General features: G+C 40.1%; 15 protein-coding genes, 5 long non-coding RNA genes and 1 pseudogene across 21 annotated transcripts; 12 read left to right on the forward strand and 9 right to left on the reverse strand.

Annotated features, from left to right (window-relative positions):
• Positions 1–18,347: 18,347 nt before the first annotated feature.
• Positions 18,348–21,522, reverse strand: LOC133533959 (uncharacterized). The gene is made up of 2 exons (XM_061873048.1): positions 20,510–21,522; positions 18,348–20,081 (listed from the first exon to the last, which is right to left on the reverse strand). Coding segments are annotated over exons 1-2 (894 nt in total). The 5' UTR covers positions 21,402–21,522; the 3' UTR covers positions 18,348–20,079.
• A 2,750-nt stretch (positions 21,523–24,272) lies between these two features.
• Positions 24,273–26,467, forward strand: LOC133533946 (uncharacterized). The gene has a single exon (XM_061873035.1). The coding sequence runs from the start codon at positions 24,304–24,306 to the stop codon at positions 25,330–25,332; it is 1,029 nt and encodes a 342-aa protein (XP_061729019.1). The 5' UTR covers positions 24,273–24,303; the 3' UTR covers positions 25,333–26,467.
• Positions 26,468–47,754: 21,287 nt separating this feature from the next.
• LOC133533943 (ribosome-binding protein 1-like) lies at positions 47,755–79,287 on the forward strand. The gene is made up of 10 exons (XM_061873033.1): positions 47,755–49,318; positions 57,273–57,440; positions 57,521–57,634; positions 58,188–58,298; positions 60,875–61,027; positions 65,511–65,662; positions 68,439–68,583; positions 72,534–72,638; positions 76,214–76,416; positions 77,789–79,287. The coding sequence occupies exons 1-10, from the start codon at positions 49,190–49,192 to the stop codon at positions 78,216–78,218; spliced, it is 1,710 nt and encodes a 569-aa protein (XP_061729017.1). The 5' UTR covers positions 47,755–49,189; the 3' UTR covers positions 78,219–79,287.
• A 2,791-nt stretch (positions 79,288–82,078) lies between these two features.
• On the forward strand, positions 82,079–88,505 carry LOC133533942 (uncharacterized). Of its 2 annotated transcripts, none has more exons than XM_061873032.1 (2): positions 82,079–84,036; positions 88,021–88,505. In XM_061873032.1, the coding sequence occupies exons 1-2, from the start codon at positions 83,002–83,004 to the stop codon at positions 88,237–88,239; spliced, it is 1,254 nt and encodes a 417-aa protein (XP_061729016.1). In that variant the 5' UTR covers positions 82,079–83,001; the 3' UTR covers positions 88,240–88,505. The 2 variants fall into 2 exon arrangements, with proteins under 2 accessions (XP_061729016.1, XP_061729014.1); XM_061873030.1 differs by having other exon boundaries at positions 82,079–82,978; positions 83,075–88,505.
• Positions 88,506–99,821: 11,316 nt separating this feature from the next.
• On the reverse strand, positions 99,822–103,088 carry LOC133533937 (atherin-like). The gene is made up of 5 exons (XM_061873026.1): positions 103,020–103,088; positions 101,031–101,264; positions 100,650–100,883; positions 100,269–100,502; positions 99,822–100,121 (listed from the first exon to the last, which is right to left on the reverse strand). The coding sequence occupies exons 1-5, from the start codon at positions 103,086–103,088 to the stop codon at positions 99,822–99,824; spliced, it is 1,071 nt and encodes a 356-aa protein (XP_061729010.1).
• A 16,045-nt stretch (positions 103,089–119,133) lies between these two features.
• Positions 119,134–144,461, reverse strand: LOC133533938 (FMRFamide receptor-like; annotated as a pseudogene).
• A 13,071-nt stretch (positions 144,462–157,532) lies between these two features.
• Positions 157,533–397,740, forward strand: LOC133533958 (uncharacterized). Its single transcript, XR_009801951.1, has 2 exons — positions 157,533–161,294; positions 396,316–397,740. It is a non-coding gene; the product is annotated as an uncharacterized LOC133533958 (long non-coding RNA).
• Positions 202,248–203,722, reverse strand: LOC133533944 (piggyBac transposable element-derived protein 3-like). The gene is made up of 3 exons (XM_061873034.1): positions 203,496–203,722; positions 203,118–203,293; positions 202,248–203,040 (listed from the first exon to the last, which is right to left on the reverse strand). The coding sequence occupies exons 1-3, from the start codon at positions 203,507–203,509 to the stop codon at positions 202,469–202,471; spliced, it is 762 nt and encodes a 253-aa protein (XP_061729018.1). The 5' UTR covers positions 203,510–203,722; the 3' UTR covers positions 202,248–202,468.
• On the forward strand, positions 217,456–218,415 carry LOC133533952 (uncharacterized protein K02A2.6-like). The gene has a single exon (XM_061873042.1). The coding sequence runs from the start codon at positions 217,456–217,458 to the stop codon at positions 218,230–218,232; it is 777 nt and encodes a 258-aa protein (XP_061729026.1). The 3' UTR covers positions 218,233–218,415.
• LOC133533953 (nuclear pore complex protein Nup205-like) lies at positions 288,674–438,499 on the reverse strand. Its single transcript, XM_061873043.1, has 9 exons — positions 436,972–438,499; positions 436,095–436,513; positions 423,998–424,209; positions 423,398–423,535; positions 421,487–421,697; positions 411,653–411,824; positions 293,181–293,497; positions 290,919–291,037; positions 288,674–290,258 (listed from the first exon to the last, which is right to left on the reverse strand). Exons 1-7 carry the CDS (start codon positions 437,327–437,329, stop codon positions 293,334–293,336), a joined length of 1,674 nt encoding a protein of 557 aa, XP_061729027.1. The 5' UTR covers positions 437,330–438,499; the 3' UTR covers positions 288,674–290,258; positions 290,919–291,037; positions 293,181–293,333.
• Positions 296,840–299,383, forward strand: LOC133533928 (uncharacterized). Its single transcript, XR_009801945.1, has 2 exons — positions 296,840–297,735; positions 297,799–299,383. It is a non-coding gene; the product is annotated as an uncharacterized LOC133533928 (long non-coding RNA).
• On the reverse strand, positions 328,539–331,566 carry LOC133533947 (uncharacterized). The gene has a single exon (XM_061873037.1). The coding sequence runs from the start codon at positions 331,564–331,566 to the stop codon at positions 328,564–328,566; it is 3,003 nt and encodes a 1,000-aa protein (XP_061729021.1). The 3' UTR covers positions 328,539–328,563.
• Positions 331,617–334,232, reverse strand: LOC133533949 (uncharacterized). The gene has a single exon (XM_061873038.1). It carries the CDS (start codon positions 334,230–334,232, stop codon positions 331,617–331,619), a length of 2,616 nt encoding a protein of 871 aa, XP_061729022.1.
• On the forward strand, positions 346,266–348,908 carry LOC133533950 (uncharacterized). Its single transcript, XM_061873039.1, has one exon. It carries the CDS (start codon positions 346,266–346,268, stop codon positions 347,787–347,789), a length of 1,524 nt encoding a protein of 507 aa, XP_061729023.1. The 3' UTR covers positions 347,790–348,908.
• Positions 355,392–356,502, forward strand: LOC133533951 (uncharacterized). The gene has a single exon (XM_061873040.1). It carries the CDS (start codon positions 355,561–355,563, stop codon positions 356,500–356,502), a length of 942 nt encoding a protein of 313 aa, XP_061729024.1. The 5' UTR covers positions 355,392–355,560.
• Positions 438,500–443,808: 5,309 nt separating the features above from the next.
• LOC133533957 (uncharacterized) lies at positions 443,809–445,482 on the forward strand. The gene is made up of 2 exons (XR_009801950.1): positions 443,809–444,561; positions 444,637–445,482. It is a non-coding gene; the product is annotated as an uncharacterized LOC133533957 (long non-coding RNA).
• A 354-nt stretch (positions 445,483–445,836) lies between these two features.
• LOC133533956 (uncharacterized) lies at positions 445,837–446,416 on the reverse strand. The gene is made up of 3 exons (XR_009801949.1): positions 446,234–446,416; positions 446,042–446,158; positions 445,837–445,853 (listed from the first exon to the last, which is right to left on the reverse strand). It is a non-coding gene; the product is annotated as an uncharacterized LOC133533956 (long non-coding RNA).
• Positions 446,417–461,228: 14,812 nt separating this feature from the next.
• Positions 461,229–466,967, forward strand: LOC133533941 (uncharacterized). The gene is made up of 2 exons (XM_061873029.1): positions 461,229–462,347; positions 462,995–466,967. Exons 1-2 carry the CDS (start codon positions 462,324–462,326, stop codon positions 466,664–466,666), a joined length of 3,696 nt encoding a protein of 1,231 aa, XP_061729013.1. The 5' UTR covers positions 461,229–462,323; the 3' UTR covers positions 466,667–466,967.
• Positions 466,968–494,587: 27,620 nt separating this feature from the next.
• LOC133533929 (uncharacterized) lies at positions 494,588–500,341 on the reverse strand. Its single transcript, XR_009801946.1, has 2 exons — positions 500,276–500,341; positions 494,588–496,199 (listed from the first exon to the last, which is right to left on the reverse strand). It is a non-coding gene; the product is annotated as an uncharacterized LOC133533929 (long non-coding RNA).
• A 36,383-nt stretch (positions 500,342–536,724) lies between these two features.
• LOC133533939 (uncharacterized) lies at positions 536,725–537,387 on the forward strand. Its single transcript, XM_061873027.1, has one exon. It carries the CDS (start codon positions 536,725–536,727, stop codon positions 537,385–537,387), a length of 663 nt encoding a protein of 220 aa, XP_061729011.1.
• A 4,160-nt stretch (positions 537,388–541,547) lies between these two features.
• Positions 541,548–542,492, forward strand: LOC133533940 (uncharacterized). Its single transcript, XM_061873028.1, has one exon. The coding sequence runs from the start codon at positions 541,548–541,550 to the stop codon at positions 542,490–542,492; it is 945 nt and encodes a 314-aa protein (XP_061729012.1).
• The last annotated feature ends 9,804 nt before the right edge of the window (positions 542,493–552,296 follow it).

Consider the following 552,296-nt stretch of genomic DNA (forward strand, 5'->3'; position numbering starts at 1 on the left):
CTCCTAAGGCCCACCGTCCTATACATAGTACAAATTAAGGCTGCGATTCGACGCAAGCTGTGCAAGGATGGGTTTGTCATAAATTAATACTAGAACTTTATTTACGTATTCTCGTTTAGCGCCACTACAGTGGAAGCAGCTGAGCAGAGCGAGGTGTTTGTACATACAAAACAAGCGATGGAAATAGTATTTATGCAACCGTTGTCATAGAGACATAATAAAAACCGGCCAAGAGCATGTCGGGCCATGCTCAGAGTAGGGTTCCGTAGTTACTCTTCCGTCACAATAAGCTAAACTGGAACTTAAAGTATGGTACATTGTTAACCAAGGGATGAACTGTGGGTGTACGTCTTTTTACTATGAAGGGGAAACTTTTTGCGATAACTCAAAAACAGATAAACTGATCATATCCGCTATAGTTTTCATTTAATGTCCTTCTTAAACTCTATTTTCCAAGATTTTTTTCATATTTTTTGGACCTATGGTTCAAAAGTTAGAGGGGGGTGGGGGACATTTTTTTTTTCTTTCGGAGCAATTATCTTCGAATATATTCACTTTATCAAGAAATGTTTGTTGAAGACCCCTATTAGTTTTGAAAGACCTTTCCAACGATATCCCACACTGTAGGGTTGAAGCAAAAAAAAAAATTTCACCCCCACTTTACGTGTAGGGGAAGTACCCTAAAAAAAATTAAATTTTTAGATTTTATTGTACGACTTGGTCGGCTTTATTGATTTATATATCCATGCCAAATTTCAGCTTTCTAGCACTAACGACCACGAAGCAAAGCCTCGGACAGACAGACAGACGGACATGGCGAAACTATAAGGGTTCCTAGTTGACTACGGAACCCTAAAAGTACATAGAGTGCTCACTGTATACATCAGTTTTGGTACCAAAACGCTTATTATTTTCGTAGTCGACATCTAGCGTCGAGTAGCGGAACTCTCAGTACTGCTACTCGACACTAGATGTAGACTACGAAAATAATAGTATTTTTGGTAACAAAATCGTTGTATGGAGTGACCACTCTTGGTCTTCTTAATTTTATTTGTCGTTGTATAGGGGTAAAAAAAGTCGAGTGGCTTGAGCACAATGTGAGCCGGAGCCGTAGGCGTCGGAATTGGAAATAAATACGCCATGAGCATACAATATTTTTCCTATGAGTCAACAAAAATAATATGTTAACTAGTATAATCATATAGGTGGGAGAAGAACTTTATAGCGTCACTCGTTGCCATGGTTACGATTAGTTGTGCAGGGGACAAAAGTTCATTGAAATACTGATTTTATGGTGCTTAAATGTATTAAACTTGCGTTTTTGTGGTCGTTATAACCAATGTCCATAATGGGCCCCCTACTAAGCATGTTCATACAACATACAACATCTCTTCAAACAAACTGTGCCACTGTTGTCCCTTGGACAACGGGACAGGATAACAAAACAAAAAAAGTTGATTCACCCAGGTAAACAAACCAAAAGTATGCAGCTAAGATACGCGAGCATACCTTCTTACGCGTCCGACCCGACCGACCGGCTGGTCAGCGACACCTCGTAACTCATGAGGCCCTGGTACTTGATCTTTGCTAAATTTGGACAGTTTTTTCTCGATTTTGGCCACAGTAGCCTATGGACACTAACAAGCAACGCTATGCGGTCTTCGTAGTCTATGGGTGTTGCTATATTACGGGTGTCACATGCGCGTATCTGACTTATGTAGCAATGGTTTCTACTATGCAACCAAATGAATATTTTGTAAGTTAACAACAATGCACTTAGTTTGAAACTATATTATGTTGATTTTGTTAGGTTGGTAGCCATTAATCGCAACTTTATAGCGATTTCACAGCGCAAGTGCTGTTATGAGGAATAGACAATATAGACTTTTCTACAAATCTTTAATCTATGTTCTAATATTCGTGTTCATGAATGTATGAATGACAAATAATAATATAAATAAATATTGTTAAAAATTGTTTTTTTGTTTTTTTTTACTATTTTTTTTGTTTGATTTATAGCTGATTAATACATGCAGTCATATCACATAAATATTTGACGACCAGTTTGGCCCAGTGGGTAGTGACCCTGCCTACGAAGCCGATGGTCCCGGGTTCAAATCCTGGTAAGGGCATTTATTCGTGTGATGAGCAATGGATATTTGTTCCTGAGTCATGGGTGTTTTCTATGTAGTTAAGTATTTATAAATATTTATATATTATATATATCTTGGTCTAAGTACCCTCAACACAAGCCTTATTTGAGCTTACTGTGGGACTTAGTCAATTTGTGTACTAATGTCCTATAATATTTTTTATTTTTTTTTTTATTTAATTATATTTTCACCTCAGCAGCTGGAACAAGCCTTTCCTCACAGGGAGTGAGACAAGCTTTCGTCATAATGATGATGCCTTTCATTCATGAATGTAAATAAATGTGGTTAACTTTACTTTATGTTGATTTTTTTAAACCTTTAATTATTTATTTATTATTTATTTATTTATTTAATATGTTCTCACTACTGAGGTGAAAAGTTTGATGTGTCACACGAGAGCAAAGTTACTTTACAGCTCGTGTTTTTGAGTCCCGAGTAAGCGAAAGATTTTATAATTGAGTTTATCGTAATGTTGGTCATTATTTACGGATTTTGAAGGCATCATAGAGGGTTTATGACATATGTGTAGATAAAAACATTAAAAAGCTTCGATCCCGCCTCTCTGCACCCCGCTCACATATTTATTTAGAATGCTTCACACCCTCGCTACGCCTCGCACCACTTAGCTACCTCGCACAGCTCCGGCGGCAGCTTAAGATCGATGAAATTTAAATAATTTTCAATTGTAATACAGTTATATTTTCATCACACCAACTGGTAAAGACCCTCTAGATTGTTCAAAAACGAATGAGAAAGTTGCATTTTATCCACATGTGGGGCAAAGTAATCGGATGCAAATTTTGAATTGTTTCCTTATGTTTGCTGGTAGAATTGACTTTTAAATGACGATTTTTTATTACGTTCATTTGGATTTCATTTCATTTGAATTTTTTCGTATTTCATAGTTAGTAGTTTCCTCGTGTTGGTGTGTTGAAAAATTGTGTTTCACCCGGAGGCAAAGTTTGTTTAACCCTCGTGCATTGAAACCCTCGCAAAGTTTCCACTTCTCGAACGACTCGCTACGCTCGTGGTTTAATTTTGGAATCTTTCGCTTAGTTAGTTAGTGCTTCTGGGCATTTTCCGCAAATCGACAACCATTGTGCCTATTTTGCGTGAAACGAGGTAGCGCTACTCTAACCACCCTCTTCGCTTGCTCGGGTATCAATATTAGCACGAGCGGTTAAACAACAACTTTGCCCCCTTGTAAAACAAATAACTATTGTAACGTGCATGGCAAAATCAATTCTATTCCGTACATCATAGGTTAAATTTTTATTAGCAAATGAGGGTAGTATGACCATACCCGTTGGAGGGGACCGGCGATGGCGGGTATGAGGGGGCGAACACCTCGACCATACCGCAGGGTCTGCCAGAGTTTTCCACTTCCTCTGTGGAGTAGAATCAGTGAACACCGATTTATACCGTGTAGTCTAACTTTGAACAAAATAAAATGGTCATGCTCAGTCGTTTGTTAGTCGTATACCTCGAAATCAAAAATTCCTTGTAGCTTTTCACCTATTCGCGTTTCGCCGCGATCTCATAATTTCTGAACAGATATTTTTTGTAGCATGATTTCTGGTCGCCATTTACAATGGTGTATAAGATTCATAGTATATTTACTTCCCTGCCTTTCTTCACTGTAGTCGCTTTTCACCTCGATAGATATTTGTTTATAATGCGTTATTACATATCGCGACATTTCCTTTAAGCACTATACCTCTATAGATTTGTTTTGTAAATGCATTTCGCACTTGTAGTTTATCTCCTGGTTTTGAGTGTGTTATATGTAACCTTAGAGGTAGATTTCCTAAATAACAAATTCTCCAAAGCTAGTTAATGTATTGCTGTAACAATGAGGTCAATAAGCGACCGTATTTTTATTGTATCCCAGTGATATAGCCAATTTTTTTTACGATTAATACAATACAGTACAACAATATGCGACCCAGGTAAAATGCAACAATTTTTTTTGCGGAAAACTAAATAGGCTATTGATAATACACGCTACATCAAAATTAGCTACTGTTGTAAACATCTATTGAAAATATTTGCGGATAACTAAATAGGCTATTGATAATACACGCTACATCAAAATTAGCTACTGTTGTAAACATCTATTGAAAATATTTGCGGCTAACTAAATAGGCTATTGATAATACATTCTACATTAAAATTTGCTACCGTTGTAAAAATCTATTAAAAATATATGCGAGTAACAAAATACACCACCGATATTACACGCTACAGCAAAATACGCTATCACGGTGAAACGCGAATAGGTGAAAAGCTACAAGGATTTTTTGATTTCGAGGTATACGACTAAAGAACGTGCTCAGTGTAGGGTTCCGTAGTTACCATTCTGTCAGAATAGGCTAAACGGGAGCTATTAGTAAGTATCTTAAATGGATGTATATATAAGGGAGTACTTTGCAGCGCTTTATACGTCTTTATACCATGAAGAAGACTTTTCACGATAATTTAACAGCTAAACTGATCATGTCCGCTATAGTTTTCTATTTCTACGATTTGTTTCATATTTTTAGACCTATGGTTCAAAACTTACAGGGGGGGAAGGATTTTTTTTCTTTCATATTCATTTTATCAAAAAGTGTTTGTTCAAAATCCCTATTAGTTTTGAAAGATCTTTCCATCAATACTGTACACTGTAGGTATACAAAAATAAATTTAGATTTTATTGTACGACTGTCGGATTTATTAATTTATTCATGCCGAATTGTAGCTTTCTAGCACTAACAAAGCCTCGGACAGACAGACGGACATGGCGAAACTATAAGGGTTCCTAGTTGACGACGGAACCCTAAAAAAAAAGTGGCTATAGTTTGCTATACTTAAATACATATGTATATATTAACATTAGCATTAAGATAAAAATTGTCACTAACACATAATAATGATCCAAGTTGGTCGTGAATAAATAATTTATTATTATTATTATTGGACAGACAGACGGACATGACGAATCTATAAGGGTTCCGTTTTCTGCCATTTGGCTACGGAACCCTAATGAGCGAATCTCGGGTAAAAAAAAAGCGGCCAAGTGCGAGTCGGACTCGCGCATGAAGGGTTCCGTACAATTTAAGACGTATTAAAAAAAAAATTCTTCTTACTAGATCTTGTTCAACATTTTACCACTTTGGACACACATTTTACCTACCACTTTGGAAGTGTCTCTCGCGCAAAACTATTCAGTTTAGAAAAAAAATGATATTAGGAACCTAACTATCATTTTTGAAGACCTATCCATAGATACCTTACACGTATATGTTTGATGAAAAAAATTTTTTTAAAATTTTATGACGTATTAAAAAAAAAACTACTCACTAGATCTCGTTCAAAACAATTTTCGGTGGAAGTTTGCATGGTAATTTTTTTTATTATTATTTATTCATTAACAATATTACAATTGTGTCTGAATATTGACTATATCTAATACTTAATCTAACATGCGTCAATTCTATAAACTATAATAAAAGATGAATTACAAAATGTCATACAAAATATCAAAACATCAATACGAAATAATTATTATTGAATTATTTAAAAATGACAACTATCAGTAAAATATTTAATAAATTCATCAATGGAATAAAAGCACTCCCGCAACAACAGCGCTCTTAATCTGCTTTTAAAAATATTAGGGCTAGTAATGTTCTTCCACTCACCAGGAAGTTTGTTGTACAGTTGTACACCCTGGTAGTGTGCGCAATGACGCACTACTTTTAAGTTCGGCTGCAATTTACAATGTAGGTATTTCCGTCTTGTATTCTCCCGCACTCGTCTATCTTCAGTAGTCTCGTATTCGCCTAGACTTTTAACCAGGTCAGTAAGGAGCAACAGGATGTACAAACACGGAACAGTTAATATTCCCATATTTTTGAAATGCTCTTTGCATGGCTCAGGTTGTGAAATTCGGACTATGGTCCTTATCGCCCGCTTTTGAATTACAAAGGCTTTATACATATTATAGTCATAGCTATTTCCCCAAAATTTTACACTATAACGAAGCTTTGATTCAACCAATGCGTGATAAACCATCTTTAGATGTTTACGATTAACTACGTCCCGCAAACTACGCAGAACATAGCAAGCCGAGCTGATGGAAGCTTCTATACTTGCAAGTTCATTTTTCCAAGTAAGTAGATCGTCAATGTGGATACCAAGGAACTTAACACTAGTAACATTTTCGATGTTGTTACCACAAAATGTCAGATCCAGCATGTCCTTTTGCCTAACAGTAGACCTAAGGAGCATTGCACTTGTCTTACCTGGATTCACCTTCAATTTGTTGCAACTGAACCACTGATGAAATAATTCTAGCGCTCGATTTGCTTTATTATTTAGATTTTCCAGCGAACTAGAGTTTACAATGGCATTAGTGTCGTCCGCAAAAACTACCAAGTTGATATCCGGTATTTCTTTTGTGACAAATTGTATCAGGTCATTTGTATAAATAACGAATAAAACAGGGCCCAAAATAGAACCCTGAGGCACGCCTCTCGTTATCTTAACGGGCTTGGACCTAATGACGTTCTCACAGTTTCCTTCAACATCAGATATTTCAACAAACTGAGTTCTGTCTTTAAAGTAAGATATTATTAAATTTAAAGTATTGCCCCTAACGCCATAAAAATCCAGTTTTTGTATAAGGATACTATGGTCAACCATATCGAATGCGGAGCTTAAGTCCAAAAATATAGCCGCCACCTTAAGCTTTTCGTTTAGTCTATTCACGATAACATCTATTAAAGTATCAATAGCTTGGGAAGTACCTCTGGATTTTTGATAAGCATATTGTGTATCACTCAAGATTCCATATGCGTGCAAGTGTGCCATGAGCCTACTTTGAATAATCTTCTCGTAAATGTATATCATATATTTTTTTTAGATTTTTCATTCTGTTATTTTAGAAGTTACAGGGGGGGGGGACACACTTTTTTTCACTTTGGAAGGTTCTCTCGCGCAAACTATTCAGTTTAGAAAAAAATGATATTAGAAACATTAATATCATTTTTGAAGACCTATCCATAGATACCCCACACGTATGGGTATGATGAAAAAAATTTTTTTATTTTTATTTCATGACGTATTAAAAAAAAACTACTTACTAGATCTCGTTCAAACCAATTTTCGGTGGAAGTTTACATGGCAATGTATATCATATATTTTTTTTAGATTTTTCATTCTGTTATTTTAGAAGTTACAGGGGGGGGGGACACACTTTTTTCACTTTGGAAGGTTCTCTCGCGCAAACTATTCAGTTTAGAAAAAAAATGATATTAGAAACATTAATATCATTTTTGAAGACCTATCCATAGATACCCCACACGTATGGGTATGATGAAAAAAATTTTTTATTTTTATTTCATGACGTATTAAAAAAAAACTACTTACTAGATCTCGTTCAAACCAATTTTCGGTGGAAGTTTACATGGCAATGTATATCATATATTTTTTTTAGATTTTTCATTCTGTTATTTTAGAAGTTACGGGGGGGGGGGGACACACATTTTACCACTTTGGAAGTGTCTCTCGCGCAAACTATTCATTTTAGAGAAAAATGATATAAGAAACCTCAATATCATTTTTGAAGACCTATCCATAGATACCCCACACGTATGGGTTTGATGAAAAAAGATTTTTTGAGTTTCAGTTCTAAGTATGGGGAACCCCTAAAATTTATTGTTTTTTTTCTATTTTTGTGTAAACATCCTAATGCGGTTCATAGAATACATCTACTTACCAAGTTTGAACAGTACAGCTCTTATAGTTTCGGAAAAAAGTGGCTGTGACAGAATCGGACAGACAGACGGACATGACGAATCTATAAGGGTTCCGTTTTTTGCCATTTGGCTACGGAACCCTAACAAGTGACGACGCGACAGATTTGGTTAACTATAGTGTGTATAGACATAGAAGTTATTGTGGCAAAATAAAGCAATTGAAAAAAAATCAAATATCGACATGTCTATTATCGATGTTACCTTAGCGTTATAGATATTTTTAACATGATACAAAAATCGGTCTGACGATGAACCAATCTAAAACCCATTTAATGACCAACAGCAAGAAGCACGAGGTGACGGTGGATGGGAACATTTTGCAATATGTCGACGAGTATACTTATCTAGGCCAGATAGTCTCCTTCACAGATCGCCAGGACAAGATCAGGAAGAAGATCAAGGAGGAAGGATCAGGAGGATTGATAGAAGGATCGAAAACGCCTGGCGGAGCTTTTGGTCTATGAAGGAACTCATGAAAGGTAAACTCCCAATTGCACTAAAGCGCAAGCTCGTCGACTTAATCTTACCCATCCTCACCTATTGTGCCCAAAACTAGTCATTAACTGAGGCGCAAAAATCACGGCTCAAGGTTTGTCAAAGGACAATGGAGCGGAGTATCCTGGGTATCCGAAGATCTGACAGGGTGAGGAACACAGAGCTTTGCTCCAAAACCCGTGTCGTCGATGTTGGGATGAAGACCGCCAGGCTTAAGTGGGACTGGGCTGGACATGTCTGCCGGATAAATGATGACAGATGGACTAAAATAGCCACTAGCTGGCATCCCCGCTGTAGTCGTGGCAGAGGCAGACCGAGAAAAAGATGGCGGGACGACTTGGATGCGTTTCAGCGGGACTGGCGGGACCTTGCTCAGCACAGGGAGGATTGGAAAGCTAGAGGGGAGGCCTTTGCCCAGCAGTGGGACACACAAATAGGCTAATAAAATAAAATAAAATAGCTACCGCGAAATACACAACACGTTCGATATCTTCTTTGATACACCCATTGGTAGTTTTCTTATTTTATTTGCACTGTACGTTTTTATTTTAAGATACTTAATATACGTAATAAATACTCATAAAATATAGTCGGATTTGTAATTGATTTTCATTCTTGAAATTTCCCGATAAATTACATCAAGTAGAATTTACATACTTTAATTATTAATCTATGATGTTATTATTTGTCGATGTTTCATTTTCTCAAGCACTCGGTTTTGCCACAAAAACTTCTGTCTGTTTGATGTATTTAGCAGAAAAATTACTAGATTTAAAGATATAATTTTGACATGACAATACTGTTATGTATATGGGTTTACTATCTGTGCATTAAACGTCAGTCTATACCGGATCGTCTTGTTTCATTGACGCGCCTACCTACCTAACACTGGCGAACGAGCATATTAAATATTGATCGACGCGTGCGTGATTTTTCTCTTTAAATATGCCTTTTGGACATATTGAGTGTTTTAATATCACTAGCGGTAATTGGGACGCATATGTGAGACGTGTTGAACAGTATATACAAGTTAATTCAATTTCTTGTACCTTGAAAGTAGCCACGTTAGTGACGGTTGTCGGACCAGAATGTTACGAGTTAATGTGCGACCTGTGTGCACCGGTTAACCCCGAAACTAGAACATTTGAAGAGCTCGTAAGATTAGTAAAAGAACACCTCGAGCCTCAAAGGTCCGAGATAGCGGAAAGGCATTTGTTTCGACAGAGAACACAGCGGCAAGGTGAAAGTGTTCGAGACTACCTACAAGCATTAAAACATTTAGCAAAAACGTGCAATTTTAGCAGCTGCCTTGAGGTTTGCCTTCGTGATCAGTTCGTGTCGGGGCTGTTTAATGAAGATTTAGAGTACTGTTGTGGGTACCCTATTATGGTGAGGAGGTAAACAAAGATTCACTTAATTACATCTATTTATTCAGACTCCAAATTGGTATCAGAAGGTTACATTAATAGAAAACACGAACGTTTAGAGAAAAGGCGCAAGACCAGGCGGCGTCGCGGTATCGCGTATGTATTAAGAATGTGCGCACTTGTCGAGCTGCGCTAAGCGACTGCTCGTACTAAATGTTCATTTAAACTGTTTACCAAAACTGCTGACTCTAACGTGCGTCGACGCCTTGCCGCTACATCATTCCCCCCCTTTTTGAAAAAAAAGGAAAAGAATAATCAAAGTACAACAATACAAGAAACAAGAAAAAAATATCAAAGCTAACAAAACAATCTTACTCGCTATGAGTGTGACACATACCTCATGCTTATATGCAAAAAATGCTTACATTGTATTCTAGCGCTACGAATGTAAACAAGAGCTGTGAAATAAGACTTATACCTATTACATTACACGTTTGAATAATAACATTGTTGTTTCATTTATAATGAACGTGGTGGTCCATAGTTCTGAGAACTTAACAGCGATTACAATTACACCTTTGAGCACTTCATAACAACACTTATTGATACACTTGTTGTGGGGGACTGGCAACAGTATGAACTTTAATAGCTGTGGGTGGTAAATTTCCGATTGTTTTCTGCACCCACGATCTAGCACATTGTTTGCATTTCATTCTCACAAAATAACATATTGCCAACAACAAAATTATTCCCAATGCGATTAGTCCAATTCCCACATAATTTAGTTTTGACTCCACTTGATTAGACAAGTTTTCCACTTTTGCTATCGCTATGGCATTGTGCGAGTTGTTTTCCTCCTTTCCTTGACTTAAACCTATTTTTTACAATTTTTCAAAACAACTTTACTGACAGGAAATTACTCTTTAACGTGGAACAACGTGCTGAACTGACTGTATATTAAATATAATTGCAGCTAATCTAATACATCTTACTTAAATATGGATCGACAATAACAAATCATTACATTTTTTCTTACATTGTCACGTACCGCTTCGATACGTTTTTTTTTAAAAAAAATCAAACAATGTCACAAAACATTTATGACTACAGTATAAAAACTCTTACCTAAGTTGCGGGTCTCGTTTTTCAGAGCCCGACTTGAAACTGATAAACCGGTACTTATAATTACTATTTGGAATGTAGCCATCCACCCAGTGCAATGGCTACCACACTACTTTCGGGAAATAGAAAATCTACCCCCGGGGTCCAGGCTCCATCCAGGAGATGCTAAATTAAAAACAAAGTAGCTGGACCCGAATTTCACAATTTCCAGGAAAATCTCAAAAATTTAAAATGTGCCATCCCTAGGCAACGTCTCCGTACAAACAACCTAACCCTGCAAAATACCTAAGCGGAAACGAGTCTCAGTACTGTCTATATTTCAACTGTGCAACCTACGTGCTACAATTTTTATTCATCAAGCATAAATCTAACTGGCCTATTTACCGTGCGTCCGCTCCTCGTGGTACGAATTAAAGGTGTTGGCGTTTTACTCACTAATGGCTTTGTAGGCTCACTTGTGGTAGTTGTGGTTAACCCGTCATTACCTACGCTTCTGTTACTACCAGAATTATTATTGCTTTCAGGTTGCTCTTTTAATAAAAATGCTGGCTTTAGCCTATCAATCGATATTTCTACCTGTCTATTGGGTAACTGAATTTTAAAAGTTTTAGGTCTCCTATTTAAAACTAAATATGGTCCATCGTAATTGGGAGTAAGCGGTTTTTTTTACCATATCGTTCCTTATAAAAACGTGAGAACATGATTCTAATTCTTTGTGGACAAATATTTTACGCGAATCGCTATTCGCTCGTGACACGGGACGTAGGCTATCGACGATCGACCTAAGTTTCTCTACATATGAAAAAGGGTCATTGCAATTTATTTTGGAATGTGTGTAAAAATCACCTGGCAATCTCAAAACATGACCGTAAAGCATTTCTGCTGCACTTACTTCGTTATCTGACCTGGATGCTGCTCGAAGTCCCAGCAAAACCGTAGGTAGCTCATCAGCCCAGGACGCGTTGTCTGCTAATCTGGCTTTTAAGCTACTTTTAACTGTCCTATGCCAACGTTCCAAAATCCCGTTGCTAATTGGGTGATATGGGGTTGTACGTACCTTGTGTACCCCTAAAAATTTCATTAAGCTCTTAAACAAATCACTCTCAAACTGTCTGCCTTGATCAGATGTAATCAAACTTGGGCAACCGAATCTGCAGATCCAATTTTCATAAACCACTCTCGCTACTGTCTCAGCTGTCATGTCAACTATTGGAATGGCCTCTGGCCACCTGGTACGTCGATCTATCATTGAAACTATATATTTGAAATTTTGAGCTGTCGTGGGCAAGGGCCCCACGATGTCCACATGTAAATGTCTAAACCTCTCCGCGTCTTCAAATTGTCCTAATTTAGAAACTGTATGCCTACTTACCTTTGCCCTCTGACACTGCACGCATGCCTTTGCCCATGTGCCTACATCTTTATTCATGCCTGGCCAAAAATACCTCTGGGCTACCATCTTGCGTGTGGTCCTAATGCCTGGATGACTAATGTGATGAATGGCCTCGAACGCTATCTTCCTGAATTTCTCTGGTAAATACGGTCGAGCATTATCACCTGATATTTCGCAATAAACCTTACCTTTTGAGTTGGGCATACCTAACATCTTATATTTCGTTTTGTTCGCTGTAAACAATTCTGCAAACTGCGTATCGGTTTCCTGTGCTTGCGCAACTTCCTCGAAATCGATGACTACAGGGCAAGCTATTGTTTCTACACGTGAAAGCGCGTCAGCAACTATATTCTGCGAACCGCTAATGTGTTCTATCTCGCTCGTAAATTCGCTGATGTACATTAGCTGTCTCGCTCGTCGTGGCGTCTCTTTTGCTGACCCTACCTTTGTTAGCGCTACCGTGAGAGGCTTATGGTCCGTGTACACTATTAATCTCCTGCCCTCTATCATATTCCTAAAATACGCTATAGACATGTATATTGCAGTCAACTCTCTGTCATATGTACTATACTTTTTTTGTGCATCTGAAAACGCTTTCGAAAAATAACCTAGCGGTCTCCAGCTATTGCCTACTCTTTGTTGTAACACGCTACCCGCTGAGGTTCCCGATGCATCTGTCATAAGCGCTAGCGGAACGTCTGGGACCGGAAACGACAATGTAATGGCGTTTTTTAAGCTCTCTTTACATTGCTCAAACGCGGTCACTGCTGCAGCGTCCCACTCGATTTTGGACTGATCCTTTTTTTTTGAATTATGTAAATACTTATTTAAGTGACTCTGCACATCCGCCGCTTTGCCTAAATGTGCCCTATAAAAGTTAACCATTCCTAAAAAACGTCTAAGTTGCTCGACGGTCTCTGGTCTCGGATAGTCTACAATTGCCTTAACTTTATCGTTGCGCGGTCGCAGTCCGTCTGCCGACACTGTATAACCTAAAAAATCTACCTGTGACAGTCCAAATTGGCACTTGCCTAAATTAATTGTCAAACCTACTCTGTCAAAACTCTCAAGTACCTTACCTAAATGCTCTCTGTGCACGTTCTCGTTCTCTGATGCTATTATTACGTCATCTATGTAGCAAAATAGGGATGAACTCGCACCTTGCTCGTCAGTGATGGTTTCTATGTCTTGCAGCTGTGCATTCATGAAGCGCTGGAACGTCTGTGCTGCGTTTCTGAGCCCAAAACAGAGTCTTGTAAACTCAAATAAGCCGAAAGGTGTGATCACTGCGCTTTTCTCGATATCTTCTGGCGCGATTTCAATGGCATGGTAAGCGCGGTTGATATCTAGAGTTGTGAATATTGACTTACCCGATAATCCGTACGTGAAGTCCTGTAGTCTAGGAATTGGGTATCTGTCCGGCTTGGTGACAGCGTTCAGCCTCCTGTAGTCGCCGCACGGTCTGATCTGCCCGTCCTTCTTCGGCACTACGTGTAGTGGGCTTGCCCAGGGACTCTTGCTCGGTCTGCAAATACCTAAAGCTTGCATGTTACGAAATTCCTGCTTCGCCTGTTCGTACCTATCTCGCGGTAACGGCCTAGCGCGCGCATAAACCGGAGGTCCCGAAGTCTCTATATAGTGCTTTACACTATGTTTAGCAGGCTCCTTAAATGACACAGGCTTTGTTACGTCCGCGTAACGCATTAGGATGTCACGGTATGGGTTATCATCCCGAATGCATTTTATGGACGCTAACTCGCAACGTACAATGGACCCGATACACTTCAAATTCGTCACTTTATCAACTAATATTTTACAGTCTAAATCTACCATTAACTTATGAGTCCTTAAAAAATCAGCACCCAGTATTGGTCGAGTCACGTCGCACATTATAAAGTTCCACCGAAAAGCTCTGCGCAACCCTAAATTGAGCTCTAACGACACGATTCCGTAAGTCCTTATCTCCGTGTTATTCGCTGCATACAGTTTGTAACTATTACTATCACACTCGCGACGAACCGTAGCACTGAACCTACTGACCGGCACTATAGATACGTCTGCTCCAGTATCCACTAAGAAACTCATACCACTGTTAAAGTCTACTACACACAAGCGGTGGCTTTCCGTTCTCGGCTCCACGCACCCCCCAGCCGCTCCAGGGTGCACCGCGTCTAGTTTCCCTGCGGTGGCTGCCAAGCGTACGCTGCCGGCGGCGCCCCGCCTGCCGACTGCTGTGGCCTCCCCCAGGCACACGGCTGGCTACATCCTCGTGCATTTTCTCTGAATTTATAGTGGTACCTGCATAACCAGTCGGGTTTCCTGTTTGGTCCGCGCGACCTCGACCGCGAACGATTCCTCTTCAGCCGGAAATCTCTTCCTCTTGGTCTTGACCTGAGCTCACTTACTTCGCCTCTGAGCTGCTTGATTTCCAAGGCCATGTTCCTGAACTCGCAGATCAAGTCGCTGGACACGGCGCTCAACGATGCAGTAGCCTGGGCCGCCGGGGCTGCTACCGTCGCAACCACCCCTGAGCCCATGGACTCCACAATCTTGTCCGCCATAGATACCAAATCTTCTGGTTTTGTCTCTTCACCGACCGCCGTCAGGATCGCCCTAGTCGCCGTCGGTAGCCGCTGTAGCCACAACCTTTTCACTGTATCGTCCGACACATCAGCATTCCTGGCCGCCTCGGCCATTCGCCTGTAGAGTTGTGAAGGCTTCCGCTCCCCGAGCTCCATTTCCTTGACCAGCCTATTAAACTGCCGATCCGCGCTCTCCTGGAATGCTGAAATTAATCTGGCCTTGAGGGATTCATAGCTCCTCGCCGTGGCATTATCCAGCAAATCGCCCACGGTGCTCAGTTCCTCTTTACCTAACTTGCTGATCACCAGATCGAATTTCGCCTCTTGGCCCAATTTCTGTGGCGCCAGTATTGCCTCAAACTGACTAAACCAAAGCTTGGGCATGTCTTTCCAGAATGGAGCTATCCTCGACGATACCGTAATGGCCGCTAAATCGCTCTCCATAGCTGCTACTTGTCTCGGTTCCGTAGGTCTGGTGCTTGGTGATCCCGCTGATCCGGTGAGCTGGGGTCCCGCTAACTTAGCGGATTGTTGTTCCGTAGTCCCGGTGGCTCCCTGTCCCGCGCCGGGCTGCTGCACTGGTACTCCGAGCAGGGTATTACCGTACATTTGAACTACAACCCCCCCCGGTATAGTCCACGTTCACAAACAACACGCACTTAATGTCTTTGCGCGGTGTTTCACTGCCCGCCTGGCCTGCCCTATTATTATTTAAAAGTTCAAAACAAAAACGAACGCGGGGTCACCACTTTAGAGTACTGTAGTGGGTATACCCTATTATGGTGAGGAGGTAAACGAAGAATCACTTAATTACATCTATTTATTCAGACTCCAAATTAGTATCAGAAGGTTACATTAATAGAAAACACGAACGTTTAGAGAAAAGGCGCAAGACCAGGCGGCGTCGCGGTATCGCGTATGTATTAAGAATGTGCGCACTTGTCGAGCTGCGCTAAGCGACTGCCCGTACTAAATGTTCATTTAAACTGTTTACCAAAACTGCTGACTCTAACGTGCGTCGACGCCTTGCCGCTACAAGAGCTATACTGTTCAAACTTGGTAAGTAGATGTATTCTATGAACCGTAATAAGATTTTTACATAAAAATAGAAAAAAAACAATAAATTTTGGGGGTTCCCCATACTTAGACCTGAAACTCAAAAAATCTTTTTTCTTCAAACCCATACGTGTGGGGTATCTATGGATAGGTCTTTAAAAATGATAGATAGATAGATAGAATACTCTTTATTGGCACACCTCAGTAAAAATATACAAGAAAAATAAACCATTGATTAAATTTAGAGGCAGACAACAGGCGGTCTTATATTGATTGGTATTGAGGTTTCTAATATCATTTTTTTCTAAACTGAATAGTTTGCGCGAGAGACACTTCCAAAGTGGTAAAATGTGTGTCTCCCCCCCCCCCCCCCCCGTAACTTCTAAGATAACAGAATGAAAAATCTAAAAAAAATGTATGATATACATTGCCATGCAAACTTCCACCGAAAATTGGTTTGAACGAGATCTAGTAAGTAGTTTTTTTAATACGTCATAAAAAATTACACCCATACGTGTGGTGTATCTTATGGATAGGTCTTCAAAAATGATATTACTTTCAAAGTGAAAAAATGTGTCCCCCCCCCCTGTAACTTCTAAAATAACAGAATGAAAAATCTAAAAAAAAATATATGATATACATTACCATGCAAACTTCCACCGAAAATTGGTTTGAACGAGATCTAGTAAGTAGTTTTTTTTAATACGTCATAAATGGTACGGAACCCTTCATGGGCGAGTCCGACTCGCACTTGGCCGCTTTTTTGTTTAGAAATTAAGTTTTTCCTTATTTACTTACCTATTCAACTTGTTTAAGTACAAAAAAAAAATAACGAATTGTTTGTTAAAGATTATCTAGCTGTTAAGATATTATGCTTCACGTCGTCCATAAAAGCGAACAAAATACATACGTATTACAAACATAGAACCTCCTTTTTATGAAGTCGGTTAAACAAAATGATTTACGTATACAGTCCACTAAAGTGTATGCTATGTAATAAGTTTTGTTATTGTTTGTTGTTTCTTTCACTATTTCAAGTACAATATAATTAAAAGACATTATTTGAAGCCATCTTTTATTGAACTGTCCCAAATGTCCAAACCAACCATAAACTAAAACCATAACGTAACATTCCTCTCCTTAATAAAATTATAACAAAGATATTATAACTAAGATTCAATTAGTCTCGACGGAGGTTTGACTATACGTCCAGACCTAGTCTTATACAGGTCAAGATTTGGTGCCGGAGTATCATTGATTCCATTATTGCTTTGACTTGTATCAATGATCTCCCGATCATCAGTTTCTTCTACTTTATAAGAAGAATCACACTCGCTATCATCACTGTCATAATTTATAACATAAGAGTTAGGGTTAACATTAGAATTAGTTGATTGATAGTTATTTATGCTACGTAAATGTTGTCTGTTCCTCCTGTAACGGCGACCTTGTTCGTCCTCTACAATGAAGGAACGAGGGAAATTAGTCTTATTTACAACAATTCCTTTTTGCCAGCGATCATCTGATATCTTTTTCTTGAACATAATTGACTGGCCTATCTTTAATTCTTTTAGTGGTCTAGCTGTTTTATTGTAGTGGTATCCTACCTTATCTTGCAATTCTTTATCTAAGTAAAAGTTTCTAGTATATATTTTAGGCTTTAAATAATTTGTAGACACAGGACAACGATCATTAAGGTTCCGATTGAACAGAAGATTAGCTGGAGAAGGGCTATTTTCCTTTGGGCTATTTCTAAAATTTAATAAAGCTATGTAAGGATCTGTGTTATCCTCTTTACACTTTTTTAGTAGAGATTTGACAATTCTGACAGAAGACTCCGCTAACCCGTTTGACTTTGGGTAGTCAGGAGACGAAGTAATATGCTTGAATCCATATGTGTCTGCAAATTCTTTAAACTCTTTACAGGAATATTGTGGACCATTGTCACTTACAATCTCTAAAGGGCATCCATGTCTAGCTATCATAGACTTAATATGATTGATAATGGTCCTTGAAGACAAGTCATTTATTCGAACCACTTCAAAAAATTTACTATAATAATCTACAACAACCAGATAATATTGTTTATTAAATTCAATTAAAATTGCCTATAAAATTTTAAGAATACCACTAATTTCTCAAGGATACCATCATCAGATCCTGACCTAATGACTATGGGACCACCTGGGAAGTATACCCTATCAAACAAAAAAAGAATTTTGCAAATCGGTCCAGGCGTCTTTGAGTAATCGGTGAACATACATAAAAAAAAATAAAAAAAAAATATTCCGACGAATTGAGAACCTCCTCCTTTTTTGAAGTCGGTTAAAAAGATCAGTGCCTAACTTTAACCAAGGTAGTTTAGGTACATCATGAAAATGAATTGGTTCTTTAGTATTATTTTTTCTAAACAAGGCACATATTTGACAGTTGTTGCAAAGTTCTTTAATTTGACTTGTCAATCCAGGCCAAAAAATAACATTTTTAGCTCTTCTAAGACATGTATTTAATCCTAAGTGACCCTCATGAATAATTTTTAACATCATTTTCTGTAATGCTACTGGTATCACAATTAGATTATTTCTTAAAATTATTTCGTCGACTAGAGACAATTCATTGCGAAAATTCCAAAAAGATTTTACTAAATCATTTAGTTTGTTTTTAGAATTTGGCCAACCATTATGAATATAGCCCTTTACGCAAGACAGTGTGGCATCCTCATTAGTTTTCATGGCAATGAGTTGTCGTTTTTCATTTGAAATGGGCAACGAATCTATCATGACCTCAACATGACAAACAATTTCTTTGCTAAACTCTTCATCAAATTGCTTTGTTTCATCATTTTTATCAACTATGAAAGAGCGACTGAGAAAATCTGATATATACATTTGTTTTCCAGGCACATACTTAACAGTAATGTCATATCCTTGTATCTTAAGCATCATTCTTTGTAGTCTGACAGGAACTAAAGATAAGGGTTTTTTAAATAAGATTTCTAATGCCGAATGATCACTTTCAACCAGGGCATGTTTTCCTAAAATGTACTTATGGAACTTAATGCATCCAAACACAATAGCAAACATCTCGCGTTCAACCTGGGCATAACCTTTTTGACATTCAGTTAGTGCCTTAGAAGCATATGCAACAGGCTGTCTGTCTTGTAAAAGGCAGGCGCCTACCCCTTCCGAGCTGCAATCTACCGATACGACTATATCTTTATTGCTATTAAATAATTTAAGTGTGGGAGCGTTTGTTAATGCCTCCTTAAGTTTATTAAAAGCATTTTCATGACAAGGATGCCATTTAAATAATATGTCTTTTTTAAGAAGCTCGCGCAACGGGCTTGTAATAGTCGAGTAATTGTTGATAAATTTTGACAGGTAATTTGTCATTCCCAAAAATCGTTCAAGTTCTTTCTTGTCACGAATGCATTTTAATTCAGAAATGGCCAAAACTTTTATTGGATCAGGTTTAACCCCTTGGTCACTTACAATCATACCTAGAAATGAAATTTCTTTACGCAGAACTTGGGACTTCTCCCTATTGAATTTGACATTACATTCTTGAGCTCTTATCAGTACATTTAATAACACTTTATTATGCTCTTCCACAGTGCTAGCATAAATTATTAAATCATCAACATAAAATTGTACATTATCAATATCACTAAATGATTCCTCCATGCGTTCCTGAAATGCTTCTGTTGACACGGAAAGTCCAAATGGCAATCGTTTATAGGAATAATTACCAAATGGAGTAGAGAATGTACATAACTTTGAACTTTCTGAGTCAAGCTGTACTGTCCAAAACCCACTGCTACAATCAAGTTTAGAGAAATATTTAGAGCCTGATAACTTATCTAGTATGTCATCAACTGTTGGCAATTGCTTGTGTTTTCTTATAATGAACTTATTCAAGTATCGAGGATCAATACATATGCGAATTTTATTGTTCTTCTTTTTAGTCACAACGGTAGAGTTGACCCACTCCATCGGATCCTCATTTTTAGTGATTATTTGCTGTCTTACCATATTGTCCAACTCTTCCTTAAGGCTTTGTCTTAGTGCTATAGGGACCCGACGAGGTGGATCGGCTCTGGGAATTGCATTTTCCTGTAATACAATTTTATAGGGTTTTTTAAAACAGCCAATACCATTAAATAAATTAGTAAACTCTGCCATGATTTTATTTGTGTCAGTATTATTTGAAACATTTATAGAATCAACCATGTTTCTAGTAACTAATTTTAATTTCATGCAAGATCTTAGGCCTAGGATAGTCATACAATCTGTACTGACAATGACAAATTCGATGTTGTCATACTTTCCATTCTTGAGGTAAGATTTAATGGTGCACACACCTTTGACAGGTATGCATTTATCATGTAGTGTCACTAACTTAATGCGTTTATTAACTATAAATTTTTCATCAAGGTTGAGTGACTTATAAGTAGCTAAGGACATGCAGTTTACTTGAGCACCAGTGTCTAGTTTGGTATTTATATATTTATTATTTATAATTAAAGTCTCAATCCACTCACATTCACACTCACTGTTGATACAGCCAATGAAGAAAGTCTCCTCGCTGTCGTCTTCGTCCTGTTTCTCTGTTATGGTTGCAACCTGTTTGTTTCTGCACACTTTCGCAAAATGATTTGGAATACCACACTTCTGGCACTTGCAACCTATAGCTGGGCATTGATGCGCACGATCCCAGTTGTTGCCGCAGCGATAGCATTTTCTTGTGTTGACTCTTCTTGTTTTTGAAGTATTGACATTGTTAACGTTATGCACAGGCGCAGTGGTAACGTTGAGCACCGAGGTTGAAGCTATCTCATTTGTTAGTTCGGTGACCTGTTTTTGCGATAATTCCGCTGCTCTGCACATGGAGACGGTTCTCTGGAGAGTAAGATCCTCCGTGCGCAGAAGCCTCTCTTTCATTGCGGAATTGGCTAAACCTATTACAATAACATCTCTGACGAGTTCTTCTCTCTTATCACTGAAATTGCATGTCATACTCTTATTGTGAAGGTCTGTAAGGAAATCGTCAAAGGATTCTGTAGGTCCTTGCGCCCTTGTAAAAAACTTGTGACGTTGCATTGTGATGTTAACTTTTGGAATAAAATAAGCGTTGAATTTTTTTAAGACATCATCAAAATTTTGTTTTTCCTCTAAATTAAATGAATTATAAATCTCAACGCCCTTGTCCCCTATGTTGTGAAGTAACAGTGCAATTTTACGTTCATCAGAAACGGTATCTAGGTTCTCTGCAAGAAGAAATATCTTAAATTTTTGGACCCATAGTTTCCAATCTTCTTCCATTGAAGCACTATATTCTAATGGCCGCATATGGGCATGTCCATGCGAGTATTGGGGGTATTGTAATGCCGGCAGAATTGCCGGGTTTGATGAAATTTTACTTGATTCACCCATTTTCGTGTTTCACATCTATTATTTTATACTTCTGACACCATGTTTGTTGTTTCTTTCACTATTTCAAGTACAATATAATTAAAAGACATTATTTGAAGCCATCTTTTATTGAACTGTCCCAAATGTCCAAACCAACCATAAACTAAAACCATAACGTAACAGTTATTATGGTTGACCTATTTAATATAGATTTTGTATTTAGAAGTAAGTTTAGGTACTAAAATGTTAACAAAAGATACCCTACGCGGGCACGCAATTATTACCTCCGCGATGCAGGCAGTTAAGTTGTTTACTTAAAGAAAACGACCTACAGAGCCTGGCCATCGAATTTCATATTGAGTTCACTGCAATTGAAATTTGTAAAATAGGTCTAATAGTAATTGTATTGTACAGAACCGGAAACGGCGACTTTGAAATTTACTTAGATAAGCTAGAATTATTATTAGATAGATTAATAAACGAGAATAAAAGTTTCATTCTAGTCGGCGACCAAAACGTAGATTTCATGTCAGAGAACGTATCGAGGCGGCGGGTAAACGAAATCTTACAAATGTATGGGTGTAAAAACTGTGTCGAGCTTCCAACCCGTGTGTCCGCGCACAGCTCAACCTGTATCGACTGCGGGCTGGTGCCGCGCGAGTACCTGGGCATTGAAGCCAGGCCGTATCGCACAGCGTCAGCGATCATAACGCACAGGTATTCACCCTCCCTACTCCACCCCGACAAACACTCGAACCAAACAGTTTCATCCAAAAAAGACTATTTACTGACGAATCATTAATTACTTTTTATATTGACATTGAGAATTATAATTGGAATTTTGTATTCGATGACGTAATTTCTATTAATGATAAATTTGACAAATTATTTAATATTTTAATGTACTACATTGACATTCACTTTCCGATGAAAAATATTTTAGTTAAAAAAACCAAACATGCACCATGGATTACGGAAAGTCTTTCTAAATTGATTACCAATTACAATGACTTGACAGTAATAAAACGACAGTACCCAAATATGGAAAATCTCGCGGAGTGCATCAGCTACCAAGCAGATCGCATTAGGTCGGAAACTTTGACCGCCCGCCGAGAATACTTTGGAAACCGTATAGCAAATAGTAAAAACCCGTCGAAGGAGATGTGGCGTATAGTAAACGAGGAGTCGTCTGCAAAACCGTCACGACATACTATATCACTCAGAGATGAAAAAGGACACGATTTGCCATCCAGCAAAGTACCGGAAGTATTAAATCGTCACTTTCTAACGGTAACATCAAAATATAAATTAAATATAAACAAGCCAGACTCTGTGAAGCACGTTAGGCATCATCTAATAAATAAAAACGTACCAACTTTCATTCTGCCTAAAATCACACTCACAGACCTAAACCGCAGTCTGAGGTCCATGATAAAAACACGCCGGACGCTAGATATTTACGATATTTCCCTTAACATACTCGAGTGCATCTGGCCAGTCGTCGCAGGGCTACTAGTAGAACTCATTAACACCGTGTTCTCGTGCGTCGAGTATGTCCTGTTTATAAGGGAATAGGTGAAAAAACTGCTGTGGACAATTACAGACCTATCACTATAGTCCCCAACATCTCTAAATTAGTTGAATCAATTATATCAAATAGTTTAATGCATCACTTAGAGACAAATGACCTACTCACGGACAAACAATTTGCATATAGAAAAAATAGGTCCACCACAACAGCTGCATCCGAAGTATATGATTGCGTAGCAACGGCGTTAGACGATAAGTACAAACCGGCAGGGGTATTCTGCGACTTGTCCAAAGCCTTCGACGTTATAAATCATGACCTACTGTTAGAAAAGATAGGATACTATGGTATCGCTGATAACACCCACAAATTATTTAAGACGTTCCTTAAAAATAGACGGCAGACAGTCGAGGTCAAAATCAAGGGCAAAAATGTTAAATCCGATGCAGGTACACTGAAACAGGGCATACCTCAAGGCTCCGCGCTCGGAAATACCCTGTTCTTAATATTTTTTAACGATCTTCCTTCCTCTGTTGCTGAAGGCTCGATGGTATTGTTTGCTGATGACACCACCGTGGTAGTGAAGGCGCATACGTACTCGCAGCTCGAGGAAAAATTAGCGAATACGTGCAGCCAGCTTCGTGAGTGGTTCTCGGCAAACGGCCTCATCCTCAACGTAACAAAATCCCATATAATGCTTTTTTCAGCCAGTCCTTTGGTGAATATTCCACAAATACATACTCAAATTCCAAGCTGTGATTCGTGCAAATTCCTTGGATTTACCGTTGACGCAAAACTAAAATGGAAAGAACACATTAACAACTTATGCGAAAGGCTTAGTAGTGCTATATTCGCGATGCGAAAACTAAAGCCAATTATTTCAAAACATACGCTGCTCCAAATATACTACTCCTATTTTCAATCGCTCATGTTGTACGGTATTATTTTATACGGAAATTGCACAGAATCAGATAGGGTGTTTAAATTACATAAAAAAGCCTTACGTATATTAGCAGGTGTACATCCCAGACACCCGTGTCGACAGCTCTTTAAGAAATATAACATAATGACGCACTACTCTCACTATGTTTATGAAATTATTATGTTCACACGCCGCAATATCCATTTATTCAAACGTGTAAACATGCCTGGCAGAATAACCCGCCAGACCGGCCGATTACAGTCCGTGCCGCGGCGCCTCGCGCTGCTCGACAAAAACCCACGCGTAATAGGCCCGGCGTTTTATGAACGTCTACCCGCCACTCTCAAAAATGAATCATCGGACGAATCAGATCAGTTCGGTGCACGCACTCGCCGCGAACGCACATGCGCACGATATTCAATACCTCATTTTGTTTTGTATTCTTCCTAGTGGTTCCCAAACTTTTTTAAAATATGCAGTGTGCCTTTTGTAAAGAAGTTGTTAGTGACAGCGCCCAGTGTGCGAGTTGTCGTGAAGAAATAGGCTTTTGCTGTGCTCAAATTACGGAGGCGGGATATAGAAAGCTTGGAGTGGACCGCAGATCAGCATGGAAATGTCTCAAGTGCAGAAGAGATGCATCCCCGGCCCAGGGGAAAGCAACGAATATAAGTGAGCCATCACAGGGCCATAGTTTGCCATCGAAGGTGAACGTGCCGGCGCGGGCTAAACCCGCTGACAGGAAGGAGGCATCACCTGGTCCAGCCAAAACAACTGACCTGGACACCATCATGAAGCAACTGAAAAGCATGGAAGAACATCTCGCCTGCCTGCCTGGACTGGTTCGAGATGTTGGAACCCTTAAAACTGAATTGGCCGAGGTCAAAAACTCCTGTACCTTTGCCAGTGCGAAGTTGGATGAGTTTTCCGGTCGTCTGGTTGAGGTGGAGAGTAAAATTCCAAAACTAGAAGATGTTGATGGCAAAATCCAGGTGCAAAACAAAGAGATACTACTGATGAAGGAAGAACGTGCACTTATTAACCAGCAGATGCGTCTTAATAATATTGAAATAAAAGGGGTCCCACTAAAGAAGAACGAAAATCTTTTCTCAATCATGATGAATATATGCACCGCTGTGAACTTTAGTGTGGACAAGAGTGATATCAACCACATATCCAGAGTTCCTATTCACAACTCCAGTGACAAATTGATTATTGTGAGCTTTATTAATCGTTATATTAAAGAAGATTTAGTAGCGGCAGTCAGACTTAAAAAGACCCTCACGGCAGAGGAAATTGGCTTCCAGGGAAATACTCAGAGAGTGTACGTAAATGACCACCTGACACCCGATAATAAGAAACTTTTGTCACTTGTCAAATCGTCACTAAAACAGAAAGGCTACCTCTACGTGTGGGTCAGATACTCTAAAATTCATGCTCGGAAGGACGACAGTTCCAAAGTGCATATAATTAATAATGAACGAGATTTAAACAAATTGCTATAAATTGGTGTATTTTCAATTTATCGTTTAATTATGTCTTCTGCTTTGCAGTTTTGCTTTTGTTATTATTGTTTAATATTAGCATTAAGTGAATTTGCTTAAGTTTGACGACCGCTGACCGGCCCGCCTGGGCAGTCTTTTGTTTGCCGCTCCGTCTTATCGCTAACTGCAATAGCCACCTTTTGTTTACACCACGCTCACTGAACACTGCTTATCTCTTTTTTTCGCATTCGTTAAGTATTGGGTTTAATTATTTATTCTTTCGCACCTATTACACCTACCTTATGGATTATTATAACTGTATTATAACTATTGACTGGCGTGTACTTCGCATTTTATTCATAAGTAATTTACCGTTGTCATTGTATTGGAGGATGCAGTATTATAGTTACTTTAATTTTTACTCAACTTTAGTTATAAAATCAATCTCAAATGGGTAGTACATCAATAGATAATTAATAATCAAACGAACTTACCTGTGAAGTTTGATTACAATTATGCGAGTATCCAAATCCAAGACAACAAATATAATTTACTAGCAGCAGTACACGTTATCGTGCAGTCCAAGTCACACATTTTAGAGATTATAGTATTTAAAAAACAAGTTCGCGCTGTCCCTCTCACTCGCTACGCTGCGTTCCTGCTTCGACATCGCTCCTCCAGTACTCATTATTTCAGAGTTATTTTTGTGTTATTAACAGAGACTATTTTATTTTCATTTTTGGGGATGGGGGGCGGGTCTTTGTTGTCTTGGATTTGGATACTCGCATAATTGTAATCAAACTTCACAGGTAAGTTCGTTTGATTATTAATTATACTTCGTATCCAAATCCAAGACAACAAATATAATTTACTAGCAGATGTTCAGAGCTTTGTATTTAAATTCAAATCCTGAATGCGAAAATAAAATAAAATATCGATATCAAATCAGTATGTTACGAACATACTGATATTATTGATTTTGACTAAAGAGAACAACGTACCACCTAGAAGTTATTAATTTATATCCAATTTAAATAATTATTTATGTATCTACATAGTATAAATGTAAAATGTATGTATAGCATAATAAAATATTATAATGATAAGCGTCATGCATTAAGGAGTGAAATTGCTCTTGGTATTTCATTTCGTTAATATTAAAAATGTATAAAACTTTCTTTGATTTTACTGTAGTGTATTGATAAAGTTGTATATATCTAAATATTCACAAGGTACAACTATTTTTATGTAATTTACAAGCCAGGACGCCATTAAGTGTAAATGTGTTTTCAAGCTTTAGTTGGCACTAAATAAGTTTTAGATGGGCATTTTCTGTCTGTAACCATATAAACAAACCATTTTGTATAATTTAGAATTTACCGACCATTCTCTGGATGTAATTACAACGGAGACAAACAAGCATACGGCCCGCCTGATGGTAAACAATCACCGTAGCCTATGAATGCCCGCTACTGCAGAGGTATATTACATGCGCGTTACTGACCCTAAAATATAATCTAATTTTATGCTACGACACTTTAAAGTTAATTTTGAATACAGCAATCAATACTTTCCTCGGTAAATAGCCTTTGAGTGAGGTAGATAAAGGAGAATTTTCTTCATTGTAAAGCTACCATAAATATCAAGGCTATATGTAAGTACTTTAAAACTAAGTCTGGACAATTACTAGTAGAGTATCCTGTAGGTATTAAGTATTTGAAACTTATCACTTTGAAAATATAGATGGACTAATTGTAGTTATTACCACAGATCAAGAAATAGTAATATGATATTATTTATAACTAAATAGCTAATCTCATCTGCTTATGCGTATCTGAACGATGATGGCTACTACGCTAACAAGTGGCAAGGAACTTAGGTAGATTATGTGTTGAGTTATGATATATTTGTGAACGAAATATCTGGCATGACTTGTAACTTGTAATTCATTTTAAGGAGTAACATTTTTTAACGTTACCTACAATAAAACTGTACAGTGTGCATTGCGACGAAAAATGAAAACTATTTAAGCTTTCTTTTACAGCAAGACAATATGACAACCCGAGCATTTACATTTCAGACAATAATAATGTTATTGTTAAAGGATTTCAACCCTTTATTGCGATTATTAATCTAGCTACTTAGCGCAAGCGACTGCAACACGTGGCAGCATAACTCTAGTTGCATGGTTGCACAATTTACAGCACTTATTTCGCGTCGCGGGATAGTGCATCAACGGCGGTTCAGCTCTTGTTTGATGCGGCGATGTTCCCCTGAAGTTTGGAGCTGAGAATCCGTAAGTAAATTGTACCGGATTTATTACATTAGGCTCGTTGATATGGTATATTCTTGACAGCATATCAAAGCTGACGTTTGAAGTTATTAGGAGTATATAACAGCGTGATATGAGTACGAATCATAAATTTGGGTTAAAGGGTTTACAGATATATTTTTTCCTATATGTTGTTTACATACAGCATTTCTTTGTCTGTAAGGGCAATGAATGACATTGCGTACATTTTGTTTAAGGTATTTTAGGCCGCATTAACACCTATTAAAGTACCTCAGCGTAACAAGAACCTCCTTTATATTTCATTATTTTTAGAAGTCCTGTAAACTTTAGCTCAACCTTAAATATTTTTGCTCTTTAGTCCCTTATATTTACATGCGTAAAGCTACTTCCAATACTATTAAAGTCTTCAATCATTACATTGGCATCAACACTGTTATAGTAGAGCAACGTTATATATCTTTGACGATATCATTTTGAGATATGTATAATGACCGACTGTAGACCGAAGAGCGAAGTGACCGAAGAGCGTAGCGACCGAAGTGCGAAGCGACCGAAGAGCGATGCGACCAAAAGGAGCAAAGCAACCGAAGAACCAAATGACCGAAGCATTATAACCTCGACACTTAAAATGAAGCACATATAGCCTCGACGCTGCGGAAATGGAGGCCTCGATACGATTATTGTGGAATTGTAGAGTACATATAACTTAAAGTGCGGCATATATCTTCGTCACTGCGACAGCTGCGACAGCGGACCCCTTGACACAATTATTGTGGAGTAATGATAGCATCCTCACTATGACGTGGGGCAAACTTAGCCTCAACACTACGACAGCAGAGCCCTCGACACAATGATTGTGGAGTAATGATAGCCTCCTCACTATTAAAGTGGGGTACATATAGCCTCGACGCTGTGAAAGCGGAGCCCTCGACACAATATTGTGGAGTAATGATAGCCTCTTCACTATTAAAGTGGGGCAAATATGGCTTCAACGCTGTGCAAGCGGAGCCCTCGACACAATGACTGTGGAGTAATGATAGCCTCTTCACTATTAAAGTGGGGCAAATATAGCTTCGACGCTGTGAAAGCGGAGCACTCGACACAATGGTTGTGGAGTAATGATAGCCTCATCACTATTAAAGTGGGGCAAATATAGCTTCGACGCTGTTAAAGCGGAGCCCTCGACACAGTGATTGTGGAGTAATGATAGCCTCATCACTATTAAAGTGGGGCAAATATAGCTTCGACGCTGTTAAAGCGGAGCCCTCGACACAATGGTTGTGGAGTAATGATAGCCTCATCACTATTAAAGTGGGGCAAATATAGCTTCAACGCTGTTAAAGCGGAGCCCTCGACACAATCATTGTGGAGAAATGATAGCCTCTTCACTATTAAAGTGGGGCAAATATAGCTTCGACGCTGTTAAAGCGGAGCCCTCGACACAATGGTTGTGGAGTAATGATAGCCTCATCACTATTAAAGTGGGGCAAATATAGCATCGACGCTGTTAAAGCGGAGCCCTCGACACAATGATTGTGGAGTAATGATAGCCTCATCACTATTAAAGTGGGGCAAATATAGCTTCAACGCTGTTAAAGCGGAGCCCTCGACACAATGATTGTGGAGTAATGATAGCCTCATCACTATTAAAGTGGGGCAAATATAGCTTCGACGCTGTGAAAGCGGAGCCCTCGACACAATGGTTGTGGAGTAATGATAGCCTCTTCACTATTAAAGTGGGGCAAATATAACCTCGACGCTGTGAAAGCGGAGCCCTCGACACAATGATTGTGGAGTAATGATAGCCTCTTCACTATTAAAGTGGGGCAAATATAGTACCATGTCGACATCTCATTTATAAGAAAATATTTATTTAATATGTGTTTTAATTTTGAACTATTAATTAATGTGCATTATAAAATTACATTAAAACTTTAATCAACACAGTTAATACCGATTTTCTGTTTGATGAATATCTTGTTGCACAGTAAACCTAAGCTTCTAAGTACTCACGGAAAGGAGAATTATTATTAGACGGAGTCCACAATATTACACAAATCAAGTATATCTTTCCATAATATATTTCATTTTAAAATTATATTATATTATGTTAATCAAAGCTGTCTAATAATAACAAAGCGGGTAACTAATTGATGATCAAATTTAGGAGGCGACCACATCGATTGGACCCAAGACTCGACGATACCGCGATGTCCGATTAAAGCCTACTACCTAATCTGTCATGATCCATACGATAGATTCACTATGGCCCTCATATGGGGCATGGGGCGCACGGTATCGGAGCACGAATAGCACGTCCCGTTTGTATACGTCGATTAATGGCATTAAACACTTTAAACTGTCAGTCAGACTAAATAGTCTTCCAATGTCTTATAGATTGTGTATTGATTGACATTACTCCTGTATATTTATACCTATAGGTATCCTCATAAGACGCTCATTAAACTTGTTGGTACTGTGTATGTACATTTGCATAAAGACGCGTTTTGTTATCATTCATAGGCACTTATTACCAATCGCAAGGATTACCATTGTTATCTGTTTAATTGTATGGTAGGGTAGATCGGACATGGTAAAAGCCGCTTTCGTGAAACGATTACCTAGTATATATTAACTTTATTCAGATATGGTTTGTATATTTAAATCTGTACGCGAAAGCATCTCGTAAAAAAAATTGTGAGTGAACATTGCATTTTATGCAATCATAAAATGAAATCTAAATAATATTATATTAGTAAATAATACTATAATAGTACGTATTACAATTATTTAAAGTTCAAATTGTAATCTATTTGTAACCCCATACTTATTTTTTCCGTAATTTATTTATTCAAAAAAGAAGGTAGTTGTAGTAAGTGATTTCGTATGAACGTAAAAATTACTTACTTGATTTCTTAGGTAATAAGTTTATTACGCTAAACGAATATACCTACAATTTCAAATTGAAAGTTTAACTGCCATGTAAGTATGGCAAACGAGACTAGACTTGCCGAGCTGAATAAACATAAATTTTTCGTTCGAGGGTACGGCGGTCGGCAGTTCAAATAATGTTTTGATTCTATACTTCTTATTCAGCGCACAATAAACATTAATCGAAACACAATTAGGTACACATATTTAGAGGAACACTATTTTGGCGAAAATACGTGTGACTCGGACTAACACAAAAACATGTAATGAGTACTGGAGGAGCGATGTCGAAGCAGGAACGCAGCGTAGCGAGTGAGAGGGACAGCGCGAACTTGTTTTTTAAATACTATAATCTCTAAAATGTGTGACTTGGACTGCACGATAACGTGTACTGCTGCTAGTAAATTATATTTGTTGTCTTGGATTTGGATACGAAGTATAATCATCTTTGTATTTATTACCAGAACGTTAGGGGGTTGCGGTCAAAAACTTTTACATTTTATCGTAATCTTAGTATGGCATCTTTTGACATCATATTTTTAACGGAGACGTGGCTGGTGGATGGTGTGTTAGACTCCGAATTGTTTGACGACCGGTACGTGGTGTGGCGGCGGGACCGGGATTTCGCCTTGACCGGTCAAAGCCGTGGGGGCGGCGTGCTCATCGCCACCCGTCGGGAATTATCTGTGACACCGCAGCTGACGTTCCGGTCGTCTGCTGAGGACTTGTGGGTTACGCTGTCGCTTAAGGACAACTGTAATAGGTTAGTAAAAGTTCATTTGTGCGTGTTGTATTTGTGTAATCAAAATAATGGTAATTCATTTTCTCAACAGTTAGCTAATTTCTTAAATAAACTAAGTGACTTAATGCTTAATTGTCCGGATGATAAGTTTATAATAATAGGTGATTTTAATATGAGCGGTATCCAGTGGATAAGTCGAGACTCGGTGATGGTTCCGTCTTCTTATGCTGGTAACGATGAATGTAGTTTAATTGATGAAATTCATACTCTAAATCTGAATCAATATAACTGGATTTTTAACCGGTTCGGTAAGCTACTGGACTTAGTATTATCTAATGACTTTGTATGTGTTACTGGTTGTACGGTACCTTTAGTTCCCATCGACCCGTATCATGAGCCCTTGACTATTCAAATTAAGTTTACTGCTGTCATCCCACTTCATACAGCCCCCCAGATTAAATATTTTTACAATAAAGGCGATTACAAGTCTATTAATAACGAGCTAGCTACTATTAATTGGGAGAGTGAGTTTTCTGACCGTACATTAGACCAAGCTTTGGATTTCTTTTACGCAACTTTTAAGAAACTTAGGAATAAATTTATACCCAGTAAACTAGTTAAAAAAGATAATTATCCAGTATGGTACTCCCTTTCGTTAAAGAAATCAATTAAAGAAAAATATAAATATTTCAAAAAATACAAAAAATATAAGAATTTATCAGATTTAATATCATATAACACTCTAAGAGATAGAGTACGCAAATTAGAAGATACATGCTTTACTACGTACATTCACCGGGTGGAAAAAAATATTGCTACTAACCCAAAACAATTTTGGTCATTTGTGAAGTCTCGGTCATCCTCTCAGAGTCTACCCAGCAGTCTTAAGTATGGCGACAGTATATTTAATTCGGGTCTAGATATTTGCAATGCTTTCTCCGATTATTTTTCTACCACCTTCTCAGTCTCAAATCAAAATATCCATAATCAATCACCCTATCCTAGTTACGACTCAGCGGCTAGTTTAAATAGTATTGAAATTAATCCGGACACTGTCACTAATATATTACTAAAATTAGATTCCTCTAAGTCAGCAGGTCCTGATGAGCTACCCGCCCAGTTCTTAATTAACTGTGCGAAGAGCCTGGTGTGTCCCATTGTTTTACTTTTTCGGCGCTCATTCGCCGAGTGCTCAATACCCTCCATATGGAAGTCGGCGTTTATAACCCCTGTTCATAAAAAGGGTCCGAAAACGGAAATAACTAATTACAGGCCGATATCTAAATTATGTATACTTTCAAAAGTACTGGAAAAAATAGTATTTAAACAAGTCTACGATGCTTTTAAACATTCTTTTAATGATCATCAGCATGGTTTCTTGCAACGAAGATCAACTGTCTCCAATCTTGTTTTACTAAATGACTATGTCACTGAGGCTATGGACAGTGGCCTCCAGGTTGACGTCATATATACTGACTATAGCAAGTGTTTTGATAGGATAGATCATGGGCTATTGATATCTAAATTGTATGACATGGGAATACATGGGGATCTACTGAGATGGTTTTCCTCTTATATCAATAACAGGTCTCAGGCTGTCGTGGTCAATAACTATATATCTGGATGGGTAACAGTCCCAAGCGGCGTCCCCCAAGGGTCCCTGCTCGGTCCGTTATTGTTCAACATGTTTATTAATGATATAGGTAAGTGTTTTCGTCACTCTAAACTTCTTTGCTTTGCTGACGATATGAAAATCATAAATAAGATAAAATCCGACCATGACTCAATGTTATTGCAATCTGATCTCGTACGTCTTGATGAGTACTGTAAAATAAATATGCTGGAACTTAATCCCTCGAAATGCTTTTCAATTACATTTTCCCGTCAACGTAACGTAATCTCTAAATCTTATACAATTAAGGGCCAACCGCTTGAGAAAATAACATATATGAAGGATTTGGGTATTATTCACGATTCCAAACTTATATTTGACAAGCACGTTGATAGTATTATTAGTGGAGCACTAAAAGCATTAGGCTTTATAATGCGTAATTCTCTATATTTCACTCAAGCTAAAACCCTTAAAGTACTTTATTGCGCCTATGTGAGGAGTAAACTGGAGTACGCATCGCAAGTCTGGAACCCTTGCTATAATACTTACGTTGACCGAATCGAACGCGTTCAGCAAAAATTTATTAAATATTTATGTTTAAAACTGAAATTTCCCTATAGTTCCTCCAACTATTTAAGTATTTGTAAGAAGCACCATCTAGTCCCCTTACAAAAAAGACGTGAAATATCTGACATTACCTTTCTCCTGAACATCACCAGTGGCGTAACTGACTGTCCCGAGCTACTAAGCAAACTTTCTTTCAATACTCCCTACCGTTCTAAAAAGGTACTATCCCCCAATATCTATAAAAACTGTATCCTCCAAGTATAGGCAGAATAGCTTCCTGGTTCGCGCGAGTCGTAAGCTAAATGAGTTGTCGAAGGAACTTGATATTGACATATTCAATTGTAAAGTTCCTAATGTGAGGCATAGTCTGGTTAAGCGGTGTTTTATGTGAGCTTTCTTTCTCTGTATTATTATATGTATACTGTTTTTTTTTTGTTTTTGTTACTTTATTAAGTTTTCATTAGGCGATTAAATGCATTTTATTCATCAACCTAGTGCATTAGCGCCTCGATATGAATTTTAAAATATGCTTTATCAGCATTAACATCTGAAATATTTTACTGTATGTTCTTTTTTCCTTCGAACTTTGAGACCTCAATTATTCTGGGCGCTAATGAGCTAAGTGTTTCCGAACCTAGGGTCTATTTTAATGGCTTCTATGTATTTTCATTTTCAATTGTGTTTTTGTTTTTTTCTCACTTTGTACGCATGTGTGTGTGCGTCAGTGTTAGCATTTTTTTTTTATATACTTTGTAATTACTTGTGAGTTCCTGTAATTGGCTCTCTGTATTAATCTTGTTGTCCTATTGTAAGTTTAAAGCTGTTGGTTCTCCTGAACATAAATAAATAAATAAATAAATGAATTATTTGGTCGCCGATTGAAGGAACTTTTATTGACCAAAACGCTGTATTCTGTCAAAGAATATAAAGAATAAAATGCCAATTATTTGATTTTTAATATTATTTATATTTATAAATTATTAATTAGTAAATTCTGACATTGCTCTATTCTTTTTTTGTCCCTATTATTGTATTATTAAAATTTTTGACTTTTTGACATTACCTAGGTTGTCCTAGCTGTATTTTTTATTTTTATAATTCTTAATAACTTTGACAAATATTTCTATTATAGAAAGTGTTTTTATATTTTTTTTATTTTAATTTGTTTACTGTTTTATTTTATTCCGATTCGTAGTTATTATTATTATTGTTGTTATTGTGTTGTGACGATCTTTTTGTGAATGCATTTTATTTTGACATATAAAATATAATGTACATTTCCAATAAGAAAAAAAAAAAAAGAAATCGAGCCTACTTTATCAGTTATCATGTTTCTTTGGTTCACGCCAGCGTCGCTTGAATTGTAATTAGTTATTAAGCTTCTGTACCGTTATTTGAAGCCTATTTAATATTTGAGAGTGCGATGCTGTTTGACAGATGACGTAGCGGTTCACTATAGGCTGACACCTACCCCCTTTGTACTTGTATTTCAAGTTTTAATCCCCTCCACCAGGCGCCCGTGGCCCGCGGCCGCGGAGCTCTTCATTGGCGTTCTGTTTGTCGGAACGTTCGGTTCACTGCAAAAAATTCTTAGAAATCCTTAGATTCTTAGAATTTTTTGTAAGTACTAATTAAAAGTATTGTTAACGGTTTTACCGTTCGATTGTTAATATTACTTCAATGATTTGATGGACAGCTTGTGTTCGTCAATGTGTTTAGCAAAGCTGACACCTCATCGATTCACATCGCGAGCGCAGCGAAGCTGTCGCGTAAGTAAGCGATTCTTATTTTATTTTGTTTACAGCGAATCGAATCATTTTATGCACGAAGCAGGTCCTTGAAAAAGTGTAAATGTGAATGGCAGTTTATAGGCCACAGTTTTATTGTCCTCCGAAAGGGAGGTTATAGCGGTTCCTATTACAGTATAGAACTGCCTAACTTAGGAATAACTAAAAAGACGCGCTCTGTGACGTCGTAGTTTATGCTAATCAACTTGTGATTTTGCATTAAGTAACCTTAGGGTAATTACAATAATAATGATCGTAAGATATATATGACCTGATATTTTCCGTGCATTTCCGGATTTTCTGGTACTGTGCTGCTGTGATACAAATTATTTTATTTTGCATTTAAATCGAAATATCACAATAAAGGCTGGATTTGGAAGTACCCCCAATTTTAGAATGCTTGAGAGCTGGGGCTAAAACGCCTAAAATAAGCTAGAATAAGAGGCCATTAAAGAAATACCATGTTTGGTATTGCCATGGGTACCATTAAACAGTAAAGTTACTCTAGTATCATGCTGGCTACCAAATTAGGGTCCTATCCGCCTTAAAGTCGACGAAGCCCCGCTGTCGCGGGGCTTCTATTTCCGCTCTGAGGGACGAAAGGTAACTAACAAACCTACATCGAAAACCTCCTTTTCGATCTTTTTGTTTATATCCTTTGGAAAGTTTTTTCTTAATAATACCAATTTTGGATGCACAGTACCGTCAATATCTTTGTGAATTTTATTTTCAATTAAAGTATTTGTACGTAATAATAAATAGTGCAACTGCTAAAAGTGCCTTCTAGTTAAAGCAAGGGATTTAAAAGTGAAATTCTTGGATGTAAAACTGACATATCCCCATTCAGTTGTGTTATTTTGAATTTCGTTTAAGGAGTTTTATTATATTTATATACGTATAAAATTTTAGTTTTGACATGTATAACTGCATACAGGAGGGGCACTATTTACCCCTTTGCTATAACTATAACCCTTGTGAGAAAAGGAGGTTCGAAGTATCTTTTCATGACTTAAGAACGTAATTGAGACTGGGAGGTCGGGTGGTTACAGACCGCCGCTGCCTGCACAAGGCATAACACATATCCTGCTGCGTAAGCAGAGTTGAACAATATTGCATTATGTTAAATTAGCATACTGTAACCTTTCCCACCTGCGCAAGGTGTGGAGAAATTTACTACCATTGCGTAACTTATTGTACCTATACTACCGGTACCTATTATGGATATCCGCCATGGCCTACTACAATAACTATCCTGCTACTTAGCAGAAGGTTTATTAAAATATAAATATGTGCTGTTAAGCATACATACATAACGTACCTAATATTTCCCGCCTGCGTAAGGCGAGTGAATATTACTATTTAGCCAGCTGAAGACCTGCCGCCTGCGCAAGGTGTGCGATTTTCATTATCCTGCTACGCTGGCAGATGAAGCAAAATGGCTACTATAAGACCAGTATACTTAATACAATGAACATGGTTCCAAACGCCAAGACCTTTCCCGCCTGCGCAAGGCGTGTGAAAATGATTAGACACTGGGGCAAAAAGTCAGACATGGTTTTGATACTGTTATTAGATAAAAGTATATTAAGATCATACAACATGCCTGCGCAAGGCGTGCAACATCCATTTGCCTGCTGCGCAAGCGGGTATCAATTGGTTCAAGGTATCATTAATCAAATATTGGTACTACAAAGCAATTATGATACAAGTACCTACTTAACATGTATCTATTTCTATAAGCAGGCGCGGATACAAGGGGGGGGGGGCCATAGGGGCAATGGCCCCCCCCTAAAACCCTGGCTCTCACATTACTAAATTGAGTAAATTTTATTTTTTACCAAAAATATATGATTTTCTCAAAATGGCCCCCCCCTAAGCCAAATCTTGTATCCGCGCCTGTCTATAAGCCAAGATTTCAACTCCCATGTAAATCTCCGCCTAATTCACAATAATAATTCATAATCATTTATTTGCACATAAAAATCCTACGCAAGGCATTCGAGAAATAATTTTTACTATCGTTTTGCTGCGAAAACACACCCCACTAAACATGAGACTGGCCCAGGAAGACCATAAAACCCTAAAAAGATAAAATTAGCCTTGACACACTCACTGCCAGCGACCCGCTAGGCGTATTCCCTTTTAGAAGGCGCTTTGCGAGACATACTGTTTTCTCGCGTTATCAACTTCGCTCGTAACGCGTAGCTCACGCTGGCACTGAATGTGTTAACTGGCTTTCCGGTGAGTAATATTAAAAATCACCATAAGTGGTTCATACTTCATACGTGGCCCATTCAGTCATGCTAATAATCTTGATAATCTAGAGTTCATGATACTGATCGTTGAATTAAATTTTTTAAATTTGTTTTGAATTGCCTTAATCAACCGGCCGCCCCGGCGCTACATAGTTCTAATGGTTTAAAGATATAAATATATTACCCTGGACTGGTTCAAGGTTCTTGGCCATTCATCATTTAACCCCATTTGGGTCAAACACAACAAAGGTTGGGAAAAATGTATCCCGCCCGTAGCAGCATAACAAGATTGCAGCAGCATAGCGTGGCTTGAACTCCGTTAACGTTGCGTTGTCTACAGGAAAGACGTGAAGGACTTAATAAAATGTCTATGACCCACAACTGGTATATAATCATAGCTCAATGCAACTCATCATCGCAGTCCAAATGAAAGAAAGCTATTTCGGTTATTAATCTCGTTAAAATATATGTCCTAGATGTCGGGACGACTTCTTGTTAATAGCCAAAAGTGCTTTTTTGGATAACGGATACAAACCCTTAAGGGTTGAGATACATACATTTACCTATTGGTTCGAATCTACTTTAAAAGACTGTGTGGTTATGATGTTCAATATAAAACATTACAAATTTCCCGGGTGGAATTAAGCAGGCGTACATAGGCTACGGAGACTGCTTACCATCAGGCGGGCCGTATGCTTGTTTGCCATCGACGTAGTAAAAAAGGCAAGCAACCTCGAAGGTTATTTCTATACTAATGTTCATTAATTGGTGTCCTATGAAATTATTCCCATAAGTATTCAGTTTTTGGCAACAATAATGTACAAGGCAAAGTTTCTGTATTGTATACTGTATGTTACAAAATATATATGTGAGAATCAGTGAGCTCACTGAGATAACATTAGAATTGCTTTATATCACCGTTGATACAATGTAAATGCTAGACAAGTCTGCGCCATTGGGCATGGGCATGCCACAGGTTGAATTACCTACTTAAGTATATATATAGTTCTCAAATCTCGTTTAAAGTAATGTAACATTAGTTTTTCTTCAAAAACATAAAAATAGGAAGGCTACTTAATGCCAAATGATTAAATACTGATTATTTTATCGAAGGTCTTTGACCTTACTATCTAACCCGTCAGTCAATAACATATCCTTGGTAAGATAAATAGTTATGTCCATACATCTCGCGCTTCCTTGAGCTTGCACCAGGTAGTACAAGTAGGTAATCCTGAAATAAGGTACGAGTATATTTGTGGACAAAGCTGGGACTACCAGTTAGAATGGCTATTACTTATATGTGTTAAATTATGCGAATTGTAATTTATTCAAACACTTTAGCGAACGTAAATCTATCATCTACGCACAGGCCTAACCTTGGCTTATCAGGAACGCTGACATTGTAATATGTGAAATACCAGACGATACAAAGAACCAAGCGGGAGAGCACTCTCCTGGCAGAGTTTTCAAGATTAAATTGTAGCTCACTAACTGAAATTGACGAGCTTTTAGTGCCAATAATACAGATCTTGTTTAAGATTTTAATCAGTCACTTTATGTTTTTAATATGTATGAAACTAAAGGCCAAGTAAGTATATTCAGGTGAAAGCCTTAAATATACCTATACATCTTGCATGATGGTACATAATTTCAACATGATACTCGTAATAATGATACCTCCAAGAGGAAAAATCCTAGTATTATTTTTGCTGTATTGCAGGCATTTAATTGATAAAGGTCATGTTCTTACCATACTGGCCCTAATTATTGTACATGTAATAAAATAAAACCACATTATAGGCTGGTTAAAGTATGGGCTTAGGCCCAAAAATATTTTAGAATACTCTCTGGGGTAAGACTACCATCGTAGCGAATATCAAAGAGAAATTAAAATGGTTACAGCAAATAGGATTTGTTGTGTATTATATAATATAATATAATTCAGCCTATATACGTCCCACTGACTGCTGGGCACAGGCCTCCTCTCATGTGCGAGAGGGCTCGGGCTATAGTCCCCACGCTAGCCCAATGCGGATTGGGGATTTGTTGTGTATTATGATTGAAAATTGGATATTCTACGCTTATTTACATTCTGAATGGCTATGCACTGTACACAACTACAACGGTGAGAGTGGTAACGGGATTGAACTCTTTTGGATGAGGAACATAAAGCTGTTAATAGCGCTACCAAATTAACCTACTATATCACTTACTGTCTACTTATTTGTTATTTAAGAATGTTCAAAAGCGGGAAAATAAGGACAGCTTATGTTAATCCATGAATTAATTGTCTGAGAGCTTGATTACTTCTACAATATAATAGACAATATTGCATGTTGTGATAAGTGCACTTTGCATATGATTTACTTTGCCCTTAAGACTGTAGGATTTTTGGAAAACAAACAAGCGAAGCTCTGAAAAATGTATATAAAAATCGTTTTTGTGAGCCTATAAGTTAAATTGTATCCTGCCTCATAAGTAAATACCAATATTTGGTAACCATATCTGGGTAAAAGACACTTTAAAGTGTCTATAATCAAGTTTATTTTCTTTTTGGCAAGGTAATATAAGGTCAAATATGAGTCAGTTTGTTAGAATGTGGACCTTGAAATCAATTGAAAGTATGGAAACACATATAATGATCGCAATGTTATTGTTGGATGGATAAAATAAAAAGTATAATTATGTTTTCATAATTTATTTTAATAAACATACTTACAGTTTTCTATATTTATAGGTCCTATCTATAAATAACATTGTAAAGTAAAATATGTCACTGCACACTTTAAGCCTTTTCACATTCATCCATGTACCCGGATTGTTAAGTACACTTGTACTTGTTGTCTCCACCATTTTCGCATATCAGTATAAATTAATCACATTGGCGTTTTCTGACCACCAGGCGATCACAGACACGTCTCAAATATTAAATAGGCTTCAAATAACGGTACAGAAGCTTAATAGCAGCGTTTTACCTTACAATAAAACGCTTATTAAGCGAAATACCTTATTTGAAGCCTATATTTTTAAATTCGCCTGTGGCTACAACACTCGGTTGCAATAAACCAAATCACTTATATAATGCCCGTCGAGGGTATTTTTAACTTACTGCGTTTTCTCCTACCATGCAGGTTGCAATAAGCAACATCTATAGTCTATACATACAAGTCAAGTGGTATGTCTCTTCATATTGAAAACGAAATAATAAATAATATCAAATGCAATCCTTTTTCGAATGTGGTATATTGCAACTTCGTTTTATTTATATTTTGAGACCCAATGAAGAGCTCCGCGGCCGCGGGCCACGGGCGCCTGGTGGAGGGGATTAAAACTTGAAATACAAGTACAAAGGGGGTAGGTGTCAGCCTATAGTGAACCGCTACGTCATCTGTCAAACAGCATCGCACTCTCAAATATTAAATAGGCTTCAAATAAGGTATTTCGCTTAATAAGCGTTTTATTGTAAGGTAAAACGCCGCTATTTGTTAGTATGCAAGTGAAATGCATTGAAATCATTAGTTTTGTTTATTAGTGTTGAACTCGAAACATACGGTTGTGATGTTAGTGCTTGTGATACCTATGTATTTGGATGCATTTGGATATTATTGTTCAAGCAACTATGTACGTAAGTTTTAGGTTATGTATTTTCCTTAGTTAGTTAAAAACTGTTGTTTTTGGCGGGCGGTATGTTTTGTCGATTTCCGTCCTCATACTATACCTATACCTATCTAGCTGTACCTATAGATACTTATGCATTTTTACCCTCTCGTTTAGTTACAATAAAATCAGTTTAGAATCCAGACGCGTTTGCAATCAAAATTGAACCTTATCCCGTAAAGAACAATCAGATTTATATTATTGTTTGGTGCGAATCTACGACCTGAACAGCTACTCCATAGCTGGGTTTTTTTGAGCGTTCAGCACAAGTCCCGCATCATGTGACCATTTGCTTATGGCAGTGAGGTCAGTTTGTAGTTTCTTAAGAGCTATATTTATATTTTTGTCAGATACGACCAGACACGTATCATCTGCATATTGGTAAATGGAGCAGTGTATGATTACATTATCCGCATCATTTACGTACGTAATATATATATTGTCTAAAATTTAAACCGATAATTATTTACACAATGCACTTATTTGACTTGGGATGTTATTCAATTTCAAGATTTGACTTGGCTAGTTTTTACGTACAGGCTATATTATATTATATTTGACTATTTTACTTTTCTAAAGTTTGGTTTGTTAGTAAAAACTAGCCACGTGAAATCTTGAAATTGAATAACATCCCAAGTCAAATAAGTGCATTGTGTAAATAATTATCGGTTTAAATTTAAGATTAAATATATATTTCCTATTAAGCAGCAGACATTGTGGTAGTATCAAGAAACAAGAAATTGTTATATAAATTCATTTTAGAACGTTGCATATTCTTGTAACTAAAAATTCAGGATTTTCAACACAGAACTTGGCATCCATATAGATCTCAATTCTTTTGTAGGCGAAGACAACAACGACGCATTATCTTAATTTTATATTGAACTTGACTGTCATTTCACATTTATGTTTTTGATGGGATAAGATTTTATTCCAATAAAATACATTTACTTATAGTTAAGTTGTCTAAATTAATATTATAATTCCATGTGTTGGTCTAATTTTTATACGTAATATACCAAAATGCAAATGGCGACTTCGTGCCTTAAAATACTGAGATATCTTAGATCGTTTCAAAGAGTATTGTAACGGTCTCACTTTTTTGAACGGATTTATGAAATGTACAGTAATAAACTACATGAGTAATAACACTAATAACTTATTAATTTTTGGACAAATTTCTTATGAAATGTGCCTCCTAACTCCATAGTGAAATAGTCGAAATATAGTAAAACTGTTTGGTAGATCATTTCAAAAAGAGAATATTTCACTGTCCATGGCCGCCTAGATTCGACAGACCACAGACACAGACCACTCGGTGACAGTGACGTTGGCTGCCACACGACCGCTCGCGTGCGGAGATTGGAGATGCAAAACTATTTATAACAACTATTAGGAGGTATGTATATATGCATAAAACGCATATAATCACGCTTTGCGTGTTTTTACTAGTACGATCATATTACCTAAGGCTACCGTAGTAATCGATTGTAATGCAGCGGCGCGGAGAAGAGATGTGCATTAGAGTCTGTGCGGAAAGAGAAGAGTCCGTGGAATGTATGGGGCCCAATACATTCTATGACTCTTCTCTTTCCTCTACTAGTTCATAAGTCAATTACATTGATTCTCCTCAGTGGAAAGGAAGCCTTAGACTCACTTTATAAATTTTGAAAAAAGATAATGCTTATTAAAAATTAACAGAGATGTCATTTAGGTACTAGGTTACTCGTTTTAGTTAAATCTCCAGTATTATCCTGAGAGCCTCGTAGAGAGGCGAAACAAGTACCAAGCGTCAAGGGGCTGAACCTAAGTTAAGAGGCTGTCAACACCCAATGTCCTTGAAATTGATGTCACTTAAACAGTTTTTTTAAGGAAGACTATTTGTTTTAGTCAAGTAAGAAAAATATATGTTCATATTAATTATATTTCAAAGACCGTGGTTGTACTCGATAGTACTCGATACATGATTGAACGAAATGGGCTCGATAGAAAATAATTGCAAAGACTGGTCTTAAAATCACAATTAAACGGTTTTATGTCTTTATTGTTTTGACTTATGGGTCTGCAATTAAAATCACAATTTCAAAACATTTATATCTAAACCGCTAATGAGTAAAATATTGCACTAATAATCCACTTTTATTTATTTAAATATTTTTCTTATTATTCCCTTGCCCAGGCCCAGTAACATGCGACAGTGCTATCTCATTTACTCCGATACAAATAGACAGTGTGCGCGCTTTAGGTATTGACAGCCTCTTAATATATTTTCTTACGAAACAAAGTAATAATAATATTTTTAACTAGCAGTTCGAAGATACATCACGATGCAGGCGAAGAAAGATGATCACGCTTGCAGACACGCTTGCACGCGCCAGTTACCTATTCAAGTCGATCTATCCATTATGTTCCATGTCAACTATTAATGTGTTTACTAAAATATTTATTCACTTTATTGCTTGCCATTCCAGCCGGTGGAAGCAACACCAGCAGCTAAAAAGAAGGTAATTAACGCGTATATTTGTTCGAGAATAATAATAATAAATAAATAAATATTATAGGACATTATTACACAAATTGACTAAGTTCCACAGTAAGCTCAATAAGGCTTGTGTTGAGGGTACTTAAGACAACGATATATATAATATGTAAATATTTATAAATACTTAAATACATAGAAAACACCCATGACTTAGGTAAATATCCATGATCATCACACGAATAAATGCCCTTACCAGGATTTGAATCCGGGACCATCGGCTTCATAGGCAGGGTCACAACCCACTAGGCCAGACCGGTCGTCAATCACTTAAAGGTTTTTTCATCACACTCGCTCGTAATCGGTGTTAATGTATGCCAGCATACTGAGATGGAATGAGCTATATTATGCCCACGGGCGTAATATATTTTTTTATATCATTAGATCATTACGCTCATTAGCATACTATTGGGCATAATGTTTTTCCGAGTAGATATAAATGAGTTTTACTTTTAAAATATTGAAGTTTATTTTTTTAATGTTTTTTTTTTTTAAATATTTAATGTGATTAATTTAATAGCAGCTTACAATATTTTTTTGTTAATTTCAAGGAGAGGTACACTGATTTATATTCATAGTCCACCCGCCATCCTGATGCTCACGCACTATGCCTCTCCGGGGCATTGCCAGCAAAACTATGACTGTTTTATATTTAGCATAGAACAGGGAGGACAATGCTATGAAACTAGTCTCAATTATGAAGACCGAACCTGACTTAGGTGTTAAAACAACGCGACCTCTTTAAAGTAAATGGTTTTTTTAGTATCATCTCTATCAGTAGTCTATCCTGTTGAAAGAATACTTATTAGTTAGCTATTTATAATATTTCGTAATGATTTTGCAGCCGTGCGACGTGTGTCCGCCATGCCAGGCGCCGTGCAACCCCGCAGCGCCGCCGGTGAGTCGCACAATTTAAGTTACATTAAGTTACTAAAGTTGAAAATCAGTGCCTTATTACGCCGTTAAACGTAACGTTCGGTGAACCTAAGCTTAAAGAAATAGAACAAGATGTCGACATCGCTATTTGATGTAATCTTGCCAGCTGAACTCGAGGAATCCTATCAAACCTTTGATGTTTAGTACTCGGGGAGGTCTCTCGCGGATCCGAGATGTTTAACCCTGTATGGAGCCACTCCGCTGCTATCCCTCCATGCCTCCGATGCCACTGAGCCCACTGGTTACCATACTCAGTCGGGCCTTTCCTAGTTGAAGGAGCGCACTTGTGAGCTTTCCGTCGATGCCAGGCATGGCTTGTTTGGCTTGTCTGCATCCAGTCTGGTTTAGCCACTTTTCTGTGTGTAGTTTCCCTGTACGTGCCAGCAATATCACGTTACTAGCATAATCAGATTATAGTACCTACATACGGTCGAGTTCACAAACACCTTTGGACGCGTTTGGACTTTGGATAGTTTGACTTATGCTTAAAATGAGTTATCCTACCTGACCATCGTTCGACATTATGGCTTTTGCAATAATGTTTGCCTGGCCTGTCGCTTGCCCTACCGATAACCCTGTTTGCAATAATGTTTGCGTGGGCTGTCACTTGCCCTGCCGATAAGCCTATGTTTGCAATAATGTTTGCGTAGCCTGTCACTTGCCCTGCCGATAAGCTTATGTTTGCAATAATGTTTGCGTACCCTGTCACTTGCCCTACCGATAAGCCTATGTTTGCAATAATGTTTGCGTGGGCTGTCACTTGCCCTGCCGATAAGCCTATGTTTGTAATAATGTTTGCGTAGCCTGTCACTTGCCCTGCCGATAAGCCTATGTTTGCAATAATGTTTACGTGGCCTGTCACTTGCCCTGCCGATAAGCCTATGTTTGCAATAATGTTTGCGTAGCCTGTCACTTGCCCTGCCGATAAGCCTATGTTTGCAATAATGTTTGCGTAGCCTGTCACTTGCCCTGCCGATAAGCCTATGTTTGCAATAATGTTTGCGTGGGCTGTCACTTGCCCTGCCGATAAGCCTATGTTTGCAATAATGTTTGCGTAGCCTGTCACTTGCCCTGCCGATAAGCCTATGTTTGCAATAATGTTTGCGTGGCCTGTCACTTGCCCTGCTGATAAGCCTATGTTTGCAATAATGTTTGCGTAGCCTGTCACTTGCCCTGCCGATAAGCCTATGTTTGCAATAATGTTTGCGTAGCCTGTCACTTGCCCTGCCGATAAGCCTATGTTTGCAATAATGTTTGCGTGGGCTGTCACTTGCCCTGCCGATAAGCCTATGTTTGCAATAATGTTTGCGTAGCCTGTCACTTGCCCTACCGATAAGCCTATGTTTGCAATAATGTTTGCGTGGCCTGTCACTTGCCCTACCGATAAGCCTATGTTTCAGACTTCCGCCGAGCGCGAGGCAGCATCGCTGGCGATGCGCCTGCAGCAGACGGAGGAGAGCTTCAAGTCCAAGATCACTCAGGCAAGAACCGTTAACTTTGTACCTACAGTCACGTGTGAAAATATCTATGCAAACAAAGTCTCTAAAATATGTATACACGACCTTATTGTCCATAGGGTCCATATTAGGTTGTATAAAAATTTAAATCATATCATTGATAAGCATAACAGCTTGTGTCATAATCATCATTGCGCATACAAATTAAAAGTCATATTATATTGTGTCATACATTTTTAGCCATAATATGTGATGACATACATAGCAGTTGTCATATATTTTTTGCATACCTAACGAACCTAACCTTAAATTTGATGCGAATTAAATTTATGACTATAAAAATTATGACATAAATTCATTTATGACAAAAACCCAGTTATGCTCAGGAATAATTCTGACTAAAGATTTGTATGACTTACAATTTTATGCATATAGTGTTATGACAATTAAAAATATGACAAAAGTTGTTATGCGACCAGAGGGAGCCCCTTATCTCCCTCATAACTTGACTTTCGATCATTCCAGATAAACAAAATTCACGGCATATGATGTCAATAGTAGACCTATTAAATATAAAAAAGTTTCAATAGCTCGAACGGTGAGAGCCTTAAGAGCCCTTATTCCTTAGAGCGTTCTCCGATTTCACGAAATAACGCTCGATACCTAGATGGCGTTGGCGCTCGGTACGCGAGCGCCGGCATTTCAAACAACATTAATTTTAGTGTTATATTATATGGGCACTCATTATTTTATTTTATATGCACAGTAGTCGTGTACAGAGTGTACTATAACCCTTGCTCTTTATTCTAGCTCTTTCACACCAATGGAAAATGAAATAGATAAATAAAGAACATGCGCTTATGGCTAAATTTGCAGAAACTCACAGCATGAATTGTATACCTTGAATTGTGTTATTTGTGTTAGATAAGCGCCCATGGTGCCTAGCCAAGATGCCAATCGTTTGCGTATATTAGTGCGATAGAGATTCATAGTGTTTCGTTATCGTAGCGTAAACGATTGGCATGTTGGCAATGCAAACATGGTGGCTAGCCAATATGCCAAACGTTTGCGCATATTACTGCGATAGAAAGACAGATAGTGTTTCGTTGTCGTATCGTAAGCGATTGGCATGTTTGCAACGCACCCAGGGTGCGAAGCCAAGATGCCAATCATTTGTGTATATTAGTGCAATAGAGAGACAGATAGTGTTTTGCTGTCGTAGCGTAAACGAATGGCATGTTGGCTTGTCACCCTGGGTTTACGATATCGTTTACGATACGACAACGAAACACTATTCGTCTTTCTATCGCATCGCATCGATTGTCATGTTGGCTAGCCACCATGTTTGCAAAGCCAACATGCCAATCGTTTATGCTACGACAAGGAAACACTATCGGTCTCTCTAGTGAGAAACGGATAGTGTTTCCTTGTCGTAGCACTCGTAGCTTAAACGATTGGCATGTTGGCTATGTACCCATGGTGCCTAGCCAAGATGCCAATTGTTTGCGTATATTAGTGCGATAGTGAGACATAGTGTTTCGTTGTCGTAATGTAAACGATTGGCATGTTGTCTATCCATCCATGGTGCCTAGCCAACATGCCAACCGTTTCCACATATTAGTGCGATAGAAAGACAGATAGTTTTTCGTTGTCGTAGCGTAAACAATTGGCATGTTGGCTATGCACCTGTGAGATACGTATTACAAAGAACAATCACACTTACATTTTCACGTCCAGTTGCAAAAATGTTCACTTTGGTTAAGATAATACGTATTTCTAAATAATAAGTTAAGAACAGTAAATAACACAAGTACCCTTCATCTATATTTCGTGACCATAACTGTCAGAACATAAGTAACGTAAACAACAAAGTATTTGTGATAATTAGCCATGATTAAATTTAAATTAGTTTGCATTAATTATTCTAAAATAAATGAATTTAAATGTAGCAAATACATTTGTTAAATTCAATTTAATACGCTAACCGGATGTGCGGCAATCTTAGCTGACTATTTTATTATAATGTCCAAGCTAATAATAAATATGTAAATATATTTATTATTAGCCTTCCTAAATTCCTAAAGATTTATTTAATAATTTTCGTATGAATTGTATTTGCTATATTTAATTATTATCATAACCGGATGTACAGGAAATATCGTAGTTTGTTTGTCCCACCAAGAAGGGGTGGAAGGGGCACAATCTAAGCAAATATAAGCGGGTGTCTGGCAGTTGTGGGTCACTTCCCAGTTGGAAAGCTAACGACAACGAACCAAGTTAAGTGTCAATTTTATATTTTTTATTCGTGATTTTATGACCTGTTATAAATCTTTTTGTGTGATTTCTTTTTATTGTGGTCAGATGGTATGTACGTTACAATATTTAATGTGAATATAAACCTTTGTTGACATAATAAGCGTGATTTTTAATTCGTTTCTAATTACTATGTAACGTATATTCCAACTGATTATTGTATGAGATATTATATAGGTACCTTACGCCATTTGCTCGCTTTTGTTACTGCTTTAAATTATGTCAAGTGTGTACGTTAAGGAAGCCAGTACTTAATAATAAGCCACCATTTCATAGCGATTATTATGCAGCGTACTTACTTGACTAATTTAATGATACAGTATTAACATTTTGTGAATGATGTGATAACAAGGCGGATTATGTAATCGATCATATGCAGTAAGTTTACAATATACTTTTACTTATATTTGTTATTTAAATACACTAATTTATAGCTAAATACTGAATAATAATCATGTTTACCCCTTTCTATGTTTTTCATATCCTAAACCTTGTAGTCATCCCTATAAATATATATTACTCTCAGCTTTAACAAGCTGGTGTTAATTAATTAATGCATTACCATCTTAGTTCCTATTTCATTAATATAAATTAATTAGATAAAATATATTTTTAGTGGTGAAATAATCTTTACCTTATGCTTTATCTTAATAAATCTAACATCAGAAGTGGGATACGACCTTCGTTTACATATTTCATCTATACATTTCAGAATGAGTGCTGCATCATTAGAAGAACTCTTAAAAGCGATTCGTGATGCCGTCACCACAACACAGCACAATCTGAAGGATGACGACATTGCGCTGCCGTTGTTCGACCCGGAGCGGAGCGACAGCGGAGCTGCCGGCTGGTGCGACAGCATCGAAGCACTGGCAAAGGAGTTCAACTGGAGTGACATCAAAACTGCAGCCAAAGCCGGTAAGGCTCTTAAAGGGTCTGCCTTAAAATGGTTCGAATCCTGGGAACCTTTAGAAGGCCGGTCCTGGAATAATTTTCGTATTGATATTACTAATGCCTATCCTGAAAAGAAAAATTTGTCCGAGAGACTAAGCAGGGCTGTTCTTTATTCTTCTGATTCTGCCGAATCCTATAGTGAATATGCAAGGGAGAAATTGAGATTACTGCGAATTACAAAGATTTCTTTCACTGAGGCTCAAATGGTTGAGATAGTTTGCGGTGGTATAAGTGATGTTGATATTAGGATGGCTTCTCTTAATAACGGTGTAACTACTACATCTGCCCTCATAGCCCTACTATCAACATACGCGAAAACCAAGAAAAGGACGACTGATTCTAATAATTTGAAGGATGTCGGTGGCCCAGGTCCCAGTGGAGCTAAGCGATCTAGATTTAATAATGAAAGGAAATGCTTCACTTGCAATAAAATAGGTCATGTCCAGACTGAGTGTTTTAAAAACAAGCAGGTGCAGATGCAAGTAACAAGCCAGGCTCCACAGACTCCTAGGCCTACAGACTTTCGCTCAAAAATTTGTACATACTGTAAAAAACTCGGACATACTGAGGCAGTTTGTTTTCACAAGCAGCGTGCTGAATCTAGTAATTCTTCGGTAACCACGGTAGCCCCAGCAAAAGAGGTCAATTTTTTAGGGAAGCCGAACTAAACCTTACGCGATGCTTTATTAATGATCATATGTTACATTGTTTGATTGATACGGGAGCAGCAGTGAGTTTAATAAAGGAATCCGTTGCAAGAAAATTAGGATGTCATTTTAAACCAGTGTCTGTATACCTTAATGGTGTAGGTCCCAACCAGATACATATTTTTGCAATTATTAGCGTATTCGTTAAATTCGATGATGTTTGCCTAGAACTGGACATTCATGTTGCCAGAGATTACGATATTGCACATGACCTTTTAATAGGTAGAAACTCTGTTAAGTACCCTGATATTAAAATTGAATCAGATTGTTTTGGTTCTCGGATAATTAGAAAATCGGTTTCAACCAAAACTGAAGTCAATTCTATCAACTTAGCATCAGACTTACGCGACCTATCGTCAAGGATAGATCATTTGGATGACAAATTACAGGAGGAAATAAAAACCATTTTTCAGAAATATCCTTCTGTTTTGGCTGAAACTGGTAATGTTCAAACGGGTGAATTAAATTTGCGTATGAAAAATAGCAATGTAGTCCATTATCGTCCGTATCGATTGGCTCCAATAGAGAGGGAGAAAGTAAATCAAATAGTTCGGGAGCTTCTGGATAAAAACATAATTCGAGAAAGTGAGTCTCCTTTTGCCAGTCCTGTTATTTTGGTTAAGAAAAAGGACGGTAGTGACCGACTGTGTATTGATTATCGAGCATTGAACAAAAATTTGGAAAAAGACAGATACCCTCTCCCTCTTATTGAAGACCAAATTGACAGGTTAGGTAAGGCTAAATATTACATTTCCATTGACATGAAAAATGGTTTTCACCAAATACCGGTGTCGGCAGAATCTATCAAGTATACGGCCTTTGTAACAACCTAGCGGCCATTATGAATTTATAAAAATGCCATTCGGTATTTGCAATGGGCCCTCTGTGTTTCAAAGAGCTATTTCAAAAGCGGTTCAGCACCTAAAATTTCTGTTAGTGTATATGGACGATATTCTAATTCCTTTTGAAACCATAAACGAAGGATTGGAATACTTAGATGAGACAATTAAGGCTCTTAGTTGTGCAGGATTCACAATAAATCTACAAAAATGCAAATTCTTTGTCGACAATATAGAGTATTTGGGTAGACATATATCGCATGAAGGTATAACACCAAGTGAGACCAAAGTATCAGCTTTAATTAATTCTCCAGCCCCTCGAAACGTTAAGCAAGTCCGACAGTTAATGGGTTTAGCAAGTTATTTTCGCAAATTTATACCGAACTTTGCTGCTCAAACGGCTTGCATTACAAAACTTACTAAAGCTAACCAAAAATGGGAATGGGGACTTGAACAGGATAAGGCGAGGAATTATTACATAATAAAACACTTGTCCACCAAACCTCTGTTAACTGTATTTGACCCAAAGTTGCCTACAGAACTTTACACTGATGCGAGTTCTATAGGTTATGGAGCTATACTAGTACAGAAAGTCAATAATAACAAGAATGTGGTTGCTTATTACAGTAAAAGAACCACGGCGACAGAATCTAAGTATTGCTCATACGATTTAGAGACTTTGGCAATTTTTAATGCACTGAAACATTTTCGGGTCTATCTTCTGGGTATTAAATTTACAATCTTTACAGATTGTAATTCTATTAAATCAACTATGAATAAGAAAGATCTTTCACCTCGTGTCGCCCGTTGGTGGACATTTATGCAAGATTTCGATTTGAAGTAGTGTACAAAAAGGGCAAATACATCGGTCATGTCGATTTTCTTAGCCGCAATCCTGTTCAAACTCCTATTTCTGATGACCAGAAAGTTGCATCTCCAAATAAATCCTCTAAATCGTTGCGCTGTGATGCTTCAAGTGTGGTGCTTAATATAAATTTAATCGAGGAGCCGGAATCTTGGTTACATACTGCTCAACAAAATGATCCTGAAACTCAAAATTTAATAGCTAGGGTTTTAGCTGGAGACCTCGATAAAAATAGATATGTGCTGCGTGATAATTTACTATATTATTGCGTCCAACCTGGTGAGCCAAAATTATACATACCAAAATCATGCAGATTCAACCTTTTAACATGGTTTCACAATGACAATTGTCATGTTGGGTTTGAAAAGACTATTGAAAAGCTTCGTGAACATTTCTGGTTCCCTCATATGACAGGATTTGTAAAAAAATATCTTAAACACTGTTTAACATGCATAGAACGTAAGGGCACCTCTGGTCCAAAACAGGGTTTTTTACACCCCATTGAAAAAATTCCTATCCCATTCCACACTGTCCACTTGGACTGTACAGGACCTTTCACGCGAACCGATGAAGGCTTTAGATATATTCTTCTATTGATAGATGGATTTACAAAATGTTGTCTACTAAAACCCCTCAAAAGTCTCAAGTCCCAGGATTTAGTGCCACTAATTCGAGATATTATCACAACAATTCGAACTCCTTCTAAAATAATCACTGATCAAGGCACTAATTTTAGCTCCCATCAAATTAGATCCCTGTTTCTTGAACTACATATTGAGCACCACATGGTGGCAACTGGCACACCAAGAGGAAATGGTCAGATAGAACGATATGTAGCGACTGTTATAAATATGTTAAATACTACTTGCAATGGATCGTCAGATTGGCCAAGCGGGTTATGGAAAGTACAACAATCTGTTAATACCACCATACAAAAGTCTACGGGTTTTACTCCTATTCGTTTACTAATGGGTTGTAATGCAAATATCCCTAGTATTCAGGCCCGTCTAAATGAAATAAATATTCCAGAATTGAATACAAACGTCAGAGCAGATCGCGAGCTAGCTCACCAACGTTTATTGTTAGAAGCAGAAAAATTCAAAAAGCGTTTTGATTCTACTAGGCGAGACAATAAAATATTTCAGGTTGGCGATATAGTTTACGTAAACCAGGAACATAGGCGTCTTGATAAATTGAGCCCTAGGTTTAAAGGTCCATACGAAATTATAGCTTTAATGCCGCATGATAGATATTCTCTGAGAGGGACAGGTAATTTACGAAATATGATAGTCTCTAAAGATAAACTAAGGCAATGGCCAGGGGAATGGTTGCACGAGACCGCTGCTAGTGATTCCGAACAAAATTAGTATTTGATTATTATTAATAATCATTCATATAAGCATTTAATGTGTTATTATTATTAAATAATGTATAATAATTGAAATACACGTTATTATACTTTATAATTTATTTTTCGTGATTATAATTGGTATATAATTTTAACGATTATAGGTATATAAATAATGTATATGTATGTTGATGATGTGATGATAAATGAAATTCTGCACATGGGTCATACACATTTCATTGCATGCTAAAATCATTGGTCGATTTGTTTTGGAGTTCCTATTAAATATATCAAAAAGCTAAAGGTATTTGTTTCAGTTCAATACTTGAGACCTTAATAATTGTATTGTATTATTCACAAACAGACATTTATTTTGAAACATGTTTGACCCATGACAATTTTTTTTTAAACCGATTTTTGATTGCTACCGAGGCTCACTTGATGTGATAAGTGAAACAGTAGCAATGCAAATGTGATTAGGAAAATTGCTGCCGAGCCTGCGAGCCCTCACTTGATGTTATAAGTGAAAACCGGCCAAGAGCATGTCGGGCCACGCTCAGTGTAGGGTTCCGTAGTGACTTAGGCGTCACAATAAGCTAAACTGGAGCTTAAAGTATAGTAAATTGTTAACCAAGGGATGAAACGGTACCTTTCGCCCGAGTTAAACAAATAGGCAAATTTGCATAAACAGTACCTAATTAAAGTAAGTCTTTTTACTATGAAAGGAAAACTTTTTGCGATAACTCAAAAACAGCTAAACTGATCATGTCCGCTATAGTTTTCATTTAATGTCTTTCTGAAGCTCTACTTCCACGATTTTTTTCATATTTTTTGGACCTATGGTTCAAAAGTTAGAGGGGGGGGGGACACAATTTTTTTTTCTTTCGGAGTGATTATCTCCGAATATATTCACTTTATCAAAAAATGTTTCTTAAAAACCCCTATTAGTTTTGAAAGACCTTTCCAACGATACCCCACACTCTAGGGTTGAAGCGAAAAAAAAATTTCACCCCCACTTTACGTGTAGGGGAGGTACCCTAAAAAAAATTAAATTTTTAGATTTTATTGTACGACTTTGTCGGCTTTATTGATTTATATATCCATGCTAAATTTCAGCTTTCTAGCACTAACGACCACGGAGCAAAGCCTCGGACAGACAGACAGACAGACAGACAGACAGACAGACAGACAGACAGACAGACAGACAGACGGACATGGCGAAACTATAAGGGTTCCGTTTTATGCCATTTGGCTACGGAACCCTAAAAAGTAGCAATATAGGGATTTGCTGCAGAGCCTGCGAGCCCCACTTGATGTTATAAGTGGACCAGTAGCCAACGCAGGGTGATATATGCTACCGAGGCTCACTTGATGTGATAAGTGAAACAGTAGCATTATGATTGTAAATAGGATAATTGCTACCGAGCCTGCGAGTTCTCACTTGATGTTATAAGTGAAAAAGTAGCAATATAGGGATTTGCTACAGAGCCTGCGAGCCTCACTTGATGTTATAAGTGAAATAGTAGCTGAAATAAGGTACTTCGAGAACGAAGCACCTGTCAGTATGGCCGTGTGAGATACGTATTACAAAGAACAATCACACTTACATTTTCACGTCCAGTTGCAAAAATGTTCACTTTGGTTAAGATAATACGTATTTCTAAATAAAAAGTTAAGAACAGTAAATAACACAAGTACCCTTCATCTATATTTCGTGACCATAACTGTCAGAACATAAGTAACGTAAACAACAAAGTATTTGTGATAATTAGCCATGATTAAATTTAAATTAGTTTGCATTAATTATTCTAAAATAAATGAATTTAAATGTAGCAAATACATTTGTTAAATTCAATTTAATACGCTAACCGGATGTGCGGCAATCTTAGCTGACTATTTTATTATAATGTCCAAGCTAATAATAAATATGTAAATATATTTATTATTAGCCTTCCTAAATTCCTAAAGATTTATTTAATAATTTTCGTATGAATTGTATTTGCTATATTTAATTATTATCATAACCGGATGTACAGGAAATATCGTAGTTTGTTTGTCCCACCAAGAAGGGGTGGAAGGGGCACAATCTAAGCAAATATAAGCGGGTGTCTGGCAGTTGTGGGTCACTTCCCAGTTGGAAAGCTAACGACAACGAACCAAGTTAAGTGTCAATTTTATATTTTTTATTCGTGATTTTATGACCTGTTATAAATCTTTTTGTGTGATTTCTTTTTATTGTGGTCAGATGGTATGTACGTTACAATATTTAATGTGAATATAAACCTTTGTTGACATAATAAGCGTGATTTTTAATTCGTTTCTAATTACTATGTAACGTATATTCCAACTGATTATTGTATGAGATATTATATAGGTACCTTACGCCATTTGCTCGCTTTTGTTACTGCTTTAAATTATGTCAAGTGTGTACGTTAAGGAAGCCAGTACTTAATAATAAGCCACCATTTCATAGCGATTATTATGCAGCGTACTTACTTGACTAATTTAATGATACAGTATTAACATTTTGTGAATGATGTGATAACAAGGCGGATTATGTAATCGATCATATGCAGTAAGTTTACAATATACTTTTACTTATATTTGTTATTTAAATACACTAATTTATAGCTAAATACTGAATAATAATCATGTTTACCCCTTTCTATGTTTTTCATATCCTAAACCTTGTAGTCATCCCTATAAATATATATTACTCTCAGCTTTAACAAGCTGGTGTTAATTAATTAATGCATTACCATCTTAGTTCCTATTTCATTAATATAAATTAATTAGATAAAATATATTTTTAGTGGTGAAATAATCTTTACCTTATGCTTTATCTTAATAAATCTAACACACCCATGGTGCCTAGCCAAGATGCCAATGGTTTGCGCATGTTAGTGTGATAGAGAGACAGATAGCGTTTCGTCGTCGTAGCGTAAACGATTGGCATGTTGGCTACCCATAATGGAGTTATAATGAGTAGAATTGCCGTTCTCATGACCAACTCCTGACTCCATCATGAGACCCTGGACCTCATCTAGATCGATGGTGCTCGCTAGGGCAAATCCATTTAGCCCAAACACGATGGAATTACGATGAGAAAATTAGGAGTTCTGGTGACGAACTCCTGACTCCATCATGAGACCCTGGACCTCATCTAGATCGATGGTGCTTGTCAGGGCAAATCTTTTGAGCCCAAACACGAAGTAATTATAATGAGTAGATTAGGAGTTCTGGTGACCTACTCCTGACTCCATCATGAGAACCTGGACTTCATCCGGTTCTAAAATAATAATGCAAACCCTAACGTAATTTCAAGTAACACTGAAAATCTATCAATAAGCGAGAGTCTGTTGTTAAGTAGTGTAATAGTGTAAAAAATGTACTTGTATTAAGGTTTTCTAATCGCAGTATACAGCACTTCTCGGAACTGCGTAGCTGATTACGAACGTAACGAACGCCTGACAATCGAGCACAGGTCCGTCCTCTAAGCGCGTTCCGAGGAGACTGAACGCGCCGCGTGGTTGCAGCGTGATTTATACGTCTTTAAAAAAAAAAAAAATTAACCGCAATGTTGGTCCCATAGTTATGATTTTTTTTTTATAGGTTAACATTAAGTTACAGTTTGCTATATGTTTTTAAAGCAAAATATACGTACAATTTGCGGAAAAAATAAATAATGTAACCCTGTTTTCGCCATAAAAATGAAGAAAACTCGGAAGGTATTTTACCAAATTGAGAAAACACTCACTCACTGCAAAATTGGAAAAAGACTCCCAAGAAAACTCATTAAAAAAAGGTTTAAAAGAGAAAATGAAAATTTGAACTGTTCCAGCCCGTAGTTTACGAAATGATTATTTAAGTACGTTACCAGTTTTTGAATAAATACTTATAGTTACGTCGTAATCTTGAGTGAAAAAGGAAGCATTTTACAAAATACGCTCGTCTGTAGGAATAAGGCCTCTTATGGTTTCATCTCGGCAACATTTTACATGAAAATGTTTTTGGTAGGATTAATTTATTCTCGATCAGTTTCATTTGAGTCTATGCCTGATTAATTGATTATGAAATTAAAGGCAATTTATTTGGAAAATCTAACTGCAACTTGAGTGTTCTTTCAAATAGTAGTTGATTCAAAAGTGTGTTGTTCCAGTGCGCAGTGCTGCGTGCTGAGGTGGTGAAGCGGAAGGAGGAAGCGGAGCGCGAGCGGAACCTGCGGAGCGAGGCGGCGGCGCGCCTCAAGGAGCTCGAGGAGAAGTTCTCGCTGCTCGGGGCTCGGGCTATTCACATGCTGGGGGTCAAGGAGCAGGCGCTCGAGCAGGTTCTTATCATCTGTCGGCGGAGAAATTTTATGTAGGCTTTAAAAAAACTAGCATTACTAAAAATAATGTTGTGTGACAGGAGGTAGCAGTGACCACGCTGAAGCAGTGCTACCGCGAGGCGCGAGAAGAGATCGATGAACTGCGTATGCTGCAGGCCGAACAGAACTTACAGGTCCAGGACTACCGCGCTAAGGTACTCCAACGCCACTAACTCACCGTCGGTGGACTTATTGTCTTGGCAATACAGTGAAGTTATCAGTTTATTGAGGGGATGCTGGCCTCGATAGTCTTAATTGTTTTATTCTTGATACAGTGGCCACTGGCCACTGAAGCTCACCCAACACTGGCCCCGGCCACTGGCCAGTGCTGAGCAAGCTTCATATCATCCCGCATTATTTCTTGATGGTTATCTGTGTCCACTCGCTTGACGAGCCATCTATCGCAGCTATAACAATGACTCGTGGAAAAAAATCCTTGTAGTTTGATACAAACAGAAACACTCTTAAATTCTTGACTCATCTAGTCTTACCTTACCTCTTCCCTTTTGTCCCAGGTCTTATGTTCTTGCATTAGGCCCACTTAACACATTGAGTAATCTGTAAGTTGGGCTTAAAGTTTACAAAACACGGTACCATGTCTTCCCTAAATCACAAGTCACTCAATAGTTACGTGGAGCAGGTTGTGGCCTAAGAAAGTGAACATTTTTAGGCTTTTTTATTTAAGATTGTTTGTCTGTATGTGTTCAGTACCAACGCGCGCAGCAGACCATCGAGGAGCAGAAGAGACAACTGTCGCTGCAGGACATGGACAACCAGCGGATCGCCGACCAGATTAACCTCGAAATCCAGCGGATTAAGGTACAATCAGCAGATGTAGATGAGTGGGAGCGGTGTTTAAAGCAGTATTTTTCTCTTAGGTCCAGTCTAGGATCTATTCTTATTTGTCCGTTTTTATCCTCTTAGTACTGCAATCTCAAATATCATACCGAATGGCTTTAATTATTATAGCGTGTGTGTAGCATGTCTCGGAGATCATAAAAACATAGGTTTTAAAGGCTCTGGTCCGCGGTCACCATGTACAGGTTGAGCTAGAAGAATGGGTTTACATCCGACAGTTGTGGCCGTTATTTGGAGAGCCTAAATGCTTTATTGAATAATTGAATACCTCTAAAAGAACCCAGTCCTGGATTAATGATTCTTCTGTGTTTGATGAGGCTTCTGTTCGATTTTTTTTAGTCATCTTTTTGAATGTTTTTTTACCCTATAGAGCGTAGTTTGAACCTACGATTTTAGACCACCACACAAATATGACAAATAGATATCCGTGAGCCGATCTCAGCAGGCATTGGAAGAAATTCTGGCTTATGAGTAGCCACTGGTCAAGTCACCGTTATTGAGTAACGGGTGATAACAAAAAAATGACAAATTATTTCAGAGCTGTGAAAAAATACTCATATAACTTTTTACGATACTTTTTTATAATTAGGCAATATATACATGATAATTATTTACAATAACATTAATGGATGTTAGAATAGGGCCCGTGGTCAGCTTTTTCACGTAGTTTAGATATAAAGTTGGAATAAGACCTTTGGACACCGTTTTTGTCCATTTTCGGAAGACAAGTCTTAGTTATTTTATTAGTTGGGCACAATTTTCAGCTCTCCAATTATTTTTTAGACACTCAACTACTCAAACAGCCAAAAAAACTATCAATCAGCCGACATTGTGGAAGGTTTGAGGGATTTCGGACTTACTTACATACAAATGGTATGTTATCAGAGTCCTAGAATTGTAATGTATGTCTGCTCAAACTTGTCCATAATACATGTATTTGATATTTCCTGGTATTGTAGAATTATTGCTGGTATAGTATCAACCATTTCCAGGTATATCAGTTTTGCCAAAAGGAAATTAACTTTCATCATCCAATTTCGAGTTATTTAGCGACACTGAGACCATTATGGTCGATTTTTACTGATCAGTGTATTCCGGGGCTCTTATCTTGTAGTAGCATTCCAGACTTATATTTTTAGGGTTCCGTAGCCAAATGGCAACAACAAAACGGAACCCTTATAGATTCGTTATGTCCGTCTGTCTGTCCGTTTATGTCACAGCCACTTTTTTCCGAAACTATAAGAACTATACTGTTCAAACTTGGTAAGTAGATGTATTCTATTAAGATTAAAAAACGCATTAAGATTATCACACAAAAATAGAAAAAAAAAACAATAAATATTGGGGGTTCCCCATACTTTGAACTGAAACTCAAAAAAATTTTTTTATTAAACCCCTTACGTGTGGGATATCTATGGATAGGTCTTCAAAAATGATATTGAGGTTTCTAATATCATTTTTTTCTAAACTGAATAGTTTGCGCGAGACACACTTCCAAAGTGGTAAAATGTGTGTTACAGGGGGGGGGGGGGACCCCTGTAACTTCTAAAATAACAGAATGATAAAACTAGAAAAAATCTATGATATACATTACCATGCAAATTTCCACCGAAAATTGGTTTTAAAACGAGATCTAGTAAGTAGTTTTTTTTTAATACGTCATAAATGGTACGGAACCCTTCATGGGCGAGTCCGACTCGCACTTGGCCGCTATTTTTACAAGCTTTTATTTACTTTCACCTGACCATTCTCTGTTTGTAATCAAATCTTGCAAGTTAAATTTGATCCACTTCCCGGTTTCCGATTGAGCTGAAAATTTGCATACATATGTAAGTCGGGTGACAATGCAATATTATGGTACCATCGAGCTGATCTGATGATGAAGACAAGAGGTGGACATAGGAACTCTGTGATAAAACAACGCAAACTAATTGTGTTTAGGATTTTTAGAATTTGCTCGATGAGTATTAGTTGCCTGTGGAAAGAAAAGTACAGTCAGCGATAAAAGTCTGTACCAAAAATGAATTTTTTTCCAAGAACTTATTAATGATCGACAAATATACGGTTGGTAACACTTAAAAAAATTGGCGAAATCTCGTTGGCTCATGGAATTCATATAATTAAAAGTGTTTTGGAGTCAATTCAGGCTTTGGAGTCAATTCAGGCTTGCCTTGGTTATTATCTTCGCTGGCCAGCCACTACCACTGCGATTTATAGTCGAGGATGCAACAATTATGTATATAGTAGATTCTGGTACAGTTTCTTTACTAAAATGACCCACTGTGTGTCCCTTTTCCCATGTTTGAGTTAGAATTTTTAAAAAGTACAACACGTTTTTGCAGAGTTTCTTGTTTCGATTCCAGTCTAACAAAAACAAATGTTTAAAGAAATAAAAAATATGAAATTCAAGAATCTCAAAATAACAGCATTTTTTGTTTATGTAGACAGTTTTGTACAAGTCTGCAGAAAATCTCTTTTTTTTTGTTATCACCCGTTACTGAACATATTTATGATCGCTTATCGATTCGTGGTTTCAGCTGAAATTCCAAGAGAAGCTGTCGGAGCTCTCTCCCCTGCCCGCGGTGCTGAAGCACACGCAGCGGCGCCTGATGGAGGCGCAGCAGAGCCAGGCCCTCGCCGAGCACAAGGCCGACAGCCTCGCCAGGGAGCTGGCCACCGCCAGGGAGAAGGTGGGCGAGGCTTAGCTTACAGCTCATAAAACTAAAATATTCTCAGACAATTAATACCAACCATATTGGTTAGTATCAACTTCCAATCTATGTTATGTTACAGTGCGAAGTAAAGGAAACGACAGTCGAACATACAATACTGTATCTAGTAATGATATGGGACATGCGCTCGCATCGACGGCCGGACGCAACTGAGGCGCGCGCAGGCGGCGCGCACGTATTTATGCAGCGGTTGGAGCGAGATGGAAGACAGGGCGTGCTACTCTCGCAAGCGACATTCTCTGCGGTAGTCCTGAATTGCTGTATTTTCTAATACCCACTTCATGCAACCGGCGATTGTGAGCGGGATAGAAGATATGCCATCGCACTCTAGAGAGGTGCGATTTACGTCAAAGGGTAGATTAGATTCTGTAGTTCTAAGATACCTATCTTTCTATTTTTTCGTAGGTTTAGGAATAGTATATAAGACGACGATACGTTTTAATAAATGTTCATTATTTAACTGACTACACCGCTGTTTACACTTGACTCCTCCTGCCTGGACCCCCATATTTGGTGACCCCGACGTGATAACAACGAGTCATCGCTAGATATTCTCGCCGCCATGGCCGACAAGATGTTAGAGCACGCCGAGCCAGTCACCGTTGCTGCAGTCACACGAGCCACAGATTTTCAAGCCCCGCAAAGCAGCGCAAACACATTTTTTGAGAAGTTATCCCAGAAGCTCGACAATTTAACACTCGAAATTGCAGCCCTTCGGTCCGGCGGCCGGCAACGCTATCGCCGTCCCTTTCGCTCTCGCAGCCGTTCCCGTTCGAGATCTATGTCGGCGCATGGAACTTCACGCAAGCCCGGTGATCCTGGATGGCTGTGCAGATATCACTTCAGATTCGGAGACAAAGCACGAAGATGTGAATCGCCGTGTAGCAAGAAGACTAGCTCATCGGAAAACTAATGCCTACACCGACTCTGGCGGGCCTCGGTGTACCTCCAGTCAGCAACCGCCTTTGTGTCATCGATCGCAACTCTCGAGAACGTTACCTCGTCGACACTGGCGCCGAAATATCAGTACTATCGTCGCATCACAAGAAGAACCAGTTATCAAGCACCTACAAGCTTTACGCCGCAAACGACACGCCGATTAAGACCTATGGAGAGAAAACAATCACTCTTAACTTGGGGCTACGGCGCGACTACCGTTGGACGTTTATCGTGGCTGCCATCAAGACCTCAATCCTCGGAGCTGATTTCCTTCGGCACTACAAGCTGCTACCTGACCTAGATCAAAAGAAGCTCATCGACAAAACCACTAAACTCCAAGTCAACGCATTAACAGTTCGAAGTACTCAAGAAACCGTCTATTTGATCAGCAGCAATCAAGCCTACTACGAGATTCTCAAACAGTATCCTAATGTACTACGACCAATGTCTTTGAAAACGCCGGCCAAGCATAACGTGCAGCATTTCATCGAGACTACGGGCCCCCCACTCTTCGCCAGGCCACGCCCACTGCCGCCCGACAAATATGCAGCGGCGAAGGCCGAATTCGAACGCTTGATGGAAATGGGCATCTGTCAACCCTCAAACAGCCCCTGGGCAAGTCCGCTGCACGTTGTCAAGAAAAAAGATGGTTCTCTACGTGTCTGCGGCGATTATAGACGTCTGAACGCCGTAACACAACCCGATCGCTATCCTTTACCTCGAATTCAAGATTTTACGTATCAGTTGCACAACAAGAAGATTTTTTCAAAATTAGACCTGAAGATGGCGTATTTTTGGATCCCCATGAACAAAGAAGACGCGCAGAAAACTTCAATAATCACACCGTTCGGGTTGTTCCAGTTTAACTCAATGACGTTCGGGCTCCGCAACTCAAGCCAAACATTCCAACGATTCATGCACGACGTTCTACGAGGCATAGATGGCTGTTTCTGTTACGTCGATGATCTTCTCCTGTCCTCTGAAAATGAAGAAGAACACAAAACACTGCTTCGACAAGTCCTGGAACGCCTAGATAAATACGGCGTAACTCTCAATGTCGATAAATGCGAGTTCGGACGAAGAAAAATCAACTTCCTTGGCTATGAAGTATCACCCGACGGCATCAGTCCCACTCAAGAGCGGATCGAAGCAATATCGAATTACCCAAAGCCGAAGACAGTCTGTGAGCTGAGAAGATTTCTAGGCATGTTAAATTTTTACCGTGACTGCCTACCACATCAAGCGGAACTTCAGTCTCAACTCAACAAGTATCTGCACAACTCCAAGAAAAATGACAAGACTCCTATCGAATGGAACACCGAGTCAGATGAAGCTTTCAAGAAATGCCGCCAAAGCATATTGGAAGCAACTACGCTATCGTATCCAGTTCACGGCGCTCCTCTATGTATCATGAGTGATGCATCAGACCACAGCGTAGGAGGATTGGTCCAACAGAAAGTTGATAATGTTTGGAAACCGCTGGCATTTTTCTCGAAGGCACTGAGTCCGACGCAACGCCGCTACAGTGTGTATGATCGCGAACTCCTAGCGATTTACATGGCTGTAAAGCACTTCAGACGACTTATAGAAGGCAATGACGTCATCGTCTACACGGACCACAGACCACTTACGCACGCACTTACGCGAGCACCGAGCAGCAGCGACACTCCGAGACGCGAGCGCCAACTGCACTTCATTAGCCAATTTTGTTCGAGCATCCAGTATATCCCAGGCGACAAAAACAACATCGCTGACGCCTTATCAAGAATCGAAGAAATACAATGTCCGTCCGCAATAGATTTCGACAAATTAGCCACCGACCAGCGCACCGATGAAGAACTAACAAAATTGAAAACTCAAGAAAATCTGAAGTTCACTGAAGTCACACTACCAGCCATCAATCGACCAATCACGTGTGAGCTCTCAACTGGCACACCGCGACCGTACCTACCTATCGCTTATCGTTATGCGGCCTACAAAGCGCAACACGATATAAGCCACTCAGGTGTACGCGCAACGAGGAGACTTATGGCATCTAAGTTCTTTTGGCCAGCAATGAACAGAGACGTCGCACTTTGGACTCGAGCATGCATTGGATGTCAACGAGCTAAAATACATCGTCACGTGATTCCACCTATCGGAGAGTTCCCGCCATCTCAGCGTTTCGAGCATCTGCATATCGATATCGTGGGACCCCTAAGAATATCAAATGATTATCGATATTGCGTCACAATGATCGACCGCTGCACGAAGTGGCCCGAGGCAATACCAGTACGCGACATAACAGCTGAAGTTGTCGCTAAAGTCCTGTACGAGCACTGGATTACGAGATTTGGATGCCCGCTACGCATCACGTCAGATCAAGGTCGTACCTTCGAGTCAAACCTTTTCAACGCTCTCCTGAAGAAGCTTGGGACCACAAGAATACGTACCACTGCCTACCACCCTCAGGCGAATTCTCAAGTGGAGAGGCTACACCGCACTTTGAAAGCCGCTCTTATGGCAAGGGGCGAAAGTTCAAGATGGTCCGAAGAGCTCCCTACAGTTTTATTTGGATTACGAGCCGCATTACGCAGCGATAACAACCTAAGTCCTGCATTGATGACGTATGGATCCCCACTACGCATGCCAGCTGATTTCTTCGTACCTACAAAGTCGACGATTGAAGATGCAGAGTTTGTACGACGTTTGTCAGAGATAATGTCATCACTTGTTCCTGTAACCCGGACGCACGCCACGCAATGGAGACCTTTCGTGCATAAGGACCTTGCGTCGTGCACTCACGTATTCGTGCGTAATGACACCGTGCGACCCCCGCTCACACCACCATATGATGGCCCGTTCGAAGTCCTCAAACGCTACGACAAGTATTTCAAGATACAAATGCCACAACGAACTACTGTCGTCACTATAGAGCGTCTGAAGCCAGCCTACATCTACAATGAAGACGTCACAAGCGACAGCCAGACTCCTGCATCTAGCCCAAACACTCAGACGTATGTGACGAGATCGGGCAGAGTCACGAAACGTGTTCGCTTCGCTTGAGAGGGAGTGCTATGGGACATGCGCTCGCATCGACGGCCGGACGCAACTGAGGCGCGCGCAGGCGGCGCGCACGTATTTATGCAGCGGTTGGAGCGAGATGGAAGACAGGGCGTGCTACTCTCGCAAGCGACATTCTCTGCGGTAGTCCTGAATTGCTGTATTTTCTAATACCCACTTCATGCAACCGGCGATTGTGAGCGGGATAGAAGATATGCCATCGCACTCTAGAGAGGTGCGATTTACGTCAAAGGGTAGATTAGATTCTGTAGTTCTAAGATACCTATCTTTCTATTTTTTCGTAGGTTTAGGAATAGTATATAAGACGACGATACGTTTTAATAAATGTTCATTATTTAACTGACTACACCGCTGTTTACACTTGACTCCTCCTGCCTGGACCCCCATAATGATCACTGGCCCTGACCCTAATTCAATTCAACCCTTATACGTGTTACAGTTGCACATGCTCCTCCACACAATCACGAAGCCGCCGCCCGAGAAGGGCCCCGAGAAGAACTACGACGAGAAGATGGTCGCGCAGGCGCAGGCGCGCGCGGCCCAGCTGGCCGAGACCAACGCTACGCTCAAGCAGGAGATCGAGCGGCTCAAGTGAGTGAGATGAACAATAGACAGGGACGGAACGTGGTCGCCCGGCGCAGGCGCGCGCGGCCCAGCTGGCCGAGACCAACGCTACGCTCAAGCAGGAGATCGAGCGGCTCAAGTGAGTGAGATGAACAATAGACAGGGACGGAACGTGGTCGCCCGGGCGCAGGCGCGCGCGGCCCAGCTGGCCGAGACCAACGCTACGCTCAAGCAGGAGATCGAGCGGCTCAAGTGAGTGAGATGAACAATAGACAGGGACGGAACGTGGTCGCCCGGGCGCAGGCGCGCGCGGCCCAGCTGGCCGAGACCAACGCTACGCTCAAGCAGGAGATCGAGCGGCTCAAGTGAGTGAGATGAACAATAGACAGGGACGGAACGTGGTCGCCCGGCGCAGGCGCGCGCGGCCCAGCTGGCCGAGACCAACGCTACGCTCAAGCAGGAGATCGAGCGGCTCAAGTGAGTGAGATGAACAATAGACAGGGACGGAACGTGGTCGCCCGGCGCAGGCGCGCGCGGCCCAGCTGGCCGAGACCAACGCTACGCTCAAGCAGGAGATCGAGCGGCTCAAGTGAGTGAGATGAACAATAGACAGGGACGGAACGTGGTCGCCCGGGCGCAGGCGCGCGCGGCCCAGCTGGCCGAGACCAACGCTACGCTCAAGCAGGAGATCGAGCGGCTCAAGTGAGTGAGATGAACAATAGACAGGGACGGAACGTGGTCGCCCGGGCGCAGGCGCGCGCGGCCCAGCTGGCCGAGACCAACGCTACGCTCAAGCAGGAGATCGAGCGGCTCAAGTGAGTGAGATGAACAATAGACAGGGACGGAACGTGGTCGCCCGGGCGCAGGCGCGCGCGGCCCAGCTGGCCGAGACCAACGCTACGCTCAAGCAGGAGATCGAGCGGCTCAAGTGAGTGAGATGAACAATAGACAGGGACGGAACGTGGTCGCCCGGGCGCAGGCGCGCGCGGCCCAGCTGGCCGAGACCAACGCTACGCTCAAGCAGGAGATCGAGCGGCTCAAGTGAGTGAGATGAACAATAGACAGGGACGGAACGTGGTCGCCCGGGCGCAGGCGCGCGCGGCCCAGCTGGCCGAGACCAACGCTACGCTCAAGCAGGAGATCGAGCGGCTCAAGTGAGTGAGATGAACAATAGACAGGGACGGAACGTGGTCGCCCGGGCGCAGGCGCGCGCGGCCCAGCTGGCCGAGACCAACGCTACGCTCAAGCAGGAGATCGAGCGGCTCAAGTGAGTGAGATGAACAATAGACAGGGACGGAACGTGGTCGCGCAGGCGCAGGCAGTCCAGCTCCAGGAGACCAATGTCGCACTGAAGCTGGAGATTGAGTGGCTCAAGTGGATAAGACGGACAGTAGATGGGGACGGTAGATGGTCACTCAGGCGTGGGCGTGCGCAGTTCGGCTCGCAGAGACAATTGCCGCGTTCAAAAACGAGATCGAGCGACTCGTGTAACACACTCTTACACAAAGTTTCGACAGACGAGGCATCGGAGCAGAACTACGTTGAAAGGGTCGGTATCAAAACCGCTGGATCTCAAAATGAGCGATTCGCAAGAGGACGGGATCGCAAAACGACCACGATTGCAGAAAGCCTATATCTCAGAATAACATGGTTGCAAAACGACTACCTTGCAAAAGGTCTTAGTTTCAAAATGGCTAAGTATCAAAACTAGTAGTTCGCAAAACGACCACCTCGTGGAACGTCTACATCTTTAAATGCCTTGATGTAGATGTAGATGTAGTGTAGGGACGCCCGGCCGGAAGCAGGCGGGCTGTCGACCGCGTGTTGCGTTCACTCAACCCAATTCCCTGAAGTTGGAGCTGCAGGTTACTGTCCCGGCGGCATTCCCATACCAATCTCCTCAAATCTTCTTGTTTTCCTGCAGAACAGAAGGACATCTTTAAGTTCGACGTCCTCTAGTTCGTTTTCTATTAGTGAGTCTCTACCGAATGTATTATATCGCAGTGCCGCGTACATGATACATTCTGTTAGTAGATGGAAGCTAGTTTCCTCCTTGCCACAGTGTGGACAGGAGGCGTCTCTATTTATTTTCATTACCTTGAGATGTCTGTTGAGAGTATTGTGACCAGTAATGATACCTGTCAATATCCTCAGACTGCTCTTACCTAGTTTCAGAAGATACCTGGTTCTTTTGTGATCAATGCCCTTGACCATCATCTTGGATTGTCTGCAGCTAGTCTCTTCTTCCCATTCTCTCTGTGCTTCCATTTCTTTTACCTTTTCTATAACTCCCTTCGTGACATCCGCTGACATAGGCAGAGCCGGTTCCGGACCCATGTATTCCGTCTCCGCCCCTATCCTCGCCAGCTCGTCTGCTCTCTCGTTTCCTGTTACTCCCTGGTGCCCCGGCACCCATGCTACCGTGACACTTCTTTGCTTGTCTATCGAGTTTAGCTCCTCTCTACATTCTTAAATGCCTTAGTAGTTGCAGGACTAGACCGTAAAAAGACCAAGTGGCGGAACGTCTATATTTCTTGGGATAAAAACGACTAGTTATCAATATTGATTGAGTACTTATTTATAAAATAATGAAACGCAGAATTTAAACTTGAAGCCAGATATGTTTTAAATATTTTCTCAAAATCTGAGCCGGAGAACCGGTCATTTTGAGAACCGGTGGTTTTTATACCGACCCCGTTGAAAGAAAATCAAACCTTATTTTGTTACGGGAGAAATTAAATGAAGTGGGAAGGTATTGACATCCAAATGTTCTCGGTGAATGCTACATGTATTGGATATGCAGGTTGAACGTGATCCGCATGGAGGAGACGGTGATGCTGACGGACAAGCGGCTGCAGGAGAAGATGCACGAGTGCGCGGCGCTCGGCGGCGAGCTGGAGCGCGCGCGCGACCACGCCACCAGGGAGGTCCTGCTGGCCAACCAGCGGGTGAGCGGCACATCACTAGCGTTGCCTTGTTGCCCGAGGGTGCACAGGTGGCAGTTGAGCTGTTATTACATGTTCTGGAAGTAAAACAACTAGTTCACAACAAAAAAAAACTATATAAAAAAAAACTTAAAAATAAAACCACAATAAAGGGTACATTTAAAATAGTGAAGATCTCAGGGGTAGGTTCGTAATAACTAATGATCGGACCCCGGTAGCAATTTCCGACGAAAGTATCACATGGATATGATTTTATTATATTTTGTACAGAATTTATATACCTATTAATTTTTTTTATCTAGTTTTATTATCGAGGTTTTAACATTTCCATTATGATTATAAAGTACAGGCCGCTTATAAATTATGTATCGAACGAATGTGTCTACGTTAACTCTAGTGTTGCACTTGTCTCATTGACGTTCCCATCATTATTTTATCCATCAATTGAACACGTACGACTGAATAACTGAATTGTTTATTTTCATTAGGTGTATATCGCTATAGGGAGCGTGCATGAACTGTACGAGGCAGCACAGGAGCCGTCAGATTTTTGGCGCGAGGCGTAAATGTGATTTTTATTGTTCCGATGTAGCCCACAAGACGGCAGAACCTACTATGCACAAGAAAACACTTGACGTATAAATGTAAATGTTTTTGGTTCCGATTCAGGCCACAAGATGGCAGACCCTCCAACGCGCACGGTACCTACATTGTTGGGTGTAACGTAAAATATGCCCAAAGAATTTACCATTCGTAAATGGTTACAAAATCAACAGGATCATAAATACGACAAAACGAAAGGTTTAATATTATTTACTAAATTTGGAATAACCGATAACAACGAAATATCGGTCTATAATTTAAATGGATCCTCAATGTTAAAAGGAATCGATCGACAATATCAAGCCTAGAAAAAAAATATGATAATTTACTATAACAAATTAAATTCAGGGAATCCATAACAACGTAGTTTTATTTTGAACAACATAGGCTTATCCATATTCGTCATTTCGTTAGACATCAACATGACATAAAATGGTACCGCTGTCCGATCATTAGTAATAACAATTAAGAATGAGCCCGTATTCACTTGCACACACTTTTAAACGAGTGCCCCTCCCCCGCCGTGCGCGTGGTGGTGGGTGGCGGGGGCGCGGACGGACGTCACAGCCGGCGGGCGGCGGGCGGCGGGCGGCGGGCGGCGGGCGGCGGGCGGCGGGCGGCGGGCGGCGGGCGGCGGGCGGCGGGCGGCGGGCGGCGGGCGGCGGGCGGCGGGCGGCGGGCGGCGGGCGGCGGGCGGCGGGCGGCGGGCGGCGGGCGGCGGGCGGCGGGCGGCGGGCGGCGGGCGGCGGGCGGCGGGCGGCGGGGGGACTCCGGACCCAGGGTTGGAGGTGTAGGTGGCGGGACCCCTGGAATTTGTCATTATTGGACATTTAGTAAAATGACCGATTTTGTGCTACCGCCTGCAACATTTCGCCGCGTGAAGAGGAAATCCTCGGGCACGGTCTACGTTGGCTCGTGCCGTACGAACCGAACCGCGGCAGCCGCGTTGGGTTCTTGCTACTGCGGCTCCTTTCCCCGAACTACGTTGCTTCGTCTGCAACTACAAATCAATTATTTTAGTGTTTGTACTCAGCAGAAAGCTTGATGAGGTAGATACTTTGAACAGCTGTCTACCTCTTCAAGCTTTCTTGGCTGTCGTAACGGACAGAACAATTCGCACCATTAGAATGAAACCGACATAACTCAAAATATCATGAAATTGAGTTAATATCACCGAACGACTCAATATATCGTATTCTACTGCTCAGTTAATCAGTAGGGCTAAGATGGTCGGCTATTTATCATTTGTCATCATGCCTTACAAGTATGTAAGTTCAAAGGTGACGAGCATAGTGACAAGTGATAACACTAACCCTACTCATAGTGTTGTGTTCCTGCCGGTGAGTAAGGTTGCCAGAGCTCAATGAGGGGGGGGGGGGCGGGTTTAGGGTCGGCAACGCGCATGTAACTCCTCTGGAGTTGCAGGCGTACATAGGCTACGAAGGCTGCTTACCATCAGGCGGGCCGTATGCTTGTTTGCCACCGACGTAATATATAAAAAAAAAAATGCCACCATAATACAGCCGCAGAAACTGACCCATCTGTGCAACAATAGTACGAACTCTGTATTTTGGTCTCTTCATTATTGGGCGCAGGAAGGACCCACGTTAGCCAAACGCAAATATGAACCCATTACAGCTTGAATTTTTTTTCATTCCTCTTAATACGAACATGGCATGATACCCAAAACACAATACATCATGTTCATGTTTAGGCTTATAAAACGAAACTGTCTAATACATGTTAAGTCTAACCGATAAACAAAGTAGTTCGATCAAAAAGTGGCCTAAATAGTGACTAGCTTTTGGAAATTATAAACTAATTATAAACTATTTATTAAAAGTAACAATAATTTTATCAATGGTTACCAAATTTAATAGTTGATTAAAACATTTCAATAATAAAAGGGCAATTGCGCTTTCTATCCCCGCACCGTCCGCCGTCGGCAGGATGTTCATCCTCACACCCTAGAACCTAAATGGTCGCGCACTGTGCGGTTTAAGAGGAGTTTCCTCCCGCGGACGCTCCGGCTGTGGAATGAGCTCCCTGCCGAGGTTTTCCCGAGGGGCTACAGGGTTCTTCAAAAAAGGAGTGTACAGGTTTTTAAAGGGTCGGCAACGCGTATGTAATGCCTCTGGTGTTGCAGGCGTCCGTAGGCTACGGTGACTGCTTACCATCAGGCGGGCCGTATGCTTGTTTGCCACCGTCGTTGTAAAAAAAAATATATTTAGGAGATATTTTTTTTATATATGACATGGGTCGGTGGCAAACGAATGCAAAAGTGACTCATTCACTATCAAATCTTATTATGCGCTTTCCCAAAAAGTTGACATTTTGAATTAAGGTGCGAATTGGTTGCTTTGACGGTCACGTACTGTGATTAATCTGATTAATGCGTGGAGGAGTTTTCGTCTCGGCCTTCACATAAAAGTGAGATGTTCGCGAGAAACTGCAGCATGAGGTTCTGCTAGAACGAAGTTTATTGGGACCGTTCACGAAGACAGAGCTACATGGCGGGTGCAACTGCATCTATATTTTGTCAGACTGGTCACGCGAAAAGTAGTAAACATGAAACGGGCGAGGACACAGGACTCATAATCTTGGCGATAACGGTTTTCATACTGATTCAGGCTCATGTCACTTCCTTTAGTTTTTTGTTTCGTGGGGCCAGGCCTGCGGAATGGTTGCTTTAATTTATCTTTAGTTACAAACATTAGTCATAAAAGTCAAAATATTCTTTATTCAAATAGGCCTAGCAACAAGCACTTTTAAATCGTCAAATTTTACAAATATCATCTTAATCTAAATATCAGAGCAATTTATTGATGCAGTTATTATTGTTCTAAAAAAACATTGAATTATTCTATTATAGATATGTCAAACTTAATAATAAGAATTTCACAAAAGGATCACCAAATTTGTATATAAATACTAGTCTAGAAACTTTGTAGAAGAAAATCTAAATGTCAAAAAATACGGTATATATACATTGAATTATCAATTTCATCATTATTAACATAACAATAAATAGTTCATTATTTACAATCACACTTAATCCCACGGTGTTTCATCATTCATGTAGTCTTGTGTGCTATAATAGGCTTTAGAGATAAGCTTACGTTTTACATAATTTTTAAATTTACTAACATACAATTCAGTTATAATATTAGGAAGTTTATTGTAAAATCTTACACCATTACCCGTGAATGATTTTTTAATCTTATGGAGCCCAGGAAAGGCGAGCTTATGTCTATTTCTAGTATTAATCTTATGCATTTGACAGTTTTTGTTAAAACTGGCAATGTTTTTATGTACACACATGATATTGTCATGAATGTATGGGTGCGCAGGCGGACACGGCGCGCGCCTGCCTGGAGAGCACGGCCACGGAGATGGAGCGCCGGCTGGCCGCCGCCAACCGGGCGCTCGCCGCCGCCGAGCTGGACCGCGACGAGGTACACTTCTCACTGGCGATGACAATTACATTCAAGATACATTTATCTCTCAAAGGCCCCCGTATTTTTCAATAAAATACAGTATCTTTCCTTGCGGATCTTCGATTGAATCTTTCGCAAGTTTAAGTTTTTTACGTGTAAAATACATTGTATTTTTCGCATTACTATATTATGAATAGTGACTCGGAACGTATTGGCTCTCATACAAACAGGTGACTTTTCATTCCGCTCAGACTATATTTATACTTAGGCTAGGCTTTTTACAATATGTTTATAAAAGTAAAATACAAAAATATTATTAAGATTTGTGTCGTGCCTTATATAAATAAACTTGTGAAATACACAGTATAAAACAGGTATTATACGTGTATGATTGTATTTGTCAGACAAACGTCAGTTTTGTTTTTTCCGAAATTTACATGTATATAATAGTACAGCAATCTCTCACAAACTTACCTAACCAAGTTCGATCGGTTACTTAACAATTGCATCCGGTTTGTCTTTGGACTCCGAAAATACGACCATATCTCTGCTTATCGCAAAAAACTTAACTGGCTCCCTATTCGTAAACGTCGATCCTTGCGTATTCTCTGCACTTTGTTTACAATTTTATTTAATCCTTCAGCCCCTGATTACCTTCATTCCAAATTCAAATTTGTTACTCCGCGCCCCAGCACCGATCTCCAAACCTCCCGTAGCCTTCAACTTATTGTCCCTCGACATCGTACAGGTTTCATGTCGAATTCCTTCAACATTCAGGCAATCCGGCTGTGGAATGATCTTCCTCTCTCTATGAGACAAGCCCAGAACAAATTCTCCTTCAAGCGCATGTTGCGCAAGCATCTGTTTGACAAGGTTCAAAGGTCGTCCTCATGATGTTTCACAGTGGGTATATATTTATATATGTATGTATTTATATTTATGTATCATATTATTTATGTAAGTATAATTTTATATAATTTTGTGATATTTTTTTGTCACTTTACTCTGTATTCTGACCCTGCACCAATTAGGATATTTCGGTTTGGCTCATGGTTGACTGGTAGAGAATGCCTTCTGGCATTAAGTCCGCCATTTGTACTCTTCATGTATTGTGCAATAAAGTTTAAATAAATAAAATAAATAAATTTTACAGGAAAGAAACAGCATGAATCTTTCCCCATTTTCATCTCCACTTCTCACCAACACTTATCCTCGTCATTTCAACCAATGCCGTTGGACAAATACCTTCCCAAGAATCTGTTCCAAAACAGTGATGTGAGCTGCCTTCATATAATGGTTTCGTAACCAGATCATGAGATCTACCTTTATTTGACGACACTTCTAAATCTAGCGGCCATTAGTTTACGAGCAGCCAGTGTGCCCGCCCGAGGTATACGAGTAAAGTAAACAAGTTAGCCGAAGCCCCTCTTGCATGTAGTTGTGTACAATTGACAAAAACGCGGTAGATAGAGTATTAGTCATAGAGTTTACGGCGATATTCGCATCGAAAGCTGCATTTTGTGCAGAAAGCAACCCGCTTTGCCCAGTGATACTTGGGATCAATCTGAATGATTTTGTCCGAGGAAACACAAATTTCATCCACTGGAATTTAAGATGGCGGACCTTATCCAAAATGGCGGCTGCAAAATAATAAAAAATATAGACAAAACGGCTGCACCGATTTTAGTGATTGATATATCAATCAATTCGTATTGACGCCTGTAATCGAAGAAAAAAATACCATGTAAGAAATTAAGGATGGCGGCCTAATATGAAGAAAATTGTGATATTTTTTTCTTCGTATTTTTTCTTTTAATGAAAATAACAGCTAAATATTCTATAATCTATAATCGGCGACGGCGACGAGGGCGACGACCAGCCGCACTGCGCGTGCAAGAGCTTCTTCCAGGACGCGTGACGCTGCTGATGGGGCTCAGGGCGTGGCGGCGGCGCTGCCGTGCAAGGTCGGCGACGTCCAGCCGCTGTGTGAGGGCTCCTTCCAAGATCCGTGATGACTTGAACACTTGGGGTGTTTGTGTTCATGTACAAAGACATTTTTAAGGCAGTTCTTAGTACGATGACTAGTTATTCCGATTGATTCACAATAAGTCAGTTGTTGTAAATACTTTTGCATTTATTATAAAATAAATTGATAAAAACCGGTGTATCTCATGTTTTTATATCTTTAGTTTAGTTAAGGGTGTCCAGCAACACGACGAAAGCAGAACGGGACGAATTTAAAAACTTGAGAAAATACGATTGAAACGAGCCAAGACGATACCGTTTAATGAGGATGAAGAAAACTCCTTAAATCTTATTTTACAAGAATTTGCATTAAAAAAAGGTGGATGAAATGGAGCTGCTGTTGAAGACCATAGCAGAACTCTTCAACTGCTCTAAAATACGGGTGATTTGTTTTCTTCCTTAACTTTCTAAGAAACATTTTTGGCAAGGTCCAGATCCAGACCATGGAACTTGAAACGTACCTGAAGCGAAAAACTTTTTTTGTGACATGACTATTCAGTCAGAGAGGAAGAGGTCTCTCATAAGACTACGTCCGCCCAGAAAGGAGGTTTGCTTAGCGTCTAGAGCCTCGGGCTGTGCATTCCGGCTACTTGCTAGGATACACGATGGCCGCACTGAAGGTGGTTTGCGTGGTGGGTCCTCAGGTGCCTTAGGTCATTTGCTTGTCGGCAATGACTCACTCACGCCCTTATCTATATATACTTAATTTAATCTTTGGCCATGATTTGGCCTTATCCATCATGTTGGGTTCATGACATTTTATCAGTAAAAACCATAAAAGATGAAGCCACTTTTGTGACAGAACTTATGGGCCGAGTAAGTAGTGATATGTAAATACTCTTTGCTTCTGAACCACAGCTCAGAACGTAAAACTTCAAAACTGTCACAAATTGTCATCTACACGTCCAGTCTGCTATCGTAAATTTTACGTAAATGTTCAATCTAATCTACTAAGTGTATCTAAATGTTCGATCTGGACCGATTCACGACTCCATCTATCTAAACCGTAAGCCATGCTGAAGGGGTTGGTGCTGGTTGTGTTGTGTGCGGCGTGTGAAGTCACCGCGCGATATGCATTCTTCCGGTCGTTAGGACGCGAGGCCAGTGCGCGGCGCATCTTCGGTGGCACGGAGGTAATATAAGGTCAATATGGAATAGTAATTTCTGGTTGGGAAGACCGTTATAGGGCAAGAACCCTCGTATTTGTATACGTACCTATTTCGCTCAAACTCAGGAATGAAGAGCTACGCTCCTTTTGACTTTTTGTAAGTAGAATATCTACAAACGAAAGAGTTAGAAGCGACGAAAGATCGTGTATATAGTCATACAGATAGACGGTCTTCCTCACGTTGAGCCTAACTCAGCAACATAACCGTCCGATTGGTAGAACTTATCAGGCTGACAAAAGGTCACGAAAGCTCGAGAGACCTCACTAGCGTCTTTTGAGCGTCGGCGTCTTGTCAGCGCCATGGAGAATGGCGTCGCTGCGCAGTTGCGCCAACTCTCAGAAGACGCTAGTGTGGGGTGTCCTACTGTGTGGCGAGTACTTGTGTAACGTTGTGTCGCAGGCCCCGGCGGGCGCGTACCCGGGCGCCTGCGCGCTGCTGGACTCCTCGCTGGCGCCGCGCTGCTCCTGCACGGTGCTGGCAACGCGCTGGGCGCTCACGGCGGCGCACTGCGCGAAGCCCGAGGTGGCCTACGTGCAGTTTAATGGACGGGATCGCTCCGACTCCAATCTCGCGACTGTAAAGCTCGTCTACGCACATCCCTCGTAAGTTGACTTCAACCTTTTTTAGAGCTTTTAAACATACTAACACGGAAAGTTGAAAAATATCTTGAAAAAAGAAAAATGTGAAATAATTACTTCACGTGTGACTTCGTCAATTAAATACCAATGTAGCGTTATGGTGTCATCAAGATCGACTGATGACGGAGACTGAAGGTGTGTTTTACCCAACTTTAACATTTCTAAGCAGGGAGGTTGTCCAATGGCCGCGATCTATGTTAAATTTACCTAATACAAATGTTCCCCGGTTTCTTTAAGAGGGCTGGACTTATTCCTAGATTAAAAAAAAAAAAATCTTATGACGGTATCCTGGAGACTGAAGGGAACTCCAATTGTATAAGCACACACGCTTGTTATTTGGGTAACTGTTGTACGAGTAGAAAAAGTGAACAGTAGGTATACCGGTCTATAGATTGAAGTTTGGGTGGACAATGAGCCTGGGTTATTGCAAAGACGTCTGGACACTTGCCATAACAATGCTAACACACATTATCGAGGCAGGTGGAAGCTTTAATTTGATATAATATACGATTAAATATAAAAAAAGCTCTCCGTACGCATTTTTACTACGCAACCTATTTGCAATGTGTCAATGTGAATATTATCTCTCATTTATTTCCTATCCCAAATAAATAACAGATGAGGGTATAGATAGTCCTTACAACGTATCTCCAACTATGACTTTATACAACGAAATGACTCCATTTTAGTTCGTATGATGAAATAGATGGCCCGATTCGAAGAATGAGATACGATTCGAATTCGAAGTTCTTATTTAGATATCGTTTGTATGTTGTATAATTGACAGAAGCTCTATTCGGGCAACCAATGTCACTTTGACGTTAGAAATATCGCAGATAGATAGGTCTTATTGGGATCACAGTGGAATCTTAAATATTTATAGTAGGTATCTGCCGCAAAGAGCGCTGGTGGCCTAGCGGTAAGAGCGTGCGACTTGCAATCCGGAGGTCGCGGGTTCAAACCTCGGCTCGTACCAATGAGTTTTTCGGAACTTATGTACGAAATATCATTTGATATTTACCAGCCGCTTTTCGGTGAAGGAAAACATCGTGAGGAAACCGGACTAATCCCAACAAGGCCTAGTTTACCCTCTGGGTTGGAAGGGCGGATGGCAGTCGCTTTCGTAAAAATTAGTACCTACGCCAAATCTTGGGTTTAGTTGTCAAGCGGACCCCAGGCTCCCATGAGCCGTGGCAAAATGCCGGGACAACGCGAGGAAGAAGAAGAGGTATCTGCCGCAGATATCTAAAGCAACATTTGGTGAAAACCATAAAGCAATAGCAAACTTTTTGTGAAGTGGGTTCCTTTTTTATCAAACGTTATTTTATCTGTGCAGGTTCGAGGCCGTGGTGAGGGACCTGGGCGAGGGCCCGGACGTGGTGACGCTGCAGCACGACCTGGGCCTGGTGCGCACGCGCAGCAACATGGTGCTCTCCTCCTACTCGTACTTCCCCGTCCCCCGCGCCCCGCGCACCAACGGCGACATCGTCAGCGGCATGATGCTGTACCATATCGAGGATCTGATAGATAAGGATCATGTTCGGGTCAAAATCAGATCCATGAAGCGCCTGCGCAAATACTATAGCAAAGCGCCACAGAGGTCAATCTCCTCTCGTATTAATTTAAGATATTGTCAAAATTTGCATGTCACTTACTTATTCCTGTACCACAAGACAGATTACACGTCTCATATATTTTATTTTGAGTTTTTCTACTATAAGCCCGTCAGACCCTTGAACATGGTCCTTCGAACCGGATATAATTGAAGGAACCAGCATTTATAGGAGGACCGAAGGGAAATACCTATATATTACCAATTTATCACTGAGGATATTACGACTGCCGAGGCTGTGATGAAGAAATTCACCAGGACATCGGAATCCAGCAGTGTTGAGTGTGTTAGGAGTTGTTAGGGTCCAGCACTCGTTATTAAGGTATAATTAGGTAGGATTTATGGTGGAAAAACCAGGTTAGTGAATATTTTATTGTTTAAAGTGTATTGGTATTTATTAAGGTCCGATCAATTTGTAAGTTAGTTCGTTGTATTTATTTAAATGTGATATTCATCTAGTCAATTCTTAATTATTTTATTTATTTGAAACTCACAATAAATTGAATTGATGTTCGTTTAAATAACTTACTTTTGTCAACGCAACTTCTGACCGTTAATTTACCGCTATTCGTGTAGGTACGCTTATTCTATTCACTCGAGACTAGTCGTAATCTTTAATTTATTTGTATTGTGGATTATTTTAAACAGGAATTATTACTAGGGATTTTAAATAAAAATTGTATTTTAAATTGAATAATTTTATATGAATGATAATCTGCGAATGTATGGTCTTTGTTAATAGGTACAATAAGATAATAGTTTAGTATATTTTACATTATTTTACACGAATCAATCAATTATTTACATTTTATTCGTGATTTTGAATTATTTATTATAATTTTATTGTAAAATCTTACGAACTAGACTATTTTAGCTTATTGACTAAACTGAACACAAAGTGTAATTTTAATTATTAAATTGTTTCAATAATCGTGTTTACATCTATTAATTGTTTACATTCAAGGTCTACGTACACCAGCTTCCCAAAAATGGTTGATGAAAAGGATTTAATTCGCAAAAGAGGCAGTTACAAAGGTCAACTAACCTTGTTTACTACATACCTAGGCACAGTGAAGGAATCGTCATTAACTCAAGCTGAGGCTAGTCAATTGCAGTTGCGTATAGGTAAGATTGAGGCATTGTATGAGCTTTACGATGATGTACAGACACAGTTAGAGTGCAGCAGTGACAATTTGGACGCACATATCGCAGAGCGAGACGAGTTCCAAAATAATTATTTCTCCGTACTCTCGCGGGCCCAGGATATGCTCAACAATTTTAATAAAAAACGTGACGAATTTGAGTCATGTAGCAATCGTGGGTCGCGTAGTGGTTCAAATAATCATAAACTGGTTAAGCTGCCAACTATTCAGTTACCAAAATTTCAGGGTTCATACGAGAATTGGCTAGGTTTCCGAGATACTTTCACAAGTCTAATCCATTCTAACGATGACATTGACAACATTAATAAATTTCACTATTTAAGAGCATCGTTAGAAGGATCAGCAGCCTTAGTTATTCATTCCATAGAGTTTTCTGGGAACAATTATGAGGTAGCATGGAAACTTTTATGCGAACGGTACGATAACAAAAGGTTATTATTACAAAACCATGTATCTGCATTATTTAATGTGGAGCCGATCGCAGAAGAGTCGTCCGTGCATTTAAAACGTATTATTGACCACGTAAACAAAAACTTGAGATGTTTAGAATCCCTAGGTGAGCCTGTCAATCATTGGGACACGCTCCTTATTCACATAATTAGCAGCAAACTAGACACAAAGACATTCCGCGAGTGGGAGGAGCACAAAGGAAGCTTTGATAAGAATATTCCTATTTCATTTGATAATTTTATCACTTTTATGCGTAATCGTGCAGATTTGATTGAAACTTTAGAGTTATCGAGCGCCTCAGGCGCCGGTCAATCGAGTCAGCCGGCTAAATTTGCGTCTAAACATAGGGTATTGCTAATGTCATGATTTATTTATGTTTACATTTAAGATAGCAGTTAAATAATAATTATACCGTGACAACATTATTATGTTACCCCGATTAATACAGGGGTAGTTGGAAAAATAACATTATACTGAACACGATTTAACATTATGTCAAAACACGGTAGTTTTAGCAGGTGGTGGGGACACGGTAAATGTTGGACAGGCTCGTTCACTTGGGTTGAGGCTGTCAAAGAGGAAGCATCGTAATGAACTGGTTAGGTCAGAGTACCTGGAAGTATCCCGATTGCTGTAGTAGTAATAGTTTAGGGTAACCATGCAATAAGAAGCACAATAAATCAGAAGTGTTAACGTACCACTAACCCACATTGGGATTTTGAGATTTATTTTGATTCCTAAGTTTTATGAAACGTAAGTTATAGAAATAAAAAGTATTTTATTTCATGAGTTTAGGACGATTTACATGCTTCAGATATATGTTTTTGGCGCCTGCTTGTAAGTAATTATTATATATATTAGCAATTTAAAAAAATGCATGATGAAGTTGCAGGTAGCTTTAAAACTCGTGAGTAAAAATAGTCATTAAGAAGTATATCTTACCACTTCTTTGCAAGCAACTGAAAACAATAAATTGGCTGGTAGTTTATTGTGATAGATAATGAATTTATGATAATTTAGACAGATAATATTAAATGATTGTTGTAAATCATATGATGGCCCAAGAAAGTTAATTAAATATATATTATGATAATAAAAGTTCCTTTAAGACATCAGTATATGAGCCATCATGACCAGAAATAAATTAGTTTTGTCATTTTTAGGGTTCCGTAGCCAAATGGCATAAAACGGAACCCTTATAGTTTCGCCATGTCCGTCTGTCTGTCTGTCTGTCTGTCTGTCTGTCTGTCTGTCTGTCTGTCCGAGGCTTTGCTCCGTGGTCGTTAGTGCTAGAAAGCTGAAATTTGGCATGGATATATAAATCAATAAAGCCGAGAAAGTCGTACAATAAAATCTAAAAATTTAATTTTTTTTAGGGTACCTCCCCTACACGTAAAGTGAAGGTGAATTTTTTTTTTCGCTTCAACCCTAGAGTGTGGGGTATCGTTGGAAAGGTCTTTCAAAACTAATAGGGGGTTTCAAGAAACATTTTGTGATAAAGTGAATATATTCGGAGATAATCGCTCCGAAAGAAAAAAAAAATGTGTCCCCCCCCCTCTAACTTTTGAACCATAGGTCCAAAAAATATGAAAAAAATCGTGGAAGTAGAGCTTAAGAAAGACATTAAATGAAAACTATAGCGGACATGATCAGTTTAGCTGTTTTTGAGTTATCGCAAAAAGTTTTCCCTTCATAGTAAAAAGACTTATTTTAATTAGGTACTGATTATGCAAATTTGCCTATTTGTTTAACTCAGGTGAAAGGTACCGTTTCATCCCTTGGTTAACAATTTACTATACTTTAAGCTCGAGTTTAGCTTATTGTGACGGAAGAGTAACTACGGAACCCTACACTGAGCGTGGCCCGACATGCTCTTGGCCGGTTTATTACACATGGAGTAGGTTATGCTTTCCTATATATTTTTTTCTTTGATAAGAATTTTTAAAAGCATTTATGTATTTCATTGTTGTACACGTCATGATTTATGTTCAATGCAGCAGTTTTAGTTAAAGCTATACGAAATCAGTGAATTGGTAGTAGTAAAATAGAATACCTCGTTGGACAGCACTAAAATGCGAAATAATAAGTACCTATTTATAGACATATTTTTGTCGAAATAAATACCTACGTTTAATGGTGGCAGTGACAGTATTATACAGGTGACAGTGTTACACATGTTATCTGTAAATTTTACTCCAATTTAGCTAAAATTGTATGAGACTCATAGTTTATTTATGCTAATGAAAGCCTTACAGTTGAAAGCGGGCTAGCATAAAAATATAAGTAAATACAGATACTTATTTAAAGTAAGCTTGTTGGAACGAAACGCAAGGCTTCAGCGGGGGCTTTTGTTTAAAGCAAATAAAATATTCTTATTCTTATTCTTCTTATTCTTACTGCGGGAGACGGGGGCGACCTCTGTCTATGATATTCACTTTTAGTTAACGCTGTGACACTGCAATTTTGAACTTGAAACAAGCAACTGATCTTTCCTAATTTTTATATGTACTCGTGTGGCAGAATACAGTACATTTCTATTTTTAAACATTTTTTTATTCTGCCTGGTCCTTCTACAATCCTCAACATGGTCTTCGATGCCAGATAATTATTTGAATCAGCGAGCTACGAGATATTAAGGACAAAGGACCTCCACAACGGCTGAGACAAAGGAGAAACGCATCGTGTGAAATATTTCCTGCGCATCCAACATACCGGATTTCCAGTGAGGAGTGCAGCTTGAAACATCCCGAGGCGGCTATATCTTCACCCATCAGCTACAAAGTGGTCAACTGTTCTACCGCTATCCCGGAAAACTATATTCCGACGTCGTCTATAAGGAGTGAACAGGTTAAGAGAGCTAAAAGTGAGTCCGTTCCTTAATATCTTTCTATCATTTACATAAGAATCATTAATAGCCATTTTTCAATAATATTCCTCTATTTGACACAACTTAAATATAAACTTAGCCTAAAAAACCCTATATTACGTCTTAAAACAATAACCAAAACCTATTTAATAATCTACAATACAAATAAATCAGACTTTAAAACACAAATTCTTCAATTACACAATTGCATAATAAGTGCATCGGCCGAGCGCGGACAAACGTTTTTTTTTGCCATATCTATCGGGACGCGCGGCCGCCATAGGTAGGTACTTATCGCCATAACTTGCCCGGATTGCTTATAGTAAACAACATCGGAGTAATTAACATTAAATTCATAAGAAAGTGGTTTAGTTTACGTTCTTGGTTCATTGTGCTGGTGTTTTGGTGGAACAGAGTGTTGATAGTGCTAAGAAGGTAAATACTAAGTGCAATTTAAGATGAATGAAGCATTAATTAAAGAGTTAGTTAAAAAGAGGGGTCATATTAAGTCGCGTTTAACTAAATTTTCAGGTTATATACGCGAGTTAGCCGAAAAAGTATTGTGTGCGGCTCAGGTGACGGAACTTCAACTTCGGATTGCTAAATTGGAATGTGTTTACAACACGTATGATGAGATTCAAACCAAGTTGGAGTGTATGGCGGAGGATGACGAGGCCCAATTGAACGAGAGGTCGGATTTCGAGGATTTGTACTACTCGTCAGTCGCGGCGGCTAGGGAATTGGTAACCATGCATACTAAGGTCGCGCCTAGCGATGGGGGTTCCGAGTACAATACACGGCGTCATCCACATATAAAATGTAAGTTACCCACCATTTCTTTACCGAAATTTGGAGGCTCGTATGATACATGGCTTGAGTTTCGCGACACATTTGATAGTTTGATTAATAATGACGACTCAATCGATGATGTAAACAAGTTTCATTATTTGCGGGCTTCACTAGAAGGCAGTGCCGCGGTAATTGTACAATCCTTGGCATTGTCTAGTAGTAACTATAAAATAGCTTGGCAATTATTATGCGATAGGTATAACAATAAGCGGTTATTGGTGAATAATCATATTAAGGCCATATTCAATGTAAGCCCAATTACCAAGGAGTCACCGACAGCTATTCGGCATCTTATAGACACGATATGTAAAAATATACGTGCGTTAGCGACCCTTGATGAACGAACCACCCATTGGGATACATTATTAGTGTATATAATTTGTCAAAAACTTGACAATGTTACAAGACGAGAGTGGGAGGAGTTTGTGCCTAGTTGCGAAACAATTACTTTCGATGCTATCATACATTTCCTCAGCGATCGTGCGGATCTATTGGAAACCATGGCGATGGATGGCCCCGGACGTCGCGCGTCCTGGCCGCTCGCCGCCGGCGCCGGCGCTGACTCCGCGGCGCACGCGCGCTCCGCCGTGCGACGGGTAAAGGAAAAATGTTTCGTAGGACTAGATGAACGTGAAACCAATATTGTGAGTAGCCCACTATTTTCATATGAATGTCCATTATGTAAGCGAGGTCATTGGTTATTTGAGTGCCCCGACTTTCTCGCGTTATCTAATAACGAACGTGCAGATAAGATTCAAGGGATGAAAGTATGTTTGAATTGCTTAAAACCCGGGCACATAGCGAAGTATTGTAGGCGTGGTCCGTGCAAGTCGTGTTCATTCCGTCATAACTCGCTTTTACACGTAGATAGAATGCCGTCGAAGGCTCCAGTAGCAATGCCTGTTATAGAAGTGACTCCTAGCAGTCCGAGCGAGCACGATGAGCCCGCACCTGGCCCCAGCTGTAGTGCTAACAGCGGCCTCTTGTTGCCGGCCCATCCTGCTTTACAAGGTCAAGTCATACTGTCTACTGCCCTAGTAGAAGTATACGATCGTGACGGTAAACCGCATATGGCGCGCGCATTTTTGGACAATGGGGCTTCACCTAATTTTATTAGAGCTGATTTTTGTAAAAAGCTAAACTTACCTATTAGGGAGGTGAATGCGTCTTTGACCGGTATTAAAAATATGAAGTCGACTGTACATAAATTATGCGACGCAAAGTTCTCATCTTTGTTTGACAAAAGTTTTAGTATGAAAAGGTCATTTTACGTACTTCCACAAGTTACATGCGACTTACCTATGCAAGAGGTAAATGTATCAATGCTAGACATACCTGAACATTTAGTTTTGGCTGATCCTAAGTTCCACTCGCCGGCAGCTATCGATCTTCTTCTTGGCGCCGAGGTCTTTTGGGAATTATTAGGTAATGATAGAATTAAATTGGGACGAAACAAGCCCACAGTTTATGAAACCAAGCTAGGTTGGGTAGTGTCTGGTCGTAATGCGCATAATCCTAACTCTAAAAACATTTGTTGTAATTTTGTTCAAATGAATAATCAAGATGACGAGTTGACGCGTTTTTGGAAGTTAGACGAAGCGACAATAAAACCCGCGACTGCTTATTATACCAACGATGAACGGGCTTGCGAGGAACACTTTATTAAAAATACCTCTCGGTTACCAGACGGTAGGTTCATGGTTAGGTATCCTTTAAAGCAGCCTGCATCTTCATTGGGCGATTCTTATGAGCGGGCAAAACAATGTTTCCTGTCGTTAGAGCGCAGACTAGAGCGACAGGCACAATTGAAGTCTATGTATAAAGACTTTATGAAAGAATACGAGACTTTGGGAGACATGTCCAAGGTTACTTCCAATGAGATAGTAGGAAACTTTTTGCCCTTTCACGGCGTGTTGCGGCTATCTAGTCTCACGACAAAATTGCGGGTTGTGTTCAACGCTAGCGCACGCACGTCAACCGGAGTGACGCTGAACGACATTCAGTATGTAGGACCTACTATTCAGGACGATCTCATAGCTATCTTGTTACGGTTTAGACAATACCGCTTTGTGTACACGGCTGACGTAGAAAAAATGTATAGGAGGATAGTCGTGCACCCTGACGATAGGCATTTGCAACAAATCATTTGGCGCAAGGATCCATCTGAACCTCTGTGCACATACCAATTAAATACGGTAACTTATGGTACGGCCAGCGCTCCTTTCTTAGCTGTTAGATGTCTTAAACAGCTATCACTGGACTGCTCGGACCCTCGACTCACTGAAATCATTGCCCATGACTTTTACATGGATGACTTTTTGTCCGGGTCTGATACTGAGCAAGAGGCTGCAAGCATTATAGCTCGGGTCAGTGCAGTACTTAAAAGTGCCGGTATGCATTTACGCAAGTGGCGCTCAAATGAGTCGAGTCTCATAAATGAACATAACGACGAATCTAGGAACCTTAATCTTGGCAACTTGGACGAAAGTAAGACGCTAGGGCTAGGTTGGAAAAGTGGAGCCGATGTCTTGTACTTTACTATCGACTTAGGACCTAACCCTGAAAAAATAACCAAGCGGTTTATCCTCTCCACAGTAGCAAAAATATTTGACCCTCTAGGTCTTCTGTCACCAGTTGTCATACAGGGTAAAATTCTGCTTCAGCTTTTATGGCTTTCAAGAGTTTCTTGGGATGATGAAGTTCCTCAAGACATTTCTGAAAAGTGGAATAATATAACAATGTCTTTACCTGAATTAAACCACTTAAGCATTCCTCGCAGTGTCGTAGGAATCCACGCGTCGCGAGTGGAATTCCATATTTTTACGGATGCGTCTCAATCTGCGTACGGAGCTTGCTTGTACGTACGTACGATCACTAGCACAGGAGTAGTTACGCGGTTACTCATGGCAAAAAGTAGAGTAGCTCCAATTCGGCCGGTAACTATTCCCCGTATGGAATTATGTGGAGCTTTGATTGGAGCGCAGCTTTACCAAAAAGCTCTCATATCACTTCGCATGAAAGCAGACAGTTGTACATTTTGGTCCGATTCAATGATCGTTTTAGGTTGGCTTAGAATGCTACCAAACCAACTCAAAGTATTCGTACGAAATCGCGTAGCCGATATACTCGAAATCACTAGCGGTTGGCCTTGGCGACACGTACCTACTAAGGACAACCCAGCTGATCTGGTCTCACGCGGACTTGATGCGGGTTCAATTGCTGCTGCTGATATTTGGTGGAATGGACCAAAGTTTCTCCGTAATGACGAAGAGGACTGGCCCAAAAATCATCACGCGAGCAAGGATAGTGACGACATTAAAGCTGAGGTAATCACTGCTAATGTAGCGAGCGAAGCTACACTATCCCCTCTATCAGATTTGAACCTTACGAAGTTTTCCAATTTTACTAAACTCAAACGAGTCACGGCTTACGTTCTACGGTTTATTAATAACGCAAGACCGGGTAATAGTGTTAGATATTCAGGATTCCTTAGCACAAAAGAACTTCATACGGCTATGAATACTTTAGTAAAATTGGCGCAGATAGAATCATTTTACTCATATGAGGACGTTAAAAATAAAGCCTTACTCAAAGCCAAAGACCCGCTTACAAAACTGAATCCTTTTGTGGATTCTAAAGGACTTATGCGTGTAGGCGGAAGACTTAGAAACGGGCCTTTTAACTTTGATAAAAAGCACCCAGCTATCTTGCCGAAAGGGCATTTTATAACGGTGATATATTTTAATTCCGTTCACATCATTTTGTTACACGCGGGACCTCAAGCCATGCTAGCGTATGTAAAGACTACCTATTGGCCAATCGGTGGTCGTACCCAAGCTAGGTCAACGTATCACAAATGCGTCCTGTGCACTCGTATGCGCGGTGCAACTATAGCGCCACTTATGGGCAACTTACCCTCACCGCGAGTAGCACCAGGCTTTCCTTTCGAGGTTGTCGGGGTAGATTATGCCGGTCCTATACTGGCTGCGTCTCGAAAGGGTCGTGGTAGTCAAACCACAAAAGTATACATCGTGATCTTTGTGTGTTTTAAAACGAAATGTGTACACCTTGAGCTATGTAGTGACTTGTCTGCAGAAGGTTACATGGCGTCATTGAAGCGATTCGTTAGTCGCCGCGGCTTACCTTCTGACATATACTCCGACAACGGAACACAGTTCGTCGGGGCATATAATGATTTAAAGAGATTCCTTACCAGTCATGCGAAGACGTTATCTGAGTCTGCAGCCAATGACGGCATTCGATTTCACTTTATTCCACCATATTCACCACACTTTGGCGGTTTGTGGGAAGCCGGGGTGAAATCCACTAAACACCATTTAGTTAGAGTCTTAGGTAACTGTCACTTAACTTTTGAAGAGATTTATTGTGCATTGTGTCAAATAGAGGCCATTTTAAATTCAAGGCCTCTTACTCCTTTAACTAGCGATCCTTCTGATCTGCTACCACTTACTCCAGGCCATTTTTTGATCGGACGACCACTCACAGCTCTTCCGACTCCCTGTCTAACAGAGATTCCTCCTTTGAGACTAACACGGTACCAGAGGATAGAACAATTGAGGCAACACTACTGGGTTCGCTGGTATAAAGAATATGTCTCTGAACTTCAGGAGCGAACCAAATGGAGGCAAGCCAAGGGTCAACTTGCAGCCGGTACTATGGTCGTCATCAAAGAAGACAATCTGCCTCCAATGAAATGGAAGCTCGGCAGAATCGTTAGCGTCATCGCTGGATCTGATGGCATCAATCGCGTAGCCGACATCCGGACGTCGTCTGGGATCATCCGTCGTGCGTTCAGCAAAATATGTCCACTACCAGTCGAAAAGTAAATCTACAGTTGAAAGACCAACCTTTCAACGTGGGCGGGCATGTTGGAACGAAACGCAAGGCTTCAGCGGGGACTGCGGGAGACGGGGGCGACCTCTGTCTATGATATTCACTTTTAGTTAACGCTGTGACATTGCAATTTTGAACTTGAAACAAGCAACTGATCTTTCCTATTTTTTATATGTACTCGTGTGGCAGAATACAGTACATTTCTAATTTTAAACAATTTTTTATTCTGCCTGGTCCTTCTACAATCCTCAACAAAGCTAGTGTACAACAACGTAAACAAGCGTTTTGTGTAGTATATACTTATGTAGTTTTAATAACATGAGTAATATTAAGAGTTTGGACGTGAAAGATGAGATAAATAGAATAGCAGATTCATAATGTGAGCGTACATTATGGTAAATTTACATGAGCGAATGTAAATTAGATGATAGTACTTCATAATGTGAGCGTACATTATGGTAAATTTACATGAGCGTATGTAAATTAGATGATAGTACTTCATAATGTGAGCGTACATTATGGTAAATTTACATGAGCGTATGTAAATTAGATGATAGTACTTCATAATGTGAGCGTACATTATGGTAAATTTACATGAGCGTATGTAAATTAGATGATGATAGTTTTTCATAATGTGAGCGTACATTATGTAAATTTACTTGAGTGTAAGTAAATTAGAAGATGATAGTTTGACATAACGTTCTGACGTTGCATTATCTTATACCTTTGAACGAGCAATTCTTGTATATATATATAGTTTTCTGTGGTCTCGGAAACGGCTCTGGCGATTTCGCTGAAATTTGGTATATGGGGGTTTTTGGGGGTGTACAGTCGGTCTAGATTAGTCTTGTGTTTGGGAAGGCGCGTGTTTTCGAGTTTTCATGCGTTTTTCTTTCGACGCAGAATGTGGTCGCTGATTTCGTGTTACTGGCCACTGTCCGTCTTGTCCGGCGGGTCGGGACGCGGACGGCTAGAAACGAGTGTTACGGGTTCGAATCTCGCCCGTTGACTAACCTTTGTTTTTTTTATATGTTCAAGTTTATATATAATTTTTAAATTTTATTGTTTTGGACAGGTTTGGTTTGGTAAAAAAATGAGCTATGTAATAAGAGAAATTGGCAATAGATGGCGTTACTCTGTGACAAGTGCTGTAAGGTTGAATTCGATTGTAAATAATAATAATTGTCAGTTCACATTTTACTTTTTAAGTTTATGTAGATTATCACCTATTATACGCCACCATATTGCAATGGATAGTTGTAGCCGAGCGGAGCTCGGTCGCCCAGGTACTAGTAATTTTAAATGAGCGTATCTAAGAGATCTTAATGAAACATAAAGAGATTTGTTATGGGCTAGAAGCCTGAAATAGACAATCCTTTTTTTTTTTTTTTTATTAATGAGATAATTTAATTGGGTTAAATGACACTATACTTATGTATAATGTGACAATGGATTTTGACAGTGTGTAAATTTAAATGCATTGATTCTAAATCACTTATTTAGTATTAAACGACAATATAGAACTTGGAAAGAAGTTATGATAATTAAACTCATGCAGAGTCTGTGTAAAATTGCTGGTCAATCATATGGTCTACTAGTATGATTTAAAGTTACGCAGGTACACGATATATAATAACAATGTGAGAGAGCATTATGGTAGCTTAACATAAGCGAAGGTAACTTAAGAGAAGTTAACTCGAGTTTTTGTATGACAATAATAAATAATATATTTATTAGCATGAGAGCGAGTATTGAGAGTTTGTTGTATACAGAACTATTCAGTGTCAGTGCCAGATGATAGTTTTGTTAAAGACAACAAAGAGCGAAAGACATATAATTTATAACGAATTTGTTTGTTTCACTGATGAAAATATTTTATCACGTCAGCAGCTCGAACAAGGGTAATTTGCTGCTTAAAAACAGTGAGCAAAATCACATTTTGCTCACCGAGTGAGACAAAATAACATTCAAGTGACCTTTAGAGTCGAATGTCATTTCAACGAGCGGGGCCTAATACAAGTTCGGAATATTTGAACAAAAAAAGTGCATACGTAATTCAACGGTATATTGACGGTTTATAATAGACCCCCGAAATAAGTCAGACCGCATCGTTCCAAAACACCCTACGAGTCTTCATTCGTAATAATTAATTAATGAAATAAAAGTTTAAAATTTAATAAAAACACCATATTTTACGTATTTTATTATACAATCAAAACAAGCACTCAAAGAAATATCAAACTTTGCTTTCTTGTTGTACAAATAACTATTGTTCAATCAAGTTATTTAACTTTTGTTGGACGTGAGAGTGCGTCTAAAATTTGATCATCGATTGACGTGAGCATGCGTCATGGAAGTAGGAAATTTTTTGACGTGAGAGTTCGTCTGAAATATGATTTGTGCTTGACGTGAGTGTGCGTCAAGGAAGTTGAAAATTATTTGACGAGAGAGTGCGTCTTAAATTTGATTTTTATTTGATGTGAGCGTGCGTTTTAAATTTGATTTTTGTTTATCGTGAGAGCACGTCAAGGAAATTGTTTTTTATTTGACATGAGCATACGTCAAGGTAGTTAGAAGTTATTTGACGTGAGAGTACATCTGAAATTTGATTTTTGTGTGAAGTGAGCGTGCGTCAAGGAAAGTAAACATTAAAGTACGTGAGAGTACATCTTAACATTTTATTTTTGTTTGACGTGAGGGTTCGTCACGGATGTTGAGAATTAGATGAAATTGTTTGTTTTTTGACGGAAGTGTACACATTGAAATTGCGAATTATAAAATGCGAATGTGCGAATGGTAAATTCTGTATGACTAGTTGCTAAAGATTTGACTATGGTGGTCGCAAGAACGCGACGGATGTTTTTTTTAGTCCAAATAAGATGACTAATCTTTTCTTTGATTGGTCATAAATTATATTCTAACGTGACATTGCAAGTAATATTTACAGTATTTAGTACGATGACAAGAATGCAACTGGTTATTGATGGAATGATAATAAAAAAAAGTAATTTGTAGCTTATATTGATTTTTAATTCCAACAAGCATACGTATGTATTGATTAAACGGAGATACAGAATCACAATAGTGACTTGTGAGAGCTGTAAGTGAAATATGAAAAAAACGGAACGTTTGTAGCGAACGTTCGTTCTCTTGAAATGGTTCATATATTTTTTTTATTTTATATATGGTTGAAATTAAAATAACCCTGAGCATACGCCTCAAATTTTGGAGAGATGAATCAAACGAAGGATGAATTAGTGAAATTACACTCTTATGAAGATAAGAATTATAGATTTTTATCGACGCTGGCAGTTTAACGACTGTCGTGTGTGGAGATATACTTACGCGATTTTTTTTAAGATATAGAATTTACAGTGGCCTTGTGAGAAGAGAATATAAAGTATAAGTGGGTAAAATGTAAGACAGCGTCTTGATTACAAGTTAGATCGAAATTAAGTTTGATCTCCGTTAAATTCTATAATACAGAGTATCAAATATTTTATTTTATGAAATGAAGTAAAAAAAAAAGTATAACAAAACCTAATGGTTTACATCTACCTAATGATAGATGGTAAAATGAAAAGAGAGATAAGTTATACATAGAAAACATATTGTATGTGTGTGAGCATTGTCCGATTGAAATGGTTAATACTATTAATAGATGCTAAAATGAAAAGAGAGAAAAGTTGTACATAGAGAACAGATACTGTATGTCTGTGACTATTGTTCGATTGAAATGTGTGTTACAATTAATATTTTTTACAAAAAAAATTGTTAGAATTTGGGGAAGTTTTTCTCTTTTTCTAGGAAAAAACAGTTGTTTGAATTTCGGGTGTTGAGCCAGATGAAGAACGTAATTGAACATGAATGCGTTTAATGCTTGAGCATTGATTAAGGCTCTTGAGTTTGATATAGTGATCCAAAACTGAACTGCAGAAATTTAAACCGTCGTGAGTAATGATACAGTAGCAAGTACGTAAAGTGACTGAGTTCTAACACAGATCGAGGTTTTCTTTCTTTCTTTCGAGTAAAGAGATTTGCCTTTAAGCAGGATATTGAAAAGTATCGAGGTACTTAGGTAGGTAAGCAGAAGCCGGTATACTAGAGAAAAAGATATTGAAAGTTTATACGAGATTGATAAATATAACAGAAATTAATTGTCATTTGACGGGATAAAGAGACTTATAATGGATAGACCAGAGCAGTGTGAGTAATCTTTTTGAGAGGTGGACAAAATGCATAGTTAAAATAGAATAGAAATATTTTATTGACAAACTGTGTACAGGTGATGTCATTACAGACTAAAGTATCAAGTTACCCAGTTTGAACATGAAATTAACTACAAGCTAGTAGTATTTTCATAAAGGAATTCTGGGTTTTCTTAATGCAACCAATAATTAAGACACGAAACAGTATTGCAAAAGTTTGCTGTAGTTTGTTAGCTTACTTATAGTAGAACAATTCGTGATCTCTTGTGAGTCGATAGTGAAATGAGAAACAGAAACGTAAATAATGACCCAAACAGTTAGAAAATATAATGCCTGAAAAAATTTAACGCATATGTTCGAACAATAGGATAACTAATAAATAAGTGTTGAACGTAGTAAAAGAAAGGAATTATTAAAATTATTGAAAAAAGACAAAAACAATAGAGCAGAGAGATTGGGTATGTTATAACATACAGCTGTTTCTTTATAATTGATATCGAGAGGAATATGGAACAAAATAGGAGTATAGAAAGATGATTGTATCCTATCAAATACTTAAAAGACATGACACGATTGACTGATTCGAGTTAGCTGATGATCAGGAGTTTATCAAATGAAGTGGATGCTAATAAACCTATCCATGTTTAGTTGAGCTTTTGTAAATATTATAGTATACACGTCGCTTTATCGATGTAAAAATAAACTTTTGTTCAATTTAATCCACTCAGAACAACATAGTTGACTAAATGACTACTTATACGCAGTCTTGAGGAAAGATACATGTGTTAGAGTTGTAGCTCCTTTTTAGTATCCAACAAGCTAAATATGATAGTATTAAAAATAGTAAAATGAAATTGTGATAACATTTGACATCTTATATTGGCTATGGATGTTTAGTGTTTTTGACTGAATTTTTGAGTCGCAAACTCTTGTGACAGCGAGTTCGTGAAATTGATTAATCTTTTGGGATAATTAACTCGATGTTGTTGATGATCAGTATTAGAAGAAATATCTTTATATATATATGTGAAATTTAAAATAATTGGTAATTATTTTCATGTTTCGATAGATTAGACGATATTCATATTGCATTTTGAGATATTGTACAGACATTAGACAATAGAGACATTGTTGTATGAGTATATTTTATGCACACGAAGTTCTAACTATCATAATTTTGAAGTAACTTTAATTATTATTCGAATAAAAAGGTGTTAAATGTATAGAAATGCATTAAATAAGAGATCAGAGGTAATTATCATGGATTAAACGAGATATTCCGTTAAATAAAACTAATTATTATTAATAAAACTAATGAATGCAGATGGACGCATAATGTTGAAGTGATAAGTGCTAACAAATAAACAGTAACAGGATAGTGCCTATATAAGCATATGTATACCTACCTATGGAGATTACCAAAATACCAAATGTTATAGTATAATAAATATGTTTTACTGTACGACTTAAATATAGAACAAATATAGTATAGAGTAGACTTCAGACAGTACAAGAGTATCTCAGGTAAACAGATTTTGAGTAGTCGGGATTGTAAAGTAAACAACAGATCGGACATATTGCAAACGATTTGTTGTATCCATGGGATTTGTGACAAAGGCTAACAAGTGAAAAAAAGTAGGCACTTGAGTGTAGATGATGATAATTGCCCTAAATATAGATTACGTAGGGAAACAGGGAAGATAAAGGAACAATTATTCAGAAAGATCAATAGAGAGACGAATCTTTTGTTTGCAGATTGAATGGTGATTATCTAGAATTGGTTGGAAGTTATATTTACATAACTAACGTTTGAAACTTAGCAAACGCGGTGTTCAGTTCGAACGATTCAATATAATTTGTACTTGTAGTACCTATGGGAGTATGCGTTGTAACAGCATCAGTTAGTAGCGATGTTAAAGTTAGATAATTACGACGGGACAGATAAGATAATTGAGTTGAACGCAAATGTACATGGTCATATTTCGCAAGTTGAAAGTATAAAAATATGATACAGATATCCAGAAAACGTTTTAAACTGCTACGTAGTTCCTGAAATTCAAAAGTGGAAGTAGTAAAAAACGATGTATAATTTATAAAAAAAAAACGAATGAAAAAGAGATGTGTGAGAAAAGAGTGCATAGACGATAGAGATTTGACGTATCTGTAGAGTTATTAGTAGCGTTACAAGGTAAATACGCAATAAATTGTATGTAATAAGCTTAATGAGGATAGTTAGTTAATATAGTATTTACCTGACGATAATAACAAGTAACGCCCAAATAAGCTATAGATATAGGTTTGACAGAACAGTTATTTATTTAATCTTTATTGCACAAAAGAAAATCTTATTTATTAAAAGGCGGACTTAATGCCATGAGGCACATTTGGGGTTATTGTCCTTTTAGTAAAGACATATCTGTTATGGTTTGCTAATTATCATAATTTATATTGTTTACAAAAGTAATACAAGATATTGGAAGAAAAAAAAGCTCGTAGAGGTTTAAGGCAAGATAATATTAATAAAAATGTGAACTTCGATCAATGACATGAACAATATATTATGGCATAGATGTAGTCCTAGAAAAAAATATATACATAAAGAAAAAAATGGATTTTATTGGATATGACAATAATTTGATTTGGTAGTTTCAATCATTGTTTAAATTAAATGAACTTGAGTTTTTAGTATTGACACTTGTCATTTTACATTGATGTCAAAGGCGTATCTAGCAGTGCTTTAGTCACCTTAAAAGCAGTATACGGGAATCTTATGTTAATGTATAAATACAACCAATTATTGAAACTGAAACTTTTGCAAAATGTTTGGCATCCTTTGAAATTTCAAGACACAAAATTTAATTACCTCAAGGACACTTTAGTATCACCCCTAGCAGAGTTGTATAATAGCCTCTGAAAGCGATGTTATTCAAGGTGGCATTTGAATAAAGAAATTGTCGTGTGTTATTGTCATACGAACACCCATTATGAAATGAGTAGTATTATTAACAATCAGAGCAACCTTTTAAATAAAAAAAGTACAAAAACTTGAACATTGTTATAGGTATTGTTACCTATAACAATCCAATTATACGTTTATATAAGTTTGACACTTCACGTGCAGATATGGATCCAGAGACATAATATTGTAAATGTGTAAAATTTCAACTGAACTTAATAGTTTTGAGCTGAACACAGGACTAATGACTATAAAGATTGTCACGTCGACTTCAGAGTTAAAGCCATTTAGGGGTTAAATATTATCTCTAACCTGTTGCTACGTTACGTAACGATTAATACATGAATGGAGTAAGATGAAGTCTACATTAACGCAATGTAGTATAATACAATATTGGGTCAAGAAAGGTTTGATTGTTAAATGTAGAACTGAAACAGATAGTGCTGAAGTCGAACCACTTTTGCCTGTAAAACAACGGGTATTGAATTAAATCAAAGACAAGTTTTAACGGACAGAAGTAATGTTTGGTTTTTGAGAAAACAAAACAAACTTTATACATAATAAAAACTGAGCTTTGTCTGTTTTTTTTTAGTTATACGAAATTAACAACAGGTATTAAGATTTTTCATTAACGTAGCAAAATGCTAATGTCACGGCATAGTAGTAAGTTATATGAACAAGGGGAAACAGTAGACCGAATGTCATGATATTATTTTCATGTATCTCATTATAATTTTATTTAACACATTTCCTGATTATGTAAATGTATCAATTGTGATAAGTTAAGTTTCAATTTACTTCATTAGAAACTGTTTTGACGCTTTAAATAATTTTTCACGGTTGGTGTAAGATTTAAATCGATCTAGCTTTTAGTGAGAAGGTTCGTGCGCCGGAGTCATGCACGAAGTTGGATGGCCGAATGTCATGATTTATTTATGTTTACATTTAAGATAGCAGTTAAATAATAATTATACCGTGACAACATTATTATGTTACCCCGATTAATACAGGGGTAGTTGGAAAAATAACATTATACTGAACACGATTTAACATTATGTCAAAACACGGTAGTTTTAGCAGGTGGTGGGGACACGGTAAATGTTGGACAGGCTCATTCACTTGGGTTGAGGCTGTCAAAGAGGAAGCATCGTAATGAACTGGTTAGGTCAGAGTACCTGGAAGTATCCCGATTGCTGTAGTAGTAATAGTTTAGGGTAACCATGCAATAAGAAGCACAATACTTTCGACTCAAACCACTGAACACTGTGTCACTTCCCCGTCTCAATTATGTCCGAAATGCAATGGTGAGCATAGCTTAAATAACTGTTCCCAGTTTCTCGCGTTAAGCACTATCGAGCGGCTTAATTTGCTGCCGAATTATAAAGTATGTTTTAATTGCTTCCGACGAGATCACTACGCAAACCATTGCAAGAATGCAGGTTGTAGGATATGTAAGCGCAAGCATAATTCACTCATTCATATCACAGAGCACATGCAAAAAACAGGATCGAATTCGTGTGAGCGTCCCGCGTCACGGGCAGCTACTGAGCCGAGTGATGCGCCGGCGCCGGCCACCGCCTCCGTTCCTGCATTAACGTCATATTCGCATGCATCTGAACCGAACGTCGGACTGTTAACCACTGCATTAATAAAAGTATACGGGCATGACAATCGCGAGATCATAGCCAGGGCAGTTTTGGATAATGGCAGTGCGACTTGTTTTATGACTGAGAAGATATGTCGGCAGTTAAATTTACATACTAATCGAGTAAATAAATCGATTACAGGCATAAACAAATTAAAGTCTCACGTAGGTAAAATGTGCCAGGTGCCAATTAAATCGTTAGATAACACCTACTCGACTTATTTAAATTGCTCTGTTTTGCCATCTATAACTGACGAGATGCCATATCAACAGATGGATATATCGCGAATGAATATTCCGTCTAACATCTGTTTAGCTGACCCTAACTTTTATAAGCCATCCGAGGTTGATTTTTTAATTGGGGCTGATCTCTTTTGGAACTTGTTAGGGTCACATAAAATTGAATTAAGTGATAGGCAGACGATACTATTTGAGACTAAATTAGGGTATATAGTCGCAGGCCCAACAAACAGCGGTCAGGTATCGGCTCCTTCGCGTATTAATTGTTATTTTACAAATGTCACCTCTTGCGCTAGTAATGAATTGCTTGACGATGAGACTCGAACCGAACTCACGCGGTTCCAGCAGCCTGCGAAGGTCTGCACTAAGCAATCTCATCATTCCTCGAACAGGAAATCAAATAGAAAGCATTTCACTAAGTTTTTCACTAGACAAGACGGAAAATATTCTCATACTTAGGTATATGTCAACTTAACGTTAAAGTGTTTCGGTATTTATATTTATCAGTATAAGCTTGCTTAGCTACTATTTGTTACGTTCCTAAATATGTGAAAATATGTGAACTAAATTAGTGTACATCGGCTGATAGATTGAGACTTGTGAAGGTGTCAGATAGCCATGTTTCGTATGTTTCAATTTTCAATACTAAGTACACATATTACCAGTGATACCTATTTGTTAGGGTTACTCATTACTTCATTTGTTCTGTGCATCATTTATGAGTACATACAATGAGTCTTGGCTACCTAAGCTGTAATTTGCAAGCTAACGCTGCAGCTAATGATTACATTACTTTTCATGTCAGCTCCGCGTGTCTGACATTAAGGAGGTTTTGGGAAGCTGAGGTAAAGTCGACCACATTTTGTTTAAATGAGTGCTGGGTATTGTAAAAGTCTGTTTCTCGTCAATGAACTCAACACTGTTTTGGTTGCCACTTCCCACCACTCACGTTTCGTCGCGCACTGAAGATGCTGCTGCCACTCCCTCGTTGTCCGTCCTCTAATGTCGGTACCGACTCATGTCCTCAAGGAACGCAGATGTCTTCGGCCACTCACACCCCGTCAGGGTCGAGCAGATGCGACATCAAGCCAGTTAAATAAGAAGAACTCACACTCAACCGTTGCAAATTGACGCCGTGGTGCTCGTTGAGAAAAATATGAAATTATTTTGGACCTTCATGACATTCAAGAGGGGTCACACCACCGTAATTCATAAAATTAACCCACAATTGGAGTAGCGGTTCTTCGTTGCATCCTATTTGCTTCCTGGATCAAGCAGTTTGGGTTGAAAGACAAGCTTTCAACGCCCGGGGGCATGTTCGGGTCAAAATCAGATCCATGAAGCGCCTGCGCAAATACTATAGCAAAGCGCCACAGAGGTCAATCTCCTCTCGTATTAATTTAAGATATTGTCAAAATTTGCATGTCACTTACTTATTCCTGTACCACAAGACAGATTACACGTCTCATATATTTTATTTTGAGTTTTTCTACTATAAGCCCGTCAGACCCTTGAACAGATATTGATGTGAGATGGGTGTTGTTTACTTTTGTAGGTATAAGTTGTTGGTGCAATGAGTCTTCATCGTAGTAATAAATATTATTTCATACGGATTGGCTACGCTCCAAATAAATAAATAATAAATAAATAAATACAATAGGACATTATTACACATATTGACTAAGTCCCACAGTAAGCTCAATAAGGCTTGTGTTGAGGGTACTTAGATAACGATTTATATATAATGTATAAATAATATTTATAAATACTTAAATACATAGAAAACACCCATGACTCAGGAACAAATATCCATGCTCATCACACGAATAAATGCCCATACCAGGATTTGAAGCCGGGACCATCAGCTTCGTAGGCAGGGTCACTACCCACTAGGCCAAACCGGTCGTCTCCACCCCGCCCTGATCACCCAGCGGCGGCTGTTTGATCAAATATTGGCCGAATCTCAATTCAATATGTACAGAAACGTTCGGTCGACCAATAGTTTATTATCAACCTCGATTTCGCATTATTGTCTATCGCCACAGGGTGCGACAACGCTGCGACCGTGATGGGGAGATTTGCGGTTATTCGCGGATGGTCTAAAACGCAAAATGACTAGTGTAATATTTTGCCTATATCGCTTTTAGTCTACATCGCGAACGGTCTAGAACGCTATATGTTACTATTCATTAATACATTTAATGTGAACTGTGTTGTTGTCGCACATTTTCCTTGAATGTTTTCTTTAGAACAACGAATTCCTCTATTTGCTTATAGGGGAAGTTAGTTTAGGTGTCTGTTTGTGTCAAGATATTTTCCGAACGGTACTTCCATTGAGCCAGAAAGAGGCCGTGTATAATATACTTTAGCTTAAGTTAGACGAAAGGAATGCTGGCCAGGGCGCTCTCACTGTTACGCTCGCCGGACCAAATCAAAGTAAGTTCCCAAACCCCATCTAACGTTACATCGAAGAGACCTCGTCTTCCAAGAAGTGTCTTGCGATCAAACCTTTTAATTGTTCACCGCTTAACCTTCTAGATTTTGGGCTACGGTATGACGGAGGTGAAGCCGGCGGGCGAGCGACTGCGGGAGGTGCGGTTGAAGATGGCCACATGCGGGCGCGAGGGCTGGCGGCACTGCGCCTGCGCGGTCGGCTCGGTCAGCGGCGTGTGCTCCGGCGACTCGGGCGGGGCCGTGCTCTATAACGGCACGCAGGTACTTGCGGCTGCGGCTGGCCGCGTGCGGGCGCGGGGGCTGGCGGCACTGCGCCTGCGCGGTCGGCTCGGTCAACGGCGTGTGCTCCGGCGACTCGGGCGGGGCCGTGCTCTATAACGGCACGCAGGTACTTGCGGCTGCGGCTGGCCGCGTGCGGGCGCGGGGGCTGGCGGCACTGCGCCTGCGCGGTCGGCTCGGTCAGCGGCGTGTGCTCCGGCGACTCGGGCGGGGCCGTGCTCTATAACGGCACGCAGGTACTTGCGGCTGCGGCTGGCCGCGTGCGGGCGCGGGGGCTGGCGGCACTGCGCCTGCGCGGTCGGCTCGGTCAGCGGCGTGTGCTCCGGCGACTCGGGCGGGGCCGTGCTCTATAACGGCACGCAGGTACTTGCGGCTGCGGCTGGCCGCGTGCGGGCGCGGGGGCTGGCGGCACTGCGCCTGCGCGGTCGGCTCGGTCAGCGGCGTGTGCTCCGGCGACTCGGGCGGGGCCGTGCTCTATAACGGCACGCAGGTACTTGCGGCTGCGGCTGGCCGCGTGCGGGCGCGGGGGCTGGCGGCACTGCGCCTGCGCGGTCGGCTCGGTCAGCGGCGTGTGCTCCGGCGACTCGGGCGGGGCCGTGCTCTATAACGGCACGCAGGTACTTGCGGCTGCGGCTGGCCGCGTGCGGGCGCGGGGGCTGGCGGCACTGCGCCTGCGCGGTCGGCTCGGTCAGCGGCGTGTGCTCCGGCGACTCGGGCGGGGCCGTGCTCTATAACGGCACGCAGGTACTTGCGGCTGCGGCTGGCCGCGTGCGGGCGCGGGGGCTGGCGGCACTGCGCCTGCGCGGTCGGCTCGGTCAGCGGCGTGTGCTCCGGCGACTCGGGCGGGGCCGTGCTCTATAACGGCACGCAGGTACTTGCGGCTGCGGCTGGCCGCGTGCGGGCGCGGGGGCTGGCGGCACTGCGCCTGCGCGGTCGGCTCGGTCAGCGGCGTGTGCTCCGGCGACTCGGGCGGGGCCGTGCTCTATAACGGCACGCAGGTACTTGCGGCTGCGGCTGGCCGCGTGCGGGCGCGGGGGCTGGCGGCACTGCGCCTGCGCGGTCGGCTCGGTCAGCGGCGTGTGCTCCGGCGACTCGGGCGGGGCCGTGCTCTATAACGGCACGCAGGTACTTGCGGCTGCGGCTGGCCGCGTGCGGGCGCGGGGGCTGGCGGCACTGCGCCTGCGCGGTCGGCTCGGTCAGCGGCGTGTGCTCCGGCGACTCCGGCGGGGCCGTGCTCTACCTAAGCTAAACCGCTAATGAGTAAAATATTACACTAATAATCCAATTATTCCCTTGCCCACGCCCAGTAACATGCGACAGTGCGATCTCATTTACTCCTATACAAATAGACAGTGTGCGCGCTTTAGGTATTGACAGCCTCTTAATGTGCAACAATTATATCGAATGTTGTATGATTATTTACATTCTTTTGGTTTCTCATGAAATGGTTATTATTTTTTGTAAGCGTTTTTAAATAAAAAGAGACGTCAAGATTGTTAATCCCTTCTCTAATGTTAAAAACGGGCTGTAGAAAATAGGAGGACTGGAACATTCTGCTCAAAGAGTTGGTCATTGTTTTGTTGCCCGCCGGACATCCAAGTGTACCAAATAAGTCTTAACTGATGCAAACCAGTCATGCACAAAAAGATCTATTGAATGTGTGCACCATATATGACACGCAAACTCTTACATGTACCGTATATATAATTATATATAGTACGGTCAAATTAACTCAAATTTCACTAAAGTCAGGAACTAATTCTAAGGACTAATAAAATCACTACGGATTGTTTTGTACGGGCTAAAAATCGAACTTTATACAATCGTTACTAAATTCACCCCCCCGGAAAGGGGTGAAATCGGCTGAAAATAATGTAATGGTTGTAACTAAGAAGAGAAAAAAGGTGTACTCGGTGCAATTTGGCGTACGTTTTACAACACTTATATCTAAATTCGCACGTGTTATTTATGTTAATTTAAGCTACGGAACAGGTAAAAAAAAAAACAACATACAAAAAAATCTATTTTGGCCATTGCGGGTCTGGGGAAAGTAATGTACTCGGTGCAAATTGAGTAAATAATTAGAAAAAATATCTAAATCCAATGTCAAATTCGCACCAGGGTGCGACACCCGGAAAGTAGTTTTTCATGTTTTACTGTCGTTGTACTTCGGGGGAAATTTTAATACTATTGGAAATTGATGCAATCATATTCATTTGATTTTGTTTACATTCGCACCCCATAAAAAATTGGCATTTTTATACGGAACATGCAGTTTTGTAATCAAGTACCAAAAACGTAGAGCAATAAATACACAGAAGCGACAAGCGCGTGATTAGTGTGTAATAGGCAGAGCGCCGGGGTGGAGGGGTTGAATCACTTAACACAGTATACAGGTTAACAGATGTATTGTCTCTCAGCTTGTCCACTTGAATCCCCTAATACTTACTATTCTATCCTTATATATAAGTATACTACGTGACAGAAGAGGAAATCCCTTATCGAGTGGAGGCGCAAGATCTATATTAAATGTGCTGATCACTCAATATGCACTGACGTGCCGATATGAGTGTCTGCCTATCGCACCTCCCCTGAAAAGGTAGGGGTTCCCTCCCCTGAAAAGAACACTATTGGTAATACAACTTTACTCTATTCTTATGTACTAAATAATCTGTATTATTTTTAATTACTTTTAAATTGGAACCTATTATGTCTTTTATTTTATAGGGTCCTAAATATAGGTCATTTAATTTATTGTAACATTCATTCTTAATTAATACTAAATCACCTTTCTTAAAATTAACAACGTTAGCCTTACAATCGTATTTAGATTTTCTTTGAATTTTACTTAGAATTAGATTGTTCCTAGCATCAGCATGTGCTTTTTGTAACCTAAATTTTAATTCTAATGGATAGTGATCGTAGACATATAGTGGTTCTACTCTATTTACAAGATTACATGGTACATTACAAGATTTCCCAAACACTAACTCGTAAGGCGAATATTTCGTACTTGTATTTACTGAGGTGTTGTACGCAAAACACCAGTACTGAACCCATGAACTCCAGTTTGTGGTGAAATTCCTAGTTTGTATTAGACGTGCGCGCCGGTCGAAAAAAATCGGGCGGCGGCGCGCCACGAAAAAATCCACGGCGGCGGCGTAACGCCGGCGGCGTGGGATTTTTCAACTTTGCATATTAAGATGTATAATGAAAAACCACGCTTAAACGAAAGAACTTTATTAAGTGAACTGAAAAGATGACTCAATCACTTCTCTTGACAGAAATATTTTGTTTGCAACTTTTATAGTTGTCGTGCACAGAAATTATTTTGTTCACCCTAAATGGACTCAGCCGGGACCTTTTGGCTGTTAAAAGCAATCCAGCAACCGAAACCACTCTTTCGCACGGAGTGCTAGTGCATAACAGAGCCTGTGCTAATGACGATAAACGCTGGTAGGCAGAATGTCTGGTTTGTCAGTAGGACAAGATGTCCCCGTCTTCAAGTTCCGCAGGATCAGCAGTAGCTAGGTATTTCCAAGCTTCCTGATCAACAGCATCATCGAAGCCGGAACCATGAGAACTGTGTTGCATGCTGTATTTGCGCGAGAGTTGGGAAAGTATTGAAACTTTACTTGTACTCGCTTCTTCCTTTTGACCCTGGTGTAATAATGGTTGATTATGTTCGTAGTAAGGGATTAATTCTTTGGCATATTCTGCCAAGAAACCAGCTGGAGTTAATTCGTTAGCAGTCAGATAGAGGTAAAATTTATTGCTACCGAAAGTCTATTTAACTTATTTTTTTCAATATCCGCTTTTGATGTCATGTTCGCTGTAACACAGTAACTAACAGGTACAAACAACTCAATACTACATTTATTATTATTGGGGTTTTTTGGGGCCTTTGAGTGCCACGTCGACCAGGTAGTGATCTATTGTGACAGCCCTTTAAAGTTCCTTACTGATGCCCGTTGAATCCAGGAAATTCCAGATTCTTTGGGCCGTAATGTTCTGTACCTATAATGGGCGGCACGTATTGCAACCCACAATACGTGCCGCCCTCAGTGTGTACTTCTTTTTGACATTAGTGGTCCACAGGAGCAGAGAATGTGCATTGCAGTCTCCTCTGACTCATGGCAGAACCTGCATGTCGCGTCTTGTTTCTTTCCAATTTGAAACATGTGTTTGTTCAACTTACAGTGTCCAGTCAAAATTCTGGTCACCGCGCAGGCTTTGTGTCTTTTGAGCCCTAGAAGCTCCCTAGCAGTTTTGCTGTCAAAACCCTTTGATTAGAGCTTTTGAGTGTTCTTGTCCTTTTACGAACTTCCACCAATCGTTTTCCCTTCCTTTTTCTAAATTGCTGAGCAGAGAACATGCATCCCGTTTTGTGATTCCACATAACGGTTCTGGGCCGACCACGGGTGTGTCTGCGCCTTTTCTAGCAAGTTCGTCCGCTTCTTCGTTTCCGTTAATGTCGGAGTGCCCTGGTACCCATCTAAGTATGACTTTGTTGGAGTTAGCAAAGTGCATTGAGGTTTGTTTTACAGTTGTGGACTAGTTTTGAGTTTGACTCAAGGGATTCTAGTGCCAGCAGAGCAGCCTACATACACAGATTCATTAAAATAAATCATACAACGAATTAAAAAAACGAACGCTAAAGCTACTCGGAGGCAGGCGTACGAACGGCGAGCTTCTGAGCTTGGACGCGAGTTTTCCGGCGCTCGCTGTGCTCCACGGCACGCGTCGCACGCGCTTTATGTCCATTGATTTTAAACTTGTACTCTCTTGCGGGTTTTGTCTCGGCGCGAATTTTAAACTACCGGCGGCGGCGGCGGCGCGCTGACTCCTTATGGCGGCGGCGCGCCGCGGCGGCGCGCACGTCTAGTTTGTATTCTTAGGTAACTGCCAAGATGTTTATGCCAATTCTCTAATGAACCTATACTTTCATGGTGGTATGGTGTCGAGTTAATTTTCTCAACTTTTAATAATTTACAAACCTCCCTTAATGTGGAATTAATGAATTCAGTACCACAATCTGTTGCTAGAGTTTTGGGAATTCCATATCTTAAAACAAAATTTTCAACAAATGCCCTTGCTACTGTCTGAGCATCCTTACTTTCCAATGGATATGCCTCTACATATTTGGTCAATTCACATTGTAAAGTTAGGATATACTTATATCCTTCATTATCTACATCCAATGGCCCTACAATATCTAAATATACTTTTTCAAAAGATGTTGTAGCTGTGGTGGTTATAACCATATTATCTCGCGTGTTCCTGGTGCAAAATTTTTGCTTTTGACAATCCTTGCATCGTTTAACATAGTCATCTATATCCTTACGCATGTTTTGCCAATAGTACTTTTTCTGAATACTGTTTATCATTCTTGTACTACCAGCGTGTCCACTAGTGGGTAATAAATGATAGTCATTAAGTATAACCCGAATCATTTCCCTATCGGTAACTCTTGTTTTCCCTTGTATTACACATAACCTTGGTAATTCGTCTTGTCCCGCGCGAAAGACTTTTGTTAATAACATCATATATTTTTTATTTTGTTCACTTTTAACTATTATTAACTCTGCTATATTTAAACTTTTGCACAGTATAACCAAGTCTCGTAACGATACGTCTAAGCGTGCCTTCGTTAATAGAGAATCTTGGTTTATGCAAATTGCAGAGTTCACATAAACAACATTGTCAGACCCGGTCTGATTTAATTCCTTAGCGCATCCCGCCATTTTCTCAAATTCTTTATATGAGCAAATTTTCAATTCTGTATCTCCCTTCGACCCTTTTATGATATCTACCACCCTCGGTTGACCAGGCTCTAAAGACGTAGTACCTGAGTCCTGTATCTCTTGTGAAACGTTCGATGAGTGAGTCATTGAACGAGTAACTATTCCAACGAATGCTGAGTTCAAAGATTTCAACTCGTCCGATGTAATGACGATTCTCGACAAGGCATCTGCCGTAACATTTTCTGAACCCTTAATATATTCAACCTCGAAATCATACTCCTCTAAAGCCAACCTAAACTTCGTCAAGCGACTACTAGGATCCGTCATACTAAATAGATGTACTAGAGGTTTATGGTCCGTTAAAATTTTAAATTTCCTGCCATACAAATAAGGCCGAAAATGCTTAATTGACCATACAATACTTAACAGTTCTTTATGGATCGTAGGATAGTTAAGTTCCGACTTATTCAACTGCCTACTCGCGAAAGCTACTGGTTTATTATTCCCATTCGACAATACTGCCCCTATAGCTACACCTGACGCATCCGTTTGAAGCCGAAAAACATTATCGCTTGACAAATCTGGATAGTCTAAAACTGGGGGAGAAGACAGCAAAACCTTTAGCCTCTGAAACGCCGTCTCACATTCTACTGACCAATCAAATTCAACGCCCTTTTTAACCAATCGATTTAAGGGATATACTACTTCTCCGAAATTCTTTATGAATCTTCTATAAAAATTAGCAAAAGCTACGAACCGCCGAACCTCGTCCGCATTTTTAGGCACTGGAAACTTCTTCAACACTTCTATCTTACTAGTATCGGGCAAGACCCCGCTAGGTGTTATTACATGCCCTAAGTAATTTAATTCCTTTTTTAGAAAAACACACTTACACGGGTTAAGCTTCAAATTGACTTCCCTAAACCTCTCAAAAACTTTTATTAAGTTAGCGTTATGCTCATGAAAATTCTTCCCGAAAACAATTACGTCATCCAAATACAAAAAACAAGCGTCCTGAGTTAACCCTGATAACGCTACAGCCATAAGCCTGGAAAATGCGCTAGGGCTACTTCGCAACCCCATTGGGAGCCTTTTAAGCAAATACTGTTTATCTGCAGTAAAAGCCGTAAACTTCCTACAATCTGGTGACAGCCTCATTTGATAATACCCAGAGCTTAAATCCAAATGTGAAAAATATACACAACCCGACAATGAGTCCAATATCTCTTGCATATTTGGCAAAGGAAATTTCTCATCGACTAATTTCTTATTCAACAGTCTATAATCAATGACAATACGCCATTTTTTTCCACCACTGCTATCTAACTTCTTTGGCAAAAGCAATAGAGGGGAAGACCATTCACTTACACCCTCTTCGATTATATCCTCATCCAACAATTTCTTAATTTGTTTCTCTACTTCCTTTTTCTGTGCAAATGGAATCCTGTACGGTTTAACATACACAGGACACGCATCATTCTGTAATTTAATCTCATAATCGAATAAATTAGAAACTGTCAACTTATCACCCGGCATATGAAAAATATCTGCATACTTCGCACAAACTCTTTCGAGCGTACGACTACTTCCGTCATCAAGGTAAGACCTAAGTTTCAATAACCCAAAGAGTTCCTTGACCCTGTCTACTGTCTTTGATGTTTGAGAGTCAAAAGAACAAACAAAATAATCCTCCAACCTACCAAGCCTTGGACAGTAATTACCCAACTCTACTCCACTCTCTCGTGTGTTCAAAAACCGGACTGGAATTCTCCCATCCTCCGGAAACACCACTGCGCCCGCTACGAAAACCCCTGGGGTGACTTCTTGCGGAACAACAACATATTCCCCTTGTACATCCGTCGAAATCCATTTAACCATCTCACACCTGCTAGGAATAACTATCGAACTCGCCGCTCCTAAGCCCAATTTACACGACAATCTATTCCCCAACACATGTTGCAACCTCAAAACTCGCTCCCCGTAGTCTATACTACACTTATACTTAATCAAAAAATCCTCTCCTAAAATACCATTGCCCTTACATCTAAGACCTACAAATACATGAAACCTATGACAAAATTTATAACCTTCCACCAATAGTTCCAACTCTACATACCCTACCGAAACCAAATTCCCACATACTCCTCTTATCCTTATCCTATCCGGAACTATCTGAACCCCAAAACTTTCAATGCAACTATATTTTATTATTGACACATTAGCCCCTGTATCTACTAATAAAGATAATTTCGTATCTAAACAATTTACAACTACGTGATTATTACCCCCATACGATAATATTTCTACACATTCGCCGTTAGTCACGAAAAAACTCCGACTCGCTACTTTGCTCAGCTGAGTCACGTACTAACTCGTCTACATGTGATGACTCTATGACATTGACATTGCGTACTTCTGACTTAGCAAAATTGCCCGATCCACGCTTACTCGGGAAATTTATCCGTCCTCGACCTTGCTGAGTCGCATTGCGATTATAACTGAGGTGCGCAGAACTAAACGGTCGTTGACTGTAACGCTGTCTGTTATTATTACCAAAACCATTTCTATTTTGATTGTAAGGCCGCCTTGAGAAATGAAAACAATTTGTTGCCGGTCTTTGAACTACTTCCGATTCATCTACCGCAATAGTTATTGCTTCCCTAATCGACTCAACAGCCCGCGCTGCTAAAATAGTACCTATCCTGTCACTATTTAATCCTTCCGCAAAACGCCTAATAGCAGTTTTCTCATTTATCGGCCGAAGGATATCGTGCGCTGCCGAATTTCCATCGGCTTGAGTCAAAGTCAGGTTAGCAAACAGCTGTTCTATCTCATTTCCAAAATCCTCTATACTCCTATTTCCTTGCCTACACCTCTGCAACTGCGAAAGGATAGCTGTATACGACTTTTTAGGCAACAAATACTTTCTAATATCGCCAATCAAATCCGAAACGGTCGCGTAGTCACTTTTAATTTTTAACTTAGCTTTAGTCGACAACCGCGTCTTAACAACGAAATTTATCAGAACGGCCTGATCTTTCTCCTTTAACGTACCGCTATAAAATTGTAACCCATCAATCAATTGGTTTATTTGATTTTCATCCACGTCCACCACAGGCAAAAGCGAAAGAGCCGTCTTTAAATCAAAATCGGCCATCTCGGATACCGTGTCCGACTTAACTAGCCTTTGAATTTCCAAAAATAAACATTCGAAGTCGTCTGCTGTTTTTAAAGCCACATCGAGATCCCCAGCTGCAACTTCTTTTTTACCTATATCCTCAACTAACAAATCAAATTTACATTTAACATCTTTTGCTAACAATAACTTATTCCTACCTTGCACAGTCTGCCGTTTGTCCTTACCTAACTTAACTATACTATCCCTAATAACACGTAATTCTTCTAACAAACTGACAAGGTTAGCCATAAAACACAAATAAAATAAACCAAATAAGTATATCAAATTACACTACACAAAAAAAAACCTTTAACACACCTATCTAAACATTTTCGCCCCGAATAGCCCGCCGCGCCGCTCGTCGCTCCCAGCCGCTGTACAGCTGTCCCTTTACTCGTTCGTAGACCCGGGACAAAGCGTAGACTGACAAGTATCCCACGACGACGATCATCAGGACCTCAGTCAACTCCAAGCCCGCTGACACCAGTGGCGCGGTGTTGTTATTGGGCGCGGTCACGATAACGTTATCTTTGCTCTGCTGTCCGCCCATTGCCAATCAACAGGTTAAATACTCCACAATTTGAAACGTAATGTAAGTTATTATGAGTCAAACATTACCCTGTTGATGGACCTGCTATGGATGATGTTCTCATGCCGCCTTCCTGTTGTCTCCTCAGCAGCGATGTGACGAAGCAGAACCTCACGCAGAATTCATGTCCCGGTCGCCATGTAATAGGCAGAGCGCCGGGGTGGAGGGGTTGAATCACTTAACACAGTATACAGGTTAACAGATGTATTGTCTCTCAGCTTGTCCACTTGAATCCCCTAATACTTACTATTCTATCCTTATATATAAGTATACTACGTGACAGAAGAGGAAATCCCTTATCGAGTGGAGGCGCAAGATCTATATTAAATGTGCTGATCACTCAATATGCACTGACGTGCCGATATGAGTGTCTGCCTATCGCAAGTGGCAAGAGAAGGAACGCGCGTAGATGCACCGACGAAGCACGGCTCTTGAGGCACGAGTAGTGGCATGTACCTACTGCAAAAATAGTATGATTTTTTTTTTCTTTTATACTACGTCGGTGGCAAACAAGCATACGGCCCGCCTGATGGTAAGCAGTATCCGTAGCCTATGTACGCCTGCAACTCCAGAGGAGTTACATGCGCGTTGCCGACCCTAACCCCCTCCCGCCCCTCGTTGAGCTCTGGCAACCTTACTCACCGGCAGGAACACAACACTATGAGTAGGGTCTAGTGTTATTTGGCTGCGATTTTCTGTAAGGTGGAGGTACTTCCCCAGTTGGGCTCTGCTCTAGATCTGGAATGACATCCGCTGTGCTGTGCCCTACCACACAGATCGAGATGACATTCACAATGCCCATACCTCTCGTAAAAGGTTTCTAAGTATGCAGACAGACAGTGAACAAATTAAATACAGGTACGCTCAATGTTTGTTAAATTCGAAAAATCGCGTTTTTCCATATACTTACGAAAACGTTAGACTACTTAGTTCACTCAATGATTGTTTAAAACAATAGTTCCGTTTTAATGCCAGAAGAAAGATTTGTGCTCGTTGCCCGTCAAAAGTGTCAAACAAACTGTCTCGGAACAATCGCTGCGCGTAGGGTTTGAGATCCGGATATCCGAAATATCCGGATATCCGTCAACTATATTAATATATTAATATAGTTGACGTTGACTCGTTTATATTAATGACCTGCCAAATGATGTTGATTATCCAATAGTACTGTTTGCTGACGACAGCACATCTATAATAAATTGCGATAGCCTAATGACTTACGCACAGGACATTAATACTGAATTAAATAATATTATAATGTGGTTAAATAAAAATAATCTAATAATCAATCTTAAAAACACCAATGTAATGCATTTCTATAATCGCATAAATTTCATTAATCCTGATATAATTGAAATTAACTATGAAAATGACAAAATAGAAAATGTAGACACAACACGTTTTTTAGGCCTATTAATAGATAGTCAACTTACTTGGAAACCTCATGTTGCTGAGATATGTCAACAACTAAACAAATCTGCTTATGCACTTTCTAAACTATCAAAAATAGTAAACCAAGACGCAGTGCTGTCGGCCTACCATGGACTTGTAGTCTCAAGACTCCGATATGGGATTATATTCTGGGGTAATTCAGTCGATAGAGAAAATGTACTTATAGCCCAAAAGCGGTGCGTAAGAGCAATGTGCGGAAAAAAATTCGGAGAAAGCAGTGTTCCGTTATTCAAATTAATGAAAATTTTAACATTTCCGTGTATTTATATATTAGAAATGGCAGTATTTGTTAAATGCAACCCTAATTTATTCTGTAAAGTCTCACAATACCGCAGATTTGCAACGCGATCACAATACGATCAGAAGTTGCACAATGAGCAACGGAACACTACGTTGATGCGGAAAAGCATTTTTGGAATGGCTACCAGAATATACAATAAAATTCCTGACTGTCTAAAAAAATTACCACTATCTAAATGTAAAGAAACACTGACTGCACTATTAATTGAAAGATGTTATTATAAAATAAGTGATTATTTAGATGAAAATTAAATGTTAAAATTTTATTTCTTAAGTATTATGTTCCATTTTTTGTGACTATGTTTTAAATGATTATGTAATATTTAATTTACAAATTGTAAATTTTAATATGATCCATGTTTTATGTTTAAGTATAGTTAGTATTTGTACGCCACGTTTGGCAGAGCATGGTGAGACTACGAAACCTATGTAAGATCGATCATTGTACCTGTGTATTCACAAATAAATAATCTCTCTCTCTCTCTCTCTCTCTCTCTCTATAAGATCCGGATCTAGCGGGTCATAAGATCCGGATATTACGGATCCGTTAAATATGGTTATTGACCTATAACCGAAACAATTTTCTAATGAAATTTATGAATAATTTTGTCATTTAAATATAGTATTTTCATATATTTAAGCAATTCAAATACTAACAGCACATCAATTTTGATAAGTACATCATGTCACGCAGTAACTTTATACAATGAATGCGAATGTTGCTTAATGCAAACATTAGATCATTGGATATCCTGATGACTTGGGGCTATAGGCTCAAAACAAAAGCGACCTGGAGGCCAAGGCTAGGATAGTAGAGTAGGAAGGAGAGAAAATTGGTCTGATAATCAACCACTAGAATATCTCCAAATGAATAGGGCTAAGATGGTCAGCTCTTTATCATTTGTCATGAAGGGCATAGTGACAAGTGATAAAAATAGAACCATGCTGCCACCGCAGATCGAAAAGAAAAGACTTACCTAAAGTAATCGGGAAGAGGAGATAGATGTTCGAATCCAAAATGCCCTAAGATGCTCAGCAGCGCTTCACCGAGTTCTAGTATCCAAGCTGATCAGTAGACTGTCCATGATTCAAGTCTATAAGACAATAATTAGATTTTGATGAATGGCATCGGTAAGTATTACACTTGGACTCTGAATCAGAAAAAAAAGAACAAGTTCTTAGTTAAGAAGACGAAATTCTGGCGGAATATTCTGGGACCTATCAGAGATGAAGATAGAGAAGATGAAAGCGTAGGAAAAATAGGGAGCTAGAGTAGCTAGTTGCGGCACCCAATATAATTAGCGAGATTATAGCCGCACGACTTCGCAGACTTGGTCACTTGGAGTGGACGGGAGAGAATCGGGCTGTGAGAAGATAGGAGCGATGTAGCCCTAAAACGCCCTCGGGGTATTCAACTAGCGTGGAGTGGTGCAGAATAGAGCAGAGTGACGTTGTACTTGTGTCAAAGGCCAAGATTCTTTTTGGGTCACTGATCCAGTAAAGTAAGTAAGTATTGCTTTCATAGTTAGTATTTCATGACGAATGAACACGAGGTGAGGCATTGGATGTATTTCCAACTATGCACCAGCTAATCCAGATATAAACCCTCCTTATTAAGTACGGTTTTAGAGATAACATTATGTTAGCTATTATAATAATCAAGTAATCATTTAAAATTGGTTGGGATAATATCATTGTATTAAAACATAGTTAAAAACGTTATTTCTGTGTTATCTAAATCCGTTTATTCGGATATTTATTTTGGTGGATATTCGAATAATTAGAATATCACAATATTCTAATTGCAAACCCTACATATAGTAGTGACACCCAGTAGTGACACAAATAGGTAATGTAAATACTGCGAGGAGGATCTTGTTTAGGAAATAATCGGACAGACAGACGGACATGACGAATCTATAAGGGTGCCGTTTTTTGCCATTTGGCTACGGAACCCTAAAAACAGAGCGATCGAGTATATTCCTTCAACAGGATGCTCTCTTACAGCATATAAAAAGGGCTTAACAGACCCACATTGGGACCAATTTACCTGAATAGCGACCCACAAATGCTAGATTCTTGCAACTAGGCTTGGCGAAAGAAAAATGATGGACCAGCGTACACCTCTTTGTAGAAAACCCTTCCTGATGCTAGTCTCAGCTGCAAGGAGCTATTGTCTTGCAAGTGCAAAGAACGCTGTACAGGGTGTGGGTGAGTAAAACACGGATTTAAATACACTATGCTTTGCGCATGCGAAGGTGCTTGCTCTGGGACAAAATAACACGTAAAAAAAAAATTGTTTAATTAGTGTGTAACTTTAATTAGCTAGATCCGGAGTAAATTACAATAAAACGATCTCAGTATTCTTAATTTTGATAATAATACTTTTATCGAAAATATTACTTTACTATAAATATCGTTCAGCAAGTTACCTTTACTTAAACATCATTTGCCTTGCAAATTGTATTGAAACAGCCATCCGACTCTTGGTGGTGTCATCCGGTATGGAACAAAAATAGTGTAATTTGCTTGTTAATAAACCGATTTTCAAAATTTTAATGGAATTTAATAGCTTACTAATGTAGCATTCATATCTTGATACAATGTTTTCCTGTAAAGTTACTAGTAAAGTTGATGAAAACAAAAAACGGATTTTTTTTCGGGAAAATTTAAATAAAACTTAAAATTTCTCGCAAACTATGGTACTTACAAGGTCAAATGTAGGTATAAACGCTATTGTAGCGCATTTAATTTTGCTTTTTATGACCCACACAAGCTTACATGTGATATACTTTCTGTGGTATACGCAATATTCTGAACACGGTGTAACGTTAATCCCTAGGGATTATGTCCTCTAGGAAAGTTGGCAGAGATAAGAAAAAGAACTACCAGCTACGTTAACAAAAGAACTTTATTATATATAAAAAAACTAGAATTTATAAAGGGTCGTGGGAACTCAATGGCCGGTCTTAAATTTGCACCCGGAGTGGTACTGCCCTGGCTGGTCGAAAGATCCGCAGCTGGTGGGTGTCACGACAGCGCAGAAGAGGAGCCGAGGCGACGGCGGGCGAACGACTAGGGCTCCAGCCCTGCCGTCGAGGTGGTGAAGGCTCGAGGGTCTCTTCGACCGGAGATTATTTTTAAAATAACGACGCACCCAGTACGTGGGTGTGGGATTAACTATAATGCGCGAAAGCGTCGCGGATTAATTTTATGAATAATAATTATAATTGTCCGCGCTCACAAACATTAAAATTAAGAATTTAAAAATCGTACGGCGCGCGAGACGACACTGCTCCGTGTGCGCGGCCGTACGTGCGTATCTTATCGGGTGTGGCGCGGACTGGCTGCCCTGGCGGTCAACGGAAGGACAAGGCGCTCGCCCCGCTGCATCTCGAACTTTCCATGACGTAGTCGCTGGACCGGCCGCGAGTACAGTCGTTAAGGAAAAAATATATTATTTAGAGCTGGGAAGATAATATAATTAAAACTTATACTTAATTAAAACATGTACGTTATACGTATACGTACAACGTTACAACGGCACCGGCCATTTTGATGACGTCATAACTGGTGACTTAACCACGTTAGAAACTGTCTCCCGATGGTTTTTTTGTCAAAATAACATGCTTAACAACATACTAAAATATGGTGCTGGTTTCATCAAAGGCACCTTTTGGGCCCTATATGACCCTAAGGGAAGCGCCTTCATACCTACTCGTATAACATTTTTTTATACAATCAAACACATTTGAATAAGTAGTCGATAAAGCGGTCAAACACCGATAGATTATTAATATGTTGTAACATGACATCACTATTTTTGATCTCACATAGACAATTTACGCACAAACTTGCATTTCATTTTTGGGCGCACTTTTGAAGTTTGACAGTCGTTCTTGATATCCTATTTCTATGTATCCGGATCCGAAAAATTGTCGGATATTGCAAACCCTAGCTGCGCGCTGCGCTATCTCCCCGCCCCGCGCGCCCCGCGCCGTGTGCGGCAACCACCTTCGCTTGCAGTTCGTTGTGATTAATTCTATTTACTTTTTGACAAACTTCCGGTAAAAAAAATCTATTTTTTATTTAGTGCAAATGTAGTGTCTTTAGATAAGTGCCGTTTTTAAAATTTTCACGTCTCTCTTAATTTCCCCCGAAGCACAATGTACAAAATAATTAAAAATACATGTTCCATAATTTGCCCAGGCGTGCAAAGTTAACTGAATGTTTATAATGCTTTAAAAAGCTTAACTTGAGATTGCACCAACCGACTGACTTATCCTCGAGCCGCAATCGAAAAAAAAAAATTTTTTAGGGTATCATACATTGCACATCTTTTTAATTAAGATATACTATGCACCAAGGTGTTCTCTATACACTACTTAGCTTGAACCCAATAACTTTTAATTTACTCCAAAATTACGGCACTTTATAGTTTATACCTAAAATTTAACGGTCTTCCGTACATAATAGAAACGGTGCAACTCGGGGGAAATAATCTAGTTGCGCCATCTAACGAATCCAAAAAAAGCACGACTACACGACTTACTTCCATACTTTTCGTTAACTTGACTATACTATATCCTAGCATATATAGATAAGTGTTCAAACCCTGACCAGTAATATATGATCACGCGTCATATTGCGGAATTTCATTGGAACCAAATTTTTCATACTAAACTGAACTGTCACCCTATACATGAGAATAACAGCGCCCTCTTGACAATGATCATATATTTCTGGTCGGGCTTTACGTCCCACATCACGAGTGCTCAAGTTTCCATTCTTCTTGGGTTAGTCATTATTACATCCTTCTTTGATTTGTATGTGTTTGACGTACAGTAAATGTAGCATCCCATTTGATTTTTCTCTTCGATCTTCATTACTAAAAGAAGAGGAATCGCAGGTCAAGAAATTTGATTAATATAGTACGAGTAAAATGTTGAAAATGTGTTTACAGTACATATTATGGTGCTACTTTCCCGCACGCGTGCGGGAATGAGCACTTTCTGTAAATACGTCGAAACTTTAGAGAGCCATATGTACTGTAAAACGTTGTACAGCAAACAACGCGCCAAAAGTATCTGATATTCCGAATAACTTTTCCAAATATATAGATAATTTTCTAAAATTCGCTTTTAAAAATATATCTTTTACAGTCTTAGTTGTTCTATATTAAACACATCACTTTTTGTTAAGCTGTTACAGAATGGTAGATACTTATGAAGCGTTATTGGATCCGCTACTTTTGATGCTAACTGTACGATATAGGTAATTTCGTATTTTCTGCACTTGTATCGTAAATAAGTATTGTTTTAAGATCGGCGTGATGTCGATGGGGCCGGTGGAGTGCGGCGCGCCGTCGCCGCTCGGCGGGAAGGCGTCCGCGGCGGCCGTGTCCGTGTTCACCATGCTGCGGCCCTACGCCGCGCTCATCAACTCCACCATCTACGACGTGGACACTTCGCTGCGCATGCGCGAAGTGGCGCGCTCCGCGGCCGACAGGCGCACCGGCGTGGACGTCGTGTGTGCGGCGTCGGTGCTGCTCTGCAGGTACGACTCTGGAGTCCTTGACGCGCTCATCTACGACGTGGACACATCGCTACGCATGCGTGAAGTGGCGCGCTCCGCGGCCGACAGGCGCACCGGCGTGGACATCGTGTGTGCGGCGTCGGTGCTGCTCTGCAGGTACGACTCTGGAGTCCTTGACGCGCTCATCTACGACGTGGACACATCGCTACGCATGCGTGAAGTGGCGCGCTCCGCGGCCGACAGGCGCACCGGCGTGGACATCGTGTGTGCGGCGTCGGTGCTGCTCTGCAGGTACGACTCTGGAGTCCTTGACGCGCTCATCTACGACGTGGACACTTCGCTACGCATGCGTGAAGAGGCACGCTCCGCGGCCAAGAGACTCACCGGCGAAATCGTGTGTGCGGCGTCGGTGCTGCTCTGCAAGTACGACTCTGTTGTCCTCGTTGACGCGCTCACGTGCTCTGCGACCAGGGTCTCTAGTCTCTCTCCGATGCATCTGCACCGGCTTGTAGATACGATTATTTTTAGGTTTATAACAAGGAAGCGAGTAGATATTTTTATGAATAAGTTGCTATAGTTCGTGTCATCCACGATGAAGATCCAGATTTGTCAAATCTAACCCATGTGTGTGCATGGATACACCAGTAATAACAGTGATATATTGTAGCCAGTGTATGTAGTTACATTAAAAAAAAAGCAATTAATTTTTAACAAGCAGGAACGTCTGCGAACGATGCTATTAAGCTTAAAATAAATTTAAAAGTGGAAAAATTACTGCCTTGGGTGAGACTTGAACTGTCGGCCTCTGGATCCTCTAGGGTCCGGGTAGCCTCTTAAGGCCCAGCCATAGAAATGAAAAATCCAAAATTTGCCACTGGAATTTGAACCTATAGTGCACGGAATACAGTAGATTTTATTTTGTTTGAAAATGCACGAAACAAAACAAATGCAACTCTATCCTAATTGAATATGATTTAAATTTCATCGAACTGAATAAGTCCTATAGGTAGGACCTTGGGCCTTACGAGGCTAGGAATATCCATAGGCAGCATATGGTGAGAAAATTTGCTGCCTATGGCTGAGGTCTTGGTGGCTTAGATGGCAGAGTGCTGGAGTATCTATCCAGAGGCCGTGAGTTCAAGTCTCACCCAAGACAGTAATTTTTCCAATTTTTCCACTTTTAAATTTATTCTAAGCTTAAAAAAACGTAAAACAAAAGTTTCATAAATACTTTCCATGAAAACTATAGCGAACATGATCGGCTCAGCCGTTTATGATTTATTGCAAAAAGTCCTCTTCTTAGTAAAAAAACGTTCAAAGCGCTGCGCAGGTACTCCCTTATGCTTGTAATGTACATGATACTTTAATAGCCTCCGTGTAGCTTATAATCATAGAATAGTACCTAAGGAACCATACACTGAGCATGGCCCGACATCCTTTAATATTTTTTTGTTCATATTATAAGACAGGTTTAAATTTGTTGTCAAACTGTTCAAATTCATCTACATTAAACCCATACAGTTTCAGAACAAGAAATTTAATTCAGAATCGGGCTCAAAATATCATATTCTACCCACAGGAGTTTATAACCGCCAGCCCCAACCCTCCGCGCAGTCACACAGCCTGTCCGCTCTCCGGCCCTGATGTCTCCGGCCCCGAAGTCTTGCGGTTGCTGTTTTTGCGCGCCGTGATAGCGTTTTGCTTATATTTGTGATATTCTTTCCAGAAATACCAGATACCTAGGTAAAGCCAAAATCATAAAATTGATATTAAATTTATATTGTCTTTCTAATATATGAAATTTTCACTAGATATCTATATTTATACATATGTGCTAAAGAAAGGACGCTTGGCACGAGGAATTTCGTATACTGACCCACCTGTTCCTATCTATATCGGAACAGGCGCGAAAATATATTGCTGTCCCGTCTATTACACCGGCTATCGATGTCAATGTGTGAGCGGGACAGCAATAGGATTCTACGTGTGCAATAGATATAACAGGGTCGATGTAACTAATTCCTTTTGCAGCGTTTTTTTTTTATTTTGGAACGAGTGACTAGTTTTATCGTGATTTTTACTGTTTGTGTTTGTACTAAAGTGAATCGGTTTCATTAAACCGGTGCCCTGTTAAGAGTTTGTTTCATTTATAATGGTTTTACAAGAAAATCTATCGAAATACCTTCTTAACCTTTCTTATGTGTGTTGTGGTACTTGTGGTCAAAAATCGTGAGTTCAAATGATAATTCCGTAGAAGTCGCATCCAACTCTGTAGTATTTAGGTAGAAATCAAATGAGACACACAAATACATCGATGAACCTTTATTTTAACCGAGACAATCTCGTTCTAAAACGCGTACAGCGAATCACAGATAACATTACTAAAGAGTCCCAGCGCCAAAGCGCCGTCTCTAACACTTGAGCACAGTCTAGAAGTGGTCACGCGCGTGACCGTTATGCGGCAAGTCGTTGGGGAGGGTCGTGATCGAGGAGGAGGGCGTGGCCGGGTAGTACACGGTCGGCGCCGGCTCCGGGCGCCGCGGGCGCGGCCGGCGCGGGCCCGAGCGGCGCAGGGTGGTGTCCCGGGCCAGGGACACGCGGAGGCTCAGCCTCTCGGGGCCCGACGCGCAGGAGTCGTCTCTAGTGTTCTCGGGCGACTCCTCGCGCCGGCGGATGCACGGCAGCCAGGCCAGCGCCGGCCGACAGAACGTGGCGAGAAAAACGCGCTTGAACTTGTCGCCGAAGAGCACGTAGATGAGGAAATTGGCAGAGGAGTTGATAGTCACGAGCAGGTTGGAGGTCTTCACCAGCGCGTCCAGCCGCTCCAGCTCCGAACCAAGAAACACCTGCATGATAATAGTACATTACGATACAAGTGCGAAAAATAGGAAATTCGAAACGAGTGGCGATAAATTAAAACACGACCGAAGGGAGTGTTTTAAATCGACACGAGTTGCGAATTACCTATTCGCACATGTATCGTACAACGTTTTACAGTACATATGGCCCTTTAAATGTTCGACACAGTAACGTAATATGCTACTTCTCGCACTAGTGCTATAAAGTAGCCCCATATGTACTGTAAATGTATATTTTTTATTGCATGTAAGCGACCATTAATAGCAAGAAATCTTAATTTGAGAAGCATTTGTACACCTATTTCGAATGGAATTCTCCTCAATGGTTTATAAGGATATCGGTTTGATAAATCTAGTTTCGAAACTTTATTGTTTCCCGCTATTTGTATAATTTGACTGCATCAACCTAACCATTAACTATCCGTTCCACAAACAACTTTCATCATCATTATTATCATTCGAAAGATATTCACTGCTTGACTTACAATAAGAAATCTTGTGCGTTGCCCTTATCCCACGGTAGCCTTCGATCTTGATCTAAACGTCAATGGCTTAAGCGCAAGTAATACCAATACAGTTTGCGAATTGCCTCGAAGGAGTTGATGACGAGCGGCAACAAGTTGCACAGGAAGAAGACCAGCAGCATGGTGGCGAGCGACAGCTCGCGTCGCTTCGAGTAGGACAGTCGTGCCCGGTCCACTTACACATACATGAAGTCCACCACAATGGTCAGAGAGCAAGTACTTGCCTCGAAGGAGTTGATGACGAGCGGCAGCAAGTTGCACAGGAAGAAGACCAGCAGCATGGTGGCGAGCGACAGCTCGCGTCGCTTCGAGTAGGACAGTCGCGCCCGGTCCACTTACACATACATGAAGTCCACCACAATGGTCAGAGAGCAAGTACTTGCCTCGAAGGATTTGGTGACGAGCGGCAGCAACTTGCAGAGGAAGAAGACCAGCAGCATGGTGGCGAGCGACAGCTCGCGTCGCTTCGAGTAGGACAGTCGCGCCCGGTCCACTTGCATATACATGAAGTCCACCACAATGGTCAAAGAGCAAGTACTTGCCTCGAAGGAGTTTGTGACGAGCGGCAGCAAGTTGCAGAGGAAGAAGACCAGCACGACGACCAGCAGCATGGTGGCGAGCGACAGCTCGCGTCGCTGCGAGCGGGACAGCCGCGCCCGCTCCGCTTGCGCGCGACGCACCTGCGGGAAAAGAGCGTTTATTTTATAACCAATTTAAATCTTTGCAATGTACATATATCAAACACAAATCAAATGGGTTAAACACATTTCAGAAGCAAGCCAATTCTGTGGACAATACAATAAAAGTTAACGACTACTCAAGTACTGAATTAGCTTTAAGGTGGTTCGATTTTCATACAAAAAACAATCGCTATTTATTAATTAATTACACAATATTATTACATAAATAGTTGCGCATCTATCTACTTTCGAATATTCATTTGCGCTAAATTAATAGAAAAACTTTGTTTCATACAGAAATCATGCAATAATCAACGTTATATTTTTATAAATTTTACTCATGTGTGTGTGACAAATGTCGTGTACAAATACATTGCGGCGTTGCCACTCCATGCCTCGAACGGCCATCGGCGCGACGTTGCGATGTTTGACGCGTTTTTAGCTGACTCTGTCGACACTGACACTCAGTGTGACCAGGCGTACGATAATTGTCGTACATGTACGATAATTTGGGCCCCGGTATGACGTAATGTTCCAAAGAGCATTATCGTACACTAAAGTACTATAATTTCAGCCCTTGGATGATGCCACCTTAAAAGTCTAGTAATTTGAAGCAAAATATGACACTTTCTCTCAGAAATAGGCTAAAATTAGTATCTTTTGGGTGTTCGGCTCCTTGGTGTAAGTTTAAAGTTTAAAATGTCTCAATTTCCTGTATACCGTTTGAGTCTATCCCAAAAATACACAAACATAAACAGATTTTTTGCGCAATTTAGACGAAAATTGTCTTTATTTTATTATTAATTGGAAATTTGAGCTTATTTTGCTAGACATTTTTAGGGGCTGCCTTTTTGATTGGCGTACGATATTTTTTTCAACGGTACAATAATATTGACACTCAAGTACGATAATTCTCTTCCGCTCACCTGGCAACACTGCTGAAACTTGACAGGACCTGGGGGGCTACCGCGAAAATCTAAATTCGCAAATTGCGGGGATCTTTCTCTTTTACTCTCACTAAGACGTAATTAGAGTGACAGAAAAATGCCCGAAATTGACGAATTTCAATTTTCCCGGTAGCCGCCCTGGTGCTAGAGGTACTTGATAGAAAACAACGCTGCCGCATGTTCTGAGTTGTGATTTTATGTGTTTTTGGATTGAAAATTATAGCAACGTCTAAATCAAGTTACAAAAATCATCGATATTCTGGTCCGCGAAAAACCAGGAAAAGTGTAACTGTAATTGGAGTCTACAAATATGACCAATTCATAGAAAATATGACCTTTTTTTTTTTTTTTTTTGTTGACGCAGGGGTGAATGCCTTTACGCATCATCGCCCCCCGGGCGAGGGAAGCCCATTGGGGGGGCGGTATGTGGGACTCGCTCCTTCCGTAACCCCCTCTGCTATTCAGAGGGAGAGGAGGAGAATTTTTATTTTATTTTTTTATTTTATTCGGAAAACCAACAGCTTAATAAACTAAAACTAGGTTAACATAAATATGTATCAGGGAAGCCAATTACAGGTTTCCACAGATAGGATACAAAGGTAGTCATATTACAGGTTAGCACGTGTTGTAGATAACAAAATTAAAGACTTTACAAACGCCAAAACATGCTATGAGAAAAGAAAGAAGTAATTTGTTTCTTATTTAAATCAATAAATTAAAATTAAACCTATGCTAATCTTCTGCAGGCAGGGGAGCAAAGAAACTAGATGCCATGAGGTTTTTAATTGTAGCAGGTTTCATTAGATGTAAATCCAGTTGATCGTTGCTATGACACAGTTCATTCATTGACCTCGGAGCTCGGACAAAGTATGAATTTTGACGATAGTTGGTTTTGGTCGATGGAAGTGACAAAGGTCGGTAGTGTCTAGAAGAAGCTCTGGGGATACGAAAACTAATATTCATAACCAGTTCCGGGCTATCGACAGAACCGTTTAAGATTTTAGTTAAGTAGACTAAGTCAGTGATTTTTCTTCTCAAATCTAGGGGAAGAAAATGGTGTCTTACGCACCTATCACGATAACACAAGTCTGTAGTTTTAGTTTTGAATTGAAGGAATTTTAAAAACTTTCTTTGAATGGACTCAATTCGTTTAATGTAGATGTCGTAACAAGGATTCCACACAACGGATACATATTCGAGGATAGATCGCACAAACGAGCAGTATAATACTTTTATAGGCTTTACTTTTTTAAATTTTGATGTTGATCTCATGATAAAGCCTAGAGACCTGGAGGCTTTCTGTACTATTTTGTTTATATGGTTATCAAATAGAAGCTTGGGGTCTTGATAAATACCTAAATCTCTGGTTGAATGTGAATTGGCGATGCTAGTCGAGTTAAGTGTGTAGTTGAACAAGATTGGGTTGGGTTTGCGAGTAAACGACATGGTATGACACTTTGCAACATTAAGGTCTAATCTGTTTTCGATACAGTATTTAGAAAATCTATTTAGGTCATCCTGTAATAACAAACAGTCGTCAACATTCTTAACAGCTCTATATATTTTAGTGTCATCAGCATAAAGAAGAAAATGAGAGTGTTTAAAAATACAGTGGATATCGTTGATGAAAATGACAAATAGTAAAGGACCTAACAAAGAACCTTGCGGCACACCGGAAGGAATGCCAACCCAGGATGAAGTAAAACCGTTTATTGCAACCGATTGAGATCTATTTTGCACATAAGAAGTGAACCATCTAAAAAGATTTCCGTGGATGCCGCAATTTAATAGCTTCTGAATTAGTATATGATGGTCTATTCTGTCGAACGCTTTACTGAAATCAGTATATATGGTGTCTACTTGGCCACCAGACTCCATGTTACGTGAAGTATAATCACAAAATATTAATAAATTGGACTCTGTAGACTTATTTTTAACAAACCCATGTTGTTCGGTGATAAAAGATATTTTAAGAGATGAATAAACTTGGCTATGGACGATTTTTTCTAGTATTTTAGCAAAAATACATAACTTCGATATAGGTCTATAATTTTTTATGTTAGAACGGTCACCAGACTTATGCACAGGAGTAACAAAGGCAGATTTCCAGATTCTAGGGACAGTGCCTTCAGCCAGGGATCGACGGAAAATAACACAGAGGGGATTAACGAGACTTTCAGCACAATTTGAAATTAAGATAGGCGGTATAAAGTCGGGACCTGCCCCTTTGTTAAGATCAACAGACTTTAACAGTTTAAGGACTTCGTTAGAGTTAATTTCAATGTCGCATATGCTAGTGCTAGTAGCGGTAGGTTCAATCATAGGTTGAACGCCACTTGAGCTACCGCAGAGAAAGGTAGTTTTGAAATAATCGGCAAATAAATTGCAAACAGATTCACCAGTATCGGCTTGAGTAGAATCATATTTCATAACAGCTGGGAGACTCTGAGATCCTTTACTGAGCGATTTAGTGTATGACCAAAAATATTTTGGGTTATCTACAACCGCGTTTTCGACTCTGCTGATATAGTTTTTGTAACAAGTCTCCTCTAACATTTTAGCTCTCCGTCTAAGTAATGAAAAAGTTTGTAAATCAGAAAGGCAGCCATACTTTTTATATTTCTGAAAGTACTTATGTTTTTCTTTCAACACTTTTTTTAAAGCCGGACTAAACCACTGAGGATACTTATTTGGGAAAACAATTTTATGAGGTATAAATTTATCTCTTAAATTGTAAATAGTTGAATTAAAAACCGATAAGGCGTTACCCACTAACCTCCCCTGCGGCGTTTCCGTCCATGCCGTTAAGGGGGGTGCTGGGGGCTCGCAAGCACGTCACCTCAGCACCCCCCCGGCGGTCCCGACCCGGATGAACCGGGACTTCACACCAGTTTGGGGAGAGTCAGCAAACGCATAACTGACTCTCCCCCCTCCCATGTAGGGCCGTGTTGCGGGTCCCTCACCCGCTGCCCTACTGGGGTATAGCGCGGTTCGCAATGGCGAACCGCCTAGCCCTCCTGCCCACTCGCTTTCGCCTGATCGGGAGCGCGTCCGGATCCTCCTCGCGCTCCCGCTCCTCGACCTCCTTTTGCGAGACAACCGCGTCACAAAAGGAGGTCACCGCCTCCCAGGATCTCTCGCTGCCCAGCATGGCCGCCACGACACTGTGCAGCGAGAGATCATTGGTCCCGATGGCTACCACCAGCGCACTCCGCTCCACCGCCCAGCGATTGCACACCTGCAGGGTGTGCTGGGCGGTGTCGTCCGTCTCGTCACATTGATGGCAGGATTGGGTAGGCTCGCGACCGATCCAGTGCAGGTAGTGACCGAAGCACCCGTGTCCGGTCAGTACCTGCACCAGTCTAAACCCAACCCTGCCGTGCGTCCGGTCAAGCCATCGGTCTAGCGACGGGAGAACTGCCCCTATAGTGTAGGTTCCATAGGGGGAGTTCTCCAGGTCCTCCTTCCACTTTTCACGGAGTCTCCTCTGCGCCATTCTGCGTGCCTCCCTCACTTCTTCAGGAGCAGGGAAGTCGCCCGTCTCCCTGCTCCTGATTCTCCGTCTGTGCGCATCAGCGAGCACCTCAGCATCCAGTTCCCAAGGGGAGGTGCCCGCCAATACGCACGCTGCCGCCCAACTCACCGTCACATAGGCCCTGCAGACGCGTACAGCTATTACCCGTTGGGGCCTCCGAAGCAGGGCTTTATTCTCCCCATTGAGTTTGTCGGCCCAGATCGGGGCCCCATAGAGGGCCATGGATCGGGCTACTCCAGCGTACAGACGTCTGCAGGCATGGGACGGTCCTCCCACGTTGGGCAGCAGCCGACCCATCTCCGACGCCGCCGTCACTATTCGGGGAGCAATTTGGCGGAAGTGCTCACCGAAGTTCCAACATCTGTCCAGCGTGAGGCCGAGGTACTTTATATGGGGCCTCACCTGGACATCCTCGCCGGCTATTCTGAGGGAGGATCCGGCGGGCACCCTCCAACCTCTCCTCGCAAAGACTATTGCATCAGTCTTTGCGAGGGAGACCCTCAGTCCTAGGAGGCGGATCCTATAAATCATGAGGTCCGCCGCCACTTCCGCCCTTCGCATTGCCTCCCCCAGATCCTTACCCCGAATGGCCACCATCGTGTCATCGGCGTAACACATGAGGGCCATCCGGGGGAGCAGCTCTGCTCGGATGGCCCAGTCGAAGCCGATGTTCCACAACAGGGGTCCAAGCACCGACCCCTGGGGAACACCGCAGGCCATCCGCCTTTCCAGTCGCCCATCAGGCGTGTTGCAGACCACCACCCTATCTGACAGGTAGTGGTCTACAACTCGCCCCAGGTATGGGGGCACCTCGTGGTACCTCAGGGCCTCCCGTATTACCGAGTACGGGAGGGTACCGAACGCGTTGGCGATGTCCAGAGACACCGCAATGGTACCCTCCCCTCTCTTCAAAGCATTTCTCACGGAAGGCCCGAAGTGCCCCCAATGCGTCCATCGTGGACCTACCGCTTCGGAACCCATATTGGCGTCCAGTGAGATTGGGGCCCGTCTCCTGTAAGTGCCGGTTAATTCTTGACGCCAATATGCGTTCCAGCATTTTGCCCGCTTCGTCCAACAGGACTATTGGCCTCCATCCGGATGGGGAGTCCGCCGGCCTGTTCTCCTTCCGGAGGAGGCACACAATACCCTCTTTCCAGCACCTTGGAAACTGTCCATCTTTAAGGCACCGATTAAAGATGGATTGGAGACAGTCTCCAAGGTGCTCCATCACGATGGGTAGGACCCTCCCATGGACTCCGTCTGGGCCAGGGGCTTTCCTGCAGGCCCTAACCCTGTGGGCGACACGGGCCATTTCGCCCTCAGTCACGAAGGGCACCTCCTCAGGATCCAGCGGCTCCTCCTCCCCGGGGACCACCATTGCAGGAGGGGCGAAGTCTGGGGCTGGAGGGAACAAACCTTCTAAAATACCCCGGAGGGTCCCCATGTCCATGGCATCCATGGGGGCGGCCTGACGGAGCTTCTTCCTTACAAGTTTATAAGGCCGTCCCCATGGGTCCTCATCTAACGAGGCCAAAAAGGCCCCGTGCGCCGCATCCTTTGCCTTGGCGATGGCAAGGTTGAGGGCCTTCTTGGCCTCATTCAGCGCCCGGTGGTACGCTTCCAGCTCCTCCTGGGAGTGCCGCCTCCTCCGACAGCGCGTGAATTGCCGCCTCGCGGCATTACTGGCAGTCCGGAGAGCGGCCACTTCCGGACACCACCAATACGTCGCCTTTTTCCTCAGAGGAGGCCCCGCTCTCCTCATTGAGGCGTCGCATGCCCGTGTGAGGGAAGCGCGGAAGCCAAGGGCCATACTGTCTGCATTGGCTTCCTCTGGCATTTGACGCCCCCATCTGGCCTCCACCATGGCCGCCTCTCTGGCCGCCTCCCGATCCAGGGTGGCCAGGCTCCACCTCGGAGTTCTCCTCGTGTCCCTCGGTTGCCTGGGCTGTTGACCTTGCTGGGCCCTGGAGACCCTCATTCTGATGTACAGATGATCAGAGAGGGTCTCGGTGTCCTCCAGGACACGCCAATCCGCAATGCTCGCTGCCGCCACTGGGGAGGCCAGAGTGATGTCAATAATAGACCCCCCCCCCCAGGCGCACGCAGGTGTTGGCTGTGCCCTGGTTCACCACTTCAAGCCCCAGCCCGACCAACCACTCGAGGAGCTCTGTTCCCCTGGGGTCGGTCCTAGGGGAGCCCCATGCAGCGCACTTGGCGTTGAGATCCCCCAGGACCATTATGGGGGAGGGAGCCGCACCAGCCACCGCCCGTCCCAGCCTCTCCAGGTAGGCCTCGAACTCGTGTAGTGGCCTATTTGGGGAGAAGTACACGCCAATCAATACAATGTCCCCCAATCTGGCCACCACATAGCCAGGGCCCGTGGAGACTCTGGAGAGGGGCAGACCGCCCATGGCCGGCGCCACAATGGCTACCGTGGCTTTCGTGCCTACCCCGTCACCCACCCAGTTAGCCTGCTGCGGGACATAGTATGGCTCCGATACAGCCGCCGCAGCAACCTCCCACTCCGCCATGTGCTGGATCATAAGATCTTGTGCACGCGCGGAGTGGTTGAGGTTGCACTGGAGCAATTCCAGGTTTTGTCTGGGAGGCATTAACTTTCCATGCGCTGCTGATCCGTCCGGTTTTCAGGTTCATTCCTGGGCGCGGCCGCTGCTGAATTTGCAGGACCAGCAGCGTAGGCCTCCTTTCCTCTGATTGGTGGGGGGGTGCAGGCTAGCCCTCCCATCACGTGTCCCGCCTTTAAACCGGCATGGTGGCATACCGCGCACCAGGGGGCCGACGCGGAGCAGTCCCTGCTCATGTGGCCTGGTTTGCTGCATCTGTAGCACCAGCTGCCCCTATCCACCAGGGACGGGCACAGAGGCCGCGTATGTCCCGTCCCCATGCAGCGGTAACAGCGCAAAGGCAGCTGTTCCAACGCCTCCACCCGGGCCGCAGACCACCCGACGACTATGCGTCCTGCTGTGACCACTACCTTGGCCGCTGTCAGTGGGCACCGCAGGATAACCGAGCCGGTCCCGTTGGCCGCCATCCGTATTGCCCCCACCGACACCTGGTCTTCTAGGCATCTGCCTCTGGCGGCAACCTCCCTTTTTAGAATCTCCGGAGTGACGGATTCGTCGAATCCGGAGATTTTGATTTCGGCCTTCTTGACCGGCCGGTAAACCTCAGCTACATCGCCCACAAGACTCCGGAGCCGGTCCACCAGGTTGTCCGCCGCCTGACTGCTCTGCGCCCCTGGGACCTCTATGATGCGCGCCCCTGTGGCCGTTCTGCGCACATTCAGGTGGTCCACGCCAAGCTCCGCCAACTTAAGTGTGGTGGCCCTCTCCATAACCGACCTGTAGTCGGTTTGGGCGTCCGGCTTGAGGGCCACAACAACCGCCGCCATAGTTGGGGCCACTAATTTTGGGGCTGTCACCTTCCTCTGGGTTTGCTGTGGTTGGGGCTGGGGAGGGGCCTTAAGCCTAGCCTTGCCCTTTTTGACCACAGTGGACCAACCTTCTTGTTGGGGAGTAGGCGGCGCAGGTGGCGGCACACTCGGGCGGGCCTGTCTTCCCGGTACCCTGGGAGCAGGGATCGCCGGCTGGGGTTTTTTGCCCCTTGGTTTTGGGACCGGCCTGGTTTGGGTCTGTCCAGCCTGTGTCTGCCGCAGTGGGGGCGCTTCAGCCACTCGGGGCGCTCCTGCTGTTTGACTGGACGCCATTGGGGAGGCCAATTGAGATGCCCCTCCAGCCTTCCTTTGTGTCCTTGGGACACTGGGTACCTCCGCTTGGTGCCCCGTCACATCCAGGTCCATTTCCTGGTCCGGGAGCGTCCTTCTCCTATCAGCCGCCAGTGGTGGTCGGCGGATGGGCTCCGGCGGCAGTCGTCCCTCCACACTCTCGAGGCGGGCATTCACCATGTTCCCCAGGGATTGGAACATTTCCCTCTGGAAGCTCCCCAGGCGGACCTCCATGAGTTTGCCCAATTCCTCGAGAAGGGTTTGCGTCTCCGTTCCTGGCCTGATTGGCTCCGCCTGCCTGCGCTCGGAGAAGGCCTTGCGCAGAGCCTTCGTCTCCAGGCGGAGGTGCTCCAACTCACTCCTCATCCTTTCGTTGTCCGCTTTAAGCGAGCGGACAACTTCGGACTCACCGAGCGAGTCTGCCAGCCTCATCAACTCCCTACAGGCAGAGTTGATTCTCCCCCGTATGTCGCCTTTTAAATTTTTACTTTTGGCCGCATCACTTAATATCTCCCGCGCACAGGCCTTGATGCGGCCGCCAGGAGTTTCATACCCCTCCGAAGTCTCTCCCATTTGTACTGGGCTCCGCGAACGCCTACCGGTGCTCCGTCTCGGTTTCGGACTGTATGGGACTTCCGTCTCAGATACCGTCTCATAGTCCTCCAGTTGCGCCTTGGCGGCGCTGAGTCCCGTGTAGTGCCCTTTGCCACGGCCACGGCGGGAAGTGCTCAGTTTGCGCACTGGCGTCTCACCCTCACTGTCCTGGTGGTCTCTGCCCCTTTTCTCCCGTCTCTCTCTGATATTCCCCCCTGTTTCGTCCCGGTTCGAGCTCCTGGCTCCGTCCGTCACCACACTGCCCCACTCGTCAGTAGACGTCTCAGAGAGACGTCTTACCCCTCTTCTTCCCCCCGACCAGAATCTTCCCAAAGTAGGGGTGGGGGATACATCCCCCCCCCCCCAATATACCCCCTTCCAGAGTCCTCGCCGTCCTCGCCTTCCTGGCTAACCTCCAGGCTCGCCTCCCTTTGGGACACCGAGTTGGTCCCCATTCCTCCAGATCGTCCGCAACCCCCCTTTTTTCTTGCCTCCCCCCCTTCTCCTCTCTTATCCCCACCCGGATCCGGCGTTTCCCCCTCCAAAACCATGGAGGAAGCGACCGAAAACACTAATTCCGTAAAAACGGTCAAGCGTGATCTGTGCCACACTTGACAAACTTAAGGAATTAGCGTTCTAAAATTATTTTTTCCCCTCTTGCAGTCGTCCGAAAATTTTGGGACTAGGATAGAAATACGGAGTTTCACCTCCCCTATCCAGATACCCAAACGCCCGGACACCAGCTAGCCAGGTTACGACGCTATCTTTTTTCAAAAGTTTACCAACTTAAGAAAAGTAGTTGGAAGCGCCGCAAAAACTGGAATAGCAATCCGGATTTTAATTTATAACTTCCGACTCTGACGTCGGAGAGTTATAAACCAAACGTTGCTAGGTAGGTCTTACTCTTACCTAACTACTCCTATCGCTCAAAAAGAAGAAAGAAGAAAGAAAAAGAAGATAAATTTTTATTTCCGAAAATTAAGACAACACACAAAACTTCAAAACAAACAATTGTTTCCCCTATAACTCCGGAACCAAGAGTCCCAGCGTTACCGGGAAAACGGAAGAAGAAAGAAGAAAAGAAATTTAAAATTACCAGCAAAAAACAAAGAACAGAAAAAGAAAGAAAAAGAAGATAGAATTTTTTTAACACAAAACAAAAACCGCACAAAAATCACTCCAATCGAAAAACACCAAAAATCCAAATAGAATGCTAAGTCGTAAAGTAAGCTGCGTTTCGGTAACCGGGATGAATAGCCAAAATTTGTTTACGTCTAAACTCCAAAAATCACCAAAATCGCACTATAAACACCTCACGAAAAAACCTCTCAACCTAACTCATAGAAAATATGACCTAGAAACTAGTTCACTTTTATAAAACTCAATTTTGCCCGAGATTGTAGGTACTTAGGCGAATACCTAAGGGAGCTAAGTGTATTGATCTTGAATAATTATGATATAATATATGACTCCAACATGATATGGACATTTACATCATAACTATTATACCTAGTTGGTTACTAAGTTCTGTTACTCGATTTCTTTCTTTCTTCCTAGCGTTGCCCAGTATATTGCCACGGCTCAATGGAGCCTGGGGTCCGCTTTGACAACTAATCCCAAGATTTGGCGTAGGCACTAGTTTTTACGAAAGCCACTGACATCTGACCTTCCAACCCAGAGGGTAAAACTAAGCCTTGTTGGGATTAGTCCAGTTTCCTCACGATGTTTTCCTTCACCGAAAAGCGACTGGTAAATATCAAATGATATCTGTTCTGAAGTTCTGTTACTCGATTTGCAACCTCTTTATTTCCGTTAAAACAAATGCTACCGATAAAATAAAAAATGACATAATGTGGTGGATTTGTGAGCTATAATTATATACCACACATAACGCTTATCTCGTCGTATCTATAATGAATTGGGGCCTAAAAGAGAATCGTATTCCAATTTTTTGAAACGCTTGTATTACTTTCTATATTAACTAAAAGTTGCCTTAAAATTCAGCTTTTATACTAAAAACGGCTTTAAATATGTTAAATTAACAAAATATATTTTGTCAGATGCTTTCGCGCCCAAAACGCTCTTTGAAAATTGTGTGACGTCACAGTTTGTGGTTTGACACATAACTACATACACACGCAGAAGATACGAACTGTCAACTGATATTTGTCATTTGTTGTTAATCGCCTAACTGTCAATAGTGTCAATCCGAGAGTTGTGACGTCATCAGAATCTTCAATGACGTGACGTTTCGAGTTTGGTCACGTGTCATGTGCCAAAAGATATTTTAAATTCAATATTTACAAAAATATGGTCATTACAGGTCCCCTAAAAGTAGTTTAACATGTTCTTATAATCCAAAATAATTTATTGGGATACAATTATGCCCTAAGATTTGTAGATGGAAACAACCCTATTGCGTTGCACAAATGTGGGCACCCGCCAAACATGATTTTGGGTGTATCATACTCGGGGCTAACACAGATTCATTTCTGTGAAAAAGGTGTGAAAACCGGAAACTGGAAACCGTTCTCGAATCAATAGTGAAGCCCTTAAGCCACACCCTATTTCAAAACCATCCATGGATCTTTGAACAGGACTCAGCTCCTGCACATAAGGCAAAAACAACTCAAGCCTGGTTTCGAAGGAACAAAATTGACTTTATTGCCCACGAAGACTGGCCGTCCTCCAGCCCGGACCTTAACCCCTGGATTATGCCATATAGCAGGTTATTGAGGAGAAAGCCTGTGCTAAACCCCACACAAATCTTAACTCCCTCAAGCGGGCCATAGTTAAGACAGTGACGGAATTAGACATGACAATCGTGCGTCGCTATTGATGACTGGCCTCGTCGTTTGAGGGCCTGTGTCAAAGCCAGAGGAGGCGATTTTGAATGATATTGTCATATGTAATTCCTGATTTTGTGTACTTTATTTTAATATATATACTTTATTAAACTTTCGTTGGTATATTTTATGTAGATAAAGATTATTGCAGTAACAGGATTTAATAACCAACTAGGTAGAAAACAATGCAATACATAAACACATAAATTGAATATGATGTGATCCGTTGAATGAAATTGACAATAAATAAAATAAATAAATAATTTTCTATCTCTAGGCATTGTGTGAAACTTCTAGTTGTGTCAAAATATCGGGAAATCAATAATATAAACAAAAATGGTAAATATCTCATTTCTTTTTAGAATGGTTATAAATAAAACGCCATGCAATTTTGTAACTCACTGTAATTTAATTAAATGTATCGTAAAAAAATGTTTTAATTCTACTGTAAAATAGTACCTACTTTTTTAAAGGCTGGGTAGTAAGGGATTGCTTTAATTTTAGAACAAAACATCGTTTTTTTTTGAAAAAAATACCGGAAAATCTGACTTACAAATTTGGACTTTCTTAGGTTCATTCTACTTAGAATCTTCTCCACCCTAGCATTAAAAAAAGATATCCTAAAATATCCATACCATTACGTCACATTTTAGTGTGAAAGAAATTTCAGTGTAAAACTAAAATTTCAATACAAATTTTCGGGTTTTTATAGCACGAGGATTGATTATGCTAGTGATTCTGAGTTGGAAGAACCCAAAAATATCATGATGTGTGAGAATCAGATTTTTAATATTTTTATGGAAAAACGCTCATATTTCTCATAAAATAATTTATTAATAATAGGTACTTGATAATACTGATAACAAAAAAAAAATAATGAGTCTCGAACCCACATCCTCTTGCATGTATTTCCACGTACATACCGCAACGCTATTGAAGCCTACTCACGCTGTGCCAAATTGTCTACTACAAGGATCCCAGTACGACTGTTTGAATGTGTGAGTGATACTTAGAAATAGAGTCAAGAAACATTCTGTCGACATTAAGGGGTAGTTTTTGTACAATGAAGTGTTCAATGTTTGTTTTAATAGTTCAATATTTATTAAAAGAGTGCGCTAAACATAATTTACAGTATAGAAATACCAAGACTACTCCACAAAAAAATTAAAACTCAAAATTTGCAATTGTGGCGCCATCTAGTGAGGTTTAAGCTTTGGGTAACCTAGTCGAACCACCTTAAATAGGGAGTATTACTGAAATGTTCTGCCGCCAGAGTGCAGCACTAGCACCTTTCATAAACCATAGAGTAACTTATACATACTGTGCCTTTACAGATAATAAACTATGACATTGATGCATCAAGACGGTTTGTTTACAAAGGGCCTACCGGGAAACGTGAAAACTGACATTTAGTTATCTGCCTCTTCATCGCTCGAATATTTATTATTATTTATTTATTTCATTAAACAATACACGATTGTGTTTGAAATTATATAACACAGAACAATAACAATAAAAGACAAAGTTTATACAGAGTAACTATTACACTATATCTATGTCAAAGACTAGGACAAGTACAAAAATATCCAATTTAAATAACAAAAACAGGTCACAAGTAAGAATTAACATATTAATATTCAGATTTAAGCATGCACAAATTACACTAGATTTATATAATTACTTAAATTCTAATGAAACCTACAAATTTACATAATCACTTAATATTAACATAAAGTGTAAATGTTGCTATGGCATGTCAATCAATTGCACTAGTCATAAATTCCTCTACTGAATACAGGCACTGGTTTAGCAGGATTTTTTTAAGTTTATTACCAAATATGTATGAATTTGCTACAGCCTTTAGGTCCAACGGCAACTTATTGAAAAGAGTTATTCCCTGATATGTTTCAGCTTGTTTCACAACTTTTAGTCGAGTGACAATAGAATTAGGCAAGTTTTTACGTCTTGTGGCCAGTCTTAGATCCCTTTCCACAGGAGATTCGATTTCATATAATTGTTTTACCAGGTTTTTGAGTACTACAAGAATGTAGAGACTTGGAACAGTCAGGATTTTGAAATTTTAAAATATTCTTTGCATGAGATCCACTGAGGAACTTTTGCCATAGTTCTAATTGCACGTTTTTGCAATATAAAAACAGACTGTACATTACATTTTAGACTGTTGCCCCATTGCTTAATACTGTAACGTATTTTTGATTCAATTAACGCAAAGTATACCAGTTTAAGTTGACACAACATCATCTCTTAGACTTCTGAGTGCATAGCATGCTGAGCTGAGTGAGGCAGTCAACGAAGACGTCTCTTCTTTCCAGCTCAGCCTTGAGTCTATATGTACACCAAGAAATTTTACTAATTCTACTTGGTCAATCGTAGTACCTTCAAGATTAATGCTCAGCGAATCGTTATTTCTTGCTGTGGTGCGAAAAAGTAGTGCATTTGTTTTTTTGCAATTGAGCCTGAGACTATTAACTTTGAACCATGTGCTGAATAATTCAAGAGCTTTGTTAACCCTCTCACACAATTCCATAATTTTGTCAGCAAATATCAAAGCATTTGTGTCATTAGCAAACACAACTAGCTGAATACATGGCAAGGAGTTGTACATATATTGTATCATATCGTTTGTGAATAAAATAAACAGGATTGGGCCTAGTATAGATCCCTGAGGAACGCCCTTATACACCGGAGCAGTTCTTGATTTAACACTTTTTTCAGTAAAATCTAGCAACCACTTAATTTCTACAAACTGCTTCCTGTTACTGAGATAGGATCGAAGAAGAGATAGCATTTTGCCCCTTACGCCATAGTGCTGCAATTTGAGTAAGAGTATGCTATGATTCACTGTGTCAAACGCTGAGCTGAGGTCCAGGAAGAGACCCGCGACTTTCTTTTTATTATTTAACTGTTCAGTAACATCTTTAATTAAGGTGCTTATGGCTTCGTTAGTACCCTTACTTTTTTGGTACCCATACTGACGAGTATTCAAAATATTGTATTTACATAGGTGTCTTACAAGCCTATCTTTTATTAATCTCTCCAATAGCTTCGATAGAGTAGGCAAGAGAGATATTGGCCTATAGTTATTAGGATCCGACTTTGAACCCTTCTTGTGGACTGGTATTACTTTCGCTATTTAAAGTTGATCAGGGAACGAACCGGCATCAAAGCAGTCATTGAAAAAACAGGCTAACGGCCCCGCAAGTAAGTCAATGTTCTCCTTGATTATTGTAATTGGAATTTCATCGTAACCAGAGGAGGTTTTAGATTTTAAATTTTTCACCATAATTTCTACCTCGGATGGTGTAATTAGACCACATTCTATGTCATTTTCCACCCTGGCTACGTGAGTCTGTAGAAGTGCCTGTGCTTGAGCTGCATTTTCAATCATGTCTTTACCTTGGTCAAATTGATCCAAGAAAATATCACATATATCAACAGGCTTATCCAATATCATTGTATCACCGTTTTCATTAATGATTTTTAACGTTATGTTATCTTTAATCCCATTTAGCATTCTATTACGATGCTTATGTACTACTTTCCAGATCTCTTTAGCAGAATTCTTGGCTTTTACGATGTGAGATTGCACTGCCAAGCGTTTAGCATGCCTGACAACACGTCTATAAATACCTACATACTTTTTCTTGTATCGCGCCAAAGATTCAGAAATCGGTCCTTTATTTACGACAAGTAGGCGCTTCATGACACTGGAGACTTTCACCCCTTTGGTAATCCAGTTGATTTTGGACGTACAATGAAAAGAAACTTTTTTCTTACGCTTTACGAAACTTTCCTCAAAAACTTTGTTAAATTTTAAAATAAAGGAATTAATACCAACATTATATAAATTTTCTAATTCTAGTTTTTCACGGAATTGCATTTTTCCCTTCGCATTAAATTTCCTTACAAGTTTCCAAATTTCTACTCTGTTTCTGGCTTTATGATTCTCATTAACGGTAAAGGAACCTAATAGACCAGCATGACCGTCAGCCAGACCATTGTGGTCTACCGTACAGACAGCAGCACAGTCATCAGATAGATTTGTCAAAATATTGTCAAGACATGATTCAGATCCATTGCGTATGAAAGTAACAGTCGAGACGAGCCATCTAAACCTGTAGCATGCTAGTAAAGCTGAAAAATCGAAGACGTTTTTATCATTTCTGAGCAAGTTAATATTGAAATCTCCGCATATTATACATTTCCTGCTAAAAAAGTGTTCCAACAGCAATTCAAAAAGTTCCATGAATTCTTTAAAGTTAGCATCATTGGGACTACGATAGCAGCAAATTACATTGACATTAGAGTTCAGGTCTTTTACTCCACACACCTCAAAAAACTCGTCCTTATGCAATTTCTTACATATAGGTAGATCCTCACATTTCCTACTATTATGTCCTAAAATGAGAGTACCGCCCCTTATTTTCTTAGACCTTGTATTATACGCTACTAGTTGATAATCTGACAAGCCAAAAAGTGGTGCCGATACTGGTGTAAGAAAGTGTTCGCTTACGCATACATAGTGTTGTTTTTCGCTAAGATCGTGCAAATATAGTTCAAGTTCGTATTTTTTGTTCGTAATACCACATAAGTTTTGATGAAAAATACATAATTTTGTTTGTGAAGTTTTCACGGAAGTGTCATTTTTTGACGATGCAACTCTAAAAAAGAGTTCACCTGCTCTACGTTAGGAAGTGGTGGCACTACTCTAGGCTCCTCATAGGTACAGTTAGGAGTTATAGAGTCCCCTAAACAAGTACACACCTCCAAATGAAACCCATTTATAAGCTTTTGCAATATGCAAAAGTGATAGAGAGGTTCGATAACACAATTTCGATTTTCTTGTTTCGCGGTAGACCCTCAATTGTCATGTTGGACAGACTTTAATTACAATGAAATCTACAAACAAAACAGCACCAGAAAATTAGTGGCATTATCGATCGTTAAGAAGCGATCTCTTTCAGGTAATCTTTACGACAAGGACTGCGGAACTCGGCCGCTGTAGTTGTGACGTATCACTAGTATTCACCTGTCGCACGATGGCCGCGTTGGGCACGGCGAGCGCGGTGAAGGGCACGGCGTACATGACGAGCAGGTAGAGCCAGTGCACGTATACACGGCCACGTAGGGCTGGCCGCTGTAGGTGTGACGTATCACTAGTGTTCACCTGTCGCACGATGGCCGCGTTGAGCACCGCGAGCGCGGTGAAGGGTACGGCGTACATGACGAGTAGGTAGAGCCAGTGCACGTACACGGCCACGTAGAGCTCGCTGCGGAACTCGGCCGCTGCCACGCAGTATATGGCGTCCTCCTCGTTGTCCGCGCCCTCGCCCAGCGCTGGGATGCGAACCACTTCCACCTGCCGAACGTATAGTTGAAGAATGTATATTATTTTTTGTGTGAAGGAATTGGTGAGTAAGAGTAAACGAATGTACTTTACTATCGTCGAATTTAACGTATTTACCATAAAATCATATGAAAGAAATTTGATTTTAAAACAAGTTTTAAAGAAATCTGAAGACTGACTAGAAAGATAATTTTCACCTAGGTACTTGATAAACTTGAAACATTCAGTAATACTCAGAATAGCGCTCACCTCATGCAACTTTTATTTAAAACAGATTATGATTGAAATTACTTGTGGAGGCGCGTGTATTTTAAGAATAGTTAAATCTTAAAAATAAGTAGTAACTGCAGTACAAGTACAACAGAAGTAACCTCAAGAAACTTGGGCGCGTTATAGGCAAACGCGAATATGACGACAGCGAAGCGGGCGCGGCGCGGCGTGCACAGCGCGCGCGCGCGCAGCGGCCGGCACACCGCCACCCAGCGCTCCGCCGTCACCACCAGCGTCAGGTACACCGACATGGTCTGCGCCACCAGCGCCAGCGGGTACGCCAGCGGGGCGAGCCTCGAGCAGATGTGGTAGTAGTAGTAGCGCAGGCGGCCCGTGTACGGGAACACGGCCGACAGCCCAAACAGCAGCACGCTGGCCACCAGGAGGGCTGCAGGCAGTTTATCGATGAGCGCATCTGGATAAAAAGATTTCTATAAAGCAGAAGGAAATAAAATCCGTCTAATCTAGCTCTTCACCGACTTTGACAAAAGAAAGTGTGGAAATTTAATGTCAATTTCATACAAATTTAACATTTATTTTCGCAAATTCACATTCTATTCCAGTCTATGTAGAATAAAAAAATTGAAATTATAATTACTTTTACTGTGAAGTGAAATATTGAACGAGAAATTCTAGTATGAAATTTTGAGAACCGTATGCAGCCCACTTCAGTTGGTCAAGTAGGAAATTCTGCGTTTGGCTGAGCACGACCTCGCACAGTTGGCAACCCCCCCCCCCCCCCCCCTTCCACCCACAGTCAGCACCAGCTTACCATCAGCTAGGCGTGGGCCTAGCGCCGCCTCTGCTTACCACTTACGACATATCGGAATAACCCAAGTAGCATTTAAGTGTCGGTAAAATCAATATACCAGCCAATTTAGAACTAAGGGTGGTTTAAGGGACTTATAAGAGTGTCAGAGAAAACTAACCTGAGCTCAAGCTGTATAAAATCATTATAAAGGAATCTGCGTACGCATGGGGTGTTATATCAGAAAATAAAAAATCTACTATAAAACTTTAAGTGTTGTGTGACACTTCGACCTAATTCTATCGTTAAAGCTGTATACAGGCTGTATTGTAGTATCAATTGGCACTTTTTGCTGTAAGAAAGTATCTGTAAACTCCGTTATAAAACTTTGAGTGTTGTGTGACGCTACAAGCTTATTCTATCATTTAAGCTGTATAGAGGCTGTAGTGTAGGATCACCTGGCACTTGTTGCTGTATAAAAGTATTTGTCAACTCCGATTTAAAACTAATTCTTTTTTTATTTTTTTTTTATGGTAGAGGAGGCAAACGAGCAGACGGATCACCTGATGGTAAGCGATTACCGCCGCCCATGGACACCTGCAACACCAGCAATTTTACACTATTATAAGTATAATGGTGTTATAACTTCTGTCTGTAAGGTTATTATAGAACTAAAAGAATAAATGACAGCTGTAGTACAGTTTTTGTCTGTATTTCTGACCAAAGTCGCTTAAAGTAATTTTTTGGCGTAATTTTGCACTCATATAAGTATAGTAGTTTTATGATTTCTGACAAGGAGTGTATTATAAAACTAAATGAATAAATGGCAGTCATATTACAGCTTTAGTTTTTTTATTTATAATACGGATCTCTAACGGGAATTATAACTTATGTACAGAAAGCCGAAATACAGTCAAATGTATAAAAATATTCTATTACAAAGCTGATTTAAATCCAAAAGCTGTAAGTGACTCCATTAATTACATAGTACAGCTACTAAGATTATGATGCTCTCCAACTATCCTATAGGCTGTTTAAATACTGTCGCCATTTTACTATGAATAAAAACATATTTGAAAATATAATTAAAGATAAACTTGCAAATATTTAACAAAAACTTGTCATATTATGATAACCAGCTAAAATAAATTGACTTTAACCTTAGAATTAACATTAAAAGAAAAAAAACCTTAACCTTAAAAACAAAAACTAAACTTATGTACCACTTTTAGATATTTTTGTTATGTTTTTCTTGATTATTAAGCAGGGGCGTGAATATTTTGCCAGAAAAGATACACATGTTCACAATAAATAATAATCGGCACTTACCAATAGTAATATAACTGCTCTTAAGATCCGGTATCTTAACTGCACTTTATTACTTTCCACTTATATTTGTCATTTGTCGCCATTACAAATATAACGAATGAACAGAAGACATTTTTAGACTTCCCTTTGTTTCCCTTTGTTTGACATAATTATTGAAAGTCATAATGTAATGATAGTCATATTATCATTAGTCATAACTCTGAAACCGTTAACTTTTCAGGAATTTCCTTAGATTATCCTATAGATAGGTTAGGTTAGGTTAGGTTTGTTTAATGGCAATCCTGAAAAGTTACGCGTTTCTGAGAAAAACCAAATTATGACTAACGAAAATGCGGACAAACAATACATTATGACTTAAAACTTTATGGGAAACAATAGAGACCCATATTTTTTATTCTATTGTAATTCTTCTTAAAAACCTATTTAAAACTGATATTCTTAAATCATATTTATAAGAGATAATCTGTAGTGCTAAGGTTTCCATTTACACCGAATTACAGCTATTATACAGCTTATCTATTGCTTGTACAGCTACTGTACAGCTCTAATAACGCGAAAAGCTGTATAATTGGGGCCCTTTTTTAACTTATAAGGGCTGTATAAGCGCTTATACAGCTGTAGTACAGCTTATAGTATTCAAATAAACTGATATACAGCTCTTATACAGCTAGCAATGCTACTTGGGAAGTTGCCTGACTAGGATACTCCACATACGAGTAGCATGCGAGCGTGCCTACAGCGTAACAAATTGACAACAAAATAAGTCCCTTACCTGTGGCCGGCTGAGCACGGCCACGCACAGCGCATTGCCCAGCAGCCCCCCACAGCCTACCACATTCAGCAGCACGCCGTGCACGACAAATCGGAACAGTTTGTCGGACTCGGACACGTCGGCGTCCCGTTGGTGCCGTTGCGGCCGTCGCCGCTCATCGCGGCATGGCACGCGCCCGCTGCCGCGCCCGCTGTCGCTGCCGCGCCCGCTCCCGCCGCGCTACGAGAGCGCTCTGCGAACAACCACCGTAGATACTGTTCAGCACGGTGTGTAAGTAAGGAAAATCTGCGGGATGCAGCTATATAGCGGTATAACCGTAGAATCAGGGGCGATCGAATTTTGGGAAATTAAACAACAAAAGTCAGTATGAATATATGTATTTTATTAATAATATTTCCACACACTCAACATACTGAAATTGAATATATTACTTATATATAATATAAGTAAATAATTATAATAAATATACGAGGATTTCAAAATCTCACGTTTTTTATTAGGTTGTTTCTATTATGAAGCGCCTCTGGAATTTTTGCGCAAGTGATATTTCTGGTCAAAACTGCAGAAATTCGCTATCTCTTAGAGCCACACACAAATTCACAGGAGCATCTCAACAAGCACTGCACAGTCCTAATACCCTATGTTTACTCTACTGGTACTAGTCACGTAACTACTGATTCAAGTCCACATACGAAGCAACGCCTGCACAGAAGAATACCGCGCTGAGGCCCACACGCCTGGCGTCCGACCGTAACACTTCACGCATGCGCAACGCGCCCGGCGTGGCGTCCAGTGTGGCGTTGATGACGTCAGTGTACGGCTGCAGCACGGTGAACACGGAGCGGGACAGCGGGGGGTTAGCGGTGAGCCCGCCGCAGGATGTGGGGCCGAGGGAGGTCACGCCAATCTGTGGGGGGGACGAAACTTAGGAGGCTAGCGGTGATCAGATCAAAGAAACCAGAGGTGATAAGAATGGTAGATGGCACAGCAGAATAGGACAAGGTGATCCAATCCTACGCCATTCAGGTGATTGTGGTCAAATGGTCAGCTCAGAGCTCCTAATGTTGTACTAATGTCACTGTGTGAATACCGTTATTACGATAGTTCAAATTTGAGTTATTGATTCCTAAAAGTGCTCTTCTCAAAAATGGTGCAAGAAATATAAACATAACAGACATATTTTACTGAAGCAACATTCTTACGTATATATTTTCACAGATAAAACTGTTGATAATATATGCTTGGCCGCTTTATAGGGTTCCGTAGCCAAATGGCATAAAACGGAACCCTTATAGTTTCGCCATGTCCGTCTGTCTGTCTGTCTGTCTGGCTGTCTGTCTGTCCGAGGCTTTGCTCCGTGGTCGTTAGTGCTAGAAAGCTGAAATTTGGCATGGATATATAAATCAATAAAGCCGACAAAGTCGTACAATAAAATCTAAAAATTTTTTTTTTTACGGTACCTCCCCTACACGTAAAGTGGGGGTGAAATTTTTTTTCGCTTCAACCCTAGAGTGTGGGGTATCGTTGGAAAGGTCTTTCAAAACTAATAGGGGTTTTCAAGAAACATTTTTTGATAAAGTGAATATATTCGGAGATAATCGCTCCGAAAAAAAAATGTGTCCCCCCCCCCCTCTAACTTTTGAACCATAGGTCCAAAAAATATGAAAAAAATCGTGGAAGTAGAGCTTAAGAAAGACATTAAATGAAAACTATAGCAGACATGATCAGTTTAGCTGTTTTTGAGTTATCGCAAAAAGTTTTCCCTTCATAGTAAAAAGACTTACTAACCCCTAGCTATAACGATGGTACTAACAATTTATTATGGAATTCTAGTAGTTCTGAAATAAAAATTTTTTTTTTTTATTTTTTTTTTTATTATTTTTTTTTTTTTAATTAGGTACTGATTATGCAAATTTGCCTATTTGTTTAACTCGGGTGAAAGGTACCGTTTCATCCCTTGGTTAACAATTTACTATACTTTAAGCTCCAGTTTAGCTTATTGTGACGGAAGAGTAACTACGGAACCCTACACTGAGCGTGGCCCGACATGCTCTTGGCCGGTTATTTTTAATTAAAAGGTAGAAGTGATTTTTCTGCAGAAATACGCCAACCTACTTTAGACATTTGATTGACCATAACTACCATAAGCTACACAATTCACGACCTATTTTGTAACCGGCAAAGTCGACTTTGGCGTAAATTTTTGAGAAAATTCAATTTTTGTCCGCTGCGAGGGGGCGAGGGGACTGCCGGGTGCACCGTGCGCGCCACATCGTGGAAGGAACGTATGCCTCGGTGGAAACAGGTATTTTCTGACTCGGACCTTTTGCTAGACCTCGGCAAGCCTCGGCCTGGCATGGGTTGGGAAATCCCTTTCTTTCAGCAAAAATTTACCTATAAGTATGGCACCGCACTTTTTTCTTCTTTTAGCAAAGAGCGGTTACGGTACAAGTCTTTAACTTGTATACTACAGTACGCACCTCTCTCGCACGCATTATCTCTAAGACCCCACTTGCCCTGGCTACTTTTAACAATAGAAAAAACTGTGTAGATCATACAAGCATTCAGCAGTTCTATTACTCTCAAGTCACTGTCCAAACTTATTAAAATGGTTAGCCATTTTAATAAGTTCGTGGTAACCTAAGTTAGTGGTGTGAACCTGCGTGCCGTTATAGAGCACGGGCCCGCCCGAGTCGCCCGCGCACACACCGCGGTCCGCGCCCGTCGCGCACACGCAGTGCAGCCAGCCCTCGTGGTCGCAGTCCTGCACCAGCAGCCTTACTCTGTGAAGGTGTCGCGCTATCGGCTTCTCGTCCGTCGTGCCGAAACCGAGCACCTGAAGATCAATCACTGGTTGTTAAGATTTCAAAAAGTAGATGGATGCTTTGGTAATCGTTGAAAGGCGTTGGATCCTTGAAGTTTTTAGATAAGTCCGGGAAAAATCCGGGTATAAAACATCGTACTCCGGTTATAAAAGGCTCTATCTCGGTCGTGAAACAATAGTCACAACTGTAACTTTGTGACTTTGAGCACAGTGCGCCGCCCGCCACCAAAACGGTGCAGGAGCACCGTGGTGACTGCGCATAGTTCAGCAGTGTGTATGCGCGTAGTCAGGCGCATGAGCGCACCTATGCACATACGGATATTACAAGAAACAAAGATAGTTTCAATATTTGGGAAAATAAAGCTTTGATCCTTTTTTACAATATTACGATTGTTTCATGAGGGAAATTTGGCAACTATGGAAACTTTCTCAGTAATTACTGCTGAGCACATAACGGGCATATTTTTCTCAATGGACAATCAGCAGATATCAACAGCGGATGAGCTGAAATGCCTTTCAGATGAGCTACTTATAGCATACAGAATCGACACAAGTGGCGTGACTCGTTACGGCCCTCTGTACCAGTTTCGTACATCTTGGCATTTTCTATTTTTCTACTGCCATACACGGCCACTCGCGTAATGTAGGTAGATATTAGTATAGTGCTGGGAAATTATCCTTTATCTCAGTCCCACCGAACATCCGTCGAGTTTGTTAGAAAAATACACTTTTCATGGTTGTCTATGCTCCCTTCCTATAAAGAGCTAGGTGACCATAGAGTTCTCTCTCTCTCATTTCTGACAAGCCGCCTATGTAGCTGTAAGTTATAATATGTGTCGTCCATTAATTTATTTTAAAACATAATTGAAATACGAAGTCTCTACAGTCGTTGTGTGTACCTAATTCCAAATGCATATTAATTATTCAATATAATTCCTGCATGAAGATGATTGTTTGATTTGTGTCCGCCACCACGAAAACCTTCCTGCGCTCTCAACTCTGCTAAAAGGTTAGTGGTCCAGAAAAAAAGGTCTACTGTTTTATCCCATGAAGGGTTTTTACTGTTAGAATAACAGGACCTGTGTTCGTGTAGAATAAAACTTGAGTGTTGTCGACTTTCACGAGCACGAGGTATAACCTCAAAATGGCGGAATCACAATCATCAAATCATTTTGCTACTTCTACATTAATTGAAAAGCTGCACGGACTGGATAATTGTTTATCTTGGAAATTTGCAATTAAAATGATGTTAACATTGGAAAATTTGTGGGGCTGCGTCGATGGTTCCGACGCGGACGGCGGCAAGGACGCGAGGGCGCTGGCGCGCATCTGCCTTTCAATTCAACCCAGCTTATATCAGCTTGTAAGAAACTGTACAACATCCAAGGATGCCTGGAAAAAGCTCGCTGACGCCTTTGAAGACAAAGGACTTTACAGGAAAGTACTCTTACTCCGACAGTTACATAGAGTTGAGTACCACAATTTCTCCTGCATGTCTGACTACATAGAAGGTGTGATGAAGCTCGTCGCCCAGCTCTCTGATATAGGGAAGAATATTGAAGATGGCGAAGTGGCCGAAATATTGCTCTCCGGATTGCCAGAAGAATACAATGTTTTAGTATCTGGCTTGGAAACAGCTGGATTAACAAACACACTCACTAGTGAAATCGTCCGTACTCGACTTTTACAGGAAGATCATCGGAAAAGCAACATTCAGACTAACAATGATACATCAACAGCGTACATGATAAAGAGGAAGAACACCAAGCTTTTATGCTCATATTGCAAGCGCAATGGACATGTGGCCCGCAGATGTTTCAAGAGGAAACGTGAGGAAGCAAAGGCAAATAAAGAAGATCACACATTGTATGCTGCTGCCTACTCCGCATGTACCTCTGAAGACTTCATCATTGATAGTGGCGCAACGGTTCACCTAGCAGGAAATCAAGAACTTCTTCATGAAACCAAAAAGAAAAAGTGTTTGATATCTATTGCTAATGGAGAACAGCTTAGCAGTGAGCTCATAGGTAAAGTTCCTCTTAATGAGAAAACTTGTATAGATAATGTAATTTTTGTGCCACAGCTGGCAAGTAATTTATTATCAGTAAATCAAATCACTGAAAAAGATTGCATTGTCGTTTTTGATAAACAATCCTGTAATATTTACTATAAAAATTCATGTAAAATCACAGGCAACTGTTTCTTATCTGCTAACAAAAGTAATGGGCTTTATAGACTTAAGTTGCAAGAGCAGCACATTCCCAAATTAGGTCACTCTGCGTCTCTTCACTCTAGGCAGGGATTACAGAGTGCCAATGCTGCCGTGCCCGCGCCAATGCATCTTTGGCATAGACGCTTAGCACACCTGCATCGCGACGGTATGTACGTTCTGGGTGGAGGAGATCAGTGTGTTGGTGTCGTTTTTCAGAATAAACACGATTTGCCAAGCAGCTGCGTGCCATGCCTTACTGGGAAGATGTCTGTGACACCTGTTCCTAGGCAAGGAAGTGGACGTGCTACTAAACCACTGGAGCTGATCCACAGTGACGTGTGTGGTCCGATGCAAGTCAGCACTTGGAATGGAGCCCGCTTCTTGCTGACATTCACTGATGACTGTACCAGGAAAAGCTTCGGTTATCTCATGAAGAATAAGTCAGAAGTAAGTTCCCATTTTATTGATTTTAAAAATATGGTAGATGTTATTTTGGAGGGAAAAGGGTGCCGAGAAATGAGACACGGCCGTTTATCGTATATCTATATTCCGACTGACAGGACTGTTGCCGGCTGCAACCGGCTGACGTGAAAATCCTATCTACCCGATATCTTAAACCTAACATCCCTCCACCAATAGTTTTAAACAACCAAAAGAAGTTAAATTAGAAAAATTGTCTATAATCCACCAGGTTCCGAGCGCGTTTAGTCTTTCTCGGGGCCGCGTTTGGTCCCGCCGGTTCATCAGGCACCGACTCCGATGCCGGTAGTGTCGGCGTGTGGACATTGACAGAATCACTTATACCAGGTTCCTGTGCTTCTGGACAATCGGTCCATTCCTCTAACTCTGTCGTGGTCGATGACGTTGGTGTCGTAGCCGGAGCGGGCAAGTTACAGAGCGCCATTGGGGCTGCCACAGCTGATGGTACCGCTGACACTTGTGGAGTATTTGATGGAGCAGCCTCTATAACTATAGCTGGCATGTTATCGGGGGCCAAGGGTTTTTGCCCCGGTCGGGCAACATCTTGGTTTTCCGGTTCAGTTTGCCCCATGGCATCTTCCTCCCCCCTATACATGTATATTTGATTTTTATGTCGTTTTATTAAGCGGTCTGATTGTTCACATTGAACCAAATACGTCGATCTCCCTAATTGTTTCTTCACCAATGCTTTAGACCAAAACGCTCTTTGTCCCTTGTACACTTTCACTATAACTATGTCATTCGGCTTAAAAATAATGTTCCTACTGCCACGGTACTGTTGCATCTGCGAACACTGATTTTTACGAACGGTTTCACACAATGCTGCATCGGATGAAACCCGTGGGAGTGGATTCATTAAGTCCAATCTACATCGTAGGTTCCTACCGAATAAAACCTCCGCTGGTGATCGGTTCGTGGATGAATGTTTAGAATTTCGGTACTGAAATAAAAATTCGTGTATTTTCATTTTTAGGTCCTTTTTTTGAACACCGCTCAGCAGAATGGCTTTCAAAGCTTTTTTAAAAATCTTCACATAACTTTCTGCCTGACCGTTGCTTGCCGGGTTGTATGGAGGAATCGTGACATGAGAAATACCATTCGTATTACAAAACGCTGCGAATTCTGTTGACGTGAACGATGTGCCGTTATCTGTGCAAATTGTGTTTATTAACCCGAACCTAGACATCAATTCACCTAAGCAATTTATGACAACTCTCGAACCGAAACCGTTGCTAACGTCAAAAACCTCAACCCATTTTGAATAAGCATCGACAGCTATCAAAAACATGTTATTATTAATCGGACCTGCAAAGTCAAGATGTACTCTATAAAAAAAATCAGGTGGGTACTCCCAGGGCGTAAGGGGGGCGCGGCGGGGCGTGGGGAGTAGCTGCGTGCATACTGCGCACGCGGCGGCTGCGTGTTCTATGCACGCGCTCTGTCCGGGCCACCAGAACCGATCACGCGCTGCTGCCTTCATTTTAGCGACCCCTAAATGACCTCTATGCAAATCCATTATAACTTGGCTTCTTAGAGTTTTTGGAACTATCAATTTAGCGCCTCTCATTAAACAACCGTTTTCCACGGAGAGCTCGATCCTACAGTCAAAATACGGTTTAATCGCTTTATCTGTTATTTTATTGGGCCATCCGTTTAAAACATAACCCACTACACGTGATAAAACAGTGTCTGTTTCTATAGCGCGGCGTACATCACAAACGGAAGCGGGCGGCGAACCGGCTTCTGCTACGAAATGAATATACGAGGCGCGATCCGTATCGGCCCCCGCCGCCGCGGCCGCCTCGCCGCTCCGCTCAGATTGCAATGATGACGTCACTGCCATGGAGCGACTAAGAAAATCTGCCGTGTTGTGTGCACTACTAACGTACTCGATAGTGTAATTATACGCGGTTAAAAATAGGGCATACCGTTGAAGTCTATTTGCGGTTACTTCCGGTACCCCTTTTGCGGGATTAAAAATTGATAAAAGGGGCTTATGATCCGTTCGTAAAATAAATGGTGTTGCTCTGCCATACAAGTATTGATGGTATTTCGTAATACCGAAAACGATTGCAGTTGCCTCTTTTTCAATTTGACTATAACGTTTTTCCGCGGCATTTAAACTCCTAGACATGAAGGATATGGGTTGCTCAACTCCATCATCCCCCAATTGCGATAAAATCGACCCAAGGCCAAAGGGTGACGCATCCACTGTCAAAATGATTCGTGCATCAGGGTTAAAATGCGCGAGCGTGTTATCCGCTGCCAGTGCATTTTTTATAGAAACAAACGCGTCCTCCTGCTCCTGAAGCCACTGCCATTTAACATTTTTTTTTAACAGTTCATGTAACGGATGTAAGATAGTAGATGCGTTTTTTATGAATCCCCTATAGTAGTTCACCAACCCTAAAAACGATTTTAATTCAGTAACATTACTTGGTTGTTTCGCATTTAAGATTGCTTTAACTTTTTCAGGTGACTTATGTAAACCGTGCCTGTCGATTATATAACCTAGGTAAGATACGGAATCTTGAAAAAAACTACATTTTTCCTTTTTTAGGACTAATCCCGCGTTCTCAAGTCGCTTAAATACTTCCCGTAGTCTAGCAATGTGCTCATCCTTAGTTTTTCCCGTAATCAAAATGTCGTCAAGAAATTGGAGTACACCATCTATTCCCGATAGAATTTTCTCTAAGGTGCGCTGAAAAATAGACGGAGCACTGGCTAGTCCAAAAATTAATCGCTTATACATATATAACCCTTTGTGTGTATTGATGCAGGTCAGAGGTTGTGAGTCGGGGTGCAATTTAATCTGGTTATAAGCTCCCGATAAATCTAACTTCGTGAATTGCAGACCGCCGTGAAGTTTAGAAAATAACTCGTCAATACGTGGCAAGGGATACTTTTCTATAATCAGCTGTTTGTTTAGAGTTGCAGAGTAATCCGCACACAACCGAATGCTACCGTCCTGTTTCAATACGGGAACAATGGGGCTCGCGAAATCCGAAGAGGTAGCGGGTTCAATTATACCCAACTCTAATAAGCGGTTCAATTCTTGCTCGAGTTTGGGTCGAATTGCAAACGGCACCGATCTAGCCTTTGTAAAAACCGGAATCGCATCCGGTTTTAAATGTAATTTTACTTCCACGTCTTTACAGCAACCTAATTTTTCCGAAAATAAATGCGAATATTTTGACAAAATTTCATCACATTCATCCCAGTTACACGCCTTTACCCTCGAAGTTACCTCTAAGTGGAACTTGGTAATGAAGTCCCTCCCTAGCAACGGAGGTCCCCCATCTGTTACAACATGGACTTCTATAAACTCGGTTTGATTATTGTAAACAAAAGGCAGTGTTATGACTCCAGCCAACCCGATAATACCGTTGTTATAACTACGGAGTATTTTATAACTTTTACGTAAAGGATGATTCGAAAAATGTTTAAAATACACGAATTCATTAACTGCTGTTATTGCAGAACCAGTGTCTAATTCAAATGTTAACTGAACATTATCCACCGTTAACGACACCAACATTGGTTCTCCTCGATTAGTACGAATATTATATATTAATTGCTCACCCTCATCGGCTTCATCCGTGCAACATTGTAGGAAATGGTGATTAGATGGCACATTCTTCGCGGTACAAACGCGCATTAAATGCCCCTTGACACCACATAATTTGCACGACGCATTTCTAAATCTACACTTCTTTCCCTCGTGGTTAAAATATCCGCACACTGAACACTGTACAGAACCCTTTTGATCCCGCGAGGTGCTCGCCTGCGGAACCCCGTTCTGCCTAGTCGCGGTCGTGGTGGCGTGCTGCGGCGGGCCGGCCGCCCGCGCCGACACCTTGTGCACATCCGCTGCGTCGCGCACCGTCGTCTGCTGCGCACCTTCTCTTGCGCAGCGGATGCTCTCCGCTAACTGCAGTGCCTTCGCTAGTGTGAGCTCCTCCAGAGGTTCTCTGAATAACCGGTCCCGCTCTGGGCCTCCAGCCATGCCCAGCACGAACCGATCTCGCAGCGACTCCTCTAAACTTGCCGCCACGAAGTTGCAATGCAATGATAAACCACGAACTCGCGCCGCCCAATCCGCTAACGACTCGCTCGAAGATTGCACGGCCGCGTAAAATTTAAAACGTTCCGCGAACCCGCACTTTCCAGTTTTAAAATGGCCGTCGAGAAGGCCCGTTAACTTTGCTAACTCGAGCGATCCCACCTCGGCAGGGAGCGCGAGATTTTTTACGAGTCGGTACGTCGGCTCTGCTAAACTACTTAATAAAATAGCCCGACGTTTTGCGCCCGATTTGTCCGTGTCCTCGCTTATGTCATTTGCTATAAACCATTGTTCAAGGCGGCCCTTATATAATAACCACTCCTGTTCTTCGTGATTAAACACACTCAAAAATCCAACTGACATTTTAGCCATGATTAATACCGAATAAAACCAACACACGCGTAAAATCCGTTAAATCGTCGCCACTGTTATTTTGGAGGGAAAAGGGTGCCGAGAAATGAGACACGGCCGTTTATCGTATATCTATATTCCGACTGACAGGACTGTTGCCGGCTGCAACCGGCTGACGTGAAAATCCTATCTACCCGATATCTTAAACCTAACAGTAGAGAAACAGACTGGGTTACATATCAAAATTTTACGTAGTGATTGTGGTACAGAATATTGTAATAGTAATTTATCAAGTTTTCTTAAACGTCATGGTATAATACACCAAACGACTGTCCCTTACAATCCAAACCAAAATGGTGTATCGGAGAGATTAAATTTAACAATTCTTTCGAAAGCTAGAGCAATGTTTGCAGGAAAGTGGTTTGGATGATCGTTACTGGGGTGAAGCTGTGATGACAGCAATCTATTTAAAAATAGATCCCCTAGTAGATCATTATCAAACAAAATTCCGGAATGCGAGTGGACTGGGTCAAAAGTTGATCTGAGTCATTTGCGCGTCTTTGGCTGCAAAGCATATTCCCATGTACCACATCAGAAAAGACGAAAGCTTGATGTTAAGGCTAAACTATATATATATTTGTTGGTTATGGTGAAACATGTAAAGGCTATAGATTAATTGACCCCAATAATCCTCGCAAGGTAATTTACTCTCGAAGTGTAGCTTTCTTAGAGGTTGAATTTATGGACAAGACACCAGTTACGAGGCAGGCTAGAGAGCATTTTATTATACATGATCAATTAAATTTTACCAATTTTAATAATAATTGTTATAATGATATTTTACAAAATAATCGTGATCATGTAGCAAGTGATAACTGTGATACTAGTGTTAATGAGAACTGTGATATTAGTGATAAGTCTAAAATAAGCTCTAAAAATGTTTCAGATGCGGATGTAACGCCAACTGCGCAGTCTCCGCTCTCTGATCAGTATCTGTCGCTTGATGAAGATGGTGATGAGGGTGATGTGAACCTGCACTCAGACACTCCATCCTCTCTGCCAGACCCATCACTTCGAGGAGGAGAGTCGATTTCACCGGTTGCTGCCGATGCGTCGACATCTCGCCCCGTTCGCAGTACGAGAGGTATTTTCCCAGAGAGATTTAATGATTTTGAACTGTTGTCGCTATATGTCACTGATAGTTATCAAGATGAACCACAAACATATTCCGAGGCTATCAGTTCCCCTGAAAAACATGAGTGGCTTACAGCTATGAGAATCGAACTTGATTCAATGGTAAGAAATAATGTATGGGAACTAATAGACCGGCCTATGAATCAGAATGTTGTTAAAAATAAGTGGGTTTTTAAAAGAAAATTAGATTCTGCAGGTAATCTTGTTAGATACAAAGCTCGTTTGGTTGCCTGTGGTTACAGTCAAAAAGAGGGTAAAGATTTTTCAGATATCTATGCACCAGTAGTAAGACATCAAACCCTCAGACTTTTGTTTAGCATTTCAAATCAGCTGGCTCTACATATGGATCATATAGACGTTACAACCGCGTTTTTAAACGGTAATCTTGATGAAACAATCTATATGGAGCAACCGGCTGGTTTTAAAACAGACAAAAATAGTAATAAAGTATGTTTATTGAGAAAAAGCATATACGGCTTGAAGCAAGCAAGTCGTATGTGGAATGTAAAAATTCATCAAGTGTTAAATGAAAATGGCTATAAACAAAGTAAATGTGAGCCTTGTGTTTATGTTAAGAAAACCAAAGAGGAATATATTATCTTAGCATTATATGTTGATGATTTTTATGTGTTTCATAATGGCTGTATTGATAAATTGCTTTTACTTTTAAAGAACAATTTTGAAATTCGACATTAAGGAAATTTGAAAAATTGTCTTGGTATGAAAGTAACTGTAACAAACAATATCACTGTATTAGATCAGTCAGACTACATAAGGCGCATTTTAGCTAAATTTAATATGAGTAATTGTAAACCTGTATCTACTCCATTGCCAGTAAACTGCAGGCTGGATAGATCTGATAAGCCCTGTTTAGAAGATGAGAAATATAAATACGGACAGCTTTTAGGGTCACTTATGTATTTATCAGTGTGCACTCGCCCAGATATATCTTACGCTTGCAGTCAGCTGAGTCAGTATAGTACATGTTTCGACCAAAGTCATTGGCGTGTTGCTAAACGGGTACTTAGATATTTGGCTGGAACAATAAATTATGGTCTTTGTTTTCAAAGAAGTCGTAGTTTAGATATTGTAGCTTATGCCGATAGTGATTGGGCAAATGACTTGTCGGATCGCAGATCTTATACTGGCTATGTTATAAAAATTGGTGAAAATGTGATTAATTGGGAGGCTAAAAAGCAGAGATGTACAGCCCTGTCAACATGTGAATCTGAGTATATTGCCATAAGTGATGTATGTAAAGATATATGCTTTGTTAAGAATTTCTTGTCGGAAATAATTGACAAACATTTTGATGTTACTGTATATAATGACAATCAGAATGTTTAAGAGAGGTATGGGCAATGTGAATGTCATCTCGCCTTGTGTGGTAGGGCACAGCACAGCAGATGTCATTCCAGATCTAGAGCAGAGCCCAACTGGGGAAGTACCTCCACCTTACAGAAAATCGCAGCCAAATAACACTTGACCCTACTCATAGTGTTGTGTTCCTGCCGGTGAGTAAGGTTGCCAGAGCTCAACGAGGGGGGTGGGGATAGGGTCGGCAACGCGCATGTAACTCCTCTGGAGTTGCAGGTGTACATAGGCTACGGAGACTGCTTACCATCAGGCAGGCCGTATGCTTGTTTGCCACCGACGTAGTATAAAAAAAAAAAAAAATCAGAGTGCTCAGAAATTGTTATTAGTTAAAGAATATTCCCATAAAAGAACTAAACATATTGATTTGCGATACCATTATGTTAAACAGCTGATACAGGATAAGAAAATCAATGTTATGTATTTACCTACAGATAAAATGCTTGCTGATATATTTACTAAGCCTTTGTGTATTGAAAAACATACATGTTTTGTAAAGGGTCTAAAATTGAAATGTATAGAATGTTAGTGCATTCATTGACATTTGTAATTTTGCTTCTTCCTTTTTAGTTTATTAACATGTAGCTATCACCAATAGCTATCACAGAGCTTTTTATTACAGGAGCATATAAGGAGGATTGTTAGAAAAATACACTTTTCATGGTTGTCTATGCTCCCTTCCTATAAAAAGCTAGGTGACCATAGAGTTCTCTCTCTCTCATTTCTGACAAGCCGCCTATGTAGCTGTAAGTTATAATATGTGTCGTCCATTAATTTATTTTAAAACATAATTGAAATACGAAGTCTCTACAGTCGTTGTGTGTACCTAATTCCAAATGCATATTAATTATTCAATATAATTCCTGCATGAAGATGATTGTTTGATTTGTGTCCGCCACCACGAAAACCTTCCTGCGCTCTCAACTCTGCTAAAAGAGTTCCCATAGTCTTCATTGAGCGGAAGAATGTGTAGCCCCCGTTCACCACGCACACGCAGACGGCGCACAACACCAACACTGTCCTCAGCATTGGGATTTGTTGCGGGTGTGTTATTTTCTAGACTTTAATCTGTTTGGTTTACTTCTGTCAGCTTTGGCCAAATAGTGAGCTTAATTAAAGAAAGACAAATTATTCCAATATTTATGTTTCCATGACCGAAGAATGATGCTGACATGTTGAGACATTTGTGACAGTGTTTCATATTGGCATTAAGGCTTTCTTCCTTCATGTTGATATTGAAGAAAGAGGAAGACACTCTAAAAGTTTAAGTCTTTGGTTAGTTTTACCACCAACCTTTTTACAAATAGGTGTCAGCCATGTGTCAGCCTTACTATTCATATATGAACGTAGTGATTATATGCTCTTTGCATATATGATTCATATTATCAATTCGATATATAATAATAATTTATTTGGATTATCTTGCTTTAGTTTATTTCTGACGATCACAATATAGATTCTTATAAATTGACATTTATAATAATAATAATAATAATAAAATTCTTTATTGCACACTACATAAAAAACAGATACAGAAATTGATAACATATACATATTGGTAGGTAACAACAGGCGGACTTATCGCTAAACAGCGATCTCTTCCAGACAACCATTTATGTAATTTGTACTGTAATCATATGTTGTGAAATAAATAAATCTAATCTAATCTATAGCCTGATTTACACATGGACTTATAAGATTTTATATCTCCATGGATTTACATGCGTGCCGAGACTTGCTAAGAGTCTGCAGGGATGCAGTTATGCGTTAGGGGAAGCAAGCGATATTGCTATCTCATTCCACCACATAGCTGCATCCCTGACGCTTGGCAAGTCTCGGCACGCATATAAATCAGGCTTATTGATAGTTGAATGCTCTTTACGCTGAGTGAAATAGTGACCAGCCCTCTCTTCACGTGTGGTGTCTAAAGCGCTAGGCTAAAGCCGACGCATGTAAAGCTGACGCGTGCTGTACCAGTTCCCTGGCAATACTTGAGTTAGCAAGTGGCAGGGGTAAGCGGAAGCTAAAGAGAGTGGAGTACAGACTCGCACACTTGGATTGGGGACGTCAAAGAGACGACATCTTGATGGTAACGGGTTGAGCAAAGTTAAAGAGACATCTCCATTTTATACTTACCTAGAGCAATTAGATATATTTATAATATTTCAGAAGTGTTAACGTGCCACTAACCCACAATAGGATTTTTAGATTCGATCGGTTGAATAAAAACGTAAGTTACCTTTTTTCAATAATAGTACCTAATTGACAGGTATGTGTTTCGAATGCAGTTTTTGAATCTAAGGAGCTTAAACTTTCGTTACATTGTTGATTTAAATATATTGATTTGTAATGATGTTTCAAATTATCAATATATTGCTAAAAAAGAGGTAGTTTTATAATCCATGAAGCTTAACCTTTCGTTACATTTTTACTTTGTAGTGGTGTTTTAAATTATCAATATAATGAAAAAAAGAGGTAGTTTAATAATCCATGAGTGCTACTTTTATCATCACTGACGAAGAAAGATTTTACGTCAGTTCATTGTAAGAGTGCCTATGGAATTTAGTTTTGTATTGATGAGGGTACTTACGGTTTTCAAACGGCAAAATAATTATAGTTAATCATATAGATTGATGAATAAGGACTATATTATATACATGTATTTAATTGGAGATAAATGTCTGACAGTATTAAGTTGACGTAGCTGCATGTTCATTGCGAAAGTATTTGGAATATAACTATAATTGTCAATGTCATTTGAATGGTATTTACAATTATTTCAGTCGATTACAAACAAGGCTTTACCTACAATGAAAATTATTGTACTATTAAAGCGGGAGATTAAAGATATTGCAATGAAGTGATAGTCTTGTAGCCATCGATTTAATGGCTATTTAGCACAGATTATTGTTTTATATGTACCTCCAAATTGATGAGTATTTGAAATGCCTATTATTTTGATATTTTTATGTTTTTATAATAACAGTATGATGTGTGGATTTGTGCTGATGGCCAGTGATCGGAAAATCTGTACTATTGAATTGTGTCTTATTCATTTCATAAAATATAAGACATATGTAGCATATCGCGTTAAATTGGGACATAATTAGCCCTGTTCATTGAAGTTGATTAACTATTTAGAGATACTTTTGCTCGACGTTAATATGAGCATTTGTCATTTGTGTGTCATGGATTTGACACTTGTGTGACATGGATTTGTCATTTGTGTCATGGACTTGACATTGGTGTGTCATGGATTTGACATTTGTGTGACATGGATTTGTCATTGGTGTGTCATGGATTTGACATTTGTGTGACATGGATTTGTCATTGGTGTGTCATGGATTTGACACTTATGTGACATGGATTTGTCATTGGTATGTCATGGATTTGACATTGGTGTGTCATGGATTTGACACTTGTGTGACATGGATTTGTCATTGGTATGTCATGGATTTGACATTGGTGTGTCATGGATTTGACACTTGTGTGACATGGATTTGTCATTGGTGTGACATGTATTTGTCAATTATGTGACATAAATTTGTCATTTGTATGACGCGTTGGCGTCATTTTATTGCATGGTGTTATTTGTATGACGTGCTAACTTCATTGATGTTTTGAATGACGGCCAGACGTCATTGAAGCAATTTTTTTTATTTACGACATGAGAGTGCGTCATTTGTACTACCTAAGCATTCTGATGAAGTAGACTTTTGTTTAGTACGGACCTATGTCGGATGAATTTGAGAATGTCGGGATATGTTTGGCACAAGTAATACATATACGTGTATAGCGCGCGTACGTTAATGAAGTTCAGCAAACCTGCGGGACCTAAAAGTAAAATAATAATAATACAAAAATATACCTTATGTCGTAAGGTTCCGACCGGCTGATGTTTATTGTTTACTGCAGATTATGATAAAATGGTTACAGTGGTAAAAAAAAAAAGTATAGATATCGCGAGAGTTCGACGGATTTATGCCGTAATCGCGACAACTTAACAGATTTTTTATTAATATTCTGACAATTCTTGTTGTGCGTTTTTGTAATAAAAGGCATTTTGTGTCTATTTAGCACTGAGTGTAGGAGATTTTAAAGACATGAAAAAGGTGTTTTGTTTTTGCAACATACCTTCTAATTTTAATGAATAAAAAACATTTGGTAAAAAAAAAATTGGACTGTTTGGCAGTATTTCTTTTAAAACGGACAGAAATTAATGAAACGTCAGACTTAAGCAGCTTCGATAACTCTTGTTATAATTAATAATCAAACGAACTTACCTGTGAAGTTTGATTACAATTATGCGAGTATCCAAATCCAAGACAACAAATATAATTTACTAGCAGCAGTACACGTTATCGTGCAGTCCAATTCACACATTTTAGAGATTATAGTATTTAAAAAAACAAGTTCGCGCTGTCCCTCTCACTCGCTACGCTGCGTTCCTGCTTCGACATCGCTCCTCCAGTACTCATTATTTCAGAGTTATTTTTGTGTTATTAACAGAGACTATTTTATTTTCATTTTTGGGGATGGGGGGCGGGTCTTTGTTGTCTTGGATTTGGATACTCGCATAATTGTAATCAAACTTCACAGGTAAGTTCGTTTGATTATTAATTATACTTCGTATCCAAATCCAAGACAACAAATATAATTTACTAGCAGATGTTCAGAGCTTTGTATTTAAATTCAAATCCTGAATGCGAAAATAAAATAAAATATCGATATCAAATCAGTATGTTACGAACATACTGATATTATTGATTTTGACTAAAGAGAACAACGTACCACCTAGAAGTTATTAATTTATATCCAATTTAAATAATTATTTATGTATCCACATAGTATAAATGTAAAATGTATGTATAGCATAATAAAATTAAGGAGTGAAATTACTCTTGGTATTTCATTTCGTTAATATTAAAAAAGTATAAAACTTTCTTTGATTTCACTGTAGTATATTGATAAAGTTGTATATATCTTAATATTCACAAGGTACAACTATTTTTATGTCATTTACAAGCCAGGACGCCATTAAGTGTAAATGTGTTTTCAAGCTTTAGTTGGCTCTAAATAAGTTTTAGATGGGCATTTTCTGTCTGTAACCATATAAACAAACCATTTTATATAATTTAGAATTTACCAACCATTCTCTGGATGTAATTACAACGGAGACAAACAAGCATACGGCCTGCCTGATGGTAAACAATCACCGTAGCCTATGAATGCCCGCTACTGCAGAGGTATATTACATGCGCGTTACTGACCCTAAAATATAATCTAATTTTATGTTACGACACTTTAAAGTTAATTTTGAATACAGCAATCAATACTTTCCTCGGTAAATAGCCTTTGAGTGAGGTAGATAAAGGAGAATTTTCTTCATTGTAAAGCTACCATAAATATCAAGGCTATATGTAAGTACTTTAAAACTAAGTCTGGACAATTACTAGTAGAGTATCCTGTAGGTATTAAGTATTTGAAACTTATCACTTTGAAAATATAGATGGACTAATTTTAGTTATTACCACAGATCAAGAAATAGTAATATGATATTATTTATAACTAAATAGCTAATCTCATCTGCTTATGCGTATCTGAACGATGATGGCTACTACGCTAACAAGTGGCAAGGAACTTAGGTAGATTATGTGTTGAGTTATGATATATTTGTGAACAAAATATCTGGCATGACTTGTAACTTGTACTTCATTTTAAGGAGTAACATTTTTTAACGTTACCTACAATAAAACTGTACAATGTGCATTGCGACGAAAAATGAAAACTATTTAAGCTTTAGCAAGACAATATGACAACCCGAGCATTTACATTTCAGACAATAATAATGTTATTGTTAAAGGATTTCAACCCTTTATTGCGATTATTAATCGAGCTACTTAGCGCAAGCGACTGCAACACGTGGCAGCATAACTCTAGTTGCATGGTTGCACAATTTACAGCACTTATTTCGCGTCGCGGGATAGTGCATCAACGGTGGTTCACCTCTTGTTTGATTCGGCGATGTTCCCCTGAAGTTTGGAGCTGAGAATCCGTAAGTAAATTGTACCGGATTTATTACATTAGGCTCGTTGATATGGTATATTCTTGACAGCATATCAAAGCTGACGTTTGAAGTTATTAGGAGTATATAACAGCGTGATATGAGTACGAATCATAAATTTGGGTTAAAGGGTTTACAGATACATTTTTCCCTATATGTTGTTTACATACAGCATTTCTTTGTCTGTAAGGGCAATGACATTGCGTACATTTTGTTTAAGGTATTTTAGGCCGCATTAACACCTATTAAATTACCTCAGCGTAACAAGAACCTCCTTTATATTTCATTATTTTTACAAGTCCTGTAAACTTTAGCTCAACCTTAAATATTTTTGCTCTTTAGTCCCTTATATTTACATGCGTAAAGCTACTTCCAATACTATTAAAGTCTTCAATCATTACATTGGCATCAACACTGTTATAGTAGAGCAACGTTATATATCTTTGACGATATCATTTTGAGATATGTATAATGACCGACTGTAGACCGAAGAGCGAAGTGACCGAAGAGCGTAGCGACCGAAGTGCGAAGCGACCGAAGAGCGAAGTGACCAAAAGGAGCAAAGCAACCGAAGAACCAAATGACCGAAGCATTATAACCTCGACACTTAAAATGAAGCACATATAGCCTCGACGCTGCGCTGCGAAATGGAGGCCTCGATACGATTATTGTGGAATTGTATAGTACATATAACTTAAAGTGCGGCATATATCTTCGTCACTGCGACAGCTGCGACAGCGGACCCCTTGACACAATTATTGTGGAGTAATGATAGCATCCTCACTATGACGTGGGGCAAACTTAGCCTCAACACTACGACAGCAGAGCCCTCGACACAATGATTGTGGAGTAATGATAGCCTCCTCACTATTAAAGTGGGGTACATATAGCCTCGACGCTGTGAAAGCGGAGCCCTCGACACAATATTGTGGAGTAATGATAGCCTCTTCACTATTAAAGTGGGGCAAATATGGCTTCAACGCTGTGAAAGCGGAGCCCTCGACACAATGACTGTGGAGTAATGATAGCCTCTTCACTATTAAAGTGGGGCAAATATAGCTTCGACGCTGTGAAAGCGGAGCACTCGACACAATGGTTGTGGAGTAATGATAGCCTCATCACTATTAAAGTGGGGCAAATATAGCTTCAACGCGGTTAAAGCGGAACCCTCGACACAGTGATTGTGGAGTAATGATAGCCTCATCACTATTAAAGTGGGGCAAATATAGCTTCGACGCTGTTAAAGCGGAGCCCTCGACACAATGGTTGTGGAGTAATGATAGCCTCATCACTATTAAAGTGGGGCAAATATAGCTTCAACGCTGTTAAAGCGGAGCCCTCGACACAATGATTGTGGAGAAATGATAGCCTCTTCACTATTAAAGTGGGGCAAATATAGCTTCGACGCTGTTAAAGCGGAGCCCTCGACACAATGGTTGTGGAGTAATGATAGCCTCATCACTATTAAAGTGGGGCAAATATAGCTTCGACGCTGTTAAAGCGGAGCCCTCGACACAATGATTGTGGAGTAATGATAGCCTCATCACTATTAAAGTGGGGCAAATATAGCTTCAACGCTGTTAAAGCGGAGCCCTCGACACAATGATTGTGGAGTAATGATAGCCTCATCACTATTAAAGTGGGGCAAATATAGCTTCGACGCTGTGAAAGCGGAGCCCTCGACACAATGGTTGTGGAGTAATGATAGCCTCTTCACTATTAAAGTGGGGCAAATATAACCTCGACGCTGTGAAAGCGGAGCCCTCGACACAATGATTGTGGAGTAATGATAGCCTCTTCACTATTAAAGTGGGGCAAATATAGTACCATGTCGACATCTCATTTATAAGAAAATATTTATTTAATATGTGTTTTAATTTTGAACTATTAATTAATGTGCATTATAAAATTACATTAAAACTTTAATCAACACAGTTAATACCGATTTTCTGTTTGATGAATATCTTGTTGCACAGTAAACCTAAGCTTCTAAGTACTCACGGAAAGGAGAATTATTATTAGACGGAGTCCACAATATTACACAAAGCAAGTATATCTTTCCATAATATATTTCATTTTAAAATTATATTATATTATGTTAATCAAAGCTGTCTAATAATAACAAAGCGGGTAACTAACTGATGATCAAATTTAGGAGGCGACCACATCGATTGGACCCAAGACTCGACTATACCGCGATGTCCGATTAAAGCCTACTACCTAATCCGTCATGATCCATACGATAGATTCACTATGGCCCTCATATGGGGCATGGGGCGCACGGTATCGGAGCACGCATAGCACGTCCCGTTTGTATACGTCGATTAATGGCATTAAACACTTTAAACTGTCAGTCAGACTAAATAGTCTTCCAATGTCTTATAGATTGTGTATTGATTGACATTACTCCTGTATATTTATACCTATAGGTATCCTCATAAGACGCTCATTAAACTTGTTGGTACTGTGTATGTACATTTGCATAAAGACGCGTTTTGTTATCATTCATAGGCACTTATTATCAATCGGCAAGGATTACCATTGTTATCTGTTTTATTGTATGGTAGGGTAGATCGGACATGGTAAAAGCCGCTTTCGTGAAACGATTACCTAGTATATATTAACTTTATTCAGATATGGTTTGTATATTTAAATCTGTACGCGAAAGCATCTCGTAATTGTGATTGAACATTGCATTTAATGCAATCATAAAATGAAATCTAAATAATGTTATATTAGTAAATAATACTATAATAGTACGTATTACAATTATTTAAAGTTCAAATTGTAATCTATTTGTAGCCCCATACTTATTTTTTCCGTAATTTATTTATTCAAAAAAGAAGGTAGTTGTAGTAAGTGATTTCGTATGAACGTAAAAATTACTTACTTGATTTCTTAGGTAATAAGTTTATTACGCTAAACGAATATACCTACAATTTTAAATTGAAAGTTTAACTGCCATGTAAGTATGGCAAACGAACTAGACTTGCTGAGCTGAATAAACATCAATTTTTCGTTCGAGGGTACGGCTTCAAATAATGTTTTGATTCTATACTTCTTATTCAGCGCACAATAAACATTAATCGAAACACAATTAGGTACACATATTTAGAGGAACACTATTTTGGCGAAAATACGTGTGACTCGGACTAACACAAAAACATGTAATGAGTACTGGAGGAGCGATGTCGAAGCAGGAACGCAGCGTAGCGAGTGAGAGGGACAGCGCGAACTTGTTTTTTAAATACTATAATCTCTAAAATGTGTGACTTGGACTGCACGATAACGTGTACTGCTGCTAGTAAATTATATTTGTTGTCTTGGATTTGGATACGAAGTATAATTAAATGTTGTCAGTGTTTTATATGATTTTTGGTTTACGTTCCATTGTTGGTTCCACGTCAACTATGGGGTTCTTTGGTCCACTACTATATGGTTGGAAAGATCTGAGGAAGTTGGTTTCTATTTTGATAGCTGAAAAAAAAAAGGCGTGAGGAGTCAGGGTGATTGAGAATTGTGCAATAAACTAAGTGTTCAATATCGTGTCTTTTTTTCCATCATAGAGGCTTAAATGCATTAGAATGCTTTGGATCCGAGAGTGAATTTGCTGACGAGAGGACCCAAAAGTAGAATAAACTTTAAGACTGAATTAAATCTGTATGTTTTCAAAATTTTGTAATTGTATGATTAGTGTTCCCCTGTTAGGTTTTTTATGAATTTATTCGATTCGCTTGGTTTTACAAATGAGAGTGTTTGAATTTAATCAATAAAAAAAAAGTTCTTTCATTTCTTGTTTTGTTTTTTTAAATTATACACTATTTTTAAAGGAAGTAGTGATGTACATGTCCACTTTTTTTTAAGTTGAAACGTAAGCCATTCATAAATATAAGGGTACACAATATATAGTATATTATTAGGTATGTTTACTTTAGTATTTTGGTGGCCATATAAGAAATGAGGATTCTTGATTGGTAGTATTGGCACAGAATAACTAATAGTACTACCGTACAGAAAATCCACTCCTTCACAAAAGTCAGATTTAGGTATAAAATTATACCTATACTCGCCGCCTGCAAGCAAAATTGAAACTTATAACCGCGCACGAACCGTGAATCTTCTTTGCGCGCCGCAGTTTTATGACCCAGCTGTGAGTGCCGGCACAGGGTTGTCACTTGACAAGTTTTTGTACCTATACCTACTGATTATTTTTAAGGTAAATAATTATGTGGGAATTACAAACGTTGATTCTGTAAACATAAAATTTTTATCCGGAGATAGTATGTCTGATTCTCACGGAAGTATATGTCGGTCAGTTCCTAATATTGTTTCTGGGCAACCAATATTCAATAAATTATGGATGTTTATTTTAACTCTTACTAAGTAACGACTCCGGGAACTAAAGAAGAAATGGGATCCGATCGGGCGCCGCCGCTTTTACGCTTGCTTCCAAGACGACGCGCCATAATCATAGTCTAAGAGCTGGCAACTTAATTATGTTAAGTTAGTTTATTGGACCGATGGGCGTTTAACTTCTAACGAAATAAAATACAAATAGGTACAATAATCAAATGTGTTTATTACAACATTATCTTTTAATTATTGTGTTTACTTTTAAGTATTATTTAATTGATTTATCCCCAATTTAAAAGTTCGATTATTAAATCTCAGAGTCGAAAATATACAATCTTAATAAATAGTCCGCAGGGAAACACGAACATGGCAATTACCTACGTAAATGAATCTCTTGCAGTAATTGAAATATTTCACTTCGAGGATTTCCGTGTAAATAGTGCTTAAAATTGTGTGTAAATGCAATCCCTAATTTTTGAACGTACTCATTTATTTCCTGAGAAGGCACTCGGCGGCATAATTTGTTCAACCTCTCGAGCTTCGAGGACCTCGCACGCTCAAAATTCCACTATTTGAACCACTCGCTACGCTCGTGGATCAATTTTGAAAACTTTCGCTGCCTCGGGTCTCAATATAATCACAAGAAGTTAAACAACAACTTTGCCCCCTTGTATAATAAATAACTATTTAACCTATGCGAGGAAACTACAATCTGTTTTCATTGCAACAATTCTTATTACATGTAATAAATATTAATTATATGTAATATTTATTATTCAAAATAATCGTTTAAGTATTATTAGTCTATCCAACAAGCTAATTAACGCGTGAACAACATATCAACATCTAATTACTTTAACTCTCTAGAGGATAAAATGCAACTTTACTCACAGTTTTTAAAGGGCTGCCTTTACCCATATTTATCCATATTTTTAATTTAATTTTTTGTAATTTATATGTAAATATTTTGATTGTTTGTTGTATTACCTATGGATATTGTCCGAAATAAATACTTTTTATTTATTTATTTATTTTATTTACGAGCGGGTGTGGTGAAATAGTACATTACGATACAAGTGCGAAAAATAGGAAATTCGAAACGAGTGGCGATAAATTAAAACACGACCGAAGGGAGTGTTTTAAATCGACACGAGTTGCGAATTACCGATTCGCACATGTATCGTACAACGTTTTACAGTACATATGGCCCTTTAAACGTTCGACACAGTAACGTAATATGCTACTTCTCGCACTAGTGCTATAAAGTAGCCCCATATGTACTGTAAAATATGTTTTGTTGTGTGAATGTCGAAATTGTTGAAAAGAAAGTACGATTCGCGAAAAGGTCACATCATCAACCTACTTGACAAGGTACCTTTTTGTTTAACATTTTGTGATACATTGTTGTTGATATATGTACCTATAAGTTATTCATAAGGAATAATTTAGTAGGTGCTTAATAGACCTTACCCAGGCTATTGAAAAATTCTTAGAAGTAGGTATTTATTTACCTAGTCTAAGCTTAGGAATGCATAATTCATTTTAATTTGGTCTAAAGCGCTTTAGTTTTATGCAAACAAAACGAATCAAAATGTTATCGAATTTGATTAAGGAGTATTTATGTTATGGTTTAAAGTTTAAATTCATCAAAATGACTTAACTTTCAATATCGTCCAGAATTAAAAAAAAAAATTATATTTGCTTCCTTGTTCTTCCGTTTATTCAGACATCAGTAAACAGAACAATATCTTTTATACGGATTAGATCGAGATTTAGGTTTCGAATCCATTGTATATTTTCAAATTTGCGCGAGCGCCACGTGACACGACTATCGTGATCGTGCGAGCCGAGCGGCAGCCCGCTGCTATACGCCTGCCCGGGAGGCGCGCCGGCCAAATATACCTAAACTGCGTAGTGACACCCCCCTGGTATTGGCTACTAACTTTTATAAAATTTATTCAGTAGGTACTGCGTCAGTAATAAGTTGGTGTAATGGGATTTTTGTCAGTATAAAGATTAGAAATTGGAATGAATGATAGGAGCTATTTTGATAAACTACAGGTTTCCTACTGAGAGCTAATTTAGATTTGTGGAAGGATATGTGCTAATTATTTACTATAAATAACATCTAGGTATGTACCTAGAAATAATTAATTTCTGAATTAATATAGTGTGAGAGAATGATAACTTATATTTAAGTAAAGAAAGGAAGGAAAATAAATAGGATAGCAGAAGCTCCGAATATATCCACACTAGAATATTTATTATTCTGACACAATGATTTCAATGTTGTTGGTTCGGTAACAGGAGGCTTAATTTATATATTATTACCATAAAATGAAATGAATGTAATAATTTCGGACCTGAATATTAAATTAAATTTATTCTTAAAGCTAATGTTGATTGATTGATGGCAGAAAACTGTTAGATTTAGAATTTTTCACAAAAACGAAATTGGTAATAAGTCATTGAGTCAATTAAATCAGTATATATGTCATAACGGAGCGATAATTAAAACCTATTTTAATGAACTATGAAGTTTGAATATTTAAACATTATTGTTATACGGTAAATCAACGTACTTCAGTAACTTTATTATTATTTTTGTTGCAAGCTTAGAAGTCAAAATGAGTGCCAATTTGATGTTCATTTTTTTTCTTATATTACGTGCGGTTGTTTCTAATTAGAATTTAGAAGATTTTCAAGTTGCAGCATGGAAGCTTAGGGAAACAATTATCTGTCAGCGGGTGGGATATTGTTACTTTAACCTGTTCCGCAATAGCTTTAGTATATAAGGTTATTTATGATCCTTGTAAAATTTGATAAGATTATAGTTAAGCTAGCAGGATTATCAGATAGCTATAAACTATAAAATTGAGAGGGCTATACGCGTTGACTCTGGTTTTGATGTATTTAATGGTAATCTCGTTTGTGACAAGGTGCGATCGAGTTTGGTATCAAGTGAAAGCGCTTGATTGACCCTCTTGCGGTAATAGTATTAAGGTATCGTTAAATACCTGCTGTGTCAATTATTTGGGAATAAAAATGTATTTTCTTCAATATGCTCGGAAATGTTCACCTTATTGTAGCAAAAATAGAACGGGAAGATCTTCATTATGGTCAAACTCAAATAAATAAAAAAAATCAAACTATTGTTGTCGGTTTTTAGCGGACGGGAAGTTATTACTGATTGTTTTTTTTTTTACTAAAAAAATGTATCGACTAAGAAAAACGCAACCATACAATTAATTAATGTAGCCGCGGGCTGCGTCTTCACGACCCGGTCAGCGTCTTTTCAAGTTATAGGATAGAGTCGTGTAAAATCGTGCGAATACTGCTTAATAAAATCAAAGACTATATCTTTTATTTTTATTAAGGATCTCATGCGTGCATATGCAGCTGATATTGAATGGTACTGAATGGCAGAATAGTTGTGCCTTTAAATTTAAAAAAATAATAATTAAAGAGGGAAGTTGTTTTTGACGTTTTTAATGTGAAGGTTCGATTTGAGTGCTGGCTGATGCTTAAATTATGATTATTTTACCTTATTTCCTTGCATGTTTGGAAATCGAAACTCATCCACGAATTGCCCTTTCCCGACCACTGCAATAATGTACTATTGCCCTTTAATTGAAAGTTTGATGCATTTTTTTCGAAACATATTTTGTCAAGAACGAGGGTCAGATCGGAATCATTTTTGTGGCCACGAAAATCTGTCAGATCTGGCTTTACGATATTATATAATCTACAGGGCTCAGTTAATCAAATGTGTTGTCTGTTTGACAAGGAGACGCGTTGAAGCGGAAAGCTTCTAATTCGGTCAGCGATGAACAAGTATTTTAAAACGTAAACTTGTATTATGCTACGTTTAACTAATAGTAACTAAATTTTTGCAAATCGCGAGGTTCTAGTTGAGAGCAAACTTATAGTGGAATATATTATTATAGAAACATTAAACAATGATTTTATTTAAGGTCATAGTTTAAAGTTCTGGTTGTTTTAAGAATCTCCTAATGGTTTAAAAAAAAAAAATCTTTTTGTTTTTTTAGTTGTTTGGAGTCTATGGGGAGAATATTTAGGGTTATATACAGACTACGTTATAAAACAGTAAGGATGCGAGATTTTAGAAATGGTTGAGTCTGTGAAGGAGTTTAGGATAACCTCTAAATAAATAATAATATTAAATATGTAGTCCTCGAAATAATAAAGTTTATGTACAGTAGTATAGTACAGAAATTTTATATTTTGAATTGTTTTACCTTTTTTTTTTTTTTTTTTTTTTTTTCACGCAGGGGTAAATACATTTACGTATCTCACCCCCGGGCTGCGAAAGCCCGTTGGGGATGGGGTGGTATGTGGGACTCGCTCCTCCCATAGCTCCCTCTGCTATCCAGAGGGAGGGGAGGAGAATACCCACTAACTTCCCCTGCGGCGTTACCCTCTCTGCCGTTATAGGGGAGCATCATGGGATCACTAATATTCTACCATGATGCTCCCCCGGCGGTCCCGGCTGATCACCGGGGGCACCCTCGCGCCGAAGGAGGAGGGATTATGTAACGCTACAACCCCTCCCCAGACGTGTATAGCCTTACCTGCGGGTCCCCACCCCGCGGCTTTACTGGGGAATCAGGGCATTGACAAATTGTCGCCGCCTTATTCCCCTCCGTCTGCGCCGAAGCGGGTGCGCATCAGCGCTCTCTTCACGCACCCGCTCCGCTGCTTCTTTCTTCAGCATTACTTTTTCGCAAAAGTTGCTGAAGGCCTCCCAGGATCTCTCACTGCTCAACATTTTTGCTACAATGTTATGCAGCGAGAGATCATCCTCATTTAGGGCCCTTTCTAATTCCCATCGTTCTGGTGCCCAGCTGGGGCACTCTACCAGGGTGTGGTAGGCAGTGTCATCATCGTCTCCGCAGTGGTGACAGGTCGGCGAAGGCTCCCGCTTTATATGATGCAGGTAATGACCGAAGCAGCCATGTCCAGTCATTACCTGCACCTGCCTATATGACAAGACCCCCTTTTTTCTGTCTAACCAGCTGTCAAAGGACGGAAGGAGCGCCCCTATGGTGTACGTACCATAGGGCTCGTCCTCCAGCTGGCTCTTCCAGCGATCCCTCTCCTTTTTTTTTGTGGCCTCAAGCCGAGCCTCCAGCTCCTGAGGAGCCAACCGCTCTTCGGCAATTCGGAGCTCCACCCTCTGTTCGTAGCGCTCGGCCAATAATCGAGCATCCAACTTCCATGGCAGGGTACCAGCGAGGGCACATGCCGCTGCGTGTCCGATTGTGGAGTACCCTCTGATTATATGCCACGCAATAACCCTCTGATGCCTTCGGAGGAGGGCCCTGGTTTCGTTGTTCAGCCTTCCAGCCCATATCGGCGCCCCATATAGCGCCATGCTGCGAGTAACGTTTGCGTATAGGCGCCGACATGGGGCTTGGGGGCCTCCGACGTTGGGCAGTAGTCGGCTCATCGCCGAAGCAGCTCCAACGATTCGGGGAACCAGGCTAGCGAAATGTTTCCCGAAGTCCCACTTTCGGTCCAAGATGAGGCCCAGATATTTGATGTGGGCCCTTAGAGGGACCGCTTCACCTCCCACCGGGATCACCTCGTTGGGCCGCAATCGCCAACCTCGCCCCCCGAAGACTACAGCGTCCGTCTTAGTGAGTGCCACCGTAAGCCCCAGCAGGTTAATGCGCCCCACCGTGAGCTCAGTTGCTACAGCAGCTCTCCTCAGGGTTTCTTGATATTGCCTTCCCCTCACGGCCACCAGTGTGTCGTCCGCGTAACAGATGGTGACCATGCGGGGAAGTTGCGCCCCTCGAATTGCCCAGTCAAACCCGATATTCCATAGCAGGGGCCCCAGTACCGACCCCTGCGGAACACCGCACTCCATTTTCCTCTCAAAACGTCTCTTACCTGCTTCATAGAGCACTACCCTATCTGAGAGATAGTGCGCTATGGTTTTCCTCAAGTATAGAGGCACACCGTGGAACCGGAGTGCCTCTGTTATGACTCCATAGGGGAGAGAGCCAAAAGCGTTGGCAATGTCGAGGGACACTGCTATGGCTCCCTCCCCTTTCTGCGCTGCTAGGTCGCTGAACTTTTTCAGGGTGCCTACAGCATCTATTGTGGACCGCCCTACCCTGAACCCAAACTGGCGATCACTAATGTTGGGGCCCGTATCCTCCAGATATTTTGTGATGCGCTTCGCGATTATGCGCTCCAGCATCTTCCCCACTTCATCTAGGAGGATAATCGGGCGGTATCCTGAAGGAGAGTCAGCTGGGCGGCTCTCCTTTCGCAGTAGACACAACCTTCCCTCTTTCCAGCATTGAGGGAATCTTCCCTCTTTTAGGCAATCGTCAAAAAGGCCACGCAAACGGACTCCGAGGTGTTTCAAGGCCAGAGAAAGGACTTTCCCTGCCACACCGTCTGGCCCCGGAGCCTTCTTGCTGGCCTTCAGTCGGAATACTGCTCCCATGAGTTCCTCGTCCATGATTAAGGGGACATCCTGTTGACCCGCCGGTTCCTCCGCTGGTAGAGCCATGACGGGAGGCACAAAGTCCGGTGCTGCCGGGAAGAGGCCCTCTACTACCCTCCTTAGTAGCTCCGGCTCTAGGGAATCCATGGGGGACGCGTGTTTCATTTTGTTCCTGACAGTCTTATAAGGTCGCCCCCATGGATCCTTGTCCAAGGTGCTTAGGAATTCCTCTCGGGCCTCATCTTTCCGTTTGGCTATAGCGGTTCTTAGTGCCCCCGTTGCAGCTACCAGCGCCTCCCGGAGTGTCACCTCTTCTGCCGCCGTATGTTGCCGACGTCTGCACCGGGTGAATTTACGGCGTGCGGCATTGGCGGTTACTTGAAGGGCCGCAATTTCCTCCGACCACCAGTAGACCTGTCTTTTCCTGGTTGGTTTCTTCATCCTCGACATGCCAGCATCGCATACTGTGGTGAGTGAGGTACGGAAGCGGGCTGCTCTCTCTTCCACCCCTAGGTCTACCGGTGGGGGAGCGCACCAAGCCTCAATCAATGCAGCCTCATCGATCATGTCTTTGTCCAGACTGGCCAAAGACCACCTAGGGAAACCACCATTCGGCCGACGTCTGTCCATTGCTTGCAGCGGTGCCTGCGGCGGGACCAACGGGCATGGAGAAACCCTCATTCGGATGTAGACGTGGTCGGATAGGGTTTCCACGTCCTCCAGGACACGCCAATCCTCAATGCGATCGGCGACAACAGGGGTAGCGAATGTAACATTCACAATGGACCCACCCTGTTGTCGCACACATGTGTTGGCGTTGCCCCGGTTTAAGACTACTAGTCCCGTCGCTGCCACCCAGTCCCTGAGTGTTTCGCCCTTCGCGTCGGTGACAGGAGAACCCCAGGCCGCGCTCTTAGCATTGAGGTCTCCCATTACAAGTACCGGAGCCGGGGCCCACCTCTCTATCAGCCCCCCTAGCTCGTCCAGGTATGCCTCAAACTCCCACAGTGGCCTATTGGGGGAGAAATAAGTGCCTATGAGGACTATGTTGCCCCACTTAGCTGCTGCGACGCCAGGGCCTTTATGCATAGCAATGAGTGGAGGGTAGTCTCCCAAGACCGGGGTAGTAATGACCACTTTTCTATCTGTTGCTCCTACCCAGTTGGGCTGAGAAGGAACACAGTAAGGCTCCGCTACAACTGCCACGCCAATGCCCCATTCCGCTATGACCTGCATTAACAGATCTTGGGCACGTGCGCATTTGTTGAGGTTCGTCTGTAAGGCTTCGACTGGGCGTGGCAGCATTACAGGTCCATACTCTGTCCCTCCTCGGCCGGTTGGGCAACTCTTTGGTGGGGCCCCTGGGTCCTGGCGGGGTCCACTCTTCCTTTTGTCAATGGGGGGCAGCAAGCTAAGCCTCCCATGAAATGTCCAGCTGGTCTCTTTGCGTGGTGGCAGACCGCACAAAAGGACTTCTCCGTACAGTCAGTAGCTTTGTGTCCCGGCTTACTACACCGGAAGCATAGGCTGCCCCTTTCCACCTGCGATGGGCATGTTGCACGAGTATGTCCTGCCCCCATACACTTATAGCACCTGACCGGCGCTGGGTCAAGTGCTCTAACAGTCGCGCTTGTCCATCCTATCAGTAATTTGCCCCCCTCTAAGATTTTGTTGGCCGCAACAATCGGGCACTTGACAAGAGTGGAGCCTGATCCGCTGTACGACGTTCGGATGGCACCGACCTTGACCTCTTCAGTTTTGCAGCCACCCTTAGCTGCCACCGCCGCTGCAACGGACTCAGTGGTCTCAGACTCGATAATGCCTGATATTCTAAGCCCAGCCATTTTAGTTGGTCGGTAGACTCTCGCATCATTGCCGACCAGGCCCTCCAGTTTTTCACATATGATGTCAGCTGCCCTACCGTTGTCCGTACCGGACACTTCTATGATGCGGGCTCCGTCGGCAGTTTTGCGGACTTTGACATGGTCAAGCCCCACCTCAGCTAGACTAAACGATGTCGTTGCCTTGGTCAAAAGCGAGGCATAGGTAGCCTCGGACTCTGGCTTGAGGGCTACTACTATGGCCGCCGTCGATGGAGCCACCAATTTGCGTGGCTTCGCTGTGGGCTTAGCAGGTGGTTGGCCTGCTGCTTTAGCTTGCTTCGCTTTTTTCTTCGCCCTACGTCCCACAACTTTCGTCCACGTCGATTCATCTGTCATCGATGTTGGAGGGAGTGGTGAGGGCGACGGAGCCAACTGTGGGGCCCTGTTCGCTTTCGAGGCAGGCGTTGCCTTTGTCGGCTGTGACAATGAGCGTCCAGGAGGGGCTGATTTTTGCTGCCGTTGTTGCGGTCTCTGTTGCTTACCCTCAAGAGCCTTGGCTGATGGTTTTAGAGCCGCGTCAGTTTGGGTAGGTTGCGACGGCATCCGCTTTGCTACCTCTGCTGTTTTCCGGTCCACGGCAAGCGGGGGGCGGAGGATAGGCTCAGGAGGGAGACGTCGCTTCACCTCATCCAGGCGAATATTAATAATGTTGCCGATGGTGTTGATCAGCTCATTTTTAAGCTCCTCTTTTAAATCTGCTAGAGACTCTTTAATAGCCAACGCGTGAGTGGCATTGGCTTCTGTTTGTGGAGGCTCCTTCCTCCCTTCATTCCTTTCCGAGAACGCTGTCCTGAGGGCTTTTGTCTCCTCTTGCAAAATTGCGAGCTGCTCGCGCATCCTTTTGTTGTCGGCACGAAGAGCGCGCAACTCGTCTCCCTCTTCCCGGCTTGCTAATCCGTCTATCGCGTCACCAATTTCTTTAAGGGCAGTATTAATTTTGCCCACAACCCGCCCGCTGATGTTGGACGACTTTTTGACCTCCTCGCTAACCGTCCGCGCCGCATCGCGTACAATTTTAATGGCGTCCTCTCTTGTGTCCGCAATTGGACTTCGGTCCCTATCACCGCGCGACGTTTTCTTTTTTTGCAGGCGAGCGCTCCGACGGCCACTGCGTACTGCTACATCCATGTCCGCCACGAAGTCTGGGTCGACATCTGCTCCCAGTAGGAACTTGGCTTTCGCCATTCCCGCATAGTGACCCACAGGTGCCTTTTGTTTTTTGGGTCCGCTATCTGGTTCCAGGTCTCCTACTTGTGGATTCCGGGCTCTTTTAGTCACGTTCGGTCGCTCCGCAGAGCCTTCCTCTTCCGATTCAGACTCAATGTCCGAAAGATTGTTATCGCCTTTGTGTGAAGCAATTTTCAAAGGCTCGTCGCTGAGAAGCGCCCTCACGAAAATACTTTCTACCTCGTTGCTGTCGTCCCGCTCCGGCAGGCTCTGAGAAGAGCCGTTTAAAGTTTGGCCTTGAGAAAGGCCGTTTTCGTTTTGGCCCTGAAAAGGGCCGTTTTTTTGGGTTTTTTTAGATTCAGTTGCCATAAGTTCCCACGAGATGGGGAGAACAAAACTCCACAGAGGCAGAGATCCCCAATACCTAAACTGTGGCCCTATGTACGCTGTGAGGTCGGGAGGTATCACAGGTTTGGCCACTAGTGACTGATGAGCACCCCAGCCGCTCTAGAAAGAGCACCCCAGCACGGTGAACCGCCATGCGGGGGGTTGTGGATTTTTTATTGAGGTTAACTCCTCTTGACCCGGCCGACCAAGGCAAGGTCCTCGCTCCCATCAGGCTGCTAGACATGACAACAACACCTTATCATTTGGGATAACGAGTTTCGGGACGGTGGCTAGGGCCTGTCCACCCGGTTTCGACACCGAAAGCAGGTAAACCCGTCCCCCCCCCCTACCCTGCTCCTGGTAATGTCCCTCCCTCTTCGCCTGCCCGGTATGGGTAGCCCTGTCCGGTATAGCCTAGGAGATCATAGAGACACGCCAAGAGCATCCTACCCCCGCCCCTCCCGGGATGTTCCCGGGTGTCGGGTTATTGGCAGCACCAGTAAGCAATCCCACGCATGAAATCACTTACTGTTGCCCCCAGGGCGCACCAGCCATAAGCCATTCCCTTGACTGCGGATCCGCGAGGATCAACAGAAATTGGAATGACCCAGACCCTCGTGGAGGTTACCCGACCTAGCGCCCCTGAATTGTTTTACCTAGATTTTGATAAGAGACATGAAATAATAACGTTCGTTATGTGTGATACCAGCAACTGATTTGCTTTTAAATACGCTTTGTGCGTTTAGTCGTATTTATGCCTGTGTTTAAAGATACTTTGCTTCGGAGCAGCTGTGTCTAAAGATACTTTTGTTAATCGATTTTAAAGCAGTGTCTAGAGAACAGCTTATCCAAGTGATGGGATAGCATTAGTAGTTGTTAACAACTGTTTTAACATATCTAGAGAGGGTTAAATAGGGTAACATATACATCAGTAAAATACCATTAACTTCAAATCATCCTATCTCTCTCGTTTTTAAAGTTACGATTGTATAGATATGTATCAGGATAAAAAAAAATTGTTAGGTATCAGTTGGCTTTTAATATTTCCGTTTTTATCAAGTTTCTGTATAATTCACTTTATCTTTTCAAAAAGTGAATTTCGTGTCACTGTGTAAATATATTCAATGGAACACCTATATATTGTATTGTTTTTCTTTGTATCATCATGTTTTGGCAATAAAGTGTTTTGATTTGATTTGATTTGATTTGATTTGATCTATATTTGTCAATTTATACACTGAAATGTATTACTTAACATTATGTAGATATGCCAAAAAAATCATGTCATATAAAATTATTTAAGTTCGAATTTTAATGTTACCAATAGAGTTCAATATTATAATTGCTTATTCTAGATGCTTAAATCAATTAAGTATGCATGAAAACAGAAATAAATTGCACCATTAAGATTGGTTCCATCAGAAAAGATTGTATTGTTTTGAAAAATCTGCTATACTTGGATGATTGCTGTGATATTGAAAGAGTGTGAAAAAAATCTCATTTTTGGAATGCTTGCATTGATTTGATAAATCTGCCATTTTAGAAGATTGCTGTAACGAATGATAGGTATCGGTATGATATGATATCGAAAAGGTGTGCGTTGCTAATCTTCCATTTGACCCTACCAGTTGATTTATTTTTGTTATAATAAATGAAATAAAATAAAACTTCAAAACAAAAAGGTAAATTATTAGATATATTTGTTGTCAAATAGACTTAAAAAAGTAGAAAATAATGCAACATTGGAGAACATGCAATTATGTTCTATAATTTGCAAAAATAAAAATGTTAAGTTGTGCATGATAAATTCTGTTTTTGCTACTAACACCTGTATCAAGTGTTTCTGTCGGGTTTGAGGCTATTCGGCAACAGCTTAGCAAGGTTGTACGCTAATCACATAAAAAAAGAGTATTAAGTAACACCGATAGCTTTTGAACCTATAACGTACAAACTGAGAATAGTGTTACAATCAGAAATCATAAACTATAAATTATGAAAACATTGTTAAAGATTTAATTTGTTAATTTTGATAATTGTTTTAATCTGGTTATTTAGGTATCTATGCTGGAACACATACCAATATGGATTCACATTCAGAATATCTTAGTACAGAACCTTTTATATTGATCCTATAACACATAGTGGGGATTGTAACAGCGTTAATTAATAAATAAGTAACATCCCGCAGAGGAACAAAAATCTGATTTATTTGTTCATAATATTAAAATTTAAACTCTTAAACGTAAAATATCACTTTTCGCCCTTTGATTGAGTTTCGTGCGCCGGAGTCATGCACGAAGTAGGATGGCCGAATGTCATGATTTTTTAGTAATTGCACCGAATAGTGTATGCAAATATGAATTTTACTTGGCAACATTCTTAAAATACCTAAGTTTAATATCAGGGTGATGGGTAATGTTTAATGACTTCCCTGGCAATACTTGAGTTAGCAAGTGGCAGGGGTAAGCGGAAGCTAAAGAGAGTGGAGTACAGACTCGCACACTTTGATTGGGGACGTCAAAGAGACGACATCTTGATGGTAACGGGTTGAGTAAAGTTAAAGAGGCATCTCCATTTTATACTTACCTAGAGCAATTAGATATATTTATAATAAAGGCATTAGAATAGATTCCGTTTTGAAAATAATAAATAATCACTTTTTATTTGGTTTCATTTCCAATCGTGTACACTTGCCATATATTTATTTATTTAATCTTTATTGCACAAAAGAAAAACAATCTTATAGTACAAAAGGCGGACTTAATGCCACGAGGCATTCTCTACCAGTCATTGTACATATATAAATAAATAAATATTATAGGACATTATTACTAAGTTGACTAAGTCCCACACATCTCTCGTATTATACAATACCGCAACGGTTTTCTGCACAATATCAGTTTTGTCAACCAGTGAATGAAAACCAAAATAATCTTCTATAAGCAAATACCTAAGATTGGAAACATGTTGTGACCTCCCTAGTCCTAGTGCGCGTCCCGCGATTGTAATGTCCGAAGTTGTTGTAAGTTTTTGTTGACCGCCGGGCACAGTTGGGGGGTCTACACTATGTTGTTGTGTGTCTGTGTTGATTATACAGGGTAGTTCAGTATGCCTATACCTTAAAAGCTATCGATTTGACCCCCGCGATAATAAATGGTTTCGGTGAAATAATTAATTATCGCTTCGCGACAATGATGTGTGTTACACTTACAAAGCTCCTGGATAACGCTAGGGGAAGCAGGGCGAATGATTTACCAATACAATCGTCTACGCTATCAACATAACTTACGTAAGACACAGACCGTGTGCATGCTCTCGTTGAACTTACTCATTGTTATGGTGCAAAAATACGTAACGAGTCACCTGTTTTAATATATCCACACGACGAGTATTAACCGAGTGGTTTCACTAATGCAACTAAAGTCGGCACTACACAAATATCTGAATGAAGATACTAATTATCAAGACATTAAAATTAGTTAAAACACAAACTCATAGATTTGAGCACCTTGGCTCAGATATATCTGATGGCGACTGTACATAATCATCATGCTAACAACCTATCTGACATATGTCATGTATCTGGTCAACATATCTCTAAAAATATTACCTACCCTCATCTCAGCCTTAGGTCTTAAGGCTCAAAATAAAATGACCTGGCTGGCTGGCTATTACACCAGGTGGGTGTCTAATTATTCTGTGAGCTGACTCACAAATAAACCACTAGGAAATAATAATTAATTATCTCTATCACCGACGCTAAAATTATTGCCCGTCTTCCAGGACCACTCTGTATATTCCAGGGTCACACAGTGAAATTGATAAATTGGGGCTCACATGCAAGTATAAAACCATTTGTGAAGAGTCAGAATGATGGAAGGCATCTAGTCCGTACCGCAGGGCCGAGGGATACGACAAGACAGAATATAATAATATTAAAGTTGGGTAAACTAGCTAAGAGCATATCGGAGTTTGTTCAGAGCAGTGTTCCGTACTTTATTTATGTATGAACTATCGTCACGGGGCGCACACGGCATACTACTGAATTCGTTTTAAAGTCTACGTGTGCATGTATATATATCAGAGTACTCGTATGTGTATGTTCCTTAGGGCAGTTTGTTCAAAATATATGGGCGTAAGCACGACAACGCGGTACAGGAAAAGTTGTTATTTACGGAAATTGACAAACACCCATACATGAGTATTACTATGTTTTGTGGGATACAAGTTGCGAGATGAGGGTATGTTATTCCATTCGTGGCAGGGTGGATTGTGATAATTTTATATGACATACATTATTATGTGATGTCGTCTAGGTATAATGCATTAATGAAGTCTATGTACAGACCAGTGACATGGCAAAACTAAAAGTTTTCTGTTTACTATGGAACCCCAAAAAAGCTTGGGATATATGTACTTTATTACTTTGTGCTAAAAATTGTTTCTGACTAAGACAGCTTGAACAGCGCCAATTCTCTCATTTTAACCTAAGATTAAAGTCAGGTGTCTTCTAACATACAGCCAACATTCGGCAAACCTTATCATATCGTATTAAGGTACTCGTAACTATAGCATTGCAGTTATGAATTAATTTATAGAATAATTAGGCCCTTGGTATAATAGAGAGTTCATGAGTCATGACCTCATGGCGCTTGTCGTTTTATTGAGTCTTAAGACTTAAGGTCAAAGGATTCTTTGTTTAGTAACGTGTTGAATAAAAATATTATGACAGATCAAGGCTCTATTTCACAGTGTGAGTAAAGTATTGTTTAGCTAATTAACAAATAAATTAACTGCCAGATAAAACTTGCTGCAAAATTTAGCACTTTATCTACACGTTAAGCTTATTTGAAGATTGTAAAAAGCCAACGATGACTTTATTCGTCAGATAAGCGGCAAGTAGCTTATTCAGGATTTTTCTTGGAAATTACATATAAGGTCATGATGGGTAAATAAAACGTAGTTTATATTGGTTGGCTTAGTTTGAGAATTCCTTACTCACGTTTCTCTACCCCTGTGTTTCTCTTATTCAACAAGCCCGTACGTATAGTCGAGGTCGTAAATGCCTGCATGCATCATGTCAAAACCAGATGAAATTGACATCGTTTGTGAGTTGGAATCGTTCTGGCCGCTGGTAGCAAAGAGCGACGTTAGCTTTGTGGATACTCTGATAGATCGGTATAGTATCGCTGTGAGATGTTATAAGCATTGTTCGAATTTGGCCGATATGCGTCACAAAACTCACAAAGGATGCCGCAATATATCTGGTTACAGCGTGACCTCTTTACAACCAACATAGCATTCCGACACTTGTTAGAAGAAAACAAAAGATCTAGCGCGCCGCACGAAATGCGACGGAAGATAGCCCTTTTTAGGTTTTTACCCTTTATCTCAATTACTCTGAAAATTCTGCTGTTTAAAATGTTGCTGATAAATCATTATACTCTTATTTTAGCACTAAAAAAACTGTAATCAGGGTTAGGACATACACCTGAAAACTTTTCTATACACTAACTTTAACATATTAAGTACTTCTAACATTATTGGATCGGTAAGTAAATAATACTAAATTCGGTAAGTAAATAATTTAACTATGTTACTCGTAACAAATTGACACGTAAAATGTATATTTTATAATAAATTGAATTGTATTATATTCTGTTCCAACTGTGCAACTGAAAACTACGGGGAATTGTGGGGCCAGTGCAAGCGAGGTCTTCGAATACGTATCTTATATTATTATTTGTGTGAAAATCCGGCCCTGTTTTTTACCTGCTCTTCGAGAAACATAACATTGCTTCCTTGGCGCTAGCTAGCCGTGCGCTCGCATTACCAGTGCAAGCGAGGCCTTCGAATACGTATCTTTGTTTCGGATCGCAGTGTCACAAGTTAAGGTGGTTCGAGAGCGTTTAGTCGCCTACCTTAGACGCACCAATAGAGATCAGACAGCTATTCTGTTAAAATTCTGTATTAGTTCATAATGAATCTAATTCCGTGCTCAATAGAGTAGTAATTCAATAAACGCTACCTATGCGGCCTGCCCATTTTTTCATAGTGGCACGCGCCTTTGCGGTTTTTAAACAATAGATAAGACGATAATCCGTAGAAGCTCACGGAGAAAAATAGAAACTATACACCGCGCGGTTTGGCCAATCACAGCGCGTGAGTTGGTTGTCTGGCCACGCCTTAAATGATGTGGTGGAGGACAGTTGGAGACAGCGAGACTCGTTGAAATTATGCTTCGTTATAAATCTCCTTACTTCTTATATCTATGCGGAAACTGTTTGAAAACCTCATATCTCGAAATGGTTTTCGAAATAGAACATTACAAAAAAAATGAACAATCCTAATTTGGACATAATGGCGTTTATTTGCAGTCCCAGTCAACAGCCATAACTCTTGCATGCCACTTTTGATTAAAGTTTGATGATATGATATCAATAACACCAAAACATCTGTATCGGAAGATCTGATCAAAATACGCCTGATTCCCTGTTCTGCCATATCTTTTGCCTGAAGTACGATGCGACCATCGGCTTCTTCCGTATGTATATTTTCTGATTTACTAGGATAGTTCTTTAATTAGAAAGTTGGAAAATACCTGTCATTTAATTTACATAAAAATTAACTTGCAGAAAATCCAGCACCTTTTTTTGCTTTTTTGGAAGTATGATGTTCCTAGGGCAAGACATTGAATAAATGACTAAATAATAATTGATATTCATTTCATTTCACCTGAATAATACATTGCGGCTTGTAACGGTAATGAGTCGGCCGTGGCGAAACGCAAGACAGAGTGTCATCGCGCTCTCACATAAACATTTATACGGTCTTCTCAGCAATAGTGGATTATGAAAAAGGTTAGTGCCTGTTTTTTCTATAACTTTTAAAATGCATGTATTCGACACTTTCTAATTTACTGGGTTGGGTTAGTTGCAGATAATATGGATAATGGTATACGATTTGTCTATAAAAAAATCGCTAAATATGTAACAAAAAAGTTTCCGGCTAGATGGCCTAAATAGCCTCTAGTCCTTTGTTTCAATGTCATATCATGGTTTCCCTATTTTGTTATGGTGATTACAATAAATATTTTATGCAAACAGATCGTCTGGCATTTTATGCATTTATGCCCACTCATTCTGGAGCTTACCTATAAAACACCAAAGCCCCTTATTATTAGTCATGTTTCTCTATTCCTAACGTAGGAGCAGTCGTTTTTTGGTAAAATTTTAGTTCCAAGCTGAAATCATGTCTACGGATACGGTGAGTGTTAATACAAATTGTTATAAATTTAAGCGCATACCCAGTTCTCACTTCCCAATTCTCAACCAAGTATCTGTACATACCTTTTAGAATATTTTCGCGCTGCCTATGAAGAAATATCTGGTTATAAAATTCATAGGTAGTCTAAGTGACCAGCCCAACTTGACATGCGTCCCAATTAGATGGCTCAGGTCGTATTTAGACTGGACCATATTCATCCGGTACTTACCCACCTTCAGTTGAAAATCAAACGGTTACGCAGTTAATTACTTACAACTCGCCAGCATTGTCTCACTGGAAATCTTATTTGGCTACATTCTATTATCAAACAGGTAAGATAATACCCAATTGGAGAGTCACATAATTTTGTAGATTCACCAACTTATTTTGAATTTATTCACACAGATTCTCTCGAAGATGCGATGCTTTTTGCCTGGTCTTACGCATCTCCACATAGAACTCAAATAGCTTCTACCTCAACGTCTACCAGCCAAAATAAAGTCCGTGAATCAATTTCCGGCCAATGGGCCACTACCACAAAACTGACATTGGCAGAACAGTTCAATCTAATTGAACCATTAGTTAACAGTATACTTCATACCATAAATATTTTTACAAGAAACATAGTGGCCCATTACGAACTTCTCATAACAATGCGCGCTATCAGCATCTACAAAAGCGGTACACAACTTATGCAAAATTTTTGCGTTTAAAAATGAAGAAGTGTATGAACTTGATTCACAACAATCCTGCAAATGTCGATGTTGCTACCAAAACAATTAGAAACGAAATGGAGAAAGTTGTGGTACAAGTGTTATTAGCAATAAATGGCAGCCTGAAATAACGTTTAGATGTAAAATTACCGAGAAAGATAAAGAAAGTGGCTTCGATGAAGACTCAATTATGCTTAATAAGCGATAAAAATGGGTCATATGTTATCAAAATATTGTGCCCATCATTTCCATTCAAACAAGGCTCTGTAGTGAAAAATATGAAATTTGTTTCATTTGTTTGTTAAACTAATCAGGTTCTATTTTCCTTATTTATTATAATGTCACTATATGAAAAATGAACTATAAAATATACTTTCCTTATTTTTCGACACTTAACCACAACATGGCGTCATAAAAGTATTGTTATTTTCAGGCGACGAGAATAGTTACAACGGAACGGTTTACCCATTTTTGATAAGCTCGCTTGAATTTCGTAGTTGTGGTTAAGATGACGTTAGACACGAATTCCAAACCTACTGATTTTCCACATGAGGATCAAAATAGTCTGTTGCAGTGAGTAGATCATTGACTGTAATAACGTCATGTTAGATAACTATCAATGGTCCTCGCGCATCTTTTTATTTCGATAAATTCAGCGGATAGTTCCAAACGTAATTGTAATAACCATATCTAAGGTTTTTGTATGTAGATAAAGTAAATTTAGAAGTCTATATGCACAAGATCTTATGAACTTATAATAACTACAACCAGCACCGTAATCTAATTAACAAAAAATACTCGAGTTAATAGTAATAACTAAATGTTGTATAGAATAGCAATACTTTAAGAAATAAAAACTTATTCTAAAATGAGTTCGCTGTTGAGTTGAATAGTTCATTCTGCTACGATTTGTATCACAGCAGATGGTTTTTTACTCGTCGGATTGGATGTTTATTGGGTCTCCGTTTTCTCCCAACTTTATCTTTATGTTGACTCATTCGTTTTGGGTGACCCTCCATCGATTCGTCTTCGACGGTGGCAGGCCTTGTCCTATGAATAATTAAAATTAACTGGTCAAAACTTTATAAGTAATTATAAAGATCTTATCTAAAATTTGATGACAATTTTATGGCATGAATGATTGAAACAATTTACATAACTAAATATTAATGAATATAAAACAGTAATTTTATTATTACAATGACATGCTTAGCATTTATCAAAATGACATTAAATGGAGCATAATTTTCTATGACATGGTTTTTGTAGTCCAAATAAAATATCTACCTTATGTGTCGTGGCGCTGATATGAATGTCTGTTCTCGCTGGGAACTAGACGATTGAAGGTCACTTCTGGCGAAAGTTGGATAACGACGTCTGAATGCAGCCGTAGGTTTTTCGGTAGTGAAATCTGGTCGAATTGGAAAGACATTTGGTCTTCGTTTTGTTAAACCTTGGTTTCTCTTAGAATTATTCTTATGGTGACGTTTTCCGGAGTGGCGTTTCTTGGAGTGGTCTCTCGCGGTACCAGTTTTTTCCCTGTAAATTGTCAGAATAACTATCATTAATATGATTCCTAGGGATAATTTGATTCCATTCTAAAAGCTAAATAACTACCTCATGTTACGTTGTGGCGAAGCGAATATTAGTTCTCGCTGAGGTTGAGATGGTTTAGGTTCTCGCCAGGATGTAGCTGCTGGAGCTGGGGATCTTGAAGAGTCAGAAGATCTAGTTGAATGGCGAGGTCGAATTGGGGCAACGTTGGGTCTTTGTGCATGCACTTGTAAGAATAATAAGTTAAAATGGATGTCCGAGCAGATAAAAGCAAACCCCTCTCTTATTAAAACACACGTAACAAGCAATTAAAACAGAATTAATAGTCAATATTACCTTAAATTCTCAATACTGCTTGATAACACTAAGTTAGCTGTATAAATTCGGCATAACTTGTCATCAAGTTATTTATTTACCTTGATTCAGAATTATTAGAAACTGCTGAAACTATCACTAGATGCTATTTGGATTACTAGTATGATAAATTAAATAATGAACAAATATAATTGAAAATAAAACCTTTTTATTATAGTTAATAAACCAATTTATTAAGGGTGTACAACTTGTATTGTATAGCAAGGATAATGTACCAATATCCCGCTAGATGGCGCTGTTCCCTCCGCGCTGATTCGTAGATCGCGGTGATAAGATTTTTCTTAGATTGTATAAGTATCCTGTCATGTTCTTTGTTTACCAACTTCAATAAACCACCTATTTTGGATGAACAGTTTTGTTTGATTTGTTCATGGTCCTTCGTGTCGCCGGATTCCGGCAGGAATAGCAGTGGAAACGTTTTTTTGCGTTAATAAAACAAACAATTCGTCATAATTGGACGAATTGTTTCAACGCACCTATGGGCAGTGGATTGCTGTTCGGGGCGATTTCAGCAAGTACGTGTGGAGCGTACTACTGCATCCAAAGGCTGCCGACAGAGGGCGCCTTGGAAGGAAGCCTACAACGAGAGCGAGCAATCTACATCCGTGACGTCACGGAAGGGTATGGTGCAAGTGAATGGGACAGCCAGGTGACGAAAGCAGTGGACTAACTGTGAGTACTTTTACAATTGTTAAAAAAGTAACAACCTTAAATCAAGTGTCGTAAGGTTCAGTGTTTGAATAGTAAGGTCCGACCGAGAACGCTTTTTGCGTTTCGGCCGAGAACGAGACCGAGATTCAATAGCATTCTCGGCCGAGACCGAGACCGAGACCGAGAATTTATAAAATAGAAGAAAAAACACGAATTTTGCAATAAAAATGTTTTAATAGTCGAAATTCGACGATTTATGAGAAAAAAGTTATCATAATCAATTCTTAGCGCTATTAAATGTCCTTTTACTCGAAAACTATACGATATATTTTATTACGAACTTGGAACGTAGGTGTATTATGTTAATCGCTACTTAGTACTTTACAAAAAAAATCATCGTTTTTTGATTAAATATTTTGGAAATAATCACTCCGAAAGCCAAAAATAGTGTGTCCCCTCCCCTCTAACTTTTAAACCGGGAGAGCAACAAATCGGAAAATATTTAAATAATAAAAGCTTAATCATCTGATCTTCTGATTTAAACGACGCGACATAAGTGCCACCAATATACGCTCTTTTGCTTCTTCGGCTCTTTGTACTGTATGAAGGTAGGGGATCCTCCATTATGCGTGGTCCGACACGCACTTGGCCGGGTTTTTCAGTACGGATGTGCACAAAAAGAGGTACAATAACAATGATTAAAAAGAAACAGTTATATATTATAACCCAAAAAAGTTAATTTTTCAGCGTTACGGTCCGTTAAACTGTGACGACGCTCATCTTTTAACTGGCCAGCCTTACTAAAAAGTTGTTCGCTGGCCACATAAGCGACATCAAATGAAAATCAACCTATGACCTAACAACCACACCGCGAGTTTCGTCAAAATTATGTCTAATTTTCCACAACAGTAATCCGCCACCGGTATCGTATTGTACTCACCTACTTCTATGCTTTTTCCCGTAAACATAAATATATTAAGTATCAAAATATCCAGTGTCATCTTCCACTCACATCAAGTTAATTTAAGTTACATCTCGATAACAATATACACTCATTTATTAACTCTTCCGCAATAACAACAACCACAAAACGAAAAGAACCAAATGAACAAGTCATTACTTGCAACCGCGCCTGCCCGATCCCAACAGGTAGTATTTGATAAGTAATTGGCCTAAAATATAGGTACAACACCAATCACAATTACCAAAAACGTCTCACCAACCGGGCGATGCAACCAACGGGTGGCTTAGAAACGGACACCCGTGCGCGGTAAATTCAAATTCACCAATGGCTAGCTCATTGCCTAGTCTCGGTCTCGGCAGGAATCTCGGCCAATTTTGGCCGAGAACCGAGACCGAGATCTCGGCTCGATTTTTGGCCGAGAATGCCGAGACCGAGACCGAGACCGAGATCTCGGTCGGACCTTATTGAATAGTGGTCAAATAATATTAGTAGTGTTGTGCAAATTTGAACTTAGTGTTGAAGAATTGAAAAACTTTAAAATTCATCATCATCGAATCAAGAATCAAGTCAATTTGAACTTTAAGTGCATTAGCTTATTAACTTAGAATAATTTAGTTTTAAGGAAAGTAATTCAGACGGGGAACCTATGCCCGATTTTTGGTAGAAATTATATCTTAAAAACACTTGTAAAATTTTAAAAACTTATTCTATAGACTTGTAAATGTTTCAAAGTTTATTAAATTGGTCCTATAAACACTTGTAAAATTTGTTAACTTATTCAGTTGTAGACGTTGACTAGAAACACATTTACATAGCTAACAAAATGGAAGCCTTGATTGCAGGCCAAGAGGATATAAATCAACGTATAAATAAAGCTCGAACGAATTATAAAAAATCTCCGAAAGAGCGTATAACGGCAAAGTATATAGAAGTTAGGATAGAAACTTTGGATGAATTGTGGACTGATTTTTTGTTGGGTCACAAAAGATTAATGGAAAATCATCACAAAGAAATAAAGTCGTCAACATATGTTCAGAACGATATGTATGATGTAACTCAGGAGTTGTATGTGGAGTACAAAACTGAATTAAAATCAGCTGCTGAAGCTTTAGTTACTAGCAATAGTCAAGAACAATTATTACAAATCCCAGGTACCTCATCGGCTGCAATAAAAAACAATTCAGTGAAATTACCCAAAATTGTTATTCCGACTTTTTCGGGCAATTATACTGAATGGACTACTTTCCGAGATTTATTCGAGTCCCTTATTCACAATAATGACTCCATAGACAATGTACAAAAAATGCACTATTTAAAAGGGTATTTAACTGGAGAGGCGGAACAATTGCTCCGCCAAATTCCGATATCTAATTCCAATTATAACAAATGTTGGGAATGCTTAAAACAAAGATATGGCAATAAAAGATTTATGTGTCAAACAATTTTAAAACGCTTTTTATCTCAGAAAAACGCAACTTGTGAGTCTGCAATTTTTATAAGGAATTAATTGACACTAGTTCAGACTGTCTACATGCTCTCAAAAATATAGGTATTGATGTCAATGCTTGGGACGTCATAGTTATTCATTTGCTCACTCTCAAGTTAGACCCAGAAACAAGAAAACAGTGGGAATTAACTGCATCATTGTATAAGGGGTCTAACCATAATATTAAAAGAACGGTAGGTGTGATCAAAATACATTTATTTGGCACAATGAATATAACCTCTTCCAATCTAACTAACCACACGACAGTAGTACGCTTGTCGCTCAGACAAGCAATTATATTGTATCGAGTTCTAACAAAACAAAACGTACTGACCTGCTAATAATACAATCAACGTAACCACTTGTAATTTGCATCGACTGTCATCGTTCGACTGTCATCGTTCGAATGTCACCTCCCGAATGCTCGTTCAATATTTAAGATGGAGGGATCGATCACGTGACTCTTCACGTGATCGATCGTTACAAATACTTTTAATACTATAGTTAGCTTATTTAATCTAGAAAAATGTATTATAATGACAAAATATCTATATAAACTAAACAGTATCCTTACAGCTCGGCCATCCTGCTAGAGCAAGTCCCTTTGCTCACCTACATTTACCATTAGGTTACATTTTAGATTTACTCGTTTCATATCAGTATATTACAAAATAAAGTATTTTAACTAAGCAATACGAATTTCAAAATTCTAAAAGTAAATCTGCAAGTAGACCTCAAGGACTCTTTTACAAGTCAATACAACATTTATAGTAACATCATGTAGTGACATGAAAAAATATAACAACATTTACAAATACAACGGCCAATACCTAGGTAAACATTACATTATAATTATCTTAAAATAAATAATGACTACAGTAAAACAGAGACATATTGTCTCTATGGTAAATAATACATTAAATCTGGAGATGTAAAAGGTCCCCAATGTCAGAGTACTAATACTAATAAGATTTGGAGGTGTACTGTCTCTCCAAGTGTCAACATGAAATCTATACTAAATAAATGAATCACGCCTAGACTGTTAAGCTAGCAGTTTCATAAAGCATACAGCTCACATAACTTAATTTGAATTATAATTTAATTTATTAACGTCTACAAAGCCTAATCGAAAGCATTTATTTTATAACAATAGTGCAATATTCACAAAAAATATCAATTAATCTAAATTACCTATATCCTAGACTATTAGCCATGATGATTACTCAGACCCATTCCATTTGGACTTTCAGTGTCATCGTCCCAATATCATCGTATGTTTTTATTTTTTTTTACTTTTACTAACTTAACACCCAAGACAAATAAAGATAATAATAAAATAATAATTAATTACGTTTATCATAGTAATATTGCTCAAGTGAATCTCCATATCGAGCTTTCTTGGACAGCATAGTTATTAAAACTTCCGTGTAATCATCACGACTTGGAAATAATTCTACAAGCTTCCTTTTCCACTCTGACCACGTGTATAGGTTAGTGCTGAGACCCTGGTACCAACATTTAGCAAGACCTGTAAGTTTCAGAAGCGTGAAATGTATAATCTCTTTCTCTGCCCACCCGTAAGTCTCAGCACACTCCTCTACTTTTGTAAGCCATGTAGGAATGGTTTGATCTTTCGATATTGGATCGAACTCGAGAATCTTCATCTCTTCAACATCTTTACGATGATTAGAAATTTACTTATAGTATTTTCACCAGATTCATTCAGGTAGTCTACTTACTATCTACGACACGATTGACGCATGGAGAGTGAGAGTACAACCTTTTATGTTTAGAGGTTACACGATAGTCGTCATCAGAACTACTACTATAAACATAGTGCCTCTTTCTCTCCATGCGTCCATACCGTATTGGACTTACATGATGTCGCGGATGCTTATAATTATGCTAGTTGTCTTCATAAGAGGAACTCCACTACCATCCGCAATTTCTTGCGCGCCCGTGCGTCTATGGCGACATGCTTCAACTATGTCTGGACCCAAATTTGGTGTTCGTGAACGTGGCGCTCTCTCACACCGTAACTCGCAATCATACTCTTCATCATGCAGCAAGTGTTTGCGGCTTTGCCTACCTTTCAGGCTCCCTTCCGCTCCCTCACTTGGCATGGCAGATGATTTAGGCGTTGGACGTTCCCGAATCTCACATTCGTTAACGTCCACTTCCGCGACATTATGATCGGAGCTGCGCTTCTCTCTGCGCCCATTATTGCTGACCTTATCGTCATTTGCGTCCATCACTGAAACTTAGATTTGTTCGGATAATATCATTGTTCATTCAAATTTTTAATCGTCCTTACAAAAACATTACGATGCGGCATTTTGCAACATATGCTTAAAATATGATTAGGTAGAAAACACGTTGTTCTTTTAAAAGAGCTCTATCAGCCGACAGGATAGGATTAGGATTTTATTATTAATTTCTAATACCATTAAAACTATAATATTAGCATTTCCAACAAGCTGTAACAGCCCGAAATATCACCCCTGCCAATTTATTAAATTTCATCAAGTCCTGAGAGTTTCCAGGAAGCGACATGTCAGGTCCTTTCTGATAAAACTCTACACTATATAAAATATATTAATTTTAAATCAAGTTTTAGTCGTTTTCAGTAGCCTGAAATATCCTTTGTTGTTTTTATTATATTTGTTTGACATTTAGAATTTATTCTAGAAACAATCTAGACTAGTATTTTTTATACATTTTTTTTTTGTATGACTATATTTTGTGAAAGTTTTAGTATTAAATTTGATCTATGAATTATATTCATTAGTATTATATATGGAATAATATTTACAACATCAATAAATTGCTCTGATAATTAGATTAAGATAATTATATGTAATACTGTCTTACTATTCATAAGTGCTTGTTGCTAGGCCTACATGAATAAAGTATATTTGAATTGATTGAATTGAATTATCGTTTCAAGCCATTTCTAATGATACCTTACGCAATGTCAAAACATTGGAATTTATCACGAGTTTCAGTCGCCATCAGCAGCCTTAAATATCGTTTCAGGCCGTTATGAATGAATCTCTACACAATATATGAGATTTGAAATTTTAACAAGTTTCAGTTATTTTCAGCAGCATGAAATATCTACACTATATCAAAACTCTAAATTTGCATCAATTATTAGTATTTTTCGCAGCCTGAAATAACGTCTCAGGCCGCGTCAAAACGGTTTCATTATTTTTCTTATAAAAATCATCTTAATTCCCCTCGTCATGTTACATTAAAATTATCCTAACATCACAAGGTATTTATGTATATAAATCTATTATATAGATTTATTATTGATTTATTTATCATATCGTTTATTTTCTTTATACCAATAATTTGATCACTATTTGAATAAACAACTATTCAATTTGTTCATATAAATGTAAGACGAGCAAACTCAAGCTCACCTAGGGAATTCGAACAATAAAAAAACTAATAAAAAGAATAGGCAAGTTTGCATCATTGCCACACGATCACGCATCTAGCTTTAAGCATAACGTAAAAATATATATTTTCAATAAAAGTACAATAAAAAAACCATTTTATTGCGAACATCGAACTAGAATAACTATAAAAGACTGACTTGGGCTCAAAAATGACCCCTCGGCTACTGTGCCGAAAACGAATCGACTGTGCGAGTAGTTCGAAAAACTCGCGCGATTTTCTAACGTAAATGTTGATGTCAACTTTAGCCAGTCTTCTCCGACAACACCGTCCTTGAAACGTCGGAGGTAAATTTAAAACTTAAGCGATTAAGTCCCATTTGTATAAGTTAAAGATGTGTAAAAATCGTGAAGGTTTAAATCAGTGAATTGACTGTACTAGGCGGAATTAGACAGCTTTAGTACGACAGCAGCCTTCTGTGGCATAACATGTCAGCCCATACAAAATTATTAATTCAGAAACCTATATCAAATGCCTTATTGTGCGTTTATTGGTACCAAAAATTCAATACAACACAAGAAGAAGAATGGGATTAATTGGTTTGTGTAAGTTTAATTCCTAAACATGATAAATAATTATTTAAATTAACAGACTGTTGTAAACTAATACGCTAAACCAAATGTCGTAACTATATGTATTAGTTTCATAATAACTCATGCCCTTTTGGGCATACTTTGATACGGGGTGACAGAATGAGATGGCGTTATGCAACATTTTACTTTAAAGGAACTCCAATTACTTGTTCTTATGTAAAATATCAAGTACGGTGCAAATTTCTTGCCGATAAACTTCCTGTTTTATTTATTCAAGTTTCACAAAGGATCGTTACCGGTTTTCTGACTACCGGTTTAAAATTAGGTATAACCGGTTATAGTTGTATTTCGCAATTTTTATCACTAAAGCTTTGATTACAGGTATAATCAATAACGGTACTCATGTCTATTAGTGATTTTGCCATTAGACAACAATATCTGTATTTGACATTTTACCCTTAAAAACCATTACCGGTTATACATGTCAATGTCAATACACTCCTTTATTTGTGACTTCGAAGATGTTGCGCTTTGCGTATTGCTAAATTGTCAGAATATTTCAGACTTAGTACTTTGGCAAGGCTTTTCCTTTGCGAATAAAAATGAAGGACATCGTTACTTAAATAATTTACTTTCAGAAGCAAATAATATTAATCTAGGTACTACTACTACACTTCAGCCAGCTATGCAAAATATTATCACGTGACGTTACAGTATTAGACCTATTTGTTGTGATTTAGTAGTAGTGTCTGATTGACATCTTACCTTTCAAGTACAATGAATGGCGGTATTGGTTTGAGAATTTATTTACAGGTATTAAATAAAACCGGTTGCACAATCCCTGACCGGAACAGAAAATTCTTTGGACAAAAATGCTGTTACTTTAAACAGGCAGGCACCAGGTTGATTCACTTGGTTCCCTAGCCAAACACGCGAATTTGTAGCGTACATTTCAAAGAAATTTATTACTATCAGACAGAAAATGGATAAGTGGGACTTGAAGATAAGGTTGTTCTTACGCTTACTTATATTTTTGGTTATTTCATATGTATTATATTTAAAACAAAACAATATATTCAGTTAAGAATAATATTTCAGATGGCACGTACTGAAAATATCTCGGAGAGTTCAATTGAATCTAGTAACATCCCAACAAAAGGTTGTATGATAAATAGTTAAATAATTTATTAAATTTTAAAATAAAACGTCGTCTCACTTATAATATTTTAACTTCAGGTTTCTTTCCATATTGCGTTGTTGTTTTGTATTATTTACATTTTATTGATACATAACTAAAAACGTATATTAAACTTGGGAAACATTCAACACTGGCATTTTATAAAATTTTGTATGTACTTTCATTGTTCCAAAATACATAATACATATTAACATTACGTTTCAAATTTTGTATGTACCGACATACACTTATAAAGTATAAACATGCCTAATCTTGACAATAAATACGCGTCAAACAATAATTTATATGAATTGGTTCCATCTTAGTAAAATTATTGTAAGATTTGACAACGCCAAAATATTGTAACGCAACAACGGTTTGACGCATAGAATTTTATTATAGGCAATCAAAACTTTTATTGATCAATCACAACTTTTTGTTTAATAGCAGGAATTAGTTTATTGAATATAATTCGAAGCTGCAAGGATATATTCACGGTGAAGGGGTAGCTGTCAGTGACAGTATGGCTGGTATTTTCTATGGAGAGCGTTGTCTATATATATATTCCGTCGCTGATTGTGAACCAATCAAAACATTATTAAATCAGACCGTTGTAATTGAAATTAATTGTATAATGAAGTAAAAATGAAAATATTCTAATTAAAATGCAACAATCCACCTTAGGTTTTATATTTTACTTATTGGATTTATTGGAAATTAATCCACGCTCCACGCCACCAATCCGGGCTCCACGGTGCCCTACATTTGGCGACAGATGGAGGTGGCGGTAAATTGTCAAAGAGAAACTGTTCCCTCGAAGTGGCAACTACCTTCAGTGATGAGGAAACCGATGCAAGTAGGAGGAAATTATAATTATCTAGTGTAAAATATGTAACTGTTATTTTTGTCCTAACAACTCAGGATCTGTCCTGACAAGCATACGTTTTACTTTTAACGTATGCACTCGTTTAATATTTCTCACGTAAGCTAATTCAGTTTTATGATGTTATTACATTACAATATTTTATTTTTCGTTTACTATTTTTATTTATTTAGTTGTCTTATAAGCTAACATTATTTAAGTGTGAGCACTAACCTCACATAAAAAAATTATTAGTCAAAATAAGTGGTCAAACATAGACAAACAATATCATCAGTCGTTATGCGTCAGTAATTGTATTCATTGTGCCAGGGCCGATTAATTAACTTTTGCAGGCGGGATAAACGAGTGATTTGTTAAAATACTCGCCTATCCTCACTTCTGAGATATAAGGGGTCTAACCATAATATTAAAAGAACGGTAGGTGTGATCAAAATACATTTATTTGGCACAATGAATATAACCTCTTCCAATCTAACTAACCACACGACAGTAGTACGCTTGTCGCTCAGACAAGCAATTATATTGTATCGAGTTCTAACAAAACAAAACGTACTGACCTGCTAATAATACAATCAACGTAACCACTTGTAATTTGCATCGACTGTCATCGTTCGACTGTCATCGTTCGAATGTCACCTCCCGAATGCTCGTTCAATATTTAAGATGGAGGGATCGATCACGTGACTCTTCACGTGATCGATCGTTACAAATACTTTTAATACTATAGTTAGCTTATTTAATCTAGAAAAATGTATTATAATGACAAAATATCTATATAAACTAAACAGTATCCTTACAATTGCAAACTACAGAAGAGACCTTACCTACCTTTGAACAATTTAAGGAATTTATAACAAATCGATTTAGAGCTTTAGAGTTTATAGAAACCAAGAAAACTAATTATCATAACCCCACACCTATGACTCATAAAGCACGCGCCTTGCATGTAGTTCAAAGCAGTCAATGCCCGTTTTGTTCAGAATCTCACAAAATAATATTCTGTAAGCAATTTGTAAAACAAGACGTAGACTCACGACGCGAATTCGTCCATACCAAGGGTTTATGTTTCAACTGTTTAGGCGGATTCCATTCAGCGAAGATATGCCAGAATCCCACACCATGTAGAGTTTGTAAACGTCGCCATCACTCATTACTTCATCCAAAAGGTGGTCCTGGGGCTAGTGTTTCTTCCGACGAGGTAGTTGAAGGTACAACCAATGTTGGTACAGTGGAAGAGAACTCCGAAGAGATGGAAGAATTATATGATTCTGAGCCAACCAATATTACGACTTGTTTTTCTTCTGGAAATCATGGTCAAGTGCTGTTGGCCACTGCAGTTGTTGGAGCCCAGTCGAAGAACAATGAATATTATCCTGTGCGAGCTATGATAGATCCAGGTTCTCAAGCTTCATTTATTACGGAAGCAGCTGCTCAATATCTGGGACTGAAACGTATACCAATCCGCAGTAACATTTTTGGTCTGGGAGGACAGAAGAATGCAACACCAAAGTCGAGAGTGATAATAAATTTGCAATCATTGATACATCCTGAAGAAAAGCTTTCAGTAAAGGCATATGTACTGAGTACAATTACTACGATTATGCCAGCCAAGAAAGTAGTAGATTTGGGCTCAATAGACGTCACAGGATTACCACTGGCTGATCCAAATTATCACACGCCTAACAAAATTGACGTCTTGTTAGGTGCAGTCGTTTACAGCCAGATTGTTTCAGGGGAAATAAGGAAAAATAAAGAAAAAACTCTTGTAGCCCAAGCAACTTCGTTGGGTTGGATTATAGCGGGAGCGACTAGATCCAGCAATAATGTATCTAATGTGTCTGTGTTCCATACTTACCTTGTTGAGGATGATCTGCTTAAGAAATTCTGGGAATTGGAGTCTGACGTCTCTATGGTCAAAAGTCACGACCTGTGGACAAAAGAAGAGAAAAGATGCGAAGAAATATTTGCAGCTTCCACTACTAGAGATGATACGGGAAGGTATGTTGTGAAGCTCCCGTTTGCTGATGACGACCCTAGCTGCAAATATAGCCAATCTAGAGATGTTGCAAAAAATAGATTTTATGCACTGGAAAAGAGATTAAATAAAAATCCAGAACTTTTATCACAATATAAAAAGGTTATAGATGAATACTTACAATTAGGACACATGGAGAAAGTGCCTGAAAAAGAAAAAAGTCAAATAGACGCGGTATACTTACCACACCATGCTGTGGTGAAAAAGGAGAGAGAAACAACCAAAGTTAGGGTTGTTTTCGACGCTTCCTGCAAAGGAAAGAATGGAGTGTCATTAAATGATAATCTTATGATTGGACCGAAATTACAACCAGATTTACGACATTTAGTACTTCGCTGGAGACTATATCCCATTTCGCTAGTATCAGACATCGTAAAGATGTATAGACAAGTCAAGGTTAAGGAAGAAGACGTTAATTTTCAAAGGTTATTATGGAGAGATAGTCCTGATTCAGAGCTGCACGATTATAGACTTCTCAGAGTAACTTTTGGTACTGCTAGTGCACCATACCTGGCAGTCAAAGCTTTACAACAAATAGCTCTAAATGAAGGAGAAAATTATCCTTTAGCCATTGAAAGAGTACGCAAAGACTTCTATATGGATGACCTAATGACAGGTTGCGAAACGGAAGAAGAAGGGATTGAAATTTACAGAGAAATGACTGAATTATTGGGGAAGGCTGGATTTACTTTACAGAAATGGACGACTAGCAACAATACCTTATTAGAGATGATTAAAAGAGATGTAGGATGTAGGAAGTGGAATTGAAATTAAACAGGATGAAATAATCAAAATTTTGGGACTTACCTGGAATCGAGAAAGTGATGAATTTCACTACGCCGTGTCACTGCCACCTATTAAAATACCGGTAACAAAAAGAAATATAATTTCGGATATTTCAAGACTATTTGACCCATTGGGTTGGGTTGCTCCTAGTGTGATTTTAGCAAAGGTTATGATCCAAAAGTTGTGGCTGACAGGAATAACATGGGATGAGGAAGTTCCTAGCAACATAACAAATGAATGGTGTACTTATCGTGAAGAATTGGCAATGCTTACACAGATTCATGTTCCAAGATGGATCGGATTAAAGAAAAATAGCAAGAAAATAGAACTCCATGGGTTTAGCGATGCATCAAAAATCGCATTTGCTGCTGTAGCGTATGCCCGAGTATTAGACGAAACGGGAAAAGTCACGGTTACTCTAGTGTCAGCAAAAACAAAGGTAGCGCCAATTAAACAAGTGTCCATACCCAGGCTAGAACTTTGTGGAGCTGTTCTTCTAACTAGACTTTTAATGGAAATTTCGGAGCATCTGAATGTCGACAAGGGTGACATTCATGCGTGGACGGATTCTACAGTCGTCTTAGCTTGGCTTAACAGCCACCCAAATAGGTGGAAAACATTCGTCGCAAACAGGGTGTCCGAAATATTAACAACGTTAGATGCCAATCAATGGTCTCACGTTCCATCCAAGCTTAATCCTGCAGATTATGCCTCACGAGGTTTGCGTCCATCAGAGCTTGCAACTACTTCAATGTGGTTTAAGGGACCAGAGTACCTTAAAAAAGAACCAATAAAATATGAAAGACCAAAAAACATAATCACAGATCTCGAAGTAGCAAGGGCTTTGCATATAACAAGTGATTGTACAATTTGGGATAGGTTTTCATCGTTATCACGACTGATTCGAGTCATTGCTTATTGCAGACGTTTCTTAAACTCAAGAAGACCTGTCACTGAAAGATACGATACAAAATATTTAACCAGTAAAGAACTAAAGGAAGCTCTCGACGTTTGCCTACGACAATGCCAAAGGGAATATTTTGAAGAAGAGTTTAAAAAGTTAAAAAACCAGGAAACACAAATGCCACGAGGTTCAAACTTAAAATCCCTGAATCCATTCTTAGATGACCAAGAAATAATGAGAGTTGGAGGACGTTTAGAAAATACTCTCCACTTAAGCAACGATAGGAAGCATCCAATATTACTGCCCAAAATCTCTACATTATCACGTCTTATAGTATTGGACGCTCATATCAAGACTTTACATGGTGCCCCACAAATTATGCAAAATTACATCAATTCAAGATATTGGATTTTAGGATCAAAAGATTTAGTAAATGCCTGCTTTCGAAAGTGTGTGACTTGTATCAGACATTCTATAGCAAGTCGATCTAAATCGCAATTAATGGGACAATTACCAGAAGCCAGGGTTACACCAGCACGTCCGTTCAAATTTTGTGGTGTCGACTATGCCGGCCCTATCAACCTCCGAACGTCTGGAGGACGTGGACACAGATCCTTTAAAGGATATATATGCCTATTTATTTGTATGTCTACGCGAGCTGTCCATATTGAAGTAGTCAGCAGCCTTACAACTGAAGGATTCATACAAGCCTTCAAACGATTGGTAGCTAGACGTGGTCCCTGTCGAGAAATTTGGAGTGACAATGGAACAAATTTTCAGGGTGCCTCCAGAGAACTGAAATTAATGCTACAAGCAGAGAATAAGAATATGTTCTCAGAAATTGCAGAAGCTTTGGCAACCGAAGGCACCACATGGCATTTTATTCCACCACATGCTCCCAATTTCGGCGGTTTGTGGGAAGCAGGTATCAAATCAACAAAGTACCACCTGAAACGGGTTATAGGTGAATCCACGCTGACTTATGAAGAAATGGCGACGGTGTTGACTCAGGTAGAGGCTTGTCTAAACTCTAGACCTCTAGCCCGTATAAACAATGATCCACACAATACAAATGTTTTGACACCTGGACATTTCTTAGTTGGAGAACCACTGGTTACAGTGCCAGATTATAATTACTCAAACACTAACGTTAGCAGTTTGCGCAGGTGGCAGTTTACGCAACGCATGGTTCAGGATTTTTGGCGTAAATGGTCAAATGAATACCTTACAAGGTTTTTACACCGTTATAAATGGTCTCAACAGACTCCAGAACCCAACATTGGAGATGTTGTCCTAATCAAGGAAGACGACTTGCCACCAAGTCGTTGGCTGCTTGGCAGGATTGTTAACAAACACCCTGGTTCGGACAACATAACTCGCGTTGTTACTTTACGTTCAAAGGGGTCATTAATAAAACGCCCAACCTCCAAAGTGTGTGTTCTGCCAGTTAGTAATTAAGTTGCATGTCAAATTAAAAGCTGTCATTTCCTACTATTAAGTTTCTTCCCGGGCGGACAATCTCGTGTTAGTTTTAAGTAAAATTTCAATAATATGTTTTTATTTATTTTTTTGGTCAGAGATAGACCAGTTTCTAGTTTTAAGTCAGTATGGTTTCTGCCTGTTACTTTTACTCTAATTAAAAGTATTCTTCATATGTACACAATCAGAAGAATATAATATTACTATAACTTAGATTATATAGCTTTACTTTCTTAGTTTGTTATCTTATCTTTTGTAAGGCCCTCAGGAAGGTTTTACACATCTATTCAACGTTTTTATAAAACTCCCGTCACGGTGGGCGGTATTCCCCTGTAATTAAAGAACGTAAGACGTTCCTTGGTGGGCGGAATGTACAACTTGTATTGTATAGCAAGGATAATGTACCAATATCCCGCTAGATGGCGCTGTTCCCTCCGCGCTGATTCGTAGATCGCGGTGATAAGATTTTTCTTAGATTGTATAAGTATCCTGTCATGTTCTTTGTTTACCAACTTCAATAAACCACCTATTTTGGATGAACAGTTTTGTTTGATTTGTTCAAAGGGTGTGTAATGTTTTTAATAACAACTTTTTGCGAATATTCATTTAGCATAATTTGAATTGCATAATTTTGAATTGCAGAAATGATGATTCGGTATAAAAATAAGTGAAATAAAAACAAATTGCATAATGTCGAAAGTAATAATAATTAACTAGCATAATAATGTATTTTCATAACAGGCAACCAGCATAATGTTTATTTTTTATACAATTTATTATTCAGAAGGGTTTTCATGCATCAAAACTAATATCATAATATTGAAGGTTATAAACGCCTAGTAAAAATGAACGAGCAAAAATACATTTCCGAGACAATTTATGTACATCACTTTAGTTAGGGTATGAATTATTTTTTGTCATTGAGGTGGGTGTTTCAATATTATACGTTGGTTAGGTACTTAGTTTATTTGCATTGCGCTTTGTTAGAAGTGTTGTTGCTAAAAATGTCCAACGTTCAATGTAATGTATTTAAAAGTGTAAAGGGTGGTATAAAGTTGAATATTAATGGTTATACATATACCAAAAATAAGCAGATTAATCATGAGTATTACTGGATTTGTGAACTTCGTAATAGCAAACAGTGTAATGCGCGAGCAATAAGTATCGCTGAAGAGGAAAGCCAGGTACATAAAGTGATAAAACACAATGAATGCCATAAACACGATCCAAACCCAGCAAGACTAGTAATAATGTCAACATTGGACGAGTTAAGAACCCTTTTTTTTTTTTTTTTTTTTTTTTTTTAACGTTGGGGAAATGCTTTTACGCATGCCACCTAGTCCGGGGGAAACTAGGGGCGATGACGGACTAACCAGTAAAGGACTACCGTCTAAAACCACCAACGAATGCCGGCTCCGCCTTAGATTGGGTGCCGCAGGGTCGCTATCAGCATTCGACCGCGTGCAACGAGTTAAGAACCCTATCTTCTACATGTACTGAAAAAAAACCATGTAAGGTGGTTCAAACTGTGAAAGCTAATTGTGATCAGAGTATCTTACCACAGTTACCATCGACATCAGCGTTACGGCAAGTTGTGTACCGCGAAAAGAAGCGGGGCAAACCAGTTATCCATGAGCCGACGGATATTTACTTCACTATACAACATGATAACTTACAATTAAATGGGAACACTTTTTTGCTCAGTGATATATTATTCAACGAAAACAAAAGGATCATTTTACTCTCATGCCACGACATGATGACCTATCTGGGTAAATCGAGTCTTTGGATTATGGACGGAACGTTCAAGGTTGCGCCTGTGGGATTTTTACAAATGTATGTTATACATGGGAATATTTTTCAGAATAGTAGACAAACATTTCCCTTATTATTTGCTTTGTGCACCAACAAGATAAAGCTACGTACAACAAGCTATTTGAAGAAATTAGCGACTATTTTACTCAACATAATATTCAGTTACAACTTGAAAACGTTATCATGGACTTTGAATTAGCCGCCATTCAAAGTGTGAAGCAAAATTTTGATAATATTACCGTCAATGGTTGCTTGTTCCATTTAGGTCAAATTATCAATAGAATGATTCAAGACAAAGGAAAATCAACTTTATATGGCACCAATATTAATTTCTGCACAGAAATGAGATGTTTGTTGGCCTTGGCTTTTTTACCACCGGACGAAATTGTAAACTACTTTCAAAAATTTCAAAAAACTATCTCATCCGATGCTATCGACATTGTTCAAACGTTCAGCGACTATTATGTACTGGGGAAAAACAAGAAACATCCTAGATTCCCCCCATCCCTGTGGAGTGTCGAAACCCTAAACCAACTTGGTTTGCCACGCACTCAGAATAATGCCGAATCCTGGCACCATAGAATTAATGCCATAATAGACAAAATTAAACCCGGCTTTTATTTATTTGTTTATTTGTTTATTTGTTTATTAGGATCACCAACAGAAGATACAATTCACATACTATAATTTACATACTAAAAGAGCACATTTATAATTGATCCCCCACTTAAAGGCAATCACAGCATGCATTATTTAAGTTAAGATTCAGAATAAGACCTTAATATAAATATGATATTAATTAACAAAACATCTACTTAATACGAACAATAAATTTTCCACACAAAAGTAATCAAGTTAGCCGAGCTAGCTGAGGTTGTCAACAGATAATAATTTGTTTTTAAATGAGGCTTCACTGTCGTGAAACACATCCAAAGAAGGGACATTATTAGCATGCTTGTTGTATAGGCGAGCCAGGCGAGGCAAAGGGGAGTGAGCCAATAGGTTAGTTCGACTACGACGCACATAGAGTAAGGCACAAGGATAACGTGGTAAACGAGACGGTACTTGCAGCCTTATACGCTGTCAAATGAATTGCTTATCGAATCTAAAGTGATATTGGGAAATATTGAATGCTTTTACAATGGCCACAGTCCTCCAAAGCAAAAGAAGGCCACTATCAAGCAACAAGAAAGGATTGACACTATATTGTCCAATAAAAATCAATACTCCGAATGTGAATTTTTGCGAGCCATTGCTTCAAATTTACAATTAAAATAAGTAGGTAAAACTCATTATCAGATTATATACATAATTAAATTGCATCAAAATAAACTTATCTATGAATAAAAATGTTGTTTTCTTCTATATCTTTCTGATTTATTTTGTTACCTCTTAAAAAGGAAAGCTAATAGGTATTTAAAAAAATTGGTTCTGTCCATATGGTCACAGTTCTACCTAACACTCCTCCTCGCTTCGCTCGTCGTCGTACCTAACCAGCCTTAAAGTTCAATGAGTAGATTTTGTATAATTTAATATGTCATAGAAAAATTATGCCACCTGATAATTCATTAAAATTTAGTTCTACATTTTAATCATAATATGAAATGAATGTTATTAGAAGTAAAATTATTCCTGAGGATTGTTATGACGAATGTTTTTATGGCTATACAGTATTCTGTAATTTAATTAGTATGACAAACAACATTCTGTGGTTTGTTTTTATACATAATGTTTATTATGAGTTTCCATAGTAGGGGGCTTCCATTAATCACGTCATATTGTATAGGGGGGGGAGGGGGTCAGCAAAAAATCACCAATGATCACCACAGGGGACGGGGGGGGTATGGACACGTATCACGTGTATTTTTTTTTTTCATCTGTGCTATACTGTATTATAGTCAATAAAATAAAAATAATAGTTTTCCGCCCTTATTATCCTTCACGTGTACTTAGGTTCATTTGTTAGAAAACTGTTCTTTAGTTATCCAAAAAAATACACGTCATATTGGATGGGGGGGGGGGGGGGTCCTGAAAATATCACCAAAGATCACCATGGGGGAGGGGGGGGGGGTCTAAAACAAGCCAAAAACGTATGACGCGATTAATGGACGCCCCCGTAGTTAAATGAAATTATGCTAAAAGTTTGTATTAAAATTGAACGGCACCCATTTTTTAACCTTATCATCAACAACTAATAAATACAATCACTAATACTTTATAATTCACCAATATATTATTTAATAATTAATTCATCAAATTAATCAAGTAAGTACAAAAACATTAACCCAGTTATTACTGAAACTTTTTAAAGAGTCGGATTGCTTTGATTTTTAAATATGATGTTCTATAATGAAGTAATGTTATACGAAAAATAAAATAAAAAATATTGATCGCCTGGAAAAGCTGGAAAACGAGTGGCGTTATAACGCCCGGTAGTAAAATCGGTGGCTACCAGCCAGTAGTAACATAAATATATTCTGGATTCAAATAAAAACACACTAACATTGTTAAACATTTGTATAATTGCCTATAAATTTAACACTAGTATGATAGGCCACAAAACACGTCTTCGGGTCATTATACACAATGTCAAAGTGAGTATCAGAAGATTTCTCCCAAAACATATATCGACGTGGTACCGAAACGTAACCACTGTATAAAAGTATTCCCAAAAAACACTTCATTTCTGAAGTAGTTACATTACCGACGGCATTTTTCTGGCTCGCGTACAAATTTGTATAATATACCAACAGCTCAATTATCTCATCATTCATCATACACTCATAGTAATACATAGGAGATTGACGATTTTTCGGCTCTTCCCGGTCTTGCCACTGTCTACGTTCCCTCGGGTTATCCTGGTTGACCCACTTGTACTGTTGAGATTTTAGTACACTAGGTAAACGCGTAGAACTAATTCTAGGATTGGAAACTGAAGGCTCGTTCTCATTTTCATGTGAATTTTCAGTAGTAGTACGCATTTTTTTGGCTAAAGTCGACAAAGATAAATCGTCTTCCGAATCCTCATTTTCCGAATATGAGCTATATATAGCCTCCGCGGGAGCCCTTAGCTGAGATCCTAAAACGATTAAAATGATGTCAAATATATATTTTCCATAGTGAAAAATAACGTACAAAGTTGAAGTAAAAACAAACCTGGAAGATTATGTAATGACAGAAATTCTTCATCACCCGAATCTTCATCAGTTACTTCAGTATTCGGATTTTCCGGTGGAAAAATAGTGATTTCATTTGGCAAATCATCATCAGAATCTAAATGGTGTAGGTTGTCAATTATTTCGTTAAGGCTTAAAGCCTTTTTCTTCAGTGGCCTATAAACAAAGCAGTCATAATAAATAGACGTCAATTTTACTACCGGGCGTTATAACGCCACAATTTTTTAATTGAAAAAAAAACCCGCAAAGAAAGCGATAATATAAACTATTTTTTATTAAAATTATACAATCGTATCAGTCCTCTGTAAAACATCATGATAAGGCTACACTATCAACAAATTCAATAAAAAAAACTTACCTTTTCGAGGGCATGTTTCAAAGAAATCACTTAGGTTATTTTAAAACACGTCTGGACTTAAAACCACAATCAACACTGTGTCAAATAACAATGCGATTTGTTGAAGTACCCTTTGTAAGTACTACAATTAAACTTGATATTTGTTTATGCTACGTCAAAGCCATAAATATTGCGGGTAGATCTAACGCTTAGTTGGTGGCGTTATAAAGGTCGGTAGTAACAACTGGGTTAACATAATGATCAACATAGTATTTACTTAACTTTCAATATTCCTGTGGCGACGATTAACTAAGTGCTGCAGCGCAACGAAGAATCACAATGAGAATAATCAAAATGAATGGGGTCGGGCCCTTTTATATCCACTGCTAACCAGCCACCCGCAACTGGTTAATCATGCCATTTGTCGTTCGAGAAGTGACGTCACAAACGTATCTTCTCATTTATCGAATAATGCAGAATAAAATGATCACTGTTAACGTCTAGCATGTGTTTGTGCAAACTATATAATGATGCACCACTCACACACGCATACGCCAAGAAACCTGCCCGATCGACGCGAGCCTACGGCTTTACCGACAGCGCCGCGTCCTTCACTCGTCCTCAAGCCACCAAATGGAATACGTGCTATTTAACCTATAATTTTTTTACACCTTGTAGTTTTCTGGTTATTAAACCAATTTTTTATTGAAAAGGTATTAGCACTCATTTCTTCGCCAAATCATCCCAGCATTCAAGTACCGGCGTTCACATTTTTGGACCTACGACCCCGGATATTTTACCAGCGACGAACAAAGAACAAAGGAAATACTTCGCTGACGTGATTTGGCTGTTACTACGTGGAAGTTTTCAATCATTTCACACATCGGATTCATTGGAAATAGGACGAGTCATCCGATTTTATACATATCAACGACTTCTACGTGGCTTGAAGATAATTTATACGAGGACAAATACGATTGGGAGAAGAAATCTGAGAGTGAGAGTTGGGAGACAAATAGATCGACGGCGCCGACACAGGGAAATATCATTTATAAGTTAAGTTCTAAGTGAGACTGGCAAACCGTGAGTTCGTTCCGTTTGTTCGTTCCGAAATCATTAATTTCAAACACAATCCTTTATTTGTGTATTTACTTCCCAATTAAATTACATATTTGTCCCATAACCCTTATTCTGCAATTAACGTCCACGAATCCGTTATTTTGTGGTATCGTTAAAAACGTATTTCACGTTATACTTGCAAATCCTTCATTTTGCAAGTCTTCTCACATTCATATACCTTTTAGTAACGTTAAGGTTAATAACGTTAACCGATATTTCTTAATAACGCTCACAAATCCATTATTTTGTGTTGTCGTTACATTCGTATTACACGTTTCTTGCAAATCCTTCATTTTGCAAGACATATCATATTCATATACCTTTTAGTAACGTTAAGGTTAATAACGTTAACGGATATTTCTTAATAACGCTCACAAATCCATTATTTTGTGTTGTCGTTACATTCGTATTACACGTTTCTTGCAAATCCTTCATTTTGCAAGACATATCATATTCATATACCTTTTAGTAACGTTAAGGTTAATAACGTTAACGGATATTTCTCATTAACGCTCACAAATCCTTCATTTTGTGTTGCCGTCACAAACGTATTGCACGTTATTCGCAAATCCTTTATTTTGCAAATTTTTCATACTTATACATATTTAAATACGTTAACGATCCGTTATTCTGTTAACGAGTTATTTCTAATTGCACTTAGCAACAATATTTCCTATTCGCATTCTCATCATAAACAGGTTAATTCTGTTATCTTTGTAATCACTTCATTCGCTTCGTGCATTACTCATATTTTCCTTATTGTTAAATAAAGGTTGGAATTATACCTTTTGTTTGTTAATAATTAACATAATTCTAATAAATTGCATTTCAGAGTGTTCTAGTTTTTTGGCATCGCTTCGTTGTGAGTGTGAACTGTGTATAACAACGTACTTAAATAGTGTTATTTCACGTGTTCTAGTGCATTCCGATATCCGCGCTGTTTGGCTGGCGCCTGGCTGGCTCGGACACCGCGCGCTCGCTGCGAGCTGTTGCTACGCGCTTGCACCGCTTGACTTTTTGCAGTTTTTACGCGCACCCTCACTCCGCTGCTTTTGTACTAATTTAAATAATCGTTTCAAATCTTTATTTTTGAACTTAATTGCATTGCAACTGTTGTTTTTCTAGCAACTCATTTCATCGCATTGGTTCGTTATAAATTACATTTTAGCTATAAACAAGCTGTCAGTGCCAACTTACACTGACACCTATACTCAATTAATTAATTCATTATTTTGCCTTTAATTTATAATTTTAAAATGGTTGACATCAAACCTTTGATTAAAAGGCGTGCCTCATTCAAAGCTAAGCTTACGCTGTTTGAAAGCCATCTAACAACTGTCGAAAGTTGTGATCGCTTGAGTAGATTACAAATTTCTGAATTAAATCACCGTTTATCAAAAATTGAAGAAATATATTCAGAATTTGACTCCGTTTAGTGTGATATAGAGAACGAATTGGAAATTCCAGATGAGCAGTATAAAGAACGCGAGGCTTTCGAGAGCAAGTACTTCGGGCTCGTCGCGCGCGCGCGCGAGCTGCTGGCGGCGGCCGCGCCGGCGCCGGGCGCCTCTGCGGGCGGCGACGGCTCGGAGACAGGTTCTTGTGTTACTGCGATTGGAGGTGGGACAGAACTTAAACTTCCTACTATAGATATACCTAGCTTCTCGGGCCATTATCATGACTGGTTGGAGTTCCGTGACACATTTAGTAGTTTCATACATTCAAATGATTCAATTCCAAACATTAATAAATTTCATTACTTGCGCGCCGCGCTAAAGGGTAGTGCCGCGGTAGTGATTCAATCTTTAGATTTTTCCAGAGATAATTATACATCAGCTTGGGAACTACTTTGTGATCGTTATAATAATAAAAAATCTTTAGTGAACAATCATGTTCAGGCAATTTTTAACATAGAACATTTGTCAAAAGAATCGTCTAGATCAATAAGAAACCTTATTGACACGATAAATAAAAACTTAAGAGCACTCAAATCACTTGATCTCCCTACTGAGCATTGGGATGTTCTCATAATTCAAATAATATCAAGCAAATTAGATACAACTACACATCATAAATGGGAATCGTATAGGAATAAATTAAAGGAGCTCCCTACACTTCAAATGTTTAACGATTTCCTTAAAGATCGGGCTGACTTACTAGAATCAACTGAAATCTCTAATAAAAAACGTCGGTCTAGCGACACTACGCACAGTCGACAGAAGGCGTTGACAGCTAATACCTATTCCCCCACTACTTCTCGGAAGTATGCTTGTCCGTTTTGCAATCAAGACCACGCACTGTATCTATGTCCAAAGTTCAAAACATTAAAATTACAAGCTCGCGTTGATAAAGCTAAGGCACTCAAGGTTTGCTTAAATTATTTACGCGTGGGTCACAATGAAAAAACGTGTAGGTTGAATTCGTGTCGCACATGTGGATTACAGCGCAATAGTCTGTTGCATGCACATACAACTCCTGCGCCTTCGCCTTCGTCAAATGACGTCGCGCTGCATTCTTTGCCGCAGCCTGACGACGATGAACAATTTTGTAGTCCAGTTCAAGAAATTTCTATGTCAGCCGTAAATAATAATAGCATGCTACTGTCAACGGTCTTAATTCAAGTGACAGACCACAGTGGTCAAAAACAAACAATACGAGCGTTACTCGATAATGGTTCAACCGCGAGTTACGTTACTGAAAGTTTATGCGCAAAATTAAACTTACCTACTTCTTCAGCTCCGACAATAGTCGACGGATTAAATTATCAAACATCACGTTTGTCAAAAAGTTGCGACGTACTTATATCGTCATTACTCAATGATTATCATGAAAAGGTGCCCTGTTTTGTAGCATCACGTAGTATAACTCAACCGTTGCCAGTGTCTCGAATTGACCGTACAACGTTAAACATACCGCCACACATTAGGTTGGCAGATCCCACATTTGATGTACCTGCTCCAGTAGACATGCTACTTGGATCAGGAATATTTTGGTCAGTACTCATAAAATTCCATTAGGTAAAAATAAACCAACTTTATGGGAAACCAAATTGGGTTTCTTAGTTACAGTTTCATCAAAACAAAACTTACCATCAAATTTTAATACAGTCCATTGCAACCATAACATTAATTTACACTTACAACATTATGATAAACAATTAAATGATCAAATTTCTCAATTCTTTGAATTAGAATCAGTAAGCTTCAACGTATAATCGCATACGTTCATCGGTTTATTCACAACTGTCGTAACCCGCAAAACAAACACACTGGTTACATAAAAATTAATGAACTAAATTTGTCCTTGAATTCAATGTGCAGATTCGTTCAGCTTGAAAGTTTTATCTCAGAATATGACTTATTAAAAAACAAAAGGCAATTGTCTACCAATAGTAGATTGCTATCTTTGAATCCATTCTACAACACAAATGATAAACTGTTACGAGTAGGTGGCAGACTCTGTAACTCATTTTATGATTATGACACTAAACACCCAATATTGCTTGATTCAAAGCATCATTTAGCCACTTTAATATTTAGACACTATCATACTATGTTTTTACATGCACCTCCGCAACTATTACTTGCAATATTGCGACACAAATTCTGGTTTATTAATGGTCGAAACCTTGCGAGAAAAATCGTTGAAAATTGCATTAGATGTCGTCGTTATGCAGGCAAGAGCATTCCACCCATAATGGGCAATCTTCCTTCACAACGGTTACATACTGACTATGTTTTTGCTAATACCGCGTGTGACTACGCCGGACCAATCATGATACTGAACCGAAGAGGTCGACGCAGTAGACTGATAAAGTCGTACCTCTGCATATTTGTTTGTCTGGCCGTAAAAGCAGTTCACATAGAACTTGTCACCGATTTAAGTAGTAACACTTCCCTCTCAGCACTAGATCGATTCATCGCCCGCAGAGGAAAGCCTCAAAATATTTTCTCAGACAATGGGACTTGCTTCACAGGCGCATGTAATGAGTTGTCTAAATTCTTAAAATCAAACTGTAACTACATCAGCTCAAAAGCATCTGAGTTGTTCATAAACTTTAAATTTTCACCAGCATATAGTCCACAATTTAATGGATTGGCCGAGGGTTCCATAAAATCTGTAAAATACCACCTAAAAGAGTCTTAGGTTTAGCCCACTTAACATATGAAGATTTAAATTCAGTTCTCACTTCCATCGAGGCTACCCTTAATTCTAGGCCTCTCACCCCATTATCATCCGACCCTTCAGACCTTACAGCACTCACCCCCGCTCACTTCTTAATCGGACGAACGCTAACGATGTTGCCTTCTCCTCAGAGCTCTGACCCTGCGGCGATACCTACTCTCTCACGATATATGAGGATTCAACAATTAAAAGCCCATTTCTGGTCCCGATATTATATAGAATATATTACAGAGCTCCAGAAAAGACAGAAATGGCGCAAGCAAGGCCAGCAACTCCAATTAGGAGAGATGGTGCTGGTGAAAGATGACCGGCTGCCTCCCAACCGATGGCTGCTGGGGCGCGTGACGCGCCTCTACCCCGGCTCCGACGGCGTGACCCGCGTCGCCGACGTACACACCACCTCGGGGACTCTTCGACGAGCCGCGCAACCGACTGTGCCCGCTACCAGTCATAGACACGAACTTCGTTCCTGAGGCCGCAACATGTTAACGCCTAGCAAACTATATATGATGCACCACTCACACACGCATACGCCAAGAAACCTGCCCGATCGACGCGAGCCTACGGCTTTACCGACAGCGCCGCGTCCTTCACTCGTCCTCAAGCCACCAAATGGAATACGTGCTATTTAACCTATAATTTTTTTACACCTTGTAGTTTTCTGGTTATTAAACCAACTTTTTATTGAAACGGTATTAGCACTCATTTCTCCGCCAAATCATCCCAGCATTCAAGTACCGGCGTTCACAAGAATGAAAAGACTAAAAAAAATATATGATATACATTGTCATGCAAACTTCCACCGAAAATTGGTTTGAAAGAGATCTAGTAAGTAGTTTTTTTTTAATACGTCATAAAATTAAAAAAAAAAACATCAAACCAATACGTGTGGGGTATCTATGGATAGGTCTTCAAAAATGATATTTAGGTTTGTAATATCATTTTTTTCCAAACTGAATAGTTTGCGCGAGAGACACTTCCAAAGTGAAAAAATGTGTCACCACCCCCCCCCCCCCCCCCCCCCCCCCCCCCCCCCCTGTAACTTCTAAAATAACAGAATGAAAAATCTAAAAAAAATATATGATATACATTACCATGCAAACTTCCACCGAAAATTGGTTTGAACGAGATCTAGTAAGTAGTTTTTTTTAATAAGTCATAAAATAAAATTTTTTTTTTTTCATCAAACCCATACGTGTGGGGTATCTACGGATAGGTCTTCAAAAATGATATTGAGGTTTCTAATATCATTTTTTTCTAAACTGAATAGTTTGCGCGAGAGACACTTCCAAAGTGGTAAAATGTGTGTCCAAAGCAAGAATCGGAACCGGTTTTTTGCAAAAACATCGAAATAACCATATATTTCGGTTTATTTTATACTCTAAATGTAGGACTCAGTTGTGTTTTCAGATAACGACTTCGTAGTATTAGATTGCCTAATTAGAAATGAAGTAATTAACAAAGAACGAAAAAATACCGATTTCGTTCCCATACAAAAAATACCGGTTTCCGATCCCTGGTCCAAAGTGGTAAAATGTTGAACAAGATCTAGTAAGTAGATTTTTTTTAATACGTCATAAATGGTACGTACCCTTCATGCGCGAGTCCGACTCGCACTTGGCCGCTTTTTTTGTTATGATGTGTTAACATTAATAGTTTGACTTTATGTAAACATATTTCATAATTGTGTTTTGTTGTACTATCGATATGTTTAGATTTCTTTGAATAAAACAAAAATGTTTGATAGTGTATATATAGTTTTATATATAAAAAAAAAATTACATCAATTTTTTTTTCTCAACAACCCCTCAGATGAGGTGTGCGTGGTAGTGTAAGATATAGATAATCCACTCACATGATTCCACCAACTAAGGTTTCAACATTTCGCACCTCTAAAATGATCGTTGCAACTCGAGTTGCGAACGGAGTGTATGCGGTTTTTTATTTCTTATCTGTGAAGGGCTGCACAGATATGGTGTAAACATTTATTAAAATACAGAATACCAACGTGACAATATTTAAAAAATGTTTCAACCACATAGACATAACCAGAGTATTTTTTATCTATGTTACTTTGCAAGTTGTTCGGGAAAGTGCGAGTGTTAAAAGTTGCTGCGTGTTTTAAAATGCCGTAAGCATTCAAATTTACATATTTCTGTTAGTATTATATATTAAATTACTCAGCGTTTATTGGTCTATTAGATTAAAACTATATTTTAGACCTACTTAATATTGATGACCATAAAATCTCACTTCAAACCAATAACTCTGTAGATTTTTGGCGTGTTTCCTATTTTAATGCCCTAGATTTCTATGATTACCAAATATATCTTGAGCAACCGATAGTCATTAAATAGTTCGATTATTAAATTACATTAATAAACAATAAAATGCATTAAATCACTGTGTATTTTTCAGGATTAGCGAACAAACCATGTGACGGAAAACTGTAAGTACAAACACAGCAACTGTGGTTGCTTAAAGCATTTTTGCACATCGTAAGGCATGTGGTACACTAGACGTTGCATACGCGTTTTGGGGTGTTTGTTACTACTTACTTATAATTTCTATTTACTAATATTTCTTATATATATTGCCCGGATCCTGGGGTAGCTTGCCGTTTTTCGTCTGGCAGTGAATGTGTTAAAAGTTCCTATTTCTGTTTAACATCTGCACCGCGCGACTGTTGTGTCTCCGCCCTAAATAGGTAGCCATCTTTGTTTTTGACATGGCGCAGGTCAGTTTGCCGGCCGCCGTGTTGTTTATTTACGTTTGTAATCAGTATAATTTCATGTGTTAATAGTTACTATTTGCTTATTGTGCTTAATTTGTTGTGAAGTGTATGTTATGGTGCATATATTATACGTGTTAGTGTAGTTATAAGTTAGTTCGGTTGTTGGTGATCTGCCGTTTTAAAAACACCAAAGTTTAGTAGGTATGTAAGTACTCTTTTGTTATTTTAAGTTATAAAGCTACTATCATTGTCATAATTACATAAATTATGTATTTTATTTCAAGGTAATTAGTGTCTTAAACGGTTATTTACTATATTTTTGTACTTCAGTGTCTAAATTAGCCACAAAAAAATCACGAACATAGCACATAGTTACACGCCAGGTGGAGCAATTCGAAAGTTCCTTATCAGAATTTGAATCAGTTTTACTCTGCAATTTTATAGGTGAGCTATCAAGGTGTTTAGTATCAATTAAAAGCTTATTAAGCCTTCTTTAAATTGAATTAAAAAAAAAGATAAGTTATCGATTTAGATTTTTTATTAAAAATAGTTTTCTACTATTAACTCGGAAATTATTCCTGTGGGTAAACTTCGTGAATTTTTAATAATTATTTTTATTATAACAGCAAATATCTAAAGTAAAAAAATAAATTTCTTTGTTTCTTTACCATTATAAAACCATAGAAATAGGATAGTATAGAACGACTGTCAAACTTCGAAAGTGTGACCAAAAATGAAATGTAAGTGTGTGCGTAAATTGTCTATGTGCGAACAAATATAGTGATGTCATGTTACAACATATTAATAATCTATCGATGTTTAACTGCTTTATCGACTACTTTTTTAAATATGTTTGTAAAGTTGAAAATGATAAAGTTGAAGTTGTTTGAAAATGTGTTCGGAAATAGTTGACTTTACCAAAGAAAATTTTAATTTCGCGCCTTTTCCTGCCGACAAGCTGGGTTGGGTGTGTATACGCTGTGTACAAGTATACGCTGTCTTGTGTTTCCTTGTGTTGGCGGCAAAGCCGTGGAAAAGTGGTTAAAATGTAAGTACTGTGTTGGAAAGTGAAGTTTAAATTTATCGCTAAACATGTGCACCTTCAAAAAAGGTATTATAACAATCGTTATTATTTTAAGTCGGCTATAAAGGTAATATCTTAATGATATCTTGTGAACAACTAATTCCATACCTACTTATATACCGACAAGTTATCGATACAGTCATATGAACATTTTGTCAAGCCCTACCGTAAAGTAACAGTTTAGGTTTTTACACAAAATATTCTAAATTATTGACTAATATGATGAAATATTAACACACGATTGAAGAAAAACTTATAATGAACTGTATAAATTGGTTTTTTACACTTTTTATGCTGTTAATTTGATAAAATATCGTTACGAAAATTTCGCTAGGAATATCAAAATTACCTGTGAAATGAGTATTTTCCTGGGTTTTTTGGCCTTGAAACACTACAACCCGGTACACAACATGACACCATCGTCACTAAATTACTTAATATATATTTTTCTTTATGATTCTCTTATATTTTTCACGTTAAAAAATACGGCAATATGATTTTGGCCGCCTCGGCCGCCTTCGAACTCAAAATTGGTTACGTTTTCTCATATGTAGTCTGCCTCTTTCGCACTTATGGCTTGTTCATATACGTCATGGCTTCCCTTTCGCACACTTCATCTGTCTGTCAAGCGAAGCGACTGACATGTCTCTGTATAAAACCGAAAGAATCATTCCAAATGCTTAAGCAGAAGCAAAGTTATCGATTTTTGAAGACATCACGACACTGTGCCGTCGTATCTGCGAAATGGCAGAGCAATTCAGGGCACCTTTCGTTAAAATCGGAATCATGTGAGTGGATATGTTCATTTGGGCCATAGAATCGTTTGTATCTATGTCGATTCCTTGTTGCGTCTCCTTACTTAACCATCTCGGCCGGTTAATATGAATTTTTCGATTTTATTTTTTTATGGCAAATTTTATGAGATCCTAACGATTTAAATGCCTGAACAAACGTGAACCAACAAATAACTTGCGATTTAGACCAAAAAAACTTACAAAAAGTGGTTTGGGGTGGCTGTTTTCACGCTAGCCACCCCAAACCACTTTAAAAAATAAAATAAAAAATGAAGGAATCGGGTCCTTACGATTTTAATGCCTGAACAAACATGAACTAACGAATATCTTGCTATCTAGACCAAAAAAAAATTACAAAAACTGGATTGGGGTGGCTAGCGTAAAGACAGCCACCCCATTTTGTTTTAAAAAAAAATGCATGTTAAAATCGGGTCCTTACGATTTTACCTACTGAACAAACATGAACTAACGATGAACAAACGATATAGATATGCCATTTGCGGGCAAACGATTTGGGGTGGTCAACTTCACGGGCATAGTATTATATGTAGGATCTCAATTGTAACGATCCTTATTCCTGAACGCAATTAGTAGCGTGCGACCAGGAGAGGGAGTGTAGAGAGAGAGAGAGGGAAGATGAGAGCTATGGCGGATTGTGAACGGTTGCAAAATGGTGAAAAAATAAAGAAAAGTGTTATTAGTTAAAGTTGGTTTAATTTTGGACTCCATCCTACAATCTCGTCCGGGATTGCTCGAATGAAGTGTGATTAAAAGTGAAATTACGACGACGACGATAAACGAAGAAGACGAAATAACCTCAAAGACGCGTGGCCCGGCGCGAGCGGCGGCGGAGCCGGTAACGAAGCCCACAACTATAGGAAGACGATCACGAGCAAGATTTAAGATGACCGACGAGGAGACGACAAAACCCATGAGCGCATTCTTCATGACCGAAGCTGTTCCAAAATTTAGCGGCGAGGACCTGACCTACAGTTCGACGAAATGGACACAAGACATCGAGGACAATGCAGAGATATTTAGCTGGACTGCACAACAGAAGTTGATTATTGCACGAAAATCTCTGACGGGTACGGCGGAGCTGTGGTTGAAAACCGAAAAAAGCCTTTAAATCTTATGATGATCTCAAAGCGGCACTAGTGAAAGAGTTTCCAGATAGCATCAACTCAAAAGAAATGCACGAAACCATGAGTATGCGGAGAAAGAAGCCAAGCGAAACCTGTTATCAGTATATGCTAATAATGAAAGAACTTGGAAAAAGGGCTAAGTTTCCCGACTATGTGTCCATACAGTATATCATTGATGGTATTCCAGATAGCCAAGTCAACAAAATGTGTTTATACGGAGTGACTACGTATACGGCTTTAAAAGACAAGCTGGCTATTTATGAAGCTATGAAACTAAGGATGAAACCTCGTCAAGAGTCTCGGAGTGAAGGTTTGCGCACTGAAAATACAAAAAATAATCAACAGAGATGCTTCAAGTGTGGTGAGCCGGGACATTTGGCTAGTGGTTGTTCGAGTGGCATTAAGTGCTTTCGGTGTAATTCCTATGGACATATTGGCGTTGATTGCAAGGCCAGCATCAGCGGAAGTAAAGATGGCGGCCTAGCGACAGCATCGACTCCGCGCAATGTTGGCAATACAGGCGGAAACAACGCACGCGTTCGGCGATCGATGTTTGCCGAAACGCAGTTCACAGAGGGCGCCGTACGTGAAAACGAATGTAATTGTAAATGCCGCGCGGAACAAAACGCTCAATGGAATGAAACGTCACAGGTCAGTTCAATGATTTTATTTGACAGTGACAGTTATCAGTCGGCGAGACCCAATGTTTTTAGTGTGAATGACGACGGTTCGTTCAATAAATCCACGAAAATGATTACGATTGCTAATATTGAAGTGAAGTGTTTAATAGATACGGGCAGTGACCTTAACTTGGTTTCGTTTGATTTGTTTACAGACTTGAACAATTTGCACGTGAAGATTCAGTGTTGTGAACGGGAGGAGACGACGTTGACGGGATTAGGTGGTAAGGTGCATGCAATCGGTAAGTTTAAATACAATTTAGTAATGGATGGTCATCATTATGAGTTTATTTTTTTTGTTGTACCTACGGGTACCATGCCTTATGCAGTTATTTTGGGTCAGCCTTTTATCGCCAACACAGTGATTATAATTGATGGAGGTGCAATTGCAGTGAGGCCACGGACAGGTGATATCATAGACTGGTGGTGCTTATTTTCGACAAATGATTCTAAGAGTCCTTTGGTCCAGGAACTGAGAGCATCGTACCAACCAAATAAAATAAAAGATGCCCCTATTAAACTGAGAATAGTGTTAAAAGATGATATCCCAGTGGTGCAACGACCGCGGAGATTAGCTCTGAAAGAAGAAGAAACAGTGAGATCCCAAATTAAAGAATGGCTAGATAAAGGCATTATACGACCTAGCTATTCGGAGTATGCCAGTCCTCTTGTGTTGGTGAAGAAAAAGGACGGAACTACCAGAGTTTGTGTGGATTACAGGAAAATCAATCAAAAGATGATCAAAGATGAATACCCGCTTCCAGTGATTGACGACCATATTGACAAATTGAGTAAAGCCAGGGTATTTAGTACGCTGGACCTCAAAAATGGATTTTTTCACTTGCCAATTGAAGAGGACTCAATAAAATATACCTCATTTGTGACGAGTAACCCAGAGGGCCAATATGAATTCCTGCGTGCCCCTTTTGGCTTGTCAGTATGCCCAAAATACTTTATGAGATATATTAACATCATCTTTAGAGAGTTCATCATGGAGGGAATAGTACTGATATTTATAGACGACCTGATTGTCTTGGCTGAGGATGAAGTTCAAGGATTGGAGCGTCTGAAGAAAGTCTTGAAGGTAGCAGAAGAGTATGGTTTAGAAATAAACTGGAAAAAAACTCAGTTGCTACAAAGAACGGTGGAATATTTAGGCCACATTATAACAAATGGGACGGTGAAACCTTCAAAAGAGAAGACTCGTGCAGTACATGAATTCCCAGAGCCTACCAGCCTAAAGGAAGTACATAGCTTCATAGGACTCACTTCATACTTTAGGAAGTTCATACCGGACTATGCTATTGTAGCGAGGCCATTGACTGAAATTTTAAGAGTGGGTGAATTTATATATGGGGTGGATCAGAAGCGTTCATTTGAGAAATTAAAGGCAATACTATGTAGTGACCCAGTTTTGAAGATATTTGACATCCAGTTGGAAACAGAGCTGCACACTGATGCATCAAAGTTTGGATATGCAGCAATTTTACTACAAAAGGACCCTATAGATGGGCACCTTCACCCAGTCCACTATATGAGTAGAAAAACCACTGAAGCACAAAAAAAATGCAGTAGTTATGAGTTAGAAGCCATCGCAGTGGTAGAGGGAGTAAGAAAATTCAGAAAATATCTAATAGGAATAACGTTCAAAATAGTTACTGACTGTGAAGCTTTCCAGAAGACGCTGACTAAGAAAGAAGTGTGTGCAAAGGTTGCCAGATGGATCATGTTCTTACAAGACTTTGATTTCACTATAGTACACCGATCAGGAGACAAAATGCCACATGTGGACTCATTAAGCAGAAATATTTGTTTTGTTAATTTAGAATTGCATGCCCGCATACAGAAAGCACAAGAAGAAGATGACCATTTAAAAACCATCAGAGAAATATTAAAGGAAAGATCATATGAAGATTATTTTGTGGAAAATGGGGTGATTTACAAGGGTATAGACAAAAAGCTGGTGATACCGGAAATCATGGATGTGGAAATAATCAGAAGAACTCACGGAGTAGGACATTTTGGAAAAAAGAAAATTATAAGTATTTTGGAAAAGGATTATTACATAAGTAAGCTGGATAGTAAAATTGACAAAGCTTTGTCCACATGTGTACCCTGCATTTTGGCCAGCCGTAAGTCGGGGAAAAAAAGAGGGGCTTTTAAACCCGTTAGATAAAGGAGAGGCACCTCTGACTACCTTACATTGTGATCATTTGGGGCCCCTGGATGCTACAAAAAAGATGTACAACTATATTTTCACAGTTGTTGATGCTTTCACCAAATTTGTTTGGATATACCCAGTTAAAACAACATCAAGTAAGGAAACTGTAGAGAAGCTAAAACTGCACCAAAAGGACTATGGAAACCCTTGTCGGATAGTGACCGATAGAGGTACTGCCTTTACCGGAAAGGAGTTCACTGAATACTGTGAAGAAGAGGGAATCGAGCATGTCAAAGTGACAACAGGAGTACCTAGGGGAAACGGACAGGTAGAACGGATTCAACGGGTCATCATATCGGTTTTGGCAAAAATGTGCATTGAAGAGCCCGGTCCCTGGTACAAATATGTTAGTAAGGTACAGCGGGCAATCAATAGTACACATCAGAGATCCATTAACACATCACCTTTTAAGTTGCTGACTGGCACAACATTAAAACTCAAAGAAGAGCTTAAATTGGTGGAACTATTGGAAGAAGAAAGTAGAGAAGAGTTCATTGAAAATAGGGATGAGCTGAGACAGCAAGCTAAGGCACAGCTATTAAAAATTCAGGAAGAGAACCGTAAGACCTACAATAAAAATAGAATAGCAGGGCAACCCTACAAAGCGGGTGACCTGGTAGCCATTCAACGAACACAATTTGGTAATGCTTTAAAGTTGAAACAAAAGTTCTTTGGCCCATACCGAATTATAAAAGAATTGGGAAGAGATCGGTATGAGGTGATAAAAGTGGATAACAGCTCAGAGGGACCAAAGAAGACTACAACCGCTGTGGATCACATGAAACGGTGGGCTTAGCGCAGCAGTACCAGTAAATATGGGTGTTGGTGGTAAAGGGTGTGACTGAAATAACGGTACAGAGTTATAGTTCTGTTTTGTTATCATAAGGTGATCAAGTACCATTGCATGCATCTTTATTGGAGTTTAATCATAATATAGGAAGTAGGTGAAAAAAAAAAGTTGTAGAAATAAAATGTAAAAAAAAAAAAATACTACCTGTTACTATAGAGATGCAGTCTGTTACCTATTGAGAAAAAAAAAACCATCTGTATTTGTTAATGCTTCTCTTAGGTTATCTTTTGTATGATAATTGTAAGTCTGTTCAAAAAATAATAATTTAGTAGATAATGTCATAAGTCATAAGCCTATGGCGCAGGCTGTGGGCAGCCTGAATCACAGGACGGCCGATTGTAGGATCTCAATTGTAACGATCCTTATTCCTGAACGCAATTAGTAGCGTGCGACCAGGAGAGGGAGTGTAGAGAGAGAGAGAGGGAAGATGAGAGCTATGGCGGATTGTGAACGGTTGCAAAATGGTGAAAAAATAAAGAAAAGTGTTATTAGTTAAAGTTGGTTTAATTTTGGACTCCATCCTACATCCTACATCCTATGGAATAATATTTACAACATCAATGAATTGCTCTGATAATTAGCTTAAGATAATTATATGCCGCCGCCCACCCCTTACAGCGAGATTGTAAAGTCCAGCAATGAATCAAGTTGCCTGACGAGCATCAACATCAGCGCCGTTAGTAATGGACCTAAAATCAAGGCAGGAGAGGCACAGAAGGAATCAGTTGGAGACAATCTTACCAAGAACATGTCAGACAGTGACGTCGCTCCGAGAAGTGGTTTTTCGCAAATCGACGTCAACGACAAACAGTTATCTGCAGGCAGCGACAAGCAGCAGGACCAACATAAGCCCAGCAGTAAGGATGGATCTAAGAATGTCAAAGACGACGCAGATAATAAACAACAACGACTGGCTTCAATACGCTGCACTGGAGGTCCTGGTGTAACATCTCTCAGAGCAGTCGAACTCCGTAAGCACATACATTTATGGAATATGGTGTCGGAGGCTGGAGAGGTTCAAGAGTATCTGCAAACCTTGTGTCCTAATGCAACCTGTACAGTCGAAGAACTTAAATCGAAAGGGAATTACAAGTCTTATAAAATAGGAATACCCGCCGCTTTCTATGACAAATTGTCGTCAAGCTCACCATACTTATTAACCTATCGAATGAGCTAATGGTTTTACGGATACTGGAAAGCGATATGTAAATGTACTACATACCTATACGAGGCCTGGATGTTAGTGAGATGACGATATGAGTTGTGCTGGTGTCCGACTTTATTACCTACATATAACATGAGTATCACATGATTATCCACCTGGTTTCTTGAGCTTAATAGTCGCCTCCAAACCTCCCCTTATAGCGACCCCATTCCTCACACAAAGTTTACCTTAAGTTCATATTAGCCTCACTGGATCACTGTTCACTCTGAGTACTGATAACGTTGGTCACAATATACTAGAGACACACCATTATTCTAATAACACCATAAGAACGTTCTTGACTTGATCTAAAAGCAAATATCACTGCCGCGTCGATCTGTCCGCACACAACCTCCTTTTTCCTACTGTCGTTCTCATCTACCCTCTCAACTTCCCTCAAAAAATCCCAATAACCTCGAAGCGGTTACTTAAGTTAAACGTGACTACTAGCGCCATCTACTCCATGACGTTGGCAAATATTAGCTGGTTCGCAATACGTTCGCGACACTCCCGCCCAGAAAGAAAATGCTACTCTTAATTGAAATTAGATGTCTATAGGCAAACATATAAATAAATCAACAACCAGATAATAAGAACACTTGTGAATAACGATGTGTTTGAGCCGTCCATTCTCGAACCGCATGGTTCACCCTTTGCGTCGTGAATTGGCACGGCCTGAGACTTTGTGCAATTTCTGATGACGTTACAGAAATGTGCTGAGACACTGCGTTTCTGAGATCGATCCAATCGTGCATCTGGTCTGAGTTGAGTTGTGATTGTGAGTGATCTGTCTTGAGCTGATAAAGAACAGGATTCTGAGTCTGGTCTGAGCATTCATCAATGTTTGTGCTGAGCCAAATAATAACAGGATCCTAAGACTGATCTGAATACTGATCAATTTCCGTGCTAAACTGATTGAAAGCAGGATCCTGAAACTGGTGTGAGCGTCCATCGATGTCTGAGCTAAGCTGAGTGGGATCACGGCTGCGACTTGTCATATTTGGTCCATTACTGGTCTCTCCGTCAACCCATGACCAATGTTATTTCTTACACTCCCGCGCGTACGGTTCTCGATTGCTCCGAGCAGTCTCTAGTTGCAATTTAGGTCACGAGAAGAGACCGCGTCATGCGGCCCATGTGTCAGAGAGTGGCAATGCGATCTGATATCAAATATCGGTATTATTAAACAGTGAGAGCTCCGTTCGCGATAGGTTTATCCCATCTGTAACTACCATCTGTGATTCGCTCTGTCACTTTGTCACTTTGCTCTTTTGACATCGTTATTAACATAATAACATATTTCACCACTTCAAGTGTCACAACTATTACTACAGCAGACGTAAACAACTGTAACTGTTTGAACACTGCGACGACCGCGTGAACGAAAAGAACATTCGTTTTTATATGCAATGATAGTTACCACACAGACAAATGCGGCCATCTTATCCGAACGGGTGTATGTAACCTAAATTCCCACTACTTCTCTTTACTGAATATTACTCGCAGTATTCGCTTTAAATTTATTCGCTTATCCATTAAGGCCACTGTTGACATGTCCATCTCTGGGTGCACCCACTTCATGTCCGGCAGCCCTCCCCAGCCAAGGGAGAATCACGCTATTTTTATATAATCACAAATCAGAATGTAAAATAGAATCTATTTACAACTCGACCACACTCCTTTTTTTTATGCTAATTGGACATTCAACAGACTTGTCAAATCAGGCTCCCACTTCGAACCGTCAAATCCAAAACAAGTGATGTGATATTCAAGGCACCTTTTCTTACCGTTCATTTCGATTTATCAAGCAGATATTGAGTCAAAGTGAGCTCTGTTTGTTTGTTTGCAAAGTGGTTTTTGTTCTTCTTATCATTCTCTGGTGCGTTTATATCGCGCCTGGTGTGAAATAATCTAGTTTAAATATGTTGGGACAGTCAAGTTGTCAGCAACTGTTTTAAAAGTATTATATCGCGTCCGTGATTTTATTCACGTCGATTTACGCATAAACATTTTTGCCACACTTTATTCTGTCTAAATTGAGCTACACTGATACCGCCTTTGGGGGGTGGATGCTGGCGAGTACCTCGGTATTAATTCAACGCATTCAAAATGCTTTTCTTTTCTGTTTCTTGCCGTTCTCACATCACACCATTTTTAAACCGTTATAACCTATTAAATATGTCTGCCAGACCTACCTTACACTTTGCATCATTGCTTTTTGGAGTCATTCGCGATTAACAGCCGTCTTATCTATTTGAAAAACTTAAGATTTCGAAGGGTCATATGCGTGGTGTCCTCAGGCTTAACGGCACGCAACACAGTAAGTCCGCTTTTCGTGGCAGCTTTCTATATGTTTACTCTTTGATTACATCCCCGTGCACATGCATCAGTCCTGCTAAGGATGGTAGAAACAGCAATACATATACTGTACATCCGAGGTACCGATCCATCTTCCTCATTCCGATCAGATCTTAAATTAAGCAAAATATCGCCAGCCTTCCGCACCACAGTGTTTTAACTGCTGTGTCCATCAAATTGACCCAATCTGTTTCTTTTATTCACGAATAATCACTTCACAACTTTAACAACCATGCGAGACATATTGTTGGTGATGGAAAGATGCAGATTCTTGATATAAACATTTAATTCGGAAAGTTACATGCTAACGTTATTATTTCGGATTATTCTTGAGGGATGCGCGCGCGCGATCGTGATGGTGGTTGTATAGGCTCTGGCGCGGAGTCGTCCCCCGCGCCCTGCGTTCCCCTCGGTCGCCTCACGCGGTAGGACCGGTCCTTGACATCCTCCCCGCCCTTGGAAGGACTTGCAGCTTCTTCCAAGACATCAGACTCCTCCGTCGTGGTTGGTAGAGGGCAGACCTTGTTGACGCCTCGTCGTTCAACGCCTCGGTAGGTCAGAAAGTCGGCGACTCTGGCCACTCCGTCATCGCCGGGGTAAAGTCGCTGAACTCGGCCGAGTCTCCATTTGAGTGGTGGCAGATTAGGTTCTTTGAAGACCACCAAATCCCCTTTCTTTAGGTTTATCTGCCGGGAACGCCATTTTGTTCTTTGTTGCAGTTCGGCCAGATATTCTTTTCTCCATCTTTCCCAGAAGTTGCACCGGAGCTGTTCGACCAACTGGTACCTTGTGCGAATTTTCATGTTTTCAGGCTTCTGCGGGCTTGGTAGTGACGTCAGCGGCCGCCCGATGAGGAAGTGCCCTGGGGTCAAAGGAGAGAGGTCGTTTGGGTCAGGTGATAAAGGAGTTAGGGGTCGGGAGTTAAGGATCGCTTCAATTTGAGTGAAAAGCGTGCTTAACCCCTCGTATGTAAGACTAACATTCCCTGCTATACGTTTAAGGTGAAATTTTGCACTCTTTACGCCAGCCTCCCAGAGGCCGCCAAAAGTTGGAGAGTATGGGGGATTGAAAACAAACTTTATGCCCCTATTAGTCGCAAAGTCAGTTATGCTACTTAGGTTTGACTGCAACACTCTGCCTAACTCATTGTTTGCTCCGACGTAATTTTTTCCATTGTCACAGCAGATGTAATCAGGTTTACCTCTTCTAGCGATAAATCTCTTAAGGCAAGAAATGAAAGCTTGGGTCGTGAGATCACTGACCGTCTCAAGGTGCACAGCTTTAGTAGAGAAACAAATAAAGATGCACAGATAGCATTTTGTGGTTCTACTGCCGCGACCCGTTTTGCTGGCAATCATGAAAGGGCCAGCAAAATCGGTTCCAGTAACCTGGAAAGGATAAGATTGAGACACCCTAGTAGTAGGTAGGTTACCCATTAATGGTTCCATCGTCTTACCTTTCATCCTGACACAAGTGACGCATTTATGCACAATGCTTCTAGCTAGCGTTCGTCCGCCAATAGGCCAGTATTTTTCTCTGAAAGAGCTGAGAAGCAGTTGAGGACCAGCATGGAATAACCTTAAGTGCTCACTTGACATCAGGATTTTGGTAAGATGGTGTTTTGATTTTAATAGAATAGGGTGCTTGGCATCATAATTAAGGTTCGCGTGTTTTAACCGACCACCCACTCGCAGCAGTCCCTTTTCATCTATAAAGGGAGATAATTGCAGAACATTGGACCTTTTAAGCGACTTGTGTTCTTGAAGTGCATTTATCTCAAATCCAAAGGACTCCTGCTGAGCGGTTTTAAGAAGGAAGGTAAGAGATTGATGAAGTTCAGTTTCATTAAGAGAACCCACAGTTTTGTTCTTATGATTTTTGCAGTTGTTTATGAACCGGAATACATATGCTAATGCTCGCTGTAGCCGTAAAGGATTAGAATAATTTTCAAATTTTACGATAATTTGATCATTGTTTTGGACATGATGGGCTTTTATTTCAGGTAATTGACTTTCTGAATGCCCAGTTAGCTGCTGAGGCCATTCAGATTCAGGTTTCGACAAAAACTGAGGACCGTTCCACCACAGCGCAGAATCAACAAGCGCGCTGGGTTCAATGCCTCGAGAAGCCATGTCCGCTGGATTAAGGTCAGTCGGTACATGTCTCCATGATTCGCGTTCTGTTAATTCATGGATTTCATTCACTCGGTTGCAAACGAAAGTCTTTAAGAGTTTTGGCTGAGTTTTAATCCATCCTATGGTTATTGACGAATCAGACCAAAACGTTTTAGTGTCAACTTTGCACCGCAAAGCTTCACAAACCTTTGTTGCAAGCCGTGCTCCTAGAAGAGCAGCACATAGCTCGAGCCTGGAAATAGTAACAGGTTTCAAGGGGACCACGCGCGTTTTGGCGCATAATAGGTTGGTGCTTACGTTACCTTCATCGTCAGTTGAGCGTAGATATACGCAAGCGGCATACGCGTTTTGTGAGGCATCCACGAAACAATGAAGATCTGTGGAGACTGGGAAAGAGCACAGAACAGATCTGGGAATTGACAGTGCAAGCAATACGTCTAAGTTATTGATGATCTTATCCCACGTCTTTTTTATGCCGTTTGGGACGTCCGAATCCCATTCCAATTTAAGTTCCCAAAGCTTCTGCAACAGAATCTTAAGTGTGATTGTGCACGGGCTTAGCAAACCCAAAGGATCGAATATTTTACATGTATTCGATAAAATCATGCGTTTGGTAACCTTATGTTCATTTTTGTCTATATTTATTTCGAATCTGAGAGTATCGGTACTAGGTGCCCACAATACTCCCAGTACACTTGACTCTTTTGACAAATTATGAGAGTCAGATTCTGTGGCTTCCTGAAATATTTGTGGACAATTTGTCTTAAATTTGTGTATAGGAAAACAAGCAGAGTTAAGGACCTCGGTAACTGTTTTTAGGATGTGAGCTAGTTCGCCCTCCGTCGCGGCACCTGTCAAGAGGTCGTCGACGTAAAAGTCGTTTTTTATTACCTTAGACACGACAGGATCAGAACATTCCGTTGCTAGCTGAACTAGGCACCGGGTGCTTAAGTAAGGTGCACATGCAGTACCGTAAGTTACGGTGTTCAGCTGCAGAGTTTTAAGTGGCATGTTATCCTGCTCTCTCCAGAGAATAAGCTGGAGATGTCTTTGTGACTCATCTACCATGATTTGTCTATACATTTTTTGAATGTCTCCAGACAACACGTATTTATGCTGGCGGTACCGAATGAGTATGTTGAACAACTCATCCTGGACTACGGGGCCAACGTGCTGAATGCTATTAAGCGACTTGTTTGATGATGATTTCGCTGACGAGTCGAAAACGACACGCAAGCGCGTAGTTTCGCTGCGCTCACGAATCACAGCGTGGTGGGGCATAAAGTACCCGAATTGAGGCCTGCTGATCTCAGTTAAGTGACCTAGTTCCTCGTATTCACGAATAAACTTGCAATACTCATTTTTAAAGTGAGGATCTTTATTAAGTTTTTTCTCAAGGCTATAGAAGCGCTTTTCAGCCATGCTGTATGAGTCACCAAGTGCTACCTCTGGAGTCTCTTTAAAGGGCATGAAAACTGAAAACCTACCATCATCAAGGCGCTTCGTAGTAGCAGTAAAGTAGCGTTCACAGAATTCGTTATCAGCTGACAAAGTTGGGTTTGAGGTTGGAACTTCTTCAAGGCTCCAAAACTTTGCCAATTGATCACTGATCTCTTTGGTAAAGTTACAATATACTTGTCGCTGTGGTTGTAGATCGGTATTATAAAGACGACCTGCCACAATCCAACCTAGCTTGGTTTCGACAAGCATCGGCTTTTCTGGGCCTAGTTTTATGTTATTGTAACACAAGAGATCATAGAACAACTCTGCTCCTAATAACATATCAACTTCTGAAGGGTGGAAGAAGTTAGGATCCGCCAGTTGAATGTTATGAGGTATGTTAAGTTCCGTTACATTTATTGGAGAATTAGGGAGTGTCCCTGTAATGTCAGGAACCACTAGACACTTAAGACGTGTGCCAAAATCATTTACACATGATTGTATTGTCACTTCGCAGCTGTCATATATGGGAGTTTTTTGTTTCATCAAGCCGAATATACATGATGTATCCGTACCATTACTAACGTATCCGAGTTTTTCTTTCAGGTTCGTCGTGATGAAGCATGATTGACTACCCCCGTCGAGGAACGCACGTGCAAGGTAAGTACAATTATTTTTAGGATTTATAACCTTGATTACGGCGGTGCCAAGGACAACTTGACCCGAAGAACGAGCCGGCAGGGACACAGGTGAGTAGCTACAATGATTTAAGGTAGTATTTGTTTCAGGTATGTGACTATCTACATGCAATAATGTATTATGTTTGCTTTTGCAGGTCTTACATGTACCCAAAATCCGACATTCATTTGTAGCGTGCCCCCTACGCAAACAATTAGAGCAAAGTTTTAACTTAGAAACCTCAGCACATCTATTTTCAGGTGACAGCTGCTTAAAGGAAGGACAATCTATAATCCGATGCTGCTGATTACAAAATGCGCACGAAAATGTCGGTTTGGCGCTAGCAGAGGCAACAAAACTTTTTAATGTTTTATTATGAGGGTATTCTTTATTTTTAGGTTCAGGTTTTTGATTATTTTTAAAGAAATTAGATTTACTATCGCGTTTGTCGCTTCTGCTGATCGCCATTGTCTCAAGAATGTCAGCACGGTTTCGCAAAAACTGCATAAAATCGGATAAGGTCGGTAAGTCCTTGAATGTGTTTTTATGCTCCTCCCATTTAGTGAAGGTAGTTGCATCTAATTTAGTAGACACTAAGTATATAATGAGAACATCCCATTTGTCAGTGGGCTGCTCTAAAGTATCAAGCGCTCTTAAGTTTTTTGACACATAGTCTATCATGAACCGTATTGCTCTGTGAGACTCACTTGAGATGCATTCTATTTCAAATAACGCTTTTAAGTGGTTATTGATAAGAACCTTTTTGTTATCGTAACGTTCACGTACTAAATCCCACGCAACAGTATAATTTTTTGAGCTAAACTCTAATGATTTGATTATTAAAGCCGCACCTCCCTCCAATGATGACCTCAGATAATGAAATTTATTTATGTCCGATATGGAATCATTGGAGTGAATTAACGACTCAAAAGTGTCCCTAAATTCGAGCCATTTCAAATAATTTCCGTCATAAGTAGGTAGCTTTATAGTGGGTAGTTTGATATTTGAGTTTTGATGATGATGACTACACGTATTAGAACATGTCGAGCGAGCAGAGTGAAGGCTCCCTTCCTTTTCTTCATTAACTTTAAGACGCGTGTCCAGTATATGTTGAGCTAAAGATAACGTGCTATAAAAAACGCTTTCAAAATTATCCACCTCACTGTCGTCTTCCTCAGACGATAATATTTCAATTTGAGACTGAACTTCATTAAACTCAAACAACAAGTTTTCAATTCGTTCTAAACGAAATTTCAATTCTTTAAGTTTTAAGTCACTTATTTCCTCTTGTTTACATGCATTTATGACAGAAACATAATCTTTAAATCGTGTTAAACGACCCTTAATAGTGCCCCGCAATTTAGTTAACTCTTTCAATTTCTTCCCATCAGAATCAACGCCAGAAGTTTCAACCATTTTTAAGAATAAAAGCGTAACGTAATTAATAAGTTAAGCAAAGTAAAATGTGCATCAAACCAGTTACAATGAAGTAGCAGCCGCGCGCCGTGTAGACACGGTGAGACACCGTGTCGTGTGCAGTGCGCTCCGATAACGCGAGCGACTCGACACGCTGAGACACGGTGCCGCGCCGTGCGATTCACAGTGCACGATGACAATGCAGACAGCAACGGCCACTTGCCGGTTACGTAATCGGTCCGCCTGGAATGTTCGGCGAAAACAATTAGCAAAATGATTTTTACTACAATTATGTTTACGATTGATTTTAATTTTAAGCGAAGAGATAATAAATCGAGCAACGTATAAGGGCGTAAAGATGTTTTGCTTTTAGAAATAAAGTTTTAAAGATAAAAGTGTAAATTACGAAAATGAGAAGCCTTTTTACAAACAAAGAAATACAAATTATAATTTAAATGTCACGAAATCGCTGCGCTTTTATTTATGATGTATATTTTTACGTTTAAATTAAGCGTTTAGCTATAAAATTAAAGTATTTAAGCATTTATTTACCCTCGTAGCATTAAGCAGTGCTTGATTTTAAGTAAACACTTTTAAATAAAGGCTAGCGAAGCGGAAATAATGCAAATGCTTACGATTATTAAGAGCTAAACCACGTAAAAATGTATATGCACCGTGGTGTACATGCAAAAAAGAAATTAACTTCTTGATTAACACGACACTTAATGCACAAATAATGTTAGTGTTACACACTCGTAATCAAACTCGCAGATCACACAAACTTGAAGAGGGAATATTTAGGAAATAAAGAAAGGACAGGGCTACTCATCTGCAATAACGCTGACTCGCCGCGATGTAGGTGCCACTATTCACTCATGTCGTATAATATCCAGCCCAGCTTCTAGATGCGTCGTATGGCGAAGTTTAAATTATGTCCGTTAAATAACGAGTTTTGGTTTAACATGTAGTTTCCTTCTTCATGTATTATGTGTCTTAGTCACGGTCGCCACTTTTGTTGGTGATGGAAAGATGCAGATTCTGGATATAAACATTTAATTCGGAAAGTTACATGCTAACGTTATTATTTCGGATTATTCTTGAGGGATGCGCGCGCGCGATCGTGATGGTGGTTGTATAGGCTCTGGCGCGGAGTCGTCCCCCGCGCCCTGCGTTCCCCTCGGTCGCCTCACGCGGTAGGACCGGTCCTTGACACATATAGATGGGTACTCAGTAGCAAATTCTCAACGTGTGCCAATTAATAAAGAATACAGTGGGTGCGGCGTCTGTATACTCTTTAAGGCTTTGCGCTTTATTGACTTCGCATTCGCAAAGGCTTTTGATTTCTTTAACTGGAGTAAAATGTTCAGAGTTATGAGAAATGGGGATACCGCAACACGTAATCCTTTTATAGTTGAACGAGGAGTGCAACTGTTCACTGAGATCTGTGAATAGACAATGAGTATTGGAAGGTTGTGAGGGTGATGTCCAAGTTGGTGGCCAACTAATCAATAAACTCAGTTTTGCAGATGACATGACTATATTAGGTTAAGTGTCCGTGGAAAATGAATTTCGGTTCTGCTACAAAAGATTGAGTATGCCAGTAATGAGTCAATTTTCAGGATCCAGATCCATACCTTATGATCAATAGAAATGAGACGAAGATGATGCATGTCGATCTTCCTGGTAAAATTAAGAGAATCAATGAATTGCACGATCTTGAGGCAAGTCGTTGGTTTACTTGGTATTTTAAATAAGTGATGATGGCATCTGCGACTAAAAGGTGATCAGAAGAGCTCATATGGCCAAAGCTGCGGTGAAACGACTCGCCAGGATATGCATATGGAATAACATTAAACAAGGATCAGACTAATGCGGGCGCCTTGGTTTCTTGATCATATTCTTTACATGTCCGAAACCTAGACCATTGAAACTGAAACCCATCATAGGACAGATGCATTTGAAATATGGTGCTGGCGAAGAATGCTTGAACGTTACTACGGTGCAACTGCTTCAACTCTTGACAAACTCGACATCACCGAGGTTATCCACTGTTTGTACCCATAGCGTTCTTAGTTTCTTCGGCTATCGAGGCCGAACCAAGAAAGGAAGAGCCAAGGAAGCGTAGGGATGGACGTATGGTCACACGTCGTTGGGCGAACAGAATAACATTAAAGATAAATCCACATTACAGGCTAGCATACACCGCCCAAGAAAGAGCGGCTTCGAGTGCACTGGTGAAGAACTACACAGGACAGGTGTCCACAGTGACTTATGACGATACGGCAACGAATAAGACTTTGATAAATCTGTCTTGTGACTATTGCTACTGTAGGAGTCGTACATAAAACAATTAAGGCTCCTCTTCCCGCAAAATACCGTAAAACTAAGTTATTCAGAACCATATTTTATATTATAGATTGATACTTTCTGAGCAGCAAAAAATATATAACAATCTACAAGATATGACCAACGATATATTTTTCTGGAAATATATTTTAATTTACACAACTATATTTCTTTCAGTTAGATCGGTATTACTTCTGCAAAAATATGGAACTTTACAATCATTCTCACAAGACACTATAAAATTCTTGCTTTTCTTGCTTTTTGCAATTTCATAAAACTATGCCTCAATTCCTAAAAACAATAAGCCTAAATTCCGCCTAGATTCCTACCATTACCCCCCTCTGCGGAGGCAGTGCGAGGCAAGTCGTATTGCTAGACGGACCTGTGCTGCATTGCACGCGCGAGCAAGCGATATTCTATTTCGAACGCATAGCTCTGCGCGCTTGTTAGATTATTATTTATAAATTGTATCATGTATGAAACTGACCTGTTTCTCTGACGTCCAATGTTGATAAATATTCACTATTTAAACAATAAACTCAATATCACGTGAATTTTACACAATTTGTGATTTATGTGGGTACGATACGAAACCACGGTTGATTAGAGAAACATGGATAGTGGTAACTTTGAGACGGTAGTTAACCTACTAATAAGATTCGTAAACTATTTTAATGTGATTATAATATTATGTATTAATATTACTTATTAGTAATTATGTATAACGGAGTTTATTGAAAAGATGTTGTGATCATTTTATTCTGCATTATTCGATAAATGAGAAGATACGTTTGTGACGTCACTTCTCGAACGACAAATGGCATGATTAACCAGTTGTGAGTGGCTGGTTAGCAGTGGTTATAAAAGGGCCCGACCCATTTCATTTTGATCATTCTCATTGTGATTCTTCGTTGCGCTGCAGCACTGAGTTAATCGTCGCCACAGGAATATTGAAAGTTAAGTAAATACTATGTTGATCATTATGTTAATGTTTTTGTGCTTACTTGATTAATTTGATGAATTAATTATTAAATAATGTATTGGTGAATTATAAAGTATTAGTGATTGTATTTATTAGTTGTTGGTGATAAGGTTAATAAATTGGTTTATTAACTATAATAAAAAGGTCTTATTTTCAATTATATTTGTTCATTATTTAATTTATCATACTAGTAATCCAAATAGCATCTAGTGATAGTTTTGGCAGTTTCTAATAATTCTGAATCGGTAAATAAATAACTTGATGACAAGTTATGCCGAATTTATACAGCTAACTTAGTGTTATCAAGTAGTATTGAGAATTTAAGGTAATATTTACTATTAATTCTGTTTTAATTGATTATTTACATAGCAGCAGGGTTTGCTTTTATTTACTCGGACATCCATTTTAACTTATTATTCTAACATCAGAAGTGGGATAGTATTCAGCCTTACTTAAAGAAATGCTTATGTAATTTCAGAGAGATTTGGAAGCTGTGCATGGCCTTCTGAAAGCGATCAAGGATGCTGTCTCCGGTGCTCTTGGAAAAGACGTGGACATCGCTTTGCCTACTTTCGACCCTGCTACAAGCGACAGTGGAGCAGAGTCCTGGTATATCTATAATGATGTAAATGTTAAAATTGTATGTTTTTTAGTAGCGTTACCTCAACATCGGAATCTCGTATATATTAAAAATAATTTGCTGTACTATAGAACTGCACATGATGCGAAATTAATTGTCAGATTGGCCGAATGGTTTTTAGAGAGTTTAAGGTTTTGATTTCATTTCATTTCATTATGTATCTATGCGAATTTATATTATGATTATTATGATCTTCAATCTTTATTTTTGAATATAATTACAGTGAGACACCAACATTCGACAGATTTTGTGTTTTGTGAAATATGTAATAATGATACCTTACTTAGCATTGGTATTTTCAGTTAATTGTATATTGTTGATGGGCATTTTTTGATTTTACGGCTGAATAAATGTTTAAGTTGAATATGCCATTAACCAGTAATGTTATGTCGGTAATTATACATTTTATGATATAGGATTTTGTACAAGATATTATTATCTGTTGTCGATTGGAAAAAAAAAAGAAAAAAAAAAGGAAAAAGAAACACTTATTGGGTATTCGCTGGTCGGTCATTTACTTGGTGTCAATTGTCTCACTAGCAGCGGGTGGATGTAATTGGCATGTCTAGGTATTTGGCAATACCCACATTTGTGATACACTATTTGGGTATCCGCTGGTCGGTCATATACTTGGTGTCAGTTGTTCTCACTAGCAGCGGGTGAATGTAATTGGCATGTCTAGGTATTTGGCAATACCCACAGATTCGATGATTGAATAGTGCTAAGATGTCAAGCAGTTAATAATATTGATTATATAATAATGTATGACATGGCATTATTGTTTATTAAGCATTGGTTTCAATCTAAAGAGTAGCGATTGAATGGGAGTAACATGTTTATTCATCCGGTCAATAATATATAACATTGGCTTTACTTAATTAATGATGTGGTTGTCTTACTTGAATTATGCTTTTAGTACTTCGGGAACGAAGTACACGTCAGTATGGCCGTGTTAGATTATTATTTATAAATTGTATCATGTATGAAACTGACCTGTTTCTCTGACGTCCAATGTTGATAAATATTCACTATTTAAACAATAAACTCAATATCACGTGAATTTTACACAATTTGTGATTTATGTGGGTACGATACGAAACCACGGTTGATTAGAGAAACATGGATAGTGGTAACTTTGAGACGGTAGTTAACCTACTAATAAGATTCGTAAACTATTTTAATGTGATTATAATATTATGTATTAATATTACTTATTAGTAATTATGTATAACGGAGTTTATTGAAAAGATGTTGTGATCATTTTATTCTGCATTATTCGATAAATGAGAAGATACGTTTGTGACGTCACTTCTCGAACGACAAATGGCATGATTAACCAGTTGTGAGTGGCTGGTTAGCAGTGGTTATAAAAGGGCCCGACCCATTTCATTTTGATCATTCTCATTGTGATTCTTCGTTGCGCTGCAGCACTGAGTTAATCGTCGCCACAGGAATATTGAAAGTTAAGTAAATACTATGTTGATCATTATGTTAATGTTTTTGTGCTTACTTGATTAATTTGATGAATTAATTATTAAATAATGTATTGGTGAATTATAAAGTATTAGTGATTGTATTTATTAGTTGTTGGTGATAAGGTTAATAAATTGGTTTATTAACTATAATAAAAAGGTCTTATTTTCAATTATATTTGTTCATTATTTAATTTATCATACTAGTAATCCAAATAGCATCTAGTGATAGTTTTGGCAGTTTCTAATAATTCTGAATCGGTAAATAAATAACTTGATGACAAGTTATGCCGAATTTATACAGCTAACTTAGTGTTATCAAGTAGTATTGAGAATTTAAGGTAATATTTACTATTAATTCTGTTTTAATTGATTATTTACATAGCAGCAGGGTTTGCTTTTATTTACTCGGACATCCATTTTAACTTATTATTCTAACACGCTCGATCTATTGCAGCGGGTGGTGCGGTGAGGGGTATAAAGCTCCGCCCACACGCGCGAGGTCATTGGCGTCGAGTGCAGCCTTAACACAACGATATTTCACGGCAATATTAAAATGAATCAAGAAAGATATCGAACTTCCTTATATGACATCTGATTCTAATTGTGATTATGATTCTTGGGATCAAAGTGTAGCTCCAGTCTGCATTTCAATCCGATTAAATCTGATAAACAAGCTAACAAGCTGAGGTGTCCCGATCAATAATTATCAATAATTATTTGGCTTATGATTAATCTCTTCCTTTTAAAGGTTTAATGGTCTGAGCTTTTGCATACTAAAATAATTAATAATAAAGTCCTTTTTATTGTTTCTAAAGATGATATTATACAAAATAGATGATATTATATCTGAATTACTTCTGTCATTACATTTATTAAAATAACACAATACTTGAGAAATTTTGATCTTATTCAGAAATGTATCCACCATGGTCTTCTACCGCCTTTGTAATTATTACTATGAGTATGAAGGTTGAAGGTACTTAATATGTACATCTACGACGAGTAGACTCGATTGAGTTGGCGACATCAATTAACATCTACTGCTCGATTCCACTTTCATTTAACAAAATTAAAATAGTTATGCATGGCTAGTGACTATTCTTTAAATTATCTACCACTCCCTTACCTGTTTTTGTTGGAATAAAATACATAATAAAGAAACCACTAGCCCATTCAATTAGTATGCAATTCATTTGAAGTCTTCTCAATAATAATATATTTTAATATTTTTAACCCTAGGTTTGGGTCATCGCATGACATAGATACATACACAATTCAGAAGATAAGTTAATATTTATCTAATTAGTTTATATCAAATCGCTAATCTGTGACTGTCCACACTATGAATCAATGGTTGAATAGTAATAGGAAGTCCTTATACCTATAGGGTATGGCTTAGGTGCAAACATATTATAATAGCCTGGTGGCTTATACTAAACAGTTTTGCGTTTGCAATTTACTGTTATACAAGTTGATATTTACTGATTCTCTGATGACAATCTCTAGATTGGAATGTTAATTGGGATTGAATCAAGATACTGTGCTGAGTTACATGAACAGAAAAAGTAAGTGAATATTATTTAAACATAATATTTATATTCGGCAGTTCTTTATTCGTTTACAATCCTTTTAACCGTTTATTTTTAGGACAGCAATATCATGCATGCCAACTGTTAAATCTAGCGAGAGCCCCATTATTGGCAGTTTGCTGGTGCCATTGGAGTGGCTGCGCGATTCTGATTGGGTCTCAATGATGGTCCTGGTCCTTTGAGTTTGGGTAGCCATGTACATTTTATGACATCAAATTGTAATCTGATTTCAAGTGCCTCCTGCATTTTCACTAAGGCACGTTACAGGTTACTACATCTAAATGATACCTATAACTTCTAAGAAACCAACCCGTACCAATACCTTACAACTGTAACAACAAACAACAATGAGGCAAGACATTCCTTAACATCTCTTATGTTATGAGTGGTTCTAGTCCTTCAAACGAAGTGAAAGGGTTGATTTCGAATTTTGAATTACACGCAATGCGAATGCTTCTGATTTTAGCTTAGTGAAGATATGGATGCGCAAAACATACGATTATAATAGCCTAGTTTGGTTGTTTGGAAGATGTCGCTCTTCAGCGATAAGACCGCCTGTTGTGCACCATAGTTTGAGTTATGTGCTTAATCTGTATGTTATTTTCGTTTTTATATTGGTGAGCAACAAAGAATATTTGTACTGTATTATTTTATTAATCTTGATAAAATAAATTTTGTTTCATTCTAAGAGAATATTTATGGATCATATAAGTATATCGAACGAATGTTAAATCTGGTTCATACCTAATACGTTAAACATGATACATTCGTTTTCTAAAAAGACACGCAGTATAAATTGTTTCCATACACCACGCACACTTGCGCACACGACGAGTCAAATCAGGGCTGAGCTGATAATTTGTGATAAAGCGGATATTCTGCAAGCAATGCGTGTTATACAAAAGCATCATTCATAAGAGATTATGGTCCTTTTCACAAAATATTATAAACACCAATATAACTAGATCCCGAAGTTACAGAAAATATACCAAATCGGGGGTCAGACCTAAACTGGTTTGTAAGCAACAACAGTCGGCAAGGCATTATATCAACTATCCGCATGATAAATAAACTTTAAATTTGATACTATTAACTATAACAACTATTCCGCCAAACAGAACAATGAATGTGAAATTTTGATTCTTATTATTTTAATATTAAAATGTTAATTATTTTGTTAATGAATTGTTGATCAACAGCATGATTTGAATCTGTGATAAAGTCGCTGTTTGAAAGGATGTATCCTGGGTCACAACACAAATTGACCAGCAAATTTTAATTCAAAATGTCGTAAATGTTTTTTTAGTGCATGATTTTATTTAATTTATATCAAAGATTGGTCAGGCAACTAAATCTAAACACGTAGGTAAAGTACCTTGTCCCCTACATAATCAAATATAAATATCAAAATTAACATAACGTATAGGTACCTAAATATAGATTATAGTTAAACCTCTTGTTTAACTTAAACTTAGGTTTGAGCAGTTTGACCTGTTAGGTATGAGCAGGTATGGTAATGGCACCATTCATTCGACATTTAAGAGAACAATTGGATAATTGCTGACACTTCACCGATAATTGAAAAAATTTCTACCGCTTTGGGCGTTAAAATTTGAGTTGAATGTCCTTTCACCTTTTATTATTTTCGACATGTTGAATGAAATATGTAGTTAGGTACTTGGTTTCAATATAATGAAATGTGAGACTTAAGAGTTCTAAGGCTCTTGTTGAAGGTAAAATGTTACTAAGTCAGTGTTTAAAAACTGATGATAAATACCTGTTTTATAGGATTTATAGTAAACACGAATTACGAATGTTTACTGAGACTTACCTGATTCATAAATGATTACTGATTACCTTTTATTATTCAGTAGAGATAACTATATTTTCTGATGTGACAATCTTTGCCACTCTCTCATTCTTTTAACATAGAAATGTTGAATCTGTTTAGTAACGTCACATATAATCATGAGCGTAAAAGTAAAATCTTGAGCGTTGCGAGTGTTTTAAGGCACGTGAGTTGAAAACAAACTTTGCTGCTCTGGTGAAACATAAACATTTTTATCACATCAATTATTGTCAAATACCTGTTCTAAAACATAAAAATTTAAATATTTATATCATTCAAAACCATAACTTGAAATTCCATTCCACTGCTTATAGCTGCTATAGGGCTAATAAACACACTGTTTTCAAAGATTAAAGAGAGCTTTTTAATTCAGACTACCCTTTGTCGCAAAATATTAATAATCGTGAAAGTATGTATTTATATATCTGCTTTTTATAAACTATATTATGATACCTACTGACACTTGCAATCTCTTGTATATCAAAGAGCAAGAATGTTCAGTTAAAATGTATGTTAGGTACTCACTCAATTGCCTATGTGCTCAGGTGAACCACTAACATTCGCCTGCTGAATACCTTTTTGGTAGAAATAATATAAATATGGGCTTCATGGTTGAAATAAAACATTAAATTGAATTAAATAAACCAAATATTGTAGCTCTTTAGTTGTACGCGCGTAAATAAATTGACTTTTCATATGTTAGAGATAAACATATGTTACTTTTGATGATGATAACAGTGCATGTGAATAAAAATTCCCAGCATGCTCCACCATGTCGTCAAGCTCACCATACTTATTAACCTATCGAATGAGCTAATGGTTTTACGGATACTGGAAAGCGATATGTAAATGTACTACATACCTATACGAGGCCTGGATGTTAGTGAGATGACGATATGAGTTGTGCTGGTGTCCGACTTTATTACCTACATATAACATGAGTATCACATGATTATCCACCTGGTTTCTTGAGCTTAATAGTCGCCTCCAAACCTCCCCTTATAGCGACCCCATTCCTCACACAAAGTTTACCTTAAGTTCATATTAGCCTCACTGGATCACTGTTCACTCTGAGTACTGATAACGTTGGTCACAATATACTAGAGACACACCATTATTCTAATAACACCATAAGAACGTTCTTGACTTGATCTAAAAGCAAATATCACTGCCGCGTCGATCTGTCCGCACACAACCTCCTTTTTCCTACTGTCGTTCTCATCTACCCTCTCAACTTCCCTCAAAAAATCCCAATAACCTCGAAGCGGTTACTTAAGTTAAACGTGACTACTAGCGCCATCTACTCCATGACGTTGGCAAATATTAGCTGGTTCGCAATACGTTCGCGACACAAATGTCTTTCAGCAAGTGTTTGGCCTGAAAATGCAAGAGTTAAAATGTGGACGTTTCGTCGACAAGGTGCAAAAAGACAGGAAAAGTAGGCGTAATATATCCCGTCAGCGTTCTTCAAATTCGTCTCTAAGCATTGCGTATCAAAATGTTCGAGGTCTCAACACAAAACTGAAGGCTTTTAGGCATATTACTCTTGCTCTCGACAGTGATATTGTAGCTGTAACCGAATCCTGGCTGTCTGATTCGGTTGAGGACTCAGAACTGGTCGGTAGTGAGTGGAGCGTGCTCCGGAGGGATCGTACTGGAGGGCGTCAAGGGGGAGGCGTGCTGTTGACGGCACGGCCAGGTGTTAGACTGCAGCGCAGACCGGACCTTGAGACGACTAGTGGCGAAGATCTCTGGGCTTCGTTCTATCTGGAGCATACTTTGTGCCATGTGTGTGTTATATATATACCTCCTAAGGCTGCTGATGATATCTATATGAGTTTTTTCCACAAAGTTGAATCTGTTATTGATTCCTTAAAAGGTGTTGTGGTGATTGTCGGCGATTTAAACCTAAACCCGACTTATTCTTCTGTTAATATTTTAAGCTACTTTTGTTATTTTACAACTGTTTGTAACTTGAATGAGATGAATGATGTATCGAATGCATTTGGAGGAGTGCTAGATGTGGTGCTGGTGCGTGGTGATTCTAGCTGTGTAAAAGTTTATGAGATGGAAGATGGGGGGGCTAGTCCCTCATCGTGATGCGTACCATCCACCGCTGGAAATTGAAGTGCCGTTTACAGGATCAGGGCACAAATCTGTTTTCATGACACCCAGCAATGTCGATTTAAGCCGTGATTGGAATTTTTCGAAGGGCAATTATGAACTCCTCTACCTGTTATTATCAAAGGTGTCCTGGCATGATCTTCTTGAGACTCGTGATGCCAATGTGGCTGTAGATCTCTTTTATGGCATATTATACGATATTTTCGATGCATGTATACCTAGGAAAGCAAGACCTAATAAGCCAAGTAAGCGTTATCCAGTTTGGTTTACGTCTGATATTATTATGGGCCTTAAGAAGAAGGCTAAATTGCATAGGGATTGGAAACGTTCAGGAGACGAGTCTATATATACCACCTTTTCTAGGCTTAGGGCTAGTCTCAAACTTCGTATATCAAGTGCATACGATGACTACATTAATAACTTGCAAGTCAAGCTTGCGTCCAACCCTCAAGCGTTTTGGCAGCATATTGGAAACTTAAAAGCTAAAGGAGGGTTCGAGTCTCAAGTTACCTTCCAGGGGGCAGAGTTTGAGGGGACAGAGGCAGCCCAGGCCTTCGCAGATTTCTTTTCATCTGTCTTTTTGTCAAATGTTCCAAATCTTGACTTTGAACAAATTGTTCGCGAGGATTTGTCTTGTAATTCTAATTACGTTCACGTTAACCAAATATCTCCGCAAGACATAGAAGCCTCAATAAAACGATTAAAACCACGTAGCTCCCCTGGACCTGATAATGTCCCGGACTATATTTTAAAAGGGTGTAAAGAGTGGCTTATACAACCTTTATGCCACATTTTGAACATATCATTGTGTACTGGAGTTTACCCGCATCAGTGGAAAGTCACACGAGTGAGACCTATTCCTAAAACTTGTAACTCAACTCGCGTGGAAGACTATCGACCTATAGCCATTCTTTCGTCGATTGCCAAGGTATTTGAGAGCATTGTAAATAGGCTCGTAGCTCCTCAAATTAAGCCCTTTCTTAGCGATTCCCAGCACGGTTTTAGGCCTCGGCGTTCAGTGGAGTCGAATCTTCTAACTTTGGTGGACTCGGTTTCCGATCATATGGACAAGGGTATACAAGTAGACGTGTTATACTTCGACTTCCAAAAAGCATTCGATCGCGTGGATAACGATGTGCTATTGAGCAAGTTGTGCGATATCGGTTTTTCCCCGCAACTACTCCGTTTCTTCGCTAGTTATCTCCGCGATAGGAGTCAATATGTGCAACATGGCTGCTTTATATCGAACACTTATCAGACTAGGTCTGGGGTCAGTCAGGGATCGGTACTGGGTCCTTTGCTCTTCGGTATAATGATTAATGACCTGGCATCCGTTCCGAGTTTCGCTAGATGCCTTCTTTATGCCGATGACTTGAAGTTGATCTATGGAGTACAAGGAATCTCAGATTGTGAATCTCTTCAAAAGGATCTTGACCAACTGCGCGAGTGGAGCGTAAAAAATAGACTATCCTTTAATGTCTCTAAATGTGCGGTTATAAGTTTTAGCAAGGCACGAAATCCACTTAACTACACATATATTTTGGGTTCAGACGCAATAGTTCGTGTTAGCTCCATCCGTGATCTCGGTGTCATTCTAGACTCTCGTCTCAATTTCCATGAGCACCTGAATGCATTGACCCGTAATTGTTACAAGAGGTTGGGATTTGTCATTCGAAATGCCAGGGATTTTACTGACTCAAGAACAATAAAACTGCTCTACAATGCCTTAGTGAGGAGTAAGCTTGAGACGGCCTCTGTCGTTTGGTGTCCCTACGAGACAACATATGTCTTACAACTGGAAAAAGTACAGAAAGTGTTCTTGCGCTTCCTATACAAAAAAATGTACGGGTATTACCCATTCCTTTATCCTACCAAGTTTTTGTTGGGAATGATGGGATTTAACTCCCTAGAGGTAAGACGCAGCTCAGCACTTCTCACTACAATCTGTAATATCTTACGCGGTGACTCTGACTGTGTCGAGTTAACAACACAAGTAGTGCGTCTGTTTGTCCCAACACCTTCTAGATTTGAGTTTCGGCCTCGTAATCGCTGTCTTTTATCTGTGCCGGGTTCCCGAACTGTGTCGCGCAGGAACGCTCCTTTTGTTCGAGCTTTACGCAGCTTGAATTCACTCCTCGCATCAGCGCCTGAATGTGATGTGTTTGCAAGTAGATGGATGTCAGTGCGTGATGAATGTCTGAGGTTCAGCGAGATGATGGATATTCGTCCCTCCTCTGTGTTATAAGTGTCACCTGTATTCTAATTAGTATTTTGATGTTTCATGTCAACTCTTTCCAATTATACGTCTAGATTGTCTAGGTTCAATATGTAATTTCACAGTGCTTTAGTTTTAACTGTTATACTGTGTTAATTAAAATGAATAAATAAAAAAAAAAAAAAAAAATTTAATACTGTCTTAAGGCCTGTACCGAAAAAAAACTGTACATTTCAAACACCTCTAATTTTGTTTCTAAGTAAGATGATTACGACATTCTTAAATTATTCTTAAATTATCTCGCGATAAAAATTCTTAAATTATTAAAAATATAAATCTTTCAGGTTTTACGCTGTTCGACTTTACACCAGTAAATAGAAGAGATCACTGAAAATTGGGCTTTTCCAAAAAGCAAGAAAATTTGCAACATGCTACATGCTTGATTTCGAAACACTAAAAATTACCTCGAAGTTTCGTGCATTTCATAATAAATAACTAATTTAGTATGTTGTCTTTTGAATAGAGGCCTCGAAGCGGCAAATCTTTAGGAACCAGTGACCCTGGGCCCATCTCAAAGATTGCTAATAGAATTTGCGAAAACGAAGCATACCTGTCATAATTATTGTAAAAACTGGGGTAGATATGCGGCTAAAGAAAAATAAAAAATAAAATAAATAAATAAATAAATGAAAGTCAATTCAGTTCTTTGTACGAAGGTTAGGATAACTAAAGTTACAGAAAATGTGTGTTACTTAATTCTAGGCCAAGTCGAAAATCATACAATTTTCTTCGTACAAAAATCGCATTTGGTCGTTCTCTCAACCATTATTGGGCTCAAATTAAAAGTGTATTAAAAGAGAAGAATGAAACAGCCAAAAAACATAAACAATTCCAGCAGGTGACGGGCTGATGCAGGCAAATATGAAAAACGGGTCCGTAAAAAGCTGCCACTGAATGCGCTAGTAAGAAGCTGCCTATGACTCCTACAGAAAAAAATTATGAATAAAAAAACTGACAATATCTAAAAAAAATGAAAGGCATACATATAGTGATTTTTGTATTTTCTTTGACAAATCAAAATCGAGGGAACTCTTCAAATATGAAAGGCATACATATAGTGATTTTTGTATTTTCTTTGACAAATCAAGCATTTACATTTTAAAAAGTGACATTTGATGAAGTGGAACTGCTGATGATGATCAGAATGGAACTATTCAACGACGCATAGTACACGTTAGGCGATTTCTCCTCTTCGCTGTGTTTGTTAAGTAAATTAGATTTTCGAGCCAAATTTTTGTCAAGTTCGAGTTCTGACGATGGGGTCCATGAGGAATCGAGGGAACTCTTCAAATATGAAAGGCATACATATAGTGATTTTTGTATTTTCTTTGACAAATCAAGCATTTACATTTAAAAAAGTGACATTTGATGAAGTGGAACTGCTGATGATATAGCAAGTTACGACTACCCGAACACGTACGACGATACTTTGTGAGCTCCGTAATTTTAATTCCATAATAGCATTTAAAGTGTTTGTTGTTGGCAAATTTTATATAAATTCAGTGCATTACTGTGTCCTTATCAAAATGTAACATGTGAAAGCTATCAGTGTAAAGTATAACAAGTGCAATTCATACATATAGTTTGCAACAATATTAAAAACACCGTCATAAACACTAAATAACATCCCAGTGAAAGGTGCTCGACCAGAACGCGTAAGCGGCTACAAAACCTGCGGCGCTTACACCTTTTGTGATACTCAAACGCCGTGATCGTACAGCGCTGCGGAGCATTTAGTAGCGTGTCGTTTGCCTCAAGCGACTTAAAGATAACGCCATACTGAGCAGTAAGGAGCCTTTAATAGCGTGCAACTTTAATTATTTGTAGAAAATGTCTAAAATTACAACTCACAGTGTGCAAGATGCGGTCAAGTGCTGGGGTTGTGATGATACGTAAATGAAAAATTGGATTGTTCTAAATGCCATTTGGCATTCCACTACCAATTTATTTATTTATCGTATGGCATTTTTACTGGATTTAAGTTAGATATTAATCTAGAGATTGATGTTTGCACTCTTCAGATACTCGATGGCCCTTTCACTAAGGTTCGCGAGGTCTTCAATCCGTCCCTTGAATTTGGTGAGAGGGCATTCCAGAACAATGTGTTCGACCGTCTGCTCAGGGTCACCACACACACACTGAGGGGAGTCACACCAGCCCCATTTATGCCAATGGTGGGCACAGTTTCCAACACCTGTTCGTATGCGGTTCAGTTGACTCCATACCCGGCGCGGTTTGTCGAAGCCAGGTGGACGTTTATTTGGGTTGAGTGTGAAAAGTTGTTTTTCCTTCAATTGTTGGGCATTCCACTCAGTCATCCATGAGTCGCGTATATCCCACTCGTTGTCAATATGCACCATACCAAGAGCTGGCGGGTTACGGGACTTGAGTCGTTTCTTTCCGAAATCACTGAGGTCTTTATGAATAGGTAGCGTGGGTTGGCATTTGGTTTTTATTGCCTCTCGGAGATGACACTTTTTTCGCCGCAGGTGTGGTGGTTCTATGGCGCTCAGAGCTGGGAGCCAGAATGTTGGGGTGGGTTTGAGGCAACCAGTAATGAGCCGCATGGTTTCGTTCAGCTGGACATCCACGGAACCAGCATGTACGCTGTTCATCCATACTGGAGCACAGCACTCAGCCGTAGAATAAACCAGGGCCAGTGCCGTGGTACGCAGACAGGACGCAGTGGCTCCCCAAGAGGTTCCAGTAAGTTTTTGGACTATGTTGTTCCTGGTCCTTATTTTACTTTTCAGCTTCTCTATGTGCAATCGGTATGTCAGGCTTCTGTCCAGTGTAACACCGAGATACTTTGGGGAATTGTTATGTTGTAAGGCTGTACCCCGGAATCTAACTCTGAGGGTCTTATGTGCCAGCTTATTGGACAGGTGGAAACAGCAAACTTCGGTCTTAGAAGGATTTGGGCACAGGCGCCAATGGGTGAAAAAGTCGTCCAACTTCACCAAATCCTTCTCCAGTATGGGTTCCGTTGATTCCATGCTCCGGTGCTGGGTTACAAGGGCCAGATCATCAGCATACCCGAATTGGCGCGATACAGTACTAGGGATATCATGAATGTATAAATTAAACAGCATTGGAGCTAAGACAGAGCCTTGAGGAAGACCGTTATTGAGCACTCTTACTTTGCTGGTCGATTCACCGAGAAACACCTGAAAGGTCCTGTTTGTAAGGGTGTCCTCAATTAACCTGAAGAGTTTGATACATGGGATGACCTTAAGGAGTTTGTACAGTAGGCCTTTCTTCCAGACGGTATCATAGGCTGCAGTGAGGTCAATAAAGGTTGCCGATGACTTAAGGTTTTTATTGAATCCGTTTTCAATGTGGGTAGTCAATGCCAGCACCTGATCACAGCAGTTCCGATTTGGTCTAAATCCAGCTTGCTCCGGTGGTATTACTGCGTTGATGGTAACTTGGATGCGGTTGTAGACTATCCGTTCCAGCAGTTTATATACGACGCTTAGATTCCACTACCAATGCTGCCGTATAAATGAATTGCAGTACAACAACCTTACAATCACCCAGAAGGCATGTTGGATTTGCCCAAATTGTCATGGCAGTGCAAGAAAAGGGGACAACGAAAATACACCGATTCGAAACCAATTTATGTTAGAGACCGCGGCACATGAAATCGATGTCGACATGAAGACTCCTTTATCATGGGTAACCCAAAGGCAAAAAAGTAACAGAGAAGACGCTGATCAATCTTTGTTATTGTTTCAATCTGGTAATAGAAGTCATCAATGCCTAACAAAAGAAGACGTCCGCGATGTCGTTTGTACGGAGTTACGCAACATCATGTCGGAAGAAATAACCAAAGTTTTAAGCCGAAGTTTGTCAACTCATCTGCAAGAGGTAAAGGCAGAGATGACGGGTCTAAAGGTAGAGATAAGCAAAGTGAAGGAATCCATGAACTTCATCAATCTTCAATTTGAAGATATCAAAAAGGACTCACATCATACGTCACAGGAGTGCAAGCGTCTGACAAAAGAGGTAGAAGTCCTACAAGCTACAAACAGAGAACTAAATCAACGCATTACTCAAATAGAACAACATTCACGTGCCTGCAACATTGAAATTCAATGTTTGCCTGAACACCGATCTGAAAACTTAGTGACTGTTATTATGCAGTTAGCAAAAACAGTGTCCTGCGACATAAAGGAAGATGATATCCATCACTGCACTAGAACAGCTAAATTAGATGCAGCTAGCTCGCGGCCGCGCTCAGTGGTAGTACAGATGAAAAGTCCCATAACTCGCGACAGACTACTTGCGTCAGTAATCAAATTCAATAAAACCCACAAGGATGACAAGCTCAACTCTAGTCTTCTTGGCCTTGGTGACGATAAGGTCCCTATATATGTAGCAGAGCACCTTTCGCCGTACAATAGAGAATTGCATAAGGCGGCAAGAAAAGCAGCAAAAGATAAGAATTATAAATTTGTTTGGGTCCGAGGCGGGCGAATCTTTATTCGCAAAGACGAAACGTCGCAAGCCATTGTTCTGAACCCAACTAACATGACAGCGTCAAAATAGCCTACATATCACTGTTATAATGCTCTCATTTGAGAATTAAGAGTGTTAAGAATACCTGTAGTAGGTTGGTAGAGGACTCTATACCACCCTTATAACCACGAATCAGGCCCCACTTTTTACAGGTAAAGGTGTCAGGAAGCCTATACAACAGTGTTACTTAAGGGTTAGAAGTACTTAGAAGGGAGTTAATTCACCCTCAGCTATTACTTTAGCCGGTTCTACGTTCTCATAGAATCATTAGCTAACACAATAGGTGTGAGACAACCCTCAGTTAAGAATTTTAAACTTGTTAAACCTATAAGAGAGAGTGGGTTAACGATTTAACGCGTACTAGATATCTAAAACATTCTCAATTAAATATGTGACCGCTTTTTGAGAACTCTTTTTGTACTGTTTTTATGTATTAGCTTCAAAGAAATCCAAAACGATCAAACTTATAAAATAAATGATACAAAGAAAATAAAACTTATCACAGCAACATTTAATGGCGATCTGCTCGCAAGTTTTTATTAGGAAGAAGAAGTTTTATCGTGTGAAAAGTGAAAAAGTGCTGCGCCTGCGATTTTACGGTAATTGTATACCATGTTTTCCATCTTAATTTTAACGCGCTCCGGATTAATTAAAGATTTAAAGTAAAACTTATGCTTAATAAAATAGACGCCTTAAAGTTTTATCAGCAACTTGTTCTTTTTGTCGGCCATTGGCAAGTAAAGTTATGTGGCATCGATAGAATGATAAAATAAAAATTATTAATGGAGTATTTTGTACATAAATATTGATCAAACAAGTACATTTTTAGGTTACTTTACTAAAACAATGGCGAACTTGCTATTACAGCTTTAGCTCTCCCTTAACGCATCATTTACACTTTTTGAGATGCAGCATCTTTAGTCGAGAGTATTGTGCAGTCTTTAGTATACATAAGAGTGTAATAATAGACTCAAACAAAGCGTTTAACTATATAGAAGACAATACAACCGGCTAAGCATTTTTAAACCTGATAGAATTAATCATTACACCATTGCCTGTAGAAAGCCTTCAAAAAGGTACTCGGCTAACACAATTAGCATAAGCAAAACTTACGTTAAAGCTTGAAACTTCATAAGAGAGTTATGCAACGCTTTTAGTATCTGGTGTTACGACACACTTGACTAACTCTTTTATGCAACCCATGCCTGCAGCTTAAAGTTATCACAACACCTAAAGATATATAAGATACTTCACAGTAACCATTAAGTAACAATAAACATCAGTAAGTGTCAGCGGGCGCTGTTGTAAAGATTTAAGTGTTACAAACAGGTTAAAGCTATAAAGCTTGACTCTAGTAGCTGTAATTAACACTATTATTACTCTCAATTCTGCATAACATCATCCATTGTAGCTCTAGAACCACTGTTGGAGTGGAATTTATTTCTTAACTCCTCTATAACGTTCCAAGCTATAACTGAGATTATTATAACGCCGTTCAAAAGATTAAAGTTTTAAACAAGCCTGTAACTGACGGTATAATGTTTGTTGGGAAAGACCTGTCTTCAATTAGTCGACTCTTATAAGTGGCGTCTTTAGTTTATTTTTTACTTTTTTAATTGTAGTGCATGAATTTTAAATTATTATTTTTACCGTGAATAACTTAACTGTGTACTATCAAAATTCTAGAGGGTTGAATACTAAAACCATAGACTTTTTATGCAATGTTTCTGTTAATCAATACGATATCATTTGTATCACTGAAACGTGGCTACAGGATAATATAAGTGATGGTGAGTTGTTCGATGACAGATATAATGTGTACAGGCGTGGACGAAATATTGATAGTCCATCAGCTAAAAAAACAGGCGGAGGTGTTATGGTTGCTGTAAATAAGAAATTAGTGTCTTACAGAATGTATGAATTTGAAACACAATTAGAAGACTTGTGGATAGCTGTAGAGAACAGATCTAGAGGTTGTGTAACAAAAATATGCTTATGCTGTGTATATCAACCCCCACCAGTAAAATTTAATGATCTGGAGCTGTTCTTTGATAAGGCTTCTGCAAATGTTATTGGTTTTACTGAAGCGTTAATATTAGGAGATTTCAATTTGTCTTCCGTTGATTGGATTGCAAGCAATTCCGATACATCTATGTTACCTGTAAATAATTCTTGTAACGTATACCAAGCACTTATTGAATTCATGGCCTTTTGTGATCTAAAGCAGTATAATAATGTTATGAACATCAATAACAGGTTACTTGATCTTGTGTTTTCAACAAATACAGTCTCTCTAGATCGAAGTAAAAACCCGCTGAGCATTGTTGACTCTTTTCACCCACCGTTGGAAATGTACTTAGATTTAAAACTTGAGATTACCCTTTCTCCTACATTACGTCCAAAATTAAATTTTTATAAAGCAAATTATGATGAAATAATTAAATATTTAAACAATATTGATTGGTGTTTATTGTTAGAGGCACGTCAGGATGTTGATGAAATGGTGCATAAATTATATCAGACATTACAGGTCGCTATAAAAAAGTTTGTTCCATTAACTAGACCTAAAGGAACTAAATACCCAGTCTGGTTTACAAAAAATCTAATTCGGATGTTACATGAAAAAGAAAAAATTCGAAAACGTTATAAAAAATATAAAAATCCATTAGATAAACTTTCTCTCGATTTGCTTAAGAAACGATGTACCGATCAAACCTTAAACTGTTACAATCAATACTGCAGAAAACTTGAAATGAATATAGCGCAAAACCCAAAAAAAATCTGGTCATTCATCAAACACAAAAGGAAAAACAAATCATCCATACCATCTAACATGAAACTTGGTAACGAACAGGCCTATGACTGCAAAAGTATCTGTGAATTATTTGCGAGAAACTTCTCTTCAATTTACGAATCAAATGTTGATAATTCTGACAACACAAACCTCATACATGAACAATCCGTGTTGACCAATTCATTACACAAAATAATTTTTGATGAAAATATGATCTTAAAAAAAATTAAAGCTTTGGATCTAAATAAGGGACCTGGTCCAGATTGTCTACCGCCGATATTCATTTCTAGGTGTGCGGAAGGCCTGATACAACCGCTAAAATCTATATTTAACAAATCTTTGGAAACTGGCATTTTTCCTCAAACATGGAAGGAGACAAAAATAGTCCCGATATTTAAGGATGGCTCGAAATCTGACATAAAAAATTACAGGCCTATTTCTATTTTATCTGTTATGCCTAAAATTTTCGAATCATTGGTCTATCCTTTCTTATATACCCACTTTGCTCAACAACTTACAGATCGACAACACGGATTCGTGCAGTGTAGGTCTACTGGCTCAAACTTGGTGGCCTTTGTCGAAAGTCTTACGAAAAATATAGACAAGCGTGTGCAGGTAGATGCTGTGTATACGGACTTCAGTAAGGCTTTCGATAAAGTCGATCATACCATTTTGATAAGTAAATTGGGAGATTATGGCGTTTCAGGGTCACTGTTGTCCTGGTTCGGGTCCTATCTGGCCAATCGCACGCAGTATGTAGCAATTAATGGTGAACAATCCAAGCAATTTTTTGCAACCTCAGGTGTCCCACAGGGATCACACCTAGGTCCATTATTATTTTTAATTTTTATTAACAGCATAGTGAGCTGTTGCGTTAATTCCGAACCTTATCTCTACGCCGATGACCTTAAAATTTTCAGACCTATTAAAAATTCTACTGATAGTAGTCTACTTCAAGACGACTTGGATAGGTTAAGTAATTGGTGCTCCCTGAATAAAATGACGCTGAATGCCAAGAAATGCTTTTACGTCTCTTTTACTCGCAATAAAAATATTGTGCCCACTTGTTACACTATCGGAGGCACGCAACTTGAAAAGGTTGATACAATCCGTGACCTGGGAGTAACAATAGATAGTAAATTGAATTTCAATGCCCATTACACAAACATCATTAAAAAAGCGTCTCGTATGTTAGGTTTTCTATTAAGAAACGCTGGACAGTTTAGGTGTGCTCGTACTAAAGTATTGCTATATAATACATTAGTCAGAAGTAACCTAGAGTACTGCTCCCAGGTTTGGACACCTTATTACGAGGTACATAAGAATCGAATTGAGAAGGTACAGAGACGCTTTTTAACACATTTAGGATATTCTTCTTCCAAAAGCCGTAAACTCACATCATATAGTAAACGACTGAAATTCTTTCGATTTATGTCACTAAGTAACAGGAGAAAAGTGCTAGATTTAATGTTCCTTTATAAATTGGTTAATAGTACGGGGCTGGATTGTCCAGAATTGTTAAGTAAAATTAAAATAACTGTTCCTGCTAAGCTACCTCGTCCTGGTTTGTATAAGCTGTTTAGAATTCCATTTGGGAAAACAAATTTAGGTCGTAACTCTGCCCTTTTAAGAATGGCAAAATTATACAATCATATCCCTGGCTCTGCGGGAGTTGACATATTCAACGATAGACCAGAACAGTTTAAAAGAAAGGTGATGAAATATGTTGGCTCACTGGATATCACAAATAATTCGCCACAGATTCACAGATGACTTAAAAATACTTAATAAAATATTTATATAAAATATTTGTATATAAGTAGTTAATAATTGTTATCAACTATTTACCATCATCCTAGTTGTACGAATAGCATTAGTTAATGTAATGTACTGGTACTAATTAATTTAACCGTAAGATTACTGCATGTTCACTGGTAGAAGACACTTATATAAGATGTGGTTACCTATAATTAGATAAGCATCAGTCCTGATTGTCATATAGATTTAAGAGCATGTAAGATGTATTATCTGTTGGTAATCCTAAATAAATAAAATAAAATAAAATAAAATAAATGATGATCAGAATGGAACTATTCAACGACGCATAGTACACGTTAGGCGATTTCTCCTCTTCGCTGTGTTTGTTAAGTAAATTAGGTTTTCAAGCCAAATTTTTGTCAAGTTCGAGTTCTGACGATGGGGTCCATGAGGAATCGAGTGAACTCTTCAAATATGAAAGGCATGCATATAGTGATTTTTGTATTTTCTTTAACAAATCAAGCATTTACATTTAAAAAAGTGACATTTGATGAAGTGGAACTGCTGATGATGATCAAAATTGTACTCTTCAACGACGCATAGTACACGTTTGGCGATTTGTCCTCTTCGCTCTGTTTGTTAAGCAAATTAGATTTTCAAGACAACTTTTTGTCAAGTTCGAGTTCTGACGATGGGGTCCATGAGGACTCGAGGGAACTCCTCAAATGTTCAAGTTCAAGTAGTTTATGTTAAAGTCATATATATAGTGATCTTAGTATTTTCATTAACAAATCAAGTATTTACATTTGCAGAAGTGACATTTGATGAAGTGGAACTGCTGATGATGACGAGCACGGAACTCTTCAATGATGCATAGTTCACGTTTGGTAATTTGTTCTCTTTGCCAAGCAGTTAGGTTTTCAAGGCACATTTTTATATTTCTATCCTATTGAGTTTTTTTAATAATTATCTGGTGCTTTATGTCATGCATGGTGTGAAATAATTTATCTTAAATACAGTCGAATACCCTATTGCGGGTATCTTACCAGTCAACCATAGGGCAAATCTGAAATGTGTCAAGGTGGGTGCAGTGGCAAAAAAAACATGTTACTTCCTTTTCTACATAATTGGGCGTAGGACGCTGTCTTTTTAATTTCATTGTATGAAATCTAAAATCAACAATAATCGTTCTTTCACCGTTCAGAAACAAATATGATTTAATATTCGGCGTCCTCTCAAGGCGACTGTACTGATTTTTCTTTTTTAAAACTAGTGTAAACAGGTTGTAAGGGGTAAGAGGATTCTACCAATATGTCATTTTAAAAAATCCGGCCAGTATCCTAAGCTACGGGGTGTTCTGAATCATCAGTACTTAAACCCATAATCCTACTTTCTGGTGAAGTCGCAGTCGAGTAAAATATTGATATTGGGGTAGATCATGTACAAATTAATAGTCAAAAGTGGAATTCATATTCCTCCGAGTTTCCTATTAAGAGAACGCCCCCTGCAAGTGTATAAGCGCTAAACCTAGATTCAGCAAGTATTTTTTATAACAAGATGTATTTTTTCGCAAAGACATTTAGGACTTTTTGTGTAGATTTTAATAAGCTTTAATGTTGTCTTACACCATATTTTCCCAGATAACGTAGATTTAGAGTGAAATGCGATATTTTCCAGGATGGTGCACATTCTCCAAGATGGTTGCGATTCCTCGAGGTCCCCAAATGTCAAATGGAGTGGACATGAAAAAAAGCGGCCAAGTGCGAGTCGGACTTGCCCATGAAGAATTTTTTAACACGTCATAAAGGGTTCCGTACCATTTATGACGTATTAAAAAAAACTACTTACTAGATCTCGTTCAAACCAATTTTCTGTGGAAGATGGCATGGTAATGTATATCATATATTTTTTTAGATTTTTCATTCTGTTATTTTAGAAGTTACAGGGGGGGGGGGGGGACATTTTTTCACTTTGGAAGTGCCTCTCGCGCAAACTATTCAGTTTAGAAAAAAATGATATTAGAAACCTAAATATCATTTTTGAAGACCTATCCATAGATACCCACACGTATGGGTTTGATGAAAAAAGATTTTTTGAGTTTCAGTTCTAAGTATGGGGAACCCCCAAAATTTATTGTTTTTTTTTTCTATTTTTGTGTAAAAATCTTAATGCGGTTAATAGAATACATCTACTTACAAAGTTTGAAAAGTATAGCTCTTATAGTTTCGGAAAAAAGTGGCTGTGACATAATCGGACAGACAGACGGACATGACGAATCTATAAGGGTTCCGTTTTTTGCCATTTGGCTACGGAACCCTAAAAAGGGCCTTTAATTTACATACATACCAAATTTCACGACTGTTCAGAGATTTCAAGGTTAGTTCTATTCCGAATGCGCTATAATATAACTCACGACAGTTTTAAATCAACCTAAATACTGACTGCACACTCACGTCCTACCCCCAATATCCACCCCCCCCCCCCCCCAACCCCTAAATAATAAATTCCGTTCCGTTCTCCTACGTGTACACGTTAGTAGGGAGGATATGCCGTTTTTGGCTCAGTTTAGGTATTTATCTCCCCCCCGCCTCCCCCCCCTCAACCCCCCGCCTCCCCCCCCCTTCCCCCGCCTCACCCCCCCTCACCCCCCTCACCCCCCCGCCTCACCCCCAATATATATTTTCTTGAATACCTGGGTATTCGATATTTATCCAGGTGCTAGTCGTAATGTTAAACATACATGTTTTTACTTACAGTACGGGATGTTTCATGTTAATCTAAAAGTTGTAACTATTTCTAGTTACATCTGGTAATATTTACATCACACTTTTTAGAAAAAGGGGGTTTTTAAACCTAATTATGTCGTTAACTAGCAAAGTCGAGTATATCTGTATGTGAATAATAAATAAATATCGAATACCCAGGTATTCAAGAAAAAATACATTTTTCTACCCTGTTGTAACATCTCTATATTATGTAATAGGTATTTTTTAGCTGGCCTAATTCAGATTCCTGGTACAGGTGAACTTATTTATACCACGTCGGTGGCAAACACGAATACTGTCCGCCTGATGATAAACTGTCACCGTAGCCTATGGATGCCTGCAACTTTTTTTTATACCACGTCAGTGGCAAACACGAATACTGCCCGCCTGATGATAAGCTGTCACCGTAGCCTATGGATGCCTGCAACTTTTTTTTTATACCATGTCGGTGGCAAACACGAATACTGCCCGCCTGATGATAAGCTGTCACCGTAGCCTATGGATACCTGCAACTTCTAAGTTGTTACATGTGCGTTGTCGATCACTGGTATTGGTGAACATTTTTATACCACGTTGGTGGCAAACAAGAATACGACCCATCTGATGCTAAGCAATCACTGTAGCCTATGGATCATGCGCGTTGTTGATCATTAAAGTATGCGAAATGTTGTGAAATTGCATACGGCGCGACCTGCCTGATTGTAAGTGTAGTCAGTGTAGCCTTTGGACGCCTGCAACTTCAAAGTTGTCACATGCGCGTTGCCTCGCCCCAGTTTGCGTGTTTGAGGACTACTAACGTATTCTAATCTAGAAGAACTTGTGTTATACAACTATTTCTACAAGTCATGGAATTGAATAAATATAACATCACCCAATTTCTCGATCCTGCATTTTATATGTACTGGGACGTCGGTGGCAAACAACCATACAGTCCGCTCAAGTAAGCACCCTAGCCTATGGACGCTTACAAGTACTATTGTATGTACTGGTGAATGTTTATTTTCGGTTGGTTTTGGTCAGATAAACGCCAGTCCATACAATAAGTATGACCATTGGGCGAGGTTTTCGACAGAGGGGTAAGCTCTTAAAGGCGACTCCGGTTTAAATGCTCTAAGGATTGTAGGTATTTAACGGAAAATTTGAGGAAATATTCAACCTTAAACGCTTTGAAATAAGCTTCATTAATAATTCACGAGAGCTGATATTTGCTTGTAATTTCATACAAAATATTAAGGACAGTAGACCTTATTAACCTTAAATACGGCTTACCATATTACCATACCGTATTAAACCTTAAGCACTTTGAAATAATACAATACTTAATTCACGAAGACTGATATTTGCTTGTAACTTCATACAAAATATTAAGGACGGTAGATCTTATTAACCGTAAAACTCTATCTGTCAAAATCAAATATATTCTAGATTAACATAAAGAATAATGAAAAACAACGATCAACTCTAAGTACTAGAAATAAAGTAGAATTTTACTCAAATCGGCCGGCTGTAATGCGACATGCATAATTGAGGCGATGGAATAAAAGTTTCACTTTAAGGGGCTCCCTAGTGCCAATGACCTTCGATCTGAATCCCCTTAGTTACCTTACCATAGCTAGTAGCCAGCTTACCATATTTACTTCAAGTTTATTGTCTTCGAGATATTTGGCATCAAAGTTGAACAATTTTAGGCCAAAAAACTGGTTTTCTGGACATAACTTTTGTGTTAGTTAACTAGTTAGTTTAAAATTAAAATCTCTGACGAGTTTTTAGAGACGACAGACGAACCCAAATGTGTAGATTTCGTGTATGTAAAACCCTTCACAGCAATCGAGTAACGAAAAAAGTGTTTTTATAGACAATATTTAAAAAAATCATAAATAAATAAGTGTTCATGTTTCTTTTAAAATCGGCAGACCAGAATGGAGATAAAATATTGAAGACCCGATAGCCGTTCGTCATAAAATTCTATCTATAGTGCAAATGTAGGAGTAACGACTCAAAACTTGTCAAAAATCTGGACTGGGGACTGTGACAAGAACAAACAATAGCAACGCCTTCTCTGCTACTCCTACTGAAAGATAAATAAGACTATCCCGTTCGGTCATTTCCCCACACCGCTCATGCCATGGTTCAGAGAAATGTTATCATAAATGAGACCACATTACCGGCAACCTGCCACTAGCGCATACGCATTCTAAAATTTATTAAAAATCAGAAAATAACAATGGAGTACGTAATTGAGCTCGTTGTGAGGCTGTGGTTCAGTAACAAGGGGTTGGGGTATAATTATAAATGCGGAGATAGCGACGAAACAAATATTGCTTTCATCTCATCAATCGAGGCGCTAGCACCTGACGTGGACATCTACAAGTGGGAGGCAGCCCGGAGCGATCTGAAGAAGCTGATCAAAGAGATTTTGGAGGAGAGGTCCGTCCTCCAGTTACACTCGGGATACCATGCGGAGGGGCTACTGCTGGAGGTGCTAAGGAAACACAACATTAGATCATTGCTCTCCGTGCCTGTTAAACAGAAAACTTTAATCTGGAAAGACGCGGGGTTGTGGTTCGTGGAGGTGATTAACTCGAAAATCATAAAAAAAATATATGTGTTTGCGGACTAAGAATAATTGTATTTGTATGCATTCCGAAAATAAAAAAGTTTAAAAGTGAATGACTAATTATTTATTTATTTACCAATCATTTAGGTATTTTATCACAACAAAACATCGTGAGGAAACCGGACTAATCCCAACAAGGCCTAGTTTACCCCTCTGGGTTGGAAGGTCAGATGGCAGTCGCTTTCGTAAAAACTAGTGCCTACGCCAAATCTTGGGATTAGTTGTCAAGCGGACCCCAGGCTCCCATGAGCCGTGGCAAAATGCCGGGACAACGCGAGGAAGAAGAAGATTTAGGTATTTTATAACGTCCCCATGCAAAGGTTTTAATACCATCGTCTAAAATTAACCCTTTACCGCATACGAAGCTATGTATGGCGGATATGATATTCAACTATATTGACAAGTGTTAAAGTTCAAATTTCAACAAATATCTTTATAACATGTGGTAAGGGGTTAATCTCTTTTTCATTCTTTTAATTTGTACATATTGTGCTTCATCATCATCATCTCAGCCAAAAGACGTCTACTACTGGACAAAGGCCAAATTATACATGTTATCATAAAGAGGTTTACGTAAGTCTAAACAGCAAGAGTATTTTTTAAAATTTAATCGTTGTCGTACAGGAGCGGCATTAATACCTTTCGTTTTTTACACATTTAATTTTGTTTATGTCGTCTGAGGTTAATATACACGCATACATTTTTGGTCTTAACGCAACCAATTCTCGCACTATTCTCGATTTGTTTTCATCCTTCATCATGCCTAAAACTTTTTATTGACTTGTGGTAAATTATATACATTGTTATGAGAGGTCACATTAGAGTAAATTGTCTATTTATAAGGGGGATTCTACGTGTTTGCTTCGGCTCCACGCACGCATACCAAATTTCAGGTCCTGAGATTATGTAAATGACAGAGATAATAATTAAGTAAGTAAATATTCTTTATTGCACCACAAACAAAACAGATTTACAATGTAGAGAAAGGTAGCAACAGGCGGTCTTATCGCTGTAAGCGATCTCTTCCAGACAACCTTAGGGTATCAGGATATAAAGAACAGTAAGTTTTTATAACAGGTAGTGCACGAATATATTAGAGGAATAGGAAAATTACACAAACATTAAGCAGACAGTACATACAGTACATTTACAATTTAAATAAACAAATAAATATTACAATACATACCAATATTAAAATAAATAAATATTAGTTACATATCTAAATATACATACATACATACCTAATATAACACAGTGACACATTAAGAGAGACAAGTAATGATTCTTCAGTAGGGTTTTAAAGCTAATTAATCCCTTGCTTTTAGATTAAATTGTCTTAAAGGACCTCTGCGCTGTTGGCTTCGGCCCAAGCATGCCTCCCAAAGGTCCCGAGACATGGAAAGGAGAAACAAACAAAATAACTAACTAACTAATAACTGGAACTGGAAGAGATCCCTGAAAGGCATAAGTTCGCCTTTGTACACATGATGTGTTTTTTTTTCTGTTTTATGTTTCTTTTTGTACAATAAAGTGTTTTACTACTACTACAATAATAATAACTCTAGACCCTAGCTAATTACGAGCGTGAGCTCTAATATGCCCTCGTAAAGCCGAAACTCTGTCGCAGATGGGGTAGTAAAGTTGACGAGAATCATTGTAGGTATAATTATAGGAGGGTTTCAGTAGGGATTTACCTATCTGACGTTTCGTATCAAGTTCAATGAGACTCGTGCCTTCAAAGTTCTTTACACTTGTTTTAAAACGAGAAAGTCATTCTGACCGCAGAGATGCATAAGTACTCCTCCCATTTGTCAGGTGGTATAGCGTAGGTGGCGCGTAAGCACGTCCTTATTACGTAGGTGCTGCCCACATTGCTTCCGATTACCAGTTGATAGCTGGGAATAGAAAACGGCTTTCCAGTCTAGTCTGCAATCCGCCATACGCCAAACATGCCTACACCACCTTAGCTGACCCTTCATCAAGAGCGCCTCCATGTCAGGCATCTTGCATCGACTAAGAACTTCAGTGTTGGGTAGAACAGGTTGACGCGTGACATACCCCATTCTATTAACTATTAAAACGGACCAATTCCAAAACCTGTTCTAACCTATTCTGGTTTGCCTGTTCTGTTGTGACCTGTTTTGGAATTGGTTCTTAAAGTGCCTCGGTCCTTGATATTATTACTATAGAAGGGAAACTCCTAACAGAAGTGTCTTCTTACAAGTGTCTTGGGAGCCAAATCAGAAAGGATAACAGACTAGCCTCCGAGATCCCAACTAGGATTGCTGCGTCCACTTTCAGTCGGTTAACACATCGTATCTGGGGATCGCATAATCTAAAGCTGCAGACAAAGTTGTCGATGTACAGAGCCATGGTTCTTTCGATTCTTGGTATTTGTACAAAGGCGACATTCGCTTGCAAGCCACGTTCCATTCTGCGTTTAAGATGGTAAGATCGCGTGCCCAACACTGAAGTTCTTAGTCGATGCAAGATGCCTGACATGGAGGCGCTCTTGATGAAGGGTCAGCTAAGGTGGTGTAGGCATGTTTGGCGTATGGCGGATTGCAGACTAGACTGGAAAGCCGTTTTCTATTCCCAGCTATCAACTGGTAATCGGAAGCAATGTGGGCAGCACCTACGTAATAAGGACGTGCTTACGCGCCACCTACGCTATACCACCTGACAAATGGGAGGAGTACTTATGCATCTCTGCGGTCAGAATGACTTTCTCGTTTTAAAACAAGTGTAAAGAACTTTGAAGGCACGAGTCTCATTGAACTTGATACGAAACGTCAGATAGGTAAATCCCTACTGAAACCCTCCTATAATTATACCTACAATGATTCTCGTCAACTTTACTACCCCATCTGCGACAGAGTTTCGGCTTTACGAGGGCATATTAGAGCTCACGCTCGTAATTAGCTAGGGTCTAGAGTTATTATTATTGTAGTAGTAGTAAAACACTTTATTGTACAAAAAGAAACATAAAACAGAAAAAAAAACACATCATGTGTACAAAGGCGAACTTATGCCTTTCAGGGATCTCTTCCAGTTCCAGTTATTAGTTAGTTAGTTATTTTGTTTGTTTCTCCTTTCCATGTCTCGGGACCTTTGGGAGGCATGCTTGGGGCCGAAGCCAACAGCGCAGAGGTCCTTTAAGACAATTTAATCTAAAAGCAAGGGATTAATTAGCTTTAAAACCCTACTGAAGAATCATTACTTGTCTCTCTTAATGTGTCACTGTGTTATATTAGGTATGTATGTATGTATATTTAGATATGTAACTAATATTTATTTATTTTAATATTGGTATGTATTGTAGTGTTATGATTTTTAAGTAATAATGTAGTATTAATATGATTTTAAAAGGTAATTTAGTAATCAGCAACCTTCTGGTCACAATTGTTATGTTTAGCAACACTAATGTCAGTCTTGACAGCCCGCTTCTAATCAGCCAATCACAGGCAAGTATTACGAAATGCCAACCCGACTCGTTTCCGGTCCGGTTTGAGGCGCCATATTGTTCGCTAAAGGCGGCCATTCCGGTGTTAGCGCTTGATACGTGCGGACGTAATGTTAAGAGTGCAGTGCTTACATTGTAGCCTTGGTATGCAGTATTAAATAAAATCAGTTGCAACGAATATTGACTTTGATTATACAAAATCTCAGAAGAGGGGACGAACAACAAGCAAGCAAGGTACGTTATGAGACTATAATTATATATAGTAACAATATTGTAACGGCCATGTTTATCTATACTAGTTTATTCAGATTAGAACATAAGTACATTGAAGTTAGGAGGCCACGTGTTAGTACGGTCAAATTAACTCAAATTTCACTAAAGTCAGGAACTAATTCTAAGGACTAATAAAATCACTACGGATTGTTTTGTACGGGCTAAAAATCGAACTTTATACAATCGTTACTAAATTCACCCCCCCGGAAAGGGGTGAAATCGGCTGAAAATAATGTAATGGTTGTAACTAAGAAGAGAAAAAAGGTGTACTCGGTGCAATTTGGCGTACGTTTTACAACACTTATATCTAAATTCGCACGTGTTATTTATGTTAATTTAAGCTACGGAACAGGTAAAAAAAAAAACAACATACAAAAAAATCTATTTTGGCCATTGCGGGTCTGGGGAAAGTAATGTACTCGGTGCAAATTGAGTAAATAATTAGAAAAAATATCTAAATCCAATGTCAAATTCGCACCAGGGTGCGACACCCGGAAAGTAGTTTTTCATGTTTTACTGTCGTTGTACTTCGGGGGAAATTTTAATACTATTGGAAATTGATGCAATCATATTCATTTGATTTTGTTTACATTCGCACCCCATAAAAAATTGGCATTTTTATACGGAACATGCAGTTTTGTAATCAAGTACCAAAAACGTAGAGCAATAAATACACAGAAGCGACAAGCGCGTGATTAGTGTGTAATAGGCAGAGCGCCGGGGTGGAGGGGTTGAATCACTTAACACAGTATACAGGTTAACAGATGTATTGTCTCTCAGCTTGTCCACTTGAATCCCCTAATACTTACTATTCTATCCTTATATATAAGTATACTACGTGACAGAAGAGGAAATCCCTTATCGAGTGGAGGCGCAAGATCTATATTAAATGTGCTGATCACTCAATATGCACTGACGTGCCGATATGAGTGTCTGCCTATCGCACCTCCCCTGAAAAGGTAGGGGTTCCCTCCCCTGAAAAGAACACTATTGGTAATACAACTTTACTCTATTCTTATGTACTAAATAATCTGTATTATTTTTAATTACTTTTAAATTGGAACCTATTATGTCTTTTATTTTATAGGGTCCTAAATATAGGTCATTTAATTTATTGTAACATTCATTCTTAATTAATACTAAATCACCTTTCTTAAAATTAACAACGTTAGCCTTACAATCGTATTTAGATTTTCTTTGAATTTTACTTAGAATTAGATTGTTCCTAGCATCAGCATGTGCTTTTTGTAACCTAAATTTTAATTCTAATGGATAGTGATCGTAGACATATAGTGGTTCTACTCTATTTACAAGATTACATGGTACATTACAAGATTTCCCAAACACTAACTCGTAAGGCGAATATTTCGTACTTGTATTTACTGAGGTGTTGTACGCAAAACACCAGTACTGAACCCATGAACTCCAGTTTGTGGTGAAATTCCTAGTTTGTATTCTTAGGTAACTGCCAAGATGTTTATGCCAATTCTCTAATGAACCTATACTTTCATGGTGGTATGGTGTCGAGTTAATTTTCTCAACTTTTAATAATTTACAAACCTCCCTTAATGTGGAATTAATGAATTCAGTACCACAATCTGTTGCTAGAGTTTTGGGAATTCCATATCTTAAAACAAAATTTTCAACAAATGCCCTTGCTACTGTCTGAGCATCCTTACTTTCCAATGGATATGCCTCTACATATTTGGTCAATTCACATTGTAAAGTTAGGATATACTTATATCCTTCATTATCTACATCCAATGGCCCTACAATATCTAAATATACTTTTTCAAAAGATGTTGTAGCTGTGGTGGTTATAACCATATTATCTCGCGTGTTCCTGGTGCAAAATTTTTGCTTTTGACAATCCTTGCATCGTTTAACATAGTCATCTATATCCTTACGCATGTTTTGCCAATAGTACTTTTTCTGAATACTGTTTATCATTCTTGTACTACCAGCGTGTCCACTAGTGGGTAATAAATGATAGTCATTAAGTATAACCCGAATCATTTCCCTATCGGTAACTCTTGTTTTCCCTTGTATTACACATAACCTTGGTAATTCGTCTTGTCCCGCGCGAAAGACTTTTGTTAATAACATCATATATTTTTTATTTTGTTCACTTTTAACTATTATTAACTCTGCTATATTTAAACTTTTGCACAGTATAACCAAGTCTTGTAACGATACGTCTAAGCGTGCCTTCGTTAATAGAGAATCTTGGTTTATGCAAATTGCAGAGTTCACATAAACAACATTGTCAGACCCGGTCTGATTTAATTCCTTAGCGCATCCCGCCATTTTCTCAAATTCTTTATATGAGCAAATTTTCAATTCTGTATCTCCCTTCGACCCTTTTATGATATCTACCACCCTCGGTTGACCAGGCTCTAAAGACGTAGTACCTGAGTCCTGTATCTCTTGTGAAACGTTCGATGAGTGAGTCATTGAACGAGTAACTATTCCAACGAATGCTGAGTTCAAAGATTTCAACTCGTCCGATGTAATGACGATTCTCGACAAGGCATCTGCCGTAACATTTTCTGAACCCTTAATATATTCAACCTCGAAATCATACTCCTCTAAAGCCAACCTAAACTTCGTCAAGCGACTACTAGGATCCGTCATACTAAATAGATGTACTAGAGGTTTATGGTCCGTTAAAATTTTAAATTTCCTGCCATACAAATAAGGCCGAAAATGCTTAATTGACCATACAATACTTAACAGTTCTTTATGGATCGTAGGATAGTTAAGTTCCGACTTATTCAACTGCCTACTCGCGAAAGCTACTGGTTTATTATTCCCATTCGACAATACTGCCCCTATAGCTACACCTGACGCATCCGTTTGAAGCCGAAAAACATTATCGCTTGACAAATCTGGATAGTCTAAAACTGGGGGAGAAGACAGCAAAACCTTTAGCCTCTGAAACGCCGTCTCACATTCTACTGACCAATCAAATTCAACGCCCTTTTTAACCAATCGATTTAAGGGATATACTACTTCTCCGAAATTCTTTATGAATCTTCTATAAAAATTAGCAAAAGCTACGAACCGCCGAACCTCGTCCGCATTTTTAGGCACTGGAAACTTCTTCAACACTTCTATCTTACTAGTATCGGGCAAGACCCCGCTAGGTGTTATTACATGCCCTAAGTAATTTAATTCCTTTTTTAGAAAAACACACTTACACGGGTTAAGCTTCAAATTGACTTCCCTAAACCTCTCAAAAACTTTTATTAAGTTAGCGTTATGCTCATGAAAATTCTTCCCGAAAACAATTACGTCATCCAAATACAAAAAACAAGCGTCCTGAGTTAACCCTGATAACGCTACAGCCATAAGCCTGGAAAATGCGCTAGGGCTACTTCGCAACCCCATTGGGAGCCTTTTAAGCAAATACTGTTTATCTGCAGTAAAAGCCGTAAACTTCCTACAATCTGGTGACAGCCTCATTTGATAATACCCAGAGCTTAAATCCAAATGTGAAAAATATACACAACCCGACAATGAGTCCAATATCTCTTGCATATTTGGCAAAGGAAATTTCTCATCGACTAATTTCTTATTCAACAGTCTATAATCAATGACAATACGCCATTTTTTTCCACCACTGCTATCTAACTTCTTTGGCAAAAGCAATAGAGGGGAAGACCATTCACTTACACCCTCTTCGATTATATCCTCATCCAACAATTTCTTAATTTGTTTCTCTACTTCCTTTTTCTGTGCAAATGGAATCCTGTACGGTTTAACATACACAGGACACGCATCATTCTGTAATTTAATCTCATAATCGAATAAATTAGAAACTGTCAACTTATCACCCGGCATATGAAAAATATCTGCATACTTCGCACAAACTCTTTCGAGCGTACGACTACTTCCGTCATCAAGGTAAGACCTAAGTTTCAATAACCCAAAGAGTTCCTTGACCCTGTCTACTGTCTTTGATGTTTGAGAGTCAAAAGAACAAACAAAATAATCCTCCAACCTACCAAGCCTTGGACAGTAATTACCCAACTCTACTCCACTCTCTCGTGTGTTCAAAAACCGGACTGGAATTCTCCCATCCTCCGGAAACACCACTGCGCCCGCTACGAAAACCCCTGGGGTGACTTCTTGCGGAACAACAACATATTCCCCTTGTACATCCGTCGAAATCCATTTAACCATCTCACACCTGCTAGGAATAACTATCGAACTCGCCGCTCCTAAGCCCAATTTACACGACAATCTATTCCCCAACACATGTTGCAACCTCAAAACTCGCTCCCCGTAGTCTATACTACACTTATACTTAATCAAAAAATCCTCTCCTAAAATACCATTGCCCTTACATCTAAGACCTACAAATACATGAAACCTATGACAAAATTTATAACCTTCCACCAATAGTTCCAACTCTACATACCCTACCGAAACCAAATTCCCACATACTCCTCTTATCCTTATCCTATCCGGAACTATCTGAACCCCAAAACTTTCAATGCAACTATATTTTATTATTGACACATTAGCCCCTGTATCTACTAATAAAGATAATTTCGTATCTAAACAATTTACAACTACGTGATTATTACCCCCATACGATAATATTTCTACACATTCGCCGTTAGTCACGAAAAAACTCCGACTCGCTACTTTGCTCAGCTGAGTCACGTACTAACTCGTCTACATGTGATGACTCTATGACATTGACATTGCGTACTTCTGACTTAGCAAAATTGCCCGATCCACGCTTACTCGGGAAATTTATCCGTCCTCGACCTTGCTGAGTCGCATTGCGATTATAACTGAGGTGCGCAGAACTAAACGGTCGTTGACTGTAACGCTGTCTGTTATTATTACCAAAACCATTTCTATTTTGATTGTAAGGCCGCCTTGAGAAATGAAAACAATTTGTTGCCGGTCTTTGAACTACTTCCGATTCATCTACCGCAATAGTTATTGCTTCCCTAATCGACTCAACAGCCCGCGCTGCTAAAATAGTACCTATCCTGTCACTATTTAATCCTTCCGCAAAACGCCTAATAGCAGTTTTCTCATTTATCGGCCGAAGGATATCGTGCGCTGCCGAATTTCCATCGGCTTGAGTCAAAGTCAGGTTAGCAAACAGCTGTTCTATCTCATTTCCAAAATCCTCTATACTCCTATTTCCTTGCCTACACCTCTGCAACTGCGAAAGGATAGCTGTATACGACTTTTTAGGCAACAAATACTTTCTAATATCGCCAATCAAATCCGAAACGGTCGCGTAGTCACTTTTAATTTTTAACTTAGCTTTAGTCGACAACCGCGTCTTAACAACGAAATTTATCAGAACGGCCTGATCTTTCTCCTTTAACGTACCGCTATAAAATTGTAACCCATCAATCAATTGGTTTATTTGATTTTCATCCACGTCCACCACAGGCAAAAGCGAAAGAGCCGTCTTTAAATCAAAATCGGCCATCTCGGATACCGTGTCCGACTTAACTAGCCTTTGAATTTCCAAAAATAAACATTCGAAGTCGTCTGCTGTTTTTAAAGCCACATCGAGATCCCCAGCTGCAACTTCTTTTTTACCTATATCCTCAACTAACAAATCAAATTTACATTTAACATCTTTTGCTAACAATAACTTATTCCTACCTTGCACAGTCTGCCGTTTGTCCTTACCTAACTTAACTATACTATCCCTAATAACACGTAATTCTTCTAACAAACTGACAAGGTTAGCCATAAAACACAAATAAAATAAACCAAATAAGTATATCAAATTACACTACACAAAAAAAAACCTTTAACACACCTATCTAAACATTTTCGCCCCGAATAGCCCGCCGCGCCGCTCGTCGCTCCCAGCCGCTGTACAGCTGTCCCTTTACTCGTTCGTAGACCCGGGACAAAGCGTAGACTGACAAGTATCCCACGACGACGATCATCAGGACCTCAGTCAACTCCAAGCCCGCTGACACCAGTGGCGCGGTGTTGTTATTGGGCGCGGTCACGATAACGTTATCTTTGCTCTGCTGTCCGCCCATTGCCAATCAACAGGTTAAATACTCCACAATTTGAAACGTAATGTAAGTTATTATGAGTCAAACATTACCCTGTTGATGGACCTGCTATGGATGATGTTCTCATGCCGCCTTCCTGTTGTCTCCTCAGCAGCGATGTGACGAAGCAGAACCTCACGCAGAATTCATGTCCCGGTCGCCATGTAATAGGCAGAGCGCCGGGGTGGAGGGGTTGAATCACTTAACACAGTATACAGGTTAACAGATGTATTGTCTCTCAGCTTGTCCACTTGAATCCCCTAATACTTACTATTCTATCCTTATATATAAGTATACTACGTGACAGAAGAGGAAATCCCTTATCGAGTGGAGGCGCAAGATCTATATTAAATGTGCTGATCACTCAATATGCACTGACGTGCCGATATGAGTGTCTGCCTATCGCAAGTGGCAAGAGAAGGAACGCGCGTAGATGCACCGACGAAGCACGGCTCTTGAGGCACGAGTAGTGGCATGTACCTACTGCAAAAATAGTATGATTTTTTTTTCTTTTATACTACGTCGGTGGCAAACAAGCATACGGCCCGCCTGATGGTAAGCAGTATCCGTAGCCTATGTACGCCTGCAACTCCAGAGGAGTTACATGCGCGTTGCCGACCCTAACCCCCTCCCGCCCCTCGTTGAGCTCTGGCAACCTTACTCACCGGCAGGAACACAACACTATGAGTAGGGTCTAGTGTTATTTGGCTGCGATTTTCTGTAAGGTGGAGGTACTTCCCCAGTTGGGCTCTGCTCTAGATCTGGAATGACATCCGCTGTGCTGTGCCCTACCACACAGATCGAGATGACATTCACAATGCCCATACCTCTCGTAAAAGGTTTCTAAGTATGCAGACAGACAGTGAACAAATTAAATACAGGTACGCTCAATGTTTGTTAAATTCGAAAAATCGCGTTTTTCCATATACTTACGAAAACGTTAGACTACTTAGTTCACTCAATGATTGTTTAAAACAATAGTTCCGTTTTAATGCCAGAAGAAAGATTTGTGCTCGTTGCCCGTCAAAAGTGTCAAACAAACTGTCTCGGAACAATCGCTGCGCGTAGGGTTTGAGATCCGGATATCCGAAATATCCGGATATCCGTCAACTATATTAATATATTAATATAGTTGACGTTGACTCGTTTATATTAATGACCTGCCAAATGATGTTGATTATCCAATAGTACTGTTTGCTGACGACAGCACATCTATAATAAATTGCGATAGCCTAATGACTTACGCACAGGACATTAATACTGAATTAAATAATATTATAATGTGGTTAAATAAAAATAATCTAATAATCAATCTTAAAAACACCAATGTAATGCATTTCTATAATCGCATAAATTTCATTAATCCTGATATAATTGAAATTAACTATGAAAATGACAAAATAGAAAATGTAGACACAACACGTTTTTTAGGCCTATTAATAGATAGTCAACTTACTTGGAAACCTCATGTTGCTGAGATATGTCAACAACTAAACAAATCTGCTTATGCACTTTCTAAACTATCAAAAATAGTAAACCAAGACGCAGTGCTGTCGGCCTACCATGGACTTGTAGTCTCAAGACTCCGATATGGGATTATATTCTGGGGTAATTCAGTCGATAGAGAAAATGTACTTATAGCCCAAAAGCGGTGCGTAAGAGCAATGTGCGGAAAAAAATTCGGAGAAAGCAGTGTTCCGTTATTCAAATTAATGAAAATTTTAACATTTCCGTGTATTTATATATTAGAAATGGCAGTATTTGTTAAATGCAACCCTAATTTATTCTGTAAAGTCTCACAATACCGCAGATTTGCAACGCGATCACAATACGATCAGAAGTTGCACAATGAGCAACGGAACACTACGTTGATGCGGAAAAGCATTTTTGGAATGGCTACCAGAATATACAATAAAATTCCTGACTGTCTAAAAAAATTACCACTATCTAAATGTAAAGAAACACTGACTGCACTATTAATTGAAAGATGTTATTATAAAATAAGTGATTATTTAGATGAAAATTAAATGTTAAAATTTTATTTCTTAAGTATTATGTTCCATTTTTTGTGACTATGTTTTAAATGATTATGTAATATTTAATTTACAAATTGTAAATTTTAATATGATCCATGTTTTATGTTTAAGTATAGTTAGTATTTGTACGCCACGTTTGGCAGAGCATGGTGAGACTACGAAACCTATGTAAGATCGATCATTGTACCTGTGTTTTCACAAATAAATAATCTCTCTCTCTCTCTCTCTCTCTCTCTCTATAAGATCCGGATCTAGCGGGTCATAAGATCCGGATATTACGGATCCGTTAAATATGGTTATTGACCTATAACCGAAACAATTTTCTAATGAAATTTATGAATAATTTTGTCATTTAAATATAGTATTTTCATATATTTAAGCAATTCAAATACTAACAGCACATCAATTTTGATAAGTACATCATGTCACGCAGTAACTTTATACAATGAATGCGAATGTTGCTTAATGCAAACATTAGATCATTGGATATCCTGATGACTTGGGGCTATAGGCTCAAAACAAAAGCGACCTGGAGGCCAAGGCTAGGATAGTAGAGTAGGAAGGAGAGAAAATTGGTCTGATAATCAACCACTAGAATATCTCCAAATGAATAGGGCTAAGATGGTCAGCTCTTTATCATTTGTCATGAAGGGCATAGTGACAAGTGATAAAAATAGAACCATGCTGCCACCGCAGATCGAAAAGAAAAGACTTACCTAAAGTAATCGGGAAGAGGAGATAGATGTTCGAATCCAAAATGCCCTAAGATGCTCAGCAGCGCTTCACCGAGTTCTAGTATCCAAGCTGATCAGTAGACTGTCCATGATTCAAGTCTATAAGACAATAATTAGATTTTGATGAATGGCATCGGTAAGTATTACACTTGGACTCTGAATCAGAAAAAAAAGAACAAGTTCTTAGTTAAGAAGACGAAATTCTGGCGGAATATTCTGGGACCTATCAGAGATGAAGATAGAGAAGATGAAAGCGTAGGAAAAATAGGGAGCTAGAGTAGCTAGTTGCGGCACCCAATATAATTAGCGAGATTATAGCCGCACGACTTCGCAGACTTGGTCACTTGGAGTGGACGGGAGAGAATCGGGCTGTGAGAAGATAGGAGCGATGTAGCCCTAAAACGCCCTCGGGGTATTCAACTAGCGTGGAGTGGTGCAGAATAGAGCAGAGTGACGTTGTACTTGTGTCAAAGGCCAAGATTCTTTTTGGGTCACTGATCCAGTAAAGTAAGTAAGTATTGCTTTCATAGTTAGTATTTCATGACGAATGAACACGAGGTGAGGCATTGGATGTATTTCCAACTATGCACCAGCTAATCCAGATATAAACCCTCCTTATTAAGTACGGTTTTAGAGATAACATTATGTTAGCTATTATAATAATCAAGTAATCATTTAAAATTGGTTGGGATAATATCATTGTATTAAAACATAGTTAAAAACGTTATTTCTGTGTTATCTAAATCCGTTTATTCGGATATTTATTTTGGTGGATATTCGAATAATTAGAATATCACAATATTCTAATTGCAAACCCTACATATAGTAGTGACACCCAGTAGTGACACAAATAGGTAATGTAAATACTGCGAGGAGGATCTTGTTTAGGAAATAATCGGACAGACAGACGGACATGACGAATCTATAAGGGTGCCGTTTTTTGCCATTTGGCTACGGAACCCTAAAAACAGAGCGATCGAGTATATTCCTTCAACAGGATGCTCTCTTACAGCATATAAAAAGGGCTTAACAGACCCACATTGGGACCAATTTACCTGAATAGCGACCCACAAATGCTAGATTCTTGCAACTAGGCTTGGCGAAAGAAAAATGATGGACCAGCGTACACCTCTTTGTAGAAAACCCTTCCTGATGCTAGTCTCAGCTGCAAGGAGCTATTGTCTTGCAAGTGCAAAGAACGCTGTACAGGGTGTGGGTGAGTAAAACACGGATTTAAATACACTATGCTTTGCGCATGCGAAGGTGCTTGCTCTGGGACAAAATAACACGTAAAAAAAAAATTGTTTAATTAGTGTGTAACTTTAATTAGCTAGATCCGGAGTAAATTACAATAAAACGATCTCAGTATTCTTAATTTTGATAATAATACTTTTATCGAAAATATTACTTTACTATAAATATCGTTCAGCAAGTTACCTTTACTTAAACATCATTTGCCTTGCAAATTGTATTGAAACAGCCATCCGACTCTTGGTGGTGTCATCCGGTATGGAACAAAAATAGTGTAATTTGCTTGTTAATAAACCGATTTTCAAAATTTTAATGGAATTTAATAGCTTACTAATGTAGCATTCATATCTTGATACAATGTTTTCCTGTAAAGTTACTAGTAAAGTTGATGAAAACAAAAAACGGATTTTTTTTCGGGAAAATTTAAATAAAACTTAAAATTTCTCGCAAACTATGGTACTTACAAGGTCAAATGTAGGTATAAACGCTATTGTAGCGCATTTAATTTTGCTTTTTATGACCCACACAAGCTTACATGTGATATACTTTCTGTGGTATACGCAATATTCTGAACACGGCACCGGCCATTTTGATGACGTCATAACTGGTGACTTAACCACGTTAGAAACTGTCTCCCGATGGTTTTTTTTGTCAAAATAACATGCTTAACAACATACTAAAATATGGTGCTGGTTTCATCAAAGGCACCTTTTGGGCCCTATATGACCCTAAGGGAAGCGCCTTCATACCTACTCGTATAACATTTTTTTATACAATCAAACACATTTGAATAAGTAGTCGATAAAGCGGTCAAACACCGATAGATTATTAATATGTTGTAACATGACATCACTATTTTTGATCTCACATAGACAATTTACGCACAAACTTGCATTTCATTTTTGGGCGCACTTTTGAAGTTTGACAGTCGTTCTTGATATCCTATTTCTATGTATCCGGATCCGAAAAATTGTCGGATATTGCAAACCCTAGCTGCGCGCTGCGCTATCTCCCCGCCCCGCGCGCCCCGCGCCGTGTGCGGCAACCACCTTCGCTTGCAGTTCGTTGTGATTAATTCTATTTACTTTTTGACAAACTTCCGGTAAAAAAAATCTATTTTTTATTTAGTGCAAATGTAGTGTCTTTAGATAAGTGCCGTTTTTAAAATTTTCACGTCTCTCTTAATTTCCCCCGAAGCACAATGTACAAAATAATTAAAAATACATGTTCCATAATTTGCCCAGGCGTGCAAAGTTAACTGAATGTTTATAATGCTTTAAAAAGCTTAACTTGAGATTGCACCAACCGACTGACTTATCCTCGAGCCGCAATCGAAAAAAAAAAATTTTTTAGGGTATCATACATTGAGGTTTTTTCGTGAGGTGTTTATAGTGCGATTTTGGTGATTTTTGGAGTTTAGACGTAAACAAATTTTGGCTATTCATCCCGGTTACCGAAACGCAGCTTACTTTACGACTTGGCATTCTATTTGGATTTTTGGTGTTTTTCGATTGGAGTGATTTTTGTGCGGTTTTTGTTTTGTGTTAAAAAATTTCTATCTTCTTTTTCTTTCTTTTTCTGTTCTTTGTTTTTTGCTGGTAATTTTAAATTTCTTTTCTTCTTTCTTCTTCCGTTTTCCCGGTAACGCTGGGACTCTTGGTTCCGGAGTTATAGGGGAAACAATTGTTTGTTTTGAAGTTTTGTGTGTTGTCTTAATTTTCGGAAATAAAAATTTATCTTCTTTTTCTTTCTTCTTTCTTCTTTTTGAGCGATAGGAGTAGTTAGGTAAGAGTAAGACCTACCTAGCAACGTTTGGTTTATAACTCTCCGACGTCAGAGTCGGAAGTTATAAATTAAAATCCGGATTGCTATTCCAGTTTTTGCGGCGCTTCCAACTACTTTTCTTAAGTTGGTAAACTTTTGAAAAAAGATAGCGTCGTAACCTGGCTAGCTGGTGTCCGGGCGTTTGGGTATCTGGATAGGGGAGGTGAAACTCCGTATTCCTATCCTAGTCCCAAAATTTTCGGACGACTGCAAGGGGGGAAAAAATAATTTTAGAACGCTAATTCCTTAAGTTTGTAAAGTGTGGCACAGATCACGCTTGACCGTTTTTACGGAATTAGTGTTTTCGGTCGCTTCCTCCATGGTTTTGGAGGGGGAAACGCCGGATCCGGGTGGGGATAAGAGAGGAGAAGGGGGGGAGGCAAGAAAAAGGGGGGGTTGCGGACGATCTGGAGGAATGGGGACCAACTCGGTGTCCCAAAGGGAGGCGAGCCTGGAGGTTAGCCAGGAAGGCGAGGACGGCGAGGACTCTGGTAGGGGGTATATTGGGGGGGGGGATGTATCCCCCACCCCTACTTTGGGAAGATTCTGGTCGGGGGGAAGAAGAGGGGTAAGACGTCTCTCTGAGACGTCTACTGACGAGTGGGGCAGTGTGGTGACGGACGGAGCCAGGAGCTCGAACCGGGACGAAACAGGGGGGAATATCAGAGAGAGACGGGAGAAAAGGGGCAGAGACCACCAGGACAGTGAGGGTGAGACGCCAGTGCGCAAACTGAGCACTTCCCGCCGTGGCCGTGGCAAAGGGCACTACACGGGACTCAGCGCCGCCAAGGCGCAACTGGAGGACTATGAGACGGTATCTGAGACGGAAGTCCCATACAGTCCGAAACCGAGACGGAGCACCGGTAGGCGTTCGCGGAGCCCAGTACAAATGGGAGAGACTTCGGAGGGGTATGAAACTCCTGGCGGCCGCATCAAGGCCTGTGCGCGGGAGATATTAAGTGATGCGGCCAAAAGTAAAAATTTAAAAGGCGACATACGGGGGAGAATCAACTCTGCCTGTAGGGAGTTGATGAGGCTGGCAGACTCGCTCGGTGAGTCCGAAGTTGTCCGCTCGCTTAAAGCGGACAACGAAAGGATGAGGAGTGAGTTGGAGCACCTCCGCCTGGAGACGAAGGCTCTGCGCAAGGCCTTCTCCGAGCGCAGGCAGGCGGAGCCAATCAGGGCAGGGACGGAGACGCAAACCCTTCTCGAGGAATTGGGCAAACTCATGGAGGTCCGCCTGGGGAGCTTCCAGAGGGAAATGTTCCAATCCCTGGGGAACATGGTGAATGCCCGCCTCGAGAGTGTGGAGGGACGACTGCCGCCGGAGCCCATCCGCCGACCACCACTGGCGGCTGATAGGAGAAGGACGCTCCCGGACCAGGAAATGGACCTGGATGTGACGGGGCACCAAGCGGAGGTACCCAGTGTCCCAAGGACACAAAGGAAGGCTGGAGGGGCATCTCAATTGGCCTCCCCAATGGCGTCCAGTCAAACAGCAGGAGCGCCCCGAGTGGCTGAAGCGCCCCCACTGCGGCAGACACAGGCTGGACAGACCCAAACCAGGCCGGTCCCAAAACCAAGGGGCAAAAAACCCCAGCCGGCGATCCCTGCTCCCAGGGTACCGGGAAGACAGGCCCGCCCGAGTGTGCCGCCACCTGCGCCGCCTACTCCCCAACAAGAAGGTTGGTCCACTGTGGTCAAAAAGGGCAAGGCTAGGGCTAAGGCCCCTCCCCAGCCCCAACCACAGCAAACCCAGAGGAAGGTGACAGCCCCAAAATTAGTGGCCCCAACTATGGCGGCGGTTGTTGTGGCCCTCAAGCCGGACGCCCAAACCGACTACAGGTCGGTTATGGAGAGGGCCACCACACTTAAGTTGGCGGAGCTTGGCGTGGACCACCTGAATGTGCGCAGAACGGCCACAGGGGCGCGCATCATAGAGGTCCCAGGGGCGCAGAGCAGTCAGGCGGCGGACAACCTGGTGGACCGGCTCCGGAGTCTTGTGGGCGATGTAGCTGAGGTTTACCGGCCGGTCAAGAAGGCCGAAATCAAAATCTCCGGATTCGACGAATCCGTCACTCCGGAGATTCTAAAAAGGGAGGTTGCCGCCAGAGGCAGATGCCTAGAAGACCAGGTGTCGGTGGGGGCAATACGGATGGCGGCCAACGGGACCGGCTCGGTCATCCTGCGGTGCCCACTGACAGCGGCCAAGGTAGTGGTCACAGCAGGACGCATAGTCGTCGGGTGGTCTGCGGCCCGGGTGGAGGCGTTGGAACAGCTGCCTTTGCGCTGTTACCGCTGCATGGGGACGGGACATACGCGGCCTCTGTGCCCGTCCCCGGTGGATAGGGGCAGCTGGTGCTACAGATGTAGCAAACCAGGCCACATGAGCAGGGACTGTTCCGCGTCGGCTGGTGCGCGGTATGCCACCATGCCGGTTTAAAGGCGGGACACGTGATGGGAGGGCTGGCCTGCACCCCCCCACCAGTCAGAGGAAAGGAGGCATACGCTGCTGGTCCTGCACATTCCGCAGCGGCCGCGCCCCGGGATGTACCTGAAAATCGGACGGATCAGCAGCACATGGAAACTTAATGCCTCCTGGACAAAACTTGGAATTGCTCCAGTGCAACCTCAACCACTCTGCGCGTGCACAGGATCTTATGATCCAGCACATGGCGGAGTGGGAGGTTGCTGCGGCTGCTGTAGCGGAGCCATACTATGTCCCGCAGCAGGCTAACTGGGTGGGTGACGGGGTAGGCACGAAAGCCACGGTGGCCATTGTGGCGCCGGCCATGGGCGGTCTGCCCCTCTCCAGAGTCTCCACGGGCCCTGGTTATGTGGTGGCCAAATTGGGGGACATGGTATTGATTGGCGTGTACTTCTCCCCAAATAGGCCACTACACGAGTTCGAGGCCTACCTGGAGAGACTGGGACGGGCGGTGGCTGGTGCGGCTCCCTCCCCCATAATGGTCCTGGGGGATCTCAACGCCAAGTGCGCAGCATGGGGCTCCCCTAGGACCGACCCCAGGGGAACAGAGCTCCTCGAGTGGTTGGTCGGGCTGGGGCTTGAAGTGGTGAACCAGGGCACAGCCAACACCTGCGTGCGCCTGGGGGGGGGGTCTGTTATTGACATCACTCTGGCCTCCCCAGTGGCGGCAGCGAGCATTGCGGATTGGCGTGTCCTGGAGGACACCGAGACCCTCTCTGATCATCTATACATTAGAATGAGGGTCTCCAGGGCCCAGCAAGGTCAACAGCCCAGGCAAGCGAGGGACACGAGGAGATCTCCGAGGTGGAGCCTGGCCACCCTGGATCGGGAGGCGGCCAGAGAGGCGGCCATGGTGGAGGCCAGATGGGGGCGTCAAATGCCAGAGGAAGCCAATGTGGACAGTATGGCCCTTGGCTTCCGCGCTTCCCTCACACGGGCATGCGACGCCTCAATGAGGAGAGCGGGGCCTCCTCGGAGAAAAAAGGCGACGTATTGGTGGTGTCCGGAAGTGGCCGCTCTCCGGACTGCCAGTAATGCCGCGAGACGGCAATTCACGCGCTGTCGGAGGAGGCGGCACACCCAGGAGGAGCTGGAAGCGTACCACCGGGCGCTGAATGAGGCCAAGAAGGCCCTCAACCTTGCCATCACCAAGGCAAAGGATGCGGCGTACGGGGCCTTTTTGGCCTCGTTAGATGAGGACCCATGGGGACGGCCTTATAAACTTGTAAGGAAGAAGCTCCGTCAGGCCGCCCCCATGGATGCCATGGATATGGGGACCCTCCGGGGTATTTTAGAAGGTTTGTTCCCTCCAGCCCCAGACTTCGCCCCTCCTGCAATGGTGGTCCCCGGGGAGGAGGAGCCGCTGGATCCTGAGGAGGTGCCCCTTGTGAATGAGGGCGAAATGGCCCGTGTCGCCCACAGGGTTAGGGCCTGCAGGAAAGCCCCTGGCCCAGACGGGGTCCATGGGAGGGTCCTACCCATCGTGATGGAGCACCTTGGAGACTGTCTCCAATCCATCTTTAATCGGTGCCTTAAGGATGGACAGTTTCCAAGGTGCTGGAAAGAAGGTATTGTGTGCCTCCTCCGGAAGGAGAACAGGCCGGCGGACTCCCCATCCGGATGGAGGCCAATAGTCCTGTTGGACGAAGCGGGCAAAATGCTGGAACGCATATTGGCGTCAAGAATAAACCGGCACTTACAGGAGACGGGCCCCAATCTCACTGGACGCCAATATGGGTTCCGAAGCGGCAGGTCCACGATGGACGCATTGGGGGCACTTCGGGCCTTCCGTGAGAATGCTTTAAAGAGGGGGGAGGGTACCATTGCGGTGTCTCTGGACATCGCCAACGCGTTCGGTACCCTCCCGTACTCGGTGATACGGGAGGCCCTGAGGTACCACGAGGTGCCCCCATACCTGAGGCGAGTCGTAGACCACTACCTGTCAGATAGGGTGGTGGTCTGCAGCACGCCCGAGGGGCGACTGGAAAGGCGGATGGCCTGCGGTGTTCCCCAGGGGTCGGTGCTTGGACCCCTGTTGTGGAACATCGGCTTCGACTGGGCCATCCGAGCAGAGCTGCTCCCCCGGATGGCCCTCATGTGTTACGCCGATGACACGATGGTGGCCATTCGGGGTAAGGACCTGGGGGAGGCAATGCGGAGGGCGGAAGTGGCGGCGGACCTCATGATTCATAGGATCCGCCTCCTAGGACTGAGAGTCTCCCTCACAAAGACTGATGCAATAGTCTTTGCGAGGAGAGGTTGGAGGGTGCCCGCCGGGTCCTCCCTCAGAATAGCCGGCGAGGATGTCCAGGTGAGGCCCCATATAAAGTACCTCGGCCTCACGCTGGACAGATGTTGGAACTTCGGGGAGCACTTCCGCCAAATTGCTCCCCGAATAGTGACGGCGGCGTCGGAGATGGGTCGGCTGTTGCCCAACGTGGGAGGACCGTCACATGCCTGCAGACGTCTATACGCTGGAGTAGCCCGATCCATGGCCCTCTATGGGGCCCCGATCTGGGCCGACAAACTCAACGGGGAGAACAAAGCCCTGCTTCGGAGGCCCCAACGGGTAATAGCTGTACGCGTCTGCAGGGCCTATGTGACGGTGAGTTGGGCGGCAGCGTGCGTATTGGCGGGCACCTCCCCTTGGGAACTGGACGCTGAGGTGCTCGCTGATGCGCACAGACGGAGAATCAGGAGTAGGGAGACGGGCGACTTCCCTGCTCCTGAAGAAGTGAGGGAGGCACGCAGAATGGCGCAGAGGAGATTGCGCGAAAAGTGGAAGGAGGACCTGGAGAACTCCCCCTATGGAACCTACACCATAGGGGCAGTTCTCCCGTCGCTAGACCGATGGCTTGACCGGACGCACGGCAGGGTTGGGTTTAGACTGGTGCAGGTACTGACCGGACACGGGTGCTTCGGTCACTACCTGCACTGGATCGGTCGCGAGCCTACCCAATCCTGCCATCAATGTGACGAGACGGATGACACCGCCCAGCACACCCTGCAGGTGTGCAATCGCTGGGCGGTGGAGCGGAGTGCGCTGGTGGTAGCCATCGGGACCAATGATCTCTCGCTGCACAGTGTCGTGGCGGCCATGCTGGGCAGCGAGAGATCCTGGGAGGCGGTGACCTCCTTTTGTGACGCGGTTGTCTCGCAAAAGGAGGTCGAGGAGCGGGAGCGCGAAGAGGATCCAAACGCGCTCCCGATCAGGCGAAAAAGAGCGGGCAGGAGGGCTAGGCGGTTCGCCATTGCGAACCGCGCTATACCCCAGTAGGGCAGCGGGTGGGGGACCCGCACAACACGGCCCTACATGGGAGGGGGGAGAGTCAGTTATGCGTTTGCTGACTCTCCCCAATCTGGTGTGAAGTCCCGGTTCATCCGGGTCGGGACCGCCGGGGGGGTGCTGAGGTGACATGCCTGCGAGCCCCCAGCACCCCCCTTAACGGCATGGACGGAAACGCCGCAGGGGAGGTTAGTGGGTATTCTCCTCCTCTCCCTCTGAATAGCAGAGGGGGTTACGGAAGGAGCGAGTCCCACATACCGCCCCCCCAATGGGCTTCCCTCGCCCGGGGGGCGATGATGCGTAAATGCATTCACCCCTGCGATACCAAAAAAAAAAAAAAAAAAAAAAAAAAGGGTATCATACATTGCACATCTTTTTAATTAAGATATACTATGCACCAAGGTGTTCTCTATACACTACTTAGCTTGAACCCAATAACTTTTAATTTACTCCAAAATTACGGCACTTTATAGTTTATACCTAAAATTTAACGGTCTTCCGTACATAATAGAAACGGTGCAACTCGGGGGAAATAATCTAGTTGCGCCATCTAACGAATCCAAAAAAAGCACGACTACACGACTTACTTCCATACTTTTCGTTAACTTGACTATACTATGTGTCTTTTGAAGTTTAGTAGGTTGGTTGATTAGTACGAGTAGCTAACGAAACGAAACGTTGTGTGTGCTGCTAGTATGTTTCTTAAGTTGATCATTGGAATAGATAGATAGTAAGTGACCATGTGTGTTACTGCTAGAGGGCCAAGTGTGCCTGTAGTGAAACAAAGAATATTGTGCTAGTATGCGACCATGTGTGTTGTTTCTCAAGGGCCATGTGTGCCTGTAGTAAAACACGGAATAGTTAGCTAGTACGCGACCATGTGTGTTGCTGCTCCAGGGCCATGTGTGCCTGTAGTAAAACACGGAATAGTTAGCTAGTACGCGACCATGTGTGTTGCTACTCAATGGCCATGTGTGCCTGTAGTAAAACAAGGAATAGTTGGTTAGTTAGTATACTTAGTATGCGACCATGTGCGTTGCTGCTCAAGTGCCATGTGGGCCTGTATTTTATAGTTGCATGTCACCATGCGTGGGTCGTTGGAGTTGGAGTTCGAGTTGGAGTTCGAGTTGGAGTTCGAGTTGGAGTTCGAGTTGGAGTTCGAGTTGGAGTTCGAGTTGGAGTTCGAGTTGGAGTTCGAGTTGGAGTTCGAGTTGGAGTTCGAGTTGGAGTTCGAGTTGGAGTTCGAGTTGGAGTTGGAGTTCGAGTTGGAGTTCGAGTTGGAGTTCGAGTTGGAGTTCGAGTTGGAGTTGGAGTTAGAGTTGGAGTTCGAGTTGGAGTTCGAGTTGGAGTTCGAGTTGGAGTTCGAGTTGGAGTTAGAGTTGGAGTTAGAGTTGGAGTTAGAGTTCGAGTTTGAGTTAGAGTTGGAGTTAGAGTTCGAGTTGGAGTTCGAGTTGGAGTTAGAGTTGGAGTTGGAGTTCGAGTTGGAGTTAGAGTTGGAGTTCGAGTTGGAGTTAGAGTTGGAGTTCGAGTTGGAGTTCGAGTTGGAGTTCGAGTTGGAGTTCGAGTTGGAGTTGGAGTTAGAGTTCGAGTTGGAGTTCGAGTTCGAGTTGGAATTCGTATTGGAGTTAGAGTTGGAGTTCGAGTTGGAGTTCGAGTTGGAGTTCGAGTTCGAGTTGGAGTTGGAGTTGGAGTTGGAGTTGGAGTTGGAGTTCGAGTTCGAGTTCGAGTTCGAGTTCGAGTTCGAGTTCGAGTTGGAGTTGGAGTTGGAGTTGGAGGTCGAGTTGGAGTTGGAGTTCGATTTGGAGTTCGAGTTGGAGTTCGAGTTTGAATTCGAGTTGGAGTTCAACTTCGAGTTGAACTTCGAGTTCGAGTTGGAAAACTCGATAGGATACTCGATAGCAAACTCGATAGGAGACTCGAATCTTTAGTTTTGAAACCGAATCTGGTTTAAGTTAAGTTTTGAAAGCTTGAACTAATTGTAACTTTTATTTTAAATTTTGTCCCGAGGTCATGGCGTCCGATACCGAAGACGAGACATCAGACGGTCCACGACGCGAGCACACCCAAGTTACACGGAAGAAGCGGAGACCAGGGATGCTGTCTTCGTGCCATGGACCAAGAAAGAAGACCCGCAAGACTGTTCCAGCGGCAAGTTGGACTGTCGAGGATGTTGCCCCAGCCGACGCCGCCACGCCGGCACTTGAACAACCTACTGAGGTGCCAGAAGGACAGCCAGTTCCACCGGTCGAGGCAGTTTCACCACAAGGAGTCACGTTCAATGAGGTACTACAGCTTATTAATTCTTTGCAAGGAGGGAACAAAGACAAGGCACATTACTTGAACAACAGTCAGTTAAATAATGTGGTGCCAGAATTTGATCCCTCCAGCAAGACACAAAGTATAGATAGCTGGATTCATAAAGTCAACGAATGTGTAAAAATATATGACTGGAACGAGAAGCAGACCATACATTTCGCGCTTCAAAAACTCGCGGGACTTGCTAAAAAATGGTTTGAGTCCTTACCGACCGTTGTATATAGCTGGGAGGAATGGCAAGCTAAACTTAAGAAGGCTTTCCCCAATGAGCAAAATTATGGTCGGCTTCTCGAAGAAATGCTAGCTCGCACCACGCGTGCCGGTGAGCATTATCGCGAATATTTTTACGATAAGCTAACCTTACTAAACAGATGTGAGATCAGAGCAAAGAAAGCTGTACAGTGTATAGTACACGGTATATTAGATAAGTCCGTTAGGAACGGTGCCCAAACTTTAAATTGTGAGGAACCAGAAGATTTATTGGATTACCTCAATTCGCAACGACCCCCTGATGTGTCTTTTAATAGGAAACGTAGTGAAGCTGGGCCCAAGCAGAACTCTTCTTCGGGTCCTTCGGGTGAGACCTCTATGACTTGCTTCAACTGTCGTGGAAAAGGGCATTCTTTTAGTAAATGTCCTCAACCTATAATAAAATGTCAAAAATGCAATCGGGTAGGTCACGATTCTGCATCTTGCAAACTTAACCCTTTACACCTCAGGAATGATAGCAAAAATAGCAAGGCCACAGTTGGTGAAGAGCGCAAAGTTCTTAGGATCTACACACTTCGCAACACCAACGACAAGTTTTTTAGAAAAATTTGTGTTAATGGGGGTGATTATGTAGCGTACGTCGACTTTGGAAGCGAGTGTAGCTTGATACGGGAATCCGAGGGCGAGAAACTTAATTTGGCAAAATGTTATTCGGAACTACCAGCAATAAAAGGGTTTGGCGAATCGTTGGTGTTTCCTGTCTATAAGAGCTTCGTCACTATAAAAATTGATGAAGTTGAAGCTTCCGTTGAGGTACTAGTGGTTAGTGATGAGTTGTTGCAGACGCCCTTACTGGTTGGCCAGAATTTCACAGAGTTACCTTTTGTAACGGTTTTGAAGGACAACCGTAAGTTGTTCTTTTATAAGAGCCCGATAACTGAAATGCAACAAGATGATTCTGTGAAGTTGTTAACCCTTAACTCCACCAAAATTCAAGGGGTGAACCTTGTTGAAGTGTATTCAGAAGATTCCTCTTTTTCCGGTGACGTTTATATCGAAGGGCATAGTTGCGGTGAACCTGGAAAGGAGTATCATCTACATCAGGGTGCTTATAGTATCAAGGATGGGAGGGGTCATTTAGTGTTGACCAATTTAACTAAGGATGCGTTGGTATTGGATTCGAAGGTTCTTTTAGCCAGGGCTTCACCATTTGTAGAAAAGAAAGTTCGCCATGTAAATAGGATTACCTGCGACATCTCATCATTGGAGCCAATTGAGAATACCGATATCAAGGTAGGCAAGGACGTCAGTTCAGAGTTTGTCGATAGGTTGCATACGCTTCTTCAATCCTACCGTGATTGTTTTGCGTCAAATCTGAGCGAAATAGGATCGGCTAAAGATGTTGAGATGACGATAGACTTATTGGATAACCGGCCAGTAGTCTACAGGCCTTACAGACTGTCCCATGTTGAGAGGGAGCAGGTGCGCAACACAATTGAGGAACTTTTACGCAATGATATTATTCAAGAGTCGAACTCTGATTACGCCAGTCCCATCTTAATGGTAAAAAAAAAAACGGGTGAACAACGATTATGTGTCGACTTCCGGGCTTTGAATAATAAAACAAAAAAAGATTGCTTCCCGCTTCCCCTGATCGAAGACCAGTTGTCAAACTTAAGTGGTAACCGCTTTTTCACCACTCTAGATCTTGCGTCTGGTTACTATCAGGTACCCATGGCGGAAGATAGTCGACGCCTCACAGGATTTGTAACACCAGATGGGCACTATGAATTTAAGAGGATGCCGTTTGGTCTTGCCAATGCGCCGGCAGTCTTTCAGAGGCTTATTAACCGAATGCTTGGATCGAAGCGATTTGAATCCGCATTGGCATACCTGGACGACATCCTTGTGCCGTCTGGTGATCTAGAGCAAGGTATTGAGAGATTAGAAGATGTCTTGAAACTCATCAGGGAGAATGGTCTTACACTTAAACTGTCAAAATGTCGATTCTTCGACAACACAATTAATTACCTTGGCTATGAAATCTCTGCCGATGGGATTCGGCCCAATGAAGATAAAATTTTGGCAGTCAAGACATTTCCTATTCCTCAGACAGTGCACGAGGTTAGGCAGTTTTTGGGCCTGGCTGGGTATTTCAGAAGATTTGTGAAAGGTTTTGGTGAGATTGCTAGGCCACTCACAACTCTACTGAAAAAAGATGTCGCATTCAAATGGTCTGAAGTAGAGCTCCAGGCTTTCACCACGTTGAAAGAAATGTTGGTCGATCGTCCAATATTAGCTTTATATAACCCTAAACTTGACACCGAGCTTCATACGGATGCAAGCTCTCTTGGAGTGGCTGGGATACTGCTACAGTGGCAAGAAAATCCTCGTGTATTGAAACCAGTAGCCTATTTTAGTAGGCAGACCACTCCGGAAGAGCGTCACTTGCATTCGTATGAGCTAGAAACTTTGGCCATAGTGAACTCTCTAAAAAAGTTTAGAGTGTACCTATTAGGGATTAATTTTAAGGTTGTGACAGACTGTAACGCTATCAGAACAACGTTAACCAAGCGTGACTTGGTACCTCGAATTGCCAGATGGTGGCTCCAAATTAGCGAGTTCACCTTCGATATAGAGTATAGGGCTGGTACACAAATGAGCCATGCTGACGCTCTTAGTCGCAATACTAGGTTGACAGATAACGACAACGACTCGCATACTTACACCGTTTATAACATAGAAAAAGATAATTGGCTTTTGACCTTACAGCTGTCCGATCCTGATGTAGCACGTATCGTGAAGGTTCTTAGGCCGGAAAATGACGAGGAGGCTAGGGATATTAAGAAAAACTATGTATTCAAAGATCATAAGCTTTATAGGAGAGTAGGCGATGCATTGCGTTTGGTAGTGCCACGAAGCGCGCGGTTTCAAATTTGTCACGCAAACCATGACGATATCGGACACCTAGGCGTAACCAAGACTATTGAGAGGATTCAAGGGCATTACTGGTTCCCTAAACTTCGACGTTTTATAAAAAAATACGTGAGCAACTGTATATCTTGCGCGTATAATAAGGATAGTTCCGCTAGAAAAAAGCAAGGCCAATTGTATCCCATACCAAAAGGCGACAAACCGTTTCACACGATTCACGTGGACCACTTAGGTCCGTTTGTAAGGAGTGTTAGTGGTAATACGTATATTTTGACAATTGTAGACGGATTCACTAAATACGTTTTTGTGAAACCGGTAAAGAATACTAAGACAAAAACCACAGTGAAAGTATTAGAGGATGTTTTTCATGATTTCATTTATCCCTCTCGAATCATTTCCGACCGAGGCACCTCGTTTACATCAGCGGCCTTCAAAAAGTTTTGCGATTCTAATGGTATCAAACATATCCTAAACGCAGTGGCTTGCCCTAGGGCAAACGGCCAAGCCGAAAGATTCAATCAGACCATATTAAATTCCATGATGAGGCATAATTCAGGTCAGGACGAACGTGGATGGGACGTGTGTCTAAAAAAAATTCAGTGGGGCATAAATAACACCATCAATTGTACCACCCAGAGAACTGCATCAGAGACTCTTTTTGGCATTAAATCTCAAGATGGTCTCTCAAACAAGTTGGGTGTTGAAACCGACGTCGCTAGCAAATCCATGACGGATTTGAGGAGAGAAGTCGATGACAACATTCAAATGAGCCAGACAAAACAGAAACTAAGATTCGATTTTGGAAGAGTCCCCGCTGCAGTTTTTAAGGAAGGGGATTTGGTAAAATTAACTCGCACTAATTTTTACAACAAAGGAAATAGCACAAAACTGTTGTCTAAATTTATTGGTCCCTATAAAGTCATAAAGATTTTGGGCAACGATAGGTACAAAATAGCCGACATTCCCGGATTCGGCAAAAAGAAAAGATTATTTAAGAGTGTCGTCGCAGCCGATAGGTTAAGACCTTGGATTAAAATCAACTCACCCAAACCTGATTCAAATAAATGTTTCTCTAGTAGTAGTTCTAGTGAAACCTCAGATTGTGAAACCGATGATAATATTCCCTTGTCAGAATTAAAAAAGAGATCTCAAAAGAATTAGAGGATAGATTTTTGTTTCATAATGTTAAACGTTATCAGTAGTACCAGTGTATTTTCTAAATGGCAGAGTGTTATGATTAATTTACTCCTAGTCTATCCTAATACAGCATCAGATTTTAGAAGATAATACAGGTCAATGTTATAAGATGAGTAGAACCATAGTAGTTATAAGATTAATATAAACAGTAATAGTTCATTGTCATAAATGCGTTATTGACAATATGTTGTATGTTAATTAATTAATTAAAATTAGAATCTAGGACGAATTTAAATTAAGTAAAATTAAAATTGTAATATGTAAAGTCATTAAAATGTTATTTGTAATCAAATTTTAATAAGATTATTTATTTTATTTACAATGTGTAATGAGTGTACACCGGGACGGTGTACGAGTCGGATTGCCGAGTGTTATGATTTTTAAGTAATAATGTAGTATTAATATGATTTTAAAAGGTAATTTAGTAATCAGCAACCTTCTGGTCACAATTGTTATGTTTAGCAACACTAATGTCAGTCTTGACAGCCCGCTTCTAATCAGCCAATCACAGGCAAGTATTACGAAATGCCAACCCGACTCGTTTCCGGTCCGGTTTGAGGCGCCATATTGTTCGCTAAAGGCGGCCATTCCGGTGTTAGCGCTTGATACGTGCGGACGTAATGTTAAGAGTGCAGTGCTTACATTGTAGCCTTGGTATGCAGTATTAAATAAAATCAGTTGCAACGAATATTGACTTTGATTATACAAAAGTAATATTTATTTGTTTATTTAAATTGTAAATGTACTGTATGTACTGTCTGCTTAATGTTTGTGTAATTTTCCTATTCCTCTAATATATTCGTGCACTACCTGTTATAAAAACTTACTGTTCTTTATATCCTGATACCCTAAGGTTGTCTGGAAGAGATCGCTTACAGCGATAAGACCGCCTGTTGCTACCTTTCTCTACATTGTAAATCTGTTTTGTTTGTGGTGCAATAAAGAATATTTACTTACTTAATTATTATCTCTGTCATTTACATAATCTCAGGACCTGAAATTTGGTATGCGTGCGTGGAGCCGAAGCAAACACGTAGAATCCCCCTTATAAATAGACAATTTACTCTAATGTGACCTCTCATAACAATGTATATAATTTACCACAAGTCAATAAAAAGTTTTAGGCATGATGAAGGATGAAAACAAATGGAGAATAGTGCGAGAATTGGTTGCGTTAAGACCAAAAATGTATGCGTGTATATTAACCTCAGACGACATAAACAAAATTAAATGTGTAAAAAACGAAAGGTATTAATGCCGCTCCTGTACGACAACGATTAAATTTTAAAAAATACTCTTGCTGTTTAGACTTACGTAAACCTCTTTATGATAACATGTATAATTTGGCCTTTGTCCAGTAGTAGACGTCTTTTGGCTGAGATGATGATGATGAAGCACAATATGTACAAATTAAAAGAATGAAAAAGAGATTAACCCCTTACCACATGTTATAAAGATATTTGTTGAAATTTGAACTTTAACACTTGTCAATATAGTTGAATATCATATCCGCCATACATAGCTTCGTATGCGGTAAAGGGTTAATTTTAGACGATGGTATTAAAACCTTTGCATGGGGACGTTATAAAATACCTAAATCTTCTTCTTCCTCGCGTTGTCCCGGCATTTTGCCACGGCTCATGGGAGCCTGGGGTCCGCTTGACAACTAATCCCAAGATTTGGCGTAGGCACTAGTTTTTACGAAAGCGACTGCCATCTGACCTTCCAACCCAGAGGGGTAAACTAGGCCTTGTTGGGATTAGTCCGGTTTCCTCACGATGTTTTGTTGTGATAAAATACCTAAATGATTGGTAAATAAATAAATAATTAGTCATTCACTTTTAAACTTTTTTATTTTCGGAATGCATACAAATACAATTATTCTTAGTCCGCAAACACATATATTTTTTTTATGATTTTCGAGTTAATCACCTCCACGAACCACAACCCCGCGTCTTTCCAGATTAAAGTTTTCTGTTTAACAGGCACGGAGAGCAATGATCTAATGTTGTGTTTCCTTAGCACCTCCAGCAGTAGCCCCTCCGCATGGTATCCCGAGTGTAACTGGAGGACGGACCTCTCCTCCAAAATCTCTTTGATCAGCTTCTTCAGATCGCTCCGGGCTGCCTCCCACTTGTAGATGTCCACGTCAGGTGCTAGCGCCTCGATTGATGAGATGAAAGCAATATTTGTTTCGTCGCTATCTCCGCATTTATAATTATACCCCAACCCCTTGTTACTGAACCACAGCCTCACAACGAGCTCAATTACGTACTCCATTGTTATTTTCTGATTTTTAATAAATTTTAGAATGCGTATGCGCTAGTGGCAGGTTGCCGGTAATGTGGTCTCATTTATGATAACATTTCTCTGAACCATGGCATGAGCGGTGTGGGGAAATGACCGAACGGGATAGTCTTATTTATCTTTCAGTAGGAGTAGCAGAGAAGGCTATTGTTTGTTCTTGTCACAGTCCCCAGTCCAGATTTTTGACAAGTTTTGAGTCGTTACTCCTACATTTGCACTATAGATAGAATTTTATGACGAACGGCTATCGGGTCTTCAATATTTTATCTCCATTCTTGTCTGCCGATTTTAAAAGAAACATGAACACTTATTTATTTATGATTTTTTTAAATATTGTCTATAAAAACACTTTTTTCGTTACTCGATTGCTGTGAAGGGTTTTACATACACGAAATCTACACATTTGGGTTCGTCTGTCGTCTCTAAAAACTCGTCAGAGATTTTAATTTTAAACTAACTAGTTAACTAACACAAAAGTTATGTCCAGAAAACCAGTTTTTTGGCCTAAAATTGTTCAACTTTGATGCCAAATATCTCGAAGACAATAAACTTGAAGTAAATATGGTAAGCTGGCTACTAGCTATGGTAAGGTAACTAAGGGGATTCAGATCGAAGGTCATTGGCACTAGGGAGCCCCTTAAAGTGAAACTTTTATTCCATCGCCTCAATTATGCATGTCGCATTACAGCCGGCCGATTTGAGTAAAATTCTACTTTATTTCTAGTACTTAGAGTTGATCGTTGTTTTTCATTATTCTTTATGTTAATCTAGAATATATTTGATTTTGACAGATAGAGTTTTACGGTTAATAAGATCTACCGTCCTTAATATTTTGTATGAAGTTACAAGCAAATATCAGTCTTCGTGAATTAAGTATTGTATTATTTCAAAGTGCTTAAGGTTTAATACGGTATGGTAATATGGTAAGCCGTATTTAAGGTTAATAAGGTCTACTGTCCTTAATATTTTGTATGAAATTACAAGCAAATATCAGCTCTCGTGAATTATTAATGAAGCTTATTTCAAAGCGTTTAAGGTTGAATATTTCCTCAAATTTTCCGTTAAATACCTACAATCCTTAGAGCATTTAAACCGGAGTCGCCTTTAAGAGCTTACCCCTCTGTCGAAAACCTCGCCCAATGGTCATACTTATTGTATGGACTGGCGTTTATCTGACCAAAACCAACCGAAAATAAACATTCACCAGTACATACAATAGTACTTGTAAGCGTCCATAGGCTAGGGTGCTTACTTGAGCGGACTGTATGGTTGTTTGCCACCGACGTCCCAGTACATATAAAATGCAGGATCGAGAAATTGGGTGATGTTATATTTATTCAATTCCATGACTTGTAGAAATAGTTGTATAACACAAGTTCTTCTAGATTAGAATACGTTAGTAGTCCTCAAACACGCAAACTGGGGCGAGGCAACGCGCATGTGACAACTTTGAAGTTGCAGGCGTCCAAAGGCTACACTGACTACACTTACAATCAGGCAGGTCGCGCCGTATGCAATTTCACAACATTTCGCATACTTTAATGATCAACAACGCGCATGATCCATAGGCTACAGTGATTGCTTAGCATCAGATGGGTCGTATTCTTGTTTGCCACCAACGTGGTATAAAAATGTTCACCAATACCAGTGATCGACAACGCACATGTAACAACTTAGAAGTTGCAGGTATCCATAGGCTACGGTGACAGCTTATCATCAGGCGGGCAGTATTCGTGTTTGCCACCGACATGGTATAAAAAAAAAGTTGCAGGCATCCATAGGCTACGGTGACAGCTTATCATCAGGCGGGCAGTATTCGTGTTTGCCACTGACGTGGTATAAAAAAAAGTTGCAGGCATCCATAGGCTACGGTGACAGTTTATCATCAGGCGGACAGTATTCGTGTTTGCCACCGACGTGGTATAAATAAGTTCACCAGTACAAGGAATCTGAATTAGGTCAGCTAAAAAATACCTATTACATAATATAGAGATGTTACAACATGGTAGAAAAATGTATTTTTTCTTGAATACCTGGGTATTCGATATTTATTTATTATTCACATACAGATATACTCGACTTTGCTAGTTAACGACATAATTAGGTTTAAAAACCCCCTTTTTCTAAAAAGTGTGATGTAAATATTACCAGATGTAACTAGAAATAGTTACAACTTTTAGATTAACATGAAACATCCCGTACTGTAAGTAAAAACATGTATGTTTAACATTACGACTAGTACCTGGATAAATATCGAATACCCAGGTATTCAAGAAAATATATATTTTTCTATCCGGTTGTAAGTGTTGTAACCACTCTATATTATGTGCTCTTGCAAATATGCCCGTATGCATATTTTAAATCAAACTTATTCTCTCTCTTATCTCGATCAACCTTGAGACTGGAATGTAGGTACACGTGATGCGTGGGCGGCAGACTGGCGACCGGCCGACGCACCATGCGGGGATGCCCCTCAGGAAATTGTAAACGGATCGATAACTAACTTACACAAAGTCGCATCATAACAAGTGGCACTGGGGGGGTTTCCCTCGGGAGATAAATACCTTAAACATAGAAAGTAGCGCCAACTGGCGAGGATATATGCACAACTACCAAGGGGCGCAGGGCCAGGGGCAGCGGCGGGGATGGGGCGGGGGAGGGCGGCGGCGGCGGCGGCGGCGGGAAGGGGGCAAGTGGCGCCCTCTATATATTTTTTAAACAGATCCATAGCTAACTTACTTACAAAGACGGAAGTAGCGCCATCTAACGGATCTTTGCCGAACTACCAAGTGGCGCCATCTAACGGATCTTTGCCGAACTACCAAGTGGCGCCCTCTGGCGGATCTTTGCCGAACTACCAAGTGGCGCCATGTAACGGATCTTTGCTGAACTACCAAGGGGCGCAGGGCCAGGGGCAGCGGCGGGGAAGGTGGGGGGGGCGCGGGGCGGGGGGGGGGGGGGGGGGGGGTTTTTGAGCCGGGGGGGGGGGGGGGGGTGTGGGGGTGTGAGGCGGGGGGGTGAGGGGGGGGTGAGGGGGGGGGGGTGAGGCGGGGGGGGGAGATAAATACCTAAACTGAGCCAAAAACGGCATATCCTCCCTACTCACGTTCAACGCAGCTGGCCAACTTTATTGTCACGCGTGCAATAGAGTATTTAAGAGCAAGTTCGGCCTGGCCAGCCACATTAGGGCTCACGCTAGACAACGTCCATAATGTGTTTATTTGGAGTCGCCGTCATCGAAAATGATGAGGAGGACTATATATATATATATAATATCCGCAAGACGCGACCTAAGCCCTCCTACACATACACCCGCAACTCGACTGGACAACTCCATTGCGCATCGTGTGACCGCATCTTCAAAACAAAGTTTGGTTTTGCGAGCCACATAAGGGCATTTCATAATCCGGATAAGAATTGTTGATGGGGTCGCCATTGCCGTATACGGCAAGGAAGGAGTAGTAGTAGTATATATATAATAAATTTCCAATTGGCAAGATTTCGGTAACGTCTTCTGTTTGTATAGGAATCGAAAATATCAATTTTGAAATGAAGGTATCTTTTATTTACTGTGAAACTTTTACATAATTTTACAACATTCCGCTACTTGCAGACAATAGTACCTAATAGGGAATATAACGCGAAACTCTGCGTAGGGGGCGCCACTACCACAATCCATCAAAATCCAAATTTCGTTATCTAACCTCTCCATCACTTTTGCATATTCGAGCGATGAAGAAGCAGATAACTAAATTTAAATTTTCCCGGTAGGCCTTTTGTAAACAATCCGTCTTGATGCATCAATGTCATATTTTATTATCTGTGAAAACTTGTCAATCAACAGTTTAAGGCACAGTATGTATAAGTTACTCTATGGTTTACGAAAGGTGCTAGCTGAGGGCCTACCGCGAACCACGTTCGACGTGTTGCCTCCCTGTCACACTTACGTAAGAATTTACAAGTGCGACAGAGAGGCAACACGTCGAACGTGGTTCGCGGTAGCCCCTCTGAACTCTGGCGGCAGAACATTGCAGTAATACTCCCTATTATAACTGCAATGACGATAATTATATAAGCATGAAATTATGGAGTGTGGAATTAAAAAGAGTGAAATCTCTTATGGTAGAACTGTGGCAAGTGTCCAGCTGTCAGCTATAAATAATAGTTCCAAATCTCTCCAGAGTAGCGCTAGTGTAGCTAAGAACCTAGGCGTTATTGACGGAGTGAAGTGCGCTGTCTATTAGGTTTTTATGGTTTTTTGATGACACTTTTTGGTACATGAAGATTCCATTCCTTACCTCCACCTTCCATACATGATTTTTTTATGGGAATCAACTTTTTGCCTTTTTTCACATAGTAATATAGCTTATACTTTATGAAATGAATAAAACCAAGTTTTTTTCATATTCAATGCATAATTATCGTCACAAACCTAACAGTGACTAACTTTTTAACATCTCACACTCATTCGGAACTCGATTTTCTGATAACTTTCTTACATTAGGTACAATGTTTCTATTTGATATTGAAGTATTGAAGTCAAACCTCGCGTCTGGATCACCGCCTCGCTAGAACTGCATCATGGTCTTGATGCCTTTGACGATCACGTTCAGGAAGAACCGCTGCGTCGACTGCGTCTGGAATTATACTTTTATTAGTATTTTTTATGTATATGGGAAAAACATGAAAGATGATTGAAGTGTGCAAAAAGGAAGCCATCACGACGGAGGTTTCAACTTCAAAATTTATTCATCAAATAGGCCATGAGGGCACTTTTCACACACACACACACACACACGTCAATATGGAATTTACATACAAGCAAAAATTATAAAATACAATTAACTGAAAATATCAATACGAACTAAAGTATTATTTATTACATAGAGATTTATATAGTCTCTTAATGTCGAATTACAAAATAAAATTATAATAATAATATTAAAAAACACACACACAAACAGATACGGTCACGTCTGAAAATATCGATACGAAAAAAGTCTCATTATTGCTCATATATGTATTAAGGTAGTGTATATATATTTTAGGCACATTTTTCCTACCGATATTATCAGACGTGACTGTACAAAAAAAACTAAAAATATTTAGAGGCGTGTCAGAACCAAAAAAAATAGTTTATCAAATTATCCTTAGAGATGTATAAGGTCTCCAAGAGTCTAAATCCTGTATAATTAAAAGATTAATTAAGAATGATATTAGAACCAACGATTCTCGACCACCACACACACACGAAAGGCTAAACGTCACCAGAGTGACGTTCCGGTCGCGTGACCTACCTCCGCGCAGTCGAGCAGGCTCTGCGTGAAGCGCTCGCTGAAGGCGGCGGCCAGCTCCTTGCGCAGCTCGGCCGGCACCGCGCCCGGCGCGGCCTGCCACGTGCCGTTCAGGGCGGGGGCTGGAACGATACATTATCCTTACTTTCAATTAACCAACATTTAAGAGTGTGATTTGTTTGCGTCAGGGATAGGAAGGCTGATTATCTGAGTGGAAGGGAGTGCTTGAAAAGATGCAAGACAGATATTCGTAGATGTAGGTTAGTTTTTAATTAATAAATAAATCGTTTTTAAGTTATGAATCTACGTAACGCTTTGGCGTAAGCTGTTATGTTATGATAACTTGATTGAATAAATAAATTTATGGCGTTATTCATAAACGCGTTACTGCCCTGAATCGTTTGTCGTTATCTGTCATTTTGTGCCTTGTCATTATTTGTCATCACTGTACAAACGTAACTAAATCAGGCCCGTAGAGTTTTATGAATAAGGGGGTCATTCAGCAAGCTACAGGGGCACTTTTACATGTAAAATTTTTACAATCAATAAAAAGAACAAAATACAATTACAAATATGGAATCCATGAAATATTACATACTTTATTAGAGATGTATATAGTCTCTAAATGTCGTATTACACAAAAAAACTATGATAAAAAAATACAAACAACAAATACTAAAATTCTGAGTTATAAAAGTCACTAAGTGTCAGAGATAAAATATAATTAAAAAAAAATGATCATTAAAATATCCTTAGACATGTAAAGGGTCTCCAAGACTTGAATTCTTATATTTAATAATTAAAAGACATGAAATTAAATCAGACAAACAGACAAGAACCAAGTCTCTGAAATAAGTCGGAAAGTTTCAGGAACATTGCGTTATCTCTATAAATTTAAGAATTTTCTCCCAGTAAGTACTAAGAAATTACTTGTGCAGACTCTAATTTTGCCAGTTATTGACTATGCGGACGCGTGCACGACTAATATCTCTCAGGAGTACCTCAATAAGCTAGACCGTCTTATGAATAATGGCATACGTTTCATTTTCGGACTTCGCAAATACGACCATGTTCCTTTTTATCGCCGTCAGCTAAATTGGCTCACCATCCGTCGTCGTAGGTCCCTTAGAATACTGAGTATTTTATTCTCCATTTTGTTCGAGCCTTCCTCCCCTGGTTATCTTAAACGTAAATTCACTTTCATCACCCCCCGTCCAGGATGTGAACTCCGTTCCTCCCGTTCTCTCAAACTCTCTATTCCTTCTCACCGTACTGGTTTTATGTCTAACTCTTTCGCCGTTGAGGCAATCCGTCTCTGGAATTCCCTCCCTCTCTTTATTCGACAAGCCCCAAGCAAACCCGTTTTCAAACGACTACTTCGCAAGCATCTTCTGTCAGAAGAACTTAAATAAGGTTCACCATCATGTATATGTACATAATTATATGTATTAGTCTATCTTTTATACATTATATAAGTAGTAATATTTAACTATTTATATATTTTTAATATTATTTGACTTCACGTTTAATTTTTTCCTTATTATTTGTTATTATTTTTTCCTGCACCAACATACACAAATGTCTCTGTTTGACCCAATGGTTGACTGGTAGAGAATGCCTTTTGGCATTAAGTTCGCCATTTGTACATTTTTCTTTATGTGTGCAATAAAGTTTAAATAAAATAAATAAATAATAAGAACCGAATCCATAGTGGTATCTCACGTTAATGCCACTCAGTAATGGCAATCTTCTTACAGCCATTATAACTTTACACTTAACACTCTGATCGTCAAAGATGTCGTCTGACGCGCGTCACAGCCAAATATCACCCTTTGTGCATTCCGATAAGGTTCACGATGACGCGCCGCGCACGAGAGGCGTGGTGTTCAAAGGGTCAAAAACGTAAGGAAAAACTGGCGTCCTTTCTATAGACAATTTAATAGCTTCGGATACACTTTACTGAGGTTTTAATCGTACAACTTCTAAGTAGTAGAAGAACATCATAGTGGGTCTGACAAGAAAATTAGGCTTTCAATTTTTTTAATTTTTTTTATTATTTATTTATAAAAGTTACATCGGCTATGATCACTTATCTGCCAAACTGCATAGCAGTTTGTTGGCAGAAAACTTATTCTACCCTCCAACATTGTGAAGTAAGTATTTATTTCCACAAATCCAAATTTATTTGGTATACACAGGAAAGCCACTGTCCCCGGACGGCAGCAGCGCCCGCACGTCTGCAAGTGCCACGAGACAGCTACTGACCGTCGGCCCGGTGCTTGGAGCACTGCGCCATCCGCCACAGCAGGTGCAGCGCGAGGCAGGCGGCGTGGCCGCACTGCTGCAGCTGCCGCCGGCGACAAGCCACTGTCCCCGGACGGCAGCAGCGCCCGCACGTCTGCAAGTGCCACGAGACAGCTACTGACCGTCGGCCCGGTGCTTGGAGCACTGCGCCATCCGCCACAGCAGGTGCAGCGCGAGGCAGGCGGCGTGGCCGCACTGCTGCAGCTGCCGCCGCAGAGACCGCGCGCGCGCCGCCGGCGAGTCACCGGAGTCCCCGGACGGCAGCAGCGCCCGCATGTCTGTTAAGTTTTTTTTTATTTAGGAAACAAACAGTCACATATTAATATATATAAGCTTAAGTGATAACAAACAGACCTTTAGTTCCATTGAAAATAAAAGAATACATTGTTAATTACAGATCGAAACAGGGAAGGTGTTAGGCATCTTCTTGTCTGTCACGCATACAGGGACTTCAAAACATCGGTAGGTAATAACAAAAGTTTTTGGAAAACATTTCATTTTTGGTACAAGCTTTTATCGCTGACTGTACCTTCTACAGGCAACTGTAATTGTACCTATTATTTGAAAAGTCTAAATTATCAATAAATTTGTTAGTATCAAAAATATCAATAATTGTGTATTCTTCACATAAAATAGATACAGAATAGAGGCAATTACGCTATGCTGCGCCTAAATGCTGGAACAATTTGCAGCCACCAGTAGAAACAATAAGTCGTAAGAAATGACATTCATGGAAATAAGTCTCTCTTTAGGCGTATGTAATTTAATGACATACCCGGGTCCATTTGCCACATGAAAACACTTTTTTTAGTTAAGTATTACTTGTAAAATTTTCCTAATATTTCCGTTATATTTCCTAACTTTTCAGAACCTTACACATCATGAACCAATCATGGTTTCTGAAATTACAAGATGAAACGATAATTAACTCAATTTATTTCATACCGTAAGCCAACAAGAGATATTTATAACAAAGTTATTCCCGAGCAATAACGTGGTTAATTAATGATTAAACGAACTTACCTGTACGTGAAGTTCAATCATAATTACTCGAAGGGTTTCGTTCAAAGATATTAGCATAAATTATACATGTAATTTCACGATAGACTCGCCATTTCGCACTATATTTTGGAGAAATAAAATACAATATTAAAAAAAAGAGGGTAGAAAAATTTATCGTCTCAATATTCAACCCTCACCAACCAGGCGCCATCATTCTGTTTAGAGAGATGCTGAGGTGTTTCCTACATTATTTCACGACCTGGGATCAGGCTAGTCCTAGGGCAGGGAGGGTTGCTAATATCTTCGAACGAAACCCTTCGAGTAATTGTGATTGAACTTCACGTACAGGTAAGTTCGTTTAATCATTAATTACTTTCGGGTTTCGTTCTCGATATTAGCATAAATTACACATGTAGATGTTTAGAGAAAGTGTAGGACGTGAAATAACTTAATATTCATAGTTAAACTCTGAATGCAATGATTAGTAAAGTGTAAGTTTCTTACACACAATAAAATTAATGATTAAACGAACTTACCTTAAGAGAAGTTCTATCATAATTATACGAAGCGCCTCGTCCGTAGTTACGCCGGTAGGTGTTACCACTCTGCACTTAGTTTGGAGTTGTTTTTAAATTTTTATTCCTCAGTAAGTGGGTATGCCTAGATTCCACTTCCTGGCCGCCATCGCTCTGTCCGCTCATTAAGTTGAGAGAAATATTTTACGTATATATGAATACATTGATTGATGTATTTTATATAAGATAGTAAGGGGATGAGCGAAGCGATGGGTGGGAGGGAGTTATGTTACTAATCTCTTCGGACGAGGCGCTTCGTATAATTATGATAGAACTTCACTTAAGGTAAGTTCGTTTAATCATTAATTATACTTCGCGCCTCGTCCTCGAGATTAGTAACTGAAGATATATATATACATGTAGACTTTGAGAGTAATATTTCCCGAAAAACCATCAATGTCGATATACTTATGTAATATAATATTAGACAATTTATACTATATTATAACCTCTCAGCATTGATACAGGAATCATTCTATTTATATGATATCAAAATAAAATCAACATATTTGTAGATATGTTATGTACTGTACTATAAAGTAGGATCGAATAATATCAGGCAAGATATCAATCTTTAACACCTTAAATACCATTAATTTATTGTATAAACTTGAAATTAGTCACTTAAGTGTACTTAAGTAAATAAAAGTCTTCATTGGATATTCATTGGTACAAATACAAGAATAAATGCCTACTATATATAAGATTTTGTAGGGCTATGCAAAAGTTTGTTTCTTAAATTAAACAGATTCTTCATCCTCTAACTTGGTACAATTTTTTGGTAAGTCAACAAATCTGTTAAACCTTAAAATATAATATATAATTATGTTTTTTTTTTTTTGTTAAACCTATTTCTAATAGCTAGGCAATGTAATATAATCAATCGATACGAGATGAATACGTTATTTTTTCATTATTTATTTAATACGGATAACACCAGAGACAAACAGTCTTCATTACTTAAAATGGACCTTTGTAAAACCTTTGTAAAACGTTGCAAAGGTATTGGACTGTCCGCTCCACCCTTTGGTGTTGCGGATGGTGTCGACGCCGACGCCGTGCGCGTGCGCGTGAGACACGGCGGCCCGCCGCGTCGACCATGCACGCGCTCAGTGCGCACTTGATCCGCTGACTGGGTGTCTGCGAGTCTACTGGTTTATGTGGCTTTTTAGTAGCGATGAACAAACAGGCTGTCAGATATTCTTAAGGGCTTTCTTTTATTCACATAGCAAGAAATCGCCTCCGCTGGACATATAAAAAAAAAAGGGTTTTCGCGGAAAAAAGGTAGATATATAATAGGTTGCTTACGCCTAAGTCTTAATGTTTTTACAATATCTGGAATTCTAATAGATATACATTCAGAAGTTATTTCAATGTTTTTTATTAATATTTCACTTGGATTCTGTGAGCCGTAGTGAGAGCCAGCAATGTAACCGTTTTGTTTGAAAGCCTTTCAATTTCATTTATCGCTAGGAAACCAATCGCTCAACTGATTTAATACAAGATTGGTATACCAAATTGCATTGTACTTAGGCGTCAGATGCCGTAGAGGAAAAAACTCATTTAATGAGTCTCTAAAGCCATGCTCACTCACTCATTTAATGAGTCATCATGTGATATTGTTGGAAGGCTAAGGATAAGGCCGTTCTATAGGAGTTTAATGTTCCATATTAACTACCTTCATTAAACAGATTGGTAAAAAATAGACTACTGTCGGAATAGACGAGTCATACGTCGACAAAATTATTATTAGAAAAGGGCCACCACTTTTTAAGACAAACATCATACTGTTTTATAGCAATAGGGAAGGGCAAATTTGGCGATAGGGAAGCTATCATTATATCCAATCAGGATGATGGTAGGCTTCTCCTCGATAGGGTTACCCGCACAATATCCTTGCAGCCAGGGTAATCAAGTTGTGTATTCGTTGGGAACAGGAGTGAGAAATTGAAGCATTGCCACAAGGCTGAAATATTATGACTTGCTAGCAAAGCAAGGAGACTTCTAAAAGCAGGGTATCTTGGTTGTGTTGGCCACAACGATACGACCACGATACCTGTAGCTTTATCTGAAATAATCTTTCGAAGAGCTTTCAATAAAACCGAAAAAGGTGTGAAAGCGTAAAAGAACATGCCTGTCCAGGCTACAGTAAACGAGTCTCTGATAACACGATAGCGATACGCATAGTCATCAGGGTCTTTGTGCCAAGAAATATATTTTGCGCATTTCTTCTTTATACGACCTGCAAATAAATCGATTAAAGGTAAACCAAATTGCATATTATCTCATTAAAAACCCAATTGGCTAATTCCCATTCTATATCCGGATGTGATCTCCTTGATTTGTAATCAGCTATAATATTATCGCGGGATATTATATATGATGCAAACACAAACAACCATTGCCGCAGACCTCTCTTAACCTGGGTAAGATGAGGGTATTGTATACCGCCCATTCGGTTAATGTAGGCAATCGCGGTAATATCTAATAGTAGTTGGAGTATCTGGCAATTGTACAAATTACATGAGTAAATTTGAAGAGCAATAAATGCGGCAGGCAGCTCTAAATAGTTGATATGATACTAGACCATTGGCCGCTTGCCGTACCACCCCCGCAGGCTCCTCCCCACCCCATAGTTGAGGCGTCAGAAAATATTTGAATTCGGAAATTATTGGTGATGGGAATTATCGATATTCATTAACCACCAATGTATGTCAGGTAGGATGGACTCTGCTATACTCATTGTATGATTATAATTATCGGGGCCTTGTAAGTTAAGGAACTTGCAGCTTTCCAGTTCCTTCATATAGAGCCATCCGTACCCGATAGCCGGGCACGGTGAGTAGGCCGGTGAGTTTTGCTAGTTGTCTAATTTTGCAATGCTTCATTTTTAAACACTGTTCTACTCGTAACTCAGATTTTAAGCATGTTTTTGTAAGGTAAGCTAAGTACTGGTTGTCGATTTGCGGAAAATGCCCAGAAGCACTAACTAACTAACTAAGGTAAGCTAAGTCGCAACTGACGCGAGTTAATAATCATTCCTATAAGAATTTGCACGACGTCATAGGTGTAGGTAAGTGTGTACTACTTTTCTCTTGGTTGAAGATAAAGCCTAATGAAATTAATAACTGTATTGTTGGTTTTATGTTTTCTATACATTGTTCGTAACTTTGCCCGAAAAGGAGCCATTCATCGAGATACAGAGTAGAGAGGAGGCCTGCGTAGTTTTATTTTACAATAGGTTCATGTGATTTTGGTGAAATCATATAAGGCGCGGCCTCAGTCTTACGAGGCCGGTGTCGCGAACGTATTGCGAACCAGCTAATATTTGCCAACGTCATGGAGTAGATGGCGCTAGTAGTCACGTTTAAGTTAAGAAACCGCTTCTAGGTTATTGGGATTTTTTGACGGAAGTTGAGAGGGTAGATGAGAACGACAGTAGGAAAAAGGAGGTTGTGTGCGAACAAATCTACGCGGGAGTGATATTTGCTTTTAGATCAAGTCATGAACGTTCTTATGGTGTTATTAGAATAATGATGTGTCTCTGGTATATTGTGACCAACGTTATCAGTACTCAGAGTGAACAGTGATCCAGTGAGGCTAATATGAACTTAAGGTAAACTTTGTGTGAGAAATGGGGTCGCTATAAGGGGAGGTTTTGGAGGCTACTATTAAGCTCAAGAAACCAGGTGGATAATCATGTGATACTCATGTTATATGTAGGTAATAAAGTCGGACACCAGCACAACTCATATCGTCATCTCACTAACATCCAGGCCTCGTATAGGTATGTAGTACATTTACATATCGCTTTCCAGTATCCGTAAAGCATTAGCTCATTCGATAGGTTAATAAGTATGGTGAGCTTGACGACATGGTGGAGCATGCTGGGAATTTTTATTCACATGCACTGTTATCATCATCAAAAGTAACATATGTTTATCTCTAACATATGAAAAGTCAATTTATTTACGCGCGTACAACTAAAGAGCTACAATTTTTGGTTTATTTCATTCAATTTAATGTTTTATTTCAACCATGAAGCCCATATTTATGTTATTTCTACCAAAAAGGTATTCAGCAGGCGAATGTTAGTGGTTCACCTGAGCACATAGGCAATTGAGTGAGTACCTACATACATTTTAACTGAACATTCTTGCTCTTTGATATACAAGAGATTGCAAGTGTCAGTAGGTATCATAATATAGTTTATAAAAAGCAGATATATAAATATATGGGACATGCGCTCGCATCGACGGCCGGACGCAACTGAGGCGCGCGCAGGCGGCGCGCACGTATTTATGCAGCGGTTGGAGCGAGATGGAAGACAGGGCGTGCTACTCTCGCAAGCGACATTCTCTGCGGTAGTCCTGAATTGCTGTATTTTCTACTACCCACTTCATGCAACCGGCGATTGTGAGCGGGATAGAAGATATGCCATCGCACTCTAGAGAGGTGCGATTTACGTCAAAGGGTAGATTAGATTCTGTAGTTCTAAGATACCTATCTTTCTATTTTTTCGTAGGTTTAGGAATAGTATATAAGACGACGATACATTTCAATAAATGTTCATTATTTAACTGACTATACCGCTGTTTACACTTGACTCCTCCTGCCTGGACCCCCATATTTGGTGACCCCGACGTGATATACAAGTACGCACAGTTCTTTCTGTCAACAACGAGTCATCGCTAGATATTCTCGCCGCCATGGCCGACAAGATGTTAGAGCACGCCGAGCCAGTCACCGTTGCTGCAGTCACACGAGCCACAGATTTTCAAGCCCCGCAAAGCAGCGAAAACACATTTTTTGAGAAGTTATCCCAGAAGCTCGACAATTTAACACTCGAAATTGCAGCCCTTCGGTCCGGCGGCCGGCAACGCTATCGCCGTCCCTTTCGCTCTCGAAGCCGTTACCGTTCGAGATCTATGTCGGCGCATGGAACTTCACGCAAGCCCGGTGATCCTGGATGGCTGTGCAGATATCACTTCAGATTCGGAGACAAAGCACGAAGATGTGAATCGCCGTGTAGCAAGAAGACTAGCTCATCGGAAAACTAATGCCTACACCGACTCTGGCGGGCCTCGGTGTACCTCCAGTCAGCAACCGCCTTTGTGTCATCGATCGCAACTCTCGAGAACGTTACCTCGTCGACACTGGCGCCGAAATATCAGTACTATCGTCGCATCACAAGAAGAAGCAGTTATCAAGCACCTACAAGCTTTACGCCGCAAACGACACGCCGATTAAGACCAATGGAGAGAAAACAATCACTCTTAACTTGGGGCTACGGCGCGACTACCGTTGGACGTTTATCGTGGCTGCCATCAAGACCTCAATCCTCGGAGCTGATTTCCTTCGGCACTACAAGCTGCTACCTGACCTAGATCAAAAGAAGCTCATCGACAAAACCACTAAACTCCAAGTCAACGCATTAACAGTTCGAAGTACTCAAGAAACCGTCTATTTGATCAGCAGCAATCAAGCCTACTACGAGATTCTCAAACAGTATCCTAATGTACTACGACCAATGTCTTTGAAAACGCCGGCCAAGCATAACGTGCAGCATTTCATCGAGACTACGGGCCCCCCACTCTTCGCCAGGCCACGCCCACTGCCGCCCGACAAATATGCAGCGGCGAAGGCCGAATTCGAACGCTTGATGGAAATGGGCATCTGTCAACCCTCAAACAGCCCCTGGGCAAGTCCGCTGCACGTTGTCAAGAAAAAAGATGGTTCTCTACGTGTCTGCGGCGATTATAGACGTCTGAACGCCGTAACACAACCCGATCGCTATCCTTTACCTCGAATTCAAGATTTTACGTACCAGTTACACAACAAGAAGATTTTTTCAAAATTAGACCTGAAGATGGCGTATTTTTGGATCCCCATGAACAAAGAAGACGCGCAGAAAACTTCAATAATCACACCGTTCGGGTTGTTCCAGTTTAACTCAATGACGTTCGGGCTCCGCAACTCAAGCCAAACATTCCTACGATTCATGCACGACGTTCTACGAGGCATAGATGGCTGTTTCTGTTACGTCGATGATCTTCTCCTGTCCTCTGAAAATGAAGAAGAACACAAAACACTGCTTCGACAAGTCCTGGAACGCCTAGATAAATACGGCGTAACTCTCAATGTCGATAAATGCGAGTTCGGACGAAGAAAAATCAACTTCCTTGGTGTCGTCAAGCTCACCATACTTATTAACCTATCGAATGAGCTAATGCTTTTACGGATACTGGAAAGCGATATGTAAACATATTACATACCTATACGAGGCCTGGACGTTAGTGAGATGACGATATGAGTTGTGCTGGTGTCCGACTTTATTACCTGCATGTAAATGATTATCGACCTGGTTTCTTGAGCTTAATAGTCGCCTCCAAACCTCCCCTTATAGCGACCCCTTTCCTCACGCAAAGTTTACTTTAAGTTCATATTAGCCTCACTGGATCACTGTTCACTCTGAGAACTGGTAACGTTGGTCACAATCAACAAGAGACACATCATTATTCTAATAACACCATGAGAACGTCCTTGACTTGATCTAAAAGCAAATATCACTCCGCCGTAGATTTGTTCCACACAACCTCCTTTTTCCTACTGTCGTTCTCATCTACCCTCTCAACTTCAGCCAAAAAACTTTTAACATAAACGTGACTACTAGCGCCATCTACTCCATGACGTTGGCAAATATTAGCCGGTTCGCAATACGTTCGCGACACTCCCGCCCCGAAAGAAAAATGCTCCTCTTAATTGAAATTATATGCCTATAGGCAAACATATAAATAAATCAACAATCAGATAATAAGAACACTTAATGTGAATAACGATGTGTTTGAGCTGTCCATTCTCGAACCGCATGGTTCACACTTTGCGTCGTGAATCGGCACGGCCTGAGACTTTGTGCAATTTCTGATGACATTACAAAAATGTTCTGAGACCCTCCGTTTCTGTGATGGATCAAATCGTGCATCTGATCTGAGTTGAGTTGTGACTGATCTGTGTTGAGCTGATAAAGAATAAGATTATGAGTCTGATCTGAACATTCATCAATGTTTGTGCTGAGCCAACTAATAACAGGATCCTGAGACTGGTCTGAATATTGATCAATTTCCGTGCTAAACTGATTGAAAGCAGGATCCTGAAACTGGTGTGAGCGTCCATCGATGTCTGAGCTGAGCTGAGTGGGATCACGGCTGCGACCTGTCATATTTGGTCCATTACTGGTCTCTCCGTCAACCCATGACCAATGTTATTTCCTACACTCCCGCGCGTACGGTTCTAGATTGCTCCGAGCAGTCCCTAGTTGCAATTTAGGTCCCGAGAAGAGACCGCGTCATGCAGCCCATGTGTCAGAGGGTGGCAATGCGATCTGATATCATATATCGGTGTTGTTAAACAGTGAGAACTTCGTTCGCGATAGGTATATCCTATCTATGACTACCATCTGTGATTCAATTTGTCACTTTGCTCTTTTGACATTGTTAATAGCATAATAACCTATTTCACCACTTCAAGTGTCACAACTATTACTATAGCAGACGTAAATGACTGTAACTGTTTTGAACACTGCGACGACCGCGTGATCGAAAAGAATATACGTTTTTATATGCAATGATAATTACTACACAGACAAATGCGGCCGTCTTATCCGAACGGGTGTATGTGACCTAAATTCCCACTTCTCTTTACTGAATATTACTCGCAGTATTTCAATTTATTCGCTTATCCATTAAGGCCACTGTTGACATGTCCATCTCTGGGTGCACCCACTTCATGTCCGGCAGCCCTCCCCAGCCAAGGGAGAATCACGCTATTTCTATATAATCACAAATAAAAATGTAAAATAGAATTTGAAGACCTATCTGATAAGTTTAGATAAGTTTATTAACCTCAAAAGTTTACACCTAATACATAATTTCTTATAATATATTACATAGGATTCATTGTCCAAGAGTTTTTCGCTGATACTTAAAATAGGTATGAACCTGTGCTATAAGTACCAGTTACCTTCCATTTGTCTCTATATACTTTATACATGTATTATATCTAGACGGGTGTTATTTATAATCATACTGTAAATCTATCTACAACTCGAGAGGACCACACCCCTTTTTTTTAATGCTAATTGGACATTCAACAGACTTGTCAAATCAGGCTCCCACTTCGAACCATCAAATCCAAAACAAGTGATGTGATAGTCAAGCAGATATTGAGTCAAAATCAACTGTGCTTTCTTCTAATCATTCTCTGGTGCGTTTATTTCGCGCTGGTGTTTATTAATCTAGTTTAAATATGTTGGGACAGTCAAGGTGTAGGCAACTGTTTTAATAGGCTTATAGTATTATATCGCGTCCGTGATTTTATTAATGTTGATTTAGATAAGTGTGGACTTATTCTGTCTAAATTGAGCTACACTGATGCCGCCTTTGGGGGGTGGATGCTGACGAGTACTTCGGTATTAATTCAACGCATTCAAAATGCTTTTCTTTTCTGTTTCTTGCCGTTCTCACATCACACCATTTTTAAACCGTTATAATCTATTAAATATGTCTGCCAGACCTACTTTGCACTATGCATCATTGCTTTTTGGAGTCATTCGCGATTAACAGCCGTCTTATCTATTTGAAAAACTTAAGATCTCGAAAAGTCATGTACGTGGTGTCCTCAGGCTTAACGGCACGTAACACAGTACGTCCGCTTTTCGTAGCAGCTTTCGATATGCTGCAATGAAGTGTTGGAACAATTAACCGCCACCAATCAGAAACTGTAAATCCGTTACCTCTTTTAAGTACAACCTTAAACGGACATAGTAAAAAAAGAAATATTTGTGTTCTGTCTTGTTCTGTTAATATTCTGTTCTGTTTGCGATTTGTTTCTGTTTTAGTTTTTAATTTTGGGTGCCATGAAAACCAGTGCCTCATCTAACACACATGGCTTATACTGAGTGGCATCCTATTTGGTGTACGTGTCATTATTTACTTTGTTGTTTGAGTATGAGGAGATCGGACATTTTGACGGCCAATTTGTACTGAGTTCGCCTGAAGCAAATTCTTTACCCCCACACAAAGCACAATTCATTCGCGCATGACGCTCAAATATGCAAGAGTGATAAAGATGCAAATAGACGAATGAATGACCGAAGTTTGAAGATGTGGTTCGCGGTATGTCCTCTGTACTATGAGACAATGTGTCATTGAGTATATCGTTTTGTACCCTATTCATTGTGGCATAAACGCTTGGCTTTGCAATAATGTAACTTAATGATCAAAATTGTTGAAGTGAATCAAGCAACAGTTTATATGGTTGAAAGTCGGAATATTAGGTCAAATTCATTCTTTTATTAGGAATAAAAAGTATTTGTCGTATTTACATGTGAAAAGTGATTCCATTGGAGTGGAAATGGATCAAATCACTACGATGTTTGCAGTTAACTATTGTACAATTCGGCATTTTGGATAAAAACGGAATATTCTCGGTGTCTCATTCGTGCACTCTCGGTAACAACTAAAGGTGAACTAGCGGCAGTGTGTGCCCATTGAACTAACAACTGCGACGCGGCAACCGGCGGCTGCCCTCTTTCTAGTATTCTATGCTCTGAGATTATATTCTATTAAAGTCAGCCTCTCTATTAGGTCTGACATAAATAATATAAAGTAAGTACTTTATTCTCATTCTAATTAATTACAAAACCTGTCATGAACTCTTTGTTATTGCATTACATCACTTGCTTTACTCTTTGATTACATCCCCGTGCACATGTATCAGTCCTGCTAAGGATGGTAGAAACAGCAATACATATACTGTACATCCGAGGTGCCGATTCATCTTCCTCATTCCGATCAGATCTTAAATTAAGCAAAATATCGCCAGCCTTCCGCAACACAGTGTTTTAACTGCTGTGTCCATCAAATTGACCCACTCTGTTTCTTTTATTCACGAATATTCACTCCACAACTTTAACAACCATGCGAGACATATAGATGGGTACTCAGTAGCAAATTCTCAACGTATGCCAATTAATAAATAATACAGTGGGTGCGGCGTCTGTATACTCTATAAGGCTATGTATTGTGCTTTATTGACTTCGCATTCGCAAAGGCTTTTGATTTCTTTAACTGGAGTAAAATGTTCAGAGTTATGAGAAATGGGGATACCACAACACGTAATCCTTTTATAGTTGAACGAGGAGTTCAACTGTTCACTGAGATCTGTGAACGTTGGTCACAATCAACAAGAGACACATCATTATTCTAATAACACCATGAGAACGTCCTTGACTTGATCTAAAAGCAAATATCACTCCGCCGTAGATTTGTTCCACACAACCTCCTTTTTCCTACTGTCGTTCTCATCTACCCTCTCAACTTCAGCCAAAAAACTTTTAACATAAACGTGACTACTAGCGCCATCTACTCCATGACGTTGGCAAATATTAGCCGGTTCGCAATACGTTCGCGACACTTGGCTATGAAGTATCACCCGACGGCATCAGTCCCACTCAAGAGCGGATCGAAGCAATATCGAATTACCCAAAGCCGAAGACAGTCTGTGAGCTGAGAAGATTTCTAGGCATGTTAAATTTTTACCGTGACTGCCTACCACATCAAGCGGAACTTCAGTCTCAACTCAACAAGTATCTGCACAACTCCAAGAAAAATGACAAGACTCCTATCGAATGGAACACCGAGTCAGATGAAGCTTTCAAGAAATGCCGCCAAAGCATATTGGAAGCAACTACGCTATCGTATCCAGTTCACGGCGCTCCTCTATGTATCATGAGTGATGCATCAGACCACAGCGTAGGAGGATTGGTCCAACAGAAAGTTGATAATGTTTGGAAACCGCTGGCATTTTTCTCGAAGGCACTGAGTCCGACGCAACGCCGCTACAGTGTGTATGATCGCGAACTCCTAGCGATTTACATGGCTGTAAAGCACTTCAGACGACTTATAGAAGGCAATGACGTCATCGTCTACACGGACCACAGACCACTTACGCACGCACTTACGCGAGCACCGAGCAGCAGCGACACTCCGAGACGCGAGCGCCAACTGCACTTCATTAGCCAATTTTGTTCGAGCATCCAGTATATCCCAGGCGACAAAAACAACATCGCTGACGCCTTATCAAGAATCGAAGAAATACAATGTCCGTCCGCAGTAGATTTCGACAAATTAGCCACCGACCAGCGCACCGATGAAGAACTAACAAAATTGAAAACTCAAGAAAATCTGAAGTTCACTGAAGTCACACTACCAGCCATCAATCGACCAATCACGTGTGAGTTCTCAACTGGCACACCGCGACCGTACCTACCTATCGCTTATCGTTATGCGGCCTACAAAGCGCAACACGATATAAGCCACTCAGGTGTACGCGCAACGAGGAGACTTATGGCATCTAAGTTATTTTGGCCAGCAATGAACAGAGACGTCGCACTTTGGACTCGAGCATGCATTGGATGTCAACGAGCTAAAATACATCGTCACGTGATTCCACCTATCGGAGAGTTCCTGCCATCTCAGCGTTTCGAGCATCTGCATATCGATATCGTGGGACCCCTAAAAATATCAAATGATTATCAATATTGCGTCACAATGATCGACCGCTGCACGAAGTGGCCCGAGGCAATACCAGTACGCGACATAACAGCTGAAGTTGTCGCTAAAGTCCTGTACGAGCACTGGATTACGAGATTTGGATGCCCGCTACGCATCACGTCAGATCAAGGTCGTACCTTCGAGTCAAACCTTTTCAACGCTCTCCTGCAGAAGCTTGGGACCACAAGAATACGTACCACTGCCTACCACCCTCAGGCGAATTCTCAAGTGGAGAGGCTACACCGCACTTTGAAAGCCGCTCTTATGGCAAGGGGCGAAAGTTCAAGATGGTCCGAAGAGCTGCCTACAGTTTTATTTGGATTACGAGCCGCATTACGCAGCGATAACAACCTAAGTCCTGCATTGATGACGTATGGATCCCCACTACGCATGCCAGCTGATTTCTTCGTACCTACAAAGTCGACGATTGAAGATGCAGAGTTTGTACGACGTTTGTCAGAGATAATGTCATCACTTGTTCCTGTAACCCGGACGCACGCCACGCAATGGAGACCTTTCGTGCATAAGGATCTTGCGTCGTGCACTCACGTATTCGTGCGTAATGACACCGTGCGACCCCCGCTCACACCACCATATGATGGCCCGTTCGAAGTCCTCAAACGCTACGACAAGTATTTCAAGATACAAATGCCACAACGAACTACTGTCGTCACTATAGAGCGTCTGAAGCCAGCCTACATCTACAATGAAGACGTCACAAGCGACAGCCAGACTCCCGCATCTAGCCCAAACACTCAGACGTATGTGACGAGATCGGGCAGAGTCACGAAACGTATTCGCTTCGCTTGAGAGGGAGTGCTATGGGACATGCGCTCGCATCGACGGCCGGACGCAACTGAGGCGCGCGCAGGCGGCGCGCACGTATTTATGCAGCGGTTGGAGCGAGATGGAAGACAGGGCGTGCTACTCTCGCAAGCGACATTCTCTGCGGTAGTCCTGAATTGCTGTATTTTCTACTACCCACTTCATGCAACCGGCGATTGTGAGCGGGATAGAAGATATGCCATCGCACTCTAGAGAGGTGCGATTTACGTCAAAGGGTAGATTAGATTCTGTAGTTTTAAGATACCTATCTTTCTATTTTTTCGTAGGTTTAGGAATAGTATATAAGACGACGATACATTTCAATAAATGTTCATTATTTAACTGACTATACCGCTGTTTACACTTGACTCCTCCTGCCTGGACCCCCATAAATACATACTTTCACGATTATTAATATTTTGCGACAAAGGGTAGTCTGAATTAAAAAGCTCTCTTTAATCTTTGAAAACAGTGTGTTCATTAGCCCTATAGCAGCTATAAGCAGTGGAATGGAATTTCAAGTTATGGTATTGAATGATATACATATTTAAATTTTTATGTTTTAGAACCAGTATTTGTCACTAATTGATGTGATAAAAATGTTTGTGTTTTATCAGAGCAGCAAAGTTTGTTTTCAACTCACGTGCCTTGAAACACTCGCAACGCTCAAGATTTTACTTTTACGCTCATGATTATATGTGACGTTACTAAACAGATTCAACATTTCTATGTTAAAAGAATGAGAGAGTGGCAAAGATTGTCACATCAGAAAATACTGAATAATAAAAGGTAATCAGTAATCATTTATGAATCGGGTAGGTCTCAGTAAACATTCGTAATTCGTGTTTACTATAAATCCTATAAAACAAGTATTTATCATCAGTTTTTAAACACTGACTCAGTAACATTTTACCTTCAACAAGAGCCTTAGAACTCTTAAGTCTCGCATTTCATTATATTGAAACCAAGTACCTAACTACATATTTCATTAAAAATGTCGAAAATAATAAAAGGTGAAAGGACATTCAACTCGAATTTTAACGCCCAAAGCGGTAGATTTTTTTTCAATTATCAGTGAAGTGTCAGCAATTATCCAATTGTTCTTTTAAATATCCTATGAATGGTGCCAGTACCATACCTGCTCATACCTAACAAGTTTAAGTTGAACAAGAGGTTTAACTATAATCTATATTTAGGTACCTATACGTTATGTTAATTTTGATATTTGTATTTGATTATGTAGGGGACAAGGTACTTTGCCTACGTGTTTAGATTTAGTTGCCTGACCAATCTTTGATATAAATTAAATAAAATCATGCACTAATAAACATTTACGACATTTTGAATTAAAATTTGCTGGTCAATTTGTGTTGTGACCCAGGATGGATCCTTTCAAACAGCGACTTTATCACAGATTCAATTTATGCAATTGATCAACAATTCATTAACAAAATAATTAACATTTTAATATTAAAATAATAAGAATCAAAATCTCACATTCATTGTTCTGTTTGGCGGAATAGCTGTTATAGTTAATAGTATCAAATTTAAAGTTTATTTATCATGCGGATAGTTGATATAATGCCTTACCGACTGTTGTTGCTTAGAAACCAGTTTAGGTCTGACCTCCGATTTGGTATATTTTCTGTAACTTCGGGATCTAGTTATATTGGTGTTATAATATTTTGTGAAAAGGACCATAATCTCTTATGAATCATGATGCTTTTGTATAACACGCATTGCTTGCAGAATATCCGCTTCATCACAAATTATCAGCTCAGCCCTGATTTGACTCGTCGTGCGCGCAAGTGTGCGTGGTGTATGGAAACAATTTATACTGCGTGTCTTTTTAGAAAACGAATGTATCATGTTTAACGTATTAGGTAGGAACCAGATTTAACATTCGTTCGTTATACTTATATGATCCATAAATATTCTCTTAGAATGAAACACAATTTAGTTTATCAAGATTAATAAAATAATACAGTACAAATATTCTTTGTTGCTCACCAATATAAAAACGAAAATAACATACAGATTAAGCACATAACTCAAACTATGGTGCACAACAAGCGGTCTTATCGCTGAAGAGCAATATCTTCCAAACAACCAAACTAGGCTATTATAATCGTATGTTTTGCGCATCCATATCTTCACTAAGCTAAAATCAGAAGCATTCGCATTGCGAGTAATTCAAAATTCGAAATTAACCCTTTCACTTCGTTTGAAGGACTAGAACCACTCATAACATAAGATATGTTAAGGAATGTCTTGCCTCATTGTTGTTTGTTGTTACAGTTGTAAGGTATTGGTACGGGTTGGTTTCTTAGAAGATATAGGTATCATTTAGATGTAGTAACCTGTAACGTGTCTTAGTGAAAATGCAGGAAGCACTTGAAATCAGATTACAATTTGATGTCATAATATGTACATGGCTACCCAAACTCAAAGGACCATGACCATCATTGAGACCCAATCAGAATCGCGCAGCCACTCCAATGGCACCAGCAAACTGCCAATAATGGGGCTCTCGCTAGAGTTAACAGTTGGCATGCATGATATTGCTGTCCTGAAAAATAAACGGTAAAAGGATTGTAAACGAATAAAGAACTGCCGAATATATTATTTTTAAACAATATTCACTTACTTTTTCTGTTCATGTAACTCAGCACAGTATCTTGATTCAATCCCAATTAACATTCCAATCTAGAGATTGTCATCAGAGAATCAGTAAATATCAACTTGTATAATAGTAAATTGCAAAGGCAAAACTGTTTAGTATAAGCCACCAGGCTATTATAATATGTTTGCACCTAAGCCATACCCTATAGGTATAAGGACATCCTATTATTATTCAACCATTGATTCATAGTGTGGACAGTCATAGATTAGCGATTTGATATAAACTAATTAGATACATATTAACTTCTGAATTGTGTATGTATCTATGTCATGTACATGCGATGACCCAAACCTAGGGTTAAAAATATTAAAATATATTATTATTGAGAAGACTTCAAATGAAAGGCATACTAATTGAATGGGCTAGTGGTTTCTTTATTATCTATTTTATTCGAACAAAAACAGGTAAGGGAGTGGTAGATAATTTAAAGAATAGTCACTAGCCATGCATAACTATTTTAATTTTGTTAAATGAAAGTGGAATCGAGCAGTAGATGTTAATTGATGTCGCCAACTCAATCGAGTCTACTCGTCGTAGATGAACATATTAAGTACCTTCAACCTTCATACTCAAAGTAATACATAATTACAAAGGCGGTAGAAGACCATGGTGGATACATTTCTGAATTTCTCAAGTATTGTGTTATTTTAATAAATGTAATGACAGAAGGAATTCAGATATAATAAATATCATCTATGTTGTATAATATCATTTTTAGAAACAATAAAAAGGACTTTATTATTAATTATTTTAGTATGCAAAAGCTCAGACCATTAAACCTTTAAAAGGAAGAGATTAATCATAAGCCAAATAATTATCGATAATTATTGATCGGGACACCTCAGCTTGTTAGCTTGTTTATCAGATTTAATTGGATTGAAATGCAGACTGGAGCTACACTATGAGAATCATAATCACAATTAGAATTAGATGTCATATAAGGAAGTTCGATATCTTTCTTGATTCATTTTAATATTGCCGTGAAATATCGTAGTGTTAAGGCTGCACTCGACGCCAATCACCTCGCGCGTGTGGGCGGAGCTTTATACCCCTCACCGCACCACCCACTGCAAAAGATCGAGCGCGCAGAGCTATGCGTTCGAAATAGAATATCGCTTGCTCGCGCGTGCAATGCAGCACAGGTCCGTCTAGCAACACGACTTGCCTCGCACTGCTTCCGCAGAGGGGGGTAATGGTAGGAATCTAGGCGGGATACAGGCTTATTTTTTTAGGAATTGAGGCATAGTTTTATGAAACCAAATCATTTTATAGTGTCTTGTGAGAATGATTGTAAAGTTCCATATATTTGCAGAAGTAATACCGATCTAACTGAAAGAAATATAGTTGTGTAAATTAAAATAGATTTCCAGAAAAATATATCGTTGGTCATATCTTGTAGATTGTTATATATTTTTTGCTGCTCAGAAATTATTAATCTTTAATATAAAATATGGTTCTGAATAACTTAGTTTTACGGTATTTTACGGGAAAAGGAGCCGTAATTGTTTTATGTACGACTCCTACAGTAGCAATAGTCACAAGACAGATTTATCAAAGTCTTATTCGTTGCCGTATCGTCATAAGTCACTGTGGACACCTGTCCTGTGTGGTTCTTCGCCAGTGCACTCCAAGCCGCTCTTTCTTGGGCGGTGTTATTCTGTTCGCCCAACGACGTGTGACCATACGTCCATCCCTACGCTTCCTTGGCTCTTCCTTTCTTGGTTCGGCCTCGATAGCCGAAGAAACTAAGAACGCTATGGGTACAAACAGTGGATAACCTCGGTGATGTCGAGTTTGTCAAAAGTTGAAGCAGTTGTACCGTAGTAACGTTCAAGCATTCTTCGCCAGCAACACATCTCAAATGCATCTGTCCTATGATGGGTTTCAGTTTCAATGGTCTAGGTTTCGGACATCTAAAGAATATGATCGAGAAACCAAGGCGCCCGCATTAGTCTGATCCTTGTTTTATGTTATTCCATATGCATATCCTGGCGAGTCGTTTCACCGCAGCTTTGGCCATATGAGCTCTTCTGATCACCTTTTAGTCGCAGATGCCATCGTCACTTATTTAAGATACCAAGTAAACCAACAACTTGCCTCAAGATCGTGCAATTCATTGATTCTCTTAATTTTACCAGGAAGATCGACATGCATCATCTTCATCTCAGTTCTATTGATCCTAAGGTATGGATCTGGATCCTGAAAATGGACTCATTACTGTCATATCATCTTTTGAAGCAGAACCGAAATTCATTTTCCACAGACACTTAATATAGTCATGTCATCTGCAAAACTGAGTTTATTGATTAGTTGGCCACCAACTTGGACATCACCCCCACAACCTTCCAATACTCATTGTCTATTCACAGACCTCAGTGAACAGTTGCTGACAATTTGACTGTCCCAACATATTTAAACTAGATTATTTCACACCAGGCGCGATATAAACGCACCAGATAATGATAAGAAGAATAAAAACCACTTTGCAAACAGAGTTCATTTTGACTCAATATCTGCTTGATAAATCGAAATGAACGGTAAGAAAAGGTGCCTTGAATATCACATCACTTGTTTTGGATTTGACGGTTCGAAGTGGGAGCCTGATTTGACAAGTCTGTTGAATGTCCAATTAGCATAAAAAAAGGAGTGTGGTCCTCTCGAGTTGTAGATAGATTCTATTTTACATTCTGATTTGTGATTATATAAAAATAGCGTGATTCTCCCTTGGCTGGGGAGGGCTGCCGGACATGAAGTGGGTGCACCCAGAGATGGACATGTCAACAGTGGCCTTAATGGATAAGCGAATAGATTTAAAGCGAATACTTAACATAGTAGATTACTGCGAGTAATATTCAGTAAAGAGAAGTAGTGGGAATTTAGGTTACATACACCCGTTCGGATAAGACGGCCGCATTTGTCTGTGTGGTAACTATCATTGCATATAATAACGTATGTTCTTTTCGATCACGCGATCGTCGCAGTGTTCAAAACAGTTACAGTTGTTTACGTCTGCTGTAGTAACAGTTGTGACACTTGAAGTGGTGAAATAGGTTATTATGTTAATAACGATGTCAAAAGAGCAAAGTGACAAAGTGACAGAGCGAATCACAGATGGTAGTTATAGATGGGATAGACCTATCGCGAACGGAGTTCTCACTGTTTAACAATACCGATATTTGATATCAGATCGCATTGCCACTCTCTGACACATGGGCCGCATGACGCGGTCTCTTCTCGTGACCTAAATTGCAACTAGGGACTGCTAGGAGCAGTCTAGAACCGTACGCGCGGGAGTGTAGGAAATAACATTGGTCATGGGTTGACGGAGAGACCAGTAATGGACCAAATATGACAGGTCGCAGCCGTGATCCCACTCAGCTCAGCTCAGACATCGATGGACGCTCACACCAGTTTCAGGATCTTGCTTTCAATCAGTTTAGCACGGAAATTGATCAGTAATCAGATCAGTCTTAGGATCCTGTTATTAGTTGGCTCAGCACAAACATTGATGAATGCTCAGACCAGACTCAGAATCCTGTTTTTTATCAGCTCAAGACAGATCACTCACAACTCAACTCAGACCAGATGCACGATTAGATCGATCTCAGAAACGCAGCGTCTCAGCACATTTCTGTAACGTCATCAGAAATTGCACAAAGTCTCAGGCCGTGCCGATTCACGACGCAAAGGGTGAACCATGCGGTTCGAGAATGGACGGCTCAAACACATCGTTATTCACAAGTGTTCTTATTATCTGATTGTTGATTTATTTATAATAATAATAATAATAATAAAATTCTTTATTGCACACTACATAAAAAACAGATACAGAAATTGATAACATATACACATTGGTAGGTAACAACAGGCGGACTTATCGCTAAACAGCGATCTAATCATCAGCGATCATATGTTTGCCTATAGACATCTAATTTCAATTAAGAGTAGCATTTTCTTTCTGGGCGGGAGTGTCGCGAACGTATTGCGAACCAGCTAATATTTGCCAACGTCATGGAGTAGATGGCGCTAGTAGTCACGTTTAAGTTAAGAAACCGCTTCTAGGTTATTGGGATTTTTTGAGTAGGAAAAAGGAGGTTGTGTGCGAACAAATCTACGCGGGAGTGATATTTGCTTTTAGATCAAGTCATGAACGTTCTTATGGTGTTATTAGAATAATGATGTGTCTCTGGTATATTGTGACCAACGTTATCAGTACTCAGAGTGAACAGTGATCCAGTGAGGCTAATATGAACTTAAGGTAAACTTTGTGTGAGGAATGGGGTCGCTATAAGGGGAGGTTTTGGAGGCGACTATTAAGCTCAAGAAACCAGGTGGATAATCATGTGATACTCATGTTATATGTAGGTAATAAAGTCGGACACCAGCACAACTCATATCGTCATCTCACTAACATCCAGGCCTCGTATAGGTATGTAGTACATTTACATATCGCTTTCCAGTATCCGTAAAGCATTAGCTCATTCGATAGGTTAATAAGTATGGTGAGCTTGACGACAGCCGGACGTTATACATTGAACTCATACGTTTTATTTTAGTAGATAAAACGAAAGTGCTTTCTTGACTCTGCGTGATTTTTCATAAAATCAAGCGTATTCATATAACAATCCTGTGTTAAGAGCTTAACAGCTGTTCGCATATCCTCAAGCTTGAAATGGTCAGTTTTAATAAATTGATTAAAAAGTATTTATTTACAATGAAAATATGCATAATGGATATATACAGATGAATATATAAATTGATTTAACTATTTAAGATTGAGTATAAAACACATTTTTCCGTTCGGCTTCGACGCGAGAAAAATACTGGGCACAAATTGGCCGTCGCAAGGATTACACTCGGATATAACACCTATTTGCAAAAGATTATTAATAAAATAGGTAAATAAATAAATATTATAGCGACAGTCCCACGGTAAGCCAGGAAAGCTAATTAATTAATTAATGGCATCTACAAAATGTGACCTCTCTACGCTAGAATATTCAGGCGATGAGGGCAAAAAGTGTTGAACAAATAGTACTTGAGAATTTGATTTTATAGCCAGCTGGATAGCATGGATATGAAAGTATGGCGCGGTTCGAAGTAATAAGCGCCCACTGTTTCTAATTTAGTGATAAACGGCCGGCGTACTTAATGTGTGTAGTAGTAGTGGCGCGGCGGGGGCTGGTGCGCGTACGGCGGCCTGTAGTAGCGGCGCCGGGGGTGGCGGGGGCGCTATGGGCTACTTAGGAACAAGAGCCTTCATCTCTCCGCCGGAATTAATAATGGCTTTAGCTGATTTAAGTGTTTCCGGCAAGTTTTTGCCGAATAAGCAAGCGTCTATCTTGGTAAATACCAAATCGAATGCCAATCTTGGTGAATACCAGTCGAGATTCAGTGAGAAAAGTATAAAATTGCGTCTGGTTACGTTCTCTGCGTATTATAAGTCGCACAAAATACGACCGATGTTTATAAGTTTTTGTAACAGGTCGTTATTTTTCGAATTTAATTACGATGTAATTATTTCGCTAAGACAAGATATTGCGCAAGCCATATCGGTTTATTTGGACTCCATGCCTTTGCAATATTTTTTATTTGGTTTTGCAAAATCTTCTGAAATAGCAGCTTTGATCTAAGGGTCTAACCTTTGGCGCGCCTATTTTCACGCAAATAGCAGAGATTATGTATTTACTAAGGAGATCTTTACGGATTTCTTTAGCTATAACTTCTATGGCTACATGTGTAAAACGGATAGCTATTTCTGTACATCTTTGCCATATATTGTGGTCGACGAGAGGTCATCTCCCAGAATCTCATTGAAATACATCAACGTCCAAATCGTTTGTGTCAGCGTTTTTTTTTTTTTTTTCGTCAGACATTGGACGTGCTTGTGCCTGGTACAGCAGTGGCGCTTACGCCGACTATGGCGCTGGAGCTGTGTGTTGGTCTATGTAGCGCTTTGCTGAGCCTCAATAGGCTTTATGCAAATTTCCAACAGAGTTCTGAGGATCCTCGATAGGACAATTATCGGCCTCAATAGGCTCTTTCAGACACTCAGCGCTATTATATAGGTAATTCTGACTGTATGGGTTGTAGTTCAGTTCATAATCCGGGTATTCCGGAAACCAATCATTTAATCGTAAAACCAGTGATGCTGAGAACAAAAAGCAATATTTCGTTTGCTTTTATTTTTATATGCTCGTCTATTATAACAGCAAAATGGATAAATGAACATATTCACGACTATATTTAAGGAAAATGTGAACAATATACCAATAATAATATCATGTATAAATTACTACTATTAACTAATTACAAAATCTATGACTTTATTTTTTACTCATAAAAATCAAATATATTATTAATATTCTAATCGTCTGAACTAAACTAGATAACGCATGTTATCCCATCATAAAGCTAGGTAACAATTCCCAATGAATTGTACGCCAACCGTCATGCCATGCGTCGACTTAGCCCCAACGGCTAATCGGAGTGCATTGATGTATGTACATGTATGAACTCGTATTGTGGTTCCGTACAGTCAATAGCTTTTTTTTTTTTTTTTTTCAATTATACATATCATTTATTTAGGTACCAGTCCCCAATGAACTGAACGCCGACCGATACAATTTGGGCTTTGATTTATCCCCAATGGCTAAATCTGAGTGCACCATATACCTAGGTTTAATAACCTTGGTCGTTTAAAATTTGCAGAAGCGAAAATTAATAAAAAAAGACTTACTTGTTTCTTGTGGTATAAATTCCTCATTGGAACCTCTGTGTGACGAAGCACTTTCACTATATCGTATTTTACGTTTTAATTTTCGACTTTTATCCAGTAGATGATCAATGTCATCTTTGTATTTCTTAATATGTTCACGTTTCGGTATTTTTGCGAGAATCCACGAACAAGAAACTTAGTTAAGTTTTTAAGAAGTGACTTGAGTGGTCGAGCACTAGAAAGCGTATGAGCGGACAGAGCGATGGCGGCCAGGAAGTGGAATCTAGGCATACCCACTTACTGAGGAATAAAAATTTAAAAACAACTCCAAACTAAGTGCAGAGTGGTGACACCTACCGGCGTAACTACATGTATATATATATATCTTCAGTTACTAATCTCGAGGACGAGGCGCGAAGTATAATTAATAATATTAATTTCAACGTGGTATATCCTTTCCGATAAAATTTATTAGATTACAACTATAATTTTTACGATACATATATGTATGTTCGCCTAAATACTTATGTTCCCCCCGCGGGTTGCCCACCTTGTCGTGGTGGAGGGGCTTAGTAACCGTGGCTTGGTCACCCACGGTGAAGCGAAGAGGCAACCAGGGCCGGCCTGTTTGAGGTGCGGGCTGGCCCGAGGAGGGCGCTCCAAGTGGGCTTAGTAAGCCCGCTTGTGACGCGTTGGAGGTGGACCGTCGAGGAAGAGGAGTGTCGGTATTGCGGTGAGCCGTTCTCCCTATCCTCGACGGCCGAGGTGGGATCGCAGGGTAGAGGCGTGATGGTATCACGATGCGCCACTCTCCCTATCCCCTGCGACCTTGGCGGGGCCGTTCCGCTGTAGCGGCGTTGGTGGGGCTGCAAAGGAAGAGGAGTGTCGGTGTTACGGTGTGCCGTTCTCCCTGTCCTCTGCAGCCGAGTTGTGGTTTGCGGCAGAACCATGGACCTCATCTGCCGCCGGGCGCTGGGGAGTTTTCTGGCGCCCGTGGCCTCCTTGTGGCGGGCTCGGGGGGGTCCGCTACACTGCAGGACGGAGGCCGAGGAGGAAGGCGCGTCGAACCATCTGGCGCGCCTCGCGTGAAGGGCCTTCGGGCATTCGCGAAGGAGCCGCTCGCGGGCGGCTGCCGCCGGTGGGGTCGCGGATGAGTACGCAAGCGTTCCTGTAACCCCACCAATAAGGCGGCGAGGTGGCATATGGGGGGTTTTTAGTGGGTATACCGTGGGCCTCATTAGCCTAGACGGGAGTCCCACATAACCACTCGGGTCACCCCCCGCACCCGGGTGGTATGCGGAATGCATTTTCCCCCCTAGAAAAAAAAAATACTTAGGTTCATTACAGTTTTGTTTATTTATACTCGTACATAAATAATATTAATCATAAGTGAGGTATTTAATAATTATATTTCTAGCGAAATTAATGTTACTAGATTGCTCAGATATTATTTTGTTTTCCTACTCCTCTACTGTTATCTGTCATTTATGCATTCATTAACACGAATATAAGAACATACATAAAGGTTTCAAGAAAAGTCTATATTGTCTATTCCTCATAAAAGCTCTTGTGCTTTTAATCGCTATAACGTTACTGCGATTAATGGCTACCAACCTAACAAAACCAAAACGAATACCGTTTTAAACTAAGTGCATTGCTGCCAACTTACAAAATATTCATTTGGTTGCATAGTAAAAATAATTACTTCATAAGTCAGAAACACGCATGTGACACCCGTAATATAGCAACACCCATAGACTACGAAGACCGCTTAGCGTTGCTTGTTAGTCTCCGTAGACTACGGTGGCCAAAATTGAGAAAAAACTGTCCAGAAATTTAATTTAGCAAGTAGCAAGTACTAGGGCCTCACGAGTTACGAGGTGTCGCCGACCGGCCGGCAGCGGCCCGGGGCGGGCCGGGCGCGTAACAAGGTATGCTTGCGCGTCTTGGCTATATACTTTTGCTTTGTTTACCTAAATTAAGATTTATTTTTGTTGACTCATAGGAAAAATATTGTATGCAACGTTGTATAAGTAGGTCAAAAAATGCTCGTGGCGTATTCCTTTACAATGTTCGCCTACGCCTTCGGCTCCGGCTCACATTGTAACTCACGCCACACGCCTTTTTTGACCCTTCTTATACAACTGTTGCATAAAATACTATTTCCTACTCTTCTACTGTTATCTGTCATTTATGCATTCATTAACACGAATATAAGAACATACATAAAAGGTTTCAAGAAAAGTCTATATTGTCTATTCCTCATAAAAGCTCTTGTGCTTTTAATCGCTATAACGTTACTGCGATTAATGGCTACCAACCTAATAAAACCCAAACGACAGTTTTAAACTAAGTGCATTGCTTCCAACTTACAAAATATTAATTTGGTTGCATAGTAAAAATAATTACTTCATAAGTCAGAAACACGCATGTGACACCCGTAATATAGCAACACCCATAGACTACGAAGACCGCTTAGCGTTGCTTGTTAGTCTCCGTAGGCTACGGTGGCCAAAATTGAGAAAAAACTGTCCAAAAATTTAATTTAGCAAGTAGCAAGTACCAGGGCCTCATGAGTTACGAGGTGTCGCGGACCGGCCGGCCGCGGCCCGGGGCGGGCCGGGCGCGTAACAAGGTATGCTCGCGCGTCTTGGCTATATACTTTTGCTTTGTTTACCTAAATTAAGATTTATTTTTGTTGACTCGTAGGAAAAATATTGTATGCAACGTTGTATAAGTAGGTCAAAAAATGCTCGTGGCGTAACTCACGCCACTCGCCTTTTTTGACCCTTCTTATACAACTGTTGCATAAAATACTATATAATATTTGGCAAAAACTGACGATGTTGCAATCCAACCGACAGTTTTTCGAATGACGTCTAAACTTACCCCCAATTTAAAGGCCTTGGATGTAGACGCATGTCTAGTGCTATGTGCAGTGAACAAAGTAAGTACTATAAATACCGCTACTTGATAATGTGTTCCTAATCCACCTCCTTAAAGTTTGGGATGTAACCTTATGATGAGGTTTCCTGAATGAAATAAATAACGAATCAATATCACTTCAATAATTATTAGTTTTGTCCAAATATGATCGTAGGGTGCTAGTGGGACAAATCTCAGGCCTTTGCAAGAAAAATGGTAATGAAAGCACGGGTTGATGTGATGTGATCCAAGTTAAAACATCACTTTGATTAAATCCGGAATTAGAATTATAATCTTGTAATCTAAGATTTTACGGTTTAAGACATTTATTTCTCAAACAGAATACAATTCACTTGATATGAGAAATACAAATTACATTTTACAGTAGCTTACACAGTAACATGCAGAGAACTTTTTACAATTTCTTAACACTAAAAGCATATGAGTAGCAGGAAAATATTAGCAAATTATTTTATCATAACAAAGTTAGGCAATGAGAATGAGGGTAAGGCATATTTTAGGTTGGAGGTAGATCGATGCGGATGACGCTTATCGGCCGGTTAATATTGTCATGGCGCGGGACTTATTACGTGTGCATACGATAGCAATAGTAATAAGGTACTACTTATAGCAATTAGATATCTATACTTGAAAAGCGATTAAGGATGTGATGTTTGATAACTTTTTTAAATAATGACTGTGATTTTATGTCCTTAACATCACTTGGCAATCTGTTATATATTTTAGCTCCTTCGTACAAAATATTCCTTTTGCCGTAATTAGTTCTAGGTGATTGGAGACAATAATTTAGTTAGTCGTTTTTGTATTTGGGATTTTTTTGTGAATGATATTTGTGTATGAATATGTTTATTTAATATTTTTCTGACCAGTATGCATGTTTTGTAGTGATATAATTGAGTAAGTGACATTATTTTAATATTTTTAATGTTTATTGTACAGTCTCATTACTGTACATGCTTACGTTGCGATAAACTATAGCGTAAGCCCTACGTGATTAGGGAATGCAATAACCGGGCGTTTTTCATTACCGGTAATTTACCGACGCGAGGTCCCACTAACCGGTTAACCGGTAAATTACCGGTTATACAATCATATTAAATAAAAAATCAATCATGTATCATTTCAAAGTGAAATGAACTTGTACATTAAATAAGCAACATCAAACTTTTTTAATTCTTAAAAAATCGCAGTAATCAAAGGGTAACAAAAATTATAACTAAAGAGTGACAGTCGTCATTTAAATGTCATACAAGTTTGCATTTACACATCTATCAATATAATATTGTTATTAAAGTAACTAAAACCGTAATCATCTAGTAAATATAAGAAAAAAAAATTAACAGCAAGATAAGTTTCATATCATTTTAACACTAGTTACTTTAAAATTGCACTTTAAGAGGCCGTTATCGATTTTAGTCGCAAAAATGTAAAATTGATAGATTAAGCGCATGAAATTGTACACCTTTTGTTAACTATTAAAAATAACAAGTACTGGTTTCTTTTAGCACGTCTTGTTATCTTTCATTATATTAAATATTTTTTTTTAAAACAGACTCACTTAATTAATAATGATTTTTTTTCTGATGGACGTTTAGGTAAACGCGCGAAAAGCAGTGATTTTGTCGATCTTATTTGTAAATTTCGTTAAGTTTGGACTGCTAAAAATGGTGATTTTGTATTACACATATCCTGTACTTCAACTTTAATAAACTACATTTTTGTTACTATAAATTTGAAGTAGTGTAAATGAAAGTTAGACGAAATCAATTTTTCCAGAAATTACTTCAAAACAAGTGACAATTTCTCTGAAAATTGACTTAATTTCAACGTAATTTTGATACTTAAACAATCTACAACATTTGCTGAAACTGTTCTTATACATCATTTTGTATAATTTCCTACCATAATTTATATGAATTTTTAAAAACTATCCCTTCTCGTCACCTATTACCGGGGACGCACGCTTGCGACCTCATTATTAAAAGGCAAGATGAAAAAACGTGCTAATATAAACCAATACTTGTTATTTAGATATTACGTAACAAAAGGTGTACAATTCCAACGACAAAATCTATCAATTTAAAATTTTTGCTCTAAAATCGTTACCGGGCTCTTAAGATAGGAGTTGGAATCAGGAACATGTCATCATCAGATCATTCTGTTAATTATATATAAAATAATTGCGTTTGTTAAATATCTAGGCGATTAATTAGAACGTTGCTTAGACATTCGTGAACGATATCTTGAACACAAGTTACCAGCGGTAGAAAATGTTCTTTCGCATTCCACACTTGTCGGACACTACAGACTAAAACAAAGGACACTGAACATAGTAAGGCGGGTCGGGTAGGGGTGGCGAGAAGGGAAAGGGCGAGGGATTAGCGACCACTCATTTGTCACAAAACATTGCTTCCTAGTTCCGACTCCGACGAGATCATAAGAGGCAGAAAAGTAAGTATTTTAGTGTCTCTTCGTAATCGTAAACCGTAGTAATTGTTTTTTTTTTGTAAGTACGAAGACATAGATGGGCTAATTCAACAGGTTGTTACATTTTTATTTGCCTATACAACGTTCGGTAAATTCCCGGTTACGGCTGGAAATTACCGGTATTTTACCGACTGTAATATTGGTCAAATTACCGGGTAACCGGTTAACCGGTTAACCGGTTAGCATTCCCTATACGTGATGCATACGTCATGTGACATTAAGAAAATAGATTAATTAACGCACAGTAGAAATGTCAAGGGTATGAATCATCTAAGAAATTATAATTATATTTAATATTGTTAAATGTCACCTAAATGCCATGCACGTAGACAGCCACTATATAAACCCTGGTTTTCCTCAATAAATCGTTCAGTAACCATCCAACCTTCAGTGTATTATTCTTTGTTAAATGTCACCTAAATGCCATGCACGTAGACAGCCACTATATAAACCCTGGTTTTCCTCAATAAATCGTTCAGTAACCATCCAACCTTCAGTGTATTATTCTACCTCCGCCACCAGCACTACCAGTCGCATCAAGCAAGTGTAAGGGCTAACGGCCCCTACATTTTATGGTCCTTCGAACCTCTCCGGGTCCTTCGCTGCTCACAAAAGGTATTTAGTGTTTTGTTGCTTATTACGATAGTGAATCGGTTTACTGGCCTCCCACAAGCGGGTCTCACCAGTAAATTGAGAAGGCACATATATCGTGCTAAAAGCACTGATTGCCTGTGAGCTGTGAACACGGACATCGGGCTGAACCAGAGGTAATACTCCACCCACGCTGCGCTCCGGAACCTACAACTACAACAGACGGGGTGCAAGCTCAATCACATCGATCAAACTCGTCAGCTCACTAATACTCGGTAAATTACTGAGAACATCAGCTTAACAATTGGCTATCCTATCGCCTGTCACGGTAACAAGAAACCCGGCGGTGATTGGACATAACAACTAACCTCCCAAGCAGCACATTAGTGAATTTTGCAGCTTATCTTATAGCTTTATGTTCTAAATGAGTGGTTTAACAGTGTTTGATAAAACTTATGCCTTTAAACACAACTCAAAACTGTATATGAGTTCATCCTGTCACTTGTAGTTGCTTAGGAACGTTTATTGTTTCTACTTTATTACTTATGGTTGGGTAAAGTCGATTTTGCTACTTAAAGTTGCATGCAGGTTTTAATTGTCACTGAATAAGAAGCAATAGTGCTATATAAGGCCCTAAAGTCACTTATAAGCAACTTCTACATATAAGTGGGAACATACCCTTATTTGGAACTTTTAATTCCAAATGAGTAGTATAATAGAGTAGTATATCACCAATAGTGGCTAAAGAGATAATTTTACGGCCCTTTTGGAACCTAAAGTGATTGCAACTTTAAGGGCTAGAAATACTCTTATTGCCACTCCAACGCATAATTAAGTCTCAATAGGAGGTTCTTGAAAACCAAAAGCAGTTATTTTCACTTATTTCAAACCACTAACGATCTAACAGTTCCAAAATTAGGTCATATACATAATATCCTATCAAAAACATTTTCATAAAAATGTTGCCAAGACGAAACCATAAGGCTCGCACTGTCAAAATGTTATCAGATTTCTCTTAGAGAAAAGCTTCTAACTCTACAAGCCTACTTCAGAAACTCTACTTATCAGATTTCTTGTAGAGTTAGAAGCTTAGCTCTACAAGAAATCTGATAACTTTTTGACAGTGTGAGCATTATGGTTTCGTCTAGGCAACATTTTCCATGAAAATGTTTTTGATAGGATTTCACTTCTTTTTGTAAGTGTCTTCTTTGTGTATTGTCATAAGCATGACAATCTTCCATCCCCTAATATAAATGGTAAAGTAAGTAGAGTAAATACACTTTATTGGACCACAGAAGAAAAATTCAGTAACAGATTTACAATGTAAATAAAGGTAGCAACAGGCGTTCTTATCGCTGTGAGCCAACCTAGGGTAGCAGGATATAAAGAACAAAAAGCTTTAGTGACAGGTAGTGCACGATACATTACAGGAATAAGAAGATTACACATTACAATGAAATACATACCAATGGGTACAACCAAATAGTTAAATATTTATCACATACATATATAATGGTTGGGGGAAATTTACTATTTAAAATCCCGAAATACGTATCTGGGCATCATTTATAGAATCTTCTTTTTTTACTGATCCCCCCTACAAACTTTCCTCTATTCCCCCTAATGCCCTTTTCCTTCCCTTTTCACCTTTACGGGTGATTTTGGGGTTGATAACTATTCTATATCCTTCCCCATAGAAAAAACTATCTATACACTAAATTTCATCTAAATCGGTTCAGCGGTTATTGATTCCGCATACAAAATTCCACCCCCCTTTTCACCCCCTTAAGGGCTATAAATTTCCAATTTTTTTTATTTCTTTTGTTGTTTGTATACTAATACTATGCTACATACCAAATTTTTGCTTCCTAGGACTTCAGGAAGTACCCCAAGGGTTTTATGCATCTGAATTTTTTAATGCTTAATAAGTCCACTCTATTGACATTATATCCCGAGAATTTTGATTATCTGGTATAATCCAAACCCAAGCTATGAGGGTTCAAAAAAACGACGAAGCGCTTTTAGAAAAGGTAGGCCATGCGCTTCGCTTTGCTCGTCTTGGCGGGGGCACTACCCTGCCCCCAGATTTATTTTTCCTATTGCGGCGCCTCCTCTGTCAATAGCATTCACTGCTTTGCCACTCGCAAGATACAAATAAGTGATTTTCAGACCTGATAGTTCTAAATAGAGAACAAACAAGTGAAAATAAACACTGTAAAATATTTTTTGGTCCGCCATGTTTACAAATGGAGTCCTTGAAAATGAATTATTTTTAACAGAATTTTATCACACTGACGTATAATCACAGACCTTTGATAGTTGTGACTATGTTACTTTAACATTGTACGTAACCTACAATCATTAGGTCAAGTTTTTAACAGTTTTATTTCTTATCAGTATCAATTCCTCATTTGATTTAGCACTCTCCTTTTAAATATTCCGGGATCAAATCAAAGGCGCATCGAAATTTACAAAGAAACCATACTATAGTTTCACAGTAAAAAATCATTCGCAAGGATTTCGTGCTTATTTCAATTCCTGTATAACGTGAAGTTTTCATCACTTTACCAAATAGATATGTACATCCCAAATTAAAATGGCAGATCACATTCACTTTTAAAAAACACAACTTATTGTCTTAATTGTTGCCACGCCACTCAAAGGAAATTGGGCGTCTCATTTATCACTCCTTGACCGAACTGAAATTGTAATACATTCATTCGTTCAATATAAATCGTTCACTGCGCATAACTGTCACCCATAGTTCTAATTGCAACTTAAGGTAATCGAGAGATCTCTTATGGATTCAATTTAGAACCAAAAATAGGCTGCAATTTTTCTCCTTTTTGGTCTATAGTGGGTCTATATGGGTTCTTTCCACCTATATAGAACTTAGTCATGGCTATATATTTCACTTAAGTATCTAAATAGATATGATATACGAGCTATTTCCCACCCCGTGTGCTACTTGGGTGTCGCTTGCAGCTTAGCCTTCAACTCATCATGAGCAAACTCCTGCAGCAACAAGCCTGCTTTGAAAGCATCAAGTCCCTGTGCGCCAACTACAAGAAAGACTCAGCGGACAGGAAAACTCGCGACTATTTAAACAAACGGCTGGCCAATCTCGACGCCTTATGGGATAAGTTCGAGAGCCAACATGGGGTCCTCGAAACAGAAATCGAGGACAAAAACATCACCTACTTTCAAGAAGACATCCACACAAAAACAAAAAACATGTACGACGTTACTAAGGCGGATATGCTAAACTTGATTCACAAGCTAACTGAAGCGAACAGTTCAGTACAATTCGACCTTACAGAGCGTCTGGAAGGAACGGAAACCGGAACCAGTGACGTCATTCAACTGTTAAGCAAACAAGAATGCAACTTCAAGGCAATCGACCGAGCGATGTCAAAAATTGCCATTACACCTAACAATGAAAAATGGGAATTAGAAGATAATCTTAATATCCTAAAATCAAAATGGACGGACATAGACAAACAACACTGGGAGATAGATGGCTTACTCAAAGGCGCTCATGAAACGTACTACAATATATTCACCGACATAGAAAACAGGTACGATTCCATGCGAAAAGATCTCAACAGCAAGATATGGACAACGTCGCATTATCAAAATTCAGCACCTCGCATTTCGATACCCGAATTCTCGGGAAACTACAACCAATGGATTTCGTTCAAAGATCTTTTCATAGAAACCGTCCACAACAATCCAACAATCAACAAGGCACAGAAGTTGCAGCATCTCAAAACTAAACTTCGTGGAGAAGCAGAAAGATTGGTCCAGCATCTCACAATTAACGCAGACAACTACAACTCATGCTGGGACATTTTAAATCAGCGTTATGACAATCGGCGCCTTCAATTTACTTCCTTTATGAACACCATGCTGAATTTGCCTACCATTCAACAACCAGATGCCTACAACCTGAAGAAAATGCATGACGTCATAACCGAATGCTTAAGTGGACTAACAAATATCGGCTTAGATACCACAACGTGGGATCCTATTATCGTTCATTTGATGACTTTGAAATTGGACGCATCCACACACAGCGACTACGTACGGGACCTCCAAGACCACAGGGAAGTTCCGGTGTTACACGACTTTCTCTACTTTCTAGAGAGCAAATTCATGGCTTACCATGGAAACCATGAAACGCGCTAAAAAGGATGTCACCACCCAACAGAAGCAAGCATCCGTGAAACCCTTCACTAAGGAATATCAAACCAAGAAGCCTAACTACAATAACTTTAACTATTTCAAGAATAACTTCAAAACATACCATGCAACACACGGTCAATGTCCACTTTGCGAAGGGGGGCACTCGCTGAGACAATGTCAGAAGTTTGTTGACCTGGATATACCGCAACGCAACAGCATGGTTGCGAAACTAAAGGTCTGCAAAAACTGTTTGTCCGATCACGGGGACAGGGAATGCAGATCTCAAAATACGTGCAAGGAATGTAACATGAAACATCATTCATTATTGCACAATAATAACATGAAGAAACAAATAACTTCTAAATATACAAAATTTCCCTTCGTACCAAAGCCATCAACTTCCACTCAACAACCAACGAGCCATCATATAGCAACAAATGAGGTAGAAGTCCTGCTAACTACGGTTCAGCTTCAACTTCAAGCAAGCAACGGGACATTTACAATGCTACGCGCATTACTAGATCAAGGCTCTCAGCTAAATCTCATAACTGAAAATGCCGCACAATTACTAAACCTACCCAGGAAGAAGCTAAATGGGACTATAACTGGAATCGGGACCTTAACCTGCAAAGGAAAAGCAGAGCTTAAGGGCAAGTCCTTGCATTCCGATTATACATTTCAAACAAAAGCATTTATCGTCCGCAAAATAACTAGGAACTTACCTAACTCCACATTCAAGAAAGCAGACTGGCCGCACATACAAAACTTAAAACTAGCGGACCCTGACTTCGACGTGTCGCGCCCCATAGACCTGCTACTCGGGGCCCACGTTTACGCTGACGCCCTCATGAACGGGCTAATAAAAGCTGGTAAAAGGGCTCTAATTGCCCAACAAACCCAGCTAGGTTGGATTATCAGTGGAAGCCTGACAACTCCCACCTCACCCAGCTGCCACGCAGCCTTAACTAACATGGATGAACTTACCAAATTTTGGGAAAATGAAGACATCTCGCAAAACGACGCGGATAGGTCTACGGACGATAAATGTGAAGATTACTACCAGCAAACTGTTAAGCGGGGCCCCGATGGAAAATACATTGTGAAAATGCCACTAAGCGCAAAATACGAAAAAAAGCTGGGAAATTCAAAACAAATAGCGATCTCTCAGTTTCTACAACTAGAACGCAAACTGCAAAGGCAACCAAAACTAGCCCAAATGTATCGGGAATTTATGAAAGAATATTCCGATCTGCAGCACATGAAGCCTTCAAATTCATCCTCAGCACAAGACTGTTACCTTCCGCATCATGGGGTGTTGAGGGCAAAAGCATCCACCACAAAGTTAAGGGTTGTTTATAATGCATCACAAAAAACCAGCAGCGGCTATAGCTTAAATAGCCTCCATGAAACCGTTAGGGTGAGGTCCTGGTGTCGAAGAAAACCACGGATTTTAATACACTTTTAATAGTAAGAAAACACGCCAGATATAAACTCAAAATAAGTCCAGAAAACAACATATGTAACCGAATATCACGTGATACATTTTTGCACGACTACGTGCGGCCCCGTCCGAGGATGCATGCAGACTGGTGGGGCGCAATGATGTTTTACTTAGGTAGCAATTTGCCTATGCAATTTTATATATAGTTATACAGATACATTTGGTTTTAACAATATTTGTGAGCGCGTCGCTAACATAGCCCACCCCTAGTGCGAAGCACTATTCTACAATAGGCACAGGAGCGACGCGTGCCGCGGATCGGCGCAGCACTCCTCTTTGAGTGGTAACCTCGACGACTCTGACTCGTCCATCTCGACCTGGAAAGACAGTTTTTACAATACCTCGTGGCCACACGTTTCGTGGCGAATCAGGATCCACTATCAAAACGAGGTCACCCTCGCGCAGGGGTCTCTGATCCTGCTGCCACTTCTTACGAGGTAACAGCAAGGGCAGAAACTCCTTCAGCCAACGGCGCCAATACATATCGGCGAGCCTTTGCGCAGTCCGCCACTTTTTCCTTAGGTACAGATCGGAATCGTCAAACTCTCCAGCTATAGGTAAATTCGCAGAGGAGCCCAATAGAAAATGGTTAGGGGTAATTGACTCAGAACTACCAGGTTCGACTGACACGTGTGTCAAAGGCCGACCGTTGACCATATTCTCCACTTCGGCCAGCAAAGTCAATAAAACTTCATCTTTTGGGGCGCGTTCCTTAAGGATGACGCCAAGCGATACCTTTACCGTCCGAATTAGGCGCTCCCAAGCGCCACCCCAATGAGGAGTCCTAGGAGGAACAAACGTCCACTGGGCGCGATTGTTGGCCGCCTCTTTTTTTAAGTCCTCATTATTTATTTCCTTAATGGCGTTTTTTAGTTCGGTGTTAGCTCCCCGAAGGTTTGTGCCATTATCCGAAAAAAAATTACTAGGCCACCCACGCCTAGATGCCATTCTTCGAAGGGCTAATATCAGCGAGTCCGTGGTAAGAGAATGCACGACCTCAATATGTATCGCCCGAACAGTAAGGCAAGTAAAGAGAACGCCATAGCGTTTCTCACGGCGTCTGCCGACCACTACCTCCATTGGACCAAACAAATCTAATCCACAAAATGAAAAACAGCGCTGATGATGAGCTAAACGTGCTGCTGGCAAATCACCCATTCGTGGAATCAGCGGCTTAGCCTTTCTCAATCTACACAGCATGCAACGTGATGCAACATATTTAACGGTTGGACGCAATCTCAACAACCAATATTTTTGTTTGAGGTCGTTGACTACTGCCTCCTGGTTCCCGTGCGCGGCCTTGACGTGCTGATGGCGCACCAGGAGTCGCGCCACCGGATGCCGTCCGTCAAGGATAATGGGCCTCTTTGTCGCCAGCGGCACATCCTGCGCGGCGTCAATGCGACCACCAACGTACAATAGACCTTCGTCACCTAAATATGGAGTCAATGTCAACAACCTACTATCGCGTTGCATGTTCTTACCATTTTTTATATCGGCGATCTCATTGGCAAAGGAGTCCATCTGTGCCTGCTTTAAAATCAACAGCTCCGCCCGGGCCATCAATGAGCAGTCGTCATGGGTAAGTTTCTTACATTTAAGTATGAACTTAAGTACAGCAGCCGTTGACCTAAGTAGCCGAAGCCAAGAAGAAAATCGTTCCGGATCTGGAATGGGTAAGTTACACGACATATTTTCCTGTGTGTTTACAGTGACGTGCCCAGAAAATACCTCGATTGCCTCAGGTTCAAAAAGGTTAAGCGGCCAGGACCTTTCGTGTGAGTACAAAAACTGGGGACCCTTAAACCACTCATTCATAAAAGATTCGTAATTGAAAACCTCTCTAGTCGCAATATCGGCGATATTTAATTTTGTAGGCACATAACGCCACTCCGATATATTCGTAAGGCTATCGATCTCACCCAACCGGTTCGCCTCGTACGCTTTGTAAACGCGCGTATTATTATTTAGCCAGTGCAACACGGTAGACGAGTCGCACCAGAAATAACGGCGCGCGGCGGATAACTTATGTTCTCTTCTTATGGTGTCCGCCAAACGTGCAGCCAGCAATGCCGCCTGGAGCTCAGCACGAGGGACCGTCAAGGGTTTAACCGGCGCGACGCGACACTTACTGGCTACAAATGCGACGTATATTTCGTCATCCTTTATCCAGCGAAAATAAGCCACCGCACTCATTGCCTTAGTAGATGCATCGCTAAAAATATGTAACGATAGGTTTGTATAACCATCAGTAGTAGTTGTAATATTATTTTGTATCACCTGTGGCGGCGTAGCACCCGTAGCACTGATGCCGGACGCAGCGCAGGTACTCGCTTGCGTCACAATGTTCGTAGCGGGATAGCGTAGACCATCTACGCGGCAGACCGCGACGGCAGATGCATTCTCCTTCGCGCTCCCACTCCCTGCGCTGCGTTGGTACCATCTAGGTATGCGAATCTTATCAACTACCTTGAGTAGTTCGATCCATTCGCACCACTTTTTATAAATACCATCAGGAATGTCATCATCCCAAGAAATATTCAGACGCCACGTGTCCTGAAGCATAATTCGACCCTGTACTGTAAAAGGCGATAAAAACCCGAATACATCAAATATCGACATAATAACGCGTAACATAATACGTTTTGACGGCCTTTGTTTATGTCGAATTATACTATCAGGGATGCGTTTAAGCGAGACGTCGAAACCTAATTCATCCTTACCTGGGAACCATAGAAGCCCAAGCGCCCGCTCGCCTTGGAACTGCTGGCCGACTTTGAACTTTACCGCAACTGTGCCTAAAGTCTCTTTTGGAATGCTATCGAGAACAGCGATGCTATTACTTGTCAAGTTGCATAACTGGAAACCACCCGCTTTGTGTATGTCAGTGACATTTTTAACCATTTGGATAGCTGTATCTTCGTCAGGGAGGCTCTGTATATAGTCATCGACATAATGTGAATTTACGATCGCGTCGACCGCGGCGGGCATAGATGACTCATATCGCGAAGCATTTTTATTTTTTATAAATTGTGCAACAAAGGGTGCGCAATTTGCTCCAAATATTAAACTAGTCATAACGTATGTCTTAACTGGTTCCGTAGGCCTGCTTCTCCACAAGAAGCGTAGGGCGTCCTGGTCCTGGGGTTGAATCTTAACGCGTAAGAACATGTCTTTTATATCGCCGGTTACGCCTACGCTATGTTCGCGAAAGCGTAACATAATACCTAGTAAAGAGTTAAGTAAATCCGGACCTTTTAACAGGTAATCATTTAGGCACAACCCTTCCGATGTGGCCGCAGCATCAAAGACCAGACGCAAGCGTTTTTGTTTACGTTGTCAACGCCGAAATGTGGTAAGTACCACGTCCTTTGAGTACGTTGAGTTTCCTTCAGTTCTGTGGCGAAATCATTATTTAATAAATGATCCACGCGTTCGGAGTACCTTTTAGAATAACCAGGATCTCGACTCATTTTCCTCTCGATGCCTTTAAGCCTATTCAGAGCGCTCGGGAATGAGTCCGGCATCGTACAGTTGGGGTCCTTCCAGGGCAAGCCTACTTGCCAGCGCCCGTCGACGAGACGAGCGGTGCGCTCCAGCTGTTCGACGGCCCGCACGTCATCCACGTTCTGTCGCGGCTTACCTGATATTCCAAGGGCGTCCAGCGCGAATCCGCGCTGCACCTCCTCGTGAAGGTCCCGTAGCGCTTGCTCCTCGCGGCCGCACTCACTCACGAACAATACCGCCGCGCTCTCTTCGCGCTCGGCGGGGGCGTCGGCGGCACGCGTCGCTCTCGTGACGCGCATGGGTCCATGTATACACCACCCCAGGGGAGACAAAGTAGCAGACGGCTCATTTTTCTTACCTAAGATAACTTTTAAAGGCACTAACAAATGGTAGTTATCTTGTCCTATAAGTACTTCCGGCTTTAGATCATTATCATTACACAAGGAACTTGCAATATTTTTTAAATGTGAATATTTAGTACAATCGGTAAATGATAAGCTATTCGGAGGCAAACTTAACTCGGAAACACTTTTTGCTTTAATGGAGTGAACCTTATTGTCCTTACCAGAAAGTTCAAATTTCACCACCATACTGTCGCACGTTATTTGATTATCTTTCCAAGGTCCTTTCACGCGCATTGTTTCCCGATGACCGCGGAGTCCGGCACGGGCAGCTAAGTCAGCACTTATCATTGTTACGCAAGATCCGTCATCGAGTAACGCACTACAGTTTATCACTTTACCGTTAGCCGTATACACACGTATAGGGACCACTTTAAGGAACACTTTGCAACTACTCGCGTTGATGTTTGTAACAACCTCCGCCGTCGGTGGGTCCGCGCCTGCGGCGGGTTCCGCCGAGTGCTCCTGGGGCGCGGCGGGCTCCGCGGCAGCGATAGGTACCTCCCGGGCCGGCGCGCGGTCGCTAGGCCGTCGCGCAGTGATGTTGTTTACAAAGTGAAGTAGCTTGTGATGCGCTTGCCCACAATTATCCTTATCGCACACTGGTGCCGGGCAGGTTTCTCGGTTGTGGCGGGAATCTAGGCATTTGTAACAAATTCCATTACGTTTTACGTATTGCCAACGTACCTTGCGAAGGGCCTTTCGGAATTGTTTACACTCTGATAGTTTGTGTTTTGATCCGTGGCAGAAATAACACTTGTCGGCATTATCTTGCTCAGATTGCAGGAATACATGTTGCGGGCGCGGGTTCTTATCGTAACCTTTTGTTTTTACGTTGTCAGCACGTTGACTCATAGTATAAATGTTAGAAGTAGTAGATATACGTATAGCTTCCGTATTCAAGAAGTCTGCTAAAATATCCAAACGTGACTTCGAGCTAGTTTTAATAAGAGGAAAGCTATAATCCGACCACTTAGATAATAGAACAGTAGGTAATTTAGATAAGATTAGCGGCACTAAGCTCATGCCCTGTAGGTATTCTTCACGACCCACTGACCTTACAGCTTCTACGAAGTTCTGCACCTTTACAGAAAATTGCACTATATCCTTTTGGTATTCTGAGGAGACAGGTTGGATCCTTTTAATATCTTGCATGAGCTTAGAAATAATGCAGTCTGGATTACCAAATCGTAGCTCCAGCGTTTCCATAATACGTTCAGGCGAAGTTGCACTGATGAGCAGAGCTGAGACTGCATCTTTTGCCGCTCCACGCAGACATTTACGAAGCCTCCACAGGTTTTCTTTGGGGCTAAATTGGCACACTTCTGTCGACTCCTCATACGCCCTTTTAAATTGCAGCCAATCTAACGGGTCTCCGCTAAACTCAGGTAAGTCTCGGGGTGTGCAGATGCGGCTCAAAAGGTTAGTGTTAGGTTTGTTCTGGACAGAGGCAGCGGCTAGGGTCTGGACTGTTGCAGCGAGCATTTGGATCGTGTCGCGTGAGGTACCCGCAACGGGCTCATTCTCAGCCGGAATATGCAGCTTATCCAACTCCTGCTGGCTTTTCTCCATCCAGTTCTCGATGTTTTGTGTGCGATCCTCCTTATCATGTGAACTGTATACTTCCTCCTCCTCTTCCTCTTCCTCTAAGTCGGCTAGGTCTGCCTCTAGCTCTTTATCAATAAGCTGCATCCGAATTTCCGCTTTTTGCTTTTCCGCTTCCAACAACAATCTTTTCTTACGTGCTTCGATAGATAATACCGAAGATCTTGATTTTGATTGTGAAAGCGAGCGCGCACGGCGCGACTCGTGTTTTATAGCACTACCCGCCGCCGATCGTTCTGTACGATGACTCGTATCTTCTGGAACTTTCTTTGTTTCTTGTTCGGCATGAACAATATTTTCTTCACCTTGTTCTTGGTTTTCTACGCGCTCTTTGCGTGTAGCCCTCCGTGTCTTCATTTTTGAAGTATGAGACATCAGATCCGGTTCGAAGACCACTGAAACCGTTAGGGTGAGGTCCTGGTGTCGAAGAAAACCACGGATTTTAATACACTTTTAATAGTAAGAAAACACGCCAGATATAAACTCAAAATAAGTCCAGAAAACAACATATGTAACCGAATATCACGTGATACATTTTTGCACGACTACGTGCGGCCCCGTCCGAGGATGCATGCAGACTGGTGGGGCGCAATGATGTTTTACTTAGGTAGCAATTTGCCTATGCAATTTTATATATAGTTATACAGATACATTTGGTTTTAACAATATTTGTGAGCGCGTCGCTAACACTCCAAGAAAAGGGTCCTAACCTACAAAGGGACATTCAAGCCCTGATACTAAAATGGAGGTCCTACAAATACGCCTTTTGCGCTGATGTCCAAATGATGTACAGATGCATATGGATCTCTGAGGACCAACAACTTCTTCAGAAGATAATATGGCGAAACTCGCCTTCTGAAAAACTTCAGGAATACCAACTCTGTACAGTAACCTACGGCCAAAAATGTGCAGGTTGGTTAGCAACAAGAACACTCAAGCAGTTGGCCATTGACGATGGTCACAAACATCCCGAAGCTGCCGAAACACTAAAGAACGAATTCTACGTTGACGACCTCATCAGCGGTCGCAACTCAATCGAAGAAGCAAAAGAACTACAGAGCTCACTAATAAGCCTTCTCAAAGGTGGAGGTATGAACTTACGAAAATGGTCAGCTAACGACCCAACTTTGCTGGAGGATCTAACCAAAGATCAAATTTCAACACAAATATACGACTTCAAACATGAAGAATCTATGAAAAAATTAGGACTTGGCTGGAACCCAAGCTCGGACACGTTCCTACTCGGCTGGGAACTACAAAACGACACAGCGTCAAACTTAACTAAACGGACTCTACTGTCTGAAATATCACGCCTATATGACCCATTAGGCTGGTATAGTCCTGTCACCGTGACGGCAAAACTAATATTCCAAAGGGTTTGGACCAGTAATATTTCATGGGATCAAATTCTGCCTCATCAAATCCAAGAAGATTGGATAAAACTTAAAACGGAACTACAACTACTAAACAAGGTTAACCTAAACAGATGGATCGGCGGAACATCAAAGCAAATCGAACTTTTAGGGTTCTCTGACGCAAGTGAGAAAGCGTTTGCCTGCGTCATTTACACTCGCGTTAAGGATGACAACGGGAAGCCGCGAACAACTCTACTAGCAGCGAAAACTAGGGTTGCCCCCATATCGCAAAAAACTACTCTACCAAAATTAGAATTATGTGGAACCCTACTACTAGCCCAACTCCTGAAGAAAATTATATGGAGAAACCTACAAGACACCTTAGAAAAATTAAAGGCAGCAGACAGTGTTTTCTAACACTATTTACAACCCTCATAAGCATATGCACACTTATATCAGGGTCACACGCCTCCGGCAGCATGCCGAGCTCAGCACATATTATAAACATTGAACCCGAACGGCCCATATACTACGACACAATCGGCAAGGTACAAGTGATACATGATGAATGGACACTACTTATGTATTACAACCTAACTAACTACTGGGAAGGAGTTCGTCGCATTGAAATTTACCTGCACGGAGTGGAAAACTGGTGTCAGAAGACAGACCCCAGATATTGCAAAACTACACTCAACCAACTATACCACGAGATAGACCTCCTCCAGTACTACAACGCTATATTGCTTACCCCTCACAAACATCTAACTGACAGAAAGAAAAGAGGACTTGTCGATGGGGTTGGATACATAACTAACAGTCTATTCGGAATCTTGGATCAACGATTTGCTGAAAAATACGAAACCGACATAGAAGCAATACATACCAATGAAAACTACTTACTTGAACTCATAAAAAACCAAACATCCATCGTTGAGCTAGAAAACAAGATTTTAAAGAAAAATGAAGTCAACATTCTTCAACAGTTTAACGTTATAGAAACATTTATGAACCAAACGAATATAAACCTAGCCAAGGTTGAGTCAGCAGTAGAAATCGCCATGGCTACCAGCTATTTTAACTCCGCAGCTTTGTCGGCATATTTACTTATCAACAATATGAAAAACATGCAAGAAATGCTCTTCAACACATTGACTGACGTCTATAAGGGCCATATCGACGTCCACTTAGTCACGCCGGTTAACCTAATCGATCAAATGAACATTATCGCGGGCAAACTGCCCAGAACTATATCGTTACCTGTTAGCAACATACGAGAAGACATCAAGGACCTATATAAACTACTATATGTTAAAGCTCGAGTAACGGACAGTTATTTCTTATTCGAACTACACATACCTCTGATTTCGGATGAAGACTACACATTACATCGTGCCATACCTCTACCTGTAAAAACTACCCAAGGCACTATCATCGTGCAGACGAGCACCAGTTACATAGCCACTAACTTTCAGAAAAATACCTACATATCCTTTAGGGAAGAGGACCTTCAACAATGCGTCCAACTAAAGCTCGACAACTTTATATGCAACAAAAACGTACCAGTGTTTAGCCTTCACCATGAAAATATCCCATGCGAAGCAAAACTAATAGGTCATCGAACGAGCACACCGTGTGACATAACGCACACGTCCTGCAAGGACGCCTGGATCGAGTTACACTCACCGAACACTTGGCTTGCTATATGTTGCAAGACCTGCTCATTACGAGCCATTTGTGACGAAGACGTGACGTCACACACTATGACGTCATCCGGAATAGTCACTCTAGCACAAGGTTGTGTACTACAATCTAAATATTTAACTATTCACTCGCTAAATCACTACAACAGCAAAGTGAAGATGGACTACTATATCAACGTGCCATCAGTAACGTCATCAATTAATAAGATTGCAAATCTAACCTACCATAACATACCGCATCTATACTATACGGCAAACAATGACGCGGACGTCAAGGAAATACACATTTACACATTTACACTTACACATTTTCCTATACCTATATTATATTTATACATTTCCTAAACTTATATACACACCTACGTCAATATCGATAAACTGTATCGACTATCGATACTATCGACCTCACCTCCGCCCTAGAGAAAACTGGTCTTGTAGCTAGGCCCGGCGTTCGCGCAGCAGAGGTCAGTTGACAGTCATTGCCATGATACGACGCGGAACGCATGTCTCCTTTGCTGCGACCTTATTGTTTTGCTTTTCGCTTCCCGCTTGTTTACGTTACCTATTTCTATCTTCTGAACTGTTCTACTTCTACTTTAAAACTGTGCCTGTGTGTTCTACCCTTCTGTGCCTTCTGTATTGCTTGTGTATGGACTTTCCGTGTACTTTAATGAAGTATACCACTTGAACTGTAAGTCTGCATTATTATTTACGAGATCCCAGTGGATAGTACATAACCCTGACCATACAACCATACTGGTGACCCCAAATATGAGCCAAGATAGGGAATTTAAAGATGCACTCGGTACGAGTGAGGCATCCGGAAATAGTGCGGGGACAGGGTCGACAGAGTTGATAGAATCGACAAACGTTTTTAAGGTTGGAGTGAAAGTGCCACCGTTCTGGGCAGAAGAACCGGAGATATGGTTCGCCCAAGTAGAGGGTCAATTTCAAAATTCTGGTATCACCAGTGACGTCACAAAATTCAATTATGTGATTTCCCACCTCGACAACCAGTATGCTCGCGAGGTGAAGGACCTTATTATCAACCCTCCCGCGTCACAGAGATACGACAAGCTTAAAACCGAGTTGATCAAGAGACTGGGTATTTCCAATGAGAGGAAGACCAAGCAGTTGCTGATGCATGAGGAGCTCGGTGACCGCAAACCTTCGCATTTCTTCCGGCACCTGAAGGACCTGGCAAGACCTGCAGTACCAGATGATTTTATCAGGTCTATTTGGATGACCCGCCTTCCTCACGGTGTGCAGATGGTGCTCGCGGGCCAGCCATCTTCGGCTTCGCATGAAGACGTCTGCGACCTAGCTGATCGTGTCAACGACTTGGCCAGTTCTTCTCCGAAAGTAGCCGCTGTGGGTAGCGGAGCTGCGAGTTCAGTTCCCAGCGATATTGCCAGAGAAATCGCAGAGCTAAGGAAACAGTTCCAGCAGTTCCAGGCATCCGCATTGGGCAGGAGTAGCAGATCCAGGGCGCGCGCACCTCCAGGCAAGCGTAACGCATCCAGGCAACGATCCCAGTCGAACTATCGCAAATATCCTCTCTGCTGGTACCACGGGAAGTTTGGAGACCAGGCCAGCAAGTGCGTTCGACCATGCGACTTCAAGCCGGCGGAAAACGAAAGGGGCAGTCGATAATGGCGACTGACGATTGCCCATCGACATCTACTGGTCGCCTGTTCGTCACCGACCGCACTTCAAAGACGCAGTTTTTAGTCGATACTGGAAGCGACCTCTGCGTCTATCCACGGTCGGCGCTGTGTGATCGTCGTTCTAGGACTGGGTATAATCTGAGCGCTGCAAATGGTTCTAATATTGCTACCTACGGCTATTTAACTTTAGATTTAGATTTTGGCTTGCGCAGATCTTTTGTATGGCGTTTTGTAGTGGCTGATGTTACCAAGCCAATCATTGGTGTAGATTTTCTTAATCATTATAATCTGCTAGTAGATTGTCCCAATAAGCGCTTGATTGACATGTTAACTTTAATAGCTGCCATCGGCACCACAGCCAATTGTAAAGACGTATTTTCCGTTAAAGTCGTAACTGGCGAGTCCCGGTATCACAAAATTCTTGACGAATTTCCCGAAATTACTCGACCAGCTGGCAAACAAAACACTAACATACCCCATAACACAGTCCACCATATACGCACGACACCAGGTCCCCCAGTTTCCTTACCACCCCGTCGTTTAGCTCCTGACAAGCTGAAAATCGCCCAGGAAGAGTTCCGGATTATGCTGGCTTGTGGTACAGCCAGGCCGTCGGAGAGCTCTTGGTCGTCACCCCTCCACCTGGCCCCGAAGAAGGGCAACGGATGGCGGCCCTGCGGAGATTATCGCAGCCTAAATGCTCGCACAGTGCCTGACAGGTACCCGATTAAGCACATCCATGATTTTTCGTATGATATAGCTGGTTGTAAAATCTTTAGTACACTAGACTTGGAAAAAGCTTACAATCAGATACCTGTCAGTCCCGACGATATCGCGAAAACCGCCATCACGACCCCCTTCGGGTTATTCGAGTTCCCGTTTATGACGTTTGGTCTACGCAATGTGGGTCAAACGTTTCAACGGTTCGTCGACGAGCTTACCAGGGGCCTCGATTTTGTATACGCTTATCTAGACGACTTCCTAATATATTCTAGGAGCGAGGCAGAGCACGAGGAACATCTGCGCGTAATCTTTGCTAGGCTGAAGCAGTACGGCATGCTGGTAAATACCTCAAAGTGCGTCTTAGGAGCTCAAGAGGTAACATTTCTAGGGTACCTGATTTCAGCCACCGGATGTAAACCCCTCGAGTCGAAGGTTCGGGCAGTCATGGACTTCCCACCACCAACTAACATCAAGCAGCTACGGGCCTTCTTGGGCATGATCAACTTTTATAGGAGGTTTCTTCCTCGAGCAGCCGAGATACAAGCCCCGCTGCACGCACTGCTGACAGGTTCTGTGAAGGGATCGCAAGCAGTCAACCTTACTGGAGATACGTTGAAAGCATTTCAAGCCTGTAAGGAGAGCTTGTCGAATGCAGCGATGCTGGCGCACCCTGATTGCACTGCAAATCTAGCGGTGGTCACGGATGCTTCCGACAAGGCTCTTGGTGCGGTACTACAACAATTTAAAAATGGCGCTTGGGAACCGCTAGCCTTCTTTTCCAGAAAGCTCAGCCCCTCTCAGGCCAAATACTCGCCCTACGACAGAGAGCTATTGGCCATATACGAGGCGGTAAAATATTTCAGGCACATGCTCGAGGCTCGTCACTTCACTGTGTACACTGACCACAAGCCAATCAGTTTCGCCTTCCATGAAAGGAAGAGTAACTGTTCGCCTAGGCAGTATAGACACCTTGACTTCATATCTCAATTCACGACAGACATCCGCCACATAAGTGGCAAAGACAACGTAGTCGCGGATGCGTTGTCGCGAATTGAGGAACTAGAAGCACCTGTAAGCCTCGAGACAATAGCCCAACACCAAGCCTCCGACCCCGAACTTCAACAGCTCCTGCATTCCTTCATCACTGCATCTGCAGAAACTTTATGTTCCTGGAAGCCAATCCCCTTTGTACTGCGACGTCGGTACACTGGCTACCAGGCCTTACGTACCTAAGTTTCTACGGAAGAAGGTCTTTGATAGCCTCCATTCCCTAAGCCATCCTGGTTGTAGCGCTTCGGCGAAGCTAGTTTCCGAGCGTTTTGTCTGGCCAGGTGTTAAAAAAGATTGCAGGGAGTGGGCGCGTTCCTGCTTGCCGTGCCAGCGAGCTAAAGTCACCCGTCATGTGACTTCCTCGCTGGGCACTTTTAACTTACCGCGCGCCCGCTTCAAACAGATCCATATAGACCTGGTCGGGCCTCTCCCGCTTTCCCAGGGCTATCGGTATTGCCTCACAGCAGTAGACCGGTTTACTCGCTGGCCAGAGGCAGTGCCGATAGAAGATATCACGGCAGAAACCGTTGCAAAAGCACTGCTGTCCTCCTGGATTGCTCGGTTCGGCTGTCCTACAAGCATTACAACTGACCGTGGCCGTCAATTTGAATCGGCCCTATTTCAATGCTTAGCTAGGATGGCCGGATTCGAGCATAAAAGGACGACAGCATACCATGCTGCTTGCAACGGTATGGTGGAATGGTTCCACCGTCAGCTGAAAGCGGCTATCGTCTGTCATGCAAATGACAGATGGACTGAGTCGTTGCCGTGGGTCCTGTTGGGAATACGTACATCCTTCAAAGAAGACCTGCAAGGATCTTCGGCTGAACTGGTTTATGGAGAGCCATTGAGACTCCCCGGTGAGTTCTGGGAGCCGAGCGCTGGTACAACTTCGGATATATCCGACTTTTCCGCCAGACTCAAAGGCTACATGGAGAAGCTACGACCTGTTCTTGCTTCACGACATTGTAAGCCCAAGGTATTTGTACACAAGGAACTGGAAACCTGTAGTCATGTCTTCCTTCGCGATGACACTATTAGAGGTTCCCTCACTCCAGCTTACTCCGGCCCACATAAAGTACTCGTCAGAGAAGACAAAATTTTTAAAATTCTTCTCAATAACAAGGAAGTGACAGTGTCCATTGACCGGCTCAAGCCAGCTTTTATGCTTGACAATGTCAAGGACACTACCGCTCCTGTGACAGAATCACCTCAGGTACCTGAAACTAAAAGAACTCGTTCAGGCCGTACAATACAATTTCCTGATTATTATCGTCCCTGAGGGACTCTGGTGGGGGGTGGTGTAGGTACATATACACATTTCACATTTACACTTACACATTTTCCTATACCTATATTATATTTATACATTTCCTAAACTTATATACACACCTACGTCAATATCGATAAACTGTATCGACTATCGATACTATCGACCTCACCTCCGCCCTAGAGAAAACTGGTCTTGTAGCTAGGCCCGGCGTTCGCGCAGCAGAGGTCAGTTGACAGTCATTGCCATGATACGACGCGGAACGCATGTCTCCTTTGCTGCGACCTTATTGTTTTGCTTTTCGCTTCCCGCTTGTTTACGTTACCTATTTCTATCTTCTGAACTGTTCTACTTCTACTTTAAAACTGTGCCTGTGTGTTCTACCCTTCTGTGCCTTCTGTATTGCTTGTGTATGGATTTTCCGTGTACTTTAATGAAGTATACCACTTGAACTGTAAGTCTGCATTATTATTTACGAGATCCCAGTGGATAGTACATAACCCTGACCATACAACCATAGAGAAAAAATTAAATTACGCAAGGGATAAGGAACAAAGCCTTCCTACAGCTCTCACTACCCACGACATTCATCAATATACCATATGCTACCTTTTGCTGGCCGCAGCTGTCTCCGCTGCCATTTTTTGGAGGGTGGGAAGGTGCTATCCCAACTTGTGCGCACTAAGGAAGCGCAAGCAATGCTCAAGGCAAGCAGTGGAACCGCACTACGAGGATATCGAGCTTCGGCCGACACCAAGGGAGAGGCGCCAACCACAAGTCAGAGCAGAATCGACAAGCAGCCCCAGCGAACACCTCCCCACCAGCGGCAATGTGGGATTCAACCTCGATTAATTTAGATTTAATGGTTGTTAAGGCATACCTAAACCGCATAGAAACTGGCGGCGGCCTGTGACCTTCAGCCTGGCCGCGCCTAGCGACCCGTGCGCTCATCCCCGGCTGCGATGCACCTACGTCACATACATGTTATCGCGTCATGTCACCAGCAGCCAATGAGAAGCATCCATCGCGTATATGTCGTGATCGGCAGCCAATGGTGTAGCCGCTCGTCATCCCTGCGCGCACCAATGAAGACAGAGAATGACACTCACATTTCGATCTCTCACCGAACTACCACGTAGCTTATACGTACTTTTATTTTGCTTTTTTTATATAACGTTAATTAATTCATAACTATGTAGAAAATCCCGAATTATATAATTAATTCGAAGAACCCGCTGCCTTCGTCATTTCTACAACCTGCCATCCACATCAGCGCAAATCCTGGCCATCAGCCCCAACGTATGTCTATACGCGCAGACATAAATTTTGAACCATCGAGACCGGATATCAACCAGCCTTGGATACACGGATTGGATGTGAGAACGCATCGGCAGAGTGCTGTAACGACCTGAGTCATCGGCAGCGGTGAAGATCTTCGGTGAGACGAGCCAGCTTACCTTTCCTACCTTTCCCTTTTACGCTTGCGTCATACCGTGCTTTTCTCAATTCCAGTGTTTGTGCTTTCGTTGTGACCCTATCGCACGTCGTCGAGTCGACCTTCGCAAAAGTCTGCAAGCAGCCCGCATCAGCTTTACCGCTAGCTGCCTTGCTGTGCTCGACCGTGGTGGTGATTGCAACTGTGAGTACTTGGCGCCTGCCTTTATTCGATTCGCAAAATGACTGGCAAAGATGATCTTGTGTTTCACGCCGCGTTAGGTCCTAATCAAGAAACGGACTTGGAAAAGATAAAACATTTAAGCCGTAGGCGAGGTTCCGTAAAATGTAGGCTAACTAATTTCAAAAAGTTTGTCAAAACGTTTGAGGGTTTAATTTTGTCCGATACCCAGCGCACAGAGCTTAATTTACGCATGCAGGGAGCTCGGGGTATTTTCGATGATTTTACTGAAATTAATAATCAGCTAGAAATTTTAATTCCCGATAGCGAAATGGACTCACTTTTTCAAGCCAGAGAGGCATTCGAAAGCGAATATTACGCGATTTTGGCTGAAACTCAATGTATGGTGAAATGCTCGGAGAAAGCTAACGAACCTAAAGTGCAAGCTTCGAATAATTTAGCCCAAACAGTTCGTCTCCCCGTCATTTCTTTGCCAACTTTCGACGGATCTTATGAACACTGGTTACAATTCCGTGACACATTTGCGTCTTTAGTACATAACTCGCAAGAAATAACCAGCATTCAAAAGTTCCATTATTTAAAGTCATCGCTCAAGGGTAATGCGCTTCTTGTTATCGATTCACTTGAGTTTTCGGCAGATAATTACACGATTGCTTGGGAATTGCTATTGAACCGGTATGACAATAGTAGATTGCTAGTGCACAATCACGTTAAGGCCTTATTTTCTATACAATCGCTTAACAAAGAATCGCCGGCACTGTTAAGAAAGTTATTAGATACAGTTTTAAAGAATTTACGCGCTTTAAAACTGCTCGGCGAGCCCACAGAAAGTTGGGATACACTAATTATTTATTTAGTTGTCTCTAAATTAGATTCCACCACCGAACGTGAGTGGGAGCAATATAAAAACACTTTATTACCAGTGTCGAACGAAAACAAAGCCGCGCTTAAGGTAGATGATTTGCTTAAATTCATTCGCGACCGCGCCGATATGTTAGAAACCTTATCGGTTACGCACAGCCGGTCTAACACTAATAGCACTTATCCGCAGCATGATGCTAAAAAATCATACACTCATAACGCGCACACGGCTCCAAAGGTTCACTGCAATATTGTTACCGAAAAGTCCGTCGACAAATCTCACTCCAAACAAACACCAAACAAAAAATTATGTTTTATGTGCAACGGTAAACATCCTTTGTACTCGTGTCAAGCATTTATTGACTTAACTTTGCAAGATAAATTAAAGTTAGTTCGCGATAAAAGTTTGTGTGATCACTGATAATAATATCGCACACGCACAACACGTATTGCAGGTATCGAACGCACACATAGACGAAGACGTATACGCGCGATTGTCTTCGAGGCGACCTGTAATGTTAGCAACTGCCCTAGTCGAAATTCCAGATAATTACGGTAATTATCATAAAACGCGAGTGATTCTCGACAATGGGAGCGAAGGTTGTCTAATTACCGAAGCGTTGTGTGACAAATTAAATCCGCAATCGTTACAGTCCACTGAAGAATTAAACGGTATCATGAATTTAGCTACACATAGTTCGCGAGTATGTGAAATCGAAATAAATTCACTTGTTACCAATTTCAAGGCGCGATTACAATGTAGGGTTTTACCGCAATTAACCTCATCATTGCCTACGTTTCCGAGCAAACGTAATCAATTCCGCATTCCAGATAACGTACGTCTGGCAGATCCTAACTTTTATGAAAGTCAACCCGTTGAGTTACTTATAGGAGCTGACCTATTTTGGGAGCTCCTCGAAGGTCAAGTTGAGATAACTCGCTTAACAAACGGGGCATTTTTAGTAAACACTAAGTTAGGATGGATTGTTTCTGGACCTGTTTCCTCTAATACGCGCAACACGAAGCCTATCAATTGTAATTTTACGCAATCTCTTGACATGCCATCATTAGATAATCAATTACGTAGGTTTTGGGAAATAGAGGAGGTGCAGGCAAACAACAAATCGCACGATTCGCGCAGCGAAGAGGAAATTGCATGCGAAGACCATTTTGTCAAAACAACCACCCGTCTCGAGGATGGTAGGTTTTGCGTGCAACTTCCTCTCAAAGAACCTCCCGAATCTCTCGATGACTCATTCGCGCAAGCAAAAAGACGCTTTATGTCGTTAGAAAAACGTCTCAGTCGCGATCCTATATATAAAGGCATGTACAGCGACTTTATAAAAGAGTATCTCGCGTTAGGTCATATGAAACGAGTATATACCTACGGAACCCCTAACTACTTTCTGGCCCACCATGGAATTTATCGTGAACATGCACAAAAAACACGTCTTAGAGTCGTTTACGACGCTAGCGCCCCCACGACCAGTGGCAAGTCGCTGAACGACATACAACGCGTAGGTGCACCTATTCAAGGCGATTTGATTGCCATATTGCTGAGATTCCGCGAAAATAGGTTTGTTGCATGCGCCGACATAGAAAAACATTATAGACAAGTTTTAATTGACGAATCTCAACGCGACTTACAACTTATTTTATGGCGCGATAATCCCTGCGACGACCTTGACATATATCAACTGAGCACCGTTACATACGGCACGGCGGCCGCTGCCTTCCTCAGTTGCAGGTGTCTCAAACAGTTGGCGCTAGAATGTAATGACCCCGAAGTAGCTAGAACGATTAGAGACGATTTTTACGTAGACGATTTTATCTCTGGATCGTCTACAATTCCCGAATTGCTACGAATTTGTGACGAAACCGCGAAAGTTTTAAGTTCTGCTTCCCATTACGAAAATGGGTTTTTAACTTCGATTGTACCGATCAACGTTATAATGATGATACATCAAAGGAATTATCATTAGGCGAACACGCGCATAGTAAGACTTTAGGTCTCGGTTGGTACAACAAAAGTGATGAATTGTTCTATCATACGCGACACGAGTCAAATCCTAAACCTGTCACAAAACGCATAATATTATCCACGGCATCACAGGTTTTTGATCCGCTCGGATTATTAAGTCCGATGATAATTATCGCTAAATGTTTATTACAACGGTTGTTTTTATTAAAGGTGGATTGGGACGCAGCGGTTCCCGATGACGTCACGCAAGCCTGGCACCGCTTTTTAAACAATCTAGCTATTTTACCTAGCATTCGCATACCACGTCATGTTATGTGCAATGACCCTATATGTATAGAATTGCATATATTTTCAGACGCAAGCCAATTAGCTTATGGTACTTGCGCCTATGTACGAACGATTGATAATAAATCAACTGTTACCGTCCGGTTGCTATGCTCAAAAAGTAAAGTGGCCCCAATTTCGCCTCCGTTGAGTACGCCTCGATTGGAGATGTCCGCGTGTTTATTGGGCGCTAAATTATATAATAAAATAAAAGAATCGTTCCGCGCAAAATTCAACCGAGTAATATTTTATACCGATTCAACAATTGCGTTAAGTTGGCTCCGAATGCAGCCTAATTTACTAAAACCTTTCGTACAAAATAGGGTTGGAGAAATCCACGAAATAACGAAAGAACATTCGTGGCATCACGTTAGCGGCAAGTGCAACCCGGCCGATTTGGTTTCTAGGGGAGTACAGTTGGACGCACTTCGCACCTCCAGTCTCTGGTGGACCGGTCCCGACTTCCTTCATGACATTAATTATAATGCTCAGAGTGTCGATCCGTCATTGTTGCCAGACGAGTCCCAGATACCCGAACGTAAAACTAATCCTATGACTAGTCTGGTATGCAACGAAAATAACAACAATAACCTATTTACATTCGACAGGTTTTCTCAGTTCAACCGTATGCAACGCGCGGCCGCATATGTACTTCGCTTCATTCATAACGCGCGCAATAAATATGCACGTCGAACCGGTGCGCTCACTGTAGATGAACTGAGGGAATCTGAAATAATACTCTCGCGCTTATCGCAATTGGAGTCATTATCGGATGTTCACAATGCATTGACAAAGAACAAATGTATCGCAAAGGGTTTCTTAGCCAAATTAAATTTGTTCATTGACAATAACAAGTTAATTAGAGTCGGAGGACGGCTTACAAATTCTTCTAGGTTTCATTACGATAAGAAACACCCGATATTACTTTCTAGTAAGCACCATTTTACTGTTTTATTGTTCCGATATGAACACAAAAGATTATTGCACGCAGGACCGCAGCATATATTGTTCTCGCTTCGCGAGGCCTGGTGGCCTGTAAGCGGAAGGAATTTAGCTAGGAAAGTGGTACACAGCTGTGTTGTTTGCGTTCGTTTTAAGGGTAAAACGCTAACTCCTATTATGGGTAATTCACCTTCAGAGCGATTAGAACCCGGGTTCGCGTTTGTCAATTGCGCTGTGGACTACGGAGGTCCATTCTACATTTTAAACCGCAAAGGTCGGGGAGCCACAACGTTTAAGGCGTATTTATGTATACATATTTATATGCTTTGCTACACGCGCAGTTCATTTAGAGTTGGTTACCGATCTCTCTTCAGATGCTTACCTACTGGCGTTGAAAAGGTTCATTTCGCGTCGTGGTAAACCTTCAAAAATATATTCAGATAACGGACGGAACTTTGTAGGTCTTATGAATGATTTTGCAAAGTTTTTAAAATCATGTTCAGGCGAAATAAGAGAATACGCGAATTCGCATAAAATTGAATTTATTATGACACCACCTTATGCTAGTCATTTTGCCGGTCTGGTTGAGGCTGGTGTTAAGAGTTGCAAGCATCACTTGCGACGCGTGATAGGTGATGTTAAGCTAACTTACGAACAGTTTAGCACGATTTTGACTCAATGCGAAGCTATCCTGAATTCCAGGCCTTTGAGTCCTTTGTCCTCAGACCCGCAAGACTATACCCCTTTAACCCCTGCTCACTTCCTCGTTGGACGTCCGCTGACAGCTCCTGCGTGCGCTGACCTCAACGACGCTCCCGTACACCGTCTGACACGATACCAGCGAGTGGAGCAAATGCGACAACATTTCTGGGCCAGGTGGTCGAAGGAGTTCATATCCGAGCTGCAGGTCAGAACAAAGTGGACGAGGAATATGGACGACCTCAAGGTGGACACTCTCGTCTTGATCAAGGAGGACCATGCTCCGCCCCTCAAATGGAGCTTAGGGCGAATCACCAAGACTTTCCCGGGTAAAGACGGCGTCTCCCGAGTGGCCGATATCCGCACATCCCGCGGCACTGTACGCCGAGCCTTTTCGAAGATCTGCCCGCTACCTACGCATGATGACTAACTTCACCGTCTCATTGGAAGTTGACTCTTCCAAGGCCGGGAGCTTATGTTAAGGCATACCTAAACCGCATAGAAACTGGCGGCGGCCTGTGACCTTCAGCCTGGCCGCGCCTAGCGACCCGTGCGCTCATCCCCGGCTGCGATGCACCTACGTCACATACATGTTATCGCGTCATGTCACCAGCAGCCAATGAGAAGCATCCATCGCGTATATGTCGTGATCGGCAGCCAATGGTGTAGCCGCTCGTCATCCCTGCGCGCACCAATGAAGACAGAGAATGACACTCACATTTCGATCTCTCACCGAACTACCACGTAGCTTATACGTACTTTTATTTTGCTTTTTTTATATAACGTTAATTAATTCATAACTATGTAGAAAATCCCGAATTATATAATTAATTCGAAGAACCCGCTGCCTTCGTCATTTCTACAACCTGCCATCCACATCAGCGCAAATCCTGGCCATCAGCCCCAACGTATGTCTATACGCGCAGACAATGGTCAACACTATTAAATATTACAACTTACCTATCCAAAGAACGTAGCAGTAGCGCACACACACACACACACACACACACTAGAATTGGCAAGAATTTGAATTAATCGCCCCGTTAATTAAGTTCACGCACGTCCAAAAAGCCCCACAGCCAGTCAAAGTCAAGCGGGGCCCAAATGACGAACCAGAACAACTGGCTGGGCTACAATTCAAACTCCGCGCCGTAAAGAACACCATCCGGGGCCGTGAAGGACAGTTCTCCAAAAAATCTCTCCCCAAGCTCCAATGCAGGAGTTTGGAGAGTGATAAAGGGATGACCCTCGGGAGTTATAAAACAAGATTGATACACCATCCCATAACGAGGATGGTCATAGCGCACCCGCGAGTAAAGGAACTGCAACCCGTGGCGCTCGGCAAACAAGACACTGCGCGAGCGAACATGAACAAGGGTTGCTACGGACTCCATGATGCCAAAAACCGTACTATGGTTAATCTGCCATTAAAATAATAATGAAAATATAAAGACCACCCAGAATGCAATATGAAACCAATAACAATAACCTACTAAACTAACAGAATCCCAAAAAAGGGGGATCTCCATCATCCTTACTAAGTGATAGTGATATAATAGCTGACAAGCATTATTATCAAAGAGAATTATTGTCAAATCTCACACCTACCTGTAGAATATAAGATTAAAACTCGAATGCACATTACATATTAACAAAGCACTTTGTAATTATAAGTAGGAAATCTAAGATTATAAATACTATTGTAACTTTAGCTATGTGACCTTTAGGTTAGGTTAATGTAGCACTATCCAGATTGTTTAATGTAATATTATCCATGTAGCCCTTAATTGGTTAAGCCATTGTAACTTAGATCCTATTTCGGGTATCCTTAACTTCCTTTTGGGGTTGCCAGTATGTACAGTCTCATTACTGTACATGCTTACGTTGCGATAAACTATAGCGTAAGCCCTACGTGATGCATACGTCATGTGTCATTAAGAAAATAGAAAATAGATTAATTAACGCACAATAGAAATGTCAAGGGTATGAATCATCTAAGAAATTATAATTATATTTAATATTGTTAAATGTCACCTAAATGCCATGCACGTAGACAGCCACTATATAAACCCTGGTTTTCCTCAATAAATCGTTCAGTAACCATCCAACCTTCAGTGTATTATTCTTTGTTAAATGTCACCTAAATGCCATGCACGTAGACAGCCACTATATAAACCCTGGTTTTCCTCAATAAATCGTTCAGTAACCATCCAACCTTCAGTGTATTATTCTACCTCCGCCACCAGCGCTACCAGTCGCATCAAGCAAGTGTAAGGGCTAACGGCCCCTACATTTATACTGTTTAAGGAACTCTTTAATCTAAGATTTTAATATTTTTATTGTTGTACTGTTTGAAGCCGGTGAACGGTAACTAACGCTAGTAATGTTATAGATTTTTGGACAGTTTTTAGGGTTCCGTAGCCAAATGGCAAAAAACGGAACCCTTATAGATCGTCATGTCCGTCTGTCTGTCCGATTATGTCACAGCCACTTTTTTCCGAAACTATAAGAGCTATACTGTTCAAACTTGGTAAGTAGATGTATTCTATGAACCGCATTAAGATGTTTACACAAAAATAGAAAAAAAAACAATAAATTTTGGGGGTTCCCCATACTTAGAACTGAAACTCAAAAAAATTTTTTTCATCACACCCATACGTGCTGGGTATCTATGGATAGGTCTTTAAAAATGATACAAATACAAATAATTTATTTATAACGCCAAGTTACATGTCATGTTCATGATGGTTTTCATATCATTAGGTAATTAATTAATTTTATTCAATTTAATTATTACACATTTAATTTAAGTATCTACGCTTTATACAAGTGACTAGATTATAGTAAATGAATAATATTTATATGTTAGGCAGATCAAAGAATTCGTCTATGGAATAGAATGTATTGCTAAGAAGCCACTTGCGCAATTTCAACTCTAAGGTCACCGCAGAAGCTGCATCCTTTTTTATTTCATCCGGTATTCTGTTGTACACTGCCGGGCCGACGACGTACACCGACCTTTCGGATTTGCGCAGCTTGTGTACGGGGGTGACGAGGAGGTAGGCGAGCTTGTTACTGCGCATCTCGCGGGATGGGTTTACGCCACGTTGACGGAACGTACTCAAGTTGTTGTGCGTGAAGAGAGCTATCTGGTAGATGAACTCGCAAGGAAGGGGCATAATCTTGAACTCCTTAAATAGCTCTCTGCACGATGCATCGTCGGGCAACCCGGCAATGGCGCGCACCGCCCGCTTCTGCATTCGGAAAGCTCGCCCGGCGTCCGCGGCGCGTGCCCACAGTTCCACGCCGTAGGTGAGGAGACTCTGGACAGTCGCATAGTAACACGACAATACTACGTCGCGCGAAGCCGTGCTCGCTAGACGACGGAGCGCGAAGCATGCGCGCCCCAACTTGGAGCAGAGCTCTTCTATGTGGTGGTCCCACTTTAGGCCACTATCGACATGAAAGCCTAGCAGCTTTGTCGTTTGGACCATCTGCAGCGCTGTTTGCTGGTCAGTAGTGACCCGGGATGTGCCATTAAGCTGGAATATGAGAAACATAGTTTTTTCCTTATTTAATGCCAGACCATTTAATTGGAACCACCACTCCAGTCGCTGAACTACTGAATTTAATTTTTTCTCCAGCTCCTGTGCCGTTTTCGCACTCACAACGGCGGCCACGTCGTCGGCATACATATATATTTCCGCATCGTGAATGACACTAGGCAGATCATTGAGTAGCAGGCTGAAAAGGGTATTTGATAAACATGAGCCCTGTGGAACGCCCATCGTATTTATCATTTCGGTCGATTTAACCCTTCCGTTGTCGCCGACAACCTTTTGCGACCGATGTGACATAATAGATGTCAGCAAGGACAGGACCGGGCCACGCATGCCATAGAAATTTAATTTGTCGGCTATAAGATGGTGGTCGGCGGTGTCGAACGCGCGCGAAAGATCGCAGCACAGCAGCGCAACGTGCAGGCCAACCTCACGCGCACTTAGAACCCGCCACACCACTTCGCGAACCAGGTCGGTAGTGGCGCGCCCGGCTCTGTAAGCATATTGCCTTTCCGACATTATGTTCAGCTGGCTGATAAAGGACAGAAGCCTTTTGTTCAAGCCTACTTCAAGTACCTTACTTACAGCAGGAACCAGGGATATCGGTCGGTAAGATTTCATGTCGGTTTTTTTGCCCTTTCCTTTGAAAAGGGGTGATATTTTAACTTTTTTTAGAGGTGAAGGGTATACACCCTCTCTAATGCAGGCATTAAATATGTAAGCAACAATGGGTGCAATCGATTGGTACTGATCGGAGTAAACTTGGTGATATGCCGTATAGGTCAGTGCTATTCTGAGGGGCTATATGCTTGTTTATTATTAATATAACTTCATCTGGTGAGAACGGTGTCAGCCGCAGCGAAGCGTCGGCGGGCGACGCGACGGCGCGCACGCCACGTCGGCCGGAGGCGCCCCGCACCTGCTAGCAGCTGTAATAAACTCTGTATTAAGAGCATCCACCGCCTCCTGTTTGGTTTTAAAAACTACCCCATGGGCGTTTTGTAAAATATCAGTATAATCGACCCTATCGCAGTTTCGTCGGCCGAGTTCGGTGGAGATTATTTTCCACATACATTTAACTTTATTTGGGTGATTTCGGATTGTTCTAGAATAGTGGTTAGTTCGCTTATCTTTTAGCATGGCGTTGTATTTAGCAGAGTACTTATCTGCGACATTAATCAGCTCTATGTTTTCCGGGAAAAGTTCTTTTAGATGGAGAATATCGAACAACAGGTTTTTTGAATTTAGAATATCACTATTGTTAACGCGCACTCGAACCTATCATAACTAGTAGTATTATATATGCATTTCATTTTTAGTCGCATTACAAAAATCATAGCAACAGGACGTGTTTTAATTCTCCACTCAATTATGAACCTTATTGCATTCAACATATGGTCCAAACGATCCGGATAAGGAAAAAGTGTTTCGAGCGCTCGCCGTTGGACACCTGGCCGCGAGAACAAAAGAATGTGATAAACAAGCCGATAGAAACAAGTTAAAAGATACAATTTCAATACAATTTAGTTTCAACTTAAATATTTATTTCAAATCATTGTGTTTACTTGTGTTTATACGTGAATAAGTGAAGATTCAACTTACGAAAAATGGCTACGGCGGAACAATTGATGACTGTTTTACAAGATACGGCAGGTTTACTTCAGAAAACACAAGTGAATTTAAAGAAATGTTCTAAGGCACGATTAACAAGAGGTTATGTTGAGGCGAGATTAAGCTGCATACAAGGAAACTGGGCGACGTTCAAACAAACACATCAAGAACTTATTAAGGTTATGCCACGCGAATAACGAGCTGTTACGCAATATTTTATTAACGAAGAATACTTTATTTACGAAGATTTATACTTGAACATTGAAGGCGATCTGAAGGACTTATTGAACAGCAACACAAAACAAATCAACCTCATTACAAATAACTCGGATAACCAAGTGGGAAAATTACCTCGAATTCAACTTCCAAGTTTTACTGGTGGTTATGAACAATGGCCCACTTTTAAGGATTTGTTTTTGTCAATTGTGCATAACAATGCGTCGCTTAGTAATGTACAAAAATTGCATTATTTGATGACCAGTGTATCCGGCGAGGCAGAAGCGATTTTAAAGCACGTTCAAATTACCGAAATTAATTATACACCGGCGTGGGACATTCTTCAAAAGCGTTATGGAAACAAAAGGTTAATAGTGAATTCTATATTGAAGCGGTTATTTATGCAAAAGAGGTTAAATACTCAGTCGGCCACTAACTGAAATCATTATTGGATACTACAACTGAATGCTTAAATAGTTTACAAAATTTGAATATGGCCACCGATTCCTGGGATCCTTTAATCATTTTTCTGGTAGTGCAGAAATTGGACCCGGAGTCACACAAGGATTGGGAGGAGTACGCTCACAAGGATGATTCCGAGGAATTACCCAAGTGGACAGACTTCGTCAAATTTCTGGAAGCTAAATTCCGAACGCTAGAGCTCATCACCGCTTCTTTATCAACTCCGCGCGAAAGAAACATAGTCAAAGAGCGCACGTTCCACGCCACAGAATCGCATACAGAGAAGAGTTGTGTCATGTGTAAAGGTAATCACACACTCTCTCATTGCAAAGAATTTGCAAAGATGCTACCTAATGAGAGATGTGAATATGTAAAAAACAATAGGCTATGTTATAATTGTCTAGTACCAGGACATGCGGTTTTCAAGTGTCGATTGCCCATGTCATGCCGAATATGTCGCAAGCGCCATCATTCACTCGTCCATGTATCCAAGAGCCCGGAAACAGCAGATCAAGATAACAATACCCAACCGACGCTGTCCAAGGACAACGAGACTGAACCAGGAATTCAAGCTACCGTGGCAATTGCATCACACCACACAGCTAGACATAGTGATGGCTTATTAGCAACTGCAATCGTGAACGTAAAGAGTGAGCAAGGTCACACCATTGCACTCAGGGCTCTTATCGACCCGTGCTCACAGGCATCTTTCATTAGTGAGAAAGCGGCCCAATTATTAAAACTTAAAAGAGAATCAACAAGAGCAAGTATAACTGGATTGGGGCCTATAAAGGCGAACGCAAATCAAGTGGTTCAATTACAGGTTTCGTCGCAATTTCAAACGTCGTATTCCATACAGCTTCGAGCCTATGTGATTTCCAAGCAATTGACCACTGAAATGCCTGTGAAAACTATGAATACAAGCAATTGGTCTCACATACAAAATCTACACCTGGCCGACCCAAGGTATAACACACCAGGTCCAGTAGATCTTCTCCTTGGAGTTAAAGTATATGACAGATTATTCAAGAAGATACACCAATAATCAAGGGTCCATCGGGTACACCATATGCTCAGAAAACCTACTTGGGTTGGATCCTATTTGGAGATAATGGAGAGACGGATACAAGTATACAAGAAAAATCTTTTATTACAATGCATCATCAAGTCGATGTAGATGATTTATTGAAGACTATATGGGAGGTTGAACCCGATACAAAGAGAACATTAACGGAAGAAGAACATGTGAAAGAATTTACAAAAATACCTACAAAAGAAATGAAGAAGGAAGATACATCGTCAAGCTACCTTTAAAGACAGAAGTACCAAGAGCAATAAGACAGATACACGAGAAATAGCACAGAACAGATTAATACAACTAGAGAGAAGATTTCTAAAAATGCCAAAGCTTAAAGAAGAATATGTAAAGGTGATTGATGATTACATCGAACAGAAGCACACGGAACAGGTACCAACCGATGAAAGACATACAAAGAAGAGTGTATACTTAGCCCATCATACAATTATTCGAGAAGAGAAGGAAACTACAAAAACGCGTGTCGTGTAAGGGTACCAATGGTTTCTCTTTAAACGACGACCTCCTTGTTGGGCCAGTTTTACAAGAAGATTTGAGAAGTTTGATAATGAGATGGCGTGTGCACGCTGTATGCTTCGTCTCAGACATTCACAAAATGTATAGGATGATTCTAACAACTAAAGAAGATTCCGACTATCAGAGAATTTTATGGAGAAGTGGCAGCGACAAGGAAATAGAAGATTACCGTCTCCTAACAGTAACTTTCGGAACAGCTTCAGCTCCATATCTGGCAGTTAAAACGTTGAAACAGCTGGCTATAGATGAAGGAGACGAGTTTCCTGTTGCAGCAAAGATGATCACAGAAGACTTCTACGTCGACGACCTGATGTCCGAATGTGACACTATCGAACAAGCAATAGAAGCCAGCAAACAATTGCAAGAAGTTATGCAAAAAGGAGGATTTCAGCTCAAGAAATGGTCATCCAATAGTGTCGAGTTTATGCGAAGTTTGAAGCCCGAAGATAGATCAGTTAACGCACATATTGATTTAAACATGGATGGCACGATCAAGGCACTTGGTGTTCAATGGAACATGGGAACAGATCAATTCGAGTACAACCTTAATCTTCCAGAGGTAACTAATCATATCAGCAAACGAACCATTTTGTCTGATATCCAGAAACTGTTTGATCCTCTGGGCTGGATCTCACCCTGTGTCCTGATGGCTAAAATACTGATACAGAAGTTGTGGCTGGCAAAGGTGAATTGGGACGAGGAACTTAGTCAACCCTTAAAAGATGAATGGCTTCGATTAAGAGTAGACTTGAGACAGGTCAATGAGGTCCGTATTGATAGATGGCTGGACACTTTGAGCACTGAAGGAGCAAATATTCAGATACACGGTTTCAGTGACGCCTCTATCTCCGCTTACGGTGCAGCCGTTTACATTCGAGTAGAAAAGGCAGACGGTACAGTCAAAACAAGGTTAATCGCTTCGAGAACACGAGTCTCTCCAGTGAAACCTGTCTCTTTACCTAAATATTGTTAAGACAAGTCCGCTGTGCTATGAGAATACCAGCATCACAAATATTCGCATGGACAGACTCTTCCATTGTAATTTCATGGATTTTTGCGAACCACAAAGGTGGAAAACGTTTGTGGCAAACAGAGTTGTGGAAATAACAAACAATGTTAGTCAGAACCAGTGGCATCACGTTACTTCAGAGGATAACCCCGCCGACATTGCATCTAGAGGAATGTACTTATCAGAGTTGAAGGTTTCTAAGATATGGTGGGAAGGCCCTGAATGGCTATCTAGAAAGGAAATAGAATATAGAAGACCAAATGTCATTTCAACCGACATAGAGAGGAAGAACGTGATACAGGCAAATTTAAACGTGTATGGAAGCAAGAAGGAGAGAAAATTGACAGAGCAATTTAAAGAATTTGATAATTTACAAGAATTAATAAAAACCGTAACATATTGTCGCAAATTTCTGAACATGAAAGAACTGCAAATAGACAATTTAAAATTAACTACTCATGACTTAGACCACACACTGCAAATATGTGTTAGACTTGTACAAAAGGAAGAATTTGGAGAAGAAATAGATAGACTAACGACGAACAAACAAGTACATAAACGGAGCACTATAAAATCTTTGAATCCCTATTTGGAAGAAGGTCTACTGAGAGTGGGAGGAAGGCTTAGACTTGCAAACATAAATAATGAAGAAAAGCATCCCTTAATATTGGGCAATAGAAACAACTTAACTCCTCTGATAATAGCCGACGCACACTTAAAGACCATGCATGGTGGAATAACACTCACGATGAGTTATTTACGTTCCAAATTTTGGATTATAAAATCAAAGAATTTAGTAAAGGCTCACGTCAAGAAATGCCTTGTATGCGTCAGACAAAACGCTGCTCCAAAAGCACAGCTGATGGGAGACCTGCCAAGAGAACGAGTTACGCCTGCTAGACCATTTTTACATAGTGGCGTCGACTTTGCAGGACCTTTCACTACCCTAATGTCTAAGGGTAGAGGAGCAAAGACTACGAAGACGTATGTAGCTATTTTTATATGCTTATCAGTTAAATGCATACACCTAGAGCTAGTCAGTGACCTGACTTCTGAAGCCTTTATAGCTGCCTTCAAGAGATTTGTGGCCAGTAGAGGGAGATGCAACCATTTGTGGAGTGACCAAGGAAGAAACTTTGTTGGAGCCAATAAGGAATTGATTAACGCATGGAAAGAGGCACAACTAGATTTTACAGGAGAAATTTCCGATTCCTTGGCTAAAGACGGTACGCAGTGGCATTTCATCCCCGCCTATAGTCCGAATTTTGGTGGTTTGTGAGAGGCTGGTGTAAAATCCCTGAAACGTCATCTAAGAAGAATCGTCACCTCTCACCTTACCTTCGAGCAATTTGTGACAGTCCTTTGCGAAATTGAGGCATGTTTAAATTCAAGGCCGTTATGTCCAATTGATAACGACGATACAGACAGTATAGAACCCCCTAACGCCCGGACACTTTTTGATCGGCGAAGCACCCATAAACGTCCCATCGCCCGACTTGAAGGATGTTCGAATGAGCTCACTATCACGATGGCAGCACACACAGAAATTAGTCAGAGATCTTTGGTGCAGATAGCAACACGAGTACCTGTCACGTTTGCAACAGCGACCAAAGTGGTTAAAGAGAGTAGAAGAGTTCAAAGAGGGACAGATTGTTCTCATTAAAACCGACAATCTTCCACCTGGAAAATGGGCTCTCGACCGAATAGTCGCTAAACATCCAGGTCCAGACCATATTACGCGAGTGTATTAGTGTTAAAAGTGGTGATAGTGTGGTGAAAAGACCAGTTACAAAACTATGCTTATTACCAATACAGATTAATGATTAATGTACCAATATATTTGCATGCTTTCAGCTTATTAAAATGTATAATTGTTTTTAAAGGACTTAGTAGTCCTTTGGCCGGCGGTATGTTAACGCGCACTCGAACCTATCATAACTCGAACCTATTATATATGCATTTAATTTTTAGTCGCATTACAAAAATCGTAGCAACAGGACGTGTTTTAATTCTCCATTCAATTATGAACCTTATAGCATTCAACAACTATCTATCCAGGAGTTATCCTTTACCAGGTATGGTTGTTTGCGTATGGGAAAGCATATGTTAAATTTATTGACTACTATGTTTAACAATGTTTGCGCGAGCGTGTGACAGTCGCGCCCCGAGCGCTCCACCACCGCAGTCCAGTCGACCGACTCCAAAGCGTTTGAAAAGTGTAGTTTATTCGCGCTAGTGATGGACCGCCGCGCGTTGCATACTAAACGCACGCACTGCGCGTCGTGGTCGCTGAGATGTGTCGCGAAGCCGGTGACGCTCGCTACGCACCGCGAAGGGAGGTGTCGATTGTAGGTATGGTGCGGGAGTGAGAAGACGGTTTTGAGTCGAAAATTGCCAAAAATGCGAGCGAACGGTATATGTGTGCGCTTCGACAAGGTGCAATGGCGACTAGAGGTCAACCGATGCACACATGCATACCATTTCCTTCACATTACGCTTTATTATAAAAAGTTTTACTTAACTAGGTACACAGATGGCGTTACAGGTGTACGGACGGCGTTAATGAAACAACAGCTCCGATGAAGATTATGATTTATTCTGATCTAATTAGGCAGGTTACACGATTATATATGCAATGCTTACGTACTAATTATATACTACACCACACGCCTCACCAAAAAAGGAAAAAAAAAAGAAAAATGCAATTTTGTTTTTCTTTTTTTTTTTTTTTTACAAAATAAAACAAACTTTCATATTACACGCTAGGGTGAATACAACTTTGTACGGTTTTTATGAACCGACACTTCTTTATCCTTAACCTTTATTATTACATTTGGGTCAGATTCTCTTACAACTACGTATTAGAAATATAAGATAATTCATATCATTATTATTGGAAAAACACCTTTTGCTATCAAACTATTTCTATTTTGATACTAGTTGTTAATATTTATATTAGCCGGGTTTGTAAACGTGTCCTAACTGACAGCCCAGCCGTCATGGGCGCGAGCTGTCAAGTTAGTTGCCGCGCCAACGGGAGCGCCGGTCGTGGTCTTAACATTATCATGTACTTAATTGGGAAATAAATCAATTACTCAAGACCTAGTGCTTTGTATTTCTAACAGTTCAGAAGTGACAACATTCATGCTCACAAAGTATTTCAGTTAAATAAGTTGATTCTCTTACGAAATTGTTATGTTGGAAGTAGCATTATTACGCTCAAATTGGGCACGTACCTACTTTGGTAAAATGCACTAAGTTTTGGGTCGCGAAGTGTTTAAATATATTGTTCAATAAGTACTTATTTAACAAATGTGTGAATTGTTATAAATCATACGAATTCGGAAGAGTACGCAAGCACAATATTATCACCTACCGGTCATTGACCTGCCGGTAAGCTACGTCAACGAGGCGATACAGCACTCGATCACAACTCATGATGTTGGTCTACAATACAGCAGAGTGGTTTGTTTATGACAGCAAAACAGGTAATAAATACTATGAGATATTTATTATATTTCAAACTGAACAGTAATTTGAATACTTATGTAGTGAATGTTCACCTGGAAAGGTGCGAAGCGTAATTTGATTATTTATGAGATTGCGCATGGTTTAGTTTGTGCAGTTGAAAAAGTATATAAGTGATCGAAATTGTATTACTTACATGACATGTCAAGTCAGGAAACCAGGCTTAGCAGGTTCAAATTTGATAGGTATTCTTATTTGTAGTGTACAATAAATGTACTTGGCATCTTGTTGAAATGCTGAATTCAATATCAAATCATGATTAAAACAAGTAATGATTTGTATTAAGTTCATTTTTAGTTACCATTGAGGTAATATATAAGTGTAATATTGCTGAAGTTCCACTGGGGTCATATAAGGTCATTCAGTTTCAGGCCTACCAATTGGAAAGTATTGGAATAATGTTTAAAATTATATCTTAGGAATGTTCTTAATGGTAAGAAATGCATGATGAACTGCCCTTAAGTCTAAAAGCAAATTGTTTGATAAAATTGATTGCTACCTGTTCAACTGTGGTTAACGCACCTCATATGAGTTTTACAATCAGAAAGTAGGGTGAGTTGTAGGTATAAGGGTTTTATTCATTCACTATTGTAATACAGTATATTAACTATGGTGATGTCTATTTAAACGGCTGACTAAAGTTCAAACTTTACTAGATCAGTCAGTAAGGGAGGGTAATGTTAATAATGTATAAAAGTAATGAATTATGGTAATAAAACTGCAACACCAGTAATGTTTTACATCATCATGTAAACCTACTAACATGAAAATAAATATAATGCTATTTGTATATTTCCCAAGAAATCAGAAGATAGAGGTGTGTGTTTATTAAGTGTTCTAGCCCTGAGATTATGTGGCTAGGGTAATCCTAAGTTTGTGATTGACATGTTAGCCAAGTAATTTTAATGTAAAATTTAACTGAGTAAAATAGGTAATGAAATTAAAGTATGAAGAAATGTTTTTGCACTTTAGAAGTTTCTTAAAATATGATTATTTAGAAATATAATAATAAGTATATAATGTATCATGGTTGAGTGGTATAAATACTAAGTTCTATGTCCAATATGAATAAGGTGTAGTATACTCGTATATTAATCATGCTGAATCGGCTAGTTGGGACGGGGATGGCTAACTATTTATTTCTTGTGGTAGTCATATTTATTTCAAAATAATATTCTGTTTAAACATTTACGAACAATATTGTTAGCTATTACTATTGTACTAACACGTAAACCAGTATAACCTGACCTCAAGACTTATATAGCTCTTGTCATATATAATCAGGGAGTTTTCTTAGGGTCGGTTGCACCAAACTGTCTGTCACCTTTAAAGTATTTGCTAAATTCTTTTGTATGGCTTCTCATACTCAGTTTTTATTGTATGGCTTTCATAGGTCACTACTGAGTGATGTTGGCCAGCCCGTCAAATGTGGCTTGTGGAACTGGTATTTAGACTGGACAGTCATATGGTTATGGTTACTTGATAAGCGATTGGAATGTCAACCAAGTCACTGTACTGACTGGGCATTTACGTAGCTTGCTCAGTAATCCTTTAATTTACATGACCAAAATTATTTTAATTATTGAAATATGACTTTTAAACTTAAAATGATATCGAGTAGCATGCATTGATACTGAACAATCTAACAATAAAAAATAATGAACAGCTAAATTAGAACAAGTTTCATAAAAGCATCAAATGAAGTTGTGTATGTAGTTACATCCTATTGTGGGTACTTTCAGTTCTTAATTTGATATTTCAATTTATCTGTCTTCGGTTGTTAAATTACTGTTCATAACCTCAAGAATTGCACTCCAATTAAATAATTGAAGGTAAGTTAGGAATACATAAATATATACATACTTTAAAATATTTATTTTGCCATTGGATTTGATGGAACAGTTATTGATGCTGAAAATATGCTAGTACTTCTCATCATTTGAAAAGCAGGTACTTATACAAACTCATTTTAAGTTGATATCCTACCTATCACCAGAAGTTTCATTATAAGTTGTAAATGGTAACAAGTAGGCAGTTCGTCTTCACTGAATATGTTGAAATCCTATTGACGACTTAAATACAGACAATAGAAATATACAGTCACCATTCGCACATAGTTTTTTTTGCACAACGCAACCAGCGTTGTATTTATCTAGAACTATTTTCAGTAATTTTACTTTTCATGATGAATGATAACCGCCTCCCTAGTGTACTTATTTGTTGAAATAATTTTATTCATATTTATATTTCTATAGTCTTTAGTAGCTATTATTTTTGTCAGTGGACAAAGTTCTAGTTGATAAGTATATTGCAGTAGTGCATACAGGCATTAAATATCTTTTCAGTATTAATCAAGATTAATTACCTATACATAAATGTTTTAAAATAAACTTTTAATTCCACAAAACACGTGACTTAGTTCCAGTTATGTATACATGACTGATAGTGTGAATGATTCAAATTCGATTTAGTAGGAATAACTAGTTTCTTTTTATGTTTTTGGTAATTACCAACAATAGGAAATTTTTGCGTTTATTCTATATGTTCTGTATCTTCCACGTTATAGCAACTAACATTGAAAATGAATACCGCATACAGTCAAGAGCTCATTTAGTTACCATTATAACTAATCTAGTTTTAAAATAAATAAATAGATGCTTGTTATTGTATAATTACTTAAGTACTATAACTTGATACCACTTCCTATACGAAAGTTTACCCAATTGCAAGCTAGATGGCGCTAGCGTCGAGTTAGATCGCGCAAGCGTTAGTCTTTCACAGTTTCATGGCATGTATTAGACATTTGTATGCAAACCGTTCGCTAGATGGCGGTGGCGGCGAAATAGAACGCGCAAGCGTTTGTCTTTCATAGAATAGTTAAGTTCCAAGTTTGATTTTTATTTATTTGATAGATTCAATAGGATACGGTATATTAATATATACCGTACTTCATACTTTATGTAATCATAAAGATTCAATTATTACTCTGCGTACTCTCTATATCTAAAGATACTCGGAGACTAATTACTAAACTGTATCGAAACACGTGGTTTAGTTCGTGCTCAGGGATTGCTCCTGCATACTCTTTGTGAGTCGACAGTTTACACACCAAATCTGCAAAAATAAAAAATAAAAAACCCGCCAAGTTTGAAAACAAACTACTTGTCGTCAACTACTGCTGACTACAACGCTGATTGGAACGCCCCATTGATCCCGCTTACTTACAGTACCTCTATTCTTTCAAATATAATTTAATTCATAAATTTACTACAACATTATGCTTTTAAGTCGCTGGAAACTTAATCCTAGTAAAACACTGGAGCTGTATTATGGCCGACAGCATTCTTATAACGATTTATATTTTAAGCTAGTTAGTTCTATAGTAGCATTATAGACGTTTACATGGCTACTATATTGCTTATTTGACCACAAACTATATAATAACATTACAGGCGAACTATACTAGCATTATTATGGTCAAAGGAAATGTTAAATGTATCAAATGCAAAAGGCATAGTCATTTGGAAACCAATTGAGAGATTCAAAAATAATCTAATTACTTACAGCAATTTTGACTTGAATTCGTGAAGGGATAGGCAAACAACAAAGATCTTACAGAGACAGGCAACTTTTACAGTACGACGATTTGGCAATTGTTCAATCATTCCTAATGTATGTTTAGGTTATATTTCCTTCTCTATATTCCAACTGTCACACATGACATACAAATGCATACTTGGTCTCCCGCGGTACAGGCCTAGCCTAGTACGGGGATCGCTGGAAACTCTGTTATGTAACAATGCTATGCACTCACCCGATGTCACACCAATTCTGCATTCATATCATGTTTTGTGTGCAATAAACTTATTTTTATTTTTTATCTTTACTCCTAGAGCTTAAATCCAATTTGGAGTTATTGTTTCATAGTAGACTATACTTACATATAGTGTTTTTATAGTAGACTGAGTAATGGTTTTAAACAGTTCTGATCAGAAAAATATAATTTTGAGAAACCCGCAGATAAAATAAAACGGTGGATAGGACTAGACTCTAATTATGAGCCTGGTTCTGAAAATTAAAGTTGTGACTCGGAGAGGTAGTGAATAAATAATATTACTTCAGTTATTATATACTATACAGTTATTAACATACTATAATTTACTCATAGTAAACATAAAATTCATATTCGTCACGCAATGACGCAATGCACACGTGTTTCATTTTCATTGAAGTTAATGTTAATGCAATTCCAACTAAAGTCTAACCGATATATGAATATATCCTTGTGTATATGCTTAATAAATAAATAAAGTGTAAAATGTTTAATGATTTTCATGTCGGATCTGAGTCCATACGTCCGAATGCTGAGACGACATGGTTGGAGGCCGCTGCATCCAGCGTGTGTACGCGGTAGCTGAGGGGCTGCTACGTCCAGTGTACGTACGCGGTATCGAAGATCATTTGAAACGCTTGATTGAGGCCGATAGCTCCTTGTGCGAGAAAGCGGTAACAAGCAGAACCACCTACGCTTGATTGAGGCCGATAGCTCCTTGTGCGAGAAAGCGGTAACAAGCAGAACCACCTAAGCTTGATTGAGGCCGATAGCTCCCTGTGCGAGAAAGCGGTAACAAGCAGCACCACTTAAGCTTGATTGATGCCGATAGCTCCCTGTGCGAGAAAGCGGTAACAAGCAGTACCAGTTAAGCTTGCATGAGACGGATGCTCCCTGTGCGGGTACGCCGTAACAAGCTCACCATACAGCCTGTGTCTGTACTCTTATCGCCCTTAAATGCTGTGTGTGTATTGTGGTATGTATAATAATAACCGTACGAAGGTTTTTCACCCTGTGTGTGTGTGTACTTTGCTACAACTTACTAAAAGCCCTTACATCCTGTATGTGTATTGTGGTATATATAATGATAATAGTACAAATGTTTTTTTTACACCCTATTTGTATACTTTGCCACAACCTAACGAATACCGTCACATCCTGTCTTTGTGACCTGTAATTGAGAAAAGACAACCTTTTAAATTACACTCTGTATGTGTACGGTCGGTGCCCCAACTTAAGTAACCTGGTGGCCACAATAGTTGTATAGAAAATTGTATACTTATGTTAGGGAACCGACTATGTGACAAGACAACCTTCGAGACACTGTTACATCCTATGTGCGGTGACACATGATGGAAGGAGACGCTGTTAATCCCCGTTTCTGAGTCCAGGTACGCTGAGGGTGTTCCAGCTTCAATCGCGCCACTATACCACTACGTGCTCTTCAACCCTTTTGTGGTGAGCTTGGTGAGCGCGCTGCAACCGCTGCAGGGGCTCGTCGAGTGCGCCGACTTCGGGCCAAAGGGTGTCATCTTTCGGAGGTTCTAGAGCAAACTGCTGAATCTGACACAAGACTGTTTTGTCGCCAAAATTGTGTTTGATTTATAAAATAATATATATATGTCTGTAAGATGTTTGTAATATAGGCCCTTTTGCCAAATTTAAATTTTAAATAACTTAATACATTTTAAGGACGGTAATATGTAGTGTGTACGACAGGAAATAAGATCAAAAGTCACTAGATTCTACATCTGTTACGTTACACCACATCAAGTTAGTGACTACCCGAGGGGCATCGTTACTAGTTCATGTTTAAGAATAAACGCAAATGCGTAAAAGTGCAGGATATATTTTTTTGCACCATAAAAGGCAATATTATCCCAGTAGAGTTTTATTCAAGTAGTTGCTACCTAAAGTAGTAGTACCTAATACTAAATGTAACAGAATCGTAATATTATCTTTCTTATATATATTTTTTTTTTCTCTAAGCTCTATTTGTTAATATATGTTAATAATATAAATGATTGAATGGGGACATCCAATCTTGTAAGGATGGCCGAAAATGTTATCAGTTAGATTTCTTATTTGCTCCACAAGGCTCGATTATGATATCAAATAACGAAAAAAAAATATTTGTTGTTTCAGTGTTGTTCAAATGCTTTATTGTTTGTACATTTAATTTTCATTTCTGTAATTGTTACCTACTTAATCAAGTGTGATTGACGTTTTTTTTCTCTTATAGTTTTTACTGAATATTTTGTAAGATAAATTTTGTTTATTTTCTTGCCTACTAAGTGCGTGAGAGCACGTTATTGTCACGTTTTATTATTATATCCTTAGAAAATAAATAGTTTATATCTCTTTGCCTCGGGTCAGGCAAAAATTCAGGATGGCCGATTATTAGAAATATAAGATAATTCATATCATTATTATTGGAAAAACACCTTTTGCTATCAAACTATTTCTATTTTGATACTAGTTGTTAATATTTATATTAGCCGGGTTTGTAAACGTGTCCTAACTGACAGCCCAGCCGTCATGGGCGCGAGCTGTCAAGTTAGTTGCCGCGCCAACGGGAGCGCCGGTCGTGGTCTTAACATTATCATGTACTTAATTGGGAAATAAATCAATTACTCAAGACCTAGTGCTTTGTATTTCTAACATACGAATGGCCCTTTATACAGCGGGTCCAACTTATTACTAAGCGCTTCATTTTTAATTAAAATCAGATCGTCTGCTTTATAACTTACAGGGTTAATATAATGGTCGTATTGCGTTTTTCGCACCGATTTTCCTTGAATTAAATTACATTTTGCATCATATTGACATTTTTGTAATCTGTATTTTAATTCAAAGGCATAGTCATTAAAGTTATACATAGGATCCAATGAATTACAAAGATTACTCGGAATATTACATTGTCTGCCAAATACAAGCTCGTATGGAGTATATTTTGTTTGTGAATGAACAGTCGTATTGTAAGCAAAACACCAGTAGGGTAACCATGCACTCCAATTTCTAGTTTCATTGTTAGTTTGAATACGCAAATAAGATGTTAAATGTTTATGATTATTTTCTAAGGATCCTATGGTTTGGTGATGGTAAGATGTTGACTTTAGATGAGTTATGTTTAAAAGTTTGCATACCTCTTGCATTGTAGGGGATAAAAATTCGGTGCCCCGGTCAGTTATTATTTCTCGAGGGATACCGTATCTTAGAATGAAATTATTAACAAAAGCTGTCGCTACCGAGACAGTGTCCTTAGATGTAAGCGGATACACCTCGACGTACTTGGTCAAGTCGCACTGAAGCGTTAATATATATGCATAATTATTACTATCCTTAACTAAGGGGCCCACTATATCTAAAAATAACCTATCAAACGCAAAGTTACCTGTGGTTGTTATGACCATCGGCTCCTTTGTATTTACAAAGTATTTCTGTCGTTGACATTTGTCACATCTTTTGACGAACTCTGCCACGTCTTTGTCTAATCCTGGCCAAAAATAACGTTGTCGAATATTATTTAACATACGTCTGACTCCCGCATGACCGCTAGTCGGGAGCAGGTGGTAGTCATTCAATATCACGCGTTGTGTATCGCGGTTGTCAATTCGTGTGGTGCCTTTTAATATGCGCAATAAGGGTCCGGACCATTGCGTCATATTATTTATTATTCTAGCTAGCTCTTTAATTAAAGTCATGTTCTCATTATTTCTAAAAATGTATAAACAGTCGACTGATTTATTATTACAAAACTCGCTCAGTTCCCTCGCAAAGACAACTCGTGCGCGATGCGATCGGGTTACCGGCTTAACATAAACAATACTCTTATTTTTATCAAATGCATAATTATTATATAGCTCGTCACCGTTGTGACTTATATTTCTCCACTCGTTCTCATTTAAAAATCGTAACTCAGTATAGCTTTTAGGAGGTTTAAGTACTTCTACGACTCTAGGGTGATCAGTCCTATTATCTGAAGTCCTATCAACCTGGGAATTACTTTCCTGCTCCATTTGTTTTCTTCGCGCTCGCGTTAAAACTGAAATATAATTCTCGCTCATCTTTTTTAAGTCGTCACTGGTTAAAGTTATACGTGACAATGCGTCCGCGGCAATATTGTCTGTACCCTTTACATACCGTACAATAAAGTTATATTCTTCAAGAAGTAACCTAAACTTCATTAATCTGCTTGTGGGGTTGGTCATATTAAATAAATATACAAGTGGTCTGTGGTCGGTTTCCACTATAAACTGTCGTCCATAGAGATAAGGTCGAAAATATTTGATAGACCATGTTATTGCGAGAAGTTCTTTATCTACGGTGGGATAATTACGCTCAGCTTTATTTAAACTACGGCTCGCATATGCTACAGGATGTCCGTTTTCGTTACAAAGAAGGGATCCTATTGCTATTCCAGATGCATCAGTTTTTAAAATAAATTTGTTTTCTTCACTAAAGTCTGGGTATTGAAGTACTGGGGGTGTTGCTAATGATTCCTTAAGGGAAAGGAATGATTTTTTACATTCTTCATCCCATTTGAAGGTTACGTTTTACGTGTTAAATTATTTAAAGGAACGCATGTCGCAGCAAAATTAGGAATAAATTTTCTATAATAATTTGCAAAAGCTACGAACCTCTACATCGTCCGTATTTTGTGGCTCCGGGTATTTCTGTAAAACTTTAACCTTTTCCGGGTCCGGTTTAATGTCGTCCGCCGAAACTATATGACCTAAATACAAAATTTCCTTCTTTAGAAATTCACACTTATTCGGATTTAATTTCAAATTAAATTTACGTAGCCGACTAAAAATTTCCATGAGATGTTTATTGTGCATCTCCAAATTTCTTCCGAAACAAACGAGGTCATCCATATAAATTAAGCATTTCTCATAATTAAGGCCAGACATGGCTATGGTCATGGCTCTTGAGAAATAGCTAGTACTGACCTTGAGGCCCATCGGGAGCCTTGTCATGGAATACTGGCCTGAAGGTGCCTGAAAGGCCGTATAAGGTCTACTTTTTTCATCTAAGCTAAGCTGGAAAAATCCTTGATGTAAATCCAAATGACTGAAATACATTGAGCCGGACAAAGAGTCTAATATATCGTTAATATTGGGAAGAGGGAATTTATCATCTACTATCCGATCATTTAATTTACGAAAATCTATTACAAACCGCCATCGTTTGTTACCTTCTGAATCTGGTTGTTTGGGCACTAATAGTACGGGACTAGACCACTCGCTATGTGTTGGTTCGATAATTTTCTCTCGTAGCATTTTTTGTACTTGGCTTTCTAGTTCTGATTTTTGAGAATGTGGTAACCTATACTGCTTTACATAAACAGGGGTCGCATCAGGTTTTAAATAAATATTTTGTGGGTCTAATTTAGAGGGAGCTAAGGTGTCGCCAGGTATATAAAAAATGTCAGAATATTTTGCGCAAATATTCTGAATTGAAGTTCTTTCCTCTTTATTTAAGTGCGATAATTCCAAAAGTGAAAACATGCTACGCACCCTATCTCCGGTAACTTTTACACCTTCAAATGCACATAATTCATATTGCCTAATACTTTTTACCTCTGGTCTAAAATAGTTAAGATGTACTTCTGTATCCCTTGTATTCAGTAATTGAATTGGTATCCTGCCTGCCCTGGGTGTACATAGTCCTCCTGCCAAGAAAACGCCATTACAGAGTTCATTTGGAATAACTATACAATCTTCAATAAATTCCGTGTTTATAAAAAATATTTTTTCACATCGCGGCGGTATAGTTAAGTAGTTATTCGTATCTAATAATCCTAACTGCAGGGGTACCGTTAATTTTCCTATTTTATCTATGTCTAAGGAAAACGTATTACGCTCGTAGTCTATTATAGCGTTATATCTACGTAAAAAGTCTCGTCCTAATATGCCACTGGGACCGCAAGGTAAGTCTCGAAGTACGTGGAATTTATGACGCAGGCGGTGTCCATGTAAAGTAAAGTCTATATAAACAAAACCTTCTGTATAACGATCTCCGCCGATACCGATTATAGAAACGACTTCGTTTTGGATTGGAAGATTTAGTCGTACAACTGTTTCGTATTTCACGGCCGATATGGCGGCGCCCGTGTCTGCTAATAGTTGGAATGTGTCTTCTCCAATTACTACTTCTAGCGCGCTGTCATATTTGTATGCATATATCGATTTAGGGACGAAAAAAATCGTAACTCGGGTTTTCAGATGCATTTTGAGTTTCCCGATTGTCATTATTAGATGTCGAAGGTTGGGTTTCCTGCTCCTCTGCTACATATATATTTGGCTGCCTACTATACCCCCGGTTAAATGAGTAACCGGATCTGCCTCTATAGAATCCTCGGCTCGGATTACTTAACCCGCGACCAATATTATTCTGAGCGTACGTACCTCGCAAGGCCCGGTTCTTGTCGTACGAATACCGCATGTCCATATTGCTGGTCATTCCCCTACGCGGGCTGTAAAAACCACGGCCTGCGCGTGGGTGGTACGATTGACCTGGAAAACCTCTTTGATTGACGAAGATTGAAGGCTCGTCGATACCTCTTGTGGACGATATCTCCTCGTCCTTTGCGGCCTGAATTGCGTCCTTTAATGTTGGAAGGTTCCTAGCTGAGAGTATGAGCCCTAAGTTGGGGTTCCGCAACCCATCGGTGAACCTTTTTACTGCCAACTTTTCGTTGACGGTTTTCATACCTTATACGCATTTTGATCGCCGTCAGCTTGAGAAACCGTTAAATCGACAAATAATTGCTCAATTTTTGTACCAAATTCATCAATAGAAAGTGAATGCTGCTTTATTTTCATCAAATTACTGTGTATAGCTGTGCTTGACTTTTTGGTCAGGAAATTATTTTTAAGGTCTGAAATAAGTGATTCGCAATTTGTGTATGATTGTGCCATTCGCAATTTAGCACTTTCGGATAACCGTGTTTTAAGTACGAAATTAACTAACTTAGGAATACTGTCCTGATCTAACATTGATTTGTATAATTCGATAGAATCAATTAGCTTTTTTGTAATATCTTCCTCTCCCGTCATTGCAGGTAAGAGGTGGACCGCAGTTTTGAGGTCGAATTTCTCCATGGTGTTTGTCTTTACAATATGACTGCTCGTACAAAAATATTGAATTTTATTATATATATTTTTAATTTTACTCCGTAATTCGTTAATAGCTTCTACTGTATCCGGGCTAACATCTCCTTTCAAAATATTAATGTCTATCACCTTGCAACATGTTAAAAACGTATCATATAACTCATTAGCTGTAATCAGCTTTTCCTTTAACTTTTCTCTTGTTCTTCTTTCAAGGCTTAATTTAAAAAGATTTTGCTTAAATTGGCTTAATTCATCATATAAATCTGTAAGTTGTTGAAGCATTGCAAATTTACTCAAGGAATATGACACGCTTCATATTCATTATACGTATAATAGTTAATCTAAGGCATAAAATTAACTCTACTAACTTACATTTTAAACACTGAACTTCACTTCACTTTCTTTGCACTCAGTATCCGCGTGGCACCTACGTCGTAGAGGGCACTGGGTCCATATTGAAGAAAAAAAAAAAAAACGTTCCGTTACACTTCCTCCGTCGGTTCGGTCTTCCTTCCCCGTCCAAATGATCGCCTGAAGGCCACGTGACCGTTAATTTCCCTTCGGACTATCTTCTTATGGCATCTCAAGTATATTTTATACAGTCCGTATATAAAAATCAAGCCAATGATGATAAGTATGGTCAGCAGGATAATATTTGTATTGCTGATATGGAATGCCAAATCCTTCACTGTGGCATTTGCCTCGTTGCTGCCTCCCGACGCTGTCTGGGCGATAATTACCTCCTGTGGTTTAGATGTACCTGACCCCATCTTAACAACACTAGCGTGGCGTCATTATTAACGAATTTACACCATCTACGCCTCAAAAACTGTATACGTGCTCCATTGTAATTGTTCGATTTATAACAAAACACTGTTTTTGATTTCAACTATAGTTCATATAGTATTAGTCTATTTAGTCCTCACATCTTAATTCAACCTTGCACTCGCGGAACGATACCGCTGCCTTAAAAGGCAGGGTCGCCATGTACGGACGGCGTTAATGAAACAACAGCTCCGATGAAGATTATGATTTATTCTGATCTAATTAGGCAGGTTACACGATTATATATGCAATGCTTACGTACTAATTATATACTACACCACACAGGTAAGTAACATTAGGATATTTATATTATAGTTTTACATGATATATATATATATATATATATATATGTATTTATTTATGTATTTATAAACTATTATTATTTATGGCAGATTTTAGGTATGTAAAAGGTTTTAGGAAAGTTCTTAGAAAAGTAACTGGAACATCATCCCACACAGGTACGTATGAGTTTCTAGCGTCAACATCCTCCCCCCTAGTGCAGCCCTAGCTGCACTCATCTCCCATGGGAACCCGTGCGATGCGTGTGGCAGGTCGCTTCAGTGTTGCAGATTTTGTCCTCACTGTAACTACCCTTACTCGGCCGTCTTTGCCTGCGAATGTCTCTTCTATTACGCCTCGTGGCCATACGTTTCTCCCACTCCCTCCCACTTGTAGCGGCCTCACCTCTTGGTTCCACTTGGTTCGTGGTATCATTTCGGGTAGTACTTTTTTGACCCATCTCTTCCAAAACATATCAGCAAGGCGTTGCGCTATGCGCCATTGTTTGCGCAGGAAGAACTCTGAGTCGTTGAATGCTCCTGGTACCGGAAGCAAGGAAGATGAGCCAATTAGGAAGTGATTTGGGGTAATAGCTTCTTGACTCCCCGGCTCGACGGCAACATGGGTCAAAGGGCGACTGTTCATTATCCCTTCCACTTCGGCCATTACAGTGGCGAGGGTCTCGTCGCGGGGCGCGCTCTTTAAGGATTACTTTAAGAGATCTCTTTGTAGCTCCGATTAGTCGCTCCCAGGCGCCTCCCCAGTGGGGACTGAGAGGAGGGATAAACGTCCAGTTTATCTCGTGTGCCGCTCCTACTTTCTTCAGTGCCTCGGTGTCAATGTCTTGAATGGCTCGTTTTAATTCAATGTCGGCCCCTCGAAGATTAGTGGCGTTGTCGGAGTAAAGGCAATACGGCCAACCTCTTCTGGCTGCCATACGACGCAGAGCCATTATGAGAGAATCTGAGGTGAGTGAACAGACTATTTCAATATGTACTGTCCTCACTGTTAAACAAGTAAATAATACGGCGTACCTCTTCTCCCTGCGTCTCCCAAGGGTAACTTCCATTGGTCCAAATAGGTCGACGCCGCAGTGCGTAAAGGCGCGCTGGTGGTGTGCCATTCGGGCTGCAGGTAAATCACCCATTCTGGGAATCTGGGGCTTTACTTTACGAAGTCTGCATAGCATGCACTTGCTTGATATGTATTTTACAGTAGGTCGTAGTTTTATAAGCCAGTATTTTTGCTTCAATTCGTTCACCACGGTCTCTTGATTTCCGTGAGCTGCCCGTATATGATAATGTCTGGCAATTAATCTTGATACTTGGTGGCGGCCATCCAGAATGATAGGCTGCTTGGTATCCACGGGGACTTCGGAGGCTGCGCCAATTCGCCCTCCGGCACGTAGAACGCCATACTCGTCTAGGAACGGCGATAGCTTAATTAGCTTACTGCTTTTTTCTATACTTTTAAAGGTTTTAAGTGCAGCCAGTTCTTTACCGAATGTATCATGCTGGGCTTGGCGTATTATTAGACTCTCTGCCTGTTTCATGATATCGTACTCAGTCCGCTTAGGTAATCTACATTTATTTACAAATTTTATCACGGTCGACATAGCTCCCAAAAGACGCCGCCAGGATGAAAATCTGCCGGGATCTGGAATCGGTAAGTCGCTGTGGTAGGTATCGTCTATGGTAAGTACTCTCTCTAGGTTTGCTTCATCTATGTCGTTAAGTTTTTCAGATGCGGATGGCCACTGGTTGGGATGTAAGTATAGAAAAGCTGGACCGCAGAACCATTCACTGTTTGCCTCTAATTTGTACGTGTTTGTTTTGGTAGCAGCATCTGCTATATTCATCCTTGTAGGAACGTAGTGCCACTCTGATATTTTACTTAGAGAGTCAATTTCTCCCAGTCTGTTCGCAATAAATACTTTGTAGTTTCTGTTTTCGTTTCTTATCCAGTGAAGAACTGTTGAAGAATCTGTCCAGAAAAAACGTGCGGTAGGTTTTATTCTGTGTTCATTTTCTATGACTGATGCTAGGCGGCATCCTAGCACCGCAGCTTGGAGCTCTATTCGAGGGACAGTCACCGTAGGTTTAATTTGGGACACACGGCTCTTGCTCGCAATAAAGGCAACCCGTACGCTGTTATTGCTGTCGACTATTCGCCAATAGGCAACGCATGCGTAGGCGCTCGGTGAAGCATCGCAATAAATGTGCAGCTGCAGTGTATGACCCTGCGTGGGGCTGAGGAAATACCACCTAGGTATTTTTAAATCCTTGATAGTCTTCATTTGGGTTATCCATTCACGAAAGGCAGCAAATAATTGTTCAGGTAGTTGGTCGTTCCAGTTAATGTTTAATTTCCATGTCGCTTGTATAATTATTCTTCCTTTTATTGTGAAAGGTGCAAGTAGGCCGTATATGTCAAAAAATGACATGATAATACTCAGCAATTCTCGCTTCGTAGGCACTTTTTTAAATGACAATATCTCATCAGGAATGCGCTTGAGCGACAGATCGAACCCGAGCTTTCACAGCTGTTTGTTCGTTGTCGTGGCTATTCAGGTAGTCATCCATGTAATGGGATTTAATTATAGCGTTCACGGCGTCAGACATGTCAGTTTCGAAACGTTGCGCGTTTTTATTTTTAATAAATTGTGAAACAAACGGAGCGCAGTTCGCGCCAAAAATCAAAGCCGTCATGGCGTAAGTTTTCACAGGCTCTGAAGGACTTTCGCGCCATAAAAACCGCAGCGCGTTCTGATCGTCCTCTCTAATCCTTATTCGAAGAAACATGTCTTTAATGTCTCCGGCCCAAGCGATAGAACCCTCCCTGAATCGAAACATAATTCCCAAAAGCGACTGAAGCAAGTCTGGACCTTGTAATAAAAAATCGTTCAAGCATCGTCCACCAGAGGTCGCCGCCGAGTCGAAAACAACTCTCAATTTCTTTTTATTTGGATTATCAATTCCAAAGTGAGCCAAATACCATATGCGTCCCGTAGTCGTGCAAGTGTTTACTTCTCGAGCATAACCATTAATAAATAAATGGTTTATTCTTTCGCGTTAACGGGAAAAATAATCCACGTCTTTTTTAAATTTTCTTTTGAGGCAAAGTAATCTTCTTAAAGCCATAGAATACGAATCCGACAGGGCGGCATCAGTTTTCCATGGCAAGCCAACTTCCCATCTTCCATTAGCTAGCTTGGCAGTGTCTTCGAGAATTGAAATCGCCTGTAAATCATCCTTGCTCTGTCGAGGTTTCGTAGTAACACCGATCGCCTCTAATGCAAATGAATGACGTACCATCGCTGTTAAGTTTTTTAGTCCTCATTTTCTTCTTGTGATTCCCAATTATCCATATTATGAATAAGTGCAATCGTTTCCGGATCGGAAGTGTTGTTATTGTAGCCTTTATTTTGTAAATAATATGCATTATCTACGCACGGCGTTAATAGCTGATAAGACAAGGGCGATAAGTCAGCGGGGGCCACGGGGGCGGGGGGTGCAGACGCCGGGTGATGCGGTGGCTGCGCTCGCGTTGACAAAAGTGCTGCGTCATTTCGTAGCCGACCGCCGGGCGCGGCGCATATGTTACCATGAACACACCAGCCGAGCGGTGTGCGTGTGACATAAGGCTTATTTTTGCTTCCCCGTATTATTGAGAGAGGGCGCTAGTAGTAGCCGAGTAAACATTGGCTCCGTAAAAAACATTTGATTAAATAAAGAAAGTGTTATTATTAGTCGAACTAAGTGTTATTTACAATAGCTACAATTATGTTAGATGTGCACCAGTGTTATCCGCGCAGGATTTGGACTACATACGCGAATATTAGCAAATAAACACCACCCCATAATCATGAATGTTCGAGGCTAAAACTCAAAAGGCAAAACCAGGCAATTTTCTCGAGGTTATAAATTAATATAGTTCAATGTTCCTAGGAGTTTGATGACTACAAATATTCCTTTTATCACTAAATAGATGATTCCACTTTGATTGCGTAGAAAACTTTCAAACTCCTAGGAACATTGAACTATATTTGATGATCAAACGAACTTCTTGAAGTGAAGTTCGATCGATATTATATGAGTCACTTCATTTGAAGATATAATTTTATATTAACCATGTAGTTTCCCTATTTTACAGATAGCATCGCACACATTTAAGAGTAACTATTTTGATTAAAACTGTGAAAACCAACATCCGCCCACTTTCGCTTACTGGTTACCTGCGTGCGGCGACCGCTGCGCTCTTCATTATTTTTAGAGAAGGCAAGAACCAAAACTTATATCAGGGTTCTAGGGTGGGTGGGACCTTATATTATATATTCAAATGAAGTGACTCATATAATATCGATCGAACTTCACTTCAAGAAGTTCGTTTGATCATCAATTATATTTCGTCACTTCATTTTTCAGATATAATTTTATATTAACCATGTAGATGTTTAGAGATATAAGTTTTGGTTGAAATAAGACAAAAGCTTTGGCTGTCTCAGTGCCTAGTTTAAGTTGAGACGTTCCTCCTAACTCCACACACCACATAGAAAAAAAAACTTCTCAATGTATATGCCATGCCAATGACCGCAGGATTTTTATTTTAATTACTGTACGTTACGTATACACCGTACTAACATTAGAAATATATTATTAAAAAACATCATAGTGAGACACTAAAACCATATATCTATCTTAGTCCGAAGTAAAATAAGTCATTCGGGTGAAATTTATTTGTTAATGTTAACCATGGTGATAACCCGAAATGTTTTGTATTTCTTTTTTTTTTTTTATCTGACCTACTGTATTTGCAGTTCGTATATTTATAATATAGTTCACGTTTCAAAATCAAGGTGATATTTAAACAGTTATTATAATAAACACAAATGGGTGGAAAAACAATTAAAAACTTATAAATAATTATTATAGTTTAATATTTCAAATTATTAGATTATATAAGTTAATAGCAAGAATTTATTTATTATCAGGTGCTAGGGATTTATTTTGATCTGAATTTATTTATTTTCAATTTCTAGGGATTTATTTTGATAAGTTGTATTAAGTTAGTGTCCCAAATGTACCATATGTTTTGAGTTATATGATTTAAAACCGTATTTCAGCAGTCGTTTAACTTTAACCAATTCTGTAATAAAAGAAAACAATCTGATGATCCTTTTTCATGAAAACACATGATACTATTTTAATTGACTGCTAAAGAAATCCAGAAGTATGGTAAATTAAACTGAACCAAAATTAAATCAATGCTTTAGCGAACAACTGTCTAACGGGTTGTGTTTTAAGCCATCAAGTAATTGAAGTTATTATCGCTGTATCCCACCTGCGCAGAGTAGCCCACCTGCGTAGACTGCAGACCAAGTTCAGGACATAACATGTGTACTATACACAAGTATACTGTGCCAATTGAGTTATAAAGCCTTGTTTAAAAGCATAAAGAAAGTTTAGGTATGTAGGTTTAAAATAAAAAGTACATATTAGGTATGTACACATGATATATATATATATATATATTGTAACACGCCTATTAGGATATCAAAACAAAGCCTAATAATCACGTTTCAATTTGTTGTTCACACTGAAACATAATTCACTAAGATTCTATACACTTTGTGGTCTACTTTACATTCAGTTTAATTCGATTACAAAAAGTAGAATTAATTCATAAAACGTCCTTTTATGAATGTGTGAAAGTTCACTAGCGGTCCTTGTCTGCGATACGGAATTAAAGAAGACAGGCGGTACTACTATTGATATCAACTTTAGACTCGTCTAAGAGTAATAACTAAAATAAGACCTAATTTATGTTAACGATACAACCCAGCATTACCTCCAGACAGGGTGGGATACGCTGTGTTCACTGAGCAGCTGGCGACAATGAGAAAATTCAGTTATTAGGCTCATGCACACGCAAGTTGGCTTACAGCAGCTCCTGCTGAACGAATAGTGATACAACGGCCTACAAAGACTTACGCGGCCTAGCGCGTTTTAAGATTTTTAACTTAAAAATAATAGTTTTTTATTTTACTTTTCTCCAAAACGTGTCTAACGTCATTGAAATTCGTTAAAATCTCTGATCTATTCAAGAAGAAATATACTTCGGATATTATCAAATGTAAATCCATCATGTTCTTGAAATATAAGAAATATATGAACGTGCATAATTCCATATGCTTTCGGTTAAGTTATGAAAAAATAAATTTATAAGGCTACTATAACTACTATTCAACTTTCGAAGTTATTTCTTATATAGGTAAGATTAGAATTTACCCAAATTCCAATGTTTATTATTGCGCTCATATTGCATACAATAAAATAGGGCAAGGGCCAAGGCCCATTAATGACATCGGAATATATTTATAAATTAATTTTATATAGCTTATGTATATTCGAGCTACTCGTATTACGGTGCTTAGTTAATAATAAGCAGTTAAACCTGAGTAGGTAAAGTCAGCGTACAACAAACATGATCAGTAAGTCTTTTCATTTGAATAAAGATAAATAAGATGAACTTTTTTTATTTATTTATTAAATATTAATGACAGCATGACGCGTTTGACCATATTTGCACAAATATCGGTGCTGTAGCTGCTATTCTCTCAGCGCAAACTAAACTAGCACAGCAATCAACCACGATAACAATAACAATCCACAGTATTTCAGGTATTAAGCATCAAATCTCAAATGCCCTCTATTTTTATTTTATCCAAATATTCGCTCTGTCGGTAACGAAAGACTGAGACGTAATGTTGTATATTTTTATTATGTATTAAAAAAATACACTTATAGAACTGACATAATAAAATAGAAAATGTATTTGCTGTATTGCTACTGTGGTTGTATTGTGAGTTTAGAAAACAAATATTATATTTAGTGATTCGGTCTTAATTTTATGAATGACTATATTAATTATGATACTAAATGTATATGTACATATATTTCAAACTTAGCAAAAACGTATTGCATAACCGTTTTGAGTGTTTTAAGTCTAGTGAACGTATTGCATAGTACCATCGCATTAATGATGGCTGAAAGAGTACCGCGACCGACACATGAGAGTTGAACCATACATTAATTTATTAATTTTATACGATTTCTATTACCTATTTAATAACTTAGTTATTTAAGTAGTAATCTGAGGGGTAATCCTTTAAAGGATAATCAGAGGGTAATCGTCTTGTTGTTTTAATACAATTAAATAAATATATGAATAGGTATTTACCTAGTTACCAATTATTTACAATCATAAAAATAAACACTCAATATCTGTGAGAGATGCGAACAAAATTTATTAATAAGCGCAACTCGCCAAAATGAAGAGAAAACCGCTTTCTGATTAACTCAGATGGATGGTACTCTAGTGGTGCTTGACACTGAGTTCTTACAAATTGTTCTAGTAAATTGTGATGAAAAAACTCGTTTTCCTCTAATTCAATTGAAGTAAGTGTACTTATTATAATTTAATGATTCAATTGAATTAATTATCCAATATAACTTTAAGAAAAAATCTAATTTTCAAACAGATAATAAGTACTTACTGGCATCGCCTATGAGCGACCAGGACAATTACTCCTTTATTATCAAGTTTTGTTATATCTTTTTCTGAGAAATAAAGATTCTTAAAGCTGATATTGTAAATAGGTATATTTTATATAAGTATTCATTTGGTCGACTCTTTTTTTTATGCGATTTAATATAGGAGTAAACCAAAGTTGTTCAAGTTTTATCGCCCATAACATTATTGACGTAAGTAGCCATATTTTTATAGTTCGATTTATGAATGTTTCTGCATATCATAATCATTTAAAAATCGACACCAAAATGTAAGCACTCTCAGGGCACCACTATACATATTAACAAGATATTTTATCAAGATTAAGTTTAGAAATTGCTTTCAAATTCACTACACGTCTTTTATAACATATAAGAGTTTAAATATTGTACGTCAGAAAGAATATACTTTAAATAATACTGTGACAGGATGAGGTACACGTAGCAATTCCCACTTTTAGAGATAAGTTATACCTACCCAATGTATTAATATTATATTTATGTGGGTAGTGTAGTATAAAAACAATGTACTATTGTGTTAAATACAACATTTGTGAGTCGCTTGTTGATTTACATTCAACCTATGGGCGGGGATTCATACTTCTTTTTTCATTTAATACCGTACTATGGGTTAGGTGTGAGTAAAATTTGGATATATTTTAAGTGTTGGGCCATCTAAAACCAAATAAAAAGAAAGCCTCCCTCGGCTTTATAACACAACATTATTCCCATTTTTAAGGCAATAAATTTCCCACAAAATATATGGGTATTATGAAAAATGCACCAATATGAATGTCTAGGCCCTTTGTTTCGTTGTGCGTTGTGCATTATCCGATCTTTTGGTTCACGACCAATCGCCGCGCCGGGCGCAATCGGTGTTCGAAATACGAACAGACTTTCCTTCGTGTTGGTTCACGACCAACCCCCAGGATGATTTTTTATGCAATTGTTTCGTTGTGCGTTATCCGATCTTATACCTTCGTGTTGGTTCACGACCAACCCCCGGGCGAAATCGGTGTTCGAAATACGAACAGACTTTCCTTCGTGTTGGTTCACGACCAACCTCCAGGATGATTTTTTCCATCGTGTTAGTTCTCGACTAACCTCCAGGATGTATGTATGTCCTTCAAGTTGAAGGATTGCACAACGATTTTAAAAACGAAAATATGAATATTGCACAACGAATTCAATGAAATCTCACAGCTAACAGTAACACCATAGTAGGCATAGGCAACGAAGATCGTTATAAAAAATGTGGTCTTGTGCCGAAGTGTTCGGCAACTAGACCGAGGTGTGGACGCTACCACGCACAAATAAAGAATGAAGAGCGCAGCGGTCGCCGCACGCAGGTAACCAGTAAGCGGAAGTGGGCGGATGTTGGTTTTCACAGTTTTAATCAAAATAGTTACTCTTAAATGTGTGCGATGCTATCTGTACAATAGGGAAACTACATGGTTAATATAAAATTATATCTGAAAAATGAAGTGACGAAATATAATAATTTATAACCTCGAGAAAATTGCAACTCATTCATCGATATATTATATCCTGAGATCAGCGCCATCTGTTAACCTGGCGACGAACTAGCACCTGAGTAAGCGAAGTGACCATCAATAGACACATCTTAGTTTTTAATCTAACCACAAGATGGTGTTATGTGAAGGTTGTCACGAGGAAATAGGTGAGAAGAGATATTTAACGTGCTCATCATGCTGCCTGAGCTATGATCTGGAATGCGTCCGAGTCCCAGAAAAGTTGTTCGACAATGTCATGTCCCCAGAACGAAAACGACATTGGAAATGTCCACAATGTCGATCGCAGGAGCCTAAGGGAAATAATACCAATACTCCGGTTCGATTGCATTTACATCACACCGTGTCCTCACCAACACACCCTGATGAACCTACCCTATTTGTGGATAACCCTAACATCACTATAAGGAAAAGACCGGTACCCCAAAATGAAACCGAAGTTCTAAGCGACGATGACTCGACGATCTCCCCCCAGGGACACACATTTCTAAAGGAACCTCTACAAAGTACTCAATATTCAGACATAGTGACTCCCTCTAGCGAAGATAAGCAAAGTGATGCCCAAATATCACTTACGAAATTTAGACTCATGATGGAAGAGAACAATAAACACCTTGTATCGATATTACAGACATCTATACAAGCACAAATGAAAACCGCCATATCTGAAATAAAATCAAACTTTGAATTCAATTTTAAAAAGATATTTACAGAACAGACAGAACTTAAACAAAATATATTGGACATAAATTCCCAAATTGAAACACTGAATCTAAAATGTAGTGAGCTACAAACTGAAAACGAAACTCTACGAACACAGATTCAGGAGCTAAACAAAAATAAAAATAATGAGAAAACTATGAACTTATCTGAAAATGTGTTAGTCTTACATGGTCTAGCGGAAAATTACTAGGAAAGCGAGAACGACGTCATAGAAAGAATTTCCAATATTTGCTACGGCCTCCTAAATTTTAACCTGTCTGGATATATAGATGAAATCTCATTTATTGGCAAAAGAGGAAAATCAAGACCAATTAAAATCTCTTTTATATGTAAAAGGGTGAAAAAATATATATTGGAAAATAGTGAATCCTTCAAAGAAGCGGGCCTCAGCGTGACTGAATTCCTTTGTCCTGGGGACCTGAAAAAGAAACAGGAATTACGGCGCATCCTACAAAAAGCAAGAAAAGAAGGCTGTCACGCAATCCTTCGAAATGACCGCCTATTTATAAATGGAAAACTTTACGTTCAAGAAACCGTAACCATCCCGACTAACGACGCGAAACAACCTGCCCAAGACACCGCAAATCTCCCAAAAGAACACAAAATAGAGGAAAGACAAAAATTTCCTGTGATGCAAACAGTACCTGCTTACGCACCGGCTTCGCCTGCGACGAAGACAACACGGTCGCAAAATGACGACGACGCTGTAAGGAATGCATTTTTTCGAGACTAACTTCTATATTCTATATCAAAACATGCAAAGTGTGTGGAATAAAATTCATATATTACAGGCATTTACAGAAGATTATCCACAAACTCATGTGATATGTATTTCTGAGTCATGGTTAAATAGAATAAAAAAAGATTTAGTAAAAATAACTAACTATAACATATGCTCATTCTTTTGCCGTGAACATCACGAAGGAGGCGGTGTATTTATAATGCTAAAGCATGGTATTGAATATTGTGAGAGGCCCGATATTACATCCTTATCCTTAGAAATGATTTTTGAGGTGTGCGCAATAGAATTACCAAAACACAACCTGCTAATAATAAATATCTACTGGCCTAACAGCAAACGAGAAACTGAAATCTTTTATTTACGCTTAAATAAATTATTAAGTATAATTGCTTGTAAAGACAAGAAAAAACGTGTGATAATCGGAGGTGACCTAAATATTAATTTTCTTTCAGATAACAGTGAAAAACATAGAATATGTAACTTGATGCTCTTACATAATTTTCACCAAAGAGTTCAGGAGGCCACTAGGATAACACTTTCTGGCTCTACTTGTATAGATTTATTGTTTACAAATTTTAAAACTACGGACTGGAAATGAGTGTAAATGAATTAGGATTTTCTGATCACAAGGGTATTTTAATCAGTACACCAACTATTTCAATAAATACTCAGCCATGGGTTATACGGAAAAGATTATTTAGTGATAAAAATATAAATAATTTTAAAAATGAACTCCTAAAAATAAAATGGGATACTGTAATTAATAAAAATAAAACTGTAAATGATAATTATTATTCATTTGAAAACACTTTGAAAAATCTTCTTAATAAATGCATTCCACAAATTAATATAACATTAAAACCAAAAAAATCATATTTGACACCAGGATTAAAAGTGTCTTGCCGCAATAAAAGGCTATTAAAAAAACTGGTACAACAGTCTGTAAATAATACTTTAAAAAACTATTACAATTTATACTGCAAAATACAAAAAAAAGCAATTCATAAATCTAAAAAACTACACAATAAAAATCAGTTCTGTAACTCCCAAAATAAAACCAAAACTATGTGGCACATAATAAATAATGAGACAAATAAAAACACACCACAAAATAAAATAAATTTTAAAATAAAAACACCTGATCAAGGCACAATAAACGATCCCCATAAAATAGCCAACATCTTCAATGATTTCTTCTCCTCCACTGGAAATAATTACCCTACCCCTGTAAACAGACTACCTTTAAAAAATTCAATAAAAAACTCATTTTTCCTTTGGCCTGCGCAACCTAACGAATTATTTAAAATTCTAAAAAATCTCAAAAATAAATCGTCTTTCGGCATAGATGAAATCTCCCCAGCTCTATTAAAATCTTGCGCAGAATCTCTATGCGGCCCCTACACCTTACTAATAAATCAATCTTTTTCACAAGGCATCTTTCCGGATGCATTGAAAATCTCACTAATAAAACCTATTCACAAAAAGGGAGATATCTCAGAGATAAATAACTACAGACCAATCTCTCTATTACCCACGTCATCAAAAATTTTTGAAACCGCGATGGTAAAGCGCCTTTATAGTTTCTGTGAAAAATTCAACATTTTTAGTGAAAATCAAAATGGCTTTAGAAAAAATCATTCAACTACCTTAGCAATCTATAAGTATGCCCTAGAGATATTCAGTATTATAAACGACAAAAAATATGCTGTGGGTCTATTACTCGACATGAGTAAGGCTTACGATAGAGTCCGTTACGAAATCCTTTTAGATAAACTATATAACATAGGTGTTAGAGGTATTGCGCTGGACTGGTTTAAGTCTTATTTGAGTGATCGCTCCCAATATGTAGAAATAGAGCATAGAGACTTTGATAGAGCAATAATACAGCACATTAGATCTGATAGAGTCCCCATAAAGGGCTCTATCCCTCAAGGTAGCGTCTTAGGCTGTGTTCTATTTATTATTTACATAAATGATCTTCCCGACATACTTGATGAGCATAGCACGCTTTTTTCAGATGACATTTCTATACTATTGCCATGCGCTACTACTTTAGAAGCTCAGAATAAATTACAGTCAACCTTAAATACAATTACTAATTGGTTGCAATCCCACAACCTACAGCTCAACATAAATAAAACTAAAATTATCCAATTTAAACCACATCAAAAATCATCATTGCCAATAGACTTTAAATATAATAATTCAAAATTAGATAACGTGAGCTCTGCCACACTATTAGGAATAGAATTAGACTCAAATATGAGCTGGAAAGACCATATTCTAAAATTGTCAAAAAAATTATCGTCTTTTATATACGCCCTTCAGCATCTAAAGCGAGTTACAGACCTACAGACATCCCTTGCGGCATATTACGCATATGCGTATTCGCGAATATCATATGGCCTGGTCCTTTGGGGAAATAGCTGCGATATTGAAAAAATATTTAATCTGCAAAAAAAGTGCATCAGAATTCTAGTAAACATTGATCAAATGGAGTCGTGTAAACCTTATTTTATTAAACATGAAATACTGACCGTTGCGTCTATGTACATATTCGAATCATGTAAATTCGTTAGGAAACATTTAAACTTATATTCATTCAAAGATACAACTCAAATCAAAAGAAATAATCGCAACATAAATCAACTAAAAGTGCCTTTTTCAAAATTAAAACTTGTCACAAGTAGCCCACATTACATGACTATGAAAATCTACAACCACCTCCCAAACTCTATCAAAGATCTGGACAATGTAGGTCAATTTAAAAAACACCTGAAGCTGTTTTTAATTAATGGATGTTTTTATAATCTTAATGAATATTTTGATAAAGTCAGTAAATGAAAATATTACCGTGCTTCGCTTATGTAAGGAAATAATGTTATAATACAATCAAATGATCATGCGTGAATGTATGTGTAATATTATTTTAATGATGTGCGAAATAATTGTAATTTAATTACCTACTGTAGCCCTCTTATATTGCTGTGCCCTTACAGGGTGTCACATGTATACCTATATGTTCCATTCCATCCATGCTTGTAATGTGATATGCAATAAACTATTCTATTCTATTCTATTGTAAGAGGTTCGAGCAAATGATAATGGTTGTTAAGTACTGGACATACGCACGGGAGGAGACGCGCGGGCAGCGGACAGAGCGCGACGTCATCGCGGCAAGCCGCAAGCGCCGCGCGGCAGACACTCTGCTTCACATACTCCACCGGCAACGGACGAATACCGTAATAGTTTTTTTATAATTGTTTGGCCGGGATTCTTTGTAATTAAGGCGGAATAAACCAGCCTATTTTAATACAGTCCGCATTTTCATTTCTACGTCCAGTAGGACCCTAACATTGGTCCTTTAGGATTCTCACCGTCTTAATTCGCGAAAATAACGGTAAACCGACTTCAAAAATCTCGGGGCGCTTCAGACGTGGTCTTCAGCTGTAGAAGATACCTGGTGAAGACTCTTCATTATCATCGTCACATCGGGTACTTCGCCTAGCAACCGCGCACGCCAGAGAAAAAGAAGCTATTCGGAAATTTGCATTGCAACGGACTTTGGACCCATCGAAAGTGCGAGTCATCTTGAGAACAAAGGAAGTTAACATCTTCGATCACGATTCATTTGTGGACGTTTATAGACATACGTGAGTTCGTTCCATATTTTTCCCTTATAAAAACCATCCTTTTCCATAAAAATTAAATTTAAATTATTAAAATTGCTAGCAATTTCAGTTAGCGCTTTCGTATTTCATCATAAGTGTAGTTTGCAATTGAGTTATAATTTTATTTTGCTATTATTTCTTGCGTTTATAAGCTTTACTTTGCTAAATTGCAATTACAAGTCAAATAGCACCCATCCTAACGGGAATTTGTTTACGCAGTTCGCTCGCTTTTTATCGCCGGCTGGCAACTAGCTATATTAATAAGTTACATTATCTTCGCGCGTCTTTGAAAGGTAGTGCCTTACTTGTCATAGATAACTTAGATTTTAAATCTGAGAATTACACTTCTGCTTGGAAATTATTGTGCAGTAGGTACGATAATAAAAGGTTGCTTGTAAATAATCACGTCAAGGAACTTTTTAACGCTGAGCGAATGAGCAATGAATCTTGTGCATCAATTAGACGTCTTAGATGTTACTAACAAAAACCTGCGTGCACTTTCTACATTAGATGAACCGACTCAACATTGGGACACATTAATTATTCATATGATGACAGAAAAATTGGACAGTGTGACGCATAGGGCATGGGAGGAGCATAGAAATACTCTCACTGATCCTCCATCTTTAGAGGTATTTATTACTTTCCTTAGCAAAAGAGCAGACTTGCTGGAGACTTTGCAAGAAAGTAAAGGTAACAGTTGTAAAACTGAAAATAAAAATAGTACCAACCTATGTATAGCTACAACTAACAATAATAATTCATTCAACAAAAAAAATATAAACAAAACATTCAACAAACAGCATAAAAAATATTTACATGTCCCGTTTGCAATCAAACTCATTTTCTCTTTAACTGTGAAACATTCAGAGCCCTTCCTATAGAGAGTCGTATTCAAAAGGCTAAAGAATCAAAGGTCTGTCTTAATTGTTTACGGCCCGGGCACTTAGAAAAAAGTTGCAACCTTGTGCCATGTAAATATTGTAAAAAAAGGCATAACACGCTTTTACATTTGCATGAGCCCGTAGCTCATTCTGAGCCTACGGCTTCCCCTGTTTGTAACTTCGCCGAGTCAAGCCATGATGTACCGCAATGTACTACTGCGCCGCATGCTTTGCTGTCCACAGCGATCGTGAAGGTGCGCGACGGCGCGGGCAACGTGCATACGGCCCGGCTGCTTCTGGACAACGGAAGTTCCTGCCACTTCGTAACAGAATCACTCTGCGGTAAGCTGGGTTTGTCGCAACGTAGTATGGGCTCCACGTTGACAGGTGTCAATAAGAAAAAATCACAGCTTACACAGTCTTGCAGCCTTACTATAATGTCGTGTTATGAGGATTACAGCTTTACTGTGAACTGTTACATATTACAGCAGATCACAGAAGCAATTCCGACTTCTTACTTTAATATAGACCATATTTCTCTTCCAAAAGGAATCGTTTTGGCTGACCCTTCTTTTAATGTACCGTCAGCAATAGACATTTTAGTTGGGGCCGATGTATTTTGGTCCGTCTTAGGTCACAATTCTATTGAATTAGGTAAAAACTTACCGAAGTCGTTTGAAACGAAGCTAGGTTGGTTGGTGGTTAGGGATCTTGCCCATCGTAAATCACCGTCTTCTGCTCCAGTTTGTAATTTTGCGCATGCGGAGCCTAACCCAGATTTAACTCGTTTTTGGGAGTTAGACACGGTTGCAGCCAAGCACTCTTTGTCACCAGAGGAACGCGCCTGTGAAGAAAATTTCTATCGCACTACAACTCGCAGCGAGGATGGCCGGTTTATCGTCACGATGCCGCTAAAGGAAGATCCTGCTGTCTTAGGCGACTCGTTTCAAAGGGCAAAGTGCCGTTTTCTGTCTTTAGAGCGTAAGTTTACTCGAGAGCCGATTTTTAAGGAAAGATATATCGACTTCATGCGGGAATACGAGCGTTTAGGTCATATGACTGAAAACAAAGAGTCTTCAGCTGGCTGTCTTCAATCCAAGGTCAATTATTACCTGCCACATCATGGTGTGCTTCGTGAATCGAGCCAAAGAACAAAGCTGCGTCCTGTTTTTGACGCTTCAGCACCTTCAAGCACTGGCGTGTCTCTTAACCAGATTCAAATGGTCGGACCAACTGTCCAGGAAGACCTTTATTCCATTTTGCTGCGTTTCCGGCAGCACAAGTACATCGTAACTGGTGATGTCGAGAAAATGTATAGGGCGATTGACCTTACACCTTCTCAACGCTCTCTTCAGCAAATAATTTGGCGATATAATTCCTCACAGCCTTTAAAAACCTACACCCTTAATACCGTCAGCTTTGGACAAGCTTCGGCACCGTACCTAGCAACTAAGTGTTTGGTTTCATTAGCATCTAGTGTCATCGATAGCGACGTCAAACAATCTATTCAGCGGGATTTTTATGTCGACGATTTTTTGAGCGGCTCATCGACTATTGAAGACACAATTAGGCTGTGCAAGGGTGTCATATCTACTTTAAAATCAGCGCAGTTCAATTTAAGAAAATTTCAATCGAATCGAAAAGAAATCGAAATAAGTACATACTTGAACAAATTTCGCCTAGTTCAGAGCCAAATAATATTCTGGACATTTCAAGCACTGATAACAATAGTTCTTCAAAGACTTTAGGTTTAAACTGGATTTGTGACTCTGATATGATGTCATTTGCTATTAGCATTCAACATAATGAAAAAGTCACAAAACGTCATATTCTATCAGTCATCAGCCAAAATATTCGATCCATTAGGCCTAGTTAACCCTTGCATTGTCGAGGCAAAAATTGTGATGCAGAGGCTTTGGATTGAAAAGTGCTCTTGGGATCAAGAGATCTCGCAGGAAATCAAGGAAATGTGGTTATCATTTGTTAACACTTTGCCTCTTCTTAATTATGTAATGGTACCTCGCTGGGTGATTGCTGATAACTCAGTGAGCCATGAAATTCACGTCTTTTCAGACGCTTCAGAGCGTGCATACGGTGCGTGTCTATACATTCGTTCGATTGATCCGTCAGGTCAGGTACAAGTGCATCTTTTGACATCTAAAAGTAAAATAGTCCCAATTAAGCCAACCACCATACCTAGGCTTGAATTGTGCGGGGCTTTGATGGCTGCAAGGTTGTGTAACAAAGTGGTAAGCTCATTGACTCTGCAATTTAGTGAATGTAGATTCTGGTGTGACTCTACCATTGTACTGGGGTGGTTAAATACACCACCAAATAATTTGAAAAGTTTTGTTCGCAATAGGGTCCACGAGATCCAAGAGAGCACTGGAGGTCACACGTGGAGCTACGTACCGTCGAAGGACAATCCGGCGGATCTTGTTTCTCGTGGGGTGAAGGCTGACCAAATCAGCGGTTCATCCTTGTGGTGGTCAGGTCCGACATTTCTGTCGGAACCAGAATCTCAATGGCCAAAAATGCCCAACACACACGTGAAGCACGATCTACCTGAGTTGATTACATGTTCTCTGGCGCTTGTTGATGATCGTAGTACTGATTGCATTTCTAAATTAATCGAAAACAAATCAAGATTTATTAACTTACAAAACATAACCGCGTACTTGCTAAGATTTATACATAACTGTAAAAATCAGATCAATAAATTAACTGGTCATCTTTCAGTTCAAGAACTTCAAAATTCGTTAAATTTAATAACCCAAAAAGCACAACAGGAAATGTTCCCTGACGAATATGCTGTTCTAAAAGCCGGCAAGGCACTACCTTTTTTTTTTTTTTTTGTTGACGCAGGGGTGAATGCCTTTACGCATCATCGCCCCCCGGGCGAGGGAAGCCCATTGGGGGGGCGGTATGTGGGACTCGCTCCTTCCGTAACCCCCTCTGCTATTCAGAGGGAGAGGAGGAGAATACCCACTAACCTCCCCTGCGGCGTTTCCGTCCATGCCGTTAAGGGGGGTGCTGGGGGCTCGCAAGCATGTCACCTCAGCACCCCCCCGGCGGTCCCGACCCGGATGAACCGGGACTTCACACCAGTTTGGGGAGAGTCAGCAAACGCATAACTGACTCTCCCCCCTCCCATGTAGGGCCGTGTTGTGCGGGTCCCTCACCCGCTGCCCTACTGAGGTATAGCGCGGTTCGCAATGGCGAACCGCCTAAGTCTCCTGCCCATTCGTCTTCGCCTTATCGGGAGCGCGTTTGGGTCCTCCTCGCGCTCCCGCTCCTCGACCTCCTTTTGCGAGACAACCGCGTCACAAAAGGAGGTCACCGCCTCCCAGGATCTCTCGCTGTCCAACATGGCCGCCACGACGCTGTGCAGCGAGAGATCATTCGTCCCGATGGCTGCCACCAGCGCGCTCCGCTCCACCACCCAGCGGCTGCACACCTGCAGGGTGTGCTGGGCGGTGTCGTCCGTCTCGTCACATTGATGGCAGGATTGGGTAGGCTCGCGACCGATCCTGTGCAGGTAGTGACCGAAGCATCCGTGTCCGGTCAGTACCTGCACCAGTCTGTATCCAACCCTGCCGTGCGTCCGGTCCAGCCATCGGTCTAGCGACGGGAGAACTGCCCCTATGGTGTAGGTTCCGTAGGGGGAGTTCTCCAGGTCCACCTTCCACTTTCCACGCAACCTCCTCTGCGCCGTTCTGCGTGCCTCCCTCACTTCTTCAGGAGCAGGAAAGTCGCCTGTCTCCCTGCTCCTGACCCTCCGTCTGTGCGCGTCAGCGAGCACCTCAGCATCCAGCTCCCATGGTGAGGTGCCCGCCAACACGCACGCTGCCGCCCAGCTTACTGATACATACGCCCTGCACACTCGTATGGCAATGACTCTCTGGGGCCTTCGCAGTAGGGCCTTGTTCTCCTGGTTGAGTTTATCGGCCCAGATCGGGGCCCCATAGAGAGCCATTGAGCGCGCCACTCCCGCGTAGAGGCGTCGGCACACGTGCGAGGGTCCTCCCACGTTGGGCAGCAGCCGGCCCATCTCCGACGCCGCCGTCACTACCCGGGGCGCAATTTGGCGGAAGTGCTCCCCGAAGTTCCACCTCCTGTCCAGCGTGAGGCTGTGGCGTGGTATATCATGTAGTGTGTTAGTTTTAAGAGATTAGTATTAAACGTAACGTCGAACATATCGGTTGTTTAACTTGATCCGTCTCCGCCGCTACTCCCCTCCTCAGATGGCGACCCTTGCCAGCGCGTTTCGCTAACGAAGGACTTTTTTGCATACACGGGAATCATGACGCAATCGCGACTCGATACTCGTGCGACGGTGTTTCGTTCACTCAGAGAAAACTTTTTAATTATCAAAAATGGGCAAAGAGTGCTCAAAGTGTGTGTGCGACAATAAGGAGGTCATCGTGAATCAGCACGGCAACTTGAACGATGCCGGAGCCGAAATAAGGGCCCACACAAGTGTTAATAATATCTTGCTGTCGGTGGTGCTGGCCCTATGTGGAGCAGGCGTCATATATATCGCCTATAGACAATATAATAATTGTCATAGAAAGCTGGTGAGACATGAACTACGGGACAACGCATTCCGGAGGCTTCGCTTAAGGCTGTCGGGGCGCGGTGATCGTTCCAGCAGCGACGTCCAGGACCAGGAGGTACCGGTACCGGCAATATAAACGTGTGCGCGTAACAATACGGTTCGACGAAAATAAGTGGCGATTTATAGTTATGTAAGTTTTTTTTTTAATTGTCTTCAGTTAGAACTAATAGTAAGCTCTTATCTTTATTTTTATGGAAGAACTTGATATCGTATTTCAAAATTTAAAGGATATTCAAGTTGCATTAAGAAAATTAGGTCAAAAAAGGCACTTGTACCCATTAAATGTGTGTAACAAAATAAAAAATGCCACGAATCTGTATGAAAAATATAAACTGATCCTTGTTAACTTAAATAAGAAAGATTTTTACGATAGAGTATGCAGAATATACATTAGAAAATGTAATAGATAACATAGAGTGCGTTTATAAAAAGATTTTATCATATCAGTGTAACATAACGCAACCTGCTTGTTCTAAAAATAGCTATACAAACACCACTACCATGGACAAGTTCGAATTAAAAACGGCGGCGACTTTGTTGCCTGTAATGGACGGTTCTGAAGATGTAACAAATAATTTGATTGATGCAATCTGTATGTATGAAGGATGTCTGAAAGAAAGTAGTTGCAAACAACTACTAATAAAATTTGTCCTAGCCACAAGGTTAACAAAGTCTGCAAAATTAAAACTTAAATCTGAGTATGACACTTGCGAGAATTTAATTGCGGACATGAAAAAGTTCTTGCTGACCAAAAAATCAGCTAACGCCTTGCTCATTAAACTAAACAGTGTTTCACAGGGTGAGAAGTCTATTTCGCAATACGCAAATGAAATAGAGGATATTTTCGTAAACCTAACTATCTCACAATCCAACACGAACGAAAAAGCGTGTGAGGTACTTAAGCCGATAAATGAGCAGCTAGCTATAAAAAAGTTCGCCGACGGATTGCGAAATAGACGCCTCAGTACGATTATAGCGGCTCGAGACTATACTAACTTCAAGGATGCGGTACGTGCTGCACAGGACGAAGAGTCAGCGCAGCCAGAGACCAATACGATGTTAAATTTCAGAGGTAAGTCATTCCACAGAAACCAGTACCATGGCCACGGATACCGAGGATATAGACCATATAGAGGTCTTCCGAATACCTCAAATCGAGGACATCAACAGTATAGAGGAAATTTCAATGCCTCGACTCGAGGTTACCAACAGTATAGAGGTAACTATAACATGCCTACGTATAACAGATACCAGTCCCGCGGCAGCTATGTAAGATCGCGTTCGAATCGCGGTCGAGTTTCTCGTGGTAGGGGACAGGTACTTGCTACGACTCATGTAAACAACGAACTTACACAGCCAAGTACGGGTGAGTTTTTTCGTGCCTAAAGAGCATGTATTAACCTTTGACGATAATATCGGATACGTATTTTTAAACACAACACATAAAGAGTGTTCGTGGTTAGTCGACACTGGAGCTTCGCTATCAGCTATTAAATCCGAGGCGTTACCGGAACATACTATTGTATACAACCAAGACATACCGGTACGCGGTCTAGGCGGTACTTTACATTCCCATGCATATACGTACATTTCATTACTTACTCCGAATGGCTATTCAATCGAACATAAATTTCATATTTTCGACAATTTACCTGTAAAATCAGACGGAATTATCGGGTTCGACTTTTTAAAGATAAATAAAGCTAACATTGACTTAGAAATCTTTCAATTAACATTAAGAAACCAAAACATATCGACAACTGTGCCAATTTACGGTTCGACAAAAGTTAGCCGTGATAATTTATCGATTCCCGCTCGCAGCGAATCTATTCATTATATTAGGTTAGATAAAACAAAACTAGAGGATTGTGTCGTATGCCCGCAAGAGTTACAGGAAAACGTGCTTCTAGCAGGATTAATAGTAAAACCACGTAACAATGTAATCCCTATTAAAATTCTAAATGCTAGCCATAACAACATAACAATACCTACATTTCAACCTACATTGTATTCATTAAACGAATACAACATGTGTCAATTCAGCAAGTGCGACTCAAGTTCCGTTCGGGCTAAAGAGTTGTTATCGTTATTGAAACTTGACCATTTGCAACATAATGAGCGTGGAAACATTGAAGCTATTTGTTCTAAGTATGCTGACATATTTCATCTACCAGGGGATAAACTTACAAGTACTTCTGTGTGCGAACATACGATTAAGGTTAAAGAGAATTGTAGTCCGGTGTATGTAAAACCTTATAGGGTGCCTAAGAGTCAACAACAGGAAATACAAAAGCAAATTAAACGAATGATCGATGATGACATAATTGAAGAAACGCGAAGCGAATGGTCTAGTCCCATTCTATTAGTACCGAAAAAGGGATTGAATAAAGATAAAAAAGAGTGGAGATTAGTAATTGATTACCGTAAATTAAATGAGAAATTAGAAGACGATAAATTCCCGCTACCCAATATCACGGAAATATTGGATTCACTTTCTGGTGCCATATACTTTTCACACTTGGACCTCAGCCAATCATATTATCAAGTCAAGCTTACCCCAGATTGTCGTAAATACACAAGTTTTACCACAAATACAGGCCAATATTCCATGAAAAGATTACCGATGGGCCTGCGCACTAGTGCTAGTACCTTTTCTAGAGTAATGACAGTAGCTATGTCTGGGTTAAATTTTGAAAAATGTTTCGTGTACCTTGACGACCTTGTAATTTTTGGACGAAATTTAGAGATTCATAACAAAAACCTTTTAGATGTTTTTGAAAGGCTAAGACAAGTAAATTTAAAATTAAATCCGACTAAGTGTCAATTCTTAAAAACTGAACTTCTTTACTTGGGTCACGTGGTTTCAGCAAAAGGTGTTTTACCGGACCCTGAAAAAATTAAAATCGTAAAAAATTACCCAATACCAACAAATGCCGATGAAGTTAGACGGTTCACAGCATTCTGTAACTACTATAGAAAATTTATAAAACACTTTGCTAATATTACGTTGCCATTAACTAATCTGTGTAAAAAGGATGTACCTTTCAATTTCACCCAAGAATGTTATCAAAGTTTTAAACATTTAAAAGATAAACTTATTTCCCCACCTATACTACAATATCCGGATTTTAGCGAAGATAAACATTTTATTCTCCAAACAGACGCGTCAGGTACAGCGGTAGGATCGGTTTTATGTAATTACGATATGAGACCGGTGGCGTACGCCAGTCGACCATTAAATAAAGCTGAAAAAAATTACCCGACGATACAAAAAGAGTTACTAGCCGTAGTATGGGGTATAAAATATTTCAGACCATATTTATTCGGAAGGAAATTCACAATCATGACAGACCATAAACCACTTATTTACCTTTTCGGGATGAAAGACCCCTCAAGTAGGTTATTAAAATTTCGACTACTGTTAGAAGAGTATGATTTTAATGTCTGTTATGTGAAAGGCAAAGATAATGTAGTTGCGGACGCATTATCACGTATAGTAATTACTTCTAACGAATTAAAAGAGATGAGTAATCAAATTATGACAGTGGTAACGAGAGCGCAAGCTAGGAGATTACAATCGGAAAGCGTGCAAAATGATATTCCTAATGTCTACACAAGCAAGCGGCCTGATCAACCGCGTGTTGTAGAGATATTAAGAATACCAGAAAATGCAGTAGAAATGATGTTAGTAAAAGGCGAGAAAGTAAGCAACTTAGAAAAGAAAGGACAATTAATAATAAAAAAGAAGGAATGTTTCAGTTATGATAAAAATAAAAATATAATATATGTAAATCTCGATTTTAGATTACACTTTACGCGAGTCGAATTTGTAACTAAATTGAGTGAATACTGTAAAGAAATTGACGTCAAACAAATATGTATTATTAAAAATGATGAAAACGAGCTTTTCATCAAACGAATAATACAAGAAATAAATAATCGTAAACAGTGGTCCGGCCCACGCGTATGTGTATTAAGAGGAGTAAAAAGAATATACGATGATGACGAAAAAAAATTCATAATTAGTGACTACCATTTACTGCCCACAAGTGGCCACGCGGGGGTACGTAGAATGATTAACAATATTAAGAGACGTTTCTACTGGCCATCAATAGAAAATGATGTCAGGGAATTCGTGCGAAAGTGTGAGTCTTGTCAAAAGTACAAACACTCTCGACATACCGTGGAGCCGATGGTAGTGACGACTACAGCCTCGGCGGCATTTGATAAGGTATTTTTAGATTTAATGGGACCGATCGATCAGGACGATGAAAATTATAAGTATATACTTACTATTCAGTGTGAGCTGAGCAAATTTGTAGAAGCTTACCCACTTAGAAATAAAGATACGGTAAGTAAAGATACGGTAACGGTAAGCTTACCCACTTAGAAATAAAGATACGGTAATTCCACAAGACGTAAAAACTTGCCTAATTCTATTGTCACTCGACTAAAAGTTGTGAAACAAGCTGAAACATATCAGGGAATAACTCTTTTCAATAAGTTGCCGTTGGACCTAAAGGCTGTAGCAAATTCATACATATTTGGTAATAAACTTAAAAAAATCCTGCTAAACCAGTGCCTGTATTCAGTAGAGGAATTTATGACTAGTGCAATTGATTGACATGCCATAGCAACATTTACACTTTATGTTAATATTAAGTGATTATGTAAATTTGTAGGTTTCATTAGAATTTAAGTAATTATATAAATCTAGTGTAATTTGTGCATGCTTAAATCTGAATATTAATATGTTAATTCTTACTTGTGACCTGTTTTTGTTATTTAAATTGGATATTTTTGTACTTGTCCTAGTCTTTGACATAGATATAGTGTAATAGTTACTCTGTATAAACTTTGTCTTTTATTGTTATTGTTCTGTGTTATATAATTTCAAACACAATCGTGTATTGTTTAATGAAATAAATAAATAATAATAATAGTGTAGCACGTAGTTTAGTTAATAATTTTATATTAAGATATGGACCACCCAAGGCGATAGTTACGGACAGAGGCACCGAATTCGTCTCGTCTACAATGAGTGAGGTATGTAAACTGTTAAAAATAGATAAACTACAATCAACAGCATATCACCATGAAACAATAGGTTCCCTCGAAAATAGTCACAAAAATCTAGGTTCTTATCTAAGGATACAGTGTAATAAATATCCAGAAACGTGGAGTTATTGGCTTCCATATTGGTGTTTCGCATATAATAACTCAGTACACTCAGTAACAAAGTACACCCCGTTTGAACTTGTTTTTGGTAAATCATGTGAATTACCTTGTAGAGTAAGAAGTACAATTGAACCACTGTATAACCCTAGTGATTATAGTTTAGAGTTAAGGTATCGATTACAGACGGCACACAAAGACGCGCGCGAAAACTTGATAAAGTGTAAACAGCTTAGGAAGTGTACTTACGATACAAAAGTGAACACAGTGAGTTATAAAAAGGACGATCTCGTCTTAGTGAAAAGTGAAACTGGTAACAAACTCGATACGCTGTACAAAGGACCATATAAAGTGATTAGATTAGAAAATCCTAATGTTGTAATTTCTCTCAACGGAAAAGAGGATACTGTTCATATTAATAGAACTAAGTTGTTCGTTCCAGACAATTAACGTGTCTTAACTGTCATACCTATATTTTTATTATGTAAAACTATTACAATGTGTAAAGTTCTTAAGTAATATTTTGTTAAAATAAAAACAACAACTGTATTGTGTGACATGTTTGTACTAAGTACATTGTTTATATATGCGAAAAAAGAAAAAAATGTATAATATTTTTCTTTTTTTTGTCAACCCCGGTGGTGTGGCGTGGTATATCATGTAGTGTGTTAGTTTTAAGAGATTAGTATTAAACGTAACGTCGAACATATCGGTTGTTTAACTTGATCCGTCTCCGCCGCTACTCCCCTCCTCAGAAGGCCGAGGTACTTTATATGGGGCCTCACCTGAACATCCCCGCCAGCTATTCTGAGGGAGGCACCGGAGGGCACCCTCCAACCTCTCCTCGCAAAGACTATCGCGTCAGTCTTTGCGAGGGAGACCCTCAGTCCTAGGAGGCGGATCCTAAGAATCATGAGGTCCGCCGCCACTTCCGCCCTCCGCATTGCCTCCTCCAGGTCCTTACCCCGAATGGCTACCATCGTGTCATCGGCGTAACACATGAGGGCCATCCGGGGGAGCAGTTCTGCTCGGATGGCCCAGTCGAAGCCGATGTTCCACAACAGGGGTCTAAGCACCGACCCCTGGGGAACACCGCAGGCCATCCGCCTTTCCAATCTCCCATCAGGCGTGTTGCAGACCACCACCCTGTCTGACAGGTAGTGGTCTACAACTCGCCCCAAGTATGGGGGCACCTCGTGGTACCTCAGGGCCTCCCGTATCACCGAGTACGGGAGGGTACCGAATGCGTTGGCGATGTCCAGAGACACCGCAATGGTACCCTCCCCTCTCTTTAGAGCATTCTCCCGGAAGGCCCGAAGCGCCCCCAATGCGTCCATCGTGGACCTGCCGCTTCGGAACCCATATTGGCGTCCAGTGAGATTGGGGCCCGTCTCCTGTAGGTGCCGGTTTATTCTCGACGCCAATATGCGTTCCAGCATTTTCCCCGCTTCGTCCAACAGAACTATTGGCCTCCATCCGGATGGGGAGTCCGCCGGCCTGGCCTCCTTCCGGAGGAGGCACACAATTCCCTCTTTCCAGCACCTTGGAAACTGTCCATCCCTAAGGCACCGGTTAAAGATGGATTGGAGACAGTCTCCAAGGTGCTCCATTACAATGGGTAGGACCCTCCCATGGACCCTGTCTGGGCCAGGGGCTTTCTTGCAGGCCCTAACCCTATGGGCGACACGGGCCATTTCGCCCTCAGTTACTAGGGGCACCTCCTCGGGATCCAGGGGCTCCTCTTCCCTGGGGACCACCATTGCAGGAGGGGCGAACTCTGGGGCTGGAGGGAACAGGCCTTCTAAGATACCCCGGAGGGTCCCCATGTCCATGGCATCCATGGGGGCGGCCTGACGGAGCTTCTTCCTTACAAGTTTATAAGGCCGTCCCCATGGGTCCTCATCTAAAGAGGCCAAAAAGGCCCCGTGCGCCGCGTCCTTTGCCTTGGCGATGGCAAAGTTGAGGGCCTTCTTGGCCTCATTCAGCGCCAGGTGGTATGCATCCAGCTCCTCCTGGGTGTGCCGCCTCCTTCGACAGCGTGTAAATTGCCGTCTCGCAGCATTACTGGTAGCCCGGAGAGCGGTCACTTCCGGACACCACCAGTACGTCGTCTTTCTCCTCCGAGGAGGTCCCGCCCTCCTCATTGAGGCGTCGCATGCCCGTGTGAGGGAAGCACGGAAGCCAAGGGCCATACTGTCCACATTGGCTTCCTCTGGCATTTGACGCCCCCATCTGGCTTCCACCATGGCCGCCTCTCTGGCCGCCTCCCGATCCAGGGTGGCCAGGCTCCACCTCGGAGATCTCCCCGTGCCCCTCGCCGGACTTGGTTGTTGGCCTTGCCGGGCTCTGGAGACCCTCATTCTGATGTATAAGTGGTCAGAGAGGGTCTCCGTGTCTTCCAGGACCCGCCAGTCCGCAGTACGTGTTGCCGCCGCTGGGGAGGCCAATGTCACGTCGATGATAGACCCCCCCCCCCCCCAGGCGCACACACGTATTGGCTATGCCCCGGTTGACCACTTCAAGCCCAAGCCCGACCAACCACTCGAGGAGCACCGTTCCCCTGGGGTTGGTCCTAGGGGAGCCCCAGGCAGCGCACTTGGCATTGAGATCCCCCAGGACCATTATGGGGGAGGGAGCCGCGCCAGCCACCGCCCGTCCGAGCCTCTCCAGATAGGCCTCGAACTCATGCAATGGCCTATTGGGGGAGAAGTAAACGCCCACTAACACAATGTCCCCCAATTTTGCCACCACATAACCAGGGCCGCTTGAGACTCTGGAGAGGGGCAGGCCTCCCCCCATTGGTGCCACTATAGCTACCGTGGCCACCGAGCCACATCTGTCGCCCACCCAGTTCGCCTGCTGGGGGACAAAGTACGGCTCCGCCACCACCGATGCCGCAACCTCCAACTCTGCCATGTGCTGAATCATCAAGTCCTGCGCGCGCAGGGCATGATTCAGGTTGCACTGAAGCACCTCAATATCCTGCAATGGAGGCATTAAGTTTCCATTGCCTGAGGATCCGTCCGGTTATGAGGTGCTTCCAGGGGGGCAACCGCGGCGGCAGCGGGAGCTGCAGGGCTGGCAGCATATGCCTCCTTCCCTTTAATTGGTGGGGGGGTGCAGGCCTGTCCACCCATCACGTGCCCCGCCCTTAGTCCAGCATGGTGGCACACGGCGCACCAGGGGGCCGACGCAGTGCAGGCCAGGCTTTTGTGGCCCGGTTTGCTACACCTGTAGCACCACTCGCCCCTATCTACCGGGGACGGGCACAGAGGCCTAGTATGCCCCGTCCCCATACAGCGGTAACAGCGCAGGGGCAACTGTTCCAAGGCCTCCACTCGGGCCGCCGACCACCCAACCACTATTCGCCCCGCCGTGACGACCACCTTGGCCGCCGTCAGTGGGCAGCGCAGGATGACCGAGCCAGTCCCGTTGGCCGCCATCCTTATCGCTCCCACCGATATCTGGTCCTCCTGGCATCTACCTCTAGCGGCAACCTCTTTCTTCAGGATTTCCGGCGTGACGGACTCGTCAAAGCCGGAAATCTTGATTTCCGCCTTCTTGACTGGTCTGTATACATCAGCCACGTCACCTACCAGGCTCCGAAGTCGCTCAGCCAGGTTGTCGGCGGCCTGTCCGCTCTGTGCCCCAGGGACCTCAATAATACGCGTCCCTGTTGCCGTCCTGCGGACCTTAAGGTGGTCGACACCAAGCTCAGCCAGTTTCAGCGTGGTGGCCTTCTCCATGACGGCCCTGTAATTGGTTTGGGAGTCAGGCCTAAGGGCCACCACGACCGCCGCCATGGTTGGGGCCACTAGTTTTGGGGCCGCCTTTTTTGGGGGCTGGGGAGGGGCAGGGCTCTTGCCCTTGTCCTTGCCCTTTTTGCCCTTTTTGACCACTGTGGTCCATTCGCTTTGTGAGGGTGCAGGCGGCGCAGGTGGTGGCATGCTCGGTCGAGTCGGTTTTTTGGGTACTCTGGAAGCAGGGACCACTGGTTTTTTAACCCTCGGTTTGGGTACCGGCCTGGGTTGAGTCTGCCCGACCTGCGTCTGGGGCAGCTGGGGCACTACTGCAACCCGGGGCGCCCCCCCTGCTGGTTGGCTAGCCGTCATTGGGGAGGCCGATTGGGATGCCCCCCTTCTTCTTTGGTCCGGCCTTGGGGCACTGGGCTCATTACCGTGGTGTTCCACCGTTTCCACGTCTATTTCCTGTTCCCGACTCTCCCGGATCCTTCTCCTGTCGGCAGCCAGCAGTGGCCGACGGATGGGCTCTGGTGGTAAACGTCCCTCTACGCTCTCGAGGCGAGCATTTACCATATTTCCAAGGGACTTGAACATTTCCCTTTGGAAGTTCTCTAGACGGGCATCCATTAGATTGCCCATCTCCTCGAGGAGGGCATGTGCGTCTGATCGCGCCTTTGATGGCTCCGTCCCCTGCTTGCGCTCGGAAAAAGCTTTGCGCAGCGCTCTCGTTTCAATGCGGAGGTGCTCCAGCTCACTCCTCATCCTTTCGTTGTCCGCTTTGAGTGAGCGGACCACCTCAGACTCCGCGAACGAATCTGCAATCTCCATTAATTCCCTGCACGCAGAGTTGATCTTTCCCCATATTTCACCTTTTAGGTTTTTGCTTTTGGCCGCATCAGACATGATTTCCTGCGCACAAGCCTTGATGCGACCGCCAGGAGTTCCGTCCCCCCCTGCAGTCTCCTCTATTTGTATTGGGCTCCGCGAACGTCTACCCGTGCTCCGTCTCGGTTTGGGACTGTATGGGGCTTCTGTCTCTGACTCCGTCTCGTAATTCTCCAGTTGCGCCTTGGCGGCGCTAAGCCCCGTGTAGTGCCCTTTGCCACGGCCACGGCGGGAAGTGCTCTGCTTGCGCACTGGAGTCTCTCCTTCGCTATCCTGGTGGTCTCTGCCCCTTTTTGACCGTCTTTCCCTTGTATTCCCCCCTGATCCTTCCCGGTTCGAGCTCCTGGCTCCGTCAGTTTCCATCACACTGCCCCACTCGTCTGACGAGTCCTCTGACGTCCCTGAGAGGCGCCTCACCGTCTTTTTACTTGCCCAGAATCTCCCCTGACTGGGGGTGGGGGAGGTGTCCCCCCCTCCAATGTAACCCCTGCCAGACTCGTCACCATCCTGGCTCACCTCTGATCTCGCCTCCCTTTGGGATGCCGAATTGGTCCCCATTCCTCTAGATCGCCCGTGACCCCCCCTTTTGTTTGCTTCCCCCCCTTCTCCTCTCTTATCCCCACCCGGATCCGGCGTTTCCCCCACCAAAACCATGGAGGAAGCGACCGCAAACACCAATTCCGCAAAAACGGTCAAGTGTGATCTGTACCACACTCGACAAACTTACGGAATTTGGGTTCAAAAATTATTTTTTCCCCCTTCCAGTTGTCCGAAAATTTCGGGACGAGGGTAGAATACGGAGTTTGACCTCCGCTATCCAAATCCCCAAACTCCCGGACACCAGCTAGCCACGTTCCGACGCTATCCCTTTTCAAAAGTTTACCAACTTATGAAAAGTAGTTGGAAGCGCCGCAAAAACAGGAATAGCAATCGGGTTTTTGATTTATAACTTCTGACCCTGATGTCAGAAAATTATAAATCGCCCGTCACAAGGTAGGTCTTACCCTTGCCTAGATACCCCTGTTTATACAAAAAAAGAAAAAAGAAAGAAAAAGAAGATAGAAATTTTTTTCAAAAAAATAAAACAAGATTCGAAACTTCAAAACAAAGAATTGTTTTCCCTATAACTCTGGAACCAGGAGTCCCAGCGTTACCGAGAAAACGGAAGAAGAAAGAGAAGAAGAAATGAAAAATTACCAGACTAAAACAAAGAACAGAAAAAGAAAGAAAAAGAAGATAGAATTTTTTTTACAAAAACCAAAAACCGCACAAAAATCGCTACAAACGAAAAACACCAAAAGTCCAAAAATAATGCCAAGTCATCAAGTTAGATGCGTTTCGATAACCGGGATGAATAGCCAAAAATTGTTAACGTCTACTCTCCAAAAATCACCGAAATCGCACTAGAACACCTCGGCAAGGCACTACCTAACAAAAATCGTTTGATTTCATTAACTCCTTTCTTAGATACAAATAGTATCATGCGAGTTGGTGGCAGGCTTGATAATTCTCCTTATTGTTCTAACACAAAGCATCCAATTATTTTATGTAGCAAACACCATTTAACAAAAATCATCTTTCGACATTTTCATATTAAATGTTTACATGCCCCATCTCGACTTCTTCTAGGAACTATAAAACAAACTTATTGGCCATTAGGTGGCACAAACCTTGCGAAAAACACCGTAAACAAATGTGTACGTTGTTTTCGCTTCAAACATGACACAGTTCAACCCATCATGGGGCAGTTACCTGCGACACGAACTGAATTAGAGTTCCCTTTTTTACATTGTTGCGTCGATTACGCAGGGCCAGTGTTGATAGCAGATAGGAAAGGTAGAGGATGCAAGCTTATAAAATCTTTCTTGGCAATCTTCATTTGCAATTCGACCAAAGCCTGTCACATCGAGCTCGTCACGGCTCTCTCTAGTGAGGCGTACATTGCTGCGTTAAAGCGTTTTGTCTCTCGTCGTGGGTTACCATTGTCCATTACAAGTGACAATGGGACTAATTTCGTTGGCGCTTGTAATGAGCTGGCACAACTCCTTATGGAGTCAGATCTTGAAGGTAAGGTAGCGCAGGAAGGCATCGAATTTAAATTTGTACCTGCTTACACTCCTCACTTCAACGGTTTGACAGAAGCAGCCGTTCGCTCCACAAAGCATCATCTTAAGCGACTGCTACAAACTACTCACTTCACTTATGAGGAAATGGCGACTTGCCTCACAGAAATAGAAGCAGCGTTAAACAGTCGTCCTCTCACCCCATTTTCCACTGATCCCTCCGATTTTTCGGCTTTAACTCCTTCTCACTTTTTAATTGGCCGTTCACTTATGTCTATACCTACCTCAGCCACAAGTGTCTGATGTGAACATCATCCGTCTGGAACGATACAAGCGAATCCAGGTCATACGGCAGCATTTCTGGTCCCGGTTCTCGGTTGAGTACGTCGGCCTGCTGCAGCAAAAACTGAAGTGGCAATCTTCAAACAAGGAGCTGAAACTCGGATCGCTGGTTTTAATAAAAGACCGGGCTCTTCCACCCCTAGTGTGGTCTTTAGGGCGCGTAGCTCAACTGTACCCAGGCAACGACGGAGTCAGTAGAGTTGCAGAAATAAAGACGAGGAGAGGAACCATTCGGAGGGCCTTTAATAACATCTGTCCCCTTCCAGATTTTTGAAGTCTTCCTCCACATACTTCAACCCGGGCAGCATGTTAAGTACTGGACATACGCACGGGAGGAGACGCGCGGGCGGCGGACAGAGCGCGACGTCATCGCGGCAAGCCGCAAGCGCCGCGCGGCAGACATTCGGCTTCACATACTCCACCGGCAACGGACGAATACCGTAATAGTTTTTTTATAATTGTTTGGCCGGGATTCTTTGTAATTAAACCAGCCTATTTTAATACAGTCCGCATTTTCATTTCTACGTCCAGTAGGACCCTAACAATGGTCCTGACCAATTAACAATTGTGGTTTAACGTCGTAGTGCAATACATGTTGCTTAAAGTCTTTTAAATGTTCGTAGCTCTCAAATTTAACACTAGATAGTTTTTGTACTGGCAAATTAAGATCACTCATTTTACGCGCATTCAAATGGAAAGATTCACCGGTGTTGTTTGTAATGGTTAAGTTTACTATCTCACTTTTGCACTGTAAATCTGTATTTTTCCAAGCGCCTCGAACTTGTAACGTTTTACCGTGGCCACGCAAGCCTAATGTTTCGGCGAGATCAGCTGATAACAGAGACACCGATGCCGCGTCATCGAGTAACGCGCAGGCTCGTTTGCTCCCATTAGGTCCGTGCACCACTAATGATACTACTTTCAATAGCACTTTCTTGTTATGAATGTTTATGTTATTTTACATAGTCACTTAAGTCCGCGGTCTCACTCTCATTCGACTGTACGGAGAATTCATTGTCAATAAAGTTAACACAGTTCTCACTTAAACCATTGTTCTTTTTTGGAATCCAATGTAGTAATTTATGATGATCCTGGCCGCAGTCCACGTTACAGGCCGCGGCGGGGCAGGTCTGCTTATCATGCTGTGATATTAAGCACTTAAAACATAATTTGCTAAAGCGTACATAACGCCAGCGATCGCGCCGCATCGCTCGCTTGAACCGTGGACAGTCTGGCAGTGGGTGGCTAGATACTTTGCAGAAGTTGCATTTCTCTGTGTCAGTCATTAGTAGAATAGGGTGTTGGCTACCTCGTCGCTCTTCATGCTGTTTTCTATTCTTCTCAGCTTGATTGTAAATGTGAGACACTCCTGCTGAGGCTGCCTTTATAGCCTCTCGTTCTAAAAAAACCGATAAATGTTCGAACTTTGGCCTATTACTCTCACATAAATGTTCATATGCGTAGTCACCCCACCGATTTATAAGAACACTTGGACACTTAGACAGCACGGTGTTTATTAGCTCCGGGCTCCGTAAATAATCAGCTTGATCAATGGAGCGGGCGGACGGCAATGTTTTTTATCTTTGTAGCAAAAACAACAATTTCATTGTGGTAAGCTTGAGACAGCGGTTGCAGTTTCTTGATTTGGTTGACTATTTTGGTAATAATCACTTCTGGGTGACCAAAACGAAGTCCGAGGGTCTGCATAATAATCTTTGGATCAGTTTTGCCGCTGAGCATCGATACAACTGCCTCTTTGTTGTCTCTTCATAAGCATCTTTGAATTGCAGCCATTCCATGGGGTCTCCGAAGTACAACGGCAAGTTCTTAGATGTCACCAATCTGGCTATTAGTTCTGGGCTTTGGGTTTTCGAAGTTGAGGCACTAATGGCACTTTGCAGCGCGTTAGCTAATTTTTCGATATCGCTCAAATCACGCGCAGACTGCAGGGATGCTGTCAGAGCTGCTGGCTGCGGAGTTGGTTGAGTGGCGGGTTGCGGAGCCGGCTTAGTCGGTGGCTTGTCGGTGCGGTCGGCGGTCAATTTATCGGCGTGAGGGGCGATCAACTTGGCGTGAACAGCGTCTAGTTCATCGGTGCGAAAAGCGACGGGCTCATCAGCGAGAGCGGCAGCGGCGGCCGGGTAGTCGGCGCACGGCGCGCCCGGCTTATCGGCGGGGACGGCGGTCGGCTCGCCGTTAACGCCGCTGGTCGTTTCGGGTTGTTGAACTTCTTGACGTGGTTCTTTTTCTGTAACTTGATTACTGCGCATGAGCCATTCTTCAACCTTTTTATAACTGGAGCTAGCAGAACGATGAGATCTGTCACTTTTATTTGATTGCACTTCCAGAGCTGCGATCTCCAAAGCTAATTTTTTATCGATTAATTCTTTGTCGATTCTAGCCTTACACTTTGCAGCCTCAAGTTCTAACTGTATTTTTTTTGCCATAAAAACCGACGAGGATACTGATTTATTACTGCGCGGAGGGTGCGGCTCCACAAGGTCGTTCTTGGCTTCCACATTATTTTCAGATTGTTGCTCAGGCATAGGCTGAGGTTGCTGAGCTGACGGTTCTCCATCATTCTCCACTAGATTGGAAGATGCTTCATTCTTTATGCGTCGCGTTTGAATAACACTGCGCGGCGTTGTACTGCGCATCGTACAACTAGTCCTGCTTACAGGTTTTGTTCCCGTGATCCGGTCGAAGTACCAATATGTCGATTGTAGGTATGGTGCGGGAGTGAGAAGACGGTTTTGAGTCGAAAATTGCCAAAAATGCGAGCGAACGGTATACGTGTGCGCTTCGACAAGGTGCAATGGCGACTAGAGGTCAACCGATGCACACATGCATACCATTTCCTTCACATTACGCTTTATTATAAAAAACGTTTTACTTAACTAGGTACACAGATGGCGTTACAGGTAAGTAACATTAGGATATTTATATCATAGTTTTACATGATATATATGTGTATTTATTTATGTATTTATAAACTATTATTATTTATGGCAGATTTTAGGTATGTAAAAGGTTTTAGGAAAGTTCTTAGAAAAGTAACTGGAACATCGTCCCACACAGGTACGTATGAGTTTCTAGCGTCAACAGGGAGGTTACAATACACGTGATCCAATAATGTTGCCGAATCCCCGATATTGAGGTTTCTAATATCATTTTTTTCTAAACTGAATAGTTTGCGCGAGAGACTCTTCCAAAGTAAAAAAATGTGTGTCCCCCCCCCCCCCCCTGTAACTTCTAAAATAACAGGATGAAAAATCTGAAAAAAATATATGATATACATTACCATGCAAACTTCCACCGAAAATTGGTTTGAACGAGATCTAGTAAGTAGTTTTTTTTAATACGTCATAAATGGTACGGAACCCTTCATGGGCGAGTCCGACTCGCACTTGGCCGCTTTTTAAAGATTAAGATCTTGATTTGGATACCAATCAGCTAAATTATTTAACGCTTTGACAACTTCCCAAGTCATCTTGATTAAATAACAAGGACAATGCTGATCTGCAGCTGTTGATGGTACCATACCTAGCGCCTCTTTCGTTAGAAAACTTAAAACTTCAAGTTCTCTTCTCTTTGTAGTATGAGAACCATTTCTTAAAACAAGTTTACTGTTTGATTGTAATTTGTATTGTCTGTGAGAGATGCTATAATTATGGGAATAGTTGATTCTGGGTCTCCTCTTAGTAGTAGCGACGTCTGGATAGCTTTCCGACAACCATAGTAAACCGATGATGAATTGCATGATACTTAGCTACAATAAAAAATACTTAATTCATTGTAAGGTTGTAAAATCAGAAGTTATTAAATAAATATTATATTTGTCAGTTTTAAGCGTTTTTAGCGAAAAACATTTAGGTATGTTTATCCCATGGATCACTAGCTGTATCGTCGCCACAAGTTGCTCCCCACCCCGTTGTTGAGAAGTCTGTGTAAGTCTCTGAGGAATAGTCATCGCTATTTGTTTTGCTAACAGAACCGTTTTATTGCCTTTCTAATTTCTAAATTCTTAAGCTGTTTTAAAACTTAGTAAGTATTAAATTAAACGCTTAGGTTTAGGTATAAGGAACATGTTTTAAATGTATTGTTCTTTACAAGAAACACCCAATGACACAGCACAGCGGCAAGGAAGACATAAGATTTGCAATTAGAATCTTCGAATGCTTTATATTCAGATTGTGAATATATTGGGTATTTGGGGATGACAGTTTGAACAACTGGTTATGTGATATATATTTCATAGCCCTTTATTAAAGCAAGTATAACTGGGTGGTTAGTGATCGCAGTCCATTCATGGTGAAAATGATAAAATCGCCCAGCAGGCTTACCGTGCATTACCAGGATTAACGTCTGGGATGCGTATATTAATGACGCGGCGATGATGTCCTCGAGTTGCTGCGGTGCCTCGTCGTCGTTCGCTTCGAAGTCGGAACAGGATTCGCCGACCGCCCGATGAAGGCGTACTGCGATTTGCAGGAGGGCCTCGTGAAAGCTGAAAGCCTTTAAACGCTTTCAGCTCTTTTTTCACCATTGACAGAATTAAAAATCTGCGTAGAATTGAATCACTCGGTTGTATTTATGTGACTTTAATAATCTAAGGACCTCCTGGTCCTGGTTTTTGCTGCCAGATGTAATAAGAAGTGTGATAGCTTTACTGAAAGATGACAAAGCGCAGGAGTTTAAAATCTGCTTATTTTATATCCCTTTCTCGCGTTTGGCCTGGCTTTCAATCAAGGACGCTCATATCTCTGGATTGAGCGTTGGAACCTTAATCATTTTACAATTTCCGGGGATCAGATATTTATCTTTAGTCTCTGCGCGGCTCTCTTTAGGAATACCTAAAGTGGCCAAATGATTTAATTTGATTGCCAGGTTATTCTGTATATCGTCACCACGTCGTGTTGCTAACAAATCCGGGTCAAGAATCGCACTTGGTATTTCAACTGCTGTTTGTGCCGGCTGCAGTGCCTCTAAAGGCGTGGCGACACTTGCATCAACAAGGGGCGGTATAGCGACAGCGGTGAGCGCCGCGGCATTAAAGCAGGGGCAGGCGACTGCCCGGTGACGACAGTCACGCCAGCTAAGCTGCCGGTCGCCTTCTCCGCGGCTCCATAACCTGGCCCCGCTCAAACGGTATCACCAGGTTAGGGGCCGTGGGGTTGGATAACGATCGGTAGCGAAGAGCTGGCCCACACCAGCTACCCACACCGTCCCCAAAAAGACGGCCATTCGACCACCCCACCAGTCGGTGGGGAAGCGACCCGCAACAGCCGCCGCAGCCATTGTGCGGTAGCGGCCCCTCATACCCCCCTGACGGGGGGTATCGACAGATCACTCAAGTCAAGTCCCGGTGACGACGACAGCGAACGGCAAGGTTGCGGCTGCGACGGCATCGGCAGCGGCGGCGATGGCGGTGGCGGTGGGTGGAGGCTCGGCAGCGGCGGCAGGCGGCGGCGGCTTGGCCGCGGCAGCCGCGAGGGATTCGCAATCAGAGACGTCGCTCGGGTCCGGTACCGGCCAGTAATCGTTCCAGTAAGAACACCCCGGTTCGGGTTCGATGACGTCATTGTCACAACATTTGCGATTGATTCGCATTGTATATAGAAATATAAAAGAATATGTTTTTAAGGGGTAGTGAGACTCCTTTTATATGAGAAACACGCAAACCCATTTAAATGGCTGGTTTTTTACATCTATGTCACGGTGGGAACACCCTAGGAAGGAGAACCCGATTGTGTATGTACACAATTTGGATTTGGAAAGCCCCATATGGACAGTCTGATTATCCTGCAGTTGAACAATTTTAGTAGATACACTTCTTTATTATATTAATGGTTACTTGCAATAAAGTAAAAAACAAATATATTACATGGATTTGGAAAGCCCCATATGGACAGTCCGATATCCAATTGTTTCATAATTTTAGTACACTCCTTGATTATATTAATCGTTACTTGCAATAAATAATGTTAAAAACAAATACTCGTATATTAAGTACATACATTTGGAAAGCCCCACGTGGACAGAGTCCGAATATCCGGTGGTTTGATAATATTTTAGTACACTCCATGATTATATTAATCGTTACCGCAATCAAAAATGTAAAAAAAAAGAAATATATTACATGGATTTGCAAAACCCCATGTGGACAGTCCGAATATTCAACGTTTTAATCAAATGACATTACACTTTTGTAATTAATTATGCCATTCATTACGATATTTGTACAAATTTCAAACATTCATAACGTCGAAAACACGATTTCCGTAATCTACATACAAAAGTAAATCAGTATAAAAAAATAAAAATAAAAATAAAAACATTTATTTCAGACCAGGTTGATCCATATAGGGTTAGTTACAGAGTATCTTAATAACTATGTTAGTGGCACAGTACAAAAACAAAAGCAAAAAATAAAATAAAAAAGATACTCGTATAAATGGTACAAGTATTGCCAGGGACAAGCAGGGCAGAGAACCTGCTCTACTTGGCCCTGCCAATCGCCACTTCCACCCAGTAGCGAGTGAGAGGAGAGTCGAGGCGCTCTGCCAGCTCCCTCAGAAGGCCGTTGCTGCTGCCCCGCACACGATTCAGCAGTGATCCAACTCTTTTTCTCCTGATGGCGAAAAAGTCATCGATACGCGCCTCAGCAAACATTCTGGATGCACTGTTATGTCTCGGCAGCCGCAACAACATTCTGAGGATGTTGTTATATTGCACGCGAATTGAGTTGTAGGCTCTCTGTGTAAATCTCACCCACAGACTACACGTGTAGAACGTCTGACAGTAGGCCTTGAAAAGCGTCAATTTGACTTCGTATAGATAACTACTCACCCTGTAGGTCATGAAGCGAAACACCGTCACTACACGAAAACAAATCATCATGACGGCGGTTACGCCGACTTTTAATCCTACGTTTTAATTTTCATATCTGTTTTTCAAGATAATCGTAATCATCTTCATCAGTTTTACATTTTGGCATGGCTTAAAACCGATGATATACTTTTAACACGCAAAACAAAACGCTAATTTAATTTTAATATTAAAAGCAACGTGCGAAACAGCGAAGCACTAAATCGTGAATGATGGCGCCTGGTTGGTGAGGGTTGAATATTGAGACGATAAATTTTTCTACCCTATTTTTTTAATATTGTGTTTTATTTCTCCAAAATATAGTGCGAAATGGCGAGTCTATCGTGAAACTACATGTGTAATTTATGCTAATATCGAGAACGAAACCCGAAAGTAATAAGTGAGATGCATAATGAAGTTCCGTGTAGTCCGTTACCGCTCGGTCGGGGCACAGAATAAATACTAGTACTACACACATAAACCGTAGTTTGACAGCGATTCAGGACGAATTATGCTGTCCCTTTCTAATGTATGGCACTATTCCTTTCGGCCAGTTAGGGTTGTCAAAATTCTAGTCATTATCTTATCTGTGCTCGTGTAGGGAGTCAAGTTGTGCCGACCCTAATAATTGCTCGGAGCAATGCTGAGCCGAACGGCGCCGAGAAAAGCCGAAAGGAGGAGTGTCGCCCCACTGGTCGGGGTGAAGGGCTAACACTTACCCAGCCGATGCAGGGTGGTGGTGAGCGCCTTGTTGTAGTGGTGGGCGTGCGACACGGAGTCCTGGAGCAGGGTTAAGACAGCTGTGTACGGTGGTAGTGGACCCGGGGCTTCGCCGTTCAGGAACCAGGACTCCACTGTGTTGCGCGTGAACGTTAGAATGTTGCACACGATCTGGAAATTATTTCAACTTTCTATTATCATTTCACAATAATTTAATTACACATGGTGTATACTCCGAAATAGCTATTATGAGTTGAAGTTTCAAAGGTTTTTACCTAAGATTTTTTTAAATCATTATGGTGACACATTTTAGTGAGGTCCAGGTCTGGTGCAGTGGGCGCCCGCTGGAACCTCGGCAGCAGGGCCGCCAGCAGCAGGCGATGTACTATACCCGGTAGTAAGTAGTGAGGTCCAGGTCTGGTGCAGTGGGCGCCCGCTGGAACCTCGGCAGCAGGGCCGCCAGCAGCAGGCGATGTACTATACCCGGCAGTAAGTAGTGAGGTCCAGGTCTGGTGCAGTGGGCGCCCGCTGGAACCTCGGCAGCAGGGCCGCCAGCAGCAGGCGATGTACTATACCCGGCAGTAAGTAGTGAGGTCCAGGTCTGGTGCAGTGGGCGCCCGCTGGAACCTCGGCAGCAGGGCCGCCAGCAGCAGGCGATGTACTATACCCGGCAGTAAGTAGCGAGGTCCAGGTCTGGTGCAGTGGGCGCCCGCTGGAACCTCGGCAGCAGGGCCGCCAGCAGCAGGCGATGTACTATACCCGGCAGTAAGTAGTGAGGTCCAGGTCTGGTGCAGTGGGCGCCCGCTGGAACCTCGGCAGCAGGGCCGCCAGCAGCAGGCGATGTACTATACCCGGTAGTAAGTAGTGAGGTCCAGGTCTGGTGCAGTGGGCGCCCGCTGGAACCTCGGCAGCAGGGCCGCCAGCAGCAGGCGATGTACTATACCCGGTAGTAAGTAGTGAGGTCCAGGTCTGGTGCAGTGGGCGCCCGCTGGAACCTCGGCAGCAGGGCCGCCAGCAGCAGGCGATGTACTATACCCGGCAGTAAGTAGTGAGGTCCAGGTCTGGTGCAGTGGGCGCCCGCTGGAACCTCGGCAGCAGGGCCGCCAGCAGCAGGCGATGTACTATACCCGGCAGTAAGTAGTGAGGTCCAGGTCTGGTGCAGTGGGCGCCCGCTGGAACCTCGGCAGCAGGGCCGCCAGCAGCAGGCGATGTACTATACCCGGCAGTAAGTAGTGAGGTCCAGGTCTGGTGCAGTGGGCGCCCGCTGGAACCTCGGCAGCAGGGCCGCCAGCAGCAGGCGATGTACTATACCCGGCAGTAAGTAGTGAGGTCCAGGTCTGGTGCAGTGGGCGCCCGCTGGAACCTCGGCAGCAGGGCCGCCAGCAGCAGGCGATGTACTATACCCGGTAGTAAGTAGTGAGGTCCAGGTCTGGTGCAGTGGGCGCCCGCTGGAACCTCGGCAGCAGGGCCGCCAGCAGCAGGCGATGTACTATACCCGGTAGTAAGTAGTGAGGTCCAGGTCTGGTGCAGTGGGCGCCCGCTGGAACCTCGGCAGCAGGGCCGCCAGCAGCAGGCGATGTACTATACCCGGCAGTAAGTAGTGAGGTCCAGGTCTGGTGCAGTGGGCGCCCGCTGGAACTGAAATATAGGAGCCTTGAAATAAAACAAGTAGTCACGGAGTAACGGTATATTCGGAATGACACATCGCATGACAGCAGATTATTTCTACCCGCTTATATAAACATCTAAAATATAGATATACCTACACTACACCTCCACCCTTATTACAAACACTAGAACTAACATTTTAGGACGAATTAGTAAAGTTACAACTGTTCCAAAGCTGCCCATTATACAAAACTATAAGCTTAGTTGGGCGTACCTAAAGGATACATTTTTTTATTGTGTTGAATAACACTTATTCCATAACTAACAACTAATAATACTTATGGCTAATACATGTTATTATTGACTAATACATTTATATTAATTACGTATTACACCTTATAATGCGGCGGATTATCCACACGACATTGACGTACCGGACGGGGTCGGAGCGGTAAGGCGGTTGGCGGGTTCGAGTCTGGTATGACTTTTCCCGCAATAAAATCGGACTCTTTATCTTCGAGCCCTAGTGGCTTTGCACTTTCTAGATTAGGGCTTAAGATACTCGCCTCCGGTGCACTATCAGCCATCAAAGACCTTGCGACCTCCGGACTGGAGTCCCTCACAGGCTGAACCTTTCCTTCCAAAGATGGGCGACTCCCCTGCCGTGGTGGGCTGTCAGGGCCAACCAACGAGCTCCTAGTCCTGCGTCTAAGCTGATCACTATGCCTATGTGCTGACCTACCCTGCTCGTCTAAAACCTGATAATCCCTAGTGCCTAGCTTTTGCGTGACCTCACCTGGGATCCACTTCGTTCCCCCTTGATACTGACGCACCCAGACATGTTCTCCGAGCTCATACATTCGCTCGGATGTGCCGCCGCAGTTCCGCTCTTGTCGCTTTTGCGCCGCGCGGACTTTGGACTCACAGTCGGGCCTTAACGCGTCTAGCTTAGTGCGCACCTGTTTCCCTAACATGAGCGCTGCGGGACTCACCCCTGTCGAGCAGTGCTCGGTATTCCTATAGTATAGCAAAAACTTATTTAAGGCTAAATTAATGTTAATATTTTGACGTACCGCTTTACGAATAACCCTCTTAATCGTGCGTACCCCATTTTCGGCGGCACCATTAGATGAGGGGTGGTACGGAGCGGCAAAAATATGCTCTACACCCTCGTTACTTAAGTAAGTAGCCAGTTCTACGCTAGTGTACGGTGGTCCGTTATCAGAAACTATCTGCTTCGGTATACCCCACCGAGCAAATGTTTCACTCAGCTTCGCGATCGCATGTTGCGCTGCCGTACTGGGTACTTCAAAGACCTCTAACCATTTCGACCCCGCGTCCACTATTACCAAAAATAGCTTTCCAAAAAGTGGCCCTAAATAATCCATATGTACACGTGACCATGCTTTTCCTGGCCACGACCAAAGGCTCGGCGCCTGCCTGGGTGGCGCGTCGGCCTCCGCCGCACACACGGCATGCACGACATAGACCTTCGACGGCCTCGTCAAGCCCTGGCCACCAAACATAACTTCTCGCCAAGGCCTTAGTTTTAACTATGCCCATATGGCACTCATGCAACGCTTGTAAGACCGTACTGCGAAACGACTCAGGAATAACGACCCTGTGGCCCCACATAATACAGCCTAACTCCTCATATAACTCCGCCTTCCGATTAAAGTACGGTTGCAATGTTTTGAATTCATTAGTTTCCGGCCACTGATCTCTTAAATACCCTAATATACGACTCAAAGCTGGATCACGTTGTGTATATTTTTTAACAGTATTACAGTCGAGAGATAAAGCGTCTTGCGCAAAATGCAAATAGGTTTGTTCCGGAACCTCTCGCGCGTGCCCGCTACGGCTACTCTTTACGGGTAAACGCGACAAACCGTCCGCGCCGTTCAACTTCGTATTAACGTACTCAATGTCGTAAGTGTACGCTGATAACTTTACTGCCCAACGCTGTAACCGACTCGCCGCCATAGTGGGCACACCGTGCTTAGGTCCAAATATGCTAACTAACGGTTTGTGATCTGTACGTAAAATGAAACTTCGCCCGTACAAGTATTGATGCAGTCTTTGTAAACAGAACACAATAGCAAGCGCTTCCTTATCAATCTGGGAATAGTTTTTTTCCGCATCCGTTAATGACCTAGATACATACGCAACCGGTCTTTCGATTCCCCCCGCGCCCGGTTGGGTCAACACCCCTGCGACGCCCCGGCTTGATGCGTCACAGGTACAAATTAGCTGTTTACTCGGATCATAATGTACTAGTACATCGGCGCTAGTAAGAATTTTTTTTATCGCGTTAAAGGAGTTTTCACATTCCTTATCCCACTTCCATGGCACATTTTTCTTCAACAGATTATATAGAGGAGACAATATCATACTAATGTTTTTAACGAATTTGGCATAAAAATTCACTAACCCTAAAAATGAACGCAACTCGTTAACATCGCTCGGCCTAGGAATATTCGTTATCGCCTCCACCTTACTCGGGTCGACCTTTAACCCTTCCTTGGAAATAATATATCCCAGGTATCTGACTTCCTCAACCATAAAAATACATTTCCCTTTTTTTAACTTCAAGCCGTGCCTATGCAATCTACTAAATACCTGTTCTAACGTTTCGAGGTGCTCCTTCTCTGTCTTAGTTGCTATTATAATATCATCAAGAAAAAAGTCCACATTTGGAATATCGTGTAATAGGTTAGACATAATACGTTGAAATATGCCCGGGCTCGATGCTAGCCCGAACACTAGCCTATTATATAAAAACAGACCCCTGTGAGTATTTATGACTGTATATTCTTTAGAATCGTCTAATTCTATTTGATTGTAGGCCTGCGAGAGATCTATCTTAGAGAAAATTTGCGCCCCGTTAAGGCCCACAAGCAAATCGTCCACCCTAGGCAACGGGAATCTATCTATTAATAAGACGGGATTAACCGTGATTTTAAAGTCAGCACATAGACGTAAACTACCGTCGGGTTTCCTAACGGGTACTAGGGGAGTGGCCCACTCTGAAGTATCTACAGGTTCAATAATACCTTCCCGCAGCATTTCGTCCAGCTGCGCGTCCACCTGGTCTTTGATGGCGTACGGCAGAGGGCGCGCACGACAGTACACCGGCGCGGCTCCCTCGCGCACTCGTAATGTCGCCTTACCGCCCGTGAACCGCCCGAGTCCGTCACTGAATAGCTGTTTATACCTGTCAATTAAAAGCGATATATCAGTACACTCTGCATTAAAATTACTTAACTCGTTGTGTTTACTTAAAGTGGGGATATTGATATTTAATTCTACAAGCCAATGGCGACCTAATAATGGAATCGATCCGCCTTCCACCACGAACAACTCTAATGCTCTTTCTTGACCTTCGTACTTTACAAGTGGCTTAATAATACCTAACGGCCTTATCTTGGTGCCATTGTACAAGTTAAAAACAACCTCTGAGTTACAAAGTGGCCGATGTTTAAAATATTGTAAATAAGTCTTTTTACTTATACAGGCAACAGCTGCTCCTGTGTCCACCTCCATACTCATTTCCACATTATCAACTAATAACTTAATGCTCACCGGTTTGTAGCTGTTCAAACACAACTGATGAAGATCACCCTCCAGCTCAGAATCCTCTGACTGGCCGCCATCCGTAGCCTTCCCGTTCACCGTAGTTTGCAGGCTATACACGCCTGAACGGCCTCTTCCTCTGCCAGTCGCCCCCGCTCGTTCTGGACAGGCTCGCTTAAGGTGGCCTTTATTGCCGCATAAGCGACATACGAAATTCTTGAATCTGCACTCGTTGCTGGCGTGCTCGCTCGCCCCGCACACGTTACAAAGCGCTGCGCCACTCGGCCGCCGAGCTGTTGCTGCGCTCGCGCCTCTGCGTCGACCCTGCTGCGCGTGCGCTGCTCGTGCTACCAGGGAGTGTACCTCGCCCGTGCCCTCTGCCCGGCCCCGAGCCTCGCTTGGTCCCGCCTGGTCCACAGCCGCCGCGTCTCGCTCCGCTCCCTCTAAAGCACACGCTAGACGCACGGCACGCTCGTATTTCAATCCGTCCTCTGCGAATAACCGTTGCCTAATGACGTCACTTTTTAACCCACACACCAACTGATCACGTAAATTTTCTTCAAGGCCCGAAGCAAAATCACAATGTTTAGCAAGTTTTTTTAATTCCGCGATGTACTGTGTTATGCTCTCGTCCTTATTCTGCCGCCGTTGACGGAAACGGTATCTTTCCGCCATGATGGAGCGCTTTGGTTGCAAGTGCTTACGTAACACCTCTGTGACTTGTTCGTAGGACATTTCTGCCGGCTTCTTCGGACTAACCAGATTACTCAACAAATCGTATGTTTCCTCGCCCATCACTGCAATTAACGTGGGCAACCACAAATCCTCAGCAATGGTATTCACCTTGAAGTACATCTCTAACCTCTCGACGTATAGCGACCAATTGCCCGACGCCGCGCAAAACTCGCCAATCTTGCCAATCGTCATGTTTGTGTGCCTTCTCCAACAACAATAAATCCCAAATCCTCGTTTGCCAGATGAAATATAGGAGCCTTGAAATAAAACAAGTAGTCACGGAGTAACGGTATATTCGGAATGACACATCGCATGACAGCAGATTATTTCTACCCGCTTATATAAACATCTAAAATATAGATATACCTACACTACAGGAACCTCGGCAGCAGGGCCGCCAGCAGCAGGCGATGTACTATACCCGGTAGTAAGTAGTGAGGTCCAGGTCTGGTGCAGTGGGCGCCCGCTGGAACCTCGGCAGCAGGGCCGCCAGCAGCAGGCGATGTACTATACCCGGTAGTAAGTAGTGAGGTCCAGGTCTGGTGCAGTGGGCGCCCGCTGGAACCTCGGCAGCAGGGCCGCCAGCAGCAGGCGATGTACTATACCCGGTAGTAAGTAGTGAGGTCCAGGTCTGGTGCAGTGGGCGCCCGCTGGAACCTCGGCAGCAGGGCCGCCAGCAGCAGGCGATGTACTATACCCGGTAGTAAGTAGTGAGGTCCAGGTCTGGTGCAGTGGGCGCCCGCTGGAACCTCGGCAGCAGGGCCGCCAGCAGCAGGCGATGTACTATACCCGGTAGTAAGTAGTGAGGTCCAGGTCTGGTGCAGTGGGCGCCCGCTGGAACCTCGGCAGCAGGGCCGCCAGCAGCAGGCGATGTACTATACCCGGTAGTAAGTAGTGAGGTCCAGGTCTGGTGCAGTGGGCGCCCGCTGGAACCTCGGCAGCAGGGCCGCCAGCAGCAGGCGATGTACTATACCCGGTAGTAAGTAGTGAGGTCCAGGTCTGGTGCAGTGGGCGCCCGCTGGAACCTCGGCAGCAGGGCCGCCAGCAGCAGGCGATGTACTATATCCGGTAGTAAGTAGTGAGGTCCAGGTCTGGTGCAGTGGGCGCCCGCTGGAACCTCGGCAGCAGGGCCGCCAGCAGCAGGCGATGTACTATACCCGGTAGTAAGTAGTGAGGTCCAGGTCTGGTGCAGTGGGCGCCCGCTGGAACCTCGGCAGCAGGGCCGCCAGCAGCAGGCGATGTACTATACCCGGTAGTAAGTAGTGAGGTCCAGGTCTGGTGCAGTGGGCGCCCGCTGGAACCTCGGCAGCAGGGCCGCCAGCAGCAGGCGATGTACTATACCCGGTAGTAAGTAGTGAGGTCCAGGTCTGGTGCAGTGGGCGCCCGCTGGAACCTCGGCAGCAGGGCCGCCAGCAGCAGGCGATGTACTAAACCCGGTAGTAAGTAGTGAGGTCCAGGTCTGGTGCAGTGGGCGCCCGCTGGAACCTCGGCAGCAGGGCCGCCAGCAGCAGGCGATGTACTATATCCGGTAGTAAGTAGTGAGGTCCAGGTCTGGTGCAGTGGGCGCCCGCTGGAACCTCGGCAGCAGGGCCGCCAGCAGCAGGCGATGTACTATACCCGGTAGTAAGTAGTGAGGTCCAGGTCTGGTGCAGTGGGCGCCCGCTGGAACCTCGGCAGCAGGGCCGCCAGCAGCAGGCGATGTACTATACCCGGTAGTAAGTAGTGAGGTCCAGGTCTGGTGCAGTGGGCGCCCGCTGGAACCTCGGCAGCAGGGCCGCCAGCAGCAGGCGATGTACTATACCCGGCAGTAAGTAGTGAGGTCCAGGTCTGGTGCAGTGGGCGCCCGCTGGAACCTCGGCAGCAGGGCCGCCAGCAGCAGGCGATGTACTATACCCGGCAGTAAGTAGTGAGGTCCAGGTCTGGTGCAGTGGGCGCCCGCTGGAACCTCGGCAGCAGGGCCGCCAGCAGCAGGCGATGTACTATACCCGGCAGTAAGTAGTGAGGTCCAGGTCTGGTGCAGTGGGCGCCCGCTGGAACCTCGGCAGCAGGGCCGCCAGCAGCAGGCGATGTACTATATCCGGTAGTAAGTAGTGAGGTCCAGGTCTGGTGCAGTGGGCGCCCGCTGGAACCTCGGCAGCAGGGCCGCCAGCAGCAGGCGATGTACTATACCCGGTAGTAAGTAGTGAGGTCCAGGTCTGGTGCAGTGGGCGCCCGCTGGAACCTCGGCAGCAGGGCCGCCAGCAGCAGGCGATGTACTATACCCGGTAGTAAGTAGTGAGGTCCAGGTCTGGTGCAGTGGGCGCCCGCTGGAACCTCGGCAGCAGGGCCGCCAGCAGCAGGCGATGTACTATACCCGGTAGTAAGTAGTGAGGTCCAGGTCTGGTGCAGTGGGCGCCCGCTGGAACCTCGGCAGCAGGGCCGCCAGCAGCAGGCGATGTACTAAACCCGGTAGTAAGTAGTGAGGTCCAGGTCTGGTGCAGTGGGCGCCCGCTGGAACCTCGGCAGCAGGGCCGCCAGCAGCAGGCGATGTACTATATCCGGTAGTAAGTAGTGAGGTCCAGGTCTGGTGCAGTGGGCGCCCGCTGGAACCTCGGCAGCAGGGCCGCCAGCAGCAGGCGATGTACTATACCCGGTAGTAAGTAGTGAGGTCCAGGTCTGGTGCAGTGGGCGCCCGCTGGAACCTCGGCAGCAGGGCCGCCAGCAGCAGGCGATGTACTATACCCGGTAGTAAGTAGTGAGGTCCAGGTCTGGTGCAGTGGGCGCCCGCTGGAACCTCGGCAGCAGGGCCGCCAGCAGCAGGCGATGTACTATACCCGGCAGTAAGTAGTGAGGTCCAGGTCTGGTGCAGTGGGCGCCCGCTGGAACCTCGGCAGCAGGGCCGCCAGCAGCAGGCGATGTACTATACCCGGCAGTAAGTAGTGAGGTCCAGGTCTGGTGCAGTGGGCGCCCGCTGGAACCTCGGCAGCAGGGCCGCCAGCAGCAGGCGATGTACTATACCCGGCAGTAAGTAGTGAGGTCCAGGTCTGGTGCAGTGGGCGCCCGCTGGAACCTCGGCAGCAGGGCCGCCAGCAGCAGGCGATGTACTATACCCGGCAGTAAGTAGTGAGGTCCAGGTCTGGTGCAGTGGGCGCCCGCTGGAACCTCGGCAGCAGGGCCGCCAGCAGCAGGCGATGTACTATACCCGGTAGTAAGTAGTGAGGTCCAGGTCTGGTGCAGTGGGCGCCCGCTGGAACCTCGGCAGCAGGGCCGCCAGCAGCAGGCGATGTACTATACCCGGTAGTAAGTAGTGAGGTCCAGGTCTGGTGCAGTGGGCGCCCGCTGGAACCTCGGCAGCAGGGCCGCCAGCAGCAGGCGATGTACTATACCCGGTAGTAAGTAGTGAGGTCCAGGTCTGGTGCAGTGGGCGCCCGCTGGAACCTCGGCAGCAGGGCCGCCAGCAGCAGGCGATGTACTATACCCGGCAGTAAGTAGTGAGGTCCAGGTCTGGTGCAGTGGGCGCCCGCTGGAACCTCGGCAGCAGGGCCGCCAGCAGCAGGCGATGTACTATACCCGGCAGTAAGTAGTGAGGTCCAGGTCTGGTGCAGTGGGCGCCCGCTGGAACCTCGGCAGCAGGGCCGCCAGCAGCAGGCGATGTACTATACCCGGTAGTAAGTAGTGAGGTCCAGGTCTGGTGCAGTGGGCGCCCGCTGGAACCTCGGCAGCAGGGCCGCCAGCAGCAGGCGATGTACTATACCCGGTAGTAAGTAGTGAGGTCCAGGTCTGGTGCAGTGGGCGCCCGCTGGAACCTCGGCAGCAGGGCCGCCAGCAGCAGGCGATGTACTATACCCGGTAGTAAGTAGTGAGGTCCAGGTCTGGTGCAGTGGGCGCCCGCTGGAACCTCGGCAGCAGGGCCGCCAGCAGCAGGCGATGTACTATACCCGGTAGTAAGTAGTGAGGTCCAGGTCTGGTGCAGTGGGCGCCCGCTGGAACCTCGGCAGCAGGGCCGCCAGCAGCAGGCGGGTGCGCGCGACGCGCTCGGCGGCCAGGTCGCCGGTGCCGAAGGCCGGGCAGGCGGAGCAGCGCGCCAGCACTGACGTCAGCCACTCCACCTCGATTAGTAGCCCTGCGGCTGAGGTGGGGTGGGCGGCGCTGGAAAAACGTTACAATTTTATATATATATTTTTTAAATAGAGAGGCGTTTGCATTGACGTGTCTGTATTTTATTACAAGCTTTTATTTACTTTCATCTGACTGTTGTCTGTTTGTAATCAAATCTTGCAAGTTAAATTTGACCCACTTCCCGGCTTCTGATGAAGCTGAAAATTTGCATATATATGTAAATCGGGTGACAATGCAATATTATGGTACCATCGAGATGATCTGATGATGGAGACAGGAGGTGGCCATAGGAACTCTGTGATAAAACAACGTAACCTATTTGTACTTGGGGTTTTTAGAATAGTCTCGATGAGTATTAGTTACTTCTGGAAAGAAAAGAACAGTCAGCGATAAAAGATTGTACCAAAAATTAAATTTTTGCCAAAAACTTATTTTATATAGCGACATTAATCAAAAATAGAGACTATAGGTTATAGATGCACAAGCACCTAATTTGTTAAATATATGTATACTTGACGAGCCGAATGATGATACCTATGACAGTTCATTTTTAGGGTTCCGTAGCCAAATGGCAAAAACCCTTATAGATTCGTCATGTCCGTCTGTCTGTCCGATTATTTCACCGCCACTTTTTTCCGAAACTATAAGAGCTATACTGTTCAAACTTGGTAAGTAGATGTATTCTATGAACCGCATTAGGGTTTTTATACAAAAATAGAAAAAAAAACAATAAATTTTGGGGGTTCCCCATACTGAAACTCAAAAAATCTTTTTTCATCAAACCCATACGTGTGGGTTATCTATGGATAGGTCTTTAAAAATGATATTGAGGTTTCTAATATCATTTTTTCTAAACTGAATAGTTTGCGCGAGAGAAACTTCCAAAGTGGTAAAATGTGTGTCCCCCCCCCCCCCCCCGTAACTTCTAAAATAACAGAATGAAAAATCTAAAAAAATATATGATATACATTACCATGCAAACTTCCAACGAAAATTGGTTTGAACGAGATCTAGTGAGTAGTTTTTTTTAATACGTCATAAATGGTACGGAACCCTTCGTGGGCGAGTCCGACTCGCACTTGGCCGCTTTTGTATGGAGTAACTATCAATGCCAAATGTATTTAGACTTTTTGGTACTTTAACACATTTTATTTTACCTTGAATTGTATCAATTAAGTAATAGAAATACGATTAAACCTATTTCTTCAATCATTTTTAAAATTAGTTATTTGGAGCGACTATCATACGGATTATTATTCGCCGCGTCAGATAACTCTTAACCCGTTAGAACCCAGACATTTGCTATGTCTTATGACAACGATATAATATTCAATAATAATAATATTCAATACTGACAACATATGATGTCAATGTGTTAAAAACCACCCTAAAATTTATGCCGTTAAACTCAGATAACTACAGCCACAGAAAACCTAGGACTCGAGGCTTTGAAACATAAAAAAATGGTACATTTTAATAAAACCCTTTTCCTACACAATCTTGACAGAGTCGTCGTGATTGAGCCATTGTATGATTTTTTGTAGTCCATCTATCCCATGATATCGCATAAAGACTACCGCGTTATCATAACCCCTCGGTGGCCAGTGCTATATGATGTCAGTATTACACAATATTGAGTCTTCTGAGATATTGTATAGATATAATTGCCTGGATTCAGACGGGATATTAATAATGTGTAATATGAAACTAGCCCCAAAAGTGGCGCATACCGTAGAACCATGTCCATGCACTCCACGTTGGTGTAAAGGAGATGCATGATGAGGTGCACGCAGCTCTCGTTCTCGCTGCCCAGGGTTGTCAGCAGCGCGTCACAAAGCGCCAGGGCCGGGATCAGGATTTGACGATATCTAGAAATATTACAATTTTCTTTCTATTCAAATTCCAGTAAAGCGATAACAATAGAAATTCATATATAATTCAGTATATAATTTAAAAAGTTTAAACGTAAACGAACGAGCGTAGTGTAAACGACCGGTCTGGCCTAGTGGATAGAGACCCTGCCTATGAAGGATGGTCCCAGGTTCAAATCCTGATAAAGGCATTTATTCGTGTGATGAGCACGGATATTTGTTCCTAGGTTATGGGTGTTTTTATGTATGTCCTGATATCCTGGTATACGCCGTCCAACCAGCCTTGCAACCTTTGCCTCTGCGGCTCTAGCCATTGACGACTAGGTGTTGTATTATCATAATAACTTAGGATATTTCATTTCACGTTAAGCTTGAACGTAACTACGATGAATGACATTTTTATTTATTACTCCCTTGGTTGCTATATGCTCCTTCCTATAGTTGTAGACATAGTGTTACCTGTCGGCCTGGTCGGGCACGAACTGCTGCTGGCTGGGCGCGTGTATGTCGGGGTGGCTGCGCAGCACGGAGAGCTCGGCGAGGGCCTGCAGGGCGCCGTGCGCCAGCAGGGCCCCGGCGCCGGCCGCGGAGCCCGCCACGCGGGTCAGCAGCGCCATCTTGGACTCGTACAGGTAGATCACGCGGAGGGACTTCGGGTTGGGCTCCACCGCCTGTGAGTGACATTTCCTTATTTATTTTCTTTAGCCAAAGGGATTATTTGGAGACACGGCATATAATCGGCAACACGATGTTATTCCGCAAGGAGGACATTTTGTGAATAGAACTTAAAACGAACGCAATAATTTACTAAAAACGCCCCAATCGACCATTCCGACTGTTGCTTAAGACTGAAGTCCTTTGAGTCCTCTGCTATCAGACTCAACTCAATTTTTCTAGTCATTAAATTGAATTTGAGTCCTTATTGAGACCTAAATCTTTTGAAAAGATTTGAACCCTTTAAAGAGAACTCTCAAACTATGTACAAAAAAAGTTTTTTTCATTGTCTCTGTGGGATGCGTAGTAACGCAGTATTTCACCACCATGTCCACTTACTTGATGTAGGTACGAGCTCCGGGAGTCGAAAGCAAACAAGCTGGATACGGTTTTAAGCTTTAATCTTGAGCACACACATACGTAAGCGATAGTTCCGAGTACGTAATATACAGAATGTTACAGAAGGAGAAATAGCAAGCGATAGGCACTTAAAAACTATGTTTTAAAAACACAGGTCTCGCGGTGTCACATTATCTAGATGGAAAGGCCCTGGAAGAAAGGAAACTACTTAGAGAGACATTAGTCAGAGCGCGCCAAGAAGGTAAACATGCGGCGATAAGAAACAATAAACTTTTTATAGACGGAAAACAATACGTTCCATCAATACATACGCCAAAACAAGTACAATCCTCACAACAACCACCCACAAGCATAGATCTTTCGATTCAACAGGACAAGACGCAACCCCCTACCACCTCAACAACAAATACACAGGATGCATCACAACCACTAACAAACACTACCTCAATCTCGATGATAAATCAGAAAGATACATGTTCGAACCAGTCCTTTCGTGAATGATTTTAAAATCTTCGTGCAGAATGTACAAAGTCTCAAAAATAAAATCCCAACGTTTGAAACGTTTTTGTTACAAAACAAAATCCCAGCGCTATGCATCTCAGAAACATGGATATCCGAAAATCAGATTAACCTAGTCAAAATCGACGGCTACGAGTTCGCAGCGGCATTCTACCGTAAACAGCACCAAGGAGGCGGTGTGGCTATTCTACTACAAAAAGGCATACACTTCGTGGAAATAAGGGACGTAGCGGAACTGTCAATTGAATGTGTTTTTGAGTGTTGTGGGGTAGAAATACCTAGAGAAAATATGATCCTGATAAATATCTACCGACCCGATCGAGAAATAGACGATTTCTTTGATGGCTTGAATAGATTACTATGTAAATTACAACTCAAAGAGCAAAAAAAACGAATTGTTATCGTAGGTGATTTTAATATTAATATGTTTAGACTCTCTGGCAACTCTAGGACACTCAATGATACTATGTTATGTCACAACCTTTTTTTTTTTTTTTTTTTTTCCACGCAGGGGTAAATACATTTACGTATCTCACCCCCGGGCTGCGAAAGCCCGTTGGGGATGGGGTGGTATGTGGGACTCGCCCCTCGCAACTCCCTCTGCTTGCCAGAGGGAGGGGAGGGGAATACCCACTAACTTCCCCTGCGGCGTTACCCTCTCTGCTGTTATAGGGGAGCATCATGGGATCACAAATATTCTACCACGATGCTCCCCCGGCCGCCCCGGCTACTTCACCGGGAGCACCCTCATGTTAAAATAGGAGGGATTGTGTAACGCTACAATCCCTCCCCAGGCGTGTAGAGCTTTATCTGCGGGTCCCCAGCCCGCAGCTCTACTGAGGAATCAAGGCATTGACGAATTGCCTTTGCCTTGTTCCCCTCCGTCTGCGTCGAAGCGGGTGCGCATCAGCTCTCTCTTCCCGCATCCGCTCCGCTTCCTCTTTCTTTCTTATGACATGTTCGCAGAACTTATTAAACGCCTCCCAGGATCTCTCACTGACCAAAATTCTTGCTACTATGTTATGCAGCGAGAGATCATCCACGTTCAGGACCAATTCTAGTTCCCGCCTCTCTGGGGCCCATGTTGTGCATTCCACCGTTGTGTGGTGTGCCGTGTCATCCTCGTACCCGCAGTGATGACAGACTGGCGAAGGCTCCCTCTGTATTGTGTACAGGTAATGACCGAAGCAGCCGTGTCCAGTCATTACCTGTACTTGCCTGTAGGTCAAGATCCCACTTTTACGGTCCAGCCAGCTATCGAAGGACGGGAGGAGCGCCCCTATTGTATACGTGCCATATGGCTCGTCCTCTAGCTGGCTTTTCCACCGATCTCTTTCTCTCTTTTTTGCTGTCGCAAGCCGAGCCTCCAGCTCTTGAGGAGCCAGCCGTTCATCGGCGATGCGTAGCTCCATCCTCTGATTATATCTCTCTGCCAATAGTCTGGCGTCTAGGTCCCATGGCAGGATACCGGCGAGAGCGCAGGCGGCTGCGTGTCCTATGGTCGAGTACCCTCTAATTATGCGCCGCGCAATGACCCTCTGAGGCCTTGTCACAACCTAGTTCAAATCGTTAAAAACTCAACTAGGCAGGTTAACGGTTCCAACTCCTGTATCGATCTCATATTTACAAATCAGAAAGAATATGTTCTCGAAGTAAAGGACCACGGCATATCGGACCACAAAGGCGTTACATTCATAGTCCAAAGCCACACCTTGCAGACCACACATAAACCCTGGCACAAGGAAAGTAGGATATTTAGTGACAAAAATATGTCTTCTTTCAGGCAAGCATGTCAATGCGTCGATTGGGGTACTATAATATCAGATGAAAACAATATTCATTAAAATTATCAGTCATTTAGTGATAAACTACAGAACATCTTAAACTCACATATACCTAAAAAAAGAATAAGATTATACACGTCGTCAAATACTAAAACTTGGCTAACTAAAGGCTTAAAAATATCGTGCAAACATAAAAGACACCTAAAAATGTTCGTTAACACGACAAAAAACGAGATTATTCATGATTTCTATAAAAAATATGAAAAAATGCTGAAAAGGTCTATAAGAAAATCCAGTAAAATTAATTACGCAAAACAAATTTAAAAAACTAATAACAAAACAAAAACTATGTGGAGCATAATAAATAACATCACGCGAAAAAATAACGAACGACGATACAAAAACATGTCTTTACAAATTGACGATAGAATTTTAGAATCGCCCCATTTAGTAGCCGATGCTATTAACGAGCACTTTGCATCGGTGGGTGAATCATCGCCGCTCGACGCCGCATGCGCGGGTTGCATAGACGCGCCCGCACCGCTACCCACCCGTCCTGCCCTCACCTTTGTCACTAACTCCATATTCCTCAGTCCAATTACCGAATGCGAAACACTAAAATTAATTAAACAGCTTAAGAACAAAAAGAGTTTCGGTACAGACGAATTACCGCCGGCGTTAATAAAACTGTGCGCAAATGAATTAGCATCGCCCTTAACACAATTAATAAATCAGTCGTTCGAAAATGGCACATTCCCAGACCAGCTAAAAATTGCTAAAATAATTAATAATCAAACGAACTTACCTGTGAAGTTTGATTACAATTATGCGAGTATCCAAATCCAAGACAACAAATATAATTTACTAGCAGCAGTACACGTTATCGTGCAGTCCAAGTCACACATTTTAGAGATTATAGTATTTAAAAAACAAGTTCGCGCTGTCCCTCTCACTCGCTACGCTGCGTTCCTGCTTCGACATCGCTCCTCCAGTACTCATTATTTCAGAGTTATTTTTGTGTTATTAACAGAGACTATTTTATTTTCATTTTTGGGGATGGGGGGCGGGTCTTTGTTGTCTTGGATTTGGATACTCGCATAATTGTAATCAAACTTCACAGGTAAGTTCGTTTGATTATTAATTATACTTCGTATCCAAATCCAAGACAACAAATATAATTTACTAGCAGATGTTCAGAGCTTTGTATTTAAATTCAAATCCTGAATGCGAAAATAAAATAAAATATCGATATCAAATCAGTATGTTACGAACATACTGATATTATTGATTTTGACTAAAGAGAACAACGTACAACCTAGAAGTTATTAATTTATATCCAATTTAAATAATTATTTATGTATCCACATAGTATAAATGTAAAATGTATGTATAGCATAATAAAATTAAGGAGTGAAATTGCTCTTGGTATTTCATTTCGTTAATATTAAAAAAGTATAAAACTTTCTTTGATTTCACTGTAGTATATTGATAAAGTTGTATATATCTTAATATTCACAAGGTACAACTATTTTTATGTCATTTACAAGCCAGGACGCCATTAAGTGTAAATGTGTTTTCAAGCTTTAGTTGGCTCTAAATAAGTTTTAGATGGGCATTTTCTGTCTGTAACCATATAAACAAACCATTTTGTATAATTTAGAATTTACCAACCATTCTCTGGATGTAATTACAACGGAGACAAACAAGCATACGGCCTGCCTGATGGTAAACAATCACCGTAGCCTATGAATGCCCGCTACTGCAGAGGTATATTACATGCGCGTTACTGACCCTAAAATATAATCTAATTTTATGTTACGACACTTTAAAGTTAATTTTGAATACAGCAATCAATACTTTCCTCGGTAAATAGCCTTTGAGTGAGGTAGATAAAGGAGAATTTTCTTCATTGTAAAGCTACCATAAATATCAAGGCTATATGTAAGTACTTTAAAACTAAGTCTGGACAATTACTAGTAGAGTATCCTGTAGGTATTAAGTATTTGAAACTTATCACTTTGAAAATATAGATGGACTAATTTTAGTTATTACCACAGATCAAGAAATAGTAATATGATATTATTTATAACTAAATAGCTAATCTCATCTGCTTATGCGTATCTGAACGATGATGGCTACTACGCTAACAAGTGGCAAGGAACTTAGGTAGATTATGTGTTGAGTTATGATATATTTGTGAACAAAATATCTGGCATGACTTGTAACTTGTACTTCATTTTAAGGAGTAACATTTTTTAACGTTACCTACAATAAAACTGTACAGTGTGCATTGCGACGAAAAATGAAAACTATTTAAGCTTTCTTTTACAGCAAGACAATATGACAACCCGAGCATTTACATTTCAGACAATAATAATGTTATTGTTAAAGGATTTCAACCCTTTATTGCGATTATTAATCTAGCTACTTAGCGCAAGCGACTGCAACACGTGGCAGCATAACTCTAGTTGCATGTTTGCACAATTTACAGCACTTATTTCGCGTCGCGGGATAGTGCATCAACGGCGGTTCACCTCTTGTTTGATGCGGCGATGTTCCCCTGAAGTTTGGAGCTGAGAATCCGTAAGTAAATTGTACCGGATTTATTACATTAGGCTCGTTGATATGGTATATTCTTGACAGCATATCAAAGCTGACGTTTGAAGTTATTAGGAGTATATAACAGCGTGATATGAGTACGAATCATAAATTTGGGTTAAAGGGTTTACAGATATATTTTTTCCTATATGTTGTTTACATAGAGCATTTCTTTGTCTGTAAGGGCAATGACATTGCGTACATTTTGTTTAAGGTATTTTAGGCCGCATTAACACCTATTAAATTACCTCAGCGTAACAAGAACCTCCTTTATATTTCATTATTTTTACAAGTCCTGTAAACTTTAGCTCAACCTTAAATATTTTTGCTCTTTAGTCCCTTATATTTACATGCGTAAAGCTACTTCCAATACTATTAAAGTCTTCAATCATTACATTGGCATCAACACTGTTATAGTAGAGCAACGTTATATATCTTTGACGATATCATTTTGAGATATGTATAATGACCGACTGTAGACCGAAGAGCGAAGTGACCGAAGAGCGTAGCGACCGAAGTGCGAAGCGACCGAAGAGCGAAGCGACCAAAAGGAGCAAAGCAACCGAAGAACCAAATGACCGAAGCATTATAACCTCGACACTTAAAATGAAGCACATATAGCCTCGACGCTGCGGAAATGGAGGCCTCGATACGATTATTGTGGAATTGTATAGTACATATAACTTAAAGTGCGGCATATATCTTCGTCACTGCGACAGCTGCGACAGCGGACCCCTTGACACAATTATTGTGGAGTAATGATAGCATCCTCACTATGACGTGGGGCAAACTTAGCCTCAACACTACGACAGCAGAGCCCTCGACACAATGATTGTGGAGTAATGATAGCCTCCTCACTATTAAAGTGGGGTACATATAGCCTCGACGCTGTGAAAGCGGAGCCCTCGACACAATATTGTGGAGTAATGATAGCCTCTTCACTATTAAAGTGGGGCAAATATGGCTTCAACGCTGTGAAAGCGGAGCCCTCGACACAATGACTGTGGAGTAATGATAGCCTCTTCACTATTAAAGTGGGGCAAATATAGCTTCGACGCTGTGAAAGCGGAGCACTCGACACAATGGTTGTGGAGTAATGATAGCCTCATCACTATTAAAGTGGGGCAAATATAGCTTCAACGCTGTTAAAGCGGAGCCCTCGACACAATATTGTGGAGTAATGATAGCCTCTTCACTATTAAAGTGGGGCAAATATGGCTTCAACGCTGTGAAAGCGGAGCCCTCGACACAATGACTGTGGAGTAATGATAGCCTCTTCACTATTAAAGTGGGGCAAATATAGCTTCGACGCTGTGAAAGCGGAGCACTCGACACAATGGTTGTGGAGTAATGATAGCCTCATCACTATTAAAGTGGGGCAAATATAGCTTCAACGCTGTTAAAGCGGAGCCCTCGACACAGTGATTGTGGAGTAATGATAGCCTCATCACTATTAAAGTGGGGCAAATATAGCTTCGACGCTGTTAAAGCGGAGCCCTCGACACAATGGTTGTGGAGTAATGATAGCCTCATCACTATTAAAGTGGGGCAAATATAGCTTCAACGCTGTTAAAGCGGAGCCCTCGACACAATGATTGTGGAGAAATGATAGCCTCTTCACTATTAAAGTGGGGCAAATATAGCGTCGACGCTGTTAAAGCGGAGCCCTCGACACAATAGTTGTGGAGTAATGATAGCCTCATCACTATTAAAGTGGGGCAAATATAGCTTCGACGCTGTTAAAGCGGAGCCCTCGACACAATGATTGTGGAGTAATGATAGCCTCATCACTATTAAAGTGGGGCAAATATAGCTTCAACGCTGTTAAAGCGGAGCCCTCGACACAATGATTGTGGAGTAATGATAGCCTCATCACTATTAAAGTGGGGCAAATATAGCTTCGACGCTGTGAAAGCGGAGCCCTCGACACAATGGTTGTGGAGTAATGATAGCCTCTTCACTATTAAAGTGGGGCAAATATAACCTCGACGCTGTGAAAGCGGAGCTCTCGACACAATGATTGTGGAGTAATGATAGCCTCTTCACTATTAAAGTGGGGCAAATATAGTACCATGTCGACATCTCATTTATAAGAAAATATTTATTTAATATGTGTTTTAATTTTGAACTATTAATTAATGTGCATTATAAAATTACATTAAAACTTTAATCAACACAGTTAATACCGATTTTCTGTTTGATGAATATCTTGTTGCACAGTAAACCTAAGCTTCTAAGTACTCACGGAAAGGAGAATTATTATTAGACGGATTCCACAATATTACACAAATCAAGTATATCTTTCCATAATATATTTCATTTTAAAATTATATTATATTATGTTAATCAAAGCTGTCTAATAATAACAAAGCGGGTAACTAACTGATGATCAAATTTAGGAGGCGACCACATCGATTGGACCCAAGACTCGACGATACCGCGATGTCCGATTAAAGCCTACTACCTAATCCGTCATGATCCATACGATAGATTCACTATGGCCCTCATATGGGGCATGGGGCGCACGGTATCGGAGCACGCATAGCACGTCCCGTTTGTATACGTCGATTAATGGCATTAAACACTTTAAACTGTCAGTCAGACTAAATAGTCTTCCAATGTCTTATAGATTGTGTATTGATTGACATTACTCCTGTATATTTATACCTATAAGTATCCTCATAAGACGCTCATTAAACTTGTTGGTACTGTGTATGTACATTTGCATAAAGACGCGTTTTGTTATCATTCATAGGCACTTATTACCAATCGGCAAGGATTACCATTGTTATCTGTTTTATTGTATGGTAGGGTAGATCGGACATGGTAAAAGCCGCTTTCGTGAAACGATTACTTACCTAGTATATATTAACTTTATTCAGATATGGTTTGTATATTTAAATCTGTACGCGAAAGCATCTCGTAAAAAAAAAAAAAACTTGTGAGTGAACATTGCATTTTATGCAATCATAAAATGAAATCTAAATAATATTATATTAGTAAATAATACTATAATAGTACGTATTACAATTATTTAAAGTTCAAATTGTAATCTATTTGTAGCCCCATACTTAGTTTTTCCGTAATTTATTTATTCAAAAAAGAAGGTAGTTGTAGTAAGTGATTTCGTATGAACGTAAAAATTACTTACTTGATTTCTTAGGTAATAAGTTTATTACGCTAAACGAATATACCTACAATTTCAAATTGAAAGTTTAACTGCCATGTAAGTATGGCAAACGAGACTAGACTTGCCGAGCTGAATAAACATCAATTTTTCGTTCGAGGGTACGGCGGTCGGCAGTTCAAATAATGTTTTGATTCTATACTTCTTATTCAGCGCACAATAAACATTAATCGAAACACAATTAGGTACACATATTTAGAGGAACACTATTTTGGCGAAAATACGTGTGACTCGGACTAACACAAAAACATGTAATGAGTACTGGAGGAGCGATGTCGAAGCAGGAACGCAGCGTAGCGAGTGAGAGGGACAGCGCGAACTTGTTTTTTAAATACTATAATCTCTAAAATGTGTGACTTGGACTGCACGATAACGTGTACTGCTGCTAGTAAATTATATTTGTTGTCTTGGATTTGGATACGAAGTATAATACCAATTTTAAAACCGAATCAATACCGTCCCATCGCACTACTACCGGCTATTTCAATTTTTTTTGAAAAAGCAATGTTCAATCGTGTATATAGGTTCCTCGAAAAATACAAAATATTAGATAAAAATCAGCACGGATTCAAAAAACATCACTCAACAACTTTAGCAATATTTAAATACATTAGAAAATTTTTAGAGCACATTGATGAAAAGAAATACAGTATTGGATTACTTCTGGATATGACCAAAGCATACGATAAAGTGTCCCACGAAATACTCCTCTCAAAGCTGTATGAAATGGGAATACGCGGTACGACTCACAGCTGGTTCAAATCCTACCTAAAAAATCATGAACAATATGTACACATAGACCACTACAATCACGAAGCCCGAGAAGTGACTGATATCGCCTCACAGAGACGCCGTACCACTTGTTCCTTGCCACAAGGAAGTATTTTAGGATGTACCCTATTTCTAGCGTACATAAACGATTTGCCAAAAGTTTTAGATCCTAATATGACTTGTGTAATGTTTGCCGACGACGTCTCCCTTTTATTCAGCGCTATTAATAGCACAGAATGTAACTCCCAACTTATTTCTACCTTCAACACAGTTAGAACATGGCTAGAATACCACAACCTTGAAGTAAATATAAAAAAACGAAAATCATACAATTTAAACCTAAGCAGAAAAAAACCTTTAGAGTTAAACTTATACATAAATAACACCCAGATAGAAGAAGTCACAGAATTTAAATTACTAGGAGTATTCATTGATTCCGGAGTAGACTGGAAGGCCCACGTACAAAACACGAAGACAAAACTAACAAAGTTTATCTATGCACTTAACGTGATAAAGTTAAATGCGGATTTTGAATCTGCACTATCCGTCTACTACGCGTACATATATTCCAGTCTCCGATATGGTGTGGTCTTATGGGGAGCCAGCACTGATGCACACGACCTTTTTGTCCTGCAAAAGAAATGTATACGAATTTTGGCAAATATACGGATCCCAAATAGTTGCCGTCCCTTTTTCAGGCAATATGAGCTACTTACACTTCCAGCAATATACATAATGGAGGCCGTTATCTTTGCTAGGAAAAACCCCGATCTATTTGAAGCTAAACTAGATACATACAAAACTAGGAGCCAGTATAGAAACAAACTAAAAATACCAAACGCTAAATTAGCCATGTATAGAAACGGGCCCTATTTCGTATGTATCCGAGTCGTAAACAAAATACCCGATGTGATCAAATTGGAACCAAATAAAAAACAGTTTCACAAAAAATTAAAAACTTTTCTCATACATAAATGCTACTACTCAGTGGAGGAGTTTCTAAATGATGAAACCTAGTCGCATTATAAGAGAAGGTCACTATCAAAATTTGTCATTAACCAAACATTGCCATTCAATTTAACTTTTGCTTTGACTCATTTTTAATTTTACCTACATTAATTCAAATACTACATATAATAGCATGCATAGCCTATAATTTAGTATTAAGCTAGATATAAGACAATTTGTGTGCCCTGACAGGGTGTCATGGAAGCTTACTGTATAACTGTAATAACATCTTATGTACATGACTTTACAAATAAATATCTTATCTTAACTATAAAGCGCGAGCTAAATGCACGGAAATGCGATTGCAGTGCAAGTGTGCGCGGCGCAGCGACATGCACCTCGTGTCAAGGCGGCTGATGGACTGTCGAGCGTGGCTCGCGGGGCACTGCGCGGGCGCAGGGGCGGCCGGCTGAGAACCGGTCGGCCGTGAGCCCAGTTATGCAGTCGTTGCGCGCGCTCGCTGTTAAAATTATCTACTAATAAGAAGGAATTTGTTTGTCCGCTTCAACATACAAAATATGTAACATTAACATTTGATTACATTGTACATAGTTCATTATTTATATAAAATAATTAATTGTAATAAGTTAAATCAGTTTATATAAATAGGTTTAAAAGGTAAAATCCGTGATATACTAATTAACAATTAAAATCATTGTAAATAGTTATTAAGTACCTGACTTAATTAGGCTAATTAATAAATTCATTGGATACAACATTAAAATGATTTGATATAAATAATTCAATTAATTCGAAAATTAATTTGACTGTAAAATTGTAAAAACATAACATATACATAAAACATTCGGCTTCACGCCCACATCTCTATATTAAATTCATTCGTTATGTACAAATCATTACAAAATTGCAATTTTCTTTTGTGTTACCCGTAAATAAAACCTATACATTTTTTGTCGTCGATCCAGTCTATTCTCGGGTCTACGTCTATGAGGAGTATAACACTATAGATGCTCACCTCTCGGAGCTCCTCGTCCATGGACAGCAGGCTGTCGACCAGGGAGCGCAGCAGGCCCTGGTTACTGGCATCGATCCAGTCTGTTCTCGGATCCATGTCTGTGAAGACTGTAACGGTAAATATACTCACCTCTCGGAGCCCCTCGTCCATGGACAGCAAGCTGTCGACCAGGGAGCGCAGCAGGCCCTGGTTACTGGCATCGATCCAGTCTGTTCTCGGGTCCATGTCTGTGAAGACTGTAACGGTAAATATACTCACCTCTCGGAGCCCCTCGTCCATGGACAGCAGGCTGTCGACCAGGGAGCGCAGCAGGCCCTGGTTACTGGCATCGATCCAGTCTGTTCTCGGGTCCATGTCTGTGAAGACTGTAACGGTAAATATACTCACCTCTCGGAGCCCCTCGTCCATGGACAGCAGGCTGTCGACCAGGGAGCGCAGCAGGCCCTGGTTACTGGCATCGATCCAGTCTGTTCTCGGGTCCATGTCTGTGAAGACTGTAACGGTAAATATACTCGCCTCTCGGAGCCCCTCGTCCATGGACAGCAGGCTGTCGACCAGGGAGCGCAGCAGGCCCTGGTTGCTGGCGTCAATCCCATCTGTCCTCAGGTCTACGTCTATAAGTGTAAGACTAAAGCTCACCTCTCGAAGCCCCTCGTCCATGGACAGCAGGCTGTCGACCAGGGAGCGCAGCAGGCCCTGGTTGCTGGCGTCAATCCCGTCTGTCCTCAGGTCTACGTCTATGAGTGTAACACTAAAGCTCACCTCTCGAAGCCCCTCGTCCATGGACAGCAGGCTGTCGACCAGGGAGCGCAGCAGGCCCTGGTTGCTGGCGTCAATCCCGTCTGTCCTCAGGTCTACGTCTATGAGTGTAACACTAAAGCTCACCTCTCGAAGCCCCTCGTCCATGGACAGCAGGCTGTCGACCAGGGAGCGCAGCAGGCCCTGGTTGCTGAGCGCGTCGATCCAGTCTGTCCTCGAGTCTATGTCTATGAGTGAGTCTATGCACGCCAGCGCCACCATGCGACACGCGTCGTGCCCCGCTCGAACGCAGTCCGCACCTGCAGAGATAAATAAATATTAGTGATAAATAATTAATTTATTCAACCTTTATTGCAACAAAATTGCAACTTTTTAGTGCAATTAAAGTGTAAAAGTGATGATTGGTGGTTTGTACAAATATAAAATAAGTTTTAGGCAAAAAAATTATATTTGCGACAAACTTTTATCGCTGACTGTACCTTTCTTTCAACAGACAACGATGAGTATTCATCGAGACAATTCTAAAAACCCTAAACACAATTAGGTTGCGTTGTTTTATCACAGAGTTCCTATGGCTAACTCCTGTCTCCATCATCAGATCAGGTCTATGGTACTATAATATTGCATTATCACCCGACTTACATATGTATGCTTTTCAGCTTCATTGGAAACGGGAAGTGGGTCAAATTTAACTTGCAAGATTTGATTACAGACAACAGGACAGGTGAAACTAAGTAAAAGCTTGTAAAATACCAACCTATAATACTGTACAGATTAACCCCGTAATATTTAATATCATCGATGACCATGCTCTTCAGCGAAGACTCCGCCTTACTATGCCGCACTCGCGAAGCGTCCAGCCGGCTCACATACGTCGTGTCCTGACTGTCCTCATCATCTTGATGCTTCATGTTAACTATATTCAGGAAATTTAGCAACGCCCCGTACAGGTTCACGCGGAGTTTTTGAGACTGGTCGCCTGATACGAGGATCCAGGAGAGGATTTTGTGTAGGATAAACTTGAAGGGTAGAGATTTGGTTTGCATCTGGCTTAAAGTGAAGAATGTGGTGTCGAAGTCTGAGGATTTCGAGTTTGATTCTTTCCTTTGCAACATATAACAGTGTCTTAGATTGACTAGGAGTAATAGCACAGTTCCGGAAGCCAGAACACCCAGTTGTGGTATGACTGGTGGGTCAGCGTTAGGTATTTTGTTAAGGAGGTCTTGTAGTATGCTGATGAGGAGGTTCTTCTTGGCGTCGAGGGTGAGCAGGTCCTGTGGCACGACGCAGAAGATGATCTCGGTGAGCTGGCACCAGGAGTCATAATAGTGCGTGAGTGTGGCCGCTAGGTTGCGCTGTTTGTTTACTTCTGTGACATAGTCGAGGACCTGTAATTATAGCCGTTGTCTGCGAATTAATTGTCGGAGAATCATTAGGTACCCGAAAAGGGACCTTATTGTCGGTGGCGCTTACGCTATTATCGACGATGCTCCCATATTATAAACTACGCCCCGCTACGCAGTGCGGCGTAAGCGCCATCTACAATAAGGTGCCTTTTCATAGATAATGTCACATCATGTGTTTATTTATTTTTTATTTTATTTATTTAGGAAACAAACAGTCACATATTAATATATATAAGCTTAAGTGATAACAAATAGACCTTTAGTTCCATTGAAAATAAAAGAATACATAGTTCATTACAGATCGAAACAGGGAAGGTGTTAGGCATCTTCTTGTCTGTCACGCATACAGGGACTTCAAAACATCGGTAGGTTATTAATAAATGCATGACATAGTAGAGAATTTAAAATGGTATACAAAATCAATTAAAAATATATGTATCGCTGTAGTTGTTATGCGTGCAAATAATATACAGTGTGTCCCTAGCCATTGGACAAAGCCGAAATGTACATATGCATTAGGGTATTTAGAACGAGTGTACACAGTATTATAACAACCGGTGTAGCGGTTTCGAAGAAATTAACAAATTACCATTTTTTACTTTGGAGCAGCCTGTATGTGTTAGTAGCTCCTAAGGTAATATCCTCAAAGAATAGTATGGAACCTTCTTCGACCTTTTTGATTATCTTTTTTATTTATGACACTAATAAGCTTAATTTTTGAAAAATGTCATCGTTATCAAATATTTCGAACAAATTGTCAAAAACACTGCCAAAGATTAACACAGTGTGTTTCTTTTTGTTGTCGATTATTGCAAATAACTTTTGTTCGAATTTTTTTTTTTTTTGTTCTAATTAAAAAAATATTAACGTCAGAGCATTCCTCAGAAGTAACCCTACGTGGGTTTGTCCAGAGGTCACCCTGTATAGTTGCTAGGTACTTAGAAAAAACATACAATATTTATAGAGAAAACATTGAACTTCGCAGAATGCTACTGTATTTACAAAATGATAATGAAAAAATATCTAAATTTGAGAATTTATCATTGTAATCATGACAGGCTCGTCTAAAAAAAGTATGCTTGGCAAAATTAAAGCCACAAAAGCTAATATGGAATGTTTGGGGGTGGCGAGTGGGAATACGGCGAGGCAATTTAAAAATATTTTTTTTCAAGAAGATCGGGAGAGTCAATATAGTTTTTTTTTTTTTATGTAATAGGCTGCAAACGAGCAGACGAGCCGCCTGATGGGAAGCAGTCATCGCCGCCCATGGACATAAGCAACATCGGAGGAGCCACTTATGCGTTGCCAACCTTTGAGAACCCTAAAAAACCTGCTTCTTGAAGAACCCCATGTCATAGCGCAAGGGAAACACCTCAGAAGGTAGCTCATTCCACAACTTGCACGTTCTGGGAAAAAACGAGCGAGATGCCCGCTTGTTCTTGGTTTGCCAAGTGTCGAGAAAGTGAGGATGAACTTTGTTTCTTTGGCGGGAGGTGCGGTGATAAAAACGTGACGGTGGCACCAATTCAAAAAGTTCTTCAGAACATTCCCCATTGTACAGACGGTAGAACAGGCATAGAGAGCCAACGTCTCTCCGAAGACTGAGAGGTTCCAAACCGACTGTGAGATCGGGGTCACCAACAATACGAACTGCCCGACGTTGGATAGAGTCAAGTGGAAGAAGTTGGTATTTCGGTGCTCCAGACCAGAGGTGAGAACAGTACTCCATATGTGGTCGAACCTGCGCTTTGTATAACGAAAGCCGGTGACCTGGTGTGAAGTACTGTTTCGCTCTATTGAGCACCCCGAGCTTCTTAGAGGCCAGTTTGGCTTTGAGTTCCAAATGGCCCCGAAATTGGACTTCGTTCGTAATGTCGACACCGAGTATCCCGATACTCTCAGAAATGGTAAGGGGAATGTTCTGGAACTTAGGCGCTAAGACAAATGGGGTTTTCTTAGCGGAAAACGCGCAAACTTGTGTCTTACTGGGGTTATACTGGACGAGATTACGTTTACCCCACTCGGATACCTGCTCAAGAGAGGCCTCGATTTCGGACACAAGTTGCATTCTGCATTCCAACATCTGCTCACGAGAGGCATTTGCACGACCTGTATAGAAGCTATCACCCGTGCTGTCATCCGCATAGCAATGGATATTGCTAGTCAATAGCATATCATTGATATGAAGGATGAACAGTGTAGGTGACAGTACAGATCCTTGGGGTACGCCGGCGTTAATGGGCCGGAGATCTGAGCATTGTCCGTCGATGACAACTGCAATGCTACGCCCAGATAGAAAGCTCGCGACCCATGTGCATAGCCCTTCAGGAAGCCCGTACGAGGGAAGCTTGGAAAGAAGCGCCTTGTGCCAAACCCTATCGAAAGCCTTTGCGATATCTAGGCTAACCGCCAGAGCTTCTCCCTTGCTCTCAATGGCGGTGGCCCAACGATGAGTGAGATATACCAGAAGATCACCAGCGCCACGACCATGGCGGAAGCCGTATTGCCGGTCACTTATGAGCTGGTGGTCCTCAAGGTACGCTAGGAGCTGGTTGTTAACCACGCGCTCCATCACCTTGGAGAGAAGGGAGGTAATCGCAATCGGCCGGTAGTTGGAAGGGTTTGTGCGGTCACCCTTTTTAGGGATTGGATGGACCCAAGCAGTCTTCCAGGATGACGGGCATTTACCTGAGCAGTATGAAAGCGAAAAAAGGCGCGTTAAAACCGGAGCTAGCTCTGGAGCGCACGTTTTTAGCACAATAGCGGGTATACCGTCGGGCCCACTGGACTTATTGACATCGAGAGCAAAAAGTGCACGCCTTACTACGCTTTGAGTGAAGCGGACCTTAGGCATGGAGTGCTCACAACGTGGGATGGTGGGTGGTGTGCTGCCCACGTCATCTAGTGTCGAATTTGATGCAAAAAGAGAACATAAAATATCTGCTTTCTCTTTTGCAGAATGAGCCAGTGAGTCGTCAGGTTTGTGCAGAGAAGGTAGCGAGACCTTACAGAAGTTCCCCTGGACAGCTTTGGCGAGAGACCAGAAATTACGAGTCCCAGCTGGTTGACTTACCAGCCTCTCGCCAATTCTGTAAGTGTGTTGGAACTTTGCTGCAGCAATACGCTTCTTGCAGGATCTGGATGCAGCATTATATTGCTTCTTTAATACGGAGGCATTCGGATCGTTGACTCTACTGGCGGCTACCCAAGCCTGGTAGGCCTCGCACTTAGATTTGCGGACTTCAGCGCAAGACTTACCGAACCAGCGCTGAGATCGATCACCGACACGGACTAGGGAGCTCGGAACAAAGCATTCCATACCCTGAATAATTGTGTCAGCTACGAGTTCCGCACAGTCGTCAGGATTATCCGTAGAGAAGCAGAGCTGCTTCCAGGGGTAGGAAGCATAAAACTCCCGCAACCCATCCCAGTCTGCTGACCTATAATGCCATACACGTCTGGACCCAAGGGGTCGAGTATGCCCTGTCCGCTCCGCTAATGCGGTACTAATACGAACCAGGCAATGGTCTGACGAACCCAAGGGAGCGAGACGGAAGACTTGGAAATGTTCAGGGTGTGATGCCAGCACTAAGTCCAATAGGGCGGGAGTATGGCCTTCGATGTCCGGAATTCTAGTAGGACCATCGACTAGTTGGGAAAGGTCGTACGCTGCAGCAAGGTCGAAGACAGCTCTCCCGGCATAGTCAGTGCGCACAGATCCTAACCACTCATTGTGGTGTGCGTTAAAATCGCCGAGAATTATTAACTCTGCCGAGGGAAGCCGCTCAAGAACTTCGTTTAGTCCCACTGGTACGCGCTCCAAGAGACGATCGGTCTCCAAGTCTCCGCTATGAGACCTGTAGAGACACACATAGATACGGGGGTGGCCCCTATTATCTACATGCGCCCAAATTAGCGACAGGTCCCTGTCTTCAAGGTGGCCCAAACGGCGGCAGCAAATATCATCCCGGATAAACATGCACACTCCGGCTTTTGACACGAACTTGTGTTCAAGGGTGTAACCAGGGTACATTAGATAAGCAGTGTCAGCCGGGGTAGATATTTGAGTCTCCGTCAAGAAGAATAAGGCCGGCCTGTCCATCTCAAGGTGGTGGTGGACGGAATTCAGGTTAGAGTGGAGGCCCCTGATGTTGCAAAAATCCACAGTTAATGTGGAATGTGGAGCCGCTGTAAATCGTTTGTTCTTTTTGTGTACAGGCATGATTATTATGAAGCAGGTAATAGAGAAAGATTTGGATCAACAAGGAATCGACAGCCGCGAGGTCACAGGCGAGGCCAAATCTCGCCAAGATGCAACAGGTTGAGTGATTCCCTGGCACGGGGGACGGAAGGGCCCCCGGTCCGACCCGAGGTCAAGCACTGCGTTCCACTCCGGGATCCCAACCCGGCGCAGCGACAACTCAAGGGCATAGTTATTTAAAAGCTTATATAAAAACATTTGGTCTATATATACGCGGCGTCCGACTAACGGGGCGAGACCGTGCCGTATGCTGGTACTTTCAGACAGATTCAAACCATGGCGGAAGTTGAGTGACTTTAAGAATTTATTTTGAATTCTTTCAATTCGCGTTTTATGAACTGTATATTGGGGAGTCCAAACGATACAACTGTCGTCAAGCTCACCATACTTATTAACCTATCGAATGAGCTAATGCTTTTATGGATACTGGAAAGCGATATGTAAATGTACTACATACCTATACGAGGCCTGGATGTTAGTGAGATGACGATATGAGTTGTGCTGGTGTTCGACTTTATTACCTACATATAACATGAGTATCACATGATTATCCACCTGGTTTCTTGAGCTTAATAGTCGCCTCCAAACCTCCCCTTATAGCGACCCCATTCCTCACACAAAGTTTACCTTAAGTTCATATTAGCCTCACTGGATCACTGTTCACTCTGAGTACTGATAACGTTGGTCACAATATACCAGAGACACATCATTATTCTAATAACACCATAAGAACGTTCTTGACTTGATCTAAAAGCAAATATCACTGCCGCGTCGATCTGATCGCACACAACCTCCTTTTTCCTACTGTCGTTCTCATCTACCCTCTCAACTTCCCTCAAAAAATCCCAATAACCTAGAAGCGGTTACTTAAGTTAAACGTGACTACTAGCGCCATCTACTCCATGACGTTGGCAAATATTAGCTGGTTCGCAATACGTTCGCGACACTCCCGCCCAGAAAGAAAATGCTACTCTTAATTGAAATTAGATGTCTATAGGCAAACATATAAATAAATCAACAATCAGATAATAAGAACACTTGTGAATAACGATGTGTTTGAGCCGTCCATTCTCGAACCGCATGGTTCACCCTTTGCGTCGTGAATCGGCACGGCCTGAGACTTTGTGCAATTTCTGATGACGTTACAGAAATGTGCTGAGACACTGCGTTTCTGAGATCGATCCAATCGTGCATCTGGTCTGAGTTGAGTTGTGATTGTGAGTGATCTGTTTTGAGCTGATAAAGAACAGGATTCTGAATCTGGTCTGAGCATTCATCAATGTTTGTGCTGAGCCAACTAATAACAGGATCCTAAGACTGATCTGAATACTGATCAATTTCCGTGCTAAACTGATTGAAAGCAGGATCCTGAAACTGGTGTGAGCGTCCATCGATGTCTGAGCTGAGCTGAGTGGGATCACGGCTGCGACCTGTCATATTTGGTCCATGTTGTGTGGGTAATCATAAAGATATGTATTAGAGGGTAGAGAAAATAAAGTTCAGTTGTTATCGAATACGCTTTTCATTCACATCATGGTGACAGCGGTGGGATTAATTGTGATTCAAAATGATTAATTATTTATTATATTTGAATAATGATGATGAAATGGATATTCCAATGCATGATCATATTACGACATCTCCCCATTATGCTCAATCGAACGGTCGTAGCGAAAAAAGCGTGAGAACTATTAAGGACATTCTCATAAAATCTATAAATTCTGGTACTGACTTTTACTTAGGACTTTTAAACTTCCGAACCACACCCCGCGACAATTTAAGTTCGCCATCTCAGTTACTAATGGGACGCACGCTCAATACAAGATTACCGTCTCACGAGAGCAAACTTCGGCCGAGCCGAGATAACAGCCGTGACTACGAGAATATGGTACGTAACCAACAAACTAGTAAGCAAAACGTTAGGAAGGAAGCTTCGAGCTTCTCCTACCTGCGTTAAGTTTTACTTAGGTTAAGCTCCCTCTTAAGGGAGGGTAGGAGTAATTGTTATAGTTTGTATTTGATAACTGGTTTACAGCCAACTGTGTTTATCATTTTATAGTTTAGTGCGTGGGTTCGATTTTGATGGTTGTTTTTCCTTCTGCCTTACATTGTGTAACTGTTCATTTGGGAGCTGTTGAAACCTGCGGTTTGTTTTGCGAGCTGGGGACCAGCTCAAAATTTTGCCGGACTCAAAATTTTCTTCGGGAAGGGGAGCACTGTAACAACAAAATGTAATTTTTCTTCTTCATTATTAAAAAAAGTAAGGCTCGCGTTAGTTCCGAACTCCTACAGCCATCTAGCTAAGGATTAGCGTACTAGCTAACGCGCGATCGAACACTATGGGTCAGAATTGCCAGCTTCAAATTCGGAAGAAACATTGCGTTTCCCCGCTTTCCTGTGTTTTATTCGTAGAACATATTTAATCATAGTGTGTTTTTCTTTAACATTATGTAATTCCTGCGCAGATGGTTAGTTTTTTTTTAAGTAAAACAGAAGGAACCATAAACGATCGTTTTGTCTGTGGAGTCATGTAGTGTTTGCACGAGCCTAATTCGGACTTGGCAACCCCGTCGGCCTATCTGTCACTCAAGATGTCGGAAAGGAAGGGAGATCTTCTTTTTGTTCGATTCGAGCCGGGATCGGCTATACCCTTTGAGATCGGGCTCCATCGCCCATTTGAGTAAGTGTTATAGTGGTTGCGTTGTTTATTTTGTAAGAATAAAGTGCCTTTTTAATGTAGGTTGCGTATTTTCAGCCCCGGCATAACATGCTAACCTTAAATTTGTTGCTGCGTTGAAGAGCGATACATCGCGTGCCCCGGGTGTTGACATAAGCTGCATAATTTCCATGCAAGCCTTTTATCCACAAACGGGTAAGTTTTGCATTTTTTTTAACCTTTAGGTAAGGTTTCGTGTAAATCGAAATTCGTGTCGGGCATTATTGAATCGTGTTAGTGTTCCAAACTTGAAATCAAGGCGATCTCCGCCCTACAGTATTAATTGGGATTCAATCCCAGCCGTAATCAGGTGACTTGCCCTAACGAGTATACAATAATTTCAGGGTTCACGGCGGGGCGCTAACTACCTGGCTAACTCGCGCGGTCTCCGACCACCTGCCTCATGCACCGGTAACCCCAGATAATACCAGCGGTAGTGAGCTGTCGCTGACCGTTTTGTAACCATCCGTCCAGGCCTACACAGAACGTGGCGGCTGGGGTACAATTCCCGACGTTGGAGGTTAGACCCATCCTTTATTAACTATTTGACATTTGGACCAGATCGACTGGCCCTGGCGCCCATATACATCTCCTGTATTTTCTAAATTTAGTTCCTCGGATCGCTGTTTCTACCAAAATCTAAATAAAAGAGTTCGTTAACCCCGATTTGTTCCCTGAAGCTAAAGTTTAAAAAAGAATTAATAAGTACTGTAGAGTCTGTGCAATCTATGCTAGCCGGTTATTATTAAGAAACTTGTCTTACTATTAAGAAACCTTTAGATAGATATATATATAAATATAGGATTACCTCAACTGTGACTTCTTGCAGTATTGATGACGGGTTCTTCCAACCTCAGTGATTTCAATAAAAGCTTAGTTACTGACTATTGTAGTTTACATTTTATATTATTCCTTTAGGTTTTTTTTTTACCCCAAAATATTACTTGTAACAGTGGCAGTGATTTTGGTAGAAACAGCGATCCGGGGAACTAAATTTAGAAAATACAGGACATGTATATGGGCGCCAGGGCCAGTCGATCTGGTCCAAATGTCAAATTGTTAATAAAGGATGGGTCTAACCTCCAACGTCGGGAATTGTACCCCAGCCGCCACGTTCTGTGTAGGCCTGGACGGATGGTTACAAAACGGTCCGCGACAGCTCACTACAGCTGGTATTATCTGGGGTTACCGGTGCATGAGGCAGGTGGTCGGAGACCGCGCGAGTTAGCCAGGTAGTTAGCGCCCCGCCATGAACCCTGAAATTATTGTATACTCGTTAGGGCAAGTCACCTGATTACGGCTGGGATTGAATCCCAATTAATACTGTAGGGCGGAGATCGCCTTGATTTCAAGTTTGGAACACTAACACGATTCAATAATGCCCGACACGAATTTCGATTTACACGAAACCTTACCTAAAGGTTAAAAAAAATGCAAAACTTACCCGTTTGTGGATAAAAGGCTTGCATGGAAATTATGCAGCTTATGTCAACACCCGGGGCACGCGATGTATCGCTCTTCAACGCAGCAACAAATTTAAGGTTAGCATGTTATGCCGGGGCTGAAAATACGCAACCTACATTAAAAAGGCACTTTATTCTTACAAAATAAACAACGCAACCACTATAACACTTACTCAAATGGGCGATGGAGCCCGATCTCAAAGGGTATAGCCGATCCCGGCTCGAATCGAACAAAAAGAAGATCTCCCTTCCTTTCCGACATCTTGAGTGACAGATAGGCCGACGGGGTTGCCAAGTCCGAATTAGGCTCGTGCAAACACTACATGACTCCACAGACAAAACGATCGTTTATGGTTCCTTCTGTTTTACTTAAAAAAAAACTAACCATCTGCGCAGGAATTACATAATGTTAAAGAAAAACACACTATGATTAAATATGTTCTACGAATAAAACACAGGAAAGCGGGGAAACGCAATGTTTCTTCCGAATTTGAAGCTGGCAATTCTGACCCATAGTGTTCGATCGCGCGTTAGCTAGTACGCTAATCCTTAGCTAGATGGCTGTAGGAGTTCGGAACTAACGCGAGCCTTACTTTTTTAATAATGAAGAAGAAAAATTACATTTTGTTGTTACAACTACGACCAACGAGCACGTGCGCTGCCTGAACTACAGCCGGGTGACCGGGTGCTGGTGGTGGACAGGCAACGCAGGAGACAAGCCCGTGTCGAATCTCGAGCAAATCAACCTCGTTCCTACTTCGTGACTGATCATTCCGACAGGCGGATCAGACGAAACAGGCGCCATTTAATAAAACTTGAGCGATGTTCACCCGTGGATGACAGCAACGTTGCTGACAAATTACCGAGTGACGACGAAGCCTGGTCGAGTGCCGACAGCGACAGCCTGCCGTCGCCTGACGGAGCTGGTGCTGCTCCTTGTCCTGCGCCTAACTCGCAACCACATACGGAAAAATCTCGCGAACCTAGACAGGCGGCGATTAAGGCACGCATTAATATGAAAAACTATATCTAACTCTTAATTTTTCCAGGCCAATGAAAAAGTTACCCTTACAGTTATTGTCAATTAAAATAATTAATTAAGCTAATATAATCCTCATAATAATAATAATTAAAAAAAAAAAGGAGATCATTCTCCTTACTTACCTAAATACTCAATGTTAAGCTACGTTTACGTGCATGCAAGTGTGTATTTTACTGAGATAAGAATGGTTATTTACTTATTTGTAGTACTCGTATGCGTGTGCTTCTGTTAAAGATTAGATTACGTGCATGTTTATCTAAAATAGTAATAATAACTATCGCATTGTCACTGTGTCAACTGGCACAATTACAATATGATCAATAGGTACTACGCGAAGCATCTTGTTTATTACTTTGTTAAGATATATAGTAATAACTGATATATACTTGCAGTAGCACTAATGTATTTATTCGTAACGATTAGACTGTTACGTCATTAATATATACAATTATTACTCCAATAATTATATCTTTTATATACCAATATAATAGTACTTCAACTTTATACTTATGTAAAGTTAGCTTCTATATCCATTGCAATTATAATAATGTAGCTTAAGCTTATGCTACTTATGTACTTATGACTTATTTTCGTAACGGGAAAGATGTTGTGTGGGTAATCATAAAGATATGTATTAGAGGGTACAGAAAATAAAGTTCAGTTGTTATCGAATACGCTTTTCATTCACATCAGTCCATTACTGGTCTCTCCGTCAACCCATGACCAATGTTATTTCCTACACTCTCGCGCGTACGGTTCTAGATTGCTCCGAGCAGTCCCTAGTTGCAATTTAGGTCACGAGAAGAGACCGCGTCATGCGGCCCATGTGTCAGAGAGTGGCAATGCGATCTGATATCAAATATCGGTATTGTTAAACAGTGAGAACTCCGTTCGCGATAGGTCTATCCCATCTATAACTACCGTCTGTGATTCGCTCTGTCACTTTGTCACTTTGCTCTTTTGACATCGTTATTAACATAATAACCTATTTCACCACTTCAAGTGTCACAACTATTACTACAGCAGACGTAAACAACTGTAACTGTTTGGAACACTGCGACGACCGCGTGAACGAAAAGAACATACGTTTTTATATGCAATGATAGTTACCACACACACAAATGCGGCCGTCTTATCCGAACGGGTGTATGCAACCTAAATTCCCACTACTTCTCTTTACTGAATATTACTCGCAGTAATCTACTATGTTAAGTATTCGCTTTAAATCTATTCGCTTATCCATTAAGGCTACTGTTGACATGTCCATCTCTGGGTGCACCCACTTCATGTCCGGCAGCCCTCCCCAGCCAAGGGAGAATCACGCTATTTTTATATAATCACAAATCAGAATGTAAAATAGAATCTATCTACAACTCGACCACACTCCTTTTTTTATGCTAATTGGACATTCAACAGACTTGTCAAATCAGGCTCCCACTTCGAACCGTCAAATCCAAAACAAGTGATGTGATATTCAAGGCACCTTTTCTTACCGTTCATTTCGATTTATCAAGCAGATATTGAGTCAAAATGAACTCTGTTTGTTTGTTTGCAAAGTGGTTTTTATTCTTCTTATCATTCTCTGGTGCGTTTATATCGCGCCTGGTGTGAAATAATCTAGTTTAAATATGTTGGGACAGTCACGTTGTCAGCAACTGTAATGTAAGTATTATATCGCGTCCGTGATTTTATTCACGTCGATTTACGCATAAACATTTTTGCCACACTTTATTCTGTCTAAATTGAGCTACACTGATACCGCCTTTGGGGGGTGGATGCTGCCGAGTACCTCGGTATTAATTCAACGCATTCAAAATGCTTTTCTTTTCTGTTTCTTGCCGTTCTCACATCACACCATTTTTAAACCGTTATAACCTATTAAATATGTCTGCCAGACCTACCTTACACTTTGCATCATTGCTTTTTGGAGTCATTCGCGATTAACAGCCGTCTTATCTATTTGAAAAACTTAAGATTTCGAAGGGTCATATACGTGGTGTCCTCAGGCTTAACGGCACGCAAAACAGTAAGTCCGCTTTTCGTGGCAGCTTTCGATATGTTTACTCTTTGATTACATCCCCGTGCACATGCATCAGTCCTGCTAAAGATGGTAGAAACAGCAATACATATACTGTACATCCGAGGTACCGATCCATCTTCCTCATTCCGATCAGATCTTAAGAGGAATTCCTAGTTGCGATTTTTCCATACAAACGCTCTCGACTGATTCCTCCCTGGATTTTTAACCTAGAGCAGTGATTTTTTCAAATAAGATCAATAACATCAATATCTGTGCCGCTATGTTTTGCTTTTTTGGATTATTTTATTTTGAAGAAAGATACAGCGCCTCGAAAATCGCAAAAACGGCTCAATTGAATTGGCTGTAAAAAAAGGCACAGTATACAAATATGACAAAAAATATCCAAAAAAATCAAAACATAGCGGCATAGATTATTTCTTCCTCTTGCAGTTTCCAAAATTTCATAAAGATTGATTGCGTTTTGGAGGAGGAAACAGTCGAGAGCGAAACCTCGATTTTTGAGTTTTTTTTTTTTTTTTTTTCAGTCCGAGCTGCAGTTGTCCTTATCGCACGAATTGGAGGCGGAGACAGTTTCTAAATATACGTACACAGAAGGAATAGTGAGTGAGTGACAGGGCATAACATGTTAATGGTTAAAATGAGAAAAAATACACCAACAACCAACAGTCGATCGCCGAAATATAACCAAAATACCACGTAGTTCTAAGAAAAGGGTGCCATGTGTTTTCACACTCTTTAATGTAACAACTATTATGTCCCATGGTTTCGCAATAAAGATTTATATTCTATTCTATTCTAAAATGTACCCGTAATGGCCTGTCAGTTCAAACCGTTTTTTTGTATTTTTTTACATTGCAGGTCATGTAGTGCTTATGTTTAGTTATGTTTACTATTAAAGGCCTGTAAATAAAGCTAAGTAGGATAATATGTACTACCTGCTTATTTTGATTAAAATATCATAAATACCCATTAACAATTTGATTGTCTTGCATTGCTCACACTTGTGCGTCACAAGTAAACCACTAGATAGCAAATTTACATTACGGCTAGCATAAGGGCCATTTTGAAATGCGGCGGTTCAACGATTAAGGTATGTTGGGATAATACCGGATGTGGGTGAAGAACGTAGCAAATTCATTTCTCCCTAATTTGGCTTTATTTTTTAATGTTGGCACATTGTGTAAGACGCCATTTTATTGCCTCGACTGCCAGTGTTCCCGCGCCGCTCAGGGATGTCGGGCTTGTGCTATGCGCAATCACATAGAGCAAGGTAAATTTCGTGTATCCGATCTTCGTACCTTCGAATTTATTTTGTATATTGTGATGAAAATGTGTTTGTTTTTGTAATTGTGTTAATGTATAATTTCGTTTTAGATGTTTATTTATAAAACAATCCAATCAAAAACAGACCTAGGATTGCTGTAGACCGATATCCGATTTTGACCCTTCCAGGTAAAGATGGGAAAGAAACAATACGATCTTTACCCATTTAAAAAACAGCAGTGATTGTCAAACTTTCAATTTTCTTCAATTTACCTACTTACCTAATTAATTATCACATTTATTGTTTTCTTGATCACACTTTCGTACCGTTATTATTATCCAGTACCAACGCGACGGTAAATCAAAAAGAAAAGATTTTGGCAGTCTATTTTATGTGTATGTTCACCTGGTTACTGACAATATAATTTTTTTAATTTCCGATACCGAAAGGTTGCCTGGAGATTGCTTTTTAGCGATTAGACCGCATGTTGTTTACCTGTGCTTATGTTTCTGTTTTCTTTTGTAATGTTTTCTTTCATTGAGGTGTGTAATAAAGAGTATTTGTATTGTATAGGGATGATTCTACATGTTGAATTTTATAACAAAATCTAGTAAAATAGATAGCAAATAAGCAATTTTTCGCAATAAAATGAATATTTAAATACTGTATAGAAATGATTAAAAATACAGGACCTAAAAGTTTCAAAATTTAAATTTTTTTTCAACTTTCAAAAAGGAATTAAGTAATAGTAACATACGACCAAAGGGGCGACACTTAGAAATGTAGTTAACATTAGTAAAGATGGCGGCGACTTCTATTAATTGTAATGTACAGGTATGCTGTAACAGAACGCAACTACAGACTGTATAAAATGACCCAATGTATATGCGAGTGACAGTGACAGCGAGCGGCGTTTGTTGAGTACAGACGTGGTGCATGGGGAATGAACTGGGTAACTATAAGGTTAGGGGAGATTGGATGGACACGTGTAAGAGCGCTTATGTTGGCTTGAGAATATTAAGGATATTATAATAAACTTGGTGTTATCTTAACAGTTGTTTTAGTGCAAAACATTACATGGCGCAGCCGGCAATCGAACATATGAAGATTTATTGTGAATAAAAGATTAATACAAGAATACGAAGGACAAGAAATTAAGAGACAGAAGCAATAATGTCAGGAAATGGGATAGAATTTAGAATGCCTGCACCGCTGCAATTGGATTCAGTTGGTGATATGTTGTTAAAGTGGAGAAATTTCAAACAACAACTTAAAATTTTTATTGCGGCCGCTGGATTAACAACCGTAACTGAAACTAGAAAGTCGGCAATTTTGTTAAATTGTATCGGACAAGAAGGGCTGGAACTGTATTATAATTTAATAAAGGATTCTGAAGATACCCCAAAATTTGATGAACTGCTTAAATTATTTGACGAGTACTTTGAACCCAAGCAAAATGAACTCATCAACACTTTTAATTTCAATAACAGAAAACAAGAAGATGGAGAAACTTTTGACAACTTTTACATCGCAATCAGAAAATTAGTAAAAAATTGTAATTTCAAGGACATGGAAGATAGAATGCTGAGGGACCGCATTGTCATGGGCATCAGGGACAGAAAGCTGCAACAGAAATTATTAGAAAATAAGGATCTTACTTTAGAGCTAGCTGTGAACAAGTGCAGAGTCGCTGAGCTGTCGAAGGAACATGCACAGGTGATCCAGAAGCAAGAACCTGTGACGGTCGATCTTGTGTCAAGTCGGGCAAAGCATGAAGCTAAGTATTTTAATAATAGTAAGAAAAACATGAATTATAGTCGTAAATTTTATAAGTGTCTAAAATGTAATCTTGAACATGGGCCAGCTGAATGTCCAGCATTTGGCCAAACATGTTATAAATGTAAAAAACTAAACCACTTTGCTAAGGGTTGTAAAAACAAAAATATAGCGTCAATTGAAGTGGAAAATACTGAGAATAATAACCTAGTACACGATTTGTGACTAGTAAAATTAGTTCACTCTATAGGAAATACTAGTAAGATCAACAATAGTGAATGGTTGTCAAATTTGTTTATCGAAAACAAACAAGTAACTTTTAAATGTGACACGGGGGCGCAGGTAAATGTCATATCATTAAAAGATTTAAAAATGATTGTCAATGATGAAAATCCTAAGTGGTCTGAGACAAATATTATATTAGAAGTATTTGGAGGCAGTAAGCTTAAGCCATTAGGGAAAATAATATTGAAAATTGGGGTAAATAAATTTGAAAAGGTTGTCACTGAGTTTATAATAATTAAGAAAAATGTAAAACCAATTTTGGGTTTAAACTCATTAATTGAATTAAAATTACTACATAAAAGTAGCATTAACATTATTAATATTAATAACAAAGAGGATATTGTTAGTAAAAATTTGTCACTTTTCCAGGGAGTTGGGGAATTTAAGGTACCTCTCGAACTACACATTCAACCAGGCGCACAGGCGGTAGTAAAGCCACCTCGGCGTGTTCCTCATGCTATAAGGGAGCGTCTAGCTTGTAAATTGCAGAGCCTTCAAGAACAGCGAATTATTGAGAAAGTCGAACATCCGAAATCCTTTGTAAGTAATCTTGTAATAATAGAGAAAAGTGATGGTAATTTAAGAATCTGTCTGGACCCACAGGAATTAAATAAGGTATTAATAAGGGAGTATCATCTTATACCAACTTTAGAAGAAATGCTGACAAAGTTGAGTAACAAATCTGTATTTTCAGTACTTGATCTGTCAGATGGTTTTTATAACATTAGATTAACAGATGAATCAACAGATCTGTGTACTTTTAGTAGTCCTTTTGGGTGCTATAAATTTTTAAGATTACCTTTCGGTTTATCAGTAGCTCCTGAAATATTTCAAAAATATAGCGAACAAACTTTTGGTGACATTCCTGGGGTGGTCATATATTGTGATGATCTGTTGATTTGTGCTGATAATGAAGACGAACATGATAAAATATTAGAAAGCGTTTTTGAAAGAGCTAGAGTAAGCAATGTAACATTTAATAAAAGAAAGTTTCAATATAAATTAAAGGAGGTTAAATATTTTGGTCATGTATTTTCAAAAGAGGGAATGAAAATAGATCCAGAGCGAGTAAGAGCATTATTAAATATTAAAAGCCCAACTAATAAAACTGAATTGCAATCTTTTCTGGGAATGGTTAATTATTTAAGAAATTTTATAAGTAATCTGGCAGATTTAGTAGCACCTTTACAAGCATTAATGAAAAAAACTGTGGGTTGGCTTTGGACAGAAATACATGAAAGTGCATTCAGTAATATAAAAAAATATATTAGTTCAGCACCAGTATTGAAGAATTTTAATGTTTCTTTACCTGTGACAATACAATGTGACTCTAGTAAGGATGGTTTGGGTTGCTGCTTAATGCAGCAGGGCAAGCCTGTATGTTATGCATCAAGAAGTCTTACTAGTGCCGAAAAAATTTTTTCACAGATTGAGAAAGAATTGTTGAGTGTAGTTTGGGCCACGAAAAAGTTTCATTATTATATTTATGGAAAAAAATGTACTGTCCTTAATGACCATAAACCTTTGGAAACTTTATTAAAGAAAGGTATTCATGAAATTCCTTCTGCAAGATTACAAAGATTAAAATTAAAATTATTAAAATATGATATTGAATTTAAATATTTAAAAGGCCGCTTGATGCATATTGCTGATTTGTTGTCACGCAGTTATTTAAATGAAGTAGATGAAGATCAATCATATATGTTTGAAGTTATACATTGTATTGATTTAGGGAATTATTTACAGTGTACAGATGAACAGAAGCAAGAATTAATTAAAGAAACTTCAAAAGACGAGACTTTAGCAACTTTGTTGATGTACACACAGGAAGGCTGGCCAGAAACTATTAATAGCGTACCAGATAATGTTAAACATTTTTTTAAATTGAGACATGAAGTTACAATAGATCAGAAATTGCTCTTTATGAATGATAGATTGATTGTTCCAAAGTCATTAAGATTAACAATTTAAAAAAAATTACATGAAGGTCATATAGGAATAACAAAGATGAAACAAACTGTTAGGGGTTTATATTATTGGCCACAAATGGATGCTCATATTGAATCATTTGTTAAACAATGTTTCATCTGCCAAACATATCAAAATAATAATACAAAAGAGCCATTGTTATGTCATGATGTACCTTCTTTACCATTTGTAAAAATTGGAATTGATATAATGGATTTTAAGAGGAAAAGTTACTTGGTTATTTATGACTATATGTCAAAATGGTTAGATATTAAACCCATCTCAAATAAGTCATCTCAGTGCATAATTAATGTTTTAACAGATGTGTTCAGTTGTTTTGGCATACCATTGGAAGTAGTAGCAGATCATGTACCATTTGATTCACTTCAATGTAAACAGTTTGCAAGTGATCGGAGTTTTAAATTCATTTACTCAAGTCCAAGATATCCAAAGTCCAACGGTATGTCGGAACGTGGGGTGCAAATAGCTAAAAAAATGTTAGCAAAATTTAATGAAGATAAGACAGATTATAGAATTGCTTTGTTGAAATATAGATCATCTCCTGTCTCTAGCACACATTTTACACCTTCCCATTAATGATGAATAGGAATTTAAAAACGAAACTACCTTGTACTTACAAATATTTGAAACCAAAGTTAAATCATAATACTAAATTGGAATTCGATAAGGTTAGGAATAGAAATATTATGCATTATAACAAAAATACTAAAGAGAAGCCTCATTTTCAAGTAGGCCAAAATGTATGGTTTAAAATAGACCCAAATGCTAAGAAATGGTTGTTGGGTAAAATTGTTAGCAATAATAATTTTAGATCTTATGATATAGAAGATAGTAATGGTTGTAGATATACTAGAACTTCATTTCATGTTCGACCTCAATAATTCGGTGTTACTATGTTTGTTAAGAATGTGTAGCGCGAAGCATAGTGTTTTTATTATTGTAACTTGAGGATGTTTTTGATAGTCTTCTTAGATTAAAAAAAAAAAAAAAAATTAAAAGGGGGATGATGTAATGTACAGGTATGCTGTAACAGAACGCAACTACAGACTGTATAAAATGACCCAATGTATATGCGAGTGACAGTGACAGCGAGCGGCGTTTGTTGAGTACAGACGTGGTGCATGGGGAATGAACTGGGTAACTATAAGGTTAGGGGAGATTGGATGGACACGTGTAAGAGCGCTCATGTTGGCTTGAGAATATTAAGGATATTATAATAAACTTGGTGTTATCTTAACAGTTGTTTTAGTGCAAAACATTACATTAATGGGATCCGATAACATACTTTTGCGTAAAGCTGACTTCCGATTATGCAAAATACATCACCAGATATCACTTAAGAAGGTTGCATATACCTCGTATGTCAAGAGCAAGACTTATCTTTATTCATAATGTTGTTACCTAGCAACTGTTGTTTACTGTCAAACATTTTTTAAACAGATATGATTGATATGAACCTATTATTCCTCTATTAATTTTTGTTCGAGACAAGTCTCAACATAGCTGTAAACTTTATGTTTAACATTAGTACTAATATTTGTTGCTTGCAACATTGGAGGAGAGTTTTGTCTATGATGGGCTGTCAAGGGCCTATTTCGTTCTGTGCTATAACTGAATGTACTAGCGTAATAAAATAATTTAGCTTTCAATAAAAGTTATTTCTCCTAATCGCATTTTGATTCAAACATGCGATTGTTGGTCCTTCGAGCTTTTTAAAAGTTTAGAATCAGTGATTCCGTGGTTTTACTACGTATTTCGTTTGCTGGCTGGGCGAAGGTGACTTGCTATATCTTGTCGCCGCCCGCCGCAACCTCGCCCAACCCATTGTTTGGGCGAATTAATCATCGTGATTTCGGTTGATATTATCCTGAAATCGTTTAACTCCGTGCTGCAACAATCATTAGGAAAGTTCCCGTTCGTCGGCACAAAGGAATTTTTGTGCAAGTACCGGCGGATTTATTTGAGCGGTACAACGAGAATACTTTGACAAGGTTGTCAACTCAGGTGGGACTAGATTGTAAGGTTGGTAGTACGGATCATCGGTCGGTGCGTGTGTGCGTGCCTTTAAAGAGTTGGCGGTAAAAGTGACGTTTTTGGCTGTCAAAAGTGACGTCTGTTCAATAGGAATTTTCTTCACGGGCTTTGCAACTTGTAATAAAGTATTTCAACTGCAATCATTAACAAATTTGTGTTATCAAAGTGCGGGTTTGTGCTTAAACAGTATTGAGCGTTTTGTTTCGTGAAATACAACAATGGCGGAGCTCAAGAAGTTAAAAATAATGCGCGGCCAAGTCAAGGCAACTATGACTCGCATCGAGCAGTTTGTCAACGACCCCAATACCTTAAATTCCGCCTCTCTTGATTCCTTGGAGGCTCGTAAGGAGAAGCTAGCCTCTTCCCTCAAAGATTACGAGGGAATCCAACTGGACATATTGAGCCTTGATGACAAGGACACAGAGGATGCAGGTGACTTTGAGGACCGCTACTTTAACACAATAGCGAAGATTAATGAGGCGCTCAGGTCTCTAAGAGGGTCAGATACAGTTCAAGCTGCTGGTGTCTCTTCATCAAAGTTGCCCCATGTTGACATACCAGTGTATAATGGTAAGGACTTTACCCTATTCAAACCCTTTTATGAAATGTTCATAGCAGTGATTGATAAAAACAAAACATTATCAGATGTACAGAAATTGTTTTACTTAAGAAAGTTTTTGTCTGATGAAGCACTATCTGTCATAGTAAATTTGCCTTTAGTCAACGCCTCATATCCAGAGGCATTAGAGTTGTTAAAAAAGGTTCAAGGACATGGAAGATAGAATGCTGAGGGACCGCATTGTCATGGGCATCAGGGACAGAAAGCTGCAACAGAAATTATTAGAAAATAAGGATCTTACTTTAGAGCTAGCTGTGAACAAGTGCAGAGTCGCTGAGCTGTCGAAGGAACATGCACAGGTGATCCAGAAGCAAGAACCTGTGACGGTCGATCTTGTGTCAAGTCGGGCAAAGCATGAAGCTAAGTATTTTAATAATAGTAAGAAAAACATGAATTATAGTCGTAAATTTTATAAGTGTCTAAAATGTAATCTTGAACATGGGCCAGCTGAATGTCCAGCATTTGGCCAAACATGTTATAAATGTAAAAAACTAAACCACTTTGCTAAGGGTTGTAAAAACAAAAATATAGCGTCAATTGAAGTGGAAAATACTGAGAATAATAACCTAGTACACGATTTGTGACTAGTAAAATTAGTTCACTCTATAGGAAATACTAGTAAGATCAACAATAGTGAATGGTTGTCAAATTTGTTTATCGAAAACAAACAAGTAACTTTTAAATGTGACACGGGGGCGCAGGTAAATGTCATATCATTAAAAGATTTAAAAATGATTGTCAATGATGAAAATCCTAAGTGGTCTGAGACAAATATTATATTAGAAGTATTTGGAGGCAGTAAGCTTAAGCCATTAGGGAAAATAATATTGAAAATTGGGGTAAATAAATTTGAAAAGGTTGTCACTGAGTTTATAATAATTAAGAAAAATGTAAAACCAATTTTGGGTTTAAACTCATTAATTGAATTAAAATTACTACATAAAAGTAGCATTAACATTATTAATATTAATAACAAAGAGGATATTGTTAGTAAAAATTTGTCACTTTTCCAGGGAGTTGGGGAATTTAAGGTACCTCTCGAACTACACATTCAACCAGGCGCACAGGCGGTAGTAAAGCCACCTCGGCGTGTTCCTCATGCTATAAGGGAGCGTCTAGCTTGTAAATTGCAGAGCCTTCAAGAACAGCGAATTATTGAGAAAGTCGAACATCCGAAATCCTTTGTAAGTAATCTTGTAATAATAGAGAAAAGTGATGGTAATTTAAGAATCTGTCTGGACCCACAGGAATTAAATAAGGTATTAATAAGGGAGTATCATCTTATACCAACTTTAGAAGAAATGCTGACAAAGTTGAGTAACAAATCTGTATTTTCAGTACTTGATCTGTCAGATGGTTTTTATAACATTAGATTAACAGATGAATCAACAGATCTGTGTACTTTTAGTAGTCCTTTTGGGTGCTATAAATTTTTAAGATTACCTTTCGGTTTATCAGTAGCTCCTGAAATATTTCAAAAATATAGCGAACAAACTTTTGGTGACATTCCTGGGGTGGTCATATATTGTGATGATCTGTTGATTTGTGCTGATAATGAAGACGAACATGATAAAATATTAGAAAGCGTTTTTGAAAGAGCTAGAGTAAGCAATGTAACATTTAATAAAAGAAAGTTTCAATATAAATTAAAGGAGGTTAAATATTTTGGTCATGTATTTTCAAAAGAGGGAATGAAAATAGATCCAGAGCGAGTAAGAGCATTATTAAATATTAAAAGCCCAACTAATAAAACTGAATTGCAATCTTTTCTGGGAATGGTTAATTATTTAAGAAATTTTATAAGTAATCTGGCAGATTTAGTAGCACCTTTACAAGCATTAATGAAAAAAACTGTGGGTTGGCTTTGGACAGAAATACATGAAAGTGCATTCAGTAATATAAAAAAATATATTAGTTCAGCACCAGTATTGAAGAATTTTAATGTTTCTTTACCTGTGACAATACAATGTGACTCTAGTAAGGATGGTTTGGGTTGCTGCTTAATGCAGCAGGGCAAGCCTGTATGTTATGCATCAAGAAGTCTTACTAGTGCCGAAAAAATTTTTTCACAGATTGAGAAAGAATTGTTGAGTGTAGTTTGGGCCACGAAAAAGTTTCATTATTATATTTATGGAAAAAAATGTACTGTCCTTAATGACCATAAACCTTTGGAAACTTTATTAAAGAAAGGTATTCATGAAATTCCTTCTGCAAGATTACAAAGATTAAAATTAAAATTATTAAAATATGATATTGAATTTAAATATTTAAAAGGCCGCTTGATGCATATTGCTGATTTGTTGTCACGCAGTTATTTAAATGAAGTAGATGAAGATCAATCATATATGTTTGAAGTTATACATTGTATTGATTTAGGGAATTATTTACAGTGTACAGATGAACAGAAGCAAGAATTAATTAAAGAAACTTCAAAAGACGAGACTTTAGCAACTTTGTTGATGTACACACAGGAAGGCTGGCCAGAAACTATTAATAGCGTACCAGATAATGTTAAACATTTTTTTAAATTGAGACATGAAGTTACAATAGATCAGAAATTGCTCTTTATGAATGATAGATTGATTGTTCCAAAGTCATTAAGATTAACAATTTAAAAAAAATTACATGAAGGTCATATAGGAATAACAAAGATGAAACAAACTGTTAGGGGTTTATATTATTGGCCACAAATGGATGCTCATATTGAATCATTTGTTAAACAATGTTTCATCTGCCAAACATATCAAAATAATAATACAAAAGAGCCATTGTTATGTCATGATGTACCTTCTTTACCATTTGTAAAAATTGGAATTGATATAATGGATTTTAAGAGGAAAAGTTACTTGGTTATTTATGACTATATGTCAAAATGGTTAGATATTAAACCCATCTCAAATAAGTCATCTCAGTGCATAATTAATGTTTTAACAGATGTGTTCAGTTGTTTTGGCATACCATTGGAAGTAGTAGCAGATCATGTACCATTTGATTCACTTCAATGTAAACAGTTTGCAAGTGATCGGAGTTTTAAATTCATTTACTCAAGTCCAAGATATCCAAAGTCCAACGGTATGTCGGAACGTGGGGTGCAAATAGCTAAAAAAATGTTAGCAAAATTTAATGAAGATAAGACAGATTATAGAATTGCTTTGTTGAAATATAGATCATCTCCTGTCTCTAGCACACATTTTACACCTTCCCATTAATGATGAATAGGAATTTAAAAACGAAACTACCTTGTACTTACAAATATTTGAAACCAAAGTTAAATCATAATACTAAATTGGAATTCGATAAGGTTAGGAATAGAAATATTATGCATTATAACAAAAATACTAAAGAGAAGCCTCATTTTCAAGTAGGCCAAAATGTATGGTTTAAAATAGACCCAAATGCTAAGAAATGGTTGTTGGGTAAAATTGTTAGCAATAATAATTTTAGATCTTATGATATAGAAGATAGTAATGGTTGTAGATATACTAGAACTTCATTTCATGTTCGACCTCAATAATTCGGTGTTACTATGTTTGTTAAGAATGTGTAGCGCGAAGCATAGTGTTTTTATTATTGTAACTTAAGGATGTTTTTGATAGTCTTCTTAGATTAAAAAAAAAAAAAAAAATTAAAAGGGGGATGATGTAATGTACAGGTATGCTGTAACAGAACGCAACTACAGACTGTATAAAATGACCCAATGTATATGCGAGTGACAGTGACAGCGAGCGGCGTTTGTTGAGTACAGACGTGGTGCATGGGGAATGAACTGGGTAACTATAAGGTTAGGGGAGATTGGATGGACACGTGTAAGAGCGCTCATGTTGGCTTGAGAATATTAAGGATATTATAATAAACTTGGTGTTATCTTAACAGTTGTTTTAGTGCAAAACATTACATTAATGGGATCCGATAACATACTTTTGCGTAAAGCTGACTTCCGATTATGCAAAATACATCACCAGATATCACTTAAGAAGGTTGCATATACCTCGTATGTCAAGAGCAAGACTTATCTTTATTCATAATGTTGTTACCTAGCAACTGTTGTTTACTGTCAAACATTTTTTAAACAGATATGATTGATATGAACCTATTATTCCTCTATTAATTTTTGTTCGAGACAAGTCTCAACATAGCTGTAAACTTTATGTTTAACATTAGTACTAATATTTGTTGCTTGCAACATTGGAGGAGAGTTTTGTCTATGATGGGCTGTCAAGGGCCTATTTCGTTCTGTGCTATAACTGAATGTACTAGCGTAATAAAATAATTTAGCTTTCAATAAAAGTTATTTCTCCTAATCGCATTTTGATTCAAACATGCGATTGTTGGTCCTTCGAGCTTTTTAAAAGTTTAGAATCAGTGATTCCGTGGTTTTACTACGTATTTCGTTTGCTGGCTGGGCGAAGGTGACTTGCTATATCTTGTCGCCGCCCGCCGCAACCTCGCCCAACCCATTGTTTGGGCGAATTAATCATCGTGATTTCGGTTGATATTATCCTGAAATCGTTTAACTCCGTGCTGCAACAATCATTAGGAAAGTTCCCGTTCGTCGGCACAAAGGAATTTTTGTGCAAGTACCGGCGGATTTATTTGAGCGGTACAACGAGAATACTTTGACAAGGTTGTCAACTCAGGTGGGACTAGATTGTAAGGTTGGTAGTACGGATCATCGGTCGGTGCGTGTGTGCGTGCCTTTAAAGAGTTGGCGGTAAAAGTGACGTTTTTGGCTGTCAAAAGTGACGTCTGTTCAATAGGAATTTTCTTCACGGGCTTTGCAACTTGTAATAAAGTATTTCAACTGCAATCATTAACAAATTTGTGTTATCAAAGTGCGGGTTTGTGCTTAAACAGTATTGAGCGTTTTGTTTCGTGAAATACAACAATGGCGGAGCTCAAGAAGTTAAAAATAATGCGCGGCCAAGTCAAGGCAACTATGACTCGCATCGAGCAGTTTGTCAACGACCCCAATACCTTAAATTCCGCCTCTCTTGATTCCTTGGAGGCTCGTAAGGAGAAGCTAGCCTCTTCCCTCAAAGATTACGAGGGAATCCAACTGGACATATTGAGCCTTGATGACAAGGACACAGAGGATGCAGGTGACTTTGAGGACCGCTACTTTAACACAATAGCGAAGATTAATGAGGCGCTCAGGTCTCTAAGAGGGTCAGATACAGTTCAAGCTGCTGGTGTCTCTTCATCAAAGTTGCCCCATGTTGACATACCAGTGTATAATGGTAAGGACTTTACCCTATTCAAACCCTTTTATGAAATGTTCATAGCAGTGATTGATAAAAACAAAACATTATCAGATGTACAGAAATTGTTTTACTTAAGAAAGTTTTTGTCTGATGAAGCACTATCTGTCATAGTAAATTTGCCTTTAGTCAACGCCTCATATCCAGAGGCATTAGAGTTGTTAAAAAAGCGTTATGACAATACGTCTAGGCTTATCATAAGCCATATACATGTTATCTTAGATATCCCATGCATGGCTAAGGGAACTGCGGCCTCTATAAGGTCATTTGTATCACAAGTGCAGCAGCAGCTGCATGCACTTAAGAATTTAAAAGAACCTGTTGATAAGTGGGATATGTTGCTCATTTCAATATTATCTAGAAAGCTAGATCAATATACTAGCCGGGCTTTTCATTTAGAGAGAGACCCTCAAACTCTTCCAACAATGTTGGAGTTCATTGCATTTTTAGAAAGGCGTGCTATGGCGCTAGAGGATAGTCTGCCTCAAAAGAATTGCCTAAATGAGAATGTAGGTACTTCTAAATTTAAATCTTACCCCAAGGTTGCTAATATTGTAGCATCATTACCTGGTTGTAAATTTTGTACAAAACCTGGCCATGCAATATATAATTGCATAAAATTTCAGGAAGCCTCCGTTGGGGACCGCTTGGCCTTTGTGCAGGAGAAGAAGCTGTGTGCAGTTTGTATAAACTCTCACTTGGATAAACCTTGTAAGTACAAGTTCAAATGTAAATTATGTAAGGGTCATCATAATACCCTTTTGCATACAGAGGATTCTGTAGAGGCCAATCAATCAGTGGCAGCATCTATTGTTTTGACATGTGTCAATAAAACATCTTATAAAAAGGTATTACCTACAATTAAGGTTAAAATTGTTGATAAATTTGGCCGTGATGTTTACTGCCGCGCATTGCTTGACACCGGCTCAAGTGAATCCTTTGCCACAACTTCTCTTGTAGAAAGACTAGGTTTTGCCACTGTGGCAGAATGTGAAAATATAATTGGTGTTGCAAAACAAACCACCATCATGGATAGGTCAGTAATTATTCCTGTGGAGTCTTGTCAATATCAAGATGTTAAGTTTAATGTTGACTGTCATGTTGTCAAAGATGTAACGGCACATTTGCCACCACAGTATGTTGATTGTTCCAAGTTAAAATTTCCTAGCCATGTCAAACTTTCTGATGAAAACTTTAATGAACCATCTGAAATTTCGATGCTACTAGCAAGTGATATTTATTTTGAGTCATTATTAAATGATTGTATCAAATTGCCTGAAGGGCTTGTCTTGCAAAGCACCTTATTTGGTTATGTTGTTGGTGGCAAGATAAGCCAATCTGGTAATGTCTCAAACACTGCTCTGGTGACAAATTTTGCCATTAGTGACACTACAAAGTTAGAAAATGTTATGAGTCAATTTTGGCTAGCTGAAAAAGTGCCAGAACCCCAACAAAAGGTTTCGGATGAATTTGAAAAGGCGGAAAAAATATTTCAGAAGTCTGTCACTCTCAATGATAACAAATTTCAGGTGGACATTCCACTAAAGCACCCCTTAGGTGAACTAAATTTGGGTAACTCTTTTTCGGCTGCCTTACAAAGATTTTACTCAATAGAGAGAAAATTTATGAAAAATGTAGACTTGCTAGAGCGGTATAAAAAATTCATTGATGAATATGTTGAAATGGGTCATGCTAGGGAGGTCGACATTAACTCTTATGATATTTTGAATGGACCAGTAAGCTTTTTAGCGCATCATCCAGTTTTCAATGAGGCCAGTAAAAGTACAAAGCTTCGCGTGGTGATGGACGGAAGCATGAAATCCAAAAACAAGCTGTCTGTCAATGATGTCATGCTGAATGGACCTGTGGTGCAGGGTGAGCTCTTTGACATATTAATTTTGTTTCGGACATATTTATTCACCTTGATATGTGATGTTCAAAAAATGTTTAGGTGCATTTTGGTCAGCCCTGAACATAGATGTCTTCAAAATATCCTTTGGCGGGACAGTCCTGGCCAGCCCATCCGCTGCCTTCAGCTTCAGACAGTTACATATGGCCTAAAGAGCTCTACATTTCTAGCTACTAGGTGTTTGGTTGAGCTTGTAAAATTATTTGGATGCAATTACCCGCTTGCGTCCCAAGCCATTTTAAGTAATACATATGTTAATGATGTCATAACTGGTTCAGATAATATCAACGAACTACACCAACTTAAAAATGAGTTGATTGACTTATTTAAATTAGGTTATTTTAATTTACATAAATGGTGCTCTAGTTACCCAGCTGTTCTGGACGATTTGCCAGAAAATTTGAAATATCTTGAACAAATACATCTTGATTCAAGTAATGTCATAAAAACATTAGGTCTGAGATACGACATTACCTCAGATACTTTGACATTTGAGTGTCCCCCCTATGATGAGGACAGCAATCATACAAAAAGAACAGTTCTGTCATTTATTGGAAAATGTTATGATCCTCTAGGTCTCATAGCTCCTATTATAGTTCCAGCAAAAATATTTATGCAGGTTTTGTGGTCTATGCCCTTGGGCTGGGACACAGCTTTACCAGATGCTGAACATGAGACATGGAAAAAATTTCTTGCCAATTTAAAGATGATGGGTAAAGTTTCTTTACCGAGGTTAGTCTATAGTCACGAATGTCAGTTGGTAGAGTTAGTGGGTTATGCAGATGCATCATTCAAAGCTTTTGGCTGCTGCATTTATGTAAGAGTTTTTAAAGCTGATGGAGGTGTAGACTCAAAATTACTTTGTGCCAAATCAAAGGTGGCCCCGCTGGCCAAAAGCCTTACTATTCCACAGCTGGAACTTAACAGCGCTCTACTATTGGCACAGCTGGCGTCTAGAGTCAGCGAAAAACTAAAAGCTAGATTTGCGCATAATACATATTTTTACAGTGACTCACAAATAGTTTTGTGCTGGCTCAAGTCTACCAAAACAAAAGTCAATACTTATGTTAATAATAGGGTGAAGAAAATTCTAGAGCTCACAAACCAGGACCAGTGGTCCTATGTAAGATCATGCGAAAATCCCGCGGATTTAATTTCACGCGGAGTGGAGCCCCAAATTTTGCAAGGAAAACAATTGTGGTGGGACGGCCCTAAATATTTGTCACACAGGGATTATGTGCACCCTGCATTTGATACTCTCAGTCAGGCCTTACATGATAAGCATTTAGATATTAATATTAACGAGGATTTATCTTGCAATTTTAGTCAGCGGGACGATTCATTTGCACATCTCTTTGAAAAATATTCTAGTCTACATAGGCTTCAAAATGTTATAGCTTATATCTATCGCTTTTATAAAAATGCTTCAAAAGCAGGTGATAGATCAGACTCTACCTTGCTAACCCCTAAAGAGCTACAAGAAGCGTTGCTTGTCATAATAAAAAATGTGCAAAGGAAACATTTTTCTAAGGAAATAGACACACTGTTGGCGGGTAAGTCACTTAAATCAGGGATAGCAGACTTACATCCTTTCGTGGACCAGTGTGGTGTCCTTCGTGTGGGCGGCAGGCTGCAAAATGCCGACATTTCGCAAGCCAGAAAGCATCCACCTATTCTCCCGAAGGGGTCATTTTTCACTTCGTTATTGATTAAAACGGAGCACTTGCGTCTTTTGCATTTAGGTGCCAGAGCTGTTCTGAGTTCCTTAGCTCAAAAATATTGGATAATTAATGGTATTAGGGAAGTAAAGAAGGTAGTGAACAAGTGTGTCACATGCTTGCGTCTGAAGGCTGAAGCTGCAAAGCAGTTGATGGGCTCTTTGCCTGTAGAGAGGATTACAGCTAGTAGGGCTTTCCAGTATGTTGGGATTGATTTCTGTGGTCCATTTAGCACGAAAATTGCTAGAATACGAAAACCTCTTGTTACTAAAAGCTACATTGCCCTTTTTGTATGTTTCGCTACAAAGGCGATACATGTAGAGTTAGTGTCGAACCTTACAACTGAAACCTTTCTAGCATGTCTCAATCGTTTCATATCTAGACGTGGCATGCCCACTCTAATTTATTGTGATAACGCTAAAACTTTTGAAGGTGCTGCAAACCAGCTCAAAGGATTGTATGATTTACAATGTTCGAATGAACATAGAGAATCTGTGTATCGATATTGTAATAAAAAATATATCTCATTTAAGTTTATACCAAGCTATGCGCCTCTTTTCGCGAATTCGCGAGTTCTCTCAATTGGTCCCAAAATTGTCCGGCATTATCCCAACATACCTTACCCAGATTGTCATTGCCATACGTTCTTCAATAAGACGGCACAAGTTTAGCCCCATCGTACTACTACTACTATTTAGATTGTAGGTTAACCGTACCTACTTACAAAATTTCACAACACACCATGATCACACCCAACTTATTGTCACGGATAGGTACGATGACCGAAGCAAGAACATCATTCTTTTTTGCAGTCTTTATCAAAATAGTAATTAATAGATACAGTATAATATAATAATTAAAAACAATATTATGTGATAACATCAAAAACAACTTGCGTCGGCAGCGCAGGATAAATTCCGGCCGGCTCGCCGGCGATGTCAACGGAACGGCGCGCAATGAGTGAGCGCTCGCGTCTCGCATCTGTGTGCGCGCACTCACACTTAGATAGCTCCCGCTCCCGCCCACCGCAGCGCGACAGAAACATAGCTTCAAAAATTCGAGATTTGAAAAGTTGCTCAGCTAGGAATTGCTCTTAAATTAAGCAAAATATCGCCAGCCTTCCGCACCACAGTGTTTTAACTGCTGTGTCCATCAAATTGACCCACTCTGTTTCTTTTATTCACGAATAATCAATTCACAACTTTAACAACCATGCGAGACATATAGATGGGTACTCAGTAGCAAATTCTCAACGTGTGCCAATTAATAAAGAATACAGTGGGTGCGGCGTCTGTATACTCTTTAAGGCTTTGCGCTTTATTGACTTCGCATTCGCAAAGGCTTTTGATTTCTTTAACTGGAGTAAAATGTTCAGAGTTATGAGAAATGGGGATACCGCAACACGTAATCCTTTTATAGTTGAACGAGGAGTGCAACTGTTCACTGAGATCTGTGAATAGACAATAAGTATTGGAAGGTTGTGAGGGTGATGTCCAAGTTGGTGGCCAACTAATCAATAAACTCAGTTTTGCAGATGACATGACTATTTTAGGTTAAGTGTCTGTGGAAAATGAGTTTCGGTTCTGCTACAAAAGATTGAGTATGCCAGTAATGAGTCCATTTTCAGGATCCAGATCCATACCTTGTGATCAATAGAAATGAGACGAAGATGATGCATGTCGATCGTCCTGGTAAAATTAAGAGAATCAATGAATTGCACGATCTTGAGTGATGAATAATTAAGTGATGATGGCATCTTCGACTAAAAGGTGATCAGAAGAGCTCATATGGCCAAAGCTGCGGTGAAACGACTCGCCAGGATATGCATATGGAATAACATAAAACAAGGATCAGACTAATGCGGGCGCCTTGGTTTCTCGATCATATTTTTTACATGTCCGAAACCTAGACCATTGAAACTGAAACCCATCATAGGACAGATGCATTTGAGACATGGTGCTGGCGAAGAATGCTTGAACGTTACTACGGTGCAACTGCTTCAACTCTTGACAAACTCGACATCACCGAGGTTATCCACTGTTTGTACCCATAGCGTTCTTAGTTTCTTCGGCTATCGAGGCCGAACCAAGAAAGGAAGAGCCAAGGAAGCCAAATTGCTTGCTTACAACATTGAACCTGGGCTTTTTGACTCTGCAGCCAGTGGCAACAGCGCCAGCGGCGCCACGAGCGCAGGCGCGAGCGCAGCCTCTCCCGGGGGGCGCCCACAGCATTTAAACTGACTGCTGAGACAGCGGAGAAGCCCCGCGAGATCATGTTAGTCCACCAAAACCTACAGGGCTTCTCCAGCAAGGAATTAGAGGTGAGTCTGTTCTTAGAATCTCTAGATGTAGATATTATGTGTATTACGGAACACTGGCTCAAGGAATATGAATTGTTATTACTCAATATTTATAATTATGATATAGTTAGCTCGTTCAGTAGAAAGTCGGCCATTCACGGGGGCTCATTGATTATAGTGAAAAGAAAATTTAAATGCAAGGAAAGAAACAACATAGTCAAACTTTCTATCGAGCGAACTATAGAAATATCATGTGTGGAAATGGAGAGTCACATTATAATATGTGTCTATAGACCACCTTCGTCGGATTTTAGCCAGTTTGAGTCCGTGATAGAAGATGCGTTGAAACGAGTCTTTGTTAGCAGTAAGAAGATAATAGTTTGTGGGGACTTTAATGTTAATATATTAGATCCCACACATGCACACACTGTAAGACTTCTAAACCTTTATCAGTCTTTTGACTTGTTTCCGCTATTCAACGAGCCCACAAGGATTACAGCTAGCACGGCGACATGTTTGGACAATGTATTCTATAATTGTGAAGTTATAAAAAAAAGAGATCTTTAGCTGCTTCAACTCTGATCACTGTGGTCAAAAAGCCTATTTCCAAGTCAATGTTATAAGACAACAGAAATCATTTACATATAGACCCATCACTGCCAGTCGAATGGAAAGGTTTAGAGAAGGTGTTATATCCAAGGTACCAGCACTGATTACAGGTGAGCAAGATCCTGATACACTATACAAGGAACTGTCGAATGTGATACATGACGTCCACAAGAATATTTTTAAAACAAAGACTCTAAAGCAAGGATCACTGAAAACAAGGTTTAGTGAATGGGCCACAGTGGGCATCCATAAGAGTAGGAATAGATTGTATGACCTGTATGAAATGAGGAGCATTAACCATGACGAGAATTTTGCAGAATATGTAAGAAAATATTCAAAAGTGTTTAAGAAAGTCTGCGCCGCGGCTAAGTCTGCCTTTATAGGTCAGAAAGTCAGGTCAGCTGACAATAAAGTAAAAGCTACTTGGACTGTAATAAACACTGAAACTGGAAAAACGAAACCCCGTGATGGCCACTACAGACTGAAAGTTCAAGACCGAATATTGTCTGCAGACCTGGATGTTGCTGGCGCCTTTCAACACTTTTTCACCAACATAGCCACAGATGCTACACGGAACTTGAACTCATCTGTAGCAAAGGCTGGTGTTTACTTAGATACAAACAATGTCAAGAAATGCAGCATGGAATTATACTTCCAATATACTGACCCCCATGAAATCATTAAAACGTTCAAGTCCTTGAAATTAAAGAATACTGAGGACCTTTGGGGGATCTCTGTGAAAGTCATGCAATCTGTAATCGACGTAGTGGCACCGTATTTGGCCGATATATTTAATGCTTGTGTTAGAGAATGTGTATTTCCCGATCTGATGAAGTACAGTAAGGTCATTCCTCTATTTAAAGCGGGCAGCAAAGATGACCTTGGAAATTTTAGACCTATTTCAATACTTCCTGTTCTCAGTAAAGTGTTTGAAAAAATTGTATTAAACCAATTGCTTCGACATTTCAACTCGAATGAACTACTTCAAGATCAGCAATTTGGTTTTACAAGAGGTCGTTCGACGACTGATGCCGCCTCTGTACTAATCAAGCACATATACGACGCCTGGGAACACTCGCTAGATGCTATTGGTGTCTTCTGCGATCTGTCCAAAGCATTTGATTGCGTGGAGCATGACACACTTCTACACAAGCTGAAGCACTACGGTCTGTCAACGGAAGCTCTAAGCCTTGTTAAGTCTTACTTAAACCAAAGAACCCAGAAAGTGGTTGTAAATGGAACGGAGTCTACTGGAATGACTGTAAAGCTCGGAGTTCCACAGGGTTCAATTTTGGGTCCTTTTCTCTTCCTTGTATATATATAAATGATCTGCCGAACCTTGTAAAACATAAATGTGAGATAGTCTTATTTGCTGATGACACCTCACTAATTTTCAAAGTTGACAGGAAACTGAGCGATTATAGCCAAGTCAATGAAACTTTGGAAAAGGTACTAGAATGGTTCACAGCAAATAACTTACTTCTTAATGCGAAAAAGACGAAATGTGTCAAATTTTCGCTGCCGAATGTAAGAAAATCTGAAACTATCATCACATTAAATGGCGAAACGCTGGACCTTGTCGAGAATACGGTTTTTCTGGGCCTTACTTTAGATAGTAAACTGCAATGGGCCCCTCACATATCTGCCCTGGCGAAAAGGTTGAGCTCTGCCGCGTATGCAGTAAGAAGAATCAGGCAGTTTACTGACGTGGAGACAGCTCGCCTAGTTTACTTCAGTTACTTTCACAGTATTATGTCTTATGGCATACTGGCGTGGGGCAAAGCAGCTGACATAGAAACCATCTTCGTTCTTCAGAAGAGGGCAATCAGATCTATTTATAACATGGCTTCTCGTGACTCACTGAGAGAACGATTCAAGGAAATAGATATTCTCACAGTAGCTTCACAATACATACTAGATGTGATAAAGTATACGCATAAGAATATAAAGTCCTTTAAGAAACTGTCCGATATCCATAGTTATAATACGCGAAATAAACATAAGTTAGTAGTCTCCAAGTTTCGTCTACAGAAAGTTAAAAAATCGTTCATGGGAAACTGTGTAACATTTTATAACAAAGTACCCTTAGAGGCATGGAACCTGCCCTATACTTCATTCAAGCAATACGTCAAAAATGCACTTCTCAAAAAGGGATACTATAAAATAGATGACTACTTGGGAGACACGGAATCATGGCCAAGTATCCAGTCTCAAAAGCTGTAATAGTTTTGCGTGCAGTGTCTCGGAGAGGCATATGGCGCTGTTGTTTCTAGCTGTTCAACCTTATGTATTAATGTTTGTTATGTTTTAGTTATTTTGATTCTGACATTGACATATTAAATACATAGTAGTTATGTATTCTGTAGAACTAGTTTTAAGATTGTTAGCTTAACAGTCTCTTGACGTGAAATATGTATTTCATACAATTTTTTTTTTTTTTTTATTCTTTTGACATTTGGAGAACCTTTACACCTCCAAATCTTATTATTGTGTATTATTATTTTTCTCAGACCGTGGGGACCTTATACATCTCCAAACTTAATGTATTAACCGTGGAGACTATACGTCTCTGTCATATTGTATAATATACTTGACTTGGTACATACTAGTTATGTACAGAATGTAGCATTAGTTTATGAGACTGCTAGTTTAACAGTCCAGACGCGGTTTATTTATTTAGTATAAATTTTATTTTGACACTTGGAGAGACTTTACACCTCCAAATTTTATTAGTATTAGTACTCTGACATTGGGGACCTTTTACATCTCCAGATTTAATGTGTTTTTAACCATAGAGACTATACATCTCTATTGTATTGTATTAATTATTTATTTTAAGATTATTATAATGTAATGTTTACCCAGGTATTGGCTGTTGTATTTATAAATGTTGTTATGTATTTTTCATGTCACTATATGATGTTACTATAAATGTTGTATTGACTTGTAAAAGAGCCCTTGAGGCCTACTTGCAGAATAAATTTTTGAATTTTGAATTTTGACGCGTAGGGATGGACGTATGGTCACACGTCGTTGGGCGAACAGAATAACATTAAAGATAAATCCACATTACAGGCTAGCATACACCGCCCAAGAAAGAGCGGCTTCGAGTGCACTGGTGAAGAACCACACAGGACAGGTGTCCACAGTGACTTATGGCGATACGGCAACGAATAAGACTTTGATAAATCTGTCTTGTGACTATTGCTACTGTAGGAGTCGTACATAAAACAATTACGGCTCCTCTTCCCGCAAAATACCGTAAAACTAAGTTATTCAGAACCATATTTTATATTAAAGATTGATACTTTCTGAGCAGCAAAAAATATATAACAATCTACAAGATATGACCAACGATATATTTTTCTGGAAATCTATTTTAATTTACACAACTATATTTCTTTCAGTTAGATCGGTATTCGTTTTTCGTATTCGCGGGCTGGGTTTCCGCAACTCGACGTCGCAATTCGCGCCTATTTTGCGTGATGGTGGGTTGACGGCACTACTCCTGCCAACCCAACTCTACCAGGAAGCCTAGCAGACCCTTGATGCTGCCGACGACAGTTAGATCGGTATTACTTCTGCAAAAATATGGAACTTTACAATCATTCTCACAAGACACTATAAAATGATTTAGTTTTCTTGCTTTTTGCAATTTCATAAAAATATGCCTCAATTCCTAAAAAAAATAAGCCTAAATTCCGCCTAGATTCCTACCATTACCCCCCTCTGCGGAAGCAGTGCGAGGCAAGTCGTATTGCTAGACGGACCTGTGCTGCATTGCACGCGCGAGCAAGCGATATTCTATTTCGAACGCATAGCTCTGCGCGCTCGATCTTTTGCAGCGGGTGGTGCGGTGAGGGGTATAAAGCTCCGCCCACACGCGCGAGGTCATTGGCGTCGAGTGCAGCCTTAAGACTACGATATTTCACGGCAATATTAAAATGAATCAAGAAAGATATCGAACTTCCTTATATGACATCTGATTCTAATTGTGATTATGATTCTTGGGATCATAGTGTAGCTCCAGTCTGCATTTCAATCCGATTAAATCTGATAAACAAGCTAACAAGCTGAGGTGTCCCGATCAATAATTATCAATAATTATTTGGCTTATGATTAATCTCTTCCTTTTATAGGTTTAATGGTCTGAGCTTTTGCATACTAAAATAATTAATAATAAAGTCCTTTTTTTTTGTTTCTAAAGATGATATTATACAACATAGATGATATTATATCTGAATTCCTTCTGTCATTACATTTATTAAAATAACACAATACTTGAGAAATTCTGATCTTATTCAGAAATGTATCCACCATGGTCTTCTACCGCCTTTGTAATTATTACTATGAGTATGAAGGTTGAAGGTCCTTAATATGTACATCTACGACGAGTAGACTCGATTGAGTTGGCGACATCAATTTACATCTACTGCTCGATTCCACTTTCATTTAACAAAATTAAAATAGTTATGCATGGCTAGTGACTATTCTTTAAATTATCTACCACTCCCTTACCTGTTTTTGTTGGAATAAAATTGATAATGAAGAAACTACTAGCCCATTCAATTAGTATGCATTTCATTTGAAGTCTTCTCAATAATAATATATTTTAATATTTTTAACCCTAGGTTTGGGTCATCGTATGTACATGACATAGATACATACATAATTCAGAAGTTAAGTTAATATTTATCTAATTAGTTTATATCAACTCGCTAATCTGTGACTGTCCACACTATGAATCAATGGTTGAATAATAATAGGAAGTCCTTATACCTATAGGGTATGGCTTAGGTGCAAACATATTATAATAGCCTGGTGGCTTATACTAAACAGTTTTGCGTTTGCAATTTACTGTTATACAAGTTGATATTTACTGATTCTCTGGTGACAATCTCTAGATTGGAATGTTAATTGGGATTGAATCAACATACTGTGCTGAGTTACATGAACAGAAAAAGTAAGTGAATATTATTTAAACATAATATATTCGGCAGTTCTTTATTCGTTTACAATCCTTTTAACCGTTTATTTTTTAGGACAGCAATATCATGCATGCCAACTGTTAAATCTAGCGAGAGCCCCATTATTGGCAGTCATTGGAGTGGCTGCGCGATTCTGATTGGGTCTCAATGATGGTCCTGGTCCTTTGAGTTTGGGTAGCCATGTACATATTATGACATGAAATTGTAATCTGATTTCAAGTGCCTCCTGCATTTTCACTAAGGCACGTTACAGGTTACTACATCTAAATGATACCTATAACTTCTAAGAAACCAACCCGTACCAATACCTTACAACTGTAACAACGAACAACAATGAGGCAAGACTTTCCTTAACATCTCTTATGTTATGAGTGGTTCTAGTCCTTCAAACGAAGTGAAAGGGTTGATTTCGAATTTTGAATTACACGCAATGCGAATGCTTCTGATTTTAGCTTAGTGAAGATATGGATGCGCAAAACATACGATTATAATAGCCTAGTTTGGTTGTTTGGAAGATATCGCTCTTCAGCGATAAGACCGCTTATTGTGCACCATAGTTTGAGTTATGTGCTTAATCTGTATGTTATTTTCGTTTTTATATTGGTGAGCAACAAAGAATATTTGTACTGTATTATTTTATTAACCTTGATAAAATAAATTTTGTTTCATTCTAAGAGAATATTTATGGATCATATAAGTATAACGAACGAATGTTAAATCTGGTTCCTACCTAATACGTTAAACATGATACGTTCGTTTTTTAAAAAGACACGCAGTATAAATTGTTTCCATACACCACGCACACTTGCGCACACGACGAGTCAAATCAGGGCTGAGCTGATAATTTGTGATAAAGCGGATATTCTGCAAGCAATGCGTGTTATACAAAAGCATCATGATTCATAAGAGATTATGGTCCTTTTCACAAAATATTATAAACACCAATATAACTAGATCCCGAAGTTACAGAAAATATACCAAATCGGAGGTCAGACCTAAACTGGTTTGTAAGCAACAACAGTCGGCACGGCATTATATCAACTATCCGCATGATAAATAAACTTTAAATTTGATAATATTAACTATAACAACTATTCCGCCAAACAGAACAATGAATGTGAGATTTTGATTATTATTATTTTAATATTAAAATGTTAATTATTTTGTTAATGAATTGTTGATCAACAGCATGATTTGAATCTGTGATAAAGTCGCTGTTTGAAAGGATGTATCCTGGGTCACAACACAAATTGACCAGCAAATTTTAATTCAAAATGTCGTAAATGTTTATTAGTGCATGATTTTATTTAATTTATATCAAAGATTGGTCAGGCAACTAAATCTAAACACGTAGGTAAAGTACCTTGTCCCCTACATAATCAAATATAAATATCAAAATTAACATAACGTATAGGTACCTAAATATAGATTATAGTTAAACCTCTTGTTCAACTTAAACTTAGGTTTGAGCAGTTTCACCTGTTAGGTATGAGCAGGTATGGTAATGGCACCATTCATTAGACATTTAAGAGAACAATTGGATAATTGCTGACACTTCACCGATAATTGAAAAAATTTCTACCGCTTTGGGCGTTAAAATTTGAGTTGAATGTCCTTTCACCTTTTATTATTTTCGACATGTTTAATGAAATATGTAGTTTTGTACTTGGTTTCAATATAATGAAATGTGAGACTTAAGAGTTCTAAGGCTCTTGTTGAAGGTAAAATGTTACTAAGTCAGTGTTTAAAAACTGATGATAATAAATACTTGTTTTATAGGATTTATAGTAAACACGAATTACGAATGTTTACTGAGACTTACCTGATTCATAAATGATTACTGATTACCTTTTATTATTCAGTAGAGATAACTATATTTTCTGATGTGACAATCTTTGCCACTCTCTCATTCTTTTAACATAGAAATGTTGAATCTGTTTAGTAACGTCACATATAATCATGAGCGTAAAAGTAAAATCTTGAGCGTTGCGAGTGTTTCAAGGCACGTGAGTTGAAAACAAACTTTGCTGCTCTGGTAAAACACAAACATTTTTATCACATCAATTAGTGACAAATACTGGTTCTAAAACATAAAAATTTAAATATTTATATCATTCAAAACCATAACTTGAAATTCCATTCCACTGCTTATAGCTGCTATAGAGCTAATAAACACACTGTTTTCAAAGATTAAAGAGAGCTTTTTAATTCAGACTACCCTTTGTCGCAAAATATTAATAATCGTGAAAGTATGTATTTATATATCTGCTTTTTATAAACTAATATTATGATACCTACTGACACTTGCAATCTCTTGTATATCAAAGTGCAAGAATGTTCAGTTAAAATGTATGTAGGTACTCACTCAATTGCCTATGTGCTCAGGTGAACCACTAACATTCGCTTGCTGAATACCTTTTTGGTAGAAATAATATAAATATGGGCTTCATGGTTGAAATAAAACATTAAATTGAATTAAATAAACCAAATATTGTAGCTCTTTAGTTGTACGCGCGTAAATAAATTGACTTTTCATATGTTAGAGATAAACATATGTTACTTTTGATGATGATAACAGTGCATGTGAATAAAAATTCCCAGCATGCTCCACCATGTCGTCAAGCTCACCATACTTATTAACCTATCGAATGAGCTAATGCTTTTACGGATACTGGAAAGCGATATGTAAATGTACTACATACCTATACGAGGCCTGGATGTTAGTGAGATGACGATATGAGTTGTGCTGGTGTCCGACTTTATTACCTACATATAACATGAGTATCACATGATTATCCACCTGGTTTCTTGAGCTTAATAGTCGCCTCCAAACCTCCCCTTATAGCGACCCCATTCCTCACACAAAGTTTACCTTAAGTTCATATTAGCCTCACTGGATCACTGTTCACTCTGAGTACTGATAACGTTGGTCACAATATACCAGAGACACATCATTATTCTAATAACACCATAAGAACGTTCTTGACTTGATCTAAAAGCAAATATCACTGCCGCGTCGATCTGATCGCACACAACCTCCTTTTTCCTACTGTCGTTCTCATCTACCCTCTCAACTTCCCTCAAAAAATCCCAATAACCTAGAAGCGGTTACTTAAGTTAAACGTGACTACTAGCGCCATCTACTCCATGACGTTGGCAAATATTAGCTGGTTCGCAATACGTTCGCGACAACAACCGAATTCTAAAACACTACGGACGTAAGAGGAATATAGTATCTTTAGAGTATTAGGGTCTTTAAAGGGTTTATCAATCAATCAATCAATCAATCATTTATTTCTGAGAATATGGAACAATGTTGGTTAGTAGAGGGTGTTAGGTCAGCATATTCTGCCGGCATGCATCGGCGTAGAAATATTCAGGTACAATAGTCTATACAAATATACAATATAATTAAAAAATTAAAAATTCAGAAACTAAATAATAACATTTTCACGTCAGCAGCTCGAACATGGGTTATTTGCTGCTTAAAAAAATTTATTATTAATTATTATTTTTATTAAAGAAATCATTTAATGAATAGTAACATTCTTCGATTAACCATGTCTTAAGATTAGTATAAAATGTATGTCCAACTAAACTTAGTAATAGATTTCGGCACTGTATTATAAATTTTGCTTAGCATATAATAGGTATTATTTTTAAATAGGCTCAATTTTGCTACTCGCATGTTCAGAGGTTTTTGTGTAATTGTTCGCTTATTATTGTTGTCTTTAATCAGAAACAGATCCATGTGTTTTTTGACAAAGGTACATGCCTCCAGAATGTATAAACATGTAAGCGTTAGAATCCTGTGTTGTCTAAATATAGGTCTACATGAGTCTAAAGGTTTTAAACCGAATATCGCTCTTATGCAGCGCTTTTGAGCTATAAAAACTTTAGATATGTCAGATGAGTTGCCCCACAATACAATTCCATATCTGAGAGCAGAACACACGTATCCGTAATATACTAACAGGGCAATTTTATGTGATGTTACAAGTCTAATTTTTTTTTATTGCAAATACAAATTTATTAATTTTGTTGCAGACTGCCTTAACCTGCTCTTTCCATTCACAGTGCTCATCTACATAAAGACCAAAGAAATTTTGACACTCTACTTTCTCTATTGGTTTCCCATTACATTTATATTAAGCCTTAGATCTTTTCCCTGTCTGGTACGGAAGTAAATATATTTGGTTTTATCAGTATTTATAGATAGGTAGGTTATTTCTTGTTAGCCATTCTACAGTTTCCTCTGAGACGTTATTCACTATATCATTATAATTTCCTACATTTTGGCTTTCTACGATGATGGTTATGTCATCGGCAAACATAACTGTAGGATGTTGGAGTGCACGAGGCAGATCATTAACATAAATAATAAACAATAGGGGTCCTAAGATACTGCCCTGTGGTACCCCGACTTTATTTTCTCTTTTTGAAGAAATAAACTCTTCCATTGTATTTGTTACTTTATTTAATTTAGTTATTTGTGTAACTTGTACACGGTTAGACAAGTAACACTATCCAATTCTCTGCAGGACCACGAACACCATAACAATTCAACTTTTTTACCAGTATATTGTGATCTACAAAATCAAATGCCTTGCTCATATCCAGAAAGAGAGCAACAGTTGGCATTTTATTAAGTATTAATAACTTTTTTTATTAAAGTAAAAGCGGCTAAGGCTGTAGATTTATTTGGTCTGAAACCATTCTGTTCTATTGCTAATACTTTATTCTTATCTAGAAACTTCTGTAATCGAGCATAGAAGACTTTTTCAAATATCTTGGCTATTACAGGGATCAATGTGACAGGTCTATAATTGCCCATGTCCGTTTTTGTTCCTTTTTAGGGTTCCGTAGCCAAATGGCAAAAAACGGAACCCTTATAGATTCGTCATGTCCGTCTGTCTGTCCGATTATGTCACCGCCACTTTTTTCCGAAACTATAAGGGCTATACTGTTCAAACTTGGTAAGTAGATGTATTAAAGTAAGTAAGTAAGTAAGTAAGTAAGTAAGTGTTTTATTTGTAAATATAGGTAGAGTTACATTGGTGGTCAGTTTATATATGTAAAGTTTCACTATATTTTGCCAAACGGCGTACAAAAACATTGAACTTAATACTAGAAACAAAACTATCATGCTCACAGAGTACGAGTAATTATTATGTAATCCTACTTACAGCTATGACAATTCAATAATGAATATCAGGTACATATGTAGTTTATAAGAATTGAAATTGTCAAAATATAAATTTGTAAATTTGTATCATTACATATAATTCATAAATATTATGTCCATTAGATGTCTATTCAAAAAAAAAAAAACAAACTGTTGTATACATATCATTCTAAGTCATCATTTAAATAATCAGCAATGGAATAATAACATTTATGAATTAATAGTGTCATTAGCTTATTTTTTAAATCTAATATATTTAGTGACTTAAAGGTAATCGGCAATTTATTATATATTTTACTGGCCAAGTAATACACACTTTTTCGCAACAATGATGTTTTTGCAGGAATTGTGCAAAGATTGTGTATATGCTTAGGTCGCAGATTTCTGTGAGAAATATCGAGATGCTTTTTGAACAAGCTTGTATTGTTTTTTACAAATATTATCACTTCAAAAATGAAAAGCGAGGGCACCGTCAAAATTCTTAGGTCTTTGAAATATGGTACGCAACTGTCGAGTGTTTTGAGGCCACACATTGCTCTAATGCACCTCTTTTGTGCCTTAAAAATTAATTCTCTATTTGTGGAATTTCCCCAAAAGATAATACCATACCGCAACTTTGAAGCTACAAGACCATGATATGCTACTAAAACTGCGTGAGGACTTGCTTTTTTGGATAGTATATGTAGGGCGTAGGCATACTGACTAAGTGTTTTGCACATTTCTTCCGTATGGGCTTTCCAAGATAAGTTTTCATCAATTTGTACCCCTAAAAACTTTGTGTCGGTAACAGACTCTATACATTGACCTTCATATTTGCAGCAAATTGGAGGAGGTATTTTTCGTTGGTAGAAATGGATAATTTTAGTCTTGTCTTGATTTATCAATAAGTTATTTATATTAAGCCATTTAATTATGTCAACAATTGTATTATTAATTTCGGATTCATAGTGATCAATATCTTTACATTCTATTATAACGGTGCTGTCATCAGCGAACAGGACCATAGGGTATTTGATGTTTCGTGGAAGGTCATTGATATAAAGTAGAAACAGCAAAGGGCCAAGAACGCTTCCTTGGGGCACACCATACTTTATTTTACGTTTATCTGATTGAAAAGACTTCTGCTGCTTAGTCCTCAAACAAATTTGAGTGAGCTCAGTATATTGATCTCTGTTACTTAAGTATGACCTGAATAAGTATTCTATGAACCGCATTAGGATTTTTTCTATACGTGTGGGGTATCTATGGATAGGTCTTCAAAAATGATATTTAGGTTCCTAATATCATTTTTTTCTAAACTGAACAGTTTGCGCGAGAGACACTTCCAAAGTGAAAAAAATTGTGTCCCCCCCCCCCCCTGTAACTTCTAAAATAACAGAATGAAAAATCTAAAAAAAATATATGATATACATTAACATGCAAACTTCCACCGAAAATTGGTTTGAACGAGATCTAGTAAGTAGTCTTTTTAATAAGTCATAAAATAAAAATATTTTTTTTTTCATCAAACTCATACGTGTGGGGTATCTCCGGATAGGTCTTCAAAAATGATATTGAGGTTTCTAATTTCATTTTTTTCTAAACTGAATAGTTTGCGCGAGAGACACTTCCAAAGTGGTAAAATGTGTGTCCAAAGTGGTAAAATGTTGAATGAGATCTAGTAAGTAGATTTTTTTTAATACGTCTTAAATGGTACGGAACCCTTCATGCGCGAGTCCGACTCGCACTTGGCCGCTTTTTATGAAGTGGTTTAACAACAGAGAATTTTAATTTGTTCGGAAATACGCCTTGCTCCAAAGATAAATTTATAATGTGACATAACGGTACCATCAAATGACTAGCTACACTTTTTAAATTAAATTAAATATCCGTTTATTTCAGGCCGGGGCCCATAAAGAAAAATGTTAGTTACAATTCTCGTATACAAAAAGTAATTACAATGAAATTCTTAATAATTATAAATTAGAATAGATAATACATAACAACAATAATAATTATAATATTCCACAATAACCAAATAATTAAAATAATCAAATTAGTAATTCAAAATATAATACATAATTTTTACACAAGGCCGAGCATTATTTGCCTCCATTTATCATAAATGGGGCAGTCAAACCTATAAGCAAACAGGCCCAGGATGCTGTTGCTGCTGCTTCGAACGCGACTGAGTAGGGAGGCCACTTTCTTGCGGATAATTGCGTGGAACCCATCTGTGTGCGCCTCCGCGAACATACTTGACGCGCTACAGAATCGGGGCAGCTGCATCAGCATCCTGAAAATGTTGTTATATTGGACGCGCAGAACACTGGCAGCCTTACGAGTGTATGTCACCCACAGACTGCTCGCGTAAAAAGATTGGCAATATGCCTTGAAAAGTGCCACTTTAACCAGTTTAGAGCATCGAGCAAATCTGCGAGCAATCATGTTACCCCTGACTGCCAGCGCTCTACGCTCCCTTTCAAGATCACTGTCATCTTTCAGGTCTTCGGTGACTACATGACCTAAATACTTAAATTGGGTCACCACCTGAAGTGCGCTGCCTAGTAGTTAAAGCTTTCGTATTTACTTTATCATAGCCAACGGAACTGGTGTTGCGTAATGACATTATTATTTTAAATACCTCCTGAGGGGTCGTGGGTTCTAAAAACATGCTATTGACACTGTTAGGGATAAGGTTACATACATTCTAATTCGTCGCATTGTTACTATTTGTCATATTACTGTCATTATTTGTTAAATTTATAAAATAATTATTGAATGCATTAGCAATGTCAGTTCCATTTCGAATTAAATTGGCATTAAATGCAATTTTATCAATTTGTGGTGAAATCTCAGAATTACCAATTTGTTTATTTACAACATTCCATGTCGCCTTACATTTGTTTTGCGCTTGGCTTATGTACTGATCGTTACAATTTTTCTGAAGTATAAATAAGCATTTTCTTAATATTTTAGAGTAATTGTTGTAGGACAGTTTTTCTTCTTCAGTTTTGCTCTTATAATATTTTTATCTAAGTGTTCGTTTGGTTTTACAACTTTTTTTTCCACGCCACCTTATTTCCTTTTATGTATCGTTTTACTCTATATTCAGGAAAACATTGTTCAAACAACATTACTAATAAATCATGAAGTACATTGAATGCTTCATTAGTATCATTTTCCATTAAAACTTCATTAAAACTAAGGCTATGAATGTAATTTATAAATTTGTTCATATTATCGACGCTGAAGTCACGTTTTGTTATGTACCATGTTTTAACAATGAAATCCTTATTCATATTTATAGTAACAGATTGAGCAGTATCATGATCCGACAGACTAAGTCTATGTATTTTGCCTACTGCACTTTTGAAATTACTTACTATATTATCAATACACGTATCTTGCCTTGTAGCTTCATTAATATGAGGGATTAAGTTATGAGTCGTGAATACTTCACACAATAGATTTTTTTTGTTTGAGTTAGATAAAAAGTCAACATTAAAGTCTCCAGCGATAACTAAATTGTAATTCTGGTTTTCTAAGTTATCAAGAAGTACTTCAAGCTGTTTCAGATCTGTTTGAAAATCTGAGTTAGGGGTTCTGTACAAACAGATAACTCTCGTTTTTATAGATTTAATAGTAATACCGCAAATTTCAAAGTCTTTCTCCATTGCTAAGTCCTTAATAATATCTAACGGTTCACATTCAACACTATCCCTGCAAAGTATACATGTTCCTCCTCTACGCGCATTTTGTCTAGAAAAATTAGCCACAAGGTTATAACCAGGAATATTGAGATAATTTTCTTCTCCTTTAATTATGAATGTTTCAGTCAGACAAATTACATCAACATGCCAGTTCATTTCCTCCAATTCCCGAATGGCTACTTCTAGTTCACTCGATTTGTTCAACACTCCTGCTATATTCTGGTGTAAAATGCGAAATTGAGCTTTCCTATTCTTTACGAAAAACCCTTCTTTTTTATCTTCTCCATTCAAGACTTGCTCGTTTCTGGAACTTGTCGGATTACCATTACTATCTTGGTTATGTGTATCATTCTTATTGTTGAATTCCTCATTATTCCATCTTATGCCTTGAATGAATGAATGAATGAATACTTTATTGCGATAAACATGGTATACATAAGATGGTAGGTACATTATTGTTGAGTAGCAATACATGTTTAGCCACAAAATGGCATGCAAAATTAATTTTTACTCCTAAAATAAATGTTAATGTTTAATGACATGCTATAAGAATAGTACATGTCTAGCGACAAATGGCATGCAAATAATTTAACAGTCAGTTAATTATATTTACAATAATAATTACATTTAATGGGGTATGTCAGTCAGTCACTAAATCTAGTTTTAATACATTTTAATAAAATTCAAAATTACATTTCTAAGCACCTATATCAAGTGTCAATTATTTAAAAAGTCCTTAATCGAATAAAATGTCTTTTCTTTTAGCCACTGAAATAATTTCCTTTTAAATTCATTTAATGTCAAGTTTTTAATATTTAAAGGTAATTTATTAAATATACATATAGCCATTGGGAAGCAATTTCGACGACACAGGTCTGTTCTTACTCTTGGGTAGTATAGCCGGTTTGGGTACCTCGTATTGAAGTGACATATCTGGTCTTTTGTACAGAAAAGGTGTGCATGGGTCTTTAACAAATACGGATATTTCAAAGATATACAAAGAGGGCACAGTCAGGTGATTTAATGTTTTAAATAACGGCTTACATGACACCAAAGGATGTACATCACATATACCACGTAAACATTGTTTTTGTCCTAGAAGTACTCTATTGATATCTACGGAGTTACCACACAGTAATACACCATACCTCAAAATTGAACCAACATAACCATAATAGGCTTTTAGCGCAGTCTTTTGGTTTGTTATTTTTGCAAGTCTCCAGAGCGCATAAGAAAAACGATTTATTTTACTACATAAATAATAATAATAATAATAATAATAAGCCCGCGGGGGCAGCTTGTGGCGAGCTGACGGTGAGTGGCGACACCGCGGACCCCTATTCCAGAGGGCCCTTTTATTTGGCCCTCACCTCTGCGCTTGCCTTCACCGGCCGGCCAGAGTGGAGTCGCAAGAGCGGGACCTATGCTCCAGGTTGGAAGTGTAAAATGTCATAACGCCGGCGGCCTGCTGAAAGGATTACCGGGATCTGGCTTCCGCAGACTCACCTCTCGACAACCTCACAGCCGCTCCAAAGTGTTGCCCTATTGTCGCACTGTGCGTGCGGCCGTTGTCGGGCCCACTCAATGAGTTGGCGAGTCACCGCCTGTCTTACACAATTCCGAGACTGATTGTCACGGCAGGTGTCCGCTAGTCTCCTCCCATAGCCTATTATCCAGTCCATCCAACTTTCAAATCAATAGCCTTATGACCGTAGATCCCATCGCAGCACAAAAGTGCTGCACTGCAATTATATTTCGTCACTTCATTTTTCAGATATAATTTTATATTAACCATGTAGTTTCCCTATTGTACAGATAGCATCGCACACATTTAAGAGTAACTATTTTGATTAAAACTGTGAAAACCAACATCCGCCCACTTCCGCTTACTGGTTACCTGCGTGCGGCGACCGCTGCGCTCTTCATTCTTTATTTGTGCGTGGTAGCGTCCACACCTCGGTCTAGTTGCCGAACACTTCGGCACAAGACCACATTTTTTATAACGATCTTCGTTGCCTATGCCTACTATGGTGTTAGCTGTGAGATTTCATTGAATTCGTTGTGCAATATTCATATTTTCGTTTTTAAAATCGTTGTGCAATCCTTCAACTTGAAGGACATACATACATCCTGGAGGTTAGTCGAGAACTAACACGATGGAAAAAATCATCCTGGAGGTTGGTCGTGAACCAACACGAAGGAAAGTCTGTTCGTATTTCGAACACCGATTTCGCCCGGGGGTTGGTCGTGAACCAACACGAAGGTATAAGATCGGATAACGCACAACGAAACAATTGCATAAAAAATCATCCTGGGGGTTGGTCGTGAACCAACACGAAGGAAAGCCTGTTCGTATTTCGAACACCGATTGCGCCCGGCGCGGCGATTGGTCGTGAACCAAAAGATCGGATAATGCACAACGCACAACGAAACAAAGGGCCTAGACATTCATATTGGTGCATTTTTCATAATACCCATATATTTTGTGGGAAATTTATTGCCTTAAAAATGGGAATAATGTTGTGTTATAAAGCCGAGGGAGGCTTTCTTTTTATTTGGTTTTAGATGGCCCAACACTTAAAATATATCCAAATTTTACTCACACCTAACCCATAGTACGGTATTAAATGAAAAAAGAAGTATGAATCCCCGCCCATAGGTTGAATGTAAATCAACAAGCGACTCACAAATGTTGTATTTAACACAATAGTACATTGTTTTTATACTACACTACCCACATAAATATAATATTAATACATTGGGTAGGTATAACTTATCTCTAAAAGTGGGAATTGCTACGTGTACCTCATCCTGTCACAGTATTATTTAAAGTATATTCTTTCTGACGTACAATATTTAAACTCTTATATGTTATAAAAGACGTGTAGTGAATTTGAAAGCAATTTCTAAACTTAATCTTGATAAAATATCTTGTTAATATGTATAGTGGTGCCCTGCAGTGGCGGCGCGTCACAAATATTCGTAGGGAACCCGGTGCTAATTTTGCTTTCCTTTTCTCCATGAACTGATCGTGAAAGTACTGATCGGGCTGATATCAGACAAGCCGGTGGGAATCGAGTTCTTGGAACGATCCGCCACTGGTGCCCTGAGAGTGCTTACATTTTGGTGTCGATTTTTAAATGATTATGATATGCAGAAACATTCATAAATCGAACTATAAAAATATGGCTACTTACGTCAATAATGTTATGGGCGATAAAACTTGAACAACTTTGGTTTACTCCTATATTAAATCGCATAAAAAAAAGAGTCGACCAAATGAATACTTATATAAAATATACCTATTTACAATATCAGCTTTAAGAATCTTTATTTCTCAGAATAAGATATAACAAAACTTGATAATAAAGGAGTAATTGTCCTGGTCGCTCATAGGCGATGCCAGTAAGTAATTATTATCTGTTTGAAAATTAGATTTTTTCTTAAAGTTATATTGGATAATTAATTCAATTGAATCATTAAATTATAATAAGTACACTTACTTCAATTGAATTAGAGGAAAACGAGTTTTTTCATCACAATTTACTAGAACAATTTGCAAGAACTCAGTGTCAAGCACCACTAGAGTACCATCCATCTGAGTTAATCAGAAAGCGGTTTTCTCTTCATTTTGGCGAGTTGCACTTATTAATAAATTTTGTTCGCATCTCTCACAGATATTGAGTGTTTATTTTTATGATTGTAAATAATCGGTAACTAGGTAAATACCTATTCATATATTTATTTAATTGTATTAAAACAACAAGACGATTACCCTCTGATTATCCTTTAAAGGATTACCCCTCAGATTACTACTTAAATAACTAAGTTATTAAATAGGTAATAGAAATCGTATAAAATTAATAAATTAATGTATGGTTCAACTCTCATGTGTCGGTCGCGGTACTCTTTCAGCCATCATTAATGCGATGGTACTATGCAATACGTTCACTAGACTTAAAACACTCAAAAGGGTTATGCAATACGTTTTTGCTAAGTTTGAAATATATGTACATATACATTTAGTATCATAATTAATATAGTCATTCATAAAATTAAGACCGAATCACTAAATATAATATTTGTTTTCTAAACTCACAATACAACCACAGTAGCAATACAGCAAATACATTTTCTATTTTATTATGTCAGTTCTATAAGTGTATTTTTTTTAATACATAATAAAAATATACAACATTACGTCTCAGTCTTTCGTTACCGACAGAGCGAATATTTGGATAAAATAAAAATAGAGGGCATTTGAGATTTGATGCTTAATACCTGAAATACTGTGGATTGTTATTGTTATCGTGGTTGATTGCTGTGCTAGTTTAGTTTGCGCTGAGAGAATAGCAGCTACAGCACCGATATTTGTGCAAATATGGTCAAACGCGTCATGCTGTCATTAATATTTAATAAATAAATAAAAAAAGTTCATCTTATTTATCTTTATTCAAATGAAAAGACTTACTGATCATGTTTGTTGTACGCTGACTTTACCTACTCAGGTTTAACTGGTTATTATTAACTAAGCACCGTAATACGAGTAGCTCGAATATACATAAGCTATATAAAATTAATTTATAAATATATTCCGATGTCATTAATGGGCCTTGGCCCTTGCCCTATTTTATTGTATGCAATATGAGCGCAATAATAAACATTGGAATTTGGGTAAATTCTAATCTTACCTATATAAGAAATAACTTCGAAAGTTGAATAGTAGTTATAGTAGCCTTATAAATTTAGTTTTTCATAACTTAACCGAAAGCATATGGAATTATGCACGTTCATAATATATTTCTTATATTTCAAGAACATGATGGATTTACATTTGATAATATCCGAAGTATATTTCTTCTTGAATAGATCAGAGATTTTAACGAATTTCAATGACGTTAGACACGTTTTGGAGAAAAGTAAAATAAAAAACTATTATTTTTAAGTTAAAAATCTTAAAACGCGCTAGGCCGCGTAAGTCTTTGTAGGCCGTTGTATCACTATTCGTTCAGCAGGAGCTGCTGTAAGCCAACTTGCGTGTGCATGAGCCTTGTAGGGGACGTGGTGAAATGATATGCAGTTTTAAAGTAACAAAACGTAAGGGTGTTTGGACAGCGAGAAGCATGTACCTTAGCGCGTGATTCTATACATCGACTGACCGCTGAGAGCCAATGACAAATCTCCGATTGTCCCCCTCCTCTCCCGCTCCCCTCGGTCGCCCTGAACCGGCACATTCCACTCAGACTTCCAGGCACCCACTTTTTAATAAAAAATATAAAATAAATTACAAAAGAAAATCGCGTCGCTTACATACCCCACCCCAGTGCTGCATCAGCACTTACTCAACTTCAGTAGGTACATATGCGACGCGTGCAGCTGATCGACGTAGTGTTCCGGATTTGGTTTTTATCTGCACCACTCTTATGCGGCCGTCTCTTCCCGGAATCACTTCCTGTATCCTTCCTTTAGGCCAAACGTTACGGGGTGACGCAGGATCCACAACCAATACCAGATCTCCCACTTGTAAGGGTCGTTGGTCTTGGTGCCACTTCTGGCGAGGGATCATCTGTGGCAGTACTTCTCGTACCCACCGCTTCCAAAATAGGTCTGCAAGTCGTTGAGAGGTTCGCCATTGTTTACGAAGGTACATGTCGGAGTGATCAAATAAACCGAGAGTCGGTAAGTTGGAAGAACTACCAAGTAAAAAATGATTTGGCGTGAGGGCTTCATCACTTTTCGGTTCAACTGTGACGTGTGTAAGCGGGCGACTGTTTACCATCTGTTCGACCTCTGCCATGAACGTGCTCAAAACTTCATCTCGCGGAGCCTGTTCTTTTAATACCACCTTGAGTGATGCCTTTATTGATCGAATAAGTCGCTCCCACGCGCCAGCCCAGTGGGGGCTAACTGGTGGCAAAAAATTCCAAGTGGTGCCATATTTCAAGGCCAAATCTTTTAATGCGGTGTGATTTAATTCACTAATAGACTTCTTAAGTTCATTATCAGCCCCTCTCAAGTTTGTGCCATTATCCGAGAAAATTTGCTGAGGCCAACCACGACGCGCCGCCATCCTTCGCAGAGCCATTATTAGTGCGTCAGCTGTGAGCCTCGTGACTATTTCTATGTGAACAGCTCGCATGGTAAGACACGTAAATAAAACTCCATACCGCTTTTCTCGACGTCTCAATACTGTTACTTCCATTGGTCCGTACAAATCAATGCCACAGAACGTAAACGGGCGCTGATGGTGGGCCATGCGAGCAGGAGGTAAGTCACCCATTCTAGGTGGTTGCGGTTGCGCTTTTTTTTATTCTACAGAACATGCACTTACTGCTTACATGTTTCACAGTTGGACGAATTCGAATAACCCAGTATTTCTGTTTCAGGTTGTTTACCACTGCTTCTTGATTTCCATGTGCGGCCGTCACGTGATAATGTTTTACAATAAGCTTAGTAACGTAATTACTTCCATCGAGGATCACGGGTTGTTTTGTCTCCGGTAGTACCTCCTGGGCCGCCCCAATTCGTCCGTCGACGCGCAGAATACCGTGTTCATCGAGAAATGGGGTCAAGGTAAGTAATCTGCTTTTCCGGTCTAAATTTCTTTTATTTTTCAGGTTATCCAGGTCTTCAGGAAAGGACTGCGCTTGAGAATATTTGATTAGCAAGCGCTCCGCTTTTTCCTTCAGGTCTCCATTAATCTCGCAAGTAAGTTTTTTACATTTATTTATAAATATAAGTATAGCGCAGGTAGCTCCAAGTAATCTTAACCACGACGAAAACCTTTCAGGTTCAGGAACAGCTGGTAAGTTTTCAGGAGATACATTTACAATCATTGTATACTCTAAATCCAAAGGGTTAGGCTTCGTCAGCTGTTTATTTGAAGGCCAAGTTTCCTCATTGCCATACAAAAAGTCGGGACCGTGAAACCATTCATTTTCCAGCATTCTGAGTTCACAGGTGTCTCGTGTAGCAATATCAGCTACGTTCATTTTCGTAGGTACGTATCTCCATTGAGCAGATTGAGTTAATTCATCTAATTCCCCGAGCCGATGCGCCACGAACGCTTTATAGGTACGTGCATCGTTATATATCCAGTGAAGCACACAGGTCGAATCAGTCCAGTAATAAATTTTCTCCGTGCTCATTTTGTGTTCCTTGATTATACTATGTGCTAGTCTCGCTGCTAGACATGCACTTTCTAACTCTAATTTTGGAATACTTCTATGTTTAGTAGGTGAAATTCGGCATTTACTCGAAATAAATGCTAATTGCCACCGGTTATTGTTATCTAACCAGCGCCAGTACGCTACGGCGCATAAGGCTTGCGATGACGCGTCACACAACAAATGAAGTTGTAGGTTTGTATACATAGCCGGCCGGCGGCCTGCACTATCCGGTGCATTCGGTGCATCGTCTGTCTCACTCGCACGCGTGGCGGCTTGATAGTATCGGGGCAGGCGCACTGAACTTACCCGTTTCAATAGCTCGAGGAATTCGATCCATTTTTTAAATAATTCTTCCGGAATCATGTCGTCCCAAAGTAATCCTTGTGCCCATGTATCACGGATTATTATTTTTCCTCTTATTGTTATCGGTGATAGGAACCCATACACATCGAATATCGACATAACAACTCTCAGCATTTCTCGCTTTGTAGGTATCTTCTCTCCAGATATGATTGCCTGCCGCATACCGCGTTTGAAAGAGACATCAAAACCAAGTAAGTCCTCCTTTGGAAACCAAACTAATCCGAGCGTACGTTCGCCATTATCTTGTTGATCGATTTTGAACCTTATGGCCGTTGAACCTAAGTTCTCTTTTGGTAAACTGTTTATTAATGTTTCACTGTTGCTCGTCCAGTTACGAATGTTAAAACCGCCTTGTTTATGTATATATGCCACTTCTTGTACCACTTTTATTGCAGTTTTCTTCGTCCTCAAAACTATCAATGTAATCATCTACATAATGTTGTTTATATATTGCAGATACGGCGGCCGGCATCGATGACTCATAGCGCACGGCGTTCTTGTTTTTTATGAACTGCGAAATAAATGGTGCACAATTTGCTCCAAATATTAAACATGTCATCTTATACGTTTTTATAGGGTCGTCAGGAGCAGCGGAGCCTTCAGACGTGTTTCTCCACAAGAAACGAAATGCATCTTGATCTTCAGGGATGATTTTCACTCTTAGGAACATATCTTGGATATCTCCAGTTATTCCGATTTTATTTTCGCGAAATCGAAGCATTATTCCATATAACGATACGAGCAGATCAGGTCCTTTATACAGGTAATCATTTAAACAAACGCCATTATTTTTGGATGCGCAATCGAATACGAGCCTTAATTTTTGTTTGTTAGGGTTGTCAACCCCGAAATGCGGCAGAAACCATGTTTTTGGCGTGAGCTTCGGGTTGCTGACCTCCATTGCGTAATCGTTATCGAACAGGTGATTTATTCTTTCAGTGTACCTTGATGCATAGCCAACATCCCGTTTCATTTTTCTTTCCACTCCCTTAAGTCTAGAAAGTGCATTACCATAGGATTCAGTCATGTTGCAATTAAGATCTTTCCATGGAAGCCCAACGTGCCACCTGCCTTCTAACAATCTAGCCGTTTGTTCCAATCGCTCCTGTGCGCGCAGGTCCTCTGAGTTCTGGCGTGGATTACATGAAACGCCCATGGATTCAATGGTAAAAGAGCGGCGTACTTCTTCGTGTATTTCTCGTAGTGCACGCTCATTTTGGTCCTGCAGGTCCTCAGTTATAAATAAGGTTGAATCTAGCCGCTGGCCCTTGTCGCGCGGTGCTGTGATACGGCCGTGAACACACCAGCCTAAGACAGTCTGAGTTATGTAAGATCCTTCGGACTTGCCCTTTATTATTTGCAGTGGCATCATAAGATGATAGTGATCCTGCCCTATTAACAGCTGAGGCTTCTCATAACGAGTGTTACATAATTGATTTTTAATTTCAACCTTAAGGTCATAATGCGTAAGGTTCACTTTAGATGCATTTTGCGAAGGCAAGTTTAAGTCTGTAACACTGCGAGCACGTAGCGTAAACATCTGTCCATCTTTGTTCGACACATCAAAGTCCACTACCTCACTTTCGCACTTAAGTTCGGTGTTACTCCATGCCCCACTAACGCACATTTTTTGTTTGGTACCATGCAATCCGGCGCGGGCGGCGAGGTCGGCGCTTATCAGTGATACCGTCGAGCAATTGTCCAATAATGCAGTGGCACTAATTATACCGTTAGGGTCCGTGTATGTAAATAGGTACAGCTTGTAACAAAACTTTGCAGCTTGTCGAGTTTATGTTTGTAACAGTCTCAGATCGCGTTTCACTCACATCAGTGTCTGTTATTTCCGTAATATTCACACTAGATTGAAGATTTGAATTATTAGCGTGCGAAATGTAATGTAACAAGCGGTGATGGGATTGTCCACAGTTTTCCTTATCGCAACAGGGCGCAGGACAGGTTTCTTTGTTATGGCGCGACACTAAACATTTATAGCATAATCCATGACGTTTCACATAGGCCCACCTGTCTTTGCGAAGCGATTTTTTAAACATTTTACAGTCTGTTATGTCGTGTTTAGAGGTACGACAAAATTTACACTTATCGTCACTTAGTTCATTCTGCACTAGCACGGTTTGAGAGCGGTAACAATCACTTTGTTTACGTTTACTATCACTGTAAGTGTTCGCGAGGATTACAGCTGTTTTTGATATTTTGAGAGCTTCGTCATTTAAATTCCGACAGAATGACGAGCCGGGGTTTCTTGCCGTCGTTGATAAGCGGGTAGCTATAGTCGACCCATTTCGATATTAACACAGTTGGCAATTTTGACAGAATTACAGATATGATTTTCATCCCCCTTAGGTACTCATCATGACCAATAGCTGTTACTGCTGCAACGTAATTCTTAACCTTCACGGAGAAAGACACTATGTCCTTATGATATTCTTGAGACATCACCGGCAGTTTGTTGATGCTTTGTACAATTTTTGAAATAATAATATCGGGATTCCCAAACTGTAACTCTAGAGTGGACATCACTAGATCTGGCGCAGTAGCTCCAATTAACAGAGAAGTTACTGCTTCTTTAGCTGGTCCCTGAAGGCATTTTCGTAGCCTCCATAGGTTTTCTTTGTCGTTGAAATTGCACACTTCAGTTGATTCGTCATACGCCTGCTTGAATTGGAGCCACTCCATTGGGTCACCGGAAAAAAAGGGTAAATCTCGCGGCGTGCAGAGGCGGCTCAACATTCGAGCGTTAGGTCCATTCGTAGAGGAGACTGCGGCTATGTCTTTGAGTGCCGTTGCCAGTAGGTGAACTGTATCTTCGGTGCCGTCGCGCGCTGGTGCAGCCGGCGCGGGCGGCGGGTACAGCTTGTCCAATGTGTTTTCCGTTGGTGGCACAGGCTGCTCTTTCAGTTCCAGTTGACTGCGTTCTAACCATTTCTCCACTTCTTTGTTTGTGTGAATTTCACTAGCTTCCGATTGTGAACTGTATTCTTCTTCTTCTTCTTCATCCAATTGTGCTAGGTCCGACGCTAGCTTTTTGTCGATTAATTCCATTTGTATACGCGCTTTTGCTTCTGCCGCTTCTAATTCTAGCAACTTCTTTCTGGCCACGACTGAAGAACGCGCAGAACCTGATGCTTTTGACTTTCGAGTAGATTTTATAGATTTCGATTTAGGAATTTCCTCCATTCTGCACTTTTCACTTGCACTACCCACATCTACAGTAATTGTTTTATCGAGTAGCTCCTTTTTCTTATCTATCGATTTTATTTTTGCAGGTTCGTCGTTTTGAGTCGCTTGGCAAACTGGTTTCTGCTTCTGCGTAGGTATTTCCTTTTCGGCCTTAAGCTCCTTTTGTTTTTCTTCTTGTTTCTTAACACTGCTCCGTGTGTTCATTTTTCGTATCGGAGTCCGGTACATTCAGAGTTAAGGATCAGGTTTGAAGACCAGCTTGTAGGGGACGTGGTGAAATGATATGCAGTTTTAAAGTAACAAAACGTAAGGGTGTTTGGACAGCGAGAAGCATGTACCTTAGCGCGTGATTCTATACATCGACTGACCGCTGAGAGCCAATGACAAATCTCCGATTGTCCCCCTCCTCTCCCGCTCCCCTCGGTCGCCCTGAACCGGCACATTCCACTCAGACTTCCAGGCACCCACTTTTTAATAAAAAATATAAAATAAATTACAAAAGAAAATCGCGTCGCTTACAAGCCTAATAACTGAATTTTCTCATTGTCGCCAGCTGCTCAGTGAACACAGCGTATCCCACCCTGTCTGGAGGTAATGCTGGGTTGTATCGTTAACATAAATTAGGTCTTATTTTAGTTATTACTCTTAGACGAGTCTAAAGTTGATATCAATAGTAGTACCGCCTGTCTTCTTTAATTCCGTATCGCAGACAAGGACCGCTAGTGAACTTTCACACATTCATAAAAGAACGTTTTATGAATTAATTCTACTTTTTGTAATCGAATTAAACTGAATGTAAAGTAGACCACAAAGTGTATAGAATCTTAGTGAATTATGTTTCAGTGTGAACAACAAATTGAAACGTGATTATTAGGCTTTGTTTTGATATCCTAATAGGCGTGTTACAATATATATATATATATATATATATATATATATATATATATATATATATATATATATATATATATCATGTGTACATACCTAATATGTACTTTTTATTTTAAACCTACATACCTAAACTTTCTTTATGCTTTTAAACAAGGCTTTATAACTCAATTGGCACAGTATGCTTGTGTATAGTACACATGTTATGTCCTGAACTTGGTCTGCAGTCTACGCAGGTGGGCTACTCTGCGCAGGTGGGATACAGCGATAATAACTTCAATTACTTGATGGCTTAAAACACAACCCGTTAGACAGTTGTTCGCTAAAGCATTGATTTAATTTTGGTTCAGTTTAATTTACCATACTTCTGGATTTCTTTAGCAGTCAATTAAAATAGTATCATGTGTTTTCATGAAAAAGGATCATCAGATTGTTTTCTTTTATTACAGAATTGGTTAAAGTTAAACGACTGCTGAAATACGGTTTTAAATCATATAACTCAAAACATATGGTACATTTGGGACACTAACTTAATACAACTTATCAAAATAAATCCCTAGAAATTGAAAATAAATAAATTCAGATCAAAATAAATCCCTAGCACCTGATAATAAATAAATTCTTGCTATTAACTTATATAATCTAATAATTTGAAATATTAAACTATAATAATTATTTATAAGTTTTTAATTGTTTTTCCACCCATTTGTGTTTATTATAATAACTGTTTAAATATCACCTTGATTTTGAAACGTGAACTATATTATAAATATACGAACTGCAAATACAGTAGGTCAGATAAAAAAAAAAAAAAAAGAAATACAAAACATTTCGGGTTATCACCATGGTTAACATTAACAAATAAATTTCACCCGAATGACTTATTTTACTTCGGACTAAGATAGATATATGGTTTTAGTGTCTCACTATGATGTTTTTTAATAATATATTTCTAATGTTAGTACGGTGTATACGTAACGTACAGTAATTAAAATAAAAATCCTGCGGTCATTGGCATGGCATATACATTGAGAAGTTTTTTTTTCTATGTGGTGTGTGGAGTTAGGAGGAACGTCTTAACTTAAACTAGGCACTGAGACAGCCAAAGCTTTTGTCTTATTTCAACCAAAACTTATATCTCTAAACATCTACATGGTTAATATAAAATTATATCTGAAAAATGAAGTGACGAAATATAATTGATGATCAAACGAACTTCTTGAAGTGAAGTTCGATCGATATTATATGAGTCACTTCATTTGAAGATATAATATAAGGTCCCACCCACCCTAGAACCCTGATATAAGTTTTGGTTCTTGCCTTCTCTAAAAATAATGAAGAGCGCAGCGGTCGCCGCACGCAGGTAACCAGTAAGCGGAAGTGGGCGGATGTTGGTTTTCACAGTTTTAATCAAAATAGTTACTCTTAAATGTGTGCGATGCTATCTGTACAATAGGGAAACTACATGGTTAATATAAAATTATATCTTCAAATGAAGTGACTCATATAATATCGATCGAACTTCACTTCAAGAAGTTCGTTTGATCATCAATAGTCTTTGCACCTGGCGGGGACCATCACCAGATGTATCATATTGTGCGCTCGGAGATGGTATCCGCCACGTGTATCCCTTGTTTTTAGATTAATTCGTCTTAAAGGGCCTCTGCGCTGTTGGCTTCGGCCCCACGCATGCCTCCCAAAGGTCCGGGACCCCATGGTCCCGAGATATGGTAAGACAGACAAATAATAATAATAATAAAATTATTTATTGTGCACTACTAAAGAAAAGCTCATATTACAAACAAAGACAGGACTTAAGGTGGTTCGACTAGGTTACCTCTTAGCTTAAACCTCTCTAGATGGCGCCACAATTGCAAATTTTGAGTTTTAATTTTTTTGTGGAGTAGTCTTGGTATTTCTATACTGTAAATTATGTTTAGCGCACTCTTTAAATAAATATTGAACTATTACAACAAACATTGAACACTTCATTGTACAAAAACTACCCCTTAATGTCGACAGAATGTTTCTTGACTCTATTTCTAAGTATCACTCACACATTCAAACAGTCTTACTGGGATCCTTGTAGTAGACAATTTGGCACAGCGTGAGTAGGCTTCAATAGCGTTGCGGTATGTACGTGGAAATACATGCAAGAGGATGTGGGTTCGAGACTCATTAATTTTTTTTTTGTTATCAGTATTATCAAGTACCTATTATTAATAAATTATTTTATGAGAAATATGAGCGTTTTCCATAAAAATATTAAAAATCTGACTCTCACACATCATGATATTTTTGGGTTCTTCCAACTCAGAATCACTAGCATAATCAATCCTCGTGCTAAAAAAACCCGAAAATTTGTATTGAAATTTTAGTTTTACATTGAAATTTCTTTCACACTAAAATGTGACGTAATGGTATGGATATTTTAGGATATCTTTTTTTAATGCTAGGGTGGAGAAGATTCTAAGTAGAATGAACCTAAGAAAGTCCAAATTTGTAAGTCAGATTTTCCGGTATTTTTTTCAAAAAAAAACGCTGTTTTGTTCTAAAATTAAAGCAATCCCTTACTGCCCAGCCTTTAAAAAAGTAGGTACTATTTTACAGTAGAATTAAAACATTTTTTTACGATACATTTAATTAAATTACAGTGAATTACAAAATTGCATGGCCTTCTATTTATAACCATTATAAAAAGAAATGAGATATTTACCATGTTTGTTTATATTATTGATTTCCCGATATTTTGACACAACTAGAAGTTTCACACAATGCCTAGAGATAGAAAATTATTGATTTATTTTATTTATTGTCAATTTCATTCAACGGATCACATCATATCCAATTTATGTGTTTATGTATTGCATTGTTTTCTACCTAGTTGGTTATTAAATTCTGTTACTGCAATAATCTTTCTCTACATAAAATATACCAACGAAAGTTTAATAAAGTATATATTTAAATGAAGTACACAAAATCAGGAATTACATATGACAATATCATTCAAAATCGCCTCCTCTGGCTTTGACACAGGCCCTCAAACGACGAGGCCAGTCATCAATAGCGGCACGCACGATTGTCATGTCTAAATCCGTCACTGTCTTAACTATGGCCCGCTTGAGGGAGTTAAGATTTGTGTGGGGTTTAGCACAGGCTTTCTCCTCAATAACCTGCTATATGGCATAATCCAGGGGGTTAAGGTCCGGGCTGGAGGACGGCCAGTCTTCGTGGGCAATAAAGTCAATTTTGTTCCTTCGAAACCAGGCTTGAGTTGTTTTTGCCTTATGTGCAGGAGCTGAGTCCTGTTCAAAGATCCATGGCTGGTTTTGAAATAGGGTGTGGCTTAAGGGCTTCACTATTGGTTCGAGAACGGTTTCCAGTTTCCGGTTTTCACACCTTTTTCACAGAAATGAATCTGTGTTAGCCCTGAGTATGACACACCCAAAATCATGTTTGGCGGGTGCCCACATTTGTGCAACGCAATAGGGTTGTTTCCATCTACAAATCTTAGGGCATAATTGTATCCCAATAAATTCTTTTGGATTATAAGAACATGTTAAACTACTTTTAGGGGACCTGTAATGACCATATTTTTGTAAATATTGAATTTAAAATATCTTTTGGCACACGTCACGTGACCAAACTCGAAACGTCATTCAAGATTCGGATGACGTCACAACTCTCGGATTGACACTGTTGACAGGCGATTAACAACAAATGACAAATATCAGTTGACAGTTCGTATCTTCTACGTGTGTATGTAGTTATGTGTCAAACCATAAACTGTGACGTCACACAATTTTCAAAGAGCGTTTTGGGCGCGAAAGCATCTGTCAAAATATATTTTGGTAATTTAACACATTTAAAGCCGTTTTTAGTATAAAAGCCGAATTTTAAGGCAACTTTTAGTTAATGTAGAAAGTAATACAAGCGTTTAAAAAAATTGGAATACGATTCTATTTTAGGCCCCAATTCATTATAGATACGACGAGATAAGCGTTATGTGTGGTATATAATTATATATAGCTCACAAATCCACCACATTATGTCATTTTGTATATTTTCGGTAGCATTTGTTTTAACGGAAATAAAGAGGTTGCAAATCGAGTATCAGAACTTCAGAACAGATATCATTTGATATTTACCAGTCGCTTTTCGGTGAAGGAAAACATCGTGAGGAAACTGGACTAATCCCAACAAGGCTTAGTTTTACCCTCTGGGTTGAAAGGTCAGATGGCAGTGGCTTTCGTAAAAACTAGTGCCTACGCCAAATCTTGGGATTAGTTGTCAAAGCGGACCCCAAGCTCCATTGAGCCGTGGCAATATGCTGGGACAACGCTAGGAAGAAAGAAAGAAATCGAGTAACAGAACTTAGTAACCAACTAGGTATAATAGTTATGATGTAAATGTCCATATCATGTTGGAGTCATATATGTATTAGCCAACTATTAATTATTCAAGATCAATACACTTAGCTCCCTTAGGTATTCGCCTAAGTACAATCTCGGGCAAAATTGAGTTTTATAAAAGTGAACTAGTTTCTAGGTCATATTTTCTATGAATTGGTCGCTTTTCGGTGAAGGAAAACATCGTGAGGAAACCGGACTAATCCTAACAAGGCCTAGTTTACCCTCTGGGTTGGAAGGTCAGATGGCATTCGCTTTCGTAAAAACTAGTGCCTACGCCAAATCTTGGGATTAGTTGTCAAGCGGACCCCAGGCTCCCATGAGCCGTGGCAAAATGCCGGGACAACGCGAGGAAGAAGATTTTCTATGAATTGGTCATTTTTGTAGACTCCAATTACAGTTACACTTTTCCTGGTTTTTCGCGGACCAGAATATCGATGATTTTTGTAACTTGATTTAGACGTTGCTATCATTTTCAATCCAAAAACACATAAAATCACAATTCAGAACATGCGGCAGCGTTGTTTTCTATCAAGTACCTCAAGCACCAGGGCGGCTACCGGGAAAATCGAAATTCGTCAATTTCGGGTATTTTTCTCTGTCACTCTAATTACGTCTTAGTGAGAGTAAAAGAGAAAGATCCCCGCAATTTGCGAATTTCGGTTTTCGCGGTAGGCCCCCAGGTCCTGTCAAGTTTCAGCAGTGTTGCCAGGTGAGCGGAAGAGAATTATCGTACTTGAGTGTCAGAATTATTGTACCGTTGAAAAAAATATCGTACGCCAATCAAAAAGGCAGCCCCTAAAAATGTCTAGCAAAATAAGCTTAAGTTTCCAATTAATAATAAAAAAAAGACAATTTTCGTCTAAATTGCGCAAAAAATCTGTTTATGTTTGTGTATTTTTGGGATAGACTCAAACGGTATACAGGAAAGTGTGACCATTTTAACTTACACCAAGGAGCCGAACACCCAAAAGATACTAATTTTAGCCTATTTCTGAGAGAAAGTGTCATATTTTGCTTCAAATTACTAGACTTTTAATGTGGCATCATCCAAGGGCTGAAATTATAGTACTTTAGTGTACGATAATGCTCTTTGGAACATTACGTCATACCGGGGCCCAAATAACCCAAATTATCGTACATGTACGACAATTATCGTACGCCTGGTCACACTGAGTGTCAGTGTCGACAGAGTCAGCTAAAAACGCGTCAAACATCGCAACGTCGCGCCGATGGCCATCCGAAGCATGGAGTGGCAACGCCGCAATGTATTTGTACACGACATTTGTCACACACACATGAGTAAAATTTATAAAAATATAACGTTGATTATTGCATGATTTCTGTATGAAACAAAGTTTTTCTATTAATTTAGCGCAAATGAATATTCGAAAGTAGATAGATGCGGAACTATTTATGTAATAATATTGTGTAATTAATTAATAAATAGCGATTGTTTTTTGTATGAAAATCGAACCACCTTAAATTAGTAGGTAACAACAGGCGGACTTATCGCCATAAAGCGATCTCTTCCAGACAACCTTCAGATAGCGAACCGGTGGCAAGAAATAGGCTATTGGGCAGTGCAAAACAACAATAAAACAAGTATACTTATAATATACACACTTGTTGAATGTGATGACTCCAGGAGATTTTATTATCTATTATAATACCTAGAAATTTTACTTCGTCAGATTCTGATATAACATGGTTTTCGTATTGTTGCCAAACCTGCTCAGGAATCCAATGGTTTCCTTTAATTTCATGCATATATTTTTAATCCCGAAGTTATTAATGTCCCCTGAGTGTCTCCTAAACATATCGTTGTCATATGACAGATTCTCATTTGAGTCCAAGAGATAGGCATATTCATACGTGTGTATATCTCGCCAAAGCATGTTATTAAAAGTTTCAACTCTCCAGTTAAAGAGATTAACACCGTTTCGACATTTGTATGTGGCCGTGCATATAATGAAGTTTGTATGAAGTAACCCTTGCAGCGATTCCCTTTTTATGGAAATTAAGGTATAGCAGTTAGTTTTATATTTAAAGTCTTCTTCTCCAATGAAAATAATGCAGTAGTCATCTTTTGTTAAGTTACTTGTTTTTAAATGGACGTCTTTTAAAATTTCCTTAATTCCTGCATTAGATGACAAATAATGACATATGTTGGCAGCCCCGAGTTCACGCCAAGATTCTACCTGCTGCGCGGCCGACTTGGTGGTGGTGGCGTCCCCTCCACCTGCATAAATACCGCTGCAGAGCCGGGGACCGGGGCTTTTGCGATTTAGACTTCGGCTTCGACACATGACATTTCGTTTAGCAATGTAATTTGATTTATTGTACATTTATTTTTGATTAAAAAGTATTTCGTATATTTTAATAGTTTTCTTTGAGTAAATTATATTATTGTTTATATCAGAAGTGGTAAAGTATTCACGCGGTATGGGTAATTCTCGAAGAAGCCGTAAGCGTAAAAGTGCTGGTACTGCCAGCAGTTCTAGTAGCTCATCTTACGACAGCGAAAGCACCAGAACTCCGTCACCTCCGCCTCCCAGACGCAAGAAGGCATCGCGCTCGACAAGTAAGGCGAGGGATCGTTTGACAAAAAAGGCAAGAAACGGATCCGAAACCGTGAGTCACACAAATTCAAATACCCTAAATAATATCATACCCGAATTGGACCCGCTTAAAGATGATATTGACGCATGGCTTAGTATTATTAAATCGTACGCAAAGACGTTTGATTGGTCAGACGAAATAACCCGGTATCAAGCATTAAATAAACTTAAAGGCTCTGCCAAGGTGTGGTATGATTCCCTGTTGCGTACTGATAAACAATGGCCGTCGTGGAGATGGGCCGATTGGCATAGTAAGCTATCCGCGAGCTTTAGGATTCAGAGAAATATGTTTGAGTTATTAAAAGAGGTGGTAGAACAAAAACCACGCGAAAATCAATCGTTGTATGAATTTTATTTTGACCAAAAGTGTAGAATCGACCGTTTGCGTTTGAACTTTTCGGATCAAGATGTTATATCGATTATACTAGGAAATATAGGAGACGGAAATATCGAAACAAACAGCTTCGGCTCATGCGATCAATTAGCTAGCTTCTTGCATAGTCGTACATATAAGATAAAAAAATCTAACTCTAACATACCTTCGAAGTCGAGTCAATCTCAGTCTACCGTGCCTAATATTTCCACCAAGATATCTTCGAGTGGAACCGTGGGTCAAGCTGCGTCGTCACATTCCGTTAGTGTTGATGAAAGCGGTACACATTCTCAAACGCGACGGTTGATTAAATGTTTTACTTGCGGAGGTAATCATAAAAGAAGTCAGTGCGATGTGAAATGCGATTTTTGCAGTAAAAGGGGCCACCTTGAATCCGCCTGTTTCCATAAAAAGCGGCCAAGTGCGAGTCGGACTCGCGCATGAAGGGTTCCGTACAATTTAAGGCGTATTAAAAAAAAATCTTCTTATTAGATCTTGTTCAACATTTTACCACTTTGGACACACATTTTACCACTTTGGAAGTGTCTCTCGCGCAAACTATTCAGTTTAGAAAAAAATGATATTAGGAACCTAAATATCATTTTTGAAGACCTATCCATAGATACCCCACACGTATATGTTTGATGAAAAAAATTTTTTTTTAATTTTATGACGTATTAAAAAAAAACTACTCACTAGATCTCGTTCAAACCAATTTTCGGTGGAAGTTTGCATGGTAATGTATATCATATATTTTTTTTAGATTTTTCATTCTGTTATTTTAGAAGTTACAGGGGGGGGGACACACTTTTTTTTACTTTGGAAGGTTCTCTCGCGCAAACTATTCAGTTTAGAAAAAAATGATATTAGAAACCTTAATATCATTTTTGAAGACCTATCCATAGATACCCCACACGTATGGGTATAATGAAAAAAATTTTTTTTTTTTTAAATTTCATGACGTTTTACAAAAAAACTACTTACTAGATCTCGTTCAAACCAATTTTCGGTGGAAGTTTACATGGCAATGTATATCATATATTTTTTTTAGATTTTTCATTCTGTTATTTTAGAAGTTACAGGGGGGGGGGACACACTTTTTTTTACTTTGGAAGGTTCTCTCGCGCAAACTATTTAGTTTAGAAAAAAATGATATTAGAAACCTTAATATCATTTTTGAAGACCTATCCATAGATACCCCACACGTATGGGTATGATGAAAAATTTTTTTTTTTTAAATTTCATGACGTTTTACAAAAAAACTACTTACTAGATCTCGTTCAAACCAATTTTCGGTGGAAGTTTACATGGCAATGTATATCATATATTTTTTTTAGATTTTTCATTCTGTTATTTTAGAAGTTACGGGGGGGGGGACACACTTTTTACCACTTTGGAAGTGTCTCTCGCGCAAACTATTCAGTTTAGAAAAAAATGATATTAGAAACCTCAATATCATTTTTGAAGACCTATCCATAGATACCCCACACGTATGGGTTTGATGAAAAAGATTTTTTGAGTTTCAGTTCTAAGTATGGGGAACCCCCAAAATTTATTGTTTTTTTTTCTATTTTTGTGTGAAAATCTTAATGCGGTTCATAGAATACATCCACTTACTAAGTTTGAACAGTACAGCTCTTATAGTTTCGGAAAAAAGTGGCTGTGACAGAATCGGACAGACAGACGGACATGACGAATCTATAAGGGTTCCGTTTTTTGCCATTTGGCTACGGAACCCTAAAAAGGGGTTAAAAACTGAATCAAAGGTAGATAAACAAGAGGTTAAATTCGTGTCATCCTCGAATGCCCGAGATAAGTTTGTCAAACAGATTGTTTTAGACAATGTCGTTATCCATGACGCATTTATAGACCCAGGGGCTAGTTGTTCTCTTATTTCCGAATCTTTGGCCCAAAAACACAGCTTAAAATACGACCATCTCACATCGCCTGTTTTCTTACAGGGGTTTCAAAAAGGTACCACAAAACCGGTTAAATATATGTTGAATGCGAGTTTTAACTCGATTCAGCGCATTTGGAAAATGTTAATTTTTACATAATCGATGATTTAGAAGGATGTGATATCTTAATAGGGCGAAATGTGACGGAGCACCCTGACTTAATGTATTCACGGATTGGCAACGTATTACAATTTAACTATGCAAAACAATATGATGAGTTTTGTAAGATAATTAATGAAACTGAAATTGACGCCGACTCGAATCACGCTGAATTACTTAGTCTATTTAGTAAGTACAGTGATTGCGTGGCAAGGAATTTAAGCGAACTAGGCAAAGTAAAGAACCATGAAATGATAATAACCGTGTCAGATCCGCGTCCTGTACAAAGTAGACCTTTTAGGTCCTCTCCCTCGGATAGACAAATCATTCGGGATATGGTTGAGGAACTACTAGCTAATGAAATCATTTGCAATAGTGATTCCCCTTACGCTTCGCCCGCACTTCTCGTTAATAAGAAAAACGGGGAGAAAAGGCTATGCGTGGATTACCGCGCATTGAATAAAGTGACAGTAACCGATAAGTACCCTATGCCTCGCATCGAGGATCTGGGAGATAGGCTTCAGGGTAGCAAGTGTTTCACGAGTCTTGATCTGAAAAGTGGCTATTACCAAATACCTCTAAGTGCCGATTCAGTACCTAAAAGCGGGTTTATTACCGAGGATGGGCACTACAATTTTTTACGTCTCCCGTTCGGCCTAGTAAATGCACCGTCTTGCTTCCAGCAGATGATGAATAAGGTGCTGGGTAATCTGCGCTTTGGCAACGTGATCGTTTATCTCGATGACGTTTATTTGGTAACCCGAACGGTAGACGAAAACATAAAATTGCTAGAGCAGGTACTTAACATATTTCGTGACAATGGTTTAACACTAAATTTAAAGAAATGCCATTTTTTCAAATCAGAAATAGAATTTTTGGGGTATAAGATCAAACCGGATAAAGTGATGCCAAACGATAGCAAATTAGAGGCAGTGAAGTGTTTTCCAACGCCCAGGACTGTGCATCAATTACGTCAGTTTTTGGGGTTAATCAGTTACTTCCGCAAATTTATAAAAAATTGTGCCATGATTTCATCACCACTAACGAAGTTGCTTAAAAAAGATAGTACTTGGGCGTGGGAAGAGACACACGAGCGCGCATTTCAGATGTTAAAGGAGAAGTTACTTTCTAATAACGTATTGACGATTTTCGATCCGTCAAAAGATCACGTACTGTATACTGATGCGAGTAGAGAGGGTATCGCCGGAATCCTTATGCAAATAACGGAAGAAGGTGAAAAACCCGTCCATTACTACAGTAGACAGACCACACAAGACGAAAAACGTTACCACTCGTTCGAATTAGAGTTGCTTGCAATCGTTGCTTCACTACAAAAATTTAGGCTATATCTGTTAGGGTCCCCGTTCAAAATTGTGACAGATTGTAACGCGGTTCGGTATGCACTCACTAAAAAGGAAATCATTCCTCGGATTGCACGATGGGTCTTATCAACGCAAGAATACTCATTTGAGATACAACATCGAGAAGGTGCACGTATGCAACACGTGGATGCGTTGAGTCGGAACCCCGTGCCATCCGGTGAAAAACCTGAATGTGAGGTCGTTCTTTCAATAACAGAAGCAGACTGGATGCTGTCTGTTCAATTACAAGACCCTGAGTTAGTAAAAATCAAAAAGATACTAGAGTCAGGACAAGCCGAAGACAATAGGGACATTTGATTTAATAATGTTGTATATGCATGCATAGGTAGATGTACGTACGCACGGTGGCTGCGCCCACCGCGATATTAAACCAGTTACCGTGTTAAATAAAACAGTTCGCTAATGGCTACGTTGTGTGTCACTTGTGTGCCTTCCCGACCCATATCTATCAGTGGCGACGATTCGATAATTACCTCGCGTGTTAATCGCCGTGTATCATGGCAACTTCAAACTCGGTCGGCTTATTTTCAAGTTTTAACCATGAACAACAAGAGTGGCTTACGTACAAAAATAGGCTTGAACAGTGGTTCATCGCAAACAACATCGACGATGCAAGCGATAAATCGGGTGTGAGAAGGCGCGCCATCTTGTTAAGTGCACTTACCGAAAGCACCTATCAATTAGCAAGTAACCTTGCTCTGCCCGGTGTTCTTGAAAACAAAAGTTACTGTGAAGTGGTACAGTTATTGGATGCGCATTTTACTCCAAAGCGCTGTGTTTTTGCGGAGCGTTATCACTTTCATTCTGCAGTGCAGAAGGTAGGCGAAACTTCAGCGCAGGGGGCCGCGCGGCTGCGCGGGCTCGCGGCGCATTGCCAGTTCAAGAACATTGAGGAGGCGCTTCTGGACAGATTTATCATGGGCATGCAGTCTGGTAAAGAGCGCGAAAAATTGTTTTCGAAGGAGCTTGGCGAACTCACCCTAGCGAAAGCAATAGACATAGCTGAAAGTGTGCGGTGCGCCCGCGCCGCAGCCAGCGCGACCTTGGCTCCGACCGCGACGGCGGTGGTGCCCGGCGCTGAGAGCGTGTTGAAGATCGGCGAGACTACAGCGGGCCGCGGGAATAAATGTTCTGTATGCGGTCTAAGTAGCCATAAAACGGAGAACTGTCGTTATGTAAATTACAAGTGCAAAAAGTGTAAAAAGAAGGGTCACTTACGTAAGATGTGTAACCTCAAATACGTTGAGTCAGAGGAGGTGAGCGAGGATGATGATGGTAAGTTTTTTAATATACGTTCAGTTAGGGGTGAACCTATGATAGAAACAGTTATTATCAACGGGTTATCTGTAGAATGTGAAATAGATACCGGCTCCCCCATAACCGCTATATCACAAAAAACTTACGAGTCTCTGTTTAAAGAAGTGCCGTTATCCCCTAGTAACAAGAGGTTTGCGGGTTATAATGGTATTCCGATCCTAAGTATAGGTTTTGCCAAATTACCGGTCGTGTATTTGGGCAAGACTATTATTCTCGATGTACACGTCATTCCTCAAGGGGGTCCGGTGATCCTTGGGAGAAACTTCATCTCCAAATTCAAGTTGGAGCTCGCGCCTATCCTCTATTGCTCGACAACAGAGTCCGAAACCGACGATGTGAGCGATTTGATGGCTCGTTATCCAGAATTATTTTCGGACAAACTAGGTCGATTCAAAAAATATAAAATAAAATTAACGCTTAAGGCCGACGCCAAACCAGTTTTTTACAAAGCCCGGCCCGTGGCATTCGCTCTGAAAGATAAGGTCGATAGTGAAATTAAACGTTTAGTACGGCTAGGTATTCTAGAGCAGATCGAATATTCTGACTACGCATCGCCCATCGTGCCAGTGCTTAAACGCGACGGGTCAGTTAGGATCTGTGCAGACTACTCTCAAACAATAAATAAACAATTATTGATTGAGAAATACCCCCTGCCGACTATCGAAGAACTTTTCTCTAAATTGCACGGAGGGGTTGAATTTACAAAACTGGATATGTCAATGGCTTATAATCAGTTTGAAATTGACGACCCCGATAATATTACATGTATCAACACAAATCGGGGGTTGTTCAAATATCGGCGTTTAATTTTTGGGTTGTCAAGCGCCCCAGCGGTCTTCCAACGTGCTCTAAATAATATTCTTGCCGATTTAGAGGGAGTATTGTGCTTCCTGGATGACGTGCTCATCACGGGCCGGAGTAGGGAGGAGCACGTCGCGCGCCTGCACCAGGTACTACAGCGTTTTAGAGATGCGGGGCTGACGCTTCAGAAGGAAAAGTGTTCTTTTTTCCAGAATGAAATAACGTACCTAGGCCACGTTATTAACAAAGATGGTATAAGCAAATCTAAATCTAAGGTCAAAGCAATAGTCGAGGCACCGGTTCCTAAAAACATAAATCAACTGCAATCATTCCTGGGGTTGATCAATTACTATAGGAACTTTGTGCCTAGGGCTTCTACCATCTTAAGTCCCCTATACGATCTTTTAAAAAAGGATGTAAAATGGGAGTGGAAATCAGAGCATGAAAAGGCCTTCACGGAGATAAAGACTATGTTAGCATCAGATCAAGTCCTTGCGCATTATAATCCTGATGCTAAACTAATTCTCACTTGTGATGCGTCACCCCAAGGCCTCGGTGCTATTTTATCACAAATACAGCCAGACGGGTCCGAACGTCCCATTTCTTTTGCTTCCCGAACTCTAAATGCAGCAGAAAAAAAATATGCGCAAATACAAAATGAAGCGACAAGTTTAATATTCGGTATAAAAAAATATCATCAATATTTATATGCACGTGCGGAACCTTTCATTCTACGCACCGATCACCAACCGCTATTATCTATCTTCGGTCCGCACCGAGGAATACCAGAGATAACAGCGAACAGACTGCAAAGGTATGCAATATTTTTATCTGCATATAATTACGTAATAGAATATGTACGTAGTGCGAATAACTGCGCCGATTTCTTATCTCGGGCGTCATTACCGGACGAGCCGGTAACACGCGCGAGGGGCGCGGGAGCGGAGGACACCGCTGCATATGTACATTTCGTTTTGGAGGGCAGTTGTTTACCAATAACTATCAATCGGTTGCAGCAGGAGACGCATAATGATGCGACTCTAAAAAAGGTTGTTTATTTCGTTCAAAATGGGTGGCCTCGCAAAACTAATGATAACGAGATTAAGCCGTACCATCAATGTAGATTTCAGCTATCGCTTGAAAAAGGGGTTTTAATGAGAGGCCATAAGGTCGTTATTCCTTTGGCGTTACAAAGTCAGGTTCTGGCAGAGCTACACGACTCACATTTAGGTATTGTGAAGAGTAAAGCTGAGGCGCGTTCGCGGGTTTGGTTCCCGGGCATTGATGCCGCCATCGAGAATCTGATCGGAGCCTGTGAGGTTTGCACTCGGTTGCGACCGACACCTCCGCGCGTCCCGCTCGCACCATGGAAAATTCCAGCACATGTATTCCAAAGGATACACTTGGATTTTCTCGGGCCTATTAACGAACACTGGTACTTAGTCATAGTCGACGCCTATAGTAAATGGGTGGAATGCTACGACATGAAAACAAATTCGTCGTCAATTAACGTGGTTGATAAATTGTACGACTTCATGTCTAGGTACGGTATACCTTGTACGATAGTCAGCGATAATGGCACTTCTTTTGTCAGTCAGTACTTTGAAGAATTTTGCGCTTTAAATGGCATACAACATTTAACGTCACCGGTGTATCATCCTTCCAGTAATGGTATGGCGGAGTCATATGTCAAAGTAATAAAAAAGGGCCTAAAGGCTGCACTCTTGTCAAACTCGAAGAGTAAAAGTGTAAATAATCAATTACTAAAATATTTATTTCATTATAGAAATTCAAAACATACTACTACCGGGGAATCACCAGCGCAGCTGGTATTCGGTAGACAATTAAGATCGCGATTAGATTTATTGCGTGTTACGTCACAAGGGTCATCAACCTCGCTCACCGCACTCGACTCTTTTGTTAAAAATAAACAGTGCTCGCAGATTAAACATTACGGTGGTGTAAACAGATGTCCATTCATTACGGACGAGTTAGTTTTATATAAACACTTTACAAATAAAAATCATTTTACTTGGACCCTGGGAACTATAGTAAAAAAACTTAGGTCGTGTGCTTTATCTTATAAGAGACAAAAAAACAAACAAAATAGTGAAAAGACATATTAATCAAATTGTTAAAAATAAGGGCCAAGTCACACCGACAGCCGAGAGTCTCTCCGAGCCAAACAAAACACCGGAAGTCTCCAGCGAATCATCATCTCCTGACGCACCTCCTGTTTTTGATATCGGGCCTCAGCCTGCCGCACCATTTACCGTGGTGCCTAACATAGCTGGTGGACCGGAGGCAATGACGAGGCAATCTTCGTCACATGAGCCAGCAGGCCTGAATAACGAAGATGAACTGATGATGGGGGAGGAGGAAGATGCGAGGCCTCTCGAGACAGCGTCTGTGGCCATGGCAAGCCCAGCTACGGTGCCTGCGCCGGCAACCGCCGCCGGCCGCGCGCCGCCGTCGCCGCCCGGCGCCGCAGCGGACGACGCCCCTCCTGAATCCGCGGATCCGCCGGCCGCGTCCACACGGCTCAAGCGGGCTCGTCCGCGTTTTGATTATAAATAGTTCTTCTAAGCTGGTCGGACTGTGCTAGTTTTAGGTTAGTGTAAGAAACTATGGGGAAGGGATTGTTGTATATGCATGCATAGGTAGATGTACGTACGCACGGTGGCTGCGCCCACCGCGATATAAACCAGTTACCGTGTTAAATAAAACAGTTCGCTAATGGCTACGTTGTGTGTCACTTGTGTGCCTTCCCGACCCATATCTATCAAATAATTATGAGCTTTTAGGTAATAAAGTCTACCGAAGAACGCCCCGAGGTCGGAAATGGGTGGTGCCAAAAAAAATGTATTTGGCAAATCCTAAGAAGCACGCATGACGATCTGGGCCATTTTTCGGTTGACAAGACTGTCGAACGCATCAACCATCTTTATTGGTTCCCACGAGTGAGATATACAGTTAAGAAATATATCAAAAACTGTATAAATTGTTTGTATTTCAAAAACAAAGGTGGGCCAAAAGAGGGTGAACTGTTTCCTTTACCTAAGCATGCTCAGCCGTATCATACATTACATATGGATCACTTAGGTCCATTTGTGGAGACAAAACAAAAAAATAGGTATTTATTAGTGATGGTTGACGCGTTTACAAAGTTTGTATTCATTTATGCCGTGAAAACAACAAACTCTGCTCACGTCATTAAAGAATTGGAACTCATGTCTAAAACGTTTGGATATCCAAGGCGCGTGATCACGGATGCGGGTACAGGGTTTACGTCTAGTGAGTTTACACAATATTGCCATAGTAATAACATTCGGCGTCATACAGTAGCTACAGGAATACCACGTGGTAACGGTCAGGCGGACCATTTTAGATGCTATGAGGACGTTAGGCGCTAACACGGATGACGATCGTTGGGACCAATATGTTAAAGTATTACAACAGGGACTCAACAGCACTATACATAAAACCACCAAAGCAGTACCAAGTGAAGTGTTCTTAGGATATCGCGTAAGAACAGCTAGCGATAATTTATTGACATCCGAGCTTGATAACGGGATATTAACTGATGTTTCTGACTTGCGTAAAAAGGTTGATGAAAATATTAAAGCCGATGCATTATATCAGAAAAAGCGGTTCGATGAATCACGAGTTCAAGCGTGCAAGTATTCGGTGGGTGATCTTATTTTGCTGAAAAATCAAAGCAAGAATAACCATGGTCAAAGTAGAAAGCTGATGCCAACTTATAAGGGACCATTTCAAGTCAAGAGCGTCCTAGGGAAGTACTAAGCTCTATTCGGGCACAGCCGCGGCGGAAAACATGAAGCCGTGGATTCGAATAGGAGATTGGCCTTCAGATTAAATGTAAGTCTTTTGTTGTTATTTCGTGTTGGCAAAGATAATTAAAAAAAACCCGTAGTTAGTATTAATGTTACATTAAAAGCTTTGTCACATACCTAAATATGTGCTAATATGTTTTTTTAGCGATTTTGGCTCTTGATAACAAATTTTTATCATGTGTTGTTCCACAGACAAAGAAGACTTGTTATGAGGTGAACTTGGAACGCTTAAGTGAAGCTTTTCGCTCGTTAAGTGCAAGTGACTTTATAATGAGAATGAATGGGTTCGAATATAATTTAACTCGGTCTCTTGAAGTAAATAAGTGCGAGTGATTATTATTCAGAACTTATTTAATATATATTAATTGTCTGGTACTAAGTGGCCAACACTTGACAAAAAGTAAGACTTCTATCATGTAAATCTCATGTCGAGCAAACCAGTTGAAATAATTACTGGGAGTGAAAAAAAAAATCAATATACTTAAATATAACACATTTTAATTCTATGTAATTTCGCACATTATAGGACCCTGGATGGATCGTGGTGGTGTCAGGGGCTGACACATTGCAGAACGGCCGTGTTGGCAACCCCGAGTTCACGCCAAGATTCTACCTGCTGCGCGGCCGACTTGGTGGTGGTGGTGGCGTCCCCTCCACCTGCATAAATACCGCTGCAGAGCCGGGGACCGGGGCTTTTGCGATTTAGACTTCGGCTTCGACACATGACATTTCGTTTAGCAATGTAATTTGATTTATTGTACATTTATTTTTGATTAAAAAGTATTTCGTATATTTTAATAGTTTTCTTTGAGTAAATTATATTATTGTTTATACATATCTGCGAGTTTTCCGCAAAACAAGTCGCAGCAATTTTTCGAAGCGCGTTCTTTTTATTACTGCTTAGTAAAATTATTTTATTAGTTTTTTCCCTAGGTTTTGGTGTAGGTTTCTCGCTACTCAGGATTTGGCCTTGACTATTATCAGAATTCCCCCCTAGTTTAGCTTTTTTGCCTAAGTTACCTTTGTTCGATTGGGAAGATTCATTTGAACTAGAGCTGTCTCTAAATCAATCTCGTCTTACAGAACCTGTTCTTTCTTCCACAACAGGGGTAGAACATATATTCTCTATTGACTTATGGTGTCATATACTGGGGCAATTCCGTAGACGTGCAGTCCACATTCATTTTGCAAAAGAGGTGCTTAAGAATTATCTATCGTATTAACCACGGACAATCACTGAGAAATGTTTTCAAGAACAAAGGTTTTCTAACTTTAACTGGCATATATATATACGAACTCTGTAAATTTCTTAAGAGTAACAAGAATTACTTTACAACATTAGCTTCCCTCCGCGATAACCTTCGCTCTCAATATAAGTACAATTTAAAACTGCCTCTAGTCAGAAATAAAACTTACGATAAAAGCACATATATTACTGCGATTCGAGTCTTTAATCAGCTTCCAGATGAATTAAAAATGTTAGATGACATGGAATTTATACGTAGTTTAAAAAAATGGCTTATTAAGAATGAATTCTACTCTCTAAAGGATTTCTTTGAATTATATTCGTCATGATACCGTATACTCTGTATAGATTGATATGATGTGTTTAACGGAAATGTGTTTCTTACTTTTAAATTAGTTTTAAGTGTATATTGTATACCCGAATTGGGTTACCGTTGAAACTTACACATGTAATTAAATAACACCTCTGTAACACGGTTGTACAATAAAGAATTATCTTATCTTATCTTATCTTAATGCCATGTACCTAAATTATTTGGTAATGGGGAAGGAGACGGAATTGATGGTGAAATTTTATTCTGTTCCTTAATGTGTGTGTATTTATTTTTCCGCTTTCTACGTAGGGAATGCAAAAACCGGAGGTTTTTCAAAACCGGTTTTTTCTTCGGTTTTTAGAATCTACAATTCTTAAATTCATCGCCATGGAATAAAGAAAAGATTGCTTCACGTGTAAAAACGAATGCTAGTATAGTATATACACGATTATATCACGAAATTTAAGACAGAAAATCTGACTATTTAATTGTATTGTATGGGAATTGTCAAATGACTTAATGTTATTTGTAACTAGGAATAGGAACAAACCAATTGTATTAAATTATTTTTTTGGTTTGTTGGTTAGACACCGATGGGATAGGTCATTTTTTCTTAAATATATGACAATATCAATTTATAATTTAATGTTATTTGTGTTAAATCAAATGGCCCAATACGAAATCTTGCTCTAAGTTTTTTGCTATCTTCTAGTATATATTCAAGTAGTTAATTCGTTTACTGTTACTACCTTCCTTTATAAAATATTTGCTAAGTTATTATGGATTTGTAAAGTAGGAAATAAATGAAACAAGCTAATACAATAATAGGGTTGTTTCCAATTTTTTGAAACGCTTGTATTACGTTTACGTTCTATATTAACTAAAAGTTGCCCTAAAAGTCAACTTTTATACTAAAAACGGCTTTAAATATGTTAAATTAACAAAATATATTTTGACAGATGCTTTCGCGCCCAAAACGCTCTTTGAAAATTGTGTGACGTCACAGTTTACGGTTTGACACATAACTTCATACACACGTAGAAGATACGAACTGTCAACTGACATTTGTCATTTGTTGTTTATCGCCTAACGTGTCAATCCGAGAGTTGTGACGTCATCAGAATCTTCAAAGACGTTTTGAGTTTGGTTACGTGACGTGTGCCAAAAGATATTTTAAATTCAATATTTACAAAAATATGGTCATTACAGGTCCCCTAAAAGTAGTTTAACATGTTCTTATAATCCAAAAGAATTTATTGGGATACAATTCTGCACTAAGATTTGTAGATGGAAACAACCCTATTCACGTCACGTGTTTCTTCTCGAAAAGTCAATTAGAAACTGATGGTGTTAGCTTAAACTGGGCAAACACAAGTAGTCAAGTAATTCCATTCTTTAGGGTTTGAACTACCCTTTCCTATTAGTGCGAAAGAGAAAAAAGGTTGTCGGTAAGTCGTTATCACCGAGCCAACAAAAGACTCTAAAGCTGCCATTGATATAATTGATTACGTGGAATTTTTCTACAGCGCATCGCAATCATCGCATAATAAAATTATAAGTAAGACCTTTCATACCCATTTTTATTAAAAAGTACTACTATACAATTCGTTCACCAGCACGGATGTCCTGCCACTGCCAGTACTTTATATTATTTAAATCTTTCGTATTTTTGTATTTTGTACCGTAAAAATTCATTTGCGTTACAAATGATCAAACTAACACAACACCACATTATTTGATTTGATGTCGATTCAACCGGTTTAGGACCGATTTATACCCTTATAATGAATAAAACATGCAACTTAGGTAAATAAATAAAAAACCGAATAAAACCGAAACCGGTTTTTTCAAATTCTAAAAACCCGGTTTTGGGTTTCCGTCAAAAAACCGGTTTTAACCGGTTTTTTCGGTTTCGGTTAAAACCGGTTTGCATTCCCTATTTCTACGTGAGTTTCTTTGAGTTTTGTTTGGCGTTTTTTTATCAAAAATTGTTTTATACATGTTCATTTTTAGGGTTCCGTAGCCAAATGGCATAAAACGGAACCCTTATAGTTTCGCCATGTCCGTCTGTCTGTCTGTCTGTCCGAGGCTTTGCTCCGTGGTCGTTAGTGCTAGAAAGCTGAAATCTGGCATGGATATATAAATCAATAAAGCCGACAAAGTCGTACAATAAAATCTAAAAAAATTTTTTTTTTTTAGGGTACCTCCCCTACACGTAAAGTGGGGGTGAATTTTTTTTTCGCTTCAACCCTAGAGTGTGGGGTATCGTTGGAGAGGTCTTTCAAAACTAATAGGGATTTTCAAGAAACATTTTTTGATAATGTGAATATATTCGGAGATAATCGCTCCGAAAGAAAAAAAAAATGTGTCCCCCCCCTCTAACTTTTGAACCATAGGTCAAAAAAATATGAAAAAAATCGTGGAAGTAGAGCTTAAGAAAGACATTAAATGAAAACTATAGCGGACATGATCAGTTTAGCTGTTTTTGAGTTATCGCAAAAAGTTTTCCCTTCATAGTAAAAAGACTTACTTTAATTAGGTACTGATTATGCAAATTTGCCTATTTCAATTCAATTCAATTCAAATATACTTTATTCATGTAGGCCTAGCAACAAGCACTTATGAATAGTAAGACAGTATTACATATAATTATCTTAATCTAATTATCAGAGCAATTTATTGATGTTGTAAATATTATTCCATATATAATACTAATGAATATAATTCATAGATCAAATTTAATACTAAAACTTTCACAAAATATAGTCATACAAAAAAAAAATGTATAAAAAATACTAGTCTAGATTGTTTCTAGAATAAATTTTAAATGTCAAACAAATATAATAAAAACAACAAAGGAAATACATGCATTGGAATATCCATTTCATCATCATTATTCAAATATAATAAATAATTAATCATTTCGAATCACAATTAATCCCACGTTGTTTTATCATTCATGTAGTCTTGTGTGGTATAATAACTATAATAAGCTTTAGAAATAAGTTTACGCTTTACATGATTCTTAAATTTATTAATTGGTAACTCAGTAATATGGTTTGGAAGTTTATTATAAAATCTCACACAATTACCCATGAATGATTTTTTAATTTTATGGAGCCGAGTGAAGGGCACGGCGAACTTATGTTTATTTCTAGTATTAATATTATGAATTTCACAATTTTTCTTAAAATCGGCAACATTTTTATGCACATACAGAATATTCTCATAAATGTATTGACAGTGCACTGTCATGATGTCAATTTCCTTAAATTTATCTCTCAGTGAGTCTCTATGGTTCATTTTATATATTGCTCGAATAGCCCTCTTCTGCAGAACAAAAATGGTATTTATATCTGAAGCACCACCCCACAGTAAAATACCATATGACATAATGCTATGGAAGTAACTAAAATATACTAATCGAGCTGTTTTTACATCAGTTAACTGACGGATTTTGCTTACTGCAAAAGCTGCAGAACTCAGTCTATTCGAAAGAGTAGCAATATGGGGAGTTTAGAATCTAAAGTTATACCAAGAAAAACTGTACTATCAACTAATTCCAATTCCTCATCCTTCACAATGACACTTCCTGGCAAACAATAACCTACCAAAAGAGTTTAAGTTGGCAAAAGTAATAGCCGTGCCCAAACCAGGAAAGGCCGAAAACCTTGTCGAAAGCTATAGGCCTATTGCTCTCCTCAGCTGCTCACATAAACTTCTAGAACGTCTCCTTCTAGGCCGCATTGAACCTTTTATAGAAGCTGTCTTACCTCCCGAGCAAGCCGGTTTCAGGAAGGGCAGGAACTGTGTCGATCAGGTGTTAGCTCTCACTAACTACATAGAAGCCGGATTTCAAAAACGCCTTAAATCGACTGCGGTTTTTATAGATCTTACAGCAGCCTACGACACAGTCTGGAGGCACGGCTTGATTAATAAGTTGGTGTCAGCAATCCCAAGCAGAGAATTAGTAGACCTCATCTCCAACATGCTGACTGAAAGGACCTTCGAAGTTTTCTTGGGAAACAAGAAAAGCAGGAAACGTAGGTTAAACAATGGCCTACCTCAAGGTTCGGTCTTAGCGCCGATGCTGTTTAACTTGTACATCTCAGACCTTCCGCATACAGACGCTACCAAGTTTATATATGCCGATGACATCGCGCTCATCTCGCAGAGCAGAGACTTTGAATCTGGAGCCCAAACATTATCATCGGACTTAAAAGCTCTGACAACATACTTTAGCGCGTGGCGACTTATACCCAGCCAAAGTAAGACTGAAGTTACCTGTTTTCATCTATACAACCAGATGGCCAGCTATCATCCAACTGTATATCTAAATAATGAAGCACTCAAGTACAACCCTTGCCCGAAATACCTCGGTGTTACGCTGGATAGGTCCCTGACCTACAAGGAACATCTGTCCAAGCTCTCGCAAAAAGTGGCAACGAGAAATAATCTTCTCCATAAACTCTGTGGCACCAGCTGGGGAGCTTCGGCGGATTGCTTACGCACATCAGGGATCGCGCTTGTGTACTCTGCGGCGGAGTACTGCGCACCAGTATGGTTGGGGAGTGCACATACCAACAAAGTGGACGTCAAACTGCACGATACCATGCGTTGCATCTCCGGCACTATCAAATCTACTCCGATCCACTGGCTGCCAGTACTAAGCCATGTGGCCCCGCCTCATCTCCGACGCGCTCAGGCTTTGAAGAGAGAAGTGGAGAAGATTCTGAAAAATCCAACGTTACCAGCCCATAAAGAGTTCTACTACCCTCCCCAACAACGTTTGGTCTCTCGAAACCCACCCTGTGCTATAGCGCCAAGCCTAAGCAATTTTAACATCTTGGACCGGTGGAAAGATGAATGGTCTACTGCTACGGTTGGTAAAGATGACCTCTATCTCCCAGATCCGACGAAAAAACCAAAAGGGTTCCATCTACCTCGAAAGATCTGGTGTCGTCTGAACAGGTTGAGAACAGGTCATGGCCGCTGTAATTATTTCCAACATAAGTGGGGTTGGAAGGAGTCTCCGCTCTGCGAGTGCGGCGAAGAAGAACAAACCATTGAGCATATATTTCGGCGCTGCCCACTTCACTTGTATCCTGGCCCAGCTGAGGATCTAGATGTCTTGACACCCGACGTAGTTACCTGGCTTAACAACCTCAAAGCTGTTCTCTGATTGCCTAACCATGCATGCCATACGATTAAATAAATAAACAATGACACTTGTTTTTACATGCCTTACATTACTAGTGACAAACTTAATACATTAGTCTTATTCTCATTTAACAATAAATTATTAACATTGAACCAATTTACTACTTTTGAAATAGCATCGTTTACATCATTGTAAGCTTGTTGCTGTCGTTTGACTTTGAAAATAAGTGAAGTGTCGTCTGCAAACAATACTATATCATGGTGGGTCTTTACAAGGAATGGCAAGTCATTTATGTAGATAAGGAACAGGAAAGGTCCCAATATTGACCCCTGTGGTACACCCATAGAGACCAATGACCCCGGTGATCGCTGTCCATTCACATCGACCCTTTGTATTCTACCATTTAAGTAGGACTTAAGTAAATCCAGTGCCGCTCCTCTAACTCCATAATAGTGTAGTTTCCTGATTAATGTTTCATGACAAACGCAGTCGAAGGCCTTAGACAAATCACAGAAGATACCTATAGCATCTCGTGACTCCTCCCAGGCATCGAAGATATGCTTAATTAGCTCAACACCAGCATCGGTTGTCAAGCGACCCCGTGTAAAACCAAACTGCTTATTATGCATTAAATTATTGACGTTAAAATGTCGTACTAATTGAGAAAGAATTAATTTTTCAAAAATCTTACTGAACGTTGGTAGCACAGATATCGGTCTAAAGTTAGTGGGGTCAGAGTTGCTACCCGATTTAAATAAAGGAGTTATTTTACTATGTTTCCGGTTCCGGTGTCAAAAACGTCAAACGCTTTGCAAATCGCTCCCCGAAAATATTCAGTTTTAGTGCGAAAAAGTAGCCGAAAGGCATAATATTGCTGTTAAAAACCATATTTGTGCGCGGATTTACCGATTTATCGCTTCACAACATAAAATAAAAGGCAATATAGTGATAAAATCTAAGTGGAAAAGTGAACTGGTTATTGTGGTTAGCTGTCAACAACACTCCCAAGTCTACCAACATAAACGTTGACAGGTTTCGTTCGGAAATACAATACTACGTTTCGTTTCACGTCAATCATGGAAGGGCAACTATCACCGGAGATGTCACTTCTGTTGACAAAAATGACAGAGCAGTTGAATATACAAACGAATACGATAACCGAAAACATTACGCAAGCCGTTTTAAAAAAAGTAGATGAAAAAAATACAACCACTTATCGAAGAAAATAACAAACTACGAAGTGAAATGGAAAATTTAAACCGAAAACTACAGTTTCTTGAAGCAAACAGTAAACGAAACAACCTTCTTATCCACGGACTGACTGAGCCAGAGGAAGAAAACCACGAAAGTTTAAAAACCCTGGTTATTTCAACGATAAGCAAGCTAGATGTGAATCTCGGAAGTGAGGAAATTGATAGACTTCAAAGGCTGGGCAAAAAAAGTCAAGACGGAAGCAAAAATAGACCAATCCTACTAGCCACCACGACTCTCCAGAAAAAGATTCAAATTTAAAAAAATAAAAAGAAGATGAAAACTAATACATTACCCAAGACCTAACAAGAACTGCTCTACAACAAAGAAAAGAAAAAGAGGTATGTGCTAAAAAGGACAGCGAAAAGAGAAAACGACCAGCAACTCCGAGCCCAAAAAGCCAATTTCAAAACCATTTTCAAAGTCAAAACACTCCAAAAGTGCAAAAAAAAAGATGCCTTTCAAATTATGCGAGAGAAATCAAACCAAATATCTGAAAAACACATGTACACAAACTAGCACAACATCGCCAGAAACCGGAAAAACACAACCCTACAAAGCACAAAATCATAATGGTCTCCCAACACGGCCGGTCCCCGAGGGAGTACTAGACCAAAACCCTCCAACAATACATATCTGCACATACAATGTGAGATCTTTACTGTCACCTCAAAGAATGTTATTACTCAGAGAAGCCCTAACTAACATTAAACATGATATAGTGGGACTATCAGAAGTTAGAAGATCGGAAAATAAGATTCTAGAAGATGAAGACTATATATTTTGCCATACGGGTCAAACACAAGGAAGGTATGGAGTAGGTTTCCTAATCAGAAGTAAATTTAAAAAAAATATACTGAGCTACAATGGAATATCAGAGAGAGTTTGCATTTTAAACTTAAAGTTCAATGAAACAGAAATTTCCCTAATACAAGCCTATGCACCAACATCAGACGCCTCGAAATCAAACAATTCTATGAACAACTAAGAGCTACAGAGGACCTTACAAGTAAGAATATTATTCTAATGGGGGATTTCAATGCAAAAATTGGAAAAAGAAAACCAGGAGAAGAAAGTGTTATGGGTCCTTTTTGCTATGGATCCAGAAACCATAGTGAGACACTCTTACAATATGCCTTGGAAAAAAACTTAAAAATCCTTATTAACTCCCAGTTTAATAAAAAGGAAAAGACCCTATGGACATGGGTTTCACCAAATGGGCTACATAAAAATCAAATTGATTATATGCTGAGCAATTGTACCAGACAGTTTACAAACATAGAAATTATAAATATACCGAACTACTCCAGTGACCACAGACTTGTACGAGGAACATATTTACTTAAAGCAAGGGGCCTAAGTAGAAAACACTTCAACAACACCACATCTCAACTGAATAATGAAGGACAAAAATTTTTTTTGAAATCATTAGAAAAAGAAGTAGAGAACTTGCAACTAATCGAAACTGAGGACATAAATACATACTACAAAAAAATTGAAAAAGCTATCAGCAACAGTCTTAGTGACACAGCACTAGTTAAAACACACAAGCAAAACACTATCTTCTCTGCAGAAACTAGAAACATGACAAAAAAACGTTCAGAGCTACTGAAGAAGAAGCCAAAAACCAATAGTGATCGGGAGAAATTATCTAGACTCTATAAAGAAACTAACAAGTTAGCAAAAAAAGACTATATTAACCATAGACAACAAATCATAGAAAAACATATTTCTACAACAGGCAGCTTGAAAAAAGCGTACAAACAACTGACAACAGCTAAGGAATGGATACCAAACCTAGCTACAAATACAGTAGTAAAAAAGCAACAGTCAAGAATGGAGATAGTTAATATAGCTACAGAATTCTATAGGAACCTGTACCATGATCACAACCATAGTTCTAAAACATGCCAGACTTCAACACCTGCACCTACAGCTTCAATTAAGCTTTTTGATGAACAGGAAATTATTGAAAGAATTAAAAACCTGAAAAATGATAAAAGCCCTGGCCAAGATAACATTCCAAATGAAAGTATAAAAATAGGAAAATATCTTTTAGTAACACCATTGACCCTATTATTCAATAAAATATTGCGAGACAGGAAAATACCATCAAATTGGGCAGAATCAAGAATAATACTACTTTACAAAAAAGGAGACCCGAAGGATGTGAGCAACTATCGTCCAATCAGCCTACTACCGACACTCTATAAACTATTCGCATCATGCATAGAAAAGAGATTAGAGGCCAACATCGAACAACACCAGCCCATTGAGCAAGCGGGGTTTAGAAAAAACTACTGTACCATCGATCATATTCACACAACACAACAAATTATAGAAAATTTTGAGGAGCTAAAAAAACCCCTTTACATTGCGTTTATCGATTATACCAAGGCTTTTGACTCAATATCCCATGAAAGCATATGGAAGGCATTAGAACATCAGAATATACCAAAACAATACATAGAAATAATAAAATACATTTATAGTAACAGTGTTAGCAGAGTGAAGTTGGATAGACTAGGCCCAGAAATAAAAATATGTAGAGGTGTAAAGCAGGGCGACCCCCTGTCACCAAGACTTTTCATTGCAGTCCTGCAAGACATTATGAAAACCTTGAAATGGAATAAAAAAGGTATCTACGTTGATGGTAAATTTCTTAGCAATTTACGCTTTGCAGACGATATAGCTATTTTCTCGGAAACCGCAAAACAACTAAAAGATATGATACAAGAACTGAGCACCGCTAGCAACAATATTGGACTAAGACTTAATGCTTCCAAAACAAAAATTATTACTAATAGTAAAAAGACACCTATATTGATTGATGGAACACAACTAGACTATGAAGATCAGTAAATATACCTAGGGAAGCTGATATCTTTCAAAAAGTCAAGAGACATAGATGAGCTGGATCGAAGAATCACCCTTTCATGGAACAAGTTCTGGTCCTACAAGGAAGTACTTAAATCTAGTCTCCCTCTTTTAACTAAAAAGAAGATTATGGACTCGTGCCTCCTTCCTTGCCTCACCTATGCAAGCCAAACCTGGATATACAATGAAGAAACAAAACATAAAATTCAAATTTGTCAACGAGCTATGGAGCGGAGCATCCTGAACATCAAACTTAAAGACAAGAAAAGAAACATTGATATTAGAAATAAAACAAATGTTATAGACGCTTTACAACATGCTAAACGCCTCAAATGGAAGTGGGCAGGCCACATAGCTCGCTACTCTGACAAAAGATGGACACTAAAAGCGACAACTTGGAAAGGTCCAGTAGGCAAGAGAAAACAAGGAAGGCCAAAAGAACGGTGGGCAGATGAGATATATCAAGTAGCCGGTACAAACTGGACAGAGATAGCCAAAGACCGAAGTGTCTGGAAAAATTTGGAGGAGACCTTTACCCGAACGGGACCTTAAATAAAACATCAAATATTCATATACATACTCTTCATAGTTTCAACAATTTAAAGAAACAAATGTTTTTAATATATTGTATACTTTATTTAAGGAATAAAAAGGTTTATTATTATTATTATTATTATTTTACTATGTTTCATTAAATCAGGAAACTCGCCGTAATCAACACTGTTGTTAAATATAATTACTAAGTCAGGCGCTATAATTTCTACTAAGGATTTGACAGCATGGACAGAGACTCCCCAGAGGTAATTCGTTTTTTTGACATTAACCGAATTAAACGGCTTTACTACATCGGAGGTACAAACACGTTCAAAATGAAAATCTCCACAACACTCTGGAGCGTTATCTTTTAATAGAGTAACAGCGGATGAGGGTGATGAATTTAAATCCTTAGTTGTGAAAACTGGTACGTCAGTGAAAAAATTTTCAAATTCTGTAGCTACTTCTAAATTGGAATCTATAATTTTGTTATCAATATTTAGTTTAAAATCATTCACTCTGTGTTTCGAGCGACCAGTCTCCACATTGATTACTTTCCAGGTTGCTTTAATAATGTTGGGACTATTTTTTATTCTTTGACTTAGATAATTTCGCTTAGCTATATGACAATCTATTTTAAACTTTTCGAATATTGCTTGACATGTTCTTTAAATTCATCACTCGTGTTAAACCGCCGTTCCTCATACAAGGCATACAGTGCACGTCTTCGTTGATGTAAGTCCGCAGTAGCCCACTGACTAAAAACTGATGCACCACTAACTACGACCGATTTTGAAGTAAATATCGCATTATAATGATCCATAAAAGTGTGAAAGAATGAATTATACATACTATTTGGACCCATATCGGAAGACAAAAAGGGTAGCGCCTGAACTAGACTTTGCTTCATTCTTTCTACGCGGTCTATGTTACTATGTTCTAATTGAACAGAATACAAGTCTAACTTATCCACTAAATTAACATTAATTTTACAAAATCTCAAATTCTTAAAAAACAATTTATTCATTTTTGATAACCTCTGGTTTTTTTTAATCATTCTATTTAATTTAATATATTTTTTGAGTTTGTTTCCGCTGCAATTTACTAGTCTTGGTGTGGTGGATTCATTGATTAAATCTATACTAACAACAGGGTTTTCAATTGGAGCGGCAACCAACTGTGAGTCGGGCCGGACCAGTTCCTCGAATAAGTTTTGAGTGTGTGCCGCTGCAGCAATATTTTGGGCCTCCTGTAGCTCGTAGATTTGCTCGTGGGCATCGTGCAGTGCTCTCTCTAATGAGTTGATCTCTGTCAAGGCCTGTTCATATGCTGCACTACACTCAGTAAACTTATCAACCGTCTCCTGGAGCCGGGCCCGCTCTGAATTTACATCATTGTAAACATTTTCTAAAGAACATAGTTCCTTCTTTAACTTCTCTACACTATCAAGTGATAATAATAGTTCCTTTTCACTATCCTCTCTTTCACTAAGCAATTGAGCACACAATTACTTGGATTTTTTTAATTCCAGCAAGGTAATTTGGAGTTTGTCAGCCTCCTGCTGGCGAACCGCTGCAGCTGCTCTGCGAGTTAGCATTATAAATATATTTTATAGTATGATAGACCCAAAACAAACCAGGGAATTGCTTACTCAAGCTAAGCGATATTACGAGCGTACTTACATGAAATAGTGATTATTAGTATTTGTTTAACTCGGGTGAAAGGTACCATTTACTACACTTTAAGCTCCAGTTTAGCTTATTGTGACGGAAGAGTAACTACGGAACCCTGCACTGAGCGTGGCCCGACATGCTCTTGGCCGGTTTTTCTTTGATAATCTTCCATAGTTTTTTTTAGGTCACAGATTTCGCCGTTTAATCTATCAATTTCACTATGCGCACTTAAAAGCTATACGTTTAGTTGGTCGATTTTTCCTTTAAGATTTTGTATGTCAGAGTTATTTTCTTGTCTCATGCTAGGCATGCTGCTCGCTGAATGTGGGCTGTCGTATCTGCTCGGTGAACAATTCAGGTCCTCATTGAGTGTATTGTTTGTTAAATTATCTAGAGACAAATGCAACGTTGTACTCACATTATTTACCACATCCTTACTACCCGAAGTGCCCGATGCCGAACGTTCCTGTTGATTTTCAAACGGGATTTTCATATTTGGTAACTCAATATTCTCGATCTTGTCCTCTTCATTACACTTTTTCTCAGACGGTGTTATAAGTTCATTTGAGCTAGGAGACGCCCTGCCAGCCCGTAGGGTAGGTGATCTGATTGGTTTTCTTCGGGTTATATTATCTATTAAAGGGGTTGTGGAGCTCGTAGTCTGAAATGTATTTTTGTGTGTTTCCGGTGTATTATTTTGTTTAAGTGATTGTGGGTCCGTTTTTCCTCTATTATTGTCTAAGCACGTTCTACATGTCCAATTAGACTTATTCTCCTTAGTCATTAAATTAAATCGTCTTATGGTTACTACGGCACAGTCCAAGTCAAATGTATGTTTACAAGTAGAACACAGGGACCGGCCCGCTATCCCTTATAAGGGGTTTTGTAAGGGTTTTGCATAAGGCTTAACTCACCATACCCTTTGCCCGGCGAAACCCTTTCATTTTGCTTTTAAAGCGCTTATATTAAAGCTAACCCTTTTGAGGTATCGGTATCCTAATACCCTTACAAAACCCTTATCATCCGCTCACCAATACCTTGCATATCGCTTATAAGGGTTAGCCTTATAAAGGGCTCCCCTTTCAGCATATAAGCGTGCTAATTTAAATCATCTACCTTGTTCATAAAGCACACATTACTGTAAATCCAATAGTAAGCGATCGTTGTTGGCGGCGGTGTTCTTTGATGTTCGCGCGCTTCCGAATGATCGAAGCCGCTGTAGATTAAATACGGTTCAATTTTCAATGGCAAAGAGTTGTTATTGTCAGTTGCTTTGCGCGGATCGAGCGCATCGTCACGGCGCTATTTTCTTCAGTCTTAGACACGTGCCAATGTTATCATTAGCTCCCGTTGCAAATAATATACTTACTCGCAAGGCTTCGAAACCGGTTAAATTTACAAACCATTATCAAGTACTTGCCGCGAAACGTTAAAATTTCAGTTTGGTTCGAAAAACCGTTACTTTTTAAGAGCCCTTAATCCTTGGAGCGTTCTCCGATTTCACGAAATAACGCTCGATAGATGGCGTTGGCGCTCGGTACGCGAGCGCCGGCAACGCGACGCGCGTTTCAATGCAGACTAGAATAATCTTGATAGTTTTCAATATAATTTCAAGCAACATTAATTTTAGTGTCATATGATATCATATGGGCACTCTTTATTTTATTGTATATGCACAGTAGTTTTTTTTTATGTACACTACTACTAAGTGTACAGACTACAGAGTGTACTATAACCCTTGCTCTTTATTCTGTCTCTTTCACACCAATGGAAAATGAAGAAGTTAGTAAATGACTGCAGGTATAAATAAAGTATATTAGTGCGATAGAGAGACAGATAGTGTTTCGTTGTCGTATCGTAAACGATTGGCATGTTGGCCACACACTTGCTTAGTGCCTAGCCAAAATACCAATCGTTTGCGTATATTAGTGCGATAGAGAGAGAGTAGTGTTTCGTTGTCGTATCGTAAACGATTGGCATGTTGGCTACGCACCCATGATACCTAGCCAAGAAGCCAATCGATTGCGCATATTAGTGCGATAGAGAGACAGATAGTGTTTCCTTGTCGTATCGTAAACGTTTGGCATGTTGGCTACGCACCCATGCTGCCCAGCCAAGATGCCAATCGTTTGTGCATATTAGTACGAGAGAGAGACAGATAGTGTTTCGTTGTCGTATCGATTGGCATGGTGGCTACGCACCCATGCTGCCTAGTCAAGATGCCAATCGTTTGCGCACATTAGTGCTATAGAGTTTCAGTGTTATTTGAAATCACGTTAGGGTTTGTATTATTATTTTTGACCCGAATGAAGTCCATCCAGGTTCTTATGATGGAGTCAGGAGTTGGTCACCAGAACTCCTAATCTACTCATTATAATTCCATCGTGCTTGGGCTCAAAAGATTTTCCCTGACGAACACCATCGATCTAGATGAGGTCCAGGGTCTCATGACGGAGTCAGGAGTTGGTCACCAGAACTCCCCAGAACTCCTAATTTACTCATCATAACTCCACCGAGTTTGGGCTCAATAGATTTACCCTGATGAGCACCATCAATCTAGATGAAGTCCAGGGTCTCAAGATGGAGTCAGGAGTAGGTCACTAGAACTCCTAATCTACTCATTATAATTCCATCGTATTTGAGCTCAATAGATTTGCCCTGACGAGTACCATCGATCTAAATGAAGTCCAGGGTCTCATGATGGAGTCAGGAGTTGGTCACCAGAACTCCTAATCTACTCATTATAATTCCATCGTGTTTGGGCTCAAAAGATTTGCCCTGACGAGTACCATCGATCTAGATGAAGTCCAGGGTCTCATGATGGAGTCAGGAGTTGGTCACCATAATTCCTAATCTACTCATCATAACTCCATCGTGTTTGGGCTCAATAGATTTGCCCTCACGAGCACCATCAATCTAGATGATGTTCAGGGTCTCATGATGGAGTCAAGAGTTGGTCACTAGAACTCCTAATCTACTCATTATAATTCCATCGTGTTTGGGCTCAAAAGATTTGCCCTGACGAGTACCATCGATCTAGATGAAGTCCAGGGTCTCATGATGGAGTCAGGAGTTGGTCACTAGAACTCCTAATCTACTCATTATAATTCCATCGTGTTTGGGCTCAAAAGATTTGCCCTGACGAGTATCACCGATCTAGATGAAGTCCAGGGTCTCATGATGGAGTCAGGAGTTGGTCACCATAATTCCTAATCTACTCATCATAACTCCATCGTGTTTGGGCTCAATAGATTTGCCCTCACGAGCACCATCAATCTAGATGATGTTCAGGGTCTCATGATGGAGTCAGGAGTTGGTCACTAGAACTCCTAATCTACTCATTATAATTCCATCGTGTTTGGGCTCAAAAGATTTGCCCTGACGAGTACCATCGATCTAGATGAAGTCCAGGGTCTCATGATGGAGTCAGGAGTTGATCACCATAATTCCTAATCTACTCATCATAACTCCATCGTGTTTGGGCTCAATAGATTTGCCCTCACGAGCACCATCAATCTAGATGATGTTCAGGGTCTCATGATGGAGTCAGGAGTTGGTCACTAGAACTCCTAATCTACTCATTATAATTCCATCGTGTTTGGGCTCAAAAGATTTGCCCTGACGAGTACCATCGATCTAGATGAAGTCCAGGGTCTCATGATGGAGTCAGGAGTTGATCACCATAATTCCTAATCTACTCATCATAACTCCATCGTGTTTGGGCTCAATAGATTTGCCCTCACGAGCACCATCAATCTAGATGATGTTCAGGGTCTCATGATGGAGTCAGGAGTTGGTCACTAGAACTCCTAATCTACTCATTATAATTCCATCGTGTTTGGGCTCAAAAGATTTGCCCTGACGAGTACCATCGATCTAGATGAAGTCCAGGGTCTCATGATGGAGTCAGGAGTTGGTCACCAGAACTCGTAATCTATTTATCATAACTCCATCGTGTTTGGGCTTAATAGATTTACTCCGACAACCACCTTCAAATTACCATTATGATGAATAGATTAGGAGTTCTGGTGACCAACTACTGAGTCCATCATGAGACCCTCGACTTAATCTAGATCGATGGTACTCGTCAGGGCAAATCTTTTGAGCCCAAACACGGTGGAGTTATGATGAATAGACTAGGAGTTCTGGTGACCAACTACTGAGTCCATCATGAGACCCTCGACTTAATCTAGATCGATGGTACTCGTCAGGGCAAATCTTTTGAGCCCAAACACGGTGGAGTTATGATGAATAGACTAGGAGTTCTAGTGACCAACTCCTGACTCCATCATGAGACCCTGGACTTTATCAAGATTGATGATGCTCGTCAGGGCAAATCTATTGAGCCCGAACACGATGAGGTTATAATGAGTAGATTAGGAGTTCTGGTGACCAACTCCTGACTCCATCATGAGACCCTGGGCCTCATCTAGATCGATGGTGTTCATCAGGGCAAATCTATTGAGCTCAAACACGATGGAGTTATGATGGGTAGATTAGGAGTTCTGGTGACCAGCTCCTGACTCCATCATGAGACCCTGGACCTCATCTAGATTGAAGGTGCTCGTCAGGGCAACTCTATTGAGCCCAAACACGATGGAGTTATGATGAGTAGAGTAGAAGTTCTGGTGACCAACTCCTGACTCCATCATGAGATCCTGGACCTCATCTAGATCGATGGTGCTCATCAGGGCAAATCTTTTGAGCCCAAACACGTTGGAATTATAATGAGTAGATTAGGAGTTCTAGTGACCAACTCCTGACTCCATCATGAGACCCTGGACTTTATCTAGATTGATGATGCTCGTCAGGGCAAATCTATTGAGCCCGAACACGATGAGGTTATGATGAGTAGTTTAGGAGTTCTGGTGACCAACTCCTGATTCCATCATGAGACCCTGGGCCTCATCTAGATCGATGGTGTTCATCAGGGCAAATCTATTGAGCCCAAACACGATGGAGTTATGATGAGTAGATTAGGAGTTCTGGTGACCAGCTCCTGACTCCATCATGAGACCCTGGACCTCATCTAGATTGATGGTGCTCGTCAGGGTAACTCTATTGAACCCAAACACGATGGAGTTATGATGAGTAGATTAGGAGTTCTGGTGACCAGCTCCTGACTCCATCATGAGACCCTGGACCTCATCTAGATTGAAGGTGCTCGTCAGGGCAACTCTGTTGAGCCCAAACACGATGGAATTATAATGAGTAGATTAGGAGTTCTAGTGACCAACTCCTGACTCCATCATGAGACCCTGGACCTCATCTAGCTCGATGGTGTTCGCCAGGGCAAATCTTTTGAGCCCAAACACGATGGGATTATAATTAGTAGATTAGGAGTTCTGGTGACCAACTCCTGACTCCATCATGAGAACTTGGACTTCATCCGGGTCAAAAATAATAATGCAAACCCTAACGTAATTTCAAGTGAAAATGCGTTTTTCAGAAAATCGCAGCCAAATAACACTAGACCTTACTCATAGTGTTGTGTTCCTGCCGGTGAGTAAGGTTGCCAGAGCTCAACGAGGGGTGGGAGGGGGTTAGGGTCGGCAACGCGCATGTAACTCCTCTGGAGTTGCAGGCGCACATATGCGGGCCGTATGCTTGTTTGCCACCGACTTAGTATTTAAAAAAAAGTAACACTGAAAATCCATCAATAAGCGAGTCTGTTAGGCATACTGTAAAAAATGAACTTTTATTAAGATTTTCTAATCGCAGTATATAGCACTTCTCGGAACTCCGTAGCTGATTACGATCGCAACGAATGCCTGACAATCGAGCACAGGTCCGTCCTCTAAGCGCGCTCCGCGCGGACTGAGAGCGGGGCGTCGGTGCTGCGTGATTTATACGTGTTTTAAAAAAATATAAATTTACGGCAATGTAGGTCCCATAGTTACGATTTTTTTTTAATAGGTTAACATAAAGTTACAGTTTGCTATAATATTATTTTTAAAGCAAAATATGCGTACAATTTGCGGAAATAAAATATAATAAAACCCTGTTTTCGCCAAAAAAATTAAGAAAACTCGGAAGGTATTTTATCAGTTTTTTCAAATGAATCTTCGATTGTTAATCATTCCAGCCCCTCGTACGAGATATGTTGAATCAAATTGTAGTCATTCATGTACCAAATGATTCTTGTTTATAGCAAAATTGAGAACCGAAACGCCACATCTCACTGCAAAATTTGGAAAAGACTCCCAAAAAACCTCATTAAAAAAGAGGTTTAAAAGAGAAAATGAAAATTTGAACTGTTGGAGCCCCTAGTTTAGGAAACGATTATTTAAGTACGTTATCAGTTTTTGAATAAATACTAATAGTTACGTCGTAATCTTGAATGAAAAAGGAAGCATTTTACAAAATACGCTCGTCTGTAGGAATAAGGCCTCTTAAACCGGTTATTTAGAGAACATTTTCATAAAGTTATTGTCAGATTAACCGGTTAAGAACAATAAAATCCAGTTTATTCCATGCGCGGTGTCTTTGTTTACGGGCCGATCTCTAGTTTCGTACCGATTTATTGTTTTTTTCGTAGAACGTTTTTTGTCCTCTAAAGTTATTTGTGTTTATTTTGATATTTATGTATTTATTCATTATGTGCTTATAAATATGTGTTTATTCATTATATATGTATTGTTTTTTTAATACTATGGCGGCGACAAACACACAAACGGTCCGCCTAATGTTAAGCAGCCACGTAGCCTATGGACGCCTGCAACTCCAGAGGTGCTAGCTCTTGAACTGTGTAATGAAATATACTAGTACTACTATTACTTTTAAGGAACATGTAAGGAATGTAATGAAGGCATAGGAGGAAATGTAAAACCGAGGGAAGGTAATAAATCATGTATGAAAGGGAATGAAATTAGATTATATGTAAATGAACTTTATTGGATAGAAATCAAAGGGATGATATTTTAAAATATGGAACCATAAACTACTTGAATTAAACCAAGACACAAACAAGGGAGTATATCGACGTTTGTAAATACGAGGTGTAACAAAAACAGTGGGGATCCGTTCGACCAAGTTCTAATTCTCAGATCAGAAGCTTCGGGTCTTCGGCCTCGATTTTTACGATACTTGGGCATTGATTTTTGTCCGAGAATTGCTTCACTGAAGTTCAGCATTTGACCTAGTGGCTTTCGTCAGTGGTAGCTGACTTTTCGTTTATTATTTAAGCTTTATTCAATTATTCTCTCAAATATAAAATATATTTGTGTCCAATATTTGCCATTAAGATCTAAACTACCTATGTATCTATCTATTATTATTATTTTACATAAAAACCCATTTTCTAATAAGATATTTATCTTTTCTTTCAAACTGAAAATATTGGAAGGAATGGGTAGAAACGGATTGGAATGGAATGAAGTTTCAAAGATTTTTTTTCCATCATCTATCTAGCTAGAAGGCAATCAAGTGAAACGAATAAAGATATACCTACCCAATATATACTACATGTGATTTATTTGCATTAGATAGTATCATATCACTATATTACTACCTTTTTTTTAATACCACGACGGTGGCAAACAAGCATGCGGCCCGCCTGATGGTAAGCAGTCACCGTAGCCTATGGACGCATGCAACACCAGCGGTATTAGATGCGCGTTGCCGGCCCTTTAAAAACCTGTACACTCCTTTTTGAAGAACCCCATACTGTAGCCCCTCGGGAAAACCTCAGCAGGAAGCTCATTTCACAGCCGAAGCGTTCGCGGCAGGAAATTCCTCTTAAACCGCACAGTACGCGACCAATTAGGTTCTAGGGTGTGAGGATGAACACCCTGCGAGCGAGCGGTGCGGTGATAGAAAGCGGCCATTGGTAGAACACACACAAGGAGGCAAAGTCTCTCCTTAGACTTAAAGGTTCAGTACCGCCTCTGAGTTTGGGATCGTTGACGATTCGTACGTACAGCGCGCCTTTGGACTGAGTCGAATGGTCCAAGCTAGCATGCAGGTACTCCTGCCCAAAGGTGACAGCAATACTCCATATGGGGACTGCAATTTATATAGCAGCAGTTGTAAAGTATCGTCTCGCTTTATTGAGCACACCGAGTTTTTGGATGCCAGCGCAGTCTTTCCTTCCAGGTGGCTACGGAATTGGACATCACTGGAAATGTCGACACCGAGGATCCCAATACTCCCTGACATGGTAAGGACTGAGCCTTGGAACTGTGGGACCACAGTAAATGGGGTTTTCTTAGCGGTAAACGCGCCAACTTGTGTCTTGGTGGGGTTAAATCGGACTAGATTGTCCCAACCCCACACCGAAACTGGATAGAGTGCATTCAATGTCCGACACAAGCTTTTCACGACTCTCCAGCACCACAGAACGAGGGATGTTGGCACGGCCTGTGTAATAGGCATCCCCAGTACTGTCGTCTGCATTGCATAGCAATGAATGTCGTCGTTAGACAACATATGTCATTGATGTGCAGCAAAAACAGCGTTGGGGATAGCACAGAACCTTGCGGAACGCCAGCGTTAATGTCCATGCTATCGGAGCAGCTTCCGTCTACTACGGCTCGTATGCGTCTGCCGGAAAAAAAAGCTAGCGATCCATTTGCATAGGCCCTGCAGCAGTCCATAAGATGGTAACTTCGATAGGAGACCCCTACGCCAGACCCTATCGAACGCCTTCGCTATATCTAGGCTAACTGCCAATGCCTCACCTTGACTCTCAATGGCCGAAGCCCAGCGGTGTGTGAGATACAATAGAAGATCACCAGTCGAGCGACCGTGACGGAAACCATACTGGCGGTCGCTGATCAGGTCGTGTTCTTCTAGGTATCTCAGCAGCTTTGCGTTAATTATACGCACCATGACCTTTCAGACAAGAAAGGTAATAGTGATAGGCCTGTAACTCGATGGGTCCGATCTGTCGCCCTTTTTAAGCACAGGGTGCACAAGGGCCGTCTTCCACGAAGATGGAACATGCCGTTTCTTGCTAGAGAGTGTGAAAAGGCGCGCCATCACGGGACACAACTCAGGAGCACATTGCTTAAGCACAATCGCTGGTATGCCGTCTGGCCCGCTCGACTTATGAGCGTCGGCGATAGCAACTCCCGAGAGCGCTGCGAGCGCGAACAACTTCAAACAAGTCTTTTCTGTCGTCATTACGACAGACGTAGCGTAATATGGGCGCAAAAAACAAAACTTCAGCCTTATCAAACAATAAAAAATCTTCATCTGACGAGAAAGTAAGATCGTTGATACATCCGCCGAAGACATCTGACGCCAGCGACACCATGATTTCAGCTAGATTCCACTTATTAAACGATTACGCTTACGCGTCTCGTACTCGTAACGTTTTTACGATATGTTTACGCGACGCTTACGCTCCGTGTGCTGAGGATCTAAGGCGGTGAAAAAGAAAATACCTATTCTTAAACAATTGTGCGTTTAGACTTGGTATAAGTCACAATTTTTCTTTATAAAAATGCACTTATTCATAAATAGTAGTTTTTTTTATAACCTACTCAATGCCAAGCTATTTTAGGTAGGAGGGAAATGAGTTTTTACTTGTTTTTTTATTTAAGTTATATGGTTTAGTTTATCAAATTTTAATTTTTACGTAAACATACTTTAAAAAAAATAACCACTTGTATAAAATAGTAATGTTATTAACTTGATTCGGGCTCGGACACCAAATCGGCATGAAACGAGAGAATGCTATGCCCTATGCGGCACACGGCCGTCTCATCGCTCCCCCAATAAAACGGTTTATTAAGGTTACAATAAAGTTCTTAAAATGTTCGCGTTCTTCTGAAATTTCGGAGTAAAACCGAAATAAACCGGTTTTAACCGGTATCTTTTAAACCGTTTCCAAGTTTTCTTACTCGGACAGAAGTGACCCTAATTGTTATTATTGTTGTTTACGCCGTTGCTACTACCTATTAGAAATATGCAGTCAAGCGTGAGTCGGACTTACTTGTGTACTATTTCTGTTAAACTTTAGAGAAAAGTCATATTTAATTAAATATATATGACTTGTAGACCTTGTTTTATTTTAATCAGTTCACACTTGTCAGCCAGTAGGTACAATTAAGTTTAAAAATTCGCCTAGTTTCGTAAGTGCAATCGGACTCATCACTCAGCTAATACGATGCACGGCAACGGCTACTATACTAGTAATTGTAGTCGTACTAGTATATAGTAGATGGTAAGCGAACAAAATTATTTAAAAAACCCTTCCCTAGGAACGTATTTTCTTTCCTTTTCATACACTAGCGTAGATATATACTAATTCTGCCTCTTTCACGCAACGCTCAACTACGACATTACTAAAGGGAAAGCTTTATAAAAAGCGCTTAATGATAAGGGTAACCCTTATTAAGGGATTGCAAGGCATATAGGATAGCAGTAAGCAATTGCAAAGGGCTAGCTTTATTTTTTGCTAAGTTTTTCGGTAAGGGCTAGTCAAATAAATGGGCTTGCAGTTCAAACTGGACAGTCTTTCAATGTGTTAGCCATGTTTATGGAACGCCCATTGAAAGGCTTTTATCGCGGAAAGGGTTGTCCGGGCCCTGGTAGAACATTTAAGACATTCCTTTGGTCTGATAACTGTTTTCCTGCATTTAATGCATGTCAGAGCACCTTTAATATTTTTATGAAACTACATTTTGCATTATGATTTGTTTATTATTGTCTAAAATTCTCAAAAATAAACCAAAACAAACAAGTTCAATTGTCCCTCTACCACGATATCACAGGTAACACTCGAAAACAATGCCAAAGAGTAGATGTTTGTATGGCGCTCGATCTCGAGATCCGTAATGAATGAGTTCCTTGGTACGGGGGCGCACAGTGATACAGCTGATTTGAAGTATTTGAACGCTTGCCGGCCGGTTTGCGATGAGTCATACTCGCTGTCCGCCGTACTTTAGACACCGTATTTATTTCTTCACTTTGCACTATGATATCTTTGCTAGTTCTAAGTCTTTTTTTATACCGAAAACACTTCTAAGTCTCACAAAATTGTAGCATTGTACTTGCAAAAACTCAACTCTTCACTCTTACTAAATAAATTATTATGTCACATTAAGCACGGAGCCGATGTTAACGTGCCGAGCGCGCGGTATTCCTTTAAAGAGTCGAAGTATCAAACTGCTTATAAGCTTTTGCAATATTAAGATCTATATGTGAAATAAAATTCAGCTTTGAGTCTAAAGTGATACCTAGGTCCCGAACTACGGACACTCTAGTTAGTTGCTTGCCTAAAAAGTTATAGTTAAATAAAAGGGGTACACGCTTATGGGTGAAAGTGATTATAGGGACCGCTATGCGTTGTCAGCATTCCGCGCGGCTACGGAAGGGCCGACGCATCGCTCGCTCCTCAGTTGTCTCCCGGTCGTGATTGTGAAAATACACGTCTTAATTAAGTACTTCCGCATTTCTTATTATATACTCCCAGATACCCCTATAGTGGTGACCCCGACGTGATGAACATTAATTGAGTGCACCTTGAACTTTTACGGCAGTGAATTATAATATTATTTTGCATACAGACTTAAGTAATAATTATTTTATGGGGATCTGGTTGAGTTATTCTTTATTCTCCTTTATTGCACCATGGTAATCACAAAATGGTATTTACATGCGAAAGAGTAAGTATCTCATGGACCCAGAATGGGTATGGCAATTTTATCCTTAAAACTAACTTAAGTGCTAATACATACATAGGTATTTACATTTAAATTTATCAATAAGTATTTGAATAGGAACATAATAACACTGATTAATTTACATGTCATTATCATTTATGAAATACTCAACGGTATAATAGTTTTTATGGATAAGAAATGTCTTCAACATTTTTGCGTAAGTTTTGTCGTTATCCTCTGACCTAATATAATTTGGAAGTTTGTTATAGTATTTTGCAGCGGCATATTGAGGGCTATTTCGGAATAATTCTAACCTTGGTGCAGGTAGGTGCAGTTTATTTATTAATCTTTCATTTTGCTGCTTTTGAAATAGGTGCATATTTTTCCTTACAAACATGGTCAGTTCGTAAATGTAAATGCATGGTAACGTGAGTATACCATGCTTTGAGAAATAAGGCTCGCAACTTTCTCTGTTATGTTTATTCAGTAATATGCGTATACACCTTTTCTGCATTACAAACAAGTCGTGTGCATCGGTACTATTACCCCACAACACGACACCATATCGCAGCCAAGAATGTGCATAAGCATGGTACGCACAAAGTGCTGCAGCAAAGTTCGAATTTTTACGAAGTGTGAATAATGCATACTGGAATCGAGATAATTTTGTTTTAATATCTAAAATATGTTCTTTCCAATTCAAATTGCTATCGATAGTAACACCTAAGAGTTTAAAATTGTTTACTTCTTCTAGTTAAATTCGTTATCGTCTTGAGTGCGCGTGTGTTTGCGTGCGCTATCGGGCAGACAACTCCCCGTGCTCCAGGGTCATCGGAAGCAAATTTCAGAGGTGTTGCAGAATGTCTCCGACACCACCAACCCCACAAACAACAACTATTGAATTATCCGCTATATCATTAGCTGCAAAGATACCTGATTTTTGGCAGGACCAGCCGCGACTATGGTTTTTACAAGTGGAAGCTATTTTAGCACAACAAAAGGCAGGTGATCAATCAAACTACAATATGGTCATCGCAAAATTAGGAAAGCAAGCAATTCAGCAAGTTGCGGATATCCTTGAGAAGCTGCCTAGTGAGAACAAATTCGATACTCTAAAGGCCAGATTGCTTAGTGTTTACGAGGAGACAGAAGCGAAGAGATTACAGCAATTGATGGCAGACATGGGATTGGGTGAGCAACGACCATCTCAGCTAATGAGGAGAATGCGTGACCTTGCGCGTGATAAAATTCCGGACGACACTTTAATCTATTTTTGGCAAGGTCATCTACCACCATCGGTAAGGGCAGTCGTAGCGTCAGCAGATTCAAAAAACTTAGAAAGCCCTGAAAGTATTGCCGACAAGGTCATGGAGACGTTTAAACCGAATGAAGTCGCCTCAATTCAGACAACATCGCGCCAAAGTTCACCGAATGATTTTATAACGGCGGCGAAAGTGGGCGGCAGGCTCGGAGACGTCTGCCGCCTACACAAGGGTCCCTGCGCAGGCGGGCGCGATGCATGATCAACGCGCCCACTGAGGTGGAGGGGTGATATTATATTTCCCCACGAGTCGAGTCCGAGTCCGGACGGCCGCTGGCGAGGTTGCGGAAGAGTACTTCGGCGTTCCTGAGACCTCGCCCTATAGCACTGAGGCGGCAACAGAGGGGTTTTAGTGGGTAAACCATGGGTCTCATCAGCCTATATGGGAGTCCCACATAACCACCCCAGGCCCGTCCCCGCGTCTGGGTGGTATGCGAAACGCATTTCAAAAAAAAAAAGGCCAGAGGGAGGGAGTGGTGGCGGTGTCCCTGGACATCGCCAACGCGTTCGGGTCCCTCCCCTACACAGTCATTGGGGAAGCACTCCGTTACCACGGAGTGCCTCATTACTTGAGGCGTGTTGTAGAGCACTACCTGACGGGGCGGCTAGTGCTCTATGAGCAAAGGGGTATCCGGGGCGCGAGGGCTATGGCGTGCGGGGTTCCGCAGGGGTCTGTCCTTGGTCCCCTCCTGTGGAACCTCGGCTACGATTGGGTGCTCCGAGGGGTGCATGTACAAGTAAATTGCACATGCATCATATTCATCATTTGCCCCATCAGCATTTAGTTTATATAAAAGTGTTATAATTAGTCAACAAGTACCCCTTTTCATTCATTAAATAATCACGTTCGCTACTATATAAGTGTGCACACCTATCAAGTTATAAGTAACAAAACAAATTTATCTCAAGAATTACTTATTTTTTTATATATATTAAAATGTTACTATTAGGAATTTATAAGGAATCTCATATTAACTAAATAACAAATGAAACTGAGTAAGATAAAAAAAGGGTAATACAACTGCCTCATTGTTGAAAGCTAGTGATTTTTATTACTGTTTAAAAAAATAATAAATATACAATATAAACAATACTAATAAAACAATACCGTGAACTGAACAGAGAAAAGACAATTGTCATTTTCCATTGTTTTACTTTTAGTTTAAATAATTATTATTTAATAGGCAATCGCGAGTAAAGCTACTTAGTTCATATGAGAGATACTTATTTATTGGCAATACATGAATCACATGTTAAATGGGCTAAAAGGTGTAAATTAAACTAAATAAGCTATAATTTAAAAAACATACTTTAATAGCAGTAAAAGTATTTAATAAACAACAATAATTATAATATTATACTTCTAACACTAAGCCAGATTTTCAGTAATAAATGTATCTAAATATACAGTACAAAATAAATAATCAGATTAAGGTACTTATCTCTGTCCGTGGCGCTGGTAGCACAACAAGTGACCGCCCGCCAGCAAGCATCATCTTTTTATACCTGGTACAGGTAAAGGGCATGATCGACTCGTTTCCTCGCCTACCGACATAATGCCGTATTTTAAATGTTTGAATGAAATGTACCATAATATGTTACAATTATGCGATTTAATAATGGCAAATCCAACAAATTCGTCTTTCGTAGTATTTCCAGACCTAATTTGACGTAAGTCATGTCATCATTTCATAGCAAGTTTGAGAAAATAAGGATTACATTTTATTCTTCGTTATCAGATTCTAAAAATTCATTCATTGTATAAAAACATTTTTCTTTTAACCATGTAAATAGATGCCGCCTAAACTGGGTTATCGATGGTTGTTGTCTTATTACGAGAGGTAAATTGTTAAATATTTTTATTGACATAGAGTGACAATTTTTCCTCTGTAACGCGCTTCTACATCTCGGCATAACTAATTTTGTAGGATCTCTTGGTCGGAGCTTAGGGTGTGTACTAACCGTTGTATATATGTGAGAATTTGTGTATACAAATATTGCGATTTCAAAAATGTATAGTCCAGTGAGGGTCAAAGGTTAAATTTTTTAAACAATGGCCTACATGGTTCCAGACGTCCTTTCCTACTTATGGCTCTCACACATTTCTTTTGAACTAAGAACACTTGCCCTATATAACTCGCATTACCCCAAATTATTAAACCATACCGTAATTGAGATGCAACATAACCATGGTATGCTGTTAGGGCAACTTTTTCACCAGCAACCCGGTTTAGTTGTCTTAAGGCATATGTAAATTTTTCTAATTTGGTGCAAATGGTATGGTATGGTATGGTATTTTTTATATGGTACCTCCAATTACAATGACTGTCTACCAAAATACCGAAGAATTTGGTGACATTAACCTCTTCAATAATTTCATCTCTACATTTAATATTTAACTTCGGAGTTTGTGTTCGTATATTGCAGAACTGAATGTATTTCGTTTTATTTATGTTTACTAACAAATAATTGTGTCCCAACCAATTACATATAGAATCAATAGCAAGATTTATATTATTCATAAAAGCAATGTCATTCGAAATTACGATTGAAATGTCATCTGCAAATAAGACTGTCTTATGATTACATACTCTTGGAAGGTCATTTATATATAGTAAAAATAGCAGCGGGCCTAATACACTGCCTTGTGGCACACCTGACTCATAATTTTTTTGTGATGACCTGTATTGAATTACTTCATTATTGTCGTCTATTCTGCGTAACTCTACACTGTTCTCGTTGTGAAAGATAACTTTTAAGCCATTCTAAGGCATTTCCTCTTAGTCCATATTTTTCACACTTAGCCAACAAGATATGATGATTCACAAAATCAAACGCTTTGCTCATGTCGAAGAAAACACTTGTTAAGTGTTTACCCTTATCTATCTCTTCAGTTATATTTCTTATTAATGAATAGCAAGCTGAAGCGGTTGATTTTCCTTTTTGAAAGCCGTTTTGCTCTTCAGACATAAGTTTATGCTTATTACAAAATTCAGTAATTCTGTGATGCATTGCTTTTTCATAGATTTTGGAAAAGATCGAAATAAGTGTTATAGGCCGATAATTATACATATTTTCTTTGTCATCTTTTTTATATAACGGTTTTACTATTGACTGTTTTAATTTTGTGGGAAATTTCCCCTGACTAAAAGACTCATTTATCATATGTTTATTTATTATATAGGAGCTATATGATTTGCACTTAATTTTATGATTTGAGTTAATATGCCATCAAAACCTACAGCTTTTGTATTATTAAGTGATTTTATGTGTTTAATTACTTCATCCGCGGTACAAGGAGCGATGAGAATACTAGCGATTACAGGTATTATGTTACCTGTATTCGGCTTGTTAGCTGTTTTACCTGAAATCACATTTAGAAAATGGGAGTTGAATGCTTCTGCTATTTCTTCGGGGTTATTTATTAATCTGTTATTCACGTTAACCGACTCAATACTTTCAAAGGTTGAACAGTCTCTTTTATCCTTGATCATATTCCATGTTGTTTTGCTCTTGTTTTTGGAGTTAAACAGCTTCATAATTAATGTTTCTTTGCGATTGAGTAATACAAGCTTTAAGTGATTTGCTGTACTTTTTGTAATTTAATTTGTATTCGGATGTTTTATTTTTATAGTATAAGAATCTGAGATGTCTTTTATTTAAACATGATTTCTTAATACCCTTTGTGATCCAATTAGGTTTTTTTATATTTTGAATTCATTTTTATTCTTCGTGAAAATAGTTAAAAGCTAGATCACCATCTGGCTCATTAATTACTTCATGCCATGTTAAGCTAGCAATACATTTCAGGAACTTATTTATATTTTCGACGCTGTAGTCTCTTCTTTTAATATACCAAAACCTATTATACGATTCTAGTGGTTCGGAAGTTTCGAATTCAAGCACTTGGCACCTTTCATGATCGGAAAGGTGTAGTTTATAGACATAGCCTAAGGCATTTTTTATGTTACTTGCTATGTGGTCGATACATGATAGTCCACGTGTAGGAACAGTAATGTGTAAATCACAGTTATAATTTAGTAGCAAGTTTTTAAATGTTGTGACGTGTTATCTGATATTCAGTCAGTTAGCGTCGAGTGCTCGTTCCGATCGGCTGTTGCGCGACCTACCGTGTGACTCATTTGTTTACGCCGCCGTGCGAACGTGTCTCGTTCATACAATAACCAACCTAATTATTACTGTGACTGAGTTCTATTTAACTTGAAGTGTCGTAATTACATTAATTGCACCATGATTTGTTTAAAGTGCGAACTCGAGGTTACTGATGGTGTTTTATGCAGTGATTGTAAAGGAAGTCTTCATTTCGGATGTGCTGGTCTCCTGGAAACTACTCATCGCAAGATGACCAGCGAAAAAAAAGCGAGCTGGCGTTGCACCACTTGCCGCGGTGTCGGAAATATTCCGACACCCACTAATGTGAAAAATGCGAAAGTAGAAAAACAATCGCTCCCGGCGAAGACTAACAATACTCCTACCGGGTCCAGTGAATCCAGTTTCCTTACTCAGCTCGAACAAGGATTTAAATCCGTCCTGACGGAAATCAAGGAATTTCGAGCCGATTTCGGCGTCTTGCGGGCGGACCTGCAGTCTTGCAAGGACAGTGTCAACAATATCGAAACGAAACTAAATGAGTTTGAACCTCGTTTGTCAACTGCAGAAGACCGGCTTAGCCTTTTAGAGGATAAATCCACTCTCTTGCCTAGGTTGCAGTCGGACCTAGATAAAGCCACGACTATTATTTCTACCCTCCAACAGGAATGTGAGGCTCGCGAGCAATACTCAAGAATAAACAATGTTGAGATTTCTGGCCTGCCTTTTAAAAAAGGGGAGAACCTTATTAGCATTTTAGAAAACATATACGCCACAGTGGGATTAAAATTGGAGGTTCAGAATATAGATAATGTTCAACGGGTGCGACGGTTCCATAGTGTGCCCAGCGAAGAGGGCGGCGATAACGATTTCGACCGGTCGTCGAATGTACGTGAACCGGCGGTGATCGTAAAGTTTACCCGCCGTATTTACAAGGATGAACTTCTCTCGGCGGTGCGAGCTCGAAGGGGCATCACGACATCTTCTATCGGCCTCCCCGGGCCAGCTGTGAACCTGTACCTGGGTGACCACCTCACTCCGGCCAGTAAGATGCTACTCAAGCAGGCGCGTGAGCTCAAAAAGGAAAACAAAATCGCCTACCTATGGATAAGGGACTGTAAAATTTTAGCTCGAAAAACCGAGACGTCTCAAGTTATGGTGATTAATAAAAACTTCAATTTCAACAAGTTTAAGTGACTGTTTTTATTAGTATTGTTCATTGTCATAAAAATAAGTGTTCGTAAAATATGTATATTAACGATACCCTTTATTAAATCCTCAGCATGTCTCGCTAATGAAATCGCTTCCCTGTCTAGCCGCATAAAAAATAGTACTTATTTTTCGTTTTACTCGCAACACCCACCCTCTCCATTTATATTTAATATACTCTGGTACTCAGAGACTACGTGGTTCACTCTGGCTTTAAAAATAATAAAAACATTTATACTAATTCATGTATTCATAAACTTACTGCCGGCCTAACTGTCAATTTAACAGGTTATTATCAGAACGTAAGGGGACTGCGTACCAAAACACACAGTTTTTATTCGCAGGTCGCATTGCTAAATTATGACTTTATATGTATTACCGAGAGTTGGTTAAATGCACACTTTTTTGACAGGGAAATCTTCGACAGTAGGTATATTGTTTATCGTTGCGATAGATCAGCTGGCTCGAGTGGGGCGGAGCGGGGCGGGGGGGTGGCGGTCGCTGTGCGCCGGGAGCTCATGCCGACTCCGCGAGACTGGCCCTGTCCCTCTCCATCATCCTCTGAGTGCATATGGTTGTCATTACCTATATCGCAAACTGATGGTCAAGGACAAATATTCTTAAATATTTGTTGTGTTTACATTCCGCACGGGCCGCAATATAGGGATACATTGGAAAACTTTTTTGAAATCTGTAGTGAATTAATAATAGATAATCCAAACGATATTTTTCTTATAACTGGTGATTTTAATATTTCTGACGCACAATGGGTTAATAATGACTGTTATAAAATGACCTTAGCTAACAACAACAGTTCTCCTCTACAATTGCTTAGTGAGTTTTTATCATACACAGGTGTTGAACAATACAACGGTTGTTTTAACATTAATCAACGTGTGCTTGATCTCATTTTTTGCAATAAAAATTGCATAGTTACAGTAAGTGATGATGTTTTAACACCAGAGGATTTGCATCATAAGGCTCTTCAGATTGAACTTAACTTAGATTACACACCACCGCTGAAGCCGGCTTCTACTTACGTATACCGTTTTTATGAAGCTAATTTTAATCAAATAAATATTGAATTATCAAAAATTCACTGGATCGAATATTTTCAAGGCCGTGCACTGGAGGATTGTGTAATACTTTTCTATGACATATTAAATAGATTGATTGACAGGTATGTTCCAAAGGTACCGCAACGTTCATCGTGTTCAAAGCCCCCTTGGTATACTAGGTCTCTTAGAAGACTTCTGAATGAGAAAAAGAAATACCATAAACTGTGGAAGACTTTCAATAATCCCTTAGATTTCGACACTTTTAAAACTATAAGAAAAAGAATTTTAAAATTGGAGCCAATATGTTACAGAAATTATATTAACAATACTGAAGCCAAAATTAGTACTCACCCTAAATTCTTTTGGACTTATATAAAATCAGTTTTTGTTAAGAGTGGTCTCCCACAGCTTATGCACTATAAGGGTATGACAGCCTCAAATGGTACACAAATATGTGATTTTTTCAATCAACATTTCCACTCAGTTTTTGAAAAACCTACTGTTAGTTCTGTTGACTTGAATAATCTTCTACCTGTAAATGATACAGTGTTTGATATGGACACTATTTTTATAACTAAAGACCTTGTTAACAAATATCTTAAACGTATAAACATTAATAAGGGTGCTGGTCCTGACGGTATACCTCCCATCATAATTAAAAGATGCTCCTCTAGCTTGACATTGCCTATAACTTTACTTTTTGAGAGGTCTATCAGGGAGGGGTGTGTACCTTCACTTTGGAAACAGGCATTAGTTACACCAGTACCAAAAGGTGAAGTTAGCTCGGACATAGAGAAATATCGCCCTATATCGAAATTGTGTCAGTTTGGCAAAATTTTAGAGAAGATTGTTAGTGATCAGCTTTCTACTGCGATGCGGCGTCATATCATTCCAAACCAACATGGTTTTCTTAGTGGTCGTAGTGTCGAATCGAATCTTCTATCTTATACAGAAGCCATATTAACTGCGCTAGATAACAACTGTCAAGTGGACGCTGTGTATACCGATTTTGCCAAGGCTTTCGACAAGGTCTGTCATGAGCGCTTACTTATAAAGCTGTGGCATTTTGGTATACACGGGGATCTTTATCGCTGGATAAAATCCTATGTAGAAAATCGTTCGCAGGCCGTAGCTGTGAAGGGACATATTTCTCATTATAGGTCTATCAGTTCTGGTGTACCGCAGGGTTCCCATTTGGGGCCTTTGTTATTTGTCCTGTACATAAATGATATCACTGAATGTATCAAAAATTCAAACATGCTTTTATATGCCGACGACACGAAAATTTTCAGAGTCATACGAAATCCAGAAGATTGTACTTTACTACAAAACGATTTACATAATTTCCAGACTTTTTGTAACACAAATAATCTTTTCTTAAACCCAGAAAAATGTTTTGTTATTAGCTTTAGTAGAAAAAGGACAACTATTAATTTCAAGTATGATCTTTGTAATAAAGAGTTAACTCGTGTGAACCAGATCCGTGACCTCGGCGTAATCATGGACTCAATAAGCTTACCTTTGTACCCCACATTGATAATATCTTAAATAAATCTTTTAAACAGTTGGGATTCATATTGCGCGTAGGTAAGGATTTCAGGAGACCTTCGACGTATAAGATATTATTTAATAGTTATGTCCGTAGTCGATTAGAATTTGCTAGTTCAGTGTGGAACCCGCTATATAAAATTCATGGCGATAGAATAGAGAGAGTGCAAAAGAAGTTTGTAAGAGCAATTGAATATCGCACTGGAAATAAATACATAGATTACACTACCGCTATGAAAAGACATAATATTTTACCCTTGAGCTTGCGTCGCGAACGCACTGATATTATAATTCTCTATAAAGTCATTAACAACATCATCGACGCCCCTGAGTTATTAAAATCTGTTTCATTTAGAGTACCCCGTCGTTGTGAGCGAGCATGTAGAAAGAAGAACCTCTTTTATATTCCTCGTAGTCGAACCGCATATGCGAGAAACGGTTTCATTAGAAGAGCATGCAGGATGTATGATGATAAGTTTCAAAATGTAGATATTTTCAGTGAAAAGTTCGGTAGTTTCAAACAACTTACATTGAAATGTATTAATGGACTTAAATTAGATAGTTAACTTTAATTACAATTATTGTTTGTTATTAGTGTTATTGCAATGTACTTCATCTTTGCTTTTATTTTTGTTAGGATGTACGAGCATTATTTGTAACTTCAATTTGGCAACTTAGAATTTCAGGTTTAGTTTAGTAATTATATATATTTAGGTTATATGGTTTTCATACTATATTTAAGGAAACTGTAGGTCTATAAGTCTATTACCCTATATTGTAAAAATTTATGAATATAAGAGACTGTTTGTTTCTAAATAAAGAAAAAAAAAAAAAAAAAAAAAAAAAAAAGTCACCTGTGACTATAACTTTTATTTTACGATTCCTCATTACTGTATGCAAAAGCGCATCAAGTTTATCGAAAAATAAGTTAAAGTTTTTTTTATCTGGAATTCTGTATACACAGAAAGTGACTAGTTTTTGATCAGGTCCTGACCAACTCCACAACATTCGAATACTTTTTCGGCAGATAGTTTGTTACACCATGTTATCGATTTATATTTGATGTGATTTCGAAGTAAGATGCATGACTCTCCTCGTTTTTTATCTTTTCTTGAAAATGTTGCAGCTAAATTGTAACCATGTAAGCGTATATTATTTAATTATTTTCACTTCCACACTAAACAAACGTTTCCGAGAAGCATAGAACATCAATTATCTTTCCCGAATCAATCATCTCGTCCAAACATAATTCTACTTCGTTTAATTTACATAATAAATCTTGTATATTTTGATGCAGTACCATTAAATTATTTCTTGGGGTATTTTTTGATTCAGGACCAAAAAAACGCAAGCTATTATTAGTCTTCACGAAAAAATCGCGTTCTAAGCTATTTTGGTGAACATGTTGCTCTACAGCTACACTATTCTCAATGGTAAGCATGTTTATTGACTTTATAAAATACGCTAAATCCTTAAATATAATGTCAAGACCTCGACTGTTTATTGTCCCAGATCCAACTGTAAACATATAATTAGAATATGTTAAATTAAAATTAGAATCTAATAAATAGGCATACCCATATGTCTGATTATCAAGATACAGCAAGTTGTTGAATATTTCAATCCTCTTATTACAAAGGTTTGCATAATTATTTAGTATAAAGATTGGTGTACAATGTATGTAATTAGTATGTTGAACCAGTTGAATCTGTTCTCTTATAAATATAATTAGTTTATGATAATTAGTTGAGGTTCTAAAGTCGCTTTCTCCAATAAAAATCACACAGTAGTCCTTGTAAGTGAAATCTTTAAGTTTTGTTTCGAGTCCTTGGAAAAGTTGATGAGTGCCTCCCCCGGGTACCCGATAGTGACATAGACTTACTTTGTCAAAGGTTCGTTCAACTTTAATCAACATTCTTGTATAGTCACTACTAATGATGCATAAACTCGATCTAGCAGGAGTATCACGATTCATAGGCGATGCTGTCAAGACACGTGCCTCGCTGGACTCATTATCCATTTGTTTATTTTTTTTTGTTTGCATTTCGTCGACTCTGGATCTGTTAACCTTTTTCCTCTTCTTCTTGGATGACTTTTTTGCACTCGGCGATGACGTCATAGTTCCTGGTGATGTGCATACAGTTGTCAGATTTTTAATTTTTAATTCGTACTCCTTTAGTTTCTTTTTTAAACAGTGATTCTCCGATAGTAGAGTCTCAATTTCATTTTCAGCAGAGTCATATTTTTCTTGCAGCAGGGAGAGTTTAGTTTGCAGAATTTCAATCATGAACGGACTATTATTGCTACTACAGGACAACTTCTGTTAAGTCTAGAGCCAACTCGCATGCTAGAGTTATTCTCATCACACGATTCATTTTCCTCAGATTCTTCTATTTCTGACGAGAATGAACTACTTACAGTTTTCTATTGATGGTGAACTTTTTTTCCGGTGGGTTATTTTCTTTTCATCCGAAGATGTTGGCATTACACAAGTGTTCAGTTTTCCTTTAGAGGATGTCGGTTGCTCCTTGTTTTCAGTGTGTGAAATCGGAGTAGAGCAGTTTACCGGGACATCATCATCAGGTATATCCAGGTCACTAGTTACTGCCTTTGGTGTTTCATATATCGGCTCATGTGATCTAGTTTCATTTTCCGGGGTTTGGATATTCGTAGCGTGATTATTTTCTTTTTCACCAGAAGATGTCGGTTGGTCCTTTGGAGTGGAGCAATTTTCAGTCTTCTTCTTCTTCCTCGCGTTGTCCCGGCATTTTGCCACGGCTCATGGGAGCCTGGGGTCCGCTTGACAACTAATCCCAAGATTTGGCGTAGGCACTAGTTTTTACGAAAGCGACTGCCATCTGACCTTCCAACCCAAAGGGTAAACTAGGCCTTGTTGGGATTAGTCCGGTTTCCTCACGATGTTTTCCTTCACCGAAAAGCGACTAGTAAATATCAAAATGATATTTCGTACATAAGTTCCGAAAAACTCATTGGTACGAGCCGGGGTTTGAACCCGCGACCGCAAGATTGCAAGTCGCAGGCTCTTACCGCTACGCCACCAGCGCTTCTAGTGGAGCAATTTTCAGTAAGATTAATATTACCCGTATTTGAGATACTAGGTAATAAGGCGTTTGTAGTGGGGCTTGATGGAATATTCAACGTGCTGTTAGCGTAAGCAGTGTCAAGAGCGCCAATTTTAGAGGGACTCGTAGGCGTATTCAATGTGCCTTCAGCACATATAGAAAGGGTGTCCGGAGGCACGTCTGGTATGTCTGTATTGCAGGTAGTAGAAGGGCTCGGAGGAGTATTTATCAGTGTATTGCAAGTTGTAGAGGGGCTCGAGGGCATATTTTCCAACGTGTTGATAGCGCAACACACACAGATATTACCACTTTGGAAGTGTCTCTCGCGCAAACTATTCAGTTTAGAAAAAATGATATTAGAAACCTCAATATCATTTTTGAAGACCTATCCATAGATAACCCACACGTATGGGTTTGATGATTTTTTTTTTTTTTTTTTTTAATTTTATGACGTATTAAAAAAAACTACTTACTAGATCTCGTTCAAACCAATTTTCGGTGGAAGTTTGCATGGTAATGTACATCATATATTTTTTTTTTAGGTTTTTCATTCTGTTATTTTAGAAGTTACAAGGGGGGGGGGGGGGGACACACACACATTTTACCACTTTGGAAGTGTCTCTCGCGCAAACTATTCAGTTTAGAAAAAAATGATTTTAGAAACCTAAATATCATTTTTGAAGACCTATCCATAGATAACCCACACGTATGGGTTTGATGAAAAAAAAAATATATTTTTTTTTAAAATTTATGACGTATTGAAAAAAAAACTACTTACTAGATCTCGTTCAAACCAATTTTCGGTGGACGTTTGCATGGTAATGTACATCATATATTTTTTTTAGCTTTATCATTCTCTTATTTTAGAAGTTACAGGGGGGGGACACATTTTACCACTTTGGAAGTGTCTCTCGCGCAAACTATTCAGTTTAGAAAAAAACGATATTAGAAACCTCAATATCATTTTTGAAGACCTATCCATAGATACCCCACACGTATGGGTTTGATGAACAAATATTTTTTGAGTTTCAGTTCTAAGTATGGTAGTAACCCCCAAAATTAATTGTTTTTTTTTATATTTTTGTGTAAAAATCTTAATGCGGTTCATAGAATACATCTACTTACCAAGTTTGAACTTATAGTTTCGGAAAAAAGTGGCTATGACATAAACGGACAGACAGACGGAGAGACGGACATGACGAATGTATAAGTTTTCAAAAATAAATTAAAGGCTTTACTTATTAAATTAGCCTGTTACGATATAAACGAACTCGAAATACCTAAGGGATGATTTGTAGTAGGTAAATGTTGTACGCATCCTTCTTTTGTAATTTAAGTTAATTAATTGATGATATTTTGACATTTTGTTATTAGTTCTAAATCAATTTATAACATTATTCTACGATTATTTACCTGACATTTTGAAATTGTAATTTAATTATAGCTATACCGCACATTTAAGTCTATCTTAAATTAAGAATATGGTATTTTATTTGACGTGTAAAAATCTGTATTTTTTTTTACCAATAAAAAATCTGAATCTGAATCTAAGGGTTCCGTTTTTTGCCATTTGGCTACGGAACCCTAAAAAGACGTACTTCATGCCATATGGCACTCTCCCGCAGCTTTTCTTGTCATGAACACCTTCGACATCCGATACCGGAAGGTGCCTCCGACAGTTTTAGCCATGTCGGACGATAATTTTTGTTTGTGTGCGTGCATGTGTACACAAACAAAAATTACTGTTTCTAGTAGTGTGCGTGAACTGAAATGTCCGAAAGGGATAGGCTTGTGGATTTTTTAGTATTGTTTTGGATGGCAACCCTGGCTGTCAAAGAATCAGCAGCTGATTTTGCTAGGTCCCTTTTAATTATTCTATATTTAATTATATTTCATGTAATATTAAGCCATTTTGGTGTGAATTAAATAGTTTTAGTGTTAATTTTAATGTATACATAATAAGTGAAGTGCTTTAGTGACGTTTACAAGTGTCTTGTAATATCTTAAATTTGTAGCCGTTGTAGGTTATAAATTTAAATTTGTGTTCGTCTCGGTATATTTTCTATGTTTTTATCGCTATTTATTACCAATTTTGTTTGTATTACAGCGTAGTAAATCATTGTACAGAGTCAGAACACAGTGTAGGCATAGTGAAACGTCACTATTTCATGTAAGTACGCTCGTAATATCGCTTAGCTTGAGTAAGCAATTCCCTGGTTTGTTTTGGGTCTATCCTACTATAAAATATATTTATAATGCTAACTCGCAGAGCAGCTGCAGCGGTTCGCCAGCAGGAGGCTGACAAACTCCAAATTACCTTGCTGGAATTAAAAAAATCCAAGGAATTGTGTGCTCAATTGCTTAGTGAATGAGAGGATAGTGAAAAGGAACTATTATTATCACTTGATAGTGTAGAGAAGTTAAAGAAGGAACTATGTTCTTTAGAAAATGTTTACAATGATGTAAATTCAGAGCGGGCCCGGCTCCAGGAGACGGTTGACAAGTTTACTGAGTGTAGTGCAGCATATGAACAGGCCTTGACAGACATCAACTCATTAGAGAGAGCACTGCACGACGCCCACGAGCAAATCTACGAGCTACAGGAGGCCCAAAATATTGCTGCAGCGGCACACACTCAAAACTTATTCGAGGAACTGGTCCGGCCCGACTCACAGTTGGTTGCCGCTCCAATTGAAAACCCTGTTGTTAGTATAGATTTAATCAATGAATCCACCACACCAAGACTAGTAAATTGCAGCGGAAACAAACTCAAAAAATATATTAAATTAAATAGAATGATTTAAAAAAACCAGAGGTTATCAAAAATGAATAAATTGTTTTTTAAGAATTTGAGATTTTGTAAAATTAATGTTAATTTAGTGGATAAGTTAGACTTGTATTCTGTTCAATTAGAACATAGTAAACTACAGTATGAAACTGACACACAGATTTTAAAATCAAAAGTTCAGAGTTTGGAGGATTCTATACAATCCCTAGAAACAATAAATGAGAGTTCGAAAAAGGTGATTAATGAATATTCTTTAGCCATGGATGATTTAATATCCCAGATTAAGCACAATTCAGAGCGGTTTGAGTCGCTGACCAATGCCCAGTCATGTGCATGTAAGCAAGCGACTGGACATTTGTTGACCAGTGTACTCAATCCAAGCCTGTGTGACAGTTTACCACAACAGCAAATAAATGATAATAGCTCCTTCCACACTCCACAACAAAGCACACCTAAACCTAATATTATTATGTATTGTGATGAAATTGGGAGCAATATGAGCTCATTTTTAAACTATTACCTAAAGGGACTTAGTACAATCAGCAATTGTCTGCCTCACAGTAGCTTTGAAAATATCTTAAAACAAATTTTAAAGGACAGTAATATTAATTCTAAGACAACACTGCTAATTCTTATGGGTAATAGGGGAAATGTGAACAAAAATAATTTACTTAAATACTTTGAACAGTTAAATTCACTTGCAGTGCATGAAATTATTATTTTCACATTCCCCTATTGTGAGCAAATGTCAGAGGCAGAAAATAACATTAGACATAAGTTGAATATATCTCTATATAATCTTTGTACATATAGTAGTAAGTTTATCATAATTGACACTAACAAATTTGTTAGTAAATACCATATGCCTATGGTGTTTTTGACTAAAGGTAAGTGTTACCTTTCAAATTATTACAAGAGACAAATAGCTTTATCGCTATCCTATTTACTTGACATTTCTGCCAAGAATTTGGCAGACAACTCTGCTCCTATTGAGCAGCCCAGTATGAGCTTGGAATTGGTTCCAGTCATAACCAATGATTTAAACTAGCTGTTAAGACAAAAGATTCTGTCTCTGGCAATTTAGTTTTAAATAAATATAATGAAAAATACTGTAAACATGGAAAGTATATCCACCTGGTGCATCAAAACATTCAATGTATTAGAGGAAAAGATTTACAGATTGAACTTTTTATGAACGATTTTTATGTTGATATTTTATGTATTACTGAACATTGGTTAACAAATAATGAATTAATGCCTCAATTTAATAATCATCAGGTGGGAAGTTCGTTCACCAGAATTAGTTCCATACTGG

Source organism: Cydia pomonella, unplaced genomic scaffold (assembly GCF_033807575.1).
Source record: "Cydia pomonella isolate Wapato2018A unplaced genomic scaffold, ilCydPomo1 PGA_scaffold_29, whole genome shotgun sequence".
In the NCBI taxonomy this organism is placed as follows: Eukaryota; Metazoa; Arthropoda; class Insecta; order Lepidoptera; family Tortricidae; genus Cydia; species Cydia pomonella.

Bases quoted from the DNA above. Each gene is read 5' to 3' on its own strand.
- LOC133533937 (XM_061873026.1), bottom strand. From the start codon at position 103,088: ATGGGTTCAGTACTGGTGTTTTGCGTACAACACCTCAGTAAATACAAG. The intron at 101,265-103,019 runs GTTAGTGTTTGG...TAGCTTAGGTAG, and splicing joins ACGAAATATTCGCCTTACGA to AGCACGGCCCCGCCGGAGTC. The intron at 100,122-100,268 runs GTACCTGCGTGC...GTGCCGTTATAG, and splicing joins GCGGCCAGCCGCAGCCGCAA to AGCACGGCCCCGCCCGAGTC.
- LOC133533950 (XM_061873039.1), top strand. From the start codon at position 346,266: ATGATAATTATCGCTAAATGTTTATTACAACGGTTGTTTTTATTAAAG.
- LOC133533946 (XM_061873035.1), top strand. From the start codon at position 24,304: ATGCAGTGTGCCTTTTGTAAAGAAGTTGTTAGTGACAGCGCCCAGTGT.
- LOC133533947 (XM_061873037.1), bottom strand. From the start codon at position 331,566: ATGTTACGCTTTCGCGAACATAGCGTAGGCGTAACCGGCGATATAAAA.
- LOC133533959 (XM_061873048.1), bottom strand. From the start codon at position 21,401: ATGGGTGAATCAAGTAAAATTTCATCAAACCCGGCAATTCTGCCGGCA.
- LOC133533941 (XM_061873029.1), top strand. From the start codon at position 462,324: ATGTTGACATACCAGTGTATAATG. The intron at 462,348-462,994 runs GTAAGGACTTTA...ATAAAATTTCAG, and splicing joins TGACATACCAGTGTATAATG to GAAGCCTCCGTTGGGGACCG.
- LOC133533940 (XM_061873028.1), top strand. From the start codon at position 541,548: ATGACCAGCGAAAAAAAAGCGAGCTGGCGTTGCACCACTTGCCGCGGT.
- LOC133533953 (XM_061873043.1), bottom strand. From the start codon at position 437,329: ATGTTGCAAAGGAAAGAATCAAACTCGAAATCCTCAGACTTCGACACC. The intron at 421,698-423,397 runs GTATGCGCCACT...ACGTTTTTCCAG, and splicing joins TGCATGGACATGGTTCTACG to CGCCGCCCACCCCACCTCAG. The intron at 411,825-421,486 runs GTATAGTACATC...AATAATTTCCAG, and splicing joins ACCTCACTACTTACTACCGG to ATCGTGTGCAACATTCTAAC.
- LOC133533939 (XM_061873027.1), top strand. From the start codon at position 536,725: ATGTCTCCGACACCACCAACCCCACAAACAACAACTATTGAATTATCC.
- LOC133533949 (XM_061873038.1), bottom strand. From the start codon at position 334,232: ATGTCTCATACTTCAAAAATGAAGACACGGAGGGCTACACGCAAAGAG.
- LOC133533944 (XM_061873034.1), bottom strand. The intron at 203,041-203,117 runs GTTTGTTTTTAC...TAATCGTTTTAG, and splicing joins GTCATTACATAATCTTCCAG to GATCTCAGCTAAGGGCTCCC.
- LOC133533951 (XM_061873040.1), top strand. From the start codon at position 355,561: ATGAGATGGCGTGTGCACGCTGTATGCTTCGTCTCAGACATTCACAAA.
- LOC133533952 (XM_061873042.1), top strand. From the start codon at position 217,456: ATGTACAACTATATTTTCACAGTTGTTGATGCTTTCACCAAATTTGTT.
- LOC133533942 (XM_061873030.1), top strand. From the start codon at position 83,200: ATGGCGGAGGATGACGAGGCCCAATTGAACGAGAGGTCGGATTTCGAG.
- LOC133533943 (XM_061873033.1), top strand. From the start codon at position 49,190: ATGACGACATTGCGCTGCCGTTGTTCGACCCGGAGCGGAGCGACAGCG. The intron at 49,319-57,272 runs GTAAGGCTCTTA...GTGTTGTTCCAG, and splicing joins CAAAACTGCAGCCAAAGCCG to TGCGCAGTGCTGCGTGCTGA. The intron at 57,441-57,520 runs GTTCTTATCATC...GTTGTGTGACAG, and splicing joins AGGAGCAGGCGCTCGAGCAG to GAGGTAGCAGTGACCACGCT.